At 33.2% G+C, this 536,493-nt stretch overlaps 44 protein-coding genes and 1 long non-coding RNA gene across 72 annotated transcripts; 22 read left to right on the top strand and 23 right to left on the bottom strand.

The window, feature by feature from the left end:
* Nucleotides 1-40,344: 40,344 nt before the first annotated feature.
* On the bottom strand, nt 40,345-41,546 carry LOC126857177 (cytochrome b-c1 complex subunit 7-like). Its single transcript, XM_050606370.1, has 2 exons — nt 41,293-41,546; nt 40,345-40,531 (listed from the first exon to the last, which is right to left on the bottom strand). Exons 1-2 carry the CDS (start codon nt 41,544-41,546, stop codon nt 40,345-40,347), a joined length of 441 nt encoding a protein of 146 aa, XP_050462327.1.
* A 3,464-nt stretch (nt 41,547-45,010) lies between these two features.
* Nucleotides 45,011-59,625, bottom strand: LOC126856893 (5-oxoprolinase). Of its 2 annotated transcripts, none has more exons than XM_050605872.1 (22): nt 59,326-59,625; nt 58,016-58,199; nt 57,510-57,695; nt 57,121-57,359; nt 56,797-56,959; nt 56,614-56,699; nt 56,323-56,524; nt 55,923-56,183; nt 55,673-55,783; nt 55,353-55,554; nt 55,021-55,240; nt 54,815-54,953; nt 54,391-54,668; nt 54,031-54,291; nt 53,772-53,877; nt 53,499-53,666; nt 53,093-53,340; nt 52,356-52,467; nt 52,054-52,278; nt 51,567-51,748; nt 51,246-51,405; nt 45,011-45,439 (listed from the first exon to the last, which is right to left on the bottom strand). In XM_050605872.1, exons 2-22 carry the CDS (start codon nt 58,178-58,180, stop codon nt 45,212-45,214), a joined length of 3,942 nt encoding a protein of 1,313 aa, XP_050461829.1. In that variant the 5' UTR covers nt 58,181-58,199; nt 59,326-59,625; the 3' UTR covers nt 45,011-45,211. The 2 variants fall into 2 exon arrangements, with proteins under 2 accessions (XP_050461829.1, XP_050461831.1); XM_050605874.1 differs by lacking the exon at nt 45,011-45,439 and adding an exon at nt 50,020-50,187.
* Nucleotides 59,626-61,247: 1,622 nt separating this feature from the next.
* Nucleotides 61,248-71,130, bottom strand: LOC126856918 (long-chain fatty acid transport protein 4-like). The gene is made up of 13 exons (XM_050605936.1): nt 70,729-71,130; nt 67,124-67,274; nt 66,452-66,689; nt 65,025-65,256; nt 64,636-64,837; nt 64,067-64,259; nt 63,648-63,791; nt 63,168-63,305; nt 63,022-63,088; nt 62,750-62,840; nt 62,411-62,564; nt 62,231-62,286; nt 61,248-62,150 (listed from the first exon to the last, which is right to left on the bottom strand). Exons 1-13 carry the CDS (start codon nt 70,848-70,850, stop codon nt 62,055-62,057), a joined length of 1,884 nt encoding a protein of 627 aa, XP_050461893.1. The 5' UTR covers nt 70,851-71,130; the 3' UTR covers nt 61,248-62,054.
* A 1,413-nt stretch (nt 71,131-72,543) lies between these two features.
* On the bottom strand, nt 72,544-75,181 carry LOC126856977 (uncharacterized). 2 transcript variants are annotated; one of them, XM_050606032.1, is made up of 6 exons: nt 75,000-75,181; nt 74,841-74,890; nt 74,481-74,531; nt 73,787-74,019; nt 73,023-73,098; nt 72,544-72,719 (listed from the first exon to the last, which is right to left on the bottom strand). In XM_050606032.1, the coding sequence occupies exons 1-5, from the start codon at nt 75,063-75,065 to the stop codon at nt 73,061-73,063; spliced, it is 438 nt and encodes a 145-aa protein (XP_050461989.1). In that variant the 5' UTR covers nt 75,066-75,181; the 3' UTR covers nt 72,544-72,719; nt 73,023-73,060. The 2 variants fall into 2 exon arrangements, with proteins under 2 accessions (XP_050461989.1, XP_050461990.1); XM_050606033.1 differs by lacking the exon at nt 73,023-73,098.
* Nucleotides 75,182-80,169: 4,988 nt separating this feature from the next.
* On the bottom strand, nt 80,170-114,379 carry LOC126856916 (uncharacterized). 6 transcript variants are annotated; one of them, XM_050605932.1, is made up of 9 exons: nt 114,159-114,379; nt 113,606-113,651; nt 111,800-112,983; nt 109,846-109,989; nt 102,076-102,253; nt 86,785-86,984; nt 84,104-84,216; nt 81,372-81,564; nt 80,170-81,064 (listed from the first exon to the last, which is right to left on the bottom strand). In XM_050605932.1, exons 3-9 carry the CDS (start codon nt 112,779-112,781, stop codon nt 80,784-80,786), a joined length of 2,091 nt encoding a protein of 696 aa, XP_050461889.1. In that variant the 5' UTR covers nt 112,782-112,983; nt 113,606-113,651; nt 114,159-114,379; the 3' UTR covers nt 80,170-80,783. The 6 variants fall into 6 exon arrangements, with proteins under 6 accessions (XP_050461889.1, XP_050461886.1, XP_050461891.1 ...); XM_050605929.1 differs by lacking the exon at nt 113,606-113,651 and having other exon boundaries at nt 114,057-114,379; XM_050605934.1 differs by lacking the exon at nt 113,606-113,651 and having other exon boundaries at nt 84,104-84,195; nt 114,057-114,379.
* On the top strand, nt 96,162-97,883 carry LOC126856993 (uncharacterized). The gene is made up of 2 exons (XR_007688427.1): nt 96,162-96,352; nt 97,065-97,883. It is a non-coding gene; the product is annotated as an uncharacterized LOC126856993 (long non-coding RNA).
* A 1,917-nt stretch (nt 114,380-116,296) lies between the features above and the next one.
* On the bottom strand, nt 116,297-133,341 carry LOC126856880 (uncharacterized). 2 transcript variants are annotated; one of them, XM_050605799.1, is made up of 16 exons: nt 133,163-133,341; nt 130,052-130,265; nt 129,289-129,402; nt 127,795-128,280; nt 123,172-127,528; nt 122,541-122,610; nt 122,313-122,384; nt 120,221-120,413; nt 119,873-119,989; nt 119,249-119,425; nt 118,710-118,877; nt 118,409-118,498; nt 118,054-118,096; nt 117,753-117,865; nt 117,306-117,436; nt 116,297-116,799 (listed from the first exon to the last, which is right to left on the bottom strand). In XM_050605799.1, the coding sequence occupies exons 2-16, from the start codon at nt 130,190-130,192 to the stop codon at nt 116,793-116,795; spliced, it is 6,279 nt and encodes a 2,092-aa protein (XP_050461756.1). In that variant the 5' UTR covers nt 130,193-130,265; nt 133,163-133,341; the 3' UTR covers nt 116,297-116,792. The 2 variants fall into 2 exon arrangements, with proteins under 2 accessions (XP_050461756.1, XP_050461755.1); XM_050605798.1 differs by lacking the exon at nt 116,297-116,799 and having other exon boundaries at nt 117,239-117,436.
* A 216-nt stretch (nt 133,342-133,557) lies between these two features.
* LOC126856917 (signal recognition particle receptor subunit alpha homolog) lies at nt 133,558-138,566 on the top strand. The gene is made up of 8 exons (XM_050605935.1): nt 133,558-133,779; nt 134,565-134,934; nt 135,364-135,411; nt 136,037-136,178; nt 136,672-136,810; nt 136,931-137,466; nt 137,652-138,066; nt 138,346-138,566. Exons 1-8 carry the CDS (start codon nt 133,663-133,665, stop codon nt 138,469-138,471), a joined length of 1,893 nt encoding a protein of 630 aa, XP_050461892.1. The 5' UTR covers nt 133,558-133,662; the 3' UTR covers nt 138,472-138,566.
* A 357-nt stretch (nt 138,567-138,923) lies between these two features.
* LOC126856986 (uncharacterized) lies at nt 138,924-140,062 on the top strand. Its single transcript, XM_050606044.1, has 3 exons — nt 138,924-139,077; nt 139,513-139,687; nt 139,763-140,062. The coding sequence occupies exons 1-3, from the start codon at nt 138,985-138,987 to the stop codon at nt 139,834-139,836; spliced, it is 342 nt and encodes a 113-aa protein (XP_050462001.1). The 5' UTR covers nt 138,924-138,984; the 3' UTR covers nt 139,837-140,062.
* A 144-nt stretch (nt 140,063-140,206) lies between these two features.
* LOC126856890 (bromodomain adjacent to zinc finger domain protein 1A) lies at nt 140,207-149,373 on the bottom strand. 3 transcript variants are annotated; one of them, XM_050605866.1, is made up of 14 exons: nt 148,882-149,373; nt 147,574-147,712; nt 147,273-147,487; nt 146,992-147,202; nt 146,676-146,920; nt 145,921-146,594; nt 145,363-145,839; nt 144,758-145,251; nt 143,704-144,483; nt 143,413-143,630; nt 143,155-143,330; nt 142,889-143,002; nt 141,943-142,294; nt 140,207-141,327 (listed from the first exon to the last, which is right to left on the bottom strand). In XM_050605866.1, the coding sequence occupies exons 1-14, from the start codon at nt 148,992-148,994 to the stop codon at nt 141,144-141,146; spliced, it is 4,392 nt and encodes a 1,463-aa protein (XP_050461823.1). In that variant the 5' UTR covers nt 148,995-149,373; the 3' UTR covers nt 140,207-141,143. The 3 variants fall into 3 exon arrangements, with proteins under 3 accessions (XP_050461823.1, XP_050461824.1, XP_050461825.1); XM_050605867.1 differs by having other exon boundaries at nt 140,207-141,315; XM_050605868.1 differs by lacking the exon at nt 142,889-143,002.
* A 1,235-nt stretch (nt 149,374-150,608) lies between these two features.
* On the top strand, nt 150,609-154,065 carry LOC126856931 (nucleolar protein 56). Its single transcript, XM_050605953.1, has 3 exons — nt 150,609-150,759; nt 151,314-151,879; nt 151,976-154,065. The coding sequence occupies exons 1-3, from the start codon at nt 150,757-150,759 to the stop codon at nt 152,868-152,870; spliced, it is 1,464 nt and encodes a 487-aa protein (XP_050461910.1). The 5' UTR covers nt 150,609-150,756; the 3' UTR covers nt 152,871-154,065.
* A 2,765-nt stretch (nt 154,066-156,830) lies between these two features.
* Nucleotides 156,831-166,066, bottom strand: LOC126856991 (telomere length regulation protein TEL2 homolog). Its single transcript, XM_050606052.1, has 8 exons — nt 165,817-166,066; nt 163,309-163,388; nt 162,563-162,684; nt 161,908-162,284; nt 161,389-161,599; nt 160,745-161,249; nt 160,465-160,602; nt 156,831-160,152 (listed from the first exon to the last, which is right to left on the bottom strand). Exons 1-8 carry the CDS (start codon nt 165,855-165,857, stop codon nt 157,319-157,321), a joined length of 4,308 nt encoding a protein of 1,435 aa, XP_050462009.1. The 5' UTR covers nt 165,858-166,066; the 3' UTR covers nt 156,831-157,318.
* A 463-nt stretch (nt 166,067-166,529) lies between these two features.
* On the top strand, nt 166,530-170,478 carry LOC126856915 (serine-rich adhesin for platelets-like). The gene is made up of 7 exons (XM_050605928.1): nt 166,530-166,660; nt 166,892-167,061; nt 167,140-167,349; nt 167,422-167,798; nt 167,869-168,228; nt 168,341-169,090; nt 169,274-170,478. Exons 1-7 carry the CDS (start codon nt 166,536-166,538, stop codon nt 169,988-169,990), a joined length of 2,709 nt encoding a protein of 902 aa, XP_050461885.1. The 5' UTR covers nt 166,530-166,535; the 3' UTR covers nt 169,991-170,478.
* A 322-nt stretch (nt 170,479-170,800) lies between these two features.
* On the bottom strand, nt 170,801-171,980 carry LOC126856982 (U6 snRNA-associated Sm-like protein LSm1). The gene is made up of 3 exons (XM_050606038.1): nt 171,768-171,980; nt 171,135-171,319; nt 170,801-171,047 (listed from the first exon to the last, which is right to left on the bottom strand). The coding sequence occupies exons 1-3, from the start codon at nt 171,823-171,825 to the stop codon at nt 170,874-170,876; spliced, it is 417 nt and encodes a 138-aa protein (XP_050461995.1). The 5' UTR covers nt 171,826-171,980; the 3' UTR covers nt 170,801-170,873.
* A 17,318-nt stretch (nt 171,981-189,298) lies between these two features.
* LOC126856942 (homeobox protein Hox-A10) lies at nt 189,299-215,093 on the top strand. Its single transcript, XM_050605972.1, has 3 exons — nt 189,299-191,555; nt 207,339-207,567; nt 213,073-215,093. Exons 1-3 carry the CDS (start codon nt 190,793-190,795, stop codon nt 213,317-213,319), a joined length of 1,239 nt encoding a protein of 412 aa, XP_050461929.1. The 5' UTR covers nt 189,299-190,792; the 3' UTR covers nt 213,320-215,093.
* Nucleotides 215,094-221,123: 6,030 nt separating this feature from the next.
* On the bottom strand, nt 221,124-258,862 carry LOC126856988 (pro-corazonin). Of its 2 annotated transcripts, XM_050606050.1 has the most exons (5): nt 258,838-258,855; nt 258,615-258,712; nt 224,365-224,488; nt 221,454-221,663; nt 221,124-221,347 (listed from the first exon to the last, which is right to left on the bottom strand). In XM_050606050.1, exons 4-5 carry the CDS (start codon nt 221,661-221,663, stop codon nt 221,240-221,242), a joined length of 318 nt encoding a protein of 105 aa, XP_050462007.1. In that variant the 5' UTR covers nt 224,365-224,488; nt 258,615-258,712; nt 258,838-258,855; the 3' UTR covers nt 221,124-221,239. The 2 variants fall into 2 exon arrangements, with proteins under 2 accessions (XP_050462007.1, XP_050462006.1); XM_050606049.1 differs by having other exon boundaries at nt 258,615-258,862.
* LOC126856894 (lateral signaling target protein 2 homolog) lies at nt 225,546-239,911 on the top strand. Its single transcript, XM_050605875.1, has 6 exons — nt 225,546-225,988; nt 231,407-231,829; nt 231,970-232,314; nt 232,445-234,819; nt 235,151-235,440; nt 235,758-239,911. The coding sequence occupies exons 1-6, from the start codon at nt 225,950-225,952 to the stop codon at nt 236,039-236,041; spliced, it is 3,756 nt and encodes a 1,251-aa protein (XP_050461832.1). The 5' UTR covers nt 225,546-225,949; the 3' UTR covers nt 236,042-239,911.
* LOC126857176 (cilia- and flagella-associated protein 58-like) lies at nt 240,520-249,884 on the top strand. Its single transcript, XM_050606369.1, has 12 exons — nt 240,520-240,552; nt 241,265-241,384; nt 241,735-241,863; nt 241,983-242,215; nt 243,343-243,619; nt 243,963-244,195; nt 244,302-244,713; nt 246,245-246,515; nt 247,565-247,824; nt 248,485-248,739; nt 248,997-249,221; nt 249,494-249,884. The coding sequence occupies exons 1-12, from the start codon at nt 240,520-240,522 to the stop codon at nt 249,767-249,769; spliced, it is 2,724 nt and encodes a 907-aa protein (XP_050462326.1). The 3' UTR covers nt 249,770-249,884.
* A 311-nt stretch (nt 258,863-259,173) lies between the features above and the next one.
* On the top strand, nt 259,174-427,055 carry LOC126856947 (arginine kinase). Of its 6 annotated transcripts, none has more exons than XM_050605980.1 (5): nt 420,115-420,253; nt 421,390-422,097; nt 424,026-424,383; nt 424,517-424,891; nt 425,307-427,055. In XM_050605980.1, the coding sequence occupies exons 2-5, from the start codon at nt 422,057-422,059 to the stop codon at nt 425,652-425,654; spliced, it is 1,122 nt and encodes a 373-aa protein (XP_050461937.1). In that variant the 5' UTR covers nt 420,115-420,253; nt 421,390-422,056; the 3' UTR covers nt 425,655-427,055. The 6 variants fall into 6 exon arrangements, with proteins under 6 accessions (XP_050461940.1, XP_050461941.1, XP_050461939.1 ...); XM_050605979.1 differs by having other exon boundaries at nt 424,023-424,383; XM_050605983.1 differs by lacking the exons at nt 420,115-420,253; nt 421,390-422,097 and adding an exon at nt 259,174-259,178 and having other exon boundaries at nt 424,023-424,383.
* On the top strand, nt 268,727-319,438 carry LOC126856951 (5-hydroxytryptamine receptor 1-like). The gene is made up of 6 exons (XM_050605992.1): nt 268,727-269,343; nt 309,995-310,337; nt 313,171-313,466; nt 314,800-315,043; nt 317,887-318,105; nt 319,211-319,438. The coding sequence occupies exons 2-6, from the start codon at nt 310,200-310,202 to the stop codon at nt 319,241-319,243; spliced, it is 930 nt and encodes a 309-aa protein (XP_050461949.1). The 5' UTR covers nt 268,727-269,343; nt 309,995-310,199; the 3' UTR covers nt 319,244-319,438.
* Nucleotides 361,889-365,325, top strand: LOC126857175 (5-hydroxytryptamine receptor 1-like). Its single transcript, XM_050606367.1, has 2 exons — nt 361,889-361,984; nt 364,027-365,325. Exons 1-2 carry the CDS (start codon nt 361,889-361,891, stop codon nt 364,702-364,704), a joined length of 774 nt encoding a protein of 257 aa, XP_050462324.1. The 3' UTR covers nt 364,705-365,325.
* Nucleotides 372,977-375,961, bottom strand: LOC126856968 (transcription factor BTF3 homolog 4). The gene is made up of 4 exons (XM_050606018.1): nt 375,685-375,961; nt 374,798-375,169; nt 374,257-374,383; nt 372,977-374,142 (listed from the first exon to the last, which is right to left on the bottom strand). The coding sequence occupies exons 1-3, from the start codon at nt 375,760-375,762 to the stop codon at nt 374,273-374,275; spliced, it is 561 nt and encodes a 186-aa protein (XP_050461975.1). The 5' UTR covers nt 375,763-375,961; the 3' UTR covers nt 372,977-374,142; nt 374,257-374,272.
* On the bottom strand, nt 377,148-381,370 carry LOC126856912 (uncharacterized protein C2orf42 homolog). Of its 3 annotated transcripts, XM_050605920.1 has the most exons (8): nt 381,233-381,364; nt 380,963-381,131; nt 380,165-380,544; nt 379,743-380,063; nt 379,332-379,551; nt 379,048-379,253; nt 378,003-378,915; nt 377,148-377,838 (listed from the first exon to the last, which is right to left on the bottom strand). In XM_050605920.1, exons 2-8 carry the CDS (start codon nt 380,976-380,978, stop codon nt 377,669-377,671), a joined length of 2,226 nt encoding a protein of 741 aa, XP_050461877.1. In that variant the 5' UTR covers nt 380,979-381,131; nt 381,233-381,364; the 3' UTR covers nt 377,148-377,668. The 3 variants fall into 3 exon arrangements, with proteins under 3 accessions (XP_050461877.1, XP_050461876.1, XP_050461878.1); XM_050605919.1 differs by lacking the exon at nt 380,963-381,131 and having other exon boundaries at nt 381,150-381,370; XM_050605921.1 differs by lacking the exon at nt 380,963-381,131 and having other exon boundaries at nt 381,233-381,370.
* LOC126856966 (60S ribosomal protein L19) lies at nt 381,716-383,093 on the top strand. The gene is made up of 4 exons (XM_050606015.1): nt 381,716-381,786; nt 382,145-382,251; nt 382,407-382,570; nt 382,705-383,093. Exons 1-4 carry the CDS (start codon nt 381,782-381,784, stop codon nt 383,038-383,040), a joined length of 612 nt encoding a protein of 203 aa, XP_050461972.1. The 5' UTR covers nt 381,716-381,781; the 3' UTR covers nt 383,041-383,093.
* On the top strand, nt 383,426-386,898 carry LOC126856926 (translation initiation factor eIF-2B subunit delta). The gene is made up of 5 exons (XM_050605947.1): nt 383,426-384,493; nt 384,729-384,856; nt 385,001-385,178; nt 385,433-385,613; nt 385,920-386,898. The coding sequence occupies exons 1-5, from the start codon at nt 383,546-383,548 to the stop codon at nt 386,129-386,131; spliced, it is 1,647 nt and encodes a 548-aa protein (XP_050461904.1). The 5' UTR covers nt 383,426-383,545; the 3' UTR covers nt 386,132-386,898.
* LOC126856925 (transcription termination factor 5, mitochondrial) lies at nt 386,666-389,951 on the top strand. Of its 2 annotated transcripts, none has more exons than XM_050605946.1 (7): nt 386,666-386,798; nt 386,970-387,166; nt 387,587-387,720; nt 387,795-388,119; nt 388,358-388,779; nt 388,892-389,101; nt 389,175-389,689. In XM_050605946.1, the coding sequence occupies exons 2-7, from the start codon at nt 386,981-386,983 to the stop codon at nt 389,545-389,547; spliced, it is 1,650 nt and encodes a 549-aa protein (XP_050461903.1). In that variant the 5' UTR covers nt 386,666-386,798; nt 386,970-386,980; the 3' UTR covers nt 389,548-389,689. The 2 variants fall into 2 exon arrangements, with proteins under 2 accessions (XP_050461903.1, XP_050461902.1); XM_050605945.1 differs by lacking the exon at nt 386,666-386,798 and adding an exon at nt 389,828-389,951 and having other exon boundaries at nt 386,976-387,166; nt 389,175-389,552.
* On the bottom strand, nt 389,829-395,094 carry LOC126856939 (retinal homeobox protein Rx-B-like). The gene is made up of 5 exons (XM_050605962.1): nt 394,344-395,094; nt 392,502-393,922; nt 392,228-392,306; nt 391,683-391,906; nt 389,829-391,477 (listed from the first exon to the last, which is right to left on the bottom strand). The coding sequence occupies exons 2-5, from the start codon at nt 392,914-392,916 to the stop codon at nt 390,846-390,848; spliced, it is 1,350 nt and encodes a 449-aa protein (XP_050461919.1). The 5' UTR covers nt 392,917-393,922; nt 394,344-395,094; the 3' UTR covers nt 389,829-390,845.
* Nucleotides 427,056-427,654: 599 nt separating the features above from the next.
* Nucleotides 427,655-441,184, bottom strand: LOC126856959 (phospholipid scramblase 1-like). 3 transcript variants are annotated; one of them, XM_050606002.1, is made up of 8 exons: nt 440,762-441,184; nt 439,051-439,288; nt 433,780-433,992; nt 431,134-431,232; nt 430,560-430,777; nt 429,473-429,628; nt 428,799-428,960; nt 427,655-428,601 (listed from the first exon to the last, which is right to left on the bottom strand). In XM_050606002.1, the coding sequence occupies exons 3-8, from the start codon at nt 433,886-433,888 to the stop codon at nt 428,572-428,574; spliced, it is 774 nt and encodes a 257-aa protein (XP_050461959.1). In that variant the 5' UTR covers nt 433,889-433,992; nt 439,051-439,288; nt 440,762-441,184; the 3' UTR covers nt 427,655-428,571. The 3 variants fall into 3 exon arrangements, with proteins under 3 accessions (XP_050461959.1, XP_050461958.1, XP_050461960.1); XM_050606001.1 differs by lacking the exon at nt 439,051-439,288 and having other exon boundaries at nt 440,762-441,183; XM_050606003.1 differs by lacking the exons at nt 439,051-439,288; nt 440,762-441,184 and adding an exon at nt 438,344-438,438.
* A 395-nt stretch (nt 441,185-441,579) lies between these two features.
* On the top strand, nt 441,580-447,525 carry LOC126856972 (ras-related protein Rap-2a). The gene is made up of 2 exons (XM_050606023.1): nt 441,580-442,212; nt 442,428-447,525. The coding sequence occupies exon 2, from the start codon at nt 442,489-442,491 to the stop codon at nt 443,032-443,034; it is 546 nt and encodes a 181-aa protein (XP_050461980.1). The 5' UTR covers nt 441,580-442,212; nt 442,428-442,488; the 3' UTR covers nt 443,035-447,525.
* Nucleotides 447,526-449,360: 1,835 nt separating this feature from the next.
* On the bottom strand, nt 449,361-454,974 carry LOC126856898 (uncharacterized). Its single transcript, XM_050605885.1, has 5 exons — nt 454,826-454,974; nt 454,086-454,441; nt 452,395-453,792; nt 451,296-452,302; nt 449,361-450,874 (listed from the first exon to the last, which is right to left on the bottom strand). Exons 2-5 carry the CDS (start codon nt 454,419-454,421, stop codon nt 450,670-450,672), a joined length of 2,946 nt encoding a protein of 981 aa, XP_050461842.1. The 5' UTR covers nt 454,422-454,441; nt 454,826-454,974; the 3' UTR covers nt 449,361-450,669.
* Nucleotides 449,964-478,596, bottom strand: LOC126856961 (arylalkylamine N-acetyltransferase 1-like). Of its 3 annotated transcripts, XR_007688425.1 has the most exons (4): nt 478,290-478,596; nt 477,510-477,779; nt 476,021-476,590; nt 449,964-449,974 (listed from the first exon to the last, which is right to left on the bottom strand). XR_007688425.1 is itself a non-coding variant. In XM_050606006.1 (3 exons), the coding sequence occupies exons 1-3, from the start codon at nt 478,575-478,577 to the stop codon at nt 476,432-476,434; spliced, it is 717 nt and encodes a 238-aa protein (XP_050461963.1). In that variant the 5' UTR covers nt 478,578-478,596; the 3' UTR covers nt 474,644-476,431. The 3 variants fall into 3 exon arrangements, 2 of the variants coding, with proteins under 2 accessions (XP_050461963.1, XP_050461964.1); XM_050606006.1 differs by lacking the exon at nt 449,964-449,974 and having other exon boundaries at nt 474,644-476,590; XM_050606007.1 differs by lacking the exons at nt 449,964-449,974; nt 476,021-476,590 and adding an exon at nt 476,956-477,094.
* Nucleotides 454,852-457,020, top strand: LOC126856969 (acireductone dioxygenase). Its single transcript, XM_050606019.1, is given in 5 exon segments — nt 454,852-455,201; nt 455,538-455,583; nt 455,586-455,656; nt 456,216-456,395; nt 456,688-457,020. Coding segments are annotated over 5 exon segments (555 nt in total). The 5' UTR covers nt 454,852-455,078; the 3' UTR covers nt 456,823-457,020.
* LOC126856943 (ribonucleoside-diphosphate reductase subunit M2 B) lies at nt 457,114-460,851 on the bottom strand. Of its 2 annotated transcripts, none has more exons than XM_050605973.1 (7): nt 460,628-460,851; nt 459,610-459,672; nt 459,318-459,503; nt 458,996-459,237; nt 458,615-458,843; nt 458,330-458,548; nt 457,114-458,149 (listed from the first exon to the last, which is right to left on the bottom strand). In XM_050605973.1, exons 1-7 carry the CDS (start codon nt 460,688-460,690, stop codon nt 457,982-457,984), a joined length of 1,170 nt encoding a protein of 389 aa, XP_050461930.1. In that variant the 5' UTR covers nt 460,691-460,851; the 3' UTR covers nt 457,114-457,981. The 2 variants fall into 2 exon arrangements, with proteins under 2 accessions (XP_050461930.1, XP_050461931.1); XM_050605974.1 differs by lacking the exon at nt 460,628-460,851 and adding an exon at nt 460,122-460,266.
* LOC126856936 (eukaryotic translation initiation factor 5) lies at nt 461,955-464,481 on the bottom strand. The gene is made up of 3 exons (XM_050605959.1): nt 463,408-464,481; nt 463,022-463,207; nt 461,955-462,662 (listed from the first exon to the last, which is right to left on the bottom strand). Exons 1-3 carry the CDS (start codon nt 464,479-464,481, stop codon nt 462,534-462,536), a joined length of 1,389 nt encoding a protein of 462 aa, XP_050461916.1. The 3' UTR covers nt 461,955-462,533.
* On the bottom strand, nt 464,761-472,246 carry LOC126856979 (uncharacterized). Of its 2 annotated transcripts, none has more exons than XM_050606035.1 (3): nt 471,800-472,246; nt 465,027-465,393; nt 464,761-464,907 (listed from the first exon to the last, which is right to left on the bottom strand). In XM_050606035.1, exons 1-3 carry the CDS (start codon nt 471,819-471,821, stop codon nt 464,868-464,870), a joined length of 429 nt encoding a protein of 142 aa, XP_050461992.1. In that variant the 5' UTR covers nt 471,822-472,246; the 3' UTR covers nt 464,761-464,867. The 2 variants fall into 2 exon arrangements, with proteins under 2 accessions (XP_050461992.1, XP_050461993.1); XM_050606036.1 differs by lacking the exon at nt 471,800-472,246 and adding an exon at nt 467,230-467,570.
* On the top strand, nt 472,364-474,543 carry LOC126856945 (cytoplasmic 60S subunit biogenesis factor ZNF622). Of its 2 annotated transcripts, none has more exons than XM_050605975.1 (3): nt 472,364-472,510; nt 472,957-473,638; nt 473,800-474,541. In XM_050605975.1, the coding sequence occupies exons 2-3, from the start codon at nt 472,996-472,998 to the stop codon at nt 474,285-474,287; spliced, it is 1,131 nt and encodes a 376-aa protein (XP_050461932.1). In that variant the 5' UTR covers nt 472,364-472,510; nt 472,957-472,995; the 3' UTR covers nt 474,288-474,541. The 2 variants fall into 2 exon arrangements, with proteins under 2 accessions (XP_050461932.1, XP_050461933.1); XM_050605976.1 differs by having other exon boundaries at nt 472,385-472,510; nt 472,897-473,638; nt 473,800-474,543.
* A 628-nt stretch (nt 478,597-479,224) lies between the features above and the next one.
* LOC126857082 (V-type proton ATPase subunit D) lies at nt 479,225-481,368 on the bottom strand. Its single transcript, XM_050606194.1, has 4 exons — nt 481,255-481,368; nt 480,574-480,691; nt 479,869-480,354; nt 479,225-479,796 (listed from the first exon to the last, which is right to left on the bottom strand). Exons 1-4 carry the CDS (start codon nt 481,293-481,295, stop codon nt 479,704-479,706), a joined length of 738 nt encoding a protein of 245 aa, XP_050462151.1. The 5' UTR covers nt 481,296-481,368; the 3' UTR covers nt 479,225-479,703.
* Nucleotides 481,369-481,716: 348 nt separating this feature from the next.
* On the bottom strand, nt 481,717-483,146 carry LOC126857041 (nucleic acid dioxygenase ALKBH1). The gene is made up of 4 exons (XM_050606117.1): nt 483,004-483,146; nt 482,842-482,944; nt 482,525-482,675; nt 481,717-482,367 (listed from the first exon to the last, which is right to left on the bottom strand). The coding sequence occupies exons 1-4, from the start codon at nt 483,094-483,096 to the stop codon at nt 481,794-481,796; spliced, it is 921 nt and encodes a 306-aa protein (XP_050462074.1). The 5' UTR covers nt 483,097-483,146; the 3' UTR covers nt 481,717-481,793.
* Nucleotides 483,147-485,625: 2,479 nt separating this feature from the next.
* LOC126857024 (activating transcription factor 3) lies at nt 485,626-509,927 on the top strand. Of its 2 annotated transcripts, XR_007688436.1 has the most exons (5): nt 485,626-485,733; nt 501,258-501,542; nt 503,235-503,374; nt 505,555-506,101; nt 507,452-509,927. XR_007688436.1 is itself a non-coding variant. In XM_050606100.1 (4 exons), the coding sequence occupies exons 2-4, from the start codon at nt 501,290-501,292 to the stop codon at nt 505,999-506,001; spliced, it is 840 nt and encodes a 279-aa protein (XP_050462057.1). In that variant the 5' UTR covers nt 485,626-485,733; nt 501,258-501,289; the 3' UTR covers nt 506,002-509,927. The 2 variants fall into 2 exon arrangements, 1 of the variants encoding a protein (XP_050462057.1); XM_050606100.1 differs by having other exon boundaries at nt 505,555-509,927.
* Nucleotides 509,928-510,059: 132 nt separating this feature from the next.
* LOC126857035 (protein transport protein Sec61 subunit gamma) lies at nt 510,060-511,422 on the bottom strand. The gene is made up of 4 exons (XM_050606115.1): nt 511,286-511,422; nt 510,658-510,767; nt 510,459-510,561; nt 510,060-510,382 (listed from the first exon to the last, which is right to left on the bottom strand). Exons 2-4 carry the CDS (start codon nt 510,749-510,751, stop codon nt 510,373-510,375), a joined length of 207 nt encoding a protein of 68 aa, XP_050462072.1. The 5' UTR covers nt 510,752-510,767; nt 511,286-511,422; the 3' UTR covers nt 510,060-510,372.
* Nucleotides 511,423-511,936: 514 nt separating this feature from the next.
* Nucleotides 511,937-514,213, top strand: LOC126857032 (NPC intracellular cholesterol transporter 2 homolog a-like). Its single transcript, XM_050606108.1, has 4 exons — nt 511,937-512,067; nt 513,108-513,221; nt 513,461-513,642; nt 513,815-514,213. Exons 1-4 carry the CDS (start codon nt 511,980-511,982, stop codon nt 513,896-513,898), a joined length of 468 nt encoding a protein of 155 aa, XP_050462065.1. The 5' UTR covers nt 511,937-511,979; the 3' UTR covers nt 513,899-514,213.
* A 303-nt stretch (nt 514,214-514,516) lies between these two features.
* LOC126857031 (NPC intracellular cholesterol transporter 2 homolog a-like) lies at nt 514,517-517,403 on the top strand. Its single transcript, XM_050606107.1, has 4 exons — nt 514,517-514,682; nt 516,323-516,436; nt 516,622-516,806; nt 517,096-517,403. Exons 1-4 carry the CDS (start codon nt 514,595-514,597, stop codon nt 517,177-517,179), a joined length of 471 nt encoding a protein of 156 aa, XP_050462064.1. The 5' UTR covers nt 514,517-514,594; the 3' UTR covers nt 517,180-517,403.
* A 605-nt stretch (nt 517,404-518,008) lies between these two features.
* Nucleotides 518,009-520,379, bottom strand: LOC126857025 (serine/threonine/tyrosine-interacting protein-like). The gene is made up of 5 exons (XM_050606102.1): nt 520,173-520,379; nt 519,414-519,515; nt 518,963-519,114; nt 518,494-518,682; nt 518,009-518,279 (listed from the first exon to the last, which is right to left on the bottom strand). The coding sequence occupies exons 1-5, from the start codon at nt 520,236-520,238 to the stop codon at nt 518,066-518,068; spliced, it is 723 nt and encodes a 240-aa protein (XP_050462059.1). The 5' UTR covers nt 520,239-520,379; the 3' UTR covers nt 518,009-518,065.
* An 8,267-nt stretch (nt 520,380-528,646) lies between these two features.
* Nucleotides 528,647-532,647, top strand: LOC126857036 (A-kinase anchor protein 14-like). The gene is made up of 4 exons (XM_050606116.1): nt 528,647-528,724; nt 529,138-529,200; nt 530,138-530,275; nt 531,854-532,647. Exons 1-4 carry the CDS (start codon nt 528,713-528,715, stop codon nt 532,064-532,066), a joined length of 426 nt encoding a protein of 141 aa, XP_050462073.1. The 5' UTR covers nt 528,647-528,712; the 3' UTR covers nt 532,067-532,647.
* A 1,541-nt stretch (nt 532,648-534,188) lies between these two features.
* On the top strand, nt 534,189-536,231 carry LOC126857034 (uncharacterized). Its single transcript, XM_050606114.1, has 3 exons — nt 534,189-534,299; nt 534,722-534,769; nt 535,385-536,231. The coding sequence occupies exons 1-3, from the start codon at nt 534,288-534,290 to the stop codon at nt 535,601-535,603; spliced, it is 279 nt and encodes a 92-aa protein (XP_050462071.1). The 5' UTR covers nt 534,189-534,287; the 3' UTR covers nt 535,604-536,231.
* Nucleotides 536,232-536,493: the final 262 nt, after the last annotated feature.

Genomic DNA, 536,493 nt, shown 5'->3' with positions numbered 1-536,493 from the left:
TTTATAAATTCTAAAAAAAAAACTATTTTTTTAAATAAAAACTTTTATAGTCTGAATCTCTCTTTTTTAAACTATTTAAATAATGATCGAATCAAATTAATAAATGTACGGGATTTATAATAATAATTAATATACAAATAATAATATTCACCCTTGGGTTGCTCCGCCGATGCAGGATGCCTCTCCTAGGCCTGCTCCTCCTCTCAGGATGTTAAGGTCGCTACGTTGATCTGTAACATAAAAAGGAGGTGCAAATTGTAGTAATGCTCAAAATAATTAATATTTCCAAAACTTTATTATATGCATTGAATTTTATATTTGATGCATGTAATAATAAGCAGATTAATAAAATATTTTTATAAATTTTGAAAAAATCTATTAATAACTGTAATAATTTCATACAAAAGCTATTAGCTAAAAGTAGAAACTTTTACAAGATTATAGCTTTTATATATAAATATCTTTTTCTCTAATTTTCTCTTATTTAAATTATATAACGAAAAAAATTAAATTACGCGATTAATTGCTTAATTTAAATTGCACGTTTGCAATTAATAATTAAATACAATTAATAGATATTTAATAGATAATTAATATAAAAATAAAAATTACTTACCACAGAGTTGCTCCACCGGTGCCCAATGCCTCTCCTAGGCCTCCTCCTCCTCTCAGGTAGATTCACACGCGCGATTCTTTAAACGGCACACCCGCACTTTTATTAAAAATACTTCCGCACTTTTACGCGCGATACTTTAAACGAAACTCCCGCACTTTCGAATTTCGGCACGATCGAACCCCGTTTCACTCGAGAATCATACTGCGAGTCGACAAGTCGGGAATTCACGATTACTCCGAGCTAGGGTTAAGCGAGCAAAGGAAGAAGACGAAATCGATTGATGGAATCGACGCTCAATTCTTGCCCGCGCTTGTTCTCACCGAGGGCCGACTCGAACTTCATTAGGAACGATCACAGAGAACCACCAAGTTTCTATCATACAGACTGAAACTTACGCTTATCATAAGGCTGAGAGACGGGTCGAGAATGAAGATACCCAAGTCCTAAGTGTCACAATTTAGATCACTTAGAAGATGAGAAATCAGCTTCTCTAGCGAGCGAAAATCGAACCTAATGAAACACAGCCAACTATCCTCAATGCGATACAGTACAGCTGATAGACGGTACAAGATGAGGGAACGACGATTCAAAAATCGATCGAATTCTAACCGATTCGGGCCGAACCGTTCGTCGAAGCAGAGCGTGCCCCAACAGCCAATTCTCGAACCGAAGTTCTTGATTAACCGCGCGATCGTCGCATCTATACTATGCACGATCATACGTTGCTACGCGGCCGGCATTCACCTCAGCCGCGATACTGAGGCGTTTTAACGTTGCGTCTCCATTAATATATTAAATTTATTAATACATAAATATTTATATAATATATATAACATTAATATTGTATTAACGTTACCAATATCATATAAAATTAATTATATTAATAGGGTATTAATATATTACCGATAGCAACGCTGAGAGATATCCCAGTTAGTCGGCAACGAAGTACGATCCTCGCATTGTGAAAACGGGATAGAAGTCCGACGCGAAGACGCGACGACGCGAAAACGCGGTTATGCGGTTACGCGACTCTCTCGTTGCTCGTACGCTCCGATGACGAACAACAAGGCAACGCACTAAAGTCTTCCACAGATGTGCGTGCCACATATGAGTCATTGTACGACTCGTGGCAATGCAGTATGGACACGCGACGACGCGAAAACCGTCCGCGGCACGATGACGGGACACGGGAGCGGCGTCGCGACGCGAAAACCGTCCACGGCACGTTGACGGAACCGACGCCGCGATAAGCCGTCCGCGGCACGATGACAGCACTAACGATACGACGAGCCGTCCGCGGCACGATGACAGCGACGACGGCGTTGGGTGCTTGGTTTCCCCTTCTCAGTAACCTCAGGAGGTCTTTAAGACCCTTAAGGTACCATCCGGGTACTATGCCCTCCCACCACGCCAAGGTTACACCCTGGGAGGGTATTATACGTATATAATTTTGTAATATGATATATATATATATATATATATATATGTATATATCATATTACAAAATTATATACGTATAACGTGAGATTGTATTTGAGAATGATGTAAATAAAAGAGAATAAATAATAAATTACTCACTGTATACTGTTGCTCCGTACATCGCTCGATACTTTTCTAAGCTCTTTCTTCTCTTTTGTTCATCCTTTGCTGTTTAATCATAACACTTAGTCACTCGCAAAAACACAATTAATTATGGTTAATCGTATATACAACGATCGTACAATACTTTGCACAGCACTCCCGATCGAGAAACGATTGCACGAGATACACATTTTATTATATCACAAGAGAGTAATACAGAAGATACGATTCCCGCTTGACATTTACACAAGACCATGTGCACAAAAATAATATAGCAATCTTTTAATTAATTATTTTATGCTTGTATTTTAGAAAAAATTATCGTACGAAATATATTTGACTATAAGAATTAATTAAATAAATAATTATTATCCGTAAGGATCAATGATCAAAAGATCGTAACGAATTTTACAATTTTTATCTCTGTTAATTCAATTTTTACAATAATGGATTATCGCAATTTAGAATTTGAAAAAGATTTATATTTACAATTATTTATATCCGCAATACAGTTTCGTGTCTTTTATTAAAAGTAAATTAATCATTAATTGTAATAATTATAGTGATTTTTATTGTAATACTAATCGCGATTGCAATCGCGATCATTTAGGAAAAGTATTTAAGAATACGCGCAGCGTTTCGTATCACTACGTTACTGTCTGAGTGTCGCCGTACGAATGACAAGACCATATATGTAAACGTAAACAATAGGGCCACAAAGCCCTAACACTATGTTATTGAAAAGTTACCGAAATAACTTGCGCGCTATCATATTATATGTATACGCAGAATATTAAAATGTATAAAATATATTTGAAATTATGATTAATTATTAATTGAACGATTGATGTATCACGAAGCTTTTCGTTATGTTAATTACTCAATTTTACGATTTGATTGTTTAATTGCGCAATAATCTTAATCCGAACCATGCCGTCGAAGAATAAAGCATTGAACGAAGTATATTTAATTTTAAATATTTTTGAAAAAATAATTATTGCTTATAAGAATCGCAACAAAACAATAATTCATAATTTTGATTTCGGTCTTGATTAAATGTGTATGTACATCACTCGAAATAAAAGATCTATCGCAATATAATTACGTTTAGTTAATATTAAATTATAATTATTATTTAAGATAAGATAAAAGATAACTAATTATTAATCTTATCAAATTATGTCACGATACTTGTCTCGATCGCGTTTAGGAAATGAATATAACGGAGCGTCTCGCACTACTACTGTACTGTCTTAATGTGTCGTGCGAATGATAACACGTAGGAAAGAAATTCGAACGTCTCACCCCACTACAATTCTATTCAAGTGTCACCGTATGAATAAAAAAGCCGTGATACGTAAATAATAGCGCGCCAATGTTTACGTCAAGGCCAAATACTGTTAGATATTATTAATTCGCTGCCGAAATATTTTACGTTCTATGAAATATATATATGAAAAATATTAAATTCTATAAGAATTTTAAATCATAAATCAATTATTTTTTAAACGATTAATGTGTCACGGAGCTTATCATTACATTAATTATTCGATTTCACGATTCGATTGTTTTACAGAATATTTTTAATCCAAATTATAAGATCGTTGAAAAATGATATAACATCGCGAACAAAATATATTTGACACTATGTGTTGTTAAAGAAATAATTATTGTCCGTAAAAATCGCGACAAAATAATTTATAAATTGTTAAATTTTCTATTACTTTAATTCTTATTTGATTAATTAAATAAATTACGAAATACGCGATTTGAGATCTATCATCGTGATATATATGTAGTTACATATTATTTATAAATGTTAGTTATATTAATTATATAATAATTTTCCGATATTGATCGCGATCGCGTTTAGAGAAAGAATTCGACGGAGTGTATCGCACGATTACTTTCCTGTTCGAGCGTCGTCGCGCAAATGATAACGGAGACGAAACATAAAGCGGCCAATGTTTACATCGGCAAGGCCACATACCTATGTTCTTTTATTATATGTATATATGTTAACAATACCATGTGATTGATAATTTGCTGCCGACATATTTATATGCTATGACGTATATACTGACAAACGGAATATTAAATTATACAAGTATTTAAAGTTTTCGATTATTTATTTAATAAAATGACTTAACGATTAAAGATAAAGAAAGATCGCGATAGAACAATAATTAACAATAATTTTGATTCTTAATTATATGTGCATACATCACGCGAAATACACGCCTTGAGATTAATCGTTGCGATATAATTACGTATTATTTAAAATAAAAAATAATTAATTATTTATTATATCAAATTATTTCCCGATATTTGTCGCGATCGCGTTTAGAAAAGAAATTTGACGGAGTCGTCTCGCGCTCTATATTACTGTTCGAGGATCGCCGTGCAAATGATATGCCATAAAGAATACGTTAACAATAGCGCGACAATGTTTACGTCACCAAGGCCAAGTACATGTTATTGGTAATTCTCAGTCAAAAACATTTTGCGTATGACGTATATACTGTGACGTATTTTATTGAACACTACGTATCGGCATGTGTATTAGTACGTTGCATGAATTTCTAATAATACAGCTGCGCAGAATCGGGAAACGAAGCGCAGCGGAGGAAGTGGCTTAAGGAAGTTTCGGCGGAAATAACGAACGTTTTATCAGATTTCTGCTTCTGTCGATGCATAGGAAGAGAAAGAGAAAAATATCTATTAGTGCAAAATAACACTTTTGATAATTTTTAATCTATCTAGATTTAAAAAACTACAAAATTATATATAAATAAAGAAGATATGAGCATATATGGACATTTGTTCGTGATATTGCTAGAATACATATTGCCGTTGGGTGATATAGAGAACCATCATGTGATAGTTCAAATGCACTTCGAGAAGCAGTTTTGATTGCATGTTTGCTCGTATGCTGCCTGCGATTATGCAACGTGCTACTATTTACTATGGAAGATACCCGAAACACTTAAAATCGTAATTTCCAGTGTTACGATATTAGACTTTAGGAATTCTATTTTACGCTGAGATTGTACTAAAGAAATTTAACGATTAAAAAGACTGCAGCTTTAATTTAATTTGTACATTAAATGTAATTATTAATGCTTTGTATCCATGTAATTATCACTTAATATTTACAATTTATTCTCTTATATTTATTACATTAAGATGACAAAAAAAAAAAATAAAAATTAATCTTACATTTTGCAATCAAATAAAATAAAAGACAATGTTATTACTTGATAATTTATGTTATAAAGAACAAATTTTAGAATTTTAGAAAATTTAAAACATTTTAACATAAATTTTAAATAAAATTTAACATTAAAAAGTACGATTTAAAGTATATCGAGTATTTGCGATAGAACACAACAGCATATGAGCACAATGCTAATAAATAAATAAAATAAAAATTGCATCAAAATTAAAAAGTATATAATATTATATTTACACCACGAATATTGTGCGCAGACTTTATGTACGAGTAGCAACGTTAAATGATAAATGCAATTTTCGATATTTAAAGTAACGACGTCGCCGTCGCCGCAAAATCGTTAGTTCATGTACAATTCATGCTTCGTCGCTCGTTTTACGGCCGCTATCAAAAACGTGCGCGTTTGTCGTTTTCGTCTCAACGAATAAAAAAGCATTGTCACATTGTTCGGCTATTAATCCAGACGATCTCGCGACACGAATGCGAATGGCATACCAATTTCAAGTTTCAAAGAAATACTTCGCACGCTCACAAGTTTGTTGCCTGCTATTCGTACGTTCGTTTTTTGACGTGCAGTTTTCAATTTATTTACTAAAAATGATATATTTCCTCTTATTTATCGAGTTAAATTATTAGTCATTAAACCGTCGAGAATAATTATTCAATTATTCTGAAACGAAAATCTGATTTATCGTTCCTTTATTCAATTCCCTTATTCATTTTCGCATATTATTTTTTGATTTAACAGATTTTTTGATTTTACGAGAAAAAAAGCGTTTAATTTCTGCTTGAAATTGTTTAGTTTTATTAAACACTGACAGTTTTAAATTTACTTTTTATATTTTTAGTCCTTAAATTATATGTTTGTCCTGGTTTTGGTAAATGGTAAATTCATTATGGCAGTAATTTTCAAAATACAATTACGTAATTAGAAAAACTAAATAATTAATTTTTGCTTCTTTGTAAACTTATTATAGTTATTAAATTAAATTTAAATAACGCAACTTTTATGTTTTAGATTTAATTAACAAATGGCTTGATTTAATCGAGAACAAAGTAGAGAAAAAAAGAAACTATAAGAAGAAACAGTAAATTTTTTTGCGAATTTTTTCTTTCAGGAACTTTAAAACATTTATGCTAAGAAATTTGACTTTTTTGTAATAATTGGGACTTAAAGATAAAAAATGCAGTCAACTTATCTCCCTTTCGTGTGATTGAAATATGAAATACGGTCAAGCTGACAAGAGAAATTATTGTTGCATCAACTTGTTGACAATTAATCAAACTTTCGGGACACCAATGGGGTCACCACTCAAGACTAATTTGCTTCGAGGCCCCTACCTTGATCGCCCGTTAAAGCTGTTAAACTCTAGCTATTATTTCGGCCATTAATCATTTTATGATATATAATACATGCCATATATATCTGCCTTCCTTTCAGTTAACCTTTCTCTCCATAAGGTTTATGTATTCTGACTGCGCTTTAATATAGGAAGGGTCTTTAAAACGATGATGAATACATTGAGCTTTGCTTCATACAGTCACACTGAAAGTTAGTTATAAGTAAGCTTCAATAAAATAATGAAATAAATGGATATTATTTATTAAATATATAATATCTATTGTAAAATAATGTATGTATATTAAAATATTTTTATAAATAACTATTGCAAGATACAAAATTCTAACAAAATAAAAAATTTTCAATGTTATATAAAATATATGAAAAAAGATAAAATAGCTTCAGAGAAACATAAAATTTGTATTATTAAATTAAAAAATAATGTATCTCTCTTCTTGCGCTAAATGTAAAATAATTATATTCAATATTTCAATGGAATTTTCCAATGGAAATATTTTATTACATTCAGAATAGTAATAATATTCGCATTATGTATAATTAAAGAAAGAACGTACCGCGCAATAATAAATTTAAAAATCGTTGTATAATATAATTACATACTTGAATTTGAACATTAAGCCGTTTCTTTTTTAAAAGAATTTGCGCAATAACATTTTCAGACTGTCTTTTGCGTGAATTAACTACACAAATCACGTAAATCCGTATCCCGCGGAAGATATTAAGCTTTATCGTAATTACTGGTTATCGTGACGATACAATATCCCATATCTCTATGTTACGGTTGCGAGATACTATTAAGGATCTTTATGTTGCGTCATTTTCTACTCGTATCTTCCGATCTTGTAATTATCGTGCGAATTAGTTACCCAGCCCTTCTTTCGGAACCGCTCATCATTCATCCCGTATATATTTGCACCTTTTCTCTTCCCTAGCTGTTTCTTTACATCGTTTCCAAAAATAAAAAAAAGGACCGCTAAATATGAGGAACAAAGAAAATAAACTAGTACGATAAAATAATGTAATGTAATCATCGTGAAATATCCGTGAAAAACGTTCAAGAATTTCTAGCAGGAATCATATGTTTCACTGTAATTGATAATTTGACATTTTACTTGTTTTTTTTTATATTCTCTGTTAGTAATTGTGAAAATACAATTAACAATATCTAATTTTATATTCGTGCTCTTCATTCCTTATAATATGTAATATTCTTTAAGTCTGAATAGTGATACTTTCATTTTGTAATTGATTGAATGCCAGCGCAACGTAGAGTTTTGCAGAGTTTTTTACGTTTTTTTTTTTCCATAGACTTTTCGACTACTGGAAAATTCATTTTTCCTGAAATGAAAGCGCTGTGGTAAGCTTGGTACACGTTATTGGCATAATCGTTCACTGATACAGCGGCCGCTCAAGCGACTATGTCAGTGTTCGATAAAGTGCCAAAGTTCTCGTGATACCTTCTACAGGAGTTGGCAGCAGCATAATGAGAATAATGCATCTGACACCAATTCGAATATTGCTTCCACGGAAGGGCTTAACGCGCATTACTAAACCTTCGATAATATTTAATTATTTAAATATCTAATAACAACTTCACAATTATATTTTCAGAGTCAAAAACAAATATCATAATTGCAATAATTTTTAACAAAATATATTAAAGACAAACTTAATTAAAAAAATTTCTTATTCAGATTACATAAATAAGTGCAATTAATTTTATTTGCTTTTCAAACATTTCACTCAAATGATATCTGAAAGAGAGAGAATCGATTGCATTTAATTTTATACCGTCGCAATCACGCACGTACAATCGCTGCGGTTAGGTTCATTAGCATAAAAAATAATTAGAAGTAGTTGTGTGCGAGTCTCACGTGTAGCGGTCCCCTATATTTAATTGACCGTAGCATCGGCACGTACGTAGTTAAATAGTCTCCGATTAATTATAAGAGTAGCCAAGAGGACTATCTTGCCACTCTCATCGCGAGTGCAAGATGAGTTAGGCTGGCCCGTATCATCTATCCTCATTGCCCGGAGATCCTCAGCGGTATCCATCCCCCTGATCACCTCTCCTTTACTGTTTCTCGCAGCATCTCTATTCTCAACCCGCTAGGGACCTACTATCCCCAGACTAAAGCGACATGGTAACCACCGCTACTGTTAGACATATCGGTACACAAATATCGGGTGTTTGAGAATATCTGTTGGATGTTTGCTTAATTATAGATTTTTAATAAGTCTTTGACGAATGGAAATATGGAAATGCAGTCTTCGAGTAATTGGGAATTTTTACGATCGTAACCTTTAAGCAAATAACGAGATAATTTTCCGTAAGTTTCTCAAATTTTTACACACTTTAATAGAATTAAATTTATTTTCATGTAATTAAAGAGTCGCAGATTAAACGTTAACCTTTCCCGACATTCTTGCTGTAAAGAGAAGGAACTCTAAATTGGCCAAGAAATCTATAATTAGAAGGGTGGTTCTTCGAACACCCTGTATACACACGCGCGCTCGGAGCCACATATATGGGCACGTGTGGTCTCTACTCACTCGCCCCTTGCGCCATTCCTCTCTTTCGTGCCCACGGGGACGGAAAAGAGGTGAGGGAAGAGGAAAAAGGGAATGCTGAAACGCCAGACGTTGAATCGAGCGCACCCCCGGGTACGAAGATTACGTTCTTTTTTTTTTATCTCGGCCGCAGTTTTACCGTTTCCACCTTCCTAATCCCCTCTCTCTTTCCTGCTACCAATTTTTTTTTTCGGATTCTCTCTTTCTCCTCCGCCCACGATCTTTGCGTTTCTCCTTCCTCGTCGCGTCAGTATCGAAGGCTGATAAAACCGAGGACAATCGCCGGAGATACGAGCGATGCTGTCGGCGCGAATTGACCATCACGCCTTGCCAGGGTTTCTGCTTTTGTAAGAAATAAGAAAAGTTGACATTTTGTAGAAGTCGAGAAAAATCAAAAAAGAAAAAAAAATTCGATTTTGTTGAAATACACCAAATATATAAAAGAGAGATACGGCGTTGAAGGATCACAAAATTATACGTACTAAAGATACAGAAAAATAAAGCTACAGAGAAAGAGAGAAAAAAGAATATATATTTAGCTATTTTTTAAAAAAAGATAGAAAATAAATTAAATAATCGATCTGTTTTTTAATCAGACATGCACTTGTTAAATTTTTTTGTATACACGTATATAAGCACAAAAAAAGCTTTATTCTTTGACAAATCATGCATCTATAATATCGAAACCTTTTATATCATGTAAAACTATTTTGAAATTTTTTATAAATATTCAAGACTACGTCAATATTTTTGAATCCAGTACGATGTATGTATATAATAGTGTTTCCAATATACACTGAATAATAAGTTATACGGAAATTGAATGACTTTACTGGACGTGACGAGAAATTCTAATTTCGTGAAACTATCTGCTTTAAAATTTATTATTCTGTTACTAACTCTAAGACACACCACGTATATATAATTAATTAACTGCAGATTAATACGAATTGTATACGTGTGTGTGTGTGTATATATGCGCTCATGATACGCAGTATTCTGCAAGTTTCCGCGATATTTCTGGATTGACATTATCAGTAATCTTTATTAACGCAGCACTAACCGCACTGCGAGCTCATGACTAAGATAATAACCAGATAATGGTCGATATTTTATCGAAGCTGCCCATGCAACACTATCCAGCACCAATGTCTAATTTCACGTTGATTAATGCCGCCGGACATTACGCGTGTATATTTATGCGACGTCCCCGAGGTAATGCATTTAGATCTACATTCGTAACTGAATATTCTCTCGCAATATCGTCCCGCACAATTGATTTCGGATTACCGTTGACAATGTCTTTGTACATTAATGAAATCAACGTGGAATAAATTATTCTCTATACAGATGATAAACGTTCCAGCCAGACTTTATAGGCAATTTAATTCTGAACAAAAAATTTCCTATAAACATTGATTAAAAAATAAGAAATTAGCGCCCAAAAATCTCTGAAATTACGGTTATTTTGTACTTAAAAACTTTTTAAGGGAGCATTTTTCGATCCATGTTTATAAAAAACTTTTATTCAGAATTAAAAATTTCCTATAAAATTTTAGAATCTGACTAAAATGTTTAGGCCTAACTATATATTTTTATTTTTATTATATCTATCTATTATTATTTTTATTATATTTAAAAATAATTTTTTCATTTGCGCAACAAAAAATGAGAAAAAATATATTAAATAGACATTGCAATCTTATAATTTAATATCTTATAATCGCACAATGCAAGCAGGAGTCTCAAAAGTGATCAGCAATTTCAATCAATTTACTAGAATTACGCAATTTCTTAGTGGCGGCTGATTCAAGAGGGATTTAGTAGTTACAAAGTCGCTAATCTACTAGACGCTATCAAAATTACGTTGTTGAGCATTGTCCGAATGATAGTATTACGAGAACTTCTAACCACAAGTCGTAAGTATCTGTCTGAAATCGCATTAGCAAATCTCCGTTGTATAATAATTTACAGCACTATATTTGCGCCTGCACACTCACACGTTAAGTTCACACAACTTATTAATATAAGAGTTACAAAATAAATTCAATTTAAGACAAACTCTCTCTTGTTAACGTAATCGTACATTTACTTGCATGATTGGAATCTTTACACATGTTGATTTTTTTTTTTTTTTTTATTAATATTAAATTAATTTTGTCATAATAATAATTTTATCATTACAAGTTTAACCGTGATCATCAAGGATTAAGTTTAATTTCACGAGAACAAATAAATTTTAGAGCAAAAATTATATATTTACGTCATTATATGAAATGACAGTTTAAATGATATTGATGATTAAATCTCAGAATTATTATCGCAACAAGAAATTAAAAAAAAAAAAGATTACGCTATCAACGATAAATTAAAGTCATCAAGGATACGCTGCAATTTGAAGACCGTTCCGAATACGTGTGACCTCAGAAGTAATAGGATCTGCGAATTGCCGAGAAAAGACAGGAATTCGATATAATAAAAACATGTAGTCGTTTCGGTCCGTTAATCACTCTCGTGCGAACGAGCAATAAAATCCCGTACGTTTTTCAATTGGCGGGTCTCGTTGAAAGCTCGCTCACCCACGTTACGAGTTATAGGCGCACATGCGAACGGGTCTTTGAATGTGGGAAGGTGAGAAAGAAGAAAACGAGACACTTTGAACGTGATTGAATAACGATTCATATAACAAAGAGAGAAAAAAATTCTGCACGAGCAAGAAAAAACTTTACGCTACCGAGACTATTCGAAAAATTTTCAACGAAACACTGTTTTTCCAAATCCAATTTGCTGAAAATTTTATGAATATATACATCTTTCTAAAAATTATTTGAGCCGGTATCAACTTAAAACAGAATTTTAAATAACACGTTTATAAATTCGACGAAACGTAATTTCGTAGCAATATCGAGAACTATATTGATATAACTCTCTCCCTTGCGTAGAGCTGCATTCCCGAAGCACGTTTGACGAACTGCCGTGGAATTGCTGTTCTCGCTTTCGTTTTCTGTTTTCCTCTCTCGTATTTTGTCGATGATTTGCACGTATCTATCGGTAGAAATGTTTGAAAGTTTCGCGGGATCGCTAAAGTTTGCTTACAGATGCGCGATGCGCCAGGACGGAATTTCGTTTGGAACTACATGAATGAGAGTTTGCAGTTCCGAATTGAAAGTACGAAATAGAAAAGCCCGTAAAGGCATTGATTTGTACAAAACAAAAAGAAAAAAGAGTATCACATGTGCGTAGAATCACATATCGCTCACAAATTAATAATTACAATCAATATAGATTATTTTATTTCAAAATTGTACATCTTTAAATAATTTTAATATGTTAAAAATAAAGAAAAAAGAGAGTATTTGAAATTTTTATCTATAAAATAATTAATTTAATATGATGATATATACTGATGGCGATATAATATGATAGACCACACATATCTAACTTTTTACACTGTGCGAAATTATAAAATATTTTTTTCCTATTTTACACGGTACTTATCCGAGAAAGCGCAATAATTCTAAGGTTTTTTTATCGCTGTGTCTTTTTCAATCATGTTATACGATATATCTTGTATTGCGATAATAATGAAACAAAACGATCATCTTAGAATACTAGCGGGCATTGATAAAAATTGTTTCAAAAACTTTCGCGTTTATTAATGAGGAGAAAAATTGTTTACGCATCGTAAAGCAAATGTTAAACACGTGGCTGACAATTTTAGTCCTATTAAAAAATCGTGAGTAAAAAATTCTTTTGTTTCATTGATGTATAATAAAATACGGATAAAGTCGTTAGTTTGAATTTCATTATTTAATTTTGAGCATAGACAACTAATTATGCGCGCAATATTTGCTCCTTACACACACGCGTGTGTATGTAAGTAAAGCGTGAAATTGCAAACGCTTTTACTGTGCATTCTTGTGCAGTACTCCACGTTATACTTCGACCAGCTGCAGACTCTCTGGCCGTTCGGATAATTTACATCAGGTCTAACTTTACGTTACTGCGAACTGCAGAAAGTGCATCCTGACCCCGCCCTGGCGTAATATCGTCGGCCAGCTATCGAGATACCGGCCAACTTCGACGACGCAAAACCGTATTTAATATTTTAAAGCCGCTAATATATGGCCATTCTCGCGCGTGTTATCCCAATAGCTCCGGATATTATAAAGATGCCGAAAATTAATTCAATAAGAAACCGCTTTTTTATTTTTTGTTTTTTTATAAATATAACTTTATACAATTTTAGAAATATTTTTAAATTACAAGATACAGGCTAAATTATTACACATTGCATCACCTCCTAATTATTGAAATATAAATACTTTATCAGATATTTATCAACATTAATTAATATTAGTTAATATTGGGTAAGTTAAAACGCAAGACGGCAGATTGCGTGCAAAAGTGGATAAAAAGATCTCTTTAAAATTCCTTAAAATACCGCATATACGCAGCTGTTCTTGAACAAAGTTTAAGAACACTACTAGAAAATATCCTGAAAGTTCAGTGCTCCGTCATATTGTTTCAACTGCGGAAATATTATATTGTGTTTTGCTCATCCATCACTCATGAATTCGACATATGATTTATATGGGCTGTGATTATCTACGTTAAAAGTCATTCAGTTTGCGAGTTTAAAAATGCAATTAGAAAGAAAAAGAAGATGAAAAATTTTATACTTTGTTGGCAATGTATTTTTTGTGAACATCAAAGATAAAATTTTCCTTTAAATTCTATAATTTAATTTATTATAATAAATTATCTTATATTATGATATAAATTTTAAACGCGCATTAATACATTAGCTGATATTGATATGATTAACGTTAATTATACAAGCTGAAAGAATAATGGAAGCTTTCCGCATTGAAGAGATGCGAACAAGCCTTTATTAAAACCCAATCAATGATTGAATATATGAGTATGTAATTCATTTCAAGTATAATTATCTGAGAGTGGAGAATTGATATCGCGTTAACGATTGAAATATAACAAAGGATTAATATAAATGCGTCCGTTAATTATTTACCCGTTACATGAACTCGTTTCGCGATCCGTACACATCCAGACATAATTTTGCAATTATATAATTACGTTAATCAGAATACTTCTTATTTATTAACAATAATTTACTGTATACGAAACAACGAAAGATGGCTATCAACGTTATATTTATTTTATATTTAAAAAATAAGTAATAAATTTTTTAAGTTAATTTTTAAGTTAATTTTTATATAAAAAAAAAAAAACAAAGGGATAACTTCGAATTCGTATTTCCTCGATAAGTTCCCGCTCCACTGAAACGCAATGACAAGACTTCGGTAACTACTTTTGCACGCTTGTCAGTTACTAACTAACTGATAACCACATGAAGCGTTTGCACCAGAAGTTAACTGGCATATCGAGTTCAGCCGCGAAACTTGGGAAATGACTTTTGACACAGAAGCTCATCTTCGAAGATTCTGATCCTGCCATTCGCGATAAATTGGTAGAATATCAATAGGATTCGTGTTATGTGTTAACCGAATCGAGAAAAAAAAAATAGAAGTATATATCAACTATATATACATTGTAATTTTTTATATCATATTATATTTTATTATCTTCTATTTCTTTATTTTTATTTATCTAATTTAAAAAAAAAGAACAGTATATTTTTCATATAAAGTCTGATTTACTTTAATTATTTTTAATAAAACGAGATAAACAATTTAACTTATATTTGTCTCTCTGTCAAATTAAATTAAATATTATTCTTATAAAACATAAAATCTCTAGGTTTCCTGTCTAATTTTATATTTCTTATTTAATGCCTAAAAAAGCTTATGAGCGCAATTTACCTGTCTATTAAATATCGATTTACGTTGCATAATTAAAATAATTTCTTGAATGCATCGAGACTCGCGAGAAATACAACACGTGAGTATTCTCACGTGTGACAAGATCCCGCGATTCGTTTCACCGCGAATCTAATTTTCCGATGTAACCAGAACTTTGTAGACGGCGTACTTATCCGGTCTACGTGCTAGGCTGCATTCGCGCACTACGTTGAATGGAAGTACGCTGCAAGCGTGACATAATTGAGCCCTACTAGCTTAGAATTCTCGAACTGCATCTTGATCGCGGGACATCGTCTTATTGCGTGCCCTGAGGGAATCGATCGTGCATTCTGGAATGATTTAAGGCTGTAGCGTCTCTTCCCTTTTCCGTAGAGTAATATTCTTCTATCATAGAGTAATACTAATCGATGTGTCGGTGACTTGGTACGAACTTCCGAAATAAGATTTGGATTGTCAATCTGTTTGTATGAAAAAACTGTATTATTAATTCTTAATGCTAAAGAAAGAGAAAAAAAAATATATTTAGTAAATTATAAAATATTTTAAGATAAGAGAAATTTATTACATTTTTTTTGATAATAAAGAAGCTGAGTTAGGCTACGAAAGTGTGTTCAGTGTTTTAAACGTGAAAGGAGAATAAATTTGATTTTCTCGCTTTTTAGATGCTTTCAAGGCAGAAGTGCGTTGTCACGCAACAACGATTTCTTCTCATTATTCTGCTTGAAGGCGCTTGAGATATTCTTAATATGCTTTTAAAGTTTATGTCGTATACCTGCTTTCGGCGTGATTACAGTCTTAGTCGACGTTATTCGAAAACGTTCGAAGGCAGAGCCATTTTTTTAGTCTAATGTACCCACCTATTATAATTACAGTTACGATCTGACAAGATCGATATGAACCAAGACGTAGATATTCCCAGGATACCTTCATGTTTTACGGTGCTCTTACGGTATAATAAAAAAGGTATAATAAAATAAAGCCTATCAAAATACAGGCGGATGTTTTTAACAACTTGCCAACGCTTCCCGTTTATCATTATGAACTGTACGAAGGAGTAGCAAGTGATTAACTCGGAAAAAAATGAGAAAAGATATGAAAAGAAAAACCTTTGCAACAGTTCAACGATGATTAATACGCCGGCTTTATCAATGTGTAACTTGTGCAAACTCGTTACAAATTAATTAAGTCACGTAGATGCCAGAAGAATGTGATTTATTGCGCTGAATTATTGCAACATACAATTATAGACACAAGAATAAATTTCTTGATTTTTAATTATGATCAAGGAATTTTATATATATATAAAGACTATAACAATCTTTAGTCATAAAATTGCATTAAATTGAATATAATTTTTAATCGTAATTTTTAATATTACACAGTTTCATGTAAAAATGGATTGAAAAATTATTGGAGAAATTTTTATTATATATATTCTAAATAGAATTTTAATCATATTAAATTCTCTTTATAAACAATTAAACGGTTTATTAAATAATCCATTTCTGTATTTAATAACTCGATAAATAACTGTCAGATTAAATCAAACAGAGAAATTGATTATAAATTATTTTAGCATATCTCATTTATTTTTCATTTAATTTTTTCAACATAATGTAAGCAAATGAATATGTTCTATCGTCTATTGATTTTAATCATTGTTCCTTATGTCAAATTATAATAATATACTCCGTAGCATTTATCAATGCAACAAAATTAAATTTTCTTGAGTTGATTTTCCTAATTTCCAGTTTTTTTCCATTTAATCGAATCTTTATAACATCAAGCGTTGAAGTACTTCACAGTAATGCGCTTTCATCATATCAGCTGTTAGAAGGAATTCAGCTTGGGCAGTGCACTAGTGATCAAAAGAAACTCTCAACTTTACTTTGCCTTTGTTCGTATATTTTGTGAAAATTTCGTTTACGTCAATCTCTCCATATCGAAATTCATATCAGAATTGAATTTATTTTTAATATCAAATCGAACAAGCTATAAATGGGATAATAAGCTTGCAATATTTTTTCTAAATGCAATTCTCATATTTACATTGTTAATATAAAAAATCCGAGAAATGATTTTTATATGTCCTATTAAATTGTATAAAAATTTGAAATTGCATTTTATTATATTATATTTTGCAAAATTAAATTTAAAAATATGTAAATATTTTTATCTATATTTATTTTGTCTAAATTCAATCCAATATTATTGGTACTGAAATCGATGCGAACATCTGTCATCGTCATGAGCGAAGAATGCATAATAAATTTGATCCAAATGACAAATACCGAACGTGTTAAAGATAAATGATGCGGTCAATCACATTTTACATCCCATTTAATTGGGAATGTCCGTCTGGATTCCGGAAAGCCAATGGTAAAGAACAATCATCAAGAGAATGAAAATTAAATTACAGGATCACTGACATTATTTGCAGCTAAGCTCATTGCTTGCTTAAAGCATATTAAACATTACAAAGAAAAATAAATTAAAATACACATAATTTAATGTAATATAAAAAATATTTTATTTATTACGTTAGATAAGAAATAATTTTATTAATTTCTGCTTCCGCGTACGCGCGTATGTATGTACAAAATTTATGTTGTCAACTTTAATAATGCTTATAACAAAGCGTTACAAAAATATCTTTTATTATTAATTCATTATTCGATTTAGATTAGGAGTTAATTACCCTTATTGTCACCAGTTATAAAAGTCCTTAAATAAGTAGCTCTTTATAAACTACCGGCAGCTGATTTTCACCTCTATCCAAGGGTAAGACAATTGCTGAAACATCGCCCTTTCAGAAACGCTGACGCGATGCGCACTGCTGGGAAAACAGTACTGAAAGCGCTAAAAGAAACTTGCTTACGCTACACTATCTCCAGAACTTTACAATTGCTGGACAGAGTGCATTGCTGCGCGAGATTATTACGAGGCAAGAAATATCACGATACTAGTTATGTCTTGTAATAAAATGCAAATTATATTTTCTCTACAAATATTATATTAGCAATGAGAGGAAAAAAATTAGAGTCGGAGCTATCGCAATTGATTAAAATAATTTGATTTTACAAGATTTTTTAAATAAATAATATTTAAGAAACAAAGATAAAATGATATAAATAGTTAATACAAAAAAATATTAACCTATCAAAAGACTAACTAATATTTCTTGTTTGTTGTATAAAATCCTGAAGAAATATTCATTCTTCCGTGAAAAAGGACATGCGTATATTCCATGGCGGAAATTGTGTCGAAAGACAGGAAACAAATTTTATTTATGCTCATGCAAAGAAGATAAGTCACCTAAGTGTAGGAGTATATTGCGGTCCAGATTTTCTCTTCTTTCTTATGACAGAGGTTGACTTTTACGTCGCCGACGATAGGTGATGACACAAAAATATATGATCCTAATGAAAGAGCTTTGAAGGAATCAATCTTTTTATATAAAATGACGCGGCAAAAAGTTATTTTATATGCGAATCACATATAATTTGATTTTTTTCGAATATAATCGATAGATCTCAGATGATGAGAGAGATATAATTGACTGTCGATTATGCGTCATTAAAAAAAAAGTTTCAATAAATGCGTCTAAGATTCTTAGAGACGTAGAGTCACGTCACCGTAAAGGAACGAGCTCTTGCGCCAACGTCAAGATTTATTATTTGATTCTGTGGCGCCGGAAGAGGACCGCGCAGAGTTTTACTTGACCACGAGATGAGATCATAGTTTATAAAAATACGCACAGGATAAAATGTGTCCGCTTTCTTCGTCGGTGTATGTCAAGCGAAAGGATGAGGAACCTTATCACTTAGGTCGTCTTTTACAACATGGCGCATATTTCAACGCTTTTGGTTTCTTACAAAATGTGTTAATTAAGATTATTACAATGATTATTATAATTATATATATTACAGTTGTAGTTTAAATTATAAAGTTTATCTTTGATAAATTTGCCAAGCATAATTTTAACGCCTAAATATACATATATATGATTAAAAATAAATTGATAATTGTAATATATACAATTTTATTAAAATATCGCATATTAAGCTATTGGATAGTAGCTAATAATATATATAACATATGATATATATAACATATTAATCACCTGTATAAAATCGCAGAACATAATATTTGCTAATTTGCTGGAGTTATTGCAACCTAGCTGATATTATAACATAAAAGCTTTGTTATTGAGCTGTATATAAAGTGAATATGCAAAATCGTACGCAATGTGAACTATTACATTTGTCAAAATATTAAATTTGTCGAGATTTTTTTATATCACATGATGCAAAAAGAATAATAAATGGAATTTAATGATCTATTGGAAAATTGTAAATGTCACAACACAAAAGATACAAATAAAAAAAATTAATGACTGTATAATACAATAATTACGCTATATAAAAAAAGTATTTTATCACATATTATCATATATTATTTTACTATTTTACATTTATTACATATAATATATTACATATAATATATTACATATTATATTACATATAAATTACATATAATATTTTTTTTATAACTTTTTTTCTCTCTTTGTTAATTATAGAATTTTATAATTTAATTAACAATTTTACAAGTCACACATTAATTATGTATAGTTTTATCAATTAAATTATTGCAAAATAAAAACATATAAAATACAAAAAACATACACTTATATAATATTTTAAATAGAATTCTGCGAGCTTATAAAACTATAAAATCATTTATTGCAACGTTGAAATGCAAAATATTTTACAGATATTACAACTCAGCTTAATTGAGGAAGCAAATTAATATTTACAACGAGACTACGCGTAGATGGCGAGATATCCGGCGTGCGGATATAAGATAGATATATCCTGTCAATCTTTTTCCTTATTTATTAAGCGTAGAGAGAACATTCGCTCTATTACTCGACCTGGCGAAAGAAACCGCTCTATCTTGCGACCCTTCCCGAAGAGTGGCAGCAAAATGCGTTATCTCGTCATCGTAAAAGACATGTCGCACGATTCGCTGCCGCGCCGTGGAACTTCGATGTTGACAAAGTCTCACAAAAGCTTCTTTTTTTTTCCAAGCACTTTTCTCTCTGTCATAGCCATCGTCATTCTTTCTCGTCGTCCCGTCGTCGTTCCTCCGGAAATCCTCGTTATTGGTCGACGGAAGGATCCGATGCCAAGGAAACGAATAAAAGGGGTGAAGAAAATCCAGATGGGATTTCCATCAGTTTGGGATCTCGCCTGATTTGAAAATAGCGAAGATAAAGAGAGGATCTTTGTTCCCAAATTACTTTGTAACGACGCAGTAGTCATAAATAGATCTTACTTTAAAAACATCATTTTAATTTAAAATAAAAGCCGAGTCGTTTGATACCGAAAGTGTCATCTGCTTCGAAAATATTAAGAGTGGAATTAATTAGGCAAAACATTATTACATATATATTATTTCCATCTTGCGCTGCTATAATATGCTATTTAATAGTGAACACGCGCCGTTTGGCTAATTAAATATACGATTCCAATTAGTTTGCAATTACGTACAGGTCATATACCTGCATAAATAATTTATGTGCATAGAAATTAATAATTTATTAACTATATAATATAATTGAAATTTTCTTAAGCGTAAAATTGACATTCGTTTAAAGTTGCAAGAATAATTGTCTGTGCACGATTCAATATTCACTGATTATAAATCTGACATCTAGCGCATGATAAAATCGATCAAGATGTCAATGATTTATAAAAATAATTGTAAAAATAATTATCCAGATTGCTAAACTGCACTTGTGAGTTATCACGTATGGATTTGAAGAAGAAAACATTGCATATGAAAAAGAAAACATATTTATATTTATTTGCCTGATACATGTGCAATGTACATCATGAACGTAAGAATATTCCGTAGAGGCTTTCCTCGTGATCGCTCTTACTAACTTACGAGGAATCCGGCTTTTTCTCAGAATAATATTAAATCAAGTGAATACGTGGGTTCTGAAATTCCGTTCTGTCGCGAGCGAAGAAAAATCTGAGCGACGATGGGACGATAAGACGAGACGAGATACATAAATGGAAGGGCCAAGAATATACATTTTCTTCGGTGTGAAATATTAAATCGACCGACGACAATTCCGCAAGGTAACTTCGCATACGTCTCTTATGCAAATTGTTGAAATACTCGGTTAAGCAATAAATTTACCGCTTTAAAAGTCGCCACGTATACTTAGTAAAAGTCACCAAACAATATCAGGATTACGCGTGTTTTCATTTGATTTAATTTAATTAAAATTTTTTTTTTTTTTGTACTGTAATATCGCGCTGGTATTATTTCTATAAAAAAAAATTTTTTTATTATTCAATAAAACAAAAAAATTATTTCCAATATGCTTAGCGATTTTTGTCACCGTTGCATTCAATAATCTATAACTTGAAATTATGTCACAAATTATTGCGGTCACAGAATTTGAAAATCTGTAGTACGTAATAATATTTATGGTGACTACGCTCGTAAAATGCACTTTATCACTTCCGAAATTATCCTCGACACTATGCGTAGCGCGGAGTGATCGAGCGTCGAACAAAATGTAACTCTTATGAAACATATATATGGGGGTTATCGTCCCCCCGTAGCGGCAACAACTACTCTAAGCAGGATATGACCCTAGGTTTCGGCGTTGTTTAGTTTCGATGCTGTTGTTATCGAGGAAGCTAACGCACATATCCCACCCTGCGTATCAATATTCATAACATTATGTGCAACCAGCGGAAGTTTGCTCGCGATACTGCGCATCCATCTCGACAAGCGAGCGCGAAACTCGACGCCTGCGAACGCTGTAAAAAATTTATTTCGCCACAGCAGGTGTGATGCCAGTGCAGCGAAGAAAACATATCGCCCCGGCCAGTGAATTTATCGCTGCGTCAACCGACGGCGCAGCTTTGCCTACTCGAGCAAAATAGAGAGGGGAAAAAAAAAAAAAAAAATAACAGACCGCGCCTCGCTCCGTCGTATAAAACAGATGTAATCTAAGAATCTGGGCCATCTAGTCACAGTGACGATAAAGAGATTGAACCGTGTTTTATGCTGGGATTTCCACATCAGGATACAGTGGCAGCTCGCACGATGGCAGATATAATGAAGATTTAGTGTTTCGCTGCTACCCGCAGATTTACTATTTCGTCATGTTACGCGAAATTTATTTTTTCATCAATTTTTTTATCAATTTAGCAAGATTTAAGATGAATATATAAAGCATGAAATTCTTTAAGCAATAATGAATTAAGCGATATCAAAAAAAATCAACTCACTACAAAATATTACACATTGACTTCTTTTTATGAAAATGTGATATTAAAACAATTAAATATTATTATGATATAAAGATAATTAAAAAGCCCTCGTATAAATTACACGGATTAATTATTCATAATGAGAATAATAGCAATTAATTTTTTTGTCTCTTTAGTTTAACAGACGATGTTGTCGACTTTAAATGGTCTCACCTTCTCATTATGCCCATCTCGATCCATCGCTTTAATATGTGTACCTATGTCCGATATAACGGATAAGAGTTACAACTAATTAAATCTGTTTTTATTTCTGAGTAGCATATAGCTTATTTTCTCTTGCACGTTGAACTATATAACGTTGTAATTTGCAAATTTTCTGCGTTTGACCGAAATCAGGCATGTATATACGTACACTGTAAGTATGTACACAATCGTATTGACCGCGAACAGATTGCACTTCAGGTTGTACTTCACGTGCTGATGTATTGGACCTTGTTGCAATTTGCGATCTTGTTAAGTGACCATTGTAAAGGCAAAGCCAATCGCGTCACCGTCAAGTACCTGCTAACAAACGATTACTGAAATAGAAACATAGTTACACGTAAGAGGAAAATTTTATTAATAAATGTGCATTAAAAATGTACATTTTGAGTTGTTTTTTGGTCCATCTTTAATATGGATATAAATATATAAAAATTAGATGGAAATTTTAAAACCTGATATGCACAACGTTTGTTGATGCAATCAAATTTCAAATTAAAATTAATAATCAGAAAGAAAATTATTTATATATATATATATATATATATATATATATATATATATATCAGAAAAAAATTGTATATATAATTTATGTAATATTTTTATATTACATATTTTAAAATAAGCTCTTTAAACTTATTAAAAAATAAATTATTTTGCCGTTCTATAGAAACGGTAAAGTCTCCTGGTTTATTTTTGCATCATTTTGAATGCAAACGCGGAATATAATTAACATTGTCAAAAAAAAAAAAAAAGAAAATTGGGAGTACGTTGCGGATTTTTTCTCGCCGAGCTTCTGATAGACACACCTTAGCGTCTCGTATGCATTATACATCATTTTAATTTCTACGACGCGACAACGAGGATAGTAAGCGTCGAGACGCATTACGTAGCAACGTGAATGGCCAAGCGCGCACGTGACTTTTTCCGCTATTTTAATAATTTTGCATTCGCTCATTCGCGTTTACCGCGACGTGAAAGGTCATATTTCACACAATAAGGCGTAGGCTGCTTCGCGAAACCGTCGCATCATTTTTCAATGCTCGATGATTAATTATCAAAATAATACACGCGCCACTATTGCCGCCCGCAACGATGGATTATTACAAGCAATTACCTAACGATCATCTTCTTCAATATATATGTGATATACACATACAAGATATCAATTAATCAATATTATTGCGTCTCTTATTTTAATAACGTAGATTTGGTATGAAAAAATTATTATAAAACAGACATATATAAATAGTTATAATTATTACTTACAATTATAATTTTGTTAAAAAAGTAAAAAAAAATCAATTTTTAAACTAATATTAATTCTATCTTATATTTATTTCATTGTAGCAAAAAGAGAGAAAAAATTATTTCTCTATCTCTCTTATCTTGAATATTGTAGCAATCGGCACTTTCATTTTAGCCACTTCAAACGGCAAAGAACAAAGGCAGAAATAAGATCAAAGCGCTTTCATACTCGTTACGATTTTCATTATGTGCTCTGATGCGTGCAGTCTATCTGTGCGGCTTAATTGATGAATGCATCTAGAAAGTGTACTGCCTTTGTAGACTAGGTATAATTAGACTACGTAATTTGATCATAAAATTTAAATATATAAAAGTTTACTTTTATATTATCTGAGAATCTCTATGTTCATATTTAAAGAAATCTTTTTATTTTTCAAAATTATGCTGGTGTTTTTTTTTTTTAATTTATCTAAGCTGCAACACTTGCGGGCAATATGCAAAAGATAACTTTAGCAAACTATTTTACGATACTGGTATCAAAAAATTTAGAAAAAAAGATTTAACATTTTTTAATATATTATACTTATATTATATGTAAATTTAAAATAAAATTTTGCTAACTTTATAATTTTTGAAGGCACTTAAATATTAATTATATATTAATTTTAATTTAATTATACATTATAAAAATTAACGCAATTTTAGCTTTTAATATCTGTAAGCTTTAAATGTTAAATATCGTGTATTATATTACATCATAAAAATAAATGAAATTGTTTGTATGGATACGTAGCATGTTTTATAAAACAAACAAAACATATACGCAACGAGAGAAGGAGAGAGAAAAACAAAAAAAAAATAAAAATAAATTTATTAAATCTTGATAAATCCGCAGTGTCAATTTGTGCTTCACCACGCTAACAGCTGATCGAAAAATATATCTTTTAGTATGCAAAATTGAATAAAAACTGTTTTAATTATTTGGTCTTATTATTCTAACAATATGAAATAGTAGTGAGAGATGCGGAGAGATATAAGTCTCGGTTAATTATAATTAACTCTCGCAGCGACTATTGTGGTATACAAGCCTCATAATTAACTTCGCCATAGTTTCCTATTCTAAATACCGGCCTAAACTAGCCTAGGCAGTTAATTGCCAATTTTCCGGCTATATACAGATATCAAGGCATAAACTTGCTTATGGTCATTTCCTCGTGTAGAAGCAGTTATATAAGCTTTTGTTGTGCGGTGTGGTCCATTCGAAGAGAGACACAGAACAATTCGCAAATTGTAGATTAATCGAGAATAGAGAATCGAGAATATATAAATTCCTTTTTTATGTCAAAAGTTTAAAATCCCATTAAATTAAATTTATATTTATAATTTTTACCAAAAATCAAGAAGTTCTTTTTTTTGTATCACAATTTTAAATGCTCTGTAGATTTAAGGTCTATGCGTGAATGTAACATCAAATTTTATCACATAAGTCTCAGAGAAATACACACTTTCACATAAAATCGGACCGTCGTCGGCACTCAAAATCAAATATTCTCTGCGATAATATTTAACGTTCGTTTACTTTGATGTCGTCCCGTATGTACATTGCAAATTACTACCATCTTTATCAAAGCTTAAGCTCTTGTTGACGTTCAATGGGTAATGTAATTATTGGTATTGTTTAATTAATTAATGTAACTTTTAAACGAAAATCTTTGAAATTTTAAAGTTTTTATTCTTTTTATGATATCACCAATGATTATTTTTGTTTTTCTTACTTCCTCTTTGTTCACTGCAGCTATTTCACCAATTCGTTTAAATTTTATTGCAGAAATATTTTAATATTATAAGCAAAAGTGCAAGATATACTTTGATTACATCCGCTTGGTTTATTCTCTCCCATTTCGAACGGCGCGAATGATAACTCTTTCGATGACTTTCAAGAAGAAAGTTTCTGCTGTCCGGTCGTAAGTCTTACGGACAGTAACATCAGAATGTTTGAAAAATGCAGACATTGAAAAAGATGGTAGTACCGGCAACGCGATAGCGGTACATTACTCGAGGAAAAAGTGTATTTTTCATTCGGAATGTCTCTCTGTCGCGCCTGGCTTTCCAGTGCAATATGCACGATACGTGTGGAGCGATGTCGCATTTAAACGGCATCCCACAAATACATACACTACACACACACACACACACACACACCCACACACATCTTTTGGAAAACTATTCACCATTCGTCGTTGTCACCGACACTTCACGAAATTGTCTACCACACCGTAAACGCGATCGTCGTCGATTCGCCGATAAAGTGATTCGTTGAAAAACCTTCGCGCTGTAATGATTCTTGTGACACAGGCATACATAAACGAGGGGAAATGGCCGTATAAAATTGAAAAATTTTTTCTCAAAGTAAAGTGACAGCAGAGTGACAGTAAAAGTGACATTTTAAGGAAAACGGACTTGAGTATTGGAAAACAAAATTTTTTTTTAACAATAAATTTAAAAAAATAAAAAATGGATTAATATTTTATTAAGAGCTACAATTATAAAAAGATAAATTCTAAAAGAAATTTATTTAGAACAATCACATCATAGAGTACACTAAAATCAATATAGTCTTATATAATTATTGCCATTTAAATGCACGGATTTAATTGTTTACATTATAAAAATAAAACTACAAAGATCAAGATTTATTCGAGAAATTGTTCGGATTTTATGGTTCCCACACAATATATGTCCGGAATGACAGACGCATAATATGCGTATTCAATAGCACACGTCGTAAAGTTGGCGATTGGAAATGTGCACGATCATTCGAACAATGCGCGATAATATCTGCACATAGATATATACAAATACGCTGGAAAATAGATCGAAAAATGAACACGAGATCGACATAATAAATGATCGGGCAAACAGAATTCAATTGTTTGCGTGGTCGTTGTCGCTCGAATCAATCGTCGCGACGTTGACCTGAGGGCTGTTACTGTTTGAACATGCCATTGAGTTCCATTTTAACTGACATTTACATGGAAAATGTACATGATACTTTGAACACACGCTCATAACACTATTTATAAAATATTGCTATTTTTCAATTTTTTTATTCTCAACGCATTAATTGCACATACGTTAATTAATTATTTTACTGCTATTATATATATAGATTTGAAATAATATTTGCAAAATTTTGACAAGCATGATTTTTCAAACAATTAACGGTATTCTTTCTTTGTTTTCATTATTTATATAATCATGAATATGTCAGTCTAATTATAAAAGTATAAATCACAAATTTACATTCTTGAGAGATATCGTTGTAATCATCACGGCTGTTAGATGCGTATTCGTACGATTATTAATCATAGCTGCCGTAAACGCTGAAGTGTTTAATCTATTTGATTCAATATTGACCATAAGGAAACGCACATTCCGATGGGAAATTAAAAGCAAATCTCTCTGACGTAAACGCATCGATTTTACGATGCATGTACCTGCATTTGAGAATATATTTAATATATTAAATTGCGGAATATGTAAAATGCAATAATAGTTGACTGTTACAGAATCCGATTTTAGATGACACTTTTCGAACGAATTTTTTCTTTTTTTTTTTTTTTACTAGAAAATATAATTGATTTTTTTACGATGCTACGCTATTTTTGCGCTATTGTTTATTTTGCTATAGCTTTATAATTGCAGTATTTTTCTGTAGCGTTCTTTTTATAGCATTTATCTAAGCCTTTGCTCTTTGATCGTAACTTTCCCATATAACATTCCCATATCACGATCGTATCAATGCGGGCTTAGAAATTTCATGAATTGGTTCGCTGAAGTGAAAATAGATTTATTTCCTCGACGTTTCCATTCGCATATATATAGAGAAAATATTTGCGACCGCATCCCAAATCGATCCAGAAGCTCAATAGCTGAAAATCGCTACTAAAAACTGAATAACTGAAAATCGCTGCTGAAGTATTAATGCTCTCATAATTGATCTCTGAAGATTCTTTCCGACTCGATAATATTTCTCTTTATATATTTCTATTTTTTTTTTTTTATTTTTGTACATTAAAAATCTTTATATATATATATTGTGATATTCTTATATTTATTTATCAGGAAAAGGATATTAATTTATGTTTGTTTGTTGTTATCGATTGAATATATTTGTCAAGTTTTAATGATTTAAATATTTTATATGTCAATGTGTGAATTATGAATATTTTATTTCTCAGCTCAAATATTGATTATTCAGCGCGTAACGATATTCATGCATTCGGTGCTGTATAAAACTCGAATATCTCTCTTTACAAATTGTATTTCTCTAAAGAAGCGTAGTCTATTATTAGATTCTCGATCGTTCAATCGTAAAATCAACATTTTATTACAAAATAATGAACAACTTTGATTATACAAAACTTAAATGAAGAGAAATCAGAATTGGTAGTGTAAGCCGAGTTTAATTTGCCTTAATGTCGCACTTGCAAACGAATTCCTCTAATGCGAGCATTGTGTCTGCGATCGTAATGCCTCGTGCCATTCCTGTTTCATGACAATACGCTTAATCGATCATCACCAGTGGAAGAGAATTCGCATTGCACGAGAATATCGGTGAACGAAGGATAGGATAATAGATTCCAGCAACGTGCCATATAAACGATGGAATTCCCAAGAAAATTAATTAACCGAGTTTAAACGGCCAATGCACCGCAGCCAGATACCTGCTGGTTTATTGCTCGCATCTAAAACCTAGGGACTACGTGAACAACGGCGTAATAATCGCGGTAGAAATAAATGTCGCTGATGAGAATTATTTGTGCGTAACCCACCCACTTTTTGACATATGAAAATGTGCTTGCAGAGTTTATATTATTGTAATAACAGTGGAGGGAGAGTTAAAAGAAATGTTTTTCTCCTCTAAAAATTATTTTTTAAACATAAATTACTTTGAGTTTTTTTGTAATTTTTAGTACTGTAACTGTCATAATTCTCTCCATCATCTTTCTTTTTCTCCTTTATACGACATACAATCAGCATTTTTTTAAATTTTTATTTTTATTTAAGTAAACTTATATTTTATATGTATTTTATATAAGCTGTATTCTCTGTTCTTTCACTTTTCATACTGAACAGAAAATCTCTATGCATATATAATTATAATAATTTAGATAAAGCAAACGTATGACGGACAGTTTACAAATTATCTGTGTCGGGCAGATTTCAAAATAATAAAATTATCATTCTATCTTCTTTCTAAATTATTATTTTTTCATATAGTAGAAACATAACGTAAAACATGTTTTATTGTTATAAATAATTAATAATGAAAGAACAACAAATTGCATAGATGAATAAAAAAATTATGATTTTTGCGAACATCATTGAGAGACAAAATAATCGAATAAATTTTAATACTAGTCAAAATAAAATCGATTACTTTTAGACACTATGAAACAAAGATAAAAGAATTGCGTCGTGTAGGGCGAAAGATCAATACAGTAAATAAGCGGTCCAGCCGAGAGAAGCTCAGGTGGCTTTAACTTTGCTGTGATGTCTCGCAAACCTGTGAAAAGCATTGAATGATGGGCAACTCATTGGAGTTGGATTGGTCAAATAAAAAACTGAAAAATAGAATCAAGATTAACCGGGAAGTCGAGTTTCCTTTCGATCGCCGACCGGCCTTTCTGCCGCGACCTTTTTCTATAGCTATGTCTCCATCGACTCATTTAGCACCTTTCTTTCTATTACATCCGACCAATCAGCTTTCAGTTCCGTCTGTAACAAATGAAAGCACAAAGAGCTACTATTATTCTATCCATTTTCGTACTCATTTTCTCTTAGAAAAGAAAAAATAATTTCCTTCATAGAATTGATCAAACATCATTGATTTCGATGCTAATAAGATTGGCATTTTGATTTTTTAAAGCAAGATATTATTTTAAAATTAAAATTCTCATAATAAATTAAAAAATAAATATCATATTAACAATAAATTTTAACAAACACTAAAACTAAATTTATATATATTATTTTATATGTTATATTAAATACAATATATATTATTATATATTTATTAAAGTTCTCTTTTCCTCTCTTTCTCTGTCTTATCAAAAAATTATACAGAAAAAAATTCTGATTTTATATTCTAAAATTTTATGAAATTTATTTTGTATAACGAGATGCAAGATGCATGAATTATGTAACATGAGATATCGCAATTCTGGATGTGATAATGTAACATTACCGCACGATGCCACCTTTTAAGATTCCACGAAACAGAATTTCACACAATCTCCTCTTCATTCCACCAAAAATGGACCACTTTGTCTAACGGATCTTCTTGTATCGTGAACCGCTTTTGGTCGACTGAGATTTTCCACAGGATTAGTGCAATCGCTTAAGTTATTTTCATTCAAATAGCTTGCTCGATAAGAGGCAACCCACCCTTTATCGTTACACATTCCTATGCTCTTGTTACTCGCATTTATCTACCTCCACCTCCTGAAAACTATTACGCTCGAGAATAACTCGGACTGCATTTACGTAACGTGGAAACGGTTACTCGATCTCGTAAACGTGCCATAACAGTTTTTAGAAACATACCGAGAATTTTCGTCTATGAGAGGTCGCGGTTTAAACCAGCACTATTGCTATCGTGTTAGTTATTATGAAATTTTTGCGAACGAATAAAACAGAAACTTGAACAAACAATTATAAACAATATTATTTAAAAAATTATCAAATTTTTTACAATTAAATTAAACTAATAAAATAATAAAAAAGATTTACCAACTCGCCTTTATTAAAGAACATTACGAAAGCTCCAATTAAGCTTAAACTAAATATTTTAAATAAAAATATATTAAAATAAAAAATGTATTAAAATAAAAAAAAAATAAAAATTATTGATTCTGTTATCCGCAAGCGTTTCCAGTGCGTCCCATGGCGGTTATTATTGCGAATTGTAAAAATAGATCCTTGTATCATATATGCTCGAACAAAATACGTCGAAATTACTACGAAAGCACAAAGCCTATTAAGCCGAGTTCATTAGAGCATTCTGCAATGTTCCATTGGTACAATATTTGCACGCTCCGTGTTTCTGCTTACGCGAATAACGAGCCGGGTTTAAATTATCCATTGTACTATGTATATAAAAAGTCATTCTGAAATTTCTTGCAACAACTTGATCTTCCTATTTTAACACCGACAAATGTTTTCCAGAGTTTCTCTAAAATCGCGTCGGGGAAAATTAATTATTGCATGCACAAAGTTTTGTCGCATAAAGCCAGATTTATCAGATAAAGAGCAAGAAAAGCAAAGAGGAATGGAAAAAAGAAGGAAGAAGAAGTTACATAATGAATATTTTATTGTTAGAGATAACGTGCAGTACATTACACATGTAACGCGGCTTTGACACTCCGATACCGACAGAGATCGTTTCTCTTCTCTCTTAGATTTGCTTCTCCTCTTCTATCTACGATATGCAAATGTTGGTAAATTAATGGCAATGTCTTATATGTATGTAGATATACGAAACATCTTCAGATACGCGCGAAGGGACCAACGACATGTTCGCGTCGCCGGTATCCTTCGCGGAGAAATTGCAAAAGCCTTCTTGTCGCACCTGCGACTCCCTCAGCAGATAATTTACGAAGGGATATGTAGACTTTGATATAGAATACTATATAAATTGAAGACACTGACCAAATTAAAGGGAATCTATCTTATATAAAGTTGCTTGACAGTACAATTGATGCAAAATTAACTTCTGCGTTTAGCCAAAAAGAAGAGTATAAAAATATACAAATTATTAATTATAGACTTCTATATAATATTTGCATTATTTACAGAAGAGATAGATTTCAAAACCAAATCATATTTTCGAGGCTCTGTAAAAAAAATATTTTTTATTTATGCCACCGAAGTTTTACAAAAATGATACAAAAAACCTGACATCGTTCAGAGCGAATAAATTTAAAGAAAAAAAAACGTTATAAATAACGTGATTGTATTGACTTATTTAATAATCAAATACTATGTACTAATAATTAAATAATTTAATATTATATCAGTTCAATATTATACAATTTAAATCTGATTAACTTTAATATTTATGAGACCATAGTAACATAACGACGTATTAAGAGAAAAAGAAATTCCTAAATTTAAAAAAATTATTTTTTATAATTTTTTAATAAACTTATAATACATCTCATCTTAATTAAATCTTTAAACAAAAAAAATCTTCTCTCTAAAACTTTGTTATCAGAAAAAGTAGATTGAACTCAGAATATGTTCAAAGATTCATAAAGAAAAAATTTTCATCAAAAAAATTTTATATAAAGATTAAATCAAAATTAATATTTTTTTTTATCTGCGCTTAATTTTTTTATATGTTATTATTTTCTATTAAATTTTGTATTATAGAATTTTAACTTGGTTAGGAAATAGGTGCTCTTTATTTAGCCATTTTTCCAATAATGTATAAAAAATATAAATTAAAAATATAAAAATAATTATAATAAAAATGTAAAAATCTGCTTTTTAAATGTGCGGACATAGCTATTACAGGAAACGAATATAAAGCTTAAAATTTTATATATTCTTTTTAATATCTTATAAGCTTAAAAATATATAAACTATTTATCTAATTTTTTTCGTTATAAGATTGCGTAATTTTTATTAAATTCATCAGAAAAAAAACATATGTAAATTGTTCTTTTATAATTTTAATAATGCATTACTAGATCGAATCAATTGCAATATAAAATTACGACAATTTATTTATGGCAAATAAAATTATGTCTTTATTGAATGTACATTCTCATGTTTATTAGAGAAAATTTATCTCGTGAAAATTCACAAACACAAGAAAACAAATTTTTTATATCATTGAAAGAGATATCGTGCACTCAGAAAATTCTTTCGCATTCCATTCAACGGAGAAATACTACTTCAGAAATTAACTTCAACTTTGAATTTATAAACGTTCATAAAAGGTGTGTTACGGCAAAATTAATCTCTATAATCAAGAGCGCGATAAAGGTTTAATGTTAAATCGATTAATTGAGCTAACTTAAAGTAAAGTTTCAACAGAAGTGGATCGTATCAACAACCCTTGAATTTACCCTGCCTGCGGCCAAATACTCATACCCGGTTGCACGCGGATGCAATTCGAGCTTCGAGTTTTGAGATGTTTTCCTTCGACGAGTGCGTGTACTTCGATCGACGTAAGCACATCTCGGGATAAATATCTTATCGAGATTTTTAATCTGTGTGTTTGCTTATAGTGCGGTTATCGAAAAGCTTTATTGAAAAGCTTACACTTGCGTTTAAACGGATAGATTACGGGAAAGTTGCAAGTTACCTGAAAATCTGCTGCGATATATCTCCTATTACGCTCTGAATGAAGTTTACACACTTGAACATGAATGAGGTTAATATACGTTATTATATTAACTTTACGAAATTTGGTTTGTAGCTCGCAAACATCGCTTCATTACTATCTCCTTGGTTACCTTTACTTAAGCATTCATCCCATTCTTCAAGCATTTATGCGGCTAAGCGTTTCATTATTACGTGACGTGTGCGTACCGTGTAATTACAAATTATATTAAATTATTCTATTAATTGTTTAAGGTCAATTACTTCAAAAGCGTACCTTGATTTCAATTAATATTACAATCAACAATTGCAATGCTAAATTATCGCATTTTTAATTTTAATAAACACGCAAAGCAGAAATTCAATAATTGTTAGCGCTAATAGATTTAAATGATTATCAATTTAAAAAAAAACGATATGATTATATGAAGCGTGTTAATTTTTAATTTCAGTTTGATAAAATCAAATCAGGTGGTGTTTTAATATACGCTGAATATATTCCTCGCGTCTATTTTGCCTCAAAACATAAACATAAGCGTATTCCCAAATAGCGGCAGCTATTGTTTATCGTCAGGCTTGTAAAAACTCGTCCAACAATACTGACGAGATTAATTTAACACGTTCATAACAGATTCTCCACGATAGAAAACTTTGAATATTCCTCTCAGCCAAAATTGCATTTAATTAAAATCTTTTCACACTGACAAGAATTTGTAGATGTTCAGTCCTGCATGCCTAGACTAAGTCCGAGATCTCCTGGATTTTAATAAAACACGTCTGGTACTGTGCTCTCTCTTTCTCTTTTTCTCTTTTTTCATTCTCTCTCTCACTTTCGCTCTCACTCTCTCTCTCTCTCTCTCTCTCTCTCTCTCTCTCTCTCTCTCTCTCTCTCTCTCTCTCTCTCTTTATGTAATGAGCTCCAAGGGAAAATATTTAATATAAAGTAATTTTTGCAACGTGCACACACAAATTACCGACAAAAACCAACCGTATTGCAGACGGACTTTAACTTCTTTATTTATATTGAAGATAAAAAAGCATAAAAATTTATAACATATTATAGAGATATTATATTTAATAACAAAAAAATTAAAAACTATGAAATTATATACCTATAAAAAAGCATACATTATTATTAAAAAAAAAATACAGCAGTAATTACCTTACAATTATTAATTGTTTGCCAGTACAGTTTCAGAATATTATTCAAGAATTACATGTGAGATTTTATTAGTATTATTTCGGAATATTTAAGCATTATTAAATATTATAATTAGCGAAGAATGATTTATGTGTGTACGTTATGCACGTGTCTATTCGTGAGTGAAATACTGAAAAACTTTGCTTGGCGCGAGATCCTTATTAATTATCTAATTATCGACATTGTGATCAACTTAAAGATTATTGAAAATTTAACAGAAAACGGGGAAAGAAAGTGAAATATACGTATACGACCATTGAATATTCTTAGGAAAATGCTTTATTAAAAAAGATTTATCGACTTCGTGAAAAAGTCGTTCGTTTATCAATCTTCATGCAATGCACAGAGAATGACGTTTATTCTCGCGAGTCGCAAAGATTTTTCACTTCTCGTGAATATAACGTATTGAATAACTGTCTGATTTATGATTTCGTTATTGTTGTTAACTTTTTTCTTTCGCATAAATGGACAAAAGAATTTTCTTTAACAAGCTAAAATAAGAATGTAACAATGTCTTTCTGTCGAGTTGCGTAGAATTTCTCAGTCTCTCTTCTGACTTACAACATGTGTTTTTCCAATGATATAATCTTCCTTTTACAAAGCAACGACACAAATTTAATTGAACTAGATAGTTTTTTTTTTATATGCGTATACGCCATATAAAAGCAAACTTGTGATCTTCTATTTGAAACCCTTAGGTATAAGTGTCTTAAATATATTTAAATATTTAATTTCATTCATTTCTACATTTTCTTTGGAAACTAAGAAAGACAGACGTAGACGCGACAAAAATTTCGCAAACTCACAGAATTTGTGTTTATCACTTCTTTGTAGCTCTCAATAGATCACAAGAGCACATATTTCGATGTGCATCGATGTGAATCTTCATCCTACGACAAAGTTTGAATAGAATAGACAAGACAAAGAATAGACAAGACTTGGACAACACTTCGCAGAACAATAGTGTCGTCGTCGACACTCCCGTCTGTCATGTAATGTCCTAAGATCTGTTCGTCTTGTCGATTTATTGGCGAACGCGCACCAAATTGACAGCGGAATTCGAACAGCTCGCGAAAGCGAGATAAACGTTCAGGAAGTTTCTTCTATTTCTTCTATTTCGATTTATTTTGAAAACTATTTTAGTACCATTAATCGAAAGTAAAAAATAGAAGTAAAAATAAGTACATAAAAATATTTATTCAAAAATTATTATGTAAATATATATTACAAAAATACATTATGTAAATATTTTAAATGAAACATTAATAATATATAATTTTGAATTTTATGATCACATAAATGTCATATATAATCTTATATACCCAATCAATATTTATTTCAAAGTCGCTGATTGTAGCATGCCAAAATTTATCTTTGATCTTGTTGCGGATATCAAAGTTTATCAAGTTATCCGCAATGTTCTCAACCATCGACTGTTGTCTTGTTACCGAAAAGTCGTTCGGCCACTTAACCCGTGAAATTGATCTGTTAGTCGTTGAAGTGTTTGAAACTTGCAACGCTCAACAAACCTCAAGTAGTTGTAAATTTAATAATACGATAATTCAAAGTGCTTTAACATTTAGCTTTATTGCAACATATTCTTCCTTATAATTATCTTATCTATTTAGCGCCCAATAAAACAATGTTATAATATTAAAAATGAATTAAAAATACACACACAGTTACATACATATACATATATATATATATATTGTAGAAGAAATATAATTTAAGGATAGAAGTAATGAATATATGTAATAATTATATCATATTTGCTAATAATATAATATATACTAATAGTATATTTTTTAAATGGATCATAAAGATATAATACTTAGGCGTAAAACGTTTAAATAAATTATAAGAAATAAAAGGAAAAATTTTAAAATAATAATCTCTTTTATTCTATTTATTTAAATTAGATGCTCCGAAAGTTGGTCGTCGCTCAATGCTAACGGAAAGCATCGGGAAAGCGCGCTTCTCGTGTGAGACTAAAATTCGAGAGCATCCAAATGCTGAGAGTTAGTTCAAGGACCGTAACTTAGGTGCACTTTTGCAATAAAACAGCTGTCGCATATTCTCATGAAGATGATATACGGTCGCGTTTCATCTCTATCATCCTAAACTCATGAAGTTACTGTCAAGAGAATAATTATAATATGAAAAATCATCAGAAACGACATTTGTTGGATATAAAAAAAGAGCTTTTGTGTAATTTGTATTTTATACGCATAAGTTTATAAATCCATAAAGTCATAAATTATAATTTACTCTTCGCATAATATTTTCAGTAGGACTTAATAGTAAAACAATTGTAAATAAATAAGCAGAGCTTATTTACATAGAAGAACGCGGCCGGATAATGTTCAGAGATCTTTTCTCTTCAACATGGATAAAATTAAGATTCTCCCCCAGTCACGCATCCCTTAAGCAGTCCTGCGTTGGGTAAAAAAAAAAAAATATATGGTATTTTTCTTCTTGCGTCAGATGGAAACTCTAATCAGATGTTCAGCAATTTTAGCCCACATAAAATTTATTTTGTCTGAGATAAGATACCCCTTATGCAAATGTGGATCATTATTCTCGCGAGAAAATCAATTTTTGATTAAATCAAAATAATAAGAAACGGAAGAAAACTTTTATATTTATTATTTCAATATTTAAGATAATTAACAAAAATATTTATGAAGAAATTTGTGTGCGTAGAATGTGTATTGATAAATACGATAATTGTTTTTTTGTTTTTTTTTTTTTACTTCAAGTGAAAATAGCTTTACATATTCTAGAATCGAGTGTATAATTTGTTACCATCTTTGCAGTTTTGTATATCTACAGTACTGTGTCTACAGTGTAGAGAAAGTTTTTTAGTGAAAGTTTGATAGATTTAAAGTATACAGATAAGCTTAAAATAGATAACTATTATCGCTAAAACAAAACTAAAGTTTTCTTGCAATGGCGAAAACTCGATAAATATTGCTTGACCAAGAATACACAATATTGACATTTTAACATTGTCATTAAAAAAAAAAATATTAAATTTTAATTATCTTCATAATTTATAATCTCTTTTTTTCTCTCTTAGAGAAGGTAAAGATACGTATTACATTTTCTTCTGATGCTTTTAGAGTATCAAGATCCATCGATATCTCTTTTTTTTTTTGATATCTCTTTACGTCTAAGGGGTCAAAGTCACTTAGCCGAAATATTTGAGAGAATCGATAGCTGACTTAATTTGACATGACTCGTGCTTGACGCAAGCCGGACAAAGAGGCAAATCAAATGAAGCGAATGCAATTGAAGCGAACGTTGTCAGCGCGATTATCCTAGGCGTCGTCGTTAGAGCTATCGAGTTATCAAATGAAACGCTGCGCTCTCAGAGATGCCTTAGTGAAGTTCCGGTCGTTGAAAGCGTGGCGTGTATTAAGTGTCCGAGGGAACCGGGAATTAACATCGTTCCGCGTTGTTTCTGGCTGAATAAGCGCGCGAATTTTCTCGCTCCGGCACTTTAGAAAATTGCTCATATTCGCGTCATTTTGCAAAAAAAAAGAGAAGAGAACAAAAAGTACGAAGAAAATATCACCTTATTTAGCAAAATCAAAGCAATAATCTGATGACTAATTTAAAGACTACTACGTGAGCTTTATTTTTAATTTATTATGTTATTAATTATTCAGTCGTCCATTTGTTTTTGTTTGTATTTTTGTGTTTAAATGCTGCAAACTTTCTTATAATGACTGCGGATGTAGTTGCTGTGTGATACGCGCTGTTAATTTTCAAAGCACGCTTAATAACAAACACCATAAATAAATTAAATAAAATTACTAATAATTACTAATAATTTGCACAAAGTTTATAAGGAAATTGTAATGGCAATATATATGCCTAGATATTCTCGATTTATGCAAGATCATTCGAAAGAAAAATCTAGTCACTCGTGCGGTGAATACGATATCTCGGTGACAAACGTAAACGCGTTTTCACGTTTTCCCATTCATCAGGCATTTCCGCGAGACTCGCGAGATCATAAAGGATTCAGAACGCGAACTGTCAAGTATCGACTAACATACGGTAAGAGCGTGAGAATCACCGCGACAAACTTTTTAATTCGTAAAATCAATGCCGATCGTGCGTTATCGCGATTAACTCGAATCTCTTTTCTCGCAGGAAAAACAATTCTAAACTTAATGTTGCAATATTCACGGCCGCATCTTAAAATACAAAATAATTAATTTACTTCCGAATAGACAATAAATGGGCTCGGTTATCAAGCTTGCTTTTATTTTTACACTCACTGAAAGAAAAAAAAAATTATACAAAATTATGAAACTCTTATCTATCAAAAATGAGAGAATTTTACTTCGAAAAGATCAATATATATATATATATATATATATATATATATATAGATCTTTTATATTATAATAAAATATGCCTTGATTATGCATGCTTCGTGCAATGTTTCGCGCAAGATGACAATTTTCCGATACGCTCGCAAAAATACAGCGCTCGGAAGTTTGAAAATCAGTAGTTGCCAAGTATACGTGACGTCGATTTATTTTGCTATGTAAAATGAAGTCACGTTTTCCTGCCATCCATCGTAAACTCTGTGTAAACATATTCGTGGATTTCTCGAGGTAACATGCGGATGCAAATGAAAGAGCAAAACGTTATGATTTAAGCGATACGTATATAGGATTTAAATTTGCGGTCAGTGCTTCAAATTGCATATTACATTCAAATATTTTTTGAGATTAATGAAATTAGGTCAGTAAAGTTAGTTAGTTAAAATAAATAGGAACATTTATTTTATTTGTTGCGATAAGTAAAGTGAAAATTAGAAAACAAAATAAACCATAAATGGGCAAACTATTTCAGAACTGTTTGCTGTTGCATTTGATATTTGAAAGTTAGTCGACTGATCAATCTTTCATGTTTAAAAGTGACATTTCTGACAACTGGCAACATACTTGCAAGTTGAAAAATAAATTCCCAGTTTTTTAATTGTCATCTTTATAAATCTGAAGCAAATGTATTTTCTCTGTTAATTTTCAAATAAAATTAAAATACAGAGAAATTTCAATATAACAGCAAACAGCAAAATAAATCTCTCAATTTTCTATATTTTAATCCCGTATATACATTTATTCAATAAACTATTTCATCATCGATTTTATTTCAGAAATTTGTATGTGCAATACATTAATACATTGAAGATAATTATATTATTTAACTTAAAAATAATCCTTTAAAAGTGACATTTCTGACAACTGGCAACATACTTGCAAGTTGAAAAATAAATTCTCAGTTTTTTAATTGTCATCTTTATAAATCTGAAGCAAATGTATTTTCTCTGTATATTTTCAAATAAAATTAAAATACAGAGAAATTTCAATATAACAGCAAACAACAAAATAAATCTCTCAATTTTCTATATTTTAATCCCGTGTATACATTTATTCAATAAACTATTTCATCATCGATTTTATTTCAGGGACTTGCATGTGCAATACATTAATGCATTGAAGATAATTATATTATTTAACTTAAAAATAATCCTTTAAAGTAGAAGCTTTATCCAAAAATTTTTTTTGCATGGGAGAGAAATTGTATTTTTTATCAACAAATTAATCGCAAATATTATTTTATAAAATTGCTTCAAAATGATATTCTATGTAAAAATATTTAATTTATCGATATATGTACATTGAGAGAGAGGGTGAATCACAGAATTTTTTTCTTATTTTACTTTATTAGCTGGCGAATCGTTATCATTGTAATCAAACTCATCTTTCTCAGCTTGTTCAGCCTCGATCTCCTTCATATACGTATCAAGGTACCGATTCTCCAAATCCTGTTCAAATGTGATCCACTTTTCTTTAGGCAGTTGTATCCTCAGAAAACTCAGTTGCATAGCACTTATGAGCCTGCAAGGCGTACAAAATTGCTAATTATCTTTATTTGATAATCGCTGAAGAAGCTTAACTGAAAATCGGCTACGTATATAATCGCAAAGCGATTATTCCTGAAGCTTGTAATAAAAAAAAAGCACAAAAATGTCTGTCCCTCTCTCTCTCTCTCTCTCTCTCTTTCTTTCTCTTTTCTAATTCGTCGACAGTGAAAAACAATTTTAAAAAAGTGCACGCGCTAGAAATAAAACGACCCGTCGCAAACAGATATCAAAAGTAGAATGCGAGCGCTGACTGCCGGGTCTCAAATTAAGACCTCGTTAAGCGAATTTAGCACTTAATAAAAGTGGTGCCTTAGCAAGTCTTTGAAGCGTCCTGCAATACGCTGACGCATCTGACGGCATTCTCGTCAGGCCAGCCATTAATATCCGAGATGAATCTTAAAGAATCTATAAATAGCTGCGAACTTTAAAGAAATAATATATGACGTTGGCTGAATGGCTGCTAAGATTGTAAATTTTAGTTTCAAATTTTAATTATTAATAAGATCAAATCTGCAATCGCGGTATAATGTTTTATGAAAGATTAGGAAAAAAAGAGATAATATTCTCTCTCTCTCTCTCTCTTTTTCCTTTTTGTAAATTCATAATTTAACATATAAATATGTTTACGATTTACATACATATTGTTTATATTTTTTGTTTTATAGAGTTATGTAGAGAAAGGGAATCTTGTTTTCTTTGCTACTGAGAATCCATGCTAAGTTTATGATATATTACCTGAAATTCCTAGCGTCCAATATATCCATTGGTAATCGACGTAGCGCTTCGCGTACTATAGGATTGTCATAATCTATAACATCATGTGTGTAAAGCCCGAATTTGTTGTATCCTGACCAATTGAATACTAATTTTTTCAAAGTATAGTTCCAGTTTTTTTTATTTTCGCTATCACATTCATTCTGTGTGAAATTCCGCTTTGATAACTTTAGATTTTTTATTAACGCACAATGAAATTTTATGATAGAAGACATTATTTGGCTAAATCATATAAAAATGATTTTATAAATTTAGCAGCTTAATACATATCACTATTAACCTCTTTATGTACGTTAGTCTGCGACGTAGATTCAAATGAAAATCACGCATCTTTCTCTCTCGAATGTTTTAATTTTTTAAATATATGCAAAATTATTTGAGTCATTATTTATTATCGCCAATTAATTTTTGCTACTGACATAAGTGTATTTATAATAAAATAAAAATTATTTTTAATTTCTCAAACAAACTGAAAGTTGTTTGTTGTATGCTTTTAAATATGTGCAAGTATTTAGCAAAATTATTTAGCTAACAATCATGGAGATTAGTTAAAATTATAAATATTAAATATATCAACATATAAAAATATTATAGATATATATTTTTTTATGTTACTGAATAATTAGTATATTTTCCGCTATGTTATATAATTCTTTCTTTTCATTCTTTATTTTTGTAAAAGCGAGCAAGCGAAACAGTTAGTTAAAAGTGAAGCGGATCGAAAAGCTACAAAACCTCGCACAAATAGAACCAGAAGAAACACTTTGTCGAATAGTGAAAAATAAAAAAAAAAGAAAAAGGAAACAAAGGAAAAAGCCGACGGCATGGAAGTTACTCACGTAACAATGCCTTTGCGAGCAATGCATTTCTGTATATTCCGGTCGATTTTTGTATCGCCTTTTCCATTTATCCTGATGCACATAAAAGTAAAATATGCGCACAATACTGTCTTATTTTTTACAAATCTTGCTACGTTAATGTTTTGTACATGGTTTGTGTGTAGACGTCAACTACATAATTTTTTCTTTAATGTAGAATAAATAGAAATACGAAAAGAAAGAGAGAAAAAGAAATGAGAATGCGCAATTGGAACTTTATTAAAAGTTTAACATACTAAATGTAGTCACATATATTAAGAATCGTTGTATATTCAATGACAACGAACTCTCGAAAGTATTCTCATCGTGTCCTCGCTGTTGGTGGAGATAACGCGGTCTGGTATGCAAAAGCTGAAGTAGTAATGAAAAAGGACTGTGGATGCGGCAAAACGAGAAGATACATATGATTCACCTATGTTTTTGCATAAAAAAAGGAGGAGGACTGTTGCCAGCGATGTATGAAGATTAATTTCGAAAATGGAATTAAAACTGCTATCAACGATGCGTATATTTTCGCAGACTAACTTCTACACGTATGATTACATTTCGTGAATAATACTATTCTTTGATCTGTTTGCGCTCAAATGCAGGCGAAGAATATGTATACATTTCTCTTTTGTCATCTTTTCTACATACTGCCCTAAATAAACCTTTGCGTGAATATTTTTTCCGAGCAAATCGCGAACACGTAAGCCACTCATCAACGTTACTTATTTTTTTCATGTTGTGCTTTTTGTGCATTTGTGCAGATTTCTCGTAGAAAGAAACGTTTTATTTTTGCTTGCGTTTTCTTTTCACGATATCTCCATCGTGTAATATATCTTAGATTAGGTACGCGTAAATGCAATTTAGCGAATATCCAAGACGTGATACACGGCAGTCAGAATTATTTCAAACGCAAGGAAACACTTTTGCATTCCACGTCGCGCTCAATGTGCTCTAATGAGTTGCATGGTGGCACCGACTCCACGTAATACGTGATGAAACTTTTTGATGTATTTTATGTCAGACTATGTTATAGCATAATTAGATATATTACAAAAAAAAGCATATGTAGGATGACATGAAATTAAAAATCAAAATTAATGTATAATATATTATATTATTTAGATATGATTGTAAATACATGAATTTTTAACACATTTTGAATTTACGTAATTATAAATCTTTTTTTGTAAATTAAATTAATTATAACAATTTATATATATATATATATATATATATATATATATATATATATATATATTATATTTGTGCAATAATTTATATTATTAACAAAAACAGAAGAGTAAAATTTATTTAAAATTTATTAATCCTAGGAATTTGTTTTTCAAATTATTAAAATATTTTATTAACTCTGGATATTAATATGATTTATATTTATAGAATCATAGAACTTCTCTGTTCATAAGAGAGAGAGAGAGAGAGAACACAATTCGTTTTCTCATGTAGATGTTATGATTTCATTGCTATATTATTTCACGTGTTCAATTTCATACATATATTAGATAATCCTCTAAAATGATGAAATTATAAAGTAGAATTTCAATAGCCTCGCCCAATATCGTGATCTTTTACGACTGTCGAACAGCAGAGTGGAGAGGATAACATCGTCCCCCCAACCCACTTAGACGAGATCTCAAGAAGGGACTATCGCATCCATAAAGAGCACGCGGTAACCATAAGAGTTTCAAACGGCGAAATCTCGATGAGATGAGTTTTTTTTTTTTTTTTTAAGAATAGTGCCGATTCCAGTAGTGTGGTTCGTAACAACTTCGTAAAAATCACGCCGTAAAAATTTGTTCGAAATTATTTGCATTCCGTGTGCCTTCCTGCTCTTCTGTCGCAATGTTCGCTTCGATTTCCATTTCATTGTAAAATATCGATCGATGTCAGCTCTCGTTCGAGTTCGCCGATGTCTTGCCTTTTTACTAGCGACTATCTTCCTATTCGTTCCTATTTGTTCGTCTCCTATTCAGCTACAAGAATAATATCGCACCGAGCTACCATACGTCGTGAAAAAGACAGTCATCGAAGAATACGTCATTTCAATTTCATTCGTCGAAATTATGTCTTTCTCATCGAGAAGAATAAAATTACAGATTTTAATATTTCGTAAAAGTGCCGCGCGTGCACGATTAAAATGTAATTGGAAAAATAAGATGATATATATATATATATATATATATATATATATATATATATATATATATACAAATTATAAGTATTATCTCTATTTGATATAAACAATTCATTATTAAATATATAAAATGTTTTTATTTTATGTTTTTCATTCTTAAAGTGCTTAAATATTTAATATATATTTATATTTAATATATAATATTCATATTAATTTCTTTAAAGTGTATAAATAATTTACACGTAAAAAGATAATACAAATATTTTTTACGTCAAATTATTTTGAATGCATAGAAAAACAAGAATCTTTTGCCAGCAAATTGTTAGAAAATCTTGAATAATGTTTTATGGAAATGCAATCATAATCCACTATGTAGGTCACCGCGATGACATTTCGGTCAGTAATTACTCTTGCCGGAAATGAAACGACGGCCATCTTGCACCTGCCGCAAATCGAACGGACTGGCAAATCGAGGAAATTAACCGCAGCAGATTTAATTCCTCTAGAAATTGACGATTCCTCGAGGACGCGAACCAATCGACTTGGAAGCGATGGTACAAATCAAATAAATGACAAAAATTTGAAAAATAAAATTGCTGGAATTATATTTTTCATAGAAAATATTAAGGAAAATTACAAATTTAATGATGATTTGCAAAAATAGAATATGAGAATATCTTTATTAAAATAAATGCTTATTAATACATAATAATTGAAATATTCTTTTAATACATAAAATAATATAATACAACATTAAAATAAGAAGAAAATATCCATATTTAATGTTGCTCACATTCGCTTTTTCGGAATGTGTTTTTATATTAGAATTTATCGCGCTTATGACAATAACTATATAATCTTATTAAACGGATTCCTGAGCCATACGGTATTCAAAAAGACTTCCGCGCTCTGTGAAATTGCGCAAACTTTTCGAACTAGATTTCGAACGTTCGTATTTTGAAGAAAGTCTTGTTGTTAGACGACGAGAGTCGTAAACTTTCGAAGATAGAACTAAAGATTCTCTTGCTTGCCCTTCTTTGCTAACGGGTCCGTAACCACCACCACCTGGAGTTTCCATAATGAATCTATCCTGTTAAGAAAATTTTATAAAAAATTGTTAACTTAGTTTTCTCTTAACAACAATAATTATATATTTATTAAATTACGGTAAAATAAAAATATTGCATGACAATAGAAAAGCTAAAAGTTCTTCAGATCTTTAACATATGTTCAGATCTTTAACATATGTTATTTCTTCATTATAATATATTAATTTCTTTAAAAAAATAAATGCATCTTACAATATTATTTTGTGACTTTATTTTTATGGAATGCAAGATATATATGTAGATAATTACATAAAGTATAACAATAATTATTGCTGCTGTTGTGCACTTGTTACTGTTTATATTCCCATTGTGAATATTATTTTAAGTGTAAAGATGTATACATTTTATAATAATAGTTTATAGCTTGTTAATAGATACTTTAACGAATATAAAGATGTATTATATTACAAAGTCTCGCCGTTAGTCAAACTTATCATCATTAAATTGCAAGTTTATAATTATTAAATGTAATGAGACACGCGACGAGAGCAGTAACGCTACGTCGCTACTTTTTTACATGTTCATGCACAGCTATGCATCCCAACTTTTGATCAAACCGCTGGAAACTATTCTATCGGAACTTCGATGCAATATCACACCACAAAATAATGTCATCAAAATTTTTGGAAAATTGCGATCGCTCGTATCGCAAAATCATATCGCATATTAATAGAGATTTATAACACAAATTACGTGATGTAGAAGCAAAGTATTTTTTAATTTACTAGAATACTATAAACGCGCGCGCCATTTATTTTATGTGTATGTGTATATAATTACTTACATATTAATTCTAGTTTTCCACTTTTTCAAAATAAATTAAATAAAAATTACACACCCGCTTAATATTTAAACTGTCAAATGCATAGCTCAGTTATGGCACGCTTTTATATCAATAAAACCAATTAGCATCGCAAAAAAGAGATAACAATATTGCTAGTATCGATTTAATAAACTCCGTAATATATTAATTGATAATTTAATAATTGATTTATAATTTAAAATACATGTATAATTTAATATTCCGTTTGTATATACGTCATACGAAAAATATTTCGGCAACGAATAATCGAAACATAACATGGTACACGATCTTGACGATGTAAACATTAGCGAGCGATTGTTGACGTCTTATGACTTACAACTTTATTATTCTCACGGCGATACTCGAACAGTAAGGAAGTAGAACGCGAGACACTCCATCAAATTTCTCTACTCAACGCGATCGCGACAAGTATCGGGAAATAATTTAATATCATAAATAATTAATTATCTTTCGTACAATTTCAATTTTGAATAATACGTAATTATATCATAATGGATAAATTCCGAAGCGCGTATTTTGCGTGGCGTTTTAATCAAGAATCGAAATGATTAGAATCAAAATTGTAAATTATTGTCTTATCGCGATCTTTTTCTCTCTTTCTCTCTTTATAAACAATAATTATTTCTTTAAAAATACTTGATTTCTAATTATATTTCATATTTTATCGTTATTCGATTTTTTGATAATTTAAATATGATTTGGCTGAGAACGCATAATAAAATAGTCAAATCGCAAGTTCGAATAATGATTAACATAATAATAAGCTCCATGATATATAAATCGTTTATTAAATAATTAATCTATAATTTCAAATACTTGTATTATTTAATATTCGACACCGTATATACGTCATAGCACGCAACATATTTTCGGCCGCGAAAACAATAACATTGTATTCGGCCTTGGCGATGTAAACATTAGCGCGCTATGGTTAACGTCTTACGGTTTAGTATCAGTCATACAGCAACGCTCGAGCAACAAGGTTGTCGACTCGCAGTACGATTCACGTGTGAAACGGGATTCGATAGTGCCGAAGTTTGAAAGTGCGGGAGTGTCGTTGAAAGTATCGCGCGTACAAGTGCGGAAGTATCTTTTAATAAAAGTGCGGGAGTGCCGCTTAAAATATCGCGCGTGTGAATCAACCTGAGAGGAGGAGGAGGCTTAGGAGAAGCATCGGGCATCGGTGGAGCAACCCAAGGGTGAGTATTATTATTTTTATATTAATTATTATAAATCCCGTACACGCATTAATTCGATTCGATCATTATTTGAATAGTTTAATCAAGAGAGACTAATACTATAAAAGTTTTTATTTAAAATAGTTTTCTTTTTTAGAATTTATAAAATTATTTCATATTTATATACCTTCTTATTATTATACGCATCGGATATAAAATTCGATGCGCACAAGAATAATTTTTTGAAATATTAATAATTATTTTAAACGTTGCTATAATTTGGATTTTATATTTGTGTGTTGCAGACAACGTAGCCTCAAGACCAAATCTCCGCTGTTGCGCATCAGTGCCGGTGAGTGATAAATTTTATTTTATTTTGAGGTGACGGATCCGTAGATATTGTAGATGCAAATGTAGATTGTAGATTCTAAATAAATCCGTTGCCTCAAAATGGATGGGCTAGAATAAATGCACTTAAATAACTTTTAATAGACTTTTTAAATATATATTAAAACACATTAGAAATATAATTTAAAATATAAATTAAAACAAAAAAATTGAAAAAAATATAAAATATTTTTTTCAATAGAAATTTTATTTAATTTATTTAATGAAGACGTTAATAACTTTATTTCTTATATGAAATATTGATAATTATTGTGATGTTGCGCCAATTTTGTCATAATTTTTCATAGCCCAACCATCTTTATTATCATAGCAATAAAAGCTTAGACAGTTTGTCACGCATCGTTTTAATATAATTTTACTTTAGTCAATCTAATGCCAAGTTATCAATCAAATTTAATCATTGTTTGAAGTAATAAGCTTATTTAATCTTATAATAATATATAATATTTATAATATGTAATTTATATTAAAATAAATTAATAAAACATTTATGTGTGTGATTTGACTGAAAGTCAAATTATCAATCAAATTTAATAATTGATTGTGAAGTAATAATATTTAATTGTAATAAAATTAAATTAAATTAAATTATAAAAATATATAAAATATATAAAAATTAATAAAACATATAAAAATACAAAAATAAAATATATAAAAATATAAAAATATATAAAATAAAATTAAATTAAATTATAAAATATATAAAACAAAATTAATATAAATTACCTATATAAATCCTATATTATTTATTAATTTTATTTTATTTTATTACGATTAAATATTATTACTTCACAATCAGTTATTAAATTTAATTGATAATTTGACTTTCAGTCAAATTATTCAAATTATATGACGCATAAATGTTTTATTCATTTCATTTTAATATAAATTACCTTTATAAATCCTACATTATTTATTAATTTTATTTTATTACAATTAAATATTATTACTTTACAATCAATTATTAAATTCGATTGATAATTTGACTTTCAGTCAAATTATTCATATATCAAGTTTTGCATATATAAAAATATATCAAATTATATTATATTATTATATTATATTATATTATATTATTTATTAATTTTATTTTATATATTTTTATAATTTTATTTAATTTTATTTTATTACGATTAAATATTATTACTTCACAATCAATTATTAAATTTGATTGATAATTTGACTTTCAGTCAAATTATTCAAATATAAAATTTTGCAATTTGTTGAAACGATGCATGACAAACTGTCATGTCATATATGAGCATAAAATTATGCTCGTGTAAAATTATCCCCGGCGACAATAATTAGTCGGCAACGGAAGGAATTTTTTCCTTCATTGACCTCTGATAGGGGGTCGAAGCTACATCTCTGGCTAGACGTAGCCAGAATTAATATGGCCAGAATCAACGAAAGGTAAGTCCAACTGGCCCAACGGAAGCAGCCTATAATAGTGCATTATATTAGGGCATTCTATTAGGGCACGCGAGTAGGGCACGCGAATAGGGCACGCGGTTAGGGCACGCATCTATTATAAAATATATATAACTATTATAAAATTAGTTATATGTAAAATAATAATATGTATAACTAATATGTATTATCTGTTTTTTCAAAATCTATTAAATCAAAATTATATATATATATATATAATATTTGAATTGTCAAATATTATGCAGCCATGACAGATTTTTATTAATATGAAGTAATGTACAGCGTAATATTGAAATAAAATCAACATTGAGGAAAAGAAGCAACAATACTTGCGAGTATCGATTTAACATGTCTTTTTTAAGAGTGGATAAACAAAAAATTTTTAAATATTATATATATATATATATATATATATATATATATATATCCAGAAAAACGCGAAAGTATTTATGTACGCATTTATCATTTAATTGCAAAGCGTAATATATTATAAAAATAACATTATTAAAAAATTTTTATAAATATTTTTTTAAAAATAATTACAAACTATAATTTTTAAATATAATCGCATTAGAAATTCTTTTTATCTCCATTCTCAGAATTATGCATCAATCTGCTTTTTAATGAGTTGCACCACCAATGCGTGGAATATTTTCCGGGATAACGACTATAAAGATGCCGTTTTAAATGCAAAAAAAGATAGAAACTTTTTATTAATATTTTTTATGAGCCTCGAAAGAAAAACATGGGTGTACTGAAAGGAGCAAAAGTACTGACAGATTCCGGTTTATACATCTGCACGATAATTGCCATCTACTTTCCACGGCGCTACGAAATTTTCGGAAATATAAATGTATGTCCGCTGCCGGCTTTCATGCTCCGATAACTGCGAAAAGAAATTTTTCTGGTGTCAGCTAATGCGCGCACTTGTATAGTTTTTATCGTCTCTTTCCCCTATTACTGTATTTCATTCATCTTTCCTCGACCCGTCTCATATTTTTTTTTTATCTCGCTTGAGAAAACGAGTATCATAGGAATCAGAAAGCTCAGGTCTCTGCGAGAATGTACAAAACTCAGCTTCTTTTAACAGGACAAGAGAACAATTTTTAGAGAAAAAAAAAACATTAAGATATGGGATTTTATATATGCTTACAACTCACAATTTTTAATATAAAGAATTCAAATATTATAATAATGAACGTAAGAAATATTAAAATATAACGTAAGAAATTTTCACAGAAAATGTTAAGAAGACTGTATATATATTATTTTAATTATATACATAATCCTGCGATTTTTTTAAATTATTATAAATTTTTTAAGCCAAAACATTTTCAAATAAATATCATAAAATCGCACGATTTCGAAAAAATTTTTGCTCTGTTTATTTTATAATTGAAAATGATATATCGAAACCTTTCGCTTATGTCTTAACATTTGTTTAACATGTGGCGTTTTCACGACAAACTTAAAACACGACTAATCTATAATAACATGCGCACACAGCTGCAAAGAAAATTATTTTACCCCTTGCTGTGTGGCAATGTACAAAGTGCGGTAGGCGGCAGATTCTATCTACTGGGATAAAATCTTTACGAGCCGACATAAACTATAGAAGATTTCTCCATTACTAAAGATAGAGTATCTTCATCTCTGCGTATTCCTTAAATTCTTTCCTCTGCTACGCTGACTTTATTATGCAATTACTTCTCCGCGAGAAATAAATGTATATCAATTGACCATCTGCTGATTATCGGTGTAATTATACTTTGTAACAATTAAATGGGTTGTTTTATTTTTATCTAAAGTATTTATGCAGTTTATATCAGATATTAGAGCAAAAATCTGAATTATTATCTCTTTTATGCAATTATCTACAAAATCAATTCTTTTCGACATTCATGATAATTACATACTTGCAAAGAAAGATATAAAATTGCTTACCCCTGCATAGACTGGAATGGCAGCTTTCGGACCTAAGTTGATTCGTCTGCCGTCAGCTCTCATCAAAATGTTTAAGCCACATGCCCCTTCCTCTCCATCATCATATCCAGGGGGATGATGTACCCTCCGTTCGGTTAATACTGATAAAGTCATCGGAGCTCTGTAAACAGATATTCAACAATATTTATGAACGAAGGCAACGTTTGCCGACATAATATGTAATTCGTTATCAATCTCAAAATTGAATTTTTTACTCAAAGAAAAATTTATACAATCAATAATATTTATATAAATTTGAGATTTAATATTGTCTTTAATTACCTAAATATCATCTCACGAATAACCCCATCACCACCACTATGTGTCCCATTACCACCACTTCCAAGTCGAAGCGAAAATTGGTGAAGTATAACCGGATAGCGAAGTTCCAATATTTCTGGATCGGTGATTCTAGTATTGGTCATATGCGTGTGAACGCCACTTCTGCCGTCCCATGTCGGTCCCTGCGGGAAAATACAAACATATTTGTTAAAAGAATCTGTTACAGTAACATTAAATAATATATTAATTTTAAAATATTATAAATTAAAATAAAATGCAAAACATTTTTTTATTTTATACAAACTTTTCAAATGTTGTATATATAACTGTTTTTATATCTTTCTTTTAGTTTCTTCATAAAAAAAAATTTTTTTAATTTTCTTTAAAATTGTTTAAAATGGATATCACAAGTGTGTGTTTGAAAGTCATATATATATATATATATATATATCATCTGATTTAAACTCGTAATTATTATTATTCTTACTGCTCCACTACCACCAGCAACCGTTTCGTAGTAACCCCAATCCTCGGTGCCGAGGGTTACGTTATTCATACAACCCTGTGAGGCCGCGCAAATTTCGAAAGCTGTTAGGATTACATCAACAATACGCTGAGACGTCAGGACATTGCCGCCAACCACCGCGGCGCCCTCCGAAGGGTCGAGTAACGATCCTTTAGGAATAATTACCTTTACTGGTTTCAAACAGCCCTATAAAGAAAATGACATTAGTACAAATTTATCGTTGAATTTCTCTAAGAAGGTCTGAAGGTCTGCAGGGATGTTACCTGATTTAATGGTATGTCTCTACCGACCATACACCTTAAACAATAAATTATCGCGGACAAAGTTATGGCACGTGGTGCGTTGCAGTTACCCCATACTTCATAACCCGTTCCACTGTAAATTCACAAATATTGTCTTGTAAATTATTACAATTTGCGTATATATAAAATTGTTACAAATACGATAACATATAGAATTTTTTAAAAAGAGATTAGAAAAATGGAAAAATATGGTACTGTATTTTTTTCATACTTATATTTAGAGCAAATAAAAATTAGAAAAACAACAAAAAAACATTATAAATTAATAATGAAAACTAAATCCTAACAACTTTCGAAATTTGCGCGGCCTCACAGGGTTGTATGAATAACGTAACCCTCGGCACCGAGGATTGGGGTTACTACGAAACGGTTGCTGGTAGTAGTGGAGCAGTAAGATAATTACGAGTTTAAATCAGATGATATATATATTTGACTTTCAAACACACACTTGTGATATTCATTTTAAACAATTTTAAAGAAAATTTAAAAAACAATTTTTTTTATAAAGAAATTAAAAGAAAGATATAAAAACAGTTATATATACAACATTTAAAAAGTTTGTATAAAATAAAAAAATGTTTTTGCATTTTATTTTAATTTATAATGGTTGATAAGTACATTAAAAAAAAAAAATAAATCGCGTAATTATAATTATTATAAGGGTACTAATATATCGATATTTAATTAAAAAAACATACCAAAAATCAAAAATAGCTTCACCCTTCTCTAAGTCGAGATCCACGTGTAGTTTGATAGGACTGCCATCATCGAGATAATCAATGGCATCAATGTCAGTTTCTTTCTGTCTTCGCGTCTTAATTCTCGTACCAATCGATTTTAACATTTCTCGGACGGCAACTTCGGCGTTACGCTGGATGTGACCCATGTACGCTTGAACTACTTGTAGACTATATATATCGATCAGTTCGTTTACCAGTTGTGAACCCTTACAAAAAAGAAAACCAGTTTATATACGAATTTTAGGTACAAAAATTTCAAACAAATTATTTTGAAATAAAATTTTTGTCGTAAAGTGAGAGAGAGAGAGAGAGAGTAAAAGTAAAAGAATTATAGATTTATATAAATTTTAGAAATAATTATTACTTTTTGATTTGCTGCGATTTGAGCTTTGATATCACTAATATTGTTCGAAAGGTTTCGTGTCCCTGAACTTCCCGGTATTTTGCCTGGTGCCATCAAAGCGTCTATCAGTTCTTTTTCTTGAAATATGCCCTTATGTACTACCAGAAAACTTTTAAAAACAGCACCTTCCTATATACAAAAATTTTTTTATACATCTGTATAATTTTTCATATATATATATATATATATATATATATATATATATTCTTACAATGTTCGCCAGTACTCTCGTACCTGATTCAAACTTGTTGAATGAGGTGGCATCGAACCCGGTGTGATACCACCGATGTCAGCGTGATGGCCTCTACTAGCAACGAAGAATACCGGCGTAGGCACATTTCTGGGTAAAAAAAAATGCATAATTAATTTTCATTAAATTAAAATATGTTTATTAAATTATTATATCTAAAATGAGTATAGCGCTCGTATTTGTCATATTTTTCAAGAAAAACTTTTTTAGATATATATATATATATATAAATGATATACAGACTTGTAAAATACTGGTGTGATGACTGTTAAATCTGGGAGATGAGAACCGCCTGCTGACGGATGATTAGAGAGAATAACGTCTCCCGGTGAGAATTCGCCCTTGAACACTTTCATTTGATATTGCACGGTTTCTTGCATAGCGCCTAGATGCACCGGGATATGAGGTGCGTTTGAAACGAGACCACCATCGGGACCAAAAATCGCACACGAGAAGTCCAATCGTTCTTTAATATTAGTGGAAATTGAAGTTCTTTGAAGTACTCTATCAAAAATTAAGAATTATTATTTTGCAATCTCTGACGAAACACTGAAAGAATCGTATTATTTTTATAAAGTTGAAATTATTAACAGATATACTTACCGACCCATTTGTTCGGCGATGCTCATAAAACGATGCGAAAAGATACTGAGTTGAATCGTATCGAGTTCAGTGGTAACATTTGTTTGTAAACCTTTTCCAATCGTAATTTTTACGTCTCCACGACAAGTGATTTCTGCAGTACAATCTGGCTCTATTAAAAGTGTACTCAAACTATCCATGATAATGGCAGGACCGTGTAAGATATCTCCAGGGGATAACGAATTCAATTGATAGACGCTGGTTTCCTGATAGCCGCTTTCGAAATATACCATGGTAGTCTAGAAAATTCAAAATATTTTAGAATTTTTTTTATTTAACAAAGTCCAATATATATTAAGTTTGAAACATTGAATTGCAATTGAAATACAAAAAATATTAGTTTAATAATCATGTAAAATTATCGATATATCTATCGTCGTCTAACCTTTTCAGTTTTCGGAGAAGCTTGTGAAGGAGATAATATGGGATCCTCCGGAATTTCAGTTTTGCCAATTCCTCGAACCCTTACATCATTTACCAGAATCTTGCGTCCTGGTATGGTAAAACCAAACTCTGTCTTATACCTTAACCAAGAAAAAATTTACAAGTTAAATAATTAAATAAATTATTTCTTCAAATTCTCAAACTTACCTTTCTAAAAAAGGAGTAAGAAAATCTCCGTGTCTGGTAATGGTGTCTTCCGAATTCTCATTTACAGAAGTGCACATTAAAGCGCAATCGGTGCCATCGTAACGTAAGTGTAGAAATGATTCCGTTTTTATTTGAGAATCAGCGAATCCTTGCGCACAGAGTTTGCTTCTCACTTTGGCTTCCATCGCATCCAAACGATCATCCAAACGGGCAAAACTTTCTATAGAATAATAACGCAGAAAATATAGTAATAGAAACACACAAAATAAAACTTATTATTATAAATTTTATCAATATATAATTCTATTAAAGAAAATTATATTATAAATCACCGGGTTCGTAAGCTTCGGCGCTCGGCTCTTGGGTCTCCTCAACAACATCTGCTAATGCCATTCCATAAGCTGATAATATACCGGCATATTTATGAACGAAAACCGTGCTTATGCCCAAAGAGCGAGCGATTGCGCAGGCATGTTGTCCTCCGGCACCGCCGAAACAAGCCAAAACATGACGGGAAGTATCGTGGCCCTTTGCCTATTTCATGAAAAAAATTATGTAAAGATACTTTAAAAATAATATGACACACACAGCATTACTACAATAATAACACATTTTTATTGCAAGAAAAATTATATGAGCTGACATTATTTACCTGAGTCAAAGCGCGGATCGGTCGACACATGGTCTCGTTCGCGACTCTGATAAATCCCATGGCTACTTCATCGACCGACATTGCTTCATTCTTCTTCAAGAATTCATTGATCTGTAATATTTCAAATCAATTTAAGGAATTTATTCTTTTCAACGCCTAAGATAAAATAGAAATATTTTTGCTTAAAAATAGAAAAAAAAATATGCAAACGTTTGAGAAAAGATCTCATCTTTATACATCAGAAAATTACCTCGTATGTAAGTTCTGTGAACATAGACAACGTACGAGATACATCGAGCGGCTCATTTTCCTGAGGCCCAAAAATTTTCGGAAAGTATTCGGGTAGTAGGCGACCCAGTACGAGATTCGCATCCGTTACTGTCAGTGGACCACCCTTCTTGTAACACGCGGGACCAGGATGAGCCCCCGCACTCTCAGGTCCAACTTCGAAAAGACCCGACCTGAAGAAAAGCATCGATCCACCTCCCGCCGCAACTGTATTGACATCCAACTTCAACCCAATTTTTATTCAAATAAACCGAAAAATGAAGGGATAAAATAAAAATTAATTATATAAAAAATTAATTATATTCAAGATATATTTTAAATATTTATTGAAATAATTATTATATTTTGAAAAAGATGTTTACCTGCGGGGCTTGTATAGCGATGCCGGCTGTAGTACTCTCATAAACATGCTCGTAGTTTCCTCCGTATCGGCTTACATCGGTCGATGTACCGCCCATATCAAATCCAATCACTGGTAAATCAGTCTCCTTTCCATAAGTCGTCATTGCATATCCCACGACACCACCAGCTGGCCCAGAAAGTATAGCACGCGATCCATTAAAGCTTTAATATGTCAACAAAATATAATTTTGATAAATATCAAGATAATTAAAAAAAAATTTTTTTGTCAAGAAATAGATTTAAATACTCACGAATTCATAGGTGTTAATCCGCCATCGCTTTGCATGAACAATACATTTACATTCTTCAAATTGTCTTTAAATCCTGAAGAGAAGGCCTAACAATTTATTCATTACAGGTTAAAAATAAAATTATATAACTTTGCTAGATTTTCGTGCAGATTTTTTATATATAAAATTAAAAGATAATATTACTTGTAAATAATTTTTAATATGCGGCGTCAAATAAGCATCTGCACACACTGTGAAGCCTCTAGGAACTATTCTAGTCATCGGCATAACTTTATGTGAAAGAGACACTTGCGAGAAACCTGCTTCTCGAGCTAATTCGCCGATTCTGATTTCATGATCCGCATAACTATATCATACAACATAACATTACAACAGCAATATATTAGAATATGTATATAATTAAGATTTAATGAAATTAAAGTAAGTACTGATAATATACTTTTAAAAAAGATTTTAGAAAAAATATTGCCAGTTGCAAAGAAATTTTTCTTTGAATAATTTACTAACGTGTAGCTATGCATCAAAACAACAGCGAGACTTTCAATTCCCAAATTTCGAAGTTCTTTCAAATCTTCTTTCAATTGTGCCTCATCGAGTTCTTGTGTAACAAACAAATCTTCGCCGGTAGAACCCTTTACCCTTCGCCACGATTGATTTTCCATGTGACATTTTCCCGGCAGGGCGGGGATTACTCTACATTTTATCCCGACCACATATTTGTACAAAACTTCTGGCATCACTATCTCCTGTTAATATTTAACCAAGGATAAATCAAATGCGAGATAGAACGAGTAATAAACGCAATTGTACTGCATCGAGATAAATTTCGAGATAATTTTGCAAATTTTGAAACTTGAAATATAAATATTAGATTTGTTTAATTTAATTATACGAACCAAATCAAAAATATTTGGCCGTGATTGATTACCAATATATAGAAGATCCTCGAAACCATTATTTATTAATAGCGCCATTTTCGCGCCTTTTCTTTCTAATAGCGCATTAGTGGCGACTGTCGTTCCCATTCTGATCCATTCTATATTAGCAATATCTACCGAATCATCCATTTTAATACCAGTTTCCTAAAATTAAGAAACAATTATAAAAGGTATAAAAAATTATAAAATTAAGGAAATATTGTGTAAAATATTTCATATATTCGGTTACGCTATTTTATGTAACACAATTCAATTTTATCTATATATATCTTTGCTTACAAGTTTTTTTTTTTCTTACAACTTTAATTTACTTTAATTGCAATACATTACTTTCATCTTTGTTGCAAACTGTCGAATTACTACAATATATAACTGTAAAAAAATTGTTACAATTTTTCCCGATAAGTTTTAAAATGCGAAAATATTATGCATTCAATGCCGCATGAGTTTTAATATATGCATACCTCTTCCAATATCCTACGAATACCTTCTGTCGGCGCGTCATTGTAATTATTCGGATCGACCGAGAGTAATTTCATAACTCGGATTTTACCTCCAGGACATCTAGCATATATATCGGTGAACGTGCCACCGCGATCTATAGAGAATTGGAATTTTTCGTTTCCCATTTATCCCGCTTGCTATTTACTAAAAGAGAAATTCTCTATATTATTATACAAGGATATTATGCAAGGATAAAATGCAAATTTTTATATTTATATCTCTGTTTGAATTTTTAATAATATTTTATATTTTATATTTTTTTACAAAAAACACAAAGTATATTTTTAAAAATATTATTTTTATTATAATTTAATTTTAATTTTGATCGTCTTTTAGAATTAATATTTTAGATATATTTTTTACACTTTTTTTTAGAAATACTCTCGCTCATGCAAAAACAAATATAAGCATACTGATAAATCGAGATTACGACTTTTGATAAGAAATTAATTTATACTGTCTGCGAGAAAAAGAAAAAAAAATTTAATTATTAGGTGAAACACTTTAAAAATGTTTAACTGTATTGTGTAAGCTGTATAATAAGTATTCTTCCATATCTCGAGATTATTTACAATGTGATATATCATATTTCTAAAAGACATGTTTATTCCAATAACGTTTACCAACGTATTTTGCAAATTACACTGACAAAAAAATATGCGAAACAAATTTTTTCTTTCTGATTTATCAGTTTTATATTAATTCTAATTTTCGAATGCAAGCACACAGATTTTAACTTTAACAGTTACAGAATGAACTTTATCTTCAAAAGATAACCAAATGATCAACAACTGATAAAAACTATTTGTCAACATTTATTAAAGAAAATAAATAAGCATAATAATAAAGTTAAAAATAGTTAAAAATAAAAGTCATAATTAAAATCACTCTTGATAAAATAATCTTGAATGTAAATATGTCTGAAATATTATATCTTTATATTTGTAAATTAAAATTATATATTTTTTGTTATTTCGAGATATTTAATCATAAATTTATTAAATATGTATAGCATAATTTATATTCACTCTAGCATAATTTATAATCATTATATTCACTTGTAAAATTTGATTAAATAATTTAGGAATACACAATATGAATCACTTCACAAACACTGTTTCTATAAAAAAAAAATCTAATATATACAATTTCTCTCACTTTCACCTTTTCACAGCATAATATTTTTATATATATTAATATCAATAAGATTTTATTATCATAATATTAAATTATTTTATATATATTAGCATTATTAATAAATTATTAATACCTTGAGCAAAAGAAAAGAGATCGAAACGAAGAAGAAGAAATATTAAATATTTCAATCTTTATAATTCTTTACGTTGTACAAATATTTGAATTTATACATCAATTATAATTTTGCATTAACACGTCATTAATAAAATTCTATTGCCAATAATTTGTTGCGATGCCAATAATTTTGTTATAAATACTAATATCACGTGGTACTATCGTAGTAATCTAGCACTAACACTTTTCTTGCTTTTACTAAATTGTTATTCGTTTTATATAACAGTAGCGTTAACCAACCTACAATAGCGGAATAACTACGACTGAGAACATGAGCAACTTGAGTGTAGATTAAGTCCTCGTGTGAAGGTTCTCAATCAAAAGCCGAGGAATCAGCACTGTAACTACATTATATATTAATTATAATATACATTTCCATATACATACATACACATACTCAGATACAAATCATTGTATTGTAATAATTTTCTGCTATAATTCTTAGAGATAATGAGCAAGCCATTATATTTTTCTATTAAAATAAATCAGTTTAAAAAAGTTTTATAATTAAAAATGCGAGTAACAAACATAAAAAATTATATAAAATATAATAAAAATTCTATATTTTTTTAATATTATATTACTGCATTTAATATTATGTAAAAAAATAAAATATGATACATATTTTTTAAATTGCACTAATTTTTATAATATACTTTTGTTCGATGGGAATTGTTTAGCAAAAAGAAAAGAAAGACAAAATTATCGAGAATTAGCTTTATTGTAATAAAATTTATTTATATAACAATCGTCACAAAATTAACAGATAATAGTCTCGCAAAATATATCTCTGAACATGTATGTATATATGTATATTGAATTGCTTGTAAAACATAAGTGATTCAAGAATGAATTCAACACTGAGAATCACGGAACATATGCGGAGACTGCGCATCTCGAATCAAACCACCACTTCATCTAATATATCGGGTGTTCAAAGAGTAATATATAGAGATTTTATTGCTATTTTCGATGCACCTTCTTTTTTCGAGAAATAGAATTTTTTATTTATGTAACAATCGTACATTTTTAAAAATATAAGTCAACAATTGTAAAATATACCTCTGAATATATATGTACATATATCTTCTGGGAGATGCTAGAAAATATTGTCATATCTTATGAATAGTATGAGAATAACAAAGTATAAGTGACATATTTTGTATTAACTATCTTTAAAAAACAACGTACATATGTAATTACTTATATCATAAAAAAAATTACTAAGTAGACATAGATCATTTACAAAATTAAGACTCTGCAATAGTAGTATATATCAAATAGCTAAAAAATTAGTTTGAGACTTATTAGAAAACATGTAAACATTTGTGCTATCAAACGCAAATCTTTCAAGTATAATACAATTTATAGAATTGTAATTTAATTAAATTACATTTTCTGTCTTCTGTTCTATTGAGAATTAAAACTTAATGGAATAATAAAATTAAATTAGAAAAAAGATAATTAGAACCCAGCGCGATAACTTTAACGAATCCGCATCAGAGAAGGAAGAAAAACATAATGTAGAAAAATAGTAATGTAGAGGTTTAAAGTAAAATTCTGATATTTATTATGTGCTGCAGATGGTTCAAAGAAAGAACCGATAGATTTGCTTTAATTTACATGATTTGTTTAAATCGATAAAGTTATATGCGCCTCACTGTGCTGGCTCTGATTGTCTTTTTTCTAACTTAATTTTATGATTTGTTTCCTAAGAGTCTTTATTTATTAAAATTTACCTCTTATCTTATTTTAATAGAATAAATATTGATTCACAAATGATACGCAAGTTATATCAAAATATTATACAATTATACGTTTACAAATTGTGACCTATAAGATCAAGAAATATAAAATTGACTAATATATATATATATATATATATATATATATATATATATATATATATATATACTGTGTTTGTACAGATTTTTTACTGTGTTTGTACAGGTCTTTTTCGTTAAGCTTATTAACAACAATGTATATAAATCTTAACAAATAATTAAAGTTTGGGAACTTAAAAAGATATACAAATAAGTCGATTCCTTATTTAACATTTTTTTTTTCATAATTTTTATTCTTTCTTTATGATATTCATTAAAATTTCTTATGCCTTCTATATTAAGTTTTAATAATTTACAAAAATTATTAAAATTTTGAAATTTGGTATACCAAATTTGATATCAAAAATTTACAAGTGTAAGATAAATCACGATTAAATCTGTTTGCTGAGTTTAAATAAGAGATAATAAAGTATATATAAAATTCAAAAATACTTTCTTCATAATTTTACAAGGCATGTTCAATTTTTAAGGATACTCTTTTATTTTTTTAACAACTTAATAAATTTTTATTATGTGCGTTTACCTATTTTTTCTCAGCTATACATATTTTATTGTGCGTTCAAATAAGTATGATTTTGTAAATAATTCATAAATTATAGAGTATTAATTTTGATTATTATAATCAAAAATTTATATATCATTTTCAAAATAATTTTTGTATACGCGTATTTGCAAAAGAAGACATACATGACAATTAATTGGTCCACAAAATGATGATTATCAAATATTATATGACTAACACACCGGGAAAAAGTTTATAAATTTTTATAACTTTACATCTTGAAATTCAAATTCTGCTTTGTCTTAAAAAGAAAATATGCATCTTTGCTGGAAAACGTGTCAATTATAACCGTATTTTTTCTTCAATGATATCATTGTAATATTTATCAGTCAGCTTGACATAGGTATCATTGTTAAGAAAATAGATCGGATCTTTTACCTGTAAAAATTATTATTGTATGTCATAATTCTCTATAATGAACAAATTACTGTATAAAATAGAATTACTTGTAGACTTACTTTTGTAATATCAAAGGCTTCCCGTTGAAGATCCTTCTTTTTCAATTTGAATGTTCCTGTCAACAAAGGAAACCATTCGCATATTATTATTCATATTTAATAATATTATTTATATTTATTTTACATACATGCTAAATTATCTCGTCTATCGAAATTTTAATGAAAAATTTAAATCTTTACCGGTCATTGGCAGTTCTGACAAAATTCGAACGAAACGAGGTCTGGCATAGGACGGCAAAACTTTCTTCAATTCTTGTCCCAACTCTTCGACATTTAAAGAATTATTTACGTCATATATAGCAACCATTCCCGCTTTACCCTCGTTTCCAGGTACCTAAACATATAATTATAGATAAAAAAGAATATTTATCGTTTCTTTCGACATTTTATTAACATATAATATATGTGCATAAAATAATTATTTATTCGTCTAAATTAAAATAATATTTTGTCTCATATAAATTTTTTCTAAAAATCAAGTGACTAAAGTCGTAATTGATATAATTGCATTTTATTTACCTCGACACCATATACAGTTGCGTCCTTGAGACCTATCACATTACTAATGACAGATTCCACTTCTGAAGTGGCAACATTTTCACCTCGCCACCTAATATTATAATTTCAGGAATGGTATAATAATATTCATCAAATTTATTTTTTTATTTACTCTAGAAATATTTGTAATAATTTAATGATCTTTTATTGAATTCAATTATTCTAGAAATTTTAGTGATTTAAATTATATTTTTTATGCTATATTAAAAAACTGTATGTATAAATATGCGTACCTAAATGTATCACCGATCCTATCTTTAAAGTAAAAATATCCGAGTTCATCCATGACTAAAATATCACCTGTTCAAAAAAAAACTCAGTTAAATGATTCTCAAAATGTTACATAAATAGATTGCGTGCTATCTTATATTATCCTAACCAGAATTAAAAACGCGATCGCCCTTTTTAAAAACATCGTGTATAATCTTCTGCTCTGATGCCTTTTTATCCACATAGCCAGAGAAATCGTTGATCGCTTTTTTTGGATTAATCTTGCCCACGAAAATACCAGGCTCACCTAAACAAATAATATAGTAATAATATATGTACGTATTTTTTATCTGATTTATTTATATATCAAACTATGATTTTCAATATATTTGTCAATTTTTTATAACTAATTTGCCTAATAAAAGGGATATTCTATATTCTAATATTCAAGTAAACTAACAAATTCTTAAAAGAATTATGAGTAAAAACAATCATAAAATTTTATTTCTAGATCTTTTAATTATAATTTTAATAATCAGAGTAATCGGGTAAAATTATATCCTTTACAATAATATGAAAGAAACATATCTACTAAAATTTTAATTCTTTACTCCGATCTTATAAATATGACACTTTCGGTAATACATACCAGGTTCACAAGGTATACAGAGTCCATCTGTTCCTCTCAATAATTCCCCTGTTTCTTCATCAATTTTCAACAAAGCAACAGGATACAAATAATTAGCATATCTTGGTATAAAACCAACAGCACCAGTTTTATTGTTAATGTTGACTGCAAATTATACAAATATTGTATTTTTTTAATATAATAACTACATATTCGATAATTGTAAAATTTTAAGCTAGCATTTATTATTTTTTAGATGTATTCTTACTTTTGAATACGTCAAACAAAAATTAAAACTTTATTATTCTTAAAAAGAATCCATAAATTATGACCAATTTATTAAATTGTTATTGTACTTAATTTATTATTATATTTTAAGAATACTTTGAAAGTGCATTATACATAAAAAAATTTTCTAAAATTAATAGCATACGAATTACCTATGTTTGAGTTTCCTTCGGTGGCTCCATAAAACTCGCCTATTTGTTTTATGCCAAATCTTTTTACAAAAGATTCCCAAATTTGCGGTCTCAGGCCGTTCCCGAACATCAAGCGTACTTTATGTTTTCTGTCGTTTTCATTTGGTGGAACCGTAAGAAGAAAACGACAGACTTCTCCGATATATTGCGCCACCTGAATAAAATTTGTATTATTACTTTGTTATTAGTATTTAAATTTTTTTTTATAACGCATTTAATAAGATGTTTAAAACTAAATTATTGCTTTGAATATTTCTGGTCTCACATTTCTCTCCCTAATAAGTATTTCAAGTTGTTTGATTTACTTTTTGAATAATTTCCAAATCAGAATTATAAATATTAATTGCAGCTCACACAGGAAATTAAATTTTGAGTTATTAAATAAACGCAGAGCCAATTAATTGTATTTATTCTAATTTTTTTTGTCTCAATATTTTTATAAAAGAGAGGTTTTTGAATTTAAGTTTTTAGTAATTAAAGATAAAATTAGATTAAAATATAAAATTGTATAAAAAATAGAATGGTCGTACAGTGCATTCGTAATGGATGCAATCTGACCAAAACTTCGAAGCACTGAATCGCCTGCGTATCACAACGGGCACGCCTCGTAAAAGTGCTTGACCTGCTCCAATTATTCCACCTGCGGTGTGATAAAGAGGTAGAGAGTTGTAAATTCGATCATTGGAGCGTATACGAAGCATTGAGTACACGCCACAGACTATTAACATATATCTGAAAAAAATACGTAATTAATTATTTCTTGATTTATATATATGTGCATATATGTGTAAAACAATATGTATCTGGTATGACAATTTATTTAAAAGCTATTGCCATTTTTTTTACTTAGTATCTTGCATCAGAAAATTCAGTTTTGCATAATCTTTCATGTAAAATTGACCATATCACAAGAGTTTACCTTAAATTATTGATAACGGCAGCCTTCGGCATTCCCGTCGTGCCAGATGTATAAATGTAAATCAATTTGTCCCGGGGAGTGCTATAGTCAAGTTGGACAACGAGGGGTTCGGGATTAATGCTACTCATTCCCATGTTGAGATCTATCGCCTCTTCTAGAACCGGTGTGTTTGCCAATTCCGACCATTGGTAAAGTCCGATGTCGGGTATTTTACTCTTAATGTCACGAATCGCTGCACACGATACGGTTTAATAAGCAATATAAACAAGTTTTAAGTTCACATTCATAAATAAAGAATTTAGAAAGCGGTATTTATCAAAAAAAATTTTATGATTACGAAAGTCGAGAGACACAGATAAAAATGTTCAAACATTAAAGGTAACGCAATATTGAAATTTTGTCTACAGATTTTGATCCGCGCAAAGCGATTGAAAAAATTTTGGGATATTTATAATATGTCTCTGATATATCGAGAAACAATCTTTATTTTCCTAAAAAAGATATTATTTATTGTTAGCATATCATCTTATTTTACGATCAGGTGTCTCTTGAAAATGTAATATTTGTTTATATTACAATATATTTATTTATTAGCAAAATATATAAACGATACAATACGAATTTCTTTTTAAATGAAGTGTATTAAAAAAGAATATGTATAAAAATTTTTCAAAGTGATTCTGTAGATATAATAGTGATATGAAAAAAAGAGACTATATGCTTTTTATTTTAATATGCACTTGTCAATAAAATTATTGCATATATAATTTCATGTCATTCGCACAACTTCAAATAAGCATAACTCCGTCAAAAATTATCGTGTTTGAAAAATTTCTTTTCATTCTCAAAGCTTAAAGTCTATTTTAAAAAGCATTTGTCAGATTTTGAATTTATTCTCACCTCCTTCCGCCGTCTTTTCAAAAGTAAGAACATATTATGTCTCCAAAGAGTAATAATTTATAATTTGACGCATTTCACGGAGTAGAATGAATTTTTTTCGCAAATCTCATGATAATCATCATAAAATATTGTAAAATATTTCTTTGCAAATTAAAAAAAAAAATGTTTGTACAATTTTTTCGCGGAGTTACAAGGTTTGTTAACCGCTAGCATTAACATTACTCGATGCGCAACAAGAAGAGATTGGTCGGATTTGAAGCATCGTATGCGTGTGCATTTAAGCTTAAGAATAAAAAATTTTTCAAATACGACAATTTTTGACAGTTATTTTGCAAAATTTAACATGCAAAATTTTAACATAAAATTACATATATAATTTTGTTAACATATTGTGGAGTGTAGTTCGTTTTAACGAGTAAATAGCGAAGAAATATATGTTCCATGTTTAGAAATGAAACTTTGCCTTCTTTCTGCTTTCAAGTCACGGAGTTTTAACTATTTAAAATGTAAATAAAAAAAAATCTTACCATCCTTGAATTCAGACCCAAAGATGATAGCTTTACAACCGGCAGCATTAATGCTATGTAGGAGCATGTCATGACGGAGGTTGGTATTGATGAGAGCCGCTACGAAACCGGCCTTACTAAGACCCAACCAGATACCGATGTATTCAGGACAATTTTCCATAACTATAGCTATACTGTCGAATTGAGAAAACGGTCTGGTGCGAAAGTAACGTCCGATACGATTACTGAAGTGCTCCAGCTGTATGTATGTCATTAGAACGTTGATGATTATTATATAATATAATATTTTTTTATACTATCGCCACTTTAATAATTTGTAGGTAAGGCAACTAGTAAAATTTTTCATCTAGAATTTTTAATCGTTCTCTTTTCATTTTTTTAAACGCAATTTCTTTGAAAAGCGTATTAAAAAAATTTGTTTTAACTGACATTCCAACATTTAAAACTTGAAAAATTTATTAATTTTTGGAATTATTATTTAAATTCTTCTTTTTTGAAGATAGGATTGCAGCGAAAAATTTGCATTTATGTATTGAAACCGTAATCACTAATCTAATAGATCAATCAATTAAATCTAATAGGTTTGCCTTGACAATAATTGACACAAGTGCTAAATGCGCAGTATGGTGCACACGTACGAATGCATACGACCTATCTCTTGACTGAACTTACCTCTTCATATGTCCATTTTTTATTCTCGAATATGTAAGCAATTCTTTTCGGATGAGCTGCTGCATATTTTGAGAAAACTTTTGCGACGGTGTATTCACGCTTTTCCCACCACCAAAGAAGAATATTGACTTGAAGAAATCGGTAAGCACCTCTATACAAATACAGAAATTTACATTTTATTATATAATTCAATAACAAATTTTTTTTTTATTTAGCTCATAATCTCAGTTTTTGCGTATAGAATTTTTATCACTTATCGATAGCCTTCTAATATGTCAATAACTATTGTTAAACGAAAAGATAATGCCCAACAATATTCTATTTATTGTTGAAAATTTAATATTTTATTACTTTTATAATAACATTTTTTAATTAATATAATTTAAATAATATAATTTTTTTTTAATTAATATAATTTTTACTTCTCTCTCTCTTTCGTTTTTCTTCTTCCTCTCTTTATCTTCTTTTTTTATAATGTGATGTAACATTAATTACTTCGAAAAAAAATGAAAACCAAAAAATTAAATATGACTTGCAAAGAAAGGAATGATTATGTATCGATTTCTTCGACATTTTTTTTCCAAGAAGGAAATAAAGAGAACAAAAAGGCAAAAGAACGTTACATATTTTTTTAATTAATAATACGTTCTTTGCTTGCCTAACATAATATCTTTTTCTCTCTTTGCAATTGGTTAATATCCATACACGACATGCACGTCGTATATCACGCGAATGCAATTGCTCTATTATTGCTACTTTAATACCTGACAAGATATGAGAAATATAAACCGTTGCAATTTCTACGTAAGATATCTCTAGAAAATCGATCATAATTTCTCAATTATTATAATTAATTCTGTTTTTTTATTTAAAAAAAAAATATTTTAGATTAAACTGTTACTTATTATTAGATTTTTATTATTGATTACTTTATAATTGAATATTAATGTCTAATTTTATTAATAATAAACACATTAAAAGATATTTATTATCAATTTATATATAATTCTAAATAATAATATAATTGATAAAACAATAAATTTTTGTAATATCACCAAAAAAGTGTAAAATTTAGTAACTTTAATTTTAATTTTTGTTATTATGATAATATTAAAACAATCATAAATTGCAGTTAGAAAATAATTCTGATAATTACCGTTATAAAATTTGCATGTAAAAATTTTTTTATATATTTTGCATGTTAACAATTTACAACAAAAATGAGAGGAAAAAGAGTAGAAAACTAAGATATCCTACTTTTTTCTCACAATACGCCTACAAAAGCCTTGAATTAATATTATGTGAATTTCTTTGATTATTTAGCGCTATAAATAAAAAGCACATGCGCATATAATTCTCGTAATGCGATCTTTGCACCAATGGCACGTAATATTCCGCATGACCAATACAATGCACATAATATATGTATAATATATTATTGAAATGAAAGCAATTAGAGATTATTCCGCACGTGACACTCGTATCATATATACAATTATCTCTGTTGGAATGTTATGCGTGTCATTTATGTGAAAATTAATACATGTAAAAATAATACAGAAATTGACAGATTCAAAAGCAAAAAAAAGGAATTTAACATTTTAAAGGCGCTTTAAATAAAAAAATTAAGCTAAGAATATTTATTTTAAAAGACCAAAAAATATATTTCTTCTTATAGATTGCAAAAGAACATATCTCCAAGTATGAAATTTATGTATATAGCATGTAGAGCAAAGTGCAATATATTGTTTAAAAATATTTATTTTTATCTGTATGATATATTTGCTATTAGCTCTTATATCTCTCTTTCCTCTCTCTCTCTCTCTCTCTCTCTCTCTCTCTCTCTCTCTCTTTCACTCTCACTTTCTTTTTCTCTTTCTCTTTCTCATTCTGTCTTTCTCTATTTATCTCTTTAAGTAAATTTATCTGCATAAACTATTACTTTTTCGATTAATAGCATCAAGTATCAAAATAGCGTATTAAATTAAATTAAAAAACAATATGAAAGAAAACAATTTTTATACAATGTAAAACTTAAAATATTAAATATTTTAAATAATTTAAATTTTTATTTCTTTATCGAAGTAAATATAAAATATTATTAAGCCAATCAATAGTTGGTTAACAGATTAATATTAACAAATTAACATTAACAGATGCTAACAATGCACAAAGTAAATTATACAAATTATTTCATAATGGGAAGTTATAATACAATAAAAAAAATGAAGAGTTTCTGGAGAGCACTTGTTAGTTCCCCTATGTTTCACGCGTGTTACATTCTAATGTCAAACGAAGCATTAAAGCGAATGCAACGAGCAATCATGCATCCCGGGCAATGAAAGCAAATTATTAATCCATAATATAATGTAAAGCACGAAAGCCTCTTGTAACTTTAAACGAAGCTATATGTGTGCGAAATACTCCGAGCATTCACGCGCGCGAAAATTCTTCAATATATGCATAAAAAAAGTTATATAATATAAATTTTTAGATGAAGCAGAAAGGGAGAGAGAAACGGAGAGAAATTCATATAAACGTGAATCTAAAAACTTTTTTTCAAATTATAAACATTTTTTATTTACAACAGATTTTGATAAGAATGCTTCATTACAGAAATTGTTGGAAATGATTTTCTGCCGCATCAATGCATGTCTCGCATCGATGTCTCATGAATTGTCGAAAACGTTCAAAAATTTTCAAAAGATTTTATTTTGTCATACGAAATGATAATAATCGAAATACTTTTACAGTAACAACAGGAGTATCATAAACAAGAATTTACGTTGATTCTAATTTTAGAACTCATACTAACTCATCACTAACAGACTCATTCGATAAATATTATTATATTTTCCTTCTATTAGAAGATAAATAGAGAAAGAAAAAGAGAGAGATAATCCATGAACTCGTATCGACGATACGAGGCATGTTGTTTTGTAAATAAATATTATTTATAATCTGGAAAGACAGAGGACAGTGCACGTTTAAATGACTTTTTATCATCTTTATAATAAATAAACTAGAGTACGCTTCTAAAATTTGGCCATCTATTTCTCATATATATATATCTATTTTATTAATTTCGCAATCTGCAACAATTATTTTATCAAAAAATTAAATTTACTTGCATTAATATAAATTTAGAAATATAAATTTATATATATACTATATATATATATATATATATATATATATATATATAAATTATTTTATTTAATTGTATTATTAATATTGACGTAACAAAAACATACATCTTGGAGCAAACTTGTTGAAAAAAATTGAACAATTATCATTATTTCATATTTTGAATTACACCACAAAGAGAATTTCTCTGAAAGAGAGAGACAGAGAGAAAGAGAAAGATAAAAATAAGAAAAGGTATAAATAACAGAAGTAAAAAAAAAAAAAAAAAATTATATCTCTAAATGTCAAATCCTCTAACCTGTTCTCTATCTCTTAAGTATTAAAAAAAATAGCAGATCTAAATTCGTATCTAATTATACGCTAAATAGAGCATCTGTATCTGTCCTCTCTCTCTCTCTCTCTCTCTCTCTGTCGCCCATCATATATCTTGACATGTCTTGACATTTATTTATACTCACAAAAGATCTCTAGGCAATGTCTTATAGAGCATGTACATAACTCGCCGACGACTTCCGGTAAGGAGAAAGCCGACGAGCAGGATGCTCAGCGCGATGATAACAGCCTGGTAGAATTCTGTCATTATTATTTTCCGCACGTTTTCTCGTCTTCCTTCAACTCGATAATTAACAGTTTACGACTCAGAAATGGCGCCAGCGTCAACTGGTTGGTCGCGTTGACTGACAAACGCCGGTCGTGAAAACGCTCTGGCTTGGTTCCACACGAGAACTGATAAATGCGGATGTCACGATACGACTGAAACGAAACTGAAGAATGACTTCGACATATAGTCTGTAGTCCGTGTCTCCCCACGTCTATGGTACAGACTGATCCGTGCAACATTAGTAATAGTAATCATCGGAATTCTACTAGCTGCCCTACGAGACTACTCTGAGGTGGGAATGATAAAGCTGATAAAGCACACTGCAATGCATCACACATGCGCAAAGTCTTTGCGAAAGCTAAGCTTCCGAAGGCGGGTGCTCCGAAAAGCAAGGAGATGAAAGTACATTTCAGCCTTTCTTAATTAACATGCGCTAGATTCTCTTGAAATAATTTTAATCAAATAAACAGAGTTCTCTATAAATTTTTTCTAAAATTACTCGAGTCGATGAAAATTTTAAACAAATTAATTAATTGCTTTTGTCTTACCTTTCAATTGTGCTTTCTTCTCATTGCCAATATGATTTAAAAATACAGAAATTTTTAATACCATAAATTGATAATTGATAAAATAATTTACTGATCATTGTGTTAGCATTAATCAATGATATCATTTCGCACTCTCATTGCAATTTGTAGGTCACCGCATTATATAAAACTCGTTATGTATAACGTTGCTCTGTAATGCATTTGTTTTCCATTGCAAAATTTAATGAGTTACATCGACCAATGAAATTAAAGAATTAATTGTGTTTGTAACTTCTTGGCTAGATAACCCGAAGTTTTTTCTTTGCCTATTATGCTTATATGCATTTATTTGTACAATTAATTGTTATTTAGTAAATATTTTAAATGTACAAAAAAGTTTGCTTATTTTATATTACTTTATTATATTTTTAATTTATGTTACTGTTTCAAAAAAGATTTTTTCCTCAAGATAAAATAAAAATGAATTTTGAAAAATTTATTAAAGTGAAAATAATATTAAGAATAAATAAATAATTATTGTGATATAAATCTTACATCAAGTCGCAGACATCAATCCTACTTAATCCTACATAAATCTCACAGCTGTGATATTTAAATACGCGAGATAAACTTTGTTTTTCAACACAAAAGACTTGCATGTTTTAAAGCAGAACCTTTATAAATGCCAATACGAGCTTATTAAGACTTACTAAGACATAACATGATTTGTGCAGATTATACTCACGATACATACGCTTGCATTTTTCGAAAAAAATACGCGATAAGGAAGATATTGATACGCATATCATTTTATATTTTTTGACATTAAAAAGGATATTATTTAATACATTGTATATAAGAATCTTTTTTATATATTATTTTATTAAAAAAATATGAAAATAAAACGCAAAAAAAACATTAGAATAGAATAAAAAAAATAATTTATGCTTAAATAATGCTTTTATATAAATAAAGATAATCCTCTTGATAACGTGAAATAATTAAAGACAATGTATTCTGTTTCTAACTTTTATATATCTATGTAAAAGTTACAAACTGAATATATTGCTGTCATTTTTCAATTATTTCATTGTGCAAAATTATTATAAGCAAATACATCTTTTCGATGTAGAAGAACAACGAGATTTACACAAAAATAATAGAAGATGTATTTATATATACAGAGACTATTTTATATTAAATATAATACATATAATTAATGGAAACAATTTATGGAAACAAAATATTTATGTACAACGACAATAGATTGACAGTCCTTCAGCCAAGCATCACGTTCACGTGTACTTCACGACGATGGATACTGAAATAAATAAAAAAATAAGGTTGAAAATTCTTCACATCACACAAATATATAAACACATTTGACGATGATTATATAATGAAACCGCAAGTTATTACGATATTAAAACATAGAAAATATGATAAAAAGAAGTGAGCGTAGACAGAAAATTTTGATATATGTGCGCATGGTACATTGCAAATTACGCATGAACATTAAGTAGCACAATAAAAATACTTTAACGGCTTTCAAATACGATTATTATAGCCTCTGAATAAAAACGTTATTATACAGAGTTCAGGGAAAATGTGAAAAGTCATGTACCTTACAGTGAATGATTGAGGCTCGAAACATCGTACTCGCTATCTGAGAACCAGGTAAAGCACCATGATGTCCAAAACTGAAACCGACGCGCTAATCTAACTAGATAGTACCCCAAAGATTGACTAAATTGATCTAATATTCATATTTCAAGCTTTAAAAATTATGATATTTTGCTTCAAAAAATAAACAGAAAGTGTCCCACGTTTATAAATATAAAAACTGCCAAGAAATTGTGAAAATTTATAAGAAATGTACAGAACTAATAGAATAAAATAGAACGAAATAGAATCATGTACGAAATAAATTTGATACAAGAATCTACATACATTACTGAATTCCAAGCTTGCTCTCATGTAGAAAACAAGCATCTATCTGTCAATTATTCACGCTTCTTAACTTATTTTATAAATTTTGTATCATTCTTTTATAGACTTTAGATACAAGTCTTCTATACGTCACTTTCGATCTAATAATAAAGCATCAGGTACTTCAATATTTGATTATTTATGCAGCATATTATGTTCTTGCGTAACAGATGTTATAAAAAAAATCATAGAGAAGAAATCGTAAGAAAAGATTACGAAAAAAAGTAAACACGCGTATTCAAATTATGTGATATAAAAAAATTACGTAATTGATCAAAAAAATATTTAAAGATATTGAAAAACGTACGTTAGACGTTAGATTGTTAGATATTATGTGAACAAAAGATGTTCATGCTTTATATTATCGCGCTCTGTTCGCACGTTAATATTATTTCCTACCAACAATGAAAAGCACGATCGTCACAGTGATGCTGATAATGATAATCCTTGATTTCACATTTTGCAGCCACGCTTTTCGTTGTGCTCTCCTCGCGGCTTCCCTAAACTCGTTACCAGTCATGTTCAGACGATCGCTCGCCTCCTGCAAATCCTCCAGTCTTTCGCCACGATCCATCACTTTTTGAACATTATCTCGCATTATATCTGCTACTCCCTGGATTTGCAGCTTGACGCTTTAAATAAAACAGATATTTATTAATCGTTTAGTAGTGATAATTGCATATATCACATGCACGATTAAGTAATTTAAAATTCAAATTAAGCATTACATTTTAATTTATAAATAGGCATACTGTAAATATAATAATAAAATATTCAGTAATAATAAAGTTCCATTATGACAATTATGATGCGTATAATAATGTTACAAAAAAAATGCACGACCATTACTCGAATTATATTACCGGTGACGACGTGAAACAAATCTTATAAGTAGTCAAATGTTAGTACTTTTAAAAATCCTGTAGATATTTTAGAAATGCTATTTGTTCGTTCAGGAAAAAATCAGTCTCAAAACTTTTAGACAGACCATATTCTATTTAAAAGTATTTTAATTTTAGACAATATATATATTTCCTTCGCGCGCAAATATTTATTTCAATTTTTAAAATGTAAAAAGTATATTATGGCTGACCTATCCATTTTATTGTCAACTTTTTCTTGCCCATTTGATGTGCCCGGCCGGCTGCAATTGTATATCATATATTAATACATACGAATATATTGCAACAACTTTTGGAAAAATATTGCAAGAGCCAAATTTATCAGAGGTAATACTTTAATAAACAAAAAGGTAAATTTATAATCAAATTAATAATTTAAAACAGAAATAAAAGTAGTATTTAAGATTAACTGTATAATTATTATTATTTTGTCAAACAGACATTTCTATTAATTTTTGTATAGTTTTTTATAAAAATTGGCTCTTACAACACTTTTACAGAAATATTCTTAATTAATCACAAGTAATTATAAATTAAATTTTCTATCTTACGTAAATAACATTTCCTCATCGTAATCGCTGTCATGCTCCAATAGCGTCTCCTGTGAAACAACAGCACAAACATATGTCAAATTTCCCGCCAAATACGCCGACATTTCAAGGCATTGCGTGTTCTTCGTGCACGCCAATACAGTGATGAAGGATACTCACTTTTTCATCTTTATTTGCAGCTTCAATGTCCTCTTTACCTAAGCTGAGTTTACCGGATGACAGCATGACCTCAGGAAAATAGAGGCACGCGTTATACGCGGATTACAAATAATCGATTCGCACAACTAAATGATTTCTTTCACCATTCAAAATTTAACCATCCACGAATACTCAGCCATTTTGACAGAAACCATTCTGTTTTACCGGCTTTGTAACATATTACAGCAAAGAAGTATTTCGTAAAGCAATTTACATATACAAGGAATAAAATGACATATTCTTAATAAAATAAGTTTATGCATTATATATGCAAACTGCAAATAATCAATTTTCAAATTTAAATAATTTCTTTTACTGCTCAGAATTGAATTGTCTATGGATACAGTCATTTTAACAGAAATCATCCTGTTCGACCGGTTTTGTGACAGATACATTCAGACAATGCATAGACTGTAAATCAATATATAGCAGAAGACAATATCTCTCACAGAGCAGTTTAAAAAAAAAATTTATTTTATTTTCTGATAATATTCTCAAACAATCTCATTTTATATTAAACAAATCTAATAATTTCAATATACTTTTGATTTAAAATATATTTTATTTAATACAACACACACTAATTTTTAAAATGATATGATAAATAAATAATTAAGGTTTCCTTCAACACTTAGACTTATATTGTGTTTAAAAAGATAGTAGTATTATTTTTGACATGTCATTTTATTTTGAACATTTATATTCAATTACAGAAAAATACATAGTATATGCGCAAACAATAAAAAAAAATAATTTGATTGTCATATAGACGTGCAGGGATTCGCAAGAAACATTGTAGTACAATAAATGAATATTTTATAAATCTCTTATATACACGATTAAGATTTTGAAATAATTAAATAATTAATCTACAATAAAGAGGAAAGTATAATAATATCTAATTTTCATAAAACTATTATATATTTTTGTTATTGTAAATAAATAATTTTCGCGTTTATATATAAAGAGAGAATAGAAGTCATATGTATAAATAATTATGAGACTTTGATATATTTGTCGAAATTATAAATTATATCATTATTTAAACTGTGTTTTTAAAAGTGAAATGATATCGGTATTTATACGGTATATATATACGTCAAATTACAAAAATATAATAATTTCCCCATGCACATATTTGGAAATTTTCTTATTAATATAGAAATATTTTTTTAGAGTAAAAATCGCGCACCTTAACATGTAAATATTAGATCACATTAAAGATAGAGAGCGCGAATATATATATTTATACATAATTTTATAAAAATAGACGAGCTTTGGGGAGATATCTTTGTCGCTGAGGTATGCTTATTAATTTTAATTTCGTAGAATGACGAATGATACGTGCTTCGATATTATTGATTTACATTGATCTGTTACTCTTATGGCTCTTCTCGGAAGGGACTAGTACATTTTGCAAGATCGCACACACTGTTTTAAGTTCCACCGGAAATTGGAAACCAACCTTCGCTTTTATCTCAGCATATGTATTCAATGCAATCGAGTTTTCTTCTCTTAGTATACGATACAATACTGTACTGTATAAATAATTTTCCATTCCATGAATAATTCATTCTCAAAAATTATTGTATGAATTTATGTCACTTCAAAAAAAGTTCATATATAATCGCACAAAGCATACCTCGTATATTTTATTGGAAAAATAAAGACATTTTCACAAAGCTAGTTTAATAAATAAAAACTTTAATGAAAAAAAATCTAAGTAAAAAAAAAAATATAAATTTTGTCTTAAAACAAAAGAAAGAACATAGATTTAAAATAAATTTAAAAGAGAACATTTAATTTAAAGATTTTTATTGTTTACGTAAAAAAAAAAGATAAAATAATAAAAAAAATTATAATATTGCATTTTTGCACAATTTGTAGAACGTATTATTCATGCAAAGCGATAGTTATTGAAAACATTCTTCGTGTACGCTCTCGTATAAATTCCATATTCAGTCGACACGTAATCGACATAGTAATCTATGTAAAGAAGTACGACAGATAAACAGACAGAACACGTAAATTTGAAGCAGAAATTACGTAGTGCCTTTTAATAAATAACTTGTCACTATACACCCGCGTATCGGTCTACAATTACTTCCATACATATTCAAAAAATGAGAGAAGGCTCTTGATAAGAGTAATCAGGTGAACCGATATGTATAGCACCGTTTTTCAGCGTGATTCTTCGATACGCACCGCATTATCGCGACGCAGATATAAATACATTACGCTTATCACAAAATAATATTTGCTCAGATATGATAACCGGGATGTCTACATATGTATGTACGTATATGTATATAATTAGGTATGTGCTCATCAGAGACATCTCGATCTCCAATTCCATGTTTATACGACTTTAGGCCGCGTCTACTTGAACGTATTGTTTTCCATCGACAAACGTGACGAATGTAAATTACGCGTTGGAACAGACGTTCATCTCGAGAGGGAGATAAAAAACAATGTCTCAAAAGATCGACATCGCTCTCGACAGCGCGAAACATTCCAAATCCGCAAATCTTTAAATCTATATAGAAAAATCTTTACATCTATATAGAAAAATCCGATAGATAAACTTTGCACAATATTTAGTACAGTCGAAAAATGATGTTTAGCGTGCTCTCTGTTAGAATAACAGGGTAAATTCATTTTGCGCGCCGATATACAAATATGTAGTTTATAAATTAAACTAGAAATTTGCGAGAGCGATTAGAAATACAGTCTTAGGAATGATTCTTCTAGAAGAAAACATTACATTGTTTAGTACTCATCTATAAAACAGATTAATTTGACATTTTAACGACGGTGGAGACTTGCCTCTCACTGGTTACAATACAAATATAGATAATTCTTAAGAGTTATATAGTATTAGATGAATATGAAGATTTAAGAAAAAAAGATAGAATATATACATTTTATAAAAATCGACAAGAATGCATTTACATTCGCTCATATATTCAAGATTTAAAATAACTTAATTCTTTATTTGGTAGAAAATATCATAGAAAAACTAATTTTCGCAAATAATCGCGTAATTTTCTAATTAATATTCAAATGAAAACACATTAAAAAATTAAAAAATATTTCTAAAAATAATTCTCTTCTGTTACTTTCAAATATGAGTAAAAAAGAAATGTACACATAAAATTATAAAAATAATTTTGAAAAGAATAATTTAGAAGCGCACATTTTTCTTGATAATCTATTTCTCTGCAAATACCATTATTTTTACTTTCCTATAACAGCCGAAAATTATGGCAATTAATGCTAAAATGTTGGTGCTTAATGATAAAATATAGACAGCACTTTAAATTTGTTGCAGTGTGTAGTTTAATTAAGTTAAGTTAATTATCTAGATTGTAGCTGTAAATATACGGATATAAGCAGAGAATGAAAATTTTGCTAATGCAGCAAGTTAAGAGATAATGCAGAAAGAATATCAGACCTGACATTTAACAATGTGTTCCATCGATAAATATTACTTTATTCTATATGAGACGTATGGTTATATATGTAGATATTATGATAGATTACGTTTTATAAAGTGAAAAGACGACCAGCGTCGCGATCGGACGAATCCTGCGTCCAGTGTAATAAAATGACATACATATATATGATTTAGAACAATTATTGAATATCGTACGATCGTATAATTTTGTCATCAACAATAAGATGGTTTTTATTTCCTTCCTTTATCCCTTAAGATCTAATTTCATGATCGATTATGTGGTAAACGACATTATTTTGCAAAGATCTAACAAATATCTAGTTTCCTTTTTTCTTTTACAAAGCATTAATGTATGTAATTATATATTTTGATTTATTTGTGATTGTAGTTGGAATATAATTCTGTCATAATGTTTACTCCATATCGAATTAATATTGAGGCATTTATGTACAAATAATAATAAATAATATTTTCGAGTTAAATATTTAAAAATCAAGTTATCTAATGGCCAAAATAATATTTGCAAATATCATTTATCATTATTTAAACTTTTTTAATTTCTCACTTATTTCGAGAATCATATTTTTATTTTTGCGATCTCCAATATTTAACGAACGATAGCATGCGCTAAGTATATCTTGAAAAAAATTGTGTCGTAGTCGTCGTTATTATTGCAATACATTCATTTGCCAAATATTTGAAAATGGAAATTTCAATGTGTGTTAAAATAATTCAATTTGATGAATTTTTTATGCTGATTAATTTTTTAAATATATTTCATATTATACACACGCACATAAACTTTCTTCAATTATATCGCATTTAAAGAAAGAGATGCATTTCGATAACAAAATTAAATTATAATAAATTATAATAATTCAAAGATTTACGCTACCATCTAAATTAAAAATAAATTAGTTTTTTTTTTTTTTATGGAACAGCACTCAATTTTGTGGAGCATTAACATTTTTTTCTTTTCGTAATCTCACCAGTGTTTTAAGTAAAATCTTGATTTGGGATATCGAGAAATATTTGGCCAGCAATCGCATTGTTCACACAAAGGCGGCTTTATTCACAAAATTATCGAAGCGCCGCACTGTAAGCGCCGATTCCATCTATGCGTGGAATCGAACGGCTCATTAAATTCTAAATAATCAAATCGCTGCATTGCAGAGTGACGGCACATCAGTTTTACCTGCACCGCCATTCATCTCGCGCCCAAACGGAATAGATCTTATCTAAGATCGTTAATCTTAAATTCTAATTTCTAATTCACGCCCCCGCGCATACATGCATGGTGGGATCTTGTAATCATGATAACGTATAATGGGGCTCCACTTCGTGTTCAATCCGCTCTTACCTGTTACTCTCATACTCTCAACTATATGAGCACGTACGAGTAGAGGAAACGAGACGGCGAAGGTTGAGAGCCCACTTAATCCTTTAATCAGGTATATCCACCTGTGGCCTTTTTCTTGTTGAGGCACGTTTCCAAGGGATACATTGCTTGGATGAGTTTTACAAAGCTTAATGTATATATGTATATGTTAATTAGTAATTTATTAAATCCATCACGGAGACTCATCTCTCTTTGCAAAAAATATTAGAGAGTAAAAAAATTAATCCTATTGTCAACGGATAATGCTTTATTTTGTAAGGCTAAAATTTCATTATTATATTAAAAAATAATTATATCAAAGTAATATAATTGTACTTAATAAAATTTTTAAAATGTTTAAAAAATTACAAGGATATGCAATTTATTTTTCTGTATCTCTTCATCGTTCATTATTTCATTTTAATGCCCAATTCACAGAAAATTAAAAAAAAAATGTTAACAGAACAGAAGGTATACAGAACAAAGTTTTGCACGTGTTCGAAATCAATGCGAATTAATATCCTGATAGAAATACATCGGATAATGCCAGAGATCTGTTGCGGGAACGCGCTGCAAGAACAAAGATCTGAATAGGACGGCGAACATAGAATACGTAGGTCGTAAGAACGATTCGTTACCGGGATACATAAACAGTGCACAAGTCGTAAAATCGTTCCAGTCCTCCTGACTGGAAAAATCTTGTCCAAGTTGAAGTGGCATAAATCTCATAATGTCCGCGCGGATAAGAAAAAATGAAAACGTTATACAACAGCCTCGCAGAGAAGTGTCGCGTTCACCTTCTCGATCTCAATTACCGTTCATGCTTCCGCTCGAGAAACATTCCTCGATCGTAAAAGGGATTCCTTCCCGCTATTCCTGCTTTCCCTCCCCTATATCCCGTCGCAATATTTCACAGCACGTGCAAGTTCTCGCAGCTCTTGCTCTTGCTGTCGTTTAAGCACATCTTGCTGAGAATTTCCCTAGCGAGGTTTAGACTCAGAACGGTTTTGCTATTGTGCAGCTTCGACAATAGTTTGCCTTTGCTGCCTTGGCGTCGAAGTTTCTTTTCGCGCGACTCTCTCAGACGGATTTGCTTCAGAACGCCGACCAGAAGCTCGTCCACATTGTGCTTGAGTCCGCTAGATGTTTCAATGAATTTGCACTCGCGCGATGTGGCCAACTGCTTCCCGTCTTTAACAAATTGCAGTTTCAAATTAATTAAATTTGGATGAAAAATTATATTCGGTCAATTTTCAATTATTTATATAAAATTTAAAGAATGGTTATAAATCTAATAATAATGAGAGAATATACATATAATTGGTATACAATTATTTTTAATCATAAATAATTTTAAGTACTTCTTCCTGCGTGCAATTGTATTTAAAAATTATTTATTTATTGTAAATTAAATTTTTTATTTATTAAATTAAAAATTATATAACACCAAATAAATCAAGTAAAAGAGCACAAATTTTTTTTTGCAGTATCTTTTTACCATTTGCCGAAATTATCCGACTTCTGGCAAGGTCGGACTTGTTGCCAACGACGATGACTGTATGTTCCTGAGTATAATGTTCTTGCCATAGATAATTTAATATCTCTTCAGCCACTTGGAAGCTCGTACGTGAAACAATTGAATAAACCACGATGCAAGCATGTGGCTCATATGTTGACAAAGAGTTTTCGACCTAAAGGTTTTTTAAAAAATTTTTATATTGTAACTGACATTAATCGCATAAATTGAGATTAAGAGACATTAAACGCTTATATCTATAATTATTATGCGCGCGCGGATATCTTCTTTTATAAAATTATGAATAACATATTATATTTTTAGAATGCCGTGTCTCTTTTATATTTTATCATCTAAAAGAGAATTTTTTACATCAAATTAGCTGCTAATGATAGCGTGATAAATTAAAATATTAGTTAGATTATTAATCCATAACATAACATAAGCTAATTTGAAATACATTTGCGATTATATTAAAAGTGACAAATAATATCATAAGTTTGATAATCTATTTATTTTCAGTGGATTTTCGGGAAGAAAAATAAAAAGTTGAAAAATGTATGACAGAAGATTTTAAAGTTTGATTGAATTGAAATTTTAACCAAACAAAATTCTTTAATCAAAAAATATTGTGACAAGCAATATATTGTAGACAAGAAAATAAATTCCGATATTGGAATGTTCATTAAAAAAATTATATAAACAATAATCTCTTTGTGAAAAAATGTTTTAACGATTTTCATGACTGTTATCGCAATAATGATAAATTTTATTTATCAAATTTTGCATATTACGCAAAGCGATCTAAAGCTTTCGAATGTTTCAATTATGATTTATATTATTGGTATAATAATTTTTTTTATACATTTTGATTGTTAAAAATTATCTTCGAATATTCTTTCCAATATCACTATTTATAATATCCGCAGCGCGTTATTCTTTGCAAAAGAACAAATTGCACAAATACAATTTAGTGAACTCTGTAACTGCAATATTAAAGTTACAATCCTTGTCGATTTACGGCTTACTACATGAAATTCGCATTAACGCACGCTGAGCGGACTTAGGTAAGTAGGTAACTCGACAAATCCCAAGAATAGTTCAGATTAAGGAAGTCGATTTAACATGAATGTCGAACTACTATTCAGAAGGAATTTTGTTCAAAACTCAATTCTATGAAAGCAAACTTTTAGAGAGAGTTAATTCCATTTGTTACGAAGTAATACAAATTATTGATGCACATTTATATTTAGTTTCAAGAAATTACATCTGCTGGTATGCCGTCTTGACATAATAAAAAAAGAAACAAGATAATCAACAAAAATACATCAATAATTATTTTTTCTAAAAAAGTTCTAACTCTAAAAATGTTTAATCACTTTATATTTCCAAAAAAAAATGCTTCTTTAATATCAAAAGTTATATAGAATTTATTTTTTGCAAAAAATTTCTCACAATTTCTTCTGTATGTTCCTTTGAAAAATCCAATTCAAAACTGTCACATATTTTATGTTACCACTCTCTTAATTTCATTCTTTGATCTCTTATTGATTACTTTTAACGAGTTTGCTTTTATCTAGTTTCATAGCAATTACGTAAAATTAATCGTCATCGCGATAACGTAAGAAATAATTAAGACATTTTACAAAAGAGAGAGATAATGAAGAACAATTCTCATCAACGTAATTGCAATAGCTTTGATTAGCTCATCGACGAAATACATCATATATATAATCGAAATAAAAAAAAAATATCTACTTAACTCTAAATTTAATAATTAAGGGAATAATCAGGAACAGATTATATTATTAAAAAAAAATATAAATGAAGAATATAAGATAATCAAATTTAAAACCCAAAATCTTTAAAATAAAAATTAGTTTATTACAGATAAATAATTTGATAACATATTAATATATTACCATGTATATATATATATATATATATATATATATATATAAAATATAATAGATATAATAGAAGAGAGAGAAAGAAAGAGAAAGAGGTAAGAGAAAATACAAGTATAGATTTATCTTTCTCTACTATTATATATTCTTTAATTATAAAATAACAATTATAAATTGCGCCGTGTTAATACGAATTTCAAAGATATCCGTCTGTGTCACAAGAATTACGAAATACTCGGGCGCAGCAAAATTAATCACATCTGACAAGAAGAATGTATTGAGCGATGGCCTCATAGTCATTTGCATGATAAAAACATCACTACGGGTCTTTTATTCACTAGCGAATTTATGCATTTCGTACAATAAACTGCATAACATGACTCAATGGAAAGATTCTGTGTTACAGGAAATACGTAAAATACCTTTTAGCTATTAAAACCAAACATGGTTTATAATATACTGCCAGTCAATATTGATTCAAGAGCTTGCGATTAATGAGATTGTGATACTATGTGCAAAATTTTCCTATAATAGATTTTAATACCGTGCAAAATTTTCCTATAAGATATATAGAGTTTGCTAGATTTATGCATTAGAATACGCGTAGACAAAGTGTCCCCAAGCATCTCAGACTTTTATTAGAATTTATTGATTGAAAGTGTACGAAAATTGTATAATAATATAAAATAATATTAATTAATAATTATTATTATATAATAAAAATAACAAAAATAATATATAATAATAATCATAATAGTAATGATACGATATAATACTTGATATGCATAAAAATAATGTAATACTTACACTCATTTCTACATGGGGATGATCGATAAAGATCATTTCCGCTTCCTCGCCATCTAACAGAATGGAAACGGTTTTCTCGCCGAACTCATCATCTACGACATAAAGGTGATGGTCTGTGCTAAATGTTGTTGAATATTGTATAACTTGTGATTCACGCCATGTAAAAAAAGAATGTATTAAACGTTACAAATTTGCATTCTATTTCACGGTCCTCTTTCTCTCTTGCTGTATAATATAGCATAGTATTATTTAAAAGTACATTATCATAAATATCTATTTAAGAGTACATTATTATTCATTACACACAAACATCTACTTGCTCATTTTGTAATATAGATACTTGTGAGTAAATATATAGTAAAAAGTTATTTGATATCGTTAATTAGATGCGCTTTACAAATCAATAATAGTAATTGATATGAAATTGAAATACCGTATTTATACATTGAATTCAAGTTATTTAATAAATTTTCAATCATTTAATATACACATGAAAAAAAGAGAGATTTTTCACTATTCGTGAAACTTGGTCTATTTTTCCACTTTGTCATAAGGTTGAAGTATATCTTGAACTCTTGAGGGAAAACTTTGCCATATAAAATAATTACCTAACCAGAAATATTCAAATAACTTACATCATGGAAGACCTAATGGAACTGATTAAAGTTTGAACAAGCGACCAAAAGTTTCAAAGAGGAATTGTCAAACTAGTTTGGTATAGTTAATGCGCTACACAACTCTACAATTTGTCGCGTACAAGTTTAAACATCATTAACGAGCCCAAATTATGACTTCCATTTACGAAAGCATGTCCGCTACTTTCGATTGCGGAAATATAAATACGGAAACAACATACACTAGGTACTTGGAAAAATATTTACGTGTCAGACAATTTAAAATTTATCTACTAATTAGATACGATATATTCTCCTTTATATATCATAGTATCCTCTTTATCTGAGAAAAACAAATCTATCTTTCACTCTCTGAGCTGTTTCTCTCTAAACTTTCATATCCCCTAAATAGTGATAAATTTAGTTGACAGAATATATGGAGTTTTCTGAATATAGAATAGAGGATAAATAAAGCAGGGAAAGAATGTAAATTATATTCGAGAGCTTACAGCATTGCGGGAGAGACTATACAGATTCATTATAAGTAAAATAGTAGAGAATAAATATGTAATAAGTATGTATTCTACTAAGTTAGCGAGTTATAGAAAAATGTGACATTACTTGATATTTCTTGTTCGATTGGTAATTTAATGATTGATTATTCTCTCTCTCTCTCTCTTTTTAATAAAGTTCGGAAAAAATCTTTGCGAGAAAAATGTCCTTAAATATAAATATAATTAAAAAGAGATTAATCTGTCTTTTAATAGCAAAGATATTTAATATTGTAAAATAAGTTATAAAAGAAAAGAAAAGAATTTTATATAGAATTTTCGTTGAGACTTCTCGTCAAACGCAAGTAGAAACAGAATTCCTGTAGACCACTTTATCTATATTAAGTAAGAAAGAGAAGTCTTGCAAATTAATTAAACATAAAAACATTGCAGTAAAATAATAATCTAAAGACAGCAGTATAACAAGAAACCACGAATCTGTAAAACATAGTTACTAAAATTCACTTTAGAGTCTTCTTTTATTTTAAACAAATAGACGCATAAATATAAATTTATTTACAGGCAGGTCAACAATGACTTATTTAATGTGAAGCTCTTGAATAACCAGGCTATGATAGAAAGTTGCATGCAAAAGGGATGCATCCTCATGAACTCTCGGTACTGCGCACATCACGTTCTTACACGTGACGTTTATGCACGTGTGTGACCGTTCGCGATCATATAAAGGGTTGAATATACGAGGCACAGCATTGCGCTTGTGTGCAAAAGCCCGGTTCGTATACTGGAAATTATTGCAGCGGGTACTGCTACATGCTGTGACCGGAATTGCGAGAACGCAGAATTGGCCTCTTCATGCAATATGCCTGTCGAGTTTCAAAGCCGCGATCCAATGGTGGATGCAAAGCGAGTAAAGTGAATTTTTCTTTCCGCGTTATTATTAACTACCTTTGCTTTTCAGAAAGGTGGGCGTAGCGTGTCTGCACCGCGCGCGATCCGAGAGATTGGTTGCGCCATGTGTCTTTAAGCCCGTTTAGTTTTAATTAAAAGTTAATTAATTATATCAGAAAAGGTTAATTTCATATTTAGCAAAAGTCCTATTTGATCGATTTTATTATTGATCAACGAGTCTGCTCTTAAACACACGAAAATATGAATCAGGTAGACATCGAGAGGATAAAATCTGTATCAAATGACATTATTATCAGCAAAAGAAATTTTTCAATAAATGTATACTTCTGTAAAAATGTATAGAATGTTTTAAACTTCTTGCTTTGTTTTTCTCGGAAAGTAATAAAAGATAAGAAAAAGAGAGAGAATTTAAAAACACTAATGAACAATTCATTGAAAAGAGGAAAAAAACTATCGGAAATTATTCCAATGCGTAAACCATCCTTTTGAGACACACTTTATGTGGAATTGCGTCAAATGTCGTGATGCAAAATCCTATATCAAAGATGTAGGTAATCAATCCTTTCAATAGAAAATCTTGAGTTTCCACGTGTCTTGTTGAAGGGTGTCACGGCATTGTTCTACGTGCGAGGGTGCACAGACTTACCTAGACTGGCATCGTACGTGTTTATGTATTCGCTCGTCATGAATTGCGAGACCAGAGCCGTCTTTCCCACACCGGAGTCTCCCAACAAGATCACTCTATACTTTGAAATAGTTTCCTCAATGTCGCTATCGGTGCTAGCGTCTTGCCCGCTACAACAAGAGCCTTCAAATGGTGATTTCTCCCCCGAAACATTGCTGTTTCTAGAAGCAGAAGAAAAAAAAATATTGAAAATCGCAATGATCAGAATAAAATATTTGAAATATTAATACAGAGTGTAAGTGTTATTAACAACATTATCAAAATGACACAGAAAATTATTTTCTAATTAATATCTATTTGTTTGTAAAAAAAAAAAAAATTAATTCATAAACTCGTAAATCGTAAATATTCTCACAAATGACATTTCATAATAATATTAATCTTGTTAGCTCTTTTGAATCATTTTGAGAATATTAAGCCTTTCTCATAGCAAATCTTTATATCTTTTTACATATTTTACTTATCATATTACTTAAATCCATCTAATATTATTTTGCTCTTGCTTTTATCTACATCATGTCGAGAATACGTAAAACATATATTCTCGTTTTTCCCTGTCTTCTACATCCCTGCCTTTCATATCTCTGCTTTCCATTTAAGTCTTATGAAAATTTGTTGGCGAAAAATCTTTTTAATATATAATATGATCATGTGTATTCTTTCCAACACACATGAATATATCACATAAATAATAATTAAATTTCCGTCAAAATTTTTCATTTAGATAATTAGTCGTGATATTCTCTTTCATCTTTTCAGAATAATATATATGCCACTTCATGTATTCTCTGATACTTACATATGTTTATTAATGTTTAAAAGCATATACAGCTAAATTACAAATAAATTAATTAATAATAATAAAAATAAATAAATTGATAAATTTATTACAAATAGATTGTTGATCCGTTGAAAAATATCGCAATCTTGAATTGCAAGAAAAAAGTTTCTCCCTCAAAAATATTAATAAAGTTACTAATTCCTTACATTAATCTTCCAAAGATTAAAGCTATCATATTCAGAGCTGTCAATTCTTTACATTAATTTTCTTTAGGAATTTTTTAAGTACTTTAAAATTTCACCACAATTATATTCCTTTATTAGGTAATATTGTATTATGTTCGTTCCACCGAGCATCGATTTAATCGCCCAACAAATACTGTTGCAATAAACTACCGTCTATAAACATTTATGTGTATAGGTTGTATGTAATGTTCTTGTTTGAACAATACCACAACTTTGAGCCAGCCATCGGCTTTGGTACCGGCTCGACTGTAATAATTATCGCATTTCATCCATCCGCCAGTGTACAATATCAATCCGATGGATTTCGGCGTTTCCTAATGGCCGTTAAGCCGAGCCAGCTTAACTTTGATAAGTTCACAGATTACAAATGTCAATACTCGCGTAATACTCGCGCACAAATATGATATAAAGTTATTTTCAAATCAGATCAAAATTTTAACAAGAAAATTTAATTGTGCATACTATCGGTGCAATATATTTTATAAATACATAGTTTTTAATTATGCGATCGTGAAGCATTTTATATGATTAATATTATTAATTTTTTATTTTACTTGATAAAGAGAAGAAAAAGTTGTAGAAAAGAATAGTTCAGAGTGATTCAATTTATCGTGAAATCACGTGCTCGTTAAAATTACGATGTGTATATACCCGAGAATATACACAAGAGCTATCATTAAAATCAGACAATAGTATATAAATAAAACGAGACTGATATTATATTAGAATTTCCACACAGGATTATTCCACTCAATGTGCTTGTCTACGGTAAAAATACAAAAATAGAATCAAAGGCAATCGTTATCGATAAAAAGAATCTTGTCGATAGTATCTTAAAATGATTCTTCGTTAAATCGTTCATTTAAAATTTTCTAGGAACATACATATTTAGAAACGGTCACATTTATCATTCTATATATATTTGCAAAAAAAAAAAAAATACTTTCTAAGAGTTTATCATTTGAAGCGAAAATTAAAGTTAATTTTCAGATATAAGGCCAAGACTACAAATCTTGATGAATTTGCATTATATCACCGAGAACATTTTCCGCCTTATTTTTTATTCATGGCGTATTTTCTGCCCACGGCAATATCCAATTACGCGATTTACGCGCAGACAGATCGAAAGATATCCACATTTCCCCAGAAGCTAACAAGGCTATGTCCCTTCTGTTCATCACCGCTATTATTTTGAGCAGATAAATATGATATAATATCTCAAAGTCGTTCGCTTTACATGATTTTCTTTAGTGTTTCTCCCGAAAAATCAACTAATGTACTATTTTCGAAAAAACAACGCATATTTTTACAAAATGATGTACATGTCATAAATATTAAAAAATTGAAATCAAAATAATATAAAGTTGGAAATAATTTTGAAATTGTCTTTTATTTTAATTTTTTATTTTTCATATTTTTTGCATTATTAATTTTTTTCATAGATATAATAAAACTCCATTTTTTGTAGGTGAATAAGTTTGTAGAAAATATTTGTATAAAAATAATTAATTTTAATAATAAAAAGAATAGTATTAAACAAAAAACTCAGCAAAGCATAAAAAGCTAAGATTTTCCTAACGACTTCAATGCATCTTCCACCATCCTTGCCTTTCTTTTCATTCTATCTCGAGGCAACAGCAAATTATTCACAATAATATAACTCATTGTAAATTAATATTAAATTATTAATATTACAACGTCGGAATTAGAATAAAATTTTGTATCGCTATACGATTTTAAAATAGTTTTATATTCATTTCTTTTAATTTGCTATTTTGTTGGAAATCATCTATTTGATTAAAAAAAAAAGAATATGGAACCTCATAACTTAAAAGAATTAAAAGGAATTTCGCAGATTCGAAAACAAAATGTAATATATTTCAATTCGCAAATTTATGTTAAATCAAAATCTAATATTGCTTTCAAGCATAAAAACTTTTTTTTTCAACGACTTCACATTAATGCACCCCTAACATTAATAAAAGTGTTGTGATCTAACTGCGGTAAAACTCTTCAAAATATTTAAATGGCGTGAGAGGTAATGGTGCGAAACTGCTCGGCAAAACCCTTGAGCAAGCCTGGCAAATGAAGCGTCGACCCGATCGTTTGCCGCAGCTGTGACATTAATTTTTCCTACAATTAAATTTTTAGATCACCAAATACATTAAACATCTTCAAGTTTCTCGCCATAAACGCGGTAAGTGAGTCGTCAAGAAAGAACAAATTTTGGTTCCGGAAATATGTTTTATTATTCTATCGCTGTAATTATCAAATCTGTGCTTGACGTATGAGAAAATCTATTATAAAATATCAAAGTCAATATCGTGATAATATTTTAACACTATTTTATTAATTATCTATTATTTAATAACTATAATAACAATATATTTTTTTCGAACGTGAATATAAAGAAACAAAGGTGCGTATAATAGATAATATGAATTACACGATTGCATGAACATCTGTATATTAAATCCAACAATCAAAAGTAACGATTTTATCACGCATCATAAAATAAAATCTCCCGTGGATTTCTCACATATGTTTCATTTCGGTAAATTCGTTTCGCCATATATGCATAACACAGTTACAATTCACGATTGTCTCTTTCGTTTCCGATGCCAAACAAAAGAATTCGTTTTTCTGTTAGTAGCCACTAAATAAAAATGTCGGATTTATTGAATATAACATTAATAGTAGAAACAATTCCAACCGATCAATTTTGAAATCCAATTAAATGTAACCGTTATGCCATTGAATCCTCGTCCTTAATATAAGTTAATGTAAATTTTTTGCTCACTCTAATATTTCTATCGAATATTCTCGAATATACTCGAAATAAACACAAATCCTACTTATATTAAAATAATATTCACATAATATAATAAAAATTACCTTTAGAGGTCCAAAAAAACTTTAATTAAGCTATTAACAATTTTAGCAAGCAAATTCTAAAGTTCAGTATAGCAGTAAATTCCGTTATTTTTAAAATAATAAATTTTTGTAGAAATTGCACTGATATGATCATAGATCGCGCGTGTACAATTTTAAAGAAATTATTCGGGCAATAATTTATAATTAGTGGTCTGATACTGCAACTAAAGAGATATGCGACACAGTTAAATTCCACCGTATTTCCTCGCTGAGCTCGCTGATCCGTAACCGCTGTACGATCCAAAAAGGCCATTACTATAGAACCCCCTGGGCTGGATGGGTTATACGATCGCCAATGTCCGTGACCCGTAAAGGTCACACAGTTGATCTATGGTACGTGAAAGTAACGAGTCCAGAACGATCTATGTTCGCGTCAAAAAGCAAGCGTTAGTTGAGCTTTTACAAATGATTTCTGCCGAATATGTTGTACAAAATAAAAACTGTGCACTTTTTTTTTTGTGAGAAAGTAAAATATAACAGAAAAAAATCTTTCACAATGTCGAACAGTAGTATTACTTTTTTTATTGAACAATTTTCAAGCTCTTTCAACTGATGAAAAATGTATGATTTAATCAATAACTTAAAACTTAAAAAATTCTGGTCTCACGAATGTTTGCCAATGTCAAGTATATATATCACATATTGAAGAGAAATATTGCATATTTTCGAGAAAGAATATGTAACTGAAGATGCAAATATTAAAAAATATTATTTTATAATTTTATTTTTCCGTTGATTAAAAAAGAAGCGTACCTTTGAGAATTTCCATCATAAAACGGAAATGTTTGCCGCACTCGGATTACAAATTGATTACGCGTGTCGGATTAACTTTTTTTGATACGTTATCCTTAATACAAAAATAACGCGAAGAATTGTTCATAACGTCAAGAATTGTTCGCTTTATATAATATTATCAATTTTCACTCGCATGCTGAAAGTAAAAAAAAAATTATGGTAAAAAAAATTGTATATTATTAGTGCCAAGTAATTAATATGACGTTAAGCAAAGAATCTTCACCATCCTCTTAAAGCAACTCTATTATCGAGAGTTAATTTCGTTTCCAAAAAACGGGTATGACTTTTAGAGGTTGCCGGAGATGGCAGATTAATTATGGTTCCAATTAAAAGACCGCCCTCGATGCACTACATACACTCCGACCCATAGCTCATTTAAGGGTTTTCTGGTCGGGTGTAAACGCGTATTTCAGCCAAGAACAATACGCAGCAGTTATGCTTGGCACATGTGAAAACGTATCCGTACACATGTGTACTTGGGTATGTAAAAGTGGAGGGTAGGAAAAAGAGAGAAGGAGAAAGACAGTAAAGTAAAAGGAGAAAACAAACGCAAATATTTGTCTCGTCTATTTGGAGAGACGTGGAAACGCATCCGCAAGAACGGAAAATCTGCGCAATATATTAAGCTTGAAGATAAAACAGCTGTCGCTCAAAAAATTTTTCCCATTTTATCGTAGCTTAGTTACAGAAAAATCCTATTTGCGATGATAAACCATATTTATATACATAATCCCGTATCTTATATCCTAAAAGATTAAATTTTACAGAATATATTCTCTGACAAATAATTTGTTGAATACTAAATTTTCAAAGTTTCAACTTCGATCCTCGACTTTTTAATTATTCAAAGAAAGACCATCTTATATCCTAAATTAAGATAAAATTTTTAGAAGGTTTATGTGAAGATAAATCTTTAATATCATATTTTTCTTATAAAAAAAATATATATAAAATGTAAATTGCATAAATATTTGTTAAAAAATATATATAAAAATTATATTCTGCTTCGAAATCAAAAAATATATTTGATATATATTTTTATAATTTTATTATCATGAGATTGAGGACAAATTATAATTTCACGCCGCATATTGATTTTCCTTTTATTCAACGAAATCGAGAGAAAAAGAAGCTTGTTAAACAATTAAATGTAAAATATAAAAACATATATTGTGACGTCCGCAGAAAAAAAAGGATTGATGGATGATTCCAAGTGGGAAGTCAATAATAAATAATTGGACAGTGAAATAGTTTTTCACGAAAGCGAAGTAAAATAAAAATGCCTTTTAACGCTTTTTGAGTTAAAAATATTTCTCTTTTAGCTCTCACCTGCACAACGAAAAAGCCGGTCGGTAATAAAACTGAACTTACAACGAGCAGCGGCAAAGTCGTGACTATTTTGAGAGACGCGTTAACGAGATATTGCTCGCTTCTTAGTAAAGCTGGTGATGCATACCAGAGGTTGGGTACAAGACAAAGTAAACGTAACCACATTACATATGTAATTTTTTTGCGCTCCGAAAAAGTTATGAAAAAATTTTGGGATTTTACTATCGCTTACCATTTATATATGTTGTATATCTTTACAACAATTTACACAGCAATCTCAAAACGTTAATTTAATTTAATTAATGTATACATAATTCACCAATTTTTATGACAAATAAATTTGCAACCTTCAGCACCAAGATAGCGCATTGCTACGGCGTGGTAAGCCTAGCAGTTTATCTCACAATTAATGTCACCTGCAAATTCCACCGAGAGAAAATTCACAATTAGACGCTCGCACGTCGAAATAATGACTTGAGTAATCATTATATTTTTCAACGTTGCCCAATCGCAGCCGGCGTCGAAACTCATCGGTCTGCGTCGTAACGTTATTTTGGACGAAATCCATGACAACGTCAAATTCTCTTAAGTTAAAAGTTCTCTCTATTCTCTTAGAATCCTAATATCTGAATCATCAATGACGATCACTACGCGAGATTTTGTCGAGAAAATTGGCAAGAAACAGCACTGTGAGTCATTCTTTTCCGGGTAAGAAGAACGATCAAATCAATGATCACTTGAGTCTTAAATGGACGATGACTGAGTTTTGAAGAAGCAAGTCTCACAACCAGAGAGCTCACCAATATTTTTATAATTTACTACATACAAAGAGAAGACACAATGTAAGCCCGCGTTAAAATGCGGCAAATATAATTTAGTCGATGCTTTCCGGGCAAGAAAATGCAAGTGCGACTATTGATTCATCAATGACGTTTCTTAACTAGTGCCAAGAAAACTGTAAACATACAGTATAAATAATTCCTCAGTCTGAGAAATGAAATCTCTACAAAAATATTAAAAATTGAGAAATTAAATCTCTACAAGAACATTAAAAATTATTCTATTCCTTTTCACAAACCAAACCTATTGCAAAATGAAAAAAGTTCGTGAAATATAAATTTTAATTTTTCACAATGCCATTCTCCTTTTTATGCATTAAAAAAAAAACTTTTCTGTTAGAACTTTTTGTTAAAAAAAATTATCTTTGTCTCGAAGCCATACATAATTTTCCGTAAAAATTCTCGTCGCGTTACATGACGGTTGCGTGTCGTTAAATTTTAAGCGCATCATCGTCGTGCGAAGAGAATATCTAAGACACTCGGGATAAATCCGCAAACTTTCCGAGCGCGGTTTAATTCTCATGGATTTGCCATAGTAATGGCCGTTTAACACATTGCTTTCCATTCTGTCGACCGACGATGTAACTTTTCGCCATTATTCAATGCAAAAGCGTGCTTATCCGCGAGCTTTCGTCTCTCGCAAAGCGTAACAACGTCGCGGCATGTGCGCTTGTTTACCGAAGTGATTTTTGCGGCACGCGTATGCACATCGTGTACACAATATGTTTACATCTACTATGATTGTATGCTGCGTTATTGCATTTTAAATATCTTCTCTATTATTTAAAAAAAGTAAAAATTTTAATCTCATTATTTAAATTTAGTTTTATCAAATCTATTATTAAATCTATTATTAGAGAGATTAATATGTCAGAGAAAAAATTATAATTAGTTAAAAAATTTGTTAAAAAATTTTCTCACAATATTATAATTGAAGTGTAATTTCCCGAGGTAATTGCGTTATGTACTTTATTTAGAAATCTTAAAGAGAAAGGTACATAATCATTTGCCTGTTATTCTATTCTGAAATTGATCCTAATTTCATTGAGATTCCCTACATGTTGGTTTTTTATAAAAGTCCATGCAATTTCTCTTATGAGATTCTTATTATGGAAAAAGCGTAACTTTTCCATGATTTTCATTTATTTCTTGATAAGTCCTGTACGAAATAATCAAATGCCTTCCCCACGATATCTCTATAATACAATGGCGACTACTTGCAGCAAGACAGATTTTGCGAGAGAACAGAGCACATCCTGGGCCATATAAAAATAGACTATGCTTTGTTGGCTTCAAATTGTAATATTAAATTGTTGAATTTAGAAATCCAAAGCTTTTGATATCCTCTGGCGACAGTATCGCATGAATAAAACATTGTTGTGATATGTAGTTTATTTTTTTCTTTTTTTTTTTGCGTATGAAACATCATCCGTGCTACGTTATCATGATACGCTATCTCGCCTCGTAAAAATTACAAACACCATGCTATTTTCAAACTTTGCAGAAAAGTACGTATAAATCCATTTATTTAATAAAATATTTTACAAAAACTAATTTCGAATTTTATATATTATATAAATATACATATGTAGAAATTTTCTATAGTTACGTATTACTATATATATGCATTATATAAAATTCATTAAATTTATTATTTACCATATATTATATAAAATATATTTCCACTAAAAGTCCATTTGTAATATTTATCCGGAAAACTTTTCATTTATTCATATTATTCGACAATTGCGTAAATATGAAGATTGCATTAGAAAATTCAGTTTTGAGAAAGAAGTGAAGAATTGCATATTTTACGAGATGTCGACTCGAATAAATAGATTAGAATGAACGCAACATTTCGAAAGATTACAGATCGGTCGAAACAACTATTTTGTATTTTTTTAGTAATGATTAAATAATGTACATTTATATTTTATATGTTGAAATATTGCAAAATAATGCAAAAAATGTATATCTCACACAACAATATAGACATTATTATAAAACGTATCAATCAAAATTCATGTATATAATTTTATACGCGGAGAAAGGAATTTTTTGGCATTAATTATATATATATATATATATATATATATATATATATATATATATATATAACATAATGGCAGTAAAAAAAATTTAGTAAAGATTGAAATTGAATTGAAAGAGTATCTTCCTTTTAATTTTTTTTCGATTATACTTTCTTATCGTGCACTATTATTTTAGACGAATTTTATCTTGTCATTATTTCTAAAAATCGCTAAGGAAATAAAAAAATCAAAAGCGATCATTCGCGGAACGTCATTATAAAATGCAGAGCATTGACTCAGCATTGCATCCACATTGCACGCTACCGCCAATCGAGATTTCACGAATATTCCACATCGTAGTTTTTCACGCTTTTCCCCCCGCTTGTTGATCTCTTGCCACGTGATCATAGACTTCCCCTCTCCGCCATCGTGATACCAGTTTAGAATAACCCGAAGCTCGACACCCGACATCCTTACCATTCGTGAATTTAATCTCGGGTAGTTCGCGTCATTATTGCATTGTCCTCGTGAGCCCCATAGAAAGCGCCGTAAGCTTCATCATGGAAGTTGCCAAAGGTAGGATTACAATAAATTGGATTTTGTTTCAGACAGTTCTATTGCAATTATTAGCTGCATTTATTAATATTTTATCTGATTCGTAATTACTTTTTTAATTAAAAATATCTTTTGCGCTTCGCACTTTACTTTCGAATAGCTTAACTTTCGATAGAGTGAAATTAATAATGCTCGAATCAGAGAAATTTTTTATTAGATACGTAGTTTTGAATTCGTATACGAAAATGAGAAATATCTCGAATAATAATGTGCGCAGTCCTTGCATATGTATACTAAAGTATTTTTATCTATTTTATTTTTGTGCAATTTTTGACAAGTTCACATGTGTGTTATATAGAATATATTGTATTATTAATAATGGCTATACATCCATAATTTATCAATTAGTCCTAATCACATTTCTAATATATGTTGTCCATTAATTTATTTATAATCCTTCCATATCGTGTACTTATTTATCTATCTTTATATCACTTCTCATGCATTTTTAATATTATTTTAAATTCACGGTAAACGATACTTCCTCTTATTTTCATATAATATCAACTGAATCATTCGTGAAATCTATTAACCATATTATTATATATTGCAAATTACTACAATTATAATATATTTAACAAATAAAACTCTCAATCGATCTTTTAAGCGAATCATTCAAGGATCTTTAAAATACTCAATCCAATCGTACGAAAATTATGCGGTATTCTTTCAGTGAACGATTCAAGCAGCAGCCTCGTCGAGCAATCAATGAATGTAACGTCAGCAACGAAATCCGTTTCGTCGGTGAAATCCGTACAGAGCATCCAGACGAAGTCAATCGTAGAGTCATCGACCTCGGTTAAATCCGTCTCTTCTTCATCCAACAGATCACATCAATCGATGGAGTACGAGGAATCGATCGAATATAGCGATTAGTGTGATTAAAGTACTGTAAATCCTCTCAATAAAAAAGACGTCACGCGGAGAAAAACTAGAAACGCGATAAGATTCGGTTCGATTTGATTCATCTTCGGATGCTATTTGATTCGATCACGCTAGTCCTTCTGCAAGAAAAATATTCGCGTCATATCAAAAACGATAAATATTCCTGGAAATCACATAAGCTTCGAAAGAAAATTAACGACGGAATTCTATAATCTCTTCTCCAATTCCTACCACGAGGATCCATAATCGGACGGAAATAGGAGAGTCGAATTGACGGGTCAAGGCGTTCACTTGTCAGGGTTGTGCACCAAAATAACGAGTCAGTTGCATGTATAGTCTCGCTATGCGACGAAACGAGCGAGAAGAAATACCACGAGTCAGAGGAGACGAATGGAGAGAGGAAGAAATTGAAAATGTGCCCGCGAAGGAACGCTCGGAAGCCTCTGGCCCTCATCCAATCGATGTGGTTCGCCGCCAAATAGCAACTCAACTTTTCCTTCTTCCTTTTGAGTTTTCTTTTTTCCTAATCGACACATCGCTGTCAATCCTTCGAGTAGATTGCTTGACGTGATTACTCATTTTGTATAATTAAATTTTTAAGACATTACGTCAACGCGTTTCTTCATTGACCCTTTCTTATTTTAATTACATTGTTTATAATTAATTATCTCTCTCACTCTCTCTCTCTCTCTGATTAATGTCATGGAAACTAAAATTATTACAGAAAGAACTGTTCATTTTCTAATTTATCAAGTACGCATTCATAAATAAGTTAACATATATATGATTAACAGATTGACATAAATATGAATTGAGGATTTTCATATATTTTAAAAATCTACGCGTATTTAAATAAATATTAAAATTTTTTTTAAATATTTCCATTCTCTTATTTCTTAGATTTTTAGATTTCTTAGATTTTTAATACAAAAATTTAATACAAAACTAATGTATATACCAATGAGATAAAGCAATTCTAATCGTGACATTTATCATAAGGACAATAAAGCTATGTAACATTAGCCAACATAAAATTAATGCTAAAGAAATTCAAAAAAAAGGCAATTTCGAGCAACTTTTACCACACACTATTAAAATGAAACGCAACTTTCTCGTATCGTTTCTTTTCTCTCTCATTCTTTCTACTTCTCATTCTTCGTGCCCTTTTGCAATATAATATTAAACCGAGCTGACACGTGTGACTACGATCCGACAGTGATAGAAAGAACTGTGTAGAGGAAAGAAAATATGATTTGAGCGAAGGCGGATATCGAGTACATTAGGGTAAGCGATAAAGAGAAGCTACCGGGCAAGGGTGGCACCCTCTAAGATTAAATAGCGCTTTCAACGCCCTGCGGAACACGCAATAAATGACGATGAAAGTTTTAGTATCGCGCTCTAAGTTCGTATAACGCATGCCTTTGGAATACACGAGAAGTGACTGTGTCTCCCGAGGGAAAACGCATATGGGAAAAGAGGGAGAAGAAATTGGGATCTTGGCGGTAACAGAACGGGGTTTCAATATCCTGTCGTCCAGGCAAATGGAGCAAATATACTCGGGAGGATATGGAAATTCTCGAACGCTTTAGCGATTGCGGATCGAATGATTCGCAGGAAGCATTTGATTCCGCGTCTTATAGCAAGTTGACTTTCGTTTCCCGCGATTGATTTAAAACTCTGCAAATTCCCATAAAAACTTATAGAAAGAGATTCTTCTTTAATCATGCGATATTTATCGCGCTCGGAGAATATTATATGTGAATTAATATTTGATGTGCGAGTAACCGCTATATTTTTCATGAATCTATGATCATATTATTTCACATATTCCTTAAAAACAGCTGCTACCAACATTAAACAATGATAGAATTTTCAAGCCTCTTCTCATATTATATTTATCTAATTTATATTTTATAAAACAAAATGCCAAGTCACCTACTGCGTGCAAATTTTCATAGAACTTACAGAATTAGAATTAAGAATCATTAGGTTCAATATATATTTTACTTGAATCATTTCTGCATTTTAATATACTCGATCATAAAAGCGTGACGCTGATTTAACCGAGATGGATCGTTTATAGGAATCCTCGCAAAAGCAGGTCACACACATACATCATCGAGACAACTCCATTCCAATGTCCATTCAAAAATCTTGGATGGAAAGAAATAGATCGTATATCGTCGGCGATTCGTTATTTAATGCAAAAGGTTCTTCTTTATGTGATCGAATATTTGGTTGATAGAAACGAAATGACCTTGGCGAAGCTATTTACTTTAAATTAATGCGAATAGGTTCTTTCGTGAAAAAAATCTTGCCAAAGCTTGATATAATTTAAATAACTTTGTCATAAATTATCTTTTCCCCAAGGACTGTATACCTAAAAATATATTTGGAAAAAAGTTTCTCTTTTCGAGCGAATATTGCGATATTCTTTGACGTCTACAGTCTTTTAGCCAGAACATGATAAACTTTCAGATTTACCTATATATACTGTAAATATAACTTTGAAGGATGATTTCATCCTGAATGTCAAAGGAGTCTCGCTATCTATCGCTTGTTCCAGAATGATCTCAAACAATCCATCATATTACATCATAGACAGGATTCTTGTTTAGACAAGTATACATATATAATAGAAGTAAAATATGTCACTCAAAGAAACATTCAACAAAGATCGATTTTCAAGAAATATTTAATCAGTAAAAGCTTTCATTAGAAAATTTATTTCATTTGGTCGATTCAAGAACGAACAATAAAAGTAAAAAGCATTTTCGCTAATTGCAAATAAAAGAATACGAAGAAATTATTAACCTTGTTCATGTAAAAACTATCTATCAAAGAATCTTTATCATAGCTTTATCGATGTGCTAAAATATTACTCTACAATAAATATCTACCTGCGCATCTATTTTTGTTTTTCTTATCGTGGAAAACGAGAATGGATTATATGTTCCTTTCGGGAATATTTGTACCAGATTACTTATTGAAACTTTATCACAACTATATCAACTACATTTCATAGTTAAGAATTTATCGAAAACTTATGCTTTCAAAAAAAGCAATAGCAATATCGACAACAAAAGCAACCAAAAATATATAACAATAAATCGCGTTTTTTGTTACAAAATTTCAAAAACATATTTCAAATAAAATAAAAAAAATATAAAATATATATATATATATATATATATATATATATTTTTTTAAATTGTAATTATTAAGATAAAAGTAATAAAAAAGTATTTACACTTTATATATATATATATATGAAATAAAAATTATATTCATATAAACTTCACTATCATCTTTTTAATTGCTTAATTTTATAGAAACATCTAAATATACAGATGCATATAAAGCTGATTTAAGTTATAGCAAAAGAATTAATTTCTCCATAAATTTCATTCTTAGGAGGCTCACATATTTATATATTGTGAAAAAGTATTCATGTATCTTACGAAAATGGACTGCGATCCCCGATATTTCCAAGGCAACATACCTGTCCAATGCCCACTACGCGTGGAAAAATTTTTCCAATTCACGGGAGCGCGTTCCTGACCGCCTCAGTTACACTTTATTTATTAGAGTTATTCCGTTTCCAATACAATTCACGAAAATTTAAAAATAATTTAGTTGCAAAACGTTGAACTCTATCTGCAATTTCTGTGTAACCTCGTAAAGCAGTTTACAACTCGTTTCGTTTAATTTCCTAAGTGGGAAGACATTAAAATTTGAGTGGGCCAGAGATTTATTACGAGAAACGTTGCTAAAGTACTCGGGAAATAAGAAGCAAATTGATACGCGCATTAAAGTGGAGCGATTGAAGTTAAATAAAAAATTAATCGTAGAGATAGCAATCTGTTTATTTATTCCGCCTCTTAAGTTTGTTGAAGTTTTTTTAACGATGTAGATAATTTATGGTGAAAATAAATATTACAAAACTACTTATAAAATCAAGGTAATAAATTGATATTATATAATTAAAAGTTTTTTAGTTATTAATATAATGATTGATATTCTAACGATAAAAATACCTAATGTAGTTTCAAAGGTAAGATAAAGTTATAATAATTATATAAAATACGCACTCTGAAGCAATTTGTACACTGTTGCTATGGCATTAAAAGACATGGAGAAACTTCGTTGATCCATCACTTTCTTAAGGCAAAAAAAAAAAGGAATTAGGTCGACCTAACAATCTTCAACAAGTCGTAGGATTAGATCCCCTCAACGTGAACTCGCAAAGAATTTTTTTTATCTTTGTTTTACTTGCGTGCTTCCTCAAATTGATAGCGTTGAAACAACAAAAAAGTAAAAAAAGAGTACGACAGTAGAATAATTTTATGGATAAGAAATATTCGCGACAAAATATTTTATAAAGGTGGTATCACGTATTTGAGATTACGGTGCCTTCACTTTGATCCTCTATCGACATACTGTAGAGCTCTTTTCTGTCTCATCATATCTTCCTTCCCCTATGTCAATTCCTCTCCTTTTTCTTCGCTCAGAATAGCATGCGAAACGAATAAGACACTTCGCTTCGTTCAACTTCCAGAATAAATATTGACATGGACAAGAGAAGTGGTCGATTTTTAGTATTAATATTCGATTTTCTTATATCCAAAGAAACATATATATATATATATGTTTGCATATTTCGAGCTACATAAATATCCCACTTATGTGCCACGCGCAAAACAAACACATAGATGTGAGCAAGCGAGTAAAATAATTTAATTTATTCCTTTCGCATCAACATCTCATATGAACATCAAATGGTCGGTCTAGCAACTCACCTACTACTATTGACGGAAGTGTTGCTCCTGCTGCGCCTGGAAATGATAGAATCACCCCGATTTACGACACCCTTGTGAGTGATACTAAAAGCTCTGAGTCTGTACAGGTCGTCGCTCGCTCTGGGATTATACGCTTTTTCCGGTAGACTGTGCACACGTGGTCGTATATGATCCGGTACTGTAACACAATAAAAAAATTGAAATTTATTTAGAAAATTTCTAGCAATTGCAAATATCTAGTATAATTAAATCTTCTACATATGAAATCTATTTATGTATACTCAAACAAAAGAAAAAGTATGACTATAAATATATGTAATAATTACATAATGTTTTAATAATGATATTGAGTATTAATTAATTACATTTACATTTAATAATCAGCGATAGATTTTTTTGTGTTGAATTATTTATCTCGGTTAATAAAAAGAAAAGAGAAAAATATAAATCATACATATCTATATATTTCATCTAACATTTTTCCTTTTAAAGTAATTATTAAAAAAAACTTCATTATATTTTTATTTATATCATGATTTATGTATGAATGTGCGCAAGAGATCATAATGATAAATCATAATGATAAATCATAATGATAAATGACCTTTGTAATGTGCCTCATCATATTCTGCCAATGTTTAAAAGTGATTGCTATGAATAATCGAAAGCATATAACGGCTCATTGCTCGCATGACAAATGTTGCGGCTTTTGATAGAATTACAATCAGCGCTGATTGACCTATAAATCGATATATGTTGACAACTAATCCATGTTGCGCGTAACAAGTTACAGATTTATCCGTTGTAAAATCCATCATTTAAAATGTATCTTTCCACTCTGTTGCGTGTATCGAGCATATATCCAATGTAATCCAGTGTAATTACTTAGCTAGCGATCGTCTACGTTTCTAGCACTTATATGCAGCAAGGAACGCTTTACATGGTATATGACAACGTTTCAATTTTTGTACGACGTTATTACGCCGCTAACACGACTATATAAACGACAATCGATGATAGCTGAACCAATATCGTCGAGTTAAATATTCAATTCCATTACCGAGCGATATCGACTCAACTGTCAAATATAATAATTTCAATATGCAACTTGAGTACTGATGATATCGCATAATTACTAGGCAAACACGAAAAACTAAATTTTTATCAAAAAGAGTTATCACAATAATCAGCACGTCATTTTAATTTATTTAAGTTGCTTCTCACGTTTTTACCCAAAATATTATACGTCGGATGAGAAGTAACAATACAAGAGTCAGTATAAACGACAGAAGTAATAGAAGAATGAAAAAATAGAAGAGACAGACATACAAATGAGACGCTGTTTCCGAGTTTATTTACTTTCAAGCATGTTGCTTCGCTCGAATAACAAAAATAAAGCGTGGCAGACCGCTTGCCATAATTTGTCATCCAAACGTGTTGACGGACTCGGATGATTAGACGGCGGGAAGAATTGCCCCATGGCTTCTTTGTCGCAAATAATATTATCACAATAATATCACAAATTGTACAAATATCATTGTAACAAATGTACTATGAATTCCGTGATAATAATAAGTTATTTACTATAATGAAATCCTATATCGTCGGAATAGATCTCGGAAACGTAATATTACCAGTCGCATACTAATCGATATCTTCCCCAAACACGATGTGCGTAATTAACCGAACACATAATTATCAGTTTTTAGACGCGACAAACATGAAAGTTTTCGGAGACAGATCATTAGCGAATTCATATTAAATTGTACAAAATAACTGGCGATATAAATGCATTGTTATAAAATACAGATTTAATTGCGATTTAAACAAAGAATGATGTACAATTGCTGTAAATGTATTAAAATGTAGTCAAATTTAGCCCATTAAAATATAGTCAAATTTACACCATGTGTCATAATCTTTTAACGTAATATTGTCAGTCAACAAAAATTGAGATATAACATAAAATAATAATTTCAAATTATTCAAATTATATCTTTTCACAACTTTTAGCATATCGCTCTAAATATTTTTATAAATTCCTGCCACATTAAAATATTATTAAAATGAAATTGATCACTCAATGTTATGCAAAACCTAAAAATCCTTCTTTATGGCATCTCTTATTAAATTTTAATTCACAAAATTTTCTAAATTTTTATTAAAAATATTTCACAAGCTACACTAGTATTTAAATAAGGTTATTACTTTCTCCAAGACAATCCGGGCTTCGATATACAATTTAATATCGATTAAAAAAACATCTCAATCGAGAATGAACTAATCAAGACGCATTTTTCAGGATTCAAGTTCTCATTGTTTTCAAGACCGACCGCTGAGTCGAGTAGAAAAAAGAGTCGATCAACCATTTAATCAGCAAATCTAATTATATCGCCGCATTTATAATCGAACTCAACAGACTCGTTTTCGATTTGCAAGGCTTTTCGAATGAATAACATTGCCAGTTGAAAGAACTGGCGCGAGTAATGTCGGTCATTAGCGGTTCTTAACCAAATGATTTGCAGGGTCGTTTGTTATCCTTATACAACCGCGCAAATTATCTGTCGTGTACTTCCTCCTATGCATTGTTATTTATGCTTTTTCCATGCGGTATGTGGAAGTGACACAAACAAAGTGATTAATAAAGACAATTGGATTATTCTGTCTAAAGAAAGCCAAAGCTGCGATATTTGAATTTGCTTGTGCTTTTACTATGATGATTTCTTGTATAGATTCACTGCATGCATTGGCATCGTGTCAAAACACATATTTTATCGTTTTAGTTGAGAAAATATTGTTTATATCACTGATTCTCAGTAGTTATTTTACAAAACTTGCATCTATTTTCTTAACGCATTGTATTAAAATTGTACGATTAACGATGCAGTAAAATATGCATATTTTTCTTTTCTTTTTTAAATCAAATATTCTTTTTCTTATCTAAAAAATTAATTATGTTTATCTTAAAGTTATTTTCACAGGTTAGCTAAAAAAACTGATGCTTTATAATTATTGAAATTATTCTACAGATATTTCTGTTTTATCGCATCTTTAATGTTTCTAATAATATCGTACTCGTGAAATTGAATATTTGGTATTTTTGCACTTTTCGACATCTTATTCCACGCTTGTCTGGCATAAAACACAAAACATTTGGAGTGGCTATTTTAAGTAGCAGTTACGTTCTGTATCATAAAAAACCAAGCAATAGAAAAAAAATTAGCTCACATTATTTTAAATCGTATAATCATATAATAAGGCAAACAATATATCGTCATATAAGTTAAACATTTTTCAATTAATTCTTATAAATGTTATAATTGTATAATTATATCATTTCCACATGTTTTTTGTAGACTATGCTTGATAATTATTAAAAGTACATATCTTTTTTTTGCCTATGTGTATTAGATCATTTCAATCTTTAATATAATTACACTCAATTGGATACTCGAGAAGTTCAAAGCACATGATCCGTGACAAGTAGTTCGCGGTTACGTGCGTAAATGTAAGTTAATTATATAATTAATAAAATTAATTACATATTACGTCAATATGTCAATAAATGTCGTGTTATCATAAATTTTGAAAATGTGCATTATTACCGATTACAAATTTATATAAAACAATAAAATATAAATAAAACTTAAAATGTGGATACATATTTTAACTTTACATATTTAATTTCTGCAACATTGAATTCCGATAATCGATACTTCCTAATCCTCTTTAAAAGTTATAAATAAGTGATAAAAGTCAACAGTCAATTTATCAATTTATCACATTCTTCCGCGTATATTTTTTCGCGCAGCCTAAGCAATATTTCAAAAAAAAATCGGTAAGGAATTTACATCCCAATGTGCATAAAAATTTAGTAACCCACGATTATATGTATAAGATCAAAGCACTATATCTCCGTTGCCGAAATTTTACTGGAATTCTATCTTAAGAAAGAGGAGGGTCCTTAGAAATCGGTGAATAATAAAACGGATTTTGTCAAAAAGGCAAGGAATTAAGCGACGGAGGGTCGCAGAAAGCATCCTACCAAAAGATTCTTGTGAAAAAACGATAAATCTTCTTTCGGTTTTATTTTATTTTGTTACGCCGCATACGCGCTGTTCTTACCGTTGCTAAGATTTCTCGAAGGGCGAAAAAATGCTGTCTATAATATCCAAAAAATGCGTGGGCCTCTGATTTCTGTAAATTTCGTAAAACTCAAAGTTCTAAAACTTTAAATTTCCAATAATCCTCTTCGAAAAAGATATAATATATTTTCTTAAATAATATATTCTCTCAATTATAAAATTCCTACGCTTGATAATCCAATCTTTGAATCTATATATCTTAAGAATTTAGAGCTCTCTAGTTTTACAAGATTCTTTTAAAAAAAATTCGTCCTAAAATTCTTATATAGATCATCATTTTTTAATTTAGCATATTAAGCTCGTCTCCTATTAAATATAGAAATTATCTTATTGTAAATATCATAATAATATCCTATAATAAACACATTGAAAAAGAATCGTTGATGATTAATCTTAATCATTAATTTTCTTCATTCCGCGTTGCGATTTACAATCACAAATTAAATGGCGGCAGAGAATATCATGCTATTTGCACGAAATATTTGCGAAGACGATGGGCGAATAATTAATTTCCAGCGCGTAACTACTTCGAATATCTAGGTAATCCGACAATTTCATGCGGTTTGCAAATTACACGAGAATCTGTGAATAGCTTTTAGACAGACAGGCTCGTTCAAATAACTGCCGTATATCCCGAAATAAAAAGCTCAGTAAATTAAATTACTTTCGATTTAAAAGACTTTAAGTCAACGTCAAGTTTTCAAACTAATAAGCGCACTTATAATTTATATTAATTAAAAAAAATATAGAAGATATAGAGGAAATGCTTAATATACTGGTTGCTATTATAATGTAAAATTAAAACAACTATTATTTAATAAAACAATTAAGTACGTACAACCGATCAATATTACGTTGGTACAATTCAGGCGTGTATTCGCAAGATGTCACAATCTATGGAATTTCTCTACAATGTGATTCAACCTAGCGATATTAATTTCATACTTCGCGCACGTATATTAAACTCAATATTACGATTTTCAACTTCAACTGCTGTAAACGATTAATTAATGTATCGCAGACGGCGCGAGTGCAACAGGGATGCAACTTTCGCGTTACTGTGGAAAGTGAAGGACTTTGAGCTTTCAGATTATACGCACTCACCTTCTCCCCCGTCCCTAGAAATGCAAATGCACGACGCGCGGTTTTCGTCGTTCTCGCCCACGAGAGAAAACCCGACATTTGCGTAAATGAATCTGCTCGAGAGTAGCTGGAAAATAGGCCACGTTTGGAGACGGTAATTTCACGGCAGTTAGGCGCGCAAGAGACATTCGCAATCCCTTTATATCAACTCATTATGCCGTAAATTTGACGCGCGTGATAAGCGCAACATTTCACGTGCCAGAACTCTCACGTGCACGTCTGTGTATATTAATATCTTTACTTAATCATTGTTAAACAATTTGATGCGGCTTTACATTTATATTTATGATGAAAATCTGTTTTTTAGCCTTTTACCGTCTTCATTACGCCAAGGAAAGATTATCGCGAAAGCAACGATATTAAAGCTGCTTTACATTTGCATAATATGAAAGCATGGAACAATAATAAAGCGACGGATAGCGCAAACGAGAATAAATATCGTATTAATTTCCTACATTAAGTTATACGTGATATCGTTTTGCCGCGATCGAAAGATAATATAGGAGAATACAGTTAATGTGTCACAAGATGACAGCCTACACTCTTTTTGTTTTTTCTTGAAATCGTATAATAAAAATTTAGATATGTAAAAACAAAAAATAAAATCTCAAAAAAATAAATGCATCGTGCATTAAAAAAAAAAAAAAATTGAAATCAGTGTAGTACAATATTAAAAATTCGACGTTGAATAAAATTCATTTCCGCACAAAGTCCAATAAATTGCACGATATTTTTGCAAAATGTACATAATAATATTGCATAGAACGTGCTCACTCTTGAATATTGACAGCGAATTTATCAGCAATCATTGAAAAGTAGTGAATTCTGATCAATACATCGGACTATTCATTTGAAAATAAACGACTTTTATCAAGCTTTGTGCACAATACAACTTATCAAAAGCTATAATGATTGTATTGTTAATAACCGCAATAGCTATCATTTTTAAATAAACGACTGATTGAGAATTCAATCAAAATTTATTATTAAAATAATCCTAGTTTTTACGACAAAAAAAATTTTAATAAAAATACCTAACAGCACATAAGAAACAAAATGTTATCCAAACACTAAATATATTATAACAAATTAATTTGCTCTTGTCAAAAGTATTGCTATAGTTTGAGTAATTATACTCGTGTAGTTACATTTTGTTTCCGGTCATTTATACGCGCGTCACGATCATCTGTAAATATACTAACAGCAATGTTGCTGGTCAACGTGCCATAAATTATCAGTCATGATTGAGGTCGCAGATTATGTTACATATTTGGATTTCAAATATGAAGGCTGTTATCGGTCTTATATTGAAATCAATCGCTTTAGAGTCGTTTTAGAAAGGCTGAATTAGAAGTCACATATATGTATACTGAGACTTCGCTACAAGATTTTAAATATTTTGTATGCGTATTTTTATATAAAATATAAAAATTAAAATGTAATCGATTTTTTCAGTTCATCCATAATATTTTTAAAATAATAGTTTAATTTAAATATTAAATACGAGTTTTATACTCGAAATGTATCATAATACTCAAAGTGCTGTAACTTTTGTATTAATTTTTTTAATGTCACGAGATAAATTTTGTTCGACATCAATTGACTAACAACTGACAGGACACGTTTATCTTATTGTCGCCAATCTTGCCTTCGATGAACAAACTATGCTTTCAAAGTTTTAACTAGGTCAAACGCAATATGACATCAAACTTTTGATAAGGTTCCGATGAGAATACACTCAAAAAAAATATGCAATAAAACAACCTTTAAAAACAAACACGAAATCTCATAAACTGCAGAAAATTTTGTTATAATCTAGTAACTGTTAGATATATTTATATAAATCGCGTAAAAATCTTTCATGAAGCACAGATGAATCTAAAGAAAAATATATTAAAAAAAAATAATTATGGAAAAAACGAGTTATCTTCTTAAACAACGTATAAAAGAATAAACGTAAAAAATTGAAATTTCTAAAAAAAGATACTAATTTTAATAATTCTTTTTCGAAGAACCTGCATACAAGATAACCATAATTAACTAAAATAATAGCAAAGTGTATAAAGCTTTGCCTTTCATGTAACATTTTGTAATACGTGCAAAGAAAACTAATTATTATAAACTCTCGCACAATTTTGTTCTAATTTTAATACAATATATCTTACATTATATTATATAAATATAAAGTTATATTCTTTTTGTTATCATCATAGATCTTAATTTAATCGATATTACATTCTTTTATTATATTATTATATAATTACTTAATTTTATATCATAAATATAACGCTAAATATTTCTTTTGTTCTTAATGGAATAAACCATTGTTAATTTATCGAAATCGTTACTTTAATTCTTCAATGTTTAAGAATAATATTTTAAATAATATTTTAAATATTTATATATAATAATTTCAAATAATATTTTATTTTAATCTTTAAGTATATATATATAAAGATTTGATAATTATAAATGCACTCACCGGGCAGCTCAAGAAAATTCGAAGTCCTGCGTTGTCGGCCGCGCGGATGAGCGCTAAAATTTAAGGGACCCACATCTTCATTGGTAACGTTGGATATGTTGGAGCATTGACTATCACGGGAGCCACGTCTGGATGCTAAATAGGCTGCAACACAATCGCGCACGATAGTTACATCAAAATTCAACCCAGCGTATTCGCAGTGTGCGTTCAAAAGGGATCATTAAAGAATAAAACCGCATCATAATGTGCCATACTATTTCTATGTGTGTGTGCATATGTCATATCGTGCTAGTACCGATATATTATTGCTTGAGAGCGAGACGTTTGAGGAAACGTTCATCATTATGTTGTGTTGTACCCATTAAACTTTCATGATCCGAGAACGCTCGCGAGAATAAATTCTCGATAATGAGAAATATGAGAGTGGCATCTCTTTAAGAGTCGATGAGTATATCTCAGAAGGGAATATTTCAAGATTAATGTCATTAAACAGTAATCTATTTATATTAGCAATGATAATATTTATATTACTGTTACCACCATGGTGTTGAAAAATATGTTTATTATTCAAGGATTATAAATAAATTCCCACAAAATATTTCAACAGAAAATGTCATCTCAATTCAATCTAACCGAGATTAATTTTCCTCAATTTAAATAATATTTCAATAATATCTATGACGCGCGCATGAGATAACACGACTATGACACGAGAGATATCTCACAAATCTATATGCGTTTTCAAATTTATGATTTCGTACGCGTTTTGCGCGATGATTTTTCCATCAACCAAACCAATGAAACCACCGAACTAATGAAAGTCGAATAGCCAATAATCAAAGAGAATTGGAGGATTAAATCTCAAGAGTATACCACAGCTCTTTCATTCAGCTTTATGTAATGACGAAAAGGTCTAACAAGAGAGTAAAAGATAAAAAAAGAACGAAACGAAAGAAACTTTAGCAAAAAGTTCATAAAAAAAGACAAAAATTAGAAGTAAGAAAAGACTCAAGAAGAAGAAAGTATCAAAATTAATGACATTAAATAAAAAAGATGGATCAATTTTATTTATCGCCTTTGCCTTTAATGATGATCTAATCACATATCGCATAGATTCAAAAAGCAATTATAAGAGCTTTTTAATGTATATGCACGTGCATAAATTACGGATACGTTTAGCACGTAAATTACAAAGTTTACATTACGCGCGTTATTAACGTGCTTTGTACATTTTCATCGATAATAGAGTACTCGGTCAAATTAAAAGAGCAAATGATTCGTAGGCTGCGAATTTCGCCGTGGCAAAATTCCAAATTTCACTTTTCACGGAGGCCAGTTATCGATGACCAGTGTGCACGTGCCGAGATTATTCACGTGTCGTCGTCATAATTCTCGTTTCCACCCAAATCGACCTGCGTCACGCTCGCTATAACGAAGAACTTTAATCGCAATGTTCCACGCAAAAAAATCCATTGTAATTGTGATGATCGCGCAATATTATAAATATTGAGATACAAAATATAATTTGCATTTTATTAATATTCAAATGGTTTACATTAAATTATATTATATAAATAATATACACATATAATAATGTATATATATATATGTATCAATATATGATGTATAATAAATGTAAACATTAACAATATAGCTAATAATGGGAAAAAGATCTTATTTATAATAAAGTTAATATAAAATTAAGTCAAATAATACACTTCTATATATTTTTCATACATTAAATACAACTACGTTATATATCTCTAATAAAGTAACCCTCGTCAGAAAAACGAATGTTTTGTGTCTCTCGAGAACATCGGCTGTTGTTTATTACCCAAAATCGCGCCACCAAATTACAGAAATAGAAAACAGAGAAGGATAGACATTGGGACGGAAAATATCTCTCGTTATAAACGGAGATAGAAAAGTTTGGTAAAAAAGAGAAGGAACTCACCAAGACCGCCCTTCATGGAGCCTCTCCTTCTGGGACTGGACAGCATGGTGATCTCAGTATCAGCCTCGCCCATATCTGTCAGATCGCTGGTCGATCGTCGAGAAATATTTTTCTCGCCTCTTCTATGTCTTGAGCGCTCTTTTGATCCCTCATGATGTTCACGACCGACTTCGTCCAGGCATCCTTGGCTCTTGTTGAAACGCCCGTTCATCTTTATACTTTTTGACTTTTCGCCGGTTTCCTCGGCGCTTTTTTCTTGCATACCAAAAGAACCTTCCATAGATGGCGATTTGCCTGTCTCGTTGCTTTTATATCCCGCAATCTCCCTGCTGATACTCTTCTGATCTACATCCGGGCTTCGATCCGCTTTCGGACTGGTCGCGTTATGCGACATCGGCGTTACTATCGTCGGCGACATGGGACTCTTCAAACTTGTTAGACCGAAGCAGGAATTCCTCCGGCGATTAAAGGGTTTTGGGCTCCTCTGACCATAACCGCATGACGAATTGACTGATCTACTGCGATCGATCGTCGATGACGAGGGCGCCGACATTGGGTAGCTCGCCGCTTGTTTCAGATTCTTGCGAGGATCGCAAAATTGAAAGATGGGCGATTTGTGGCCAGGCGAGTGCAGTATTTCGTTGTTGGGGGTCATGGGACTGCGCGGGGGGCCCGTGACGCGGGCATAGTAACTGGGACTCCTGGGGCTTCTGGGACTCCTGGGCCCGCGCTGCTGCTCGAGCTCGCCGGCGCGCCCAAACTCGTCGAAGTCGAAGTTCGTGTTGGGTGTCTCCGGGTAGTACTCGGGCGGAAATTCGAAGACCAGCGGGGTACCGGGCGACTTGGTCAACGACTGTCCGAGAGTCGGACTCCGTTGCTCGGCGATCGGCACCTGCTGCTGGAGGCGAGGTAGCGCCGGCAGCTGTCGTGGACTCCTCGGAGACTTGAGATGGATCGATTGTCCGGGACTGTTGGTCGCCATCTCCACAGAGTCTCTCTGATGAATTTACCTTGCTCCCGGGTTGCGTTATCTCTGACGGATCGACGTTCTGGGCCGGGTATTTATCGTGATTTTGTCATTGTCGCGTTGCAGGAATGATCGCCGCTGGATTTCAAGCTACATCCGTGAATCGTCTGTATAATGTCCGATTACGAGAGTCACTCTTCTCATTTCAACAGATTTGCTGTCGAATTCAATTTTGATAAAAAATTACGTGATTGCAGATAGAATGAATAAGTACGCTTGATTATCGTTTTGACTAAACTCGTTTTTTGGACTGTTAAATATGAAAAAAAGTAGGACATTTAATATTTATGTTAAATTTTAAATAAGAAGTGAAAAAATTAAATTAATCACGTTAAATTTTTTTAACAGAAATTTTTTCCCTGTAATATCTATTTACAAAGTTCAATGATTTTACATACATTAAAATCAAAAGCGTAATATATAAAACTTAAGAAAAACTTTTTCATATAATTATTTATTTTATAAAAAATTTCTCTTTCTTTCTTTCTCTCTCACATACACACATACATATATACACACACAAAAGAAGAGAAGGAGAAAGAGAGAAAAAGATTTAAATTTTAATTTTACACTCAATTTAATTATACACTCAATCATTTTCATTTTTCTTTAAAAATTTAGTTTTACTGCGCAGAAAGTTGCCTTAAATATGTTTAGTTAAACAAAAAATTGCTTTATCTCACATATTCAATCGATTCCTGATTAATTAATTATGATGGGATACGATACTACTCTGTGTAATATAGCGCGTGACCTATAACCGCAAGGTTAAAACGCACCTGTGTCAAGTTCACGATCGAAACCTGGCAAAAGTTATATATTGATCTAAATAAAACAAAAAGAGTACTTCAAATTATTACTTCATTAACACTGCTATTTTAGTCAAAACATAGAGACACCATTGATATAATAATTATTGTAATCAAATAATAAGCTTATTCTCTCCTAAAAAACAACATACGTTCAGTCAAACAAAAATTCAGAATTTCTTGAATAAATATTTTTAAATACTTTCATTTTAGCTAAATTTTCTGTTTACCTATTGCCATAGAAAATTATCCAAAAACACACAATGACGAAACTTCTGACGATAAAAAATTTTAACAAAAGAAGATATTGCACTCAATTATTGAAAAAGCAATTTTCCAAATCATACAATAGCGTTCAAACAATATTTATTATGCGCAACGTATTATAATATAGGTTTTATAAATGATATTGATAAAATACCTGATAGAACACGCGTGTCAATAACACCGTAAGATAAACAAATACGATATATACAAGATCATTGGCGAAAACAATACACCAGTTAGCCGACTAGAGATTAACCTGTTGATCGTTGTTGTCGCGAAGAATATCGTCACGTTGTTTAGCCACGCCAAGACGATCAAACGATAACGTTGTGGTGCCTAAAACGGCGAAACGCGAAATCTCGCATGGCGCTGATTAAAAAAATTCAATCCTAAACGAAAAAAATGCACTCGAGTCCAGTCGAATTTTGCGCCGTGAGGAAAAACGAACGCGTTGATACGAAGATACCACTTCGACGATGGCCGGCACGCTACTGAGGGGTTGCGATATAAAAGCTACCCCCGCACCATGCGCTTCGTATCCGCTGCAAGCCACCCTTCCCGCATCCAGCTCGACCCTGGGGCATTCTATTGTTCTCTCACTCGCACATGCTCTTTCAACAATTCGCACATTCGCGTTTCAATGTTATTTACAACTTTGATGATTTTTATCAAATCTTCGCAATTTTAAAATATCACATTCTTTTCCAACAATGTAATGTCATATTTTTATTAACTTTGTAATTGAAAATTTAATTTTTTATATTTTTTTATTTATCGCAAACATGCTTCAGAAATGCTTTTTACAGTATATTGATATTATTTTTTATTATTAACAAAATTTATACCAAAAAACAAAAAATAAATTATAAAAATATCTATTTCTATCAAAACTTTGTTACATAAAAATATCTCTTAAAACTTGTAAAGAAAAGTTATGCAACTTATATGCGAGATTAAGTATGTCATGTCCATCATACGCATATATTAAAATAATAAATTTAATAGAATCATCGTATCAGAGTCTGCAAGTTTTTAGCTAACACTTTTCCTATGAAACCCTATGAACGTATCGCCTATATTGATAGTGTATCGAAGAAAGTTACGTTTACGCCGAGGAAACTCATGAAGGTATTGCTGGCTCGTGGTTGAAGTCTGTTGCAACAGTATCCAACAAGTAGACGTTTAGCATGTACAGGCACATTGCAAAATCTAATATGCCTCTGATGTTGGTTCAAGCCCATTTACCTAGCATAGTTCGGCTTTTAATTAGTAAGGCACTATAGCTTGCACTATGAAGGTCTCGCGCATGGAGGAATCTGATTTAGTCTTCTCATCAGTCTGTAACTCCGGCTCATCGATTGGCACCAACACTCTATGGACGCGTCTTTGGCAAGTCTTTGGCAAGAGCCAGATCGCAAAGATATTTCAAATCAAATTTAAATGTCTAGGAGATATTAAAAATTTGAGATATAAAAAGAAAAGTGCGTCAAATTACATTATGTCGGGCTCAATATTGTCAGATAACATTTCCAATGAAGTAACTAATCTCGCAAGAAGTAAGATTGTGTACTTAATAATATCGTGAACTTCCCTTTTATCATTTGATAAGTTCAAGATCGATTGTTTACATAAAATAGAAAAAAGTAACTTATGCCCAATTATCCAAATTGAATTTGCATGTTGAAAACTCTCGATGAAAGTTATTTAATCAATTTTAGAAAAAAAATGATTAAAAGATGTCTTCCAATAAAATAATATATTTTATTTCATGACGTTTGAGAGAAAAAATTTCATAATTTATTCCAAATGACTAAAGAGGGAGTCAAGTTGAATTAAAATTTTTAAAAAATTATCACATTGTTGATGGACGTATTGCCTTTTTTGTCTGACTTATATTATCCAAATAATGCATGAAGCTAATAATATAAGCTAGTAATATATTTAAAAATTAAAAAAAATTATTAAGAAAATTTATTTCATTTTACGTGCGCATATATACATAAAAATACTTCAATTATAATTTATTATCGCTGTAGTATATATTAAAATGACATCAGCGCAGCTAATAAAACATTAATAAATTTTTCCGCATTTTTTATCTATACAGTTAAATATTTAGCATGAATTGCATTAAACGATTAATGGTATCAAAAAATAAATTTGGCTATATAATTCCGACTCTAAAATGGATTTAGTTGACGCTGTTATATCAGAAAAAGCGCCTTTCAAAAAACGGCGGTGTGGCCTCTCAGACTTTTCTCTGCTAAAACCGCGGAGTAAATTTTCGTGACTACCAAGTGAGCCCAATTGGCTTGAAGATAAAAGAAGATTGATGACATTACCGGCTGTTTTGGTTACATCAAGGATAATTATACAAAAGTTATTTAATTCATACGGTTATTTTATTATAGTTCATTTACTTATTTCGTTTTATCGAAAATATATAGATGTTTTATGTAACTCCTCAAGAACAACAAACTAAACATTAATATTATTGTACCAATTGTCGACAATGCAAAAACTTACTTTACTTACCTACAGTAGCAAGCAGCTTTTTTTTTTCTCACGCTAAAAACCATCGATCTCTTGTCGGTGATATTTCTTTTATCTCAATAAGCAATAATAACTTTATGATTAAATAACAATGATGATACGTAAAATAATGATATATTTGTGGATAATTCGTTTCTCACACAAATATATAATGTATAATATATTTATGTCTATGGTTTCTTATAGCTCGGCGTACACGACGAAACGATGAGTGAAAACTTTTGTTTCTGCTGTTTCAACATGGGCTCACGTATTAAAATACCGATAGTGGAATTCACTTCAGGGCAAAATCGATAGATATGATGGTCAACTTGAATAACCAGTAGAGTCAATGTGATCAAGATCTGCATTAAATTGAAACAAGTAGATTTAATTACTGTCATCGTAACAAATCAGAGCTATAACTATATCATTTGCTTATATAATCAGCCTATCAAATTATTTTTTTTATCTATACAATATAATTATATATATATATATATATATATATATATATATATATATATATATATTTAAATAATTTTCTTTTACAAACTCTTTGGAATTCCATGCAAAAATATCATTTGGTTCAACTAAAAAAAATAAAGACCGATGAAAGTAAGAGACTGTTTGATCAACATGCCGAAGCTGAAAGTTTCCGAATAAACAATCAGGCTATGAAAAAAATGTTTAAATGTGCAAAATATTACAGATTTTCTTTTCTATGCATATATGTAAATTAAAATTAAAATTTATAAAAAGGAAAAAGCGTGGAAGAGAGGAGCTCGTGGAAAAAGCGATTAATAAGCGCTATCTTATTTTATTCTATCGTCGGATATACGCTCTAGAAGTGAATTTAAATCATATGTACTTTGTACGTGTTAAAGCGCTTCCGCCTTTTGTAGGATCCATCATTCGATCCCAATTAGTATGTCCGACAACAAATCCAACGGCGCGCATTTTCTCCTGCTCCTTACGTTCTTCTAGATCAGCCCAACGTACCTGTAAACAAAAATATCTCATTTCTAACTTGATATGATAAAATTGAGAAGCAAGAGAAAATTTTAAAGAAATTTTAATTTAAAATCGAATTATAAATGAAATACAATACAATATAAAATATAATAAAAAATTAAAATAATGCAAGTGAATAAATAATATGCTCAAATAGTTTTCAAAGTAAAATCATCTCAAATAGTTGTCAAAATAAAATCATCTCCCAATTGATAAAAAAAGCTGATTTAAGAAAAAAAATTTAAGAAAAAAAGCAAATGTGAAGAATAATTGGCTGTTTTAACATATTCTGCATAATACATACTCGTTTTTTACCAGACGTGTCTTCCATATTATAATAGTCAGGAACTTGAAGAAAATCTTCCATAGTTTGAGGTTTTGTTTCGTTTTTCTTTCTTGCTAAACCATCTAATCGATCTGCATTACAAAGAAAATAAAGATATAGATTTACAATATATATATATATATATATATATATATATATATATATATATATATATATATATTCCTAATCCTAATTATAAGAAATATGCATATAAAATACAAAATACAGAACATTAGAATTTATTTAATTAGTATGTATAAAATAACTTAAATTTACTAACCTAGTTTATCTTCAACTTCCATTTTCTCCCATTTGCTAACACCCTAAAACAACAATAATGCATATGCATATGGCAAGAATAAAATATTTTTTCCAAAAAGTTTTGCTTCTGAAAGACTTAAGTTTGAGAATTTCAAATTAATAATATTTTCTCTCTCTATCTGAAGTTTGTGTAATTCAATGGCAATATCGATGAATCTGTTCTAACAAAATTAATATAAGTAAAAGATTACTATGGTTAAATACAATATTCTAGAAATATTTTGAAAAAATAAAAATTAAATTTTGATGTTTTGATGAATACCACTAATAACAAATTAGTTCTCAGTATAGAAGTATTAATTTTATGTAATTACAATTTCTTGAGTGTCCTCATGGCTATCTTGACTATCTTCATTTTGGATAATTGATTTCTCTTGCGTTTCTTCACTATCTTCCATATCGACCTTTAATAAAAACGTTTCTGATTAGAAATATAATTTATAGATGTGTATTTTCTATGATAAAAAGATGATATACTTTGCAATACCATCAATTCATGTATAAAACTCTAATTTTATAATATACAATTATGAAAAATATCTAATGATAGAACGATCTTTTATTGCAAAGCATGTACAGATATTAATTCTTTCTTATAAAAGCAAATAAAATTACCTCTTCTATTGCCTGATCTTGCAACATCGAGTTCACATCTAACTTTTGGTGATAGCTGGGCGTCGGTTCAAAGTAATCTATAATCCGATTAATTTCGTCCTCGGTACGATTGTGAATGTTCCTTTTCAAGCATATTTGCAGATCCATTTCCATCTCGCATACATATACCTTTATAGAGACAACATCGCTGTTAGCAAAGATAGAGCACAGAAAAACGTTTTCGATCTAGGTGATATTGGGAGCTGTCCTAGCATCATCCGTCTTTCTTACTATTATTAGCAAAGAAAAAATAAAAGTTTCGTAAAACTAGAATTTAAAAGCTATTATTTCCAATTATTAATTACTCTATAAACTGTAAATATTGACATTTTTGTTAAAAAAAGATTGATTCCAAATTGAAAAGTATATGAAAAATACTAATAAAAAAATATTAAACAAATATCCAGTTGTCTCTTGAAGCATCTTATATATATATATATATATATATATATATATATATATATATATATATATATATATATATATTTAAAACAACTTGCTTTAAAGCCTTTTGTTTTGGCGAAACTCCACATTTCTTCATAATCTGAAATCTTCTCATTAATACAGTCCAATATAATAAAACTGAAGAATCCGTCTGTTATATTTTTCTTGAAGGCTTTAACCAGAGATGTTACGTAACTCTGTTCCATAGCTTCTTCATATTCATATACCATTTCCTGTTAAAAATAGTAAATATGTGTGAATATGTGTGCATTGTGTTTACATGATATTTATATCCAACAAATTTATATTCGTCAGATATTACAAGAAAAACGATACACTCTATTCTTTATTTATCGAAATTACCTATTACAATTATTAACAATCACATATCAAATGATCATTATTTCTTTTTTTTTCATACATTTTTTATGTACAGAATTCCAAACCTCTTTTCAAAAATAATTAATTAATAATTAATAATTTTATTTTTTATAATGGTGTATATATATTTGTACCTATATAATATTTATAACTAAAATATTTTTAATAAATTTAATATTATAAATTTTATTGATATTATTATAAATTTTATATAATATAAATGTGATTATCATATACTCTTTAAATAAAAATAGTTGTCAGTTTCAAGTTATTTTATATCACAAAGCTAAATATTGTACCTTCACTGTAACTTTTTTTCCATTATCATCCTTAGTCTCTATTTCTTTCTCGACAAGGAAATAATCATCTAAACTCAATATTCTCGGCGCAGAGCCACCTTGTTCAACTTCTTTATCCTGCACAGAAAAAAATTAAGTTAATTAAATAAATTATATTTATATAAATTATATTTTTATAAATTTTTATAAATAGGAAGTACATATATGTGATATAATAATTGAATAAAATATTCAATACATAATATGTATATCTTTTGCAAGAAGATCTAATATATCAATAAAAATTTTATTAATATTTTATTAATATTTTTATTAATACACGTAATATTTAAACATTTATTAATGCACCTTAATAAGTTTAGCCACGAAAGATTTGCCACTACCAGGTGGTCCTCTGAGAATAATAGCTATTTTTAATGGTCTGTTCTGGCGACCCGGTGGGCACAGTAGATCATCGACCATCGTGTAGTTTGGCATTTTTGCCAATTCGAGAGTTTTTGTAGTTGATTCCACAACATTTTTCTTTGTTTCTAGGGGAAGACTGTAACAAAAATTTATCTTTTAATAAAATAAACACGATCATACTTATGATTATTATATCAGATTGCTCAAAAAAACTCGTTTTTTCTGCTTTTTGTATAAATAAACAAAAAAAAACGAATAAATTCTGATCAATTTAATATAATAAAGAAATTTTAATTGTAATATTTATAATAAAAATAGATAAATAAACACACTCTCTGTCAGACATAAAATATGACAATTTCATTGCAAAGATATTGATACTAAATATAATTAAAATTATAACTATCCCATAATGAGTAATAAAATATGAGAAATTCATTATAAAGAATGAAATAACATATAAGTATCTCACAAGCAAAAACGCAATATATATATAATAACAATTTATAATAAATATCGTTTATTATAAAAAATCCAGTTTTTGTCAGAGATAATGTATCTGTTATGAACAATCATAATGCATATTATGCATATTATCTTCTCTATTAAGAGAGTAACTATATTAATATAAATACCACAATTGTTACAGAGAAGTCAAATTCAAAAGCTTAAGAAGAGTCAGAGATAAAACATGAAAAATTCAATATACAAGTTCCATGTTGTATATAAAATGGCATATTACGAGAATTGTAAGTACTCAATTTGTCAGATATAAAAGTATCAGAAATCTGTGTGATACTGTAGGCAAAAATTATGAGTAATCTTATAGTAAGCAATAAGATATAAAACATTTATTATAGAAAATAACACTTGTGCGCATATCTTATTGTGTGAGAGCCATAATAAAAATTTGGCATAAATGTTGATTTTTAAAATCATACTCACTTTTACGAAAGCGTGGCCTGCCTTATTCACTATAGATTTTTACAAAAAAAAAAAAATTTACATTAAACCAACTTTGCTTATCACATTTACAGGATGTGTATTAGAAATGTATAATCTTCGGTGACTATGCATAATTGTGCGAAACTTTATGCAAAATGACCATAACACAGACATACTAAATTTTATATATCTGTTACATCTATACATCAAACCCATAAAAATATAATTCGGATTTTATTAATATTTGCATATATCCGAATTATGTAAAATAATTATTATTTGATTTTACTCAAATTCGGGTATCCAGATAATCCGTTTCAATAAATTACAAAATATTGTAGAACATAAAATAAAGTAGCTTTTAAGGCTTCTGGCATCTTACTGCAGCCATAGCATATTATGATGCCAGAAGTGAAAAATCAGAAGTAACTCTCTTATATATTATATATATAGCTTGTAATCAAATAATATACGTAATTCGTGTTGCAGCAAATGCACAATTGCATATGCGCAATATATATATATATATATATATATATATATATATATATATATATATATACATATTTATATAATAGGACATAATAAAAATCCTCATAAAAGTTCAACGATATTGTATGCATAGCTTGTAATCGAAAAGATCTGTGAAAATCAGCGTGAGAGAAAAATATTTCTAAAATTTAAATGTTTAAATAAATTTAATAATATTATAATTCTCTATCTTATTTTAAATAAGTTTGAATATGATTAATTTATATATATATATATATATATATATATATATATATATTATATTATATTGTTAATAATAGATATATAATATATAATATATAAATATATATAATATATATAATATTATATATCTTATATATATATATAAGATATATAATATATATAATATATAAATACCTCTAATCCTACACGTTTATATATAATATTTATTAATTTTCCACATATAATATAATTTTTCCTATAAAATGTTTAAAAATTGCTATTCTTTTGAATGTATCGATTTTGTTTAACTAATGTCTGAGATTAAATTTGTAGAATAAAAATTTCTACAATGGATTCAAGAAATAATGTAACATACCTGGTTTCTTGTAGCTTTGTGTCTACGACGTTCTTGTTCGTACTCTCCTGCCAGTTAACACTTCCTTTCGATCTAAAGAATGCCATATTCAAAACAAATATATTGCATAAATTTCATTTCATACACATTATTTTTTACGCGATAACTATATAATATATTTTTATATTATATAGTAATTTCTATAACCATTATTATAAAAAATAGGATAAAATAATGTTTCCATGATACCTGTTATCATCTTTGTCATTGTCTTTATTCGTTTCCTTTCGGGAATTTTCGCGTATCTCTTGAACCCGTTCTATATCCAAAAAATAAGATAATGAAGCTCAATGTAAGCTTAATATAAAAAGTTTAATATTTCAATATTACAATAATATACATATAAATCACCATTGCAAACTTTTCAAACATATTCTAAATGCTCTCTTTACGTTTGTTAATAATATTTTTTTATCAATCCGATTAGTAGTATACGTTAATAAAGTAAAATACATTGATTTGGACAAGAATTTTGGCAGATCTTATATGGTTTTGGAATAAAATTTCGATAACTTTTAATTCACCTCTAATAAATAAAATCTGATAAGCCAAAGAATTTAAACAGTGAGTACTAAGTGAATCAATCAATTATAATTTAATATTCTTGAAATGTTACATCGGACCAAAGAAAATGCTTGACTGTGATTCGCTTTCTGCTTAAGTCTTTCTTACGTTTGTTGTGTTAGTTTTTTTTTACCAAAGCTTCGTTAATATTAAATATAAAGTGATAAGTATTTATATCAAGTATAAATATAAATGATTATAAATTAATTATATAAACTGATATAAGAACGTGAAGATTACTTGAAATAAAAATTACCTTTGTTAATGCTTCGATCGCTTTGATATAGATCGTTCTGATCGTTACTAGAATTACGTTCAAAAATTTCCGATTTGGGATTGTATCCTTTCTCTTTACAGTCATCGTTCTCTTTTCTTTCGGCTTCATACATTTTATCACTCGATTGCCAATCATGTTCCTTTCGTTTGTTATAATCTGTCGATCTACGCGCATCGTAGTTCTCATACTTCCTCGTTTTTTCTACATATCCTTTCTCAGTGTACTCCTTCAAATTTTCTTCGTTTTCCATCCAGTTCTTAACATCTTTTTTCGCATAATGATGATGATGATGCTGTTGTTGATGCTGCTCACGATCCAGGACCACCGATTTCTGATTGCCGTGACCATAATCGAAGCACTGAACAGGTGATAAATGCTGATCCGTAATTGACAGACGAGATGCGTGTCCATAATCGATTACCTTCATCGGAGTAAAATTAAGTGGTTCAACAAACTTCTTATCAATTTCGCCGTGATTATAATTGAACTGTCTCTGCACGCAAAAATCTTGACTAGTTCTCAATTGTGATCGCTTCATAAACAAGTTAGAGGAATGTTTCTTCTGGAAATCCGCAGGACTGGCCGCAGATTCGTTGTGTTGTGGCCTGTAATCGCCCACCGTCTTCGGTTCGGTTGTGATCTTTTCCGATTTCAATTTCTCATCAAACATATTTGGAACATTACTATCGATGTTTTGTTGAGTTATATCGGGCCTTAAATCGTTGCCAAACTTATCCTTCCAAGTATCATTAGGCCCATATCTTGGACGAGGTACGATCTCTAATTCTTTTTTGTGAAGATTAGATGTATTTCCAGCATACTCAGTTGTCTTATCCTTTCGCATTTCTATGTCAATATTCTCGTTCTCTGGACAGCTTCTAGTAAACTCATCGGCCGGTTTTGGGCTCTCATACCTGGCCTTCTTAGCAGAAATATTATCTTCAAACTGTTCTCTTCTAGGATTGTAAGAATTCCTACGCATGTAATCGCTACGATTATGAAAAGAATCGCTCCGAGATGGGAAACTTGCATTGTTAGTGTCGCTTAGGGATCCTCTCGCTTTGAAGTTTGACGGTTCGAAAGACCCATTGTTAGAATCTCGAGATTCGAGTTGATTCTCGTTGAAATTCGAATTACGTTGAAGAAGAGCGTCATTTGAATCGCGAGATCCGAGTGAAATATCATTAGAACCACGAAGACCAAGTGGTCCTTCGTTGGACATTCGAGGACCAAGCGATCTTTCGCCAGGAAATCCAAAAACTCCGCTATTATCAAAGGGAGGTCTCTTATCGAATGATACCTCATTCATTCTACCGAATCTGTTAGGACCCATAGGGCCGTGTTGCGGATCAATAAGATGTCGAGTATTAAGAAAACTATCATTGGGTCCGCTCATTCGCTCGAATGACCCATCGTTAAGTCCTCGCGGACCAAATGGTCCTTCAAAGATTGTTCGAGAATCCAAACGATCATTAATGCCTCTAGGTCTGAACTGCATTTCATTGCCTCTGGGACCAAAAGGATTTCGCGGAGGAAACGACGAATCAATTGGGCCTCTTGGCCTAAACTGCAGATCGGTAGGTCTGCCAAATTTTCCATTTCCTAGTGTTTTCGAGCCAAATTGGTCAAACTGCCTGTCCATGACATCTCGTGAACCGAACTGTCCGCTGTTGAGCGCTTCAGATTGGTCGTTACGACCTCGTTCACTAAATTGTTCATCGTTGGATATTCCAGAATTGACTCGACTTTCATTGGATGCATTAGGCCCAACGTGACCATCATTGGAACCTCGCAGATCCAATTGTGTGTTTATAGAACCTTGCGGCTGAAACGTACTCGAACCCGTTGGAAATGTGTGAAGACCTCTAGGAGCAGACATCGGCGATCCTCGAGGTTCAAATGGTGCGCCAGACTTCAATTCCATCCCTCTAAATCCAAAATTACGATCAAAACGCGTATCGAATTTGTTACCAGCCGGGCCTTTTTTATCAAAATCTTCGATCGAATTGAGTGGCGCGTTCTGATTGGAGTTCGTAGAAATAAGACACAAATTGGGCAGTTCTGGCGGTGGTTCAATATTCAAATCTTCCGGTCTTGGATCATTTTCACCCATGAAGGGCAAGCTTTCAGGTTTTTTAATATCGCTATCGTTATTGTTTCTAGATTCTTCTATTTTTTCAGCATTACTTTGTGTCTGATTATTATCATGCTCCTTATCCTCCTGCTGCAAGAGAGTATCAGTGCTGAGAAGTTTGCTCTCCTCTGTGTCAACCTTCTTTGAATTATCTTCAGAAATAATAAGATTTTTCTGCTCATTAGTATTATCAGTCTCATTTACTTGTATAGCTTCTGCATTCTTTGAATCTGCAATATTATCAGTTTGTATTAAAGGATTAGAATCAGTAGTTTCAATGTCACCGGGATGTTTAACTGGAACTTGAGATTGAATATTGATTGGTTGCGATTGATTAGGATGTATTCTAAGTTCCATATCATTCCCTCGTTCATTATAATCTTTAGGATGTTTAGCAAAATTGTCTAACGGTCCTCTGAAAGGAGGTTCATTATCACTCCTAAAAGGGTGACGTGGAGCATATGGAGTGGAAATCTGTCCTAAATCGGAATGTAATTGAAAATTAGACGGTCCACTGCTTGAGAAGTTCGAGATTGGTCCGCTACGATTTGGTAGATTCTTTTGAAGATCAAAGGAGCTTCTAAAAGGTGAATCACCGGCGATCTTCTTAAAGCTTTCACTGAGAGAACCGACACTACTAGATTTGTCAGAATCGATGAAACTAGGTCTGAATACGTCCCCGGCGGCTTTCCGCTTTTCCATGAGTTTTTTCAGCTCCGGTGATAGCTCATTCGGTGGACTGAATGATGGATTTCGATTGAAACCTCGAGGATTAGTACCGAAATTATCTCGTCTATGATCTGTAACGTCCTTTGAATCAAAATAATCTGTATTACCTTTGCTGAATCGATCGTTTGAGCGAAAATATTCGCTGTTGAGTCCAAAACGATCGTTGCCAGAGGAGAAACGATCAGTCCCCAATCCTGGAGTAAATCGTTCAGCACTTGATGCAAATCGATCCGGTGGAAATCGTTCATTATCTGGACCAAATCGATCGTTTGCAAGTCCACGGCGATCTTTATCCATCCCAAACCGATCAATTCCTGCTCTAAATCGATCGCCTTCCGGTCCAAGCCATTCGTTACCGAATCGATCTGATCCTGGAGCAAGTCGATCATTATTTGATCCAAACCGGTCGCCTCCTGATAAGAACCTGTCATTTCCCATCGGTCCAAATCTATTATTTTCTCTGTTAAAACGATCATTTCCTGTTCCTAAACGGTCATTTGTCGGTCCAAATTGCTCGTTATTTAAATTAAAATTATCCTGTGAATTCAATTGATTATTCCCGAAGTCACTGTAATTTCTATCACCTCTTCTAAAACGTTGCGCTTCAATTTTGTCAAAAGTATCGGTAGTTTTAAACTGATCTTGCTCGTTTAAATTTGGATTGATATTAACTTCTGATCCAAAACGTTCCTGATCGCCTCTTCGAAAGTTGGGTTGTCCATCAAAACTGTGAGATAATCGATCATTTGGATGAATAAAACGCATGTCCATATTCGAAGGATCAGCCGAACTAAATGGAGGACAATCTTTTGTATTTACTGGACCTGGCGGTCGCACATTTTGCAATTGCGGTCGATCATTACTAGAGAAATTTGGTGGAGGTTGCGAAAAGTTTGGCATGAGGTTATTTGGCAAATTTGGTGGTGGTTGTGCAAAATTTGGTGAAATCATTGGAGATAGACCAACATCCGGCGTTGAAGACATTAAAGGCATTGTAGGCATTGTAGGCGTCCCTGGACTATATCCTGGCACTTCTGTTCTGGGATTATATTGCTGCTGATTTCTCCATTGTTGTGAATTGGACCAAGCTGGCGCAATATTGGATTTTATCATGTTTGCTTGTGACGGAGTTGATTGCGTTCCTTGAGTTGTGGGTTGATTGTTAGAATTTGTAGTTTCCGGTAATGGTGGAGGAGGTGGTGGCGGGGGTGGTAAAGGTGCTGTAGTGTTTTGTTTTCCTGTCAAACCCAGCGTTTGCCCGATACCCAATAGATTGTTAATTAATCGTTGATTTTCGGTGTTTGATAAAATATTTAATATTTTGTCGTCGCCAGATATGTTCTTATTTTTTTCAGCTTCCGCTTTCACGGCGACTTGTTTCTGTTGTTCGCGTTTTTTACGCATTTGCTCGCGCCTTTCAATCAATTTCTCTCGCCACGATGTCCATTTTGCTTCGTATTGCTGGTATTGAGTCTGAAAATTGAGGATGATAATTTAATTCTCATAGAAATTGTCAACTTTTTTTACTTGCAATGTACACATAGCTCATCCATTTTAATATCTTAGAATATCAAATAAATTTAGTCAGTATTTTTGACTTACACAAAAATACAATTCATTAAAAATATATCTACTAATTTAAATAATTATAACTTTTTAATAAAATATCCATTTTTAATATTTTATAGTAACTTTATGCATATTAAAGTGTCAAACATATACATTGTAGCGTTACTTACCTTGTCTGGATGATTGACATTCTGTTGCTTCCACTTATTAAACTGCTCTTCCCACTGTTGGAACTGTTCATCAAATATTTTCTCAGATTCAGTCAATTCCTCAACTTCGAGATTTAACTTTTTAGCACTATTGGATTCACTAATTACATTACTAGCGCATTTTTCAAACGAGATACTTTCCCTATTCTCGCCGATTTCCGATGGTAACGGTGGCTGACTCGTAGGTAGCGGTGGATTCGTAGGATAGTTTGTCACATTCACTTGTGATATTGTTTTATTGGCAGGTTCTTTCGTGGGAAATAATGGAAGATTATTTTGATGTGGAGGTGGCATATTTGCAAACTGATATGTATTTGTGGTTGCAGAAGGTAATGGAGGTCGCACATCCTCTTTGGGGAGAGGCGGTGGCTGTACATTTGATGGCAGTTGCATTTGGCCTGTCAAATTCATATTCTGCGCAGATAAATGCTTCATCGTCTCCTGGTACTAAAAAAAAATTTTTATCAATAAAAATTAATGAGTCCAAGCATATACAATGTCTTTACAAACATTTTTTGAACATATAAATTGCTAAAACTTTTATAATATTAGTGAACAATAAAAAAAAATTACACAAATACAAATGTAAAAAACATATATCTGTACATTTTATTTATTCTTCTTATATAATTTTAAATAAAGGAATTATTGTATTTGCAAACTATTTTCATCAAAACATACTAGTCTTATTTGTACTAATATATGATATAAATAAAAGGCACAACTTAATATATCTAAAATTAAATTAAATTTTTGCAGTTTTATATATTATTAAATAATAAAAAATAATTTAAAAAATTAAAAAAAATTGGAAACGTGTGCAATAAGTAAAAAAAATTTATATCTTATCTCCCTTTTAAAAAATAATTTTATATAAGAAAGAAAAAATATTATATTGCAAAGTTAAAGTTCCATTATAGTTTTTCTATTAGAATATATTATTTGCTAATGCATTAATGTTTAATAACTAAAGCACTTTTTGTAAAAGTGCATCTTTTTAATATAGAAAAAGCTGAAAAAAATAGGACTGTAAATCTTTATTAACTTCTTACAACTTTCTAAATCTTTTAATTTTTATTAAGAAAACTCTTTAAACATCTCTTATCCATTTAAAAAGAGCTTACAAAATGTTTCTATTAAACCATATTAATTTTATTGGTATCAGCAAAAAAAAATATAATTTAGAGCAAAATTATTTTTGTATAAAATTATCATAAAAAAGATGGAATATTAAAGCAAATATCTTTCTTGCTCATTACATATATATATATATATATATATATATATATATATATATATATATATACATATATATATATAATGAGCAAGAAAGATATTTGCTTTAATATTCCATCTTTTTATGATAATTTTATACAAAATAATTTTGCTCTAAATTATATTTTTGCTTATTTATTAAATATTATTCATATAATTATATATTCTTTTATATTATACCTTGTCACCATATTGTGCTTGCCATTGTTGGTATTGTTGTTGCCATTGTTGCCATTGAGCCCAACCTTGCTGTTGTGCAGCTGCCCATTGTTCTGGTGAATATCCACTGGGTGCCTGATAAAGATTAATATTATATATTATATATGCCAATGTATAAAATAATAAGTTATAAAATAATTATCACACATAACTGATTAATATAAAAGCTTGTTACATTGATGCTAAAAATTTATCATAATTGAGAAAAAATTAAATTAAGAGAAAAAAAATAATGCTAAAAATAATTTAAATAATAATTTCAAAATAATAAAATTATAATGATAAAAATTTCAGAAATAAATTGCAATTTTTATCAATAAAAAAAAAATAATCACTGATTTTAACACTTCTCTCAATTAAGAACTTTTTCAATCTAATTTCTATAAAATTAATAATTTAAAAATAAAATTTAGTAGTAATAAAAAAGTCTTTTACACTGCTTTAATATAAAAGACTGAAAAGTATAAATCGTTTTGTTCAATTCGTATTTAATTTATTCTTATACAAATCAATATATGTACACATATACAATAATCTATTATATCATTAATTATATCATTATATTATTAATATTATATATTATTATATATTATAACTAAATGCATTACACACATAAAAATCAATCATAATCTTGACCAACTTATTAATAAATTATATATATATATATATATATATATATATATATATATATAAAATTAATATCTTTACTTAAAATTGTACTTACTGGTTGATTATAATATTGCATATAACTTTGCATCAGAGTTATAGGATCTGCGCCAGCTGCTGCAGCATAGCCAACTGGTGGCTGTGGCACTGGAGTTGTAACAGCACCAGCTGACAGCTGCCATTGATTCCAATTTTGCATTTTTGAATCCTGTCAGACTAGCAAGTGATTTGCTAGTTTGCTCTAAAGGCCGTAGTCCGTTCTAGGATTTTGGCTATTTGGTATTTAAAAAAAAATTTATATTTTATTCATCGTAGCTGTAAGCACACATATTTTATAATTTTTCTTTAATTTAGTTCTTACACAATGCAAAGGCAATAGCTAAATATAGTAAATACAAATTGTGTGTATGTGTGTGTGTATGTATGTATGTATGTATATATATATATATATATATATATATATATATAACAAAACTATATTAAAAATTATTTATTGATTGTAATGTCAAAAGATATGATAGCATACTAATGCCAACAAATATTGCAGCATATCAGTATATATTCTTGCTTATAAATGTATATATTTCTATAAAAATAAAATGTACACATAATTATTTCGCAGAACTGCTTAAAATTCAATATAAAACTATATATGTATATAAAATACATTTAATATATTTATAGTAATACGAGATATGCAACTGCATCATAACGCAGTATAATGCAGTTTAAAAAATTGTCAAAATAGTAATAAAACTTTCGTAAATTTCATAATAATGTCACTTTATAAACAGATGTATGAAAATATGTAAACATGAATAAATATTATCAATCGATAAATCTTTGATTAAAATTCGCATATTTTTTTGTTGATTTTATGTCAGAAGTATAATCTGACAAATAAAATCCAAACTATAATCCATCTTGTTCAATGTATCAAGAAGATCATGCATAAAGTAGCACAGATTAAAAAGAGTTCTAGACTTTCTTTACAAAGAAGAGTCTCGAAATTTGCTATTAAAATCTGCAGTGTCTAATGCAGCAAGTTGATAAACTTCATGTATAAACACAATTTTTGCATTTTATAATGCGCTCGGTAATTTTTCATGCAAAATATTAATGAATAATAGTTTCAAAAAGCATGATAGGAAATTGTATCATTATTATTCCATATATTTATATGGAGTAGAGACACAAATATATATATATATATATATATATATATATATATATATATATATCTTATATAAGTAATAATCTCTCTAATTATTTGTTAAATAACTTTATACATTCTAAATTATTCTGTCAAAGAGATATAATAACATATATGATAATAATATTAAATTCATTTTCTCCCAAATTGTAGTAAATGTTCTACGAATATTTAAATACATACAAAGAGTGTATTCCTAAAATAACTGATCAAACTTTACAAAGGTATTCTGTTCATTGTAACGATAAGCAAATGTTACACAAATATGCAAATGTATTCTTTCTGAATTGCAGATTACATTAGAAAAACTGCAACATCTGAATAAATTAAATAAACTACTATCTGATAATGCTCAAATATCATAGTCAAATGTAAAAAAAAAGAAACAGATACCAAATAATAATACAAATAGTACATACTTCATCTTAAGAGCATGTATTAAAAGCATTATATCATTTCTATCATTATTTGATATTTAACTATATTTTGCTACAGTATTTGAACAATAATGTTTGTATATTTGAGAATTTATTCAGATGATGTAGTATGTTTCCAATAATGCTTACGTAATATCTGTAATCTGGAAGAATGCATTTGTAGATCTTCATTTAAATAACATTTTTTTCATTAGTATGATTTTAATAAAATATAGCAAAGTTTCTATAGAAATTTTTCAGATACGCTGTAGATATCATGTCGTAGATACAATTGACTCCAAAAAGATTAAGATACTTTTGTCTGATGGTTTTTTGAAATACATCCAGTATCCAATAAAAAAAATGTTTTTTTAGAATTTCTCACAATACTTTTGTTCTCAAAAAACAAATTTTCCCATTAGATATCAGAGAATATGTGTTGAAAACCACTAGAATTAAAGTACCTTATTGTTTGGTGCCAATGATACATTAATATAATAACATAAAAATCAAGTTTCAGAATTTCTTGCAAAATATGCAGAATCATATGAAAAATATCATAGAAATTATATCAGATCATATATATATATATGATGTATACAATTTAATTAAATTATACATTATGCGTATAATAAGATGTATATTGTTTATTAATATAATCTTATTATAAATCTTAAATGCAAATTCAGTTTTTTTAGACACATTCAATAATACAATAAAAACTTAACAAAATGGCTAACAAGTTGTACAACAAGCTATATAAAATTATGCAATATATTTCGGCTTGTCCAAAGTGTGGCAAAAAACTGTCACACAAGTATTTTTGCAACATATAATAGCATTAGAAATGCAGAATATATCACACATAACTCAAATAGAATCAGATTAGCCATAAAACTTCTGAGAAATGACTCGTGTGATTAGAGACATCAACAAATGAAACAATATATTATTTCTCCCTTAAATAAATTTGTGTTACATATACCATACCTCAAAAATATAAAAATCAATATTTTTCAGATGTAATATCCATAACAGTCATTTGTTCCATGATTCTAGTATTAAAGCGAGATCTTTAAAAATAAAAAAATTAGTAGGAACAATCTTAATATAATTTAAATGTTCTTTATGTTGCGATTATATTGATATTAAAGTTTTCAACACAATTTTAATATCTTCTAAAGAAATATGCCTCTGAAAGAAGTTAATTTAAGCTATGCTTAAAAGGAGGAACTGAGAACCGCATATAATTTCGTTGAATTTAGACTTGTTGATGTACAGAGACACGGGATATAAAGATCCTGATGAAATGTGATCATCGGTCTTTATTCTCGCGTAGTATAAAAAGTTCTAAATTCTGAAATTAGACAGTTATTTCGATTCTCGATCCGAACAAGACATCCAGTAAGTCCAAAATATATATAAATAAAATACAAGATGTAATCGCGCCGCCATAGACGATGTGTTTATCAACTATGCGTCGATTCAAAAACGCCATAATAAGCCTTATTAGGAGAATAATAAATATGGCGTTACTCACAACTGAGGATAAATCCGACGGACTTTGTTAATGATCGCGTACGTGGACAATTGGGCACTACATCCTAATCCTTATGCTAATCGCGAACCGATTCAACTTATCACGACGACCGTTATTAATGTATCCGACGCATCGACTGCTCACATTCATGATAGGTTCAAGACGTTCAAGTAATTCGATCAAATTCGGAACGATATTGCCAACTCATACCGAGGAATTCTCATCATTGGCGGCCATTAGCGATCATGTCACTTTTCAGAGTCTACAATTCCTATTGGTGGACTAGTCGTGGACAAATATATCTTTCATTGGACGAATCATGTCTAGAAATATAAAGAAAGTTTAGTGGCGTAATGTTAACAGCACTGACGTTTGACGATTCTGAATTTGACGTATGAGCGAAATGTACTCGATAGGTTAGGATAGGTTAGCTTGAAACGTCGTGTTGATCGCGTTCGGGTAACGTGTTTTTTTCTTTCTCGTTAAAGTATTGTAAAATCATGCTCGATCTTTTCACGATATTCAGCAAGGGTGGCATAGTGCTCTGGTGTTTCCAGAGCACGTCTCAAATTTTTGCGCCCAGTGTCAATGCCCTGATAAGAGGTGTTATATTGCAGGCAAGTTTCAAAATATGCATTTCATGTTTATTAAGCAACCTTTGACCCCTTTGAATTGTAAATTGTCAAATTCTTTCACGATTTCAAACTTGCTTTCTAATTGTATAATTAATTTTCTAAATATTTAAATTTAATTACTCGAACAATTTTAATTATTCTCAAAATATCAATTTTGCGAACATGTCGGTTCTAACGTTTTCAAACTCTACCATTTCCTAAATCTTCAGTTTTTATATAGAGCTTTGTATATAATATAAAAAAGATAAATATTGTTTGGAATATTTAAAAATTGTTTTAAGACATGTACATATTTATTAAAACTTGCAAATGTACATAAGATAAAAACACAAGATAAATTAAATGTACCATATGGTTGGAATTGTTAAAACTAATCATCTTATAACAGATTTATTATTTGTACTTATAAAATAAAAATGAAATTAAAAAGATACATATTATGTAAAATAAATATTTTTGCATTTTTCTTTGAATAAATAAATATTATTTTTTGATGAACATTTTCTTAATCACAAAAATTACAAGAGTTAATAATGATTGATTAAAACTCATTAATAGTATATATTTCCACAATCAATCTATATCTTTTAACAATTATTAATGATAAATATTTTTTTCATTATTATCAATAACATATATCTTTATTTTTCAAAAATAAGCAGATTAAATTAAAAAGTTAAATATTATATAAAATAAATTTTTTATATTTTAGAAAGCCATTGTCTATAACATTTCTAAAGAGATCATTTTTTTTTATCTATTTTCAGGAACGTACAGGCAATCATAGCTTTGAGCATGATTCCTTGCGATTGCAGTACAAGCTTGACAATGAGTTTGAACTGGTATTTGTAGTGGCGTACCAGAAGATATTGCAATTATCTTATGTGGATAAATTCTTGAACGACATTCATCTAGAGTTCAGGGATCGCTTTAAGAATGAGCTTGAGAGCTCGAACTGGTTCACTAATTTTGAATTTGAGCATGCCTACCATGTAGTTCTCGAACAGGCTGAGCAATGGTCACGTACACAGGCTAAAATACCGAAGCAAATGCGCACCTTTGACGAGAGTCAGAAGTCTAAAAAGACTGTCGCTAGTATGATTGAGAAAAAAGATGATAAAGACGATAAGAAGCCAGGTACAGTCTTTTGGCTCTTTGACAGTGTAACAATTTATGAGAAGTTGGATGCAATAACAATTGTAAATAGCTTTACTTACTTTTAGAAAAAATAAATTTGAATATAAAATTTGAATAATCTTAAACAAAAAGTGCAATATGAAGATAAGTTTTATTCGCTGTTATTTAGATTTGCTACCTGCATAAATTTTAAAAATTAAAAAAATTGTATACAATTATAATATTTTCAGAAAGAAAAAAATATAGTATAATAATAGATGTATAGAAATATCATGCTGGTTTTATCTTCATGATATGAAATAAAACAGTAAAAGTAAATTTACGTAATATTTAATCTATAAGATTATAATCATATTTTTTTTATTTAATATATTTTTTTTAATCTGAATAAGACTAACAAAAAACGGGGATTTTCTTCTTTATTTTTAGGTAAAAGGAAGAAGGCAATTAATTCTAATGGGGATTATCGGGATCATAGTAAGTGGCATTTACTAAAATCTTGTGCATAGTATACTGTTGCATGGAATGTGTATTTACAATATAAGCCCTTGTCTAAATATGAACAAAGTTCAAATTTAGACAAGAGCTTATATTTACCTTACTTTTATAATAATCTAATTGCAAGAAATTAAACACTTACTCATAATGCAAAATGAATTATTGATATTTTACTCTTATTCAATAATTTTAATTACTTTTACCATTATTATTATTTTTATTAACATAGTGAATTTTTATATGTTCATATCTCTTGATGTTGAGATATATGAAACAATTTATATTATAGAAAACTTCAAAAGTAATTAAGAATTATTTAAATTATGCAAAATAATGGAAGATATAATCAATTTTCTGATTGTTAAAATCAGTATCCATGACGAATGATAAAGTCCTGTGTAAGAGAAATTTTGTTACATATTTTTTACTTATATCTTTAGATAGAATTTTCTCTTAATTATACTATCAAATTATTTTATTTACACACATTTTCTAATTAACTTATTTTTTACATACAAATAATACAAACATATAATCTTTGTTTAAAATTATTTTTATTTAATATTTTATGTTAAATTAAATGTTCTATATCTTGGTATCACAGCAAAAATTCAAGAAGCTCCAAAGCCAAATTTACTGAAACAGCAAGCAGAACATAATGGAGAACTTGATGAAGAAATTCTAATTGCCAATCGTATGAAGCTTGCTCAGAAAATGACAGGACCGAAAAAGAAAGCTGACAAGCAGTAAGCACATGTTCTTTTTTTACTCTATTAGAAAGTAATTTTCTAGATTAATTAAATTAGAAAATAACAATGGTATAGTTTAACTAACACTGTTATAAATATTTAATGAAAGAAATCACATCAATTTTATTTAATTTTTATAAAATAAAAAAAAAATTATTGTAGCTGATAAAAAATGATTAATAAAGATTTAATTACAAATCTCTTCATTGTTAACATTTTTCATAATTGTCGATTTTGAAATCTGAATATCTTGAGGTAATATACAGATTAGAAAGGATGAAATATTTATTATAAATTTGGTCATTTATTTTTTTTCATCTTTTAATTATTTTATTAAACATCTATATATTGTGATAAATATCTCTGTATTTAAAAACAGATATTAAAATGCAAGTAAAACGAATAACTTGCTACATAATAATAAAATTAACAGAGAGAGAGAGAAAGTTTGTTGAAATGTCAGTGTAACATATTATAAATGTTATATTAGGAAGAGTCCTAAACCTGAAAAGGTTGGGAAGAAACCGCGCATTTGGGAATTAGGTGGAACAACCAAGGACCTTGCTACATTGGAGCGAACAAAAGACAAGCCTGAAGAGAGCAGCAATTATGTGGCAGCTGATACAACTGTAATATTTTTTCTTTTTTTTTCTTTTAATTCTTGCTAATGAATCATAAAAATTGATTCTTAGCTAGAAAAAAAAATAGAAGTTTATCTATTATTTATGTTTTCTTTATGTTTTTATTAGTTAGTTGGACAAATGAAAGGTGGCATACGTGATCTCGAAGTGAACAGCGAATCCGAGGACAATTCCGATCAGGAGGAGATAGAGCATTCCAAACTGCAAATGCAGAAGAAAAATACGAGTATGTTTTCCATGTTCAAGAGTTTAGTCGGTAGCAAATCTCTAAAACAGGAGGATATGTTACCGGTTTTGGAAAAATTGAAAGATCATCTAATCACTAAAAATGTCGCCGCCGACATCGCTCAGAAACTATGCGATTCCGTTGGTACGAAGTTAGAAGGAAAGGTGCTCGGTACCTTCGATAGCGTGGCAAACACTATAAAGGCCACTTTGACGGATGCCCTGGTACAGATACTATCACCAAAAAGAAGAATTGATATTCTACGAGACGCTTTGGAAGCACAGAAAAGTAATAGACCTTATGTTATGACTTTTTGTGGCGTCAACGGGGTTGGCAAATCGACGAATCTGGCGAAGATCTGCTTCTGGCTGATAGAAAATAATTTCCGCGTGTTAATTGCTGCATGTGATACGTTTAGGTAAATTAAAGTTATTCAAGATGAACATTTCTCATTACTATTTCTATATATAGTCTGCAGACAATCATCTATGCCTTTCTGTCAGCCTTAAAACAACTTTTAAAGATTACACATATAACGACTTATATTACACATATAATGCACAATTCCAATGGTTTAATAATAATAATAATTTCATACCTTAGAGCTGGAGCAGTCGAACAATTGAGAACGCATATGCGACATCTGAATGCCTTGCATCCACCAGAAAAGCACAGAAATCAATCAATGGTGCAACTATATGAAAAGGGTTACGGTAAAGATGCCGCAGGCATCGCCATGGAGGCGATTCGTTTTGCAAAGGATTCTAAGATCGATATAGTCCTAGTTGACACCGCCGGTAGAATGCAAGATAACGAACCACTGATGCGAGCCTTGGCGAAATTGATAAAGGTGAACGAACCAGATTTAGTATTGTTCGTCGGAGAGGCTCTCGTCGGTAATGAAGCTGTTGATCAGCTGGTAAAATTCAATCAGGCCTTAGCTGACTACAGTCAGTCCGCTAATCCTCACATTATTGATGGTATTGTACTGACAAAGTTTGATACAATCGATGATAAGGTAAGTTTTCTTCTTATAAATAATTTCTACCATTTTTCGTATTTTTTGTTCTTTAAAAACTTCTTGAATTTCTTTTAAAACAAATATACAATTAAGAAATACTCTTTCTCTAGAATTGGGATATTTGTCTTACAGAAATTTTTTATATCATAATATCAGATTAAATATTGTTATGTATATAATAATGAGATATAACAAATATATTTTTCTATGTAATATCTATTAATTTTTATGTAACATTTATATATGATTTTTTACAAACATAAATATTATTTGTAGGTAGGCGCAGCAATCACAATGACATACATTACTGGCCAGCCTATTGTTTTTGTTGGAACTGGCCAAACTTATACCGATCTGAAGTCATTGAATGCCAAAGCTGTAGTGCACGCTTTGATGAAATGAATGTTACACAAGAAATAATAAATCTCTAAAAATATTCTGACTGTAATATATGATTATTTAAGTTTTATTACATGTTAATATTACAATCAAATTTATATATTCTTTTTTTCATTGTGACCGAATTTGCTTTTGTCTATCCTTGATTTTCTTTTTAGTTTTTCCTCATATTCCAATAATTTAATGGTCAGATTGGCAATTACATATAAAAATATTTAAAAAAAAAATTTTTATTTTAATTCCACTTTTAATTAGTATCATAAGTGTTGTTAAAGATTATATATATTTGTCAAAAATAGTCACAAAAAATTTCTCGAAGTTTTATAATAATTTTTGTTTTATTGAAATAATCTGTAATGTGTTATGTGTGTTCCTGTATTATATCAGAGAGAAACATATCGGAGTGAGGGAAACAACATGGCGTAGCCAATCCAGAGTTGGCAATATTGTCAAATTTCTTCTTGGCTAAAAAATCTAGTTTCCACTCATATTAGTTATTTTATCTATGGTCGTCACATGATTTTACGTGTTCGTGAAACTTACTATATAGATATATTATATAATTTGATCAGTCATCACAGCTATCACAGGTTTAAATTTCGTGATATCGTGAGTAATTTAAGAATATCATTAAAAGAAAAACTAAAAATAAAAAGATATAGGTGTATATTAATTGTTTTGTTTTATGATATATATCATTGCCCAAGATAAATAGAATTAAATTGCTACAGTCTGTCATTTTTCTTCAAGGGTTAGAATTGTGACGGCTTGTATAAATCACTATTCCAAATCTTTTTTTTATTAATATTTACATTGTTAGATATATATTAATCATATATTGAATTTTTTGTTTCTTATCTGCATACATAACAAATTGTTTTTATAATTTTTTACATCATTACATCAATACGTAACCTGTACAGCTGATATATTTGTCTAATATATTTTAAATTTTTCATAATAATCAAAGTCAGCACTATTATGCTATCTACATTTGTTAAATACAAATAAAAACTAATATCAGTTGGAATTTGTTTGTTACAGACAATCAACATGTCTGCAAGCACACAATATCGTCCTATGAAGTATCCGTATACCCTTTTCGGAAAGATTGCCCAATTTCCATTCAGATATTATGTGCAGCACAGTTGGTTGTTTAAATATTCAATATTCGCTGTAGGAATAGCGTTGCCGATATTTTACAAAATACAAAAGTTATGTAAGTATGTTTTGTATAGGTTATATATTAGTTCAAAAATGGAATATATGTATAACTTGTTATCATTATTTTCAGCATATTCCCCCGAGAATGTTCAGAAATGGGATAAAATCCACAGAGAAATGTTTGAAGGAACTGGTCACCATTAAAGTGGAAATACAAATCATTAGAAAATTATGTTAAAATAAGAGATGTATGAGAGAAAAAAAAAACCTCTATAATCTCTAAATATAATTAGAAAATATAAAAATCTTTCACTCTCTCTCTACATATGCAGATAGTTTGCAGGAGAGGTGGAGAAGACCGCTTTAAAAAGTTCATTTGAGATTATGTATTACCAAAATAATCGTATAAAATATACATGATTAAAAAGAACCTTTTTTTTCCTTTTTGCAATTGCTGCATAATACAATCGATAATTTTGTACCATAACTTTTGCATATATCTATCCTGAAAGCATAAAACATTATAAAACAAAGTAATACATAAAATAAAATAAGTACCATTAATGGGACAGAAAATTTTCATAAAATATGGGTAATATTGATAAAACGCAACTTTAGTTTGACAATAGTTATATAGAACACGCAGTACAAAAGTATCCAATTTTATTGTCTGAATCTACAAACATAAATTTATTAATGCGCTTGTTTTATGCATTTTCTTGAAAACTGTATATTCTATTAAATCTTTTGTATAAACGGTTTCGAGAAAAGAAATTGGTAGAGCTTAATTCACAACATAATTTTCATTCATATACAGTTAACAATCCTTAATATAATTACTGTGAAAAATGTGTTGATGTGTGTGCGCGAATGTGTATGTATGTGTGCGAATGTGTATGTGTGAATAACACTAAAATAATAAATAATTGTCAATGTGAGAACATATTGAGAATTTTTTCTTGTTTCTATATCTAAAAAAAAATAAAAACAAAAATTGAATAGAGTCAATGGGATTAATCAGCTGTATATGTTTGCTGTAAAATTGCAATGTGCAATACATCTAAAATTATATGTAGTGCAACTATGCACTTTTGCAAATAATACTGTATATATCTTTATTATAACAAGCCTCGAAGAAACCGACTTTAGAGAGGAAAACAAATCTTTTACATATGTATATATATATATATATATATATATATATATATATATATATATATATATGCGCTGTTGATTTTGCAAAGTAATTTTCATTCAGTTGTACTATTCCATCGAGTTATCAATGTAAGTTCTCATTACTTACTGTGGAAAAAAGTGTTTATATAATTTATAAAATATCTTGAGCTACATACTGAATCTGTATACCACTCGTGATCGATTATCGGTACATAAGAAGTCCATATGTTAAATTCAAAATATATAAACTTCTTGAGTGGCATCAGATTTTTAAATCTCACGAGTATGCACTCTCTATGCTAAAGTATATATATATGTATATATTTTTTTTTATTCTATCTTCTCTTCTGTGTTTCATCATCCTCACTATCCGACCTGCAATTTTCTTCGACATTATCGTTGTCAAATCTTGCTCTCTTAACTTTAGGTTCTTGGAAAGATTCGTCGAAATTCAAACCTAATTCTTTGCAGCGTTTCTCAAAGTACTTGTGTAATCGCGTACCTGCACTGTATACATAACTATTTTTAACAAAACATAATTTCGCTCTTTTTATATGTATTCCCAAAATGGTTCGGAGGCCAAAGATTATTTTAGGATCAACACAACAGCAAAGCCTTATCTGGGATGTACTAAAGGTTAAATAATTAACGCGCTTCATAAACTTTGTAAACAGAAAAAAACCCGATTCCTTTCACTGAACAATCGAAAATAATTAATCACATTTAATCATTTAGTCCATTATCATCAGCTAGTTCATAACATTTTGTGTAATGATAATTATTTCCTTTGTTATTTAACTATATGTCTAAACATCATATGTACAGATTTATATTTATTATATTCTATCAATTTAATTTGAATCATATTTTAGAATTTATATCAAGCCGTTAGTATACAAATGATATAAAAATCAATATAAAGATACTAATTTATTCTTTTATTGTTAATAATAATTATAATGTTAATTAAAATGTATGTGTGTGTGTGTGTGTGCGTGCGCGCGCACGTGTGTGTGTGTGTATAGCTATTGTTAATAGCATGAAGTACATAAATTAATCTTGCATATTAATTAATATTGTAATCTCTGGCATCCGAACTTGCATAAAATAGATAACAATAATGTTGATACATACTTGTAGACAGAACTATGTTCCTTGTTGTACAATCTGCAGTTTTCAAAAATCAGCTGGCAATCGCTAAAGAATTTATCTAGCGTTTCATAATCGCCGTTACCGAGTTTATATTTGATCGTCCCAAAGTCCATCGGATTAGAAATGATATCGTGATAATCTGGGACCTCATCTTTTGTGACAGGCGACAAAAATGGCCACGAATCTCTATGATGCCTAATATCGGTCAATAATTCTTGCAATTTAGCCATACATCCCTTAATTGAATTTTTGTCTTCCTCGTGTTCAATTTCGGCGGCCCTCTTCGTCGCACGTCGCGTTTGTCTCGGTTCGGTATCATCCGATGCACTGCTATCTGTACATTTAAAAATTCTGTATTTAGCTAGCGCATATCACACTTTCATCTCAATTCAAAATGTTCAATTTAAAAGTCTATGCTAAAAAATAAAAATTCTAGTAACAGCTGACATTTTTATGATATATGAGTTAGCATGTTTCATTGCCAAGACAATAAGATATAAATCAAATTTATATGTGTAAGGATGTATAATGCTGTATTAGGGTCTGTCCATAATAACTCCAATTTTAATAGAAAAAAATATCTTAAAAGCTATCATAAAAAATGGGAAAATTTTATTGGTAGATTTATATTATTTTGTTGTTCATACATATCACTTCAAAATTTTTAATGCAAAATTAAAAATTTTTAGATATTTTAATGATGAACAGATCCATTACTCTTAACGTGCAGTGCTTTCAAAAAAGAAAGAAAGAGGATTAGCCATGAAAGGGGGATGCTGCACATACACATATATACATGTATATATATATATATATATATATATATATATATATATATATATATATATATATATATATATATATATATGTATATATATATATACACACACACACACACACACAGTAAAAAGAGGGATACGATACAGACCATCCCAGTCTGTAGATTCTGTAGTGAGGAGGCTCTTGGCAAAGCCATGGATGCGAGAGCGTGCTGCTGCTGCGCACAGCCTCTCCTTGTCTCTTTCCCTTTCGCGCCCCCTCACTATCAACATAATTTTAACACTAAGAAACTTTCTTATAATATTCTTACCACTTGTTTATCTCTCTATAATTTCAATAGGCAGTAAGTGAAAAATTTTGAGTTATAATAGAAGGAAAACAAAATTTTTAAGATGCTTAACATTCTTTCATTACCTTTTGTTGTATTTCTTCTTTTAGCCTTACATTTCGAACAAGACCATCTTCCTCTAGGAGCTCTCGATAATGGCGGTTCTACGCATTCTAAGTGATAATGATTTGGACATGTATCACAGGAGATCAATTTTCCACCACTTTTACATGATGCGCATAAATTTTCTAGTCGTACATTTCTGAAAAGAACAATTAAAAAACACAAGTCAAAAAATAAAAAAAAAAAGAAACAATTCTGAATATTACAAAAAACTAACTTACATATCTTCCTCACTGTCTTCGTCATCTTGATCGTCTTCTTCATCATTCTCATCATCGCTGTGAGATATGCGCTTCGCACGATTGTGTCGCGTCTCTTTGGTTAGTATTACCTCGTCCTCAATTTCATCCTCAAATCTTTTTCGTTTTTGAGTTTTTTCCTTGGGTTTTATCTCCGGTGGCTTGCACGCTGTACAAAACCAATCTCCTGCCGGTACAGCCTAAATAAATAACGAAGTGATAAACGAGAGAACTCAATCTATCTAATCAGAACATATAAAAACTATTAATTACATTAAGTTTTGGTTTTAGACAATAAAGATGGTGTCCTCTGTTGCATCCGTCACAAAGCAACATGTTCTCCGCGTCTCTACGCCTTCTACATATGCGACATTGAGCGTTCAACGCGCTTCTATCCCACGCGACACTATTGTGCAAAGTACTCAAGTGAACGAACAGCTGAGACCAATTGGTTGACGCTATCAATGATTGTTCCCATCTTTCCCGAGCCTCTTCCCCCGACCATTTTTTGTCCTTTTGATCAGGCCCGAGTGGTCTCTGCAAATACCTCTGTTCTATAGCGTGAGATAATTGTAGAATAGCACAAGCCATCTGTTTGATAGCCGCCTGTTGCCTTTGATCGATCGCCATTTCATCTTCGCTGGGTAAACCTAAGTACATTCCTGGATCTCTGTAAGTCTTTATGCTAATACTTCCGACCTCAGAATCGGGGGTACCAGGTCTACTGTGTTTAGACTCGTTCTTTATCTTGTCTATCAATGTATTAGAGGGTAGTATATCTATATCTATCTCACTACCGGCACACATCAGTTTATCACATTGTTTGTCATAACTTCTTTGATTGATTGCGTTTCTCCAGACCGCTCGATCAATAATCTTAAGAGATCCCAAACAACCTGCATTGATTTTGTCTTCAAAGTCCAAAATATGATCTCTCAATGTCATTTCCATTACTTCCTCGACCGCCACGTCGGGAGGAAAATTCAAATTCGCGTTCTCGTATTTATTCTTTTTAGATGTCTTATTGATTTGCCCTTTATTAGAATCTGTAAACTATCCATGAAAATCTATTTATTTTTTATCTCTTAATCGCATCTAATTTTATATATATATATATATATATATATATATATATATATATATATTATATATACTATATATTATATATATTATATATATATACATATATATATATATATATATATACATATATATATATATATATATATATATATATATATATATATACATATATATATATATATACATACATACATACACATATAGTGTTAAAATAGTATACATAATGAGTTATACATATACTTACAATTTCAGGATTTAATCTGGATTTAGGACAATCATTGATAACAAGAAGCAAATTGTCCATTTCTTGCAAAAGATTATTTCTAAGTTCGCTTTCCCTGATACCCCTTGTGCTCAAATTATCTATTAGCACTTGTATGTCTTCTTGATTCCCATAAAAACTCCAGGTAACCTGCGATCTCTTGCAATGCACAGGACAGTCTTTATCTCCTGTACACAACATCAAACTCTTTTTAATGTTAGTGAGATCTTGCTTAAATTCCTTTCGAGAATTTGTTTCTTTGCGTGGCGATTTAACCCCATTTTTATCTGAGGATAGTAGTTTCTTAGGTGATTTTTTTGATTTTTTGAAACTGTTCTCTTTGTCACTAAATTCATCCTCAAATTTATTTTTTAGATATGCATACGTTGCCTCCTTATCTTGCAATTCTGGTTGATGTGGAGTACCCTCTGGAAGACAGCTGCCAGGCCAGCGTTCATCGTTTTCTACAAATAATCCTATAAAAAAAAAAAGGTCAACTGGGAAAATTTAATTCTTTTAATTCAGTTTGAAATCCCTCCTATTTAATTTTCATTAAACATTTTACAGAAATAAGTATTTAAACATACCTGGTACAGATATAAATCTCCAATATCTTCGATGAGCTCTATCTGAGCCCAGATAAAGCATCATCTTGTCATCCCTTGAAGCTTGCTGCAATTCTTTCAGTTTATTTTCATATTCTTCTCTTTTCTTTTCTTCCTCATAATTGCCACGTGTAATCTTTTTCAGCTTTGGTTCTTCTTCCTCGAGTTTTCCTTCTTTCTCACGTTCTCGCATCTTTTCTTTTTCTTCTTTCTCTTTCTTTTGTTCAGCAAGCAAAAACAATTTCAATTCTCTCTTTGCTTGATGTAATTTATCATATCGTTCTTCGATTGCGTCACGTATTGATGCGAAAGTAAGCAACTGATTGATCAGACATGTGACAACCTTTATTTTGTCATCTAAATCAAATTCGCAAACATTTCGGTGACCTAATAATCGCAAAATATAACCGTCATTTATCCTCAAAAGAAGTGCTGGTTCGTCAAAATTTGTATAGCCACCTATAACAGATAATGTGTATTAAAAAAGAAAAACATTAAATATTAAATAAATTAAATGATACATATCATACACATACATACCCTTTTGAGAATATCGCCATTTAGAAGCTGCTTCGCTTATACGTCCTCCAGAACTTAATAGATGTTGTCTCAAAATTTCGCTTAAAGACACATGGTCTAATGTAAGTTCTGATAGTTTGCATCCCTGATAAGTTGGACACCATCTAGAAGCCATTGTAGCAAGTTTTACAGCCTTTGCCATCGATGATGCACCTTCATAAGGACTAATATCATCCAGCAAAGTAGATGCTTGAGCATCAATTTCATTATCTTCTCCCGCTTGATATTTAAATATATTGGATAATAATAGTTGTAATAGATCACTCCAAGGACCAGATGCTTCTTTGGTCAATAATGTCTTTTCCAACAATTCGAAATTAAAGCCTCCCGGAAAATACACTGACACCTCTAATTCTTCATTGAAAAATTCAAGAAATTCCGATATCATAACAAAGTCTCCAAATTTTTCGTTTGGTATGTTGCATTTAATAGCAGTAGGTTCTGGAAGAGGACAGAGATCTTCGCATTCGAGATCTTCTCTTGGTTTATTCCACTGCTTCATATATGCAGCCAAAGCTGCTAACTTTTGTTTTTTCTCCTTCTTATGCTCGCTTTTCAGCGCTCTTTCTTCTTTACGTTTTGCTTTCTCCTCCAAAGCTTTCGCTTTAAGTTCTTCTTTAAATTTGCCATTCATTCTGTTGATAAAACATTTGACAACATTAAAAAAATATTAAATAGACAAGAATTCTTTGAAACAAATCCTGAATAATTTTTACCTTGGTTTTCGAAATTTCTTTACTGCACCAGTGTCATTTGGTTTTTTACTATCGCTAACTTTTTTCAGTGGATCTGCTTTTTCAAATGTTTTTTGTTTCGATACATCTGAGGTGAGAAATTTATCTATGGATTCTTGTTTCTGTTTGACAGATTTTTTCACACGCACTGTAAAATCTGGAAGTGTGCCAGCAAAAATAGTATCAAAACGTACTTTGTTAATTCCATATTTTTCCAAAACACTTTCCTATGGAATGAGAATTACATGTTACAAAGCTGTAAATGTTTTCAGATAATTGTTTAATATTTTGTATTAACCTTAACAACCCATATACCACTCTCATTTTGTTCACAGAGTTGCCGAAGAAATATCTTGTTACGCTCTCTGCTATAATGTTGTTTTTGTCTTCTGACTTGAGATGCTTCTACTATCATGAGTTGACTGACATCAGAGTCTCCAGAATCTAATTGTTCTACCTCATAACGAAATAATTTTGCTGGTGGGTGATAATATTGTTCTTGTAGATTCCTAAAATATTCAATAATAAAGCTAAAAATCAATAATGTATAAAATAATTTAATAATTAGATTATATTTACCTGCCGTTTTCATTTATGTATGCCTTAATTTGCTGTTCTGTAGGTACAATGACTTGAAGAACATGACAATCACACCAAGATTCCTCAGTAAAACTAGCCTCTACCATTTCTCCCACAAAATAGCGATCTCTTGCAAATTGGAAAACATCTTCAATCATCTCATTAAAAGAAGATCTATTTGTTTTACTAGCAAGGTATAGTATAGGGATTCGTAACTAAAAAATATAAAATAATAGATATATTATTTATAAGCATACCCAAATTGCATTCACAAATTATATACAAATTATAATATTTATACCTCCATTGGAAACTCTTTCAAACTCTTCTTTGCATTTTCTTCACATTGTAAAGCTTCTTCAAATGTCATGTTAGTTCTACCTGTGATACTGCATGACCATATAAGCGAATTACACAAGATAATTCGCTCACAAAATTCACTGTAATAAAATTTATATATAGTATACATTGCAACACACAATATATACGAGAATTTGTTATATACATATTTTTATTTCAAATTTTAATTATTAATTATAAAGATTTATATTAAAAATTATAAATTTAAAAAAATAATTTAAAAAATTTACAAAAAATTATAAAAAACTTGAAACATTTATAAAAACATGGGTTAATTAAATAAAATATATAATTATTAAATAATTTATTTGTATTAATATAATTTATATATATATATATATATATAATTTTTTTCTTTAAAATATGATTAAAAAATTATTGAAACATGAATTGTTATGCTATTACGTTTAAAAATACAATTAAAATGGTTTTTATTATGTGCATTAAAATTACTATAATAATGTTTTTTTGTTAAATATATATATATATATATATATATATATATATATATATAATATATATATATATATATATATATATATATATTTAACAAAAAACATTATTATAATAATTTTAATGCACATAATAAAACCATTTAATGTATTACTAAACGTAATAGCATAACAATTCATGTTTCAATAATTTTTTAATCATATTTTAAAAAGAAAAAATTATAAAATAAAGCCTTAATAACAAGGTAAAACAAGGTAAAAACAAGATAATTAAAAAATTCATTTATCAAGTGATAAGATGTATACAAATTTTACTGTAAGTTTTTATCTAATGTTTTTATCTAATGTTTATAGATACATAAATATAAAGATGTAAAATACTTTCTAATAAGATGACTAAGGGATACTAAGGAATTGGCACATTTTTTTAGAGGAACTAAATGAGATAAAATGATGTAAATTCCTATTTTAATTTTTGAATAAAATTGAGAAACTTATTTTCGTGGCATTAATTTTTATCAATGTCAATACAAATTTCGTTAAAAATAGACCTCCAATCAAATCTCGCAATTGGATTATCAGATTCTATACATATACGATCTAACAAAGTTGATTCTAGTAATTGATGTGCATACATATTTTCTAAGCAGCAATAGAGCAAGAGTTCGCAGCTCGCGATAAACAGATACATTATATTACAACACAGCAATATTCTCCGTTACGTTGACACTGTCGCGAGCAAGAATCGGCGAGATGAATGATCGAATTAAGGATCGGTTCCGCTGTCGCGAACTTACTTGTAGTTCTTGAATATTTCATTCGTAACCTCGCAATGGTAAACCTCATCGTCATCCCTGAAATCAGAGGAGACGTAGAGCCGTTGGAACGGCTGTTTGCGTAACAGCGGCATCGCGAAGATTTTCTTTCACGCGCGACGACTTCCCTGCCGCGAGGAGCTCGATCAGTACAGACGAACGAAATCCGATCGTGGAACAAGATACAAACGACACACGGCGAACGAGACGCGCGCCAAGTAGCACGCGCGGTATATATTCGGTAGAAAAGTACGCTCGCTTGTGTACGGGCAACGCGCGCGCGCGCGCGCGACACACACCAACCTGGGGAGAAATTCGCCGACGTCAAGCCGCGAGCCTCGACGACGCTGTCAATCAGCGATTTTGCGTCATTTCACGTAACTTTATCAAGATGATCTCGCGAGAAAGCGCGTGATATCACAAACCGTCGTGCACACGGGCTATATAACGCGTATATCTTTACACCTGCCACCTCCCTCCTCTCCCCCCTCGTGATACATATACGCATGTATGTATGTACATATGGTACATACAATGTACATGGCCGGAAATCATGGTGAAATTTGATTATACCATGATGAGTCGTTGCCAACTTGACGTTTTGCGCGCGGATTCCAATCGCTCGACTGGACAAGACAAAAATACATCTGCGATCTTGTCCTTTTTTACGATTTGAATTGGTTGCTGAGTCAATCCGATTATTAATTGATATATTTATTTATGAATTAATTCACACAATGAAATGTGTGGAATCGCAGAAAAAATCAGCGATGTAAATCATAAAATATTTTCATGCAAAATGTATCGCAGATCATTGTACTGTGAAATATACCTTTCAAAATATAGATTTTTTACAAATATATATATTTGGAAAAAAAGATTGATAAAAATTAAATAGTAATAATCAGATGATCAATGTGTATAGCAAAAAATAAGTTTTTATTTTTTATATTATATATATATATATATATATATATATATATATATATATATATATTGTATATTTCATATTTTTAAATAAAAAATAATTAAAATAATAATGTTATAATGTTAAAAATAATCATGTTATAACAACTCTATAATGTGTATGAAAAATGTTATATATCATAAAAGTAACAAAATGTTACATTGCAGTTATGTTCGATGTAATAACAAAATGTAATATTTCATTGATATACTCATGATATATTGCAGTTATATAACATACAAATAACTTGTGTTATATTATTTCTTATTTTCATGTTATATTGCTGCAACAAATGATGTTTACTGGCTACATGCCTATGCTATCTGTGATTGCTCGCTAATTCTTACTTTTTTCTTCATGGCGGGAGACTGCGGGCAATAAAAGGAAAAAGGAACATGAAATAGAAAACAGAAAACAGAAAACCAGTGGTTGCGTTCAGAAGACGACTGTGTTCCTATATTCACTGTCAATACTGAAAATCTATAGTATACGTTACGCAAACTATAGATTTTCAGTACTGGCAGTGAATATCGGAACACAACCCATATATCGTTGCACGTGGACAGTAATCAAACGTGATTGGTTTTTATTTATAAAATCAACAAATCAACGTCGAGTATTGCGCAGAGCACTCTGCGCATTACATATACGCCACACTTGATGTGTATGCGTATTCCCCCACTACGTGTACATTTGGGCATCACTGAAACTGAACATTAGTTCCCTGTTCTCTATTACTCTCTGTGCTCACTTCATCGTGTGCAGTCCTATCTGTTCTATGGGTGAGGACTATCGAGCTTGGTCACAACCTTTTTCAAGAATACATAAAACTTTTTAGAATTATTTAAAAATTTTATTATTTAAATACAAAGATATAAAATTATCGCAAAATGGTAAGTAACAAATTTCACATTGTATAGTAATTTGATAATAGCTTCGAATTGTAATTTATGAATTTTTCTTTTTAACACATTGCGTTGATAGAACAACGTGTCGATACATAAGCATGTGGGCACTCGTTCAATTTTATGCGGATATCATATAAATTTCATGCACATTTGCAATCTTAGGTCCAAAATTGAGATACATATTTATCAGATTATAATTTCGGGATATAATATATTCTGAGATATAATTATTTATGAACATTGATACTAACCTTTAATCGAAATGGATAAGTTTTATATAGATTTTATTATGCGCGTGTATGTGATATTTATTTATATATTTTAACTTATTAACTTTCTAAAAACGAAAGATAATAATAAAAAATATGAAAAACAAATAAAAATGATGAAATAATAATATAATTAAAATCGCAGTAAATGTTAAATTATAGTTTATAAGATGTTGAAATTGAAGCAGACTCTCTAGTGTTTATATTAGCATATAAAAACAAAAAAAATTTATAAAATACTATAACAAATGTCAATTATTTGCTTTACAGTCGAACCTTTTCATTCTGTTTGAACACGCCACTGGATATGCTTTATTTCGTGTTAAAGAATTTGAAGAAATTGGAATGTTGTTGCCTCAAGTGGAACAATCGGTAACAGATCTATCACGTTTCCGTAGTATCATAAGCTTTGTTGGATTTGCACCTTTCAAGTCAGGACTGGAGGCTCTTGAAAATATCAACAATATTTCTGAAGGGATTGTCTCAGAAAACCTGAAGGTCTTTTTAGATTCTTCTTCCAACAAGTTTACCAAGGATACTGTCCTTGGTGTTGCAGATGCTAAACTTGGTGCTAGTATCACTGAAACATTAAATATAAAATGCGATCATCTTAATGCTGTTCCTGAGATCCTTAGAGGAATAAGATATCATTTTGATAATCTGGTGAAAGGCTTTACTTCCGACGATTCAATAAATGCACAAAAAGGTCTTGGACATAGTTATTCAAGAGCTAAAGTTAAATTCAATGTAAATCGAGTGGATAACATGATCATACAGAGCATAACTTTGCTAGATCAATTAGACAAAGATATTAATACTTTCAGCATGCGTATACGGTATGTCTAATTTTTTTTAACTTTGAATATATTGGAAATAAGTTAACTCTTGCATAAAATAGTTTGTGATAACTTTGATCTTTGTTTTGATTCTAGTGAATGGTACAGCTATCACTTCCCAGAACTTGCAAAGATAGTTCCAGAGAATTATATGTATGCAAAGGTAGCACGAGTGGTACAAAATAGGAAAGAATTAACAGATGACAAGGTGTCTGCATTAGAAGAAATTGTTATGGATAGCGCAAAAGCGAAGGCCATTGTCAATGCAGCTAAATCATCTATGGGAATGGATATAAATGAGATCGATTTAAGAAATGTTCAACAGTTTGCTAAACGTGTTGTTGCATTAGTAAACTATAGAAAGAAAATGTCTGAATATTTAACATCAAAAATGGCAGGAGTAGCACCAAATCTAGCTACTTTAATTGGAGATCAAGTCGGCGCTAGATTAATAGCGCATGCCGGTTCGCTTACTAATTTAGCAAAGGCTCCAGCCTCTACTGTCCAGATATTAGGAGCAGAAAAAGCTTTATTCAGAGCATTAAAAAGTCGTGGTAAAGCAAATACTCCGAAATATGGACTTTTATTCCATTCTACATTTATTGGCCGTGCTGGTACTAAAAATAGAGGTCGAATCGCAAGATATCTAGCGAATAAATGTTCCATTGCTTCTAGAATCGATTGTTTCACTGAAACACCATTAAGAATATTTGGTGAGAAATTACGACAGCAAGTAGAAGACAGGTTAGTGTATTTCACAACTGGCAAGGAACCAAAAAAAAATTTAGACGTAATGAGAGAAGCACTAGAGGAAACGGCACATATGTTAGCCAATATGGAAAAAGAGAGAAAAGAAAAAAAGAAAAAGAGAAAAAGCCAAGTACTCGAAAACGGCTCACAAAATGGACATGAAAACGGCGAAGTAGAAATGGATACCTCTTTACCGGAAAAGAAAAAAAAGAAAAAAAAATCGAAACACAATGACGAATAAAACTAATTGTATATGCTCTTTAGATATATGCATTATAAATATGTATGATGAATCTTTTTATATTACATCAAATGAATTGTACGAAAATGTATCATTTCGTTAATAAATAATTCCCAAAAATACCTTTTTTTATGTACAAGAAGAATATATATACATTTATATTATATGCAACATTGCATTGATTTTAATTATTAATCATAAAATATACAGTAAATAACGGATAATATAAGTAATTGACCAATTTTGCAATACACTATACAAAAATAACAGATAAAAGAAATTCTATTGTCTCCATTTGTTGTTTTTATGAGAATGGATAGGAATAGAAAGAGAGGCAATTATAAAATGAATGATGCTACCACTAAGTGTTAACACCAGCACCAATTACCATTTAATAACAATAAGTCTATATATATATATATATATATATATATATATATATATATATATATATAAAGTAGATATATAAATATCTAAATAATAATTACAATAAAATTATTAGGTCTAGCCAAGTCTCAGAGTCTCAAAAATCAACAACTGAGCTATTTAAATATCGGACCGCATATAAATACTATATAAGCAATGTATTACTTTGCTGCGATTCACATTGGAGGATTAATAAATGGTCATTGACCAAATATAAATTTCATTTGAAATTATACGTCAGATTATGTATATTTTATACGCGCGATTAATATTGATATGTATTAGTATAAAACATGAATTTCTAAATATTTATTATATAATAAGATGTTTTGTCAATTAAAATATATATTAAATATATATATTAAAAGGTTTCTGGTACAGTCACATTTTTATCCGAATCTTAATTTTCAAGTTCTTTTTTTAATATTTTGAAATAATCCAATTCATAACGTAATCATATGAAATAAATGTCAGATTCATTATAAAATAAGAATCTAACGGAAATTTGTAATGATGTCCGCGGTCAATTAATTTAACATAAGCAATATTATCGCGCGCAAATGAGATATTAAAAATCAATAAAGAATAATAATGTAATTGTGCAAAATATTGAAAACTTCATTAACTAAGAGAAAATTAATTTCAATAGGTGCGATATTGCGCGAATTGTGTTAAGTTTGAGTTTTACAGAATTTTACAATACTAAACTGTACATGTGTATCCCTGTATAACATTTTGTTATTATTAATAATCGGCTGATGATCCTCTATCTTGCGTTGAATTGACTAAAACGACTTTTCTCTTTTTATATATTTGTACAATATATTTTCACATTTGAAAAATATATCCCTGCCTATGTATTGAACATCTTGCCTCATATAAAATGCTCAAATAATGGAAAATGTAAAGGGCTCCCCTTTACATAGTTCAGTCTCTGATACTCGCGCGAAAGTTTCTCTCCTTCTCTCTGATTAGAGAATATGATTTCTTTGAGCTAACTTTATAGAGCAAAACTATTGAATAACTATTCAACATGATGCTTTTTTTTCTTTTCTTTAATTACAGAATGGCTTCTACGGTATCAATTGCTTCTGGGATCTAATTGATACACTATGTAATTTTAAGAGAATATGTTTATGTATATAATACTTAACTTTGCCACTGAGCTTGAAATAATTTCAGCTTGCAACTTTTTAATATGTTGAGAAGTGATGAGATAAATATCTTCCCATTTTCAAAATATATCTATGTACAATAAATAATAATAATAATAATTCAGGTAATTTAAATTTTTTCAATCTTGTTATCATCATAATTCCTGCTACAAGTAAAATATTTCAATATCATGTAGCAAAGATAAACTAATTTAATAACGGTTGTGATGTGAACATATGATTATATATATAACACAATAGTGTGGTATTGATTACTGCTTACAATTAAATATGATGTGAATAATTCCATAAACATTTATGTAGAAAGATATGCATTTCATCGTTAGTAAATAATATAATCAAATGCTAATGATGCATTGCTGCTTGGTTTACGATAATCATACAATATCTCATATAATATATATAGTAAATATTAATTTCTTTTAATTTATGTAATTAGCAAATCCTTAAACAATTTACAATGGATCGCATATACAATATTGATGTTAAATCGAGCACGAAAGTTTTCTCATGCTGATTTTGTGCACAGATTCAAAAAATTCTTTTTTATATACTACAAAATAAATGCTAAAAATATCAATTTCTATCTACAGCCCTTTTTACGAGAAGAGCATTTCAATAATTATAGTTTCTTTTGCCTTAGTAACAAAGAGGGAAGCACTTATTAATAATATCCATTAATGATTCATTTTTTCTTTTCATACACAATTCCTATCAGCTGCCAAAATGTTATTTTACATACATGTCTTTAAAAGACTATCGCGATTTTGTCTTTTATAATTTTATTATTATAAAAGCATTAACACTTATCCTCATCATGTTCATGTTCCAGACAATGTACATGTGATGATAAGTGAATGCGACTAATCAGATTATGCTCTTCTTCGAGTATGTATATATATATTTTTATGATACATATCTATATAATAAGGCATAATTCCGATTCCTCCAAAAGAGAGAGTCTAATATACATTATGTATAAAATACACACAGTGATAAATCCTGCCAAATTTGTTCCCGCGTAATTTACAAGCAATAACGCCGCATATTATTGAAATTACACATATTTATGAGTTTCAGGAATGCTGCTTGTCATCGCCTTTGCATTTTAATGCGTAATTATTCAAACTCTATACATACCAGGCTGTTTTGTAATAATTGAAAAAGACAATGATTAATATCTTTATATATTATTCATTATTATTGTATATTGTTTGTATTATTTTTTTTTCTTTTTACCACCTACGCATATCATTTTTATACAAGTTCTAATTTTTAAGAACCGGTAAGGTATTGAATTATTTCATTTATACAAATCAGAATTATGCTCTATAAGTGATAATAAAAAATATTTTTATGCATGTATAATTGTCTAGTGTTGACTCTTTTATAAATTTAAAGAATTAGCTCATGAAAATTTTAAAATTATCTGTTCAATCAAATCCATTGCAATAACTAATTCAATAACAAAATAAAATTTTGGTTTATTAAAAGTTTTAATGCACACATATTGTGCTATGATACTTTATCTTATACTGATAATCCTTTATTGGAATGCAGAAAAAAACGTTGCATTGGACTGCTGCTGCTGCTGCAATTGGTTCTGTGACAGAGGTTGCATTGGTGACATGTATCCCATTCCCGGTGCTATGGGCATATAATTTCTCAACCCACTCATACATTTTTATATATCAGATTAGTAAGATAACATTCAAATTACAATGACTAATTTATTATGTAATTATTAAAGTGATTAACAGTAAAATAAATCAAAATCATGTTTTATTCAGAAATGTTATGCTATGTGTAATATTTATTTATCAGAAGTCAATAAGTTTATTAAAATGATATTTGATTAGAAAAAATAATAAATCTTTTCAAATCAACAGGTCATTAAAGAAATACTCACGTGTAATCTTGATCTGATGTTGTGGGCTATTGCTCGCCAATTGATTCATTGTTGGCGCTGGACCAATATGTTTTGCTTTACTACCCATTATATTATCAAGATCGATATTCAATCCCGAACCAGCCCAAGTCGAGCCAACTTGCGTAGAGGATGTCGTATTGCTAGATGTTTGACTTTGGATATTCGTAGATGTAGGTGGAAGAAGATTTGTTACAGGTGACAATCCGATCGTTCCTAAATATGATATACTAATCTTAGTTCATAATATATGCATTGTGATTGTTGACTCGTATATATATATATATATATATATATATATATATATATATATATATATATATATGTCGTCTTTGTATAAAAATTTGTGTTTCAATGAAAAGTTATACAAATAAAAAATAAACTCATTTTATTCATCTATGACAATTTACTTTTATATTATGTAACAATAAAATATTGCATTACAATTTTATTCGATATACTATATGTGTAACATGACTATAAGTGAAAAAAATCATGATAATCACATCATGATAAACACATATTTAATATTACATTTTATGTTAATGAATTGAACAAAATTTCCTCATGAAATTCAAATTCTTTCAATATTGTTAACAACATATGCATATTATCTGATTTATTTGATTAAATTATCAATTTTTTAAATTACATTATACAATAAAACTTTTATTTTAATTTTTTATTATATGTAATTTCGCTCCTTTATAAAATTGTGAATTTTACAATGTAGTCTTTTTTTTTGTAACTTAAATTAAGAAAAATTAATTCTAAAAAAAAATTTATCCTATGTGTAAATGTATACATATACATAAATAAATTTATAGTTAATGATTACTGTATAATACTATAAAAATGATAAAGAATTATTTCTGACACAATATTGTAATAATTGTGACTACTATTCTCTCTAATCTAGTCTATGCTATCTGAAAAGTGGATCCAAATATCGAATCAATAAAAGACAACACTTTTGCATTTAAAGCTCTACAATTCGCATCGTGTTCGCCATAGATGACATTCTGTGACAACACAAGCCATTCTCTTATTTCCATCAAGAGGTCAGATAATTCATCAACAATAGCATCTTTTGGCACTGCAATGAGAACGGATCCAATATTCTCTGTAACAACTAATCTCACTGTCGCTTCCTCATGATTCCTTACTGTCCAGGTAAGTTCTAATATTTCCTTGCCCATCTTTGGTGCCAATGGACAATTTTGTGCTGCTAACATTATGGCGGACAATGTTTTCAAGAAACGTAGCAGTAATATGTTCTCTTGATCAGTATAAATCCTCAAACTTTTCAACTTGTAGGTATCGTAACGGCCAAAACCGTGTAGAAGCGGATAGAAAAATGATGATACGACATTGCCAAAATGATTAATGTATATTTTGGGAGCTTTTGAGAGGCTATTATGAGCAAATCGTCTTGTACGCGATGCAATTCTCTTGTCGACGATTTCTCGCCAGTCTATAGATTGTTCTTCAGACGCTTCTAGATCAATGTCGATGTCTTCCTCGTACCACACTTGTTGTCTTTTACGTTCTTCCGTATCCATAAAGAGCGATATTCGACTCGGAATTCGTTTCTCCTTAATCGCCGTTTCAACTTCGTCATTATTTGCGTTATCAACATGGATTTTCGACAACTGCTTGGCAGATTCGGCTAGTATATCCAGAAACAATAAGCGTTGGCTGAGCGAATATTTTCCAACGTCCTCATAAAACTCTTTACACAGAAACTCGGCAGATTCTTTCGGATACACGATCACAATCGCTACGCAAGATTTGAAAATCACAAGTTCAAAGTTCTCGAAGTAACAATGTTGCTTCAATGTGACGAGAAGTTGCAAGAGTTCTATAGCAAAGGATACATCGTCGTTTGGTAGCTGCGTTAATATCAATTCTTCACAGACCGATAAGGATTCGGAAAAGATATCGGGATCGGAAATGGTTCGTTCGTCCGTTAAATTATCACGCACATCTCGTAGATACATCGGGCGTACTTTCTTGTACGGTTTGTCGTCATTCATATCATAAGGAACTAAATCATCATCGCTATCCAAATCTGAAGTATTCTCGCAATCTTGTTCCATCTGTTGTTCTTTTTTGTTCTTACTTGTTGAATTACTCTTTATTAACGAGTCATTTTTTAATGAAGACGGACTGTCTTTAATTTTTCCATTCGATAGCTTCTTCTCAAGATCGGGTAAAATATCGCATTCGACGCCCAATTCGTAAATTTTCCTACTACTCAGAGAATCAAAGATGATATTCTCGGTAATCAACTCATCACTTTGTACGTGTCGTTCTTTCGCATCTACAGTTGATGCATTTAGATTCTTTAGAGACTCGAGTAATTTCGACACTTTTGTAGGCATGTTGTCGTATTCAAATTTTAATTTTGGCATATCATCCGCGGTAGATAAGAAATTTATACAAATCTCGGCGGTCATCATACCCATCGCTCTTAGAGATATATTTGTGCACTCAAGATGAACAGATACTCCTGAAAGCAATAATTTCTGACACTGGTCTCTTTCAGTTTGTTTTAAATGATCTTTACATGCTTTTACAGACAGGATAATCAGCTTCGTAATGTATTCGTGCTGTTCCGCGGGTGCATGATTCAAAATACTTCCGTCGCTCCACATTTCCAAGAGTTTGATCAGTAATTCCGGTAAAATATTATTTTCATTCAAAAAGCATGACAAGTAGGAGATCAAGTTTGCAATTAAATTCTCATCCTCGTAGTAACGCATTAAAGGAATTTTCGTCGTTAAAATGTATCTCCAATTTTGTTCCATTAATAGATTTCCAAAAACGGAACGCATACCAAATTTAGGATCGCAACGCTTCAAGAATAATACCGCAATATATTCGATGGCGGCCGAATTTAATTCGCGAAATACGCTTTCAACCAAATGTCGCTCGTTCTTTTTATTTTCAAAACACCATTCCTCCAAAATATCGACAAAGCAGATAAAATTAATCGGTTTTAAGCTAATTACAATCTTGCTAATTAAAGATGAAAGCACAACTGTTCTTGGTTCAATATTACATTTGCATAATCCTTCATTGACAAATGATATCACGCGAAAGATGTGAAAACAGAGCGTATTCACGTAAACTTGCGGTGTGTATGCTTTAGGTGTATCAAACTGCAATTTGTTAGATATGCGGTTAGGCAAGGAGACCAAAATTTGTGTTGTACTCAACCAAGCCTGGTCTAATTCTTCCTCTTGCATGTAAGATTGCATCTCGTATTTACATGCATCCACTATTCCTGAAAATATCGCGTCGCTTTTCAATAAATTTTCCAGTAATATAGAAATAGCACGAATTTTCCTTTCATCTTTGGTCTCGTTTAAAGCTGTAGTTAAAGCCCTCAAAGACTCCGATAGCATGAAAATTGTTGCACCATCGACGATTATCAATTTTTCGATCAAGGGATCCAAATCGTTTTTATCTTTTATTAACGGCCAATTGCAATCAAATTTATCAATTATTTCTTCCAAGATTTTTCCATATAATACAGTATCCACTTTTGCATTGGAATCAAGATCGCTATATTTTTGAGCAGTAATAGGTCCCGGTAAAAATCTGGTATAGTTCAAGATGGATGATCTTATTCTTTCCAAATCGACGGAATTTTTAATACTGCACATGGGGCATAATATTTCCAATAATTGATTGGCGGCATTACTCGAGAGATTCTCAGTTGATGCAACATTCTCTTCGTTTTTATAGGCTGCAAGGAAAGGACTTTCTTGGGGGAATTATATTAGCATCAAACTCAGAGGATATATACCTCACATACGGATTTCCGAAAACACATGCAACAGCGGTTTAAAATTTCTTATATTTGTTATAAACGGAGAGCTAATTAGTGAATATCTTAAAATAGCTTAAAAATCCCAATCGTTTTAATGCATATCTCGGAATTTGAATTTGTATAATTATATCATGTTCCGTAAATATAATGTAATGCGTTATACGTGATTGTAAAATATGAGTAACTCGTAAAACAAAAGAAAAGTGTTTTTTAATTCTGCACGCTCACCTGCATAATTGGAAGGCGCGTTATTTATTTCTATGAAGATGTTCGTATTGTTAGAGCTGCTTATTCGATCATCAGATAACCTCATGGATGGGGTATTTAAACTATCTAAATCTGACAAAAGGTCTGTATTTGAAGTCACTATGTAAAAGAAAAAATATATCATAAGATATAAGAAATAAGATATCATTTACATATTATGAAATTATTAATTGTCTTATACAAAAATCCACTCTTCTATCAAATTGAACTTCAAAGTATTCATAACAATGTATGATCCTACCTGTATTGTTATTTGTTATCTGATTATTCAGACCTGGCGGTAAAGAATCAAGTAAATCATTGGTTGCTTTAGAGTTTTGCATGACAGCAGTTCCAGCCATTGTACCTGTTGTCGGCATTGTATTGGCGTACATTGCATTATTGATGTTCGCATTATTTGCCATCGGATTATTCATAGTCGGTATTGCCATCAAATTGATTTGCGGCTGACTCGGGGGATTGGATATAGCGACATTGTTAAAGGCAGACGTAAAATCAGCGAACTCGTCGTTGCTATCCTTCGTTTTAACCGTCACGGGATTATTAAATGCACTAGTAAAATCACCGAAATCTAAATTTGCATTTTGCGATTGAGCGATGGACTGAGTATTCGCCCTTGGATTAAAATCATCATCATCTAATCTGTTATTATCACTCTGTGATTCAAAAATATCATTTAATATATCATTTTTGGTCTTCTGTTTATTTGGCGATGATAAATTATTACTTTGTACCGATGCACTACTCTATAAGTAAAAAAGAATTAAAACGTAATTACAATGAAAACATCAATATTTCATATTTTAAGATTAAAAAAATTGAAAGAGAAGATTGATAATATAATATTTGTAAAAACAAAACAAATTTTATGTTTCTTAAACTTACATTAGATTGTTCTTTTCCATAATTGGCTGCTGCTCCAAGATCTACTTTCTTGATAGTTCTCGTTGTGCGTGCTGGGGATGTATTTGTAGAAGGTATAGATATTTGAGCAGGTTTACCAATTTGATTCATATTGTCCAATGTATCCCTGTATTCTCTCCCACCTTTCTTTGGGCTAGTATCGTTGTCTGAATCTTCTCTTTCGCCATCGTCACTATTACATAAAAATATGATAGTTATAAAAAGAAATGTAAGTTACAGCATATTTCTTTTAAGCAAATACTCATATATTGAATGTGTGAAATGTCTAATGAAATGATAGAAGAAGATATAAAGTATAGGGATAAATCAGTAATAAATTAATAATAAATACTTTGTTGATCGTTTCATGTATAACACATACCCAAAATTTAAACTTTAGAATATAAAATTATAAAACAATTGATTTAAATACTAACAAAATGGATAAAGACGTAGCAAACAGTGATTATTAAAAAAGAAAATGCAAACATATATATACACCTGTTATTTGTATCTTCAAATCCTTTTCCACGATTGTCCCAGTCGTTATATGTTTCTGTACTGGATTTATTCCATTTAGGATTGTCCATCCATCTGTCACCACCTCCAAATCTCATTCCCATCGCTTCGCTCGATAAACCGACGTATTTATCTTTATTTTTCTTAGCCTTCTTTCTTTCCTCCCTAAGTTTATCGTCATCTTGGATAAAATCAATCAATTCTCTAACTTTATGTCTAATATTTATTCCTTGATCTTTCCCGAACTCATCAATGCAGGTATAATTCTCTAAGGATCTAAGATCATAGATGTGTTCGCGTGATGACGTCACGACCCGTTCCGAACCATTACGAACTAAATAATTAAGAAGGAGCAATGACTGTAAGAGAACAAAAATAGAAATTATTCGTGAAACGATTAAATAGTTTTATTCACATATTTCTGAATTTTTACTAGTTATATAATATAGTTTGTAATATATAATTAATATAACATAGTTTATAATAATATATAATAACACAATTTCTCTCTCTTCTCTCTGTATTTTTGATGTAGTAGAGAGTATTTATTTTAAGGCAAACTGTGACAACATGCCTTCTCATATACAAAAAACTTGTAATGTAAAGTGTAATGTAAAATAAAGGAAAACGATCATACCTTGTACGTTCGCCGCCAATTTCGTTTATTCTCTTGCAACATTCTTTTCCAGAGCATGGACATCACCTCTGGAAATTGCTCGTACGTGAACGTGGCCTGAGCCAGCTCTTGCATCATCGCCCCTAAAAAAAAATGAAAGCGACGCATTCGATTAGGTAATTAATTTCTCTATTATCTCGCATTTTTCAAGTTATATTTCTAGAAATAAACATTATATACAGAATGGGCCCAAACGTTCTGGTCAGACTTTGAGATTTTATAGAAAATTTAATTCTGAACAAAAAGTTTCCTATAAATATTATATTAATATAAATATTTCCTATAAATATGGATCGAAAAATACTTTCTTAAAAAGTTAGCATCCAAAAACTTTTGAAATCACGCTTATTTTATACATTTTTACAAATATCAGGGAAAGTATGTGTTTTTTTTTTGTATATTTGAAACTCGTTATCTCAAAATCTATGGAACATACTACAATTATTTTGATCTCATATGAAAGATAATTTAATTCTCTACAACTTTTATTTCGGTACTTTTTGTTAAAAAACGCATACTTTCTCTGGTATTTGTAAAAATGTATAAAATAACTGGGATTTCAAAGATTTTTAGATGCTAATTTTTTAAGGAAGCATTTTTCGACATATGTTTATCGGAAACTTTTTGTTCAGAATTGAATTTCCTATAAAATCTCAAAGTCTGACTGGGACGTTTAGGCCTACCCTGTATACCACCGATAGTGATACCTGTAGGACCCCATGCATCATCATTGGTTGCTTCCCGAACTTTGGCCTCTGTTTCCGTGTAATTCATTACCACGTTGGTCCTATACACAAATGCAACTTATTTATATATATAATGTATTTCGCACGATAATTTGCAATATGCAGAACTACATATGTGATCATGTAGATAAGGCACTGAATTATGCGCGTATAATATTTCTATTCACTCTCATCGTGTAATACGAATTAATCAACAGTAATTATTTCCGTAAAAGAGCCTGATAAAGCCATTTAATAACCATTGCGTGTTACAGGGTATATATTGTTGATACCCTTCGTTCACAGATAACTTTTAGCTGGGAGGAAAGGAGAGATTGCTTACAATCTTCCCATAATTATCAAAGTCATTATATTTATAAAGAATAAAAGTATTAAAAGTACAGAATAAAAAAGAATAAAAGTATTAAAAATATTAAAAGAATTAAAAGTACAGCTATATAGCTTTTCTCTTTCTCTTTGTCTTACTTTTGATCTGCAAATACATATTTGTGCATATATACATACAATGCCACATTCGTGTGACAACAAAAATGCACACAGCCGTGAATTACGTAAATGATTACAGCTTAAAGTCATTAAATAGATTTGCGGTGTATCTCACGTGACTTTTATTACGCATCCAATTGATAATTTCGAAACGCATTCGTAAATTTAACATTAATTTATTAAAATTATTAATTCTCTATCTTCATTTTTAATGGTTTCTAATGAAATTAATAGTTAATTAATTTATTATTTCAAAAATATTATTAACAATATATTCACAGGAGAATGTACTAAATTTAATGTTAAATTTTCAGATACATTAAAATTTTCAATTAATGTTTCTTTGAAAAAAAAAATATATATCGATTCAGTTTTATTATCAATATTAATATATGTTTGAAATAAAAATATCACAAGCTTTATATTTAAAATTTGTTTTTGGCAAATTTAAAATATTTTGTTTACACACAAAAAAGTTACTCGTAACAATATTGCTATTCAAATTAATCATATGAATAATGATTTCATTTAAATAACAAATCGAACTGTCAAAACAAATTGGCTTTTAAACAGGCTTTAAATAGTGCGGAAGCTAAAATCGATATGAAGAATGGAAGAGTAAACGAGTCGAATATCTTCGTAATTCTAAACGGACATTCACACACGGATATACACACACATGCGAACAATACGAATTGGAATCACGTATCGTGCGATTGAGCTTCTCTACATAATAGGCATCAGGCGAATATACCTAATAATAATTGATGAACAAGAGATTGTGACATGTGTCTTTTGACATTCTCGATCAAAATTGTCAAAAGAATAAAAAAATATAAATTGATATAAACAAGAGCTAAAAACAAGAGATAAATTAAAACACAATTATTAAGATTCTGCGAGAAAGTTGAGTTTTCCAAGTCAATATTAAGAAAATATCGGAAGAAAGTAATTCGATCAGATAAGATTCGAAAATTTTCGAAATACATTTTTTCCCACATTCCACATTTCCACATTTCCTACATTCTCAATGAGCAGACAATATTTTTGAAAACGTTTTAAAAATTTTTGTAAAATATGTTTAAAAACATTAAAATAACGAATTAAGTCCCCTTTTAATCATTAAAAAAATATTTACATTTACATTTGCTATTTAAAATGAATATTTCATGTAAAATAAATATTAAATAAATATTATTTTTACAAGCATCTGTACAATGTATAATTAATGAATAATAAATATTAAAAATACATTTAAAAAATATATTTAAAAAATTGTCTGCTCATTAAGTTACTACAGATATTCTTATGATTTTTATGGACGATACCTCAATTCTAATCTCATTGTAGTTAAACATTAAGAGATTACAAGTGTACATAAAATTGAAGTGAGTTGAGAAAGTATGTAATTCCAAGAAAGTCGAATAGATATTTCGAAACGATTGTGGGAGTGTCGACAAGATAAATACGCGCGCACCTGAAACGCGCGACAGAGGAAATCTGCTATCTGTCATTAATATACAATTATTTTTTCGAAAAGTCGTTTTATCACCTCGCATCGCGTATATATATATATATATATGTATGGAACTTCAAGGTCGCGCCAGAAAATTATCCACGCCGTTCCAGTTTTACGAGTCTCTCTCCCTCTCGTCGCCGCTTCGCCTCTCCTCTCCTCGACGAGACATGAGGAAAGCGATTACATTACACTCTCGCGCGAACGATTGATGTAATCGACGAACTTGTCCGAATGTCTCCCCCGTTCCTTCCCGCGATAAGAATGGACGGCGATCGCGCGTGACAATTTCCTCGAGATTTTATTCTCTACAACAAAACGAGCACGATCTTTGACGTTTACGTGATCGTCGCGCGATCGAGGAGAGGCGAGGAATTGCAAATAGAAAATTAAACGGAATGCGCTTCGAAAAAAAAAAAGAAAAATCAAAATAAGGTTATATCGCGCACTTTCGACGAATGACTTACGCCTTGTCCATCAGCTCCCGCACTTTCCACATGTTCATCATGATTGCACGAGCGTTTTCGCGGACGATGTTTCTCCTCGCGCGATATCCTCTACGGCGGAACGCTATCGGCAGCACGTAGCTAAACTGTCGCCAGATGTTTTTCGGAGCATCTGATACCGCGACGGCGAACGGAACGTCACCAGGCAGTAGCCATGTTTTATCCCTTCCACGTTTACAGACATCCCGCGGCGGTCACAGGTGTCTCCCATTGCCACGATTGTACAGCGTAGTAATTTTTTATCTTTTTTTTTTACGGCATCAACTACACTATAGATGAGAGATCTGTTCGTACTGCCTTTCTGCACTCTAGGTTTCGCGCTCGAGAATTTATTTCTCAGCGTTTGGTGATACTGAATGCAAGGAAAATCCAAATATATGTTTATATATATATATATATATATAAAATATTATTATTAAATAATATATATAAAATATTACTTATTAAATATATTTTCTGTTCTATTCAGATTGGATGAATGGCGTTTAAAAAAAAGGGAGAAAAGAAACGTCTTGAAATTTCTTAAGCAAGATTCTAGAAACGCGTATTCGCATCTAGTTATTCCGTACATTATGACTGTTCACGGTTTCTGAGATGTGGCATCACTGCCAATGTCGTATTCAATATGTAGGAGCGCGTTTAAATTTTTGTATACATGTTACTACCCGCTGTAATCAACGATGGCAGATTTCAACGATGGAGTGGACGGAAAGCTGGCGTTTAGAATGCGAAAAGTTAATCCCGAACAATTTCACACGCTCGTAAGGATGCACCTATCCTTCGAATTGGATCTTAATACGGAGGAGTAAGTAAAGCCCCGGATCTCTCGATTGTATTTCCGTTTCGGCTATCCATACTTTTTGCGCGATTTATAACACCGTTGAAACGTTGCGCTTCTAATGAATAAAATTTATATCTTGTCTATTATTTCATCATTTTATTGATTTTAACGCTTGACTATTACCTCATTAAGTGTAGATGGTAATTTACAAATATGTTTTGATAACATCTTGGTCTTCGTTTTTTTTTTTTTTAGCAACGATGGTATTACTGAGAAAGCAAGATTGAAAAAATGGGGTCTTCTGAGCTTCACCAAAAAGCCCAAGTCTTCGGTTAACTTAGAAAAGGGTGCAGAAGGTGTTACATTGTCTGAGGATGGTATAAATCATGTGACCCAATTGATAGATTATTTGTCTAAAGAACAAAGTAAGAAAATATATTAGATAACAAAGGATTCAATAGATTTTTAAATGTATTTCTCTCTTTATGAATGTTATTTTACAGATATTGTGCAAGAGGGAATATTTCGACGTACTGGAAAGTTAACAAGGCAACAAGATTTAAAAACCACTATGTCTCAAGGTGTATCTTTGGATCTCGATGATGGTCGATTTAGTGTACACGATTGTGCCTCTGTATTGAAAGGATTTCTAGCAGAATTGTCGGAACCACTCCTCACAGATCTACATTATCCAGCACATTGTCAGATAGCTGGTAATAAATAGGAGCATATTATTTTATTTGTGTACAATACATGCAACATGTTTATATGCAAACTATTTGCAGAATTATGCAGTTTGGATGCAAAAACAAATGACACGAGATTATTGAGTTCTTTACAACTGCTTCTGTTGCTTTTGCCATCACCTAACAGAATTTTATTGAAAGCTATCCTTATTTTGTTGAATAAGACAGCAAGTTACGAGCATAGTAACAAAATGAATAGTGATACATTGGCAACTCTCTTTACGCCACATTTATTATGCCCACGAAAGTTGTCACCTGAAGCCTTGCATATCAATTCGCAGAATCTATCCTGTCTAGTTGCATTTATGATCAGAAAAGGTACGGAATTATTCGAGATTCCGCCGAAATTGGCTACAGATATAAGAGCATACTGGGTAGAGCAAGAAAGAAAATTGTTGAGCCCTAAGAAATCTGATGTAAGTTTCAAATTTAAAGTAATACTTTATCCTATCGCTTTGCAATATCATGAAAAATTTATAATTATAGTTGAACGAGTCGGTACAAGACACAACTGGTACAGCACACACTGTATTCAGTTTTGTCGATCGTAAATTAACAGCGAAAGCAAATTCTATACAAGATACACAGGCAGCTTTGGCTCAGCTCTATGCTCATATACAAGCTATGCCGGAATCAGCGAAGAAACGGCGACTTGTGAAACAATTTAACAAGGAGAATGGGCAAGGTACACCTAGGCATGTAAAGAACTGCAAAACCAAGAGTCTCGGAGATTCTATCAAGAAACATATTTTTCAAAAGAAAATCTTAGGACACAAAAAATGCATTGACAATAATATTGGATGCAATATCACGAGATCGAGCAGTGAAGAGAATATATTGTCAACAGTGAGTTTTCTTATAATCTATCTTTCTAAAAAATTCTTTGTGTGTTTATTACGTGTCTTTAACAATAGCATGTTTATTCCTCTTTTGTCTAATATTTGCATGTACTGTACAGAAACTAGAAGACTCATTGCTTCCGACAAGAATGCTTCTTAGCAAATCAAACGATGAATTTAGCACAGAAAACTGTGATACAATTAATAATGATCTTCTACATGCCAAACACATGAGTAATAGTGTAGATAGCTTTAAGAATGAAACTTTAACAAGTTGTAAAATAAAAAAGAAGCTCTGTAATCAATCTACAAACACGAGAGAGGAAGTGGATGAAAAAAATATGCAACACGATGCAAAACAGAGCTTAAATTTGATGGAACTCAGCTGGAGTACAAGTTTACAGGAGATTAATGTAATTAGTGACAATAATTCATCTGATACTGATGAATTGACGCAACAACTCGATCATCAAATAGAATCACCAGATGTGTGTTCTAATCAAAATGTAAATCACTGTGATAATTTGTTAACTAATGATGATGAATTAGTGCCACACAACTCGGAATCTATACCTGTGTTCACTGCAATACCAAACATAGAAACTTCCCCTAAAAAGACTTGTACATCGAACATAAAATCATCCGAAACTACTCTGAATGTTGAGACGCGTAATGAAAACGCATGCAATTTACAGTCTCCAATTGTAAGAAATAGATTCAGGAATGTATATGCTGTTCATACATCAACGCCGTCGAGTTTATTACGAAGCATGGTCACTAACGATTATATCTTGACTCCTATAACTAACAACGATAAAAGCATGAGTCCAATTACACAAAGTGCAACAAAAATGACAAAAGCCATGCAGGTATGTAAATATTTGAAAAGAAAAAATTACATATACTATATATATATATATATATATCATAATAATAATTAAAAAATATATATTTTTGAAATTATAAATATAGTTGAAATATAAATATAGTTAAAATTATATAATTTCACATTTTTCAATGAGAGATTACTAATTCTTCAATTTGCATAACAGGAAACTATGATGACCCCGCGCTCCAGAAAACCAGTAATGATAGTTTCAACTTCGAATCTTTGCAATCTTGTCACCGGCAATAACAGTTGCGATTTACGCGGATCGAATCTAGACATGGTTGGTACAATAAATTGCGCTTCTATTTTGGAAGAATCCCAAACATATAATAGCATGGACAATATTTTGCCTCATATGAAGGATGTCGAAAATAAAGAAAATAATGAGGTAGACACTCTCAAGAAGCACAATTGTGTTCAATCTCTTACGAATTGTTGTACTTGTACACAACAAAGTTCAATGTCTATAACGAGTACGTTTAGAGAATACTTGTTGTCGAGAAGTGTCTTAACTGCCAGTCCCGTTGATCTTAGTTTTACGTCGCGGACAGGAGATTTCGAGCAATCCGAATCTGATTTAAATCTGTTAAACGACGATACACTGTCCGATAGCTTACTATGCTGTTTGGACGGTAATCAGCCAGAGTCTGATACTTCCGGCATAGCATCTGGTAGTACAAATAATTCCACTGAAAAACTGGAGGAATCTTCTTCTCCCAGAAAACGAGGGACCAGTTTACAACGAAACGATTCTAAAAGATCCGCGAGGAAAGATACGGTCAAAAACATAAGTGAAGAATTAAAGAATAGGCCGCGGAATGAATCAGACGAAATAAATTCTGCAAAAATGCAAGATAGTTTTCAAGAGACGTCATTTTAATTTATTACGAGACTCGTTAATTATTAATATTAATATATCGTTGAGTATTATAAATATACATTTTTCTATATTTTGTATACATTGAAAAAGAAAGACAATTGCCACATTATAGTTTAAGTTTACTAATACGACTTTATATATAGTTTTGTTTCAAATATGAATTAAGTGCTTGACAGTAAATGGATTGTTTATTCTATTTATGTCAAATTAAATTATTATTATATGTATATAATGCAAGACATTAAAAAAAAATTATATATTTTCATTTTATAATGCAGCAGAGAAAGACATTTAAAAGAATTTAATTTCCTTTATAATCTTCATAACAAAAAATATAACATGTACACCTACTTGTGAGATGCAATTAAAATTATTTTTCCAATTTATTTCGTAAAATTAAATAGTTTAATATGTAACTATGTACATTTGGACATTAAATATAATTTTTTGTAACAAAATAAATCTTGCGCATTTATTTCTTGTTTAAGATGCACAAGATTTATAAATATATGAAAATTCTACATGCATTTTACACAACGCATGCAGAATGTCAATTTTATTTATAAATAAAATTAGATTACGTGATGTAACTCATAATATGATATTTATTTTATATAATCACGATTGGAACTACAAGTATATTATTCAAAATTAATATATAATTATACTATATATAAGGTCGTGTAACATGTTTAGTTAGATTTTATCATTTTTTATTTTTATAAATATAGAAAAGATAACTGAAATTTTTCAGATATTTTGCAACTACAATATTATTTTGATAGAAAAGTAATATGTTATACTGAAATCTCATGTAGTAGTTACATTTAATTAACATAAAATAATTACAGCTGATACAAAAAAATAGCTATACTTTTGTATGTCAATACATATCATCGTGACTTAAATCAGGTATATATGAAAATCCTCGCTCTTTCAAAGCTTTATTCATTCGTTTTTTCTGTTCTTGTTTTGATTCTTGTTCACGCCTTTGAGCATCCAAAATTTCATCTACTGTCACTTTTTTTAAGGGTAGGACTTTTTCCTTTTCTATATCCTGTAATATAAAAGTATTTATTTAAGTATCGTATAGAATTATAAGTATCAGTAAAATTACAATATTTTCTATTTGTAAAACGCTTACTATTTCCCCTAAAAGTACAACATTCTCTCCTCTTACTATGAAAATACCTCTTGGAATGTCACCATATTCTTGACCGACATGAATTCTTTCAATGGTACTTTGAAGTACTATATTAGCAAATTGATCGACACTTTTAAGATATCCGATTAACGTTCTGCCATCCCTCAACAAAACCATAAGCTTTTCTAGAAGTAAATGTAATATGATTTAAAAATATTGTTTAACACAACATGAATAAACCCTTTATTAAACAGTTCCATGTATTAAAAAAAGTTTTATTTAATAATTTGAGTTTTATTTGAAAATTTAAGTAATATCTTTCAAATTATAAAATATAACTATAATTTAGAAAATAAGAATATAAATCCTTCAAGTTATAGACAATTTTATATCTTTCTTGATCTTTTGTAATATATAATTTTATTGCTGTTTGTAAAATCACTGTATTTGTGTGATTTATCATTTAAAATAACTTATTTTGTGGCATAATATAAATTTTGCGATATACTGTACGAGTAATCGTACTTCTTTTCGAATATCAAACATCGTAAATGAAAAAAACAAATCGTAATAAGAATATGCCAGGATATAATCGAAAAAAACAACACATATAAACACTAATCAAATATATACTTTCGAGTTCTTCGAGCAGAGATGCCGTTCCTGGTGGCAATTCATTAGTTTCATTCATTTTGCTCGACAAATCAACAATGAAATTAAATCACCAGACACTTGTTATGAATTAATGTCCGACGTCAAAAAAATAATTCTACTTTCTTAGCGTCAGAAAGAAATCTTTCGTCTAAACAACGCTGTTCCATGAGACCTGCGATTCAGGTAGAGAACTTTATTTTTCATAAATGGTGTGGTAAATGGTACAAGTGTTGATAATGTAAATCCCTCTTTATTAACTCGGTCAGTATACAAAACCTACTAATCGACGAAAGCGTTAATCGTTGATTTTCAAATTCACAGATGGCGCTTACGTTAGTTTCGGCGCGACGCAGATACAACTCGTCCGACATTGTGCGACGCGGTCCTTGTAAGCTTTTAATTCCGAATAAATCCAAGTTAAAAGGCTGAGGAAGCGGCCTTTTAACATTCCAGTGATAACCCGGCACTGCAGCTTCGGATGGACGAGACTCTCTCCTGGCTGTTTCTCGTCGCCACCTCTCGAGTTTGACTCACAATTTTCATGTCGTCAACTCCCGAAGGAAAATGTTTGAAATGATCGACGCGACGTTACGTACGTAAGTCAATGTTATTTATTTCTATTTTATATATATGTTTTGACTAGGAGCAAAATTTTCGAGCTAAATCCATGTTTGTGCAAAACAGAAAGGTTGCAAGAAATATAAATATTAAAAAAAACTCAAAATATAACAATATATTTAACGACGCAAAACCTTGCCGTAAACGTGTAATAGTAACAATTAATTCCCAGTTTTTAACGAATAAGTTTAGGAAGCGTAAAGGGACTATCAAAATAAGGCAAACTCTGTGTCGCTCTTTCTTTATATGCACGTTTAAGTGATCGAATAAAGCGACGATTACAAAGTCTGAATCACATTTAAAATTCAATAACCATCGTAAATATAAATTTGATATAAAAAGAAAAACATAAATATCAAAACACAAAGTAGGAGAGAATAAATACTCGAACGGAGCGAAACAATGAGATTCTCCAAGGTCCGACGCATTTTCACGACGCACCTGGGTCATCTCGGCGTCGAGCGCCTACCAGAGGACTTTGCTTTATGTGGACACTTTACGCTCCCGATTGCGAACGACACCGGAACGCTCTCAACTATACCCTCCGTCGCCGATCAGAAACCCCTTTCGATCGCAAAACGACGAGCGAGCGAGCGAGAAAGAGAGAGAGAGAAAGAGAAAGAGAGAGAGGAGCGCGATTTAATTTAGAAGCCTGTGAAACTGTGTGTGCCGGCGTGTTCCCTTCAGGCTTGCAAGTCTACCGCAAGTCGGCGGCGCGTTTTAATAATAATAATCGCGTGCTCTCGGCGACGGAGACCGAGCTTTCTCATAAACCAAATCCGTCGACCCGACGACGACGACGACAAATCTTATCGGAGCGAACGATGCGGTATTTGCACCGAGTGCGCCTCGATTTAGCCTCAACCATTTCCATATCGGGGATTTTCCCGAGAAGATTTATCACATATTTTCTTGATTAGCATTCCTTGTATATCTATATAAAATTATTATATCATAATCTTATCAATCCTCTCCAATTGCAAATTGATACATAATATGAGAAGAAAGAAAAACATATTAATAAACAAGTTGTATATATAATATTTTTAAATATAACAAATATGTAATGCATTTATTACATCGTGTTACATATTAAATGTCAAATATAACATATGTTTGTGACGTTTAAAGATATTAGGTACATATCTAATTATTTCATCTTCCTAAATAATTGGATATATTTTCTCTTTTTTTATGTCACATTTATTTATATCTGAACTCGGCTTTACAGATCGCAATGTGCGACACTCCTTACTCTATGATGTTCGCAAATTATAGCGGGTGTGGGCATCAAGGTAAATGTAGAGTATCGTAAAGAAGTTCCGATAGAACTCTGCCCGCTGTTGGATACCGCGTGGATTTCGGCGTGGCTGTACGGTCGCATTTGAAATTCAGATAAAGCGGTAAGGTTTACGACGCACCGGCTTAAAGCCGATGGTACTTGCGGGCGTAAGAATCACGGGGCTCTTCGCTTTCGAAAGCGAGAGATTAATTCACAAATATGATCATTCAATCTATCGCGCTAATATTTGATAAATACGATTTATGATTTCGGCTTCTTTTTTCTTTCGTGAAAAATTTCGTCAACGTTGATGTTTCTGGATTCTCGCAATAAAGAGTTATCGCTCGGCGGAGAGATGCTGTCCGATTCGAAGAGTCCCCGCCGATAGTCGTTCCATTCAGTACGAAATCGAGCGGGGTCACGAGTCACGATCAGTCGTGCCGAATAGGAGTCCAAAACGATTTAATGCTTGGGCAAATGATGGTCTTGGGAAATTGGCACCGCAAATACATACATATAGCGAAACGATACGACGAGATTGTAGAATGGAGCGCGAAAGGCGAGGAGGGGAAGGTACGCGTTAGTGGACGCGAGATGGATGAAGGAGTGGCAGAGGGGGAAGGGGGGAATAGTTCCTCACGCTGCGATCGTTTTGTCCTTAAACGCTTAGTAAAAAAGAGCTGGACACGATTTACGCTTGATTACAGCCTTGGCGTAGGTCAAAAGTCGAAACAAAATGACTATCGATACCGATGAGAGCGACCGAGAGGAGATTATAGGTAACGACTAATAATGCGACTCGATCTCTTCCCCCCTACCCCTGATCACCCATCCTTCTCCCCCGCTGCCTTCATCACCTCCCCGAAGCAGAAACGAGCCGCTCTAAAGGGCGCTCAAACGCTTGATCACCCTTTCCCCGCTTCGTCTACGACGTCGACTCGACACATTCAACGAGTTGATCCGGAATAAGATTTACTTTATTCTCGCGTCTCAATTTGGGAATAAATCGGGCGCAAAATCAATTTTTGGCGAATTAAAACGCTCAATTCGTTTATTCGCGAACAATGACGGTCGTATATCGATAATTGGACGTTGATTTTACGTTTTTTTGCGTACGTATCGCGCCGACAATTGACATCACTAAAATTATACCGGTTTCAATTCCCGAAATAAACTTCGCACTCATGCATAAGTCGTTTCGCGGTTCGCGCTAATCGATCGATTCGACGAGATCGGTTCGATCGACTCGACGAGAGAAGAGACGGCGCGACCGCGACAAAACGCGCTCCTCTCTCTCTCTCTCTCTCTCTCTCTTTCTCTCTCGTCCCTCCCCCTGCGCGCTTTTCCTTTCTCAATCCTATATTCCAAAATGGCCGCCGACGGCTTGAGCGCGCGCGAGTGGAGGCCGTGGAGCAAAAAAGGACAAGCGTAATAACATAGTATCATTAATGGCCGGGCAATTTCAACGTGTACGAGTACCTTCCCTTTCTCTCTCCTTCTCTCCCTCCTACGTTTTTCCCGCCTTCTCCTCTTCTCGCTCTCTCAGCTTCCCTCTGTCAATTCCTTCTCTCCCCCTCTTTCTCTCTCTCTCTCTCTCTCTCTCTCGATCTTTTTCTCTTTCTCGTAGCTCCTTTTCGTTTTTTTTCTTTTTTCTTTCGTGACCACTTTTTTCAACGTCGCCCTGATCACCCTGTGTCGCTTTTATGTCATTATACGTAGCGTTGTTTTAAATAGGCGCACATCTTTTATCGAAAGAGGGATATCGAGTTCACATAGATTTCTAATCGGTCACGAGAAAACCTTGTTGATTTACCGCTTTTAACATTAAAAAGGCCGAAGAGGCAAAGAGGCTATGATCAAATTTCATTTTTCTTCTACATCACATGACAGGATCAAAAATGAAAATAGAACAACGCGTATAAGAAGCTATTCTGCATCTTTTTCAAGTTAAAAGAAGATAGATATTTTCATTTTTATAAAATTACTTATAATAAAAATTTATATTCCTCTTGCTATCCTTAAACCATTGAGCACATTGAAATAGGATTTTAATTAACATATTAATATAAGATATATAAATTTGCATAGATATATAAATTCATTAATATTGATAAATGATTATTTTAAATCAGTCCCATATATAAAAGAAATATCTTGTTAATATTTTTATCCCCTATCTCTCAAATGCTATATTTTGCCCATTTCTATGAAAAACAATTTATATTTGTTACATTCTTCCGAATATTTTTGAATGCCAATGTGTAAGCGTTGTTGCATTTGCAATTGCAGTGTTGTTACGAATCCCCCCGTAAATTCTTCACACGGCGTTTTATCAAACGCGTATTCACTTTTATAGCCGCTGAATTATTCCCAGCGGCGTTGAATATTTATTTTACATTTAGAGAGGTGTCATTGTGTGATTCGGCACACGATTGGGAAATTGAACCTCGTTACAAAAAACAGAGAGAGAGAGAGAGAGAGAGTAAAATTTCCGATCGCTTTTATAAATGTATAATGAAAAGGACGCGTAAAATGTACGCCGCGCCGCATCTGATGTTTCGGAACAAAAAAACAATCGGTGTCCATCGCCAAGGGCGGCTGCTGGCCGCGCAAATGCGAGGACATCGGTCTGTCTCAATTATTCAGGTAATTCGCTGAACACACAACACATCGGCGGCCGGATGACTGGCGATCAAATTTCCTTTTGTCATTCACCCGCGTGGCGGGTGTTTTTGCACGTTTCCTCCTCGTCTATCGTGCGAGCGCGGTTATCGATGCGACACGACGCACTCGTATATATTTACGAGATGTCGAATATTTTGTCGCACCAAACTGTTGGACAATGAAATTAACGCCCTATGCGTCGCGAATCCGCTCCCACGCTCTTTTTTATTAGCCTTCATTTAATGCCGACGTAGCGCGGTTATGTATTTTCGCCGATACAATGTGCGATATAAAGAGATTTTCGCATTTATATTATATTTATACACTCGATGACAAATTTGTTTATTTATTCTAAACACGTATTATGACAAGAAAAAATCCTCTTATGAAAATATCAATAAACTTATAATATTATTAAATAATTTTATTAATTTTCAAAAAATATATCTCTCTTCCACGTGAAGCTTCAATTTACACATAAACTACGTCTTATAGAGTCTCGAATTACGAGGAGCTTTGCGGTTTCTCTAACACCCGAGAGAATCACATCGTAACTTTGGACCAGGAGAACTTATGTTGGCGAAGGGTCTCGCTGCGTATGCTGCCTGGCGATGCATGCACGTCGCTTAACACAACCAACGGCGCATTGCCTGCACACATAGAGATGCGCGCGTGCGTACATGTATATGCGTGTTACGTATGTGTGTCGGCGGCGTGCACTTGCAACGCGACGCATCGCCGGCACCACGACCGTGCTATACTTGGGCGCGATGCCGAGATTAAACCGTGCACCGGCGCGATTACGATCCGGCAGTATCCGATTGGCCGCCGCTTTGTCGAACGGCAGAGGCGGAGCGAGCGCGTAATGAGTTTCTAGCTTAGTACTCTCTCTCTCTCTCTCTCTCTCTCTCTCTCTCTCTCTCTCTCTCTCGCTCTTCGTTCAGCATTTGATCTCTTTCGCCGCTTCGTTCCTCTCTCGCTCATTCCTACACCACCACCCCTACCCACGCAACCCTTCTCGTACACATACGCGTGTGCCACACACGCACAGGGATTTTTTTTTTTTTCTCTGAACAAAGAGCGCGCGAAAGCTCGCGTATCTCTTTCTTTCTCCCGCCGTCGTTTTGTGCGCCTCGTTTGTACGATACTTTGTATCGACGCGATGTGCCGTGATGCTGTTGCAGTGGATTACAAGACTTTTTAATCTCGCACCAATCGAGTTTTGTAGTACTACTTGTCCATGCAGTTTTTCAATTAAACTTTCATCGGGCGCGCGCTCTTGATTCAAAGACTTACAGCAAACGAAACGCTAGTAATAGGTATCGAAAAACGAGCGTCGCTATTTCATAAATCGATATCGTAGTAAAATATCGATGGCAAAACACCGGGCATTAGTTCGGTACTATCAGTGTGTTTTCCAAGTATCGATGTTCTCGATACTCCGCACTCTTGATTTATGTCAACGTGAAACTCGAGAACCACACGGGCTGCGATTTATTTATCGCACATAGCGTTTCCGCGAGTTGCATTGGCAATAAAATTGATTCGCGCATTATAAGGAAAGTATGAGAAATATTGTTGGCACGTAAGTGTCATTTTCCATTACTCATCTATATAATTTATATGGAAAGAAATTTTTCAGGGTTAAATTATTTGTTTTCTTGATTTACCGCGCGCGCGGATTGATGGAAATATCTCGATTAATGTACGTGTATTTCTTTTTCATTCTATTCGGTAGACTGAATGCGAATGAAATGACATTTCACATATCGATGACGGCAGAAATAGAAAATACATCATTTGCAATTATTTCTTATATTATGCGCCTAACTGATCTTTCTGATACGCAATAAAGTCATTATGAGTTTTTAGGTGATAGGAATACTTCAAATGCAGAGATTCTTGAAAATATAATTATTTAAATAATTTTTTGTTTAATAAAATATTTTTTTCTTTAAATTATTAATAAAGATGAAATTTTTAATGAAATAAAACATATTTAAGATATTTATTTTTGTCTCGTAATATCAATTAAATATTTCAAATTTTTTAAAAATATTTTACATTAATTATTCATAAAATTCAATAAAAATAATAATTTATAAAATTTGTAAATATTATATACTTTTTATTCTAATATATAATTAAATATCTTTCTGTTCACCATTTTTTATTTTAATTATATATCAAATATCAGAGAGAAAAAAATGTCTTATTATTTACACTTAAGTTTATTAATTTATTTTAAAAAGTATTTAAAAAATTGAAAACCTTCATAAAGCTCAACGTGAAATAAGGATGTAATAAAAATGTAAAATTAATGAAAGTATATATGTGTATATAAATATAATGAAATGAATACGATTGAATCAAAGAGCAAACTAACGTAAGTACAGAGGTAACAATGTTTAAAGATACGATGCAGCTGCACTTCGTATACATATAATCCCCTTCTTTCTCATCGGTGGCAATTGTAATACCTATTTATTGCCGGTGCACGATCTCGACCGCGTGCGCAAGCCTCCTAACAAATTATGCAGAATAACGCAGCGTTAATTATGGCCGATTGCGATCGCATGATATGATATTACGAGATGGGCCTTCGGTTGTATCACTCCGCACGGGCAATTTGTGACCCCTATACAAGAACGTCGGGTATGCCCATTAGTTTCTTTATATACGCGGCCCGCAAGCGTAATCGCGGGCTAGTTGCGCGTACCTATTAAATCCCTCGGTTTGTTTGTTCGCTTTTTGACGGCCGGCATGCCGGTGCTCCATCCGCCGTTCCATCGAACGAGATTGAATCGGGCCGGAGTTGCTGATGAGATTTGTGTGAAAAAAACGATTAATATACCTCATTTCTCGATTATTATTTACTAAGGATACGGGAATTGCGAGATACACGTTTATTTATCTGTCGAATGCTAGCAGACGCGCGTGTGTATAAACAACTCGTTCTCTCTCTCTTTCTCTATTTATTTACATTCATGTCTATTATTATTCTCTTTTTTAAATTACGAAACGAGAGAGAGAGAGAGAGAGAGAGAGAGGGGGAATAGTTTCTGTTTTATTCATTTTCATATAAAATCAAAATTATTAGTCTAACTTCGGCAGAAAAAAAAAACTTCTGCAGGACACAAAGTTTCATCAAAGAATTAACATCTCTCTTTATATCGATAAATTCTGATGCGAATTATTTTACTCGCAGCAACGTTTCACTCTTCGCGTTGCTTCTTTGCGCGCGACTCCTGAAAATCGATGTCGACACGACGAATTCGTGAAACATTTAAAAGTTCTCGTTGGTGCTCTTCCATTGTTGGCCTAATACGAATGAGCCGGTATCCTTGTCGATTCTGCATTCTTCATGAGAGTCGCACTCCGCCTAAAACGAACGTGACAAACACCCGACGTTTGCGGTAAAAATATCTGTGTCCTGCGACAGTTATTGCGCAATTTTTTTCCGTGCATAAAATCTGCTTCTCTCTCGCGAATTGCAAAAATAAAATATACAATGCAAAACTATAGATACATATGTATACACTGTAATTTATAAATAAAAAAACATGTTATAAAAGGAAAGAAAAAGATCTATATAATTGAGACGCGATAATTTTGGCGATATAAGAATCTGACTGAATCTCGCCACAAGGATCTCAGCCGAGAGGAAAGGTTTGTAATTACGAAGGTGATACAAAAAGACAAAGAATATCCATCCGCCTACTAAATATCCATTTACAGTGATATGACCGATTTCGGGTTAATCATTTGGACGACGCGAACGGTATGCATTAAAGTTGATTTCTTTCTTCGCGAAAAAAATAGCCTTAAAAATCTTCTCTCTCCAGTGGCCCCCGTGGTGGTATCGCATCCAATCTCGGACGACCGCGTCCTCCCGAAGCTTAGCTCTCTCCGACCGGGAGAAAAGAAACGTTAGGGGTCTAATCGCGTTAGGTGCTCGGTTCGCCATGTTGCGCTTTCTGGTCACGTACCGCCGTAAAACAAAGGAACATTGAGCGAGACCTCACGCAGGCTACGCCCCTTAATATTTAATCCCTCATTATTGGGCCGAGGCCGAGCTTTTGAGACAATTGGCAGTTTTACTAGCCAATAAGGTATCGCGGATACTGGCAGGAAACATTACGATCACGCGTGCAGATCACACCAATTCCCGGGCAAAGGCTAACGGAGAAACGGAGAACGATGTATTACGATTACCTACTATGATAGGATATTATGTCGAAATAAATTCGCAGTAAAGTTAATTGAGAAAATTCTGTATAGTGCGATTAAACAATTAAATAGATTATAAAGAATGTATAAATAAAAATATTATTACGTTTTTGTATAATTTGAATATTTATATATATATATATATATATATATATATATATATATATATATATGGGTATTTTGATGTGTAAAAGAAAAAAAAAAATTAAGATTGAATTTCGTGCCTTAAAAAATCGCACGTACAGACCACGTGCGCGCGACCACGTTGTCTCTCGTGACGTAGTTATATACTACGGCCCTGTTTTTGACCCAAGAGACCTGCTATAATGAAATTAGAGTTCTCGTTGACTGAGGCGAGGTCCAACGCCGAGAGCGGCGCAGCTGTTGAAATATCACTGCTTTTGCAAAAGCTGGCCACACTCGAGCGGTTGGAGAGAGGAGGAGGAGGAGGGAGAGGGTCCGGAATGGATAGACCAAGAGAAAGAGAGGCAGCGAGAAAACGAGAGAGAAATTTGTAAGAGACAGCGTGATCGAGCACCGGACATAGCGCGCTATAATGAAAACATGGCCGCCATCTGAAAATCCGGGATGATTTTGAACACAAAAGTCTGGTTAAAATTTCCTTCAATATGCGCCCTCCCCCCCCCCCTCCATCTGTTAAAAGACGAATGCTATTGTACCTCTCAATCATTAAATGGCGTAGGATACTATTGGTCGATGACATCGCGTAAAATTCTTTTCTCGATTTAAAATAATGATATTACGGAATATTAATCAAATTTATTTGCTTCCTCTTCTGCGATATTTGCGATATATGATAATAAAATAATATTTTTCATAAAAATTCGTGGGTTTTACATTAGCGAGTGTGTCTATCGATCGAAGCGGAAATGTCGCGAGAATCCACCGTATCTGTCGCCGATCGTATCTGTCGTTAATCCGATTTTTCGTTTAACGGGAAACGCAGTGACTTGTCCTCGGCTGAATTTCATGGAGCTCGAAATTAAATACAATTTAATCTCGGGACGCGCGGTCGTAGCCCGGGATGCACGCAGAAGTCTGGTTTACGTCATCCGTAACCACTTAGCGTATTGGAGTTTGATTTATCTTCCGAGCCAAACTGCTGCCTGGGGAGGGCGGCTACCCTCTCAATGTACTCTATTGTATTTCTATTAAGTCACGTTCCTTCGCCCCGCACGATCGTACTGTATCTCCCGACATTTCACCCTCCTATGACGAGATCGTTGGCCGCGCCAGCACGTGTTTTTTAAACGCTTCTGCATCAAGAGCGTGCCAATTTAATCGAGAATTGAGTCAAGAAGAAAAATACATACGTTAAGTAATATGTAAGTCCAAAAAAATTGTATTAAACTTTTCAAGAGTAAACGAGAAACAGATATATAAAAATCACAGTTAAAGTATATCATAAATTCTATATAATATTTTTAACGCGAGATGCGACGTCAAATAAATTCTCTCTTTTATTCTTTCATCTTCCTTCATCTTACTGGAATACGCCATTGTGAAACTTTTTTACGGGGTAACGTAAAACGAAGTTAGGGCCACTATGCGCCAACCTGATATTCCATTAAATTGCAATTAGCGCTAACCATGTAGGAATGTTTCATGCCAATTAAAGATTTAATTAATTAATTAGTTAACTCTTAATTCGTGGAACGCCAATGAGACGCCTTTTCGACGATGATTTAGATGAAGATGTCGCGAGACGGTAAAGCCGAGAGTATAAATCCACTGTAACGGATTAATTTCATCGTGCCTCGAAAGCAACGAGTATTTAATCGCACTATGCCATAACGCCGGCTGAGTATAATATTTACGCGCTTCTTAATCTCGTTCAAAATGTAAATGAGTTAGCCGACAATGTATGATCCCCGAATCTCGTGGCGTTAATAGTAAAATAAAGCAGCGAAGAAAATAGATGGCGGCGCAATTGAAAACTACAGCGTGTATAATTCACAAATTTTTCATGACAAGCATCATTAATTTTAATAGCCACTTTTCAACTTTATAATTTTCCTTTATTTAATTATTTATTTAAAAGTGACTCCTTTTTCAATAAATACGACGTCTCTCTTCGGAGATGCGATAATTATCTCGATCGGTCGAACGTGAGTCATACAATAATTGAAAAATTATAAACACCGTTTCTTAACTCTTGGTCGGTCGCCTTGCCAGCGGAAATTAACCATTCTTTTATCTCTTCGCGACGTTTTACGCGTCTCAGCTTGGAGTTCCTCTTAATCAATCAAAAAATCATGAAGAAATGAATTAGGTAGTAATTCTCGGGGAGGAATATTTCACGAGAGATGAGAGGCTAAGCTCCGGAATAACTTTGATCTCACGATCAAAAAATGCCGAGACACGAGATTTCGCGCAAACTTGTTACAAGTCGAATTTTATGCTTGAAGTGCAAATATCTTCAAAATTTTATTATACTACGTGATTGTTATATCCATTAATTGTCTATCTATTAATTACGCTGATACTTGAGATACAATCGAAAATAATATAGCATCGGAAACGCGAGGAAGAAAATTGACACGCGGCACGCGATCCGATCGTCGAGCGCGGGCGGAGAGGAAAAACACGAAAACTCCGACAATAACAGTAACAACGGGAAGGGGAGGAGGGGTGGTTCGGTATAACATATAAAGGCGAGAGAGAAAGAGTCGGGGGAGAGAATGCGCTCTCACGGTGATAAACTCCTCGGTAGACAGAATACAGATCGAAAGTCTGCCGGCTAACCGAGTTATCGTGGCCTCCGCCGAATTACTGCACCCGCTTTCCCTCCATTTGGAAAATCCCCTGGTACTAAATAAATGTTTCACTCTGGCCGACTTGCCCGGTATATTTATATGCGGTGTTGCGGCGGCGGCGATGTTACCTCGCCCTCCTCCTTCCCTCCCTCCTCCCACCTTTCACCCAGCCACCCTTTGCGCATCTCCTTCGCCCCAGAGCAGCCATATGTACTTTCCGCAGGAGGTCTCGCAGGAAACCCCCTTCCCCCCCTCCCCAATGGTATCGCGGCCGCAACAATGGAAACAACGGGTGGATATAGGTGCTCGCAAGACGTATGAGACTATCGTTTTCCTCGCGTAAAACTTTTCCTCTCCGACGTGAATGTTTTAGACAGAGAGGGCTCCGCAACGATATCAACTCTCCTTCCCTCCCCCCCCCTCCCCTTCCTTTTATGGATTAAGCAAGCGTATCATTTTTTTTTTCGCTCTATAATCGTTTCATCGTTACACATACACCGACGTATCGATTTGCGCAAGGTAGTTGAATTCCGCGAGGAATATCGGCGAGATTCGCAGATAACGATGCCTCTACATCGACACGAATCTATGTCCCCCTCGGTAAACTTTTTTACCCCTGAATGTTGCAGATACATATTCGCCGAGCGAGAGTCGCGTCGCAAACTCTTAGGATCTCTCGTAGCGTGGGGCCCCTTCAGGGCAATTCTCGGTCGGCCACCAAGTTTAAAGTTCCGCAGCCGCGAGCGGCAGAAATCGGGGAAGCCCCGTAGGGAGACAGAAAGTTTCGTTCCGTCCGCCGTATAGTCTCCAACGCGGGGTAATTCAGAGAGATACGTCGATTTTCCATTCCGGCTTCGGTGTCCGTAACTGTCCCGCGCATGAATGTTTTAACGGAGATAAAGCTGCTCCAAAGTGACTCCCGATCGGTTCGTTCGACTCTCTACAATCCGCTGTTTCGCCGAGTGAAATTAATTTCACCGGACCGGGGTATATACGGCGTTTGAATGTCGGTTACGATATACGCGTGATATAACGATTATTTTAATTCAATTTTATCTTAAATTCCAGTAAAAGAAAATTGCTTTTTCAGAAATTATTGCCTATCGACCATTGGAACGTCAAGGAAAATGGATTTAACATTTTCATATTTTTAGCAACACGTGTAAAGAAATTATCATTGATAATTAACGACTTTTAAGTGCAGTTATAAATAAAATCTCAATTTTATAGATGTTATTTCGTAAAATTTAATAACGAGAAAGAAAAAAATGATGTGTAAATGGACGCGTATTAACGAGAAAAGAAACAAGCGAGTTGTTCTCAGCGAACGTATTGCGTATTTTAATGTAAAAAAATTGCTGCAGGAGAAAATTAATTTTGTCAAATTATTTTGTATTTTGTGAAAATTGCTTATTATCTAAGAGAACGGTTCTTCCAAAAAGAAAAGGCATTTCATATTCGCTATTCGACTATCGCGCAAATTGTGACAATAAGCTCGTGAAATTAAAAAACGTAATATTTAAATAAAATCGAGAATCTATGTTAATGTCTCTCGTGGATATCGCGTATTAAATTACTTACGTATAATGTCTGCCATTTTTGCGCGAGTTTAATGCACAAATTGCAGCGACGGGGAAATTAAATTGCAGGCATTTAAATTTCATTCGCCTTTCTCGCTCGCAAGTGCATCACCTCTTTTCTCTCATCTCGCGAAAAATCTCCCATCGTAAGCCGAATGCTAAATGCCGTATCAACCATGTAATAACCTGTAACGGAGATCCGTGGCAATCGAATTTACATTCGGTCTTTTGATAATAATGAACGAGAGACACTTGCTACCGCGCATGGACCCCTCGAGATACATGGTGTACGATTTCACGACAGGCCAATCGCGCGTTTTCCCTTGGGCCGTAGCCGAAGATTCATCTCGAGGGTGCGAGATGACGCTTATATTGCATTAATACAATGAACAAGATTTTGTATGTTTATTTTTCATTTTTTGTTATTATTTCTACTTATTATCGCGTACTATGATTACATCTCCGATTCGACAATTTCATATTCATTCCTTATTTAATTAATATTAAGATTCGCGCGTAAAATTGCAGGCACTCGGAACGGCTGCAAGTGCACGCTCGCACCTTCCTTAACTACCCTTACGACCACGATCCCTTGTCGGGGTACGGGCGCGAAAGACCCCGGAATCGAGGGGTCCCTACCGGACCCCTCTCGGGCACGGTCGCACGAGCCGGTTCCCCGGGGAACGGGTCGGCGGATCGTAACAATTTGGGGCACGGCGTGTAGGTAGGTGTCGCGCGGTCACATGGGCGCGCCGTAACGAAATTGATGTCTCTGTTTCATATCACGTTCCGCGCGTAGGCCGCGAATAGAGAACGTACGAGAGGGGAGAGCGTTCTCCCTGATTATGTCGGCGAAAATAACCGAGGGGGCGGGAGGACAGAGCCGAATCGAGCCCCCTCCGTCATCTCTCGCGTAAATCGCTTATAATCGTTAACGGCCACCCGTTAGATCGCGGCGTCTCGCATGCATTTTCTCTGATTGTATTGTCATACGCGCATTGGCAATCGGTTAATGGAGCCATTTACCGCATCAAGAAACATCATAATGCGACACGCGATGGCGTCGTAATTATATGAAGATGTATTTTTTTCCCGTGAAAAATGATTGAAAATTATTAATGGCGTATGCGATATTTCTCGGCAAATCCGCGTCTTCGAGAAGCTCTGCATCGTAATCGCGTTACATATCACTAAAAGTTACGTCATTATCTAGAGAAAATCAAATATGCGGATTATAATTTCCTTATCTAGGAGAGCCGAATCGGTTATCGCTCTTCGATTTCCGACAGCCAATGCTGGAAATCGTTTTAGGGATACTTTCCATCCCTTCTCCTTCTATAGACGCTCGGTGCATCGGTCTACCCTCCTTCCGCCCCGATAAATTATTTAGCATTGCCTCGGCTTAGTTACGAGATAAATATTCTGTCTGCGTAATGCGAAACTACTCGGACGGTGACAGGGGTTGATGCGAGTGTGTCTGACAATTATTTGAACGCGTAACGACATGGCGTTTTCCGAGGCATCGGGGGACCAATCTCCGGACTGTTTCTTGATTGACTCTTTTTGTTGTCTCCGCTCGTTGGCAAGAAAAAAAAAAGACATTGCCTCTTTCTCTTATTAATTTCCTTTTACCGTGAGATAAATTTTTTTCAGATTAATTTTCTTCGAAATTTATTCGCGCGCTCTTCTCTTTCGTCGCGCACCGACACGACAATCTCGCGAATCGGCTACGAAAAATGCGAACAGTGATAAAAGTCAGAGAGTTTTGAATAAAGAATGCCGCCTTTCTCGAGGGCTACGCGCCTATGCTTGGTTTTTCACGTCAACACGTCTCCCTAGTTGCCGCCAGCGAACGGTCAACCCGCGTTTTTCTTGTACATTTTACCTTTTTCCGTCTCTCGCTTCTTTCCCTCCTCCTCCCTTTTCTCTCTCTCTCTCTCTCTCTCCTTCACTCGCGCGCGTTTCGTGCGAGGGTTTATACCAGCATACCCAAAGGGTGGCATGAATTATTCGGACGGCGGTGAAAACGTCTAAGTGACACATGGACGCCTGACACCTAAATTGATCCTCGATCGGAACGCATGGAGAACGCACCGTTGCGCTGGTAGTTCCGGAAGGGGACCGATTTTATAGGAGGTGTTGCAGGAATGGAGAGAGAGAAGGCGAGACGGAGAGATAGAGAGATAGAGAGAGAGAGAGAGAGAGAGAGGCAGAGAATCGTGCGAGGGTAAGGTCTCGTGCATAATTCCCAAGGTCCCCGCGAAATCGCGTTAATTCGCGTTCCGGATGCGCGGATCAATTTGAGAATCGAGAACTTACGTCACGCCGGTGGTAATAACAATAAATCGCTTTAGCACGAAAGGCTCGTCGCGAGAGGGCGGATAATTTTAGATACAAGGATGAGAACGAGTCCCTTCCGGGACAAAACCCGCGTTTAGGGGCTAATTGAATTAGACTGCCGCGTCTTCGACGAGCGCGTCGAGAGAATACGGATAAACGGTAGCTATACAGGCTCGCCCTATATAAGAGGATCCTTTTTTTCATAAAGTAGAAAATTACTTAACGAAATAACGTTCGCGGTCAGTCTTACGTGCATTCGTGACGACATTTTTAACGTTCCCATCGCAATATCCATTTCCCAGATATAACGGCACAAGTCGTACAAATTTTATTATATTAATTACATTATCAATACGAGCTTAAAATTTTTTATAGAATTATGCATAATCAACTTCTGTTACGCATTTGCGATAAATTGATTTATTCATATTGACGATGCGATTTACTTATACATATACGATTATCTTTATAATTAAAAGTGCTATATTTTTTCATAATAAAGAGTATATTTAACTAGAGAAAAAAAATAAATATTTAAAAAACAGAACAAGAAATAAAAATTTGGCCATTATTTAATCTCGCGAGTTAAAATTCAGCAAATGTTATTTAAAATATTTTTTACGAAACTTGGACATAATGAAGTGTCAATGACAATATCCCTTGTGAATAAATTCTTGATGCACAATTATCGATCTTATCTCTTAAGACATCTCGTACACTTGAGAATTTAAATCGCGCGTGTATATTATGAACACTGCGTAATAATATGTTCCGATCATTAAAAAAGTGCGAGCTTCGCGCGAGGCGGTGTAATGCAAAAGGCAAGAGAGAGAGAGAGAGAGAGAGAGAGAGAGAGAGAGAGAGAGAGAGAGAGAGAGAGAGAGCGGACAGTCGCCGCTTTACGTGTGCGTGAATCATTTTGTTGTTATTACGGCAAGTACCGCAATGTTTATTGCGCAAACGCATCACGGCGAACCGTTCTCAAATGAATCGACAATCGAAATATTCTTGCGCAACGCAGTACGTTCGCCCGTATATTGGCGGCTTATCAATTTTTTTAGAAAAGTTATAAAAATAAAAGCATTGAAGCGATAAACTCGAAGAATTTAGCAGTTTTTCTGGAAAATTAATAAATTCTTTGAATTCATCGCTTTAATGTTTTTATATTTTTCTATTTATTTATTTTTTATTTACTTTTTTATCGCTCAATTATAACAATCAGAATGCATCACTACATGAGAATAAGATCTATAAGTATTAATGAAACAATCCTTGAGATTAGTTTGACTCCACGAATATATTTTAAAATTAACGTGCGAAAGACGATTAATTTTTTTACAAGCAAGATCGTTGCCTGGATCAATTTAATCGTAGTCTGCAAAAATAAATTGAAAGTTCTTTCGCGGAGAAGATAAATTTGATATAGCGAATTCTCGATCGTAGAACTTCTTCGTGGAGGGTGCAAAAAAAAAAGCGCTTCCTCTTGCGCTCGGTTAAGGGGAAAGATATACGTCTTCTCGATAGGATATGGAAAATGGCGGGTCGAGCTTGTCGACAGTCACCATTTTAAACCGGCTCATATAAAAGGACGCGCCCGCGCATTTACGCGGTCGGACAGCCACCCCTACGGGGTGGTGCGACTAATCGATCGGTCGTAAGGAACTTCCCGGAGATATCGACCCGCCCTCTCGAGAAGGATCACCGGTTGGCATGCATCTCGCAGGATAATTAGATAACGTTGAAAGAGAGTTGGATAACAATGGAGCGGGATTATTGGATCATCTCGTTATTGGCTTCTTGCGATTTTTATTTTCACTGAGAGAGAAAGAGAGAAACAACAAAATTTAGAGAGAGAATTAAATAAGTATTGGTAAAACTTATGTTTCTTTTCTTTTCGCTCTTATACGTCTAAACACATCGCTCGTATGTTTAAAATTGAAGAGACGCAACTTTGCTGCTCTTGCATTCTCCTCATGGCATCCATGATACGATAATACGATGGGACGAACAAACGAGAAAAAAGAAGAGAGAGAGAGAGAGAGAGAGAGAGAGAAAGAGAAAAGAAGAGGGCGAGAGAGGGTAGTAAGAATATTCTCCGTAATTAAGTCCCGCCACTTCCTCGACTCGATGCGGTGCGCGGTGCGAGATAGTGAAAGAGAAGGAGATAGCTAAAAGGACTATCCATGGAGAACGCGGCAGGAGAAGAAACGCGAAGAAAAGAAGCGGCAGAGCGAGCGAGAGAAGGAGGCGAAAAAAAGGAGGCACGACGATCGAGCAATAAATAATATAGGGGAAAAAGGCGATCGCGCCTGCAACATTCTGCTCAAATGTTAAATAGGTATCAATTTAACAACGACCAATGCACGAGTCCGTGGGCGTAGAGAGTCGTTCCCGGATTGGTTGTACCAACCAACAGTGGGCGAGGCTACCGAGGAAACCGGGTGCCGGGAGTCGGCGACGCATCTCGTCGTTCTGGTAGGGATAAACCATCTGGCTTCACCGGTGCCCTCACAACGTCTGGTCTCTCTCGACGCGACCGATTCGGATTCACGTACTCGCCGGCGTTCCGGTTAAGCCACCGAGGACTCGGAGTTTCGTTGACGAAACGGAGAACTCGTTCTCCTCTCTCGCTATTTGGATGATCGCGCGAACGTGGCCTGTTATGTTTTCATAAAGTGCGAGAGTCCTTCGCCGCGTGCGGTCTTTCGTTCAGTGTGTTCCCGAGAAGTTAATTTTTCGACTCTGAGACTGAGACCTGTCAAGACTCGGGCTTATCGTTAGTGCGAGGTCGTGCGTTTTCCGGGAAGAAAAAAATTGTCTCGGTACGATTTTCGATCGACAAAGTGATCTACGAAAGAACAAAGATATTTCTTTTCTTTGTCCAAAATGACAGAGAGACCAGCTTCGAAAGAGACCCGTTGGTTTCCGATACGCGTTATGGAAAAGAGACGTGATTCAAGAATGGATTTTAGTTTCTGAAGATAGAGTTGATGTATCGACACAGAATTATTGTTTATGTGTCAAAAAGAATTAATGGCTGATCGAGTCAGTGAGCGAAATCAGTGAAACTCGCACTTGGAATGTAGCATCTCAAACTGGTTAAAAAAAAGTGAAGAGAAAAAGACGGTGAATTTCAGGGAGAAATGAATATATTCGGTAAGTTTTTCCGTCCTGTGTATATAAATGGTACCAGCATCGGTATACATACGTAGAAACAAAATGGCCGCCGCTCGACGTGAAATTTATGAGGTGGTCCAGATCAAATTCGTTGTGCGATAAATTTAAATGTTCGTCGAACTCTTGAATCCATTGTAATCTAGTCCTCTCGAAAAAAAAATTCTCTCCGGATTAATTTTCTCCATTGACATTTCATCGTTCGTTCCCACGAGTTATCGCTTCGCAAATTGTGAACTACGTGACAACTCCCGATGAAGACACCCGGTATTTGAAACGTAAATATTTTCACGGAAGCCGATACGAAGCGCCGAGTTCTCGCGAAGAGAAGGAGAGACCATGTCGGAACACGGCGATAGCGACGTGGACGCGACGGAGGAAATCAACGTGGACGATTCGGATTCTCGTAGCTGCAGTCCGCGAAATTACGCGAGCCACGACGGTCGCCACGTGTCCCAGGAGACGTCCGAATGCTCCACTTCGCCGCCCCCGAGCCAAACCGGCGCGAGAACGCTGCCGAATGACTCTTCCCGAAGCCACCCGTTCAGCATAAGTCGTCTGCTGGGCGAGAGCGGCGTTCGAAACCCTCCGAAGAGCCCATCCTCGGAAGAGCCGGACAGCGACAAGGAGAGGAAATGGTCCTGGGAAGAAGGGAATAATAACAATAACAACAATAATCAGTCTCTGAGCGGCGTCCTGGACGATGGCAGGCGGTCCTGGGGCCACGACGCCGAGGAGAAATTGTCGGAGAAAGATGACGATGACAGCACGCCCGAAACTCGCGCCAACTCGTCATCCTCGTCCGTTCATTGCGCCTCGGCGGCGGACCTCCTCGCCCCCTTCCGGCTCTTCCCTACCGGTACCAATCTCATCTACACCGGCGGCGGGGTCATAAGGGTACCGGCGCATCGGCCGCCGGGAGCGAACGGCGCGCCGTCCGGCGCTCTCCCTGCACAGGCCCTCATACCACCCTGGAGCCTGCAGGCCCTACAACACAGTCAGCAACAGGCAGCGGCGGCGGGTCTCCACAGGGCGAGTCTCTTGGCGAACCTCGCCGCGCATCCCCTGCAACCGCATCCGCATCTCAAGGATAGACTAGCAGGTATATAGTACATAAGGTAATTTAGTGACATTTCGACACTGTGTGCTCTAAGGGATAATTTTTTGGACTGACTAATCATATATATATATATATATATATATATATATATATATATATATATATTGCATGAAAATTGAAGATAAGCGTGTTATTATATAAAAAAATTGATATTGCGAAAAGTATCATCTCAGTCAGCAAACAAATCTCGCGAATATTTCTATTTTAAGCAAATAATTCGATTATCGAAGCTCTTCGATAATTCCTCAATAATTCTTAAAAAAGATACGCCCATTGTCTTCCATCAATTATTTTCTCGTTTCTCAGAATTAAATTCGCAAATTTAAATTAAATTAATATTAATGTAAATTTAACAGTGCGTATGTGGGGGAGAAAATTTTTCTCATCTGATTAATGTGCGTTTAATTTCAAACGTTATAGGTGCGAAATAAGACTTTCGTACATTGATTATTATTATATATATTTCTACTTCGGACTGTTAATATTGTTGCGTGAGTCATATCTTGATTTTGAAACGAGATGCCGTATCGAGTAAATGATGTTTTAGATATTTTCGAGAGAGTAGCAAGAGAAAAAATTGAATTTAAATATTTCGTTCCAGTAGAGAGTTCTCGAATTCATGTAATTACAAAATGATATTTCGATATCATCTTTCGATTTTCATTAATTTATCATAATGCGCAAAACAGCGACCTTTTAAATAGAGAATAAATATCTTAATTTTTAATGAAGTCTAAAGTAGCATCGAGCCTTTATTAGATTCTTACACACAGCTGGTAATTTAAAAATAAATCTTGAAAACATATTGGATAGCTTAAAAATATGATGATTTAACAAAAAATATATATCTAATGAAAAATACATATTCTCTCTCTCTCTCTCTCTCTCTCTCTCTCTCTCTCTCTCTCTCTCTTTCTCTATCAACAGTTATTTAAATATCAGGTTTGCATAAATGTATAATTTGCATAATTATATTCTACGGTATCTTGGTAGAAAAAGATATTAGCTATTAAACACTGTTTAAAACATTAATTGGTTTACTTATCTCTCTTGCCATTACGAATTGTTATTATACTATTTTGGCGAGATAACGATCGCACATATTCGATGCTCCATCGAATATGTGTCTCATTTACATGATGCAGAAGGAACAGATGATTTATGCAATTAGTGACATTGTCAGATATTATTAATTCCCGGCGTTATATCCTAGGGGATTGAACCGGCCGCTCGATAGAATCGAGTGACGAAATATAAAGCGACGAGAGGAGTTCCCGGTTGGCATCGCCGATCACCGATGTCAATTCCTCTAATTGGGATGAGTATATCTTTAGACCCGGCGAGCCCGGGCTAGAGAGAGGCGTGGGTCTCTCTACTTGGTATCATTACTGCGCTTCGCGACACTGCTAACCGTATATATAGAGGATATATCAATTATGTATTAGCGGCGAATTATTCACTCGCGCCGTCGTCGCGATCAGAGCCCGGTACGAAATCGTCGAAGACACCGAGTGACACTTTAATGGTGTGCGGACAAGCCGAAGTCGTCACATTACGTTACGTCTCTCGCTTCGCCCGCTCGAATAACCCTTTTTCGTCTCTTTGACTTGGGTGATCCTGCTGGCAATCTCTAATCTTAATTCTTATTCGGCGATATATTACGGCTACAAGGAAAAGTGCTTTGAACTCTAAATTAGAATTTTAATCTGATGCAAATATGACGCAAAGTATCAGTTATATCTTGTCACGCAACATAAGCAATAAAAATGCAACAGTTTTCATATAACATACGTACAATTTATAAACGCGATAAAGTTATGAAAAAAAAAAAAAACCTTTTCTGTTACTCGGAGTGCCTCATGTTTCACCGCGTGCTTTCAAGATATCCGTAATTTGCGAAAGCAATTTAAACTCGCAATACATATCTGTCTCTTTTCCTCTTAGAAAGTATAATTTTAATTTGCTTTAATCGGGAGAAAGAGAGAAAGAGAGAGAGAGAGAGAGGAATACGATACGGGGAAATGTTGCTGCGCCGAGGGATCATTACGGGCGCGATCATTGCACGCGGGTAAAGGGACGTAAAAGTGCAAAATGTTAAAATGCAGGTACGTGCAAAATACATAATTAACGTTTACATTCTCTCGAATGCGCCGTCTTTTTCGTGCGGGTAATGAAACCCGCTATTACTCGCGTGGCGTGAGTGAAATGTATTTATGCGTACGAGCAACATTACTCTCCCGTCCGATTATTTTGTTCGAAGTACGCTTAATGCCTGCCAAAGAGAGAGGGTATCGACACGCAATGAAACAAAATAATTCTTCAAATATACTATATGTTTCTATATATAATTCCATGCGAATGTCGATCGCGACATAATATAATTTTTGCAGTGACACTTGGGAATCATCCTGGATTTCGCGAATTTTTTTTTCACCATAGATATCGTAAAAACCAATCGCAAAGCCTTTTCGAAAAATATGGCAATTCCATTACTTTTTGCTTAAGGAGATTTAAGATTATAAGAGAGAAAGCACATTTAAGATATTTTCTTAAAAAACGCGCATATTAATACATGCATAATGTACATGATAGGAGCAGTTTTTTTAGTGGAAATGAATTGATCGATATACGTGCTTGTGAAGTATTGTAATTAAGAAATAATGCATGCATATATACTTTGAATAATTAAAACCGTTTATTTACCGCGATCGCTCGGAGCGAAAATGCTAATTGCGTTTGTGCTGCCATTTATTTAGCATATTACGGCATCGGATAAGGTGTTTCGGTCGGATCGATCGCGGCGCACAAATTCCGAATGTGATTTAATTCACATTCGGAAATATATAAGAGCGCATAACGTTTCGCTTGACGAGCGAACGGTAACTATTATGTCGTTATTTGCTTTGTGTCTCGATTATTTCCAACCAGCTGTCATTTTGACACTGAAATGACATCCGATTAGGCTCCGAAGGAGGGAGCCGGGGACTCTGGAAATACCGCGTTGCGACATAAATTCAAAATAATTATAAATAGAGACATTACTTGCTCGATTCTTTTCAACATTATCACAGGATTTTTACGTTCGCATCCCGATCTCTGCAGTTTCAATGCGACGTGCGAATTCGAAAAGGATTTTTGATTCATTGATCGAAATAAAAATTGGACATAACTATCGCGAAATCAGGTTGCAATTTATGTTCAGAGAAACAATCTTGTCGACTTGACATAATCGTCTCGCTCTGATTGTAAGCCAAATAGCTCTTCGAGCTGTCTAGTCATCAGCGTAGCACGAAACAAGCTAAATAGACGAAGGAATTGTACTGTTTTTAGTGTTTCAAATTTATCCAGTTCAACATTAATCGATGTGACTGTAGCGATATATAAAACATTTATTTTTCTTATTATTAGTCCATCTTGGCTTAATCAATAGTAGAATGCACGTAATTGGAAAATAAGTGATACATAAACGGAATAGATAATTTACATATACAATGTTCATAATAATAGTGCACTTAGAGATGATTCAACTCGCGTAAAGTGATGCAAGATAAGAATCTTTATCTAGTTTTTGCATATTAGTTTTTATTATCTCAGATTGACATGTATCTTATTAGGATTGTGTGTTCAACAAACGACAAGAATTTAATATACCATGTGTACAACTTTGTTATCGATATTGTCATTTGTTTGGACACTAATATTTATAATACTCGATAACTTTTTCTGAAAATATTGTATTTTTATGGGGAGATTAGGGAACTACGCCAATGAAACTGGCAGAATGCGCTCGTCGTTGAAAGTGGGCTCGAACGATTCTACGAATGCTTCGCGAAACCACACTCCGCGATACTTCTCCTCGCAAAAATGCACTTTGAAGATTGTAATAACTTATGCAGTCCTTGCAAAAAATAGCAAATTTCACAAAAATCTTGTATTTAACACATATGTGACTAAATTCTTATTTTGGAAAAATATATGTAACCCGTTAACGGTACGAAAGAAATTTACTTTTGAGAATACTATTTCATGTCGCCAATGAAATTGACATGACATATCGAGATCTCACGGAAGGTAAGATTATTTCAGCAGAATGCTTTCTATTTCCGGTAAATCGACGCTTTATTGACTACCGATCAAATGAAACTCGAGGAAAATCGAGAGCGGGTCGCGAAATCCTATTAAAAACAAATATAACAGCGTCAATAATGCAAAGATCAAGCTAGTATGTGAAATGACACTTATTAAAATTCACATTCATCTTATCCAAAAAGCACACACTATACGCAAAAATATATAATCAGTAAATAATTTTTTTTTGATAGAATTCCAATATTCGGAAATATAAGAAACGAAAACTGCATCAAAAGCTATTAATAACAAACTAATACATAAATTACTTAAATTTTGAAAAATATGCAGTATAATTGCGATGATTATCGGACTGATTTTTAAAATGACACTAGAGCGCATTCTCGACTAAAATCGACAGTATATCATCTCAATTGTTTAGCTCTCGGCTAACTTGGATCGGTTTCTAATTGAACTCTTCAATTGTAATTACCATGCAACGTCAGAACGGGCCCGATGATGATCCTCGGGCGATGAGTCTGCGGACCCGAGCTTGAAACTGCCGGGCCCGCAACAGTAATTTTCTACAATGTAAGTTCTCTCTACGCGGACAGAGAGAGAGAGAGAGAGAGAAAGAGACGTTCAATAATAATTAGGCCTTCGCACCTTTACGTCCACATATTACTTCTCTGATTTACGCCCTTCTGGGAAATGATTACCGAACAATGGCACGGGGCGCGGCGAATTCGTTTTAAAAAGTTCCCTTTTTTTTTTTTGCGAACGAACAAGATCGGTTTCCCTTACGTAACGATCGCGATGTACATTTAAAACGATATTGGTACGCGTATAAAAAATCCTCAGTGCGTTCTCTGGTCCACAAAGAATCCTTTGAACCATCATCGTCCGGTGTCGACTCCGAGGCGAGCTATCCTGCGAGAGAAAGAGAAGACGAGCTCTTCTTCTCAACTTCGGAAAGTTAGCTTATACGACTGGCAACAACACACGAAGATACAGAAAACGGCGCGATGTGTCGATACGCCTCGGGCCCAAAGATAAGCGGATACCGGGAACAGAGAAAAAAGGCATCGCGTGACCGAAACCTGAAAACCAGAATCCGTCGATGCCGCTGCGGCCAGCGCGGCATCTTCGCCGGTGAAATTGTACGAATGTATACATATTCATATAATATATATGTGTGTGTGTGTGTGTGTGTGTGTATACGTCCATTGGCGAATGTGTATATAAATGAATTAAGTGTTACATGTATATAGAGATGCGGTAGCTCGCAAAACCCGCAATTTCTAATATTTCGGCGATTCCCGGGGCTATACTTGCCACATACTCCCGCACGAGCGTGCTTCAATGAAATATAAAAAATTATGGGTTACTTAAAAAGGCGTTGATATATACGTGCTCGTTTTGTTCTCGATTCGACGGCGAATTCGGTGGCCGCGGACGGTAGCAGCGCGGTAGATACGAATTATTACGTAATTAGGAGCCTGTTTATTAGCTACTTAGAAATTGGAAATTTGGAGATCGGATATATCGAGAAACGGTGGCGAGGCTCAAGGTCGGGTGCTACCAATCGAGGATCGAAACGGTGGATCATCTTGCATGCGGCACTGGACTGTGCGGTTTACGATAGCTTATAGAATGTGTGTGTGTGTATATATTATATATCCATGAATTCGAAATTCCTTGCGCCGATTTCTATTGGTGAACGACCGACGTGCGCGGAAAAATGTTTCCCGGTATTGTTGTTGTAATTTTCATTCGCACCAAGAACTGTGATTACGCTGTACTATTTAGTGCGCTTAGATACGCATTTAATTTTTCGGATCGCTTCTGGCGGAAACGTAACACGGCAGGCAATTGACCTCTATGGTAGACGATTCACGACAATCCGCTCCCAGATTATCAAGCTATTCAACGATATACACGCGCAGAGAATCTATCGATATAAAATAAAATAAAATAAAATAAAATGTTCATCAAAAAATAATAATAAAATATGTTATAGTAATATGATAACAAGTAAATTAATATAAATTTATAAAATATGTATTTTTAAAAATATATTGCACAGATATTGTCTTCTCGAAAATATCGATCTAATTATCCGATTCAATATTCGATTTGCAACTCGGCAATTTGAAAATTCTTTTTATCTATTAACAGGAAAAAGTTAATAACGGAATTGAATTATTCTGGATGTTCCGGAAAAGTTAATTTGTTATTTGTGACGAAAGTTTTGTTAATAATAAATTAATACACAAATTACTTAAATTTTGAGAACGCAAAAGTATGCAGCACAATTATTCCTATAGTATTTCATATTTTTTATTAAAGTTGCATATTTTATTTTCATTAAAATAAGAAAAAAATTTCAAAAACGGAAATATGTATTCGTGATTGAAAGAAATCATAATCGCAATAAATGATGCGTGTAAAATGTAATTGCATTCGCGGTTATATAACAGTAAAATCAAGGCAAGGCACTTCTTATTGTAACCGCGCAAAGTATTTCGTCAATAATTTTTGATGATTATAATTTCCAGTTAGACACATAAATACGTAATTGAATTATTTCATTATTTCATTGAATTATTTACCCCTCTTAATCATTTTTTCTTAAATTATTTCAATTAAATATATTACATTTCTCTTCCTCTCCCTCTATCTCTATCTCTATCTATCCACGAAATTACTCGTTAAGTCCAATAGACCTTAATAGAATCAGATGTAATACGGTATACGTAGAGACGTTTGAACATTCTGAGAGGAATGAGAAAAGGAGGAGGAGGAGAGGCAGGGGAACACCGCAAGGAGAGCACGTATGCGAATTTGGGCGCGAGCGGGTTTCCGTAGAAACGATAATTATTCAGGCTGGCATTACGTAGTAATTAATCTGGAGGCAGATTAGAGCCGAGCAACAGTGCGGGCCAACGGTGGGCGTTGACTGATCGAGTTAGCGTCCAGAGTTAGGGATTTCGCTGGGCGAGCTTGGCAGCCCCCGTAAGGTCAGGCGCGCTCGTCCATCATCGCTCTCGTTGCTCTCGCGTTCGCTGGTCGCGGCGAATCGACCTCCCCCATTGCCCAACAACGGCGCGGGGAAGTTATATAATTAACGTGACTTCAGTTTAATTTCGCTGTAGACAATTAGCGCGTAGAATCGCGAGCGAATCGATCGAAACGGTTTCGATTTAGAATCGAGAATCGAATCGGATTTACGAGGTGGCAATGAGCCGTAGCAGATACAAATTTCGACGTCTTTCCTATCCAATTTAAAGGACGCTTCATATTCTGCTAAATCACTTGCCAATCTAAATAATTAATTTATTTTGCACACGTTTCACAATTTCTTTCTTTTTTTTTTTATTTAGTTTTATTTTAATTATGAATTTTTTGTGTATTTTCTTTTTTTATGCATCTTCTTTTTATATACCTCGTTTTTTCTTCATTTATACGTAATATTCTTTTAATATTTCCTTTTTTTCTCCGCGTTATTTTTATTATAATACTTTTTATTTTATCTTATTGAGACTCTATATTCTACTAATTAATGAAATTAATATATTTCTACAGAGTACAATATAAAATATTATTACTATATTCCGATTCTAAGCAACTCTTTGAAAGTCTTGTAATAGGCTCCGTTATGCTTGTAACAATTCATCGCTCTCGACACCGGCTGTATATTTACAAAGAAACGCGATTCGAACGGGGGATACTCGCGCGTGCAAAACGCGATATTTTCAAACGAGGGTGGGTCAATTGATTGACCGGCCACTTGCAACAAAGCGAGCCGGTATTCTCTCGCGTGCGAGATATACGAGAAATCGGCCGGAATCTGCCCTCCTGTCGATCGAGCATCCCCGGAGACTTTCGCGGCGGGGAAAATAGACGCGGGGCGGCGGCGAATCTTTTGACCGGCATTTTCGGTACGTGGAAAAAACGCCGGGTCGCGCGTTGACGATATTTTATCGCGAAAACAGGACGGGCGGGTGGGCCGCCACCGGGACGTTACGGTTTCCGGCATATCATTCGCGATTTTTTTCCAGTCCCCGGAGAAATCGGCGGGATTTGCCGTCGGGTCTTCGCCGGCACGTCAGAGCGAATTTCGGTAAACCTTGATCGCGCCCGTGTCGCTCGCCATAACGTATGGATGTGACTGACGAATCCGCCACGAATCTCCCATATTTCCTCCAACGCCTACAGCAATCGCGCTCATTTAATTAACCGTGACGAGCATGTGAAAGCATTTATAAACGAGATATTAAGTCTGAGATTGTGAATTTATAAGATTCTTCAAAATAATAGCATCAAGTAAAATGAGAATTATAATAAAATGGCTTGTCTAAAAATGATAATTAACGGGCTGTTGAATCGATGAAACGTACGAAATACTTGCCTCTATACGCGCATGCGAGAATGCGGGACAACTTATGTACGCTGCGATTTACGATACATTTAGAATGTATATGATAGCCCGCGTTTCTCTCTTACTTCAGGATTACTTAAAATAATACAGAGAATCTTCGGTCTTGTTTAGAACACGGGGGAGAACGTATTAGGTTCTCGTGACATGCGAATAAATACTCAAGGAAAACAAGAAAGTAAATATGTATTGAAAAATATATAAACATAAATATATATAAAATGACAGTTTTCTCCAATTATATTTAGAATATTAATGCCAAGTGTGTTGTATTTGGTCAGGTTTAAAGACAGGACAGTTAAGGATTAAGAATAACGAGATTTAGGCGCGTTTTTGACTGCGGCGAATTCTCTGAAACCTCTCGTAAAACTCAACTCTAAAAATATTCGGCCGCGGATTAAACGTTCCGTAGCGGAAAAGCAGACGCATGAGAACCACTGGCAAATACCCATAGGCTAAAGATATTGAGTTTTATCGCGAACACGTGCGAGAGCTTGCTTAATTTTATGCGATTTTTTATCGACGCCTCGTAATATCGATAATGTAAGGCACCGCCGTTTTTACCTCTCGCTCCTCCGTTTACCACCCAGGTCGAAGGGGGCTGAAGAGAGGGAGGAGGGGATCAAGTTATAGAGTTTGAGAAATGATTGGTGCTCGCGACTCTCTCACACATCTCCCTTTTTCGATCGACGCGAGTGAGACGAGCCCCCCCTTCCCCGTGCGTTCTAAAGTTTTCGACATTACGTAACGATCGGTTAATTAAATCTTTAGGCGTAAATTTTATCGAATATCGGACGATCTCGTCTTAGCATCGTAAAGTGTGTGTAAAACACACCGAAACAAAATCATTAATCTCATCAAAGTCATTAAGTTTAGTGAAAAATTCTGTCGTTCTTGAATATATTTTTATCACATTTGCACATTGATTATATGTATTGAATTATGTTATGAATAATCTATCGGAATAAATAGACGCGAGATGAGAATGATACGAAAGATTAAGAAGCGTGGCAAGGAGGGTTGCATGTCGCGGTTTTCTTCATCGCATCTTGCTGTTAGGAAAATATGCCAGAAAGCGAGATGTATCTTTCACGAAAATTTTTCTTCCCGCGACAAATCCATTTCTTTAATCTTTCCCGAAGACCGAGGGAGTAAAATTTGAAAAAAGATTGTAATACTCTTTACGTTTCTTACGGCATTTTATCTTAAACAATTTTCACGATTGGAATCGCATCGAATTCACATTTCAAGGGAAACGTTTAGTTTTCATTCCCCTTGCCTTTCATCCTTTCTAATTAATAAAGTTCTAACAAAGTACCAGCACTTCCATTACCGTACTTATCCTTTGCTTACAACGCTCCGCCGCGATTCCTCGAACGGCTTTAATTAAAGAATGTCTAATTTCATCTCAGAGGCGTACAACCAGCATACTTGCTGCTGAAAATATTCTGATTATTCTTATCCGATAGAAGTCGCGTGCGAGTAAACGAATCACAATTTTTATTCTATTCTTTTCATCAAAATCCAACGATAACTAAACTTGTATCAATCCTCATTAATCTCTTGGCAGAAAAATACATTTCTCCGAGGCAAGTGTGCCGAAAAATAGAAAAAGGAAACCAAATGTGGCAAGCAATTTGAGCATACGGGAAGCGTGTCTAAGACGGTGATATTAGGCGAGGGAGAAACGTAATTTTATAGAATGGAATATGCTTTCTACGAAGCCGTTTAGTGCCCTTTAGCTGTCTGCTATGTCGGTTCAATTACACCCTGTCGGCGGTGCGTGCATATGCACGTACGTATATAAACATACACATTGTATATAAACATACACGTTGTATATATCGACGTTGTATTTTCTAAATATGTGCAGATTTCGCAATGATAGAAGCCTGGCAATACTTTTAGTAAATCTCTCATAAAGATTCAGCTACGAACAGGGTTGCTGAAATTGCATGTTCAGAGACTCTAGATGCTATTATCCTCAGCGAGCGCGATATCTCCCGACGTGTTTTGCATCCTTATTTTATTTATGGATTCTATCAAGTTTACAACTTTGCGTTCGCGAAGGGACAAACAACTTAACGAAATAATTATTGAGCTTCTGAGGAAAAAGTCATTCGCACTTTTCAATTATTTTTTTTTCTATTTTTCATTATATTTTAATTAAGCACGATAGAAAAGAGAAGGAGGGGGGGGGGGAGTTTGAGGGAGGTTGTATACACAACCCATTGAATAAAGATAATAAAAATAAATTTGATAGAAGCAGAAACTGTCGATGCTACTTTATGCGTGTAAATTAGAGTAAAACAGAATAATTACTGAATAAAGGAAAAAAGTAATGTCTATTAAAATAAAGAGTTTTTTGTTTATGAACTGTGAAAAAACGATGTTCGAAAACTATTAACTTGAGAAGTAAAGAGGATAAACAGTGCCTCGCAGGATTATCTGCGAGAGGATTAAGAGGGTTCGGGTCGAGGTTTGGCGACAAGTGCCTGGAGCGCGAAATACAGAGAGGAGAGGAATCTTCTCCTTTTCAACGACTTCGACCGCGGTTGCCGGTGGAATCCGCGTTGCGAGCAGAAAAACAATTTACTTTGAAGGCCGCAAACTCCATTACCAGGCAGAACGTGCTCAAAGCATAATGACTTTCTCTAGGTTCGCCGCTGCGACAGCGACCTGCAATTGCATCACCAAATGATTTCAGGCCTCTGCTCTCTTTCTCGGTCGCGGGAGGAACCGTCATCGTCAAAGGTTATGCTACAAGCTCAGTAGGTCACCGAAGACGAAATCGTTTGCGCGTATCGTGCAAAATCTTTATTAGAGTTTCTCCATTTTTTTTCACTCGCTGCTTCCCGCGCTCGAAAGCTTGTAGAGATTTTTCGATGCGATTATCATCTCGAAAAAACGAGCTATATTTTCGAGATTACTTTATATTATTTATATTATTTCAATAGCTTGGAACTCGGGACACGCAGATATACAAGGAGATGACGCATACGATATTTTTACAGTCATAAATTTTGTGAATGATGAGAATCAATCGGCGAAGAGATTGATCATCAACATTCAGAATTTTTTAACACGATCCCGTATAATTCCATATCAATGTAATTAAAATTGCCGTGGATTAATCAACGCGCGCAATGAATATTTTGATGATTTAATGAATCAGTTTACAAAAATGACGGATTCCCCAACGTATTAATTATACAGATAAGACGAGCGATAATTGTAGCGCAAGGGTTTATATGATAAGAGATAGAGATTAGAGACAGATCGGCGTTTTTGCTTGACAAATATATAAAGTTGACGAAATCCTAACGCGAACTGAAAATACATCGATGACTTTTGCTTGGAATCTGTGTGCGTGCGTGTTTATTTACTTTGATGATTTTGTGGCGCCGTGCCGCCATCTTGTTTTTACGACTACCTCGGACTTGCCCTTATATTAGTCTTCTGTGATGAGCAAAATCTTTTCGCGATATTCCTTATTTGATACGAAAATCATTAGCTAATCTTTAGTTTGAATTTCTACTTCAATTGACATTTGAATTATCAAAACGAGAGCGATCACTAGATTTTGTGATAATAATAAAAATATTGAATATGTCTTTATACATAAGTAACTTAACATAAGAGTTTTTTACGCATGAAATGCAGACTTTGCAAACTATTATACTGAAGAAAATTACTTATAATTGCTATTAAAATATATACTCTCTGTTATGCGAAATTTGATATTTTGTATAATTTCCAATTTAATTTTGAAAGCTTATATTTTTCGATATAAAGTAGAGAAACTAGCTTTTGATTTATAAGCAATATTTCAATACCTAATGGCAATAAGATATTTCAATGTTTTATTTCTAAACAATATCAGATATAATATTAGTTATCTTTATTATATATTTGTGTTTTCTATTTCTTTTGTTACATAATAAACAAAAACACTTTGTATTATAATACTTTGTTCTGGATCATCTGGATCTTTTTTCTTTTTAAAATAAAAAAGTTTCTCTTTTTCAAAGTATCACCTCGATGGCAGTAATTTTTAGCGTCGGCTATCGACACAAAACTTCAACGGTAAAATATCTCCGAAGTTGCGCTTTAACCATTTGACAAATCTCTATAACTAAACCGCCGTTGAACACGCTAATGACTTCGTACGACGATATCGTTGGATACACGAAAGCGCGATCAAACACGAACCAATTTTAGGAAGACAAACAAAAATGTAATGCACGATTTTTTTTTCTTGACTCTATACTTTTCGAGAAACGAATCAACGTTATAAGCAAATTTCATTAATCCTTTAATAAAGATTTGCTTTCTAATACCTGGCGGTGCGACGCGAGTCCACGCCCACGTTTAAATGTCAGATTGGCAACAAGCGGCGCCTTAAACGCAGTTAATTAACAGGAATCGAGAGCGTTATCGTCAAACGCTGAGTTATGGCTGGCAGAGCGGAGCCTAATTGGTTTTACGAGACGGTCGCTTCTTCCCCTTTTCTCGATATCAAAAGTTCCCGGTCACTTTGGCGGAGGTCCTTCCTCTTCTTTGCCTCGTAACAAACGCCATTAATTAATTGTTCGTCATCGATCGTATGCGCTACTCCATAATAAACATCGTTATTCGTTGAGACGATCCTGTGTCCAGAGAAGCTCGCAAGATATCATCAATAAAAAGCAAGACAGGAGACATAAACGCCGCGTTTAACGTGTCAACGTGAAACACAAATAGCAGCTAAAAAAAATACTATGTTTATGAGAGTCAATGTACAGCAGATAACATTTCTCTTGATAACAATTATCGACGCAATATCCCTTTTTATTTTTTAATCTTTTAGTTATTTCCATATACCTTGATAGACAGAAGATTGATAATCGTTCCATTATCGCTCCTATTAAATATATATAAGCTCTCATTTTTATCAAAATATATTCCTATTTATGTTACCTTATTCATGCCATGAAAGTTTTGTCGGATCCTTTGCGAATCCTTGTACAGGCGTGTGTCTGACTATTCTGCGAAGGTAATTACGAGTTATAAGAAAGAGAGAGAGAGAGAGAGAGAGAGAGAGATAGAAAGAAACCGCGCCGGCATTAGTCTAGTACACGGCGATATTTAACGAAGTATAATAGCTACTACGCGATTATATCCTAATAAGCGCAAGAACGATGACGCAAGAGAATGTTTCGCGCGCGAGCGGGATAAGAATGTGAGAGGCCAATGAAGTGAGGTCGAAGCTCGCTGGAGCGAATTACGCGGGTGGTCGCCGCGGGAACAAAACCGAGAGAGCGAAATATGGTGCGGTCTGTTCTTTCTTGATGATGATGATGATGATGCTCGCCGTATCATCATAATTTGCGTGCCACTCGCACGTCGCCGACAACATATTGCGCGAGGCAATTGTGAGAAATCAATCGGGAATATTCCCGATGCGGTCTCTCGAATCATTTATCAATTGTAGTCATTATGTCGCGCGCGTATACGTGTTTGTGCGTACGCGCCTCGAAGCGTAATCGAGGATCGCCGATTACATGCCGTATAAATCATGCATTTCTCGCAAATCACGAGGAATCGAATGAAAATTCATCGGACGATGACTAATTGCAAATATTTTTTTATCCCCCTTCTCTCATTTCACTGAATAAACATTTAAGAATCTGTCAGAGGTATTATTTACGGATAGTTGATTGCTTTACAGGAGCGTGAGATATCTCGCGGTTTGTCCGATACACATTTTGACGTTTACGGATCGATAAGGAAAATCGCGAATCGACGCGTTAATGAGATTATTATCTGAATCGTTCGCGATGGCATCTATTTCTGGACAAAGGGCGGCGATAAAGGACAAACGAGTTAAAACCGGGATGGGAAAAGGGGGGCCGTGTAATAGGATAATATTCGCTCGATGGCCCTTTTACCCTTTATAACGATGATTCCTCGGTTTTGCAGACAAATTGTACGGGGAGGACGAACTGTATGGTCGATGAAACGCGAAAAGAGATATTCGGTCCATTCGTATATTTCTCGGCGAAAAATATCTCCTTTTTTTCGCTCGTTGATGTCGCTATCGCGTCAAAAAAAAAATGAAAGGAACATATCTCGATAGAATAGCCGACGTTCATTCGTGTATTCGTATAAATATGGCTTAAACGCACGCGATCCTCGGATCGAGTTTATGCGGAGGGGGGATGGAGGGGAAGAGGAAAGGGAGGGCCATAATGAGAGGGTACCTGGAGCATATTACTCGTGTTATTTAGCGGTAAATCAAAGTTCAAAATGTAGACCGTTATTGTACATGACGCTGACTATATCCCTCCGTTCTTCGCTTCGAAATTCGCATGGAAATAAGTAGTACGTCGACGATTGTTTCTTACAAATACGAGCTGCTTGTACGCAGACACGATTCCGTAATCCGCGACGAGAGATTACATTCCGGCGTTACTCGATTCTCTAATTAATTCGGCGAATAATTTGAAAGCTCATATACGGGTTGGGAATCGCACACAATGGCGGAAATGTTGATCGTCGAGCTGCAATCACTAAATTCGCTTTAACGAATTCTCCTCGGATATATACCGTGTTTTAATCCATTAGCAGCAGCCGAGGACGGCGATTTGCTCTCTGCGATACCCACGCGCAGGTTTGTTGCGTATCCGGTCTTTGGTATATCCTCGTGAAATTGGTAATATCGCGTACTTTCTCATTACATATGCAAATTCATTCGCTCGCACGCGGCATTTGTAGTGTAGTTACTCGCGCTCTATTACTTCGCTAAGGGAGATAAGTGCTTAATGACATCGATAGCCGCCTATCGGGGCGTAATAGAAGACAGAGCGAAGGGATATTAAGCGAGAGAGACGTTGGAGCGATGGTTCGACGAAGGTAAATTACGATATCGTCCGTCAAGAACTTTGTCCGTTCTATCGAACCATCGATTATATCACATTAATATCGTAATGACTCGGATACATGAATAATAAAACATCGGCGCATCTTTACGATGACATTTTTCGAGTTCGTTATTTCAAGTAAATTTCTCCCAGTCCATAGAGCGATCATCTTCCGTGTCACTTCAACTAGATTTCTTTAAACGTATCGACAACCTGTTCAATTGAAATTTAAACGCTCCTATATTTAGAATACCGTAAGGGACACGCGCTGACGTAATAGCGACAGAATATCGCCAGCAATGTAGGAAACGTCCGCTTATCAACTATTCTTTTTTCATTTTCTCTTTCCTGACGTAGTGGCCGGAGCATTTCCGAGGCGGATCGGTCATCCCTATCAGAACCGGACGCCGCCGAAGAGGAAGAAGCCGAGGACCAGCTTCACGAGGTTGCAGATCGCCGAGCTGGAGAAACGTTTTCACAAACAAAAGTACTTGGCGTCCGCCGAACGTGCGGCGTTGGCCAAGTCGCTGAAGATGACGGACGCGCAGGTGAAAACCTGGTTCCAAAACAGACGGACGAAATGGAGGTGAGTCGAGGCGATATTTTATATTGCGGCGACATTTGTTAACGACGATTTGTATAGAACGAGCGTTGTTTCCACGACGAATGAATTTTTCGGTCCGAGGGAGACGGGGGACGGGGGACGAGGAAGGGAAGGAAAACGCGAGCTGGAAACCGCGCTCGGAATGTTAATAGCGGGTTAGCCGCGGTCTGACGCGTATATCTGTAAACGCATTGGCAGTCAAATGTATTGGAGTCTCTTCAAGATAAGCGAGAACGAAAACACGTCATTTAGATAAAAAAAAGGGGGCGCAGGGGGCCCGCTTGTAGCGTGGGTCTCCGATACCGGGGGCGTCTCGACGGCGAGACGGCGGGCCCTGACGACATTCTCCGAAGGATTCTCTTTGTCTCTCTATCCTTCCTTCTCGTATATACGACATACCCGTCGCTCTCTTCTCCCTCCCTTCTCCTCGCCTGCGTCAGAATTTCTAAAATCGTCGTCGCGCTGTGGAGTCCTCGGATCGTTTTCTACGAAGTGCGCGTTGATAAAGCGATAAAAGTTCCTGCGGAGAGATTTCCGAGGGTTCACGATGATTCTTGAACGTCAACCGCGCCACGATCGGTCGATGGACCTTTTCAACGGATCGTTTCGACGTTATATTAGTCGTATGAGAAGGTTCGCTAAAAAATTAAATTTCGGCGAGTTTAAATTTTCCATGTCGCAAACACCGCGATAAAGATCGTTCCTTCGATATCTTCTCGAAAAATATCAAAGATTCTTTCAATTTTAACGTGCGCTATTTACACCGGTATTATCACTACGTGTGGCATGAAAAACGACGTGGCGTTAAAATATGAATATTTCTAATTTCGTTTGTGATAATTGTCTAATCGTGAGTCTCGAACAGACTTACAGTTACAGTCATTATTCAATTCTCCGATCTACTTTTGGTATGAAAGCGGCTTAAAATTATACAATGTAAAAACAGTTACTTTTATCTGTTAAAATATGCATCTTGAGTTGCGTGCGTTCTCGAACGCAGATTACAACAAAAATCAATTGATTCTATTCTTCTCTCTCTCTCTCCCTTTCTCTCTCCCTTCCTATCTTTTCTAATTTTCCTATCTTTTTTAATTTTCAATATTGCATAACTTAGTAATTGACATCTCGGTATTGAAAGGAAAACCGCAAGAACTTCTCGCAACAAGATCTATGTAATCTCTCCGATTACAGACGCAAGTTCCGAGACTTATCTCGTACATGACTCGTCTCATATGGAGACGAGCGAGAAGTTTTTTGTCGTCGCGAGAGAGGAGCAAGCGTGAAATTCAATTTAGAATCCGACGACATGCGTTATCTGTCTCAGTACGCTCGGGAACGTTATCGCCGTGACAGATACATTTGTCTAGAATGTTACGGCGAATTAACTTCACGTCGGAGTGACAAGTACATCATTTTTAATTAAAGACGCACGCACGACAGGGCAATCATGCGCGCGATCAATAACGCGTCACCGCGCGCGCGGAATTTTTCCTGTTCGCAAGTTTCGTTGCGGAAATATACGGAAACAAAAATCTCGGGAAGGGACATGACCGTCGGAAATGTTAGGGAAATTTTTGAAATTTATTTTTCTTTTTTATTCAATGAGAGAGTCTCTTTTTTCCTTTCAATTTACATTTTTTTAACAGGGTATCTACTTAAATGTTGTAAAAAAAAATTTTCTGAAAATTCACTAATCTTTCGGCATTTTTGTTGATTCAAACAAAGTTCTAGATAAAGAGAATAGTTTTAAAATTTTTTGATACTTTCTAAAATAAGTATTTTTTTATGCATTTCTATTGCTTTTCACGCATGCTTTTCACAAAGGAAAAACGCAGCGTCGCTAAAATGTCAAATGTTAGATTTGCAAATGTACTGAAAACAACTAAATAATTTTCGTAAGATAAACATTTTGCATAAGCATTTAAATTTTTTTCATCACTAAGTATTACAATAAAAAAATATGTACTGCATATTCAATATTGTAGTAAGACATTAAATATACAAATAGAGACAGATATATGTTTATAATATATTTTGAATACATAATTAATAACTTAGCTTATCGACGAAAAGATTGCCAATTGCTTACAATATAAAAATGTTATCACAGAGAATTTTTTTTAAATTCTCCAATAAAATTTTATTAAAAATTTTCCCAATAAAATATCATGAGAATTTCCTGACTTCTCCAAATATAAAAGAAAATTCCAGATTTTCCATGTTTTCCCAAAGCGTAGATGTCCTGTTTACATAGAGCAAAACTGGAGACAGCAGTTCGAGTTTGTCCGGCGAACAAAATCGTCGAGAAATTCGAAGAGGATGCGCCGCACTCTCGTCTTCCTCGGAGCGCGCATCTAACACGCGGAGCCTTAACGCGATGCGAGTGCGCGGTGCGGTCCGGCGTGCAGCTGCGTTTAAAGTAACGAGATGACTGTAGGCAGAGATGAGATAACTCGGCCTCAATAATTCAGATACCTAACAGCTTAGCCCTGTCCCGTACATAATGTAGTCTCTTCCCTCCCGTCGCGCGCGCACCCCGTCCGCCCCGTCTCCCCCTTCCTCACCGTCTCGCTTTGACTGCCAATCCTCCGCATTCCCCTCCCCCCCCTCCCCCTCTCCCTCCCTTTACTTCCCCCCGTCACCTCTTTCAGCCCCTCCGCGAGAGAGCTTCTTGGCTTTTAAACTGTCAAACGTTCTCGAATCCGTTGGCTGAATCGTTTCGATCTCTGCCGGGCCGGTTCGACCCCACCGATCTGCGTCGTTAAACATTCATCGGTTACAGTGTAGGATCAGGCCGGTAACCGTTCAAACACGACTCGCAGGCACGACGATATATCGCCCGCGTTTAATATAGCAGATAGAAAAATCAATCGGCATTATGCGCCGCGATTCGGGATGATTAGAGTTTCATTAGACTTGATCCGATTTGTATCTGTTTATTTTGCAAATTTTTATTACGATTAAAATAATTTACTCTTTTTCGACACGTTTGTAACATATATCTATATATCCCGCGAATAAATACAATTACATTGCACACACATTTTTATATATGAAATCCAATTCTGCTGCATGATTTCTGATAGTTCTCACTCAACTCGCATCAATTTTACATTTCATTGTCGCAAAAAATTTCAAAAGTGTCTTTGAGATATTAACTTTGACATAAAATTAAACATTGTTAAATTATAAAAATCTTCTACACCTTGAAATATTTCTCTTTAAACTTTTTTCAGTAATTGATGAAACGGAAATATTATGACGAATCGCGACGAGAAAAATATGACAGGTTAATTAGAGCGAAAGAATCGCGAGTTCTCTCATTCTGTCCGCGAATCGATCTTTACATCGGATTCCGAGAGCGTGCGCTAAAGTATAAAGATAAGAGTAATGTGTCCCAGGTTGCGAGAGAATATGGTTATGCCGGCCGCAGTGGATAGGGCGAGGCTGCGTCGAGGGGGCTGCAAAATGTAATCGGCACGGTGTCGTCAATTATTAATCGCTAACCGCGTTAATTACTTGCAGAGGCGTAGGTGCACCTGTCACTGCCGCAATGGCGTAGCCGCAATGGATTTCGGAGACGGGCGGCAGCGAGAGATTCAATTGCCACGAACGGCTGATAAAAGCGATAACGCGCGATAAATTCTCGCCCCATTTCTATTTTCAATGGTATTTTACTCTCTCGCGATGCGATACACTATTCGGATTGTTACTTATTCATTTGCCATGACAATACGCAATTATTAAACTCTGGAGCACCTCATGAGGGATGAATAAAGTAAACCCGGAGAAAGTTTAAAAATTTTGCCACGTATATAAGTAAAAAAATACTAAATGCTATACATTTTAATGTGAAAAGAATGCTATAATTTATTATTTATAGTAATAAAAGTTTTTATTATAATTGAAAGTATTTAATTTAATTTAATTTAAAAGTATTTATTATAATTTATAATAATAATAAAAGAATATTAAACTTCTATTATAGATGTTTGACAGAAATCAAGCATTCATGTGTGTTTTTTTTTAATACATTGAATGTTTAAATGTACAAATGTTATTTTACGCAAATTCTCGCAAATAAAAAGTAAAATACTTCGCGTTTCGTTTAGCGATATCACATACCCTCGTTAAGGTAATCGATTCGATAAACGAAGAGAGTCATAATATCAAAGTAGACGGAGGCTTGGAAGTACGTTCGACGACTTTCGGGAATCGGAAAGTAAATTTGGAAACGGCAAACAAGCGATCGCCGGGTACCACCGGGTAGCTCGTTAATACGTATCGGGCGAAGAAAATTACAGGAAGTTGTTTGTCGGATCGTGTTGCTCAACTCGCGGCCGAAAAAGGCGGGCAAAAAGAGGGTCAACGAGATAGTACCTGCGCCACGATAGGACGGAACGCGGCATAATTCGTAAGGAGGACACGGGCGTCCGCGCCACCGGTCTTTAGTGAGGTCCACGGGCATTACGCCAGGAGGAGAACCAGTTTTAGAAAATTATAACGATCGCGCGTTACACGAGCGATTGTGTTAGTTGTAGGGAAACGTCGGGATTAGCTCGCCGCCTCCCATCGGGTTCGTCCTGTCACGGAAGCTCGTTTCGTCAGAGTGATCGTCAAAACTGCAGCGTCTAGGCAAATCTTGGAATAGACGCGTTTATTCGTAACTTCTGGTGTGATTTAAGCAAAAAAAAAAAGAAATTATTCATTGACAAAAAAAAATTACATTAAATAAAAAATATAGTTTTCTTAACGAACACAAAGATGAAAAAAAATGTGCTATTCAGCATTACTTGGGCGATCGCGCGCGCAAGCTCTATCGACCTTACGAAACGAGTCGGCCATTTTGCGGCGTCCTAATAGACTTAGCGCTAGAAAACAGACATTGCGCGAGCCACCCTGCGGCAAGGTGGCTGCCGCTTCCCGCCATAGTGACGAATCGAATTAACTTTATTACATCCGTCTTCTGTTTTCCGCCCCAACGACCGCCACTCTATTTTCGCCCCGTTCCTTTACTCCGCCTCACTTCCTCTCACCGAGCATGCTCCGCGCAAGTCGCCCTTGTTTATTGTTAGTCCCGATGTTGTGCCAGGCATTAGTCGATTTACGTGTATATATTGATCAAAAATTAACAAAATAATAATTGAAATGGAAATATGTACGAAGGCTATTTCTATTACTGGATTATATAAATGATTAATAATGACACGTGACACATAATAATTTATTTATACGTTAATTAAACTCCTATCTAAATTATTAAGCTGAATTTACGAATCAAGAATATAAATATCTTGAATGTATTTCTCGCGCACTAATCGAATAATCTAAATCTTGCTTATAGTATCAAAGTTGATGATTAAAAATTGAAGTTAAACAAAAGGAGAAAAATTTGAAACCTGAAAAGGTAGATGATACATTTATCAAATCTCATTCTCATATGAAAAATTAATTAATCCGGAACAACGTCACTCGATCGTGTTGCAGGAGACAAACGGCGGAGGAGCGGGAAGCCGAGAGACAGGCCGCGAATCGGCTGATGCTGTCCCTTCAGGCCGAGGCTCTTGGTAAAGTAGCATACCCGACGACGGTGTCCGGGCATCCGGGTGGCGCGCCAGTGTCCAGCTTGGACAGCAGGCAACAGTCGTCGGCGACGGCATTGACCCATCCTGGGGTGGGCCAGTGGGCCTCCCCCTACGGTCCACCGCAGCCTCTCGCCGAGCCAATTTGCTGAAGCGCGACGATGAATCGGCAGAGTCTCGCCAAGTGAATCATTGCACCATCGTCTTCGTCGCATGCGTTGCGTTCGACGAAGATCAGATCGGAACGAGTCGGATATCAAACTCGCTCGTTCATCAATTTCGATCTATGTACATCCGTTCCTTCATTTGCTTCACGAGATTAGCGAATGGTGGGACACTCATTCGCTCATCGGCCGAGTAATGATAAGGTAACGATAGAAGAGATTCTTTTCATTTGTTTTTCTAGAATAGTTATACGAAACGTAGGCCATATTCTAGAGCATCGCCTTTCTTCTGCCTTACGATATTCAGGCGACAACCATGAACACGAACGTCCTAATGAGCACCGCGAAATCGAACATATGTACATTGCCTTACGCACCACGTATTCTCGGAGCTTGTTTAGCCGCAGCTCGAGATTTTGCCATATTATTGTCACGGTTTAAGCAATTAAGCAGCCGCGCGCAGTCGATACGACACGATAATCGTCCTGAATTTATCATGTACGAACAATCGGATCGCATTAAAAGCGTCCGTTCTTCCTCGCGAAATGAGATTGTCGCGATTAAGCCCGGTTGACGCGACACTATCGACACATACGTGTCTTAATTCGACGAAATAAAGCAGTGAGAGTCGGAAGAAATCCTCTCCGAATGTTATTTTTAGATCGCGTCAAATGAGTCCGAATGTTCCGATAATTTATTGATCTACTCGATCTTTTCTAAAGGGAAGCTGCACGTTATGTATCGCGTCGAGAGAAATTGTCGATTGCAAAAGCGAACACTAAGGTCCGTATTTACATCCTCATTTAACATCGCATTTCACGCTGGATAAATTCTAAATTCTTTATCGTAGATGTACACTAGCGAATAATCAGCTAAGAGAAATATTGTTGAGAGAATGAGAGAGGGGGATTTTTTTTTTTTTAATGAATACAAATATTTTTCCATCATAAAAATGTAAATACGGACCTAACGGAAGAGTTGACATGACATATCTTGTGTACATATTAGGCGCCATAGTTGTAATTAGACATTATATTATACTTGTACGATATGAAATATACTTGTATACGCAGAAAAAAAAAAAACGCTGTCGTGGACGGCGTACGTTTTCTTTGATTGTTATATGCGTCCTGTATATATTACTTTCTTCGCAACGCGCGACAAGAAATGCAATCAAGATTACATTATATCCCGGAATATTATTACGATATTATTATTACATATAAATATATATATATTATTACCCATACACACATTACACACACACACGCACATACACATACACATTACGATCATCGTCGTCGTCATATGATTAGGTATGTATATTTTTAAATTAAGAGTTCAGTCGTAATTATATTATTATAGCGAACGATGTGATGTTATGTAAGTACGTGTAACGTTGTATATACGAGAAAAAGAATTGAAATGCATATATAAAATGGTTTAACTGCTATACAATCTCCTCGCTATCTAATTATAACATCCTTGCGAGAATTACCGCGCCGACACTGATTGCGTGGGAAGAGCCCGGAATTACGTCTATTACCGCAGGAACAATTAGTAATAATAATTTCAGCATTAACTAAACAGGTAGCGATTTATTCCGTGATACATAGGTAGTCATCAATTTTAATGATTTCTTTAAATTCATCTATCTCGAGTTTTATCGATCGCAATAAATTTTATTTAAAAAAAATTGATAAGAAAGTAATCAACAAATGTTTTATATCAAAGTAATACTTTTAATAATTTTTTTCTTAGGATCAACATTTCTCAATGTAAAATTATATAATTTTTATTAAATAAATCGAGTATTGAGAAGTATTATATAATTATATAATTTTTATTAAGAGTATAACGAGTATCATAATTTTTATTAAGGGTGTAACGAGTATTATATAATTTTTATTAAATAAATCAAGTATTGAGAAATCGATACTTGAGGAGATAATTTATATACAATATACATTTTAATGTTCTGTGATACATATAAAATATAAAAATGTCTCGTAAAGTATAATCTACCTTAAAAAAAAAAAAAAATAGGATTGTGGTTAATGATCTTATTTTTTTGACAGGTACAGTTAGACGCAGCTGGAATGCGCACTTGCTTTTTTTTTTTAAAGATGCAATTATACGCTTTCCTTACGTCAATCTCATTATTTTGTACAATGTCACTCGTACGCATTTCGCGGCAAATACCCGGAACGTGATACAACGTTTCATTTTCTTCGTCGAGATCGGTACACTCTTGTGTAAATTACCTTATTTAAGAAGTACGTAGAAAGTATCGCAATAGGTCGTGTAATGAGAACTCATTACTCCGTGTCAGCGTAATGCCTATATCTTCTTTGAAAGCTCGATTTCCGTCATTTTAGTCTGTCAAACGACTACCTTGTCGTATATACGCAGCATTTTGATCTTTCGCATCCGTCAATTTTCCGTTTCTTTTTTTCTCTCCCTCTTCATTTCTCTCTTTCTCGATTGCATCTCTTTCCCCTTCGTCAAAGACGCAACTTCTTTTTCTCCACTCTTAATCGCGGTATCTTTTCTCGTGGAATATTATCCCGCTTTACCTAGAGTTCCCTGTGTACCGGATGTGGCTGCGTTTACTGCCTATAATTGCAGAGAAGACGCGACGTGCCGTCCCGCCCAATTATTTGGGGACAAAGACGAAGGTACAACAGGAACGAAGGTCCTCGTGGATCACGAATTTTTGATACCTGCGTTTCTGATCTGAATCATGCAATCCGCATTCGAGGATGCATATATTCTCGCGAATAAAATACAAAGATTTAATATCCTATATATAAAAATATATACTCTAGAAATATACCTAGCTTGTCAAATCCTATTCTTTGACTTTACGAATAATGTATTATTATCTAAAAAATAATAATAATAATATACTGAAAAAAATTTGATCACATTACTTATATGACATATTACTTTATATGACGACGAAAATTAAAACGCATAGCTTCAGAACGATTATTTACTGGAGACTAAATCGCCCACTAAATGACTCTCAAACCAATGATTATCTAAAAGCAGACGGAGCCTATATGTTTCTTAAAGAGCATATTTGACGGAAGTATCCCAAGTGTTTCCGGCATTTAACACCGAGAGCTGGCGAGTAAACAATTTTGCGACAGGTACCTAGCGGACCGAGCGGCGCGTCATCGACGCCCTGTAATCTCGTCCCACAAAAGCGGAGATCTTTACCTGCGGTATTTCTAGTTTTTAACATAGATGCTGCGCCGACGGAGCGGCAAGGGGGAAGAAGAGAAGAGGAGATGACCAATTAAGAGGTCCCCAAATATCAAGACGTTCGAAGTGGCCCCGCGACCGAAACGTCAACGACAAGTCGTTGACCGCAACGTGGAGATGTTAGAAAAAATCGGACAGATTAAAAACCTCGGTCGAACTTTCGGAGATCCAGGATTCGAAAATATTGATATTTAATATACGTTTATAACGAAGCTGCAAGGGCGCGAGACGCGTCTTTCTTGTAAAAAAAATGCTCGAAACAATTTTCATATCTCTCTTTCCTCCGTGAAAATCTCAAAAAAATATTTTTTTTTTCTCTTTTCTCTCTCTCTCTTTTTCTCTGTCTTTGTATCCCTAAATTAACTCGCGCGTTCAAGCAATGTTTTCTAACTAAATGTCTTCATCGTTTAATGTTTCCTCTCCATCCTCTCCATCAATAGATGATGTAAATAATAGCGTTTTTCGAGAAAATTGTAAGTCCCAAGCACGCGCGCCCGCGAATCTTCGTGTAATCTCGCGAGTCACGCGTAAATCGACGCGGAATTATGCAAATTATTGATGTCGTTTACTACTCTCGTTGCCCTTCCCCGAGATCGGCGCACAACACCCTGGAAATTAATCTACGCTTTCATGCACGCTCTCTCGACACGCACGCGCCACCCCCCACCGCATTACTTCGCGTAGCTGGGGAGAGAGAAGAGGAGACAGGAAAAATAACACAAATTAAAAACTAATCCAGATATCTCTCTCATCTCCAAATATATATGAACAATTATTTTTCCCTTTCATTCTTCTTTGAGCCAATATACATATATCCCTATAGAGACGCTGATGATATTTCGTTACACCGTAGATAGCAAATAGTGCGATACACATAATTGAAATTATTCATCGTGCTTAATTGGAGAACGGGTTTATATCGGACTCTCGTTAATTTCCTGGAAGCGCGCGTAATATTATCCGATTTGTCGGGCTATCTGATTTCGTGCGCGCGGCGCGATATCGTGGGAACGAGAGACCTTGTCTTGAGAGACTCGTTAATAACGCGTCGATCTCTTCATACAATTGGGAGTGATACATATACGTTGGGATAAAATTTTCAATGAGATCGCACGAAGAAGAACAATAAAACGAATCCATAGAGAATATAGAAGCGATGTTAATAACATCGTTCTCTCCGTTTCATCGTCATTCTTGAATATCGTATCGTATGGTACGCTATCCGCGCACTGCAGAGCCGATACGTATGCATGTATACGAGTGTATACATGTGTACGTGTGTGTGTGTGTGTGTGTGTGTGTGTGTGTGCGCGCGCGCGCGCGCGCGCGCGCGTACGTAACATACACGCATACACGCGGGGAGTGCGTTTATAAAATCATGAGCGGCGCGTTGCCATATTTACACGAAGCGTAGAAAATTTATTGTGATTGCGCTTCACGAGAGAGAGAGAGAGAGAGAGAGAGGACGCTACGCTTTTTTTCTCACCGCCGCATAGTCGAATGGCGGCTCAATTTCGCGACGGCAACGAGTCGCGCTTATGGAAATTGATAGTTCCGATGAAAAATAAATCCGCGAACGCGACGCGCGCGAGATAGCGACAATTATATCTATGACTTTCATATACATAATTTCGAAGAGTAAAATTTATCGGAATTTTCAAGAGGTTTTATCATCGGTAAAGGACATTTTTTGTTATCCAAAAATATCGGAAAGGAACATTTTTTATTATCCAAAAGTATTCTAGTCACATTAAAAAAAAAAAAAAATATCTGACACGCAATAATGCGTTGTTCCGAGAAAGATAGGAATTTTGCCGGTGATCTTCCGGCGAGGAAAGTACTCCGGTTCCGTTTCGGAGAACGCCCAGTTGGGTGGCATCACAATTGATCGTAGGAGGTCGATCAATTTTCGTGACCGTTAACTGCCTCATGAGCATTTCCTAAAACATAGTGTGTCGAGAGGCACCGTTCATTTCCTGCCCTGTAGAACGAGTCCCTCTGCAACTATCTTGCGGAGCATCGTCTCTCTATTTCCGATCGTTTGCGGTTTCGCTGCGACGGGAACGATCGAGAGAATCGTGTTAAAATCGAAATCCCTTTTTTTTTTTCAGCTAGACGCCGCCAGACGATCATGTTTATTCCTTCTCGGATCATCGATGACATCGATGACGTCGCTAGGAGCGAATGATGGCGTTCGCGTTTACAACGATTCGTGTCTTTAATAAAGAGAGGGGAAAAAATATAAAATACAATATATTAAGCAAGGAATGTTTTTAACGCTTGAAAATAATTCGATAATAAAAGAGAAAATATTATATCGTTACGTCGAGGAAATTAACGTCCCGATACGCTTGGAAGCAATACAATGAACGTTAACGTGTCTTCTCGCGAGGGAAGGGTGGAGGAGGCACGAGCGAAAGTAATAAAAGCAACGAGCGAGCGTGACGTGCCCGAGACGGAAATTGTACTTGTCAAACGCTTTTCCGTCGTTCCGCGCTTTTTCTCGTTTTCAACTACATGGCGCTGGAACTACGCGTTCCCTTGGTGCGCGACAAACGACAGGCGACAGACGACAGCAGGAAAAAGGCGACAGCCGCTCCTGATCCGGTAGCGAGGCGACCATTTAGGATGATTGCCCGATTTTATGTATTTATACCCGGGGAGAGCCGTCGGACCGCTTTTCACCGCGCCGACATTTCTCTCTTCTCTATCGCTAATAGGAATTCGTTCCGCAGCTTGTTACGTATCTGTGCGGAAAGAGAGGCGTGTTTTTAAACTTCGCAGACGGGCGAAAAATTTCGGAAAAAAGTCAAATAATAACGACGAGTTTCTCGAGGAACGATTACAATTTTCGCGACGTAACATTTGCATAACTTCGAAAATGTCTTACGTATTTAAAAGAGAATAATACTTTGATCTTTCATTTCCTAATCAAAATAACATTTTGACGCTCTGCTTTTAGAGCTAAATTTATTCCAATTATGTAGATTTAAATATATATATATATATATATATACATTATATATAACTTATATGTATATAGAATATATGTTAAAATATTTGCGAGGGACACGCAGAAATGGATCGTACATCATTCACGTTATGACTCATATATTCAACAAGATTCCATCAAGTTCTACATTATTCCTCGACAGGCAGTATATTTCGCGATCGGCGCTATTTTATGAGACCGTGCATGTTGCCGGCCATCAAGCTTTATCGCCGCAAAATATACGAACGTACAATTTCGCGACGCTTATTTAATGTATCGCGATGATCATTTCACGAGACATTTTATTAGATCGGAAAAACCGCATACGGGAATGAATATACATATATTTTTATAGCGATTTTTTTAAAATTATTTTTAATAATAAAAAAAAAAAAATCCTAGAAAGGCGCAATCTATTCGATTCGATGAAAATTCTTGGCAACTAAATTCATTAAAATCGTGCAAAAATTCTCTGTCGGCGAACAATTCGATTATTCGATCTCTCATCATGATCTCCAAGATTCTTGATGCAAAGTACTCGCTCGGAGAATATGATGGTCGTTCCCGTGGGTATCGAGACAAATGGGAAAATGGCCGGAGCAGACGACACGTGCGAGTGTGTGCCCACCCCGTGATGACTGACTCGGAGACACCGGGTATAACACGGGGGGAACCGCGTGGTATCGTCAGAACGTTTTAATATTTAATGCGATTAAACTCGTCTCGTTCCCGTCCCCATCCCCCTCCCCATCCCCCGTAATTGGTTTCTGATTAACAGCTAAGTTTTAAGTGCATTAGCCGTGTGCAATAGTTACGTACACACTCCCCGGCGTCGTCGAGCAATAATCTTGAGTGCCGCGAAAATCGTCGTATCGGCATCGGTTCTATATATGATCGAACGTGCCGATTATCACGACGTTGATAAGTCCTCCCAAATCGACAAACCTCTGGCGCTTCTCGTATTTCTGGAACGACGAGACGTTGATTTACACATTTTCGTGCGAATGAACCGCGACCCTAAACAGAGAATCGCATTGGAGAATCGCGAGGTTCAATCAAAAATTAATCTGTTATGTTTTCGCTCAAACGATCCTTATCGCCAACATCCGATACTCTCGGCGGGTGCTGTATCGCAGCGGGAGATAAGTTGCCCGTAGGGATAATCCACGGACTCAGCGGGTGTCTCTATTCGGCACAGTTTCACTCCATCTTCCGTTGACAGACAAAATCCCCCCGTGTCGAGTACCCATCGCGGACGATCGTCCGCGATCTATTCCATCCGACCGACTGTCCAATTAAGAGAGCGAAACTTAATTAGCCGTCACCGACCGAGCCGGGTGAGACAACTCGGCAAACTCGACCAAGAAATACGCGCGACAGCGTATGAATTTAATTTCAACACTTTCCGCGATTTATCAATCGTATATATTTCTCTCCTCTCTACGAATCATTCTATAAAGATTACAGTATTTCGTAACTTCGGTAAGGATATGATTTTTGGGTGCATATACTGCGAATAATCATTTCAGATTTTTACGATTAATATGATAATTTATTCTGCTTTGATTAAAACTATGCATTTAAATTTACATGCCGAGTACATCATTGAAACAATCATGACAAGTATATCACGACGAGTATCCTTTTCAGTATTCTAGATTCGGTCCCTTTTCTCGGTGCAGTTGAGGAACATAATTATCTGTCTGAAGCAAATTCCTCAATTTGTCCACGAAGTCGCAGTGGATTAACAGCGGCTGAGAACAAGATATTAATAGATTTATTCGAATCTTATTATTAAAAAAATTATTAAAAGACGTACAATACTGTCATATGTCGACAAGTTATTATTTTAAAGTTTACTTGTTCGTCGGTGCTTCCGTGTATCAGCATCTTCAGCCTGTTGAGATTACCGTTATTGATACGCTCGTATCCTACAGTGGAGATTTCCGGTGAACTCGGAAAATCGGATCGCTTGCCGTTGGTCCATCCGCGACTATACTGGAAGGTTTGACAAAGCGCGCTGCTCACCAACGACAGGACAAAAAGAATCAACATGCATTTGCCCATCATCTGAAAAAAGTCAATAAATACAGTGGTGACGGGGACAAGGTGTTTTCTTTAGATAATCAAAACAAAGAAATAAAAGAGACGGGCGATCGATATATCCGCCGAATACTTCTCTTCCTTCAAACATTCGCCGTATTAGTGTGTTAAATAATTGCGCAAGGGCGAGCGATTCCGAATTTATTGACAGCTCTCAAAGACGATTAATACGACTAATGAACTTTCAAACCTTAATTATCGCGGTAACTCGCCATAAGTGACGCGCTCGAATAATTCAATAGATATTATTAAAGCAGTCTTTTACTTCTTATCGACTTACATTTTGCCTTACGATTCGCAGCTAACTAGATTTTATACAGGCTCCATTATCCATTATTATCGGAGACAAGCGTGCGAGAGAAAAGTATAGCTTGATTGACCGCGATAATTACAATTTTTCTAATATCGAAAGGAAATGTTCCTGCAACGCGTTAGCGTCACGATGAGTTTTTGGAATCTCATAAAATCGTAATCGTTAAGTCCGCAAGAACAGCGAAGGAAAAGGAAGTCTTAGTTCGCATAGAACGAAGGCGAAGGAAAAACAATAGATCTATAACTAAGTCACGATAGACTTGTCGAGGCAATGATCCGTATACAAAACCGTGCAATTTAAAATTGCGCGATCGCGAGTTTATAGTTGCTCGCTTTTTTCGTCGAAAGATATTATTTTTGAGAGAATGTCAATCGATGACGCAAGCGTTACAGCGAAACGGTATGCTTCATCGCAACTCTTTTCTTTTCTCATCCACGCATTTTCAGATTATTCGTTAATAAAAAAAAAATTATTTAGTAAAATATTTATTTATATCTTTTCACTTGTATACAAATATGCAAACACCGCATTTAGATATTTAACAGTGTATCAAATTTAAATATCTGAACTACTATTTATAAAGTTCTTGCAAGCAATTCCTGCATTTGTCTCTTTTTCAAACTCCTAGTTGTTACAGTATAATAATAAAAAAAAAAAAAAAGATAAAGCGTTTATTGTATCGTCGCGTGTATACGGAGCGAGGAGCATTTTTCGAAAATTTTCAGAGCCTGCGTTCGGCTTTGTTCCGCGTGCTAATTTTAAGAGGACCATTAACGCTACGAGCGCGTCCCTGGTCATTAAGATAAGCGTAAGTGCTACTAAGTGTCCGAGCGGATAAGAGACGTGACCGGCATCTCCGTTGCGTAGGGATGTACCGTACGAGTCGCAGTAGGGAAACACGCCAATAAACACGCGGTGCATCGCGCGTTTACCAATAATATTAAGCGATGTTTAATTTGTAGCAAAACAAGGCCGAGAGAGCAGACAGAATTCTGGAAACGACTCGGAAAATTATACAGCGCGAGATGACATAATTATCGATGAATTATTTTCCGCAAATACACACGGATATATTTGCATTATTATTTCTCTTACAATATCAGAAAACAGGACTCGTTAGATAAGAGAATTATATGCTACTCGCGAGATATTGCTCATTGATATGCATCTGTCACTTTTTCAACTTATTACATGGAAGATCATTACATGGCGATCGATTAAAGATGGATATTTTGCGTGTCAAAAGTTAATTGATTAAAGACGATTTATTGAAGGCGGTTGTAAAATAATTTATTATTTTCTAGCACCTGGAATTTTTTCGTCGCGCATGATATTAGAGCGCGCGCGGGAACGGAATTGGAAAATGCCAAAGAAACAATTTATTTCGCCGCGTTGAAGTTGTATGGTGGATTTTCCATTTCACGCTGACGGCCAATTTGTCGTACGTTTCGTAATCCATTAGCTCCACAGCTCGATTGTTCCGTTTCTCTCCCACCTTTCCCCGTATAATCTATCTGTTCATTATGTATCATTTTCTCTATTGATACTTCTATTATCCGTATACGATTACTCGAACCTTCCCACGATATGCGAATCTATAATTTGCGATAGCGACGATTGAATTCTTTCGCTTAGAGAGACGTTTGCGAATCAAATTTTCTTCATTTGAGAACGTGACTAATGAGCAGTGCTATTATATCCTCTCTTCAAAAATCGACACAAGTGTGTATTAATTACTGTATACAAAAATATTTCAAGAATTCAATAGTGCTGTAAAAATCAGAGGAGAAAGATATGGCCTTTTCTTTAATGAATGAATTTTTTAAATGAATTTAATGAATGAAATTTTAATAATGAAACAACACTCCAATTAATCCTAAACAAATCATACTTTGATTGAATTTCTAAAACGGAAAAATTATTCTGATCTCTACTAATCGACTTTAAGTGAAATTAGAATCGAGAGATTAAATATGTAAAATCTCAAGAAAATTTTAAACACCGCACCATCTCTGTTATAATTTCGGATCTGTATTGTGTTTTCGCGTTCTTAAAATTCTGTATCTTCATCCATTGTAATCAATTGCTGCTATATCAATCGTCGATAAGAGAGAAAGAGATACTCAATATATAGTGTATCATCGCGGATAGATCAAACATTTATTCTTATATAAAATCGACATACTTGCGAATAAAAATTTTCAAGATATAAAAAAACTTGTCGTTTTTTTTTAAATTAAAAAAATTTAAAACAAAATTCCAAGTTAATATAAAAAAGATTATCTTAAGCTTAAATTAATAATTCTCAATTTAATTACGATATTAAGAGCGAAAAGTGATATTAAGTGAGCACACCTTGATTGAGATTTTGTCGTTGCTGAAATGGTACTGCTGTTCTCGTAGAAGGTCCTGCCCAAACTGTGCTTCGGTTGATCGGAAAGGATCTTTATATACGCTCCAAGAGAAAAGCTGGAGTACCCTGAAATAACAATCGATAGACAGATTACCATGCTCTTAGACAGCGGCGTACAATGAGACTAATCATTATCAGTAATTAATATTAGTTGACATTGTGCGAAAATTGGCCCATCTTCCTTCCAAGTGTGGACTATCTATGGGCTGGCTTACCAAACCGGTATAAATAATTGTTTTAGATGATTAAGTAATTACTGGCGCGTAGCTATATGTGTTATTCTATGGATTTTAATAAAGTTAGAAAAGTTATATCAGAAAAAGCCAGTTTTATAAAAAAAAAAAACATTTTATATTTATGTATAAAATGTTTTATATTTATAAAAGTCAATACAATAGAATTCAATGCACATGTTTTTTCGTTTGAAACGATATATCGATATATCGAAAATTATCGAACGAAATTCTGCTTCACGTTTTGACAGTATCCTTTGTACAAATAATATTTTTAGCGATAATTATAATTATTGATTCGTCGATTGTAAAACCAAAAGTATATATTTCAAATTAGAATTTTAATTAATATAAAAATAATTTTTAATTAATATATAAATAATATAAAAATTATTATACATTTTGCATTTATTGATTGTAGATGGACGAAATAGTATTTGAAAGAAAAAATATATAGCTTAAATAAACTATATTTTTCTTATCAGTTATCAATGACTTTTATCAATGTAAAACATAAAATAATTTTTTTAGACGTTAATTAAAATTCTAGTTTGAAATATTTATTTTGTAATGAATACAAGATTTATATAACTTTTATTTGATAATGAAGATTTATATAATCGTATAAAAATGATCGTATATACTTGAATTTATACTAAAATTGCGCGAATGCAAAGTGTTATCGCGATCAGCGCAAGAAAGAAATATTACGGTGACATATATATATTATATTAATGATAGCATTTCGTCGGTATCTCGATATCGAGATAAAGAAGAAATTCCATTACTATCCTTAGTACTTCTATGTAGTTCAAAGGTTGGACCGCTACGCGGCACCTCGCGGTGTCGATTAATCTCTTCTCGATTGTCGCGTTGAACGCATGCGCGTTAGGCAGCTGCGTCTTTTTGCGGACACTCTGCCCGCACGTTTGTCAGCTCAGTTTTACCAACGCGCGTTTCGGTCGACATGCATTTCCGCGAGTGATCAACGCAGCCAGATCGTTGTGCGAGGTCGATCATTGTCATCGTCGTCGTCGCGATCCTCGTCAATGCTGGTACGCATAAACTGTGTCGCGTCATCGTCGTCGTCGTCGTCGTCGTCGTCGTCGTGGTCGCCGTCACCGTCGTCGTCGTCGTGGTTGTCATTAATCGTCACTCGTCGTGCGAGCCCAAATCTCCGGGGTAGTGTGGCTCCGGGGAAACGCGACATGTCGCGAGTGTCTCGATCGCGACGAGGGCAGTGACGACGAATCCGTCAGCATACACACACCGATGACGTCAGCGGTATCGCGATATGATGGAGTCCATCAGAAAATGGTTTTACAGGCCTAAGGTGAGTACGTCACGAGTACGTTTCGCTCCATACCTTCCGTCTGCTCTCGTCCCGTTCTGTATTCCCTTCCCCGTGTCCCCGCATCTCCGTTTTATTCGTCATCTCTGTCTCGCTTTGTCCATCGTGTCTCTCTCTCTCTCTCTCTCTCTCTTCTCTTTGTCTCGCTTGTGCGCTTTAATATCTTACCTTGCATATTTTATTTTAGTTTGTTTTTTAAATGTACGCTTGTCAAATTTTTGCCTTTTTTAAATTCACATATTTTCGAGAGTATCCTTTGTACATTAGTATTAAATAGAGAGAGTATCTATTTTCTCTTTCCCTTTCTATTTCTCTCTCTCTCTCTCCCACCCTCTCCCCCCCCGCCTCCCCCTCACTCCGCCGTGCTGTGATCGAACGCGTGCACTCGTTCCTTTTCCTCCTCTCTCGTCTTCAACCACGGACTTCCCAAGCGTTGTTGCCACCTGTTTCGTGAAAATTTCGCACGACACGACGGTGTACACCTGTGTGAATGGCGCGCGTGCACGGCATCACGTATGTACGTGCGTACACGCGCGATTCCGAGTCGCGGAAAGTTCGCGGAAAGGATTACGGGAACGTTTCTCGCTATGCGATGCGTCAAAATATCGAAGGATTTTCCAGCGAAAGTCGAGATTCGTTATTCAGCGCGAATGCGGAAGCGACGAATTTTCGGGGATTCGATTGCAAGCTCGACACCAGCGATACTCGACCATATGTCGAGTTGATGATCAATCGGCCAGTTACTCGAAATAAGATTCCGTGCGATGACAACTGTACGCATTATCTCGAGGCGCACAAAGCGCCTGTAGTTTTTTCTACTTTCTTTCCGATTCCCCCACGCTATGTATCTCAATGGGATTAATATATCGCTTAGCGTCTGTCGCGTGAAGCTGTTGTAATAAAATATTCCGCGAAAGGGACCACGATTGGCACTCTCGCTTATTATCATTAATCTTCTATCTCTCTTGTACACTCGAAGGGCAAGTACCTGTAGGAAAGTGTTATGTTCACGCATAATGCGATACGATGACGCTTTATTAATGCATCTGCAGGTTAATTAACCGTTGGACGAGAGGAGAAATAAGAAATCAGTGTTCTATGAATACTAGAAGATTGATACGCTTCACTAAAGTTTACAGTTACTTGTATTCGTAGTGTATTGTATATGTTTATTGTACCACCGCGTATATCATGAATTTTCAACGAGCTCCGTTCAACGAACGCGGATAAAAGAGTATAATGTTTCGAAGAAAAAAATCGTATCGCATTTCATTGAGATAAAGCACGCCTTTCTAATATCGTGATAAGCATCACGTATATCTTCCTGTTTCGAGCGGATGATCAATCCTCGACGATTAGCGAGGATAATAGGATATTTTTCATACGTGTGCCATTTATTTTCACATACTGTCACATAGTATCGAATCCTCAAGCGCGATTTAGCGCTTGGAGGACGTATCGAAAGTAGGGATCGATGAAATTCAATGAGATACAGAGAGCCGAGTCGCGCACGCGAAATGAACGCTTCGGATGGTGTCGAAATGATCGTGGTGCCGGAATAAAATCTTCCACGGAGAAATTTCTTTAGAACCGGCGCGAGATTCGTCAGGTGGCTGTTAATGACCGCGACTATTAACCGTTGTAGCCGACGCATTTTTTTGCTTCATTCCTGGGTCACATATGTCAGTTTTATCCGTCTCAAAGTGCTTGAAAAAAATCTACAAAAAAGTACATATATACCTTGACATCTGTAGAAAATGATCATGATACAACAAAAATTAAAAAAAAAAAAAAAACAAATTTGAAACTTTTTTTTTTATTTATTATAGTCTTCGGAATATTTTATTATTAAAATATCGTTAGGGAAAAATGATCTATACGCCATCTTTAAGGATTAATAGTCGGAGGAAGACCTTTGTGATAAAGCGTTTTATTTTGAACAGACTGGATGAATCGTGTCAGGGTCAACCGATTTCTCATTAAGCTATCCAACGTCACTTCCCGGTGACGTTTCTCAATGTTAAAGATATCGACAATGTCGCGACGCCGGTTATCCATAGATCACGCTTTTATTTGACAGGAAGAAGAAAAACTCGTGTGAGTGTGTGCGTGTACGTATGTGTATATAAGTGTGAGAGAAACGAAGAGAAAGGGACGCGGACACGAAATAAAGACACATGGGGCGGTATATAGGGTGGTGAACGAAAAAGGGGGTCAACGATATTCGAGATGAGTCACGGCGGCGCCCCGACTCATTTTCCTCGCGTCCGATGACATTAGACTGGTCGTGCAAAACGCATCCGCTACTCATTGATTGATGCATCTCGGAAACGCGAGACACGCTTTGATGGTCTCTACGGCATTTATTTTGTGCTTCGCGAATAATTTAGAAACGGGTAGCATTTACTTTCGCACGTCGAAATTTTTTAATCCGTGAATTGAACGTAGATTCGCACCGAGAGCTCCGCTCGACGCAACTTTCTATTAAAATCATCGTTATGAACAGTTGAGTGCTTATAGCGAAACCGCTAAGTATTTACGCGATATTCTAGACAAACGTACGAGAGAGAGAGAGAGAGAGAGAGAGAACGGTTTATCCGAAATTATGTGTTCTATATGACAGCGGATGACAGTAATTGCGAAATAGGCCATAGTTAATTCGCTAAAGCTTCGTGGCTTCTAGAAACGTCATAGAGACAGTGCGAATCATCTCCAATCCTAATCTTGAGATTCAATAAAACTGAGCTAAGCACTATTATCTCAAGGTGAAAATATGAGTCAACGAATATATGATAATTGTTCGCCCGTTAGATCGATTAAATGCATAAGAAAAGATGTAGCGTAAGTCGATGAAAGGATCGACTGATATATCATCTTTAAATACATTTGACAATGTTTATTATGTGTAATTTAAATCACTTTGAAAGCGGAAAATAATGCATTTAAAAAAATTCATTTAAATAAAATAGATAAATTAAATTCATGACGCTTTAATACTCGAGCTAAAGTTGCTCGTATTTCCGGATACTTTGCCGAACATTATTTCGCGTATTTTATGAGTTCTCTTTCTCTCTTTCTCTCTCTACGAATAGAGAGACTAAACGATATCGTTCACTCAAGTCGAACACAGTTTCACGAATTGACTGACGTCACTTAACGATGTCTTTTAATGTTGCTATAAATGATATCTCGACGGTATAAAATATTTACCTTATGATACAATCATTCCAATATTTTGCATCTCTGATAAAATCTTATACATACGACATCAAAACAGAAATATGTAAACATTTGTAAATATACAAATATTTATATTACATCGCTTTATTTAATATATTTAATATTTAAATGTTGATATTATATATATAAAAATTTTACATTTTAGTTACAAGCTCTCTTCCAATATCTCTACGTATATAACGCAATAATATTATTTGAAGGTATGCATTGCGGTGCGAGACGTACTTCTACGTAAATGCCCGAGTAGCAGATTGCCTGGATTACATTACTTTTAATATTTTAAACAAATGATAAGCTCTCGCGGGACGACGAGAGCTATGGAAGTTTTACTACGCAAGCATCAACTTTTCTCATTTTCATCCTTAACAGAAAAAAAAAAAAAAATTTTTTCTCGTTTGATTGCAATTACTTGCATTTCAAGAGAAACTTTTCGTGATTATTTTTTTCCAAACATGAGAAAGAAAAAGATTACTGCGTATTTCATGTTTTTCTCGGATGCGAAATTAATTGTAATATATAATATAATATATATAATATAATAATTAATTGTCAGTTAAAAATCAGTGTAATATTTCTGTTTTGCGATATATCTCGAGATGATCATCTCGCGATTCGTGGAACGAGAGGAACAACGAATACGTTCCCTTGAGTCGTATAATTTTTTTTTTTCCCTTTTACTTGTGCGGGAGCTACGGCGCAGCATTGTGTTCTACTCAAATATGATATCGATAGAAAAGGTTAATCGATTTATTTGTCACGCTACCTACGCAAGCGTGAGATGTTTTCAAAGTACTACGTGATTCAATAGTAACAAGCACATCCGTACGGCGGTAAAAATATGTTTAGTAATGTCCGTCGTGTGTGTGTGTGTGTGTGTGTGAATTTCACGTACGTTTAAAAAACACGTATATATTATTGCGTATACATGAGTCGACACTAATGACGCGCGATACAATATGCGAAGGCGGAGACTTCTTCGCGATGTTTTCATTCTGTTTCAAACATAATTACTTTTTCAATTTTGCGGAAAGAATCCCCCGGCTTAATCGAAAATTTAATTTATAACAGAGAGCGATATTATTAATTGTATGAAAGCATTTCTTTAATAATTATTTATCGTGTTATCGTAAATATATTTTCCATAAGATAAGACCCCTTATCTGTATCGATAAGACAAGAATACATCCATGTTTGAACTTTGCACGATCAATGATCTGTAAAGTAAATGATTTGCAAGCGCGATTTATCTTTATTTTAAATATATTTTGTTGGATAAATTATTTTGCTTCATGTGTGCCGGGGCTTCGTGTTGTTCTATTTACGTTAACTACTACTTACATAATATCTCTCTCTCTCTCTCTCTCTCTTTCTCTCTTGTTTGCTGATTTTTAATACAGATTGAAATGTTGACAATCGCATTTTTCGGATCGGATTCCGTCGTAATCGGATTTGAAGCGTTGAATTTTCTCGACACGAACAATTTTTTAACCGATCCGCCACTTTGTTGTTGAAAACGCGCGGGCTATCGATACGATGAATGCGATTCAGAGCTTACACAGTCATCATGATCTGATATCGGTTGTAAAGCGTTAGATTCATCTTGAAATACAACGCTACAATATTGTACTGCATAATAATTTTCTAATAATTCGTAACGCTCTTTGTACGCTTCATCGCATCTTGCGTCGGCGGAGTCGACGTCATTATTTCCGTTACGTTTAAAGGTCGATGAGAAAAATTTTAGTCGCGCAAACGATTAAATCGACTGAACTCTTTACCCTATATGTCGCTCGACGTCATATATCGATAGTGTACCGACCTATCCAAGGGGAATAATACGGTAGCTCTCGCCGTCGCGCCCTTTAATTGTGACGTGGGTCCGACCCCCTTTCATTATGACGTAAACGCGATCATAGACTCATTGTTTTAATGTGGGCGCTCGTTATCATTTGTTTATAAATATAGCAAACGTGAACTTTTATTTCTCGCACGCGAGAACGTGGATAGAACATTACCTATTTTTTTACATGATTGAATAAACATTATGATCCATAATCTCGCAGTTAATTCTTTTTTTTTTTTAAGGCTAAATGAAATACTCTTTGTTAAATGTGTCAAAATATTTTCTAACTTAATGACGTTTTTTTTCTGTCGTTACAGAGGGACGACACAAGTCTGCTGGCTCAATTCTTTTATGCCGACGAATCCCTGAATGCGGTCGCCTGCGAGTTGGACTCCTTCGACGGTCGACAAGAGCCGGAGAGATGTACGACGCTGGTGAATCAATTGCGGCAATGTCAGGACAAGGTGCTGACTATCTGTAATCAGATTATGGATGATCTGATACCTGAGAGCCGCGCCAATCGGGACTTCAGAGTAAAGTTTCCCGATGACGTGATGCAGGAGAATCTGGCCGGGCAGCTCTGGTTCGGTGCGGAGTGCTTGGCGGCCGGCTCGTCGATTATGAACCGAGAGGCCGAGAGCTCAGCTATGAGGCCATTGGCGAAAGCTCTCACCAAGTCGTTGGAGATTGTCAGGAACTTGCTGAGAGAGCATGCGCTCAAAGGCCACATGAACTTGAAGGTATTTGGATGCACGAATAAAATTCTAGATATAAGTTAAAGCGGATTAAAAAAACGATGGATTTTTTTGTGTGGACAGAAAATAATTATTAATACTTATTCAATTGATTTCATGAGTAATTAAATCTCTTTCCTTTCCAGACGCAAAATCCCCTCGAGCCATCCTTGGAGAAGCTCATCGAGTCGTTGAAGATCTTTGATCGGCTCTTCGCCGACTTTGAGCTATGTTATGTCGGCGCGATGGTACCGGTGAAGTCAACAAAGGAATACGAGCAGCAGGAACTCGTATGTGTGTTGTTCTCGGAGACTTTGCAGAGAGCGCTTGAACGCGGGTTGTTGGACCAAGCGGATGTAGACAATTATGAGCCGGCTTTGATGTTTACTATTCCGCGATTGGCTATCGTCTCGGGACTCTTGGCGCCACCCGGAGGACCGTTGTGCCTCAATTCGTCCGATACTATAAGCGAAATGTTTAGACCGTTCAGGGTAAGAGACTTGAGAATTAGTACTATGATTAATTATAATTACTTGAATTCTGATGATCGAGAATTACGTTTATCTTCAAGTGTAGCAATTAGTTCAAATTTTCAGTCTCTTAACAAAGATTTATTTTCAGACTCTTCTTCTCAAGATAAGAGAATTATTATGGACGTTAAATAATCGCGAATTATACATGTTGGAGAAATTATTATGTTCGAACGAAGAGCCATCCAGTTCGATAACGCAGTCAACGAAATCAGCCTGTCAGGATATACCAGACTTGGAGGAATATGTTCATAATTTTTATACTGGTTATCCGAATTGCAAAGAGTTCATTATTGACTTTTACACTGTGACAAAGAATATGGGTAATAATATGGATGAAATAGCGAGTGATGCGGTTCAATCTTTAGACGAAGGCGATCCGAGAGTCGATCAGTCGCCGAGCAGGGAGCGCGAACAGGATAAAGAGGAACTTAGAGAACAGGAGAACGGCGAGGAAACTCGGTGCGAAGACTTAAACATATCCTCGAATGGGTGTGATAATAAGATAATGTGTAATAGCGGCGAAAAGATGCGGCAAAGTAATGGAGAAAGTGTCGGTGAACAAGTGCAATACGGACGCGAGCTCTCTGACACGTTGCATGACAATGGACGGTTTCCTCATGACTGTGATTCGGTTTCTAATGACGAACATAATACTAGTGAGAAATGTGATTTGATGGCGCGAAGTGACATTGTGAGATTGGACGTAGCTGGAAGCAGCACTTCCGCGAATATCGTCGAGCACTCGCGGACTGAGGGAAATTTTATCACTCCCGACGTAACTCATATGCTCGAGGGATGCTCCGACAACATAGAGATACCGCAGACGCAGTATTTGCTTAATCAAGTCTCTCGCGAAAGTACTGTGGACAGCGAGGCCGCGCATATACCTGACAACTCTTTACCCGATTTAGATTCTAAAAGACTTATCTCAGAGGCGAATAAAACTCTCTCGAATCTTTTGCTGGACTCGAGCGAATGCCAGAACGAGATTTCGGAACAAACGGACTCTGGCATATGTACGGTAATATCATCTGAGAACACTAGCTTATATGACAAGAGCCCGGAAGAGAAGAAGACCTTCGCCAATGAGATCCAGAGAGAGGGATGCGGTGCCTCAGACGAAGAAGATACGCAAGAGAATACCAGTTATTCTTGCTCCAATATGAACTCGCCGAAAAGAAAGAATCCCGTGAATTGCGTGCAAACATGCGTTTGCAGTACGAGAAGCGCTAAGGTAGCGTTGGATCATCCGATCGAGGTATCCGGTTTGCACTCGAACGGACACGGAGAATCCGATGGGAAAAACATTCCACGAATATCGTCGAATTTTGACGGCACTAACGAAGAATTCATTGGTGTAGCATACGGTAATGGCCAATTAACCCTGTGTGATTCTAATCAATCCACTTTCCAAATAAATTATTCCGAGAACTGGGAAAATCTCAATTTAAATATCGATGCGTCGAGCTCCAGGAAAGAGTTTTGGGGAGATCTGAAATGCGAGAACTGCCCGTCCACTTCTCGGAGTATCGATGAGATTGGTAAAAAGATTGAGAAATACGCGCAGGATAAAGCAGCGACGAAGAAACGGGACGAGAGACAACGACGGCGACACCAACACAGATTAGTGGATCGAAATGCACAGAGGACTCATCACGGCAGAAGAGATGCGGAGAAAAGACATCTGCAGATCATGCGATCGGCCACGAGTACCGAGAGCTCCAGATCGAATTCCACGGATCGAGGTTTAAATCCACGCTTGACCAACCTCGGCGTCAGCTTACATCTCGGTCAAAACACCAGGCAGATGCCGAACTTTGGTAGTCACAGTCCGCACATGAGCCCGAGGCTTCATCATTTCGAGTCGCGCAGCACCCCGAGCTCCGGGCAACGCTGTTGCAATCTTGGAACGCATTGCGCGAACAGAAACGCATCACCGCAAAGCAGAAAGTTATTGGATCATAGGAGATCCAAGTCCGAGCAGATCGCGAGGAACAAGAGAAGAGACGTTGAAAAGAAAGAGAAGCACGAGCGAGACAAGTACGGGCGCACGGAGCCTACTAACAATAAGAGAAAACGAGGGAATGCCAGTTCCGGTAATCTCATGATAAATGACGGACTAGGCCCAAGAACGGACAAGAGTGGTCTGGCGACGGAGACTACTGCAATCGCGACTACGCTACCGAACGGAGCGGTTCGTCACGCAAGGGACAATAATTCGCAGAGATCCGTGCGAGCGATGAGACAAGTCAACGCGTCGACAGTATCCGGCGTGCGAAATTCCGATCAATCTTTGAACTATAAGCCCAACGTAGTAGCATCGAGTTCTAGTTGTTCGAGCTGTTGTGATTCGAGTTCAGAGACCAGCGAGTTTCATAGCGACTGCCAAGACGACGAGGAGATCGCGTTGGCGATGCAGGCCGCCGAGATCGCAAATAGAAATCAAATCAGAGCCAAGTTTCGGTAAGAGAATACATTGTTGCTTCGTTCGCGCAGTCGTTATGTATATTAATTGTTATATACACTAATGTTATGCTTTGAATCAGTCTATTGGCACGACGTCCGGCATAATATTTATTAAACATTAAGCGACAAGAATTTAATAATTAATTTGCATTTAATACTTGATATGAATTTTTTCTTTCACGCACATTCTTTCAATTCCCTATTTTTTTATATTATTTTATATCTTTTGTTCTGTATTTTTTCTCTTTTCTTTGATTCTCAGCAGAAATATATGTGTATTTTTTAAAAAGGATAATATATTACTATTATTATCACTATTTTTTTCCAGATCCTCGGAAGATCTAGTTCATCGCCTCTTCGTTTGCATAGCAGGCGTGGCAGATCAATTGCAAACAAATTTCGCGTCGGATTTGCGGAACATTTTGAAATGTGTTTTTCTCATGAACAGTAGTCAAATAATAGAAGATACGGAAGGATCAAAAGATGAAAATTCAGTCTCCACGAATCAATCGACGATCGTATCAAGCGACACGGCCGAGACGGGAAGTATTCACGAACGGCAAGAATCATTGCCCGAATACGAAGACGCGGAAGAAACTGCATTGACACACGATCGGAGTACGGATACGTTTATTTCTTCATGTAATTTCGCTTAAGAGTGCAAATGGATCTGTCTATCCGTTGATATCCATAAACATTTTTTATAGTTTTACATTTTTAAATTTAAATGTATATTAATGTAAATATGTCAAATCATTTCTATTTAATTTCTGAGTAAAATTAAACTTTTTCTCTCGCATAGACAGATTCATATATAAAAAAATTTTATCAAGCTTTTCCTCCCAAAAAATATAATATTCCTTGACACATATAGTTCTCATTCGACACATAATTACACAACTGTAATTGACATTCGTTTTCTTTTATTTCTACAGCTTCTCCCGTCACTGAAAGGGGGGAGGAATGCGTCGAGAGAGCGCCCGCTTGGGTACCGGACAACGATGCGCCAAGATGCATGGCTTGTCAAGCGGGATTCACAGTCGTGCGACGTAGACACCATTGCCGAAATTGCGGTAAAGTGTTTTGCGGTCGTTGCAGCAGCAACAACGTCCCACTGCCTCGTTACGGGCACACGAAACCCGTGAGAGTATGCAACAGGTGTTTCCTGTACCAAGTGACGCCCTTTACTACGGTCTCGCAAGTCACGTCCACCAGTTGAATATTTCCGGAGTGGTTTGCAAATCCAATTATATTTTCTATTTGAAATCCCCGTGTGTGTTACGTATTCCCTTTCGATGTGTGTAACATATTCGCGTAAATTTGCAATCGTTTCTCAATCGTAATAAAGTCATTATTCTTATATAATAGAAACGATAATTCAAAAGAATTCTCTTACAATTAGGAATAGAGCGGTGCAAATCGGGTGTAATTATGTGATATACTCGCACAGCGTTACAAATTTTAGTGCAATGAATTAGCTGCTGTTTCATTAGTCGAAGCAGTCGTTATTCGATTCGGAATTGTCAAACTATTCGGGTTCTTGCTTCTCTTCTTCTCTCCTATCCTTCTTAAGTGATATATATAAGTATACATTAAATATATATATTATAAAATCTGGTGGCATTTGATTTGCCCAATTCTCCATGTTTAATAGTTTGTAAAAAGAGAAATCACAGAAAAAGCGTTTATCGTATAATGACAAAAAGAGAAATTGGAGGGAAATCGCTGTCACCAGATCACTTTATCGCGTTGTTTATACACTTACGTGCACTTAATCTGTAAAATTAGATATACCAGCGCTAATCGCTCATATTTTTACACATTGTGATTAGATATTCTTCAAGAAAGTGTTACTACGATTCGTGACAACTGCAACAACGCAATTTAACTTTGGATAGATGGTAAGGTTCCCTGTAAATTGTTCAAATTTATTTAAGAAGGTTCTGTATGTCTCTTTCTTTTCATGAGAGACTTAAGATTGTATAGAGAGAGCTAATTATCCAGAGCGTCTTTATATATTATTATTTTTATTATTCTTATAATGTGTTATATGTGTTATTTTATTTCAGCTATAATAATTATTTTATTATCGTTATTATGTTAATATTCTGATTATTTCATCATATGAATGTAGCTCTCGTAAGAATTCGGTGTACGAATGAAAAATTAAAAATGATTATTAATTTCTTAAGTTATAATTTTTGCCAAATCTTATTATATATAAACTAATTTTTATTTGTGTTTTTATTTTTGTTCAAAGTGTGATAGAACTTATGTTTTCTTAAACAAAATATACAAATTTTTAAGAGTTAACGATATATTTATAATAATCGCGATGTAGATAATATCTTTGGTAGGTGGCACATAAATCCATATAATATGTTACAATATCAAATATTATCATTCACAGAGTTATTAAAACGTCAATCGCACACTCATATTTAAAATAATAAATTTGAGTAAAATGTTATTAATTGCAGCAGAGTTTTAAGTCAATATATAAATAAGTGTCGTTACACATCATCGTATCATGAAGATTTTTTTTAATTTGAGATGTTTAGATCTCTCGTTATATGTATAGAAACCGAAAAATTATTTCATATTTGCGTGTTTTTAAAAAAAAAACACTTGGGTTGGTAGTCAATAGATGTTGATTTTCCACGGAAGGACAAGCTTAAGACTTTCGAAATATCAAATCCTGTATAGTGTTTATATACTTGTGTGATGTATAAATATGTGTACATACCTGAAGTACTCGAATAACGATAATGCTAAGGAAGAGAATGTGAACGAAATTTCTTTTTTTTTTTTTGGGCGTCTAATGATCGGGTCGCGTCGCGATAAAATTTCTAAGCATCTACTGCCCGCTGAAGTATTTCAAAGTATATACACAGGTGTGTAGCGTATACGCATCCATATGCGAAACACACAACAGACACATATATACTTACATGCATATATACACGACTAGCTCCTCTGTGCCAAATTTATGACAATACGTTTCCTTCTTTCTATAATTCACACACGAATTTGGTTCCTATCGAAAAACTTGGATACTTCCGATTATCAATATAAAAGCATCGCGTTATTAAAAATGTCTGAAAATTGTATAATAAAAGAGAGAGAGAGAGAGAGAGAGAGAAATAGTATTCGAAACGAACACCCGACATAATAGAGTGTGTGCGTGTGTGTTTTGATTAATAAAAAGACTGGTTGAATGAACAGATCGTTGTTTGCTCATTATTATTTCGAGCGTTCGTCGTAAACGACGAATAATATCGAATAGTTTGAACAGATTGAATATCGTTTCTAATTTTTTCAATTAAATTTTCAATTAAATTTTTGTTTCCATTATACAGCGAGAAAGAAATTATTTTTTTTCAATTTCACCAACGTCTTGTCAAATCCTTGCAAACAAATTTCCGTTTGATATTGATATCAATGTCCAAAAATCGATTAAAAACCAAAATAATTTATAATGTTGATTGACTCTATTGAAAACAATATTTAGCTTGGGAAATGTGGTATTGCGCCGATATTACAATCAGGAATATAAAGAAATGAACGTATCACAATCATACATAAACGATTCTATAAATTGAATCGATTCTCGCTGCGGTTAGCTTTATCGAAGGAATGGCGTTAATTGAAACTGTGTATCGATTAATTCGATATTTAGACACGATTATCGATTTTCGAGGACGTAATAATGTCCTCTTAAATGGACGAATAATGAAATATCGCTCGGCGAGGTCAGAGTTTGGAAATCGTTGTATATTATAATCGCGTGTGCATTGTAAACTATAGGTAGAATTTTCCGAAGAAAAAAAAAATTATATAGTGTCCCCATGAATGCTCGTACGATGTGTAAAATTAGCTAGAGAGAGAGAGAGAAAGATAAATTTATTTCCTTATACATGTAAGGAACACATCGAGTAGAGAGAATATACCTTTAAGATTACGAACGCGCTTAGAGACGGAGAAGTTATTTTTTACACGTAATCTTGATGCCTTGCTAGAATATCGATTGTGCTTTTGATTTTGGATGCGAGGAAATATCTCTCTGGCTAAAAGTTCCGGAGATCGTTACTAGATATTTCATCCTTCTCCTTATATACGTGCGAATCATTTTGGTAATCAGGATTTCCCCTGTGCCTAATAATGTCACAGGCTAGCCTGTGAAGATAAACTATATATAAAAGCAAAAAGTGCGGGAATGAGAAAGAGGAAAAAAAAGAGAAAGCGTAAAAGAAAACACAAAAAATCGGAACACGATATAAAATATAGAGTGGATCAAAGATCACGATGTCGTGTGAATATAAATTTGAAATTATACAAGTTTCCCGAATGTCGATCTCTATGCGAGTGTACGAAAAGGGAATAACAATTAATATTTATATCTCTCTTTTATGGAACATGAATATATCGGAAAATAAAATATTACGGTTTATTTTTTTTTTTTTGGATTCGCTACTCATATATGCAAATTGATTCGTCTATCGCGGCTGCAATATGCTCTTTCCAGCATGGTGATGTTGATCCACTCGATACATCAAGGGAGAGTTATGATCTGCCAATTAAATAAGAAATTATTCCGATTATACGAGGTGTTAGAATGTGTGTACCTCGGAATTATTTTTGTATTATTTGCCTAAATGTATGCGCGCGTAGAAATGTATCCTTGGCGCGTTTGACGTGGGATCGCATTTCGAGTAATCGGTAATAGTGCGGTAATCCCCAAGGGTGTGAAGCGACGTTGAAACGTTAATTGACATTAACGATCATATTTGACGCCGAATTAACTTGTGATCGGTATCGAAAAGCGATAGAATTTCTATATGCGTGACGTTGTGTCAATGATTTTAAATTAATAAGGAACGCAACGGGACTTGCGGATAAATTGTTAGAATATGTGTACGTGTGTGTGCGCGCGTGCCGTATGTTCTGTGCGTGAATACGACAAGTAATCCACAATATTGGATCGTGAGACAATTGATGTCTCATCAATACTTGAATGCATTGTGGTTTCGGTATAATGGACGTATTAAAATACGAATGTAAATAAAGTTTGTTATTCAAGGTGTTTAAATTGCGTGATTATTGCAATGCTGTTCTTTCTTTTTTTTTTTTTTTTTAATTATGCGATGTAGCAAAGTTACGTGTCCGATCTCCCCGTAAAAAATCTTTTTTTTTTTTTTTTACTTTATCTTCGTTACGTCTATATAAAAAAGCGTGCCTCAAATTTATCGAAACAATTCTAAATCTGACAATTTAGTTTATGCGTGTGCGTGTTGAGAGACTATTATAAAATTATATTATCTTGCAATTCTTGGAAAACTACGTTTTAATACACTGTAAAAGGCTTTAATATGCTATCGATTGCTTCAATATGGTGAGAGTTGTCATAGTGACTAGTCAACACAATCCGAAATCACGGTACCAATAGAGATTTACCAGAAACATTCCATCACCCGTTACGTTATCATCGACACACTGATACATGTAATTATTTAAAATATTGCGATAATCAGTTGATTTAAAAAAATCGACAGTCTTCCAATCAATTAAAGTGGAAATTTTGAGAAATTAATAAAACAATATTTTTCTTGCCGACAAATATAAAATTTATCGAATAAAAAGTATAAGATTTATCTGTATTAATTTATCGACAAGTTGTAATCTCATCGATACATCATGATGGACATGGAGATGAATGCGGACTTGGAGGGTGTAAGTAAATATTTATATATGTATTCCAAACACACACATATATATATGTATTTTATACAGAAAAGTGGTACTTAATCTCCTTATTATTAATTTATTAATTGTTTAGTTCTTTATACTATATTTAAATTTCTATATTTCCTTAAAATATCGCATCTTATATACGTGTTATCGATTACGTACCAATCGATTGTGCTTGCCAACTAGTTGCCGTAAAAGTTGCCTTTCATTTTTTTAGACAATGTGTTATTTTGTGATGTGTATAATGTATAATAAATAATAATTTCTAAAACGTACCATCTCTCTAATACGGCAAATACCTGTCGATATTAACGATAAAATGGAGAGAATAAGGCTGACAAAACGTTCAACTTCGGAACCGTGCGACGATGTTATTAAAATAGAATTAATTAACATAACTATGACCTAACCGCGCGACTTGGAGCGGTAAGCATTGCGGAAAACTTTCCAAGTTTGTTTCGAAACTTGGCACGTCTGACAGGATAGAAATCGTTTCGAACTGGCGTGAAATCTTACTGCTCGAGAGCTCTCGAATTTACATTAAATGTAGTCTTTCTTATAAAAGATCGCGCAATTTATTATACTTTCGCTCGAATCGAGCTGATGCCCATCTTGATTGTAATTAATATCGAGCCGTCTATACGTCAGAGTGGCGCGGATAGGTAATGATCGAGAGCACTCACGTTGAAATATCCCCGTCACGGCAACGAAACGATGCTGCTTTCAGGATGACGGAAGCGAAAGCAGTCAAGCGTTCTCGGAGAGGAGCTCGGCGAGCAGCACGTTTTGTAATCTGGAGAAAGATTACGCGAGGGTAAGAGTCTTTGTCTTTTTTTTTTGCGGATGTCGGCATCGGAGAGAATTTTTCCGCCTCAGACACAAAGTTCCTCGAGGAAATTTCTTTGCGCGGTACTTTCGCTATTTAAATGTTCATTGAATTTCACGTTACATAATGTTTGTCGATCGAATTTTTCCCCCCCCCACGAAATTATCACGAAAATTTAATAGGAGTTACATCACTCGAAAGATTCCATTTCGCGATATTAAATTCAATTTAGCTCAAGAGCGAATATAGTACAATTATAATTGCGTACAAACTGCGAATTCCCGGTAATTAGCGTACAATTAGCATTTCTAGAATTAAAGAGCGCTTTATCTGCGTAGATAACGAATGAGATGAAGGCTAACGAGGCGCTGGCGCCCTTTGAGGCCGAGTACGTGAGGCTCTACGAGTCTTTATACAAAGCGCACAGAAATGAAAAGGAGCTGTCGGAGCAGTGCCTCTCGCTCAAGGTAAATTCGAGTCGTATCTAATTTCGGAGCAAACGAATCGCAATTCTAATTTCCTTTAATTTCCCCTCTTCGTCTCTTTGTTTTTGCCAAAACCTCGCGCGACGCACTCGCTTCTCCAGAACGAGATCGGCGAAATCAAGTCTGAGATTTTCGAGCTGAGGAGGACGGTGGAAGAGCAAGAGGACGAGATAGTCGGATTAAAAGAGGTAGTCGTTAACACGACAAAGCTGGCCGACGCGGCGCACGCACGCGAGCAAAACGCTCAGGAGGTGATCGAAAATTTGCGACTCAATATCGAGAAATTGGGCCTGGAGATCGAGCAGAAGAACAAGCAACTGGCAGCCGAGAAGGAGTGAGTCTATTTGTACGGGAAGGAGGAATTCGCTTGCATCGTATTCCCTGAGATGGAAAACCGCGATGTGAAAAATAACGCAGTTTGGGTCTAAATTGCCGGACGCTTTCGCAGTAAAGCGGTCTTTTATTTTCTCTTCTCTTTCTCCCTTTTTCCTTTTATTTATTTATTTATTTTTTTTTCTTTTTTTTTTTGTACCAAATGGTCCGATTAATCCGGCCTGTCGGGATCGATGCATGCGCCCTGTATAAGAAAGGAAGGAGAGAGATAGTGAGAGGCGTAAAAATGTACATAAATGTACGCCGGCCAAATAAAATTCCAGAAGCACCAATGCGGACGCGTTACACTGTTAGATTAAAACGGAAATTCAATTATCGGAGATGGGGAGTTTCTCTCTTGGATGAAACCGTTTTGCGGTCGAGAGAAGCCGTGATGTGTACGTCCGGAATATTCAACGCTCGGCACGTTGCAGCGCGTTGATTCTTGGTCAGCTTTAACGTCGACTGTAAGCTTACATCGACCTTTACATTAAGCTGAGCTTTATGTACAGCTTACAAGCAGCGAGATATCAACAACTCGACCGCGAGTTTGCTGGCTTCGGAAAGTGACAGTAAATTTCGTAACTCGTTAGAATAAATTTGCTTTAGCAGTTATTCGATATTTCAACACTTTCTTCACACTGTTTCTCGTAAAAGGATTTTAAGTCTCTTCAATTTGCGATTTTTAAGTACGAAGAAAATAAGAATTGATATTTTTCACGACTTTTTACATTTACATCAAATCAAGAATATTACAAAGATAGATGCGGAAGATTAACGAATCAATCAAGCTAAGTACTCGCGAAATGTCCATTGAGTAGTACAACAATTAATATAATCTTCGTGTAATTTCGAAGATGAGAATTTTTCAATCGTGTTCAATTTACGTGAAGTGCCCCCGTGAATATTTAACGTAAAGGTGAATGAAAAAAAAAAAAAAGAAAAGAAAAGAAAAGAGGGACTTGCGTCGCGTCTTGAAAACGTACGAGCTTGCGGCAAATTCACGCTCGCAATAAACTCGGTTGCCGTTGTTGCTGCAAGAATAATATATACGGATTGGTCTCGTTAAGAGTTTCGCGAAAATTGCAGCATCACCATTAGCAAGCAGAAGGAAAACCTGCTGAAGGAGAGGGATAGACTCGTGGGCGAGATAGAGACTATGAAGCAGCGCATAAAGAATATGTCCGCTTACACGGAGGACCTCGAGAAAAGAAACAGCGAGCTCGATCAACGCATGAGCGAGATGCAGGAGACACTCGGCATGCAGCTGAACGAGATCTCACGTGAGAAGAGGATTCGGGAGAGAGCGGAGACGGAGACGCGGCAGCTTGAAGAAGAGATTGCAGTGAAAAAAAACGAACTCGAGGTGAAATATTAGCGAGAAAGATATAATTTAGATTTTAAATTAAAATATAATTATTAATTATAATTTATTATAATTAGGTTGAATATAAAATCTCCAGATGTATATAAATTGTTTAGCATCCCTCTTCTCTAATAATGTTAAATTTTGATGTCATTCAAGAGATTGTAGTCATTTAGAATCATTAGTAGAATCAAATTATTTCGAAGATTCGGTAAAAAATGAATATTTATTGTCTTGGAAATGGTATTAAAAATTATTTACGTGTCAACTTCACTATTTATTCTATTAATTTGAAAATCGTAATTATTATTATGGAGATGCTAAGAAACGGATTATATTGCAGATCGCGAATGCGTCTATCGAGGCCAGCACGAGCAACATAGCGAGGCTAGAGAATCTGGTGAAGGAGCTAAAGTCGACGGGCGAGAAGATGCAAAAGGAGATTAGCAAGCTCATGTTGAAGAAGATGAATCTGCAAACGGATCTCGATAACGCGAATGTCGAAATGGAAAAGCTGGAGAAGGAAATCGCCGATAAAGACAAGGAATTGAGAAACGTCAGGCAGGAGCTCAACAGGTAATGGACTGTAATTAGCGTGAGAATATTAGTAAATGATCCTCCGAAGGATATAAATTCTCTTTACGCGATCGAATCGTTGCGACGTTTACGAGGAATGCTTTAGAGCGAAAGAGAGCAGCGCCAAGTACATGCACGAAAAGAATTTGACGAGCAAGCGACTGCTAAAGATCGAGACCGAGCGTACCAGGCGGGAGAACGAGCTGAAGCAGGCCTTGATCGACATCCAGAATATGGAGCACGACGCGCAGATCTGTCGCAAGGAGCAGTTGGACGACAAGCAACGCATCGAGGTTCTGCTGCGGGAGAAGAACATGCTCTCCCGTAGCAGGGAAACCGCCCAGGAGCGAATCAAGCGATTGAATCACGAGCTAGTGCTGTGCGGGCACGCCAAGACAAAGGTCGAGCACGAGCTAGATACGCTGACGCAGAGTATCGACGACGTGAGGAAGCAGATGGAGATGGTGGAGAAGGAGCGGGATAAGTACAGTCAGGCGATACAGGGATTCAAGCAGCAGGTGAGGAGGATATATTAAAGGGTATATTATAGGTTTTTCGCGCGAGAGGCGCCGAAGATAATAGCATATCCGTGAAAAAGAAGCAGAGAAAATCGTCGTTAATCCCAAAAATCGTATAATAAAAGCACCGACGGAGAGAAAATCCTGCAAATTACGAAAAAGAGATTATATTTATTCTCTGCTTGCAAATATTATACTATCGTTGTCAAAATTATTGTGGTAAAATCGTGTAGTAAATGCAGACATATGTCTTTTCTCTCTCTCTCTCTCTCTCTCCTTTTTATTTCATTTTTATTGTATGATTTTTCCCTATCTCTTTACTTTATGCATGTTTTTACTTTTCTTCCTACGTATATTCTTCTTTTCATTTACGCATATTCTCAATATTTTCTTTTTCCTCTTTTCCCTCTCTTTTTCTTTTTCTTTTTATTTTATGTCATATTTTACCATAATGTCACATTTTTCCTTTTTCGCTTTACCTTGTATTATAAAATTGCAAAGTGAATATTCTTTTTCATTTTTCTCATAAGACTGAGCTCGCTCTCGACTTTAACAAATTATTAATCACATCGGTTGTAATTTGTTCAAGATTATTAGTTAATTAGAACGGTAATTGAGCAGATAATTAGCAATGCGAAGTCTATTCTCCGCGTAGGAACTGCCAGATACAAAGTAAATAGCCTCCGATGTTTTTAGTAACGACCAATTAAAGCGGCAATGAGTAGTACTGGCAATTAACTGTTATTTTTCTCTGTTAGTTTACTAGAGCATGCAAACACGTGTCGAAGAACATAAACATCAAAAAACCATTCGTCATTTCGAGCGTAAAACGAGCCGGTGTTTACTCTTTGCACTGCACTGCTTTTCATTTAACCGAAAACTTTGGATTTTTTTAAAATCAAATTTAATTTCTCTGATAAAGCCGCGGTGCAGAAATTTTTTCGCCAGTTGAAGAGAAGAATTACACAGTCGCGACGCGAACATAAATCCTGAAGATAACCATGTAATTTACTAGATTAGGTTTGATTCTCTTATCAAGAGAGAATTTCACGGCACCGAGAACTTGGGAGAAAAGCTTTTTCCAACAGTTACCAGGCTGAAAAAAAAATTCTCTATTCGAGGAAACGTAGAATGATCTCGAGATGCGAAATGTAAATTTTCTAACGGACCATTAGAAGCAAGTAAAAAACTGCTTGTTCTACAATCATTTTCATTTCGTAACGAATAGTTTAGTAGCTAGTTTTCCTAGTGATTCGCGTGGGATATCGTCAATTATAAATATTTGTTCGAGCGGACATCGAAGACTAAGATAACACATTGTGATATTGTTCGCTGAAACACATGATAATATCTTCGAAACTTTTCGCTATACGTGCGTAAAAACACTTTACGTCCAAGCAATCGATAAAAGTTTAAAATTTATCTGGAATGTACTTCTTTCCCATTTTCTCGGCGTCTGCAACTGATCGATCGCGTACGACAAGCCAGAAAATGATACAAACAACGCATTTAATTCACGACGCGTTGGCAGATAGAGGGTCACGTAAGCGAGGCCAAGCTGAAACAGGCGGAGATCTTCGATTATAAGAAGCGTCTGGCGGAGGTTGAGACAAGGTACCGTCAGCAACAGAGCTTATTCGAGGCCGTTCGTGTGGAGCGGAATCTGTACAGTAAGAATCTTGTCGAAGCGCAGGAGGAGACACGGGATTTGAAAAGCAAGCTGAAGATTACGAGCCAGCAGATCGAGCAATTGAGGGAGGACATTGCGACAAAGGAGGCCAGCCTTATCAAGGAGGAATTCCGTAAGCCGTATTTCCGACCTAACGTCTAATTGTTAGACTCGCTGTCGCTTTCAGCCGGCTTCCAATTTCAACTATCAATCTCGTTTTTTTTTTTTTTCTTTTTTTCCCTTGCATGCGTCAAGTTTACGAATTGATTAAACTCGCTTTTCATCACATTTTTTTTTTTTTTTTATTTCCGTACCGTGATTTTTATTTCTCGCGTACCTTGTAACATTTATATTAATCTGTACACATATTTGTGTATTTAATTTCACATTTTAGCTACTAATTTTCCGCGTGCATTAAATTTATGAATTAATTAAAGTCATTCTTTGTCACATTTTTTGTTTAAATTCCTCTACCGTGATTTTTTGTGTCTCTATTTATATTAATAAAATCTATATCTACGTACGTATATATATATATTTTCATATCTGCGTTAGTTTATTTTTATTTGTGTATTATAACATTTTATTCTTGATTCTTTGTTACGCGGATAAATAAATAACGCAGTGCATAGAGTAAATATAGACGCATTGCGTTTTCACGTCTACGTAGCTTTAGTTTCATTCGTGGATTTATATACATTTTCCAAACATTTTATGCTTAAATCCATCGTTCATCACAATTTAGTTATCGACTCGATTGTCAGTCTGCCAAACGTTGAATTGTGTAAATTAATAAATAACGAACTATGCGCGGAACACAATGGCAAAACGCGGAGAGACGTATTCCGATATGCATGTCACGTCCAAACCTTGTTTAGTGACGAACATACCGAAAGAGAGACACGTTTCGGTATGCACGGTGACGTTGCAATTGTTACAATTCGTTCTCATTTTTATTGTTTTTATTTGCGCGTTCTTCGCGACGTTCAAATCCATTCGAGATTTTGACGCGAAAAAAAAAAAAAAAAGAAAAAAAAAATGTAAAAGAGACGATACGCGACTCGACCGGAGAGAAACCGAACAAAATTCGCGATGAACCTGCCACGAGGGATTTATCGCCGGAGAGGGAAAAAATAACACGGAAGGGTCGAAAGCGATTTCAGAAAAGTGTTTGTCTTGCAGTGCTGGGGAGGGTCGAGAAGGAGAAGGAAGATCTCAAGGTCGATCTGCGAGCCTCCCGCGTCGAGGTGTCCGGTTTGCGTCGAGAAATCGAGGAAATGAAGCGCGAGGAAAAGCGCCTCAGGCAAGCCATACGACAGGCGGATATGGACATTGGACGGCAGAAGAAGGACATTGACAACATTTTGAACGAGCGTGATATACTCGGCACGCAATTGGTCCGCAGGAACGACGAGCTCAGCCTGCAGTACAGCAGGATAAAGGTTCGCTCTTTCTCTTTCTCCCCTTCTCTCTCGCGTGCACCCTAGTTCGAGATTTACGTAATTCAACGGGTAAAGCTAAAATTCAATATTTGATTAATTGGTGCGGTACCGGAGCAACTCTGAAACTTTATGTTTGCGTATAACAAATGAAAAAAAAAAAAATATCACGGACACGGATTGTGGGAATGCCGAGAGCGAAAAACGGAATCGAGCTAAACAAAACTCGCGAAACTTTTTGCCGCATCCTGGAAAGAAAGCTTTTATTCTTCGTTGCAAAACGGTAGTCTGAAAAGTCCATTCATTTCGGCCTTCTTGAATGGAGGATCCCGATTCTTTTCCGAGATGTACACGTATATATGTATAGGGTAGGTCAGAAAAGAGTACAATTGAAAAAAAAGATGATTTCTCGTGCAAAAGTGTGAGTTGAAAAATGTAGAACAGAACTTTTCCGAATACAAGACATCTTTTTCGAAAAAATTAATCACACATTTATGCTCTTTTAAATTTAAATAATCTTTAAAAATCTTGCATTATCGAATTGATCTCGACAGATGCTATTAAAATGTATATAAAAATTACAATATTTTCCTTGTGGAAAAATAAAATTTATATTCTTTAACACACACACATTTCAACCGTCCCATCTTTTACGTAACGCAGATTCTAAATAGAACGTTGCAACGCGGCGAGGTGCACTACAATCAACGATTGGATGATATTAGATTACTCAAGTTCGAAGTGAGGAAGCTCCGAACTGAGAAAACGCTGCTTAACAAAAGCATTGCCAACATCAGTGACTTGCGGCAGGAAGCTTTTCATCTGAATCGTGACCTAGCGAGGGAAAGGCTTAAAGTCACAGCCCTCGAGGAAGAAATTCAGACTCCGTTGAATATACATAGATGGAGGAAACTCAAGGTAAGATATATTTTCTCTCTTGTAAAATTTCCAGAAATTCGTCCACTCGACTGTTCTTTCAATATCAAGAAATAATATTAGAGATCTTTGTCAATTATATTATTTCTTTTTTATTTAAATATTATATATACAAGAGTCAAGGCGCAAGCAATTTTTAGTCCGCTGTAGATTTTAGTCTGAAATATTAAAAAATTTTCATTTTTAAATCATTTAATTATTTTACACAGTAAATAATTGCGCTCTTTTCTCCATGATAGGGCACAGATCTTACGAGTTTCGAAATGGTCAAGAAGGTGCACCTTCTGCAGAGGCGTATTTTAAAAATGTCTACTAATATAATAAATAAAGAGAGAAAACTAAGAGATACCGAGAAGTTATATATGAATCTCCGCGATATTATGACAAAGCAGTCAGATCCGCAGGCAACAGCGGACCTGAGTAAAGTCCAACATGCCTTACGTAAAAGAGAAGAGAAACTCAAAGTGAGAAATAGAATTTTATAATGTATAAAAAAAAAAATCTCTTCAGAGTTTTATTGTTTGCACTGTTGTAATCATTATTCTTTCTATTCAATTGCTTGAGTCAAAGAAATCTAATACTTTCAATTTACAGTAATATCGCGCGGGGGTTATGCTAATGAAAGGCTCATAGAATTTTTAATATTGTAGACGTCGTCGTTATTAACGTACAATGCAATTAATTAACAAACCGCGACATTTTTGAGGAACTCACAAAAGTTTGTTTCTCGTCGCAGTGTCTTGTCGCCGAGTTAAATGTGTACGAAGCGCAGCTAGGAGACTACAAGGGCGATATGGAGAGAATGGGTAACGAGATGTGCGAGTTAAAAAAGAAGTATTATGCGCAAAAGAAGAAGCTCGAAAAAATTCAAGAGGCGGGCCCGAAATCCACCGACGCACCCATTCTTCCAAACGTTCCGGTTTCTGGTAGGAAATTCTGCGGGGGCGGCTTCAATATGACAACACCCGCATCGAGAAATTGTTACGCTCTGGATTCCTCGGCGAGCAGATAAGACAAAAGACAACAAAGATCAAATCGGGTAACGTTATCACAAATACTTTTATAATTCTATTTTTCTGTGTACGGTGTGTGTATTATTAAATTATTATATTCATCTCATGAGATAATACCCGCGTGAGAGAAATAAAAATAAATTTGATATCTAATAATTTTTCTATCAATCATATTTTATATTTTTAACGCGCAATTTGATACAATAAATGCCGATATTAATCAATATTGATATTAAAAACATTGCCAATTCGAGAGAGAAAGAGAGAAAACACTCGAGCTAAAAACGCTACAATATTGCTGTTTTTTTTTTGTTTTTTTTTTGCTAATTGTAAGTAAAAAGATTTTCGCAGGCAATTTGAAAATCTTGCAAATTAGATTAGTTCGCCGGATTCCGATCGCGCAAAATTACTGAGAAATTTTTCTTTTCCTCTCTCTCTTTCTCCCTCTTTTCATTCAGCATTTATTTACCGACTGCAAAATAGCGGGAAGCCATTCGTTGTCACGGATAACGAGTAGGGATGTTGCGAACGTGCCGGTATCCTCTCCAAGCAAATTCCTCATCGCGGGGAATCCCATAAACGCCCGATGCGCGAATCCCCAGCGCGATTTATGGTGCAAAATTTTTCGCGAATTCAAGATACGCTGCGTCTTTCAAAAGGTGCAGTGTACTTTTTTTTTCTTTTTACTCAAACTATGCGACCGTCCTACGTGCTCGGAATACGCGAGACCGATATAATTCCACTGGATGCTGGCGCTTGGCGAAGCGGAGACTGCGAATTATTGAGACCCGCGAGAAGTTTTTCGACGAGCGCTTTTAAGAACACCCGAGAGAATTATCCCGAGAGCTTCATTCCGACAGTAATGTCTCAGCTGCGGAATGAACTCTTTCACCGAACTCGTAAAATCCTGATCGCTGACAGCGTACATCTGATCGATAAAAGTACGATTTTATTCTCATCTACACAACGATATTCGAAATGCGCGATTCGCTTTGTATTTGTGAAGTAATGATTGTTAAAAATAATAATAATAATGTAAAAATAAGATCGTGAAAGGTAAATTAAAAAGAGAGAGGTTCGATGAAAAAAACGAATATACAAGAAACTGGTTCGATCGTTCATGAAAATTTGAAACAATGACATGTCGATTAATTTTTAGTATTCGTTTCTTAAAAATCGCTCGCGCGAAGCAAAAATTCGAGGTGAAATTTCGTGGTAATCTATTTTTCTATTTTTATTTGAAAGTTATATTTGTAACTTTTTAAGGGATTAATGCCATTCATTTCGAGCAACTTGCATAAACGTGGTACGTAAAACAATACAACCATCTGAATCGGAAAATACGTTATTACTCGTTCAACCGTTAATTGGCTTATACATATGCATACGTGCGAGCTTTAACTCGAGTTACCAACGAATTCCTACGTCCTACATAGACGCTGATATTGGTAATACGTTTACTGGCTGACCATACAGCCGGAAGAGTGCGTTTATTAGCTTCGGATAAGTCGATATTAGCCCGGAAACAATTTGCGTATTCAACAAATAAAGAGACATAATCGCGCATTAGACGGATCTATAATTCAGAATGATATTTTATTTATAATTTTATCCGTCCTATAAATAAAACATTTGAAGAAATGAAATGCACACGTATTCAGAATATATATGAAAATATAATTAGAATATGTGACGCATAAAATTATAATTGTCTTTGTCGCGATTTATATCACCTGTAATTTTTATATATAGATGGATACATAGATGACTCAAATCGGGGTATTTAGATATTCATCCAACGCTCATTTGGCAGATGCCTCTTTTTTTATTGTATAATGTATCATCGGTGGAAGAGTATAATCTCGATTTACGCACGTGCACACAATGTGTTTCACTGCAAAATTTCGTTGTAAAATATTTCCGGGAATTCCGATTCGAACATTTAGCATATTCGAACTCGCTCTGACATTTGGCTTGAAATTCTACAATTACCGAAAGAGATTTTTCTCGTGATATTGCCATTCGGTCACTCTGGTATTTCCGCGCAGATGTGCGTATGTACGAGAGATCAATTCGGGAAAACAACGTGCTCGAATACCACCAGAGTGCGAGTTGGCAATTTGGGTTCGTTGCCGACAAATAACGGAATTCGGAAATTTCGCGGCCCGCGATTTGTTATCGTCAGCTCGAAAATTCGCTTGGTCCCGACAAAACGCTCTCTCTCTCTCTCTCTCTCTCCCTCTCTTTCTCTAATAATTTAATTCATTACTATTCCAAGTTGGCTATTCCAAGTAACCGAGCAAAATTTCTATTTATTCGGCGGCCATTATTGAGAATTGATTACTGCTTTCTCGTTTTTTTCCCTTGTAACACTTTTAATCCCAATAAATTTTTTAATAGTTTCTCTTTTCAAAGTAAACTCAACTTTAAAAATAGAAAAAAAAAAAACTTATAAATTTCATAATTAAATAATGTTTAATAGAATAAAATTAAAACTCCAAAATTGCTCGATCATATTTTCAAAGCGCTAAGTAAAGTGGCTATCTAATAGGGTACCTTTTAATTTAGTACACGCGGCCCGGATGATTATACTTTGATGAAGAAAGTTCGTTTTATTTCGCTAATTAATTAAGTCGCTGTACCTTGCGGAGACTCTGCTCCTCTCGCCGAAAACTTACATCTTCTCAAAATTCAATCCGTAAAGTCGAAAGTCGCCGGCGCGGCGGAAACGACGCTGTCAAAGAGACGTCAAAGTTCGCCGTCTCTCAAACAATTTCCAAGAGGCGAACAATTTTCCGTTCCAAATTGCGGATTATGGCGTATCCCGTAAATTATGTAAGTCGACAGGTCGGAAGATAAACTCGATCTCCCGACGGCGTCTTCAATTAAAGGCATCAACTTCTTAGCAGTTTTACGCAAAGCTCCCATCTCATTTCCTGCCACTCGTGCTAGGCGTCGATACGCGATACATTACTCGTTTAGCGCAAACTATCGAAATATCCCCGGAAGAATATTCCCGGAGGGATTAAAATAATTCACGAACTCAAATATTCGAGCTACAAAGACGGACGTCGGTGATGTTGTCGAGAAGCTTACGTGCTCGCGTGCCCCGCATTCCGACTCGTAAAGTACCTTAAGGCGGAATTGCACAAAGTGGAATACGTAAACGACAGAAAAGAGTTTACACGGGATGTCCCACCAGCACTTCAAAATTAAACTGATTCTGACTTCTTCAATAAATTAAAATCCTCTCATTATAAAAAATGATTGGAATATTTTCAGTTAAAATATTCCAATGAGCTTCTCCAACAGATATGTCATAAAAAGTCTCTCAATAATAAATGAAACATTAATAACTCATATTTGTATTGTTAACTCGATTATTTTTATTCAATATTATAAGAGTACACTTTTTTCACTTTTCTTTTTTCAATGAATAGAATTGAAACGAGCACTTAATGAGTTTTTGTTACGAATCATATGGTAAAAATTAGATTATATATAAAAGTGTGTCGAGAGAAAGAAAAAAAGCAGAAAAGAATCTAAAAAAAAAAACTCGAGTTTAACATTTCACGCTCTACCCTCGATTGAAAATTTTAACCTTTAATACGGACGACTGAGAGTGCAACTATAAATTATAAGTATATCGCTGTTTTTACGCTCCGAAATCTTCTTCATCGTGTGTATCGCGGATAAAAATTCTCGGATTATTCTAATGATATGATCCCCGACGTCTGGCAGAAATACATGCATATTCATGAGCGGTGTTATCTTTTCGAGCTCGTCAACAATTACAAAAGTTTACACATTGCTTAGGAATACGTTCTATGTAATGGCAGAGAATGAGAAGGAAAGAGAGATAACCCATCATATTCCTCAAGGAGTTTGTATAAGTTTAACAATCCATCTTTTTTTAAATTAAATTAATTTTAGAAATTACTTTTCTCGAGATATTGATGTTCTGTAGAGATTTCAGATTTCGCAGTGATTACCCGAGATTCGCTAAATTCGCGACGACGCAACTGATATTCGCTGTCAATTCGACCTTGATCAATTTCGAATTAATCACTTAACTGTCCGGTAAGATATTACCATCGACCCAAGTTTAACGATTTTCGATTATACACATAGGATTCAGTTGCAAACTCTGATTAATATATTAATTCTCTGTCGTGAGTACTACGATGTAATTAATATAGCAATTACTATTTACATGAAATATGTTTCCCATTTACACGAAGTAATTTATTCATATGAATTATTTATATGAAAATAATTAATAATGTCAGTAATTAAGTACTTTTATACACACACACACACACACACATAAAATTTTAATATTTTTAGAAATAATAAGTTTTCCATATAATTAGTTGATTTTGTAAAAACTGTAGAAAAGGTTTATTCTTTTATATAAATCATTTATAAAATTGTATTAATCATATTATTTATAAATTATTATCATTTAGACGGAAATGCAAATGACGTTGCATCTTTTTAAGCTTGTTTTAGATCTATAGTACACGATACATAAAATTAACAATAGAGTTTTATTCCCAATTTTATCGCGCGATTTATAGATCGTTTAAAGTGAGAGCTTTAACAAATATCGTGATATTAAATACGATACGCATGCGCATCGAGATTTAATTCAGTCCAATAAAAACGAAGTGTGTAATTTTACCGATAACCGCGTGCTCGGAAAATATGTCCTATAAAATATCTGCACATTGAAATTATAACTATTTGATCGGCAAGTCAATAAAGTATACTGTACTGTACGGGGAAGAAAAAATTAATTTCACATTTCATCGGCAGCAAAACTAGCATATTTTACTCGCTAACTAATGACAGGAAGAGAAAAATACAAAAATCATTTTCTGAAGCTCTACAAGATTTCCACTTATTTACAATTCTACGCCTTCCAGATTATACTCTTTGAATATTTACTCGGGTTTTGCAAGAATAAATCATAAATAACGAGGCATACAGTGCGCAGCATAACGTGTGGCCCAAGCCCTTTATCATCTTCATTAGACGTAATACTCTCTGCAAACGTTCTACTTCTTTCGTTGTCATTTAAAGATACTATCTTACTCTAACTACGATAAACAAGAATATATATGCAAGACGCGTTGAAAATATCAATTTTGTTTCTCAATCGAATCAGTGTGGTAGAAAAAAATTCTTCAAAGAGAATATATCTTTGTAAACAATTCTCTTTTGCTTCTACATATATATGATTCAATTTGTTGAATTGCACTTTTATTTATTTCATATATTTCTATGAAAACGTGAATCTTTTCAAAGACATTCATCTATTACAATTATTTTGTCAATTCGCGTTAATTTGTTCATGTCTGCGAGCGCGATGACCTGGAACTGCCATAACCGTGTCTCATTGTGACAAGCAGCATCTACTCGCGCACAGAATCGTGTCTGACCAGAAGAGAGCCTTTTCACTTACGCTCAAACGAAACTACTTGTCACGCTGATCTTTGTCGTTGTAAGTATTATTTATTTCAATCTATTACTTTATTTCTGTAATGAAAAATATTTAAAACATTTGATTCGTGAGTAAAATCAATCAAATATTTTTTAAGTGAAATTTTTGAAAATGATCTACCGCAAATGATTTATTATATATAATTGAGCTGAAAACATTTCTATTTCAGATATTATCTTGCACTATATTTCTGATGCGATAAAATAAGATCGATAAATAGAAAAAAAAAAAATTAATTTTCAGGGAACAAACAAAAATCCTCTCGAATAAAAAGTAAGAGGAAAAATCAAATAAACTATCTCCATATGCCGGTAGAATGTAAACAATTCTCTGAATATTTTAATGCAATAACAACAATGTAGTTGGATTCCCGCTCTGATTAAATTCCATCTAACGTATTCGTATGTACATTCTGCAGAATAACACACATCTCGATATACAGAAAATGATTGAAATTGCGAGGCATAAATTATAAGATCGCGCGCATCGCGGCCCACTACCGTTTCCACTATTTTGCGACATTTAACACACGTCAATATTTAACTCCCACGTCGCGTAACGTCGTATATATTAATTAAACAGACGTGCTCCGAGATTCGTCGACGAAGTACCGATAAGTACTTCACATCACGAGCGGAGAAAATTAATGTACCGTGAAGATGAGTTAATAATTTGATTAGATACGGGGCGGATGCCAAATATTTACGCGCTTTAATGTGCTTCTCCCGAGTAAATATCGCCCGCCTATCCCGTCGTTCTTACGTCCGTCTTAAGCCCAGCGGCGTGCGCGAGTTTCGTCTTAATAAACTTTGAAGAGCCGTCGCTTAGTAAATGCGTTTTCTCGAATGGGTTGGCTGATGCTAACGAAGAAGCTCCGACGGTGCGCTTTATTGTTTAAGACAAAAAGATATTTACGCTGTCATTCTCTCTCTCTCTCTCTCGGAAAAGGTGCCAGAGCAAACTATTTGCATTTCGTCGAGAGAGCGTCCTCCCTTCTTTCCTGTTGATTTCTCCGGCAGTTGTTGTTACGACAATTTGACTTTACAACTAACGATTTTGCTCGCGTCACCCGCTGACGCGGTATTTTCCAGGCAACCTGCTAACCCGCTAGCTCACGCTTAAGCGCGTATTATTTACACGGTTCGTTTACGCGTTTAGGATAGCGGAAGAACGTCGGTGGTTGGCGCGTTGCCGTGTACGAGTGGTGTAAATTACGGATACAAGCGAGCTGAATCGCATAATTTCGCGGTTAAATCCGGCGAGATTGCGGTGCGGTGCGGCGCGGCGCGCGATCAACGCGCCTCGCTTAAAACTACACTTCGCTAATTACAACCGTAATTCGATTGTCTCTCGTCGGAATTTAAATCGGCGAAAGATGGGAAGAAAAAAGGGACGGCCGAAAAACTCATCAATGGAAGTGATGAAGCGAGGAGTACGGATTCAAGATATGCGCGTCGCGCGAATTCTAGGTAGAAAGCCAAGTACAAATATAGAGCGAAAAGTCTAATTTTCTACCCTGCAAAGAATGAAGCGAAACTTATTTATAAGTGAATAAAAAATCCTTCTTCTCTTCTCTTGAATACAATTTCTTCGCGAATGAATATACAGCGGCAAATGAAATAAAAATATAGTCGAGAGAATATAGGCAAGAGAAAAACCAAAAAGCTGAAAGAAAAAGAAAAGAAAATTTTAATAATTAATGACACCGAATCAATTTATGTCCAATTGTGTTAAGAGTAGCAAGTGAAAAAAATCTGTTACATCGGAAAATTCATTCGTAAACATGCATAATCGATTTATAAATTATTTTTCTTTTATACACGATAGTGTAATAAATGTTCAATAAAATAATCAAAAGTGAAAGAATGTAATTAAATATTCTCAATTCGTATATATTATCTAAAATTTTCAAATATGAAATAGTAATATTCATAAAACTTTCACATCTTAAACAGACTTATATCGAGCAGCTCTTGCAGCATTAAAGGAGTTCGATGCCAAAGATATTGGGATATTAGATAGATGATCGGGAATCATCCCTAGCTTAAAGTCTGCTCGTTTATGCATTCGGTTGTGGATTATGTCGTGGATTACGCGACAAATAACTGGACAAAATCGATCGCACGATTAATGAAACGCTGTGCAAATAATCCTATTATAGTCGATCCACGTAGAAGTTAACGTGCGACGCTCCAGGCGTCTCATTAGGATATCGGCTTAAAAAAAAAATGATAAACAAAAAAATACAGGACACGCGGAAGCAGCTACCGCCGAGGAGAGTGTTTTAAAAGAAGCACGCGGTTGGCTTAACTCTTTCAGTTTTAAGCTCTCTATTGAAAGGGACGTGCATTTTATTCCGCAATGCAGTTACGAGTCTGTTTACAAACTTTAAGGCCATTAATTCGCGTTGTCTACCCGTAGATGAGATTCTAGCGAGAGAAGAAGAGTATAATGAGCGGAGCTTCGTCGTCGTCGTCGTCGTCGTTCTCATCATCGTCATCGTCGTTTCGCTTTACCGCTTTTTAGACACAACGTCCCGGAAAATAACGACCTGGGACCCTAAATGTTAAGCGAAACGTGCGTCCGATTTACATAATAGTTGAAGGACATTTTTCATTCTCCTATATTATGCGGGCAAGAATACAATTGCATCATTCCCACTATCAATCGAATGAAATAAAAAAATAGCGAGCAATTTTTATTTTCGAATCGTACAATGCGGCCAAACAATTATTCGCGAGAAACTCTTTCGCGGACATGCGCCTTGTCGAAGAAATAATTTTACGAGAACCGGATTGGTTAACTATTGTGTGATGATTTATTTGCGGAAAATAAGATGTTGTCGTTATTGATTACTTTCACCGACAACAAATAGAAGAAAACGCGATCCACACAAAATCAATCGATAGCCGAAATAAAGAAGCAAAAGTGTCTCGTTATGAACTCTGCGATAAATGACTGTCTTTTCGACAGTGTGTTCGATCCATTTGAAAAATATCGCAGTCTGTTTACATTTCAACAGGTATATGAAAGGGACAGAAGCAAACAATAACATTGCGGTTGAAAACATTTGGCAAAAACACAACTTATAAAATAAAATAAAATATGTTGTGGAAATATAGAGAATCCAAAATATGTCTAGAATGGAAAAATAGAAAATATATAAGTGTATAGATTTTCTTCTCTAATATTTCTCACTTCTCTCACAAGCAAATTCCATATTATTAAAACATAAAAGATTAAAATATCGTTCGATAAATTATTTATAAATATCCTTAAATTAATAATAGCGCAAACGAGATCATTGCAAACCAACTTATATCTCAAATTCAACTCACTATCTATGTGAGCTCTGCGTTATCTTCAATGATGTCGATCGAGATGGTGGACGTCAAGAGAGACGACGCGCGTTTGCTCGAATTATTTAATACCGGAGCTGTAATTATATTTTTTTTTTTACGCGAGATTTAACATCGCGATAACATTGGCTTATCATGTATTGTACGTGTCAGTTGGATTTCCGATATATATACACACCAACACACACACACACATACGTACACGTGCGGCCAAAAGCCGAGGTTATCGCGGGTCTGCGGTCCCGACTAGCCGTCCAATTCCAACCTCTCCCCTCCCCACCTCTGCTGGTGATGGTGGGAGCCAGGTCGGCTCTGCTCAGGTCGACCGATACGTCGAATACGATAGCCCGAGAGTTTCGTCCGGTAGCCGGGCAGCTGGTCTGTCCCGGAGATTAATTGTTTCGGCCGTCATGTTAAATTTAGCGCGGGCGCAAATTGCCTCGCTTGTTGTAATACCACTGGTTAGACGGACGTATTGTATTAAACCGCCAATTATATAAAACGCGCCATCGAATAGCGGGGGGTGCGCCGAGCATCGTCGTGGTATTTACTATTTACGCGGCATTGCGAGAGTCCTGTCTCCTGTAAAAATATATATCTGGCGAGAGAAAAAAGATAGAGTTTTCGATGTTCGAGAATGCGCGCAGTGATACGGTAAGAAATGCAATCATCTCGTTAATCATTGCAATGTGTTATAAACGGATTCAGGTATAATCGATAGTTTTCCGATGGCCAATATAACGGGAATACTCTGAACCGTGATATCGGCATATCGAATCGGTACCGATGTATTTAATTTCGCATTTGAGAGAGCTGTTTCCAAGAAATGTCATAAATAAATCCTACGGCTTTACACAAGGTAGGTCGGGAAATATATAGTACAATGGAAAAAGCAGAGGTGATTTTCTCCGTGTAAATAAATCAAAAATAAAGAATAACATTTGTTTTCGATGAAATTACCTTTGAGATATGGAAAGCTGGCAACGTGCTTAATGATTTTCTCGTACGAGCTTCTAATGATCTTAACGTTTCCTGTATCTTCCTCGTCTCTTTATATCGCAGAGATGAAAAATATATTTCGCGTTATCATAGCATATAATTTATCGTTTTTAATTCATTCCTACGACATTCTCGAATGAATGAGCATGAATAAAGTTGCCTCTTTAGCCGCAAATCATTTGCGTAAAATCGAAATGGCTCGGGGGAAGAGATGACTCGCACGAAGACGAAGGAAGCTGGTAACGTGGCGGCTTTGTTATTAGAAAATGGAACCGACAATGTATGGGAGCTGTCGCGGTAGACTGCGGCGGGGTAGACATTTCCCGTGCGAGCGCGTCTCTCGCAGACAAATGAGTAATGAAGAAACTTCGGTCTCCGTAAGGAGAAGTAACGACCAAGTTTGCGATGTTTGCGAAGAGAGCGCGATATAACTTTGCGCGATGCTGGCCGACATGACGGCGCACGTGATGCGACGCGCGACGAGACTCCGCGTCAGCTGTTATTTTTTTGCGCGTAATAAAAGTCAGGAAGGAGATTCGTAACCGCTCGCGATTCTCGTTAGCATATCTTCCATTCGATTCACCGAACCAAACGTTCGCGTGTAAAGTGAAGCGATTATTGAATTCGAATATCGTTACAAGGTCCTTTGGTTTCGTGGATGCGATATTGCGAATAAAAATTCACAAACAAATTAAAATAAGAAAAAAAAAAAACTCTTATTGCAACGTGAAGTTATTTTTCCATCTCTCTTATCTTTTTATATATCTATCGCATATAACATTGTAGAATTCAATAGATATTTTCTTAGTTTTGAAAATAGCTTTCTTTGCATTCTTTCCTTCTTTTTTTTTTTACAATTCAGATTAACCCTCCCCCTTCCTCTCCCTCCTTCCACATACGCACGATTGTGAGATTAAGTTTTTGTATCCAGAAAGACATAACATAAGCGGATTACTTATTCCAGATCGCGTATCCTTTTCTACGACGATAGGTGGAGTTTATTTCTTTATAATATGCATCTGTGCAATCCGCTTCGTTGAATCGGTATCTCAAAGACTAAACTCTGCGTAGCTTGATAAGTGCATCTAAAATGCGTAACCGCACCACCTTTCTCATCGTCATCGTCGACGGTGGCGGTGGCGGTTAGGCAAGATTTATAAACCTTGCGCAAAGCAGGCTGTAGCGGAGAATATGTATATATACTCGGCTTATATATAATACTCAAGCGCGTAATCCTCTCACGATACTTTGTCCTTTTACGAACCGTTTCATTTTTTATTAGGCCAAGTTAGATAAGTATTGTACCGGTAAATCTCTATGCAAAATTTATGTCAGATATAATCGGATCGAATACAATATTATACATCGACGTAAATATGTATATAAATATCACATGTTGAAATAATATATAATGTATATTAAAATAAAAGAAAAAAAATGCGACATATAATAAATTAATAAGAAGAATTGAAAATGTGTCTAAGAAAAGCGAAAAATTTCAAAAATCGAGTTAACTGGAATCTCTACGTATATACGAGAATAAATCTCAAAGAGAATCGTTGGGAACCGAATATTATATAGAGGAACGTAAACACTGCACGCACTAAATCTACGTAATTACGTAGCATTACGTAATATCATGTAATTACGTGATAAAATGCGAAAAGCGATACAGTGTTGGCGTTCATACGCCTATGCAGATCCATTGAATGCGCCAGCGATTTTCTAATAACACGCACAACCAATAATTGGCGAGTGGCTGGTATCGTATTGTAAATGTGCGAAACATTTGTGCGAATGCTTTTCTCTCTCTCTCACGTGTAGCGCGGTTAATGCGCTCCATCGCGCGAAATCCACTTTTATATCAGCGCGTGTAAAAGTCCCTGTGTACGCGAAATTATAGGAAAATCGGCCAGCAACTCATTATGCGAGGCGCACTTTTCATCGAATTACGTCATTATTTTAATCATCAGCCTTTATATAACGTTCGGTTTACGCCCTTGTCTCTCAAGCAATTTAAACAAGAGACTCGATTAACCCGTTGCCTGAAGATTCGATAAAATGCGAAAGAATCCGGAAATAATAATAGCAGTTTGAATTATTTCGTCGAAAGATTTTTGGAAAATTTCCGAATTCTCTACAAGCAGGCAACACCTTTATCATAGTCAACTGTAGTTAAAAACTACGCTCCCATCTATCTGAGATGACATTTATTTATTTTTCTCTCTCTTCATCGACACGATCATAATTTAAATTATAGAAACGCGCGGAGAGATGCGACTTTTTATGGACCGGACCAAACGAGTTCAAGCCGACTTTTGAATCAGCGCATCGATAAGTTTGAAAGCGCCAATCCTCACTCGAAATCCCGCAAAAATAATCTCTCTCTCCGTGATTGTCACGTTCGTCAGTGTGTCTCTCGTGTAACTCGTGTCTGTCTATTTTAGAAAAATGTAATCGCGGCCGCGCGGATTTAGTTACGTCGAAGTAAATAATGTAATCGCGAGAGCGCACGTCCAGCAACTACAGAAAGAATCCTATTCCCGATCTCTATCTGGAACAAAACCGTTGGACGATGGCCAATCGATAAAATCGGAAAATTCTAAAATACATTCGCGCGCGCGCGCGCGCGCGCGAAACACATCGAAACGACGGGATGTCGCGGTTCGACACGTTACGGACACCGAATCGGGGAAATTTCAACTATTGTCGAACGGTTTGAAAACCAAAGGTTATTTCGACTTGTGTAGACATCGCAAGGTCTTTTATTTTACTGATAGCGGTGAATATCCCAATCTCGCGTGCTCTATTTCGCGAGATGTGAACATTTCTTTAATCCAAAATAAAACTCTTTAAAGCGGGATTCGATAAAAAATTCGATAAGAGCTTGCATTGCTGAGATTATTTAAAATTTATTCCTTCTTTGATCTCCTTCTCTCTTAATTCTCCTTAAAGTTTAAAAGTACATACAAGACGGCAGAAAGTTATATTACAATCGCGATATCGCTTTCAAGTAATAGTGTCATGTTATCAAAAAGCTCACGAGGATCGCAGGAGACTCCCTTCTGTGAATCGCTTCTGTTTGTTATCGATGCCGACAAAGTCTTGACAAAGTCTCTCAGTCTTCTTGATATTCGGCGAAGCAATTTCTGAAGACACAGCGACGTAATAACACTTTAAGACAAACTGAATGATCAGTTAGATTCTCCGGCAAAACTCTTGCATGTCGAAGAGCCTTGCATCGAACTATAAGTTCTTGTGTATTACTGACAATACATGCAGTTCTAATATTATATGCGTATCAATTAGAGGATTAATTCTCTCAAATAAACACCTCAAGTTAACTATTTTTTAGAATCATTTATTTCGGTCAAAAGTAATATCTATTAAAAAAAAAAAAAAAAAAAAAAATGGTAGATCGTGTTTCTCGTTTTCCTTGAAAAATGCATGGCTTCTAAACTTAATTGACTTTTCTTGTTAGTTCTTTAATTGCTAAAGTTTCTTTCAGGATATTTAACAGCGCGGTCGCATTAGCGAGATGAAATCTCCATGGGAAATTAGAAATGGTTATATATTGCATACATATATGTATACAACACATGTAACATTACTGCGTGTGCATTAGTATAGAAAATTGTCGATAGATAGCAGCTGCTTGGTATCGCGTATTCTCGCAGGAATATCGTTGCGTGGATTTGACGGCCGTGTCGAACGGCTCGAATTTCAGGGATCAATTTTGCGTCGAACGAGAGAACAGCGAAACGCACTACGTTCTCTCTACCATTGCGATCGCCCTGGTATTTCTGTATAATCTTGATGGACACTTGAAATGTTAATTCCGATATTCGAATGTCTGCGGATTTCGAGCCGGAAAGAAGATTTCTACGCTGTACGATTATACTTAGAATCGTGATGACTTTGTTTATGTGTGCGTGCGGTTCTCCATAACAAAAAAAAAAAAAAAATTACACACATATATTAAATTGTATATATTCCAAGTAATCCCTATATAATAAATATTTTTTTACATATTTTATTTTACTTAAAAATTTATATACATATACTTCTCTTACAGCAGATTATTATGCGCACATTAAAATAGTAGTTTTATGAAAATTAATTTTCCGTACTTTGTGTCTCTACCTGGGGGGGTTGATACTTTCGAGAGAGAGAACTGTAATGAATGAATAATATATGCTCTATTCGTTGAAGCCTTAATGAAAGTCAAATGTTTCAGGATTAAATTATTTAGACTAGAGTCGTATATTTAATTTGACGTATGTCTAGAATTACAAGGAAGTCTTTAAGCCTCTTCTTGTAACTCGATAAAAATAGATTAGAATATTGCGATCGATAAGACGTCGGGGGGCCCGCGATAAAGTATCTCGGCATGTCGGACTTTAAGTTTTCCTCGCAGCCTTCCGATTCCGCGTTCGCCCACATTTGCGGACCTCTTCGACTACGTAAACGCAAGTTCGAGTAGTTTAACTAACGCTTAAGCGGCCAAGCAGCTACCTACATACCGTCCGTTATGTGCGCCACTCGCAGCCGAAACTACCTTAAATTCCAAATCGAGGGGGGGAAGGGGGTAAGAGGGAAGGGGTGGGGAGAGGAGGAAGGGGGGTAGAGGCAAAGTCACCATGAGATTCACGGGGCGAACTCGGGCACGTAAACTTCATAATTCCATTCAACCGCCCTCGATCGATTGCCGCGCTTTAACGGCCGGGAGGCTCTATATGACGCGCGGCCAGATGACTTGGACTCATGTCGGAAAATTAATAGCAGCGCGAGCTTTTATGAATCCGCTTTGACGCCGGCCATCATCGAATCAACATCACGCTACCGATCTCGAGAGATTGAGCGCGTAGATGGAGAGAGCATTCATTCAAGATCGAAGAAGAACGGCACGATAAAAAGTATCATCATTATCGCGATAAGCGGACTTGGAAATTGATTCGATTGAAAGTCGTCCCGATTGATTGAATGACAAGAGCGAGATTTTTTTAATCGCCGCTGAAATATAGATTTCTCATTTTTACGGGCAACGAATGCATGACACAGATCAAGCGGGTATAATAAAAAATGAGAACTGCAGCAAGATTGTATACAGGATGATTAATGAATTTGTACAGAATATATCTCGTAATATATCTCGTGTGCTGTGCGATTTGTTACATTAATTAAAGTTCGCATAAGTCTTTTTTATATCTCGATATAAAAAATTATCGTTCTTTATTATCTTCTTACGCCAATCAGTTATCCGTTCATTTATCAGCGCGGGAAGGGATAAAAGAGAGGGAGACGTCCTTTTAATTAAAGTTCCGTTATGTATTTTAATAATGCATCTACGGCGCAAGATTTTTTTACGGCAAGATAATGTATTTCTACGACAGAATTTTTTCACGCCTGCATCGTAATTGCATCTGAGTTCTACAGTTAATCATAACGTATCGTTTCTATACTGTAAGAAATATGTCTGAAAATGTGGACGGAAAAACGTAAAGTTCGTTGTATCTCGCGTCTCGGTGATTTTTAATGCATGATATATTGCGCGCTAATGAATTTTCAGAGAGAACATCCTTTAATCCTCGTTGCACTCATCTTTCCATCATTAAGGTTGGGGCTTTATTGACATTTAAAGGTAAATGCTGATACAAAAGCTTGAGTATCCCTGTAGCCGGATTATCTTTATGCATTAAATTTCGACATGAAAATTGACGAGGGAACAGAATCTAATAGGTTCGATCGATGCTCTAACTGGGAAGGTTCTACCGATATATCGCGACGGTAATTTCTGTTTCTTCCGCCATTAATCTAGCAAATGGTAATTCTTTCTTCGTGAAATCGACGACGTCGATTATATCTATTAATGCATGATAAATGGAACGTCGACATGCACTCTCTATCTGAATGAGATAAAAATGCCGCTTTTGTGGAAAAAAGACATGACAAATTTTGTCCCCCGCTTTTTCCCTTTCATGTATTTCGTCACATAAATATAGCGATATTAAAATAACTGAATCAATATTAAAATAGTATGTTGAAAAATAAAAATATATTTGCATAATAAAGTACATGTAGTAATGGGCACATTTTAACAAAATAAAATATTACTTGAAAATTTAATTTTTGCGAGGATCATAAATAGAGATATACAAAGCAAAAATATATTTGTTTTAACACGATAATTAAAATTATTAAATTCATATAATGAGAAAAAATTGTTTCAATTTTCGAGATTATTTAAAATCTCCAACAGGAAATAAATACATATTTGAGATATTTATTTTTGATTAGTGAAATCAGTTCAATCAGCTATTCCAAGAATAGGAAATTTTAATTAACATATAAATAAATAATTTTATTTTTTTTTTTTTACATTAATTATTCGTAAGTAATAATTGAAAAAATAAATATTTTATGTATGTATATATATATTTATATTTCCAATGTAAAATATATTAATTCTTTCATCCCGATTGTGTCATTATGTTATACTATCTGTCACTGTCTGGTGACGCGATGACTCGAGTCGGGAGATGTTTCTCATCGCGTTTAATATTATTCGCATGCTAATAGAGGTCTAGCTCGCCAATCGAAACGCCCATGCACGATCGAGTCGAGAGTCACTTCACTCTCGAATGCGATATACATATATATATATATATATATATATATATATATATATATATACCGCATAGCACACAGTGGATTTCTGCTCTCAATGATAACGAGAGCGCGACACACAATGAGTATTGGGAGATGCGAGGGTACGCGAAAATGGCGCGAATAATTCGGCGTGATGTGAACCACCTCTCGATTCTCCCAACACTTGTTGCTGCGAATTTCGAATGCCGAGCTAATGCCAGCTCTCGAAAAATTTTAGACGCGTATGTCCGCGCTCATAAAATGATGGAGGAAGAAATTTAAATAATCTATCTAGCTATACTCTTCCACGTCAACAAACATCATTTATGATATTTGAGCGAACACTTATCCTCCCTGCCCGTTTTATTCATTCGTACACTTTTCTCGTATAATAATATTCTAAGATTCCCTATGTCTAAGTTATGTGTAACATGTGATGAAGTGTGTAACGCGCGCACACGCGCGTGTAATAATTATATGTAAGTTAAAGCCAAGTTAGCTCTCTCGCCTAACGTTTTCCCATCGATGAATGACGGATAGGCCGCGGTAATTGAGATTCTCGATTTTCTGCCACGCATATGAAGGATGATGTGAAGGCGGAAACTGTTTCACGCATCAAATCTCGCGACATAGATGGGCTGTTTTTAGTAACAATGGCAGCTTTATGCGAAAGAAAACGTAAGAGAAAGCTCGTTCTCTCGCTGCCCTCGATGCAAAAACGACGATTGATGAATTATTCTTCGCTTGTCTCGCGAATCAAAAAGAGAAAGAGAGAGAGAGAGAGAGAGAGAAACAATCCTCTCCTTTGAAGGGAGGGTCTTAAAAGACGATCTTTAACGGATTTGCTCGGTAGATTCGAGGCAGCATCTCGTCGGTCTCTCTGCCGCTCGTATAATCGAAAGGCTCTCGGTGGAGTAATCCGTCATCGTTTACCGAGTCAAGTATCCTCGGGGTATTTTATCTCGCATTATCGCGCCGCAACGTCGCGCGAAGGAGCGACCTCGAAACTACTCGAAAGAGTTTTCCGAAATCTCGTCCCGATTCCTCCGCCGACGAGACTCTGCATCCTCTCCTCCTGCGTTTCTTTATAATGCGATAGCGGGATGGGATCACCTCAAATTACTTTGGCGTTGAAATTATTCTCGTTCGCCTGGCCCGAGGCGGGTTCGTTTTAAACGTCCGTAAAAGGCGACAATGGACGGCGCCCGCAGCCGAGAGTTTGAATTACCTCCAAATCAATTGCCACTGTCGCGTTTACTAGACACTGGCACTTTACCTCCTCGTGTTCTCGCAAGAGTGACGTGAATGCACGCGGGCGTTTCATTCAATCGCGATTAAAGTTTCAGGAAAAGAGAGAAAGAGCAGTCGCGTGATGGTTGAAAAAACATGATTATGCGCGAGGGAGATTTTCCAGGAAATAATAAACATTTCTCGAAATGTTGGTTTTATGAATTTTTCTAAACCTTTTTCTCTCTCTCTCTCTCGCATAATATTTTATAAATATTTTTAAAATATGCTGCCTGTCTCTAATATGCAACATAATATTTTCAAATACTGTAAAAATATTGTAAAGAGATTTTTCGAACGCTAAAATTTGCAATAATATTCACAATGATATATACAATATTAAAAATTACATACTTGAGAAGGTTACAGATATCATAATAATATTATTTTTTTGTTGTTTTTATCTATTATAAAATAGCTCTTTTCTTTAATCAGGAGAAACTGATCTTTCCCTAAAAATACTTTCATCTCGTCCTGCGTTCTCGCTCTCGCTCTCGCTCTCGCACCGTTTGCCGTCAATAACGAAAAGACCCGCGCTTTCTCGAAAGATCCGGAATAAAAATGCATTCTCATGCATGCAAAGGGTATTTAAATAATGAATCTTCCCGAGCGATATTTCAAAGAACCGAATATCATTTTTATCTCTTAACCGGAGTGGATAAGCAAATCTTAAATCCGGTCGACAATCACCGCGACCCGCGCTTTTCCACCTTTGGCGGAAAATGTCGCGTGGACGGTTCTCGATCCCGGTTTCGAGGAGAGCCGTTCGGACCGGAAACGCACGGAAGCGTAGGACGTAGAGCGTGCGTAAGCGCGCGATTTCTCTCTATGTAAGGGCGTTACGATATACGTTGCGTCACACGTCCGCCGGTTTTCCGGATAGGGCAGTGTAATTTGGCGGCGCGGCGCTTGCGCCGCGCAAGGCGGGTCCGGGTCAACGGCAAGAACCCCAGTCTAGTCGCACGACGAACGTTCAGCTGGTCTGGTTGCGTTGCGTCGCGACGCTCCCACGAGTCTCGCCGCGAGTCTCTCCACGAGTGCCCGCGTTTCTGCCTTCCTCTCTGTCTCTCTTTCTTGCGGGCGCGCGCGCGCGCGCGCTTTCTTTCGCTTTCCCTCCATTTGCCTATACACCCCCCCCTCCCCCCCCTGCCCCTGTACACTCTTCCACCCTCAAACGGCGAAAGCTGTCGCCATCCCGCCGACAGGAAAATTCGAAGCAACAGGACGCGATTGCGCCAAACGAGAAACGGAGAATCGCGCGGAAAAAAAAAAGAAAAAGTGATCGAGGAGACTGGCCATGTGTTAGGAACACGCCGTTTTCGAAAAGCGAGAAAGGTGCGCGAGGGACGACGGCCCGCAAAACAAAATATATTCTCGATCTTGGGGGATCGATTCCGGTAGCGGGTGCGCGCGCGATCGCGTTTGATTTCGATCGCCCCCGCGTTCCTCGAGCGTCAGGAAGTTGTTAATCCGTTAACTCGTTAACTAGCGCGGCTAGATAAGAGCGGACAAGCGCGCGAGCGGCTAAGGGGAAGCGGAGGAAGGGGAGAAGGGATCGACGGGCCACGTAGTGCTGTGAAACTGTCTGGTGATGCGTGATCGAACAACAACTTCCTGAACGGAGGCTGCCGTTGCTGACGCCACTTCCTCCACCATCGACGGTCCCGCGAGCCAGCTGGTACGAGGATCGTCGATCGATATCGACGACGACACGGGGCTACGGATCCCGGCTTCCTCGGCCTGCCAGAATACTCGCATGCGACGGTTTAAGCCGGTAGGTGATTCCTCTCCCTCTCCCTCTCTCTCTCTCTCTCTCTCTCTGTTTTTCTTTCTCATTTTCTGCGCCTCTCTAATGGGAAACTTGCACGCCGCTGCAAAAAGAGGAGAATAAAAGCTCCGAATGCAACGGCCAAGGGGAAATTGGCTCGTATCGACCTCCCGCGAGTCTCGAACGGCCGAGAACGTACGCTGATAATGACTGGCATCTCTTTGGATTCCCGCGCGAACCTCATCTCGTCAAATGAATTCGTCGTTCGATTAAATGTTGGTGCACTGAGAAAAATACATTTGTTAATTTGACTAAATTTAGTTTAGTTAATTATCATTTCTTTAGGTGAAATAATTATGTATTTAAGTCAAAATGCACGATATATTTTTAAATATATTTTCAATTGATAAAAAGATGATAATCAATTAAATGCATTTAATCAAGATAATAATTTCTTTCTCGGTGTACAAACATAAAATCATGAACCGGACGAGGGATTTTTATACAATCACACAGAAGGGCATCGCGACGACAGATTTGAATATAGAGACACGATAAGAGGGCTGAAGATATATCTTCTCCTCAAGAAGATTCTACTTCGAGTCTGGTCGAGGATGCGCACATAATCATATCGTACTATATATAATATTTATATCAGAGAGCGAATGCAGGGGCCGAGGTCAGAGACAGCTTATTGTAACGGTCATTGAAGAATGCGGAAATAATTGATTAAAGCCTTTTGAAAAGCTATTCCAACGTAAAGTCAAGTCACGGAGTCGATATAATTGCATCGCGTACCCGGAACACTATAATACATAAATTCTAATCTAATTATGTTGGAGTATCATGTGTACGTATGTATGTCACGAATGCTTGGAAGAAATATAATGACATAATAACAACATCCTATTTTAACTTTTCGCTTTAGATGAGCGTCTTTCCCGAGCAACTCTAATAAAAGTATGAAAAAGAAAGTAAAGACGGAGTGATGATTACAACAAACTTAAATGAGATGAGAGAAAGGATAAATCTTCAAAAAAAAAAAAAAAAAATAATAATTTATTCGAGCTAAAAAGAGCCTACATATATGTTATCAATTTTCAAATATAGGTTATCAAGTTTCTCATCCTTTTAATTTAATTCTACAAGGTATCATTTCCTTTTTATCGTTAGTATTACATTTCCCGATTCGTACTGTATATCGTATGGCTCTCTAATATCTATGTAAATTTGCGTGAGAAACATTCACGAGCGCGAGATGTTTGTTTCTGCGATCTCTTTCTCTCAATCCTGAGAGAATCCTGATGCAGCGGCACAGCTTCGCAATCTCATTAACTGTATAAATTATTGAACACACACACACACACACACTCTCTCTCTCTCTCTCTCTCTCTCTATGTACACACACACACACACACACACACACACACACACACACACACACACACACACACACACACACACACACACACACACACACACACACACACACACATACACACATCATACACATTATGAGAATCAAGAACGTGATTCTTTTTTTTTTTCATTTATTAAGTTGTTAAGTCAATTATTTGTGATATCGTCTACAAATTAGTAGAAACACGCGAAAGGAAGGAAAATAACAGAATAATACATACATATATAACGCCGAGAGTTATTAAAAAAAAAATATATCTAAAGGTGCCTCGAGAGAACGGCATTATCGCGCGGTTACATTTATCAAATGCCACACTCTGTGTATTTGTACGTATGTGCGCGCGCGCGCGCGCGCGCATTCAGGAGAGTGATTTATTTCAAGTAAAGAATAGCAATTAGTCGTTTTTCCGTGCTCGGCGACAATCTTGTCGCTGCACGAAAGCTACGAAACAAATGGAAATATCATGGTAATATCATGGCACTATTAATTATCGTTATACAGTTAGGGCAGTACATGCGCAGGGCAACCGCGTCCCTCACTATCAACTCACATTCGCGGGATATTAATGCGACCGCGATCTTTCTTTCTTTTCCTAATGCACAGGCTCTCTTAGCGGCGCTCTACTTCAGCGGCGCTTATTTCGACGTCGAGCCAGTATCCGTAATTATTGAACGAAATTACTCCGGAGTTGAGTGCCATCGTATTTTAATTCCTAGAACGAATAATCTTTATATCGTCTTAGGAATTCAATTTTCACGGAACGTTTATTGTTCTCAGAAATTTCAATTAATAAATAATATAGATCTCGCGATTTAAGTGATGATTAAAATAAAAATTGCATCACTGGACGAGCGATTTCTGATCGGATACTCCGAAGCGGTCACGTGAATTATTCAGTCGCATCCGGAAGGAAGCGCGGTGGATAAAACGGCGATACAACGAGACAAGGAGAGAGAGAGAGAGAGAGAGAGAGAGAGAGAGAGAGAGAGAGAGAGAGGAGGAAGAAGAAGAGAATAAAATCCGCCGTCCTTGCTTATACAATAAGATTAGTGGGATTTTATGAACGATAACGGATGGAAGACAGAGAAGCGAGGAGAATATCGCGCGACGTGACGCGGTCTGGCCTCCGATTATCGCAGTATATTTTCCATGGCAAAAGTGAATGAAACTTCTCTTGTTGCTTCGTTAAAAACACGCGACGCGGTCGAGCTTTCTGAACTCGAAAATAAACTCGCGAAAGAAGTCGCTCCGACCAAACCTTTTAATAAAATAAATCCTTGGGACTCTGTGAGTCGAATGCAATATCGTCCTACCGGTTGTTGCTCATGTCACAAAGTTACGAAGTTTCACAAAATCCGCAAAGAAAGAGAGAGAGAGAGAGAGAGAGAGAAACTTCCGGCGAAATAAAAAAATTTCCGCTATTGGAAATACATTCGGAAATACGGGGATAAATACGTTCACACTCACATCGGAGAACTTTCCGTTACACTTTCGCGTCCGTGGAGACATGACGACCAGTGTATACAAACAACAAGAGTCGATAGCAAAAAAATGAGGAAGCTCGTAAAGTTCTACGATTGCGATGTAAAAAATAAGAGATTCGCGCTTGACGTTACTCTACAAACGGACAAAAGAAGCCGAGTTTTTTCGTTGATAAAAAGACCGATACTCTCGCGCACAAATGTACAAAAATCTTCGTTTCACACACACGCAAAAAAATATATATAAAATTACAACGCTATTCTCTACAATGATAAGCACGGTCCGTGGCTCGAATAATGGATCCAATGTCCGGTTCGCGCTAGAGACGTGGTTGCATATTTCCTCTACATCCGTATGCGCACATTTTTACTTGTCTGCTCCCTGTGTTCCGACGCTTGGCTCTTCCCCGGTAGACGGTGATAACTCCCGTTAGACACAACGCCGTATTCACCCAACTGGCGGTTACCGCGTTTTATGCATTTCTGCCTGTCTACCTGCCTCGTCGTATCGCTCTCCACGGTCAACGAGTACGCTCGTGTGCGTTAGATCACCTCCATTGTTACCGGGGCTCAGTGCATGTCGTAAATTACTAAACGTATCTCAATGTTGCAATCCGCTCGCAAGCGCGCGCAATGTATAAACTCTCGCTGCCTATTAATGTATCTGTATATACATATACATATATGTGTACATATATATATATATATATATATATATATATATATATATCGCGGGAGATAACGGAAAATGTTACCCGAGAAAACGAAGAACAGAGCTATGGACCTGCGCAAATTGCAAAATATATGGTGTATTATGAATGAATAGTACAAGCCACGAAGCTTTATGAACGGATGATACGATGATATTTCATACAAATAGCGGATTTACACAGCTTTTCAGAAAGAAAGAGAGAGAGAGAGAGAGAGATGCATAGCAATATCTCAAGTAATATGTCTGTAAAATAAATAGAGAACTCTCTTTCTCTGCGAATAACTTGTTTCGAATTCGAGGGACGAGTCTGAGTATGAGCGAGACGATTTGCGGGTTTAATTTTGCATTGCCGATTGAAAATTGCAGCATCAGCGTCGCGTATGCGTTTCAAAATAGCGTAGGTCATCGTATCGATGGATCGTGTTATTGACAAGCCGTAGGCAGGCGTGAATCGTCATTGCAGCTGTCAACGTTTTATCGACACGGGTGACTATAAACCACGCTTGGGGAAAAAAAATTGATAAATCGATAAAACAATATCCTTGACGCGAACGCGAACGCGGAAATGCGAGTTTGTCGCGCGCGATAGAAAGAGAGAGACACGAGGATGATCGTTCGAAACTCTGTTCTCGTTCTTGATTATCTTCGACTGATTGCGTGTCTTGAGACGACGGAGAAGCTGCAGTCTCTGTTTAAGAATGAATTGAAACCTAACGAAATTAGGACGGTCGCAGAGTCCTTGCTGCGACTGTACAGTTCTCCGAGGATCGTAAGGTATACGTATACCCTATCCGTCATTCTATCAGTACAGGCCGTAAATTGAATATTAATATCCCAATTTCGCTGGCTGCCCCCATGTCCCCGAAGAGAAAGACAAAACAGAAGTGGAGCGCGTAACCGCGAAGAATTTTATTTTTTTCTTTCGAGAACGTGCGAATCTCCTGAAGGAGTCTCCTCGCGTACGTGTATGCTCAAAAAAAAAAAAAAAAAGACATTTTTAAGGAGAGCGATCCGCAGGTGTGCATAATTTTGACGTCGAGCTATAAAATTTTACGGTTGGGCACGTACCTTGGCAATCGCGAAACGCGAGGGTGTATTAATATATACAATTTGATATGTATTTTTATGTTATATTAATACACCAATATTTTTACGATACGACGAGAATATGTTCTATTTTAATCGTACGTGGACGATGGAACAATTGTTCCATTCACAAAGCGACTTAAATCGAAGGAGAGAGTTGCGGTGTTGAAAGTTTATTAATAGCGAAATATGCCGTTTGCGAATTTCATTTACTGAACAAGCCGGGAAATGCAATCACATTTGTGTTATTATTATTATTATCCGATATAATTATCTCGCGCGCGAAAGTGCAAATGTAGCCAGATTTCTTTGCAGAGAGATCTGATATCGAGATTTCATTAATTATGTGTAACATTATATATATATATATATATATACATATAAGCACGTATCTATCGGATTGCATTAATTATTTTGCTCGAGATAATCGTAATAATAGCGCGAATTACATATCCGCGATTTTCTTTACGCTACTCTGGCACGTTTCTCGCAAGCGTGATACGAATGCGCGATTTAATATCGCATTTCGCGACGAGAGAATCCTTTTGAACGAGAAGCGCGAACCGCCTCAAAGGCATTCTTTCAAAACCTGCCGTTTAGACGGAGGTCCCATCCAAAATGCACTAATACGATATTCACTCCCTCGTGGCACGCGACTTATTCCGTGCAATTACGCGCATTTTCCGTCCCTACGTTGGTCCATTTTCTTCCTTACTCAGGGCATACCACGACTAACCGCTCCTCTCTCTCTCGCGATCCCATCAAATATTAATATATATATATTGGTGTTCGCTACGCTATGCTAAAATCGATTTTACGAAAAAGCGGTTCCGCCTTTTTTGCTTCATTTCGTTGACGTAACGAGAGATAAAGCGGTTAAACATTCGGGTGATTTGCAATTTTATCGATCGCGCGGATGAATATATCGTTGGTCGCGCGAGCGAAATCTTTTTCCTTAAAACCGTCGTCTTCTCCCCCTTTTCGGCCTCCGTCAGCTGGAAATATTGCAGTATTTGCATAACGGCACATACAATGGTGCATTGTTATTTTTTTTTACCGTGTAATACAACAAAAAAGCGAATTTCGCGATGGACGCGAATCTACGTTGCATGTTACGTAAATTAAATATCGAGAAGCTGGACGGAGGTGAAGGCTTTCGAGGAATAAAAAATTTTCTCCTCAGCTTGCGAGGCAGCCAGTGGCCCGAACGCCAAACGTGACATGAACCGCCATATCGAGCTGCAATTTTTATCGAATAGACGAGGTAGATGAAATTCAAGGGTTGTGCATGAATATATTATTGAACGCACACGAGGGGAATACGCGCGCCATTATATAAGAATCCAAGAGAAATATGCAAAACATACGGTCGGAGATGATGATTTGATCCGCAAGCAAATTTACTTATTCACGCGTAATTCCGAGTTAAAAACTTTTTTTTCTTCTAATACAAATAATTGAAATTAAAATCAAGCATTATAAAATACATCCGTAGATTGGATTATTATGTCTCTCTCTCTCTCTCTCTTTCTCTCTCTATTCCATTCTTCTTAAAAATCTCACTCCTATTTCTCTCATTGCACGTTCGGTCTGTCAATTTAAGAGCAAACGTATCGCAGATCGCGCGCGAACAGCTGATCTTTGAAATTGACGGTACTCTATGTATAAACGAGAGTATTAATTCGTTCTCGTTCCCCCTCTCCTCCTTACCCCGATGATTTCGCTCTCGATCTCGTTCACACCCTTGTATCTAAGCGTTCTGAACGTTCGAGCGTTCGTGCTTGGCTGCGAGAGAAAAAAAGCTGTGTAACCGCGCGCTATTAGGGCGGACTCTATAAAATAACCTTAGGTGCACTTTTTAATAAAATTTTATACACGAAGCTCTTTTTGCCTAAGGCCAAAAAAAAAAAAGGATATAAAAATCAGCGGAGAGATTACTTTTGATGAAACATTAATGTTAAGTACGTTATGTCTACCGGGAGAGAAACTTTTTCTCTTTCTGTTTCTTCCACGTTAATGCCAATTTCTTCACGTTATTTAATAAAAGGGACCAGAGGAGTTCCATAAATATTCCATAACGTTGCGGAGTCGAGGTTGGCGAATATTTTTGAATGTATTAATCGAATTTCTTTGGCGCGCATCGATCAAAGTTTTCAAAACCGATATTCGTTCGCGTAGAAACGCGATCTAATTTGCATGATGGTTTCGCATTCATACAGCTGGAAATTCGACAGCCGACTCGGTAACCGATCTTTTTCGCAAAAACCCGTGCTCGTTTTTATAGGTTACCCATTCAATTTTTTTTTTTTTTCTTTCACGTACCTGCAAATCGGGCATGTGCCCGTTCGATATTTACTTGTGATGGTATTTCCCAAATGTCAATTCCACATAACAAAATTTTCCATCAATTTTTAATTCCATTCTAAATTGATTTTTCATCGTTAATACTAAATGCAACCATCGTTGAACCGAGACAAATCGACATGACGATTCGTCGAGGATCATTAAACTCTGACTCTTCAAGAGCTCGACACTCTCGCGCAAATGTATACTGAAAATGAAAAAAAAAAAATCCTTTCGATGCTCCGATAATTTTCCCGCTGATTTTAACGTACACGGATTTTTGGCGCGGATATTGTACATCCTGTATTTGCCGAGTAAATATTAAACCAGTAACCGCGATGTATTCCCGGGACGGACTCTCTTAATACCGTTTAATCTTCCTAGCGTGGCAGAGGAAGAGGGAAGAAAAATTATGGCAATTTAGCGAGTTTAACAATCCAATCGCGCGCGAGAAAAAAAAAATAAAAGATGACTACAAGTAAGACGGGAAGTTGCCTTTTGTCCAACGGACGGGGATGGATGAAGTCGCGCGAGCGATTTGATATCTTTAAGCGAACTTTTTCGCAAAGTAATTCCTTTCACGTCGCGCACCATTATACGGTGGCAATTCGCGGGGGTTATTTCTGTCGAGAGTCGATCGGCTTATGAAAGAGCAATGGCCGTTAATCCAACCATTCGACGGCCGCGCGCGAGCGAGCGGCGGCAATTTTGTCGGAAGGAGGTTGTGCAGGAGCTTTAATCTGTTTGTGCCCGAGAATCGATTTGTAACACTTTCGATAGCGCGCTTACCCTTCGTATTACGCTTTTAGAGATTGCTGTTTAACATTTATCGCCGTGTCGCATATCGCATTTATTCTTCGACCATCAGAAAATGAATGGAAAATAATGAAATAATCGGCTTTCATGCAATTTTACGTGATAATTATAATCAACTTGCAGCTTAATCACTTTACAGTACCTTACCGTCTTCGATGATGAGCAAAAAGAAGCCATTTCCTTCGTAGCGTCTTAATCTTGAGAACGCTCGCCCCAAAGGACATTTGCAAATGTCGCTCGGTATAGATCTTTTCTTTCCTGCATTCCAAACGGCACAAGCCGTCTTCTGAACCGTGTAATTAATTAGATTAGACGGTCGATCTTTACGATGGGCTGCTTCAACGTCCGGGGGATTAATTAAATGTGAACGAACGAACGAACGAATTGTGGACTGTTTGTTGCGGGAACTGGAGACAAGGGAGAAAAACTATTCTCGATTGCGTTTCAAAGTTACGAAAGAGTACATTATTATTCTATTCGGAATAATAATTCTCCGTCAATTAGCTGCGATCTCTGATCTATAGAATAAACGATGAAAATCTCTTAGGATATCAATATGGATTTAAATGTCCCGGCTTTGAGATTTTATAGGAAATTTAATTCTGAACAGAAAGTTTTCTATAAACATGAATCGAAAAATGCTTCCTTATTACTAATGCTACGGTTATTTAATATATATTTACAAATATCAAGAAAAATATGCGTTTTTTAAGAAAAAGTACGGGGAAAAAAATTGTAGAGGAAACTTTTTGTTCAGAATTAAATTCACTATAAAATGTCAAAGTCTTTGCCAAAGCGTTTGCTCGCCCTGTATATTCCGAATATTCAGCTTAAAATCATAATACAAAGAGCGATTTCAGACAGTCGACCAAACGTAGGCGACACCTGTGATGTAACTCCATCGATCTACGCGTCCCGATAACGGGATAATGAATGACATAATTGATTTTCGGAGTCACGCGATTCAAAGCACGGCACGGCACGGCAGGATCCTTACGTAGGGAGACTACACAGATCGATGCATTCGGAGGGGAAGCGCACGGCATATTGCGCCGTTAGAGTCGGAGCGCATTAATTACTGTCGCCGCGCGTCCCGTAACCCTAATCCGTGGATTAAGTAATCCACGGATCACATTTGCGATACATTCTGACTATCGTGACGGAGTCGCGCCGAAACTCATCTGGCGTGGAAATATACGCATGCGTTCTCTCGCCTGTGAAAATAATTCTATTTTACAAGCGCGCCTAGAAAGCCGATTATTTCCGACCAAGGTGGAATTAGCAGCGGCGTTTAAAGCTTAATAGAATAGCGACGCACATATCTCTGTGCCACCGGTATTGGAAATCCCGAATATCGTTAATCTCTCCAGAATCATCAGATGGAGCGAATATGAAATAACTCGTAATAATGGAAAAGAGAGAGGGGAGAAGACTGCGAAAAACTCCGCGGCCGTGTATTATAAATTGCTACTTGTTACTTGTATAACGTAACTCCAGCACGATATAATAGTGATCTCACCTTGTCGCCGCAATTCTCACGCGTCGCGAGCGGAATTCGAAGAGAAGATCGATATTCGCGGAATTCGCCCGAGCGTTTCGCGTAAACGCGAAAAGACGGGCCTTTCAACGATATTACGGCTGAATCTCTCCTATCTCTCCTGATTCGATTTGCCTCGGCGCCCTTTTCCCCCGAAACCCAACGATACGCGTCGATGGATATCCGGTGTAAGGGTCACGCGGTTTGTCCATGGAAATATGAACACGGGACTTCCGGATCGCCGACAGAATCGCCATAAATCCACGTGGAGGACTTGATGCGAGGAGACTTTTATCCCCCGCTCGCTCGCGCGCGAGTTAAATACATTTACTACCACCACACGAGAGTCGGATTGATCTCGTGTTGAATTGTTATCGCGTGCGTGCCGGGCTTACGCGATCGCATTCGTCGGCGATTTTACGCGTCGACGCGTCTCTTTAAACAGCCCACGCAATATCCGTGATATTTTTATCCACGCGAAATGTTTTCCGTGACTCTTCGTGAGAAATCGACGTAAAGATTTATTCCTTAAAGAGCTCTCCTCTCACAGAGAAATATTTCTTCGAGGGTAAATACTTCTTCTTTTAAGCAAAGATTTATTTCAAAGATAAACATTGAGACTCTAATAATTCTTTAACGATAAACCGAGCTTTAATATTTTTTTTTTTTATGAAATCTAAAGCGAAAATTAATTACTAGGAAAAAAATGTATATATATATATATATATATATATATACATGCCTTGGATTTAATAACTTTAAACTTATGAAGGCAAGTTTTACGCGAGTCGGTCTTAGCTACAGGTTAGAAGGCGAAATGAAAAGTTACTTTCGAGTCGCGCCGTTTATCCTCGTTCCTCGCGTATCTTACATCCGTTCCGTTGTTTCCATGTCTTACGAAAAAGCTTCACTATTTCTGCGCAAACTTACGATCGCTCAAAGTCTCGTTATATTACATTATTTGAATACACAGTCGCTGCCCGCGGCGCTACACTTGTCTCACTCGACGTTCCCAACAACACATTGCGCAACGAGTTGTTGGCGGAATTCACGGCTAGGTTTCCGCTGCCACGATACTTGCGTCATGTATCTGATCCTTCCTTCGTTCAAACTTTCTCAACAACTAATGCTTCCTCGTTATGTCATCAAATATATACACAATTTGCACTATGCAATTTTCACGAAGAATGTAAAATCGCCTCGTGAAGATCGTAATTTCGATCGTAACGCACTACCTATGATTAAAAATAAAATATGGTAATGTTAGCTAGCATAAATAAATACACGACACGCTTGCACGCCATCGATCGTCGCGCTAATTAAAACGTAGCGTTAATTACGTTAAATCAATACGACACGGTACGACGCAATACGCGTTATGTTACATTCAACGATTTATTCAAACACGATACAAATCACTTTTGTCATCGGAAGTGGCCGGCGATGTGCACTCGTCGCAGCTGCGGAATATCTCGTCGCTAACTGACAAACGAGCATTAGCGGTTAAATTGTGATCGGGCGATGTGAATAGCTCGATCACAGTGACGATTGAAATATCGTCGTACGGATTATCCAAGTGTTCTGTAATCCGAGTTTAGAATCGCGAGGCTCAAGTAGAACGCTATCTCCAAGTATCTCTCAAGTTCTTTAAACATTCTATGCTTATTGTGATCGCGCGCATGTCAACGACGTGATTACAATTTTATTCCTACAATACTTAAGTCAGAAATACCGTAAACTCTCGTTGAACGTAGATTGATCATCCCGTTGTCGGTCGCATCACGTAATCAAGATGCAGATGTTAAAATTGATAATTGATTAATTGACACACATTTAATAAAATGTACATAAATTATAATTGATAATCAATGAACCGTGTACGCCATGTGTTGCAGATAGACGAATGACAATTAGTGTTGGACAATTAATGTTTTCGAAGGTAGAGGGGAAACATTATTCTAGCTCTCCTTCATTTCCATTGTTCTAATTATAAATTAGTTCAATTATACGATATACACGCGTAATCGGGCGCAGTGATGAATATATTTTTAGTATTAATTGTAACCGCTCACGTATTAAGTGGAAAATTCTGCGCGATTATTCGCGAGCTGCGCAGCGTTATGAAGATTTATGAAAAGGGAAGGGAGGTGGGGAGGGGAGGGGAGGGGAGGGGCAATACGAGCGAAATTTTGCGTTCGTAATGTTCGCTGCAACCGATCGCGGTATCGCCGATATTCGTGAGTAAAATGAGCAAGCGCGGGTATAAACGATTAATTCGCAATATTGATTAGCGCGATTACGGTTAACATATATCGAAACTATATTACCGAATCGTATCGGAAAGTATATTATTTCGGTATTGCCCGATATATTCGCAATGATCGGAATCGGGGCTACGATCTCATTACGTATGTATCACGCATATATCTTTCAAGGATTGCTATATATATATGCGCTTTCGCTTCGCCTCTTTCGCGTTGCTCCCTCAAGTAAGTTGCAATTCCTTCCAAACACTTATCCTTCGTCTGCGTTCGGTTGATATTAATTTTGCAACTGAAAATTCAACTTGGTTTATCTTAGAGAGAGTTGATAATTTTATTAATAATAAAAAAAAAAAAACTAATATGTTATATGCGTGCGTTACTGGATATAAATACAACAAGAATTAAAAATATCCGAGCATCTCGGTTTTTATGCTTCCCTTAGCAGCAATAAGAGAGAGCCAATAACTGCTACTGCGGTAATTGCTTTTCGTATGCACTCGTAATTTTTTTTCGGTCGACGCTGCAAATACCGCAAGAGTGAATTATCAGCGAGGAGACTTTCCGAGCCACAGAAGCATACTTTTAATTAACCACTAAACCGCAACACGCGCGCGCGTTAAACCATAGCGGGATATCTGTGACGATCATTAAAGAGGCTTTGTAGCGCAACAGAGCTAACGGCGACGGATAAAGCACGCATATCAGTGAGAATGCATCGCGCGAAAAAAAAAAAGGAACATGTTCGATGTCTGAAGGGAAAATATTAAAAAGCTCGCGCGATCTCTACGACGGAATGCAGCGATATTCGCCGCGTAAAACGGCAAAGCCGAGGCAAATTCTACGGAGAAAAATCATTAGACGGGCACGGTGGCGGTACTTCGGCGTCGTAGACTTATCGGGTTGAAAGTTATTAAATCGCCGTGCCATGCCTCTGAAAGGGCTTAAAGTTTATCTTAGAAAATTCCGTTATCGATCGCGCGCGCCGTGCGGTCGGTCCGTACCGATACGTGATATCACGCGAAGGCGAAGGAAAATGAGAGAAAAAGAGAGAGGAAGAAGATATACTACGCGCGGATGCGATGGCGATATAAAAGGAAAAATCGAGCATCCTAAAAGGCGTATCGCCTCTTACTCTTTATTTACACTATTTGGCTATCACGACGTCTCTCTTTAAGAGCAGAGAGGGAGCGAGGGGAAGAGGTGATGACACTCTGACCGAGTTTGCGATCCATTATTAGGATCGATAATGCATTAGAAACATGGCCACTGAATTTCACCGATAGTTAAAACGATAGTTGTTTCCCTTATAATGCGACCGAACTATTCTCGAGGAGGATAAGGATCGCGAACGGCTCCGATATCTTTGACAGGATTAAAAATTCCGCGGAGGAAAAAAAGATCCTCGTGCTTAATTAACATTCGCCGTGCCGCTCCTTTTTCTTTGCACGCCAGACAAGGACGCTTGTCCTTTACTATTGCACTTTTTATGAAATCACGGGTTCAATTAACGTGATTAAAAAGAGCGACCGCGATATATATAGATTCGCCCCGGTATTTCGGATCTTTATTTCAACGTCACATTCAGATGTCGAGACGTCGACCTTCTTCCAGTTATACACGTGAATAAACATTTTTTCTTGCGAAAAAAATTTCTCTTTAGAAAGGATCAATCGCAAATATGTTATGCAGATTTAAATCGAAAATTTACGTGCAAAAAAATAGGTCTCGTTCCTTCGATTGATTTTTCAGCAGTTTATGATCGCAATTTTTTTCAACGTTTAAAAATTTTAATGGCAAAGCGCAATAAAGATTTCAAACTTCGTCAACGACTATAGAAAACAGGTTGACATAAGAGATTGTCGCACATTTGCTGAAGTCGTCGTCTCCAGAGACTTGACATACTATTGCGCAATATCTCAGACAGGATTTCGAGCATATAATTCGAATTGTATATCGGTTTATCAAATCTTGACGTAAATACGATAAATTTCCGCCCGAAGGTAATATTTATATGGTGGAATCAGCGCATTAAATTTTTTCACATCGCATAGGAAAGTGAAAAAAAAAAAAAACCAGAAATAAATTTCAATTTGACTCATTGTCATAGCACTAATTAAACAAATTTCCGCAAAATCTCTTGCAAAATCGCTGTATGCTTTCTTAATTTGGTAATGATTAATTTTTCAATGAAATTTTACACTATTATAATCACAATGAAATATAAGATGGAGGAGCACACAATGTATTTTCATCAAAAATCTTGAAATACTTATCTTCGATAATATTTTGTCAATGCTTTAATCGATGATTTAGTTTTATAGAGTATAATCCAATCGCTCTTACATTGAAATTGTGTTCGCACAGAGAGACGAAAGTTAGTCGAATCTTTAGCCTTATCAAACAAGCATTTTGAAAATTCGTCGAGGCAGGGATTCGCATCTCTCAGGAGTCACGTCATACTCGAATCCGAAGTTGCAGTTTTTAAACTTTCTTCGGACGCCGAGGTCCTCACGTAGAAAATCTGACGCGTAGGAGAAATGGTGGTGGTAGGAGAAATTTCGTTCCGCGCGCGAACAGTTCCGTGAAAACGTCTTCGCATCGGCAAACAGGATGCAAAGGTGTCATGAATACACTTAGCGCAATCCGGGATTCGGAGAGAACGCGATTCTCGAAATTCTCTCTCTCTCTCCCTGACTGCGTCAAACCGACAAACTCGCGTTTGCGCGATTAAATCTGCGGTGAGTGACAATAACGACGCGCTCCATTATTCGAGATATAATTGTTCTACTCGAACGCTATTCAAGGAAGGTATTATTTACGCGAGCATTCTCTTATTTAGGGATCAAGAAAGTTTGTTCCGTTATCGCCGTTACTGGGGGACGGCGAGAAGCGTTGGAATATTACATAGCACGAAATACACGAATGTACGCCACGATGAGTGAAGTCGCGACGCTTAATGTATTTGTCGAAATGGCGAGTGTAGAGCGAAGTTAATTCTCTTAAACCGATGGGGACTCGGTCCGACTTTGATGTATTACGGTAGCAACACGGCGCACATCACCGCCTGCTAATATATTTTATGTATGAAGCGACGAAAACGCTCGATAATATTTGAATTTTCCTCGCGCATTACTGAATGTGGGGTAGACAAATATATATAACGACGACGATTTCGATTTCGCGATGATCCGATAATAAAGAATGAGTTACTTCGCGAGGATGCTTGAGACTCTTCTTTTAATTAATGCCAAAGATTATGATTACGTGCTTCCATGCTGCTATTTATCCGCAATTACGAGAGAAATTCGCGTGAGTCGATAATTGATACATTTTGTATTTAGATAAGAGTGCGATTAAAAATTGTATCACGAGACCGAATTATGTTTATTCCCGCTAGAAACCTTCAAGAAACATTGTTCTTTGAAGAATTAATTTAGTGAATTTTCGTTGTTGTGGAAAAGAGAGTTTCGGTCTTATAAATTTTAAATATTTTCCTTTAGCAAGCGCTTGGAAAGAGATAATCTTGTTACGGCGCGCATCATCAAAAACTCTCATAGTGTTATAATTATTTTAATGAACGTCTTTGATAAATTGAGTTAACGAAGTTAATGGACATTTTGATTACTGAACATCGTCGTGGTAAACACATGTTACTGAAAAAATAATTTTATTCATACGATGTGTGTGATAATAAAATTACGTAAAATTGCAAAGGGATTAAAATATAATTATAAATTTTATTTAAACAATGTTTAAGCAAAATGTTGTGTAATTAAAATTCATCTTCCACGCAGTTATACCTTTTAATTTTTTTTGTGTCTTACGACTCGTTTTATCACAAACATATCGAACGTTATAATCTCGTTAATATGCAAATCTAAAAAAATGTATAAAAAGTTTATTACAGTCTGCAGAAGAAGTGGGACGGCTCTCTCTTAATTTCCTAAAAGTTTATTATACAAATTTTTTAAGTACACTTAAAAACTCGACCGGATTCTATTCGATGACAATGAAATAACATCATTTCCCGCCGTCCGGTTTATCATGCGAATCGAGATATTTAATTTGAAAACTCGAGAAGCTTCGCACCAGATAGGGCAAGAGAGAGAGAGAGAAAGAGACAGAGAGAAGGAACTTTTGCAGAGAATGTTGCGAGAGCTCATTGGATTCACAGGATTTACCTCGTTATCGCTTTCGGATTGATAAATCCCTCAATTCCGTTCGTTCGTTTCCATAACTTTATAAATAGCATTTCCGCGAACTCCATCGAGCAAAGAACAATCTTGGTGTATGTCCACTGCAGTAAATTTTCTTTCGCGTGACAAATGAACCAAGTATGATAAACAATACATTTCCCGTGAGGATTATTTTTAAAGGATATTGCGTGCTGTATCTCTTTTTATGTTAATGAATATTTTCATATAATTACTCTGCTGAGTGCATCGAGTTTGTCATCAGTGACATGCCATCATATTAATAAGAATAAATTTGCAAAAATATTCATATATCAAAACGCGTATCTCACATCAATTTAATTTTGTTTTTCCGGTCCAATGAACAGAGATCGTTTTCACAAAGATTTACTTATTCCAATTAATAATTTCGATAATGCGTACCCGTGTCAGTCACATATATCTCATCGCTCTTAGAGATAACATCCTCCCCGTGGAGGTCACATGTATATTTTTTTATTATTTCTTTTTATTTGCAGCGACCCCTCGAAAATGTAGGGAGGGCTCTTTAATAATTCTGATGAAAATATTTCACGCGCTGGACGAGTAACAACACCCACGAGAATATTATACAGGATATCGACAATTCTCCGAAATATCCGCGACACGAATAATAAATCGCTTCCTTAGCACTGGATATATACGCGCGTATGCGCGTATAGGTATATTCCCGAGATACTTCCATATTATTTATTTCGTCAAATGCGGGTGATTTTTTGCTGTCAGAATTGCGAAGGAGCGAAGGAATCTATGTTGGTCGTTAAAGATGGGTAATTTGTAGCGAACACGTGCCTCTTCTCTCTTCTCACAATTGCAATTTAGAGTAAGGATGATGCATTGGGGCAATATCGGCCGTATGTTTGAAAGCATTGCTCGTTTTTTTTTTGTTTTCGTTTCCAAAAAATGGCGTTTATATTTGAGATTTGTGAGGCTGCGGTATTTTACGAATTATATTCGAAAGGGGATTTTACAGCATAAACGGTCATTTATAAAAACATTATAGAGATTATTTTGCGAATGATTTTAATATAGTCTTTATCTCTAATACTTTTTCATTTTAATCCAGGCTACCAAAATTTTATTTAGAGCGATAGCTTTATTCTCTTTATCTTCTTCTCTCTGGCACATTCGTACATTTCCTGTACAACACCTGTACCTAGAAGCTTTGTAACGTTATATTCGAAAGTGACCCGACATTCTGTTTGATCTAATGAAACTTCATTCGAGTGCCGGTAGCGAAGTGACAGTGCGTGCGGTTCCCATGTCAAACGAAGCTCCGATCCTATCATTTAAACGTCCGTTTGGCATTGACATAAAAGAAAGCCAAGCCTTGTCAACCGCGGCAATAGATGAAACTTAAGTTTATATTCCGGCCGTCGTGAATACATTTATATTTATATAATATACATATACATATGCATAATATATATATATATATATATATATATATATATATATATACATTTATATTTATATAATACAAGTCATTAACGAAATATCCTATTTTTATTCATTATGTAATAAATGCAGTGAGAAATTATATTCTACGTAAAAAGATTATGCGTTTATTACATTTTTATCAAAATGTCTAACTTGCGAGAAATTACATTCAGCATAAAATGATATAGAGGCGTAAAGTTTTAATGAGATTATACTTTTTAAATGACATGTTCTTTTAAACATATTTATTTTGGTATTTTGATCCGATGTAAATAATGCTTTCATCACTGTTTCGTGCATCACTCTAAATCTACTGCATTAAAACTGTGAAGTAATTTCATTACATCCCTTGATATACGAGCACGAAGACTTAGTAATACGGATAATATCGCTCGATTGACAATATAATCGCGCAAAATTCGACGTCACTCCTGCAACATGAACAATTCAGGAGTACGTGCTCTTTACATTACATTGTCAGTTATATTGAACAGAGATGAAAAATAATAAAGATGAAGGGAAGAGAAAGATCAATGGTGAGCGTTCACCATTGCGGTTGGAGATCACCAATCACCTCGGGTAACACCCGAGAGGGTTTAAACGTGCAAAATATTGGAAGAGTATGTTGGGGATACACGAAACCCAGTATTGAAGGTAAAACGATTGTTAAGGCAGCACAATAGTCTTCATGCATGCTCGATTTTTTCTCTTTCTTTTTTTTTTTTGTTTTTTTAACTCTCGTTTAAATTTGCCTGTTGCACTATCGTAAACTACACCCAATATACGGCGCTTTCTCTGCACAATGCCGGAATTAGAACGCCTATACGTAACGTCCGGCGGAGTCACGATAACTGACCGAGCAACCGGTAATCTCGTCCCGCTAATCAAATCAATCGCATGAAACTCCGAGGCCCCCCGCTACATCTTAAATTAAATGCTCTTACAACCAATTAGCGTAATACGAGCTGACCTAAAATTCGTTTGTAGCTTAATATTCCTTGAGCAATTTTGAATCGAGGCAAAAGAAAATGTTTACGCTATGATTTTTAGGTCGGTAATTTCAAAATAAAAGACCTCTCTCTCTCGCGCGCGTTATCCGATATTCGCGCAGAAACGATGCAATAATATATTCCAACAATATGCAAGCCTCCGCCAACGTTATTTCACGTCATCCTGGCGAGCGTAATAAAAAACTATAAAGCGATACGAGGTTAAGGACGTTCATCGTAAAAAGCCGGTGTTCATGTTTGACCGCGGTCTATTCGCGAGCCAAGGAAACTGTGCGGTTGGGTCATTTTTTTTTTTCTCCTATTTTACATCGTCACGACACAGAGATATTAAGTGAAAACTGGGTTTCCTAGACGAGGTTCGCGCGCCGAAACTTTTATCTTTGAAACATAGCCCTCTTTCTCTCATGGTGGAGACGAAACTTTTTTTCACAATCATAAATATTCATAGGAGGACAAAGAGTAAGACGGGAAGGAAACGCGAGGCGCGCTATCCTTTTTAAGTAAAGGAAAGATTAAAATTTTCTACTCGATATATTTCCGCGTACATACTTATGCCGAATTGATACGCGAGACTTCGTATGACCTATTGTGGAGAGAGGGATTTGTATAAATAGTCGGCAGATCATTTATCTCGAAAATAATAGTGGCGCATATGTGAGAGAGCCGTTCTCTCTCGTAAACATAATCTATACAAGCTACATATGTAGATATATACGCAACTGCGTTATTAGAAGCTTTTGAATAATGGAGAGGAATTGATGTGAGAGATTCGCGTGCGATATAGTGCGTTCTAACTTAAATCCCTCGCATAGCACATAAACATACGATATCATGCCATACCTGTTATCAAGGTGACGCGCGTAATGCAGTAATGATCTAGAAAACATTCGTTAGGACGGTATCGGAGGTAGATAAAGAGGAGACGTATATACTCTCGATAGATGAATAGATTAAAATCGTATAAAAGCTATGTTCTCGTCGAACAACATACGGTGTAATTTGTATTATAGACCGAAAGGTCAAATGCTACGCGGAATATATAGTCGAACAGGTGTCTCTTTGTGAATCGATATCCCGTAAGATAGTCGACAATATAAAACTACATTGTCGATAAAATATCGCAAAAGAAGCTTCGAATCTCGTATTTTACGATTTAAATTTCGCGAATTAAAAAACAATTACAATTCATATTGGAAATGCGAATATTGTCAGTAATGGTGGTGAGCATATCTCAAATGCAGATTGCGTTGAAATTTAATCCTTTAAATATTTCGTTTAGAGAGAAAATATTATTTGAAAATTTATTTCTCCCGTGACAACAATAAAGATATATGCAAATATATAAAAAAAAATATATAAAATAAATAATTATAAAATTATTATCTGAAATAATATTTCAAACTTGCATTAATCATTTCATATGCTAAAGAGAGTAATTAAAATAATGACAAAACAAAAACGTACTTGTTTCGAAAATAATTATCGTTGATTTGATAATAATTCCCAAGAATAATTAATTCGGAAAAATTTGTACTATGAGTGAAAGAAAGATGAAGAAGAAGAAAACTGGAGCAAAGAAAAAAGAAAATGACAAGTGACTAGAAGTAGCGATATTTAAGTTGGCTTCTTACGATAAATATTGTAAAAGAGCTGAGCTTCGTATCTTTCTGCTTTGACGTCTGTCTTTGTGCCGCCTTGAAGTTTTTATCGCGCAATGGAATTTATTAATAATACAGTGAATTTGTTATTGCTCCGTTAAAACTGAACCTACCTTTATCAAAGTGTTCTGCTATTTCGTTAATATTATTTATTTGTCTATGCGATACAAAAATTAAATAAAAATTTATTTATTGCTAATAAATATTGTTGCTTATTTATTAAATATAATTGTTATTGACTCAATTTTATAACGATCATTTATCGTCGAAAAATATCCCGATGTTTTATTAACAATTAATTTAATATCATCTTTCTTTCACAAAATAAAATAATTTTTATAAAAAAGATATATACCAAGTACATAAAGAAGTAGGTAAATTTGTATACAACAAATGAAGAAGAAAGAGAAAGAGAGGCAGAGAGTTTAACCAACAAAAAATAAAAACATATTTATATGTACTTGGTACCTTTTGTTTTTTATAAAATAAAAGTTTCTTACTCATCGGTCGATGCTCAGTGACGAAGTTAACGGCTACGTTAATCTGTAACAAATAGAAAATCTACACTGTAGCAGCGTGTAAAATAATTAATTTCTATTAATTATAATATTTAAAAAAAAAAGTTATTATTGTACGCACTAAATTTTATATTCAATAGATATAATAATAAGCAAATATCTTATGGAGTAGTTTTATAAATTTTCGTTCTCTAATTCTCTTTTATTCAAATTATTTAAATAAACCAAATTACGTGATTAATCATGTAATTTAAGTTTGCATATACATGATTAATATGCACGCAATATGCAAATAATAAATTATCCCAAAGTTGCTCCCCGATGCTCTCTCCCAGGCCTCATCCTCTTCTCAGGTTATCAAACATGCAATTTTGAATGCCACTTAAACGCGCGACGCTTTCACCGGCACTTTTAAAATAAAAATTAAGATGCGATGAAAACGGACGCGCGACACTTTGCACGAAACTCCTGAATTAATTAAGAAGCGAAAAACAATATCGAAACATTAAATACCGTTTGGGTACTTGGCTTCCCCTTCAGAATAAATCTTCCAGGTGCTGAGCCTTCCCACCAACGTCAAGGTGTATGCAAATATAATTATATAAAATACCGATACAATAATTTGTTTTGTTCAATGCATTACAAATTAATTAACGATTGATACAATTAACAGTCAAAGATACAGTTTTCTCCATTATTTAAATCACTAAATTGATTGTTCCAATCTGTTTATAAATAATAAGCAGAAGTGCATAAATATTAATATTATTGGTTGCAGTGCACAAGAGTTAATATATTATAGCTATGCAGTTACAGTTATCATATGCAAATCATGTTATGTATTATGCTACAAATGCATTCTTTAATGTTAATTATAACGATTAGATTACTAAGCAATTTATCTCTAAAATACTGATTATAATATGACTGCATCATATCCTTGCAATATGTAATACAATTTAAATAAAGAATGCTCCCTTTGAAGCACTCTACATTTTAGTAATATATTATTATATTATTATATATTTACATTTCAATACTCTTATTATAAAAACAATCATATACAATATAGACACATCATAATCAATACTTATCAATAATAAGAGAATAACTTGGCAGTCAGTTAATATCAAAATATATCATTTCGAATTATAAATAATTGTAATATTGATTATAGTTGATTATGTACTTGATATGTAATTGTAATATTGATCCTTCGACAGGGCCAACATCGTCTCAAACTTCAGACCCCAAATGTTCTAACATAAATCGGCATGGCGAATATCGTGCGGAAGCTTATGTATGTTTGCTATACACTTGTTATGGGGGCGCAATATACATAATGGTACGTGCAGTAATGGCACGCAGTATGCCATTCCACGAGGATGCGGATGGTTCGATGATGTGCACAGGGCGTTGTCATTTAGAACGCGAGCAAGACAATCATCGGAGGTGGGGGGAGGGGGAAGGGGTGGTGCACGGCAAGATGCCAGATATTACCTCGAGACAAATGTTATGGAATTAAACGTAGGTAAAGTCTCTATCGCAACATTAGCACATACAATATATTTCTTCCTAGATCGGAAGCAATTTGAAACTAAGACTGCATTTAACATAGAACAATTTCTGCATTAAGCGCGAAAGCATTTCTATGTATTGCAGATAATATTTTTTTTTAAGTTAAGACATTCGTTTTTTTTTTCAAACTTAAAAAGAATATTATTTGAAATACGTAGACATCCATAAAAGTTCATTATCGTAAGGAATGAATATAAAAATGTTGATAATATTAAAAAATTTCATCAGATATTTTATTAAAATTTAAATAAAATAGTAATTGATCGAAAAATTAGTCTCTTTTAGTTGTAACATATGTACCGTAAGTGGATGAAAGAAAACGAAAAGAATCTATACAAGCAGATATGCGATTTCGATCGACTGTTCATTTATGCATATATCTGCTTTGAAATTTTCGTCCCATCCCGAATCAAGTTCGAGCTTCTTCCGTGCGTATTCTCGACGAGCAAATCGCTTTTGTACTTTCCAAGAGTTTTCATGAAAACTTGACGGCGAAACTTCGAAGCACTCTCTATTTCAACTTCGCATCTATGAAGAGCTTTAACAACGCAATGGGACTTTAGAATTGTCAGACAGGATGAACGACGCGATGGTGACGTGAGCAGCAGTTTAAGCAAGATTATGTACCAACTTGGATCACATTATGCACAGATTACTTTACACAAACAGCGCACTTGACTGTATTTTAGAGGACAGTAGTTTCACGCAAGTTAACCGCATGGCTAATCGTGTTATCCTCGAGGAAACCGATAGCCTTTAAGCGACGTTCCGGTGCCATTAGAAGACACCTATATGAGTATAACTGTATAGCAGTATACGAATAATATACACAGATAATAATGATTGACTTAACTAGAGGTTCACTCGACTCGAGGGGCGACCGCACCATCTGCGCAAGTAATTTTGCGTTTCATCTCACACAGGAGCCGTTCTAGACTAATTGACCGCTTTTAACTCATTAGTCTCTGATTTATATACGCGACGACGAGAACGAAACATTTTCTCGCAATGAAGAAACTTAGGTTTTATTTAATTAGCATTAAAAATAATTGAAGACATGCGGGAGGGAAATCTTGATGCTTTTAAAACATTCCGAAAGCTGGAATATCAAGAACACAAATGGTTATCGCGGCACCTTTTCAAATGAACAAAATTGAGTGCTACGGAGTGCTAATTGAATGTTGCGGAGAATGTCAAAAATAATTTTACTAAAATTGTGCGAAAATTATATTTTACAAAATTACATTTTAAATTTATATTTTACATTATATTTTAATTATATTTTATATTTTCATTTTTCTTTTTTATAATTATATTTCCATTTTTTGTACATATTTTAAGAAATATATTATTTCAGCTTCATATATATGTATATATAAAGTGTCCACTTTTAATCACCTCCGAAATATCTACATCTTTGTAATAAAAGTATAACTATGAGTACCAAGCAAATTTACTTTCAAGGGTTTAAATTTAACCGACTTTTTCATTCTTTTGTATATATCAAATAAAGATTAAAGAGAATATTTATTTCAATTTGAAACATTAAAATTCTAATCCTTTAATTTACAATTATATTGTTTTCATATTAATGAAAATGTCGAGATGATTTTATTCTCTAAATTATTTTCCTCTATTATTTCGATAGAAATAAAAAATTCTTTCATTACATATTTTCATAATAGAGAAAGAGAATTTTAATTCAATAAACCAGAAAGAATTTAAAGGACGAATTGATAGCATGATAAAAAAATATATGTAAAATAATGGGAAGCTTGATATACTTTTAACGCCAAGCCAAAGATCAAAGCGCATTATCTATAGCGCGCATGCAGATCGCGACGCGAAATATCGTTCAACGTGTGTGCGTACGAGTGCGAGACTCTTTTTTTTATTAAAGAAGATCCTGCCCCCGTGCCAACGGAAGCTAAGCCCCTCAGAAAAAAATTTACCCTTGCAATTAAAACTCCAATTCGATTTTCTTGCGCTCTATAGTATAGACTTGTATAGACTTTAATAATCGAATCAATTCCGCTTCAACGATCCCCCGAGAGCAGATTCGTCGCAGACAAATTGAAATTCCGATAAAGAGTTACGTTCTCGCGCTAATACTTTTGCTCGCGCGGGGACAAATAGAGGAAAAAAAAAAAAAATTAAGAGGGAGGATGAGAGAAAGAGGATATAAAATTATATTACTTTAGGAGTCTTAGAAAATCGCAAAAGAGATTCCGTTTCTCGTCCTATCTCATATTCGGTCGACCATCCGTTTGCCAATTTTGCGCCACGCAAACAACCAGTAATATTCTATTACTGTGCGTTAATGAAAATTCTCGGTATACCTTTATTAATATATAATGACGCGAATATATGGTGCCCAACGTTTATTTGCGCTGATGGAAACGCGGCAATTAGCGTGGGTGAGGTACGTGGGCGAATCGTGTGTTTCCGCATCCGCGCCCGAAACGAAAATTGAGATCCTCCCAAAATTACACTGCACGCATCACAGAAACGAAATCAAAATGCAATTAAGCCGCGAAACTTTGCCACATGACTTAAACATCCGACTCGTTCGCTACGTACATAATACGTATCAATTGTCGGATCGTAGAGAAGCTGATTGCGTTACCGAAGGCAAATATGCGAACGCAATTACAGCGCACGAAGACGACGACGACGACGACGACGACGACGACGTCGACAACGACGATGACAAGGAGGATGACGTGCACATATGTATACTCTATACGGGGACGGTATTAGCATCAATTCCGACAGGATGCTGATAATGCGATGGATAGATACTCCGAATACGAATGTGATGGAATGTAATAAAGACGAATACACGATTTTCATTTCGCGTTTAAATCTTATCGCGAACGAACGCTCTGGGTATTAAATTCAATTTGTTTCCAGTTTTGTGTCCTACTTTCCGCAGGACACAGTTCATTGGAACGATAGACGAAACGCATAAATCGAAAGAATTCAATCGATGAGAAAATATTTACGGGAATCGCGAGGAAAAATAATTCTGCTGTAATTATACAAATAAAAAAAAAGAAAAGAAATATGAAAAGTTCCGTAGGCAGGTTGTGTAACGAAGGATTCATAAGTATAAAATAGCGCGTTGATGAGAAGTCTCATTAACGATGTGCTCCCCGCGCGAGATCTTCCATCGAGTTTAAAACAACGTTAATAAACTTCGAAATGTTACCGGCAAGTTTATTATGGAGCAAGTTTTTTTTTAATCAAAAAGAATCTACGACAATCCTTTGCGCGAAACTTTTAGCAACACCCACCATTCGTCCGCACGGTGGCCTAGTATTATTTCAATAAACGTTATTAAATTCTGCTCTCCTTTGGAATGCGCAAATATAACAAAAATAAATGTAAAAAAATCACTCTTGTATCTATTATGAAACCAGCGAAATTTGCTGTGTAGTTGGTGAAATATTAAACAAAGAGAATAAACATAGCAAGATTCTTTTTTCAAAAATCTCCGCTTACCATAAATCTAGTTTTCGTTTAACGCTAATCTCTTTTTTTCTATCTCTCTCTTACCCTCTAATTTTTAAAGATCTTTAATCTTAAAGAAGCAGATTCGAGATAATATTAGAGCGAAATATAAAAAGGATGCTTTGATGAAAGAAATTTAACCTTTTCCACCATTTGAGCAATTTTCGTCACTTTTATATAGTATTTTAAATTCGAAAATATTTGAAATATTTTTTATATTACATTATGTATTTTTTATATTATTATTATCACTCTGTTTTAAAATAAAGCATTGACAAGATTAGAAAATTCCGTTTCTAATCACAGATTTATCCGAATTCTATAATATAATTCGAAGAAACAGCTCAAGAATGAATAAAAAGAAGAAAAAGTAAAGCAAAAGGACGGGATATTTTATGACGGGCTTTTAAGATTCTATTCTCTCGCGTAAAACATAACTCAAACTGCGGTTTGCAATTAAAAAAGTTCAACAATAAGCAGCTTTAAGCATGAACATAACTACACTCTAACGTATCTCACGTAACAGAATCTCCTCGTTGCAAGAACCATCTACGAAAATTATCGCTGCGTTCTGCGAGAAGATACGAATAAAACTGGAAAAGTGCATTGTTATACAAACATCGCTCTCTAAAATATACTAGATGAAGAGTGCGTGTTTAATGCGCTTTTTATATGGCGGATGTTAATCTTAGGGACACACAGAAAATAGCTTTTTCACTTTTAGAGATTATCGATTATTTTAATCCTCAAAGGATTAAATCACTGCAATCACAATCTCTTAGTTTTCGTATATCCTCCTAGCTCTTTCTTGCGCAATGTTATCGAGTTTAAAATAAGAAAAACTTAATGAACTAACTTAAAGAAGAAATTGTTTAATTTAATTTAATTACAAAGATTGTTTTCGACCTAAATAAAATGTTTATGCAGAAATAAGGGACGTAAAATCTCGTTTATCATCCGTGTTCATTTTCGCGTTTCATTTTCTTCGCGGTATTTCTGTTCCTTTTATAGTCCAGAAGATGTCTTTGAAAAGTGGAAGCAATTAAAGGACTCGCATCTATTTTTAATCAACCGCCTGCTCGACGATCCGGTGCATACAACAGGCGAGAAAGAATAAAATATTCATGTCGGTTGTTGACGTCACCTACACATGGGAGTTGAACGCAATGAAATGTCTCATTTTCGAGAGAAAATATGAGTTTTGTAAACATGAATTTACTAAGATAAAAAAGAGATCAAGCACAAAGATTGTTTATTGCGAAATCTAATACGGTCTTATCTTTTCAAACGTAAGAATTTGTTGAATTACACGTACTGTAAATGCCGCACATATGTACGCCTCTCAAAAAACGAAATGAACAGAGAGCGGAAGCGTGCCTCGTATTGAAAAGCAAGCCCGTCGACTCCATTTGGCCAAAAACGTGACTATTTGAAATAAACGAGCCCTGTGTGCGGCGAGGGCTGGATTTGATGACACAAAGCATTATTGACGCGGCCGATCGAAACCGGACGCTTTGCCTTTGCGCCCTTAGCGAGACCGGATACGAAATGCGTGAGTATACAATGTGCATTTCCGACCACACATTTCCGGGCTGCATAACCACTCACACGTTTCGAGAAAATCTCGAGCGCGAAACTTTTCATCGCCAAGTGGAAGCTCGGGATGCTACGCTCGGATCTTTCCGCGTGATTGGCAATTTGCTTTAAAATGTTGCTATACCCAACTTCTCTCAAGTCTTTCTACTTGGAAGAAGAGAGCTAAGTGTGAAAAGTTACATGTGTACACACATGTTACAAAATGATTGGTTGAAGTTTTTATCAAATCACTAATGAATCCGATAAATCGAACGCATATCATGGATTATCAACGATACTGTAGAGATTTATTCAAAGATATTATAAAACAATGGAATTAATAATTTTTATCGTGTGTAACGTAAAGTTTAAAAATATTTCGACATATGTGAAAAATCTCGACTCTTTTATGACTTTGCAATATTGTGAAAACTAGTATCTCAAAAATGCTGACTACTATTCAGTCAGGTGTTTTTATTATGACAATGTGCGAAAAAATGAACAAAATTCAGTGTAAATTTGTGGAGAATGCCAAAAATGGTTACATAAAAGAACGAAAAGGGCGTGATGCGTACAAAAGAAATGAATTTTACGTGGAAGCGTTTTATTTATGTAACGCTTTATATTTATTTATATAATAGCACTTTCATTTCAAGAGTTATATTTTCAAAAAATATCTTACCAATTCAGTATTGAAATGTGTTAAATTTTTCTCTCACATGAGTATCCAGATTTAATTTACTTTCCTCCTTAATTTACTTTCGTAAATATCAAGCAAATTTACGTTTAAATAAATTTATGATTTATTTATACAATTCTCCATTCTTTTTTGAATATATAAAATAAAGATCAAAGTATACATCTCTCTATCTGTATCTTAATCTGCAGCATCGAAATACTAACCAGTTAAACTTAAAGAATTATTATTTTTATATTAGCACGTTTCTAAATTACACGGAATATTTCGCGACCTATACTACTCAAACTAATGCGGTTAAATTCAAACGGGATTATCAACACTATCACTTGCGTTTACAACGTGTAACATTGTGCAAAGAATATCCTTCTTTTCCTCTCTCTTTTCCTCTTTCACAAAAATCTCTTTATAGAACATGTAATATATAAAAACGCAGGTGTTGCTTGTTATCTTCTCTGAGAGTTTTTTAACTGTAGCTTAGCACTTTTACTCGCTAGCAAGCGCGGACTCTTGAATCTAATTACACACGGAAGATCCGGGTCACATCTCTCATTGAAAGAAGATTTTAATACCATCGCGGTTACGTCATGTAATTTTGCTCGATAAACTGACAATAAAAGCGACGACTCTCGACAGAAGTTCATTCGCGATGTCTCGACGAATATTCTTCAATCTTCTTGCCGTCTCCCTTTTCTATTTTTTTTTTTTTTTTTCCGAAGAAAAAGGAACAAAGAAGCGACAGAGCGGGCATTATAAGCGGGAATGTAAAGTTCCTATTTACACGAATATTTCACTTTGATTCAATGGAGGACGCAGAATTTGTACGCAATCTTGTTTCGCGCGCGAATGTCGAAACGCTTTATATAACAGTATATCGAGAGACGTATCAATCCGGTTTTGATGCATTAACATGACGACGTATGTTGTTGCATGGCATACCCACCGTAAAGGATGATACGCGTACGATTGGGTAACTATTACGTACTGCCAATCGCGTACGCCTGATGGAAATATGGGGTAAGCTTCCAGGATGACAGACGATTACGTACTAGCGTACTGGTGGTGCACTAAGGATATCATGAAACAACATTTCGTTGCATACCGGCTTAACTTTGATATTGTAATTCAATTTGCATGACAAAATTTCATGTTAGCATAAAATATAAAAATATAGTAATAAAATATAGAAATATAAAAAAAATTTCCTACAATCGAGCAAAAAGAAAATTTTTCATCTGAATTTTTTGACACGTTAAGAACTATTACATATCAAATTTAAATGAAAATTTAATTTAATGGAAGATATGATTATACTAAATGTTTCTAATATTTATATGCGATAATAAATATATTTCATGCAAATACAAATTATTAAAAATAATTAATTTACCTCGCCGGTAAATATAATTTGCGTGTTTTTCTTAAATAAAATAATATTTGAAAATTTTATTTTCCGCGAGAAAATAATAGATACAAATATATTTAAAATATTTGAAAACACAAAAATATGAATTAAAATAATAATTTCAAGAGAATTATTAGAAAATCTTATTTAAAATAAGAAAGTAAAAAATTCAAAATTTTTTATTTTAAATGTTATTTTTTAAAAAATATGACATATACGTAAATATATATGCATTTATTTCAGATCATCGTTATTTAATGTGTCATTTATTGCGTGTATTTATTCGTGAAAATATCATCTTCAAATATTTAACTGTTCATATATAGAGAGAAATAATTATTTCCATTGATTACTTGATGTTTCTAACGGAAAAATATATATTTAATATATTTATTCCTGATTCGTCAAACTAACTAATAATAAGTATTTCAATAATAAATTAGTAGGTTATTAATAAATTTTTTCCCATTCCCAATCTAATATTAGAAATATATTCCTTACGTGTACGCGTGTGTCTATATATATTCTATTTTGAATTTCGATTTCTATTTTGCGCTTCTCTATCTATGTGATAAAAAAGGATACATAAAAGTTGCATATCTTCTAAATGCATATCAAGTGGCTTCTAAAAATACAGAAACGTCTCGCAAACAGATTCAAAAATAATCGCAGCTTATAATATCACAACGAGATACAGCGGTCGCCTCTCTCTTCATTTTTAGGATAATGTAAAGCTCAGTGAGAATCAGCTGTTATCGCATAGCCACTTGACATGTCATAAGATACTGAACGATCCGCGTAAAGAATTCGACGGCAAAGAACTTCGTGAGAATAATAAATATCACAGCTCGCGACAATGGCTTACTCAGTGTACCGCGCCCACTAAAGACGTCTGTGTTACGTTTAAAGTGCCGTGGCAGGCAAGACTCTAAGATAGAGAGAGAGAGCTCGGCAAGGAAAGTGCCGCACGGTGATCCCACTTGATGGAAGAGATTCGAGAAAATAGTCCGCCTAGGCATACGTGATCTCGTTTGGAAGATACATAGTACGGAGAACGGTCGGCGAGAAAATCGCTCCTCGGGTGATGATGTCGGGACGTATAGAATATTCGAAAAATGGGGAGCAGCGAGCGAAATCCTAGGGAAGATTATTATTCCCATCGAACCGTTCTCGTGTCGAGAGAATATATATATATATATATATATTATCAACCAATCTACATTTCAAGAATTTATACGTGTAGAGGATTACTTCGCCCAAAGAGGATCGATTGCGACGCGACGACTCGCGTTTTAACGGAGACCCTTTGCAATTTCCGAGTGAATATGTGTGGAGGATGGGAGGGAGCGAGGGGGGGGGAGGGAGTTATCAAAGCTCGTGACGCGCTTTCGATGCTCTCGTAACGCAAATACTGCCGGCGAACGGCCATTTCGCAAAACGCATCGCTCACAGCGCATATACGCGTGTGTCGCTTAATCGAATTTTATAAAGTGCGCTAAAAGCAAATAAAAAGAAACTTTTTCATATATTGTTCGCGCGTACACACGAGCGCGTCACGCAGCAATACCCTGATCGGTCCCGTGTGCTCCCTAACGCGCGATTGAATTTAACACCTGCCACCTGCCACCAACGCTTCGTTGCAATATAAATCGCTCCAGTGCAAGGAAAGGTCGAACATTTCGTCACCACGTGCGAAAGGCAATTCAAAATTATCCTGCCCGATTCGGATTGCAATTTCGAGACTCTTGGACGTGCAATCGCGTCATCGGTAATAAAGTTAGAGTGGATATTTGTTACTTTCCCGCGCGAATTGCCCCTCGAAATCGTTTATCAAAAATACGAAAATAAAATAAACAAATGTATAAAAGTAAATTTACTTATATCAATTAAACATATATATTTATATTCAATAAGATGTTGATAAAAAGAATTCAAAATTTTTGTACCCTATAAAACCTACTTGCAAATAATTTTTTATCTTGCTTAAAATAAAATTTATAATTATTACAAAAATTCATTAATATTAGTTATTACTCGAAAATAAATGTAACTCTATAACTACAATAAATATCAAAAATGTATATTTAGTAACAGTCAATCGACGTAAAATAGAGCGAGAAAGAGAGAGAGAGAGAGAACCGTTGTCAACATCCCGTACGGCCCCGCCATTTGATGACTGATCGCGCAATAAAACGAATACGGGAAATTTGAACAATATAAATGAATCTGTTGCGCGTCGAGGCGAGAGATACGAGGGAGGACATCGAAGCCATCGAACGTCCATCTCGCGCTTATAGAGCTGCCCTATGGAGCAATAAAACCAAAATCCAATTTACAGATACAATTGCAAATTTCTCCGATAAAACATCGACGATCCGGTCGCGGAGTAGTCTTCTCTCGCAGTTACCGTTTCGCGACACGCCTGATTAATATGACTATTTAATACAGACATCAAAAATTTAATTTTTAACAAGTAACACGCGCTCATGCAAATTTCACAATACAGGCAAATATAAATATTGCTTTAAATAAAATGATCCCAAATATATATATATATATATATATATATATATATATTTGTATATAATATAAAATAAAATATATATATATATTAGTATTTCTTAGCCACCAATTATTCAATTATCAAAATATACATATAAATGAATTATGCGACAAGAAACATTTCCGGATGCAACTGCGACAAAATTAGCTGTAATTTTAAATGTAGAACTTGGTTCGTGTGCAAGCGATCTACTCGCGGCCCGATGCCGCTCGCAAAGCTGAAGAGAGAAATTTTAGAGACCCGCTCTACTTTGTTATTATTAAGGCAAAGCAGAAGGGTGAGCTGTAAACGTTCGTAAAGTGCGAAGTTTCAACAGCGCTCTCGCCGCGGGCGCTAAATCCTTGCTTAGCACTTGTCGCGTAAGTGTAGCGCTTATGTGTGGCGCAAGTGGACGTCTACATCGTCGGCTTCGCCTGTGAAACTTTTGTCTGTCTAGCGAAAACATTCTCCCCTAACGACGGGGATGAGCGCAACATTATGACGGGAGAAACTTTCGGCTCTTTCTTCATTCCGAAGTGATTTATTTGATTTTCTCAGATCAATACAATTGTATTTAGCGGAGAGTTTTATTAGGAGCTCTTCTCCCCTATTCTTGTTATGTATAATTAGTTGAAATTAAATTAAATTTAAATTAAACTTTCTTTATATTCAGCGGTTTTCTTATAATTAATTTTAATTTTTTATTGTCCTCTTAATACGTTCGCCTAAGACTGAGAGTAATACTCATAAATAAATACTTGACAAGGTATCTCCTCGCGCGCACTGTCGTTTGACAATTCAAAGGATTGTTTTTAAACAACAAGACAGTTGTTTATTAAAGCAAAATTCTGCAAAGAGATTAACATTGTTATTTAATCAAGCTCTCTCTCTCTCTCTCCCTTTTCCTCTCGCTCTCTCGTGTATAAAAAATATCAGGCTCAACTTTTCCGCCCTGTCGGGAATTCTGACGCATATACATGTCAACGGTAAACACGCGTACATCTACCGTATTTGCGCACAAACAAGCCGGTGCATCGATCAAGTTCGTGCAAGTTCCTTTGTTAAAAGCATTTACGAAAAGAAAGATCGATCTGCGCTCGGCTTTCTCGCGATTCCACCAAGATACATCCTTCCAACGATTGTACTTCGTTTCCCGCAATATTTAAGCCTAGATTATTAATATTGATTATTTTATTAATATAGGTAGAAGAGGAAAGCGGAGGCTAAAACAAGATTAATTATATTAGACTGCACCAGAATTGAGGAGATTTCATAACATTTATATCTTGTTATGCATTTTCAATTTATGGTGAAACCTAGAATAAATGATTTCAATTTCAGAAAAGTTATTGAAACTTCAGAAATACATTTTTCTATCTCTCTCTCTCGTGTCCGATGCGACCAGATGCTGCGATCGAATAAATGGTATTTCCGTGATTTATTAAAAAGAATTATTCCGTAACGGAGAGAAGGAGTGCGTCTAAAACAACATTTCTCTTTATGCCTTCAAGTTCGTTGATGTGCATATTACTATCGCGATGTTACGGAAGAACAAATTCAGCGTTGCGGGAAAATATTTACCTGAATTAAGTGCGAAATGGTAATTCATTTAACGCTTCGTCAAGCTTTGCGGAAATCGATGATGCGGAAAATCGATGCTCATTTAAAAAGAAAAAAAAAAAGTTTATAAATTCATCTACAATAAAATTCGATGGCGAGAAGATAATCCACGTAAATGACCTATAGAGTGTATGAATTAATATGCATCGTATAAAAATCTGAAAAAGAAACTATAAATAAAATTTTATGTATTATTTTATATGTGTTTTATATATACCTATAATATTATTTTTGTTTCTATTTTGAGATACATATAAATAAAATTTTATATTATTTGTAGAGAGTATCGCAAATTCATCGATCTTACAGAATTACATATTATATAATGATGACATTAAGTCAACAAAATGCTGAACTGAACAAAAGTTCAATGACCGCGATAAAAATTCAACGAAAAATTATATAATTCGTCATATCGATATTGTGATCACGCGCGCAGAAATAATTATGATCTAATAGAAAATTGTAAGAAAATAATAATACATACACGAATATCTTTTTTACTTTTTACGAGAGCTCCGTACAATTTCTCAGGATCTATATACTTCGATCGAAGCTTATTTCATTCTCCCGCTTTCTATCTCTGTCGTTGAGTTTTATTATCTCTCAACAAAGCCGCCGCAAAAGGTTGCTTTATCCAATTTCGCTTTAACGCCCTTTTTCTCTTTCCCACTTTTGCTTATTCTATTTTATTTTTCTCTATCTCCTCTCTTTCTCTTTCTCCCTAATCTTTCCCCTACTATCCTAATCTTTGTAGTAAAGAAGCACAACACAGTTGTCTGTGTAAGGCATGTTAGAAAAGGATTAGCCGGAATTTACATTTTCTTGTCAAAGTACGATATTACTTCAGTCTCGACGAAGCACTCTGTATCCACCCGGTTGGTAAGCCCACCCTCTCCTTTTTGAGATTTTTCTTGTAATCTGCCTGCAATAAAGGTTTTTCCCTCTCTTTCCCGTCTCTCCGTCAAAGTTCATTTCCATCGCACTTTTGCGTCTCTTATTTTCGCCCGAAAAAAAACCGAAACGAAAATTAAACAAATTTGCCATTATTCTCTCTGCATCGGGAAGGAATCGTTAGTGAAATCGAGAAGTAAAATGCAATATTTCAATTACGATGTTAGTAATCTCCCGCGACCAGACGGCTTTGCAAATAGCGCATCGGGTCTTACGTAAATATCGGCAGAGTGCCGACAAACACGGAGAGTGTGAGCGATTCAACGTCCAAAAACCGCCATGGAGTTGTGACTGACGTACGTGTAACTCGAAATCGTTCGCGGGATATCTCGCAAAATAGAAAATCCTCGAGAGCGAATTCGGCGAGCGAGCGAATTCGCCGATGAAAATGCAACGCGCGAAAGAGACGGAAAAATCGAGGTTTCGCGAGATCGGGCAATGATTTTTAAATAATTTCACGCTCTCGCGAAAATTTCGGGAAAAATTCTCGCTCTCCGGACGATTAAGAGGGAGATATCGAGAATAGCTCTTTCCAATCGAGCGAGATTCTACGTAATCGAACGCGGGAGGACGGCGCGGTAATTAAATTGACCGTAATATCATAGCAATAGCCCCCGCTTTGCCTAGTCAATCCGTCAATTTCTCTGCCCATGCTATCGCATTTTTTTTTTGCGCACAAAAGGTATATCGATGCCGATGCGCGTCATTCCGAGCGATTGATCACAATTGACGAATGGTCGATGCGCGCCGATATCTTCCATGCCCATCATTCTATTCCGCATCGTTCACGTGTATAATTTTCCGAGAGCGATTCTCGTTGCATTTACTTTACTTACGACGCTTCCTCGTAATTTCGTTCGTTCTTGCCACGGCGCGATTACGCGAAAAACAAACAATATTCTACGTCATATAAAATATAGGTTTTATCTGAAAACAAGCAAAAAAAGCTACACTATATCTTCTCTCTCGTATTTAAAGTTTTGATTTATTTTTATCTATCTTAAGTTTTTTTATTTTGTTTTCATATCTTGAATTTATATTTTATTTAAATATAAATATTATATTTTGTTTTTATTTATAATTTTTTATTGATTCGTAGTAACATATTGCTTATACATATATTTGATTGCAAAAAAAGAATGTCTTAATAAAAGTATTTCAAAGTATTTCGAAGTCGATCGTTTTTATCATCGCTTTCGATGAGGTACAGTTATTAAAAAAGTATACATGACATAAAGTATAAATGCTGCACGTGTAGATATAAAATAAGAAATATATTTTTAAAGAAATATCATTTAAAAAATTCAATTAAAACTACCTAAGCGAAGATGCAAGTTTATAATTTTTTAATAAGGTAATTTAAAACATTTCTACAAGTTGGAAATTACGACAATTTAAAATTTAGCAGCATGTGAAAGCTCGAAAAGGTTAACAATTAACGCAAATAATATTGTAGAAAATATTGGAAATATGAGTTTTTTTTTTAAATGCGAAAGATATACAAAAATTGCATTTAGATAGCCTTTATTTATTTATATAATTATATTTTCATTTCGAAAAAATTTCGAAAAAACTATGTTTTAAAAAAAAAAAAATTATTTCTGAATTTCTGCAAAATATGTATGTGTCTAAATTTCCGCCACAAATATAGAAAGATCTTCTGTATGTAATGTATAATAATTATGAGAAAACAATTTTTATATTTTATCATATCAAGGCACAGATTTTTATTTTTAAGTGTTTATATTTTATGATTTCTATTTATTGTCAATATTATGTACATAAAATAATATATTATTAATGTAATTATTTCACTTTATAAATTATTAAAATACTAATCATTTAATGTAGAATTATATTTTATTTTCTGTCATATCAAAATGCTCCTAAATTTCGCATATATGTATATTAATTTATATTCGTTATAGTTTAAAAGCACGTATATGGAAAATCATATAATATATAACGAAAATACATAAAACAATAAATCAATTATCGGAAATGCATGCATGGAGTCGTTAATCTGCGCTATCACGTGGGCACGACGAACAATAACGAGCAGACAGCGAGCGCTTTCACGAGTCGACGGCTTTTCGCTTTTGCCGCGTTTAATTGAAAGCATGATGAAGCTAAATGAGAATTGATAGCAGGAAGAGACAGGATAACATTACAAATCGATCTATTAGTCGTGCGATCTGCCACGTACAAATTTAGCATTCGCATCGGTAACAAACGCATCGTCCCGTTTTCATTCGGTTTAATCGATCAATCGCCACAATTTTCGCCCAAAAGATTCACGTATTATTTTTTAACTGTTTCGGAATTTTCATACAAACATCTGCTTGTTAATAAAATGGAACAAAACGACACTCCACGTAAAAAATGGCAGATATTAAATTAAATGATGTTTATGACTGATGTATTGACGTCAACGCTATATTGTCTGGCATTCTTCACTTGTCCATTCAATTTGCCGAAAAATTTTCTCTTCCCCGATTCTTGCTGAGCAAAGTCATGAGCCCGTCAAACGCGCCAGTAGATGCACATTCTGCGTATGTGCGAAAAATAATGGCCGAGGTATCGATACAATTTATCAGCGGTGGGAGTCGACGCGTTTTCCACTTTCCGAGCGAAACCAATGGACGATTACGAGAGTGCATTCTGCACGGCAAAGCGAAATGCGCGAACAATTTATACCGAAACATTGAGACAAGCGGCGGAACAGTTCAGAAAACACACAGTGTAGAAAAACGAGCAAGCACACGGGCGACGATTACTCCCATGGTAGTCGCCAACCATGGAAACTGTACGCGACAAAAACACATCAAATAAATTAAAAGCCGGCGCTGTATGTTACGAGAATATACTCAAAGCGTGTATCGAGTGTGCCGAGAATATATGTATACATTCGGAATTTTTAATATAATTTTCATTTATATTAGACAACCCTCGCAATTTCATGCCACTGCTACAACTACTTACTGAACAGAACATTGCGATTTACAAAGTGACGGAAAAAAGTTTGCGTGAAATTGAATTCACTTTAATTTCCTCTTTCCTTTTCTTACACACAAGTCGCCAGGCGAGCGCGGGTTCTGATTTGTTTCTTTTAGCAGGCGAATTAAATAGAGATTCGAGTTTGATATGCAGATAGAAGATTACTCTGCGAGTTATTTTATTCATTTGCTTCTTATCTATTATTATTTATTTGACGTTTATTCTACAAATTTTATTATATAGCCAATTGCTTTTATTTTATCGAAAAAAAATATCAGTTTGAATATTTTATTTTTTAAATTTTACCTCGCTGATATTTTTGCTCTGATATTTTTTAATAATATTATAAACTGCACTATAGCTTACATCTTTATTCCGAGTATTCTATGTACACAACATACGAGGGAGAGCGGTTATCGTGATTTTAGCTTTAACGGAATGAACGGTTACGTAATACAATTCCATTCTGCATTTCGCGTCCATTCGTACGCCATTATATTTCTAAGTCGGATACCGGAAGAATATTCTACGAGTCTTGATGAATTCATACAGATTGAAATTATTACTATTACATAGTGTTCATTCTCTATTCGATTTCAGGTAGAATAAAAGCGCGGCTCTTCAATGCTCAAGAGATTGAAATAGCCAATGGGTCGACTGTCGGTTCGGATTTAATTTTCACCTCTGCAAAATTATGTGACGCGATCTCTCGTTCGACCTCATTACTTCGGATATAAGAAAGAGATCGTCGGCACTTTTCCGATAAATGACGAATGGCAATGGTTTTCCTCGACTATCGAAAGAAAGGATTTAAGGATATTCGAAAAATTACTTTAAGGATATTTTTTTGAAGAGGCTTATTAAAAAAAAAAAAAGAGAAAAAAAAAAAAATTGAAGATTAATGTTTCCTTTAAGGACAGGTGTCAATTCCGCGTTTTAGAAAAGACCTTTGCCGCATTCATCGCGAATCCAATCGGATCATTTTAGTGAGTCAGACACAAGTTCGTGATGTAATGCTCCGCTAATTACAAAACTTTATCGTTATCCACGTGCAGTTCATCTTAAGTCTATTGTCGCTCTAAGGTCAACTATAAAGTCAGCCGACTAATTACCGCTACTAACTAACTTCCGTCCTAACTATTCTCAATTATTATCGGACCGTGTGTTATGCAACGTAGTCATAACATTACTTTGAACTAAAGGAGCGTTATAAAGGACACTGTAAAGTTTAATAAGTTGTAACCCGATTTCTTTTTGCGAAACATATACACGATATGCGTTTAAATCTCGTATTCCAAGATGCAATCTGATTTGCCGGAGCAATTTAAGGAATTATGTTTTCATAGATCTCGGCGTGTTATATATGTATAACTGGAGCACGTGACTGCTTAGCACGTCAACGTAATAGGAGTTTCTTCTACTTCATAAAGTGCCGCCTAATGTACGCTTTGCGTGTGCACTTTGATTTGATATCTCAAAATATTTTTCACCATGCAATCTCCGAAGCGATTAACCGCACAATGCCGCGCTCTATATTTTCCTTTTAACATCAAGCATTGTAATTACAGCTTATAATTCGCGCTCGATTCTATCTTGATTATCTAATTTTACCTTTATCGATTTAAATAAAATATTTAATTGACCGTATAATCGAATAATTCGACAGATTCGCGTGCTCGGTCTCTTGAAGAAAGGAGTAAAGTCTCGTGCTTGCGAATATCTATCTTTTGTAGATGCTTGACATAAAAACTTTGCGCTCTTCTCCAAAGATATATGTCGCATGTTATGACGTTCAAGAGTCGTAAATTTCTCGCGTAAAATGCCAACTACCAAATAACCAAGTCGTTAGTCGCCAAGTAGGATTCTCAAGTTCAACGTAAAACGATAGCGATAATTTTCTACAGTATAATAATTCCTCGCTGTAACTAGGCGTCAGAATCCAATAAACCAGTCGGCGAAATAATTAGCTCGTCGACGAAAAGGCCGTCACTAATGACCGTCGCGAATCCCTCCTCAACTATTTCGTCGACGGTATAACGTATACAAAATTTCAAGCCCAAGCCGGTATGCAGTGTCTGGTCTCTTCCTAGAACTTTCCGAACACTCCCTCGCCATTAAATAGTCGATTCCAATCAATACTTGCGGACGACGAGACACTCGCCCGCGACACTCTCTCGTTTCCCATCGGGAAGCACCGGGTCGTAACGATAATCGCGCGCGTTCTCTCTCATCTCAGCGCGGCGAAACGAAGAGAAGCTGAGGAATTTCATTGTAAAACCGTTTTAAGTCAGCAATTTACGTTGCCGGCGCCGGCGCCGCCGTCGCTGCAAGATTACAGCGGGGACTTGTACTATAGCTTCCTATTCCGTAGAGTGCGCGATAATGGCGTCCTGCGCGAATACGGTCGCACGCTTTTGAATTTTCTCCGTTCGCACCATTACCCTCCACCGTCCTTCCGAGGATTCCTGAATCGGCAGCCATGGTCCATCGAAAGGACGAAGGTGAAAAAAATTAGGAAAATTCACAGGGGCGCCATTATCCGCCACCGGCCAATATCCTTATTTCTAACGTAAGGAAAATACCTTTTGTCTTTTATGGTGTCTACCGCTTTAACAGAGTTGCTACGAATCCGTAAAACCCACAGAGCGTAAGCTATAATTTCCTGTCTTGGCCTCAGAGAATTGACAATGAGTTAGAAAATTTATATAGTCATCCTGTCTAGTGCGTTATCTTTATATAAATACGATAACAGGAATAGATAAGCGCGAAATTGACGTATCATTTTCTGAAAAATAAATGATCGAGAGCTTTATCTTTAATAGTTTTACAGTTCTTGATATAGTTTGAAGAGAAATAATTTTAATTAAATTAAAGAAATTTCTTGAGAACAAACTAAGACACCAAGTTTTCGCGAGACTTTCCATATAAATTTTCATCAGATTTTAAACAATTTATAATTCTATATAAATTCTACAAAATTTCGCTTTCTAAAAATACAGAAAAATATCGATTAAAATAAAATAATGACGCGATATTTTGTTAACACATACTGAAATGAAATGAAATGAAAAGCAAAGAAATAGGCGAAAAATAAAAATAAACAGTGCTCTCTCGCAAATGGATATTATAATCATCTGCACTCCAAGGGTTTCTCGAAATACCCGAGCTTATACACGTAGCAACTCTGTCTATGTCGCATCTCCTGCTCCGTCTGTCTCGGATAGGCTCGTCAGTCACGGGATGGAACGTGATTTTGCAGAGGGTGAAAGGGTCGGTCGGGACCTTAAGCGGGATAAGGGAGAACCTGAGCTGCTGAGTCCGTATCGGAATCGAGGCAAGGATTCTCATGCACGCCGCGAACTTGCCCGGCATCCCGTGGTCGAGAGGAGAGAAGGAGCATGACGTAGTCGTCGGCGAGGGGGGCTCTTGGGATGCTCCGGACTACTTCCGGCTAGGGCCGTCGTATGGAGGGGCAGGACGTAATCACCACGGACGGCAACCAGTTTTTAAACTTCACGACTCACAACGCCACGCGAGGCGACACCGACGGATCCCTTTTTCGGGTCTTCCCCGGCAAAAACTCACCTTACACCACTACTCAGGTAAGCGACGCGTGGCCAAGCTACCGTAGCTACCAAACGAATTAACTTTCTTTTGTGAGAGGAAATAAGTGCTCTCAGCGCCTCGCAACAGCGAGCGACGAGAGATATTTATTATTGCGCTTTAGAATAAAATATCCTTTTCCCGAATGAGACTTCCAAGAAATTGAACAAAAACGAGAGAAACAATGGCGTGTTACGACTTAGAATTGGCATCCATTTAATTTTCAAGAGACTCTAGTTGATTAATAGATTTCATATAAATTATTTCGCATGATCTTCTTGAAGTATACTAATAATTTAGAATGTTGTTAATATTTTTATAAGAGACAGCTATTTTTTAAATTCATTAAAATCGTTCCTTCTTTCCTCTAACCGTTTATCTTGACAAACATGTATCTTTTGTGACGGTTTACTTTAGTTAGTGTTAGCTCACGTAGAAAACTTTTTTTAAGTCTAAGTAAATATTTAAGGAGAAACAGTTTTCTCTCGCGTTTAGGAGCAATCCGCGATTAAAAATGTTATATATGATAATAACGGATGGTAAATAAAAATACACACTATATTTTCAATAAAAAAAAATACGAAATATCCTAAATATTTCCCATTTTAATCACATCACGTTCGATGATAAAAAATGTTGCCTTTACAGATTTATATTTTTTTTTTTTTATTCATGTTATTTCGCGTTGCTCTCCGAATTAATCGATAATCTCTGGAAAAATAACCGGCAAAAATATGCAAAAAGCTATATTCCAGTAAATATCTAGGACGCTTTCACAACATATACATATAAATATTTTGGAATTAACATTGCAAAAATATTTGCGCAATACATAACGCGTATCATTAATTTTTTCCATTTTTAAACATATTCTTCTCATAATTCGATGATTAATCAACGAGAAATTCATTTCACGATGCATGAAATTGATGCGACATAATTATCAACCTCTCTTTCTCTCTCACTATCATAACATTAATTTCATAAATTTAATAAATTTATCATAATGCGATCTATTAATAAAAACACTTCATATATTCTGCATGTATCGCTTATTTACATTAATTTGCATGCATGACAATATAATCCATTATGTCAACTGCAGTTGTTTCGCAAATCCGGAGAAACGATGCATGTTGCTTTGACGTGCTACACAAAGTTATTGCCGTATTTTCGTCGCCTCGTCGTCTCCGGTAACGTTCCCACCAACTCTTGATTATTAGGAGATTGCGCGAACGACAACGCGAACGATTAAGCTTACTTGAGGCTTACCGATACTATTACCCGACTTTCGCTGGCGTTTACGAAATACGACACTCGTGCACCTTTGTGTACTCCGCGAGTGTTACCTCCGAGATTGCAGTCGAATTAAAAAGGGGGTTGAAACGTTGTAGAATATCTCATTCTTGACATTATAAACATTGATATATCACGCATTAAACTCAACACTACATTTGCATAATGCGCATCTATCTTGTTCGCGCGCATACCGTTTTTCCATGTATATGACTATATTTTATACGCTGTAAAACTGCAACGCAACATTTCCTGCATGTTTCTAAAATTGGTATTAATATGGCGTCGGCAAGCCCAGATTAAACTGCGTATACGGTATAATAAAGCATGCATTGCATTGTAGTATCCAACGGAATGCAAATGCGAATTGTTGATGCAAATTCTGAAGGTAATAAAGCCATAGTTGGAAACATTTTGTATAGAATATTGTTTCGATTTTCCCGTAATACGAATTAATAGAATGCATACACATCCACAACGAAGTGCAAAAGCGAGAATTCTCGCGCGATAAGTTAACAAGATATACACGCACACACATATACAAACACAGATCACGCGGCCCATTAATTTTATTTGGGAATACATCACTTTCTATTAATGCGATATATTTAACATGTGGAATTGGCTGCGCGCCAGAACACTGCGGAATTTATCGGCTCTATCTGCGAAATTGATTACCTCTTACTCCCCCCGCAATTACAGATGAATGAGAGAGGGTCCCCCCCGCTTCTCAGTTTATTCTCAGTTATTTAACAAGCGATATATGTATCGGTTTCCAAAGTAAAAACTTTATGTATATTTAATATTTTAGTTATTGCTTTTAATTTTTTTCCTAACATTCGTGTTAACAAACGCATTAATTTTATTATATTTTACAAAATACTTTGAGATGAGAAAATATAATGCTTAATACAATGCATCCTAACAGATATCATTCTTATATATTATTATAAAAATTATTTCATTTATTATTCTTGTAAATAAATATGTGAAACATATATTATTTATTTTTCTATTTACACAAAAGAAAAATAATGAGGAACCGAAGGAAATATTAAGAAAATAATAAATAGAAAAAGCAAGATAAATACGCGACTAGGATTAACTGAATCGCGAACGCAGAACAAAATTTTAATATTAATAATGACATATTGTTAATAATTGTTAATAATTTGTGGCTATAATTTTTTAGCTTTATCTACAATCGAGAGAAATAAATTTGATCGTTTGATTTTGATTTAATTTTAGAGAAAATTGTTTTTATTTCATTTCTTGATATAATAAAAAATAACGTATTTAATTTTAAAATATTTTAGTTTGATTTTGCAATGTAATTAGAAATTTTATATAATAAAAAATATATATGATTTATTTTATTTAAAACAAACCGAAATTCCACAGAGATGTGCGAAATCAACATCTCATCGATATGCTAAGAGGATTTCGTGTATTTCGTGCATCACCAATCATGCGGTTTGCTTAGCCTTACATGTACGACATGCCGCGATTCTGTAGAAATGCTTTTGGTGTGTTAAGGCAATCGCCCTCGCTCTGGTACTCGGCAGCATCATCGTCGGGACGGTGATAGGCAATATTCTCGTGTGCGTGGCGGTATTCCTCGTTAGGAAGCTACGGAAGCCGTGCAACTACCTGCTGGTCAGTTTGGCGGTGAGCGATCTCTGCGTGGCGCTTCTGGTGATGCCGATGGCGTTGCTATACCAGATATCGGGCAACTGGTCCTTCGGCTCGCTCATGTGCGATCTCTGGGTCAGCTTCGACGTGCTCAGCTGCACCGCCAGCATCCTCAATCTCTGCATGATATCCGTGGACCGGTGAGTAGCGAGTTAATCCTCCACCGACCCCGATGATTCGTCTCTCTCTCTCTCTCTCTCTTCGATATCCTGATATTCGGCGAGTCACGGCTAAAGTCTCGGAATCTCACGAAAATCGAAATCGTCTCATTGATTAACGCTCTCTACACCCTTCCATGTCACGGAATGTAAGATAATGTAATACAATACGCACGATCACGGACGAGCGAATCGACATGCGGCGCGTTCGTCGGTGAGGGTTGCTGTCGACAGCTCCGGTTAATTAACCATGATTAGCCATCCCCGCGTTGGTTATAATATTGATGATACAAGACAAAGCGGTTAAACGCGATCAACGCTAAGCGACGTTGTCGCAGCAATCTACGCCGTGCTCGTTGTGCATTATTAAATTTTTTAAGCGTGAATATCGCGCGGTTTATCTCTCATTTTATAAAACCACACTTCTGCAAAATTAATGTAAACGCCCTTTTTTCGACATTCCTATATATAGTATCATCGATCATAAAATATTTAATTTTTTATTCAACTGTATTCAATATGAATTTGTCAAAACTATTTTAGCGCTGTTTGAGCTTTAGGAAGTATCCAAAGAATAAATAATGGGCGTTTTCTTGCATTAATAACCGCGCTGATTGATCGGGCAGGCCAATCAAGTAATCCATTCAGTCCTTTACCCGATTTCATGCCTATTTCATTCTGTCCTACTTGCCCCTGCAGCGGAAATGTCATTGTTCGAATATGCGGGTTTGCGAGCCGGGCCCATTGTACCCTACTTACACAGATACGTAACTGACAGTCTTCCTCTATCTCTCTTTTTCTCTCCCTTTCTCTTTCTCTTTGTATTTCTTCGCCGTCATATTTTATTGCAAACTCGTTTTACCCGCGCCGCCAACTAAAATAGTTGTTGTAGAATATCAGAGAGCGAAACGGCGGATAACCGTTTCCTCGGTTCCGGTTTTAGATTGCGCCATTGTTTTGCGCGAATACTACCGCGAGATGTTTCCCAATCTCGTTTCCGCCGTTTGAACTCGCTTGCTTTGGTTAATTGCTACGCGAAACACAGAACCTTTGCCGATCCTTTACGAGGATTAGACGCCACCGCGCGTCGAGTTGTTTACACACGCCGAAATAGACGGGAAGACGAACGAAGGGAGCGAAAACAATTGGATTTCGTCTCCGTCGATCTCTTTATTTCGCCCGTCTTACACAGCACGACGGATCTTGTCGATTTTATTTCCCTATTTAGTTAGCTAGTGTGTATAAACGAGCCTTCTCTCCACTGTCTCTTTATCTCTCCATCTCGTCACTTTCGCTTTTCCTATGTATGTCCAAGATTCTGGGCCATCACGAAGCCGTTACAATACGGGATTAAGAGGACGACGCGACGGATGATCATCTACGTCAGCTTTGTTTGGTTAGGAGCGGCTTGTATCAGTCTGCCGCCCCTGCTGATAATGGGAAACAAGCACACCTATTCCGAGACCGGGCCCTCGCACTGCTCGGTCTGCGAGAATTTTTTCTACCAAATCTACGCGACCCTCGGCAGCTTCTACATACCGCTGTTGGTCATGATTCAGGTCAGTATGCGCTTATTTAATTAACAAATATTTATTTCTCATTTTTTAATATATATTATAATTTTTATCATAAAATCTTAGATAGTTAAACTTTAAAAAATTAAATATAAACTTTTTCTTATTATTGTTAATAATTTTTATAATCATGACCTTTTTCAAATTTTTTTTCTCATATATCTAAATAAATGATTAACTAGATAAAAATATAAATAAATTATAAAATTTTTGTTAAATATACAATCTTTTTATATATATATATTTTTATTTAACTATGAATTATAAACACATTAGTCTGTAATATTTATTACTGTTGGAATAGTAGAAAATCATAACTGTAACTGTAACTCTGTAACATTTTATATTATCAAATATTTGGGGGCAATAACAAGTTAAAACAATGTTAAACGAGCTTTCTACCCCGCGGAATGTGTGGCATTGAAACAAAGTGCACCTATATAATATATCTCTCTCTCTGTAAATGTTTAAAATCTATTTTCTGATTCTCCCACGAGAGAATACCTGGTATGCATAGCGTTGCAGCGCCGCTACCATCTCCCCGAGTTAAGGCGGAAGAGTAAAGAGTTAATACGATTAATCATCGTATCCCAAACTTTACATTGCAAGCCACATACGCGAAGAGTTAACAGTTCTCTCAGCGGGGATATAATTTTATCGAATTTACCGTAACGAGATCAAATACGCGTATGCAAATTAAAAATTGCATTAAAGACAAAGAGACAATATTATTGAAGGGGAAAAAAATTTGAATCTTTCTATGAAGATATTTTTCCTCAATATATATATATATAACAGTATATATGTACATAGTTTAAAAAGTATAAATATTGTAAAATATTCTTCTAAATTAAACTTATGCAAATAATCTATGTATAAAATATATATTTTTACTGTAATATTCAAAATTATTTAAAATGTATTTGTTGCAATATTTCGTATTTTACTCTGAGAATGTAATTCTTGATATCTTATACAAGGGATATAATAGGATTGGCGCGTCTGGAAAATCATGCTTTCGTCTGACAAAAAGCTAATGAACAAAAGCGCAAGTTAAAAAATGAGGAGATAGCTGTTGACTTTGCTTGACGAAACTCTCAACGTAAATTAACTCATAGCCGATAGCGACCGAGCGCAGTTGTTGTACGGGTTTTCATTAATTCATACGAAGCTTCCTGCTTTATATAACTCTCTCTCACATACAGCACATGTCAAGAGTTTTGTGTATGCGTGTATGCGCGCGGTTGCATGTATCGATTCTACGATTATCCGGAAAGATAAATTCATCACGCATGCAACATTTTAGCGAACTGAAAGAGTCACTTTCGATATCCCCCCTAGGCGGAGAGATCGGGATGAAATTACACAATGTAAATAGCATTTGCGGGAGAAAATTATTTCGCGTTGACGGACAGCATTAACACGTTAACGATCAAGCGATTCGCGCGAGATAATAGACAAGTTATTAAGGCGTAATTTATGTTATCATATTGTGCGTACATCTCGTCATGCGCGCATCATGTCTTGCGCGTTTTAATATTTATCGCGGTGGATCGTGGGACGTTTAATATTCAATACTTTTCCTGGAAACGCGAGGTAGCTAGAAATTTTCTTACCGCCCATAATATCGCGGGAATCCACCGACAAACTTCAATCCGGCATTTGAATAAATTCATATCGACCAAGATCGATGAATTAGCATAACATCGCGTGTTTCTACGTCTGTTCCTTCTCATACGGATACGATAACATTAATATAGTCGTTTAATATTTATTACCGTAATAACTAAGAGAGAGAGAGAGAGAGAGAGAGAGAGAGAGAGAGAGAGTACACTCCGTGTATATATACTCCGTTATTTAATTACTTTAAAATCTTGCGATACCCGTCGCATCGTTATTACGCCGTCGTCGTGGCGTAAAATTGTTTCGTCGTGTCTCGTGACAATTCCCGGCTACGGTAATTTATCGGAGCGCATCGTCGTGTTGTCCGTTATTTGCATTACTCGTTAAACGCGCCGGCTCTTTTATTCACCACGAAGGAAAAGTTGCATGCATAAAATATACCGAGCGTTCGTGGAAATTCTGTCGCACGCGCGATGCACGGTAAAATTTGTGTGCTTACACACCTCCCTCTTCTCCTCTCACTCCCCCTCCCTCCCTCCATCCCGCGACTGTTTTACATTCGCCAGCGGGAATTAAAATATATTTATCAAACCCCCGTTGGCGCAATCGTATAATGCAATCTCGCGTGTAACGCGATCTCTGCGAAATATGTATCCCAGCATCACTCGCGATACTCGCATCGACGCGTTCATATCGTCGTAATAATATCGGCCGTGTTTGCCGTTGCGAGTGTTGCGTTGCAAGTAGTATTCCTTGCGACAAGCCCGGCCCGATGTCATCGCGCGGTAAATTAAGCGACACCGTCCCTTGGATATGGAGGCTAATTGAATTTAAGACTCCAACTAAGTAAGACTAAATGGACCCGTCTCGCGACCGTATCTCGCGCCGAGTCGTAACCGGCTTGTCGTTAACGATACCTGAGAGATTGTTACTGACGTTAATTGCCACACCGAACTACGCAGCTCGTCGACCTTCTTGGAAGGAGCTTGCCGCATTCATTGTAACAACTCCTCTAACAAACCGATTGAACTCTCTTTTTCTCTCTCTCTCTCTCTCTCTCTCTCTCTCTCTCTCTCTCTCTCTCTCTCTCTCTCTCTATCCGCTATCGATACTCTACAACGAGATCATTTCTTATCGAGACGAGAGGATATATAATATCGAACGCGCGTCGCGCGGATTAAAGGATCATTAATTGTGTGTCGCAGGTGTACTATAAAATATTCTGCGCTGCGCGCAAGATTGTCTTGGAGGAGATAAGGGCACAACTTCACCTGGAGGTGCACTGCCATCTCGACATGGAGCCGCCGACCGCGCAGCATCCGGCCGCGCCCGCAGTGAACCGTCAATTAAATTCTTCCGACATGCAGACGAGTCAAGGCAGTCCGCCGGCGAAACAACACAGAAGTTCCAGCGCGTCTACTACGGTAAGTAGAAGTTCGCCGAAGCAGCCTTGAATCGATATGAAAAATGTCACGAGAGACGGTCACACGTTTTCACCCTGCCATAAATTCATTTCGCGTTGGCTTCCGCGTCGGAAGAATTAAGATTGATATTTACTTCGAGGGGAAGAAATTGGGTTAACGTGAAGAAATTAATTTTGCAGAAACTATATTCTGATTTTTTATCGTCTCTCTTCTCGACAATTTCTTTCTTTTTTTTTTCTGAGTATTTAATTCTACAACGTACACAGACTATTTTTTTTTTCTCGTAATGGTGTTTACATATTTTACGCATTTGCGGTAAACTGATAAAAAAAATATACATTTAAAATTGTATCTGTTTCGAATGAGCTATAAACCGCATACAGCAAAAAATGTCAAAAAATATAACCATTTTACAAGATATTTTATATTTTAACTCACAAAATATATCAAAACAAATTATAAAAAATATCTCGTAAACTATTCATTTTTTCATAATTCTCTCTGAAAATTTTAATATACAGAATTATTAGAATAGAAATAGATTTATGTCAAAAAATTATTTTATTTAAACAATTTGAAATGACTGATTTCTTATTAAAAAAAAAAAAAAGAAAAAAAAAATTGACTATTTTTTTCACTAAAGTTTATTTTTTTCTTTTACTATAGTTTACTAAATGTTCAAAACAGATATTATGATTTTATATATAACGGATAAAAATAATTTTTTATCGGTTTATCGTAAAAATGTAAAAAATGTCGATACCATTGCAATAATTGATGTGATAATAATTTTATTTAGAAAAATTTGCGTTCCCAAAATTGATTAAAGCAGAAAGTTTCTATCTGCGTGCACAATGTTAAAATTATAATATATGAACGTTTTAATTCTTCTTACATCGATTTGTAACATCTTTCTACGAAAGTACGTCATATTCTCCTGAGATATCCTGTGTACACACACGTGCAACGGCACGGAACTCCTTGCTTTAACCCTTGACGTCGCGTAGATGCATCAACGGCACTTCGACGGCTTTTCCCGAGAGTTTCCGAATCCCGAAATTATTAATACGCCTAATGCCTGTCGCTTAATGCACTTTCACGTTAGTTTGGAAAGCGTCTTGTCCGTGAAAGGGCGTGAAAGGGCCGATTTATGCTGCCGTCGTCATCGCCGTCGCCGCCACTGCCTTTCCCAAACGAGAGCACGATCGTGCGTCCCGATATTTCTGCATGCTGGTGCACGATCCTCCTCATCGTTAAGAAGCATTCGAATGCGGCTAATTGATGGGATCGGAACGCGCATCGGCCGATCTGCGAAAGCGAAATCAATTCCCCTCCATCGCATCCAACTACCGCGATATTTGCAATAATATTAAGGCGATACTATCGCCCAATGATATATTGTTATAATTGATTAATATTTTACAATAAAACAAATTTCTAATAATTATTTTTTCATATTTAATTTTTGTTTTTCTCCTAATTTATCTTACAACAGAATAAAATATTATTTTTATAATTTATGAGAATTTTTAAGTGTATTATATATTGAATGTATTTTCATATCTTCCAATTTTTTATTTATCCATAAAATGAGAAAAAAGAATACATATTCTCTCATTAAAATATATTAATAATATATTTTATGATATAATATAATATAATATAATATATATATATTTTATAATATAATAAAATATAGAAATAGATCTCTCTCTCTCTCTCTCTCTCTCTCTCTCTCTCTCTCTCTCTCTCTCTTTCTCTGTCTAGGATTATAACACAGTATAAATTTAATGAAATTATATACCCCTCGTAAAATACCATCCAACCACATGTTTCCACAAAATATAATACATTATATCCGAGAACGATGATATCTACATATCGCAACGATCGATGTTTACCCAACACAACTACCGACTAACATTTTGCATGCGTGACGTCAATTCGGATCGCGTGAACGTGAATTGTCGGTTATTCGAAATAGCCAGCTAGTTGGCGGTGAGTTTCTACATGAACAGCGACCACATGTTTTTTTCACAATCGAATCGACGTGCCATAAACATGTATTTAATCTTTCTCTCTTTCTCTTGATCGCCGTTTACACGACTTTAATGTCATTTAATTATCACAAAAGCCGTGCCTGAATCAAAGCAAAGCGAAGCAAAGATTCCTGACCTTTTAAATCCGGAGTGCAATAAAGTCCGTATCTAAGATCCACTTGCAGAAATAATCGAATTACACGTAGAGATCGTAATGAAAAGTCAGTCGCGAGATTGTCTCGCTAAGAGCGAGCTTAAAAGCATCTTTTTCGTAGCCGAGAAAAGGGACGAATCTTGCGGAAAAAATAAGACGCAACAACGGGAACTGCGACGAAATTTCGCGAGTTTTCGCAAATTTCCAAGTCGTATGTATTACGGTTTACGAGACCATTTTTTCAAAACATCGCGTTGTTAAATTCGATAGTTTAACTTTTCCAAAAGCTCTCGCCGAGCTTTTGTTCGAACTTTATTAGAAACGATGTCGCAACGGGTGGCGTAACTTCGAGTAACTTCAACCGAGCATACTGAATGCACGAATGCAGAATAGATTTCGAAATAGTCCGACAGTCTGCGACGCCACATCTTGCAATCAACCTTGCAGTCGAATGTGATACGCGAACAAGCCAAAGATATCTTTTTTTGCTCGCTCCCAAAGTAAAGTACGATATATATTAATATCACTCTCTGAAGATGCGCAGGTTGCGCGAAAAAAAAATTTCGTCAAAGATTCTGTATTACTCAAGTCTCAACATAATTAAAATATACATGCACACATAGGGTCAATTTAATTAAGTTATAATAGATTAAAAAGACGATGATACAATATATTGGGACGAACAAATAACTTTTATCATTTTGCTACAAATAATAAAATAATTTATAAAGTGTATTTTATAAACATATTGCTGTTACAAGATTATATAAAAAAAAAAATTATTAAATAAAAAAAGACATCTGGCTCGTTCGATTTTTTTCTCTTTTCTTTTTTTATTTTAATCGATATAAATTTTGACTTTTTTAATAATTCTAATACATAAATTATTTTATCAGTAAGCAATATTATATAGATTTTAATTTAATATTTCTAGAGATATTCTTTAACCTTGAAAATAAAAAACTTATCGCAAAGCTCTAAGCGTATTTTTGTCAGAAAAGAATCGCGACTTTATATCGATCGAGAAGCCCGAAAGTATGAAAAGAGTAGCGATGACAGTTGTGAAACACACTATCTGCATCATGAAAAGAAATAGAGATACTTCATATCGCAAAGTAGTGGAAGATACGAGAATTTCTCAGCTGCTACGGTGATATACTATAATAATGCATTCACAAATGCACAGAAAAGAAGTCCGAAGGCATAGCGCATAACTTACAATGCTGGAAAAATGCATAAGATCCAGTTATAGATCGTGAGTCTCAAAGTTGCCGCGTTCATTCGACTCGAATAGTCGAGCAACTCGAATATTCGAGCATTACATTTTTTTCCCAATACATTTCTGTTTCTTCATTCTCTTCAAAACGCAATATCTCGCATCTGTCTCAAAATTTATTGCTTTGAAAAAAAAAAATCTGCGTCGCAGATAAAATTTTCTCCGAGAAGACTCGATGTGCATTAATCTTGTGTTTTCTCTCTCTCTCTCTCGTCGTGTGAAAATTAGCACCGATATCCTTCACTTCTTCGTGAACAATTGCCGAAAGTGTCGTGCGAGGCACTACGACATGGCAAAAGTTAGATGGAAAAATGAAAGACATCCCGAAAGAAATTAATTGGATGGCAAACGAGTTTGGAACTATAATTTCATTTCGAAACATCGACTATCACGCACACAGATCACGACGTGAACTTGAAATTGTGATACACTATAGAACGTGACCCGATCAGATGACGAAACAATTCTTGAGCTCGAAATTGTTAATTCTATTTATATATATATATATATATTAATTCTTGAATTTATATTAAATTTACCTTTTTAAGACACAATTTTATTTTCTATACTTTAATATATTGTTAGGTGTTAAGTTATTCATGAAAAAAATAATCGTATTAAATCTGCTTTATTTTAATCGTTTACTTAATAAAAGCATTTTTTGCATAATTATGTGTTTATGGAATTATAATTTGTTTTATTTCTCTTGCGGTGTTATATATTCTCATAATAAAATAATGTTAAAAATAATGTTTCACTTTGAAATGTACTAGAGTTAAATCCGATCTCCCAAAATCTTTCCCAAAAACGAGAGGTTTTATTTAAATTATAGAGTTTACGGTAATTAAAGGTAGCATACAGTTGATAGACTTTAGCATCATATTATTATAGATAAACGATAAAAGAGCATGAATTAAAAATTGATCTCGTTTCGGGTAACGAATATATTAGGGACATGAAACGACGATATGCATGGAGGAAAACAAATTGATGCACATAGTCTTTCTCTTGCATGAAATATGAGACTTTATCGTGCGGCGTAATATAAAAAGAATTTTATAATGACTAGCTGTGTGCGTGTGTGTGTGTGGAGGGGGAGGGAGGAGGAGAAGAGGAAGAAACAGAGAAAGAAAGAAAGAGAGAGGAGAGAGACGCAGATTTTTCTCTATAATACGCTACATATCGACTTTCATATTTCATATTTCGCTTGTCAAAGAAACATATAGCTCACCATTGAAAATATACGCATGACCGTAACGATCGGTATTTGCGTTATACTATGAAAAAAGTAAGATAAGACAAGAGGTAATATTGCGCTGATCATTTTTCACTGCTCATAACCATATCATAATTCGTTATTATAAAAGTATAATCGTAATAATCGTTAAATCGAACAGCCAATCAGTTTATGCGCGATACAATCTTCAGATAATTAATGAAACGTTTATTAAGTTCGATCTTTTTTGCTTGATGTAAATAAAATATATCTTTGCGGACGGCAAAGAAATTAGCTGTGGAAACTTGCACTTTTTTTTTAAAAAAAAACATAATACCATTTTACTTAAGTGCAAATTTCGCCGTCCCCGCAAATGGATTTTCATAATAGCTAAAACGATAATACTCACGTGGGCAAACGCGATATTACTCAAGCGCTAAAATGCCATTCTCCACACATGCACGCAAACTCTCGCGCGTAAAATACACAAAAATTTTTGCGAAACACGACACTAATTGCGCAACTAAAAGCGGAGCGAAAATACACCGCAGCAATATCCGCAGCCACAGAGTGTAACATTGTAATACGTCTGTATTCAATAGCGCGTTGCAGTGACGGGCCACCCCAGAAATTTATCGCGTAGCCGCCATAACATTAACCGTCGTCGAATTAATTTCTCACGCGCTACATACGCGCCTAACAAGAACCGCCATATAAATTGGCCGTCGGGCTACCGAAGTTAGTAATCGCGGGTCCGCAGCTTCCTCGAAATCAGGTTAAACCGTAAAGTCAATATTATAGCTCGTACTACTACTCGGCAGAGCGACAAAGAGAGAGGGAGAGAGAGAGAGAGAGAGAGAGAGAGAGAGAGAGAGAGAGAGAGAGAGAGAGAGAGAGAAAGGATAGGTGGCATTTATATATCCGATCCGAGCTTGATAATCGATGGGCGAGATAATGAGAAGAAAGTCTGACGGACGGTGGTCGTTAGTATCGGCTTCTACTTCGGTTTATCCCACGATTTATCAGCTGTACTGCTCAACGGCAAATACTTTGGAAAGAGATGACACGATACTGACTTTAGGACTGATAGTGATAAGTATCGGGATTACTGTATGTAGATAAAAGCCATGAACCAAAGAGAGAGAGAGAGAGAGAGAGAGAGAGAGAGAGAAAGAGAGAGAGAACTTTTTATATATATAATAAATGTATAATATAATATATTATATGTATATATATATATATATATATATATATATATATATATATATATATATAGCAACATTTATTTGAAAAATTCATTTAAATTATATTATAATTACTTTCGAAATTTTATTATACATATTTATAAAATTGAAATTGTAAAAGAATTTTTACTATATATAATGAAATACTCTTAAATAAAAATATATTAATAAACAAGTGTTTATACGAGCAAACTGACAATTTATTGTTTGATTATTCTATCACGACGTTTCGACCATATGGTTTTGAAAATTTGACAACACTATTAACTCCCAAAAAGATACAGAGAATCTAAACAACATATACGATAAATTAATAAAGGTCGTTTAGTCGTTCTCAGTATTCCAACCATAGTGGTTGACACAATGTCAGTTTGACATTTCGATTTTTCTCTTTCTACTTTTTAATTATAACGTAAGTGCTTAATTCTATTTATTTCATTGTAACTTGACTATCATTATTTATAGTATTGTTATTTTAGTTTCACTTGACAAGGACCAAAACCATATGGTCGAAACGTCGTGATAGAATAATCAAACAATAAATTGTCAGTTTGCTCGTATAAACACTTGTTTATTAATTTATTTACTGGCGACATTTTTAAAATTAAACATAATAAAAATATATTATTCAAATATTACATGTATCCAAAAAATGCGAAAAAATTTTCCGAGTGTATAATAGCATAAAAGAGAAGTGATAAAAATTTGAAATCACATTTACATATATATTTTCAAAAGATAATAAAGACAAATTTATTTACTAAATACGGGTTTATCTCTGCATATATTATGTTTATTATTGAGATTTATATGGAACGTATCACGAGTATCATTATCTGCAATTCAAATACTTCATTACTACATACATTGTATGTAGATACTTTAAAATGTATCTTCAACAACGCTCACGGGAGTGAATCTCGAATACGATTTGTATCCGGTCGGGAATAACATAGCGCAGCGTCGATACGGTGTTTCCCAAATGCCATTAACATTTGCGTCGCTTCAAAGAGGTAAATGCGTGTGAGCGTGTAAGCAATTTTCAATATTAACAGCACGCATATGAGCAGAGTAGCGAACATCAAGATTGTATCATGTATCTGATATGTGCATCCTATGTGTAATATATGCCGAAGACTTATTACGTTGCTATAGTATAAGACAACATTCTCTATGAAATTTCAATACGATTATGTTTTGCCAAAATCTCAACGGCGCAACGTAATTACAAAGATATATTCAATATCGAATTTAATTAAATTCAAAAGAAACAGATAAGTAATATTTATAATCAGAGATATATATGCAATAGATTATATATATTAGAATAAAAAATAATATACATATAAACATATATAATACGGTATAAAATAAAAAAATGTCTCTCTCTCTCTCTCTCACTTCTTAACTTTTAATTTAAAACAATTATCTCAAAATAACATTTTTCATAATTTTTAGTATAATACGCAAATACTACGATTATTAGTCGGAGGACTTTTAAATCGCTTACCAAAGTTTCATACCGATTTTCGTCCGCATAAACTGTTTTAAAGTGCATTCCTTTAAAGTCTCATTACTGAAAAAACAGAGTGCACTAGTTCGTCATCAGTTAAATAAGACAGATAAGATCCGTCTGTGTACCGCTCCGAGGCAAGACGGTGTTATCAAACTTTGCGAAAACGTCTCCCACGATGAAAAATATCTCATTATGCGAGCAAATCCACTTAAATGGTAGTTACCGTTGCGTGTAGTACCGAGAAATTAAAAACATCTCGTCATCATTAAAACATCGTGGGAAAATGTAATTTTTTAATAGCCTCTCTCGCGCAGCACTTTCGAATCGACTATATATTTTATATCATCCTCTCTCTCTTTCTCTTTCTTTTGTCTGCGTAAATTTATTATAAAATTATATTCTTAATGAAAATTTGTATATATTTTCCAAAGCAATATCTATTGCTCCATAAATCTTTCGTATTCCCGAAAATTTTCGGAATTCCCAGAATATCCCAGAAATATCTTAGAATTTATTCCGCATTTTATTCTATTCTACCAAAAAGTAATTCTCAGTTCACACTAAGGAAGTTTACACATTGCGTTATCCGGTATTACAATTCTACATTGTATAACTTGGTCACTATTTGGCACTAGGTAAATGCTACCAAATGCCACCACGTGTGGACGGAGACGAGGAGGAAAGAGATAGGGAGAGAGGGAGACAGAGAGTAAGTACTAATTGCGCACGGTTTTGCTTGGCAAATTTGCATACCGTACCGCGCATTTAACGATGCGGTCACCATGATGCGTGTATGATGCAAGCCGGATGCGCGACGGCTGCAAAAAGAAAATATCATCATCGGGCTTGCGCCGGATATCCCGCGCATTGTTTATCAGACAAGGTAACAAACAATGCATTAAAAATGTGACACAGCTGACTGACTTTTCAACGAAAAGCGGTTTGGCTCGCGCGCGCGGCGCGACGCGATGAGTATAATCTCGTGCAAAAATCGTTGAAAAGCTTCAATGTTGTAAGCTTCTTCCCTCCCCTCCCCACCTCCACACCCCCACCTCCGCCACTTGTTGTAGCCTATTTAACCTAAATGCGACGATGATGCCGCATAAATCGAGCGATATTCGAATATAATATCGGCAGGCGCGTAATCCATCCATGCATGAATATCGCATCGTGCGAAACTGGACTAGATAATGGGACAATTGATGGATATCGATAGATATAGATATTATAACCGCATAGCGTTGTACTGTTGACGAGCGGTAATATTTGTATCTTCAATAATAATTTCAATCCACACAGAGAGAAAGGGAGAGCCATTCTTGTATTTTTATAGCTTCTATCAATATTGAGTATTTCAGTCATATCGCGTACGAATACATTATAACAATTTTATAAATGAATTTATTATATCAAAACATACAATCTAAAATAGCGAATGTTGACAATTTAATCGAATAATTTCATCGAATAACGAGATCAAAAGCATGGAAAACAAAACATGATTCAAATTTCCATCTTCCGTTTACAATTCCTTTCAAATAAAATTTTACTCGATGCTCGAACATGCAAGACTCTCGATATTTTAAGATAATAATGCAAAAGTTGCTATTTTAAATTTAATTAATGATTATAGATCATAGTAAGGGCTCCTCCAGGTAGAAATTACGATCTAACATGAGCATAACTGTCACATCGATATACATACACATACACACACGGCGAAAAGAAAGAGAATGACGAAGGTAGCATGTGAGAACGAACGGTCGATATAGTGGTAGTATATCTCGTGTGACGCGTCCTTTGTTGTGAAATAACACCTATGACAAGCACGAAGGCAAATTGACATAAGTGTAAAATACGATCGATTTTTACCTTCAACGCCCACGGATGAAAAGCCACGTTCCTCCACAATATTCTATGCTTATGTAGCAAAAATAACTCCCTCGTAATTATATATATATATATATATATATATATATATATATATATATATATATAAACTATATTCAAATATTATTTTGCAAGAATATTACTTTTTTAATTAAAATTTAAAATTTCATAAAGAGCACAAATTGCAATCATAAAATTAAATTAATCTTTTTTTAATCAAAGAGATCGTTTACAATTGAAAGAGTAAAAAGCGCATTGTTATTAAGATCATTGAAAGAGATTCTCGACCAAGGGTACTATACTACTGTATACCGAGAAATAACACGGCAATAATTGACTTTACAGTCACGTAAGCTCTAATTTTCGGGGAAAACACGCGAATAGATGTGAAAACGGCAAAGAAAGGCCATAAATGTTCCGAGAGTTCGTCACGAAACGATCAATCAGTGCCTCGGCGTCTAAATACAGCTTAAATTACTTCGACCTTCGATCACGCTTCCAAACATCGCGCCTTCCAAAAATCACGAACTTTTCAACCTACAAATTTATTTGATGAATAAAATCGTTATTTATAACATGATTATCCATTTCCTCAATTTCTGTATAATATTCGCGCTCAAGAAATATACAAGACATTCTACATACATATAATTCAAAGAAAGGGGAGATCTTGTTCGCAAAGCCGGGATTGGAATATTAGAGATACCGAATTGAATACGTGACAGCTCCGTGTCTAAACTAAAGCGAGCTTCCACCCTTCTTGCCGCGCCTGAGTAATTAGTACACATTGACACATCGATTTTCGCAACGTTACGCACACAGATATTAATCCTTTGCGTTCTTAGTATTAAGTAATAAAGATTATTCATTATTTAAAAAGATAATAATATATTATTGCTGTATCTATTTTTATTATGTGTTATTAACGCACGCGTGTATAAATATTAATTATATTAATTTAAATTAAACTTCCAAAGCTCAGTCGACCAGAAATTTAATAATGAAACAATAGAAAAGTTCTCACCAGACGAAGAAATCTTTTTCAAAAATGGCCATTGTCCGAATAATTGGGTGAAAATGACTCAAAATGACTCAAAGATGTTCTGTACTATCGGTTGGAAAAATTATGGTAGAGTATGATGTAATTGGCGTGAAAAAAATACGTAATCGCAAAATTGATTGCAGAGAAAAAATTAAGTATGAGAAAAAATTGCATGAGACCAATATCGATATTGCGTATCGTATTTATCCAATCAATATTGACCATTATATTAAATATTCAAAAAAAAAAAAACATGCGCTCTCGCGACAACAAAAGGAAAGAAAAAGGTAATTTTTTTCCGGATCGAAGAATTTAATTTTCTTTCTAGAAAAGCGCTTATCTTGCATGTAAATATTTTAAATTTTTCTAAAAGTAATTCATATATTATAATTAAATTTAATTTCATTATTTTAAATTGAAAATGATAAATTGCCCGAAAGCAAATCGCGGTTGATTAATAAAAGTATTGGTTGATTCGCGAATGCGTTATAAATTCACAAACAGATTTCGGTAATCTGACGGATCAGCGATGTTGGTGCCATGTACGTATGTACTTTCAGGGATAACGATAGGGAATGGCGATGCGCTGCATGTGATAACGCTATCGATAACAACGCGCAATAGTAACCTGTTACTTTATGCCGTCCGATCGTGAAAGCCTGATTGGATACCACCATCAATCTAACATCTCTATCACCGAGAAATCAATTTGACATGTTTATGGCATAATTGGGCACAATTTATTTCCAATTTACTCCATCCATATTTTTTAATCAAATTTATAAAATTAAATAATACGAGACTTTTTCATTACAACAGTTGTATTATTGTAAATTCAAATCTTTATATATTTTGTGTGTAATATAATATTCATAAATCCTCGAGATTACCTCGATTAAGATGAAAAATTTAATATTAGCATGACGTGTAAAGTTATAAACCACAACGTTGATTTGTAAAATATTAATGTATCCAGTTTAGTTATATAAAAGAATGTCCAAAGTAATTAATATTTGAGAAAATAATTTCTGCGCACAATCAAACTCTTATTATGTTTAAATGAATATCTAACAAAAAAAAATTAAAACAGGATTCTCAGAATAAAAAAAATTGTTTTAGATTTAAACTTACATAAGATATGATCAATAGATATTTTTAATTATTATACAAAGATTATTATTAGAGAAATGTTTATGTATATATATATATATATATATATATATATATATATAATTATTATATTTTAAATATTTTTTATTAAATATATTTCTCTCTCAAATATATTTAAAAATAAAATCCAGAGTATTTTAATATGCTTCGTATTATTACAATGATATAAAATGAGTTATCATTGCAAAAATAAACGAATAAAATTAATTTTGTAGATAATAAAATTATATTTATTACTCACTTCACGATTGCTCGCTTGGGATGCCTTCTGGACCTTCTCCTCTTCTCGTGTACTTGTCCTTTTAATAGCACTCACTTTTCACAACACTTACTCGCGAAAATATTGTCAATTACAATTGTACGCACGCTAATCATTAGAATACGATGATCGTTCAATGCTTTACATAGCATTCCCGATATATTAATCGGACATGACGCGCACTTTATTTTAAATTGCGGCGTAAGAATATGAAAAAAATCATAAGTTAAACGAAACTGCAATTTGCTCGCCGTAGAAAATTATGGGACCGAGTTCATACAATGCTATCTATATTGCAATGCACTCATTTTATAATAATTTTGTATCTTTCATTATAATATAAGTGATAGATAAATAGATATATGTTTGAATTAAAGTAAAGAATGTAGATATTCGGAGAATGCAATATATAAGAAATTACCATCGCTTTGTTTTACACTTTGACTCACGACTCGCGATTTATTTCGATCAAATAAATTATTTAAAATATGTGTTTTATTGCGTGAACTCGATCCCATAATTTTCTATGCCGAACAAATCGCAGCTTCGTATAACTATTATACTCTTTTCATATTCTTACGCCGCAATTTAAAAAAAAAACGCGCGTGTTCGATTAATATATGGAGAATACTATGTAAAGCGTTGGACGATCATTATAGTCTAATGATTAGAGCGTGCGATCGTATTGACAGTATTTTCGCAAATGAGTGTTCTGAAGGGTGAGTGCTATTATATATAGAGGCATAAAAAGTCATATACAACAAAGAGCAAAAGGCCCAGAAAACATCAACAAACAGACATCAACAAAGGCAGAGCAATCGTAAAGTGAGTAATAAATATGATTTTATTATTTACAAAATTAATTTTACTCGTTTATTTTTGCGATAATAATTTACTTACATTATTGAAATAATATGAAGCATGTATAAAATATTCTAAATCTTATTTTAAAATATTTAATAAAATATTAATAATTTTATATGCAAATATATATAATATATATTGTTTAGGATTTATAAAATTTTTTAAATAATTTATATAAAAATTAAATTTCTATTTGTCATATCTTATGTAAGAACTCATCTAAAATAAATTTTTTTGAAAATCCTGCGTTAATATCTTTTATCAGATATTTAAAGACACAAGTAAAGATTTAATTGTACGTGATTCTTTTTCAAATATTAATTTTACTTTGGACATTACTTAATATAACTTGAATATATTTGTATTTTACAGATCAATGTTGTGTTCTACAGCTTTGCTGTTGCATATCATATCGGTGAGTATTATTTTTTATCTTGATATCGATGATTTATGAATATTACATAACAGACATCGATATATGTTTGAAAAATTTGAATTTGAAATAATGTCTCAGTTCAATATATGCATATTTGTATAAATATTTCCTATATTATTTAATATTACAAATTGTTTAAAAGATACAAATTAAATTGATAATAAATTAATACTTGATTATGCTCTGACACATCTTTTGTTTTATGCACTCAGCTGCCAAGGAAGATCAATTAAATATAGCAGCGAAAATGCGTAACTGTACATTGTTATGCGGGTAATTGTGAGTTATTTTTATAAAAATATGCATAAACTTATGCAGACAATAAACGAATACATACAAATTCTATTGCATTCGAATAAAGAACCAGATGTCATAACATTTCACGATACGCATAAATAATATTGAAAATATAAAAGTTTAATACGCGAATGCTTCTCTCTCATTGTCAGCTAAATTTTATTTAAATAAAAGTTTAACTTAAAAAAAAAACTTCATTTAAAAAATAAATCTTAATCTCTTTTAAACATTATTTTAAAATAACATTTATTTATCTCAATTATTTTAATTAATTTTTATAATTTGAATATCTTAATCTATTTTATATTTATTAAAAATTCTTATAATAATATTCTTTATATGTTCCGCCTGCATAAATTGTAAACGATTAATTAATAAACTGGTTGTTTGCTTTAAATTTCCCCTCATATTTCTTGAGAAACTCGCTTTAAGGAATAACCTCTCGTGGTCTCCGTCTATGAGAGCACATTGTAAATGCGAATTCTCAACAGAGATTTAGACTAGCTTGTCCTAGTATCGCGATAAAGCTCTCTTACATCGATCGTCTATTTTCATATACTATATTATGCAAACTAGAGTTATCAAATCTGGATAGCTTCTTTTATTTTTAACCGATGACATAGACGCAAAACTGTATACATGTACATATGTTTCGTTCGATTAAAAAGTCAACTTGTCTAATCATTTTTCTATTTCCTACCCTAAGCTAAATATATTTTTTTTAACTTCTTTTTAGACAGGATATTATTCATCATGATAATAAAAAATTCGGCAATAGAAACGCGCGTAAGAGGTTTTCTTAAGAATTTCACAAGGAAAAGTGAGATCTCATCGATCGTGAATTTGAATTCACCACGAGAAGAGAGGATAGAGTCTCCGACGACTAGTCATTTATATTTCGTATTTATATCGAGGTTTTGTCGAGTCTCTAATCGAAATATAAGCAGCATACATCCGGATGGATTCTAAAGTCGGTCATTCTCGTGTGAGCGCTGCTGCTGCGCCGCACAGGATTTCGAAGAATCTATATTAGAGACGCAAGGAAACGCCTTGCTCGGTAAGCCGCACCCATATGAGCGAGCTACTCGATATCAGAACACACAGGGTGTCTTGGGAGAAAATATCTTATCGTTAGATTCTGAGACTGATCCCCGAAAAACGTCACATCAAAGTTGGTCCTCGACAGAGGATAAGTGAAGTGAAATATGAATGTCTTAGTATTCCATCAAGAAATAAATGAAAATGATATTGATATTGCATGAAATGCACATAAATTATATTACCATTTGTGAGCTTCGCAGATGATAATGTAAATAGGATTCCGCTATATAGTGGTAATTATATCGAAGCGCTCGATATTCATTGAAATTTGCACCTGCGTTGATATAATATTTATCACTTGAGAAATTAATTCTAGCATCTATTAATAAAATATTTTTTTACTTGTTAACTATTTGCTTTAGTTTAGCTATTTTAGATAACTAGATAATTTAAAAATTATGTTTTACTCGAAAAAATCATCCAAAATTTTAGCTTTAATATCAATTAAAATTTTGTTGCTTATTTATTTTTTGAAAGAATAAATCATATATATATATATATATATATATATATATATATATATATAAATTTTTATTTTAAATAAAATTATAATAAAAAAATATTTATAATAATATTATACATAAATAAATTAGATGAATTTGTGTGAGTTCTCCTTTTTGAACAACATCAAAAAATGTTATTCTCAATGAAAAAATATATTGAAGACAATGGTGCTTCCTTTAATTGATAGAAATAAAAATTATCTTTCGACTTTATTTGACAAATCTTCTGCACGCCAGCCTAGTAGTATTTCTCCTGAGACACCCAATATATAACCGCGATAAAAGCGCGAGATATAACCGCGGTAAAAACGCGAAGAAATAAGAAAAGAGGACAGAAAAAAGAAGTGTCTGCATCGTGGATATGAGCGAATTGGTTTTACGAAACCGACGCGAAAGAGATGAACGCTATCACCGTGGGCAATCCATATACACTCTGTATGTGAATTGCAATCTTTATATTATATGACGTTGCAGCTAGAAAATGCATCTTACCACATTCGAGGATTACACCGCGTGTTCCAGATCTGTCGCGTGTCTCTTGCGAAACGGGTATTCTTCGGGGATTCTAAACGGAGTCACACATTTCTCTGGTAATCCGATAGAACGTGTAATTGCAGATATATAATACAACGTGCGTCGAAAATTAAGAAAAAAAAATATATATATATATCATATTATGAAATTCTATTAATGAATAATACTCTCTCAAGTTCAATTAAATGATTATAAAATTGTTAAAAATATCTTACATCAAAAGGGAAAATATGATGACAAAGGAAATCTTTAAAGCAATAAAAGAAAATTTTTCAAAATTTTATTTGAGTTAAAAAAAAAAGAATAAAAAGAATCTCTGTATATGAGAAAACTTCCAAGTTAAAGAAATCTTGTAAAAAGACTCTAAAGTTAAAAAAAAAAAAAAAGAAACTTTGTTCCGATTTATTTTTCCAATGAAGTTAGCTATCGGGATTTTCCTCAGACGCGTCATTTCTTCTATTGTACTTGTAACATTACTGTATCGACGATGTTCCTGTTTCAACGATCCTGGCCACAGCAAGCGCATCGATTATACTACAAAGATAATGTTACAGTATCATCCCTCAGTTCAAACAAAAGTGCAGAGTCCGTTTTCCCTCGAGACTACTTCCATCAGATTTAATTGACATTCGAGATCATATTCCATTATATGACGATCGACATCACGGAGAGTTACGAGATTGAACAAGTATGGCATATGAAACTTTGAAAACAATCTGCATGATTCTCCACGTGTCGAAGAAATACTAATGAACGTTGATAATATTTCTGCACCTTACGTTTCGCTACCTTGAGACTTCCTATCATTGCAAGGGAGAGAAAAGCTCTCCATATTGAGAAAGTTGGAACTAGAATAGTATCCGATTAAACAAACGAAAAGCTATTTCCAAGTTTCATAGATGTATACATGTATCCAGGGAAGATCGCGGCAAGATATTAATATGAAACACACGGATGAGTAATTCCTAATTGCCTAAGTTTTCCTTAAATTGGAAATTAATAATTCGTTATATTAATGAATAATTCTTTAAGAGTACAAATAAACGGCGATTGGATTTAATATGTATTTAGTACTTTCAAGTTTTAAATTTTAATTCCAAGAAAATATATCAAAATTGCTGCGTGCCTTAATTTTATGTGCTATATTTTCAAATTATGTATTCATTGAAACGTGAGGAAAACCGGACGAACTTTACAATATGATCGCTCGTCTTGAGTGTCAGTAAGTGCGGACGGAATAGCAAATATGTGAGAATTTTACGGCAAGACTTTCAGAACTCCGAAGAATGCGAATAGAGCTAGGTGCTAGACGAGTGATATAACTGTCGAGTCAAGCAGGCGCGGTCGCAAAGAGTCAGGAAGAAGAACGCAATTTCAAAAGAGCACCCATCGCCCTGGATGTTACCTTTAGTGGCGAACATCACTACGACAGGAAAAGAGAGAGAGAGAGAGAACGAAATACCGTGTCGCCCGGAAAGAATCTTTTGTCGATGTTTCAATCTTGCGAAACCAGGTGCCGTTGATTTTATCAAAAATTGACGAAAGTATTACAAAAAATGAAATTTGATAAAAATATTTTAAGTGAATTTTCAATCACAATCATTCTCTCTATTAATTACATGTCCAATTACAATCATTTTATTGTTATTATTAATAGTTTTTATGAATAGTATGCTTAAAAAAAATATCGCAACTCTAATCTTGTTTATATTAATATTTTTCAATCTATCTTTTATTGCATCTAATTGATAAATGTAATTTTTTTCATAAAGTCTCAAAGACAGAAATAATTCCAATGAAAAAAGTTTCGCAGTTACAATATCCTTGATTCGCATCGTTAGCTCTTCCGCAATACTGACACTGACAAATGCCTAGAAACTTGCGACACTTATCACCCTTTCTTCTTAATGACCAATATTCATTTTCAGTCGAGCGAATAAAACGACCGGCGTATTTGAAGAATGAGAACGTGTAAAAGTTATAAAGACGCGATGATCGATACGCGATTTTCCATTTAGGCTTTAGAGAGAGAGCGAAGCCGAACGAAATCGTTCTTATTTCGTGTCCACCCTAGTATTAAGAGCGATTCGAGCCTACCAGCTGGAGCCTAGCGGCTACCGAATCTCATTTATCAATGGCACCCTTTCCCACGGAAGATCGATGAAAATGCTCCTCCGCCACAAATACGTAGAATAGGGTTTCCTCGGAGGAAGTGAGAAACGCTTCGTGCAAGAAAGCTACTCGTCGAACGGATTCCAAGAGTCTCTCCTCCTCTGTGCATGTATCAACGATACACAAAGTTTTGATGATATGAAAAATCAAAACGACAGACGTCTCATTACGACGCGGAAATCGAATAATCTAATGCGTAAGCATGATATATGTACATATACAGTTTCATATCGCAGATATGAAACTGAAAGAAATGTAAAAAGAGATAGATAAACGCGACATCGTCGAGACGCAATTCGCTTCCTTTTATATTGTAAACTTAAAAAATCCGTATATTTTATACAGATTCCCTCTCAGATAAAAATTTCTATTTCCATTTTTAATTCATTTTATATTTTCCAGTCTCCAGTTTTTTTTTTTCGCGTAGAGAGAGAGAGAGAGAGAGAGAGACGCACACGCATACCTTTAGATTAAAAATTTGGTAATTATCAAGAATATATGTTATACATACTGCATGCATACTCATATTTATAAACTTCGATACGTTTCATCATGTGTAATTCGATTTGTCGATTCGCGTGCCATTCTCTCGATAGAAAATATAAAACTTCGGCGGATAACCGCTGATAGCCGGCCTCGACTGTATTCACTAGAGGGCTTTGCCATATCGAAAGTCACTCTCGGGAAATAAAACTCGGAAACGTGTACATCGGGGCCCTACATCGACAATACGAGATTGGCGAAATAAACATCCGAGTCCTATTGAATAAAAGAGAAAACACTCACTGTATAATGCTCGGCTTTTTGTCGCGAGACAGCCGGATTGTTGCTAGAAAAATGCTCGCGAGCTTTGACTTTAACGTCCATTTCGTATTTTTTTCGTCTATTTTCGAAACGCACGGAAATACCCCGTGGCCTACCCCGTGATTCAGGGAGAAATATTCGCCGTTTTCGACAAAGATTTTTAGAGAGTGTAGGAGATAGAGGAAGAGAGAGAGAGAGAGAGAGAGAGAGAGAGATGCATCAACTATGATCGAACGAGCTCGATAAAGTAAAAGGTAAAGGACGAGACAAGAGCCGAGCGGAAAACTCGCGTTATGACAGAAATCGAATTTCTACGTTCTCACTGCGCGGACCAATCGGGGACAAGATGCCACAGCGAATACACATAAAAATATACAGAGAGCTCTTTTGCCCCATTTTTACGTTGCTCGATCAGAGAAAGACAAGATACGGAAAACGTCACTTACAGCCGACTGAGTTTTCTTCGTCGCTTCCTCCATTCTATAGTCAGTCAATCCAATTTTGCCGTTCAAAAATATTTGTATATATACATTACGTCGCGTGCTCTGACATTTTTTGACAATGAGACTTTATCCAGCCTTAGCTAAGGGGCAACTTAAATTTCGATAAGCAGCTTATAGCGAATTGTCGAGGACCCGAAAATATACATACACATGTGTTGACACACGCGCATAAGTCGAGACCTATCGATATTCGATCAATATTCAATTTACGGCAAGGATGAAAAAGAAACAAGATACCAGAAAGGGGATCGTCAACTAAAAAAATATATATTCTATATACATGTATATATACTTGCACATAAGCGTTAAAGACTAAATCCACTGTTTAAGGTTTCATGGCAATATATATGTATCGCGTAAATCTCGACTTAAAACAAAAAAAAAAAAAATGGAAATTGCGGAATTTTTATATCGCGATTTATTTCGCGAGGGGATTATTATATGTAAAAGACTGATTTACCATTCTCTTTCACAGCAAATATCTAAATTTGCATGAATTAAAATCTCAGTGAAATATAAGAGAACAATTTCTACCTATATTTAAAAATTATAACATTTATACATTTATAATTAAGAATAATAATAGTTAATATTTTTATAATATCTAGCATATGATAATTCAGTGAGTATGAAATCTCGATATGTAAATCGATATATCTAAAATCGCATATGCGATAACAAAATTATGCAAGAAAGCTATTCCAATATCCTTAAAATACAGACTCTTAAAGGGGATGAAATCAAAAGCGCATCAGTCAGGTTAAATTCATACAAGCTAGATTGATATTACGTTACACGTCGCATGTATGATAAAGTAAAAATCATTATTAAACCTGCAATGGTCGCAAGATAGACTTTCACGTCAAGAGCCTGAAATGAGAGGAGTGTTTCAATCCGTCTATAAATGTCACCTGAGATAGATCTTTTGTGTGAAGAGAGCGTTTGACAGAATGATCAATCGAAACAATGGCGAAAATCCATTGTCGGATTCGTGGGAGATTAAATCACTCTTCGAATATATAATATATAGTCAAAGTTTCTCTTATGTAATCGTAAAATTATGTAGAATAAATAAAAATAGATGTGACATAAAGAATATCAAATATATCAAAGAAATTTCTTCTGCAGATGGTATTGACATAAATGTTGACGTATCTTAGCCGGACATACTGATGTAAAATGCAATATGTTTACGATACTACTTTTATGTTTTGATGTATTCGTATCATTTATGTCTATTCGATATATTCACATATCTATATTAAGATATATACCGACGACATATTGTTACGACGAGGAAAAATTAAGGAAACTGGGACATAATCATAAAACTTGTATAAAGAGATAAGAAACCCCACGTCAACGTGAGAAATCAAATACAAATCGCACTATATTTATGCTTTTGATGTCGCGTTGCGATTGGAGAACTTTTAGCTTTCGAGTGGTAGCAATAACTCCCTCAGTCGCTTAGCCAGTTTCCTGTCACGTAAAATAACTTTAGGGCGGTCAACCCTGTATGTAAATATATAAGGGGACCCTTTGTAATATACACTTGAATATCGTTCAGAATCTAAAAGACTCGGTTTGAAAAAAAAAAAAAAATATATATATATATAATTAAATATCTTAAACTCTCTGATATAATAAAAATTTATTAATGACTGAATAAATGATATGAAAAATGATTTAATTTTTCTAATTAGGTATTTTTCCATTCGTAGTTCCAATTAAAAACAAAACATGCAAAATTATATTAAATTCATATGTATCACTGTCATAATAAGATTCCAACGAACTATGAGTTCGTTGTTTTTATATTTATATTCATATTTATATTCATACTTATGTTTGTATTAACGGGATGAATTCCTATCGTTTTCTTTCCTCGAGTCAAGCCTGATATATGTATCCTAATTTATTTACATTTCTCTCGTCTTTCAACTCGGAGAATCTCGTTAAAGCGTTCAACAATGCGGGTCGCTTTTAATACGGGTCTTATAAGAGACAGTTGCGAATCTTTCAAACACTTCACCGCGAAAAGTCGACATGGTAGAAGAAAACTTTTCTATAGCTCAATCAAGATCTCGCAAGCAACTTCGAGAAATTGTGTGAGAAGTTACATGGTAATATGAAAGATACAGAAAAATGCGCTCGCAAGGAAAATGATGTAACAAGGATTATTAAAACAAATTCGCCGAAAAGACTGCAAAGAGAGTTGAAAATTTTGCAGTTCTTTGTTGTGTTTTTGAATACATTCGAGAGAAAATAGCATTCGTCCTGTGCACTGTCTGCGGTGTATGTATCTGTCAAGTGTATGTATCGGATACGCGACTTCAAGCTTCAAAGAGAGCGCTTCAAAGAGTGAAAGACATCGTTGAAAGCACCCTCTCGTATCATATCAACATCGAGCACTATATTACGTACCTCCACAAAGAGCATTCCGCAAAAAGCAACGTGTACATACGTATGTACATACGCGCCAATTAGACAGCGATTCAAATACAAATTAATTAACAGATATGTATTATTAGACAAACATTTTACTCGACGTAGTTTGCCAAAGCAGATAAGAGCGGCGGGACAATATTTACAGACTGTTCGTTTGATGAATATTCAGTCATAAATCTATGTATGTGATAATTCCCCCGTCAGCCTAGCTTACTCAAGATTCATAAGAAAATTAAATATTTTCTAATAATGTAATTCTCTCTCCTTTTATGTTTCTTCCTCTCTCTCTTTTAATAATATTTAATTTATTATAAAACATATTTCATAAATAAAAAATATTGATCCTTTAAAGATTTACAAGATGAGTATATGATAAATTCTCGAAAAGAAACTGCGAATATTAATTTATAAATAATTACGCTTTAAATCGGAGATTAAAAATAATATTCTTATTTTCAACTATAAAAACTTTTAAACACGTTATATTTCATTATTCTATCTCTCATATCGAGAAGACAGCGAAAAGGCCGGAATAAAAAGGAGAAACGATCACTGAGCGCACAATCTTATAATTAAAATTCTGTTCTATTCTGTGAGACGGAAACCGAAGGAAAATACTGTCGGATTGTAACCGAAGTGGAAATGCAAAACGCGGTTCGACAAAAGTATATTCTTAATTTTCTTCTGTTTTTTCTCTCTCTCTCTCGCTAACCTTTCTTTATTCCGAAGTCAGTCGAAGTAGCCTGCTGTGCTATTGCACGATTTGCTTATCTTATTTATTCGGAATTTCAAAGAATCTCTCGGCACAGGAACGACAGTAATATCCGTCCATACTGTCGAGAGCAGCAGGAAATAACGAGTTTTTCTTCTCCCGAGGCGTGCAATTCGTTCAAATAAAGTCGGAATTGCCACTGGACGACTGTCGACTTGAAGATGCAAATCATTCTGGTTTTACATTATCGCTTGATTGACTTTCTCTCGTAGGAAAATCAAGCTTCATTTACGAGAATTTATATATTACATCTTATCCCTTATGATAAAATAATCAAGCCCAAGAAGAAAAGACGTCGCATCTTATATCAGTAAATCGTGCAAGATTTTCTATTTACATGAAGACATATATACAAAATAAATTCAAATTGAAATAACAAATATAAAAATAAATAATCCCAAAAATTTAGTTCCCAAAAGAGCGCTTTAAAATATTGAAATAAAAAAAAAAAAAAAAAAAAGTTTTATTCGTGAAAGAACATATTACTTTTCAAATAAAATTATAGTTCATACACATATTATAGTTATACACATCCACACTTTCTATGTATTATTATTAACATTAATATTTTATTTTAATATTTAAAATTACAATTTGGGTCGAGATTAATTGTCGATTCGATTGATTAAACGGGCGAAAATCCATATCGTAACGCTATATCTCTATGATGATCACGCACGGTCATATGTTTACTCGATAAGAGAGCAAACACGATTCGCGCGTGTTTGTCCGTGATTGTCCGAGGGTACACAAGCTGCCTTAATTCCCTATATAGTATACAAATGTCTACTAAAAACCAAAATACTGTCGATAACTGCGCTTATATGGCTTCCGTAACATTTTGAAATTTTAAAAGCGCTACCAGCGGATAATCAGCGAGATAGGCGCAAATAATCAATGTAATGAGCATCGCGTTTGACGAGCGGCAAAGCAAGGCAAGGTCGTAGAACAAACAGACATATGTTCGAAAATGCGTTCTCGTGTGACGAGGATAAACGAGGAAAATTGAAAAATCGAGACGCACTAAAAGCCTCCGAAATGGGAACAGCGTCTCGTGTAATTCGGGGCAAAGCTCTGGCAAGCTCACTCTCTGGCCACTATATATGTAATAATATATTTATTCTTGTTACCAAGCCTTACCGACTATTATTACCGTTTTATACGAATATCATTACAGCGCGTTGTGTTAATAATGTCTCGTAATGGACACATATTGATCGGGAATATATTACGTAATATCACGGCAATGAATTGTTCACGAGAATGTTGCATTATGCCGTATTATTATCATACCGTGTGTAGAATATTATACAAACAGAGAAACGAATATGAATAGTAAGTAACTGCGTATGCGTATATCACGTGCACTTATGCCAACGATAAATTAATTTACGCGTGCGACCGAATTCTGTGCGCGTAACTGATGAAAAAGATTTTACTAGATGTATACAGAAGGAGAGAGAGAGAGAGAGAGAAAGAGACGAATTTCGAATAATCAACAACGGTTGTTCAATTACGTAAATTTCACCGGCGATGACTATTAGATTCAATCAGGCGGCTTTTAAACTTTAAATGCGGTTAAGCGAGAGACTAACGAATGCGCTTGTGTCGCGTGTAATCACGCTGGAGAAAAGATTGTTAGGTAGGTAAAACCAAGTACTTTTACAAAAATTAAACGTATTTAATTATACGCGCGTACAAGTATTACGCAAGTGCATTTCGATTTCGTCGTCAAAATCATTCATATACGACAGCCGTTTTCGAGTTCGTAATTACGCGATTATTAATCGCATTGATATTTAGTTCACGCTCATTATTATTTTATATTTCAATCGTTATTATTTTCCCCAAACGATAATATGAAAGAACAAACATTATAAACGGAAATAAACTAAAAATTAGCGCTAAATTGAAGACTCGTGACGTAAATCGTGAAATAATTGCAAATCTCATTAAGACCTTTAAAATATAACTACCATGAGTATAATATTGAGTTTGCTTTAATTCATCGTAATGCGAAACGCATTTAACAACTATTTAATATTCTATATATTCCATTAATACTTGACATATAATGTCACATTGTACAATCAAAGTCCCGCTATCACATCAGGCCAACATTAATCTTGCACGACGATAATGGTCGTCGCATTATGACGACTAAATAATAATACACAATTGTGCACATATGTGCATATTTATTTATTGATTCTCTTTGTTAAAACGTATTTTCCACTCTTTTATGCCAGCTCTTATTCTATTTATTCTAGTCTTATCCTTTGCACTCATCTATAAATATCCTTAACACCGCTAATATAGATGAAATATCGAGTTCTCCATCGCTAAAGCAATTGCATGAGAGTGCACCGGCCAAAGGAAGGCGATGCTCAAAGCAAATTGCCGATTACAACGCAATGTTTAACTCTAGTATACGCGATAATTCATTCTCGATTTCTCTATAATTATAAAACATGGAATCTCTATGGAAATTTTGTTCAAATTCTATTCCTTTATTATTTCCATATTGCCAGAGAATATCATTAATTTTAGAAAAATGTTTCAAACACAAGATTATATTTCTTATTATCTTTCTACAAAAAATATTATTTAATCTACAATTTACATAAGTGCAACCGTGTAAAATCTAAAACATCAAAAAAATTAATTATCTAATTTATTTATGACAGGATGATTTTTCTGAAATAGATTTATGATATAGATTATTTACTTAGACTATAATATATAGCAAATGTGATTATATATAAATTAAATTGCATTTTTTATAGTTCACGATATACTAAATATGGTAAAAAAGATTATATCGAAACAATTTCTATAATAATTATAAGATTAATTCCAAGAAATTTTCCGACTACATCATCTCTCCGTCCGAGGACTAATTCGCAAATTTTATCGCGCAGTCATTTGGCGCAATTTCACACGCATACACACATACATACGTACATGTTCATACGGACTACAGAAATGAATGATAAACGTACATTCGCCTGCATCCGCGGTGATAACGTCAACATCACAATGTCAGCGCGTTGAAATGTCAGTCGAGTACTGCGACAGGTTGTAAAACACGAGCGGATGAATTCTTCGAAAACTCATTCGGAGCAAGTTTCGAGTGACTGTCATCGGCAGCTGATAGCTGCGGTCAAGCTTTTTAGCGGGACTTCCGGCAGACGCACGTGGTCGATATATAACAAATGATTTTGTCCTCGCCTGCGATTTATGATGCGTCATAAAAAGATTCCGCCGGAAAAACCGTAATTTGACACCCGTCAGTTTCTTTGCCGATCACTCTCACACAATTTCTTATCATCATTTGGCTGCCACAATGAGAGAGAGATAGAGAGAGATAGATTATAAGAAATGTATGTGATCATAGTGCAAGCATCGACGACTCGTTAACTGTGCAAATAAAAGGTTAATAGTAAGTTATTAATAATATTTATGCACGTTGATTACCAGTCAATAATCATCACCTATTCGCACGGCGAATTTATGAATAACTCATATCTTTGGTTATATACACGGGCCCCCTACAATATTGTGCGACATCAATTATATAATTATTTACTCGCCGCGTTTGTCGACAAAGTTTGCCCGCGCGTTAACTATGCGACTATTGTTCTCGACTATACTTGAAGCTATATGTGGAAACTGTATATTCCCAGTCTCGCAATTTAACGTTGCCTAATAAATCATTAGATATATATAGGAGACGTAAATGCACAGTTTCTAGTAATTTATGCGGATGATTTTATATTTTCTTTATCTTAGCAAAAATTATACTGCATCATAAAATAGTTTGAAGATAAGGATAAAACTGAGAGCACGAGCAAAAACTATTGGAAACCTTCCAGATGCTCGCGATGTGGTTTCATTTCATTTCCATCGCGGCTCTAGATTGTGTTCGATGAATTCTTATAAGGATTCTAGAGTGACACTAAGGCTTTATCTTCTTCTCTAATATTCTCAAAAACGATATTTTTTTATACGACTGCTAATGTGATGCTGATACCGTTAAAATGGCACGTACGAGTGTTTGCAATGCAGCCATGTATGTATTTAACATTTTATTTTTTTGTAATATAATATATAAAAATTAAAATTTGGTATTTTTAATATGTATAATGCATAAAATTATATGTGAAGTATTAATCAAACATATTTTACTGCAAAAACAAACATTGTATTATATGTTAAATAGATAAAATTCTTTTTTTATAGAAAAAGTATATATATATATATATTAATTATATTATTATATAAAAATTATATATTGCTTATTATAATTATCTAATTATACAATAAAAATTACATTAAAACAAAGATTATGTCAAAAAATTTGCTCGTTATACATACATATATATCTTTTCAAAAATCAATCTTTTGGGGAATACGTGCGGTGATAAATGATACTATTCACATTTGGAATATGTTGAAACAAACTGAAACAATAGTTGCCAGATGACTTTCAAGCTACCCGTTTGTGTACAACAAATGAATAACTACGTCCACGATTGGGGATGCTGGAAACGGAAAGCGTTAAAGAGCGCAAAAATAATCGGCTTACATTCGCGCTGGAACAATAACAAGCTCGAGAAATTGCATGTGCAGTTAAAGGTGGGCTGTTCCGGGATATATCTGGATGGCGCGGCGCGCCATCGATCGATTCCAGTCACTGATTGTACCAGTCGCGCGTTGCAAATCGCCTTTGATCATCATATTTCACCGACGACTTTAACGCTGCCATCACGAGCTCTTTCGGATGCAGTCCGACGCCGCAGCGGAGCAATGAATGAAAAAAAGGAGAAAAAAAGTTGACGCGGTTGACATTGATGCTTTATCGCGAGCGACGTATCGATAAGGGCGGATTGAAAACTTGCCGAAATTTTCGCGAAAAACAGTTTTGCGAAACGGCAAAGTCCGGCGTCACGACGCGACGACGGCTCCGAGTGAAACGCACCTCGCACGAGTAATTTTATTCATGCATGAATTATACAAACTGCGGAACTCTCATTAGCGAGCAAAGTTGCTAATTAATAAACTAACGCGTATGAAAAAAAAAATTTAAAAAAAAACCGCGAAACATTCTGTAATAATTGTATTAATGATTCGTGTCGTCGCGATAATTAATATTATTTTTCGTCGAGGTCACAATGCAAAACGAGAGAATACGCATATCGATTGAGTTGCAGAAGTTACGAATCGAAAACGAGGATAATAAATGAAGGATAACGTAACTGAAAACCACATGCTAAACAAATTTCAGACGAACAACTTGAGAAGCTTATAAATTATTCATGACATTCGCCACATTTTGCTCTACCCAGTTCTTTAAGTTATTTTTTAATACTTCCTTATTATTATTTAAGAAAATGCGAGAATTTTTAATCAAGATAAAACCAAACTTGTACCTACATATAGTTTATCTACTATTTATTTGTACTAACATTCATAAACAAAATAAAATAAAAGTAAAATTATTTTAAAACATGATACATACTTGAAATAGCTGACAATGTGTTATTTGAATATCTCGAATTTTTTACAAAAATTGCAGTTATACTATATTACACATTTATATATTATATTTATCTTGATATTTATTAATAGAAAAAAATATATTCAATCATTCATATTTAAATTTATATTCTCTAATGACATTGTATATACATATATAAAATATCATATTGTTTTATATATTCTAATATAATATTACTATATTATAAAAAAAAGCAATCAATTATATTTTAATACAAAATATATTAACGCATTTTAAATTTTGAAATTTACTTTAGCGTTATTCACGAACTTTTCAATGGCCCGAGAAAGTTTCATCGTACTATATTATACAGTCGGATTTCTAACGAGAAAAGGAAAACGTTCTTGCGAAAAAATCATTTAGAAGTCGGTAATACCGAAAAGGGAGCAACTTTTATTGCATCACGTGGCATCTTAGGGGACGAAAGGTGTAGCCAATTAATGGTTGAAGTTAGAATAAAGGATCATTAAAAGAAACGTGCGCGAGGGTAGCCGAATGAAGCCAAGTGTCTACCTTTTTAACCGTCTACCTTTTTATTATCTTCTGAAATCTTACAAGCCTATCCGCTCTATCATATATACGTATATACATATATATGTAACCGGTTCATTCGCAACGATTATGCCATCCTAATGTCCATTTTATCCACGACGCGAGACTGTTTTTGTATTTTTCGAAACGATATCCCGCCGAGAGGAAGGAAGAAAAGAAAACCGAGAAAGAGATGAAAAAAGAGTAGCTTTGCTGCAGAGATAGAACTTGGCTAGAGATGGGAATGGGAATTAATTACGCAACGCATCTCTCGTGAATCGAACGACGGTGGGTTTCAGAAAGCAGATATCTTCGGGGAATTCGATAGACTAACGTTTCAATTAGAATAAGATGCATCATCGAAGGGGAGGGAGGGTAGGGCAGAAGAAGGAAGATACCGTGCACGAAAGCCACGGGGTGTGTTCGATAGTCGCTATCGATGGTTTCGCATCGCAACCGACCGACCGCCTTGGCGTGCAACTTTCATTTTCTACGACGAACAACTCGACTATCTGAACGAGCGAATCGGAATAAGAGCGTCCGACCCTGTTTCCACTCTGACTCTACCCTCCCCTCGCTTTTACTCTCTAATAACCGCAAAGCGGGACGAAGTTTGCTGGGCGCGCTCGCGACAGATGCAGAAAATTGCAGCAGTTAAATCGCGTGACCGTGCGAGAGAGCGAGACTCCGCCTGACTCCGTCGCTCGAGGGTGTAAAACTTGATTCCGTTCTTTTCCGTCTACCCGGAAAAGTCTTCTTTGGGACGCTCGCTCTCCTATTTGCGAGTTCATTTCCGACGCGCGGCGTAGTACTTGCGACTTTTAATCGGGTCTCTGGCACCGTTCGGTCGAGTTATTTCAATCGCTGTGTTCACTTGATGACTGTAATCCGCAATCGCGTTTTACAGATGTCACCTTGTTTCACGCAGTTTTCGAGGATCGTTTGAAATAATTTTCCGCGACCAAAAAAAAAAAAAATACAATTCACACGAAAAAAAAAAATATATATATATATATATATATATATATATAATATATTTATGATTAAATCAATTTCGAAGATAAATTTATTTCTATTTATATGTAAATACAATTGTTTTATTCCTTGTTATGCGCCTCAACTGCGTTTAAGTTCTAATTAATTCTTCTCTATTGTTACCATGAGAATATAAGTTAATAAAAGGTTATAAATGCATGTGTTTATATTCATGTTTAACGTCATATAACATTGATAAGCGATAATAACATTGATTTACGATAATAATGTCTGTTTGTATCATTTCATTAATTAAGCATAAATCAATTCCTATTGCTCCCGCTTGCGAATCTGTAAACAGCCGCTGATCGGAAATAAAAAGCGAGAAATCGACAATAAATAGAGATTGTCTCTCTGTGAAAATATTTGGTCCAAGAAATATAGAGTCGAATAATTATTTTGTCGATAAGTCCGCGAGAGAGAGAATTGCGGAGAATCGCAGTGCAACGCGTAATCCGACAGCTACACGGTCGATGGTGGATTAACGAAGATTAACGATATCCAGGACGCTATCTGAGCCGCAACACACGTTACCTCTCTCCATTCCGTTTGATAGCGAAATATTGTTTTAATATGGATAGCTGGTAAAGTCGGCGAAGCGCGAATCAACGTTAACCGTTTCGTCCGGTATTACGCGCGTTGGTTTATTACGAATTGGCGGCTCGAAATTACGAACCGCTCGTAGGAGATCGCAGAATTCGTCCGATCATCCGCGACACATCGGCGCGCTCTGCAAATTACAATTCGGATAAATTTACCTCGTTACGATCATGATCCAAGGTCGCTATGCGAAACGCTATTTCGCATCGCTAGATATACGAGATTTAATTATTATCGTGCCAGCAGGGCGCCGCGTTTACGGATTGCTGCCGCTGATATCGTGCATCACGCTACTCGGTTTGGAAATTCTCATTGATAGATATCGCGAAATTCTCGGAGGCTTAAATCGAGATAAAATACATGAGATTATTGTCGGCATTATTAAATGATTTAAATGATATTATTATTATAGTTTTGCGAAACAAATATGCTTCGTACATTTCTCAAAAAAGTTAAAACTGGCGATTATTAAAAAATATTGTATTATTTCTAGAATGACATTACTATATATAAATTAATATTATTAAATTTTTTGAATATTTTATCTATTCAAGATACGGTTAAATTTAACGCTTTTATGTAAAAGCTGAGTAAATAATACACAGTCAAACGCTCGCGGGGTGTAAAATAAAAAAGAATTTTGACCGATCGCATATACACACGGACAAAAATTGACATTAAAAATCGATAGCTGGATTATTTTAAAAAAAAATAGGTCAATATGCGCGCGCGCGCGCTCATGTATCGTCGGTGAATATAAATACGGGGCGTATAATTGATACGTGAAAACAACAGAGGATAGATTTGGCGGATACGTCGTAATATTAAAATATCGAGTGAGCGTAATGTCGAGAACAAAAGTCAATGGCGAAAAAAAAATTAATCGCAACACGCGGTGTTTTCAATCGATCGAATCACGCGTGTGGAAATAGCTAATAAAAATTTAAGCAAAATGAAAAAAAAAAAAAGAACCGAAAGAGAAACAATGCGCAATATCAATCGCATCGCGCGCCTTGGTTTTTATATCATCATCGGTTCGCAATTTCGCTTATTTCCCCATCCGTTACACGACAATGCATCAAAGCGTACGTCAATTGCATCCACGGATATCGTACCGAGTGGAAGCTGCTTCCAATTAGCCGACGCTACAGTGCTTTCGACCTCAGATCGCGAAACACGAAACGCTTGCTGGGAGGTTTCATACACGGAAAGCCCCGGTAACGATACCGATGATGTGTCTCTGGAACGGTCAGGAGCAAGCTAAAGCAACGCTATTGTTATCAGTTGTATCGCGCAAAATCTCTTGACCCCGAACTTTTCAAACGAATGGCAACACTCTCTGTATCGTTTTGCGTGAATTAAATACAAAGTTAAATTACGACGCTCGGACGTGGCGCGATGGGAAACTCGCGCGGCAGCTAACGAGGACATTAAAGTTTTCACATGTCTTTGTATCGCAAAGGTTGAGCTTGCGTTTGTACTTCACTATATACGTGCAGCGCATATGTCTGTATTTTATAGAAATATCATTCAGTAGTTAATTTAACGGTTTAATAGTAAAAAATAATTAAGAATTTTTTTCCTATCAAAAAATTTTTATATCAATGCAATCCTTCCCAATACTTTTTTAGATTTTAAATAAGGATCATTCTTTCCGATATTTCTAATAATTATATATAATTTTGCGCAAATACAAACTGAAATATGTATAATTTTGCATTAAAATATAAAATTATGCATTATATAAAACGCTGTGAAATATAATTTTGTAAAAATTTTACATTATGATATAGGAGAGAACTTTGCATTTTTTTTTTTTTTTTAAATATAATTGAATATCTATGTTAATTTTTCATGAAACTATTGGACCCAGAGCCATTTAGAGAGAGCCACGTGTGTAAAATAAAGTTAGATATCCGCGAGTTAAGGATGGTTAACGAAGAAGAGTGTAGGAACGAAATTTGTACGGAAACTGGATTCGCGCCGGGCTATTGCGTTCCATTAAATCCTGCCCGTTCTCGCTTTTCGTATCCGGCGGTTGTAATAAACGTCGTGCGGAAACTTCATTCGGTTCTCGTTGCTGTTTGCCATTGCTGCTACTGCTGCTGCCGCCAGCAGTTATCGAACAGTCGCGAAAAGTCGACCCAGTTATAAAGGCCCGGGCGAACGCGCGAGCAAACGTTGATCGCGTTTTATTAAAATGCTTTTGTGCCGAATGATGCCGGTTTCGTGCAACGCGTGAGAGCGAGAAACCTATCAAACTTGGTGAACTTTAACGCCGCGGCGATAGGGCAGGCAAATAGATGTATGTGTATGCATGCTGTTTTGGGGGAAACAAAATCGCAGGCGATCGGAAATCGCGATTAATCGTTTCGCGGCGTGCGAAGGACGACTGTAAAAGGAAGGCGAATTGTTTGAGAACGAAACTGGGGCGCAATCAAATACACGATCGGACATATCTGTTTGTTTTGGCGGCAAAGAATCTGAGAATTATAATCGCTCGAAATACGCGAAGCAGGGGGGAAAAGATTATCTTCATTTAAAATACGAGATACAATCTCTGTAAAAGATATAAAATTTATAGCTCAAAACTCTCGGATTAGGAATTCTGAGTTTTAATAATTAATCTTTTTTTGTAATAATCATTAATTATGGCTAATTATTTTTTCATCATTATGTTACGTATCCGGTATATTCATTCTTTATCAAATCGTCTTAAAAGAAATTCTATTGCCTGTAACTTTCGCCACAACATATCAGCTGTTTGCAAGCAGTTCACGTTTCTACTTGTATAATTGAAAGGATTAAATTTTTTCGCACAGCTTCGTATACAAAATGATAAGATTACTTTTTCTACAGCGATGTGACAAAGTCCACGGAAAGAATCGAAAATTTCCGCTGTGGATTTTTTAGCAACATACTCTTTAATTAATCCGTAAAGCAAGTAGAAGAAACAGACATTTCTCTCTCTCTCTCTCTCTCTCTCTCTCTCTCTCTCTCTCTCTCGCAGCAGCTGCAGGGATTAATCTCGCTCGAAACCTAATTGCGTAATAATACCCTTTCGACTACGAGAACGAATCCGTTGCAATAACGTTTCGCTCTTAATGCCACCCTCGATAAAGAAATGCCTCTGCTATCGCAAGGATGCCGTGTCGGGGGAATCATTTTATCTCGTCAATCGGGAGAATACGCGCCAAGGTTACATTCGCCGTTCAGTTACATTGTCCATGCACGCTATTGTGGTACCACAACTATACGCCTCGTCGCCGCGAAATTTCGGTCAAAGCTGAGATATTAATCTACGTCACAAATGAATGGGTTTAACCCATCTATTTCCTGCCGCTCCATCGCCCTCATCCCTCTGATTTTCCTCTCTCCCCTCACGTGCCCGACCTGTCACGCGAGAATGAGAAGAAGCGAGACGAGAATAACTCTTGTGTAACCGGCGGTGAACGAGAATATAAGACGAGGGTTGGGTTATCGGAATGTGATGAAAATGGGGACCGCAGACTACGAGAAAACAATGTTATCCATAAGGATTTATGGGCGAATTATCTATCGATAAGAAATCACTAATTCGCTAATTCATCTCCAGCGAAACATCTTAAAATTATTATGGGAAAGAAGATATAACGCATTTACAATATTATTCGATTAAATTTAATCTCTTCTTCTCTCTCCCCTCCTAATAAATATTAAATTTTGTTAAGAATATTAAATTAATACGAATATTATACAAAAATATAATAATATTAAATTTTTATTCATTTTAAATCATCCGCATAATTAAAATTTAAATCTTATCGTATATAATAAAATGTAAATAGAAGATTCACGCGTTTATGAATCGAGTTCTATTTGTCACGTTTCCGTAAAATCGTATGTTAATGTCACGAGAAAGAGAATATTGTGTTAAAGCATAGCGCTAGCGGTGATATCCCGAATTATATTCCGCTTTCTCTCTCTCTGAGTTGATTTACTACTGCGAGACTACCTAACTCGGAAAAGCTGCTGCTTCTGCTGCTGTTTCGCTATGCTATGCAGAATCTGATATACTTTGCATCACTTGCCATGCATGACTATCAACACAGTCTTCATTTTCAAACACACGCGGTAGAATTAAGAAAATTAGATCCATCGCGTGTAAACAAGTTTAAACATATTATGCTTCTGTAGCGTCTTTAATGTTCTTATATTTCCTAAGAAACAACATAATTTGAATAATAAAATCTTTATTCCTTAATAAAGGTAAAAAGGTATAAATTGAAGATTTTGTTCGTTAAAAAATTATATATAGATTAGATATATAATTTTTATTTATTTAAAACAATCTTGTGATTTAAATATATGAAGTCTCTCTACTTCTTAAGAAAAATCTAAATTTATATCTAGATACTCTTTATCTATAGATTCTTTACAAAAAGATATTTAAAAGTTTAGATTTTAATCCTTTAATCTTAATTTCGAAAGAGGTAAAATTTAAATTACACTTTATGACTAAGGCAATATTAAAAAATTCTCTAGGACTTTTTTAGATGAAAGCGGTTTTTGAGATTTAAGTTGTCATAAAATAAAATTAAATTCGTACAATTTCACAATTCTTTTTAAGTGGATATTATTGCGATGCATTAAGGCTTGTCTAACAATTCTAAAAATGTTCCTCGTGATATTAAATATAACTTAGAAGAATTAAGCACATGTGTATTATATATGTACATGTAAAATTAAAAAAAGGCAGAGATTATTTCCATAATTGGACGAGCTTCTGGCACACTTGAAATAATTTCTAAAAATGTGCTCTCCGCTATAGTAAATGACTTTATAACTATGTAAATGCTGAAAAATGAGAAAATAAGATTTACCTCCGCGCAAGTGCTTCTGGCATAATTTTTGGCAAGCTGAAAAGATTACAGTTCAAAAATCTCATTGATGTTTTCGCGCGCTCGCGAGAAAAAAAGTAATGTTACATCAGTTTAACTTGGAACTCTTATCGTTACGGGGATAAAATATTAGCCAGAAGGTTCGACTGTTCGACCGTGAAAAAGCGGGTCGCGTTCCATCTGGAAGGGCAGCGCACACAGCGCATTTTGCTCTCGAACATCGTGATAAATCGACGGATTTGTAAAAAGTATATACGCCGGGGGCACGCTCTAGTTTTATATATCGTATGTTCTCTCTCTCTCTTATATATATATATATATATATATATATATATATATATATGTATTATGTCGGAGAAAGAGCGACGCAGAATTTTAAGGTCATGTTTTCTCTTCCACCTATTTTACCAGCTTGTCACTTGGCGCCCTTAAAGAAAATGCGTCGTGAAAGGAATCCCCGGGCCATTCCCATTGAATTGCGGTTTCAATCGCGTTCTCGCCACGGAATAAATCGCCGCGATTAAAGCATCCACGCGAGAAATTTTGTCGTCCCGTAAGCCCGTGACTTCTTTGACAATTCGCGGAAAATAATGAACAAACGATGTTTTGTGTTTACGTTAAATTAATGCTACTCGAGATGCAACGTCGTAACAAATTTTTTATTACGTTTAAAGCAATCTTGAACATTATTGTATATGAATATTTTTAATTTTATTGATTTTAATTATTATTTTATTTATATACGTCGTCAGGCTAACGATTTATTTTACTTATCTTTCTCTCCTTTTCTTCTTTTACATATACATTTCTCTTTTATTTATTCTTATAATATTCCTAGAAAAGTATTGAATAAAATACGATATGTATTCAATGAAATAATTAACTTTCAAATCGAAATATCATATACATACTTAATTGGAGGCATTAAACTTTCTGTATACTACTTATTTTCTTTAAAAATTATATGTGCAATAATAATAAAAAAATTATTTAAAATAAATTTTTCATTTTTAAAAAAATATATATTTAACGTATGTAGTGCATAAATAATACGTAAAATTTATATAACAGAATATAATAAATAATTTATATACTCTATAGTTAATTTACAATCTTTCTCTCAAAAAAAAAGTATACCAAACTCTGTATATACACAGAGATTACCGTTTAATATCGTTTAAGCGAACCTTTCGATTTGAAGGTTAAGGAAATGCCGTATATGAACTCACCCTCTAACAATGTAGACGAGCGCCGACAATCTCCCTTCATCCTTCGATGATCCTTCGATGATCCTTCGATGATCCTTGGTACGCTCCTCAATACACATTCTCGATACACATCCGTCATTCGAAATAATACGAGAGAAACATTACGCGCGTATATTTGGGAGAATATCTACATGATTTCGACGAAAACGGCAAGAAAGGAATCCACTATCGAACGTTCTCGATTACATGTTATAATCATAACTATACTTAATCACCACGCGTACTGAAACACGATCGCCCGCGGACTGATTTCGACATTCCCGATATTCGCGCTTATCTCGAATTGGCGCGGAAACTCGATCGCGGCAACCGTCAAGGCGAACAAGTACGACGCACGAATATCGCAAATGAACGGGATCATTGTCTCTGTCTATTCTATTGATGTTCCTTTCGATGTACTCCGATGCTTCTCGATGTTCCTTAATGCCCCTCGATGCTCCTTTCGACGTTCCTCGATGCTCCTCGACTTCCCGATACTCCTTTCAGGATAGCAGTCGGGAGCAAACACTGCGAAATAAACGAAATATGTGCGATGATAAATAGTTAAGGAAATGAATTCGCCGATTTAATGGCAGATCGCACGAATCATGATCACGACGAATATCGATACGCGCATAAATGGCGAATGGATTATTACATACATACATACATACGTCGAAAAGAGAGATCGGCCGCTGTTAAATTCGTCGCACTTGTTCTTTATCCCAGCAAGGAGCGCGGAGCAAGTAAAACACGTACGCGAAGGTCGTGAAGTAGACAGCGGTCACGACGTCACGACCTGACTGTGTGGATTGGGCGGGAAGGGGGAGCAGGGTGGCGCGCACTGATCTCTTACGGCGTAATAAAAAAATTCGTCGGGTCACGTGGTTTCGGCTCACTTTCTAACATTTGGCGCGTCGATTAAAAAATTCGATTCTTTACTCCATTATTCATTAAGATATTAATAAGAGTATTATATGCGCGCGCGAGATGAAAATGAGAGAGAGATGAGGACAATGTTAATCTTCGGGGTCGACGAATTTTTTTTATACATATCGTAGAATAAATATTTATAATGGATATCACAATTTTATATATTATATTCTTAAAAATGTTTTCCTCTTTCAAAAAATACTACGTATTTGTATATAATAATAATAAAAAGGAAAAAAAAAATATATTTTAAAATTAAAAATTATTAATAATTTTGTACAATACTCACATAAAACATTTAATTTAAATTTATCGCAAATTATCGCGTTTTATAAAACATTCTTGAAACAGAGATTTTCAAAGATCTGACCGGCAGAGAGTTAAGAATATTAAAAAATGTTATTAAAATAAGTTAAATTATAAATTTGGAGTCATATATCTATATATCTATATCGAATTTAACATTGAAATAATTATATTTCATCTCAATATCAAAATTTAATTCGATCGTAGTGCATTCCCAATACCTCACATTTTTACATGTGAAAGAATTCGTAGCACATTGCGCGATACGAATATTAATTATAATATTGTTAAAAAAATTATAAAGTTAAACATTTATATTATAAAATATCGCCAAAAAATTATTTCCAATTTCAATTAATTTCTATCTTATATTTGCATTGTTGTGTCTGTGAACTGCATTATTAAATAAATCAAATACAGAATTCATGGATGCAGACGATCACATTTGGTGCTACATGCGTGGCGAAAATACGGGCTTCGATAGTCGCAGGTGCTCTCGCATTTAATGCTAATGAAGTCTATTGCTTTAATGGTTTTGTCTTGAGAGAAGAGAAAGGGAGCTCGCTTATAGGTGAATCATTCATTATCAAACTTATGATACGTTATTATAATATGTTGAGCCGTTTCGTATTCCCGTTTTCTTCGCAGCATATTTTGATGCTGTCGACGATAATAACAATAAAGAACCTGTAACTACTATCTATTCAATCTATTGTAACGGAAGGAGCCTTAACATATTATCGATCGCAAATATATAAAATTTGATTCGCAGTCAAGTACAGAAAATTTTCCCTCGGGCGAAACAATTCATTTTCGCCTGATTCTCGCAACTCTTAAACGCACGAAATAGTTTCACGCATCAAGGACCATGAAACCCTCGCTTTTTAATTCACATAAAATTACCTTCCCCATTCGCTAGGTCAGCCCGCATTCTAAATCAGTCTGGGGGGTATAATAAAAATATGAGTTTATCTCTAGAGGGTCAAAAAAAAATATGAAGAAAGGTAAAAATACGCGCCTATATAAAATAATAAAGAAATAGAAATTTAAACGTTGTAAAAATAAAAGGACAAAAAAAAACAAAACAAAACAAATTAAATTATTATTAGCTAATACAGATAAGACTATTATACTACAATGCGAAAGAGTACGTTTTTTTTCATTCGTCGAGATAGAAAAAAATATCTTACAAATGGGCCATTTGCACGACAGTTACGTCGGGTTCGGTGCTACCATAAACTCCGAACCCCAACAGACGAATGATCCCATAGAGAATCCCTCTTTTTCTTCACACCTCTCCCTTTCTATCAAGCTTTGCTTCTAGCACGTTCATACATACACAGTCGACAGTCGATGAGCGCGAGGTGCGGAAGGCTGCGGCGGCAATCGCTCTTTATTGATCGATGCGTGCATTCGCGCAGGGTGCAGAAATGGCCATTACGAGACCGTGAAGCACATATTCTACAGCACGTGCACGGAGCCGTTACATCTCGTTTTTTTTTTTTTTGCCACCAAAATAGCATCGCATTCGTTTTCCGTCCCTCGCTCCGAGTCCGGATCTCGTTTGTTTGAACGCGACATCCTCAAACGTTCGGGCTTGTTGATATCCTGACGATTAGACACGATTGCCATGATTTCACGGATAATCGCCTGCTGCGAGTACGCCGCGGGCAACGTTTCGCGTTTATACGACAAATTACATTCCACGACGAGCACGAAGATCGGGAAATCTCGTGGCCAACAGGCGGCTGTTAATTACACACCTAATGATCGCAAATCAGAATTAAACGTCCTGGAACAAGATAATTGTTTTAGTCACGGGTCTCTGGCACACGCATCGTAACCAAACATCGATACCGTAAATTGCTAGAGATTTTTATCGAAATATATATCTTTTCATGAATATGAATTTCTATAATTTTTTCTCTATATGTGTATTATATATATAATAACGTATAATTTTGTGTCCTAAAAAAAATTCCTTCTTCGAAAACATGTTGTTTAAATGTAAGGTAAATGTATGTACTTTTGACGTTTCCACAATTATTAATATTACGTGTAATCATTTATTATTGTATTATCATTCTATTATCATGTATATTATAATTAATATATAATTCATAATTATCTAAAATTTGATAATATTACTATTTTTAATATTTGATAATATTAATATTATTATAATTTACTGTAAAAATAATTATTTAATAACGACGCTTTTATTCAAAATATGTGTGCATCATAAGAAGTTAATATAAAATGTAAAATAAATAATCTCTCTATGTAAATATCTCTATATACATATATAACTTTCGACAAAAAAGAAAGAAAAAAGAAAAGAAAAAAAAATATAACTGATATATGTATACGTTTTTAATATACATAAGATGAAATAAAAAATATAGTGCCTCTTTAAACGTCGAAAGGAATTTCACCGCCTACATATAATCGATATATCGTATACATTATACTCCGCCACGAAGCATCGATTTACATCACTTTGATGTTAAGTGACAACGCCATTATTCTCTCACACAATTTCTTCCGACGCCCTAAAAGCATAGCCGTGAGAATACGACGCGCCATGTCGTATCCCTTTTTCGCATTCTACTATCACATTTTCAAATATTCACAGATAGATGTATTCCCTATGATCTTCGATTTAAAATCTTATGTGACAGAAATCGGATACACATTCCTTCTCTATATCGGTACAGATCGATTTGGGTGTCATGAATAATTTACATAGAATAGAATTGAAACGGAAAGCACGATAAAATATACACGCGAACAAAACTATTTCTTTTAACATAAATAGAAAAATAAAACAAAATATAATAAAAATATAAAATGTTCTACTAAAATAGAAAAGTTAAATAATAAATAATATAATAAAATTAGATAATAATTACAAAAAATTGAAAATACTACTAAATTAGAAAAGATGGATACTCTGTGTGTATGTGTATAGTTAATATATATTTTTATAGAAAATATTATTACAAAAGATATATATATATTAATAAAATATATTAATACTTAATATATGTATCTTCATAAAATGTATGCATAATATTTCTTTTTAGCATATGAATATAATGATTTTTATCGACTTTTTTTTTATAGCTCGCATAAAATATGTTATGTAAAAAACATATCTTTAAAAAAAAAATAGATTAAAAAATACAAAAATAATACAAAAATTCATTTTTCAAAAATAATTGTGAAAAATATATCGTTTATTTCAACGTGTAATATTATATAGAAAGCGAGATTAAAAATTCCTTTTTCGAGGAGTCTCCCGAATGATATCTGTGAATGAAAAATTTTCGCACGAACGAATGTAAATAAAATTCAAATTCGAATCTATCCTCCGGAAGAAAGCAGACACACACACACACACACACACACACAAAATACACGTTATTTTCTATACTGAAGCTCCCTATTCTGTTATTACATATTCGCGCGGCAAATAATGCATGTTGTACCGTTTATTGAAAACTTTGTTGAACCGGATTTAAATTTAATAACAGTTTTATTGTAATTACAGCGGGCAGATGACTGGCCACTCCCACGCGTGTGTGACGATGTATCCTCTATAATTAATATTAATATGTTACAACAGAAAACGCAATAAAATGAAACAGAAAATATATTATAATGTGTATTAATGAATGCGGAATAGCGCGCGTGTAATATTTATATACCAACCTTTAATTAGCTATGCTTATTGGAAAATGAGAATTTCGAGTGGCACAGTCGTTTAATTTGCAATGTGAACGAACGTCGACAAAACATGCGGATAAAACACGTCAACAAAATATATTCTCTCAAATGTATTCTCGAAATATAACCATGTTCATTTATCTTGTCACGAATGTGAACGTCATACGTGGAAAAGAAAAAAGAAATTAATTTTGATGCCTTTAATTAAATTTATATGTCCGTTAAATTTCATTCGACATAATTCTAATTTTTATGTCTGCACCAGTTTTACCTTTTTCCTTTAATTGATATTCACAAATATATAAGATAAATCATTGAAAAAACTTTACAAACAGACGCTCTGTCCAATAAATTTCAGAAAGGCAAAAGAAATTCTCTTGTAAAAACTTTTCAATTCGAAACGCGTTATCGAGAAAAGATTGATTGGTCCATCTTTACGAAAGAATAACGAACGTTACGTGCATAAGGATAATAAAGCAAACTTTATAAGATACGCTACTGAAATTCGCGATTCGGGATTCACAATGTGATCTACCTGAATCATCTATCACGCGGTGCATAACGTCGTTATGTTGCAATGTCTCTCGCGAACATTCTAAAATCAGCTGAAATCGTCGTCTCGTCCTATTACAACGATGCTGTCTCAGCTTCACGGTAATGGACCGACGTAAAACAGGTGTCACCATTGTTAACGAGAGTTCTGACCCTGTTAAAACGTAAACGACTCCGAGCCTGCGAAACTCACGACAGATGTGTGACCTTTTCCCTCTACATTTAAAAAATCTTAATTTTAACTCTTAAATATATGTTTATAATATTTTTTTCTAAAGCAGAGTTTTATCTCTAAAAATCCATTCGTTAAAGATTCTTCATTCTTAATGCTTTGTAAATTTAAAGATATTACGTGTATTAATACTACGGCGTTTTTTTTATTACGAAGAAAAAGTTAACTCGAGATTGCCAGACAAGCAGTCGCGATTAAAAGGAAAGAGGAAGGGCGCGGAACAGTTTGCTCATCCTCCCACGCATAATATATCCGGGATGAAATTCTGTAATCGAATCAAACCCTCTTTATTTCGGATGCGCAGACACGAGCACGCTCTTCCGTTTTACATTACACCTGCTAATCCTATTCATACGTAAAAATCCGCACCAAGAATCATATGCATCGTGAGCACCGAATTGCGTGTCACAACGCCTGTATGCTATATATATATAGCATACAGATACATACACATACAAAAGCCACCTACGTACATAGCCGGATAATAGATTTATCCTAATTTCGTGCCAGATTCCCAATTTAATTTACACAAGCTTTGGGGATTGCCTGTGCGGGATTAGTGGCTTATACATCAATCATTCGCCTCTACCGTCGCAGCATGTCCGTTCTTAGATCTTTACGCGATCTCATCTCCTTCTCTCTCGCACTCTTGCCCTTCTCTTTCCCGCGCACTATCTCTTCTGATCGCATTATGTTATTTTGAATCGTATCGCAATAATAGGACCCGAGTCTCCGACAATGAGTCTCTGAAAGTGTTCGTAAAACACTTGTTTGTTGTAGATAGGATCGAAGGTACGCGCCGACAGGCTGGATAATTTGACAATGGTAAGACATTATCTTTTCATCTACAAGTAGTTTTTTTTTTTCTCTTTCGTTACACTTAGACAATGCTTTCGTCGCTCTCAATCGAGATATCCTTTTTTGATTGCTCGCGAAACCGGAAATTATCGTATAAATAAATAAACGACGATTACTCACGGCTCTATAGTTTCGTTTTAATTAATTAATTTAATAATTATTTATTCATTATTAATTCACATTTTATTATAATTTTTATTATTTTATTAATAAATTTAATTTATATATTATTTAACATATGCGCGATTAATCTAATAACAAAATAGACTAAAAAGCAAAACTTTTGCGTGTGCAAGTAGTATTTTGCAGATGCAAGAATCGTTTCAACGATCACCTACTTTACGATGACCTGCAATCAAATATTTAACGAACTTCCTTGACGAGACTGCTATTCTGAAACAGAACGTAGGGCAAAGTAACTTGTATCGGGCATTAAGAATTCATAAGGCGACGATGTCTTGTAACAAATTGCGAATTCTTGTTCCGTCGCAGAGTTGTAGCAACTCATTGTTTGTGATAAACTGCTCTAATCAATGGGTATTTAACAGTAAAAGTATTTAAGTAATTCCGAGTTACCTAGTCACGGCCATTATGAAAGACTAAAGACAAATAGAAAGTTTTTCGAACAGCAAAGCGTCCCCCGTCATTAATCTTTTACAGAAAAAGAAGAGACTCTGCGTTTCTCTCTCATAAATATTATATAATTATAAGAAAATATTTTTGCATCTGTAATGCATTATAGTTATATTAATTATTATTTATAAAATAAAATAAATTTTAAAGAATATATTATATTTTATATTTAAAAGATTATTAGATATTATTAAAAGATTTATATTTATATAAAAAAATTATATAATTATTAACTATAAAGTTATAAAGAAATTAAAATTTTTACCTCATCATAAAAATATATCATTCTTATCATATAAAAAAAAATTATTAAAAATAATAAAATTTAATTTGTGAGCGAGAGGAAATAGTGCGTTTTAAAGCTATGTTCTGTTACACCATCGCGAAGTATTTGCGTTTTGTCCGAGAAGAAATTTTTCTCAGGAGCAAATAATAAATGAAGTGGATATGGATATGGCGATTGAAACTACGCGTAGAGCAGCGAAATATTTTCTAAAATTGGAGCTGAAGGAGAAAGATATTTCGGCCGTAAAAACGAAAACTGTAAAGCCAAGTTTAAATTTTTCTCCATCGAGGATACGAGATCACTAGGAGGTCACCGAGGATTTCGTATTGCTCCCTCCCAAGCATCTTTATTTCTTTCTTTCTTCCACCTTAAAGCTACGAGAATTTCCACTTCTCAATTATCCCTAAGTGTCATCTACATTCCTGAGGTCGGACCACTCGGTCGGAAGTCTCATCTGCATTTTGACTTAGTTACATAACGTGCTTCTTTGCCGCTTCACCGCCACGGCCGGTATGCCGTGAATTTACATTGGTGCTTGCAAAAACAAAATATACATCAGAGTCAGACGGCGTGTTCTATCGTCGCGTAACTCAGAATAATTTCTCGACTCTCTTACTCTTTCAACGAGGGAGAAAATCAATGGAAAGTTTGTATACGTTTGATCTTTTAAACATAAAAGCTCGCGCATTCAGCGCGACCAAAATCAGCCGCGATAAAGTGACTACTACTATAGTGGTCTCATTTACCTAATATCTGAAGATTGCGTTCTATGTAAATATGATTGAAATTCAACCATAAAGATCGCGAATATATTACTGCTTTATCCCTGAGAGAAATTATCGTATTTTTTTCTTTTTTAAAGATAATTTAAGAGATATGCGCTTTTATCAAAGAATGACTTTTGCGTGTGAATTGGTTTCAATATTCTGTACAAAGTATGTGCTCGTATGGCATCTTTTGTGCGAAATTCTACAGAGAAATTTCTCTTTGAAAAGATTCTCGTAGGTGTAGAAATATCTTGCACGCAAAGAACATTCCACAAATGGCGTGAAGAATGATTCAATACTTATCGTACATCCGGGCTTTCTTTCACGCAAAGCTGCATCGAGCGAAGTGCGTTAAGGTACCGTGAACAAAATTGAAAGCCTTTATCTTCGAATATAACCAATATAATATATCTGTCAGGAAATTTAACGTCGTTTGCAAGGAATGTTATTTCTATCGACATCGAATATGAGTGTGAATTACAAATATATAATAAAAACAATATATAATATTTCAAAAATTTTACAAGCGAAAGAAAATGAAAATATATTTAGAAGCAAATGTTATTAAAAATAAATATTATTTGTATTTCTTTGAAAAAAAAAAATATATATATATATATACAAAAAAATACAAAAACTTATGTTTCTTCTTTTATTTTTATTTTAAAATATTATTTAAAAATAAGTTCTAAAATTTCATAAAAAAAAGTTCGCGCAACAGATCAACAAACTACATTTTCTTCTGTAAAAAAACAGAGAAAGAAAGACAGAAAACTTTTCCATAATTTTTTTTATAAAAATCCATTAACGTGTGGTCTATATGCAATATATGCCCAATGATGTCCATTATATGCACCTTGACAAAGGTCCATTGTGCGTGAACATACGCATTTTTCTATTGACATAACACTTGTACATGTTATGTCCACATCAGTGGAATACCGAGGAATGAGTCAGACAGCGATATATAAAGTCGACGGCGTGCTTTTGATAGGCTTCATCTACTGAAACCCTCGTCGACAAAAAAAATCATCAATTCTGGATCGGATTATATCCGATGCAAATCGTGTGCTATTATGATAATGTATTATGTACGCAAAGTCACAGAATTATTAATAGAAACTTTATTATACTATGAAAAACGTTAAAAAATTGTCGTAAAAACATAGTAAAAAAGATTATTTTCCTGTTTTTTTAAATTATAAATATAATTAGTTAAACATAAATAGTTCTTTTTGCACGTAGATAATAAATATTGGTTTTTTCTTCTAAATAAATCAATTTTAATAATTTCAAATAATGTAATCTTCTAAATCTTTTGAAAAATTATTAATAAAAAAATATTCAGAAATATTTGTCATCTGCATGGAGTTATAATTCTCAACTCATTGTCAATATATATGTATAAGGTGACAAAAATAATATTTCCTAAAAGTAGCATGCCAAAAATTACACATCGTTGACACTAGAATATTTTCTCTTCCCTTTTTATCACCGATATAAGTAACGTTCACCGAATTTTTCTGTTACAGTGCAGCGGACACGCGGTCCGATGCTTCGCCGGCGGGCCGCGTAAAAGCAACGAGTCGCAGTGTCCGATGCTGCAGAGAATCGAGAAGCCAGTGCTATCGACGGCGACGACGCCGTCGATGACGTCGTCGACGACAAAGCAGATGACGACGACAACGACGCTCGTGCGCAATCATCTGAACAGCACGTGCAGTGTCACCAATTCACCGCATCAGAAGAAGCTGCGTTTCCATCTGGCGAAGGAGCGGAAAGCCAGCACCACTCTGGGCATCATCATGGGTGCCTTCATCGGCTGCTGGCTACCATTTTTCCTACTGGCGCTGGTCAAACCGTTTCTCGAGGATCCGGACGCCATTCCGTCCTTCCTCTCGGATCTTTTCCTGTGGCTTGGCTATTGCAATAGCCTGCTGAACCCAATCATCTACGCGATCCTCAACAAGGACTTCCGCAAGCCCTTCCGCGAGATACTTTTCTTCCGCTGCAGCAATCTCAATCATATGATGCGCGAGGAGTTTTACCAGAGCCAGTATGGCGATCCGGTTAATAACTACGAGATCAAAGCTGGCTGCAGCGGCGGCGGCGGTGCGGAGAGCGCCGAGAGCGCGGAACACGAGGATGGTAATCAGGGCATCGTCGAGTCGATGGACATCACCGGCGCGCCCGACGAGAGCTTCCTATGATCCGAGGAGCGTTCCTCGTCGTTCATCGAGGACCGTAATATTCGACGGAGACCGCCGTCCTGCTGTATCGAGCCCCTCCACATCGCCATCGATCTCACCAACGGCACACAAAATGAGATCCTTTTATGATCGATCACGATCGATGAGAATCGCGAGGACGATGTCGCGCGTTATCGTCATTGTCGTCGTCCCGAGAGGATGACGGGATGGTTTTTATTCCGCGACCGCGTGACGAGCGCATTGCGTAGGGATGTCTCTCGAGAGATCCTCCTGTGATCCGATCAACAGCGCCTGTGTGATCTTAACGCCGTTATAAGAGATTGGCCGAAAAAAAAAAGAGAGAAATAAATAGATAACTACTACGCGATCATAGTTGTGCCGATAAATTCAAAATCTCACGTAAGAACTCTATCAGTGTGTGACTCGAAGTTGAGGAGCGATTTCCGGTCGCGAGAAAAATATTTTCATTGATTTAACTCAAATTTATTCACACCAAAGATAATTGAAGAGCTTATTTTCATATGGTCTTAATTTCATACTTTTTAAACACTGAGAGCATATAGTGTGTGTTATAAAGTGTGTTATATATATATATATATATATATATATATATATATATATATATATATATATATATTTATAAAATATTATTATTTATAAAAACAAAGAATTTAGATGTGATTTCGAAATAAGCTCTTCAATAAAGAAACATACAAATAATCGTATGTGAATTAAACAATCGAATGAAGAAAAAAAATGTAAAGAGCTTCTATTATAATCAAGTACACTTTAGAAGACTTACAAGTCGCGAAAGAATTGAGAGATACAACTTTATGCGTATATTATGTTGTTTTTTTTTTTAAATATATAATATAGGTGTTCAGATTCTCCAAACTTTTCCGAATTATATATATTTCTGTTGCGAGATCGCTCAGAATGCGCTTTATATGCGCTTGAATTCTAGTTGAAATTATAATCATGACATACACACACATGATTAATTCAAAGAGAAAAATAATGATTGTAAAATGAAATCTCCCGCTTTTTGATTTCTTGACCGCAAGTAATTACGACATAACGTGCAGCTGTTCGACAGAATTGTCAAAATCCGTTATTCTAACATTGGCATGAAGCAAAAAGATCGTTAGGTCGAGCAAACACGAGCTCTGCGAACATATGGCGCGCAATAAAACATAACAATTGATTGTTACGAGAAATTGTAATTATATCTCGGAAAAAAGTAAAAGAGATTGACGCGCGATAACTGGAAATTATCTGTCAACAACGTGTTTTCTCAACACAATATAAAGGTTTATGTAATAAATAAGGATTTATGTGATGCGGAAATCGCGGTCGCCACGTTATGCGAATCGTCAGGTATAATAATTCCACATGAATTCTAGTAACAAACGGATCGATCTCAAATGTCAAACAATAAGAATTTTATTTGCGTCGTTCTGATTATTTATTTATTTGCCATTGAACGGAGCAATCCCATTTTATAAAAGTAGAAATAATATAAAGATTATCATAATATATGATTTCTAGTCTATTTTCTCATCTCGTTTTCTCTTCAATTTCACAAGTAAAAATTAGAATAAAGGAGAGAATTATAATGATCACATGATACATAATTTCTAATTTATTTTCAGTCTTGTTTTCTCCTTGATTAAAATAAATTGATATGACGATATGATTATATCGGTGGCACTTATATTTACCAAATATTGGACCAGCTAAATTAATATACAGAAATGTTTTAAAATAACTATATAATTATATTATAACCGGTGAACCGTACAAAAGATAATTTCGAGAGCAAAGTCAACGATCCAATGAATCGAGAAAATTGATTGATTCGTATAAACATTGTGCGACTTGGATGCGGACAAACGATCGCGCAAACAATCGCGTTGTACTGGACAATCAAAGAAGAAAAGGGGAATGGGGGAGAAAGAGGAGGGGTTGACATGTTCGTATACGTGAACTCGAATTTTATTCTCCACGAAGACGCCAACGAGACGACGACAGCGAGCGAGATTGAATTTTCTACATTGTCATCGTTGCTGACAATCGATAACCGAAGCTTCGGATTCCAGTATGGCCAGAAAGATAGATAGATAGAAAGAATAAAAATAGGTAAAAAGAAAGAGAGAGAAAGAGGGAGAGAGAGAGAGAGAGAGAGAGATTTGTTCTCTCTATGTCTCTATGTACATTCGTCACGCCGTCGTTGTCCGACGAAATAAAAAAGCACCACAAAGGGAGTTGCATTAAAAGTTTGCATTGCGAAAGGATACGATGCATTCTCCCAAGAAGTTTGCGGTCGCTTAATACAATCAATTTAATCGCTGACTTGGAAAATACAATCAGTTACAACTGGGTTACTGTATATAGTATCAAATACCGAGGTCATCCAAAGATCCTAATGTATTTTCTACTGATTGCTTTGTGGTATTCCGATTTCGGAAACATACCTTCCGGCGTGTTATGAACAGAGCGGCGCCAACAATCATAAATTGTTCATACTTGAATGATCCATAAAAATGAGATTGTATTCTCTCTCAGTTTCCGCGACCTTCGCCAATTTCTCTATTTAATAAGAGCAATAACTATTGAAAAAAATTAAATCAACGAAACCGAACCTTATTACGAACCTTATCGAAATGTTTCGGGGAATTATCCGCTCACACAATACACGAGATCGATAAATTGTTACGCTATTATTTAAGTTTGACCTAGTAATCAAACAAAAATGATTAAAAAGTTAGTATCTTTTCTTAAAATAAAAAATTAATATCTTTTCTTAAAATAAATTTTGTATGCCATCTTATTTCTCATTCTAAAATATAAATTATACCGAGCCAAAAAATGTGCTATTATCACAAATTTATTTATAAAAAATGTATATGTTATAGCAACACTCCGAAACATCATAAATATTTACAATGGTCCAAAAAAAAATATTTGCATACCCAATTCTTCATAAAATAATTTTATACGAAAAGAAAAATATTGCTAAAAAATAGTCTTATATATTCGTAATATTTATTATATAAAAATTAATTATATTAAAGCAAAAATAGAGCGAAATAGCTTTGCAGCGAAATTTTTTTCTTTTCCACATAGGATTACCTTAAAAGATAAAGTGTGCAAATATCTTTTTATTCATATACATATCATAGATATATATTTTTTTTTAGCACTTGGAAGTAAACAAGTTAAAATGAGAAAATCGATACTTGATATTTTCATTCCAAACAATAGGACACTCTAAAAAGCCTAGCATGCTTGTGTGTTTACCTTATTTTGGATAAAATCGATTCACGAGATGGTTCGCGGAAGAGGCGAAGGAGTTACAAGAAGAAAGGAATGAAAGGAAGGCAGATTCCTTTGAAAACATTGATCCAAGTTATGCGAAACGACAAGAACGGAGCGCTCGAAATGCATTTATGTACTTCGGTACGAGGTAACTCGCATCAAAGTATATACGCCGCAACAAACGCGAGTGTCTACGCGTGTATGCGTCACGTGTATATAGTGCGTGTATGTATATATATATATATATATATATGTGTGTGTATATGTGTGGTATCGATAGGTGGATAGCGCGGTGGCGGGTCTTGCGTGTAGGCAAGACGGCAGCAATGAAATTTGCAAGACATTACGAGTAGTTAGAGTTAGTTTGATTTTGATTGGGGTCGAATCAAGTCCTGAAATCCGACGCAAAATCTCAAGTCGAACGTCCCGGCTCGCGAGCAGTTGGCTCACGATAAATTCGAGACTCGCGTAATCATGATCGTGCGGCACGCGAGTGTTTTCTCGCGATAATCGCCACGCCAGATCCATGTGGATAAGCCAAGGCCAATATCGAAATTACACGGGCCGACAGGAGAGAACGATTGGGGAGAGGGAAAGGGGATGATTTTTTTTTAGGGAGAATCGAGTTAACCGGAGCGACACTATCCAAAATTTTACGCGATCGATCAAAGTTGGAATTGTTCACGATGTATCTGTCAAAGCGCGAAAGCTTTTCCTAACTCTCTCATTTTCAAATTGTCTTTATGGATCCGTGTGTTGAGGAAGCCATTTGAACGTTTTGTCATTTAACATGTTGTCTGTCATGTGTATAATATTGATGTCAGATTTTAATATACACATCAATTAATGTTAAATTAATACATATGGCCTAACGCATGCAAAATTCTCTTTCTCTCTCTTTTTCTCTATCTGCATTTCTAAGAATATTTCAATAATTTTTGTGATAACAATGTAAAGGAAAAAATATTAAAGAAAAAATGTATAACTAAAGCATAGAAATATTTCTTATTGACTTAGGATTGAATTTATCACTTTAGACGTTGGCAGTCAACGTGTTAAATTTACTAAATTATCTTAGAAATCTTTAATTTCTTGTTTTAAGATATATAATGTATCAAATTGTAAATTTATCGCGTTAATATTACTTCAAACTTAGAAAATGAGGAAATCGACTACGCTTCCGAGATTTAAAAAAAAACACACACACATAATATTTATAATGATTCGCGAAATTGATAAAATGTTTTCAAAATTTTAAAAAAATTATTAATTAGATAATATTGTTATAAAAATTTATCTATAATTATATTAAATTTAATATATATATATATATATATATATATATATATATATATTAATATAGAAATGTATTATCTGTATTTTTTTGATAATTCGCAGAAATTTTTTTATATGTTTGTTACTTTAAAAAAAAAAAAAATATGAAATTTTCGAAACGTTTTATCAATTTCGCGAGTAAATGCATATAACGCGCCTATACGCTTGTATCTTTCTATACAGCAACGTTCTGCGTCGTACGTGAAATATAAATATGACATTATATATATATATATATATATATATATATATATATATATATATATATATCGTGAAATACATTTGGTGCTAAAACAAATTTTTCCAACTCTAACGGCAATAGATATACGTAATGAGATAATCATGTAAGCTATGTTTCGAGCATGATATATGCTACACATCGCTCATTAAACTACCGTTATTTGCAGTTGGGAGGGATCTATCACTAGCTAGACAATCCTAAATGTTTGTTAAGCAACCTATTTATATATAAAGTAAATCAAAAATGTATTAAAAGATCAGATTATCAGAGAAGTTGTTGAATTATCATAATTTCGAAAATTCGTGTCGGTGGATCTCTTAATTCTTTTTGAATAAACAAAAATTATTTTTTATTACGATAATATTTGATCTCATTTTTTTCTAATAATTAGTTTTCTATAAACTCTAAAAATATATAAGTTCTCATTAATTCTCCAGTATAATCTAATTTTATATTTAAATGTATATAATTATAAAGTCAGTTTTAATTAAAAACACAGTATGAATTAATTTACAAAGTTAATATATAAATTTAAACAAAAGGCGGAAATATATAGTTTACTGCGCTAAGCTTAATCACTTTTTCAAAACTCACAATAGCAAGCGATTTATATCAATCGCGCGTTAATTAGCAGAGGCATAAATGCGATAAATCTTCACAGTATAATAACGAGTTTTCGTTATTCATTGCTCGTTTCGTTCTTGGACGAAAAATCGGAAAGAGAAGCGCAACGCGATAAAACTACATCGCACGAAAGGACTTAATGCGATTAAGGGATCGACTGACAGAAAAAAAAAAAACGAAAATCCGCACATGCATGCGCGAGACCCATATCTGCGATATTGCGGGAAAAATTTATATATTCGCCAAAAAAAAAAAAATAAAAATAAAAAATAAAATGTTCGATGTAAATATATAATTCATAACGTAGTATAATTCACAACGTCATGAATCATGGTCGGCAAGACATATGTGTATAATCATTACGATCGTAGAGATGAGAATTTGGGGAGAGAGGCTAGGGAAACTAACGCGCAATATTTCCTCTCTAAAACAAATCGTTACGCGAATAAAGTGTCACAATATATATATATAAATGCAGTAATCAAGATGCATCATCGATGTCGTCGTCTAGTTCCCCGAAATATGATGTTTAGGAATAATTGTATAAGCCTATTAACACGACGTTGAGAAAGAATGATAAAGCGAGATGTGACCGTGAGAGCTTTACTCTCGATAGCGATAGTAGTAAACATTTTCGGAGAAAATAATCGGAGGAATCATTCTCAATATTCTGTGATTCCTGAGAATTATCCAAAGTCTCGTTCTCGAAAATAAAATGCAGAGTACTGATATACTGCAGTCATCAGTGCAGTCTCGTTTTCGAGAGTAAAAGAGACTCTCGCAAATAAAAAGATAGAGCCTAAAAGATCCATACGCATAATTTTCATAATTTAATGCTAAATTATTAAGAGTTATTCGTATATATTCGAAATTAAATACATATGAACGAAAATTTTATTCATTCTATTCTACTCATTTTCGATCAAAAAGAAACAATCAAATTCGATTTTCGTGACCTCCATTCATTATTCAGAACGTATATTTGAATGATGAATACTAATAAATACAAAGAAAAATTTAAGGATTAAACCAGAAGTAAATCAGAAATTAGCACACACATGCCACAATAGCTATTTATATACACATCATAAATGCGATTCTTACGTGTTAATTACGAAAAGAGTTCACGAAAGCCGAAAGAAAAAAAGATACGATTCATATTATAATTTCGAATAATTATTTGTAAAACAATTATAAAATAACTATTGAAAGACAATTAATAATCACATATTTATTTCTTCTTTTATTATATTCCTTGCGTTAAAATAAATGAATATTCGTTGTTAAATGCGCGATGAGAATACGAACTAATTTGCGCGAATTAGAACGCAGTAATATCTATAATCTCTAGAATTCTCGTCTTTATAGAGGCTCAAAATTCTCTGATAAACTTTTCGTGCGCGTAAGCTTTTGAGAGCAGAATTCTCTCTCCACAAAAAAAGATTCGAAGTTACATGATTCAAAGTTATGTTCAAGTTATGATCAAGTTATGTATTCGATCGTTTCACAGGAATTTAAATTAAGTCGTTTTCACATCTTACAACCCGTCATCTTTTATGAAAATTCGTTGATTGACGCGTCGTATGAATCTTTAGAATAATGATACGATTACATACGATTATAAAATTGAGTTATATGCGGGGTAATCCGCTCCCAACAATGATGTAAGTTTGAATAATAGATTCTTTAAAGCAATGTGGAAAAGTTTTCATAAACATAAATTTTATGTAAGCCATTATAAATCTTATTATAATTATTGTTGTACATTTAAATTTCAATATATGAAAATCTTTAAATTTTTAAAAAATATAATATATTGTAATATATAATTTATTCATTATACATATATTTGTTATTGTTATATATTTATTTGTTTATTCATGTTATTATATATTATAATTTTATAATTTTAAATAACTTTAGTGTATTAAGCGTCTTTTAATAAAAAGAAAAAGATTTTGCATCTGCCGAAGAATGTATAATTAGAATCTTATTTAAAGAAACGAGGGAACTCTCTGCGCGTTATTAATAAATTAACAATCATTATTACAATAATTATATAATAATGAACAAGAGATGCACATCTATTCAAAATGAGTTTTAAAGGTTTAAGTATGAAGTTTTAAAGTTTTAAAGAGTTAATATGAAGTTTAAAAAGTTTGATGATATTGACCAGACGTGAATTTTATTCACTAGAAACATAATTTTATCGAATGTATTTTTGATACTAGAGGAATTTCGTTATTTTTCCGCTTCAGGCTATAAAAAAGATGATGCTTTTAGTTTTTTAATACGAGCGAAATATGAAGAAGATGGTACCTTACGCGTAACACAATCGATTACTTTTTCTTCTTAGATCAAAGTCTAAATGAATGGTAATAATAAATGTAATTCTCTGGTATGTATAACTGCGCAACGTAATACACACATTCTCCACTTTGTACATAGTAGATCGTAAACTTTTTATGTATGACCTCGAACTCAAAATCGTGTGTTAGCGCATAGTCGTAAATTGAAAAACGAAACTACGAATATTCTAAAATAAATATCATGATGACTGAATACGAGAACAATCATCTGACATTTCCATCTGGCATTTCATTTCATCCTTCTCCAAGCAATATCGATATCAATATATATTTTTACTTTCTAAAGTCATTATTACATCCTTTTTATATATATATATATTAATTTAAATAAGATTAAAATTTATACCATTAAAAGATACAAAATGTGCAGAGGTAGAAAAGTATATTAGAGCAGATGTAGCTTATTAATATATTTTTCATATTACACTATTCTTACAGATCTAGACTATAAATGAAAATATAAACATCGACAGATTGCTATTACATCGTACAATGCGTTGGAAAATGCGAAATCTTTAAATAAAAAACCGCGCTTTCAACAAATGAATTTATTATAGAATAGAAGAGAGAGGTAAGTTACATTACAAAATATTACAGTTTCCGAGCTGGATTGCAAAAGTGTTTGCGTTTTTGCAAAATTATAAATTTTATCAATTGAAATAGAAATGTATCAATTATACCATTCTACTCTTGCTCCTATTTTCTATAAATTTTCATATTTCATACAGAATGTCTCGTAAAAAATATTCTGTCATAGCTTTCTTTGCTCATTTTATTTTTTATGAATGTAATTAATTCTTATATTTTTTAAAATACAATATATTAGAAATTTATGAGGTCAGTTTACTGTAATTATTAATTATCAAGATAATTATTATTAAAATTTTTTAATTGAGAAATTTTATATAAAGTTCTTGCTACATATAAAATATAAAATCGAATTCGTCAAAACATATGCAAGTAAGAGTATGCAAATTAGAAATGGGACATTCTGCATAATGTCAATATTTTATGCATCTCATCTTGATCAAATTTTTGTTTCATACTACTAATTTATATCATATTATTTATATTTTAGCTGATTAGGATAAAATAAAAATTCAATATAATATAATTATATAAAATTCAATGTAATTTGACAAAAACAAATTTGCACATGCATCTTTATCAATGTATTAATAACAAATTCATAGCGCATTTGTTATGATTCTATGATTCCAATAAATGCTCGTCTCATTGACATTTTAAACAGTTAAAGCGTCACACGATATTAATTCGGGGGCGAATAAGAACATCTCGACTAATTCGAAGCAAAAATGATCTTTAGTGATACCACCAAAATAATAAAATAATATCGTTGAAAAATCTTTTTGATTTTTGTAACAGAGCTTTTTTTATTTGTCGTCAACTGTTACTTATATTAGCAAGTATCATAGGGTTTATGACAAGTATCTATAATGTATGTATAGTTATACTTCATTTATGCATTGCTTTTGCAACTTGCACTTCTCGTGACTTATCAATTACAACTTTAATTGTTGTATGATACATCTGAAAAAATAAAGACACGTATTAAATTTCAGATTTCTTAAATTAGATTACATTTTATTTTATCATTATATTAGAGCACAAATGCAAAGATTCAATTATTTATATGGCAATCACCTCGATATTCTTTTCCTTAAGCTTCAGATGTAGCTAATGGAGCTTCTTTCTTCTCTTCAATAATAATGGCATCTTTTTTTTCGCCATTGGGTTTATCATTTTCATCTACTTCCTTTTTTGGAGCAACCTTAAAGTATTTTTAATACAAAAATTATATATATTTTAATACTACAAAATGGAATAAATTCACTCTTATCTCATGTTAAATTTTACTTTATTTTATAAAATTGTAAAAGTGTTGTATTATGCGAAATAATTTTAACTCTTTAATAATATTTTTATCTGAGCATTGTAATGACAAAATGACATTCAAAGAAGAATATAATGTACAAACAATAATACTATATACTATATAATAATATACAATATTATATATTATATATACTATATAAATATATATATATATATAAACACAGAAATACATATATAAGATATAAAATGCATCAAAAATTGATAAATTAATATATGAGCTATTTTAAAACATTTTATATTTAATCATTTTATATTATGCCATCAGGCAGTATTTTAATTATGCATTTACCTCTTCTTTGCTGGCTTCATCAAAGTTCTCCACTAGATCAGGCACCTCATCATCCTCTTCTAATGTGGCTTTACCGACAGCACTGCCAGCAACTGTACTCGCTAATCGTTTTAACTGCGTCAGGCCCTCGGGACCAAGTTGACTCAATATTCCTGGTAACATCTCAGTTATCTGTTTATTTTCTCCATGGCCAGTGATGGCAAATGTGTTAGCAGACAAACTGGCCTGGGCTTTTGGATTATTAAAATGAATGACTGTACCGTCATCTTTGATCATATTAACTTCTTCTATACCAGGGATTGTATTTACAGAAAGTTTCTTTAGACAACTCTGTAACTTTTTGTCATCTGTGGCAGCAGTTGCATGCACAACCTGCAAAAGTGGCGAATGAAATAGAAACATGAAAATAATAGTGTTCAATTCTCTCGGCAATGAATTAAAAGAAATGTTAGCGCTTTACTTAACACTGTTTCCATAGTGTGCATACGTTACTTCCTTCCTTTATAATATATTTGATTAAAATCCATGTTGCATGATTGTTCTTCGATGCATATCAAAGTTAATCTTAATTTACTTCTATGCGAATCAGAGTAGAAAATAATTATATCAAGAAGACTATCAAAATAGCTCCGTTTTTTAACAAATCTGTATGACATTTGCGAAGAAAATGCTCAGCAAAACAAAGCCAATACAAGAAGAAGCAAATATCTAATCAATCCGCATTCATTGTTCTTAAAATAGAATCTCGCGTTGTCACGCATCTACTCTCTCCTAATCTCTCTAGTAGTAGAATAATCAAAGTAATGACACACGCGTGTCTGCGACAGCGACATGTCGCGTTGAAGTGATGAAAAGGCTATGACGAAACTATGTTTTGTCCGACTCACCTTCTTCTTGCGTCGAGGTGTACCCTTACCGCCGATTCGTACTTGGGCCTGCAGCTTCTTGAGCTTCTCGGGATTCATGCTTTAACTTCCTTGTCGCGCGTCGAGAAACGAGAAACGACGGGCAGCGGACGAGTTACTTGAAGAGAAATCACCCAATCGATTTCTCGAACGAGCAGAGCGTGTCGTGTGCGCGGCTACCGGCGACGAAGCACGTGTTCCCCGTGTTCGTCGTGAGGCACGAGAAAATGGAAGCGTACACTTCCTCACTCGACCTACTACGTCAGAATTGACTTCCGGCGTCGCGCGCTTCCGGCCGCGAGAAATTCCCACTCGGCACAAAATACCGCATCCGCCGATGATCGCAAATCGCACAGCGTGCGAAATCACAGCAAAATGACGTTTAAAAAATCGAGAAACGTCAATGACGCTCAAATCAGCGAATAATTCCAATCGATCACTTTGCTAGCTCGTCAACTAAATACGCGGGCATCGATCAAGTGTATGTAAATGTAAATGTTCATGGCTATGATCGTGCACTAATTACACTTTTATTGTACTTCAGAGAAAAAATAAACGCGAGAATTTCTCTATTTCGGAGATGAATCGCCAATAATTTGAACAATGTATATACATATATTGATCGATAATAATTATATATTTTACGAAACGAACACTTTGTAAGATAGAATTGTTTGCGCGCGAGATTCACTTGTAAACAGTATGGCCGCGCTACAATCGCGTTTCGAGATATATCGAAAACTAGCGTTGCGATTCTCGAAATATCAAACGATTCCATGGCAACGCGAGCCAATCGCAACACAAAGATAAATTCAAAATAATTGCAATAATTCCTTAAACATAAACGATATCTATATCAGAAAAATGTTTACGTCTGGAGAAAGCTAATTATAAGCATTAACTTTAAGAATATTAAATATTGAGAAACTAATATAATTATTAGGAATAAAAATTATAAAAAATTGGAATTTATCGTTAAAAAGATTTAATCTAATATACAGGAAATCGATGATACAAAAGGTTAATTACATATCTAACATGCATTTATGATAAAATTTCACATGCATATGTATATATAATATGTATATGTAATTTATATAATTATATATAATTATATATATATATATATATATATATATATATATATATATATATATATATAATTTATTTTCAAATCGAAATATAACATATTCACAGAATAAAGCCAATGTTGTTAAATAATATAAATACACACTTTTACATATGTATAACAACATAAAATTTAAAGTATATATATAATTTATAAATTATATATATATATATATATATATATATATATATATATATATATATATTTACAAAATATACTCTGTACATCACAATATATCTTTTAAACGCTATATGATGCAATTACTATTAATATTAACATTTTATAATAATAATATTTGCACGTAACATTTCTCTCATTAAAATAAATTAAAAATATAATATAAACCTATATAGTAAGTAGTTGATAGAGGATAACTGACATTGGCAGTTATGTATAACTATATAAGTAATACAAAAGAAAGATTGCAAATTTTCAGTAATTTTAAAACAAAATTGATTTTTTGCTTTCTGTTATTTTTATAACTGCAATAATTACATCAGTCTTTAAATTAATTATTTCAAATGATAATAGTTAATGTTCGCATTATACAAAAAAGTATTATAGGTGTCATCTGTTTAGTTGAGTATATATAGTTCAGTTAATTTACTTATTGCTTAAAAATAATTTAATCTCATCAATATAATTTAATTTATTTAAATTCTGATATAGGATTTACAACTGTCAACAGACAGATAGTCATTCTAAAATTAAATGTTGCACATTTTATATTTATTCCCCTCTCATAATTTCTTAATGATATATTCACAGATATTCTTTAAATATTTATGATAAAAAAGTGAAAATTTGTTTAAAATCGACATTTCAAAAGTGAAAGCTTTAATAATTTTTAGAAAGAGCAATTTTCCTCCATTTATGACTAGTATCATTTTTTACATGACCAAATTCAAACCTTATTCTAAGCTCACCTATCTTTGAAATTGGCAAAATATCCGGTATCCATTCTATTAAAAATGGTGTAGGTTCGACTTGATTTGGAGAAGTGTTTCCTAAAACAGAAAAAAAATGTATGTGAAGCACATATATATAAATAAAAATTTAAATAAAAATATTCCATCAATATCTCTATTAACAATTATTTCAATTTTTAACAAATTTTCACAAATTATTTAGATTCCTCATGATTAATCTTTTTCTTATTCATCAAACTCACCCACTTTCAAATATGTTTTCAACTCTAATGGTTTAATCAATGCATTATTATTCGTCTTTTTGTAACGGTCTATTTCTGTTTCCTCTCGTTTATATAATTCATATGTTCCGTCCGCATTTTGCACAAAACTTCTTGTAATTTCCAGAGGTATATACGGTGTTTCGAAAATACTTTTTACATGCAAGATATTCGTGATCTGCCACGTATATTTGGTAAATGTTCCTAATGGTACTCCGTCTTTTCTAACAAAAGCCGTCGTCGAATTCGGCAAGCGTTTCTTCTTGCCACCGCAGGATATTCGTTCACGTAAACAATCAAAGAACATCTGCGGTACATGAAACACGAGTGGATCAGGTTTGCCATCAAATTGAAAATGCATCGTCTGATTTATTCGCTCAGTTATAGATGCAAGCCACTTAATAAACGGCAAACTCGTGTTAATCTCGTCCAAATCGTCGCAAGTGTTTTGATATTTTTTGGCTATTTGTGATTTCGTCTTTGTCTTTCTCGACTCGATAGAGTTCAAATTCAAACTATTACTGTTCGCAGGCTTCTCGTCCCTCTTTCGTTTAGTCGAAATTACCGGTTGCGTCGCATTACTCTCAGAATTTGCTATACATTTATTATCGTAATGCATTACTGCATTTCTATCAATTATTTTAACACCACTATTATTTAAAACAGCATTATTATCAAGTAGTTTTGCATTATTCACATCCAGAACTGTAGTATTTGCATCAAGAACCTTCAAAGTACTTGTGTCCAATATTTTTATGTTATTATCATTTAATATATACTGACTATTGAGTACATTGAATTTTGTATCAATTGTCCCTTGATCATCCAATATTTTTATGGTATTTCCTCCTCCCAGTTGAACAGCATTTTGGTCAATTACTTCTAAATTATGAACCTGTACAATATTATAAAAATTTGATTATTCTCAATAACTTATTGTGTAAAATATAATTTTCAAATATATTATTATTATAAAGATATACACATACACTAATATCTTAATGTAAATAAATATTTTATGACTTACTTGTGATATTATATTGTTATCATCCAATAAACTGCGATCACATTCTACTTCTATATTTTCAACAATACTGTGTGGTAAAATTGAAGAATCTAGATTCATAGAGTCTAAATCTAATCTGTTTCCATCTAAGTTTTGTACAGTTAAAGTATCATCGCGAAAAATTAAAAGATGTGTATCAGTTTCATCTGTAGTTAAGCTATCAAGATCTAAAATTTTGTATTAATCATTAAAAATAGGTACATAAAATAGATTTTTAAATGTATAGTATATGCATATAATCTTACCAATTCCAACAATCTTATCTTCTTCTTCAGTTTGTGGGATAATTTCCAAAGATTTATCTATACTCAATTGTGTTTGATCTAGATTTATATAATAACTAAATTCTTCAGATAACTTTGGATCACTAGCAAAAGCACAAATACATGCATAAAAGTGCACACATCGTTTTGGTTGTGACAACAGTGTACTATCTATTTTTTCTCCTCCTGTCTTTATCGTACCCTGTAAACAAATTAATTATATTAAATCAGCAAATTATATTTTTTAACTATACAATCTAAAAATATAATTTGTATAAAAAAAAAGAAAAAAAAACTTAAATAATTAATTAAAAAATTAAATCTTCTTTATCAAATATTTACTGTCTCCCATCAATATTTTATTCAGAAAATTATATTATCTCTACTACTTACTTTAAATGTAGAACAACTGCAGAAGTAACGATGCTCAATTCTATCCTTTAATTTACTAACAAAAAAAGAAAAATGAAGATAACCTAGCGGATGCTTTGGAGAAGCTTTACATTTCACTGCCATTATATTCTTTGAGACTCTTTGTACTAAAGGACCAGAAGTTTCCGTTGCTAATAGCCATATCTCTTGCTTTGTTTCATTATTTACATTCAATGATGACAGAATAGAATTTTTTAAAGTTAATGGCTGTGCTTCTGCATAACATTTTAATGCAGCTTGAATGTGTTGACATGTGGACACAGTATCTGAATAATCTTTCTCCTAGAAAACATATATATATATATAAAATAAAAATATAATATTTAAGAAATATAATCACAAAAAAATATATCTTTATACAAGCTTTATAATATAAGACTTACATGACATTTGAGTACACTAGTGTCAAAACTCCTTTCACAACTGTCCACAAAACATAATGCAGTGGTTTGTGAGATGAGTGTCGTAATATCATTGGCATTTATCAAAGGTAACTGTACAAATCCCCGGTAATCAGGTCCTTTGTCTCTGATTCGTACAGAGAACACTTGTGCCAATGAGCCTGTGATTAATTTGCATGCTTCTGTGGATAATTTTCGCTTTTCACCAGGTTCTTTAAATACAGCATCACAATATTTGTTTTTACAGCAGAGGCCACGTGAACCATTATAAGTACCACATTTTGGACATTTTCGGACTCCACGAAGAGTAGCTTTTCCCAGATCTGACAAGAGTTTTCTCAAGCGCTCCTCATTGGACATAGCTGTTAGAAATTATAGTAAAATGTATCATGAAAATCAGGCAGAATCATCAGATCAAGTTAATTATTTATGAGATAGGTAAAGTCTATACATATTTAAGGTTTTTTTAAATTAATTATTTGAGAATGTATTTTCTTTCATATTTTGCATCCTTGTTATAAGAGAGAAAGATAACTGAGTTGATATATTAAACAAAAAATAAATATATATATATAAGATATACATATATTATATACATATTCTTATATGTATATAAAGAATATACATATAAGAAAATTATAGCTGCTTGATAAATTTGAGAAAAAGATAGTAATTCTACTTCTTACCTTAGATATTTAAAAATTTTAGCTCGCAAATTTAAAAATGACAGTGTTTTGATAAGATAAAATATAAAGGTAGAAAAAAAAATTGGCAAGTTACCTTTCAAAGTAAGCATATTATCATTTCTCTAACCAATAAGACAAGATGTGCAACGCAATATGTTGTAATGTAAAAATAATTGGAAAAAGATCTTTCAAAGTATTAATTGTATCAAATTGCATAATGAAAACAACAAAAATGATGAACTGTCATTCGTCATTAAGAGCTCCTAAAAAATATACTTTGCCTGTTTTAATTCCATTATAGCGAAACGCATTAAAGGAAGCACATCTTATCATAAAAGCAAACGAACATCGCTAACGATATTACCTCCCGATATCGCAAAAGTAATGTAAATATTCGTAATTGTAAGAGAATCTCTTTTATGTTCGGATTATTTTGGAATATTAATTCGTCCCAAATAGTAAATAAATAAAACCCATCGTGAGTTATTCAAAGCAGAGGGCGTAAAAGTCTCACCACGATTCCATTGATGGTATAAATAATATAGAGGGTTGATCATATTATGATTTTGTATAGAGAAAGAAGAGTCAAATAAATTTTATTTAAAAATTTGCTGATATAATTCAAGAACACTTTTTTATTTATAAAAACTTTTTTGTATTTTTCGTACATTTAAATGTGTAAATAAATATGAATAAAGATAGAAATTTTTAATTTTCACAATTTTTTTCTATAAAAAATACTATGGATCACTAATAATTCCCCATCCACAACACCCAATCTCATCAATGGATAAACAACGTTTTAACATCATGCGATTTCGGCCTAATCTTCCCCTTCTCCTTCAATCAAGGAGGAAGAGTAACATCGGACATCTTGAATTTCTTTTTCAGAGAAGTGCTCGTAGAATACAATATGAGGTTTGTGCATTGCAATAAACTAAATATGTTATTTCGACAAATATTGCAAATAGATGAGTTTGAATTTGTCGTGAAAGTTGCGTTAATATTTAACTACTTATATGAATGCGATTTCACGATGAAAATTTACGAATATTTTTGTCATGTGGTCCGTATTGCTTGATATCTATCGAGCACATGGGTTTATCGTTGACAAAAGATATAGATCTTTCTATATATTGTTATATCGACGGCAATTTCTTTAGAGATACTTTATAAATATAATTTTTTATAAAATTTTTTTATGAACTTGCGGACGTGCAAATATGAAAGGAATAATCAATTTTGTATTGATATAACCGCACTTTTCTCTTTACAGTTCTCTGAAGCTGCAGAAGAGGCTAGCAGCCTCTGTTATGCGATGTGGCAAGAAGAAGGTCTGGCTGGATCCTAATGAAATCAATGAAATTGCAAATACAAATTCTCGTAAGTTTTGATTTTATTTATAATCTGCTATTGCTTTTATTTATATAGATAATAATTAATGAAATTTAATGTACTTGAGAGAAATAGTCAATGTCAAGTCATTTTCTTTTTTATTTATATGTCTACAAATTTTTAATTTATTATATTTCCTTCAGGGCAAAACATCAGAAAACTAATCAAAGATGGTCTTATCATCAAAAAGCCTGTGGCTGTACACTCAAGGGCTCGTGTCCGCAAGAATACTGAAGCCAGACGCAAAGGTCGTCATTGTGGATTCGGTAAAAGGAAGGGTACTGCAAACGCACGTACACCTCAAAAGGTATGTATATTCTAACAGTTACAATCTTTGGTCATTCTTTATCTTTTAAATTATTCAGGTAATAATTTATGTAATTATTTGTATATGATTAATAAAGTCAAGAGTTTATACAATTATTTATATGCATTATAAAGGATCTTTGGATTCAAAGGATGCGAGTTCTTCGTCGTCTCCTAAAGAAATATCGCGAGACGAAGAAGATCGACAGACACTTATACCACTCATTGTACATGAAAGCCAAGGGTAATGTGTTCAAAAACAAGCGAGTGTTGATGGAGTTTATTCACAAGAAGAAGGCGGAGAAAGCTCGCGCTGAGATGCTATCCGATCAAGCCGAGGCCCGGCGCACGAAAGTCAGAGAAGCGCGCAAACGTCGTGCAGAGCGCATCGCCTCCAAGAAGCAAGAACTTCTACAATCGTATCAACGCGAGGACGATGCAGCGGCTGCCGCGGCTGCGCAAAAAAAATAATTTGTGCGAAAATAATCTTTTAAAATTATATAAATAAAATGAAAAAAAGAGTATGTTATTCCTTTTTTAAAACACGATCTTTTTTCCTTATTTTAATCTCCAATATATAATAATGTATTATTATATAATAATTATGTTACATAAATCGTATATCTTATAATTTTTTTAATTGAAAATCGATGAATATTCAATACACGAGATGAGTTATAAACTCGTCGTGTTCCAAAATTCACTGACAGAGTATTGGAAATCTATAAAATACGTGACGTAAAACCATAGATTTCTAATAGTGAATGTCGGAACACGGCCTATGTATGTCGTGTGCACGTAATTTCTATACTGTTTACTCCCCACTTCTTGTCAAATGACCGACTTTAGTTTGTTCAGTCCGAAAGGGCGGCGCTGAAGTTAACTCTTATTTTTCCCCAAAAAAATAGTTCGTGCACATTGCTTTTTATAACGATGAATAAATGAACGGGTTTCTCTACGAATACCAGATGGAAAAATGAATTTTCCACAAAAGACGAGAGAGGAGATCAAAGCGGAGCGCGAAGCAAAGAAAGCTGCGAAGGCCGCTGCTAAAGTGACAAAAGGCAAAAATGTAAGCAAAGTAGCAGAAGCACACAATAATGTCAAGAATGTATCTCCAGTAACCAATTGCAAGATTCCGCAGAAAAATGTAGAAAGGAATACAGCGGGAAAAAACGATAATAAAGTAGCAGAAACAGATATTAAAAATAAATCCAATGCAGCTAATTGTGATAATTCAGGAAAAAGTACAAAAACAGTTGCGCCGACTGTAAGAGACTCGCAACCTACGAAAGAAGTGTCAAAGGAAAACACAATTCAATCTTCAAATGTTGTTATGCAAAACTGCGCGTCCGAGAGCAAAAGCAAAGAAAGTATTGGAGAGAAAAGCAAGGCTGAACTACGAGCGGAACGAAGAGCCAAGCAGGAAGCGCAGAGAGCTGCAAAACAGCAACAATTATTAGCAAAGGATAATAGTAAAACTAAAGAATCTATTAAACCATGCGTAGAGATTAAATCCGAGTGTGCAATAAAGAAAGAAGTTACAAAAAGTGTAGCAAAGGAGGACCCGCACCAACTTAGTTTATTTAAACATTTGTATCATGAAAGAAAGGTTTCGCGGATTGACGTAGCTCCTGTCAACTCAAATATACATCCGGCAATAGTTAGACTAGGCGTTCAATATGCAAATAAAATTATCGTCGGTAGTAATGCGAGATGCATTGCACTTCTGGCTACTATCAAACAAATGGTCCAGGACTTCGAGAAGCCAGCACAGGCCGACTTTATCCGCGGCTTCGAAACGAGTTTGCAACAATCTCTAGCGTATTTACATCATTGCAGACCATTGGCCGTCTCGCAACATAATGCCATGCGTCATCTTAAGTGGCAAATGACACGATTTTCGTCATTGTCTGATGAAAAAGTAAATGACTTTGCGTCAGCTTTTTATGTTCCTTTTATTTAATATAATTTTAACTATATAAACATTATTCTTTTATTTTATTTGCAAGTGCTCTTAATTGTTTATTTATATAGTTAAAAATGTAGTTAAAAACGAAAGAAAAGAAAAATTTAAATAATTATTATTTGTATTTTTTTTATTTGAGTTTTTTATATATAGCATTTTGTTTCACTTGATGTTGTTTGATTTCTTCTAGGTAAAAAATAAATTACAAGGCATAATAGATACTTATATTTCGGAGCAGATTGATCTAGCTGACAAAGCAATATCTATAACGATACGAAAGAAAATCTCAAATGGAAATGTTATTTTAACATATGGCTAGTAAGTATTTAGATCATTAAAATATGTAATTGAAAAATGAAAATATAAAGTACAAAATATATATAATTCATTTATGTTTCTTATATCTGAAGATTTCTGTTATTGGTTGTTTAAATGATATAATCTAGTGTGATATAATTTCAGTTCATCCTTGATTTACAAAATATTAGTGGAAGCACATGATGCTGGTAAACAATTTCGAGTAATCGTGGTTGATGGTAGGCCATGGTTAGAAGGAAAGGAACAGCTGAGGCGATTAGCAAAACATGGAATTGAGTGCTCATATATATTGATCAATGCTCTCAGCTTTATTATGCCAGAAGTATAAAATAGCATGCACAATTAATTAAAAAATTTATTATTAAATCTTAAATTTATTTTTCTTTTTTTGAGTACTTATTACATATTATAAAGCTGTCAAATCTTATATATTACATATTCATATATATTAATAAGAGTAATTAATCTCTATTTTTTTTAACATAAATTTAAAACAACTTAAGATCAAATTCTTTAAATATTTATATGGCTTTTGTTTTTTTCTTGCTAAGAGCAGTTTATTATTTCATTTTCTAGGTTAGTAAAGTCTTTCTTGGTGCCCATGCGATATTAGCCAACGGAGCGGTAATGTCGAGAGCAGGAACTGCGCAAGTCGCTTTGATAGCAAAAACCTTTAATGTACCTGTTTTAGTGGCTTGCGAGACGCATAAATCAAGTGAACGAGTGCAAACCGATTCTATTGTTTATAATGAACTAGGTAAACAACAAATAGTCTTGTTACTGCAATTATATTGTATCCAAATGTGTGCACTTATCTCGTATAATTTTATCGCGAATTTTATATTATAATTGTTAATATTACATACTATATAAATTTTTACTAAATAATAAAATTTTATATATAAAAAAATTATTTTGTATATAACATACTTGATTGTTATACAAAAATATATTAATTATCTTATAAAAAACATTAATTATCTTTAATTTGTTTCCAACTTTTTCATTAACAATGCATCTTGGATTGATTATTCATTTCGTTCAATGTTTATTTTTTTTTTAGGTAACGCGGAGGAGCTCGTGAATCATCAATCGAAGGACAAAACGAAAAAGTCTTTACTTTCGAATTGGCGAACGAAGAAATCGTTAAATCTCTTAAACATTACGTATGACGTGACACCGGCCGATCTCGTGACGGCCGTTGTCACGGAATTGGCAATTTTGCCATGCACTAGTGTTCCTGTGATTTTACGAATTAAACCTTCCGAAATTTAAATACATATGTTTCTGTTCAATAAAATTAATTAGTGATTTTTGCATAACATCTGAAAAAATATAACTATTGGAATTGCTTGAAAGTACAACATATGCGAGATTGACGTATTTAATATAATAAAATAATTGCTCGATAATAGTAAAATATAAGACAGATTAATATTGATTAATACATGCATTACTATATATTGCATTATGCATACAGTTTTTATGTGTATTTATAAATAAATTTTTTTAAATTGAACTGCAATGCGAAGTGCGATGCAAAGAGAGATATAGCGAATTTCGTTTAAGAAACTCTTGCCGATATTTATTAGGTTTTCTAACAATAATTATATAGAGCATTTTATATATCTAACAATATATTGCAACTCGCTATTTAATGCAAAAATTGCCATTAATATTAATTGTAAAAAAGAATAAAATATGTTTTTATATGTTTGGAGAGGAGACCTAGAAATTCAAATTTGATGTAATTTTTCCACCAATATCACATTGGTTGCGTTCCGTTTCACGTATAGAGCGCATAAATCGCTTGGAAATCTATAATATATGTTATGTGAATTATAGATTTTCAGGCGATCTATGCGCTTAATGCGTGAAACGAAACGCATCCATAGATGTATGCTGCACTGAGGCGACGTTAACGGCTCCGGACTAAATTAAGGTTAGGTTAAGTTAGGCTTTGTAAAGACAAACATAATCGAAAATGTTTTGTAGTTTCTGTATTATGATACCGCTAATAAATAAAATAAAAATTGGTGCTATTTGGGGATAATTGTTATAATTATAAAAAATTTATTAATTAAAATTGTAAAGATATAACATGTATTAATAGATTGTACAACAATGAGATTCGGTAACAAGGGTACATCCTCTTCAATGGCATACCTTTTGAAAAAAAAGGAGTTTCAAAAGATTCTCGTAACGAATTTAGGCTTAAATTCCGCCGATGTCGAAGAGTTTCTTGATATGAACAAATATATCCTTAATATTTCCCGCCATCGATTAATTAACAACTGCTTAATGTGCCAGGTGTGTACAAATATAATTTATAAATCTCGATATACGTAACTTAATGTAACTTCTTTATTCTGAAGTAACATCAATATCGATTATAATAATTATATTAATTTTACTTTCTTTTTCTTTATTTACGATATAGTTAATAGAATTCAGAAAACAATGGAAAATTAGAAGTGGTTAATTGTTAGAACAAACGAATCAACTGATTGTAATTGAGTCTCATTTAAAAAGACATATTCAATATTTTTTTATTTTTCATAAAACAAAAAATATAAAGGACATACATCTATGTAAAAAGAAAAACCAATGTCAAAAATTTTCTTTTGCAATTTTTATGATAAAATTTTGTCTCTAATAATAATAATGCAATTTTTTCATTTTTTAATTAAACAAAGTATAATATTAATATTTTACTTATTCATATTTTAGAAATATAATGTTGATGCAAGTCCACTATTAAACTTTCGATACTGTCTGATGTTGTACAATTACAAACTAGAACATAGAATCAACATAATGAAAGACATAGGAGTGCCAAATTTGAACTCGTCTTTAGTGAGCAAGTAAGTTCACAAATCAGTTACAGATTGATCATATTCTGCTAAGTGCAATGTTTCAATAATTTTTGAAATTCCAGAATGACCCATTTTTTTCGCAAAGATATACCTACATTCAAAGAGAAGACCAATATTCCAGTTGAACAAAACATTGCCAAAAATATATTTAATAGACTCGGTTGTGAAGTTCCAAACGATATTTCCCAATTGGAATCATCAAGCAACAAATTGACAGTCCATCAATGCTATAAGGAATGTCTCTTGTATTGCAAAACTCGAGTATTCAATCTACCATATTTAGATGACAAGATATTGTTGCACGAATACATGAAATTTAAGAGCATAAGCATGATTGCAGAAACATTAAAAGTACTCAGAATTAATCTTGATTACAATGAGGAACTGGTGAGTGTATCTCTTAATATTTAAATAAATTTTATTTTTTAGAAAGAAATTTAGATTAAATTGAAATAATTGAAAACATATACAAATCTTTTCTTCAATTTTTTCAAATTATTTGAAAATTTATTTTTTGAATTCTCAAGTTTTTACTAAGTTTCTAAATCTGTAGTTTATATCATCATATAAAATATTTTTTAATTTTTTTACAAGAATCTTTATCTTTTTTTGTTTTTATGCACAGATAAAAATGAAACCTTTTGTCATCACCGCTTCTGCTGACAACATCAAATCACTGCTAGATGGTTTTACAGACATTTGTGGAATACCAATCATAACACTTTTAAGAGAACATCCCCGCATACTTTTTCAAGATGCTAATAATATTAAAAAATTACTAATGTCATTTAAACGATATGAAATATCAGATGAGTATGTAAAAAAATACATGAGGATTCTCGAAATAGGTAATGACACTTTTCTTGAGCGAATGGAAATGATAAAGCAACATCCAGATCTACATGTGTGGTGCAAACATCCTCGAATCCTACAAATTATCGTCCACAAAGATATGGCAAAAAATCGCATAGATTATCTTTGTACCATAAATCGTTCAAAATGGGTTCGTCCTCAAACGATCCTGTCCAAACCAGCCGACGTAGAAAAGTAAGAGCAATTCATAAGTATAACTAAAATATTAACGATTGTTTAATATATATACATATATATATATATATATTTTTTTTTTATTTTTTTTATTTTGTTAATTTTATTCTAGATTTTTAGATAATGCTACAGTTTTGTCCAAAAAAGGTCTCAGGCATATATTTATGCAAGAACTGGGAGTGGATAAAAACGATCTATTGGCGAGACATCCGCATTGGAAAACAGTCGGATTTGCCGATATAGAGCAAATGTTTAAATATCTGAAGAAGCATTTTACGATAAACGAAATATGCCAGAATATACATATCATACTTTATAGACAGTAATAATTGTATTTCTATTTAATCGCTTGAAAAATTATAATAAATAACTAATTAAAAATTTGTTATTTTCAGATCCACAGTGAAAAAGGTATTGGCTGATTTAAAACGGCGTTATTCTAAGAGTACAGAGTTTTCATTTACAAATGGCCAGTACCTTGCATTATGTCTGTATATATTGGAAAGGGATACTCATTTCACAGGTGATGGTATCTGGAGCAATGGACAGGGACACAGTGCAAAGGGACAATCTTTGTGTCCTTTAAAAAAGATAAATGTTGCAGCAGGCACTGACAATGATACTGTACAAAGTATGACTGATTATTTGATTAAGAAAGATAGCCATAATATAAATGATGATTTTAATACCAAAGATAACAATGATATGGATGATCATGATTTTGATGATGAAGATGAGACATCTACATCGAAACTGCAACATACATGATATATGTAAATATTTTGTATAAAATACATATTTTACAGAAAATTATTTCCTAGATTTGCTAACATTGATTTAATGGATTCAATTTGTAATAATATAGTAGTAGATTTCAAACAAAGTAAAGGAAATACTATGAAATAATGAATTGATATGAAGAATATTTATATATAGATTCCATTGCTATTACCATTGTTATTACAAATTTTTATTACTTTATTATGAATCGATGTATAAGGCAAGGTTATTTCGATTTGATTACTCCATTAGAAATTTTTCTTCACAGATTATTTCAATTTATCTATTTATTACAAATCAGTTTTACATAGAAATTGAGTATTGCAAGATACAAAGCGATATTATTTCGATTAAGAACCACTTTCTTTTCTAATACAAAGGCACTGTATAAGGCATTGATTATTTAAGGTACAGGAAATCGCGTGTTGAATTAATATTATATCTAGTATTATATTTTGTATGCTTTCTCTCGTTAGTCGAAGAGATTTAGAAAAAATCACTTTTCTGAAAGAATTTTTTGTATATGTATTGACATTAAAATTATTCTTAAAAATATTTACTTTTATCGACGATCGAGAGAAACGAATAGAATATAAATAGAATGTTGAGTATCATCACGAGGTGTCGCTCGTACGCATTTTCCTCTCTTGGTTATTTTTCTCTTATTCTGTTTCCTATACGTAAATAATTACCACGCATTCGAAATGAATATCAATCCTGTTTAACGTATTTCAGTTTTCAGATAGTTTTCTGCGGATTGAGATAAGAAATTAATAGAGCAACGAAAATTTACAACTTTTTGTAAGTCTCTCCTTCTCCTTTAAATAAGATACTTTACACGTATTCTAGGATATATTTTATATTCTTTCTCTTTATATGTAATATGATGTGTCGATCGACTACTTTCGCATAAAGCGACATAATGACGCAATTTCTCGCGATCACTCACAAGCAAAACAAGTACAAACGGGTGTCGGGCGTGTTTTAACGCGAGCTCGATCCTGAATTACGTTACTCGTAATATATATCCATCGAAATACTGCGTGTACATCAACTTGAAATCTCAACGGATGCTTTTCATACAAATATTTCTTTTCAGCGCTTCGCGCATAACGATCTTTTATGTTCCATCTCGAAGTGAACAAGAGTTTGTCTACGATTTAAATCGAGTCGAGATGCGCGAGTAACCGTGTGCAGGATCTAATACTCCCCACGTTCATTGCGAAACACAGAGTATAGATCGCGAAAACCGTCTAGAAGAGATCTAGAGCGGAGGAGGCCGCGAGTCAGTTCAGAAAAGGAGGCAACTGCACATAATTCTGCTGACTACCAGGCTCGCTCTTGACCATCACCTGGCCGTCTTTCATGGCCTGACGAGTTTGCGGCGAATGCATGCCGTAGTCCTGCTTCTGATCGGGTTGCGGTGGTTGTTGCTGCTGACCGTAATCTGCCGCCGTCTGCTCGTGAGCATATTTATCCGCGAGACAGCCACCGTGCTCGTCCTCGGACATGGAATTTCCCAGATGGGTGGGCGGCGAATGCGCCGCTGTCACCATGGTCTGATAATCGGCGCGGGTGAGGGCACCACCGGGGGGCGGCGGCGGGCTATTGCCACCACCGGGGTTCATGTAGTCCTGGTGGACGCGCATGGTGTTGCCGGCGGCAGCTGGTGTGGAGAACAACGAGGCGTCGTGCTGCGTCGGCAGCATGCTAGTGTACGACGAGTACGAGACGTTACCGTTGTTACCAAAAGCTGCTGCCGCTGCCACGGTCGTATACGAGTTGGACGGACTGAGTAAATTCAGATGAGGTCCTAAATCATACGCTGCTGGCGAGTAAGCCCACGCGTCCGGCGGCGCCGTCGCCGTCGTCGGTGACGCGAACGGATTCAAGGTGTTGTTAAGCGACGTGAAGGAGCCTGGGAATAACGAAAAGAAATATTCATAGAAAAATTTTCAAATATAGTCATCAGGCTACAAACTCTTTTCATCTTTTTTCCTATTTATATTTATTTTCTGTCTTGTTTTTCCTCTTTAGAAGACAATTGTGGCAAAAAAAAATATTAAAATAATGATTTTGAGGTGTGTATTAAGAAGATCAATTTTACAGGTAGATAATTTTACCTGATAGTCCGGGGCTGGCGGAACCCGCGGCCATGTAACCGGCAGTCTTGCGCGGCGGTTCCTTCTTCCGCCATTTTGCACGACGATTCTGGAACCACACCTGAACGCGAGTTTCGGAAAGGGCGAGCTTCAACGCGAGTTCATCGCGAGCGAAGACGTCTGGATAAGGAGCCCGCTCGAACGCCCTTTCAAGTTCCTCAAGTTGATAAGACGTGAAAGTTGTTCTAAAACGAAGAAGTCGAGGGTAAGTCGTACAAATTCTATATATTTAGGGATTTATGAATTAGATAAATTAAAAAGAGAAAGAGAGAGAGGGAAATCTCAGTTTACATTTATGTAAATTAGAGAGAAAGAGATTTCAGTTTATATCTGTTTTCAACACAAATTTAAATATGTATTAGTATTAATATATAAAAGCAAGAAGAGAGATATATGAAAAGAATTAAATATTTATAAATATACAATATAGATATATATTTTTTAAAAGAAGGATTTATATATGTAGATATAAAATTAATAATCTGTTGCATATATTGTATATGTACCTAGTCTTTTTTTTCTTGATGTTATTGTTGTCAGTCTTCTTTTTCGAATCTTTTTTGACTGGCTGCGCTTCATTGCTAACTGTAATATTAATATTCGTTTGTTAATTGTAAAATTGCGAAGTTTGGGGTGCTAAAATAATATCGGTTACAATAATTTTCCAAAATTCTTATAGATTAAAATAGCGTATTAAAAAGAATTGAAGAGAGTGTGTTTCAAAAGAGACAAATATGTGAAAAAAGTTTTAAAAGTTTTAATAAAAAATTCGAAAGTTACCTGGCGCGAGCGCATTAATCGGATCATCCTTCCTCTTAAGCGCATTTCCAAGTTGCAGACCTTGTTGTAGACTCGTCGAGGTTGGTGTGACACTGGTAGATGTTGAAGTGGTGACGTCCTGTGTCTGCGGCGGTAAGGGCGCATATATGCCGGACAACTCGAGCTCCTTAAGCTCTTTTTGCTGCTGCTGCAGATGATGCTGATGCTGCGACGTGGCCTGATGATGCGGTGAAGGACTGTTTGACGAATCCAGCTTGTGAAGTTGACCGCCACCGGTTGGCAACAGATCGCTGCTTCCGTGATGGCCGCTGCCGTGCAGACTCAGCATCACCTGGATGCTGTGAGCTCCAGAAGTTCCGCCGCGCGCTCCAAACTCCGAAAAAATCGGATCGTCCCAAGAGGGAGCACCGTCCATCTTGAAAAATCTCTTGATTTTTTACGAAAAGGTTTTGAAAAATCTCGCAATAGTTTATACGCTTAATCAAAATATGAGATTCACTTCTTTCTCTTTTACATTTCCTCTCTCTTTATTTGTTTAAAGACAGAAAACTGGAAAAGTTCACGAAATGAATTTGATGGTATTGAATTATTTATTATTTTTTTATTGTACTACAATTTTCATTTTTATTTGCACTTCCATTTTACTCGTATCCCTATTTTAGAAATCTTGATTTATAATCACCAAATGTGTGCGTGTCTTGATCTTTAATTTTCGAATTTTAATCGATTAAATGCAGCGAATATCACAAATCACTTGATATATCTTCCATGAAGCATCTTTCGAGTTTCCTCCATCAATTTCATCACGTTCTCGAGGATATCCATCGATTCGATTAAATTAAAATCCGAGAACGTCGGATGAGAGATCGGTTTACACCTTGATATCGATCGCGCCCATTATCGCGAAGATTTCTCCAGATTTCTTCCCACTTCCTGTCGATAAAGAAAAAAAGGAGGAAGCAATGTTGCAGCCGATTGCTCGTAATGGAGCGCGCGCACGCGGCAATTGCGATCAATTGTTGCCCGGGTTATGATTAATTTTGATTAGTTTTAAGCGGCGTTAACTCGGTGCGACGCGCCAGCCGATTATTATACGAGATGGAAGACCTTGGAAGACTGGATGAACCGAACCGACGACGTCGCGTCTTCCCGAGAGAACGTTCGTCCTCTCTTCTCTCTGTCTCGGGACACTCTCGTCACTACTCTCCGTCCTGAGCCTCTGGCTAATCAGTCGCCACTCACACAGGCTTATATTTTCCGAGGCACGCCGGCCCAGGTCGCCCCCACACCCGGGGCCCGGCCAATCCTGTTTCGTGCGGGCGCGATGATGCTGTCCCTCGCGGTCCACCGCCATCGTTCCCTCAGCCCCCCTCTGCCACCGCGGGCCCCCGCGAACGTGATCGCCCCCTCTTCCTGTCGACCTGCGCGCAAAAAAAACGGTTTATCCGCACGACGCCGGTGCGGACGGGGGTGGATGATACGGGGTGCGAACGCGAGGGTTAACGTCAATTTCTGTTCGTGGGAATAGAATATGAGAGAAGTCGCTCTCTTGTGGGAATCGGAAGTTTGTTTTCTACTTTTGCGAATGGAGACTTGAAATGAATTAATGAAAAAGAAATATAAAATGTAAGATTATGAAATATATTTTAAAGAATTGCAGGGAGAGAAACACGGGGATTTCAAATCTCCGACAGATTTATTAGAGATGAAAGGAATTACAAAGGACTAAGAATTATATTAATACAACTTGTCATAATTTTATTTCTTTAATTTGCAAAATTTTAAACAAATTACATGATTATCGATGATGATTAGCTTGCAACATTATACTTGTTCCTTTACCTTCAAGTCATTGTGAATCTTTTTGCGTTTACACTCCTGTTGCTTATGCCATTTTTCTAAGCGTTCAGATATAACAATGATACGAAGAATATATAAATTTGCCGTCGTTTTGCAATTTCTTGCGAGATTTCATTCGATTGAGTATGAACTATTATTGAAATGAGAAAAACATTCCAGATATATATTTGACTGATTACACGTTTTACTAAATCAATTTGTGACTCTTTTGCCTTCATCTTTGTCTCTCTTCTTCGCTTATTTAATTTTCTATTTTCAATGAGTTAAAAGTCTTACGCAATGCGTTCGCACAATAGACGTCTTTTCTCTCTCAATAGATCCAATGGAGAAAAGAAAATTGATGTGATGTGCGAAATCGTCGCGAATGAGAGAAATACCGCACAATAACACTGCACCGCTCGATCGATATGCGACGAACAAGATCGTCGAGATGCACCTTTGAAGAAGAGATCCATGTCTGTTGGCCGACAGTTGGCGTGGCACTGAGCCAAAGTACTCTTAAGCAAGCTCAATGAAATCAGCAATCGCCAGGAATTGCCTCGAATTGGCCCAATCAAACAACCCCCCCGTTCCCCGTGCGTATACGCGCGTATATTAACCGCTAATTTTCGTTGTTTGAGTAATTAACTCGCGTCTCTATGTGCGCCGATTTCGTCGCGCTTTCCGCGCTGACTCTCTCCGATCTGATCATCCACTGCTCCCGATCGACTTTAATCGTCTCTTCACCTTTATCTCATTATTTTCTTATATGTTTGTACAAATTATCAATTTCGGAAGTGTAAGTTCTATTTTTTCAGGCTTTATATATATGTTTTATTATTATTATCTTAACAATTATTATGTATCTTGATTAAGAGTTTATTGTATTTGTAATATTCATTTTGATCTCAATGAAGAACGTTCGTTCATCAACCATTTTTATCATTAAGGGACTCGGCAGGGGAAACGACGATTATTGAAAATATGATAATTAATATAGGACTTCTTTGGGGTAAAGATGCGATAATGCGGGTGACTGCGTCATCGTGTATTTATTATTTCATCATTTTAACACGGTAAACGCGACAGTCATTCGATCTAAACAATCGATCTCAACACAACTTATATGTCTAATTGCTCTTTTTTTTCATTGATATGAAGATAATAGGTACAAAGAAAATTCATTTGACCATTTATTTGAAACAAGAATTTAAATTATTTATTAAAATAATAATTTTAAGAGAATTATCGAAGAAATTTATATTTGGAATAATATTTAAAGTTATTGCAATATATATACATTTTCTATTTGCCCACCTCTGTATAGAAATTATAAAAGTATTTAAACTTATATCTTTAGGTCAACTTTAAGTTACTTCTTATTCTAGATCTGCTTTCGAGATCAATTGGATCTCAGACGCAATGTAATGAGTGAGGTGTCACGACGGTGAAACCCCTGCGGCGATTTAATTTCCAATTTTGCGGCGGCGAAACTATCTCACGCGGGTCCGGGACGTATCCTGGGACATGTCGAAGTATCTGCGCGTCGAGGAGTCATCGGGCCCCAGGAGGTCGATCTGACGTGGCGGCGGCGATGGCCGCAAGAGAACGAGGAGAAGTCGGTAACTTAACTGGCCTAAATGGGTTTAACTCGATGTGATTTTGCTGGCGAACCACTAAATTGAACGAATACGAACTAAACTGAACTCAACTAAGCTAATCATATCACATTACTAGCGTTATTAGCCGAGCGACGATATAAGTGAAGGTCCGGTGAGCGCCGGACTGCAGTGTAACGCAGCCTCCTGCACTGACCCTCCGCATCCGCGACTTTCTCTCGCATCCGTGCGTCCTCCATCTTGTTATCTCGCGAGGTAAACATGACCTACAATAAGGCATACATCTGTCGTTATCGCCGTCGTGACATTAACGGACTAGGTGTTCGAGCTTCGAAGCATTTTGAAGAAAAGATCGAAGAAGATTCGCAGAACAGAAAACGGAAGTGATTTTTCTCGCGATTATCCGCCATCGTGTTTCCGCGTTTCTCGCGTCGCGTCACGACGCACCGGAAGTGAGCGCGATGAGCACCAACAGTGCGTCGAATTGAAAGAGCAAGCGATTATTTGGTTGAGCGAAATATCGTAATTGCGAGTGACAGATGCTTATAAAGAAAATTAAAAAAAAGAATTTTCGAGATCATTTCTTTAAATATGTTTTAAATCTTAATTTTTTTTTCGTTGGAACTACTTTTGTTGTGCGAGAATTTAGATCTAGTGTGATATAAGATTCGCTCGCGTTTTTTGACTTTTGTATATCTTTCTTGCAAAATTATTTATAAAATTTTTTTTTGAAAGAATAGGCAGTGTACATTTTTGGCGTTTAACATTTTCTCGTTTGTGTTATATGAAGATTATATTTTATTATTAAATTTTCAACGAACAAATGGATGCAACGCGAGAAAGCGACATGAAATGCGTAAGAAAATAGACGCCGATTATTCCCCACTCCATGTGCGACGTGGTTGGACGATGTCTAAAGGGAGATGAGAGAAGAAGATGAACGCGATACGTTGATGCCCCTCTATTTTGCACAGGGCGGTCTCTTCAACTCCACCTCTTCACTTCCGTTGCTTTCTCGAACTCGAGAGATATCGCAAATATACATTAAATTATTTCGGAGTTCATGTTTTTAGATGCGTTTCATATATTATATAAATGCGTTTTTGCACTTATTAATAAGTAAATATATCATTAAGTACATATCATCAAGTACATATATCATGTTCGCAAAGAAAATTAAAAAAAGACAATTCAATAGAGAAAAAGACAGATTTCTAATAAACATATATATAAAATTTTATTTTTATTTTTGCATTTACAGCATTTTACATCTATACTGTATACATTTGCGTATAAATTTTCTTCTTACATATATAGACTATTCGTAGGATATTTGAAAAATCTATAACATACAATCTATACATATATAAATAATATTACATATTAAATTATTTTTATAAAAATTATAATAATTAAAAAGCATTGATGAAGTAAGAAAAGATGAAAGTATGATATACATATACAAGATAGATTGATTGTAAAAACTTGGACGAATGATTTTACATTTTGTGCGATCGTAATTAAGAATGACAAATTATAATCCTAATCAAAAACATTTGAAGAATATTTTTACAAGCGTAATAAAATATCGTGTTTGATCGATTATTGTATATCAGATACAAAAGTTTTCTGAATTACATAAGATTTCGCAAATTATACAAAGACGCCAAGCGATATCATTTTTGCCGCAAGAGAAAGTCGATAAAAATATGAGACAGAAAGAAAGACGCGGATATGCGACCTTTTAACTTTTTTTGAATGTCGGTCTTCTTTTTTTTATCTGTTAGCATATCATTTGTATCTTTTTCTGTTTTTTTTTTTTTTTTACGTCGTAGGTATGTCGAGCGTTTAATGATGAACGCGCTATGTTGCCCGCAGCGTCGGGACCCGCCAATTGAGCCTGTTAACTCTCAATTGGTCTAAATTGCTTCAATTGGACATAATTGTGCGAAGGCGACGGGGAACCTCCGCTCTACGTTTCTCTCTCTTTCTTTTTTTATATACCGCGAATATCATCGACAAAATGTTATGTTCTCAGGCTCTTTCTGCCGACAACAGAGATCGTATTTTTAATCATCTCGATAAGTCCAGCAAAATGGATTTTTGTTTCTTGTTTATCTACTTGTCGGCAAACTTATATAAATATTGATAAAGCAGAGAGAGAAATTTACGTGTTCTGATATACAATATACTTGTAGCTGCATTCTTCAAATGTTGTACATAACGTGAGAATTCAAATTCATTCATGTGTATCCGGAAAAAGAGAATAAAATCTCTCTATATATGTATATACATTTGGCACGCGACCCAGTATATGAATCTTGTCTTTATGTTATTTTAGAATAACTTCTGAATACGAGTCAGATATAGGTACATCTTTATTGTATTCATTACATTAAACATTGACTTCTTCTGTAATCATTAAAGATTTGATTACACTTTTGTAATTAAGAAACAATTAGTTTATTAAATATGATAATAATTGATGTGTAAATATAAAACAGAAATATTTAGTTTATAATATTATTAAATAATTTATTGTTAGAGAAACAAAAAGAGAATAAATAATAAAATAGTAAAAAAAATCAATTTTAGAAAACTTGAATATAAAAGTATCGAATTTTTCGATTCTTTTCCAAGAAAGGTTATTTGGAATTGACGCATATGTATATTTTCACGGAATTATATCTAATAATATCTAAGTGCATATCACACGGTTTCAAGCTCGCACAGATATCGCCCTTCGAAGTGAGAGAAAATGCGACGCTTTAAACGATGACGTCGCATCCTGATTAACTCTCGGCGAATATACTCGCTCGTATCCGTCGTATTTCTATCCTCGTTGGTTTCTGCGTACTGAGTGTTGCTCGTAATATAATACTTTCATTACATTTATTTAACTATAATCGTACGATTTTAATATATCGTGAAGAGCGCATTAAACACAAGAACAAAAGTATTTACACTAAAATTCTATCTCTATACATGTGTGTTAATAAATAAACTTTCCTCGTTTCGTATAAAGCGAAATAACGAGACGACGAGAGATTCCACGGCTATCGATAGTTCTCTCGATAAAGAGAGAATTAAGTGTTTAAGCTGCGGGTCGCGTGTCGAGAAGAGTCATCTCTCAGCCAGCATAAATGGATTTTAGAAACATATGGTTTCGCCATACGGGATCCTGGAGGACTCGCGAGAGTAATTTACCGACGAAATATTTTCCTCGACGTGTGGGTGCTACCTTTTCAAAAAGTACGACCGTAACAATCTCGAATACTCCCACCGAAATAAATTACTCATTCGTGTCTGAAAAAAAAGGAATAATAAATGTTTACGTATACATTGGAAAGTATAAAGAAAAGATTCATTGCGGTATTCCTACTCGTCCAATCTAAAAGACACAAATTATGTAAGATGTACTATTTTGTTTTACATACTAATAAACATTTTGTAATGTTAATATATTTATTTAAAAAAATATATAATAAATTATAAATAAAATTAAAATAAATAATAAGAGGGGGAAATATAAATGCATTCTTTTCTTCTCTTTTGAATGTAATTCTATGCATATTGTAAAAAGTACAAAAAAATTCTTTATAATAGAAACTCTAAAAAATTCCGGAACGAAAGCGCGCTTGACTCGAAATTTCTCGATTAGGGTAAATTGGTTGTCAATTCACAGGTAGAGATTAGAAGTGACCGTCGCACGACCTGCATATGGGTGCATTTTCCGCGTTTTCTTCGTGAATACAGAAGCAATCACAGATCCGTAGATATGTATTAAATGCTCCCACCCGCAGTCACGTTTTATATATTGTATTACGCAGGCGATCTTATATGCGGGACGTTGGCGCGCGTTTTTGCCCCCGACGATACGTCATGAGAAAACGATTCGTCGTGGAATCGCGTTCTCACGAATCATGTGGGTCCGCAAGTTGACCGATCAATTGATCACGGGATATAAAATCTTTCAAACCTCTATTAGACGGTTATTAAATTACAGTTGTGTTTAATATAATTTTTTGCGAATTGATTGCAAATATATGATACAAGAGAACATGTAATTATCCTCTTGTCTTTTATATTAAAATATTCATTAAATAGATGTCAAAAAGGGATAACTTTTTCTCTTACAAAGGTCTATGAAGAATTTCGCGAATATGTCAAACATATTATATTCGCAATATGTTTTTTTGATATCTAATATATTATACATACGCGATTTATATCTATATAACTTTTATATTATGAAAAAAGTATCAAATATTAAAATATGTGTCTTGAATTCTCGTTTCTGCAATTATAAAATAACGCATCAAATATTTTGTAATTTATTTGTTTGTATATTTTATCATTGTATATTTATATTATTATAATAGACAGATTAAGTTTAAATTACAAAAGTTCTCTTTATCGACTGATTTGAGTCTGAATTCTGAAAGCGGCAGATGGTGACATCTATTGACGACATTGACAATACATATTTGATAAAGGTTGCATCTTCGAATCAGCTGATTATTTAAAGAGAGCTGACGAAAGTGTTAATATTAAAAAAAAATTTTTTATGTTACCGCGCGTTTTTAAAATATATTTATTAAAATTAAATTATTAATCTGATCAATTTTCTTTTGTTTTTTTGTCTCTAAACTATATATTTTTCTTATATCATTATCCTAACTTTATAAACTTAAAAATTCAACAGTATCGTCAAAAATTTTTAAATATTAATATACAATATAAATATTAATATACAATATTCAACATGTTAGATGGAACAATTAGATGAAAAAGAATACGAAATTATAGAATATATAATATTGCTCTTATAAACTTATTTCTATAGGCTCATTTTTTCCTTTGTAGTATCATTTATTATAAAATCAATTTTTTTAGTAAACACAAATTATTACTTTATTGTTATAATTAATCGCAAGCATAGTTACATTTGAAACTTCATCAAATTATATAATAAAATAAATATACTATGATTAAAAAATATAACATAATGTGCAGGGAGATAAAATCGTGACATTGAATATTGCTCGATATTGTTAGACATGCAGACGAGATGAATGTCTCTCAAAATATCGCATAGAGAGACGTCGAGAAATGTCGTCGTGCGCGAGGTCAGTCCACCGGGCTTCCCATGTTGGAATTAGCCGAAGCGAAAGAAATATAAGATAAGGTTAGCGAGTAGAATATAATGTAACAGAAGCAATATGCATTGCACACAGATTGACGTATATAAGTCGATGCAATAATTTCAATTGACCAGACTTCTGCAAATAAAATCAACGTATTGGATATATTTTCACTATCATACGACATATCTATGCGATTTTTTAAATACGATAAAATTATAGACAAAAAATATTTTAATTTTTATATTTATTGCAAAAAAGATAATTCTCTAAATGTAAAAAGATATTAATACTTTTATTATTTCTTATAAAAATATTATTTAAAAAATTAATATTTTATTAACATATCTACATATACTAACGTAGCATAGTTTTTTTGGGGTGTAAGAAATTTAAAATAATTTAAAATTTTAATATATGAATAAATTTAACAATTTTATATCTTATAATATATTCTTTTATATCTTATAATTTAATATCTTATAATATATTATTTGTGTTTAGTGATAAAATTTTATTTGATTTTTAATTATTAAATCGTGGCTATATATGTCGTTCGCGTCTCGAGCAGAAGTTATTTTTTGTTCTTTTTAAAACCACTTAAAAAGTGGCAGAAGTCGAAAGTCTGCCTGACAACAGTCCTCGAGCTCGAAAATAGATCGGTTTCGTAGCTTTCCGGGGATCCACGGCGTTGAAGAATATTTTGTCATGAGAAGTTAATGCTGGCCGAAAAGTCACCGTTTAATTAACGCTCGTAAATGTTAATGCTGACTGGAAGCTGGACAAATTGACAACATCATGAATAAAAAATGCTCTTATTTTGAGAGATGCAATATTATCATGTTACTGGGTATATATTTATTTGATATATTATCGTGAATAAAGTTGTCAACATCGGAATGTTTAGTCTAAGAGTAAACAATATTTGGGCATCGGCTACGAGTAAACAAATTCGTTGCTGTTGCAACCAAGAAAAATAAAAAGTAAAAGGAATTATTTCGTGCAAATGCTATGCAATTCCAAATTTTGTATACCAAATGCAAAGTCACCCTATTATATATTTTAATTTATTGAAAATAATTAAGCTAAACAAAAAAATGTGAGAAAAAGAAAAATATATTTTTAGATAATAATTTTCTTTAGAAAAAAGGAATAACTAGATATGTGAAATATTTTTATACTTTGAATATTTTACATAAAATTATTGCCTGATATAATTATTGATTATGTACAATTAATCACTGTCTGACTATTATTTTAATTGAATAATTATTATCTTTGACTACTGTGTTATTAATAAGTAACATACTTATAGATAAGATAATTATTACTTTATCGTGCATGTTGTTTTCTAAACCTTTTAAACGTTAGGAATATCTCCTCAAATATTGCGTGATAAGAAGAGAGTAAAGGTCTGCGAGATACGAATAATCATGCAAATTTACTTGAGCAAATTTCAATGAAAATATGTACGTGGAATTTTCAGAAATTGCACTATTATATCTAATATAAACTCTAATATAAAAAAGGAAATTTGGATTCCTGGCGAAAATTTAGTTTGTTTGAAAAGAAGAGAGAGGATTTTCTGCGTTCTTCTTCTTCACGAAATAAGCAAGGTACCTAAAGCATAATTTGTGAGTAAAAACTCAGCGATATCGATTTGCGGTACAGCCGGTCTTACATAATCATCTGCAGCGGAGACGCGATACAAGGCACGTGCGCGCCTTTTCGCGATCATCTCGGAAGACGTTTAAACATTCGCGTCACAGCTAGAGCTCGTTTTAACTTCTACATCTCGCGCGCGATTTCGACTCCTTCTACATTGCGAATATAATCCTATTCGGCTAGTGTCGGCAGCGGCGGCGATTACAATTAACTTTTGCTAAAAATCTTGGCAATCTAGCAACAGTAGCCACCTTGGGCGAGGCGATAACGTAACTGATTTTACGATCAAAATCAGACAGATTTAACGGATGTTTGTACTTACAATTCACAAGTATCTTTCGCTCGCACACATTCGAGCAATCAAACTATCTTACGCTCAAATTTAATATTTTTTTCCTCAATGTATTTAATCTTTAATAAATCATTTATTTTTTTATTAAATTAATTTTTATTTAACATTTTAAATAACAGCATTATTTTAATTTATATCATGTTTGTTAATTATTATGGTTTTTTATTAATAATTTTAATAATGTATTTTTTTCTCTTTCTAATCATCAATTATATTATGTAATTATGAATAATATTAAACAATATTAAATAATAAAAATTAAATCTCACTTTTAGGGATTGAGATAAAAGTATGTTTGATAAATACATGAGTCATGCATCACTTTTTTAAGAAATTGAGCCTTTTCTTAAATTATTATTTCCTTGAACTCTTGATGAACCTCATAAAAAAAGGCTCTGTCTCTCAACTGCCTGGAAAGTCTCCCGATTATTTGGACCGACTGTACTACAAAGATTTATCTTTGACGGGATGGTCGGAACGAATGAAAAAAAGGAAAGAGGAAAAAGGCAAACAATTCTCGCGGTGCATCCGCACAGTTAACTGCGTATTTCGGTCCCAAGCGATCGCACAGGCCTCTCCGAGAGATCCTGAAAAGCCTTGGCTACGAAAATTCCGCGCTAAATGTAGTTCTCCGCTCGCCAGCTGCTCTTTGGATATATTAGCTTATTTAAAGAACGAAGTTTTCTTTAATTTTTTTTCATCCTTTCGTATTCGTATTCGTTTCCAGTTATTAATTTTTTTCAAATTGAATAATATTTTTAATTTTAATTAAAAAATACTATAAATAATATATTATATTAATACTATTAATAATAAATATTTAATTAAAAACATATAATAGTCAAATTTTTCTGGAATTTGCAAAATTTTCAATTTCCTTTCTTCATTCGCAACGACTCGAGGAAGCAACCAAAAATAAAATAACCGACCGTAATAATCGAGTAATAAATGATAGACTCTTAAAAGCTTCGTTAAGTTCAACCTTGAACGAAATCTTGTGGATTCTTCGCGGATGAGCCTGACGCCGAGAATGAGCATACGCTAGAGAAAAGTTCCCCCCTTGATAAAAGATCGCGAACCTTTTCCGGTCATTGGCTCCTGTCTTGAAGATGTTGAGAATTCGCCTCGTCATCCGTTTATGACATAATGCGAGTTAACTACTATGTGCAGAATCGTTTTCAGCATTTGGCAAAACACCTTGGCGAAGTATTTGGCAGATAAGCACCTCCCTCTCATTTTACTTGATCACGTACGCTTCGTGATCGCATAACGAGATCACGGTCGGCAAACTTCAACTTTACCGTCTCATTCGTGCCAAAAAATAATAAATTTTGATCATTCGAAGACTAGAGTTATAAGGTTGTAATAAAAATAAAAATATTTTCTCTAATTATTAAAAATATTTTATATATTAAGTAATTATTTATATTGTATAATTTTTTATATTTATAATTATTTATTGCAAAATTTCTTCAAACTCGTCCCTTCGTGGAAAATTTAATTTTTGGAAGCTTGTTTTATCTAGCTGTAAAATAACAAGTGTCGTCAAATCATCAATCATTTCATAGAAATAATTTCGTTATAAATAACAGAAAAATTTGTCTGCGGTTAAAAATTAATATATGTTATAAATAATTTTCTAAATTTGTCACTCTTTTTTTCTGACAAAAAACATCGAATTTTTTTAGTGTTCAAGTCTAAAGTTATTGAATCGCTAAGTTGTCACTTATATCGATATTATAAGATAAGGCTTATAATTTATAAAATTAAATAAAAAAAAAATTATTCTTAAAATAAATCTTAAAAATTCGAAATTTATTATGTTCTTATTTTGTATCCGTCGCTTTTAATAATCGTTTGTGTGTTGCGACAGCATTTGGCGATTTCTAACGGTGAATGAACCGAGTTTAATAAGGATAACTTTATGCACCGAATTGTGTATATGTGTGTGTGTGTATTACTTCCTGGGTGGGAATTCTGCGAAGGCGGTCAGTCACGACGACCGGATGTCGAGGCTGCACAGTGGTTCTCACTTGATTAAGTAATAAGCCGCAAAAATATATGTCGTAGATTTGTCTCGCACGAATGATATCTCGTTCAATTTAGAGAAACTGTTTATGAACGAGTTTGTATGTCTTGATATTTTCAAGGTACCAGCGCATTCTTGGCTCGGCTCAATTTATTTCCGCGGAAAACGAGTGTATTCGGTCCAACGAACGTTAGCAAATGTTACGCAACGAACGCTTAGCGCTTATTGATACTGGTCTCTCTGAATATTACCAGGTGGAAATTAATATTATTCATATATATTATTTTATTGCATTAATTTTTTCTATTATTTTAATAATTTTTTATTATGATTGTGTTTATATAATTATAAGACAGAAAAGGAAAGAGAAAAGGAGAAAGAGATAGAATAAATGAAATTAATCAAATTATTTAGAAAAATTAAACGTTTCTTAAAAGATTCTTAATATTATTTTACGATTCAACAATACAATTAAATTTATATATACCACAATTTATAAAAGTTGTTACAGTTAACTACAAGTTACATAATCTCGTTTGTGAGAAACACGATCCGGATGTTTCGTTGAAATATCGCGAGCACATTGTTTCTTTAACGCTGTGCCTCTAATAATTTATCGTTTTGTTTTTCAAAATTTCAAAATAGACGGCTCGATGCCATGCCAGGAATTAGTTTTCAAACAAATATTTGCTTATCGTCGATCTCGCGTAGTCCTCAAAGAAGTCGCGTATAATAGCCTATAAAGCGTTGAATGAACTTGATGCAGCAGTAAATTCCTGATTGCAATCAGTTATACTTCTTGCAACTACAATTTCGCACATCAAACTTTTTAGTTCGTTAAATAGGATTTAGAAAATTAAAATTAACTTATCCAGATCCATTGTCATCTCCCCGTTTTAATTTAATAATCGTTTTCTGATTTTCTCTATATATGTATCGAAATGCATTTTGATTTTCTATGCCTTGATGATCGAGCTTGGAATTAAATTCGTATTAGCGCGAGATCAACATATAATTAATTAAAAGGCAAAGTTTCATTTTCCCGAAGCTCTATTTGCGAAAACTCTTTAATACCGCGCGACTATTAAATTCGCCCTGAGGAAAGATCCATCCCAGAGAAAGAGGGATGTCTCGTATATGGATGCGCGCGAATTCATGCGTAAATGGGTCGTCGATTAAATGATTATCTCGTACACGGAAATAATTACGAGATAGATTGAAGAGGATGGGGTGACAAAAGGTCCTTGACGATGAAAGGGTTTTAATCTTCTCTGGATATTCTTATTGACGCGTAATAGATGGAACAGTATAGGTAGGTATGTGGGTAGTTTGGTATTGATCTGACTCGCGAGAGAGAGAGAGAGAGAAAGAGAGAGAGAGAGAGCGACCTTTAGTTCCCCCCCCTCCCTCCCCACCCTTGCTCTTGCGGGGGTGGAAACAAGAATCCTGACTGGCGCGACCTAGAGCAACCCGAGAGGGCGCACAGCTGATTTCGTAACTGCACACCCGGAATCCCACCGTTCCCCGGAAATCACCGAGTGACCTATATATTCGATAAATATCGGAACACCGCGGAATCGAAACGAACCGATTCGAAGCGATAACATACCTTAGGAAGATTAAAATAGTACGTATAGGAAAAATTAAAAGAGCTAAAAGCGCACTGAAATGAAGAAAAAAGATTAGTCATTTTAATTAAAATAATAATACGAGATCTTTCTTTGTTTTTATTTATTATCACATCGATATCATTAACAAATCATTGAATTTTAACTGAGATATTTTACATTCATATTCTGCGTGTAAGAGAATTTTGAAATTGTATATAAAATGTAATTGTATATAAGATATATATATATATATATATATATATATATATATATATATATATGATTTATAATATTTCCTATAAATCGTTGAACAGCAGTAAAAAAGTAATTCCCCAATTAATTATATATATATATATATATATATAAGTACACATTAGAAAATATCAATCAATAACTAATTTTGATGTCAAGTATTATCTCCCCAAATTTTTGACAGCTTTATGGAGTGTCTTTGTTTTTTCTCTTTTTCTTTTTTTAAACAAATGCATACATATACATATGTTGGGATATCTGTTATAACAGAAATTACGAATTCTCGAAGTTATACGATTCTGGAAATACTATAGGTCTCGCTGAAGCCATATAGTGAACCATAAAGAATGCATCCAATAGAATAGCTCACAAGTTCGCAAGTACTTGGCTACCGATATGTCTATGATGTAACCTTGGACTTGATACGAGCTGAAGAGTGTCAGTCAGCCTATTTCACAATCGACAATAAAGCGTAAACGTTCTTCCCGGTACGATGTTTGTGACATTTCTTGATATAGTTATAGTATATTCTATTCTATGAATATTCTCTTTGGCATAAAATACATTTTCTAATAAAAAGATATTTTTATGTAACTATCTAGATATTTTTATGTAACTATCTATAGATATCTCAGCATATTGTTTTACAAAAATGTTCTATAAAGCCGCGATCGATAAATGTCGCAAACGAGGACTGGAAAAGAAAGAGAAAGAGACTAGACTTTAATTTTATTAAATTAAATTTAGTAATTTTCTTTTATGATATGCAAATTTTAGTTTATATCGACAATTTGATTCCGCGACGTTCCTGTCGTAATTAATTCCATCGTGACTTATTTTACTTTATAATTCTATGAAAATCTTTAATAAAAAAATATCTTATATAAATTCTGGGAATGTTGAAAAATTTTAAATAATAGTCATAAACTTTCGCAAATATATAAAATATATTTGCATTTTATTTCATACATTCCTCGAGAATTTTCTAACTTTATCATTTTTTTTTCCAAAGAAAGATTATTTTTCCATCTGTAAAAATTATCTATAAAAATTATATATTCTTTTCTATGCTTATTTTTCTTTAAATTAATCTATTCTAACTGCATTTCTCTCGATTTCCATTTTCTCCCTCCTCTTTGATCTTTCATTAAATCTGTTTCATATTGTATGCAAATAGCACAAACAAAAGAGACAGATCGGATAAAAAGTCAGCTCGCAAAGTGCGAGCGAAGGTCGAACGAAGAGGAGAAGATTCGCAGAGGAGATTCGGTCGTGTTACGCAGAAGAGCGTCGCGTCTTCGATTAAATTCGTGATAATCTCGCGAGAAGAAGATAGAAAAGAATTCCAGGTGGCAACCGAAAACTTTTCTCCGCATCTCGTGGACGTAGAGGAACGGCGGAATAGCGGACGCGTGAGACGGGGTGGAAGGGGCCGCGAGAAGAGCGGCGATTGGTCGAGCCGGAGAGGAGAGGCTCCCATAACGGCGAGCGGATTCCGCGTCGCTCTACACCGCGCCACTTCGTCGCTGGCTCGCGTACCGTATATACGTCGCGGATCAAAAGTGCGCCTCCCGATCACCCTCCGATCTTTCGCCGTCGTCGTCGCCCGTGCATTGTCGAGGTGAGTTCGCACAAATTTTATCTCGCGCTCTATCGCCGGATCACGTTACGTCGTCCATCCGGATGCGCTTCGAAACTCATGGATCTTCGTAGATCCTAGTTTTTGTCTCTCGCGCGTGAGATTAGCTTAAGCTTCGATCCCTCGTCGGCTTGCGAATGATTTTCTAGCTATTATTATATTTCGACTATGATTTTTCATCTAATTCAATTTCTCTAACGATTTTGTAATATGAGATTCCTCGTATTACAGTTCAGATATCGCGCATGAATCGTTCTTGCTCGCAGGCGGATGAGCGACAAGAAAGGATATTGTTTCACGTATACCGGTTTTACCGGCGTTTTTAGCGTCGGTTCCGCTAGGCAGGTGCTTCGCTCGCTGAATCGTGAATCATGACACGCAGTCTTTTGGGTTAGGATGCCGAGGTTACCTTAAGAGATTGTCCGAGACAGCAAAGTCGAAACCGGTATTTTTGCGGTTATATTAATAATTGACGATTGTACGCGATAATAGTTTTTATTCATTTAATTATGAAACGCGACGAGATCGATGGAGAAGATTTTTCGCAATGTCCGTGACATTGAAAATTGGACTCGCCGAAATTCTACCGATGTTATCCGTTTCCAAGATATCGCCATTATGAAGTTTCTATCGCGCTGAAATCGATCCGCTTGTAGTTGTCGCTTGGTGACGGCAACTCGAGATGAATTTCGGGAATAAAGGCGTTTACGTAATGGGATAAGGATGACAATCGATAAGACGATAATGACTGCCACGTCCCTGAAATATTCGCAAATGGTTGTTTAAATTAATTATTATTTTTATGGACTGATGAAAGTTTTGTTTTTTAATAATAAGAATAAAAGATCAATTTTTACTCTAGATTTGTTTTTCTAATCAGAAATATTAATATATATTTCACGGAGAGGAAACCTTGCGGACGACGATATAATGAAGCTCAATTTATTCGAACGTTATCTCGAGAGTATGTTATATAGAGTGTCCCGGAATCATCACCAATTGTCTACAATTATTCGTTTAACTTATAGTTAATCTTTTTTTTTTTTAACAAAAATTTAATTTTTCCTTATGTGTTTTATTGAATATTTATATTAATTGAATATTTTATTAAAAATAAAATCCATATTCTTGAATATGTAATTAATTTTGGACGTTTTATTGAAACAAAGAATCCGTTTAAAGTTAATTGCAGAATAATATCTTTACATTTTCTCGAAAAAAAAAAACAAGATTTCTTCGTCTTATTTATACTTGCAATCATATTTATATTTGTGAGGAAAATATTTACTTGATATTGACCAAGAAATTTATAAATACAGCAATGACAATTCTAGGCTATCCCGTATACCGAGATTCTCGCGATGAAACTCGATTATACATCAATCTGATAAGGTTGCTTTAAAATCCGATGAATTGCGTAATGCGTTTTAGTAAATCAGACTTGTAATGCAATCGCGATGCGTTTGTTTCTCGACGATCGATGACAATATAGCGGCTCTTATGTCATCGCGTGCTGACTAAACTCTGAGTGTAGTTTATCGGGATTCCGAGAAATATCGACCGCGGAATTTAGATGCGGAACGATTAACGACAATGATGAGTCTGTAACGTTCGTGTTGTCACACTTGGAATCATAACAATGGTTCAAGACCGCGCGAAATTTATCTTTATGTGACAACGAAATCTCAGCGAATTTTTCATTACGCTTGCATTACGTTTTACATAAATATATGTATTCTTTACATGATATCTTTTATTACTTTTTTAATTAATATATAATATATTTTATAATATTATAATATATTTTTTAATTAATACAATGTATTAATATTTAATTATATTATATATTGTCTATTTTACTTGTTATCATGTTGTCATGTTAATTATATTTGACACTAGATTTTTATTTGGGACTATTTGTTTTATGCGTCTGCAATTTTAGTTGATGGCAAAACGACTTGCGACGCGACACTGGTTGGTTGTGTTAACTCGACTGGCTCGTCGATGGATCCATCATGGCTAATATTATGAATTAGCGTCCTGACCGCGTAATGTTTCACGTAAACATTTATATGATGGCAGTTTGTAGTCTCTTTTAATGAACTGTACAGTTCGTTACGTCAGATGTTTGCGAAATCCCGACACTCGGTTTATTTGACGATATATTAGAGCCACTAATCAAAGTATATTGGTATGTTGAAATATATCATAAAATATATCATAAAATTATAAATTATAAAAATGTTACAAAAAATTTTTAATTAATTATACATAACACACGTAAGCATTATATTTCTTTATATATATATATATATATATATATATATATATATATATATATATAATTTTTTGAGAGGGAAATGATATATACAAAAAAAAAAAAAAAAATTGTTCAACATTGAAAGAAATGCAGATTCGGTAATTCAGGCTCTCATTATACGTTCTCTCGAAAACATATTTCCAATCAGCGCCTCCCACTTCCGGCCGATGATCGATATCGTATCTCATTGTTTGATGTCGATCATTGTGGAGATCATTCGGTACGCTGATCGAACATGCAAATTGTTAGGCGCGCATGCATTAAGCGAATTTCCGCTTGAAGGTACTTGACAGATCAGCCGCCCATGTATAGATCCGCGCACAAATCACCGGGTTGGTAGAGAAGGGATTACGTAAGTCCAGAGATGTGTGTTCGCATACGTGACAAACCTCCAACTATTTTATGCCAGATGTTTTTCTTCTCATATCTATTAAGAAGATATAAAAAGCTATGATCTATAATCTTTAATTTTATATTAAAAATACATTTTAATTACAAAAGTATATAATACTTAATTAAGTCGTAGGAAAAAATTGTTTTAATTTTAGAAACAAAATTAAAAAACTTGTTGCAAATGTGGCATATATTTGCATAATAATTGAAAGACGAGAATAAACATATGGCTTGTGAAGAACGCTTCTCGCGATGGATCGATCTTACCTCATTGATCGGCGTTCTTTCAAGTAATTCTAGACGAGATATATACAGCGTGGTATACGAAACTCTATTGTGAGCATCTATTTGATTTAATAACACGACTCTTTGTTGCTGAAACGGTATACTTGAAAGTAACAGTACAGAAAGGTAACAAAGCAATCTCAATTTTTGTCCTTTGTCGACAAATTATATTTAATTTAAAATATTGTACACGTTTGAACACATTGATCAGTATTATATGAGTTTGTATTTCATATTATCTATTTTTGTTATTTATAAACATTTTTGTTATATTTGTTTTGTTAATATCCGTTTTTAATGATGAATAACGCAAACGTTACATTTTACATCACTTTTTTTTATGGAATATATTTGCGACATTCTATACTATCTGTACATGCCACGTGTTAAGCCGAGTCACAAGCAAGTGCATCATTATCGAGTGACGTGTTTCTCGATTCTTTAAGGCTACATGTGGCTTTCCTCCTCCTACTCGTACATTACTGACGCTCATACCTGACATACTGACGTGTATAGGGTGCTCGGCAAGAAGCGTAAAAAAATCTCTTTTATAAGTACGCTTCAGTTGAATTTGATGCGGTTTATCTTTAAATTTAATTTATCCTTCAATTTAAATAGAGACTAATTATTCTATAGGTATATCTCGTTTGCTACTTGTGACCTCGCTTCGCAATTAAAGTCGTAATAGATTATAGATATCGATGCGCGATATTATATACACGCTTCAAAAGTTTTGCAATTTTTCAATCTTGATTGATACAATTATATTTTTAAAAGATTAAGCTCATTGAATGTAATTGCGAATAAACTTTTTCGTGTTGTGATTTGTTTTGTTATATCACCATATTTTTTTTCCGTGAGATTTATTTTTAATTATGTAAATTGTGTAATTATTTTTTAATTAAACGCAGATATTAAAAATGTGTAAGGGATTATTGGTTATTGAATTAGAATTTGCATATATTTTAAAATATTATTTATAACTATGATTATTATTCCTAATTTACATAGGTAGATATAAATACGTTAGGTAGATATAATTATAGGTAGATGTAATTACGTTACATAAGTTTATTTTTATTACGTTTATCTGTCGCGACATAATTCTGCAAATGTTTTTTTCATATCTTTTGACGTACATCGTACATGATAAGGGCAAACACCTGTCGTTAAGTTGCGGTGATTATTTCGGTTCGTAAAATTAAGCGCGTTATTATTAGCTACACACACGGTACATCAACAGGTCGAATTGGCATTTATAGCTCACCTGCAGAATTTAGAAATGCCATTCTTCTAATTGCATTGCAAAAAGAGATCTTATTGCTTATATATGACTATTAGAACTGAAATAAATGATGTAGAATTAGATAGAAATATATAGATTTAATAATTTTTGAAGTTTATAAATAATATTTGTTAAATAACGTACACATATATTCTTTCACATTTTATTATAATTAATTGCATTGAATAGTAATTAATTAGAAAATCGATAAAGTTATTAATGTTATTAAGTGTTTATTTTTTTTTACATATTTAAATATTAATGATCTTATTGTATAATGATGACAAATAATGCCATTTAATCGGATGAATGAAAAGTGTCTTAAGAAAATTAGTTATGCGAAATTATCTGACTATAAAGCTTCCGAATAATTTATAACGATTTATTTCGTTTTCAGCTTTGCACACAAGTTGTAACCTTGACCTTACCATTTACAGCCACAGTAAAGTCTGACATTTGTTCAATATTTTAATGTTGATTTGTCATATGATGATTAGGTTTTAAGCTCGAAACAAATTAAATACGAAAAGAAAATTTAATTTAATAAAATTAAATTTTGTTAGATTTTATTTATTATTAATTGAGATAAATTTTTATTGAAAATCTTATATTAAAAATAATTATGCTATTTTTAAAATAAATTATAAAATTCTTAATGTAAGTTTTTGCGTTTTTTTTTTAGCATAATTATTGGAAAAAATTTATATAATTACAGTGTCACAAGATTCGAAAGATAGAATCCATTTCATTCAAGTGCAACGAACACGATCTTTAAACGAGAGAGATGCAGTCCAGAAATAAATCGGGTTGTCCATGGTAAGCAGAAGCCCGAGTTGTTTATGATCTCAATATATATCTGCATATATATGCCGGATTTAGAGTGCCAGGTTTCCATATTGCATAATAATTACATCGTGTCTGCCAACAGTTTTCTTCATCGTTAAATGTTAAATTGTGCAAATTCAACAAGCTTGTCAAAAAAAAAAAAAATAATAAAAATAAAAACAAAATATATTTAAAGTATTACAAGAATCTTAATAAAGTTTAAAAAGAAGAGCTTAATTTCTAAAGAAAGTATATTAATTGAATTTTCAGTATTTTTTAAACGGTATTCTAAATGTGGTATTTTAATTATAAACATATAATTTGAAATTATTTTAACATTGCTTATTTTGTATCTATAATAATTTATATCTTTTAATATCTTACTTTTTTTAAATAAAAGTAAGAAAGTTCTGTTGTCAGAAAATTTTATTTTTTCGCTGCATTTATTTTTCTTTTCATAAAAGATTTTATCGACGAAGGACACACATTTTCTTTTATATTTATTTTTCCATTTACATTACATAAAAATTGTAAACATTTGTGCGAGATTATCGATTACGGGATATAGGAGCATTTACCAAACGAGTTGTATTAGACTTCTCTCAGACTGTGACAAGTCGTCGATAGATAGCGCGATGTTGCAGAGAGAGCCGCTTGCGCGAGGTGCATGGATCAATAGATACATTTCTCGCAGGATCCAAGTTTCCCGGGAGCCTCTCCTTTCCCGAAAAGCGTTTTCACATCAAGCGCGAGTCGCGTGAGAAACAATTTTTCTAAGCTTGAAAATTTATTAAAAAATATATTTAAATCATATCAATGATTTTCAATTAAATATATTTAATTAAAAATCATTGATATGATTTAAATATATTTTTATTGATTTGGAATTTTGATATTAATTTTAAATTATCGATATTTGCGACATATTTTTATTGATTTAAAATTTTTATATTAATTTTAAATTATCCATTTATTTGCGGATCAAAAATGAAGATGCAAATTTTGCTCACATTTAGAATAAAAATATTTCACAGCGAATTTTCGCGAGTGAGAAGTAGTATTCGATGAAAAGGAAGAGAGCTGTATCTGGGGTCATGAACACCCTGTAGAAATGAAGGGGAGAGAGGAAAATCGAATTAACCGTGATTAGAGCGACATCCAGCAATCGCCAAAGCCCTTGGGCTTTTCTCGTATTGATCGCGCAATTAATTTTTCGCTCGCGCGCGCATAATCGTTACAATAACGGGGCGCATTTTCCATTCTTCTCCTCTCGAAACATCGATCTTCTCTTCCCGCATTGGAAGAGAGAGATCTCCGTTCGTAGAGTGCCATTGCGCAACGACTTGCGAGCGTAATCTCGCGTAGGTGAGACTCTAAAAATAAAAACAAGGTACGCGAGAACGATAAGCTTCATTTTTTCCCTAGATATTTTAAAAATAAATTTTAACTCTCGTTGAAAAAGATGCATTGCGTATATTTAAAATTTATTTACTTGATCTAACAAGAATTATTAACTTATTTGTTTTTACGCACGATTTTTGCAATCTTCGAATGTTTTAAAAGTATATCAAATGAAATTTAGTCTACAAATCGTGGATTAGATGGGTTCAGATGGAATTAGCATTTATTCAAGGGAAATATTAATTAAAATTGCTCTCTAAAATCATTGAATGTTGCAAACAATTATATCCTCTTTTTTTTTATCTTTAATCTTTCACTCTATTTGTTTACCATAGTTATATTCTCTAACGAACGCTAAGCTCAAGCGGGAGAATTATGCAAAGTAGAGTAGGAGTGTCGCAAATGGCGCGTTAACTCGCGCACGAGTTCGACCGATGTAATTTTACGGTGTTATACACGAAGGTTCGCGATGATCGCGGAAGTATGAACGAGCGTACGCTCGCTTGGAATCCGCAATAATTCAGCTCCATTTCTTCACGGAATTAAGCGGAACTATCCTGAAACGCTCGCATCCGCTGACTGTACTCGTCATCGTCACATGTTACTCGCGAACATCATCGTGTTGCATAACAGTCAATGATAGAGGAAGAGGAATGTCCTTTCCCTTAAAAAATTTTAAAGATGGAAAATACGTAACTTCTCATATACATAGAAATTTAAATATTAAAGAATATTAAATAGAGTAATAATTTCGCGAGAAGAAAAAATTATTAAAAAATAATCTTAAATTATTAGGCGCGTAATTGCCACGCATTCAATAATGAATTTATAGGAAATAAATTTCAGACAATTCTTTAACGTGTGTGTTAAGAAATATTTTTTATATTTGCGAAAAATATGTTGTTTAAAAGTGCTAACGCGATTAATGTGTGTAATATTTAATCGTTAAACTTTTTGCAACGAATATCACGGTAAAAGCATGATACACGAATATGATATACGAATCGTCATCGTGACAGTTATATCCACTTAATGCTCCGGGCAAACATTATGTCGCAAACATCAGCTAGCCTCGCGAGATTTGCATCTCGCATAAATATATCTAGCAGCAATCAATTGTATAGCAGCTTGCTCGCCAGTTTCCAATTTAATGCAACGTTGTCGTGATAAATTGATAATCTTCTTATCGTTGCAATCGGAAAGTAAAGTCTTTGATTAGTGTAATCTTCGATTATCAATTACGTTGATACGTATTTTTATCACTTTGAAATTAAATAACAAGTAATATTACAGCGAAAGAAAAAGTTCATTGAATATAAAAACTATATATAATGAGATAATGAAATTACAGAAACAAGCTATTTAATTCCTTATGATAAGTATATATATATTAAATTGAAAAAATATTGAAAAAAAATATTTTGATTGTACTTTATTATATATTACATTAAAAAAATTAAAAACATACATTTTTTTTATATTGATATTACAATTTAATTGAGAAGAGATATTTACAATGTAATTCAAGGATAATGAGAAGCTTGGAATATTCCTAAGTCTTATCTAGAGCTGTTATCTTGGAACGAAAATTTGCCCCATTATTTACAAAAGATAATTATATGATAAAAATAAAATACTGCAACTCGATATAATGTTTAATTGCATCCTCATCGTTGTTTCGTGCGGTTCAAATATTGACTTTTCACTTTTGCGAGACAAAATAAATCATTACACAAGTCGCGTAATTACGATAAAAATACGATTTAAATAAAACCAGCGGAGTCGTCGTTTACGTAGGTTCATCGTCACTATCTTGGTTCGTCAAAGATGCACTTACGAAACGTTATCGCTCGATGCTATCGAATACCTGGTGTCGCGATAATTTTATCGCGCCCGAATGTGTGAGTGTTTGTTTTCGCGAAACACGATCTCAATATTCGAGATTGCAATTACTTATCGAGACTCTAGACAAGTTATATCATTTCTCTCTAAAGATAAAAGATAAAAAAATGTCCTGCCTTGTTTCTCGAAATTGTAGCTCGTATAATGCCGAAATTTAGATCAGAAAAGTATTATTTAACGTACACTCATTTTTTATAACAATATTAAATTAATTCTATATATTAATACGATATTAAATTAATTTATTAATATATTAATTGATCCATACAAAGTTACAATAATCCTCTAATTCTAATGAAGATCTTGTAATAACATCATACGCATTTGACAGAAGAGGATTATCGAGCATGTCACGTTAAGTAAGCATCATGGTTGACTTTCTTTGCATTGAGAGACGACACTTTAGTCGCCCTTTATACTCCCTACGAATCTTTTGAACGAGTACTCTAAAGTTTGAAGAGGCAGGCAGTGAAGTGGTGGACGCGAGGTGATATAACCAGTCTTTTGAATCGTCGCCTCTCCCTTCCGGCTATAATAATGATGATAATTCTCAAGAATAATACGTTTGTGTAAACGGATAGACGGAGGATTAGCTCGTTATTTTAGCGCGATCCGATTAAGTCATGTCCTTTAGCGCTAAATATTTGAAATGAATAACACACATTCCATTCTTGTACAACTACGAACATTTTATACACGTAGTTTTTTATAATTTATGAAAGATAAAATTGAAGAATATATTAATTTTATTTTTTATTTGTAGATTTTTTTTTCTATTAAACAAGTAAAAACTCAAATTGTCAGCTTGAACTTTAATGATCGATTAAAGTAACAAATTATTTTTATAAAATTTACGATTAAACGACAATATATTATAGCGAAGTTTAATATTGCAAATATGCGCAGTGATAGCGCGAAAATATGTGTCTGGCAAAAGCGTCGTTTCGTATTTGAGCGAGCATAAAAGGCTCCATGCACCGGCGTATGCACAGCTGATTGGATGAAATGACATCTTACGATGTGTCACACCTCCATCGTCGTCCATCCGGTCGGAATAATCGGCCATTTTACCACCCACCACATCGTTCAGCACTGCCGCATATTCGCATATAGAAACTTAAATCTGTATTATGCGAACATTTCATTGAGATTCATATTATACTTATAATATATATTTACAGAATCACATGATAATCTCTCAAACTTTTGAAAACGTACAATGTAATTTCGAAATTGGCGGAAAAATTCAACAAAAACTCAGAGTGTCTAAACAATATCAGTACTGTGCATTATATTAATTTAGAATTATTATTACATTGCGAGAAAATAAAGAACTTGAATTTAACGTTGTGATCGTTAACGTTATCGAAGAGGTTCTCAAGTTACATCATTCACCGAGGGTGGGCTTTCACTAGCGATGTTATCGATTTTACGAATACGAATACGATTGCAACAGCCACGTTAATATCCTTTCGCGACTTCGTCGCGCCCGAGTAAACTGCGTTTAAATCACCGAAATACCGGCCTTTGACATTTTGCCGCTCTAATTCGATACCGAGACTTTCTTAGATAGCGAGGCGAGATACCTCGCGCAGATTCGAATCTACTTCTTTAAAATGTGATTTTGAAAATAATTGAGGGGTATCTCTTTTGCTTTATTCAAAATATTATCTCAATAGTATTCTCAATAGTTATCTCAATAGTATCATCGTTAATTATCTCAGATTATTTTAGTATTGTCAATTTGCTAACGTAAGATATCGCGGAATCTATTATTTCAAGATATTTTACATATGAAGTAGCAAATCTGTTAATACTAAAACTCGATAAAAGCTAAAAATATTTTTTATTTTTGCATTTTTTTCCAATCGTATATGAGATATTAAATCAATTTTTTCTTTTTTCTTTCCTCTCTTTTTCTTCTTTCCTCTCTTCATGATGTATCGTTTGACCATCGTCAGGTTGTTAATAAAACTGAAAAAGTTAAATCGTCTACACACACATTGCTTTGCGCGATGCTTAAAGTTGTTATTGAGGGAGGGGCGAGCTCAACAATTTAAGAAACTTTAATCTTTTGCGTTGATAATTAATTGACAGTCGCGTGTCTATTTAATCTCTTATGTTAGAGTCACGTCTGTCAGACATTGTATCTTTCGAGAATGTCAAACGTATCTCTCATGCACTCTCATGCTTAATCAGTCATGATTTCATGACAGACTAACCACGTGCGTGAGATGTGTTCGATGAAAATCACAAAGTGATTCCGTGATTCCCTAAGAGATTAAACAACTCTTGAGTTCTATACTTTCGCGATATAATGTATTTTAATGTATTATTTTATGTATGTATGATTAATGTATTACAATTAATACATTATACTTTATATATATATATATATATATATATATATATATATATATATTTTTTTTTTCTATCATTAAGTTAGTTTGCATTATATTCAATTAATATTACAATATATATATTTAATTACGAAATGAGAGACGACAGAAACGGAAATTCGAGGTCCGAAAATCGCGAGAGCAAATTCGCACCGGCGCGTCGCACGCACGCATGCACACGCGTGCGTAAATGAGCGGGTTTCCCCGCTCGGGTACCAATGCGGTGTGTGGTGGGTGTAGGTGCGTGCTATCGACCGGGTATCCTTCTGGACGGACGACGTGCCCCACCCTGAACAGGGTAGGGAGCTCGGGAACGAAGGAGCGAGCGAGGGAGACGCGTGCCGGGCGCGCGAGAGACGGAGATAACGTGCCAGAGGGAGAGAGAGCGAGTGAGAAAGAGAGAGACAGATCGCGGCACGCAGAATGTCTCCTGCTTAGTGATAGCGTAGAGACTGTAGTGTTCACATCACACCACACACCTAACCAAAATTTTCTCGTCACCGTTCAAAGAAAGTTCGATATATATATATCCGCACAAATTAGTCAGTCTGCAGACACGCACACATTAATTACTACTAATCGCGACGTACACACGCGCGCGCGCACACATACACACGTGTGTGTGTGTGTGTATATATATATATATATATATATATACATATATTTTGTATACGCGTCCGCGATAAGAGCTTTTGATCGAAGGGCGCGCCCGGCGAAAATCTGAAACGAGGAGAGAAAGGAAGAGAGCGGTTGCCGGGAACGTGAAGTGATTCATCGAGGAATTAACGAAGAGGTGATGGTGCTTCCGTTTCGTTTCGCTTCCGACACCCGGTGTCGCGTTCGTCTCCCCCGAATTCTCGAACGCGAGACAAGGCCTCGACCTTTCATCCCCGCCGGCTGAGATTTTCCTCGTGGCTTTCCTTATCTATTTACTTGTCCAAGATGACGAGATTCCGACATCCGTGTGTCGTCTTCTTATGAAATATCTAGATTGAAATTAAGGAAAAAAAAATGATAGCTTAATTTATTTGTTAACTTTTTTTTTGTCAATTTTAGATGTCATAGATTCAACTCATATCATCTCCTCTTTGAAGTTAGAATGAGACTGTTAAATCTGTTAGAATTATTAGACAAAGAGTTCGTGAGATTTGATGTGATAGCCGGTTCTCAGTAAAACGTCTCTCTTCTCACATTCAAAGCGTGCAATTACAGGCATTTAAATTATGACGGAATAACTTCAGTTTACTGAAGATTACGTTCCCTGATAAAATTATGAACCTGGAGAATACTTATATAATTAATTTTTTGTTTTCTCAATATAATAATTATAAACTAACGATTTTTAAAATTCTTTATAATAATTTTGTAATAATTTTTTCTCTAGTAATTTTCTTTTATATCATTAAGCTAATTATTCAATCATTTCATTTATATTCAGTGGCTGTCGTTGCATTTAATTCCTATTATCTAATATTACAGAAACGTTATTTATAAAAATTAATGGAATGACATTCTCATCGCGATCCCTGCGATTCCTTCAACTTGCCTCCAGATGATAAAACTCCAATACCAAAACTCTTTTTTGTTCAATATGATAAGCTCTCGAAAAATAATTTTTGACATTTTGTATATAATAAAAAAATCAATAAAAACGATAAAATATTTTCATCGTCTTCTCTTTGTGTAAAGAAGTTTTCTTTATTTTAATTTTTTTTATAAACTTTCTAAATTTTTAAAATAAAGATTTATAAAATTTTTACTTTTCTTTAAAATCTAAAATACTTAAAAGAATTATAAGAATTCCCTCTCTAGAATCATGGAAAGTCACGAATCGGAAAATAGTCAGCCGACGTGTTGTCGCCTATAACGCGATAAAAGATAAAACACGCGGATAATTAATAACGCGAGCACCATTACCTCACACATTAGTAGAACATTTCGCTCGTAAAAGAGCAGAGACACGCGGGAGCAGGAAGGGCAGCAACGTCTAGTAGCAGCAGCCGGAAGGACCAGGCACAGGTACACGGGAAAGGGAGAGGAGGATCGAAACGCACGGACGGTAAATACGAGAAAGAAAAGTCTTCCGGCCGCGACCTTTGACCCTCGACCTACCGCGAGCGTCCCTGGATAGAGGACTCATCAGGATTCATCAGGATTCGCGCTTCGCGACCAGGAAGAAGGAAGGAGAGTGTGTGCAGTGCCGTGACTGCTAATAGCGAGGGGAAAAGGACGAAAAGGATTCATCGCCCACGAAGACTCATCACGACGACTCTCCGTCCCCACCCGCGTTTATCTTTCTTTCTCTCTGTCTCTGTCTCTATCTCGTGCGAGTTGTCGTTTTAAGCACCGGAAACGCGCACTTAACGAACGCCGGTCGGCTTCATCGTCGCATGTAGAAAGCGGAATACTGATGAAAGACTGATTTTCTTACGCCTTTAGGAACGGTTAAACATTAAAGGGAGACTTTTTCAATCTTCTTGTTCATTACACTCTTTCTCTCTCTCTCTCTGTATCTCTCTTTTCCTCTCTTCCTTCATCTCTCGCTCGTCAGGGGCGTCGTCTTTGTCGTCGTCAGTTTCCTCGTCATCGCAGCGACATGGGCGGATGTACTTCGAAGGATACCACGTCGAGCGACGAGTACGTATCCGTGAGAAAATCTTCAGCGTGATGAAAAAGTTAGCCTTTTCTTTCTCTCTTTTTCATCGTTCTCCACTCTCCTTCACTCTATTCTTATTTCATTATTGTTTTTCTTTCTCATCTTCTCCCCGTTTTGATTATCAAAACATTACAATTAAATTAAACATTAATATTTAATTAGAGTATTTTAATGTAATGAGTGTACGTAATCAATATTTATATACATATAAAAAATATAAAATATTTAAAATTATTATTGCTAATATATTAAACCTATTAAATTTATTAATTTTATTTTTTGTGATAGTTTTATGGATATTTTAATAAAAATTTAATTCATGTCGCAAAATAGTAGCGTGATTTATTAATGATCTTTAATGAGAGAAAAAAATATTATAAATATTAATATTGTTAATAATAGATTAAAATTAAGAATTAATTTTATTGTATACATTTATAGCATTTATGGGAATCTTAAAAATCTAATAGCCAGAAGTCGCGGACTTCAATGTGTCGGCGACTCTTTCTGAGCTCTCGTCTCTTATAATTCTCTAACGAACTTGCCAGGCTCTGGTCTCGCGACGGTTCATGCGCGACATCTCCGGATTTTTGCGCGACATCGTCCTCGTAGCTCGATGGTTTAATGCGACATCATGATCGGCCCGCGATCGTAAAGGATTTTGCATGAGCTATCCATCGTTCGAATCAGCGCATAAATTGCCGTTCTGATGAGCGATGGGCAGTGTATGTTCGTCGCTGGGTATATGCGAGTCGGCGGACGACCAACAAACCGACAAGATCGACGGCAAGGTCGACGATAAGATCGACAACAACGTCGATGACAACGTCGACGACAGCGTTGACGATAAGGTCGACGATAAAGTCGACGATAAAGTCGACGACGACGATGACGATGTGTACGTATGGCTCATTCGAGCCCCTTGATCTTAGGATGCACTCCGCGTTCCTACGAATTCGTTTGGAATTATTAATTTATATGTTTATTCTTAATACATAGTTTCGGAAGCAAGTAATAATTTTTCTTCGCGGAAATTCAAAAACTTATTGCGTAGCTAAGAATATTCATTGTGCTTTTTCTGGATATCTCGTCTAAAAATTGTTAATATTAAAATTTATATCGATATTATTATTATTATATCGACAATTTTATTAAAATGAAAAAATACGGAATTTTTAAATTCTTAAAAAAGAAAACTATATATATTGCATTAAGAAAATTGAATCTTATTTGTGTGTGCGTTATGAAATTTTTATTTATTACAGTGCATCCTAGAGTTAAGGGACGGACAAATAAAGTGCACTGCGCACCAGTAATGAGGCACACGTGCTGCACCGGCAAGGAAAATACAAGCCACATGAATTAGATATTGAAAGAAATATAAGAAATATGTGTAAGCAATATCTCGTCGTTGTGGAGAAAGTAAAAAATATCGGCAGATTATCGCGTCATCAGATGATTCAGGCCAAAGTTATGTGATATCCGATTTAATCGGATTAACATCAGATATTCAGGCCGAGATGCAACAGATGTTAAAATACTTCGCACTCGTAGATAACGTCATTATGGATGCAACTGTGGCTGGATCTTATGCATTCACAGCATATTTTCATATTTTATCTCGATGTTTGCACGCTATAAAAAAAAATACAATGAACAAAGCGAAACATAACATTATTAATTGAAGGAACAATTTTAAAAAATTAGAAAAATTAATTGTAGAAAATTATATATTGAGAAAAATAAATTTTTTTGTAAATTAATTTTATCAAGTTTAAAAAAAGAGAACTTTATAAGACTATTATGGGTCCTTCAATTGAATCCTTGTAATTTTATTATTTTATATTTTTCTTATTATAGGAATCTTTTTAGTATCTGATGTTGATCGTTCAACGTTTTGTTACAGCAGAAAAAGCAGCAACATGGTGGACGCAGCGGTTCTGGACAAGCTGGAGTCTGGCTATGCCAAGTTGATGGAATCCGATAGCAAGTCGTTGTTGAAGAAACACTTGACGAAGGAGATCTTTGATCAACTCAAGACCAGGAAGACTTCATTCGGCTCCACTCTCTTGGATGTTATTCAATCTGGTTTGGAGAACCATGATTCCGGCGTCGGTATCTATGCGCCCGATGCTGAGGCGTACACAGTTTTTGCCGAAATCTTCGATCCGATAATCGATGATTATCACGGCGGCTTCAAGAAGACGGACAAACATCCGCCTAAGGACTTTGGCGACGTCGATTCCTTCGGCAATCTCGACCCCACTGTTAGTTTTTTCTTCGATATATTATTTAAATTATATATTATATAAAAACTCTAAAAAAAATAAAAAATATAAATAATATATATTATTAATATTCTTAAATTTTATAATAATCTCTCGGGTTTTTTCCTTATAGGGTGAATATATCGTATCTACTCGCGTGCGATGCGGCCGCTCCTTGGAAGGATATCCATTCAATCCGTGCTTGACCGAGGCCCAGTATAAGGAGATGGAAGAGAAAGTATCTAGCACGTTGTCTGGACTCACCGGCGAATTGAAGGGCACTTTTTACCCGCTCACTGGCATGAGCAAGGAAGTGCAACAGAAGCTGATTGACGATCATTTCCTCTTTAAGGAGGGCGACCGTTTCCTCCAGGCCGCAAACGCCTGCCGTTTTTGGCCCACCGGACGCGGTATCTTTCACAACGACGACAAGACCTTCTTGGTCTGGTGCAACGAGGAGGATCATCTCCGTATCATTTCGATGCAGATGGGCGGTGATCTCGGACAGGTATGAAACTATTTAAAAACGATAATGTAAATTAGATAAAGATGATATATTTTTGTCCTTTTTTTTATAATATATGAATATACTTTAATACATTTCATTTACATAATCGTCATAATTGTTGACCAATTAACATAATAAATTAACAAGTTCATGTATTTAAAAGTGTCAACGATTAATATAATATAAATATCTATACAAGTTTCATTCACAAGTACATTTTCAGAAGGTATTCTATTATTTGATGAAAAATTTTAAATTTTAAAGTTTTATGTTTTTTGGTTAAATTTTGAAATGTTAATATCAAATAATTGTTACTCTTTGCTAAGAAGGCAAAAATCCAAGTCATTGTCAAATTTAATTTATCAGTATTATAATGCGATTCCAAAAATCAAAAATATTTTATATTCGATAAAAGGTATACCGGCGCTTGGTGACAGCGGTGAACGAGATCGAGAAGCGATTGCCGTTCTCGCATAACGATCGCTTCGGCTTCCTGACCTTTTGCCCGACGAACTTGGGCACGACAGTGCGCGCTTCGGTGCACATCAAGGTGCCGAAACTCGCAGCGAACATGGCCAAGCTTGAGGAAGTCGCGGGCAAGTACAATCTACAGGTGCGTGGCACGCGGGGTGAGCACACCGAAGCTGAGGGCGGCATCTACGATATCTCCAACAAGCGTCGCCTCGGCCTTACCGAGTATCAGGCTGTGAAGGAGATGAATGATGGCATCGCCGAGCTTATCAAGCTCGAGGCCAGCCTCTAAACCCACTTGTCCCTCGGTATTCGTTTACACTCCTCTATCGTAGCCCCGTCGAACGTCACGCTGTATTACGTGACGTCACGCTGAAATTTGTATCTGTGACATAAGAATTTTATTCCGAGAATGGATTACGAAAGAGAACGATTTGGAGAATCATTTGTGACGGCAATTTAATGCCATCGTGGCCTTCAGCCATTTCTGTATTTTATATATATATATATATTAATATTATAATCTCAATGAACTTTAATATCATAGTATTAATATATAGGAGCTCCATGCCGCTGTTAGATAATCGTCTTAAATTGATTCTTATAAATTTGTTCTCGTTATCTATTCTCAGAAGAAAATTCTTATGTAGATACAATTCATTAGCACTGTCTAGTATGATGTAAGTTGCTCACGCTATGATGCGTATTATCTCCTTTTTGTGATACATTTTTGGCATAAATTAATAAAGGAAAATTAGTTCAAAGTAATATTATACATATTATAATGATATTATAATTATAATGAAGTTTTATATATTATTCAGAAAAGAATTAAAAATAAATTTATTTTATTTGTTAAACTCATTTTTTTTTCAGATGTATTATATATTCATATATATTTTCCATTATTTATTATTTATATAATATATATATATATATATATATATATATATATATATTTTTTTTATAAATCTATTGAAAATAAGGATATAAACTGGCAAGAAAAAACGAAAAAAAAAGTGCTATAAAAAGGAGAAGCAACTTGCATCACATTCTACGCGTTGTATTTGACAGTATTTTAATTTCGTTCAATTTTTGGTTCCTTTTTTTGTTTTTAATACGTAATTTCGAAAAATCGAGTATGTTCTCGAGGCAACGTATCCGTTCGCGATTCTCTCGTTCGATTCTTTTTTTTGTCGCAATCGCGCTATTACATTCGTCAGATGACACATAGTCAAGCGCGTTTTCACACACTTATTGTTAGTAGTACTCTAGTGCTCTAGTGCTAGTCCCCGCAATTCGTCGTGATTGTCTATTAAACGAAAGATAAGGAAAAAGAAAGGGAAGAAGTCGTCGCTGTCTAAAAAATAATTCTTCGACGACAATTTTTAACAGTTCGTTTTGCGATCTTTACGGAACTTTGAGGATCGAGAGTACTGTTTTTCGGTGCTTTGCGGTTTTCTGCGAATGGTTGGAGGGAGCGACAGTCACATGTTTTTTCATTCTCTTTTTTACCACGTGAGAAGTTGGGAAGGAGAACATCTGGGCGACGGATATTATGCGCACTAAAAACACATGCGAGTAAACGCTGCGACATATTATAGATACAGTGTACTATCAACTGATTCGACAAGATGTACGATGAGAATGCAAGTAATAAGACACGAAAATAAAAAGACATACACATTATGTATATCGTTGCGTATTTTATTTTCTCTCGATTTTATTTCTGCCTTATATTATTTTATACAAATCCTGAAAACATCTTGAATTGAGAGAGAAAAATTATAGCGCTTCATTATATATTTTTAATTCATTACCTAGATGATTTATTTATTTATAATAATATATAAATTGTTATACTCTCTTTTAATATATATCTGCTTTGCTAAGAGATTACTGATCTTTATCTTTTTATATCTATTTAATATAACATTTTAATTAATCAAATAAAACAATAAAAATTACTTCGAATAAAAAATATAATTTATATCACATAATTGGAAATAGACGATGTGAATCAAAATTGACGCACGTTTTTAGAATATACTTTTTAATATATATTTTTATTAATAACAATAAAGATCTATATTTTTATATTTCTATAGAATGAAAATCTTTAAAAAAGTTATATACATACATACATATATATATATATATATATATATATATATATATATATATATATATATATGTAACAGATATTCTTATTTATCTATTATTAACAAAATTAATATAGATGCATTTGTATCGAGAATTTCAGTAATACAAGTAAACATGTGCATAAAAATCTGTAATTAATATAAATTTTATTTGGATCAAACACAAACATGTTTTTTTCTTACAAATTCGCGATTATATTAATATGCAGTTGGGTAAGTGCAGTCATTGAGTAAGAAAATATTTTTATAAAATCAATGAGATTACATCGATGCAATATATGTATATTATTATCGACGACATTTAAACACTTATTATATATAATATTATAATTTATAATATTCAAATCATGCTTTATATATTAACTCTTATATATAAAATTTTAATATTAATTACAAATAATATTTGCATTAATGAATATTACATTAGCTAGCAACAAATTATTTACACAAACTAAAATTGCATTTGGTAAACGAGTGGAATCTTGATATATTTGAGTAAAAATATATTGGTTGTGCGAGGAAAGATAAATATGAAAGCAATTTACACTCTATGTTTTACAATGAATAGAAATTATTATTTATTAATATAATAATTTATATTATTCATTGTTATCGTTGTTCGGAAGACAACTTAGAATAAAGAACGGTAGATATATTGTAAATTAATAAGTAATCATTTAAATGGAAATACACAGATTATTAACACGTTTATAAAAAATAGAGAGCGTCTCTAAATCAAACTTTATCGTTGCTTTCAGCAACGATTATAAGTTTGATTACATTTTCACCAGAGTAAATTGGCGTTTAATATACATTCCCATTATATATATACAAATAGCAAAAACTATTTGTAAAGTGATTAAAAAATAGAATAGCAATATATATGTATGTAGCTTATCTCACAGCTCACGATTGGTAGCTCAGGATTCTACCCTGAATGTGCTCGTTTTCATTTTTTATAACGCGTAAAATATCTTTTATGGTATAAATATAGTTTATATAAGCCGCTCGCATTTTATTTTTCTCTTAAATATTAAGACAAATTAACTATTGCTGATTTTCGAAGTACATGAAATCCTGAAACATCGAAGAATATTATAATGGATATGTTAGATATTAAAAATATATATAACAATTTCATATCATATTTATATATTACTATTTTTTATAATTTTAATATTTCTTCTTCACGTGATATTTAATTCATTTTTCCCTTTTTATATTGTTATTTCAAACAATCAATCGTTTGTAGTATTCTAACAAGTGATACTCACTATGAGAAGACTTGCTCCCAGCAGCACGGCCTTTATATTTACGTCGAGATCGCGCGGAAAGTTAATGCCAAACATATCAGAAACGGTAAAAAACTCTCGAGCAAAACCGCTCCATTGCTTCTGGATCATGCCGATGCGATGTTTTCCATCTATGGATTTGACCTGCAAATTTAATCAGATTCGAAAAATCTTACAATTAATTCTTTTTTGTATAACTCTAATCGCAAATGTTCATTATAATCAAATACTCGCTAAATTTACATTCACAAGTATTGTCTGTTCCTTTTCCTTATTCCCATTCATTGAGACTCTTGGTTTTATAAATTTTTAAAATCTTTTAATTCTTTTAATTTTAGACAGAACTATATTTAATGTAATAATAATAATAATAATAATATAAATAAAATTGTTAACTTTATATATAATTTATATTATAGAAATTAATGATTTTCATTAACATTAATTTATTGTTATTTTTCATTCATTATTAGATTTTACTTAAATCATTTATTATGCATATATTTAACGTTATATTCCCATATCAATATTGATTTACTTAATTATTTATATTAATTATAATTATATATTATAATAGATTTAACAATTAATTAAAATTTTCGTGAGATTACAAGCAATTAAAAAACACAAACTTAATAAAATTTGAAATGTAGTACCTTAAAATTTACTTCAACGCAGAAACGGATAATTGGTCCCTTTATCATTAACACCGGTTGGCCGGATGCATTGCGAATATAGAATATTGGCCGCCAGAGACTCCATTCTTGAGTAACGCTGCCTAGCAGAGTGTTTCCTGAATAAACCTCTAAAACCTACACAATTATTTATTATTATCTCCTAATATAAACTTCCAAGATTTCAGTCGTCTATTAACCAAACGCTAGTTATAATAGGAAATAAATTAATTATTCATTTTTTAAATTAAATATTCTAGTAATTAGATTTTTAAACTAAATTTTATCGATAATCAGAAGTTTTATTTATTTGAAGAACGAATATAAAGATTGAACAATAAATCGACATTGTCATTTTCTCTTTAAAACGTATTGATCGGATTCTTTAGCGATGCGGGCGAATTTTTGTCGAAGGTAAAGCTGGCAGATGGCTTGCACGTGTGAAGAAACTTTGACATATACAGACCAGTAGTTCTCATTTCGCTTCTAAATTTTGCTTTTAGACTTTTAGTATCGTTATCTCTAATATTATCTTTCTTCTATTTATATCTGAGAATTTTATAGATAAATTTGAGATTAATCATGAATTTTATATCGTTTTCTTAAAATTTTTAAAATATTTAATCTAAAAATTCGCTGTTATGAAGAATAGCAACCAATTTTTTTTTAAAAGAAAAATTGACTTCAAATTATTATTTCCATTATTTTTCTTATTTACATTTTAGAATTAAAGAATATCTAAAAATAAATCTCAAAAGTCATCAATAAATTTATACAAATTTATACAAAACAATTTTTTTCTTTTAATAAATGTAATTGCTTTCGCAAAAATTAAGAGAAGATAATTGTAATTGTAATTGTATTCAAATCCAATAATTCATTTTAAACTGATTTTCATAAATGATATCAAACCAGTTGATTTTTTGTAGAAAGTCAAGTTTTGATCTTAACTTTCTCTTAAAAATACAAAGCTGAAAAATTTCTCCTAATTATTTTTTTCGAATACTCCCTGTAAAAATAGCCTGTAAAAATAGTCATAATAGACGCAGTAGAGGTTCAAGTAAGCTACCTGTGAATAGCAGGGACAGCAGCAACTGTCGCATCTAAAAGGACGAATCATATGCAGGACCTCCCGTCGATCTCGATCGAAGATGCTGAATTCGCAGGAACGGTATTTGCCCAAGCACAATCGCCAACAGATGTTCGATTCTTCGGCCACGTAAAACACTGGTTCACCGCGGATGTCCGTAACAGAATACCTATTCTTAGTCTCCCACCCGGTAAAAGCTGCCATCCGAAAAAATATAACACGAAAAATGTACATATGATATCATAAAATATAAAACATAAGTTATTATCTAAATCGCAATTGTATTATGTAATATAATTTTCCGTAAATATTTTTCTCAGAATGAAAATATAATAATTTAATTGTATATATAATAATTATTTATGCTAATTATACATACAAATATAAAAAAAAACTATTACTATCGCGAGAAATAAATATATGTATCATTCCGTTTACTCGAAGAGTTAATCGTGAATGTTATTCTCGATGAGTCTCGCAGATTTCGAAGACATACTCACGCTCGCAAAGAAGAACATTTTATTTTTATCTCCTAATAAAGCCAAGTGCTCACCTTGAAGCAACTCAATTTTCTGGTTCACGAAAAGGTAATCAAGCCCCATAAGGTATTGCAAGCCGGGTGGATATATCGTACTCGGCGGCAGCCAGCCACCTGAAAGAGCAACGCTCGATAAGCAACGCTCGATGATGTTGATTCGACCTACTATTCATAAATAACAATACTTGATACAAATCTTTTAAGATCCGAGAAATGTATAAACAGTCATATAATTCTCAAGAAATTATTATAAACGTGTAAGTGTAATAAATAAATTTATAAAATCATAAAAAATATTATCTATATATAATTTGTATTTATTCTTTATCGAATTAAGTAAATGAAATGATAAAAAATCTAATAATATTTTTGATAGATTTATGAGTTTTATTCTAATAATGAGATTAATTGGCATTGATTGAAGTGACGTATAGCATATATATGTATACAAGGTGGTCCACGATAGATGCATATAATAAATCGCGAAATGCATGTATACGAAAAATGTGTCCTGCACCTCTGTTCCTCTTCCGTGAGAAATCTGGTGTAGCCCTTCCTCTTGGATTTGTAATATCGTGCCATCATGTTTTGGAAGGTAGTTCTCAGCCGTCTACGAATCCATTTTACTTTGACTTTCCACGAAGATTCGAAGTATTCGGATTCCATCGTATAAGATGCCGCATAATTGCTTATCGAAATCGAAATTGAAATATTTATCTGTCACTATTATTATGAAAATTTCATTATCGCGTTATTATCACTATTACCATACAAATTTTATCCACGGAATAAATCAAAGAGCGCAGATACTTATCCAAAATAACATTATTTACCACAAAATCACTGATACAATATAACATCAGTAACTACAGAACCTTTAGCTCAAGATTCTCGCCACTATTATTTTTCTCTATAAACTAGATTTCAGATTTTTTTTAGTTCAATTCTGGTCACTATTTTAATGTTTTTGTACTCTAAATTCAGAACTCGTGATTAACGTCATTTTTTGAAATTTCTTGTCACCGTCATCCATCATTCCCGATCGCGATTGTTATAATCTCGCGAAAATAATTGTTACTCCGATCCGAGACATCTCTCAGCAGCGTTTGCGATTTATCAGAATTTACTTTACAATCTTCTCCACCCTCGTCAAGACGCGCAGGAGATAAAACTTTTCCACGGTATACTCTTTCTATTTTTCTATTTATCATTTAGAAGATAAACACTCAGAAAACAATGCGTCATTAGAGTTACGTCGCGCAGATCTATATTTTTTTTACGGGATCGATATTTTTTTGATTATTTATTTCGATATTGATTTGATATTTAATTCCCAAAAATTTTTCGTTAACTAATTCTAGCAATTCATATAACATAATCGATCTCGCGTAATTTCTCGGTTTTTCTCTCACTTTCTTTCTTTCCCTCTTCTCTCGATTTCTCTCAACTAGACAGGTAAGAGACAAATAAAATACTGACGTCAAACGATGGCATTATATCACGTGTCACTGCTTATCAGAATATTTCACAGTTCAAATATATGATAAAATTATCTTTCTATCTTATCACCATGAGCACAACACGCGCGGCGAGGGAGGAACGCAATACATCCGAAGGCCGGAAAATTCAGCTTCGTCGTTTCAGTTACGAACGATAACGACGAATACAATGGTCTGGACGATGATATACAACGCAAACGACCATTATCTACTTTATACTGATCATTGCTCTCGGCAAACGGTGGTCAACTATTATATTACGTACATCGTTCGTAGATCGTACCTCTATCTCGGTTCGCATGAGATCACATCGAGACAGCGATGCTCGAATTTCACGTGGCAAACCACAATTATAGAACAATATCTGGATTAAGAGATTGCCGATGGAAGGATTATATCCTCTTATCAGAATTGCTGTAATTAAGCGCAATCGTGAGATAGGTGCATTCCGTGATAATAGCACGTTTATGACAATTAATAATAAATTGTGCAATCTTTAATTGAAAATAATATTGTACGGATACGATGTACAAAAATGACGATCAATTTAGTCAAGTTTAGATCAACGATAAACGAATAACTAACATTCTTGTTCCTTAACGCTTTAAAATTTAAAAGATTTTATTTTTACGCTAGCTAACTGATCTGAAAATGGCGCCAGGAAATGTTAATTCTATTAAGCGACGACGAAGAATTGCCAGGTCAACTAAATTTTCTCCCTTATCTAGATTCAAGCAAGGAAGAGAGCAGAGAAACGCGATAATCAGGCTAAATTAATTGCCACCATCGCGTGGTTGACCCTAAATATTAGCGTTAAGTGAAGAAGATTCTCATTCTCTTACATTTTATTCAAAGTTACATATATATATATATATATATATATATATATATATATATATATATATATAATGCAGAATCTAATCTGGTCGAAATCAACTAATTGAAACATATTTTTCGAACGATTTAATAAAATCATTTCACGATTTAATTAAATCCTCAACATACATAAATCTTGGGACGTAATTGACTTCGGCAGAGGAATCATAAAATAATAACGTGCATCCGTAATTCATTCACTTTCCTGCTTAAACTTAACTCGAATTTTGTGTGTGAAGTAGTAGAAAAAAAACTTTGGACATCAAGAATAATCTCTGGCTCTTACCTGGTGATAATACTGGCGCATTTGGTTGCAACGGTGCTGTTACAACCGGCGGTTGCATTCCCACCCCCGGCAGCGGGGGATACGGTGCTGGATACTTTTGATTGTCCATTCTTCTTCTTCCGGCTCACCCTCGTCCTACCCACGCCGAAAGCAAACAAAACTTTTCTGGTCGACCAGCAGGCTTTCAAAACGGGCTTCACCGAAGGAAATTATCTGGAAAATCGAAGAAAAGGTAAAAATATATAGGCGAGTCAGAGAAGCAACAGTGCGTTAAACATACAGAATATTAGACATCCAAAAGACAATATTTTAAGTGATAAAGAAATATAAAATATAAAAAGTTACACAAGAATAAAAAAAATATTTAAAAAATGATTATTTCACGCAGAGAAATATTCCGACCTACAATTTATATTCTTTTAGATGAAGAATAAACAAATTAAATGTAACCATTTATAATACAAATTATTGATTTAACAAAATAAGTTTAAATCTTTTTTCAAATCCAAATGCTTGAATTTAATCTACATTATACACACACACACACACACACACACACACACACACACACACACATATATATATATATATATATAAATTTTCCGCGATTTTATTTTAACAGTCTAAATTTTAGACGGAGTTTGTAACAATTTCCTATAAAGAATTCCGATGGATTTATAATTGCGTGAACACCTGGGAAATAAAATTCTCTATTCTAAAAAATAAAGTTGGGAAATAGTTGCGTTTGCGTCTCTTCTACCGACGGAGAAGATTCATCAGGAAGTATTAGTTCCCGAACAAGTCAACCGATGACGGAGGCTACTTGTTCACGTACGATACGATGATACTCGTTCGCAATATACGCGATACTGTTTACGTTGTTGAAATTGTTGCGGGTCATCGTCCCCGCCGCTCGCGGTGGGTATTCGCTTCTTAAAGGTCATTGTAACGCATATATATGCATATAATACGGGCGTGTATATGTATAGAATGTATAGAAGCAACAAGATCTCGCGCGTCGTTGATAAAACTTTCTCTCTCTCGTCATTGATAATCATCCTTTGTTCCGTGATTTTATTACGCCTAAATCGGTAACGGCATAGTCTCTGAGACTGCTATTTTTGGAAGACTTCCTTGATTATTCACGGAGACAGAATTCCATCGTAAATGCGTCTTTTTATTTAAATGATTCTCTGAAAAGGAAAGATCTTTTTATTCTTCTTAATATGGGATTTTTTTTATTTTTTTCTTAGCACGTATGATTCATAGAAATCAAATCATCAGGGAATCTTAGGATTTTTTAATAAAATGTTTCACAGAGAAAAGAAATATATTAAATATGTCACTGCAATTGTTATATTTTTACTTTAGATTCACATTTAATATTGAGTATATTTCTTAAAAATAAAATCGTCTAGTTGTTATAAGATTATTTTATTCTAAAGAATCATTGATTATTGTGGAATTTACGAGAAGCAATCAGAGATTAAATGCTTAAAAACGAGTGCAACGACCATTATCGATTTTCGTCTTACAGAGTAGCTGATTACGGAATTATCAAGAATTTGTTCTATAATATCTTCTTCAGTTAATTGTTTATTCTTCAATATTTATCGAAGAATTTATTTGAGATTCGTATAAGTAATGTATTAATTAAAAGATCGTATAATTTTATTAAAATATTTTTAGATATTATATATGATTATTTAGAATTTTATATTACATTGTTATTTATATATATATATGTATATATATATATATATATATATATATATATGTGTGTATGTATAATCCAAATTTTTATATAAAACTGAAATTATTCATTTAATTATTAATTATTTCTCACACACATACTAAACAGATCAATTTGTACATGAAAACAAATGAATTGTGAATATAAATGAAATTTTTCATAAGCTAGATAAGAAAAAATTGCGATTTACAAGAATATCTCTTGTTTTTTATTCGAGACGCTATTTTTGCAGCGGAATTATAACGGAATTCCGTTGCATCTCGCGAATCGCTGGAGCAAGACAAAATCGCCAGGTCGCCTACATCACTGGACGTGCCCCACGTGAGCATTATATCGGATCATACTACTTTTTAACAGCCTTGAATAAAGGTTTTATAAAGCCCAATTGACGATTTCCTCGTTCGACATTCATTTCATATGTGTGTGCGCGCGGGTATGGCCTCAATGATTTTTTCATCGTTACAGTTTTTACAAGGTGTCACACGCCTGCAATCAAAACCCGTGTTTGTATATCGGGCTCATATTTAATAATCGATATCTGACACAACACTGACTTCCGGAGAGCTATTTAACTTTGATTCGATTTTAAATTATATCATATATTTGAAGCTTTTTAGAGATATATCTTGAATATTTTAAATTACTAATTCTGAATTATATATATTACTTTTCAACAAATTTTATAAATTGTAACTTTAAAAAAAATGAAATACAGCTATGAAATAAATAATATAAATATAAGTAATAAAAGAGGAATAAAAATTCCATCTTGGTATTTTAATATTCTCTTTATTTAATACTTTTATATGGAATGCAAATGTCAAAGTTTAGACCAAGATATATTGAAGTAACATTCTTTAAAAAATGTCTAAATCAGCAATACAATTTCTTCGAATTACATGATTTCATGATTTTCTGAACGTGAGTCTAATATCGTTCTCTTGTATGTGTGTATGATATACACGAGACATATAATATAACATATTCCAATTTTATAAATTTTGTTAATCCTAAATTTTTTACAGACTTTTTTTCTTGCAATTTACGAAGTACGATATACAATAATAATTCAAAATAAATGTACTATATGAAAGTTTCTCTAGATAAATCTAATGCTAATTAAGAATAACAATATCAGAGACAATGCTCTTCCTTTTGTTCGCTATAAAGCCTCATTTCAACAAAACATTTTTATCTCCATATTGACATATGTTCTTCTTGTGCGCAATCCAAACTGCATACCTTGAATATCGAAAAATCAGTCGATTCAAGATTCATGTGACTCATGCCCTTTTCAAACTAAATCATCCAGTCACTTCAGTCCCTCTTAAAAGTCGCTCTTTAACTTTTCCGAGGCGTCCATCGATCGTCATTGTGAATGTGACCCGGTAAACTATTATATTACCTCACTCGTTATCAATGAATGAACGCCTCGATAATGTCCTCGCGCGTATCTGTAATTGGAATCCGCGAGAAAGAAAGAGAGATACGAATCGCAATTGTGCATCTCGGAAATAGGAATTCGCTGAATGTGCCCAATCTACGAAACGTGGAAGAACTGAAAGCCTTGTCGCGCGCAGTCAAATATATGTTAAGAATACTTTCCAATCTTTTTTTTTTGATATTTGTTAAAGTAATTCTCGCATAAATATGCCACAAAATATAATTATACTTCAATTACATTTTATACGGTTATGCAACTCAAAATTTTTACGATTGCAGGAGCTCAAAAAATTCTGATGAAACAAAGGAATATCTTAATTGTCTCAAATTTTGAAATTTGATCTTATCATAAGAAAAATTTCGTTTAAAATTTCATGGCAAGATGCTTTATATTAAAGATTAAAAACTTATAATTAGAGTTAAATTGAATAAATAACTGTAATTAAAAAGAGAGGTTGCAATAAACAATAAAAGTCATTTATGAAATTTTCATTAAAAAAAAAATTGATTTTAAACTTATTGTAAAATTTGTGTTTAAAAAAAAATATTTGCACACATCTGAAAAATTTTTGGACATTCATGAAGATATTATGTCTTTTCGACATATTTCTTATTCGGGCGAAGAGAAAGATCTCGAGTTAAGCAAACGCTTCGATCACTGGCATACAGTGGCCGAGCAAAGTGTGTGATGCATTGCTCAGTTATGTACACTTTCATCGATGATGATGTCATTCGTTTCTCATGTGTGTGAGGAGAGACTGCGTCTCGCATACCGCAAGGTCGCGGGACTGGATCAGGATCGACCCTTCGTTTTTTCGCCGCCCCGAGCAACCGATTCTTTCCTTCCTCTAATCAAGCATAAAAATTGTCCAAATTTTAAAATATACCCCTCATAAGTATTCGTTTTTATTTTATAACATTTTATTTAAAAAGAAAATGATTTTTCACACGAAAACAAATCAAAAATGTAGAATAAAATTACATATATATAAGACTGTGAATGCAAAATACATCTGAATAATTTTCTTTTTTTTTTAAATAAAGTAATATAATGTATAGTAACGATTATCAAAATTATATTAGAGAGAGAAAATGCATTACAATTAAAAATCTTGAATGAAGTACTTATATGAGGGGAAATGTACCTTATCACATCGTTCTATTATTTTAATGTCACGATTATTCCAACTGACCTGATCTGTGATATTTTGAGAGACATGGTTCTCGCAAAAAAAGTTGGCTGCTATGAAAATGTCATGTGAAAGCGCAGTTGCAATCGTTTGTCACCTATTCGTTTTTTTATGTATATACATATATACAGATGCACACATACACATACGTAAACTTAAAAGAACACATGGTACACACCTATAGCATGATAGGTACGGTAATAACGTGCACTTCCGGCTTTACGATAAGAAGATCGAACGAAAAGAAGCAACACGTTGCTCTTTCGAGCGCCTCTTTAGCATCTGATCTATATTTATCGTCAGCATTTACTGTGATGTATTTTAACGATAAATGGTTTCGAAATCAAAGCTCATGACTGATCAACAGCAATAATAGAATTTCACGTAATAACGCATTGACGTCAATACCTTATTAAAATTGATACATAATTCAGTAAGCTTGGATTTCGATAAGTTATAAAGCAATGATTAGTTTTATCTTTAAAAATCTAAAAGCTCTGTAAAAACCTTGATAGCGGTACTCTTTGTCGGTTTCAAATTGATAAGAAAATCTTTTCATAATTTAAATTAGATGTGAGATAATAATAATAAAAATAATATAAATAAAATGAGTAATATTAATATTAAATTAATATTTTATTATTCAATATTAATGTATATTACTGTATATAAATATTAATGTATAAATATTAATGTATATTAGGTATATATGAGTGTTGCAAATAGAAGTTTCTAATTTTAAACACGTACTCGCGTGAAAATTCAATAGATAGTTCGTCGCATCATCGGGGATAATGCGAAAACGCTATATTACAAACGACGCACACATGTGTGCGTATATATTATTCGCGCGTTTGCGATTAGAAGCACGATCTTTGCACTCACGTGGAAGAATGGCGCGTGAACGGACGTCGAAAACGGGGATCCGGGCGGCGGAACGAACTAACGGGCAACCGGTAACGAAACAACGGGAAACGAGTCTCGTCTTGCGGCACCGCGCCGCGTGTTCCCCAACTTCCCGTCTTGCTAAGCGCCGCCAATTTTTCGTCGCCCTATTTCGAGATGCCGATTTACAACAATTCTCGTGTGACTTCACGCGTCGAATTTCGCTTCAGCCTGCAATCTATTGCATGTTTTCAACATTTTAAAACGGAATAAGCTATTGTAGAAAGGGAAGGAAATGAGAGAAAGAGAGAAAGAGAGAAAGAGAAGAAAAGAGATTAAAAGGCAAAATGCAGGATGTACTACCACACGCTGAAACACGATAATCAGTAATAAAGCAAATAAAACGTCTAAAAATAAAAATATAAAAAATATATATAATAAACGATAATAAATAATAAATAAAATAAAATTATCATGAATAATAATTAATAATTCGCAATTATTATTTATTAATCATGATTAATTTATTAAAAATTATTAAATACATCAAAGTAATCGTATAAATCATATAAATCAAAATTATATGATTAAAATAAATTATATGTACATGATATTATATAATAAAAGAATCTAAAATTAACAAAAAGAAAAATCTAAAGACATATCATATTTGAATTAATGTTTTAATCCATTATTTAAAAACTTACTATACTTGCAAGTGAAGGAAGAGATGAAGAAAAAATTCGATTAAAAATTACCTCATTAATTAAAATGTTATAGATTAATCTTTATCTCTCTCTCTTTCTTGATGGCACGAGATTGCGTTATCACGTGGCCGACAATCGTGGAAATTATTCATCAGCGTGAATTCGTCATGGGGAGTAATTCGTAATATGAGAGATGAATCAGTCGTTCGGTGATTATGATAGTCGTATATGCTAATCGAGAAAAAAGTAATCGAGTGTAGCTCGCGATTAGGCTAAAAATACATCAGTCTATGCCGAAAGCTATCAAAGTAGGATATTCGATACGGAGACTTAGAGATCTCTCTCATTTGCATCCTATTGTACAGTTTAATTTGTGACTTATATATTTTACTATGTAGCTTTATATTCTTTTAATAGAAATTAAAAATTATATATTAAATATATTATTATACATATAGCGATATCTTTCTAGATTTTTAATATATTTATATTTTCATGAAAAAAAAGTCATGTTAAAATTGAAATAACTTACGTGCATGGTTTTCATAAAGCTTTACGTCACAATTCTCATTTGTGATGCACCCCAAGTTGCACAGTGCAAATTAGTCATTAAAGCGCTCATTGTTCTAATGCTCCCATGCTTGTACATAGCTCGCAATGCTTCAAGTAGTATTTAGAAAATTATACTAGTGCAATATTCTCTAAATGAAACAATCAACCTGTTTATTCCGCAGAAAATATGCCGTTTATATATATATATATATATACACATATAGTTACGATTTTCTAGTACTGTACACTTTTATTGATTATCTATCGCCAACGAGCACAGTTGAGTCGTTTAAAATTCTCATTCATTTTGGAGCTATCGTAGTGTGCGTGGTACTGTTTACGCCTAGTATAACCCTAGTGAATTACAAAAGTAAAGCATACGCGACATCGACATGTACAGTATCATATGTACAATGTGTATGTACAACACAAATCAACGAAATGCGACTCACTCGATTGCTCCTTACGAGTTGGCAAGGTCGTGGATAGCGCTGTCTGGCAGATAAGAGAGAGTGACACTCGCATCCGGTGGTGAAGGGTGACTCCTTCCCTTTCTCGTGATCGCTTCTCCAAACATCACAGATCTGTTCTTTCTACGTACGCTCCTCGCTCTACACTCGTCGGACATGTATTGTAACTTTGGAAAAAAGAGGAAAAGTCACTAACGTACAAAATGGAAACGAGTTTCCTTCCTATCTATCTAATTCATCTTCGTATTTCGAAAGGAAAAAGAAAACGCGACAAGTGTAAAAAGTGTAACCGAACAGAACAAAACATTCGATTCGTGATCGTCCTGACAGTTGCGCCATAATTGGTCCGATTTCAGGTCGACCAATCAGCTCGCGTTTTACTGAGAATGCATCCTGAAGCTTTTCCTGATGAGATAATAGACAGTGCATGGTATATAATTTATTATTGTTTTATATAATGATAGTCTTTTTTATCTCTCTTTTTTCAGGACAATGAAACAGATTGAAAAAAAGATAATTATACAGTATATTTTCAGCATATCTACTATCACTTTTTGAAAATTTTTTATCAATTATACGATATGATCACACTTCTAAATAATATTGAAAATGCAATAGCAACCTAATTAGCAAAATAAAATCATTATTAAAAGAATCATCCAACATTAAATTTTATATACCAATACAAATTATTCTTAAAAGTTATTATTTATGTAAATTACGGCATAAAATTTTTTTGAAACAAAGCAAAAGAAATTCATACCATATATGACCCGAAAAATCCGAGAATAAAACGTGACATCCATCGCGAATTCAAACATCTCAATAAAGGAATAAAGGCGTGGAGAGAAAAATCAAAAAAATCATTTATGACATCTAGTATTTGCGCGTAGTCCATGGTCCATCATCGACTACGTGACGTTCGTTCGAAGAAAAGTCTAGCATCGGTGATAAGATGGCGGTGTCGCGCACGTCAGATCTGTTGGGTTGATGGAGAGGGACGCAGGGCGGAAGAGGAGAGGACAGGAAGAGGAGATAGACGACAGGCACAGGCACAGACAGGCAGGCAGGCAGGCAGAACAGACGGGTGAGAGGCACGAGAGCCTGTGTCGTCGTCGTGTATGTACATGCCTTCGTATAGAGCGTGCGGTGTCGAGTCCGAGTGTCGTCATGTCCTCGCGTAGCCGCGTTACCGTAATAATATCGTGGCAGTCTTGCAACGAGGCGGCGCAAGTCGATTCTCGATTCGCGTGATCCGTCTCGCCGCTTCTCGCTCGACAGTTCCGACTCTGCGTAACGTCGTCGATGCCTTTGTTCGCGGCCGGACGGAGGAGGACGGGCGCGGATTGTCGTCGCGACGAGGCGAGGAAGAACGGGAGGACGAGGACGAGGACAACGACGACAAGAGGAATCTCACTTCTTTAGCCTAGCTGGTAGGTGAAGTGCTCAAGTGTGTACTCTGTGTAGTGAGAGAAGGTGCGATAATCTGTCTCATTCCATTCTATATTCTCTTTCTCTATCTATCATCTCTCTCTCTCTCTCTCTCTCTCTCTCTCTCTCCCTCCATCTCTCTGCGTGTGTGTCTCTCTGCCTATCTCGGGTGAAACGGCGCTCCACACCCCGGCGCGGTCCTGGACACGTCCAAGAGGAGGAGGAGGCGACGGCGTAGAAGGAGGCGCGGAGGAGCCGACGACGACGACGACGACGAGATGCGCGAGTTCAAGGTGGTGGTTCTCGGCTCGGGCGGGGTGGGCAAGAGCGCGCTCACCGTACAATTCGTATCCGGCTGCTTCATGGAAAAGTACGATCCGACGATCGAGGATTTCTACCGCAAGGAGATCGAGGTGGACAACTCGCCGTGCGTGCTCGAGATCCTCGACACCGCCGGTACCGAGCAGTTCGCGTCCATGCGCGATCTCTACATCAAAAACGGTCAGGGCTTTGTCGTGGTTTACAGCCTGACGAATCATCAGACCTTCCAGGATATCAAGGCGATGAAGGAGCTTATTACGCGGGTCAAGGGCACGGAGCGCGTGCCTGTGCTGCTGGTGGCGAACAAGCTTGATCTAGAGCATCAGCGGGAGGTCGGCACCGAGGAGGGTCACCAGCTCGCGCAACTCTGGGGCTGCCCATTCGTCGAGGCGAGCGCTAAGAATCGCACCAATGTCAACGAGATGTTCGCCGAGATCGTGCGGGAGATGAACTTCAGCCCCGAGAAGGAGAAGAAGACATACTGCTGCTGCAGCGTCCTCTAATACTTAATCAAAATCCCCAATGGTCCGGATTATTTATCCACGGACCGAACTAGGTGAAGGAAAATATAATAGAGTGTGTACAGTGTGTTATGAGGAAGAGCTCATTGTTTTCCTCTTCATGGGCGTGCTTCGTTCTTGGTTGTTCTGGAACTTCTCATCGCGGCTCTTTTTCGATCCGTTAACGGAGAGGCAGCAATCTATTAAGGGAAGACAGTGTACAGTGGCTTTCGGGCAGACTTCATCAGCATGTTGTCCTGGAAAGATCTTTGTTCTGAAAATTTCTTCAGCCTGGAAATCTTTCTTCAATCTTGGAAATCTTTTCAACCTGGAAATTTCTACGCGATGTGCTGCGCATCTACCAAGGCTAACTTATGTCGAACGTTGTATGAATTTTCCAACGGGGGATTATGATTCTCTCCTTTTCTAACTCCGAAGACCGTCCGGCGAATGACGGCCGTTAAACATAGATATTTTATTATACGCGAATATAGTATTATTGTATGTAATATTATTGTAATATATATACATATATATATATAAATAATATAGATTTAAGAAAAAGAGAGCGAGCAAAAGGTAGCTTTTCCTCAGCAAAAGGACCAATACTCCGCTCGCGCGAGAAAAGAGGTGTCGAAAACCATAAACCAAACTCGATATCAGCTTTCTGCTCAATTTCAGACTAAATCGTCGCACATAGGTTTCACAAATTGAGGCTGGGTGCTGTGCTAAGAAAAAAAGAGGAAATACTCGCAGACTTTGAAGGAATCACTGTGATTGTCGACCGTTATGGTATGGTGATAGATTCAGCGATAAGGGACTAAGTTTGAGCAAAAGTTTAACATGATATATCGCATGATTTGCATGCAGTAGTAGTGCGAAGGTTACACAATTCTGATTAAAATAGGATAAAGGTGATTCGGTTTTGAGAATACATTCTTCTCTGTGCAATTGTTCTATATTAATTTAAGCTAAGGAGGCTGATTAACGAAAGAGCAAAATATTACCTTAATGTTTTTATATGAGACATTGTTAGAGACATTAATGTACAGGGTGTGTTTTGTCTAATGTAATAATTCGAAATATCTTTGTTGCATTTTTAAAAATACAAAAAGATGTTTCAAAGAAAGTTATTTAATTAGAGAGGCATTCTAATCATAATCACATTTGCCTTTCCTTTAAATAATTTCTTTTTAAAACATCTCTTCAAATATTCCAATATATATTTCATTTTAAAGATCAAAACATCCTGTATATCAATTGTATAGTCCTAACACTGAACTATCTTATTGTATGCAAAAAGGGAAGGACATTAAAAGAATGCAGTTTTATATGCGACATTCTGACAATTAAAGGATAACCCAACTGTTGTGAGATTTATTGTGATCCGTTGTGTAGCAAATACTAATATCTTATTTTGGTTTTGCTTTAATGTCTGTTACAACGCAATACTGTATTTGTAAACTCTAATGCGCGAGAGAAGCAGAATAAACTAATGTAGTAGTATGATTATAAAATTGAATTTTAATAAATTGAAGGCCAAAAGTTAAAGACTGCCTTTAATGTATTAAAATCTAACAAAATCGCAGACTGTTGTGACACAATGATGGAAATAATTAAGAAGACCATTTCGTAAGGCTATTAATGTAACAATGTCAATCTAAACTCGTAATTTGTAAGCTTTGTACGGTAAAAAGAAATTTGTACTGCATAAATCGCAAGACTACACATTTGATCTGATTACTAGGATGACGACTTTATAACGAGTGATTTTACACACCTATGACAGAGCACAATAGTTTATCCATAGTAGAGTTTAAAAAAAAAAATGGCGGGAATTCGCACTGATCCCTTCAACTGCAAATCGTAACATGCGTGCTACTATTTATCATAATGTGAAAAGTATCGTAATAACAGAATCTCTATAATGTTTTTTGAGAAATATTATTTGTATATCTCCGTACATGAAAAATTGTAGAATTTAATATACTTCAGTAAAAATTGTCTACATAATAAGAGAACAAAGATATTTATAAAAATATCAAATGATTATGTAATTGAAAATGCAATTACGATACTTTTTATTGCTTTCGAAAAGAAAAAACCTAGACTCTAACTGTATGAAATATCGTTGATTTTGTGAATGCAAAAAAAAAAAAACATGTAAAAAGAAATTAGAACACAATGGTTCTCCTTTTCGTAAGTTGCTCGCGAAATTGATTGAATGCTTTAAAAATTTTGTAAATTACATTTATTATTTTACTTATAAAAATGTGAAATTACTCTACATTGACAGATTGAAACATGAAAAAGTTCTGAAAAGAGATATATGATTATAAAATTTATTTTATAAATTTTTATAATCATGTTTCTTGTTATATACTTATGTATAATTATACGCTTTATTTTAAAATTATACTTTGCACATTTCTCACATCGTAAATTTTATATCTATTCTTTATGCAATTTTGTCGATAAACAATATTTTTACATATACATTTATTATATTATATTTTGCATTTTTTTCATAATATACAAGAGCGATACAAATTTTTTTCCATTTTTCTCTCTCTTTTATATCAATAAATTTTTTGATATAATTTCTAAAACATTCAACTAATTTTGCAAGTAACTTTAATAGTATAAAAGGTGTGTGTAATATTTCTCATGTGATCACACAATTTATATTATCTGATGTTAAATATTGTTTCCGGCGATAAACACAGCGTAACAAAAGTCATATGCTATTCAGTTCTATTTAACCCTTGGATACATAAAAGGATTATTCTTATTTTTTTTTTTAGGATATTCTCAAAGTCCTCCGAAACTAAAAACTTCTAGAATTTAATTTTTAGATAAACTTTATACTTATTTTCTGACGATTTTTTCAAATTCAACGAGTTATTTACTTTGCATCTGTCGATTATTTAAATTGTTTTTAAATTTGTAAACAATCCTTCATCAGGCTACCGTTGTATCCGAGAGTTAAATGTAAAGTAGAAAGATAAACGAGAATCACTCGTGATCCTTTGACCGATTTTACCGAAAGATATTGTCTTGTTTCTGCAACAAGATGTATTTATAATTTGCGTAGCCTCTGTATTCTAATTTACGATTTTAATGCATGTATCGTTTGAATCGTATACGCGCAATATTATTTTCCGATTTTTCGAGGGAAATTGCGGAAAAATTAAGAGCTAAAAAAATAATAAAAAAAAACGAAAGAATGAACTGATGTACAGTATTTCTACGATTGGTAGTTAGATTGATCTTAGATATTTTTGGGAAGAAGTATCTTTCATATACTTTGCAGAGAGAGAACACGTGTGAAATTTTAAATATTGTGAAAGAGCACTATCAGGATAGTCTTCGACCAGCACATTCTGTACTCTTCTTTTTTTCCAGAGCCTCGCGTGTTAAAAAAAAAGAGAGATTAACGAGGCCGGCGCCGGAAACTGCGGTCGCGAATTATCTTGTGGTTCGTAGTCCAAAGACGAAGGATAAAAAAAGGAACATTTCGCTTTAAGCTACTACTTTGTCATAGTCTCGTGGAAAATTTTTAGTCTCGCTGTTCACATAATTCGTAACTCCGCACCTTTTGTATATCGAATAACAATAATCGAAGCCTTTCTCTCGACTTCGATCGAAGGGCCTCTTTGTAAAGCGTTTTAAAATCAACGTCACCTGACTTGTGTAGCACACTTCTTATGTTTTTCGCCTTCTCTGTTTTACATATAATACCTACATATACATACGAAACACAAAGGACGCACAAGGCCGTCGTCTGCCTAGATAGCTCACCAAGTATTTGATATACTTGAAAAATCTATTTATATATTTGTGCATGAGAAGGAGAGAGAGAAAGATCCGCGCCATATGTCCCTTGCGCATTTAACTCTGAAGATTGCATGCGCTATTTTTTTAAAGCGGCGTCTAAAAAATTTTCTCGCAAGGGATTGATCTATAATAAGGAAACGAATTTTAATTATAATAAAATTATAATAAAATAATTTTTATTTGGGGAGCTATCATCGGCGGAGAAGAGCATCAAGAAAGGATTGCGCTGGAGACCTGGCGGCGGCCAGCATATCATACATCTAAGGACCAGAATTGTTTCTCTCTCCTTCAAATTTTATTTCACGATCGGCGAATCAGTTATCTTCCTACGTGTCGAAGAAACATCGTGAAAAATCGTAACGCGATATACAAAGATGTGTATAATGCAACAATTCGCGTACAGTTGGAGATACGTGCGCATGTTATGCAACTGGGTCACGCACATACATATATTAATTAATAATTGGAGTAAAGAGTAAAAAAAAAGAAAAACACCACGATTTAGATATGTGTATATCGGCCTTTCAGTACTACTACCTGCGTATCTGATATATTGAGTACGAAATACGTTATATATTTTTTACAATGTGAAGAATCTGTAAATATATATTATATAGCGAGTCGAAGTATACATAATAAAAGCTAATTATCTTGAAACATTTCAGAGGAAACGAAATATTTCGAAGTGAATATCTCTTATAGCGAAACAAAAGAAAAATGTGCATAATAGACCAAGTGCAGTCTCTTTTTTTGTGCACTTTGTGCAAAATGATGTATTGTAATAATAATAATTATAGGAAAATCATTCATATGGGCAAATGAAAGCTAGAATGTGTGTGTGCTTCAAAATTACTCTTATAAAGCTTTTTAGCTTGTAGTAATTTTTGTGTTAATTTTTTTCATTTTTTTCTATAACAATAGAAATTGTCTACTTCTCATAATTATTTTAAGATATTATAAAGTATTTTTCTACAACGAATAATTCTCTGCTAATAGTTATTTTCTATCCAAATTATTTGAAAATATTTTCGATCAAAAAATATATTTAAGATAGCATTTTTAACGACTTAACTAAACGGATATCAATCGTTTTAATAGGCTTTTACGTTGAAGTACCAGCATGGGAATCTAGTCATGAACGAATGAGTCAAGGCACTTATAAATTGCAGTTGCATTTCTTTAAATACTTCTCGGTGTCATCGAATGATTACTGAGATTTTCTCTTTATTTTATTCGATTAACGAGATATTTTTGTTTAGCGCTCGAAGATATTTTCCTCTATCGTTTGCTGCGAAAGTATCAAAGTCAGATCTAAAACTGTGCCTATCGAGATATAGATATTTTAGTTTCACAAAGATTTAAATTAGAGTTGAGATTGGTGCACATTTTTCTCTTTATTCGCAAGTTTCTTCTTTCTTTACCACTTACTAACTATTGCAATTGCATTTGGCGCTATCGCACAAAGATAATGTTAGAATTTCGAAACAATAATTCACTACCGATTGGACATGCGATAAAAAAATAGCCTTATATACTTATAATTAAATTAAAAATATACTTATAATTTTATTTTTTCGAACGATTTTGCTTTAAATCGCAATTTCACTTAAATGTATGTTATGTTAAATCTTAAATTATTTACGGGAATTCGGTTTAAGTTATTCTTAAGTGCGAATTGTTCGCGCAGCATAATAATATTTCCGTTGTAATGATATCGAACTTATTAGATGAGTAATCGTAATTTGATTTGTATGATGATAAAAAAATTTAATATCGTTTGTGATTTAAGGAGAAAGAGACTCTTGATTAAAATAACAATCACATATATATGTTTTAAAATAAAATCCTTTTATATTTCATTTCGCATTTTTTTCACGTGTATTTCATTAATTTATCAGTGCATCCCGTTACGTATATTCATTATATAATATTCATTAGATACACACGAGGTAGAATCATGTCTTTGTGGAAAACTAGCATTCTTCGAGCATTCTTTTCGCGGAAAAATCATCAATATGAGCTTGAAGAAATGTTCGAAAAGATTTTGTCAATGATTAAAATTAAAATATTTTTAGAAAATCATTAAAATATTGTTAAAATGATAAAAAATCAAATATTAAAATTCATTATTACATTGGTTACAAGATACATGATTTTTAAATTGATAAAAAAAATGCAAACTTTTTTTATCAATGTAAATAATCAAATACTACGTAAATAATAAATTTATAGTAAGTAAGTTTTTTACCAAATATAGAAAATAAAAATTATATCTTAACGCGTGTGTGTAATAAGGTAGAACAATATATCTTCTATTCGAGACATATGATATACATTTGATTACATATGCTTTGATTTTTCAATTCGACTTTTGGTCGTCTCGCCATGTGTACACAATCATATGTGTTAAGAGCATCATCGTATCGCATATGATTGTTGAATTTTCCGAAAAAAACTTTTTAAACTATTTTGACTGTGAAAAAAAAGCCACATTAAAATAATTGCTCGTAATGTATTTCTTCTTACATATATACAGTAATATATCGATATCGACTCGGCAGTTTTTCGTGGCGGAACAAGAGAAATGCTCCTACACATGAAATTTCTTATACGGCATAAAAATAATGGAGTATAATACACAGAGTATAAATTTCTTGTGGATAATTTTTGGAAAAGAAATTTACACGGTTGTGTTCTTATACAAAATATCTATTTCGCGAAATTATTTTTTTGCGCAGTTGAGCAATCTTTCATTGTCTTCTGTCTTCTTACATGACTATCTTGCAAAATTATTATTTAATTATCATATAATCATAATCGATATATACACAAAGATTAACCCGTTTTTTCCGAGGTAGATAAATATCAGTACAGATACGAAAGAAACAAAACTAACGAAAAATATAGTATATTGCAACTGCAATTTTTAAGAATTATTTGTAAGATAATTCTTTTTCCTTCACACAAATTTGTTTGCATAACAAAAAATATGAATAAATACGAAACTACATAGAATTATAAACTATTAGAATTACAATACCTTTATAATTATAGATATATAGATAATGACATTTGTAATTATTACAAATTGTAATTATTTGTATATCTATATAATTTGTGCAAATAATTACAATTATTTAAAAAAAATGATTGTTATTTTTAAAAATAATTATAAACAAAAAAGTAGAAAAATACAATTATAACAATTTTCAATAGTGAAAAATTCTCTTCAACATTTTTCTCATTTCTCATTTCTATGTGGCACTTGTTTCGTTATTCCGCTACTTAATGGTAAGTATAGAACAATTTGTATGTTGTGACATTTAATTAGAAAAATAATTACAAAGATTCATGAAATTGATCAAATGTTTCAAAAATTTCAAAAATAGCAAAAAACTATTTTAAAAGAATACCGTATTTTCATCGGATAGTATCCGATAAGCTTTAAAATATGGTTTCACGCATTCCTTTTTACATCACTAAAATTTTTTTTGAAATTTTTAAAACGTTTGATCTTAAAATTCTTTTTAAGAGTAAATTATTATAGAGCACGCGATCAATAGTAAAAAAATATCGATATTATACAGTGTGTAAAAAGAGTATTTGCACACTTTGTCTTTCTCAAATTCGCGTAAAAAAAAAAAAACGTTATTGCAACGTGCTTTATTCGATATATCAAGACAGATGGAATTAATGTTGATGGAAATATTTTATGAAAATATTGTGCTTTTTTTTATATAAACTTATACTAAAAGAGATGGCGTATGTGAATATTGTTTTTACATTTTATCGAAGCTAAAATTATACCTCTTTTTTAGTGACTATAATATCCCGTATCCGCTCAATGCAACGATGCGTCCCTTTGTTAGATATCTTAATACATTCACATACAAACCTATAGGAATTAAACATGTCGATTTCATTACTAGTTAATTTGCGAGTCCTCTGTAATACTTGTGTATCTTTCAAACTCGCTTCATCATTTGAACTGCCTGAGTCGTTCGAGCTGTTAAAATACATAAATTCCACAATATTATTGCCATTCTTTTTATGTTGTGTATTTTATTTTACAATATGTATATATATATATATATATATATATATATATATATATATATATATATATATGTAATATGTACATGTATACAATTCTCTTTTTTGATAAAAATAGAAATTTTAAAGATAATTTTTTTATATTTTTTTATTAAAATAAAAAAATAGAAACTGATAAAAATAAATAAATTTTAAAATAAAAAAATAAAGAGAAATAAAAATTACTATAACAAATAAAATACTATTATAACAAATAAAAGACATTAAGAGCATGCAAAACAAAATAAATAACAATAATAAGCATAAATGTTACTATGTACTATTATAATGCGTAAAAAAAATTATATTTAAATAGAAGTGAAATATCAACTTACTTTTCGGATTCTTGCATAGGCGTCATTAGTCCCTCGCATTGTACGAGGTACACGTCGATCCAGTCGTCGACCTCGTGGAAATAATGTTTTATATATGAATATGAATTCTTAATTAAGGTATCCTCTATACGTGCGAGCAGCAGGCTGTACATTTGGCCGAGATATGTCCTATCGGTAGAATCTTTTAAGGAACACAGAGTTTTCAGCAGAATACGGCGGATCGCCACTTGTTGATCATTTGTATTGCGATTGATGTGCGCGAATACATCGCAAAAGTTCACAAGGGTGCGTATCAACGATACAAACGTGTCATTGGGAAATGTCTTATCGAATGCCAGAGCGAGCTGCGCCGCCTCGCCAGTGATGCGCAACACATTTTCGTAGGCCTTCATTTCGTCGGTCCAACCAAAGTTGCACCAGAATATCGTTGTCAGCTCAAGCGCGAAAATCTCGTATTCTTTTTCGGTGGCATGCAAAATCATGTGACGCAGAAAACTTTCACGATCGAGTCGGAGGGACTGGGCGTACTCGCGCAATTTGGGGTCGCATCGCGGATCCGTGCGCAGTCGTCGATGTAAGAAGAAGCAACGTCTCTCATAATCTTGAATTATATCCAAAACACTGCCATTGAGTATGTGCCACAGGGGTGATAGTCGCGCCCGATCGATCGGCTCCACGCAGTCATCGATCGCGTCAATCACTTCGCGCTGCTGATTCCCTGTTAAAATGTTAGGTATGTAGAACAGGACGTTCAATATGCGCGTTATATGACCTATCAAGTCATGAATGGTGTTCCTTAAGCAGGTCGGTTCGCATCTTCTTATCAACGACATCTTCTTAGTCAACGCTATGATCAGTAGTGGGTAATCCATTTTGGGAGTGCAAATTTCTTTTTTCACGATATCGTGTATATGCATCAATATGCAGAGAAAATTGAAGTAATGGAAACTGCTATCAATTAAGTAAGGGATGTAAACAATGTTCATCAAATCATCCGGAGTTATCAACTGTGAAAATAAGAAATAATAAACAAATAGAAATAGATATATCCAACAAATATTTATCCTCATATTTTATCTATAATATTATGCATTATCACCTTATGATTAAGTATGGTATCCATGAAAATCGGAAAACTCTTGCAAGACCAAGTAACATTCTTCCGCAAACAAACATCCTTCAAAATGTACATCAGCAGATTGTATTCATTGTTCTTACGTATAATGAGAAATGATCGCAGCAACAATATGTCTTTCGACATAAATATAATGCTCTCGTACTTGTTGTAACCTATAGCAATCTCCACAAGAGTAGTTAGCACCTTCTTTGCATTCAATAGAACAAAAATCAAGAGGATAAGCATTCCTTCAGATTCGTATAAGCACATATTACGTTGCATGAACATTATGAAGAGTTTATGATTATACAAATATTCTAAACGATTGTCGTCAAAATGTCGCAGCACATATTTTATTATAATGTAAAACACATCTTGTATGTTTTGCTGCACTATCACTCTCAAGACCAACACATAAATTTGATATTTCTCTACTTCGGTTTGCGGATATCCGAACATGTGATGAAGATATTCAAGCAATATGCAACAATCGTCTTTTTGCAGCAATTGTATTCTCTCATTAATGAAACTCAATATAGATTTGTCCCATTCCTTGTAGCGTTTCATCAATTCTCTCATTCCCTCTGGTTTGCCGTTGGCAATGCCATGACAGAGTTCTTGAAGAGTTAACAAGGATTCCTTGCCATTTTTCGAACCTATGAGTTGCTGGAGACAATGGAATAAATGATCGTTCTTTTCCAGAAATTCATTCTTTTTCATGAAATTAATAAAGTAGTGGCATTCAATGACGATGGCTCGCTGCAGCGAGATCATAATGTTTTCAGTATCATTGACTTCTAGCCAGCCCATGTACTCGTAACAATCAACTTGCTTAATCTGGTTCAGCAATAAGGTGATTAGTTCCTGATCCAGTGTTGCCACAATAGACTTCACCTTGTCGACGGGAAGAGAGCAGTAGTAATTTACACGATTGTGAGCGAGATTACCATATGTGAGCTTGAATAGTTTTTCTAGATAAATATTTTCTGTGTAAGCCTCTATCTTCTTGCTCATGCATAATTTAATATGACGAAAGATGCACTTTAGAAGAAGTCCATGTTGCTCGTATCTCGCCTCTTCGGATAGTTCGGGAGAACCAGTAAATCTTGGACTGCCAAGCACATCCAACAATGCCTGAAAACTTGCTACTAATTGGCACGCACGTTCTGTTATATCTTTCTCCGATAGTGTGCCTAAATTCAACCGCAGGCACTTTTCGTATGTTCTGTTATTTAAAACGAGAATCAAACACTTGGCACGCAATACTTCCAGCTCGTTTACATATTTAATCAATACCTCCAGAATTTCTACAAATAGGTCCAATGGTATATACATGAGTGATTCGACCAATATGCACTCACACTTCAAGCGCCATATTATCTGTACAAGTTATAACATGTATAGTTATCTGATTTCAATTGTAACATTGAAAATATATATATATATATATATATATATATATATTATACAATATTTTTTTAGAGATGCCAGATGAAAAGACAATTTATATGTAATGTAATATTATTTATTATGAAATTATCAATAAAGAAAATTAATTGATATATATTATATATATGTATATATAAAATGTTACAAACATTAACTTTTAATTATTTTTTATTAAAAAATTTATAAAACATTTCTTGTTAGCTATTATTAATATATGAATATACCTGTATAAAAAGATATGGCGATAAAGTGGGCCAGAGACCAACCAGGTGACCATAGAGCAAATCCTCTTGAAGAAGATGTTGCGAGGGAAAATTAGTATTCAAGAGAAAATAATTGTAACATTGAGCAGCAGTAAAAGTAATATTCCTGACTTCTTTAGGATTATTGTCTTCAGGAAATAAATTGTACTTTTGAATGATGTCAATAACATCCTGTATCAGTTCGTCGATGAAACATGAAGTCTCCTTTGTCGCTCGAGACGAGAGAAATTTTAATTGACCATATTCTCGCTCTTTCTTTAATAAGAGCTTCTGCATATCCTGGGAGAACTCATCCATCTTGAATGGGAAGTTGTTAACTTAAAAAATAAGAAAAAATATTAGTGAAGAAATAATCTTAAATATGATAAAATATATAATATTTTTAAGAAAGAGATTATTATATATAATATATATTATATATATATATATATTATATATATATATATATTATATATAATATAAAATAATAATAATAATAATTTTAATTATAAGAGATAATTGAAGGTCAAAGTAATTCCATACATTTATAATAAAATAAAGAGAATCTGAGCCACAGTCTAGAAAATATTCAATATAAAACAAAAATAAAATAAAATGCAAATAGACATATAAAAATTATATATAAGAGATCACACATTTTAATAAGATTTTAATTATAATTCGATGATGCAGAAGACGCACAAAAAAAAATTTTGGCTTACCGAATTTTCGTATTTAACGAAAGTCTCTCATTTGAAATTCGTCTCCTTGATCGTCATAAACAATCGTTGATAAACATCGTATCATTTGTATACTTTTTCTCGATATTCCTTATCATCGAGAAATGCCGGCAAACCGTTTGATAATTATCAGATCGCCTACGTCACAGTAGTTGAAAAATAAAACGCAAAAGTTCGGTCTCCGTTTTCGATCTTGCTGTCTCGTTGTCGATTCAGGTTTTTCTTTCGAACAACGATGGTGCGCGCCTGGTACATGGATAGTAGCGATGCCGATCAACGATTAGAACATCACAGGCAACCGCCGGAATTCGTATCGCTGAATCACCTGTTCGCCGTAACGGGCGTCGAATATTTTAAGGTTAAGAAATTCGCGATACGTATTAATGAAAAGCATACACGATCAGCTGACAATAAAGATTTGGCCGAATTGTCAAAATTGCCTGAAACTGAACAATATTTAATATCACGCATATTATTTTACATTATTAACTGTAAAATGTATTATATATAATATACACACAATACACATCAAATTATAAAACATTCAATATATTATATTTTAACACCAATAATAAAATAAATTGTAAACACATACACAAAACAATAATAATATTGCACGAATAAGAGAGAATTTTATAAATATTATAAATTTTAATTTATATTATAATATAGCTTTTTAAATATATTTTTTCAGATAAATCATCTCAATTATTGCACGGACGCTATTTTGAAGAATTTACGCGAAAACGCGGTTATACATATGAAGATGAGATAATATGCTCCAAAGAGTGTTTACCAAATTATGAAGAGAAGGTATAAGAAAAATATATATTAAATTCAATTGTTATTACAGTAACATATCTATTAATTAATTATCGATCGAATTAACTAATGAAGTTCAAACTTTAGACTCTGACAAAATAGTCACTGATAAAAATTAATATAGAAATGTATAAATATTATTCTGTCATTTCTCACAGAATCTGCTTAATATTAGAACAGTCGAGCTTAACTATTGGAATTTGAATAAATAACTTTAAATTTATTTTTTACTTAATAATGTTTTGCTAATAAATTTGATAAAATTTTTCGAAAATACTAAAAGATACGCATTCAAACTTCTCCCACTTCTTCCTTAAGTAAGTATTTATTTGTTAATAAATATTTGATGTAAATGTTTCAAACTTATAATGAAGATGTTATAGTTATGTAAAATGCTTTTGTGTTACCTACTTCTATACATTTACATATAGTTACTGTAATTTCTATGTAATTTATGTATATATTTAAATAGTATTATGTATATATTTGAACATTTTCTTAAATTTTTGTAATTATATTAATATTCTTCATCTAAGTATTTAATCTTTAGTTGAAAAATTTTTTCACCGAGCATCTTCACACCGATGAAGAGATACGCTTAATTTTGGATGGATCAGGTTACTTTGATGTACGAGACAAGGATGATCAATGGATCCGGATCGAAGTCAAGGCTGGTGATTTACTAATCATACCTAGTGGGATTTATCATCGTTTCACGTTGGATACCAATGTAAGTATGCACATACCAATCTTTTCTTTTCAACACATATTTTTTATCTCTTTTTTTTTCAAATTTTTTTTTAAAGATTCAGAGGAAAGAAAAATTTTTTTATAAAATTTAAACAATTTCTAATTTTATTAAAAGTTCCTTTCATTATCATATTGAATTATAATATTAAAAGTGATAAGTTATGTGAACTTTTTTTATTGCAAAAAAAAAATTCTTTCCCTCTTTCTGAATTTCTAATAAATTCTAGAGAGAAATAAATTTTTCTATAAAATTTTTAAATAAATTCTTTTAGAATTACATAAAAGCAAAGAGATATTTTGTGGGAGAGCCAGTTTGGCTGCCATACAATAGACCAGTTGATAACATGGAATGTCGTGAACAGTACCTCAAACAATTGCAAAAAGGATTTGAGGTACCTTCCCTTTGATAACTCTATAGGTTACATGGGCTTCCATAAAAATATATTTTATTATATCTTAGTTTATCATTTTCTACTTTATCATATCATTTTTTGTAACATTTTAAATATTAAATATATATTTGTATTATATAGACATGATAATTATATATAAAATATCTCTTGCAATATATTATATATAAAGAAAATAAAAATCTACATATATAATTTTTACGCATTTCTTATTATTCTTTCATATTTTCTATATTTTTTAGAATTTTTTTCAGCAATTATAAAAATTTGAAGGAAGATTCTTTAATCTCTTTTACAACCAAATTTATTTCTACATTATTATTACATATTCTTGAGAAGACTTATTCATATAAATACTGTTTGATGTATCAACTTTTGATGTGTGATGATAAAGTAAAAAATTCTAATTTATATAACTATCCATTCAAATTTACATACAGTTTTTTTACATATTAAATCGTTAAGTATAGCACTTTATGACAGAAACTATTATTTTGTATTTTTAACTCTCCTCAATAAAAAATAAAAAATATAATAATATCTATTATTTTTCATCAAATTGTTCAATTATAAAATAAATCATTATCAAATTATAAAAAGAAATTTTTCAGAAGCCATAGATAATGCAATATTAGTAATATGGAATTCGTCTTAATTAATAAGTCTACATTAAAGATAATGGTCAATTTCTCAAAAATTTGTCAAATAATAATGATACTAATGAAAAGTATTGTAACTGCAAAGCTGTAACTTTTTAGGAGGATTAATACACAGTAGCCTATACTTTTTCGAAAGTTTTTTTTGTTAATTAGTTACAATAAGAAAAAAACAAAAATATTAAATATAAAACTATATAAATATATTATATCTTTTTTAGCATGATATTGAAAAAAGAGCATTTAAAAAATTGTAATTATAATAGAAAAAGCAGTTTCAATACTTTTCTTATTAATATCATCAAAAGTTATGCGTATATCTTAATGTCTTAAATATTTTACAAATTTCTTTCTGTCAAAAATATTTGTCAATGTTTAGACTTGTTCTTACAAAATTATTCCAAAATCGTAGACGATCATTAATATAAATAATTTTTTTCTGCATCTAGGAGCTAAATATATAACTATATATACGATATTTCTACAAAAAACCTTTTATGTTAAAAGTTCGCGCTAAACACCACACCAGATGTATTGCTTTTCTTTTGAGAACCTTCCTCCGCGACTCCGAATTTTTTATACTCGCCCACTTTTTTTTCAAAGAAATTTGTTTTGCCTTCCAGGGAGATAAAGTTCATAAACGAGAACGGATTCTCCGAGTGATAAACCTAACATTTCACATTATAATAGTAAAGTATTAATTAGATGAATAAAATCAATAATAAATTTTATGATGATAATAAAAAAAAAATTAATATAATCTAAAATTTTATCATAATAACATGCAAAATAAAAAGAAGTGTACAAATTAAATTAAAAACAAGATAATAAGATTTTGATATACATACTTTTTCAAATCCTAATGCGACGAACAATCTGTCTGCGACGAATTCGATGTAGTTGCACATGAGTGTACAATTCATGCCTATCAACTGAACTGGTAATGCTTGTGTCAAGAATTCCTTTTCAATTTCTACAGCATCCATTATAATGGACTTCACGCGTTCAAACGATGGTTTTTGTACGATGTGTTTAAACATTAAACATGCAAAATCGCAATGTAATCCCTAAAAGATGAACAATAAGTTATATAAATACATATACATAAGACATAATTAAGTTAATTTACTAACTTCGTCTCGTGAGATAAGTTCGTTGCTGAAAGTGAGACCTGGCATAATTCCTCGTTTTTTCAACCAGAAGATCGAGGCGAAACTGCCACTGAAGAAGATACCTTCAACCGCCGCAAACGCGACTACGCGCTCAGGAAATGTGGCGCTTTCGTGATTGATCCAATTTAATGCCCAATTAGCCTTCTTTCCTACAGAAGGAAGTGTCTTAATTGCATTAAACAAGAAATTTCTGCAAATAAGATTATGGCACATATTAATGCATGTATATGTTTAATGTAATTAAAATTATTAATTTATTTTAAATACTAGATATAAGTAAATATAATAACTAATGCTTGTAACAGTTATTACATAATTAACAATCTGTTCTATAGTACTTACTTTTGTTGTGGATCGGTAATATAAGTTTCAATAAGCAAGGAATACATCTCAGAATGAATATTTTCTATGGCGATTTGGAAACCGTAAAAACAACGTGCTTCTGCGATTTTTACTTCTTGACTGAACCTCTCAATCAGATTCTCATTAACAATTCCATCAGAAGCAGCAAAGAATGCCAAAACATGAGAAATAAAATATCTTTCATCAGAATTAAGTTTCTCTTCCCAGTCTTTCTTATCCAACTGTAAAAGTTAAAGTGCATTGTTAAATAAAATTCAAAGAAAAATTAATTAAATTTATATATCTTTAAAAAATAATCTACCTTGTGAAGGGGTACTTCTTCTATAGTCCAAAAAGATGCCACAGCCTTTTTGTACATCTCCCAAATATCAGGATATTGAATAGGAAAAATTACAAAGCGATTTGGACCTTCCTGAAGGAGTGGTTCCAATTTTGGATTGAATTCTTCCTTCAATTGTACTTTTCGCACAGCTTTTGTTTTGGAAAGCTGTGCAAATTCATTATATGTATTAAATATTTTAATTAATAAAATTTCAATATAAAATAAAATATATCAAGATATTGAAATCATATAGTAAAGAATATAGACTTACTCCATTTTTCAATCCATGGTCCTGAGATATAATTGGTGATATACATGTTTTCTTTGGTGATGTCTGCAAAAAGAGATTATAATTAATCTAAATTTAATAAAACAATATAATCTCTATATAAATAAGTTCTTTTTAACAAAAGAAGATTCCAGTAAAAGAATAATAATTGATACTATAATTATTTTTTTCATTCAATGACCATAAATTTATGTATACGTTATATTAAAAAGTACTTATTGAGAAGTACCTTGTACTAAATATTAAATTTAGATGTTTGTTGTATTCTAAACTAAATATTGTTCAGACTTCAGATTTTGTATTTAATATAAAATAGCAAATCATATATGTAAATATATTTATTTGTTACAAATTCGAAGTTAAATGCTAATCAGAGCTTCTACATTAAAGCTAAAAGTATATTAACTTAAAACAGCTAAAATTATTAACCTAAAAAAGGAGATCCTAATTAATGAGAATATTCTGCAATAAATTGTCCACACAAAATTATCTACCTCTTGACCATTCATTCTAGGTTACTGATGATGATAGCATTAAGTACAAAATTACAAATATATCTAATGATAAAACATTCTGATGAAAGATACTGCACATTCTAAGCAATGCTGAGCTTGAACCTTGAAAATGGATACACAGATGTGTCTGTGTATGTGTGTGTGTGTATACGTATACGTTTATTGAGTTCATATATTAAATAAATTTGCGTTTTAACTTGACATAACTATTATTATTAATAATATTGCTATTAATTTTTGTGTTTCGATATGTATTTCTTTCCCGTATGCGTTCTTTCCACTGCATTAATGAACGGCAAATTTATGTTTGTATTGACACGTATTCAATATTAACCATTACTGGAAAAACTTGACAGAGGAAATATGAAAAGAGATGCGGTAGAAAGAAAAATCTCGAAATGAACGAATATAGAAGACGAATAGGGGAAGAAGAAAGCAGTGTACTTTCGACGATGTAATATATATAATAAATACGCGACACTCACGTGCAACGACACATCCTCGAGGTGCTTGCGGACGTTTTCTTTGGTACATTCATGCAATGCCATCCTGTTTTCAATAGCTGCAGATTTTGCTGCGTCAAAACTAACGACGACAGACACCTCCGTTTCGGCGAACGAAGCAGAAAAGAATGAGCTCTTTACGCGGCAAAATTACCTCGATCGGCGTCTTATTGGTCCTTCCAACCAGCATTTCGCGCCCAAACCACCGCTCACCAATCAGCTGATCGCGCCTTGCCGCCAAATTCTGGCAATTTTCATAATTTTCAATTTCTCTCTTTCCCTTTTCCTTATTCATTATCATGTTTCATCAGAAATATCGGAAATCAATTCTTTGCGGCATAAAAGGGCGATTTGATGCCGCAAATTATTCCTGCAACGTTCGATAACTTGATAGTTTCCCGCGCGTTTTGTGAGACTGTACGATAAGCATAGACATACGGGTATATATAGGTATTTTTAAACAGTTTTGTATTGATGGTTTTGTATTAACGGTTATTTATAAACGTCTAATGACGTTTAACACGATTAAATAAATTATTTTATATTAGCATAAAATCTGAAAACCGATTTGAATATGAAAATCTACATCTATAGGTGCGTTCGAGAAACACAATCGTTGAGCATCGTCTTGTCAACATTCGACATTGATTTGTTGCTTCTAGAAGTAAGAACCAATCACATTCGATTGCTATCCAACGGATGTGTCTTCTGAACGCACCATATATTGGCTGCGATCGGGAAGATGCTAGAGAAATGCTTCGAAGCATTTGATTAACCAATCAGGACAAAAAGAGCAAAGATTTCTTTATTCTGATTGGTAATGTAATGCTTCGAAACATTCCTAGCGTCTTTCCGACCGCAGCCATCGTCGTATGCTTAAAACATATACATATAAATGGAACGAGAATGGCAGTGAAAACTATCCAAAGGAAGTGAGACTTATATATAATTATTATACACGACTTATATATAATTGCTGAAAGGAGCGAAATTTATTTCATAAATATGTTTCTAAACGGCGATCAGGTCACAGTGAAAGTAGACAGCGGAGGCGGCAAAGGAGAGATAGGGCTTGGTAGTTTAATTTAGCCACGGATAGCCTAGGCGAGGGGAGCAACGTGCGCCAGGGGGGAAGCGATTTTTCTCGAAATCGACTTCTCTCTATCAGGACAGATTTGCATAGTCGCACTATTAAAATATTATCTAAATAAAATTAAATTTGAATAATGAAATATCAATATTAATACAGTGCTTAATTACAATATAATCTTCCTATTTTATTGTTTGCAAAAAATAGAAAATAGTAGGATTCATTGCAATAAATCATATTTATTTGAATAATAATAATTAGAATAGTAAATATAGATACAATAAAGAACGCTTTTAGCAGGCCAAGTTCCCAGTAATGCTCGTGAATTCTATGAATGTTTTCTATTTTTTTTTTTTTTGTCTGAAACGAATGCAAACAGATTCTAAGATACGCGCATCATCGTATTCATTAAAAAATCGCGATAACAATTAATAATATTAAAGAAATAACGAGCTTTCGGCAACATACATTTTTTTTTACCGCATCGTTAAAACAATTAAAAATATCATGGATACACACTGTACACAGAGAGATAAATCATACTAAACGCTTGGCAACGATTAAAATTTCTTTCTTTTTTTCATTAACATGTAAACGGCATTATGTGTGTTAATTATATTGATCTCGTTAATCTAAAACAACGAAAACCTTATATTTACGCATAACTTGAGATTGCATTTGCTCGGCTCTTTTTGAAAGAGAAATGATTATTTGTCTTGCATTACGTATCGAATTAATATTTTTCATTATTCATTGCGCGTATATGTTTATGTATATGTTGTATTTAGTGTGTGTGCTTTAAATGGCATCAATATCGAAGTCATCCTCATCAGAATCTTCTTTCACGACGGCGGTGGCAGGCTTCGGCGTGACCACCGGTTGCTGCTGTTTCAGGGATTCTTGTTTAGCTCTATCATCATATTCAATCTAAAAAATAAAAGTTCAAAACATTAAAGTTATATCACAAAATTATATAACACATCAAGATATAGTATAAACAAAGCAAAAAATGTAAAAAAAAATAATAAATCTTGAAAAATTATAACATTAAATCCAATAGAGATTATTTTTTGAAAGAAGGAGATTCTGCGAATCTCAATTGCTAAGTAATTTTAATTGATTTAATTATCTCAAAGCAGAACAAAATAAAGATACAATAGAATGTATATTTAATAGAAAAGTTAATTCTAGAATTAAAATTAAGAAAAAAATAATTAAAAAATTAAATTAATTTTGAAGGATTAATATATTTGATTGGCAACACTTATGTGTAGTGAAATACTTACTTCTAAATCGTCATCTTCTTCCTCGGACTCGGATTCTTCCTCCTCTGCGACTTTTAGCCATGTTAAAAATGGTGCAGCTCGATCGTGAATCTCTTGCGATAGATCCTTCGAAACGTATTTTTTACTGACTTTACTTGACCATTCATCAAATGCCTTCTCCTCCAGGATATCAGCGTCATAAAATAACTGAAATACATACGTACAAATGCTTTTATTAACTTAATAAAAACTAAAAAAATTAAAAAATTAAAAAACAATTTAATACTAATTTCGAAGAAATATGAGACATAAAAATGTTCAATGGGAAAAAGTATAAAATACACACAAAGTGAGAAAAATAGAATTGAATATAAAAGCTAAATAAATTCTAAAGCTGATTCTTTTACCTTGAGAATTCCGGGAACTTTTGGCATCAGAGTGTCCTTGTGCAGCGCGATGACTTGTTCAATACCTCTGATCAAATATTTCTGCGCCTTGATGTCATCGTGAGTAAAGCGCAACAATAGAACACGATATTTCTTCGCCTGTGCGGCAATTCCCTGATCAAATAACAATTCGGCGAGGATCAACGGTGCCTTAGTCTTGATTTCGAGACGTTCCGCCTCGGCTACAAGCTCCTTGTGATTGTTGTCGAGTTGTCCGGCATCACGGCGGCATTTGACCAGTTTGTAGAACATATCCATGCGCTCCTTCTCACTCTTGTCTAGATCATCGCTGATAGTCATGCCCTTTGCACCATCCGTCAGATCCTGAAGACGAGCTCTGACTGCTTCTTCGGATACATCAACCGCCCATTTATCGTCATCCTCATTGTTGCTGATTGTTTTTTCTGGCGGAGGTTCCACTACAATATCTGTGGAATTGTTGACATCGTTTTCCGGCGAGCAGGATCGATCATTGCCATTGGTAGTGGCAGTAACGGTTGCAGTTGCGGCCCCGGCGTCACCATTGGCGCGTTTCGAACGTTTGCCGCGTTTGCCCTCCGTCAATGAACTCCCCTGCACTGCCGGATTCAGACTTGGCGGGTTCTTCAAAATGTAGGTATTCAATTTGTGGTTGCTTTCCAGAAGACCATGATGGCCACAGGCCTTGCAGCCTTGTGAGATCGTGCCCTTCTTCGAGCTGACCATCAGCTCAGTTTCCGGATTATCGCAAGCCGGACAAAGAACATATTTCCGAATAAAACCATCCAGTAAATCTTGCAGCTTCGTGGCATCATGCGAGCCATTAACGATGAAGCGCTCGTTCTTGAAATCAAATTGGGTCTGCGCACCCAGCTCGCAGCCGAAGTACTTGGTCGGATACGTGGCCGGACGGCCGATCGCCTTAGCGACGTCCACCATATTGACTATCACTGTTTTGATGCCATTTCCTTTGCCCTCCACTTTGGCCTGGATCCGCGGCATCTTATAGCGGTAGAAGGCATCGCTAACATTGCGATTGACATTTACGCTTGCCATGACTGCTGTTCCCGTTTTCTCTTACTTTTGATAAATTTAACTTCCCCAATAGATAGTAATCTCCGACAAGACGTCGTTGTGAAAATGTTAACAAATCGTGACAAAAAAATCAATCCTCAAGCAATCTGAGATGATGTATTCGCTATTCGATCTTTCTCTTTCAGGTAGGTAATGTCTTCGTCCTGGTTCTTCTAAATCGCTTTTGTCGCACGTTGCCAGCCAGCGGCAGTTTGAGAGCTGGCAGTGGCCAATAGTAGGCAACGGCTGCCACCTGTTTGTGGTCGCTCGTAACAGCAGCGTGTCGAGTCAGGGTGGTTCTGCCTGTTTTCAGGGTTGTAATCCTTGTTAGCGGTAAGGCGTGCCGCGCCGCTACCCGCTGACGCCAGTCACGTTTCTCTGAATGGCTGTAGCTTTCGATGCCTATTACTGCAAAAAAAAAACACTTATCTTTTAAAAAAACGTTACATTAAACTTAAAAAAATTTTTTAAAATTTTTACTGTTTTGGCCAATCCGGCCAAAAATTCTAAAACTGACAACCACAAACCTGGAAAATTTTGAGGTCCTGTGTTTGGGCAGGACCAGATGGAGGTTTAGGAATCGTTGGGTGGTATCTTGATGCCTTGAGTGTTGCCTCGGTTTGGCGGTGGCGGGTGGGGTAGGGGGATAGTCTTCAATGATCATACACGCTGCGTGTCCGTCGCTCGTCGCCCTAAGAAAGCCCGGTAATCGGTGGTACCAGGTCGGTAATGATATTGATGTTAACTCGCTGGTTAACTCGCGCAAAAACAAACGATCGTGGGTGGTGATGGTGTTGCCGTTTGATGATCGCTGGTCGGATGATAGTGTCCTGCTGTCGCCGCCGCCTTTGCTACACGCCGATCCTTTCCCTCTGGATGATATCCTGGATGTTTCTGTAAATAAGAGTAAGACAATTTTGAAGTAATCTTGATCAATTTATCAGAAATCATGAGTTTTATGAATAATCTCTTCTCTAAAATGAATAATTAAGTTTGAAAAATTTAAAGGAAAATAAAAATTTTGTTTTAAAAATAAATAAAGAAATATAAAGAATATTTAAAAAATTTTATTTTAAATTTATTTTCAAATAAAATTTTATTATATATAATATAAAATTAAATCATACGTATTTTAAACTTTAATTTATGTGAAAAAAATTTTTAGAATCTGAAACTGAAGCTTTGTAATTCTTTAAAATTATTTAATTTTTTAACTTTAAAATTAAATTTTTGGAGCTTAATTATCCTATTCAAATTATACCACAATTATACAATGCATAATTCAAATATTTTCTTTTATCGAGCATTATCTTGCCTTCTATTTCTCTCTAATTTCGATCTTTTTAGATTCATTTCAATCGCAGGATCGAAGGATGTATTCTGGATACAGAGAAAGACAGAAAATCTTGCAAGTTGTTTTTATCCATGCGAGTTCGATCTGCTAAAAGCGTTCATGGGATGTGCAGGATCATGGGAATGACATTTAGAGAAATTTTCAGGCATAGGTGATCATCGGACCGGTGTAAGTTTCATCTGGTTATGGTGCTAACGATCATCCGGATGATTTTCGTGCGGGACAGACCATATTAGGATCATGATAATGAAAGTCCCTACTAACGTGGACTGGATGTCCTTCTTGAAGATGCCGGAAGCTAAATCACGACGAGCGAATTTGATTTCTCTCGATAGTCGAACAAATGCAATCGTAATAAATGAAGATTTGCTTGAAGTAAAATTAAACGGAAATATATTGTATAATAAATGAAGGTACACGCGCGCGCATATAAAGCTGCTGTTAAGTAGGATATGTTTACAATATATGATGAACACACGATTTAGCTACATTTATTTAATTATTATTTTAATTCAATTAAATAATTTAACAATAAATCATTTATTTATAAATAATTTTTTTTTAAACACTATTAATAAGTATTTAATCAATTTTCTATTTTCTCCCGGATTATACATGATATAACAATACATACGGATACATTTCTCGTAATGATTAATTTTTTCATTAAAGCAAATATATTTTTAAATTACATATATTTATTTTTCGAATTCAATTGTCAAAGCTGATATATATATATATATATATATATATATATATATATATATATATATTATATGAGAATTTGCGATTATCACAAATAATGAAATTCATATGATTCCTCCCGTAATAATGAGACATCCCATAAGATATTCTATCGATTTAGCGTTGGCGATACCTGAGAACGCGATGCGTACACAGTACTCGCATTTCTGCAAGTATGCCATTATATTATACAATAGTGCAAGCAGTTTGTAATTCTATGCCCGATTAAAACCGTGCAATTGTTTATAATATGCGTTATTAATATTGAGTCTCACGCTCCTCCATTTATCGGGTTATAAGCAGTGCTTTCCCGATTATGTTAAGATATCTTAAAATGTATCGAGAGACACTTTCGAAAACGCCCTAAAACGGAATAATTTGTAAAAAATTACGTCTCATCTTCTATTAGATAACACATGTTTAAAGACGATTTAAAAATTAATTGTAAAATCATTCTTCTTTAGGTCTTAATAATAAAATCTGCTTCAAGAATGACGAATCAAATTTCATTACCAAAACGCATTTCTCCTCTTTATACTTTGTCGGAGTTTACAGTCTCATAGCAAATCCACGCGGGGTAGAGATCGTTCGAGATGATCCCCGAAGAAATCGCATGTATCGAAAACGGTTACCTGCTCGGTACAGACGCATAAGTCGTGATTTGCGACGTTGACGCGTCTTCCGCAGTCTCTGTCGTTGATCACCAGGTGTACGCAGACTTCTTTTCCACCGACTCTCTCGAAGAGCAGAGAGAAACGACGACGAAAAAGAAGAAGGACGAGAAGATTCGAAGACAAATTGATAGACAGAAATAGAGAAAAAAAAGTGGAGCAGATCCGTCGCGTCGTTGAGAAAGAGTGAGAGAAAGAGCGAAAGAACGAGAGAGAGAGAGAAAGAGAATCGATTCTCGCGCGGGGGGTAGCTCTTGAGACGAAGAGGTCGGCCTCTTGCTAGCGCGCAACTAGAGTAGAATTACTCGTCGTCTCTTCGTGGTCTGACAGCTCCCGGATCGGCCTATCCCGCAGCGCGCACGCGTCCTCGACGTCCACCGTGTATATTGATCCGGACGCCGACGCCGATCTGGACGCCGACGTCGCCTCTTCCAGAGAGAGAGCAGCCTTCGAGCAAGGTCACTCTACTCCACTCTCGAGTAGCTAATCGGCACGTAGCTCAAGCAATTCGCTAAGCGTGAAACATCTTTATCAATAACTATAGATATGTTGATATTTGTGTTCGTGAGATTAATTCAATCTTGAAATTATATAAATATTATTCATAGATTTAATATGATATTTCATGTTATATTAATTCCGAATTTAAATTTATGTTAAATTAATCTCAAAATTGATTTGTAATTGTCTTGAGAAAAAAATTAAATTTCTTGACTGAGAGTAATTCGATCGGTCAATTATCAACGAATATCGTGAAAGATTTAGAAATGTAGTGGGATAGGTCGAGAGATAGATTGACCCAGGTCCAGGTTGCGTCGACGTGGTTTGGAAATCCGTTTACCGTTCCTTGTGTTTAATTATGCTGATTAAATAAAGTAACAAATATACTTCTTACGGTCTCGATGTAATGAATAAATGAATATTTAATTCAATAAATAATTTTGTAAAATTTATATATATATAAAAATATAATCTTGTTTTTATATAATAATGATTTCAATTTAATAACGATTTGATAATTTGTGATTTTTTAATAATCTAAAACTAATATTATTATTGTCGTTTCGGCTTTGAATTGAATTGAAAGCAAAGTTAATTTCGCAGATAATTTTCGGCAAGCTATTCTATCGTTTCCGCATCGTTAATACTGCTACGTTAATAAAAACGCGAGTATCGATAAACTAAAATCAAATTAGAATTTCAACAGTCGTTATCTCTACCTTATACTTCGTTGCGAAGCAATTACAAAGCAATTCTTACTATTATTAATCTTGTTAACTTCAAATCTAATCCAAATTCTAAATTCTTTCTTTTTTCCTTTTCAATTTTTTCATGTTACATGATTTTTTATTTTATTTTCGAAATAAATAAAAACAATTTTTAAGGAATTCTTCTCTCTAAAAGAAAATTTTTTTTCTCAATTTGTTATTCTACATTGTAAGAATGTATTTACTTGCCAGATGGAAAGAATAGATAGCGCATAATACATGCACAAGTCTATATCGTGTTTAATTTTTCAGCAACTCGTTTAATAATTAAATTCCATTTAGAAGTGTTTTGTTCTTGCCGTTTTTGAAACGCTGACACTAACAACCGGGCGATTCTCGATAAATATTTTTCTCGTTGCAAAACCCGTTCCGGCATACTTGCTTCTGTTCGCGATTCAGATTCGGAGAAAGTGAAATTCATCGACATTACTTCATCGTGCTTTCATTTCTCTCTCTTTACGTCTCCTCGAATCGTAAAGATAGTAATTTATAGATTGATACGGATTCGTTGACGGTATATCAGATCGGGTTGCGGAATTCGTACTAAGAGAAATTATGTTTGAGAACCACTGCTTACTGATTAAGAGGTATTATTTTGCATCGTTATCGTACGCATACTTAAGGGTCAAAGTAGCAGGCTGTCTTGGCCAGATAAACGCAAAAAGCAACTCGCGAGTTTCGCAAGAACAAAGAGGAAGATTTAGATTTAAATTCTGGCTTACGCAATCATCTCGAAATATTTCTGGAACTCCGAAAAACTCAGCGTTTCAAAATTTGATGAAAGCAAAAATATATATATCGTAAATATATATATATATATATATATATATATATATATATATATATATATATCGTAGAGGAAGTTTTCCAGCTTTATTTTTGTTATTATTTTCATATTATTCTTATCGTGTATATTTTTTTATATATTTATTATGCATATGTATATAAATATATACACATATTATATTTTTTCCTGTATCTACAAAAAAAATATTACATTTAAATATTACCAATGTAAACTTTGGATCTGCAAAGATCAATCTAACAGACTGATATTGATCGATATTGCTACAGAAGTTTATTACCGATGGATACATATATTTACAAATACGATTCGAACGTTATGTCAACGCGATGAGGCTGAATAACATGAACTGTAAAATCGTGCCGGAAGAATATATTATCTGCGATTATCGGCATTATTTACAACATTATATAATCTAATCGCGACGCGTATACCCGGCGTCTCAAAATTAACATTACTATCAAAAATCGTACTGGAAATGTATCGAGAAAAATAGCGACTACTGAAAAATCCTGTATACAAGAAATATGTGAATTTAATTTTATAATCAATTAAACCAAATATATTTTATGTAATGTCAAGTGAAAAGTTTTAATCCATTAAATCAATATGAATTAATTAAATGAATCGATCATGCTCCGATTAAAATTAGATATGAATTGTAATATTAGTTTTAAACATACGCAAGTTGCGATCGCTATTGAATACTGTAGTTATCATTAGATGACACAGCGATTTGATAATATTCGAAGTGACGCGAGGTAATCACTCCTTCCTTCCTTTTTTGTAACAAGTACTCGTCAAGTTCAATGTTTCAAATATTACAAGCTACATATTATGATATAAATATAAACTATTCTCTCTTTCTCTCTCTCTCTCTCGCTATAAGATAATATAAATATACACATTATAGAAATTTTAAATAAAATATATCCAGCCGATATTGTATGGATAATTAAAATGATTAACAGGACATTAATCTTGTGGCTACATTAATTATCTCAAAGCGCGTGAAATTTTCCAGCAAAAACAGAAGATAAAGGAAGGGATAATCAATAAATATTATTATCCGTTATGAAAAGCAAGTCACTTTAGTAAATCTTTAGAGAAATCTTTATCTTTTCAAAACAAATAGCGCTGTGTTTTTATTGTCAATATTTAAAATAAAAATAAAATAATATATCTTATCATAAATATACATGTCGCGCGTACGAATTTGAAAGAATAAAAATTAGCGTTCTATAAATAGCCTAATATTTAATATTTTTTAAATAGAATGATAGCGTGCACAATATCACGTATCTTTTAATTGCTCGTAAATAGCTAAATAACTGTCCGCAATAATACAATTAGATATATATTGAAACAGTCTTTCCTTACATATGACTCTGCAAAATCTAACAGCTGTCAAACGTCAACTGTCATATTTTTTCATTCTTTATAATCATGTAATCTATAATTATAAAAATGAAAAATAAATTCTTCATTGTAGTTCTTCATGATTGTGAAAATGCATGAATATATAAATGCTATATATTACAATCAAATTCCCATATTGACTTTAAGATTCTTTATAATTTATTACATCGCTTACGCAATTTTTTCGTATTTGCGGAATCACTTGCGTGGATTAAGCAAATTTAACGCAATCAGAAAATAATATATAAAAGGCAGAAGTGATAAACGAAAATAACAAATGCAAAAGATCCTGCACCTCGCTTTAAAATAAGTCTCTTTGCACTTTTTGTAATTTTACTCCGTTCTATTTGCAATACGGAAAGTACAAGAAATAAATTTTCCATTCGTTCCTCCGAAAAATCTAAATATACGCTTGTCAAATTTCGAAATGCGTTCTTTCGCGACTGTATTTTTCCAGTACACCTTTGAATTTTCGTCTTTCCTCCTTCACTTACATTTCATTTCACACATTTGCATCTATTTGAGTTTAGAAAGATAGTAAAACGCAAAGAGATATTGCGTATTTCTGAGAATAATAAATCTAGAAACGTGTGGAGCAGAAACGAGCGAAATCACGTTGGGTGAAGACCGGCTTGGGAAAACTCATTTCCTCCTCCGGCGATGACGCATCATGCGACACGCGAACATCGTAGCTGCCGCAGGAGAGAAGGGACACGCTTATTTCCGCAGGCGAGGAGGCCGTTGCGGCTCCGCACGCCTCATGCCATCCAAAATGGCTGTTCGCTAAAATTAGCGTGCGCAAGTGAGGGAACGAGGACGCGAGAGAGAGAGAGAGAGAGAGAGGTTATGGTGTTAAAAAAGAAAACAACTGGCGAATCTTGATCGATCTAACTCTAAACTCTTGATTAATATCAATCGAATTTGTCATCTCATTTTCGTTATTCCAATTATCAAAACTTTCAAGAGAATGAGTGTGTGTGTGTGTGTGAGAGAGGGGAGGGGGGAGGGTAGGGGGAAAGAAAGGGAAAATAAAACTTACCTCGTCGTCGAAGTAAAGTCATATAAAATGGTATCGCCCTGCTGGACGGCCGCTTTCTAGCGTGAAAATCCGCTGCTCGGTAGAGCCGAGATTCGAGACAGATGGATGGATCGCCCTCCTCTTGGGGAGGTGACCGATTATACGTGTCTCGCGATGAGTGTCCGACGAAGAGTCGACGAGCTGCGAGCGAGATGCCTCGAGCGAGAGAGATAGAGCGCGGTGGAGAGTGAGAGAGAGAGCCGTCAATTGTAGAGCCGGCCTTCTGGTGCTTCCTGTCGTCGCTCTTGATCGTTCCGTTGATTCCGTCGCCAACGAATTGAGTCGGCAAATTTATGCTGCTAACGGTGTTCGCGGATTCGCGTGGAGATCGATCAGAAGTGAAACTTGAGACGTGCTTATACAGAGACTAACCGAGAATCCTCCGATTGACTCGTGCTGCGCGATGGCTACTGTCTGACAAACATAGTTTCGGCGCAGTCGCGCAGTTGCGCTTAAGCGCCGCGAGCGCCATCACTTCGCGGTAGAGATATTCGATACTAGCAAACAATCCGTCGATGAAACAGAGTGAGAATAATACATTTTCAAATTTAGTCTATGACATGTGTGTAGTAATGTAGTACGCCGTGTTGAGATTCGCGCACGTGATTTTTAAAATCATTTTCTCCTTTTTCGCAAAGATTGTATTTTATTTGTTAAAATATCGTATATTAGGTGAGTTGAAATATAAGAATTATCGTGATATATTGAAGAAAGTGACATATATTCATAGTGAAACTGTGAATACTTTTTAAGTAGAAATTGCATTGTGCAGTAACCTCAAAAACACGTATCTTGTCACACATTAGAAGCGAAAATTACATTTTCTTCAATATTAATCGAATACATTTAATCTTATCTATGTGTTTATATTAAATTATTTTTGTAAGTAAACGGAGATTTCTCGCTTTATTCGCTATTTGTATATCTTTTTGAATGAATTAGTCAACGAAATTAGCTAAATACGAAATAAAATATGCTTATAAAATATTTCTTTAATCTGAATAAACTCGGAGAGATACAAAATTATATATATATATATATATATCTTTCTGTTATAGAAAAGCTTTAATGTAAGATTCTAAGATCTTAATTCTGACTTTTTATTTACATTGATAAAGCTAAATCAAGAAAGGAATTATTCATAAGAGAACAATATAATGGATACTAGGACGAGTCTTACACTTGAGCCTACAAGAAATTCATTTACTTGCCTAGCATGTCATGTAGTATTCACTGATTCACAAGCGCATAAGATACATTACAGTTCCGAATGGCATAGATACAATTTGCATAGGAAAGTGAGCGAGTTACCTCCAATTACATACGAAGTGTTCCAGAATAAGAGCACAGTTTATAACAAGGACAATGCAAATGAAACCAAGATAAAACAAGATCAGAAATGTCAAATATGTCGAAAGAAGTTTAAGAATGAAAAGCAGTACTATAATCATATTGTTTCTAAGACTCATAAAAAGAAAATGGAAGAAAGAGATAAAGTTGTAGTTTCCAACAAAGATTCGATAAACATAGAGAACGTAATGGAAGTGGAAACAGATTCGGACATAGAGTCTTTGGATTCGAATGAATGGCTTGATGACTTAGAAAATCCTATTGAGCGTAATGATTGTTTGTTTTGTGACCATCACAGTAGATCTGTCACACGTAATTTAAAACACATGATGGTAGAACATTCATTCTTTGTGCCTGATCTTGAGTACTGTATTGATTTAAAAGGCCTGCTGCTGTATTTAGGACAAAAAATATACAGTGAATACAAATGTATCTGGTGTAATGATTCAGGTAAATAAATTTAATTTTTCTTTTAATTAAATTGAATTTAATTAGATTTAAAATTTGGAGAAAAATAAAATGAAAAAATTGAATTATACACATTAAAAAAATTTTCAATTAAAATTCAATTTTAAATCAAATATTTCTAAAATTTATAAATATTTTTGTAGGAAGACAATTACAAAGCATAGGAGCAGTCAGATCGCATATGATTGACAAGGGTCATTGCATGATGTTGTATGAAGGAGAGACACTACTTGAGTATATGCAGTTTTATGATTATTCGTCCAGCTATCCAGATGCTAAAGACGCCGATCCGGATACAGAATCGCCGAGACAATCGATGATTCTGGATGATGAAGGATATGAATTAAAGTTACCGTCCGGCAAGGTGATAGGTCATCGTGCCTTAGTGCGCTATTACAAGCAGAATCTGAATCTTGAGCCGGTTACAGTAACTAAAAATAGTGGAGAGAAATTACGCAAGTTATTACTACAATATAGAGCACTCGGTGATTCGGAGATGCAGATGGAAGCCGCTCAGAGAAGAGCTCGGGATGTCAAATACTTGCAGAGAATCCAAACAAAATATTCAACGCAATTGCAAATAAAGCAGAACAAATTGCAAAAGCATTTTAGGAGGCAAACAAACTTTTAGATTCATTAATTTGTTTTTGGTATTTGCACTATCAGAATGTATTTAATATCTATGATAGAAACTTATTTTTTAGAAATTCTAGCGCATTTTATTTCTATTAAAAAAAGAAAAAAGAACAAGAAAATATTTTTTTATTGTATATCAGACATGTTCGGCAATTAAAAAGAATTTTCTTTACATATTTTGGAAACAAGCCGCAAGAAGACTTTGATATTTTGTTATTGTACATGTACATATACAAAAGCAAAAAAATAAAATCAAACTTAACGGAATTGTTTATATAATTAAATTATTTATTTATAAAAATCTATAAAAATTACGTTTGAATTCAAATTTGGGTGCTTTATAGCCATCAATTCCATTCCTAAATATCGAAATTTATTATTTCATTTAAAGGATACATATCATTACGCAATATAAATCATTATAAATCGCGTTATAATTCGCATTTAGCGGACGTTTTTACAAAATAACTCGTACTTTATATATTACTCTTTTGCAACACGTGACATCGATAAAAATATCTCCCATTTTTTTCTCTTTACGTATAATAATAATCTTTTTTAAAATTTATATGGACCCGTTTATATTATAATCCAGAATAACAACTTTGAGTTGCGACCATATATTGCCGCTTTCGATAGAATATAGTAAATATACAAGTTAGAAAACAATCTGCACCATTGCGTTTCATTTATGTATGTACGCATGAGAGAAAGAAGATATAACTAGACCTTATATATCTCATGGACCATTTCTCACGCGGCGATATTGGCGTATCGCAAGACGTAAAGATAGAACAATTTTTGATACTTTGCGACTTTCTTTATCTTTCTTACTTTCTATTATCAGATTGGTGCTTTGCTGCGCGATTAATTATTGATATCCTTTCTTCAATTCTTATAATTATTTTTATAAGATCACTTAAACATCTCAATCTTTTAATTTTATTTTTCCTTAAATTCATTACGAAAAAATAAATAATTATAAGATACGTATGTAATGTCACTGGTGTAGAATCGATAATGTATAAATGTTTTATCTTCTTAAAGGTGTCAAAATTGTCATCAAGGAACGAAATCCTTTTAGAAGACTTATTGTGTATATATTTATCATTAAATCAGATTTAATTATATTGATAAATTTGCTTTAAGAAGTTGACTGTCATGCTGTATTTGCCAAGAATCCTATCGCGCCACATTTACGCATTAAACATCGCGCGATAGTAAAAATAACAAGAATTAATAATATAAAAATAATTTTTTATCACGCGGCAAAATGTACATATACTATTCGGATCGCATGGCAATCAATGTGTTAAACGCTTAGAATGTTAAATACTATACGATAATTCTATAAATATTTCGTATATCTCCAATTTTTCGCCAGAGTGGAGCGATTGGCAGAACGGAAACAGAAAGCCTAAATGCGATATGCGAGACAATCATAGACTTTTTCGATTATATCAAATTTTTCAATTTCATTTTAGCGTTTTCGAGTATTGTAAAACAAATTTGATCGCTCAGAGAATTAATAACGTTATAAACTCCTATTTGTTATTAGGGTTACTAGGGGTACTTGGATTATTAGATTAATCAATGAAATACTTCAATTAAGCATTTGATTGATTAATTAGGGTAAAGAATCTTATGCTTTATAGTCAAAATAGCGTTAAATGGGATATACTTTATATTTTTTATATTATTTATATTTTTAATGTATTATTTGTATACTATTTGTATATTTAATGAGATTCAAAACCCATTTTCAGTCGAACACATGTTCATAACAAATTGGGTTTTATCGTCTTCAGAGCAATCAAATTTGCTTCACTCCAACGCTATTTTATTAAATCATGTTTTTTTTTCTCTTGTTTCTTTAATTTTTCGGAACACGTATATATAGAGGGGGCAGATACCATTTGAAAACATTTCGACATATACTACGTGATATTCTTGTTCTTGTCGATCCCTTTTACTAACAGCATCACGTGTCTCGCATTCGCGACACTGAGACATGCATTAATAGAGCTTATTGTCACGACACGACGACGATACACATATCTACTTTGCGCTTTGCGCTTTCGTGGTGATGACTTAATTTAATTAAACTCTATCGAAAGAGTGACTTTATTTTTTTTATCTTCAATCTAGTAGTTTTACCATCAATTTTAACGCTTGGTGAGGCGGCGCCGGCCTGATGGATTTATCCAACTCTGCGTACGAGATCTCCGCCTCTACTTGGAAGCCGTGCTTCAGACAAACCCTCTGTGAGTATATGCCGGTTGCATCGGCTTTACATACCTGTATAATACATATTACATATCTAACATACAGTATATATCTAATGCAATATATATTTTTAAAAAATTTGCACAAAAAATATTTTTCTATTTAGTTATTAAATTCTATTTAGATAAAAATTAAGTGCATGGAGTTCTTTTAAAAAAGAGTTGTAAAGATTTCTAGATAGAAGAAATATATCGAATTTAAGTGATTGTTTTGATAAATAATATTTCGAAATTGTGTAATAATTCGTTTCCAATTTTATATGATAATAACGATAAACTTTAATTTATACATAGTACATACAGATTGCTTTATTCATTATAGCAATTTATTAATCGATTATCAAATCGAATCGTATGTTGATTTATTTATTATATTAACCTGCCTCTTTGTCTCTTTGCCTCTGTGCAAAGGCATGTAAAAGTATCTTTCAAAGAAACGATGAAATGTGCATTGTAATTATACATCTTGTGGGGGAATAAACGAAAATCATCCCATGCATATTAACCGAAGAACATGCTGAAACAAAAGAAAAGTGTATGGTGTACATGTAAAGCAGGGGTTACACCAACGCAATGATCTTAAATTAATAAAACAAAAATAAAAAATAGTATCCTCTCTTTATAACATGTAAAATCGATAAAATAACTACATAAATATATATCGCCACTTTTATAAGAACACAATTTTTTCGAACTCTGTAAATGTCGAAGGAATATTTTACGGTATATTAATTTAATTTAATTTTTTTTTTTTTAAACAATTAAAGAATAATTTTCAAATACATGCAAAAGATGAAATTAAACATATAGAGAATAAATTAGATTCATTTAATTTTCGTGTATATACAAAGTATATAGACAAATTTATTTATGCAAATGAATAAAATAAATAGAAAAATAAATTAAAGTAGATATAGGATAAACTAATTTACCTTGAAACCGGCGTCTTTGGCAACTTTTAAGCTGTCGGCCATAAGGATGTTCGCCAAACCCCTACCACGGTAGTTTTCGTCAACGCTAAGGATTCGGCATTCGAACACCTCATCTACGTTGTACTTGGCGAATAAATCAATCTTGTCATTCACCTTATACAGCAGTCCGAAAATTGTCTTGAACTTTTCATCGTCTAGCTCGGCGAGGCGTCGCTCTGCCTCCTCGCGCTCGCCCTTCTTCAGGGTGCCGTTTAGTGCCATCCCCGCTATCTGATAAGCGATTCAAATAATATACACCCTTCATGATGATATTGAAATCTGATATTATGAACAAAAGTTTATATATTAATAAATAAGTAAAAATAAAAATAAAAAATTATAAAATAGTTTTATAAACAGATAAAAAAAATATGCGATTATTGTTTCAAGAATATTAGATTAATCACAAAGTTGCATCAATTATCAGATTTATAAAAATTACAATTTATTAATAAATGAAGAAAAATGAAGGATTAATATCTATGATAAGAGTATAATAAAAAAAGAGATATGAAAAATAGACAAAATAATAGTTATTTTCCGCAATTAAATAAATAATTATTATTAGTTAATAAAAAATATCGAATTATTAAGACATCGAGAGATTAACAAATAAGCAAATAAAAATAAAAATGAGACTATAAAAATAATCATTAATTCTCAAATAAATAAATATGTGTACGTAAAAGAGAATAAAATAATGATTATATGTATTTCGTGATATAAGGAACTATCGCTCACCGTTCCCTTTGAATTCACTAACATCCTGGAATAACCCTGTTTCAAGGTGAGTAGACAGTGCTGCTCGAGCTCATATTGGGATTCCCCCTTCGCACAGAGTCTTACAGCATTATTGAGTGGCTCGTCGGCGAAGAAATTCCATCTTAAGTGGTGAATTGCTTCGTCATAGCGATTCTCTGGTACCTCCACAACAGTTAAGCAATCCTCGCCAGAAGATGATGGCATGTCTCGGATGAATTTTCCAACGCGTACTGGAAGTATATACTGGGAGTTCGGCTGGACGAACATCTCCCCTTAGTGAAGAAGAGTGTCACCTCTCATATAGGAAAACCGCCCCTTTTACCCTCCTCCTATAATAATATTGATTGACCTAGTTCACTAGCGAATACACTGGGTCAGTCGTACACGCTGATTGTGCCATGTTAATTCGTTAAACTAATTTAGCAAAATTAATGAAAATATAAATAAAATAAGATTTTAGGATTAATCTTATTATGCTCTCTTCCATCCTTTTGCCATCTGATACTATCTGCAATTAAAATTCTATTGTAAATTAGATATATTATTAAATTATTTTTTATATTTTTGCAGAAGCTATTTTCATTTATTGGATTTCAATTTTGTGTAAAAATTATTTGTAAATGTATATATAATAGACGAATTTCAATTCTAATCAAAATTATCAATTATTGACTTCATCTTCACTCGGAAATAATTTTTATTATTAAACGATTTACAAATCTAAATATAAAAAGTAGTTAATGTGAAAAAATTTCACAAAATTGATTGAAATATAAAATGTAAGCAAGATTTATTTTTAATAATTCATCTACTTTCTCCTGTACAAAATTTATGTATTTTTCTAGAAGTTTTAAAGAACTTGACATAAAGCAAGAATAAAGCAAATAATGATTGGAGATAAATGATAGAGAAGGAAATATATACATATATTTATTACATATTCCTAATCAATATATAGACTTAAATTGTATAATTTCTCACATCATATAAACAGGAATTATTTAGATGATGAATAACTTGCAATATATAGGATTAAAATACTTTTCACAATATAGAATTAAAATAGTACTTCTAAAGTACTTTTACAAACAGACAACAGTATTGCTGTTATCTGTGTGTGATATAATATAATATAATATAGTTGCTTATTTTTATAAATTGCTACATATACCATATACATATTTTGAAAGATAAGAACAGCAAGTTTGAAAAAATTGTTTTCTCAAAATTACAAAGAAAAGAAAAGGCTTCCAATGACATTTTCTAAAATATACAAATGAGATTATCATTATACCATAATGTAAAATCAATAAAAAGCTAAACGGGAAGAGGTTCTTTTCGTCTTTTTGGGGCTATTAACATCTTAATATTTATAACATATTATTTACAGTATTTAAAACAATACATCATCGTCGCTCTCGTCGAGCAGATTTGTAGCCTCAAAATCATGTCCAGTTGCAATTAATTCTGCTCTTTCCGCTTCAAGCTACAACCGAGATTCAGATTTTTAGATAATCTATAATTACTAATTGATAAAGACTAAATTAATTAATCGTACCTTTGCTTTGGCAATTTTCTTCTTATCTTGAATCTTTTTCAACCGATAAAACTCTTCTCTTTCAAGTTCATCGAGCTCCGAAATAATATAAGCTAGAGTTCTTTCAATTCGAGGGATGATAACATGTTCGATAGCATTAACACGCCGATTCGTGATTTTGATAACTTCATCCAGAGTGACAAAACTCGTCTGTAGTGATGCCAGTTCTACCAGCAATTTCACTGCCCGTTGATAGTTTTTCTTCAGTTTAGCCAATTGTTGACCACCTCTTGCCAGACCTGCTAACTCATAAGTATCTGTTCCATCCTGGTAAGATTCGAATATTGGTAGATTTACACCAGCAACATTATCCTTCTTGGAACGAATTTTGATCTGTGCTTTTGTTACATTCTGCAGAACCACCTGATTAAAATCTCCTGTAGCAAACTTTGCTTCCGCCAATGAAAAGGCTGCCTCTTTCATTACTTCGCCCATCAAAGTTTTGGTCTAAAAAAAAAAAAAGACGCAGAGATAGATAATAATCACAAATAAAAATAATAACGAGGATGTAGAAAAAGTCAAATAAAAAGACTATAAATGGAATTAATAATTAATTAATAATAGAATAGAATAAAATAAAAAAATAAAAGAATAAAAAGTAGAAACATTAATATAATACAGTAAAATAGTAGATAAATAGAAAGATAAAATTAATATATTTTATACTTCTATAATTTTTCCCAATATCATCCTGAAACGCATTTGCAATGCATCAGCCTTTTTCTTCAATAAGCCATGTCCTTTTTGCGCCCCTTGCAAACGAGATTTCATCAGCATCTGGGCCCTGGAATACAAATACATAAATTTAACAAAATTTAATATAACAATGCATTATTGTTATATTAAAATGCACTATTGTTTTTATATTTAAAATATATTAGATAAAATTCTATTGTATTATTACTATATATACATAAATATTGTGTCACATCATTAAATATTTTGTGCAGAAAAAATTTTTTATTAAATTTCTATATACAAAAGAAGCATTTTAAAAGATAGAACAGATTAAAAATATATATTCACATAATTTTCGAAAGTCTTCTTAAATTGGTCTATGTACAAAACAAATCTGATTACAATATTCTTTAGTAATAAAGTATTTTTGTAGTGAGATAAAAGATAATCAAAATGTTTAAACAATTTTTTAATAATTGTAAATAAATGTTTAAATAATTCTGTAATGTTTAAATATTTAAAAATCTTAACAATTGAAGACGGGGTTACACCCAATGATCCAGTATGTTATAAAGTGAAATTTTACTTGAGAACAACTGACAATACACGATATATGAATGAAATTGTTGAATTTTCGTAATAATCAATATGATAAAATAAAACACTTACCCCCTAGAGGGGAAAATTGGTAATTTATCTTTGCCTGACATTCTCTCGACTACTGTGCAGCAGCAGACAGGAACGTGATTGATCAGCTGACTCGAGAGACCGGAAGTCGTGACCGTCGTATTTCTCTACAATGGCGCGCATTGTAAAGATAAAATCATGTGATTAAAATTTAATCAAAAAAATAAAAATACAAGAGCAAAAGAATCAATAAAAATTAATTGAATAAATAATAAATATAATATTAAATATAATAATGAATTTAAATATATATAACTTATTGCGATATGTATATATAAAATTAAAAATTTAAATTTACCTATAATTTCAATTGTGAGAATGTATAAAATGCAATATAAGTTTGTTTAATATTTGACAGATAATTTCTATAAATTAAATATAACTTAATACACACATGACTTTATTATAATGAATATACAAAATGATAGGTAAAAATACATAAAGCAGAGGTCTTTGATATTTTTTATAAAATAAATATCTTTAATATATTTCTGTACACAAAAAAAAAAAAATAATACGGTTTAATATAATACAATTTGCCCAGGTTCCAGAACTTGTCGTATATTCATATTAATTCGAGCTTCGACGATGTAAGTTCGCGCCTTGCGCCAATCATCATAATTGTACGTAATAATTTCGCGATTATCCTCACCATTATCGTCCCATGGTATTCTGGACGTTGATAAAATTTTTGGCACTCCGTGATACCTCAAACGAGAGCTTCCTGACATTATCACTACATCTCCACTCCGCAAAAAGATTGCATTAGCTGAATCTTCCTGTTTCGGTCCACCAATTAGAAAAATTGCTGTCTGTCCAAAACTTATAGAGAAAAGTGGTGCGGCCACATTCATTTCCGAATGATCTGTGTGCCCTGCCAAAGTTGAATTCATACGGTAATAATTCACAATTGCTGCTTCTGCTTTAAAGTCTGAGAAACCTAATGTTTTTGCTAAAATGGATGTTAAACCGGATAATTCCATTGGCATGGCGCTCTTTGAGTTTTCAGAATATAATTTTGTGTCCCAATTATGATGATAACCCAATGTTGACCATCGTAGTTTAGGAAGAAGAATTTTCGCTCTTTCCGACATTCTGGCAACAAATTAAAGTGATTAAGTATCGATCTAAATGGTAATATACATTTTTCTCATAATTATATATTTAATCAATATAAAAGTCTATATTATTGATAAAATTAATTAATAAAAGTTACTAGTAATAATAAATTTAATTCTGTAATTGTTCTTACTGAAAACATATCTCCCACCATGTTTCATTAGCTAAAATGTTATGAGCATCTATATTTAACTTGTATGGTTCCTTAGAATAATCTTTCAAACATTTTATGATCCAGTAACGTTGACCATTGGGTGTAAATGGATTCTGAATAAAGATAAGCCCTAAAAATAAAAGAAATCAGGGATATAGAATATTAAAAATTAATTATAATATTTCATGAGAAAAGACAATATTTAGGAGATTTTAATATTTCACAAAATACTATTTTATGCACAATATTGAAAAATAATTTTAATTATTATAATGCATCACATGAAATTCTCGCACCGGGGATATCTAGCAATTCGTAAATTATCCATTTCTCCGCTGGTTTTAATCCGAAATTATTCTCGTCCTGTTCGTCACTTATGTTTGCCTTGATCTTTCTAACCTAAAATAACATCCGTGATTAATCCTCAAAAAAATATATTAAACGCAATATTAACGTACTTTAACATGATCTGGATTTTCAAGATCGATCACATCGTCGAGATTGGGTGCGGGATTTCGGCTTTTATAATATTTGAAACTATCTCGAAACATCTTTTAACAACCTTGCGGGCCGCCATGTTTTCCTCGCGTTTCGCATTATTTCCGTGTCACGAGAGATGGCGATCTGCGACCAAATTTTGCGCCATAAAATTTTCACAATTTCAAATATGAGACAGCTTTGAAATTCATGTTCATGACAGTACATACACCAAAAAGATTATAAATAACATATATATAATTATAAAGATTATGCAGAGAAACTATATAACCATGTATGTATATAATATTTAATACAAAGTGATAAAAATCTTATATATAATCATATTATTAAATATATATTCCATATAACCGTAAATGTTGCATAGAAACAAAATAAACATTGATATAAAAAGATTGTAAAAGTAAGCGTGACACAAACACGAATACTATTTTAACTTAAAATGTTTAACTTTAAATTGGTAACAGTAGTAGTGATAAAATATGTCGAATATTGATTTAGAAGAGTAAAAGAATTTGATTGCCGTTTTACACAGAAGATAATTCGGTTGTTAGATCATGTATAATTTGTGTGATGGAGCATATCGACATATGGTCTGACTAAGAGCGGAAAAACGTACCCGATGACAGATAGACACGTAAACCATGCGCCACCCAGTATTATTACTCAATACGCTTTGCATATCTTCATCAGAAGAGATTGCATCGGGAAAGTGCAGCAGTTTTTCTCACAGTAACGTATCGAAAACTTCAAAAATTTTGAAGCCAACATTTAGAGCCTCTATATCAAGTTTCGGAAGTTTATTTATAATTAATCATAATTTCTTTAATAAGCAAAAAATAATTAATAACAAAATCTCTGCTTAGTTGAACTGCTTAGATTATACATTGATCTAGGCAAATAAATTTCTTTAAAAATTAATTATCTAAAAATAATCCTCAAAATTTATTAATATTTAGTGTAAAGTTTACTATTAATAGTTATTGAGAATTTATATTATTTGTCAATTTTCTTATTTTTAAAGATATATATATATATATATAATATTTATAAAGATTATGTTTAATCATAATTATATGCAATTTATGAGAAAAATATCGGTTTATTTCTGGTTTATTTAAATTACGTTTTTTGAGAATATATAATTAGAAATATCTCTGTGCTTTTAAGAATTCTCCAGGAGATTTAAAACATCATTTATCGGTAAATCTTCGCCACTGTTCTCCCGGCTCGTTTTATATGCCGGCGCGCGCAATAATCGTCTGTGACTAATTTTAGCGTACGATTTTCGCATAATGCAACATTGCCGGGAACGGTGTGATTTCATAGAGTAACAGCGAGTAGGCCAGGATACTGAGCAAAGCAGCACTTCTCAAGGCTTTTTGAAAGCCTACCGCGAGTAAATTAATAGACGCGATAGGCCGCGATAATAATGATAGTTCATTATCCGTCGCGCTTCTATTCGCCATAAATCTCACCCACCCACCTAACCTGATCATATGCTAAATTTGTTGTTCCTCCGCACACCTGTGATCGATGGTAGCATTGATCCAAATTTGAGCATCAACCCAAATTTCCATCGTGATTCTAGAAAAAAATCAGCTATCATAGAGATTGTTATTAATTAATAGAAGGATAGGATTACAGGTAATCGTGGTTAGAGAATACAATAATCTCAGATACTTAATAGATGTACTGACAAAATTAATTAAAAAAAAAATCTTTAATCGGTTTTAAAAAATTTATTATATAATATTATATTTTTTATAAGCTGGTATCTGGAAACCAATTTGATATTATATTACATTAATATTATATATATTATTATAGGTACTATAATATTATATATATTATATATACTATAATATTATATATATTATATATATTAATATTATATATATTATTATAGCTATCATATCACGCGTATTGAAAAGACGAGTTTTAGCCAATTTATATCGCGTAATTATTTGATATTTTAATACATTTATGTTAGTATATTTTTTTTAGTATATATTTACTGTAATTTAATTTTTTTCACATAACTGCCATTATTTCAAAATCTAATCCCTACATAAAGGTAATTAAATCTTTATTAATTATTAATAATAAAGCTATCTTTTACAAATGAGCTTTGATCTCACCGGATATAGAGATTATTATTCTTTCTCTTTTTTCTCTCTCTCTCTCTCTCTCTCATTTTTCAAGCAACTAATTATAAATGTAAAAAACTTTTGTGTGTCGCCAGAAGATCGACGTTTCTGGCAGTTTTAAGTACTAGTCTAGGAGTGCCTACTAAGAAGCGCGACACGCACGCGTATTGAATATACCGGCGTGGTGCGGCGAGGGAGCGGAGCGCGTACTCTCCCTGACAGTTTCATGTCAACAAATGTCGCGGACGTGAAGTCGCGCCCAGCCAAGCCAGCTGCAGCGAAGTCCGCCGGCGAGTATTCGCGAGATTCGCGCGATCCACCAATCGCGGACACGTTCGACGTCACCGACGGCCAATCAGCACGCGATATGGTGACGGCGAGAGCTAAATATAGTCGGTATATATCTAGGCTGGTCGCGACCGCGAATTATCCACAGTCGCGCGCCGGCAGCCGACGAAGGAGGACTATTGGATTACGAGCGAACGGAGAAGTGTGTGCGCAGTGCGTGGAGTGTGGACGGTACACGGGACGCTGCAGAAGGTAAGTGTAAATTCAGACAACGCGAGGCAAGCTTCTAAAAAACCAGAGCATTCAGTTCGCGCGCAAACATAAATCTTCGTCGCGCGAAATTGTCGTGAGGATTAGGTAGACAGGTAGATACTGTCACGGCAAATTCAGAACACGTGTTTCGTTCGCGCAATAAACTTTGTGTTCATAATAAACACAGTTCGTTCGGCTATTCTCGGTTCGTATAGCTAACTGTAGGGTCTGATGCTGGCGGATCAATGGCGAATTGTCGCTTCGCGATTTTTGGCCCGATGCAAATTTTCGAGAGTGAGAGCGCACAGGCCGGAACAGCGTGAAGTGCGCATTGTGCGGCGTGACGTTGCGCACGTGAAGCGACCGGAGCGCGCGCATTCGATAACGTCGCGTAGAGTATATTCGCTTTAATTCATGGCACTCTTCACACTTTTTGATTTTCTTTTTCTCCGGTTTCTTCAAGTTATTTTGCGCTTAATACGGAACGTGTAAGTAAAATAATTAAATCTAGAATTTTGTCGACCGGCAAGTGCGTTTTTACATTGCACGTCATCGAATAACGAATTTTAACATATTGAAAATCTCGAGATGATCGACAAAAGATCTGTCTTTTCAACTGCATAGTTTTACATTTTTTCGCGCGATTAAAATTAAGTAAGTATACAAAAAATCAAAATAAGAAAAACCTGAAAATGCAACTAAAAAAAAGCTGATCTAAAAAATTTACGATTAATATTATATATATATTATTATATTTATCTTATATCTCAATAAATTATTCTTGTCAAAAAATTGTCAGTATGAATGAATAATCAAGTAAATAAATATTGCAACATTATAAATGATAGAAGGACAACAGTCATTTTAAATCTGTACGCGCGAGATATCGAGATTGCAGAATTGTATTCGATATATCGTGGTCGGAGAGAGATAGCGGCAATGTATTATTACGTCTTGATGTTATACATTCGATAAGGTTATTACGTATTGGATTGACATAACGTCCTCGAGATCGTTTATATAGGTTGTACTTTTGCGTGGTCTTTTTGCTACTTTTTGTGGGAAGCGATTAATTTTTCTCATGAGAATTTTTCGAGCGCATTCAAATCGCGAAAATTTAAATTGAAATACTTTGACGTTGCCAAATAGATCGATCGCAATTGCAATTTGAACTGATTTACGTGGGCTTTATCGTCATGAGTTTGCAGTTGCTCAAGGTCACGACGTCACAAAGTAGAACTTCGCTGCCATCATAGTTGCAATGTTGCCACAAGAGCTCGTGAGAAAACACACGTTAATCACATATCCTGTGTGTGCTTGCTCCTATTCGCTAGGAAAATATTTGAAGAATAGGATTTTAAAATTTGTTTGTTTCATTTGAGATATGATTCACAAACATTAATCCAACTTTTGCAAAAATATATCTGCTCGTAATTTTTTTAACATGTCATGCTATGCGATGTCACTTGTTCATCATTATATAATTGGAGAGCTTTTTTCGAAATTGTCTTCAATACTTTTTCTAATGAATTTTTGTGTACTTATTACATATGAATTTTTCACAGTTTTTTTTTTTGGAACATTCAAAAATTATGCCTTAATAAAAATTATTTTTATTCGTCATGTGTGTAAAAAGTATTAGTATTTATTTTAGATCATATTTTTTCAAAAGAATAATTTTATAAGGAATTAAAAAAATTATATTAGATGTTTTTTGTAATTATTATTTTTTTTTATCATATATGTTTGTTAAAATGCTACATTCTCTATACACATCATATAATTATTATTCTTCCCCTTTTTATCTTACATTTATCTTTCATTGTCTCTGAACTTTCGAATGAGCTCTTTCCACAAACCGATGCTCACTAAAGAGAAGAAGTGGGACGAGGCACTCTTGTATATTGTACACCTCACTCATGAATATGAATGCGCAATCGCCTATGTCTACGCGCGTCTTTGAAGTTGACTATCTATTATCGCGTTTACGAGATGCAATGCACACGCAGTTGCAATGAACGGACAAAGGAAAGAAGGAAAGAGTAGCAGTCGCGTGATTTGTGTGTAGTTAGTCCGGAATAAATTATTTCGGAATTTAGAGCATCCGAAAATAATTTGTTTGTCAGAGAGAGAAAGAGAGAAAGATGCTCATTCGTATGTTTCTATGACATATCGACATAACATATGATAAAATTCTCGATTTTGCAAACTACGTGTGGCTCTCCGCGTTTAGACATTGAATACAGCGATAAGACAGACGAAGTTTAATGTAAGATTAACGTGTCGAATATTTGGTCTGGCTAATCAGCGTCTTTTCATTAGATCTTTTATCTAGAATATATATATATATATATATATATATATATATATATATATATATATAAAATTGAGAGATAAAAGAGTGAAATATCATCTATATATATATATATATTTAGTAATATAATTTTACAACACAAACAATTAATATGATGCCTTATATGAGATATAGATATATAATTTATATTAGTTATTTATAATTATTCTTTTTGAAAAAATTATTTAGTTATACATATATGTCTTCATATGTATTTTTGCGCAAGGCAGTTTAATTTCTATCTTTTGCCTTTTTTGCGTCAAGCATATATGTATAATAAATGTATGTTCAAAAATAGTTTCGTGCTTTATATATGTGTGGGTTTTATCTAAATAACGCGATGATAGCGTTGCCGGTTATCGTGTATCTTTCTTTTGAATAAATGAATCGGGTGCCGCATGGGATGGGCATATATAACGTGTCGTAAAAACCGTCATTACTAAATTATACGATGCACGATAGACGAGTATCACTCTGTATACGATACACTTGTGAAATTATCGGATAAGATCGCGTGGGTGGGAACGCTAAAAACATAATATCGATTTTACATCAAATTTTCTTGCAAAAAAGATCTATCGTGTATGTAATATGCATGTGTCTTTAAAATAGATTATATATATATATATATATATATATATATATATATATATAATAGAAATTTAAAGTACAAAAAATAGATTTTAAGAAATAGATTTTTTTCTTTTTTGAATCATATTATTGAGGAATATATTTTTGGATACTTAAAGAAATAGAAGTGAAAAATTAAAATGAAAATATGTCTATTATTACATGTTTAAAGTAAAGCTTTTTAGAATATTTTTTAAGGTTTCTGCAACACTAAAAAAAATAAATTATTCTTAAAATCAAGGATTTTAAAAGGAAAAAAGAATGAGAGAATTGGCAAATTTTTGCAGCATCTCTTTTATGCACCACTGAAAAATGCTTTGGCATTAAATTGCATGTCTTTGATGTTTGCTTTCGTCGACAAACTTCCTCTGGCGTTGATAACCTTTGCAGAATAATAATCTTATCTCGTACATTTGCTATGCAAAGTTACGAAGGTAACAATCTCGCGAAGAAGGTACCATTTGTTATTTAACGTTATCATCGTTAGAAAGTTAAAGGCAGCATGCGATGATAAAATAAAATTTTTTGAAGAATGTCAAAGAATTTCGATTAATTATTTTGATTTATAATTTTCAACTAAATTATTTCAATTAATAATTATTTATAAGTATATTGGATAATATATTGTATCGCAGTTGTTTTATGTAGTTTTGGTGTTATGTTACTTGCGCTACGCGAGTGAACGCCAAGTTGGCGCCAGCTCACCCATATATCGATACTATAATAAACTGATTATTCTAGCGATGTTAAGAGATTATCAAAGTGCTATCAAATCGCCGCGTGAATATCTTTTTTTTTATATCAAATATAAATCTAATATACTATATAAACGCTCATTAAGCAAATAATAATATTTGATATCATCCAAAATGATATCAAATATGTGTAATAACACAATAAAAAAAAATGAAACGAAAGCATTTCGGAAGAATAAAAAGAATAAGAAGAATTCTTGTTTAAGAATTAGAGAAAGATAATAAGAGATAAATATGAATTATTTGGTATTTGCTGCGAATAGACTGACAATTTTCTGCGTATTAAATATCTTTATCCAATTAACTTTTTATCTACAGTTTTGTCTATTTTAAATCCACTAAAAATTAAACGAATTGTTTTACTATACACTTTTTCTACGCTTTTGTAAAGAGTGTGCCTCCTGGAGTAGATATGCGAGAAATGTTTCTGTCCGTTTGATGCAAAACACGCATATAATCATCGTGTGTCTTAAATCACATGCTTCGCCTTTGCTAATAGACGACAATTTTCTCCCGTACTCAATAATTTTTGTCGCCTGAATGACATGTTAGACGTGCTTTAAACATAGATAGCAGGTACTTAATTATTTATTCTGGACCAAGCCTTTTATAAACAAAGCCTAATTTAACAAGTTATGATATATTTTTGTGTATCATTTTAATATTAATTTTAATATTACAATTATATTTTATTTTATAGTATATATATATATTGGAATTTTTAAAGATCGATATGAGAAGAGACTTAAAATAATAATAAAAAAAAAAAACTTTAATTTAAAATATTTTCTGACTATTTTTAAATGTATTCCTGAATTTTGCAGCATTTCACCGTGATAAATGAACAAATATAAAATAAATTGATATACGCATAATATATTATTTATCATTAATAATTGCAAATAAGATCCGTATCGTCTAATAGCGTATATGAGTAATCTCGCGTGATAAAATCGCGATTGTAATAATATACGGACCGATTCGTTTGTTTAACGCGCATCGTGCGGTGGAGGCGTTTTATCTATGCGTACGTAAGGTAAATTTCCTCTTTTCCCTTCCTCCCTTCTTTTCTCGAAGGAGCTATGTACTATCATTCTCTCTCTCTCTCTCTCTCTCTCTCTCTCTCTCTCTCACTGTGTTGTATTAGCATTTTAAATTCAATCGCGAGACATTGACGCCCTTGAGCGCTAATGGACTCTTTCTTTATCCCCCTTCTGTCATTCTGTCTCCTGCCATCGCGTCTCGATTTCCTTTCTCTCTTCCTCCACTTACGAATCCAGTTATATCATCTCGTGACTTCGCTGTAAGGCGAATGGCTCGTCGTTGATAAATAGGCTGTCGTTTCTTTAATCCTATTTTTTTTTTTTTAGTTCGCCACGAAATCCTAAATTTAACTTTAATCCGCTTTTTAACGACACACGGAAAAAATAGACAGGGTGTTTTAAGGGAAATACATACAGAATGTTCAAAAATTATCATCCGTCCTTTGCGATTTTTTTTGATCAATTTTAAAGAATAAATAAATAAAACGGAAAAATTACATTCTCTTACAATTAATGAGAAATAAAACAATTTTATTTTTGTCGAAAATTTTGAAAGAGCGAAATTCTATATGTATATTAGCTTAGTCCAGTTTTCATTCTAATTGCATAATTTTGTTTACATGTTTGTTTAAATTATTATTATAAAATGTTTTATAAAATTTACTTATTTTTCACTTATATATTTTATTTTTTAAAATTCCTTAGTTTATTGTTATTGTATTTTACTTATTTTTTTATTTTATTTTTTATCGTTTGGGTTGTCAATTTTAAAGTACTCCAAATTAATACTATTTAATCAAAAATTAAATTGTGAATTATATGTGTATTCCGATTGTTTCGCTATTAATAAAAAAATCGCATAAAACCGTAAAAATGCAGTTAATTTTTATTTTTAAATCTTCTGCATGTTCTTGCCGAGTTATCTCATAAATTCGCGCTTGTATCCCGTCTCTTTATGAAGAAGGAGAAAGATGCGGGCTTGAAAAGGTCTTGATCCCCAATTAATCGTCTTTATTAAAGTTTCGTCTTTCATGTTAGTTTCCCCGAAAGGCCAACCGTTCTCTCGATTCGAAATCGTCGACGATAAATCCAAAATGATCGGCTAATTACCTTGTAATTCGTAAAACAATTTTAACAGCATGTACAATAGAAGTTTGATTATTTGAATATTTGGTCATTCTCGGGCAGCAAAACGCTCGATTATATGAATGGTGTTATCTTATCGAGACACTAATGGAACATTCGTTTAATAATGGTACGAATAATCAAGGTTCTACGTAAATCGCGTTTAAAACGATCAGTAATAGAAATGTCGAACCGCAAAATGTACCTTACGTTGGCGGATCATCCGTTGCTGCTCGAAAAACACCAGGCTTGCACCCACCTGCGTCGTTTTCTACCCACACAACGTATCCGAATCGCTTCATTTTTGCCTTTACGCATATAAAGGAGCTCGATATCGCACAAATGCAATTTTTTGTCGTAAAATTTTTTTTCAGTACTATTCTACATGTTTTGAATCATACAGTTTTATTGCGTGTAAAATTTTAATGATATCTATTTTCTTGTTTTATATATAATACAAATACAAATGGAATTTTTTTATTATACATAAAGTTATATTTTCAATTTTATAGTTAAAATTTTAAGTAAATATATATATAAGTGAAAAAGACAGAGAGAGAATATATAAATAATTACATAAAATATTTATATATATGGTATTTATATGTTTATGATATTTTTATGACACAGATTTGCATATTTAATGTGCAAATATATTAGCAATAAAACGAGAAGAAAATGGGTGAAGGAAATCGTGTTTTACAACTTGATGAAAATTCCTGAAAATATACTTCTTGTCAGAAGACGATTTTACGAACGTGCGTGCACGCACAATGGCACTTGCGAAAACGTAAACTCGTTTCGATGATTTCCCTTTTTTCTCTTCATCTCTCAATTGGCAACGATAAAACCATTGCGAGTCTTAAACTCATTTTAAACGATCGTTTACAACACATGAAATTCTATAATGATTTTCTATCCTTATGAATAAAAGTATACACAGGATAGTGAATGCCAATTTTATAAATATAATTCAAAGAAATCAATATCTTAAATAAAATTTATTCATTAATTTCCAATTTACTTATTCTGCTTGATTTTGTTTTTAATTTTTTATTTGATTTTATTTTTCAATTTTTTAATTCAATTTTAATTTAATTTTTAATAATCGAGTAACTAAAATCATTAACACAATTGACAATACCAGTATCTTAATCGCGAAAACGGAATTTGTTGATAGAAAATAAGAGAGAATTCAATCATTTACATTCATAATAAAATTTTGCTTTTGATAGATAGAAAGTTATGCTTTACATATTAACTATACTATGTGAATAATAGAATGTGTTTTATTGACAAATACGTACACATACAGCCGCAGGGACACACGTGAGCACGCACGTAAACACAGGTGTGAGGAAATACGCAGGACTATGTACGCGAGTACACTAATGTTCGAGTGTTCGTTTCTACGAGCATGGACAGGAAGCATAAATTTCATCGCAAACATAACGCGAGTGAGAGAATACGACTCAACATAACGTGCGTGTTTAAAAAAAAAATTAAAATTTTTTATTTAAAACTATTTTGTTGAATAAATAAAAAATTACTAATCTATCAAAGTATATTTGTTACTATCTAAAATTAAACACAAGATTCAAATCTACAAAGCGTAGAAATGCCATAGATTAGGGTGTAGGGTGTTGTCGTGTCATGGTTAACAACGCTAATAAAAAGGAGGAAAAAAGGACGATAATTTGCCGTAATTAAAGCGGTATAATTGGTATAGATAGTCGTGCCGCGTCCCTCATCAGGCCTTTGTGTATATTGTTTGCTTTTCTCTTCATCTCCATTTGGAAGCAGAGCAAAAATAATCCTGTCCTCTTTTAAAGTGCGACATGAATTCCGTTTAATCGCGCGTACCACTAATTTTTGTTCATCATACCGGACATAAAAGATTGACGCACGTTTTCTACTTCATAATCTCATGACTCCTACTGTAATAATAGATTTTTTTTATATGTATTATTATAATAATATAGAATATATATATTGTTGTTAATATAATAATAATATGTATACTTTTTTCCTGTGTTCTTTCACCATAATTTTATAACAGATTTCAGTTAGTAAAAACGTTAACAGACCTAGTTAAGAAATTGTTATCGGAAATCAGGTTTTTTTGGTTAAGTTATGAAAGATAAAATACATACATAAATTTTTTTATTCAAATAAAATTTTAATTCAGTTTATTCTTTTTACATACACCCGATCTCGAGATTCAAGGGTTATTCCTTTTCGCAATCGCAAATTTTCAAGTTACGCGCGGCATATATTCTCGAAAAAGTCGCCTCTCCCGAAACGGGATTCGTATTTTTAGAAAGTACACTTTGCAAGATACCGCGTAAGACTCGCGTGTAATTCCCCCGAGGGGAGAGGCATTGACCTTTCGAACTCTTTTCTTACTCGCGCAAGCATATTGTCCTCACCAACATATTTGTACTTTACTGCCTTTTCCGTCGCAAGACAAGAGACGCGTTTTACCTCGTTTCTTCCTTCTATCTTATAGTCGCATATTACTAGTCGCAGAAGACAGATGTGTGTGTTCATAGAAATTTTCAAAATAATTGTTATATTGGGGATACATTTTAAAAATAATTGCTAAATTATATGTATGTTTTTGTGTGCTTGTATTATTATTATATAATTTCTTGTTATTGTTTATACATTTATATTTTTATATTATATTTTTTTTTAATTTTAATTTTTATATTATTTTTTTGCTCTTTTATTATTTTTACATCTCATTATACTTACTTAAAGGTTGTTTTTTTTCGTCAATAAAGATAATAATAATAATATTGCAAATATTAATTTTTTGGCCGCAATATTATAAATTGATTATGATGGCGCGATTCGACGGAATTTTATACGATTTTTTTATGGAAAAAAACGTAGCGACAAACATCACGATAAAAGCTTCGAGAGATTATGTCTATCGATCGTGGCGCGCTTGTGTAAGATACACAGTTGGCCCGCCCGCATACGAACAGTGATAAATATAGCCTATAAATCTATCTTATTATCTTGAGTCTTTCGTCTTCGCAATAAATATATAGCAAATATCTATCATTTGCCACAAGTTTTAAACAATTGTTATTTATTTTTTCTAGTTTTTTTTTTAAACTTATTTTTATAATACTAAGTTCTTTATTTCCAAAAAATAGAAATTATTTTTTAAAAATATATATTATATTAAAAATTTGTACATATTACTTGTGAAAATAAATTTTATATAAATAATTTTGGCATTTTGACGAATGTTTGAGCGAACTTTTTAACATGAGAATCTGCTTATCTCTTGAAGCGAGAATAAGTCTTTATTAGGATTATTGATTTTTACGTGCACACTTTTGGATGGGCATCTCTAAAACAGACGGCAGGAGGAAATTTGCTGTAGTCTACATCCGCGCTTTTTGCGAAAGAGGCAAAAACAACGTTGGCCGTCGTCATAAACTGATGCTCGTAAAACTGCTCGACTTTCACGCGACTTCCACGGGATTTCGATATAAGACTCAAATTGCCTCCTTCACAGAATCTTACTACATATTTTTAAAATTTCTTTAGTTCGCAACACATAATTATATTTATGAAATTAATTTATTTTGTATATAAGATAAAATATTCCAAATATATTTAATTCTAAAATTGTATTGAAAATTAAATGACATGTATATGCATTTAAGTGTATAGAATATGTTAGATATTTTAATCTTCAAGACTTCTTTTTTAAATCTTTTTTAAATAATTAAAATTTGTATTAATTTGTATTAATTTTTTTAAATAAAAGGAAAGAGATGACGTATTCTTTCTTAAATATCATAATATTTTTGCCCTTAATTTGGACATATTTTATAGAGTTCTGTAGGAACGTATAATATCTGTGGAATGCATAACGATGATCTTGGATCGCGTGCTGATCGGTTCACTAACCTCAGTCGTCCGAAATATGTATATGCTGTCAGTTCCGCGTACTATATTACGATATGTAATTATTCTAAAGTCTGCACTCGAGATCTCACGCACGTAACACACGCGGTACAATCTCGTCGTCGGAATTAGGCCGCCCACGTTCGTCGTCGACACCGAAAAAGCACGATAAAAGCTTTCAGTAGCCAGATGGGCATCGGTTGTGCAAGCTCTCTCTCTCTCTCTCTCTTTATCTGCTTCTTTTATTTTATTTCTCTTTCCCTCTTCGCAAAAAACGTTAATGCAATTTGCAACATTATTATTAAACAGATATTTTGATAGTAATGTATATTGAGAAATTATATTTAAATTTACTATAATTTATTGAAATAAAGAATTAATTAATTTAGCATAATTTAATTGAAAAAAAAAAATTATATATACTAATCTTTTAACTTATATTTTTTATTATATTTTTTCTATACGAGAGTACACAAGAAAAAAAAAATTGCAGAATATTTTTATACAATAAAAAAATATATAGGTGATATATTTTTATCTCTCTAAGTTGGATTACGGGAGGAAGAAAAAAAGAGAGAAGAGGATAATTTCATACCATAGGGCGGGGTTCGGGACGAGAAATGCGGGACACATGTGTTCCTTTGAGAGGATCTCCTCTTCCGAGGAGATTTTTCTCTTTCTCTCCCTTTCTTTCTCTTACTTTGAGAAAAGATTAATTACCATCTACTTGTTAGTATACATAAAAGAGGGGATGATGCTGGGATTGAGATCAGACGCGTTGCAAGGATTCCAAGAATTAGATACTGTCCACTTCCCAGAAACGAGGCGAGAGACATAACATAGGAAATATATCTACATATACATATATGTATATGTATATATATTTTTTTATAAATATAGTCTTGCGCGAAGAGAGGAGGTCATTGGTGCATAAATGATCACGGTGTTCCTCCAATAGATATTTGAGATGAGAATCAATATTATATTTTTTTGATATAAATAATGTTTTATATAAAAAATTAAGAAAAATATATAATAAAGAATAAAATGTATCTCGAATTGCATAAAATATGGAGGCGATCCAATATGTTAAACTTAACTGTTATAAATCCTAGTTTAGTAGTTTTATGAGATAAGAAATCTTGGGTAGAGAAGATTGTGCGAATATACCGACGCGTTCGAATGTGCCATACGTCAAAATCCAAACGGCTCCTATTTATAAGTTTAACGGCGGGCTAAGCCAACGGCGGTTCCCGATCGGACACCTGTTCCCATTCAAACAAACGCGAAAGGCGGCCCGATTATTATTTCAAACTGCAATGCCGCCAGTAAACGCCAGACATCGTCGCCTGTAAATCCGCGAGCTTTTCCGTGTCTCCTTGTATCATCTTTCAACAAAATCAGAAATCTGTACGAACGTTAAACTGTTGAACTAGGATTTATAAACGCGCACAGAACTCTTAATATAGTTTGTGACTAAAATTAATATTTTGTTAGACGAAATATTATTTTTAGTCGCTAGTCGCAACATTACGTCCATTGTATTGTTTTCGTATCAATCTTAAAAATTATTTTTTCTTTTTTTAAGTATTTAAAATATTTAATTTGAAGTATCTTTTCGGAATGTATATATTAAAAAGCAAAATTAAAAATTCCTATTTTAGTTCTTTAGCAGTATTGATTAAAAAATTAAGGTAGTACACTATTTTGCACATCTGACTTTGACCGCCTTTAAAAGTGAGAAGAGAAAGAGAAAACACAAAAGTGTTTGTTCGAGCTCTTGTTCATTTCGAGCATATCCCACGTCTTCTACCTCGGCACATATAGGTCATTGGGTATGTTGCCGAGGGGTCCCTTTGTCACGCGCATATATGGACCCCGAAAGATCTCAAGCCTGAGGAAGTCATTTCTTCTTTTTCATCCTCTTATTTTTTTTGTTTTTTTTTTTGTTTGCGAGCATAAGAAAAAGGCGGAGGTGGAAGAAGGAGGCACCGTAGAAGGCCAAGAAGAAGGAGAAAGAGGAGGAGTTGCAAGGGCATTAGGCCCGACCGAATACGGAACGATAAAATTCTTACGAAATACCCGCATGCAGAGAGCGAAAGGAAAAAGAGCGATTCTCCTTCTCTGCGGTTAAGTAACTCCGCGATTGCCAGTTAAAAAATTTTGTCCCCTCTAAAATATTTAACCATTGAAACTACGCAACCATCATTGAATCTTGTAGCTTTCTTTTTAAATTTTTCCTACAATTTTAAGATAATGTGATAGACATTAATTTTTATTCAAAAATTCGAATAATATTTCCAAGAAATAGTGCTAATTCTTTTCTAAAGGTTATTTCTACTAATTAATTTATAATATTATTTTCTTTCCTTTATTTTAACTCAATTTAAAAAAATAAATAAAGATATAGAGAGGTAATTAAATTTTAATTAAATTATATAATGTATTATTTATATTATTTTATATTAAAGTATCAGTGTTAAATATATTTGTTTGTTCGAGTGAAATCGCTATAAAAACGATAAAATAGCTCAGCAGAAAGCTAAGAATCTTTTCCTAAGGAGTTGTCAGCAAGCGCGATGTGACGAGCTACATCGCGAGATCACCACGTGTTTCGCGCTTCGGAGAAAATATGTATCTCTTAATACTATCTGTAATGATTTATTTACGGAGATAAAACAGTGCCACGAGTACCGGCGCGATTGAAAGGAATGTAGCGAATTGAGGTCGAAGCGAAGTGGAAGACGCGAGGATATAGAGAAGCGCGAGATGTATAAAAGAAAAAGAGAGAGAGAGAGAGAGAGAGAGAGAGAGAGAAAATGTTGAGAGCGTTAAAAATGCCTGAAAAGGCTACATACATAAGCATTGATTGAACCGCGTTATATAATTCAGTGACAGATTTTAAAGTTACGTTTCCTGAAAAATCCATAGATTGTTTTAAGTTCTAGTAAATTTTATAACATTCTCTTACTACAATATTTTTTTAAAAATAAAAATATGTTATATGGTTTTATATATATATATATATATATATATATATATATATATATATATATATATATATATATATAGGATGAGCCCAAATGTTCCGGCTAGACTTTTAGATTTTAAAGGAAATTTAATCCTGAATAAAAAATTTTTTATAAACATGGGTCGAGAAATGCTTCCTTAAAAAGATTTTTGTTTGCCACATCATGCAGAATCGAATTTAATTTTATAATATTTTTTTTTTTATATAATAGGTTAATTTTTTTAAAAAACGTTGCGAAAAATAAGAACAAAGTGGAATATTGCTACATTGGTAGCAGATTTCTTGCGTGTAATCGATACGTAAGGATCTCCATACTCAAGAGTATAAATCGGATTTAAATTTATTCACGATCAGTATATCTCCGTTCGAAGTCAGTGATCACGATTCATTACCGCTATCTGATAGGATAAGGTTAATCAATAATTTATAAGACGCGAGAGACCGTGAAAGTAACGGGGCGACGAATCGTTATTAAATACAAAAATTGATAGTAATTGAAATCACTCTCTCGTTTGCCGAGTCAACCGCAATTACAGATCTTATATCACATTTGCAATTTTAATACATTATTATTATTTTATATGTTCTGTTATAAAAATTTATGCCTTAATCATTATACTATGTAGTTTAAGTGCTAGAAATTGAAAATCTAAAATATTTAATTATTATAAATAAATAAAAGAAACAAATTTATAAAAAATATTAACATGTGTATCAGTATGCACAATTTAACGTCGAAATTTAAACTTTATTTAGGAATTATTAATTTTTTCTTCAATTTGAAATAGCAATTTAAAGTTGCAGATAAGATATTACGATTTTCTTTGTATTTACATCAGTCCAAACGTACGAGTTACATAATTCTCATCAGTAGACCACGTTTGTAAAAATACTGAATATAATGAATACCCGGTGTATCCGGTGCTGAAAAATGCGGCGAGAAAACTCGTTGTGGGTGGGCAAACAAGCGAGCAAGTGAGAACTAAAAGGTTGTCAATCCTTGTCAAGAATAATTTTGATAAATGCGTTCACCAGAGACCCCTTCCCCTCTTCCCCTCTTCCCAGCCAAACGCGACCAAACAGAGAAACGGTTCATCTTTCAGCATACAACTGCTGCCGGAAGCACAATATTGAAAGAAATACGGGGCATGCGCATATGTAAAACCCTAAAACCCCTATTTAGAAGAAATAAATACTTGTAAAATGTGAATACACACACACACAATTATTATATTATATATATATTTATGTTTTATTTATATAATTTGTAATTTATAATTTTTATATTATTTATCATGCTTTATATCATTTGATAAATATTAGATAAAATCGAATTTACGCATAATTTAGTTTAATAAGAACTTATTATCTTTCAGTTTTATTTATTGTTAGTATTTATTAATCATAAATTTTTAATATTAAATAAATATTAAAGATAAATTTACCAAAATATTAATTTTTTAAATTATTAATTCAAATTATTATAACATTCATTTGTTAAATGATAAAAAGATGTGATTTTAATGGATATTCAAGGAAATTAGTAGAGTTTTCACAAAACCGGTTGAGATGAGATCGTCTTCCCATATCTCGTTATCGACAATTTAATTGTACAGGTGCTGTGTTGTATCGACTCGTGCGTCTCGTGGGCGGATGCATTGATCATTGATAGATCGCGATTGAAGGTCGCGATCACAAAGATAAGAATTGGCAATTTCTGATATGATTATGATATCGTCATTCTCTGCCAGGAAAGAGACAAAAATAAATATTTATAAAAATAATTTTAATATTTAATTATAATATTTGAAATATGATATCATGAATAGGAGAGAGATTCCAATTTTCCAGATATATTTATTTTTGCGATAGTATCTCAAAATCGTGTAACTTTACGAACATTTTGTAATATAATATACGAGATTTGCGTCAATCTTTCTCAGGAATTCCGGAGAGGCAAATCTCCGTGGAGTGAAGCGATAGAGAACGGGCGACATCCTTGATTGCGGTTTTCGTAGAATAATTTATTTCGAGAACTCGTGTGGATCTCTTTCGGTTTATAATTACAGGCCACAGGGAATCCACAAAGGAATTCCCCGAAAATTTTAGGATTGTTTCAGTCGATTTTTATACCAGTCTTTCTCCTTTATGAATGCATATGTATTTACTTCCTTTTATATATAATCACTTTTCAGTTTCAATAATGTGTACATATGTTGAATTTATTTTAATTGTAATAAAGGCGAATACGAGTCAAATTGTATTAATATTCTGATTTTTTAAATGTCTTCTATCTAATTGTATATTTTTTTTAATCTTTATTCCATAGTTTTTTCGATTTTATTTATTACTCTGATTTATCCAAATTGAAGTTATTTTTTAAAATATTTGGTTATATTTAATATGCTTAATTAGCTTCAATTAAATTTAAATAAATATAATGATATCAAATGCACGCGTTTCAATTTTCTATCAATCTTTAATTATTTTAATTTTTTTCGACAACTTTATTTTTTTAATCGATTAAAAGGTTAATAAAAAAAAAAGTTAAAGCTAAATTTAGCCTCGAAATATCCAATTACACTTAGCGCGCTTTTAGGCTTAATTAGCTTCGGTTGTTTCACGCAATGACCTCACTGCTCACTGCTCGTTTCCAGGTTAGATAAATGGTGAAAGCCTGGCGTAAGCTATGTACAATCTGAACGTGAACATGAATCCCAGCCCGACCGGGGCTACGGGTCTTCTCGGTGTCACGGCGGCGGCGGCCGAGGTCACGCCAAGGACACCGGAAATCGTAAACTCGCTGATCGCCATGACCAATCCCTTCGAGGGCTACGGCAGCGGTAACGAGAAGGGCATGCGAGACCGCACGGACTCGACTAGTAGCGGCGAGCCGAGCCCACCTAGCGTCCAGCACACCTGTAGTCAGCTCATCAAGGAAGGTGAGTAAAGATGACACGCACAACACATACGTGGCGACGTATAAATAAATCTGCGTACGTAAAAAGTTGCATCTTAACAAGCAAAATTTGCGCGCAGAGAATATTTCTTTATAAAACTCGCGACTTCCTTTACATAACAAGCGATATGGTAAAAATATCAGTTTCATCAATTTTATTGAAAGAAAGTTAGGAGTGAGTAAAATTCTTTTTTAAAAAAATTAAAAAATTGCAAACAGTCGAACATATATGTGTTTCTCATAATAAAGACATTTAATATTGCAATTTGCCTTAACAAGTAATATATATATATTTGTAATAATTATTAAGTTTTTTATGTGTCTATCTTTTTTTAATATTATTTTTCTCTTTATATATTTTTTTGTATATAATTACTTTCAATTCAAAAATATAAAAATTTCGGACTGTGTAAAAAAAAAATATATAATTGCAACATTTTTTATAAAACATGAATTGCATGACAAGAGAGAGAGAGAGAGAGAGAGAGAGAGAGAGAGAGAGAGAGAGAGAGAGAGAGAGAGAGAGAGAGAGAGAGAGAGAGAATGTAGACTACATCTAATAATGAAATTTGCATTCATTTCACCCACTTTATCTACATTTAACGAATAGCAGTGGGTGACACTGTTGGATGTTCTCGTTCCGCTGGATAATAAACGCGTTTTCTCTCTCTTTCTATTTCGCTCTTCTTGCGCTCATTCCGTGCACAGCGCATTAAATTGCGAATCCTGTTCCTTTCAAACTGCGAGTTACGTAACATGTGCGCACACGCATATTATACATATGTACATAAATGCGTACATATATACACAATTGTAGAGGAGGATCGTTATCGTAATTACTTAGGCAGTTTTGTTTGCACTGATCATATCGATCTGTTATACTAATCACTAAATTAATTGGTTGAAATTAAGTTGATTGTCGAGTGTAGAATTTGCAACGCTTTGATAACGGATTCTATGTCGTGAGCTCTGACATAAATAATTCTTAATTATCGCGATTTAGTCCCACGAAGGTCACGAGAATGTCCTTGTACATATAGCGTGGAAATGTTAACGATCACTGTCATTTTCTATGACAGTAATATATTGTGCATTATATTTTTAAATCTACTCTCCGGCGGAAGTCTACAATTTATCGTAATATTAAGAGACGTATGCAAATTAAAATGTATTTACTCTTTTGTGCTACATAATCATATATATTTGATTTTTCTTTGATCTTTTATAGATGAACATGATTCTAGATTCTTACGTTTATATTTGCACAGTTACATTTAAAACTACAACGATAATGCTGTTAATACTTTTGATAAATATATATATATATATATATATATATATATATATATATATATATATACAAATAAAATCAATTATATTTTTCAAATTACATCAAAATTTAAATACATTAAAATTATAATTATATTTAAATTGGATTTTTAAATGAGAAATGTAGAATTTTTTAATTTAAATAATATCTTATTTTATATTTTAATAAAATAGTAAAAGAGGAGACATCATCTTCCTTTCCCCACACACACAGCGTGTAATTTCTAACCACGTCTTTGAGTACTTCCAATGGATTTGCGACCTTCGTATATTGCAAGTGAACGCCTTATCGATGTATCTGGGAGCGAAGTTAATCAATGAGAATCAATTAAACTCCCTTGGATAGGGCTGAAGCTGACGCTGCAGACGAAGAGGCGGGCGAATAGTAGTGGCGACGACAGCAAGAAGAAGACGAAGAAGGAGGATGGCAGCGGCGCCGACGATGAGGAAGAAGACGAGATGAGCAACAACAACAACAAGAGTAGTGTAAGTAAGATTTAATTTCGAGTTTTATTATTTTTCTTAGAGACGAGAAAGTCAATTTTACGTATACTTGTGCAAAAATAAGAGTTGCGAAAGTAAAAGATATCAGTTTGTTTGTAATCCCTTGTAAAAATTTTTTATATTAATTAAATTATTAATTAATTTTATCAATAAATAATTAATTATATCAATAATTACGAGAAATTTTAAACTTGATACGATCTATTTTTTTTTTTTTTTTGAATTTTTATGAAATGTCATAATCACTTGTTGATTAATGCTATCATTTTGAATGAAAAAATACAGAAAATATAGTTAAAATGGACAGTTGCACTGAATGAATATTCATGAATATCTACACAATTCGCCATCTCTGGCGATAGTTTGAAGACGTCTCTTGATTCCAGACGTCGATCCTTTCGATCCTTCTTGTGTCCTTGACTGCGACTATTCGCGTGTGCGAATAGATTAATTCCAACAGACCGTTGGACCGTTTCGACAGTTTTGGTATTCGCAAATTTACATGCTACGCGCAGGATCGTTTGTTTACGACTCGAAGTGCATGCTGCTAAAATTAGCAGAATCTCAGAATGCGAAGAAATAACGCGTATCTTAATCTTTGTAAATCACGCATTTGTAATCGTAAAATGTATATAATGTAATTAATTCTGTTTCAAAAAAATTTTATTTTTTTATTTCTTTATTTATTTATTTTTTTATTTCTGAGCAGATTTAATATTATTATGTAACATTATTAAATATGAAATAATAATAATAATTTTACATAACTTTGCAAAAGATATATTTGCCTTGTTAAGAAAGATATACAAGAGATATAATTTATTAAAATTTTGTGCTAATTAAATATACATTGTCATGATATATTTTATATTTTTGAATAATAAAAGTGTTTAATATCGAAATAAATTATTCTATAGAGAGTACATTGGAATCCGTACATTGGAAATTTCGTAAATGGCTTTTCGATCAGATATCAGACATATTATAATGAAATTTATTGTAGCTGAGAAATGTCAAGGCAAAAAAATGTATACTTCATATATAATATATAAGTAAAAAAGTGAAATCATATATCTTAAAAACAAACGTCAAAAGAGAAAACAGACTTAATTAATTTTATTTCTTCAGCGCACGTCTTTCATCATAAATAATATAATTTCAGAATGTTATTAATTTTTTGATTAGGCGGTAGAAAATGTTTTTAAAACAAAATACAAATTTTGCACTCTTTCTAAAATAAAATCTTGCAGTTTCATCTTAATGACAAAAATTTTGATCGAATTATTCTCTTTCCTGATATTTTTTATTTTGAAAGTTATGAGACTCAGAATTTTATAAAATATATTTTTCTTACTTAAAAAGGCTGAATCAGAAATGATTTTAATTAAAAACTCTGTTTAAAAATTTTGAAAATGTGAAAATTGAAAAAATATTATATACTCGCATATTTTCCTGTCTCCATATCCAAAGATCGAGCCTAGCTTCATTCAAGTAAAACATTGATTTTAACACCTTTATATGAATTCTTGCTAATGCTCGCGCAACGAATTGCAAACGATTAACATCTTTTCTCATATGACCTATTGGCCGTTTTTCATTTAGAGGAAAACAGATAGATTTTTATGAAGTACGCGACTTATGTCGATGAAAATTTCAAAAGCTTCAAAATGATAACAAGATATGAAAACGTATTAAAAATTGGATTAATCTGAAAGCATCGTATTATATAATAGATCGTATTATACATATATAACAGAGAGTTTTTATACATATAACAGCAAGATTGGAGAGATTCAAGAAAATTTTAACCCAATCTAAAAATCAGAATGCACAAACTTTAACAATCTATAATATAAATAAAATTTCCTAACAAGAAAATTGAAGTTCCAAGAAAGTTTCACGTACTCCTAAAAGAAGATAGAAAATAAAAACGTAGAGATTTTTTGCCAAATTGAAAAGATTCAAAAATATTTTTTGAAGGCTTTCCTTCAACATTTCAAAATCTAAGATCTAAGAACATCCAAGATTTCGAATCCGACGAGAATAAATAGAAAATTTCCTAATGACAAAAATGAAGATATGCAGAAAATTTTCCTTCTCCCGCGCGAAAGGAAATAGAAGATGCCAAGATCGAAAAAAAAAAAAATCCTTGTCGTTTACAGCTGACACCGGAGGACGAGGAACGACGACGGCGGCGACGCGAGCGCAACAAGATCGCGGCGACCAAGTGCCGGCTGAAGAAGCGGGAGAAAACGGTGATCCTCGTGCAGGAGTCCGAGATCCTTGAGACGCAAAATCACGATCTGAAGTCCCAAATCCAAGAACTGGAGACACAGAGGCGCAGGTTGGTCGATATGTTAAGTCTTCACAGTCCAACCTGTTTGAAACAGGGCATGGACACGACATCTTATCAGCAGTACGCCGAGCCTCTTCAGCTGCCCAGCTATCAGGAGAACTTCGTGCAACAACAGCAACCTCCGCCGGCCCTGAATCAGCCGCAGAACTGCGTGACCGAGTATCCAGTAAAAGTCGAGGAATACGAAACCGATTACTATCGGCAAAGTAGTCCCTTCGTCCCGACGACGTCGGATGCTGGTTGTACGGTTTAGCGAAACGGCGAATATCGTTTTTTTTCGTCGTTTTTTTTGAAGAAGAGAGGATCGTCGAGAAGCTCGGAAAGCGTACCTAATAATTGAAGATTCGGCGGAGGTACGAAGTTGGTACTATAATTTGTTTTCTTTCCAACATTAATTGATTCTAACTTTATCTAAATAATATAGAATTTGAAAAGATATCTAAAAATTTTAAAAAGCAAACTTTTTTACTAAATTGTAAAAATACAGATATATTCTTATATACAATTTTACAAATCTAAATGACAAAACTATAAGGAATTGAAAACTATGATAAAAGTCAGTGTGTGATTGTAATGATTATTTAATTCTCTCTATATTTTTTTACTATTATCTTTATTAACTTTTTTTAAACAATAATACAATTTTAATTATGATTTGAAAATTAAGAGTTCGAGGAAAAGTCTGAAAGAAAAATTCTGATTTTTAATATATAAAATTCTATATTTTATATTTTATTTATATCAATTCTATATATTAATATTCTACAAAATATATTTTGATTATATATGCACAATATATTATGTGAAATTTTGTTTTGTAATTAGATATTTTATTTTGAATACTATATCTTAATGGACGAAAAATGATTGGTGTTCTAATGGGGAAACCAAGATTATATGCATTCCACATACGAGATATCACAGAACTGAAGAAAGCAATTTTGATGATTATGTTTGATTTTTATTTTTTTTTTATTTTTTTAAATTTAATATTTAATTTTATTTTTTTTTCTAAACAAGCAGTCCGTGCTTCTCTTCGTTAATCTCTTTCGATCGTAAAAATCCGTAGCTCGTAAGTCGATTATTATATCGTAAACGCGAACATGATTTATATTTTTCGTCGTCCTCATCATTCATTGATCTTTTTTCCTCTTTTTCTCATTTCATCTGTTTCGCTTTCTTTTTTCTAACGAGTTCTCGTTATACTCGAAAAACGTTCGACGTAGAGAACGCTTAAACACATTCCTTCGTAATAATTGTACTGTGACATTCTTAAGGCCTTATTAATAATATAATCGATAATATATGTAAGATAGAAGGACGGATTGTGTCCAGTGATGCTCTCTCGCTCATCTACAAGAATTATTAAAAGTTATTTCGAATATTTAATAAAAAAATTAAAAAAATTTTTTTCTCTTTATATTAAAAATTATTTATGATTAAACATTTAAAGTTTAATTATGTTAATTATATTATATTAATTTTCTGATTTTCATGATTAAAATTCACAAATTATCCAAAAAATATTTTTAACTTTTTTTCATTTTGATTATTAATTTTTAAAACTAAGTTGTAATTTCAGTTAACTAAAAAGAGCATTGTGTTTCTATATCTTTGTTAGTAGAAACGAAACTTTAAAAATCTGCCGGTACTTTTACTATTTGGCGAATACATTATTTTCTTTCTTTATCTCTTTTTTACAGTTGTCGCGCTGACGAAAAAAACTAGCGAGACGAGCGAGACGAGCGAGCATCGCTGAAGGATATCCTGTCGTTAAATAATAAGCAAGAACCGAGACACTGCGCTTCGAACACTCAACAATTGAAAAGAATATTAAATATTTTATTTAAAGTAGTAAACTGCATTAAAATTTTAAATATGAAAACAAGAAGAATTTTTATTTTAGAATGTTTTCTTATAAATGACAATTCTTATAAATAATATGTTATTATATAAAGTTATGGAAAATATAAAAAATAAGAATATTTTAATGTACATTTATTATAAAAAAGAGGATATATTTAGGAAACAAACTTTTTAATTATTCGCCAAGCGCCTGTCTCGGATTCGTGAAACAGTGAGAAAGAGAGAGTACACGCGAGTATCCCGGTGTAGGTAAATCTGTCATTGATATAGATTTATATATGATTTGTATATCTTTCATTGATATTGATATTGATTATCAACAAGTCGATAACGTGCGTTTTTTTAGAGGATACTTATAAATACGAATGAAGCGAATGATATTTAATATTATGTACGCACATATATTTTATACAAAGATATATTATATAAATATGTGAATATATACGTATATGGGGTGTCTCAACGATCATGTATCATTATACAATTCTTTCGCCGTTATATATGTGCAAAAGATTTTATAAAATAAAGCATAAAATTTTATTTTAAAAAGATTTTTAATGTTTTTACAAATTATTTGTTAGTTATATGAAAGAATTGAAAAATCGTTTTTCGTAAAAATAGTGATTTATCAAGTTTGAGACACTTTGTATATATGTATATGTTATATACATGTGCAAAAATCGCATAAATAAGCCTATACAGTTAATGAACACTTAATTACATGACGATTATTAAATGATAGATTCGTTGAAGAGAATTACGTGCCTAACGACATACCTCAATTTGTTACCCTCCCTCAGTGCGTTTGTAAATTGAGACTTTACCACTGTTAACACTATCTCCTATTATATCTAGTTTCAATGTTCACATAAAAGATCATTACATAAAAAAATAGAAAGTGAAGCAAAGTAATGCCAAAGAGAACTGTGAGCAAGCATAACATAATATATATATGTATGGTATCGCGTCACTATCGCTTGATATATATAGTTCACTCTGTAATAAACATATAATTTTTACAAATTTGTTGAGAAAGAAAGAGAGAAAAAGCCCAAAATTTTGTATTTTTAAAAAAAATTATTCAATATTTTTAAAGTCAAAGAAACAGAAACTTTTTTTTATTAAAATATATTTGTCTTTTATAAATAAAATGTTTTTAATTTTTATTGAGCGTTAAAATAATTTCAGATTAACTTTGAATCAATTAACTCTTTGAAGACTTTATATCTTTTGAAGATTTCTTTATAAAATATTTTGTTTTTTATTTTGGCAAACGCACTTTGGGAGCTACGCTTATAAGAAGATTTCTCACGTAATTTTTTATGGAAGTTAGTTTGATTTATTTTTAGCAAAGTGCTGTAATATTAATCAACGAAACAAACGCTTACAAAATCATGGACTAAATGCCTTTTCCTCTTGGGAGTGTTGCCACCATCAAATTGATAAAACCGTAAGATTTTTCTAGCGCTTTGTGAGCAAAGCAAAGCAAGATAAAGTCTTTCGAGTTTTCTCTTTCTTTTTTCTTTGACAGTATACCGAATTTACGAAATTAAGTAAAATCCCGGTATGACTTCTAAATCGCGAAAATGGCAATCATGCCAGTATCACACAACAACGACACTGTGTGAATGGTGCTATAGAAATATTATTCTCTTTTTATAGAATTTTTATTAAGTTGCCAGAATAGAGTATTTAATAGTTTAATATCTGATTAAATGTCATATCTATAATAGTTTTATATCTGATTAAATGTCAGATCGAGATATTTTTTGAAATTAAAAAGATAATATAAAATTAATGTCAAAAGAAAATATGTTAGAGATCGGTTTAAAGAGTTTAAAGAGTTTTAATAATAATTTACGCTATATTTGAATCGTAAATTTGCATTGTACGCAACCTCCGTGATTCTAAATACATCCCCTTTTTGTTATTTGAATACTGCCAGTGCTAAGATCCCGGATATTGTGGCTTCTAGTACCTAAGAATTTGTCTTCTTCTTTTATCAGCAAATTATCAAAGAATTTTTTCTTTTAGAATGTAAGCGTCGCTTTTTGAAGCAAAATTAAATAAATGAGTAAGGAAAACTTGCCAAATTTTCACCGATTAAGAGAATTGGCATTATTGTATCTTCTATATATATTACTCAGTACCTGGCTATGGTTTTCCATGCAGTATGGCTGTTCTTCCCGCAAATTCTTATTAATATACCGATTGTTCGAGCAAGATGGAAAAACGGCCGATAAAATTTTATCGTTGTAACCTGACAAAAAATTTTATTCTTTAAATAAAAGTGCCTTCAATACTAAAAATTAATCTAAACTTTTCGAATCCTCTCTTATGTATGTGTGTATGTTATGTATGTTAATATTTTATTCGAAAATTTCAATTTGAATTAAAAATTTTTTGATAGACAGAAAATAATACATAAAACAGAAAAATCAGGAGTACGAATTATATGCTTTTTTTTATATTTTCAAACAAAAATATTACAATTATATTTTCTTAGATTTTAAACTTATTTTTAGGAATTATGATTAATGAAAAAAAAGAAGCGATTTTAGATTTACTATTTTATTACAAAATTCATTAATTTATTATGCACGCATCATCTCTCTCACTTATCTTACTTGCCAAAGTAATTCAGTACTAAGTAAACACATTTTTGAGTTATAAATAATAGAAAGACATACAACAACGGAAGTAACCTGGGATCTTAACAATAATCTTCTTAAAATTAACAAGAATCTCAGGATATAATTTATGAACCTCTGAAAAAAAGAAGGTATATTTAAATATAAATCTATATTAATGATTAAACAAAGATATACTATTATAAAAACTTACACAATGATGTTGTTGATTGGAATATGAATTAGCTTAACAAAGAATCCTATGAAGCCCATTATGCAAAAGCCAATTGCAGTGGCAATAGCAATCTTCTGAAACTCTGTAATGTATAAAAGTATGTTATGACTAAATCATATTATATGTCACATTTAAATATAGAATAGTCAAAATTAAGTTAATAGTCAAATTTAACTACCTTTGCGATCTGGCTTGGTACATCTTTTGACAAGCCGTATGCTGTCCTTGGCAAATTGGCGACCAGGCTCAGTGAGCTTCTTAATTTGATCCATAGCAATTGAGATTCCGCTAAGAAAAAAAAAAAAACAGATTAGAAGAATTAGTTATGCATGCCAAATTTGCTCTTGAATAATATTGACTATATCTTTAAACATTATTATGATACTATTATATTTATTGTCACTATATATGATATAAAAATATTTATTTTATTTGGTTAAGTTGTTGGTTAAAAAATATTTTATACTTAACACATACATATTTAAAAATGTGGCTTTGATAAGTTGCAAGCAAAATTTAGGTTATGATCTTTTATATATATTTGCGAGCAATATTGATTATTTAAAGTACCAATGAATTTACATTACGCACACAATACGGTACACTAAAAATATTTTACTAAACATATAGATACAGAAATCGTATTTTTGCACTTTAATAACTTAAAATAAGATTTGGGTTATGTTAGAAATCTCTTTAACAAGAAATTACACACAGCAATATATGTTTATTTCGCGAGAGAAATAAAATTTGTACCAGAATAGGAAAAGATAAAATTCTAATTAGGAGAAAGATGCGACACTCACGTTACGCGTTACTCGAATACGTTGCACGAAATGTCTTGTTAACGTATCGCTACGGGATACGGAATATTTTGTGCGAGTACTCGAAACGCTACGTGGACGATGCGCTGTAAGAACGTCACTTCCTGACGACTGATGTTGGCACCGGAGCGCCGCGATGTCATTACGCGGGAAACAATTTAAACAGCTGTGACAAAATTTTTCTTATTACAGGTAATACATTTTTGCTTATACATTTATATTTCTAGAAATATTTAATTTTATAATAAAAAAATATTTACTATATATACATATATAATAAAAAAGTATTGATTTATATTTTATATTTTATATTTTAAATTTTAAATTTTATATTTTATGATGCAAGAAAAAAATAAATTTAAATTCATTTTTTTTTAGATTTAAATCAGATTTTTATATACTTATGTTACAAATTTATCTTTATCAATATTTTTATAAAGCATTAATATTTGGTAATATTTTTGATAATATGTCTACAATATTTTCAATTGCTATAAGTGGTATATATGACGCTATACCTTTTATTTGTGGAACTATATAAACAACAGTAGTCTCACTATCATTAATCGTAATGAGATGAATTGTGTTGCGCGTTAGGTAAGCGCGATCTTATAAATTTAAACGCGCGGATCTCACGCAGCGACATTAATATTCACGTTAAAGTCGTGGAAGCAACATGATACGAAAAGATGTTGCTTTTTCGCTATTATGCGTCCTGTCGTGTTGCATAGTATCTTCTCTTGCTTTCGTTTTCGAAGATTGTGGTAAGTTTGCATTCTAATCATTTTCGAGCATTTGTTTATGCAAAAATATCAGCTATTACCGATATCTTATACAATTTATACTTATTTTTTTTTTTAATTGAAATATCAAGACATTTATAATTAATTATGTGAAATAAAAGATTGAACTATATCTACATAACTATAATCTACATAATGGATTGAATTTTAGGAAAGTATTTTAATAGAATTTTAATTTGAAATTTAATGAACAAAGGTATATAAATATTAAAAGTTGTAAAAATAGCAGAAATTGAAAAAGAGAAAAATAATTTTGCCTATTATTATTTAAGAAATAATTGTCTCTAAATTGGCTTTATGAACTTATAATCATAAAAAATGATTTTGGAATATATTTTACACACTTAGTGCTATATATTTCAGTATAATTTTGTATATTTAATTAGATTTTTTCTAATTTTTTTGATGAAAATTCTGATAAAGACCATTATTTGAGTTTAAAGCTGATCAAGACAAAAATATTGTTTTTACTGTTTTTGAAAATTTAATTATTTATTTCTCTCGAAAAAGATGAATAAAAAAAAATTAAATTGTCTTAATTTCATTAATAGATATATAATGATATGTAAGAATTTTATAAAGATTGCACGAAAATTTCTGTTATTACTAGGATATTATCAATTACTTTATCTTTATCGTTTAATCGTAAATTACAGGAGATACGTTTACACTGGTTCTTAATTAAGGATGTAATGTCGGAAGCTATTAGCAATATTACACGCAAAGCCATTTAATTATATAGCATCTTGAATGTTTGTTAGATTATATAATCACATCACAGCTTACCTGTAATTTTGTATTACTACAAGGTAGTAATATATGGTGTATAATTGTAGCAAATTGGCGATACGAAGCAAACATCTTCACACATGTTTATGCAGAGCATTAATTATTTATATTAATGTTTATCTAATTAAATAAATACTTTTGATATATATTTATTTGGATTCACATTAAACGTTAACATTATTTATACTGAACTTATTTTAAATGAATTGCAGGTTCAGAGTTAGGTAAGTTCAATGAGATATCGATCTCGAGCTGTGACTTATCCGAAGAAAAATGCTCGATATTCCGTGACAGCGACGTACATCTGTCCTTGAAATTTACACCAAGTTAGTAAAATATTATAATTCAAATCATATGTTCTTGTGATTTTTTTTGCACACTTTTTACTACTGTCAAAAATCATGTATTAAATATTGCACATTAAATGCACTATTGGGGGAGAAAAGTGAATTTTATTTATAGAGAACAGGTTTAAATTATAATATAAATTTACATAATATAAAAAATTATATATTAATATATAAGCATATCATATAGAAATTTAATTTATATTTTTTCTTTGCAGGTGTAGATGTCTCGAAAATCGAAGCACGCGTATTTGGTATCTTAGGCAATGTGCCTGTGCCTTTTCCCTTAGAAAAGCCTGATGTATGCAATGACGCGAATTCCGGAATTAATTGTCCTTTGAAAAAGGATCAAGAAGCTGAATACAAAGCTACGTTCTTTGTGGAAAAAACTATTCCAGCGGTATGCGCATGGAATTTCAATATGTTAATTTATCTTTTATAATTCATGAATATTTTTCAAAATTTTATATTTTCTTATTTTATTTTATTTTATTTTATTTTAATGAATTTCTTATCTAAAAATATTTTTTTTTCTTCTACCAATATAATAATGCGCTTTTTCTGCTTTTTAGTTGAGTCTTGAAGTTATGTGGGAGTTTAGAAATGAAAAAGATGAGAAGATAATATGTGTAAAATACCCGGTGAAGATTAAGTAAAACTAAGCTGGCATTTTTATAGCAACTATGAGAGATTATTGCGCTCCAATATTGAAATGAATACGTTTTATATATATTTTCAACGCACATTTTGACGTAAAGCACATTAAAATTATGGAATAATTAAATGATAGAGAAAAATCTCTCTTTCCTTAATCCTATAAGATAGAGTATTTTAACAGCAGAGCTTAAATATAAACAATTTCTAATATATGTAGTACTACAGAAACAAAAATACACGTTTTATCTTTTACGCAACTGTCAAAAAATAACAAGAAATTTTTGTACTAACGCTATATTCTTGAATATAATGCCGTTTTTATCATTTTTTCTTTAAATTATGCGATCCTTACTTAGTATCATATAATTTCATATGAAATATTCTCTAAAAAATAAGATACTAAAAAGTAAAGTAAAAAAAAATCGATGTCAAGGAAGAAACAATGAACTGTTAAAAAATGATAAGTATATCTGTTGTATGTACGATTGTGAAAATTGTTTATTTCCGGTATCTCGGTATCTCGATTAGTATCTCAGTGACGAAATCGGATCAGTGGCGCTGGATACTGTCGCGGTCGGGGGACGGGGGTCGGGGGATGTGGCGCGCTTTATAAGCGCTCCAGCTGTTTACAGCGATGCGAAGGCGTTAATAGGCGCGCGGAAGTCATACGAGTAACAGCGTGGCATATAAGCAACATGAGACAATCGATCAGCGTCGTGTTTGCACTTCTGTGCGTCTTGTGTTATTCTGCGTCTTGTCTCGCCGTCAAGTTCACGGATTGTGGTGAGTACATATATATATATATATATATATATATATATATATATATATATATATGCGTATTTTGAGAAATTTTACACGCAATATTCTCAGGAGGTGAGCGCTGTATATTTTATCGATCATCCTAATTTTCGTGCCTTAAAACTTTAATAGGAAAATTGATTACAATGTCTAAATTCACGCCATACGAAATTAAAATTATTATTATTATGGATATTAATGACAATTGCAGTGCTTTAAGAATATTGTATTTTCAGACAATTGTTTATAGCACATTTAGAATTTTTAAATCTTGATAGGAACGTTAAAATGATTGTAATGAAGAAAGAGAGGGACATTAATGCGAAATTAGATACTATATGTTAATTAACGTTATTTATATACTGATTATAATCAGTATTAATGACAATTGATTGTGAGAAAGAGCGTTATATTTTTCGAGAATTTTATCATGTTTATCGTATTATCGTCTAAAATCAGAAATTTTGTAATACGTCTTGAAGGAAATAAAGATCGATATGAACAAAAAGAGCAAGTCGAAGGTCTATATTTACATTACAGTTATTATTTTTAAAAATGATAACTAAAGTAAATGGATTACTTTGATTATCATTTTTATCTTTTCTTTGTTTGCCTTTCCAAAGCCTCTCTAGGTGCATGTTTGTTTGAATGCAAATAGAGTACCTGTAAGTGAAACTGATAGATCTAATTTCAATGAGTTCAGATTTCAATGAACAGATAGATGCGCATGTAAATACTAAAACAATAAGTATATATGTGAATTATTGTTATAGCTCTTTTTGATAACATAAAAACGCATATATTGTCATAAATGCGTCTAATCGTTAATTTATTGTAGTATTGTATCCGTAGGGGAAATTAAGTTCCTCCCTTCTAAAGCGATAAACGAAATAATTATTTCGCAGCGATCGCGGGATTTAATGTTTTTGGAAAAAGACAGAAAAAAAAAATATTTTTTTATTGTTATAATTTCTACAGATTTTCTGTAGAATAGTATTATATCATTTTTTTAAAAGTGCATCGCATTTTGTCTTGTCTCCAATTGTAAAACTATCTCTTCGATTATATTATCTAATCACAATGTGCGTATGTCCCGGTCAAAATGAAGAATACCGATGTATATAACGCATATATGTCAATTATCAAAAAAAAAAAATTATATATAACTATTGTGACTCATGCACGCATGTTACACTTTTTATGCGAATACTGATTTATTGTTTGAGATAAGAATGAAATAATGAACAATGACAAAGTCCGATGCTCATCAAAAGCAAAGACTCATCAGCATAGGAATCATTTATCAAGGAAATTTCTTATTTAAGGAAACTTTTCACTGAAAATTATAATCGGTTTCCTGAAATAAATTCATATATACATAAAATTAGATGAGATTTTATTGCAAAGAAGAATACAGGCTTTCTCTATGTTTTTCATTTTTATATTTAATATATATATATGTATTATTTTTTAATATATTTAAAATATTTTTATTTATATATAATATTTGTGACAAATTTAACACATATCTGTGATATATTTATTACATATGTAGATTATTTACTATACATATTTAAAATGAGATATAATTTATATTTATCTTTTTTTCCATTCTATTTCAGGTTCAACATTAGGCAAGTTTACAGAAGTATCGGTCTCGGGATGTCAAGCGTTGGATGATAAATGTATTTTGGTGCGCGGCACTAACGCGTCAATATCTTTTAAGTTCACACCGAGTAAGTACTTGATGAAAATCATGTTTGAAAACTCAAAAAATGTTAATAAATTTACATATATATTTATATATAATAAATTTACACACACACAACATGCACACACACATTATATATATATGTATATACACACACATATAATTTTGCATTATCTACTCATAGCGACTATTCGTGCATTTTTTTTGTAGACAAGGACATCCCGCAAGTTAATGTACGTGTATATGGCATACTGATGCTTGATATACCAATACCTTTTCCTTTTGATAAACCTGATGTATGCAAGGATCCTAACGATGGAGTCAATTGTCCTTTGCACAAGGATCAAGAGTATAATTACACAACCTCATTATTTGTGCAGAAAAAATTCCCTTCGGTAATTGGCCTTTAAAATCTACATTTATTTTTTTATTCGTACATTTGCTTTTTCTTTTTTTATTTTGGATTTAATTTTGAACTTAATCTAATTTAGATTTGATTGATATATTTAAGTTAAATGTAATATATTTTTTTTGAGAGGTGTTAATAAATTTTATTTTAATAAATTAAAAAATTTGGAATTTTTAAAAATTTGTAATATTAAAAGTTTTATAATATAATAAATCAAATAAAATTTTTTTTAATAATTAAATAACAAAATGTTATATCTTTTATTTGTTCTTCAGGTGAACGTGCAAATTAAGTGGGAGCTCGTGGACGAGGATGACAAGAATATAGTATGCATTGAGTTTCCTGCCAAAGTTAAGTAATTCAAAAAACTTATAATTTCAAATTAAAAAATTGAAGAAGTTATTTTACTAAAAATGAGTTTGTGCCAATTTCAAAATAAAAAATACTTTGATATAAAATATTGTTTAAATTTAAATATTATGTGTTAAAATATATCTGTAAAGAAAATAAATGATAACAAAATGAAAAGGACTTAAAAAAATATTATTTATATAAATACATGTATGTATTTTACAAATGTCAATTTTTTAACAATAATTACAAACCGTTGGATTACTATAAATAAAAATTTAAATATTACTCTGACATATTAACCTTTGGATATCTGTTTTATTAAATATTTTGTTTATCAAGTTTTTATTAGAGATATTTTCTATTATATCTCAAATTTATAAACTATATGATAATTTTCTTGATTTTTGTTTTCTCACTACAGCTATATTAAATTATGACATCAGAAAAACTAATTTTTTTAAAATTTATTTTACACAAGAAAGATTCACATTAAATTCTCGTTTTTGTATGTCATAATACAATATAATCACAATGAAAGATCACAAGAGACTTTAAATAACTAAAGCAAAATATTGAAGGTTAAGATAATAATTTACTGATTAATCTAATAAACTCGGTGAGAGTCTCGTCGAGTTAGATATTAATTATCACAATCAAAATACTGCAAATATTGGTGTTCAGGTTAGGTTTAGCTTCAAGTTTTACTCTTTTTTAGCTGCATCATACATACACTTGTTTCGTTTAAAAGAATAGGGAAGAAAAATCGTTTGCACAAAATGCAACTAAAATAAAAATTAAATTTTGTAATTTTAACTCAATATCAATCTTGGTAACTTTGTTCTCCTATTCCTTTTTTTTTTTTTTTTTTTTAATCTCAGTTCTAAATTATTATCAACTATTAGTCATATCTTCAATCTTGTCTTGTTGATTATCCAGATCAATTTGATGAATCGTTCGTTTGCTACATTGACTTTCCAAATTTTGTTGACTATTTTTCAACATCTTTTCAGCTTTATAGATAGGTTCGTACTCTCTTAGTTGTATTATAAAGCCCTCATTTGGGCTTATACAAGATCTTCGCTGCTGCACTAGCATGTATGCTTGCCTACAATAAACATTGGAAGAATTTATTGCTATTGCAATTTCACAAAAGTGAAAACAAAAGAGTAATTCATAAAATAAGTTTTGTACATTCTATTGGACGAAAAGTAAAATGAGCTAGATTTCTACATTTTTCAATTATAAAATTTTTATATTCGAAATTTTGGACAATTTTAGATCGAATGATATAATATATAAGTAATAAAAAAATGACTTACTCTTGTGAAAGCTCATATGTTTCCATAATGTATGCTAAAACCAACGCGGCGGATCTCGATATGCCAGCATTTCCGTGAACTAAAACTCGTCCATTTAAACTCAAACTTTCGTCAATGAACACTTTTACCTTCTTAAAATGTTGAATAATATTTTCCGTCATCGTATCGGCAATGTCCAAGACTAGATATCTTTAAGAGAATATTAATTAAATCAATTAAATAGATCTTAATAACATAGTAAAAATATGAAGAAAGATAATATAATAAAATCAGAAAATAATATAAGATTATGTATTAAGATATTAATAAAATTAATATTCGAGAATAAATATATATATATATATATATATATATATATATATATATATATAATCAGGCCTTTTGTCAACAAGTTTTTAATTTTTCTAATTTTCTTTTGTCTTAAATGATTTTATTCATAACTCTATGGTAGTTAAGAAATATTACATACTTGAACCTATGGGGAAAGTTAGGCCTTATAAAATTTGCCTCAATAGCTTGTCTGATGCAAATTATATGTGTTATTCCATGGTCTAATAAAGTTTGTAAATTTGAACGACTAGCAGCACTATATGGGCCAAGAAATACACCAGGTACCACCTCCTGTATGTGATACAATAAATTGAGTTTTACTAATCATATATAATTCTCTTTTCTCTCCCTTTTTTTTGCAAAAATAAGAGAAATGAGAAACTTAACTATCCGTTAATCAAAATGTTATTAACTATCTGGTTTTTTATAAACTTTGTAAAGCTATAAAACTCATAAAGTGTTTTTGCAAATACTTTGTCATACAAATTTATATTTGTATGACATTTTTTTTATCAATATAATTAGCAATTCATGTTAGTAAAATTTGATCTTTGTTCGAGAAATATATTGTTATTGTGTTAAATTATTACCTGCATATGCCTTCTCATTGTATATGTCCATTTTTCAGGTCTACTTAATTCAAGGATATTAGGCACCTCTATATAGTCTTCAGATTTGATTTTGTTGCTTTCCTACAATATTAATATTATTATTTATATTATTCATTAAATATGTTTTAATAAAAATTAAGAGAAATGAATAAAGCTAAATTTTTGTCAGTTTTGACTTTTGATCAGCTGTTTATATGTCAAATTGTTAGTAGTAAGCGTAACATTTTTTTTGACAATTGTCATAATTTAGCGTTGAATAATATTTCTATATCTATTTTTTTTTTAAACTTTTGATATACTTTTTAATACATATATTTGGCGAGCAATTTATATTTTAAATTAGCATCTTGTCAGCAAATAGCATGGAGTATATATGACTCAACCTTGTTTTACTTCATCAGTCTTTTGTATATTCAGTGGATCGACAAGAGGGACCATGGAGACTTCTCGTATTTTTAGAACTTTAGATTTCGACTATGATGCTTCGTGAATTGAATCTAATCATCAGGTGGTTCAGAGATAGAAAAAGATGTATTCGAGCGATCTTTATCTAATCTAACCTTCCCTTCGTTGCATCCGTTGCATCCGTGCACATATAAAGAATTCTATTTTTTTACTTTTTTCACATTGGTAACCCTGAATCGCGAATGTCGCTCTTTAGTCGCACGAGATCTCCAAGGTCAATAATTCGTCGTCCCTGTCAATTTTTCCAAATAACAAGATATCTGGATATGTAACCTCGTTGTGGGGGAGGATACCGTTGTCGTTGCCGTCCATCGACAGCGTTGCCAGATAATTTTTCATGCACACACGATGACCGAAATATTTGCAAGTGAAAACGAACTTAGAAACGTATTCGCGAGTATTGTGACCGCGATCACGTTTTTTTCACTATGTCTATTTATAAATATGCAAAAGATGCTCTTGTCAAATTCACTTGTTAGACTCAAGTGACCTCTGGTCAAAATTTTTAGCAGCACTGACTATTGACATCGATAGATGTCGCCACGTATCAAAAATATGTGTTTTTGCCAGTTGTCAAAAACATATGATTCCGCTAGCTGTCAAATACATATGCCTCGTCGCATTAATTTCCAAGAAATTAACTTTATAATAATAATAATATTAAAGATCGATCTTTAACATTATAATTATTATAATTACAATCTTAGACTGTAATAATATAAAGAATTTTATAATTATTTAATAACTATATAATTATTTTATATTTATTTATTTAAATTGTTAATTATTAATATGTTCCGAAGAAGATATTTTTCTGAAATCAAACATTGCAATTATTATATTGCAATTATTATATATATATTTAGAGATTTCAATAGTTTACTTAAAATTATTAAAGTTATTAAATATCTCTAATAATTTGATGTTTTTGGAACTTAGATACTTAAGATAAAAAATAATTTTTTTTATTATATTGTTTATATTATATTATATAGTTATTATATATTTTCTTTATAATTTGAAATTTCTGTCTTCAGAATGGAGCGTTAGTATAGTTAACAATGGTGATTAATGTTTCTTTTTTGCACGATATTTCAATGTACACGTGGATCTCGCGACTTGCTAAGAAAACGGCGATAAATCATGTGTAAAACTGACATTAACGAGGTGAAAATGTTCTAAAACATTTCAGTGCAAAATATTATTAAAGAAGTATTATATAGCTCTTTTTTATATATAATTGATACATTAAAAATATTGTCATATGGTTCGATATCTGGCGGTGTATTATATCCCGCAATCATTTTCTGGGTCAACAGAAAAGCATTTTTATATCCAAATTTTTTTTTTGAATTTTTAAAATTAACATATTTTTTCATAAATATAATTAAAAATCTCGTAAAAAAAGAGAACTCTATCATTATCTATCGTTTGCCTCTTCATTGTCAGCTTTTTGTGACAAAATTGCTTAACTTTTCAAAGAAATATCTTTCATCAAATCGATGATTATTTTTCTTACACAATCATGCAAACAATATCGTTAATTATATATACATTATGATTAAACACGTTACATATCGCACTGCCAAACATAGGTGAACAAAAAAAAATAAACGACTTGCAAAGCGCTCAACAGGACATGTAATAACAGAGTCTTATCTTTTCGCGTATCGGGGGAAAAATTTTCAAGTCTAGGAAATGTATATGCAGAGCGCTTTCGGACATATTAGGTATCGGGGGAGGGAGAGAGTAAGTATGTAATTTAGTTACGAACTATTTAATGCGTTTTACGACGGCTTCTGGTTGCGGTAACCGTTAGTTTTCTTCCGGGATACGGTAATACGATCTTATTTCGATCGACGATGTGCCACGCTTTCGCGATGAAAGTCCGCATATATATATATATATATATGTCCGCACATATGTGTATCCAGCTTGTGTAGATTCAGTTTATGCATTTCTCGTAACGCGTTTCGCGCCGATGAGGCTTATAGAAAATGCGAGAGTGATCACTTCCGTAGAAATTATGATATATATTCCGCAGTGCATTCGATTATGTATTTTCGAATTGCACTTTCATTTTTAATTAGATTTTGCATTATTTATTTAAAAACCAAAAGTGACTTCGTGATTTGGATAGAAAACATATACACGTATATAGTTTGCTGGAAATATATAGAATTTAATTACAAAACTCAAAATCTATTACAAAATTATATTTCAAAATATAATTCATATATATATATATATATATATATATATATATATATATATATATAAAATTCAAATAAGAATTTATAGAATGTATTAAATTTTTTAAATTCATTTTCTTGATATTTTTATGTTGACTGAAATAGGTCAGGTTTTCATTTGACTGGCTCTCGTATTTTTTATTGTAGAACATGGATAAATTGCATGGTACGGTAACATTTCTTTGCAGAGTGAATAGCGCTGGCAATAAATCGTTGTCATTTGCGCAGCGCAATTCGAAGTTGTTGCGAGTGAAGGGTATTGGATAGCACCACCCATTTCATCACATGGAGAACCATATTATCTCGTGCGTATAAGAAGCATCAGTTCCATATTTGTCGCTCTCAAAGTCATTGCTAGGCATTCTGAAGTAAATTAATGGCATTTATAATCATAAGCATTAAACTCCATCTTAGATTGTTTTTGTAATTCGTGACAAAGCAAATTAATAATTAATTATAGATATTTCTGATAGTATTATTTTTATTTTAAATTATAATTTATTTTAAATTATGTACCATTAATTATGCAAAATAAAATTGAATTTTTTATAGAATATATTTTTTTTATCTACTTAATGATTTTCTCAACATAAGATGCTATCAACAATTTTATACATGGAGTTACAATTATAATTGTATAAATGAAAAAAATTCTTATATGATTAAAAATCTTTTTCCTGTCTCAAATTATAGATTATTTGATACAAGTTCAAATCGCTTATTTTTTAATTGTTAAGGTATTCTGTTGTTTAATTAATGGAAAGCTGGATAAAAATATATATATTTAAGGCAAAGATGTATTGCTCTCATTATCTGAAAATGGACTAACAAGCATCTCTGGCTTACACGCTTTTATTATAATTTATGACTATTATAGTTATCACAAAAATATGATTAAAAAAATTTTTTGAAAAATTAGTACTTAATAATATATGGATAAAAATATCGCTTTCTATACATTTTAATAATATAAAATTATATAAATACATTTTAATAATATAAATTATATAAATAATATATAATATATTTAAATTATAAAAATCTGATAATTCTGTATTTTCTGATAAAAATTTTGCAATCTCGTGATCAGTTAGAGTTTTACTGTCTCCCCCACGTCGATAGGTCAGGTCAGTTTCCAGCACGTCGAACACATCGAAGCACATTGCTCCAGATTCGTGTCCAAGGATGGCAATTGCGCCACAATTCCCGGCGGCTACACGGATTCCCATATCTGCGAGGAACGCGAGCAAACGACAACGTCGCTCTCGCCTAGAAAGTAAAACTTCTACGCCGTCCTCGGGGGGGAGCTACCGCCCCCGGGCCTAGTTTTAATCATTTAATTTGCGAAAATATGGCAGCTTGAAACGGGAGAAATGAATAGAGAATCGACAGATTAGAATCAATTTTTAATGATAGACTTCCATCATTTTTGCATTTTATTTTTTTTTGAAATTTCTTCTGCCATTTGTACACAGAAAGCTAAATATTTTTGCTAGTAAATTGTCTTGGTGATTGTATTGCACATACATAATTTTATCATGTAACTAATTTTTAATCCAATCAATTTCGACATGTGTTTGTTGAAAACCAAATCAACATTTAAGAATAATTATATTAATTCAATAATTTAATAAATAATTTTTATTTAAAAAGATAATGAACTTGTGTCAATGACTTGTAATGACACAATACTTAATTTTAAATATTTAGGAAGATATATATGTTTTCTCTACGTGTCATGTATACATATAAAATAAAAGTCAAAAAAAAAAAAAAAGAAACTTGATATCTTGAGTAAATAAAATTCTTTTAATGATCATCTCGCCTTTGAATGGGAATGTGGAGCACTTGACTTCACATGGCGAATATAAAAAACGATCGTCGTCGACATTGCTCGTCGTGTTTGATAAAAACGAGGCATCACAGATCTGCATTCCAGTCGATCGTAAAGATTGTGGATTCAGCGCACCTGGCAATTTTTTTAACGATTATCGCTTCTTCTCTCTGTCTTTCATAAAAAATATTAGAACACTACGACATCACGAATGTTATTAATTATATTATTAATTAATTTTTTTATTAAAGGAAATTTTAAGAACATTTACACGTACAACATTTACATACATTTACAGCTGATCTTAGGAACATTTACATACATTTTCTCTATCCTATAAATTTGAATCATATGCGATATGAATTCAACTAAGAGAAAGCTCAATCTTAATAAATTGAATCCTTACATATCGCGATTTTTTTTAAATGAAAGTTCTTTACATAAATCAACTTATGTAACTTATGTATAAAGAATCTCACTTGTTTAAATGATTTTCTCATCGGCACTTATCCGCGAACACTTTCGCGCGTTTTGATACGCGATCCGCGTTTCCCTACTGTGCGAAATCGTTTCTCAGCGCGATGGAACAATCAGATTGTCATGAACACAATGCAACGTGTTTCGTAAGTGCCATAAATGAAGCCATTTAATAACAAGCGAGATTTGAATATCAATGCATCGAGATTGTGTCCGCGATAGAAATCATAAAACGAGCGATGATCTTTTTCATCATCGCTTTATTTGATTCTTGGTTTTCACGGTCAGATGCACATAAATCATGACTCGCCACCGATGGATGATTCACTTGCGATGATTCGCGCGTTTATTAACCGCTAATTGCAACACATTTACTTTATTTAGAGTTTACGTCTTGCGAGTCGCGATTCGGATTGCGTTTTTGCGATTGTGTCTCGATCCAGTGCGCAAAAAGGATATTGAACGAACATAGATAATTACGATAGTTGAGTCATTTCGACATCTCGATGTATGAGGGATTTTTTTTATAATTTAGCAATATTTTGTGAAAGCAGAGATCTCAACAACATTGCTGATAATTATTTATCGTAGAATCTTTACAATCTTATCATTGTAGAGTTACTATACGTATTTAGAATATTGGAAAGAACTTGCCTTTTTGTTTAAAAAAAAACTAAGAAAATTTATATAAAAAGAATGTGTGAAAAGATAATGATGTTCGAAATGTGACAATCGTTATTCTAAAATATTTCTTTCTTTTTAAATTATTCTGAAATTATTAAATTAAATTTATTTAAAGTATTCTTTTATTCTAATATTCTCTTATAATGTATTATTTCAAACATAATTTTATTTTTGAATAAAAAGAAAAATTGAAGCAAAAAATTAATATATGAAATAGCCGCGTAACAGTTCGCGATCCGATTAACGAATTATGTATTACATGCAGAAGCTGCTTTGTTCACGTGCCGGAGATCGGTTTATTGATTGCAGCGGTTGTATGCATTACAGCAATGTGCTTTTCGCTGGGGAAAACGTATCCGGACTGCGGTGTGGTGATGTGTATAAGTTAAGAGTTTAATCTGTAATTTTGATTTTTTTTATATCTAGAAATCGTTTATGTATAAATAAATACATTTATACACGCACATAATCTCAAAGTTTAGGTGATCTCAAACATACACGACATATATTTATTTATATCGTTACATTTTATCATTTTTATCATTGTTCTTTTATTAATATTTTTTTTTTTTACATTGGCATGTATGCGCATGAATTAAATTTCGTTGATTAATGAACAGTGCTCCTGCTCTCTCTTTTTTCTTGTAATTTATACATTTTTAATTATATAGAATTCTTTAAAGCACACAGGTAAAAAAAATTTTTTAAAGCATCGCATACGTAAAAAATCTCCCTCAGGTATCACATTGCGCGATATAACGCGAGCATTAATATTTCTCGCGCGCTCTGCACTAACGAGTACACCACGTTCATCTCCCTCACCCTTTTATTTTCTTTCTCATTCTCTCTCTTTATCTATGAATCAAACAACATGAGCGCGTGGCGTTACAAAATAATTGGAATCGTTAAACTTTCCAGATTTTGCAACGTACTCCGCGTTCAACATCGTATAGGGTATTAACATCCGTGGTGGGACAGGGGTTGTTCTCCGAGCAAAAATACACTCGCGGGAGAGAAATATCACGGATTTGTTGCGCAAATTATTATTCTTACACCGCGTCGTTCTTACACTGTCTCGATAATTGCTAATCAGTTTGAAAAAGCGCGACCGATGACGGAGAAACACGAGGGCGTTTAATTCCATCCGTTCGGAAACGACGATATCGTAAATCGTAACTATGCTTTTACGGAGGGAAAGAGAGGGGAGAAAAAGAGAGAGAAAGAGACAGATGTACTCTCTGATGTGACCCAGAAGTAAATGCGTTCATGGCTATAACTACCTTTAGTGTTAGTTGCGAAATTAGAGCCGTTCGTTAAATGTGCGTTTATTAGACCCGAGGGTGAATGATACACGAAGGGAAAATTTGCTAGAACAATTAAATATTGAAAGATTGATAACAATTATACAAAATATACGAATTTTATAATGTGAGATTAAAAAAATTTTTTGTACAAAAAAAAGAAAAAAAATGCTGCTTATATATATTATATAAATATAATATAAATTAATCAGTCATTGGTTCTCACTACTATTTATTTTGTTGGCAATGTTATTAATAAATTTTTTTTATTAAATTTGCCTAAACGCAAGCAGAGAAAAAATTTTATTTATGAATTTGTTTATTATTTTCTAAAAATTTCTTAGAATTTGTAAGAAGTTCTTACATTAAAAAGGCTATCTTATATGTAATATTATATATTATCTAATTAGTCCACACGGTAATAATAACAGTTCTATTATATTAGCGAAATGTGCACCGCCTTCTTTGAATAATAGCGATTTCAACACGAGCCTAGTGAAACGAATGACTAGAACAGAGGAAAAAGATCGCACGGTTTTCCTCGCACAAAGAGTTAAACATCGGAAAAAACGCAGATTGCAAAATTAATCTACACGTATAATAAAATAAAATAGAATTATATTGTAAATTAATGAAACTAGAGAGGCGAGAAATTGAAGAAATGTGGATTTTGCTATTATGAAATTATAAATCGATAAACGATATCGATATGTTACACTCTCTGTATGTACGCCGTAAATTAATTAGAAATATATAAATTAGAAAATCGCATTGCAAAAAAAAAAAAAGAAATTTATGTATAGAAATGTCGAAATGACGCGTACTTATGGGCTGCTATTGTAAAGATTCTCGTTCCTTTTATTCTTCCTCGTTCTTTTTTCCAAATATGTACGTACATCGAATGCATATTTTGTTCGATTGCAAAATTGACGCAGGATTGGGACTGTAAAAATTTATTGTTTCTGCCCAATTTGTCCTAATTAACAGCAAACTTCTTAAACACTATTACGCTATCGCGAGAAATCATTTGAGAAAGGTAGATGATGACCGTATTTTCTATTTCAGGGAGTTATAATGCGATTGCGTTATTACACGCTTATTATCTTTCTTATTTGATAAAATTACAGCGCGTGATAGCGAGATATAGACGATTGTTTTATATACAGAGTGTATGACCCTTTTACGCAAGCTGTAAAAACGCTCCGGCGTTTTCTTTCTCATGCCACATTTTCCTTGATTGTCTGTTACATCCTAATCAGAGCCGCTCCATCAACTTGTACACTCCATACATAAGCCGGATACTTTACGACTTACATACCGCGTTAGTAATTGCAATATGATCCAACGTATTGTGATCAATACATCACGATTGCAATCCGTAAATCTAAAGTGATGGATTGACAATGCTATTAAGACGATTGTGATGCGGCATCGAAACTTGTATGATTTATTCGCGCAATAAATCTTTTATATAGCAATCTGTATATTTTGAAATAGAAACCTGTTTTTCTCGAATACACCTTTCTATTTTTTTAATAAAACTTGTTTTAATTTCAAAATATTTGAGAAAATTACAAAATGTAATAAAATCACGTGTGGCGCGTATTATTCAATATTATTTTTGCATTAGCTTTAGAATTTTAAATCAGTTTAGAAGCTTTAAAATTTTAATCGAGTTTTATCACAAATTACAAATTAAGATTAAGATTAATATTTTATGCATTTCTTTTTTATTTAATTATTTCATGCAATTTTATTTTTTATGTAATTTAATCTTTTGACTTTACATATGTGTACTTTCCCCATAGAGAATATTAAAATTTTGCAAATTGTTGATAAATCCTAAAGCGATCTAGAGTCATGATTTAATCCGCATTCTTCGACACGAGCAACAATCTGCTTTTTCTAACAAACTAGGTTAACGATATACGGATTTTCATCCACAGAATCTATAGTCCTCCTTCGAGGGTCCATAGTCCTGCGGTATCCTCAAGGGTGTTCGCTCGGTACCAAAAATTATTCGATTGATCATCGTTGATTGGTGGTCCTGAATTCCCGATAAGGGATCCGAAAGGGTCAATCGCGCTACTAGTGAAAGGGGTCCGCATCTGAAGCGGTGCAATGGTCTCGTGCCTCCCCCCGGCCTCATCCCTGAGGCTCCCTGGGCCTGGGCAGGGCTTTGCTATAAAAGCATACTGCGTAGCTCCTCAAACACGTAGTATTCTCCCGCGTAGCGAGCAAAGAAAAACTGTCATCACACACACCATGAAGTTCTTCGTAAGTTTCTCCTCGCGCAAGTATAACGCAGAAAGTAAAAGTTTGCCCGTTGCGGACCCGTCGCGGAATAATTCATTTGCGATTGTTCCCCGATGATTCTCTGTTACGCGAATGGTTGCACAAGCCTTGCATATCTATCCTTATGCAGTATTTGCCCTTTATGTAATATAATTCAAAGTGTAATTTGCATCTTTTTTTTTTATCGTACGATTCGTAATAAATAATTAATTTTTGTTTCTACACAACAAATTCAAAAATAAAAAATAAGAAAAAGATATTAATTTAGTTTAATATATGATTTATAATTTAATATGATACTGATAATTAATTATATATTTTTACATACATTTTTTAGTTTATATTACTTATTATTATTATTTTATTAAATTGCAATATATTATTGTATTTTGCAGATTGTTTTGTTTGCCGTTGTAGCGGCCGCCAGCGCCGGAATTATCGGCGGATATCATGAACCAGTAAGTTTTTTAATAAATACTATTTTTTTACATATTTTATAATAAATATTATTTCTTTGTTATGCACTTTTCTTTGTATGCTTTATATATAAAATATGATGTACATGCATAATATAACATTAATATCATTTTATTGTAACACAATATAAATCCTCTGTAGACATTACTATCGCTTCTCTGAATTTAATCATCGTGATTAATCAAAAACTGGAATTTAATGAAGTTATTCTCATTATTCTCTTTCATCTAATTACCATTAATTTTTTAACCAAACCTCGACGATTCTGTCATTTTAAACAGTTCAACATTTTTCGTTATTCGAGTGAGATTCGAACGATTCGTGCTTCAACAAGATAAATGTATAATCTCTAAATTTTCTTAATCAATCATCTTGAAGGGAAACGCTTGTAGGTTTTTAAACTTTTAGAAATATCATTTTATCTTGAAAAAGATTATTAATCTCTCAGTTCGCAGATTAATCTTACAAAAGAAATTTGTTGCCATAGTTATCAATCAAGCATGACTGATGTTTAACAACATTTATCTTCTATCTTGACATTCATTTTTGATATTCTACATTCTCGAAAAAACTCCAGAGATTTTTCCTACATATTCCTATCGATAAATCGAAACATGTAATGATAAAGTGTTATCTATTCTTCATCTGTCATTCTTTTCTCCCGTCAGTGTCTTTGCATTAAACATCATTCTTATCGCTGTTATCGCAAGTTTCTCTCGATATGTGTGCGTGTAACTCCTCATTTTTTTTAAAATTCCATCGCTAATCGCCATACGGAGTGGCTCCGCCATTTATTCTCGCTTCCGGCGACCGAGTAGCTTTGGACGTACTCGGCGGCGAAAGTAACTTCACGTAACACCCGGCTGTGTTAATCAGTGATCGATTCCGATCGTATTAGTGAATGTTTGACGAACTCAGATCGCGCAACCCTGGGTGGCTCCTGTGGTGCACGCTGCTCCAGTGGTGCACGCCGCCCCGGTGGTGCACGCGCCCCTTCCTTGGGCTGCGCCCGCACCGGGATACCTCAAGGTCGCCGCTCCTGTATCGTACGCCAAGGTAATGGTGGTGAAGAGATTATAATCGAAATCGATTCTATATTGAATCACACGGTAGACACGTGCCTAATCGTTTCCGCTGAACTTGACAGAATGAATTAGAACAACAAAGATGTACAATTTATTCCAGAAGATGATGATAATGGTGAAAAATATTGGCAAAATTAAGAAACAAGAGTAATGATAATAACAGAGAAGTATATATTGCTAAAGTATTCAAAATAACATATTTTATTTAATTGTGTTAGTTATTAAAATACTATATAATCATATATAAATAATAAATAAATTAATAAACGTAAACAAGAGTATGAAAAATAAAAAAAAATATTTGCTAAGAAAGACCAGTTTTAATCATTTGTTTGCTCATTTTTAAATAATAATTTTTTAGGAAAGACGATAAATTAATAATAATGTAAAGCTCATAATTAATGTTAAGCTAAAAATTTAATATAATTATCAAAATTGAAATCCGATATGACAATTGTAATATTAATGAGACATATTATTAATATTTTATACAGCTTGATATTACAGTTGATGGCAATCTGGACTAGTAATTATAGATTTCGGAGAATGACATGCAACGGGAAATGAGTAAATACCGTAATTTTGTGTGTGTCGTATCACCAAAAGCAGCGCCTTCTCTTCCGTTTAACGACTGATCGATTTCTAATGTTAGGTTTGTAAGTTCTGATCGGTAGTTGCGTGTCTTTTTTGCTTAGAATTGCAGTTAAACCGGCAACGAAATATACGTGTTCGCGATCTACGTTAGCTAATTGGATTTCCTATTTAATTGGAGACCTATAAAGAGACTGTGACGAAATCTCGGCTCAATTGCATCAAAATGATCGATGCAATTCGTTTATGTAACATTTGTTCCGCCTTCAAACCCCGTTACATAGTTAATGATACGCATCCTAAATTATCTTTGTTCTGTTCGTTTTCATAATAGATATTCAGATATCTTGTAGTAATATTAAGTTTCATTGGAAAAGTGAAATTTTTTTCCTTAAAATTTTCAATATTTTTGCAATTAATTTTTATTATATTTAATTTCGATTCTACATTATGTTATTATTTTTTTATTTTATATTATATTAAATCAATTACATACAGCTTTGTTCAAAATTGTGCAAAGTTGTTTATTTTTATACAAGAAACTTTTCAAAATTGAATTTATTGCTAATAATCAATTCTAATAATAAAATATATAAATATTTTTATGATAAATAAATATAATAAATAATAATAATAAACTGTTATGTGTCAATTTTGATATTATTTAGTCGGTTTTAATTGATCGCTATATCGCTTTGTTAATTATCAGTAAAACAATGCGCTTTCAAATAGACTTTTCATGAGAAGATTTATCATATTTTGTTCAACAAAATCGATTTAAGCACAAATAAATTTATTTTCTAATATTCATACACATTAATATATATAATATACGCTTTTTGAATTTGTTTTACGTTAGATGTTTTGAATTGTTCACAAAGCTGCGTTTAGAAAGTATAATTAATAATTCTTCTCGTATTATTATAATATTAATATCTTTTATTATTGTTTACTACAGCAGGTTCATCACGTGCTCAACATCCCCCAGCATACCCCCATTCCGCCCCCGCATCCGCAGCCTTTGAACATCAAGGCACAGAGCCACGTTACTAGAATACATTACGACGCTCCGCACATCCCGCATCCGCATCTCGTCGGCGTCGAGCATTACGTGGCCGCTCCGGAGCCCGCCATCTCCGTCGTCAAGGCTGGTCATCACAGCTGGGCCTAAAATTTTTACACGATGCACAATGCCCGTCTAATCCGTCGATCCAGAGCGGTTCATATCGAATCTCAGTAATCATTCCGAGGCCTAATATCACAGTAAACAATGTCATCGATGACGTAAAAATATGATCTTTAAATATTCTCTTCCCCCTCATCTCTTTTCCAGTTATTTCAATTTAAATAAATAGAAGCAACGGCCAAGGATCATATCGTATTATCAAAATCAGAATTCTTGGAGCGATGAGGAGAGATGAAAAATGTGGATCGCTCGAGGATCGCAGATCAAGGCAGCTAAACTCGAAAAAGAAAAACATATTCGACTTGATTTAACCTTAGAGCTACATATGACACGTTTCACACAAACACGTGGACAACCGCGACTTTTTCCACTCCTTTTTCTATTTCTGTTTCAACACCGAAAAATTTCTCGTGCGGCAATTGCGATAGTGAAGAAGACATCAGCAAAGAGAGCGTTTCCTCTTCCATCTGCTTTCTGTTCAATTCTTTTTTTTTTCATTCGCAGCAACACTTTAATTTATTTTCTAATAAAGGTTGACTTACATGTCTCTTGTGATAAACCAGGAATTTGCACTGTTGTTTTTTATTCCATCACTCAATATATATTCTATCCTTTTATTTTATTTATTTAGTTATCCTATTTTTTTTTTTTTTTCATTTTTCTTTCTTTCTTTCTTTCTGTCGAAGCGATTACGATTGCGATTGTTTGATTGCAGCAAACAAATTGCATAGTTTTACGTAAAAAACATATTATGCAATATATTTAATAGATATGCATGCCATATCGTTTTACAATTTTACCTTTCAAGTTTTTCTTGGACGAGTTACATTCACAAAGTCTCCTAGATCAGTCATGTGTAACAAAACATACATGTTTACAAGTTAATCGCGTTTAAATGTTTGTGAAAGTTTGCGTGTGTCGTGTATGTAAACTGGGTTATCTTGTATATAAATAAAATTAATGTTTAACTGAAGAATAAGCAACAAAAATTTATCAATAGCAAAGCAAATTCATTGTGTCGACAGATCAAATATGATATAATTGTAATATATATTATACATTTGTGACACGCTACTTATTAAAATATATATATTAAATTAATATTATGTATTTTTTATATATATTCTTTATATATGCTATAGCAAATATAAAAAATTAACAATCACGTTAGGAAGATGTCAATTTAATACTCACGTATATGTCAGTAGTAAAAGCCTGTCTTTGAAGAAACATACGTAACATTTTTTTGCTCCGCGAGATTTTAATATTGTATTCAATGTTTATTATTAAATAAATTAATAATTAATTAGAATGAAAATAATTTTAGATAGAACTGAAAGAAAACATGAAAAGAAAACTCAGTTAAACTAAATAGCAGTTAAATTAAATATTATTGATGCAATCGACTTGTAATAAAGCTGACGGCGCTTCTGCAAGTGTGTCTCATTAATATATATTTTATAATAGAATATATATACATATATAATATTATATATACAATTTGACGCGCGTAAAATGTAATACATAATATATAAAATAAGAAAGAAATGAATTGTGATTAGAATCAGATCTGAAAATTATTTTATAATTTATAATTAATTTATAATTTATAATTAATTTAAAAATAAATGTGAGCACACAAAGAAACGAGTTTATTTTATTCAGCGCATATTAATTTTTTCACACTTCTTGCATAACGCTGTAATTTTCTAAAGTATAAAAATCAACAATTTTACAACTCGTTCAATATAATATTATCGATTTAATCATCGCGATTAAGCGACGCAATTTAACACGTTGTGTTCTTTTATTCAAATGGCATATGTTATTCAAATATTTACATAATTGCATTTTCACTCACGTTTACCGATTATTTTATGACGACAGTGCGTCTCTTCAATGGTACATGTCTCGCTAATCTTCGGCGTCTACGAAGGATATCGTCGTGATATTGGTATTATTGGAAGCGTGACGAGGCGTGACGTTGTGGTTGGGCAAGCGTCCAACAAAGAGGGAACTTGAGAGGGTGTCGGTCGCGTGATTAGTGAAAGGGGTCCGTGTGACGTGCAAAGCCGTGCCCCCGCTTGATATCCTGAGAGTGGGTCTGGACTTGGGCAGGGACCTGCTATAAAAGCATACCGCGTCGACCCTCGAACACATAGTGTTTGCTCGCATAACCCGCAAGAAAAACCAAACGCCCGTCATCATGAAATTCTTCGTAAGTTCTCCCTTCGCACGTGACAGCTTCGCTCATCGATCTTGCGCTTTTTTTTGCATGCAAAATTGTAAACGTTTATAGAGAGATGTTGAAACTGTATCTTTTATTATCTGGAAAATTTAATTTCTTCCGACGTATTTTCAATTTGAAATTTTTGTGATACTTCTGATATTAATTATTACATTTTATTGTACCTTTCTTTGTATATCCTTTTTAATTCGTTTGTTTAAATAAGTAATTTTAAAGGTTCTTGAAATAGTAATTTGAAAAAGGAGCAATAAAAAGAGTAAATGATGAATATTTCTTTATATGTTATATTATTTATTTATTTTTTAATTACACTATTGTAAATGTGCAATCTTTATTTGTTGAAAGCAGTACTAAAATTGTGAATTGCATTAATTTATGTTTTCTTATTGCAGGTTGTTCTGTTCGCCATTGTGGCAGTTGCTAGCGCTGGATTAATAGCTGTGAGTATTTTAAAATGAGCATCTTCAAAAATTCGATCTTGATAAAATTATTTTGCCATCTTATTATATGTAAACTTAATGATATCTCTTTTCTATCAAATTTCAAGTTAAGCTTGTTAACAAAAGTTTTACGTAATATGTATGTCGCAAAATAATAAATTTAAACCAGAAATTAGAAATTAATTATATAGCATCAAAATAAGTAGCAAAAATATTATGAGATTATTAGACAAAAAATAATAGTTGTGATCTTGATATTTATTTATTTAATTTAATTCAATTACTTTAGCCTTTGATTTTCTACTTATTTCTACTTAATTCAGTTATAGATCCCGCGTTATGAAATCCCGTCGCAATTGCATAAAATTGATCACGACCGTTTGTGCAACTTCCGCCTCAAGATTCCTGTTGCAGTTGCTCAAGCATTCTAAACTCCCTCGCGTTCACTTCGTAATTTCGCGATCGAGGAAAATTTCTTGGAGAAACTATCTTATTTTATCGAGATTGTGTTACGTAAACTTTCTAGGCATTCGTACAATTCGAGTTTCTTTACGTAATTTTAAATATAAAATATTTTATTATTAAAATATCTAATTTTTTTTCCCCCTTTCTCAGCATCATGCGCCAGAGGTAATCCACGTCTCCGGCCAGCTCGCTATCCCAGGCCCCAAAGCTTCCCCGCTTCTTCTCCACGGTAACGACCACGCCACCCGCATCCACTACGACGCCCCGCATATAGGGCATCCGCACTTGGTGGGCATCGAACATTACAACGGGGCGCCGCATTACGAGCCCAGCGTCATCAACGTGGCTCTTAAACACGGCCTGCATTAGATCCCCGCATCTAAATCAGCAGACCCGTTGGTCCGGAGTGGTCCACGCCGAACGCGTCATCCTGAGGCTGATATGAGGCAGCGAATCAACGAATTCATCATTTAATTGGTGAATGAACGTGATATTGAGTAATCTCTTGCCAAAGTGGAGCATTCCCTGTTCCTTTTTATCGGCAAAGATTCTTCGCGTCGAGAGATCTCTCGCTGAGGATTGAAGATTTTCTCGGTTCGAGGGTCGAGAATCACGCGGAGGAGGAGAACACTCGAATTGGCAGATTGATGGAATTCAAACTGTCTCAGGATAGCCGCACGTCTTGGATCACTCCCGGAGGACCGTCCCCAAAAAGACCAGGCAGTCATATTTGAAAAAGCTCCCCGCCCTCTCCCCTTTCATTCATCCCTTCGTTCTACCTTGACGCTACATATGACACGCATATGAACAATCAGACCCTTCCGTGTTGCCATTTATCCATCTCATTCTATCAAAAATGATGAAAAATTCTGTGCGGCACATATTGAAGAAGAAATAACAGAGCGGCCATCTCTTTCTGTACCTATTACATTTGTCTACGGCAGCGCAATACTTTTATTTATTTTGTAATAAAAGTTGATTTTTACGTCTTGTAAAATGAGATGTCTATTTTATTTTGTTTTCACCCGCTCCGATATTCCGCTTTTAGTTATAACAAAAAACAATATAAAATTTTTTAATTTGATCAAATATAATTAGATTAGATAAGAAAAAGAGATAATTAAAAAAAATCTAAATTGCAGTTAAATAGAATCTGAGTTAAAGATAATATTACTTTAAATTAAGTAAGACAAGAACGAATTCGCGCGCAATTCATTTGCAGAAATGTGAGGAATTCATTAGAAACCACGAATGATGCA

This window comes from Cataglyphis hispanica, chromosome 20 (genome assembly GCF_021464435.1).
Source record: "Cataglyphis hispanica isolate Lineage 1 chromosome 20, ULB_Chis1_1.0, whole genome shotgun sequence".
NCBI classification, from domain to species: Eukaryota; Metazoa; Arthropoda; class Insecta; order Hymenoptera; family Formicidae; genus Cataglyphis; species Cataglyphis hispanica.
This window is presented reverse-complemented; position numbering and strand designations above follow the sequence as displayed.

Bases quoted from the DNA above. Each gene is read 5' to 3' on its own strand.
- LOC126857177 (XM_050606370.1), bottom strand. From the start codon at position 41,546: ATGTCTTCTATCATAAAATTTCATTGTGCGTTAATAAAAAATCTAAAG. The intron at 40,532-41,292 runs GTAATATATCAT...TACGCCTTGCAG, and splicing joins TTGGACGCTAGGAATTTCAG to GCTCATAAGTGCTATGCAAC.
- LOC126856893 (XM_050605872.1), bottom strand. From the start codon at position 58,180: ATGGGAAACGAAAAATTCCAATTCTCTATAGATCGCGGTGGCACGTTC. The intron at 53,341-53,498 runs GTAATAATTATT...CTTTTTTGTAAG, and splicing joins AAATCGCAGCAAATCAAAAA to GGTTCACAACTGGTAAACGA. The intron at 45,440-51,245 runs GTAAGCAATTTT...TTTTCTTAACAG, and splicing joins CCATTCCAGTCTATGCAGGG to GATAGATTCATTATGGAAAC.
- LOC126856918 (XM_050605936.1), bottom strand. From the start codon at position 70,850: ATGACAGAATTCTACCAGGCTGTTATCATCGCGCTGAGCATCCTGCTC. The intron at 62,565-62,749 runs GTAAATAAAATG...TTATATGTTTAG, and splicing joins CAACTGTATATGGTGTCGAG to GTACCTGGAAACGAGGGTAA. The intron at 62,287-62,410 runs GTAAAGATTTAA...CTTTGTTGACAG, and splicing joins GTCAGAACTGCCAATGACCG to GAACATTCAAATTGAAAAAG.
- LOC126856977 (XM_050606032.1), bottom strand. From the start codon at position 75,065: ATGCTGTCATCCGGTAAACTCAGCTTAGGTAAAGAGGACATTGAAGCT. The intron at 74,891-74,999 runs GTGAGTATCCTT...GTTGTTTCACAG, and splicing joins CTGCAAATAAAGATGAAAAA to GAGACGCTATTGGAGCATGA. The intron at 74,020-74,480 runs GTCAGCCATAAT...TTTTATTTAAAG, and splicing joins GTTGACAATAAAATGGATAG to CGTCAAGCTGCAAATCCAGG.
- LOC126856916 (XM_050605929.1), bottom strand. From the start codon at position 112,781: ATGGCGACCAACAGTCCCGGACAATCGATCCATCTCAAGTCTCCGAGG. The intron at 102,254-109,845 runs GTGAGTGCATTT...ATTGTGTTACAG, and splicing joins GAATTTTCTTGAGCTGCCCG to TACCGGATCATATACGACCA. The intron at 84,217-86,784 runs GTAAGTCTGTGC...CATTTAGCACAG, and splicing joins CACGTACGATGCCAGTCTAG to ACCATCACCTTTATGTCGTA.
- LOC126856880 (XM_050605798.1), bottom strand. From the start codon at position 130,192: ATGCAAAATTGGAATCAATGGCAGCTGTCAGCTGGTGCTGTTACAACT. The intron at 119,990-120,220 runs GTGCATTAATAA...TTTTCTGTGCAG, and splicing joins TCGTGGCTAAACTTATTAAG to GATAAAGAAGTTGAACAAGG. The intron at 118,499-118,709 runs GTAATTTTATTT...TTTTTATTAAAG, and splicing joins AAGATCAGGCAATAGAAGAG to GTCGATATGGAAGATAGTGA.
- LOC126856917 (XM_050605935.1), top strand. From the start codon at position 133,663: ATGCTCGATCTTTTCACGATATTCAGCAAGGGTGGCATAGTGCTCTGG. The intron at 135,412-136,036 runs GTAAGTGGCATT...TTGGTATCACAG, and splicing joins TGGGGATTATCGGGATCATA to CAAAAATTCAAGAAGCTCCA. The intron at 136,811-136,930 runs GTAATATTTTTT...TGTTTTTATTAG, and splicing joins ATGTGGCAGCTGATACAACT to TTAGTTGGACAAATGAAAGG.
- LOC126856986 (XM_050606044.1), top strand. From the start codon at position 138,985: ATGATTTTACGTGTTCGTGAAACTTACTATATAGATATATTATATAAT. The intron at 139,078-139,512 runs GTGAGTAATTTA...TGTTTGTTACAG, and splicing joins GGTTTAAATTTCGTGATATC to ACAATCAACATGTCTGCAAG. The intron at 139,688-139,762 runs GTAAGTATGTTT...CATTATTTTCAG, and splicing joins TTACAAAATACAAAAGTTAT to CATATTCCCCCGAGAATGTT.
- LOC126856890 (XM_050605866.1), bottom strand. From the start codon at position 148,994: ATGCCGCTGTTACGCAAACAGCCGTTCCAACGGCTCTACGTCTCCTCT. The intron at 147,203-147,272 runs GTAAATATAATC...TGAATATTTTAG, and splicing joins TACATAAATGAAAACGGCAG to GAATCTACAAGAACAATATT. The intron at 143,631-143,703 runs GTAATTAATAGT...TTATTTATTTAG, and splicing joins GTCTAAAACCAAAACTTAAT to GCTGTACCGGCAGGAGATTG.
- LOC126856931 (XM_050605953.1), top strand. The intron at 151,880-151,975 runs GTATGTCTAATT...TTTTGATTCTAG, and splicing joins ACTTTCAGCATGCGTATACG to TGAATGGTACAGCTATCACT.
- LOC126856991 (XM_050606052.1), bottom strand. From the start codon at position 165,857: ATGATGAACATGTGGAAAGTGCGGGAGCTGATGGACAAGGC. The intron at 162,285-162,562 runs GTATGATCGTTT...GTTCTCTTACAG, and splicing joins ATTGGCGGCGAACGTACAAG to TCATTGCTCCTTCTTAATTA. The intron at 161,600-161,907 runs GTGTATATATAT...TTTATGTAATAG, and splicing joins TTTGAAGATACAAATAACAG to TGACGATGGCGAAAGAGAAG.
- LOC126856915 (XM_050605928.1), top strand. From the start codon at position 166,536: ATGGCAGATTTCAACGATGGAGTGGACGGAAAGCTGGCGTTTAGAATG. The intron at 167,799-167,868 runs GTAAGTTTCAAA...TTATAATTATAG, and splicing joins TGAGCCCTAAGAAATCTGAT to TTGAACGAGTCGGTACAAGA. The intron at 168,229-168,340 runs GTGAGTTTTCTT...TGTACTGTACAG, and splicing joins AAGAGAATATATTGTCAACA to AAACTAGAAGACTCATTGCT.
- LOC126856982 (XM_050606038.1), bottom strand. From the start codon at position 171,825: ATGAATGAAACTAATGAATTGCCACCAGGAACGGCATCTCTGCTCGAA. The intron at 171,320-171,767 runs GTATATATTTGA...ATTTACTTCTAG, and splicing joins TCTGCTCGAAGAACTCGAAA to AAAAGCTTATGGTTTTGTTG. The intron at 171,048-171,134 runs GTAAGCGTTTTA...TTTATATTACAG, and splicing joins TTGTACTTTTAGGGGAAATA to GATATAGAAAAGGAAAAAGT.
- LOC126856942 (XM_050605972.1), top strand. From the start codon at position 190,793: ATGTCGGAACACGGCGATAGCGACGTGGACGCGACGGAGGAAATCAAC. The intron at 191,556-207,338 runs GTATATAGTACA...TTCCTGACGTAG, and splicing joins TCTCAAGGATAGACTAGCAG to TGGCCGGAGCATTTCCGAGG. The intron at 207,568-213,072 runs GTGAGTCGAGGC...ATCGTGTTGCAG, and splicing joins AACAGACGGACGAAATGGAG to GAGACAAACGGCGGAGGAGC.
- LOC126856988 (XM_050606049.1), bottom strand. From the start codon at position 221,663: ATGATGGGCAAATGCATGTTGATTCTTTTTGTCCTGTCGTTGGTGAGC. The intron at 221,348-221,453 runs GTAAACTTTAAA...TCTTGTTCTCAG, and splicing joins ACGGAAGCACCGACGAACAA to CCGCTGTTAATCCACTGCGA.
- LOC126856894 (XM_050605875.1), top strand. From the start codon at position 225,950: ATGATGGAGTCCATCAGAAAATGGTTTTACAGGCCTAAG. The intron at 232,315-232,444 runs GTAAGAGACTTG...ATTTATTTTCAG, and splicing joins AAATGTTTAGACCGTTCAGG to ACTCTTCTTCTCAAGATAAG. The intron at 235,441-235,757 runs GTACGGATACGT...TTATTTCTACAG, and splicing joins TGCATTGACACACGATCGGA to CTTCTCCCGTCACTGAAAGG.
- LOC126857176 (XM_050606369.1), top strand. From the start codon at position 240,520: ATGGACATGGAGATGAATGCGGACTTGGAGGGT. The intron at 242,216-243,342 runs GTGAGTCTATTT...CGAAAATTGCAG, and splicing joins CAACTGGCAGCCGAGAAGGA to CATCACCATTAGCAAGCAGA. The intron at 243,620-243,962 runs GTGAAATATTAG...ATTATATTGCAG, and splicing joins TGAAAAAAAACGAACTCGAG to ATCGCGAATGCGTCTATCGA.
- LOC126856951 (XM_050605992.1), top strand. From the start codon at position 310,200: ATGGAGGGGCAGGACGTAATCACCACGGACGGCAACCAGTTTTTAAAC. The intron at 313,467-314,799 runs GTGAGTAGCGAG...TGTATGTCCAAG, and splicing joins TGCATGATATCCGTGGACCG to ATTCTGGGCCATCACGAAGC. The intron at 315,044-317,886 runs GTCAGTATGCGC...TGTGTGTCGCAG, and splicing joins CGCTGTTGGTCATGATTCAG to GTGTACTATAAAATATTCTG.
- LOC126857175 (XM_050606367.1), top strand. From the start codon at position 361,889: ATGGATATGGCGATTGAAACTACGCGTAGAGCAGCGAAATATTTTCTA. The intron at 361,985-364,026 runs GTAAAGCCAAGT...TTTCTGTTACAG, and splicing joins CGGCCGTAAAAACGAAAACT to TGCAGCGGACACGCGGTCCG.
- LOC126856968 (XM_050606018.1), bottom strand. From the start codon at position 375,762: ATGAATCCCGAGAAGCTCAAGAAGCTGCAGGCCCAAGTACGAATCGGC. The intron at 375,170-375,684 runs GTGAGTCGGACA...CCACTTTTGCAG, and splicing joins CACCTCGACGCAAGAAGAAG to GTTGTGCATGCAACTGCTGC. The intron at 374,384-374,797 runs GTAAATGCATAA...AAATACTTTAAG, and splicing joins ATGAAGCCAGCAAAGAAGAG to GTTGCTCCAAAAAAGGAAGT.
- LOC126856912 (XM_050605919.1), bottom strand. From the start codon at position 381,201: ATGATAAGATGTGCTTCCTTTAATGCGTTTCGCTATAATGGAATTAAA. The intron at 378,916-379,047 runs GTAAGTCATAAA...AATATTGTACAG, and splicing joins ATAACAATATAATATCACAA to GTTCATAATTTAGAAGTAAT. The intron at 377,839-378,002 runs GTGAGTTTGATG...TTTCTGTTTTAG, and splicing joins GAAAACATATTTGAAAGTGG to GAAACACTTCTCCAAATCAA.
- LOC126856966 (XM_050606015.1), top strand. The intron at 382,252-382,406 runs GTAAGTTTTGAT...TATTTCCTTCAG, and splicing joins AATTGCAAATACAAATTCTC to GGCAAAACATCAGAAAACTA. The intron at 382,571-382,704 runs GTATGTATATTC...TGCATTATAAAG, and splicing joins ACGCACGTACACCTCAAAAG to GATCTTTGGATTCAAAGGAT.
- LOC126856926 (XM_050605947.1), top strand. From the start codon at position 383,546: ATGAATTTTCCACAAAAGACGAGAGAGGAGATCAAAGCGGAGCGCGAA. The intron at 384,494-384,728 runs GTAAATGACTTT...GATTTCTTCTAG, and splicing joins CGTCATTGTCTGATGAAAAA to GTAAAAAATAAATTACAAGG. The intron at 385,614-385,919 runs GTAAACAACAAA...TTTTTTTTTTAG, and splicing joins TATTGTTTATAATGAACTAG to GTAACGCGGAGGAGCTCGTG.
- LOC126856925 (XM_050605945.1), top strand. From the start codon at position 386,981: ATGAGATTCGGTAACAAGGGTACATCCTCTTCAATGGCATACCTTTTG. The intron at 387,167-387,586 runs GTGTGTACAAAT...TTCATATTTTAG, and splicing joins ACAACTGCTTAATGTGCCAG to AAATATAATGTTGATGCAAG. The intron at 389,102-389,174 runs GTAATAATTGTA...TGTTATTTTCAG, and splicing joins CATATCATACTTTATAGACA to ATCCACAGTGAAAAAGGTAT.
- LOC126856939 (XM_050605962.1), bottom strand. From the start codon at position 392,916: ATGGACGGTGCTCCCTCTTGGGACGATCCGATTTTTTCGGAGTTTGGA. The intron at 392,307-392,501 runs GTAACTTTCGAA...TTAATATTACAG, and splicing joins GATTAATGCGCTCGCGCCAG to TTAGCAATGAAGCGCAGCCA. The intron at 391,478-391,682 runs GTAAAATTATCT...CGTTATTCCCAG, and splicing joins CGCCAGCCCCGGACTATCAG to GCTCCTTCACGTCGCTTAAC.
- LOC126856947 (XM_050605979.1), top strand. From the start codon at position 422,057: ATGGGCGGATGTACTTCGAAGGATACCACGTCGAGCGACGA. The intron at 422,098-424,022 runs GTACGTATCCGT...GTTTTGTTACAG, and splicing joins GATACCACGTCGAGCGACGA to CAGAAAAAGCAGCAACATGG. The intron at 424,384-424,516 runs GTTAGTTTTTTC...TTTTCCTTATAG, and splicing joins TCGGCAATCTCGACCCCACT to GGTGAATATATCGTATCTAC.
- LOC126856959 (XM_050606002.1), bottom strand. From the start codon at position 433,888: ATGGACAATCAAAAGTATCCAGCACCGTATCCCCCGCTGCCGGGGGTG. The intron at 429,629-430,559 runs GTAGCTTACTTG...ATAATTGTGTAG, and splicing joins GCTGTCCCTGCTATTCACAG to GTTTTAGAGGTTTATTCAGG. The intron at 428,602-428,798 runs GTGAGTATCACT...TCGATGTTTCAG, and splicing joins TGGGAGCAAGTCTTCTCATA to GATTTCATGTACTTCGAAAA.
- LOC126856972 (XM_050606023.1), top strand. From the start codon at position 442,489: ATGCGCGAGTTCAAGGTGGTGGTTCTCGGCTCGGGCGGGGTGGGCAAG.
- LOC126856898 (XM_050605885.1), bottom strand. From the start codon at position 454,421: ATGGATGAGTTCTCCCAGGATATGCAGAAGCTCTTATTAAAGAAAGAG. The intron at 452,303-452,394 runs GTGATAATGCAT...TTATTTTCACAG, and splicing joins ATACCATACTTAATCATAAG to TTGATAACTCCGGATGATTT. The intron at 450,875-451,295 runs GTAAGTTGATAT...GTATTTTAACAG, and splicing joins CCTATGCAAGAATCCGAAAA to CTCGAACGACTCAGGCAGTT.
- LOC126856943 (XM_050605973.1), bottom strand. From the start codon at position 460,690: ATGGCATTGCATGAATGTACCAAAGAAAACGTCCGCAAGCACCTCGAG. The intron at 458,844-458,995 runs GTAAGTACTATA...TCTTATTTGCAG, and splicing joins ATTACCGATCCACAACAAAA to AAATTTCTTGTTTAATGCAA. The intron at 458,549-458,614 runs GTTAGTAAATTA...TTCATCTTTTAG, and splicing joins AACTTATCTCACGAGACGAA to GGATTACATTGCGATTTTGC.
- LOC126856936 (XM_050605959.1), bottom strand. From the start codon at position 464,481: ATGGCAAGCGTAAATGTCAATCGCAATGTTAGCGATGCCTTCTACCGC. The intron at 463,208-463,407 runs GTAAAAGAATCA...TATGTATTTCAG, and splicing joins AAGTTCCCGGAATTCTCAAG to TTATTTTATGACGCTGATAT. The intron at 462,663-463,021 runs GTAAGTATTTCA...TTTATTTTTTAG, and splicing joins AAGAAGATGACGATTTAGAA to ATTGAATATGATGATAGAGC.
- LOC126856979 (XM_050606035.1), bottom strand. From the start codon at position 471,821: ATGACTTTACTTCGACGACGAG. The intron at 465,394-471,799 runs GTAAGTTTTATT...TCTTATTTACAG, and splicing joins GACTTTACTTCGACGACGAG to AAACATCCAGGATATCATCC. The intron at 464,908-465,026 runs GTTTGTGGTTGT...TTTTTTTTGCAG, and splicing joins AGGACCTCAAAATTTTCCAG to TAATAGGCATCGAAAGCTAC.
- LOC126856945 (XM_050605976.1), top strand. From the start codon at position 472,996: ATGGATACTAGGACGAGTCTTACACTTGAGCCTACAAGAAATTCATTT. The intron at 473,639-473,799 runs GTAAATAAATTT...ATATTTTTGTAG, and splicing joins TATCTGGTGTAATGATTCAG to GAAGACAATTACAAAGCATA.
- LOC126856961 (XM_050606006.1), bottom strand. From the start codon at position 478,577: ATGTTCGTCCAGCCGAACTCCCAGTATATACTTCCAGTACGCGTTGGA. The intron at 477,780-478,289 runs GTGAGCGATAGT...ATCGCTTATCAG, and splicing joins TAGTGAATTCAAAGGGAACG to ATAGCGGGGATGGCACTAAA. The intron at 476,591-477,509 runs GTAAATTAGTTT...TGTATTATACAG, and splicing joins CCAAAGACGCCGGTTTCAAG to GTATGTAAAGCCGATGCAAC.
- LOC126857082 (XM_050606194.1), bottom strand. From the start codon at position 481,295: ATGTCAGGCAAAGATAAATTACCAATTTTCCCCTCTAGGGG. The intron at 480,692-481,254 runs GTAAGTGTTTTA...TTTGTATTCCAG, and splicing joins CCAATTTTCCCCTCTAGGGG to GGCCCAGATGCTGATGAAAT. The intron at 480,355-480,573 runs GTATAAAATATA...TTTTTTTTTTAG, and splicing joins TATTGGGAAAAATTATAGAA to ACCAAAACTTTGATGGGCGA.
- LOC126857041 (XM_050606117.1), bottom strand. From the start codon at position 483,096: ATGTTTCGAGATAGTTTCAAATATTATAAAAGCCGAAATCCCGCACCC. The intron at 482,945-483,003 runs GTACGTTAATAT...ATGTTATTTTAG, and splicing joins AAAATCCAGATCATGTTAAA to GTTAGAAAGATCAAGGCAAA. The intron at 482,676-482,841 runs GTGCGAGAATTT...TTTTATTTTTAG, and splicing joins CGAATTGCTAGATATCCCCG to GGCTTATCTTTATTCAGAAT.
- LOC126857024 (XM_050606100.1), top strand. From the start codon at position 501,290: ATGTACAATCTGAACGTGAACATGAATCCCAGCCCGACCGGGGCTACG. The intron at 501,543-503,234 runs GTGAGTAAAGAT...TCCCTTGGATAG, and splicing joins TAGTCAGCTCATCAAGGAAG to GGCTGAAGCTGACGCTGCAG. The intron at 503,375-505,554 runs GTAAGTAAGATT...TGTCGTTTACAG, and splicing joins ACAACAACAACAAGAGTAGT to CTGACACCGGAGGACGAGGA.
- LOC126857035 (XM_050606115.1), bottom strand. From the start codon at position 510,751: ATGGATCAAATTAAGAAGCTCACTGAGCCTGGTCGCCAATTTGCCAAG. The intron at 510,562-510,657 runs GTAGTTAAATTT...TATACATTACAG, and splicing joins TACCAAGCCAGATCGCAAAG to AGTTTCAGAAGATTGCTATT.
- LOC126857032 (XM_050606108.1), top strand. From the start codon at position 511,980: ATGATACGAAAAGATGTTGCTTTTTCGCTATTATGCGTCCTGTCGTGT. The intron at 513,222-513,460 runs GTTAGTAAAATA...TTTTCTTTGCAG, and splicing joins GTCCTTGAAATTTACACCAA to GTGTAGATGTCTCGAAAATC. The intron at 513,643-513,814 runs GTATGCGCATGG...TCTGCTTTTTAG, and splicing joins TGGAAAAAACTATTCCAGCG to TTGAGTCTTGAAGTTATGTG.
- LOC126857031 (XM_050606107.1), top strand. From the start codon at position 514,595: ATGAGACAATCGATCAGCGTCGTGTTTGCACTTCTGTGCGTCTTGTGT. The intron at 514,683-516,322 runs GTGAGTACATAT...ATTCTATTTCAG, and splicing joins CGTCAAGTTCACGGATTGTG to GTTCAACATTAGGCAAGTTT. The intron at 516,437-516,621 runs GTAAGTACTTGA...TTTTTTTTGTAG, and splicing joins ATCTTTTAAGTTCACACCGA to ACAAGGACATCCCGCAAGTT.
- LOC126857025 (XM_050606102.1), bottom strand. From the start codon at position 520,238: ATGAAAAATTATCTGGCAACGCTGTCGATGGACGGCAACGACAACGGT. The intron at 519,115-519,413 runs GTAATAATTTAA...TATCACATACAG, and splicing joins CAATGAGAAGGCATATGCAG to GAGGTGGTACCTGGTGTATT. The intron at 518,683-518,962 runs GTATGTAATATT...ATTCTCTTAAAG, and splicing joins AACTTTCCCCATAGGTTCAA to ATATCTAGTCTTGGACATTG.
- LOC126857036 (XM_050606116.1), top strand. The intron at 529,201-530,137 runs GTAAGTTTTTTA...TGACGAACTCAG, and splicing joins TCGGCGGATATCATGAACCA to ATCGCGCAACCCTGGGTGGC. The intron at 530,276-531,853 runs GTAATGGTGGTG...TGTTTACTACAG, and splicing joins CTCCTGTATCGTACGCCAAG to CAGGTTCATCACGTGCTCAA.
- LOC126857034 (XM_050606114.1), top strand. The intron at 534,770-535,384 runs GTGAGTATTTTA...CCCCTTTCTCAG, and splicing joins CTAGCGCTGGATTAATAGCT to CATCATGCGCCAGAGGTAAT.